We start from the raw sequence: 573,545 nt of genomic DNA, 5'->3' as shown, positions 1-573,545 counted from the left end.
CGTGAGCACAGCCTCTTTTCACTTTGATCTTCACATAATTTTTGTTGCTGCTACTTCTCAAAAAAGGCAACGTTTTAAAAGAATTGCATCTCCATTTGCCACAATCTTTTTGGTTGTGGTTTTTTTTTTTCCCCTGAGCACAACCAAAGCCTGATGACATCGGGGAAAGCAGTGCATTGCTTTGCAGAGGGGAGGAAATTAAGGTCCATCTACTCTGCTAGAGCCTTTCATGGGGTACAGGAGGACAGAGATTTAGCATCTTTTTCTGTTCATGGTCCATAGATGATATTGAGAAGCAAAATAACTGTGCTTAACTCTTGCCACCAAGCAGCCACACAGCCGGGTTTGGGCAGGCGGGGTGGTATTAGAGCTCCCATTTTGGCAGCATTTGATTAAGAAATGGCAGTGGGGTGATTTGTCAAGAGAAGAGAGTGCCAGGGCTGGGATTTCTCACACTGCTGTAATCCCAGACAGAGCTTGGCATGGAAAACACTGGTATACAGTGCTGATTTGGAAAGAGCGTCGTGTCTCACCAGGCAGTTATTATGAGCCCTGCTGACAAACACCTCTGTGTGATGCAAAAAGTGATCCAGCCCTGAGCTGCTCATCCTGGACCAGTGCTGTCCCCGTGCTCTGGGTGACACAGATCCCTCGTGGGGCCCAGCAGAAAGGAGCTTCTGATTATTGGGGTGTATCTGATCCTCCTCTCTTTCTCATTTATTTTCTGCTATTGCCACACACAGTGGGAAACAAGAGTTTTGCACTTTGTTTTGGCACCAAATAAAACACCAAGTCTCTGCAATAATAAAAAGCCCTCAAAAAACATAGAGAAGAAAATAGCCAATGAATTTAAACAGCATTTGCAAATAGGAGTCAGGAGCATCTTCCCTGAAACCTCTCAACAGCAGCACTGTAAAACTGCTACCAACTACACGGGATTAAAGCTGGAATGATCCCAGTGCAGGAGGGCAGATGCCGCTCCTGAGCCAGGTTACAGCCCAGATGGGGGATGTTTTTAAGGGGAACAATGAATTTCGTCATTTCTCTGCCTCAGAGTAACCCCATTAGGCAACACCTTACCCTGGTAGAGCCACTTGTGTGCACAGGGGGTCCTTCTTACACTCCTTCCCCAGAGAGCAGCTGGTTTGTTTTGCTGGTGTTTGACCATGTGCCACCCAAAACTCAGAACAAAAAAAAAACCCCAAAACTTTTAATGCAAATTAACACCCGAGGCAGCAGAAGGAAGGAAATTTCTACATCTAGTAAAAATCTCAGCTTGAAAGGTCTAAAAATACACCTTTCTTGCCTCGGAATTCTAGCCTTGCCTTGTAAGTACAGATTATTGCATTCATAATTTAAATGTTGGATGGGTATAAAATTACTGGCGTGGGAGTTATTCAGTTTCTGTTAAGTACATTTACATTAAATAGCAGCAGCACATTCAAAAGATAGGAGAAAGCCCTTCCACTTCTGTGTGCCCGAAGTAGGGAGAGCATGTGCAGCCTCACAAGGCTGCTGTTGTGAACAGACAATGTTTTTTTTCCTACTTAAAACCTGATAAAGTTCACTATGGCTCAAAGGGCACTTATGTCTCCTCTCTTGGCATAGGGACGCTCTGGACTCATCCCTCTCTGGGCTAAAAGAACCCCCAGAGCTGATCTGAGCATTGCCAGTGCTGGCTTTTTGTCTAGTTTCCAAACATTGCATCTTGTCACCTCGGTGCCTGTGAATCTGGAAAGACAAATTTCACAATGTCCCTCTCCTGGGACATCTATTCCTCTCTACAACTGGATAGAGCGTAGAGCTTCCTGGACATCATCAGGTGGACCTCAAGTGAGGTTATGACCACCCCTTGCTCACACTTGTGGGATGAAAACTCTTCCCCAATCACTGTCATCACTTTCCTGGCTTTCCAGGCACCTCTGAGTATTTGATTTTCCCTGTGTGCACACAGACATGTGCAGGAGACCCTCCTCTGGTGCTGCCTGGAAAAGCAGTGCTGGGATATCCACAGGGTCACAGTCTGGGGCCATGCACTCGCTTGCCAGAGAGCCTGGGAGTTTCTGTGATTTTATTTTTTGTGATGCTGTTTCAGTTCACGGAGTGAGGGCGTACCAATGAATCACATCTTGGTCAATTAGAATTTTCCTGTGAGTCGTGCCTTCTTGGACATGATTCTCACCAGTGTGAATGCCAAAATTGAGCTCTGTCAGCCAGGGAGAAACCCTTCCTATGTGTAAATGAGGAGAGAGAGGACCTTCAAAATCCACTTCTAAATGACAGGGCTTGAAAAATATGGTGTGTGCTTTGCATCCAGAGCGACCGAGCACAGGTAAAGGAGCTTCCCCTCCTCCCCTCTAGCCAGGTTCCCACCCCTGGTGATGGGAAAATCAATGGGAATGTGAAAGGGGCCCTGGGCAGCAAGGCAGGCAGAGCTCTGCTGGAAACCCTTAGCAGGGAGCCAGCTGGCAGGGCTCCTTCCTGCTGCCTGCCCGCAGCCGTGGGGCCGGATGGATGGCCGGGAATGTGGATGTCCGGGCTCCCAGCTTGGGAAACGCTGACACGGCCAGCCCAGCCAGGCAGACACCCAGGGATGGGTGAGTTGTCTCTTGCCAAAGCTCAGTGGCTGGATTTCCACCCACGGTCTGGAGCAGGGCTGTGATTTGGGGTCAGGACATCAAGTATTTTGTATGGAAACAGGGACGAGGAGGGATTTTCGCCATCGGGGTGAGGGGACTGTTACTTGCCAGCTGCAATTTCAACCTGTCTGCTTTCATCATTAGAGATGTCGAATTTGACATTTAGCTCACTAATGGTAAAAAAAACTCTGTTTTTTCGTGGTGCCCAGACTGAGTCCACCTTACTTTTCTGATACTAAATATACACACAGAAACCAAAACGATTCATGGTACTTTAATACGGAGTAACACAAGCCCCTTCCTCCACAACAGGGTCCTTTCTTGCCTTCTGACAGCCATTCTTCCACCTCATCACTTGTTTTCTCCTAATTTCTGAAAGAGCTCCCTTGGACAAAAATAATGCTGGACACGTAAGACATCATTGTGAATATCAATGAAGGTTTTTTTCTTTTCCTTCTGCTCCCAGTTCCTCCTCTGGGCTAAAAGTAAATAGAGTCAGCTGTAGCTGACACAGAAGCTGATGAGGGAGGCACATTAGTTTGCCTGCCTGTCGGGGTTTTCTTGTGTAGCAGCCTTCAGATCCAGAGCCAAACTTCCCAACTCCATCTGGGACAGGATCTGGGACAGGATCTGATTTTCTTCTTTTTGTTCATGCTCAAATATCCTATCTATTTTATTACTTTTTTTTTTTTAGTAGAATTTTATGATGAGACCTTTTTTATACCTATTTTTAAAACCAATCTGTAAATTAGTATCAGTTGTTTGGGGGAAATTGAGATGCTAATTTTTAAGCACAGAAGATACTGAGGCACCATAACATTAGTCTGGATCTTATTTTGATGGATATGTGTGAATTTGTACTAATTAGTCTGTTCTAGTGGTTGCCTAGGGACAAGTGAAGAGATCTTTGTTACATTCAGCACAGGAGACTGTCCCAGCAAGTAATATGTGTATATAAATATTTGCTGGATCAAAGGTGCCAGTTTTACAAAGCTGGAGAAAATTACATGCTGAATTGGTTTGGAACAGTTTATAGTGTATCAGGAAAAAAAGCTGACAGTTTGTTTTCCACAGTGGGGTTTTGTTTGGCTGGGGTTTTTTTGTTTGTTTGTTTTTAATTTTATTTTTTTTCTTTTTGTAGGTGTTGCTGGTTGCCACAAGTCATAGGGTTAAAATCCAGGTTTTTTTGAAAAAAATTGGAGGGCTGAACTGTCCTGAGCCAATTCCCAGAGCCAGTAGATGCCTGAGCTCTGTGCTGCAGTATGGGGAGGTGGCACCCTGGGTGTTGGGGCAGTTGTCCTTGTGCTGTGAACTCTGCTTGGTCTGGTGGCTCTGCCCTGTGGTGTGGGGCACAGTGCAGATGTGTCATCAGGAACACTGGAAAAATACATGTGCATGCCACAGAGAACACTCCTCTGCTGTCTGCTCATCCACAAAGCCAGCAAAATGGAGAGGGAGGTGGTGCTGCCTTGAGGAAACACCCGTGGAAACACCAAGGAAGGACTTAGACAGGTTAAGTTCTGCTCACACGTCAATTCTGATCTTGCATCAATAAGTATAATTAACTTCTATTGACTTGAATTTGCAGAAAGAAGCCTCACACGAGCTGTTGAATCGATCTCTGATAGAAATACTGCCATCCATGGAGAGAAGTGTGCTCTGAAGTGTACGGGGGGAACTTGCCATGCTGCTGTACACGCAGCTAAACCCAGACGTGGTAATTGATTCTAAACAAGATGCTCTTGTGGACAAACATCTATTAGGATATAATGCATCATTGATTGTTGACAGACCAGCTGGCAGCAGCATGATGGTGCACAGGCACTGGGATAACTGAGTTTCCTCAGGTCTGCTCCTGAAGCACTGGCTGAAGCTCGTGAGTAACCAGCCCTCACTGGGAAGGGGTTTCTAAAAGATGGTATCCCCCTCTGGAGCTTCCCAAATCCTCTACAAGGGTGTGAAGGATTGAAGCTGCCAGTCAAAGCTGATCTACCCTCATCTTCCCTGCTATGGATACCCAAGAAAACCATGGGCTTCCATCCCAGGGAATGATACAGGATATGAAAGTGAGCTAGTTTGGCCCAAATATTTTCATCCCAAGCACAACCTCCTGCTCATCTCTACTCAGCTCCAGGAGTGGGAGTTTCCAGAAGTCAAACCTGGAATGAGAAGAATGTAGGATTCAGCAGAGGGGAACACATTCAGAAAACACGTGGATATGGCACATGAGGACATGTTTTAATGGTGAACAAGGTGGTAGTGGATTTGATGATTCTAAAGGTCTTTTCCAACCTTAACAATTCTGTGATTCTCTGATTCTATCTAGACTTTGTCACAAAGCATGTTTTTTACTAAGCTTTCTGGCTTCCTGTGGAAAGGCCCTTGTACTCTCAGCACTCAGTTTTTAAGCTTTCACAACTTTGTCCACAGAGATTTTCAAAACTTTACTTTATATTGAAGAGAAGTGGCTCAGCGTCTGAACTGCCCTCAGCTGAATGGGTGCAGCTCCCAAGGAAACTATCACTGGAGCGGAGGATACAGGCTGTTGTGCCTTTTCCTTTCCATGCCATTACAAAGAACATGCTTATTCAGCCTTTTAACAGACTGGCTATTTCTACTTATTCAGCTTTTGCCATGTTCCTCATTATTTATGGGTTCCTTTTTCCCCTGAATTGCTTTTCTTCAAGATTCTGGTTAAAATTCATGTGGTTTCAGCACTACCATGTTTTTCATTATAGCCTTATCTGTGTTACCAATGTCTGCTTTTTTAATCTCTTTTTTTAATATTAAATATATGTATATGACTGTAGCTCTTTCACAGCATCTTCCCTCTTTCAGCACCAACAGCTCAAAAGACGCTGTCACTGCCAATAGAACTGAAAATTCCTGTCTTTTGAGGTGAGCTAGACAATAGGAGGAAATCTTTATTATTCGGATTATGGAAGATTCGGGTGCTTCCCGTTTCGCTAAGTGGTGTCTGGCTCACTCGTATCGGGGCAGGGGGAAGAGAGAAAGCCTTGCAAACCCTTTAAGGCAGAAAGTTTCTTTCTCTTCCATGTTGGCACAGCCTCAGGCACGGTGTGACGGGGCTGTGCCACCTCATAATAATCACAGTCCATATTTAACAAGGAAGCTGCAGAGAGCAGGACGTTAAAAACAGCATCTCTGAGTGTGGGTGTCAGGTGGTACCTGTCCCGACAGCCAGAGCCACCCCACCAGGCAGCGTGGGCTGTGCTGATCTTGCCATTACAGCGTAGCACATTTAATCAATTGTTTTGATAATTTGGGGCTTATTTGCCCAGAGATATTTTGGGATTCCTGCTCTGCTTTTGGTTCACACCCTCCCTTAGTCCAAATTAGCTCTCAAGTGTGGACAAGCCCTGCGCTCCTCTGAAGTGAAGCTGTTGGTGAGCAGGACTGGGAGTGTTTCCAAGCACATTTGGCACAGAGCTTTATAAGGACAATGCTGTGTCTCTGAAAGGCTGTGAAGGCACGGTGTGCCGGGAATTCCGTGGTGTGGAAGAGGAATAGGCAGCACCAAGCTGGAGATGCTGGAGCTGAATGAATGGGTTTGGTTTTGAAACTCCCTGGCAAGGAGTCATTGTCTAAAAAGAGCTTCCCATGGCACTTGCCCCAGCATGTTGGGACTGAGTGACTGCTTTGGCTACTGGATGATTTTTGAAGGAGGAGGGAAGAGCCCTTTGCCCCTGCCTGTTTACAACAGGTGGTTGATTGACTGCTCAGTGTTTCTGATCAGTGTTTCTGCTGTAATCTGCCACATTGCCTCACAATATCTCTACATCAGCATCTCTAGATTTTGGGCTTCCATTTTTTCCTTCCTTCTTCAGTTGCAGTTTAGGTTTCCTGGATCTGCTGCAGTGACAAGGTTTGCTGGGATCAGTTTTCTAAGGGGATGGTGTTGCTCCACAGGAGGGAAACAATCAGGTATATTATAGGTGGAGCTTATGGTTACACCTATGCCAGAGACAGTTGCTCAATACTTTCCACTATAACCCCCCTTTTTAACTACTTTTAATGTTGCAAAACTTTGCCAACAAGGCATAATTTTCAGTGCCATCTCCTTTAAAAGGAATAGCAGTTCTTAGCTTTCAGGCACAGAAAGGAGACAACACAGAAATTTAAGTTGAAAAGATTTCCAAACCCCTGCTCACGGGACAAGGCTGTGTGCAGGTGAAGCGGACACCTTGCAGACTCAGAAAGGAGCAGGTAAACAAAAAGAGCAGAACAGGTGTTGCACGAGAGAGAAATGCCACGAGTCAAATTCATTTCAAACTCCTGACTCACAGTCTTGATACTTGCACCAACATCTACAGACAGCCTCAGCTGCTTTACCCTGCCAATAAGGACTGAGGCGAAGGGGATTATTGCGGGCTTGCCTCCAGTCACCTGTTGAGCAGGAGCAAGTGTAGGAGGAGGGAAAGAAAGGCACCTGTTCCAGGGAACAACTCTGACCTGTGAGCTACCAGCACACGGCTGTTTCTCCGGGGTTTTGAGGTGTACACGGGTTGATGGGAGGAACTGAAAACCCAATTGTTGCAGGTAACATGCCCCTAGGATGGCCTGGAAGTAATATAATCCCCAAAATAGCACTTAAATTCGTGTCAGTCCTGATCAAACAGCAGAGTGCACGATAACACGGGTGGCTCCAGGGCCCAACCCTGAAACAACGCTTACTGGAGCAGTCACAGAGATGATGTAAGAATATTGCACATTGCACCTGTCATTAAAGACCAACCAATTATACCACAACGTTCCAGTGACTGCACTCTCGCATGCAAGGGGCAGAGGGTACAATTTTCCCACCAAAACGCAACATCTAAAACGTCCTGCATCATCGTGTTCGTGCAGGGGGGGCCGCAACGACCCCCCGGAAAAGTCCCGGCGAGGCTGCCCCACGTCGCAGGGGCTGCCGGTACAATCTCATCTGCATAACCACGCCCTCATATGTATATACCATGCTCATCTGCATATCCCAGAGCTCATTTGCATATCCCCGCCCACCCGCAGCCCCATTGGCCCGAGCTCTCCCCAGCGGTGGCGCGGCCCGGGGCGGACGCTCTTCGCACCTCATTAGCATTCGCCCCGCCTCCCAGCGGGGCACTTGGAGCCGATTGGTCGCCTTCGCCGCGGCGGGGCGAGGCCACGCCCTGCGATTGGCGGGACCGCCCGTCATTCCGGCACGGCCAGGGCCGCACTTCCGCCTCGGTGTCGGCGGGGCCGGAGCGGGAGCGGAGCCGGAGCCGGAGCCGGGGCCGGGTCAGGTTCAGGTTCAGGTAACGCCGCGGGCCGGGCCGGGCCGGGCCGGGCCGGGACCGCCGCGCTGGGACCGCCGCGCTGCGCTCCCCGCGGCGCCCTCGCAGTGGGCTGCGGGGAGGTCGCTCCCCGGTGGGCCGCGGGACGCGCTGTCAGCGCGGTGGGGGCGGCCGGGGGGGCCGTGACTCGCCCGGGGGTCTCGGGGCGCTGCGGGACCGCAGGGTCGGTCAGCAGGGCGGGGGTGTCGGGGTGAGGTGCTGAGTGCCTCCCCGGTACTGGGTACTGCGATCCCAGCCGGTGCTGAGCCCCCCCCACCATTCCCGGTGCTGGGATCCTGCCTGGTGCTGAGCCCCTCCCCGGCGCTGATCCCGGTGCTGAGCCCTTCCCCGTTCCCCTTTCCCAGCCCTCGGGCTCTCCGTGGCCGGGCAGGGAGCTGAAGGACGTCGCTGTCCCTGCAGAGGGTGCAGGTCAGCGCAGCTCTGTCAGCGCTGGGGCTTTTTCTAATTTTATTGTATTTTTCCGATTGCTTTTGCAGCTGGGTGGTTTAGCAGAGGAGTCTACGGCAGGCAGTTCCCCAGGGGAGCGTGTTGGGCTCGGCTCGGCTCAGCACAGGAGCCTCAGGGGGCCTTTTAGGCCACAGCTGAAGCACAGCAAGCACTCAGGGTTTATTTGAGTTTGGCTTTTTTTTGTTTCAGTTACCTACCCAATGTTTCTCTTACAGAGCTCCTGAAAGGGAGACAAGCAAGATGGGAAAAGTAGCAGGAAAAAAGGCTTTTTTTTAAATAACATGCCACCAGAACTTCTGCATGATAATAAAGGTATAAGTTATGTTGCCACTTATTTAATCTGGGTATTGATCATGTTTGTGCTCTCTGTGTGTTCGGATTCAGGACTCCATCTGGACTCTGCAGCGCTTGCAGGCCAGAATTTCAGATGTGGGTTCAAAGTCACCTGGTTTTTATGTCTGCCATAGCCTTGTGTTTCCTCTCAGGAGTATCTGCCAAAGCACGTTGAGTTCAAACAGATGTGGCTCCCATTTACTGCCAGTTTTCTCTGTTAAAGTACAGATCCTTCAGTTTTGATCCCAGGAAAGCTAAAAAGGAGACATGGATAGGCAGTGTTGATTAGCATCACTGCACCACTCTTCTTGTGGTGTGTTTCCTTTTCTAAAGCTTGACATGCAAGAAAACCTAAAATTGGATCATTCCGACTTAACCCTCCAAAGTTCTGTAACTCCACGTTCACGTTGCCATCTGGGAGCAGCCACATACATGTCATCCTAACCAACTTTGCACCAGCCTGCTCAGGGACTTGTAAAACCTCAGGGCAATTTCTGGAAGCAGTGACTTGGGTAACTTCCAGACATAAGAGCGCTGCGCTGTGGGATGGAAGTGGGAGAACTGGCTAAACTAGCATGGAAGCAAGAAATTCCGAGCAGTGCTTTTTTCCCCCTGAGGAACCCCTTGGGTTTTCAGTTACAGTAAACACAGCTTCTTCTTAAAATAGTTGTCAAGCAGTACGAATGTTTGACCACGTGACAGAAAGTTGGGGGCAGTCTGGGATAAGACCAGGAGTGATTCTTAGTGTGGCTTGCCCGACCCAACAGCACCTCACGGTGAACTTGTAACTCCAGGGAGTCCTCGAAAGGGAACGCTGAGATGTGTGCTGTCCAGGAATAAATGTGACATTTTCCTCCAGCAGAACTGGCTCTTCAGCCATGCCAGTATAATCTTAGAAACAGGAGCCAAAAGTTGGAGGTAGAAAATGATGATTAGACAACAAACCCTGCGCCTGCAAGTAGTTGGGAGACTAGATGGGTTAAAGGTTTCGTTTGGTGCAATACTGAGAAACAGTGTGGGTTTTAGTTATTTGTTTGCTGACTTCTAGGCAGTAACTGATCACTGGGGAGCATTTTCACTCTTGGATGGCTTCTTTAAATCAGTTTTAGAGCTGTTACTGCTTTCCATGATACGTACTTGCTTAAGCTGACGGGTCTTGTGATTGAAACTGGTATTTCTTTCAGTCTTTCTTCTTGTGAATTCTACTGTGTGAACTTCACACATGCTGACCTAGAACAAAGGTGGGGAGCTTTGCTTTCTGTTATCTTAGTGTTGGCTGGAAAACGTCCCAACCAGGCTTTTTTTGCTTTGATAAGGCTATATTTTTAAATCGCTGTTTGTAGTGCCAGTCAGATGATTTTTTTTTTTTTTTTCTGGTGGTTGTTTGAAAGCAAGGTTTGCCTGCAAGTATGCTGAATTTTTAAGCAGATAAGTTATTAGCTTTGGTATTTGAAGTAACTTGTCCTTGAGCAAGTGCAATGTTACATCATGCTGGTTGGTATCTAGGGCTTCCATTTACAGGGTGGCATTTCTCTAGTCCTTCACTTCAGCATCAGTTTTGTCACCTGAGTCATGGAGATACAAGAAATGTCTGTATGTGATGCTGCTATGATGTTTAAAATGTTTAGTGTTTGGTGACTTCTTTGTGAAATAACTAAAATGTTTGGTTCTCTTTACCTTTTTTTAGAAGAAATGCACAAAATCAGGTGTGCAAAAAAAAAAATATGTGTTAAATATGGAATGCTCGTGTTTTTGCTGAGTTTGAACATGTAGCTGATCGCAGGGGCACCTTCTCCAAGCTGAATAAATTGGAAAGTGAGAGCAATGAACACGCTGGTCACCCTGCATCTGCCACTTTGGAGATGTGGGACTTTGATGTGCTTAGTCTTGCAAAAGAATATAGGTTATGCATCATAGCTATTCTTTTATGGGTTTTATTATTTTGTGGAATAGACCGCCATAGAACTTGGAATTAAAGAAAACATTATCTCAGTCCTTGAATTCTTAATAATTACAGTGCAGATAGATGTATGGTGATGTAATTATTTATTTTGTATCCTTAAAGGCTTGTAATAGCAAGTTGCAGGAGAGCAATAAGCAATTAGAATGTGTCAAATGTGGCTTACCATAACTTTCAGTTATAGTCTTCAAAAAATGTATTGTTGATTCAGTGCACAAAGATAATGTCTTAATTTTCAGGATCAATAAGTTACAAGAATAGACTAAAGAATAGACAAGAATAGACTAAGCTTCCTTAAACGTGATTTTTTTTTTTTCCCCTTAAATACAGTTACAACTGGAAATTCATTTGCTGGTCTGGACAAATCCTTCAGATTAGTTCGGTATATTTTATTATGCACATAATTGTTGTTATGAACGTATTATGCACATAATGAGACAGATTTTTAGTAAATTACAGCAGCCTCCATTCAGAACATGCAGAGGCTGCAGAGTGTTGTCTTCCTGGGGTTGTTTATCAATCTGGTGGGAGGGAGGGTACACAAAAGGTGAATTGTCCCTGCAGCTGCAGAAACCTTTTGGTCTTGGCCCTCTCGGTTTTATAGTCCAAAACTTAAACTGTCTTTTGCTCTGTGCTTGGCGTTAGACTGAGTGGAAACCTTGGTCTGTGGTGTTCCTGCTGGAGTCCAGTTCCCTTGCTGCGCTGCCTGGAGTTTCAGCTGAGATAGAGGTTGTGGCTGTTGGGATGCTGTGAACCTCTGGGGTTTTGTAAAGTTTGCATGCTTGGGGTATTTGTCAAGAAGTGTGTTTTCATGAATGGATAACTTCATTATGTTTTTACTCTTCTGAGTAAATGTTTTTTTTTAGTGCTCCCAAAAGAGTCTGTTAATAGATCTCGTTGTGTTTTGGTTGTGGTGACAGCTAAAAGCAGTGGTGGGAAGTCTGAAGGTGGTGTGTGAGGTGTCTGTGGTTCTCATCACTCACTTCAGCTCTTTAACTCACCCACGGCTCTGGCCACGGAGCTGCTGATGTAAACTCTGTTCCTTGCAACGTGTCAGTGCAATCAAGTGAGAACAAGAATCCCTTTAATAACTCTCAATTATAAAACTTGTGTGTGTTGAGGCTGCGGAGAAATTCCCTCCCCAGCCCGTTCATAACAGGCCCTTCAGGAACGTGTGTTCACTGAAATGAGAACTTTGTCAGGAGAACAGAACTGACCCCTGTCTGGGGTTCTTTCTAGGTTTTGCACCAATGAAACTGTTGAATGGTTGTTCAATAGTGAAACAAAAATGCTACCGATCTTCAGAGATGCAAATAACTTTGTTTGCATGGTCTTTGTTTTAAACAAAGTGTTGTGCACGTTTTGTTACCCAAGTGGGTTAATGTTATTGAGCAGATAGCTGGCTGGATTCTTTATTAAAACTGGATTCTTTATTAAAAGTGAACTCCAAATAGAGATATTTGTCCTGTCTTGAGAAGTCAACATTTATTTTATTTTTTAATCTCTTGACAACAGCAAGCATAGTAGCCACCTTATACTGGAATCCATTAGGTATCTACTACAAACACATCTTCTAAAGGAAATTCACCCATAGCATAAACTATGACTTTCTAAAGCTTTTGCAGATTTGTGGTATCATCTTAAAACTCTCTAACAGCCTGCTGGCTGCGTGCATGAGCTCGTGCTGCAGAATTCCAGTGTGTGAGGAGTTGTTGGTAGGCATGAAAATAGGATTTCTTGTGCTGTAGGGCTTTGCACTTGGGTTGGTCACTGTTGTCCTCCTGCTCTGTTTGCCATGTTATTGCTATCACAGTTACTTAAGAGTCTCTGTGAAAATGATTTTGTAAGATACCTTGTACAGAGTAAATGTGAACCTGCAACTGCCTGGAGAGAATGGACCCACTGAGACAAAGCTTAAGAAGTGCCTTTGAGTAGGAAGATCTATAAACTTAAAAATGTAACTACTTTTTGCTGTTCTGGGGGTTTTCTCTGGTGATATTTTGTGCTGTAATTGTCTTGACGTTCATCAGCTTCAGCGATCAGTTTGTAGGGGTGGTTGCATGGTGATGGGAAATACTGAAGTGTCCTTAATTTTACCTTCAAAGAGAAGAGTTCATAAATGATTAATTACACATCTAGTGGCGCCTGTGTCCAAAATCACTGTGCTTGGAGTTATTGATTACATCCCACCCTACCTCTGTAACATAGAGCAGTTCCTCAGGAAATTACTAAGAAGTAACTAGTTTTACAATATAGCAAATGATTTTTTTTTTTTTAATAGTGTGCTTAGAAATGAGCTGGTTTATCACTCATGATCAAACCTAACGTTCTGCATCATGCATGGAGAGGAATGCAGAATGGAATTCTGTCATTTTTTATGATCATGAGCCATGAAATAGTTTCCAAGGGAAGGTTACAAAGTCCGAGAAGTGCTGTACCAGATGCTCTCAGGTGGAAAAATGTCTCAGATATTGAGGTGGTGTTAAAAAAGGAGAATGTTCACAGAGTTTTGTGGGAATTTCAGTGAAGCGTTTTGCGTCAGAAGATATTAATCTCCTGGAATCAAGTTTCCTTGTTCTGTTTGTTTATTAAATTTATGGAAGTTTAAGCCAATATCCTTGGCTGTAGAACAGAATTTTTGGTTGAAGTGAAAATTGAGGAATAACCGTTGGTAATTGAGCCCTATGCTGGGGGGAGTATTTTCTGTCCAGTTTCATCTTTACAATTTTTATGTTCAATAAATAATACCTCTGGTAGCAGCACTGTAGCTTTGTGCTGGGGGCAGTATTTGTGTGTGCAACAATTACTGTCATTTTGTTCTGATGCAGAAACAAATTTTGTGGCTTTTCCTCAGTTGAAAGCCAGACTTTCAGAGTTCCAGTTGGCTCTAATTCCTGTGAAGTATCACCAGAAGTTGTTATTCCTGAGAGAACAAAACATGATTCTTCCTACCATAAATCAGTTTGATTTGTGTTGATCCTCATCACTCAGCCTCTCTCTGCACTTTGTTAACTTGAGAAGGAAGTTGCCCTTTTCTTGCTGTGGATGTAGAGAAGAGTTTCATCTTGCCAAGACATCTTGGTGGAAGATGGCATTATATTCAAACTTTGGAGTATAAGAAACAAATGTAACTTGGTAAAGAAAATCCTCTTCTGTATTCTAACATCTGTGTAGCTGTTCTCTGGCTAAAGAGATTTTAAATGAATAATAATTGCAGCAGGTATCTAAATTGCCAATTAAATTGACTTCTTGGCTAATTTTTGTAGATGTTTTAGATCCAGTGTTGTTGGTAACCTAATTTCATAAGTCAATTAGGATTCTTCCTTGCTGAAGCAGAGATGAAACACTGCAGTTTGATGTTTTCAGGAGATGTGTATGAAGCAAACACACATGAATATTTATCTTCCAGTTTGAGTTATTTATTTCAATCCCTTGAAGTACTACAGCTGTGTTTTATTTCAGCAGGCAACTCAAGAGATGATGGGGTTGGCTCCTATTTCCCCAGTCATGCTGTAGAGTGTTGGGTTTTTTTGTTGTCCTTTTTTTCCCCCATTTCTTAATTTTAGTGTTAATGTGAAAGGTGTGTATCTTTGATCTTCTACTGGCTCCTGGAGTCTCTTTCTGGACAGAAGGTGCATCCAGGATATCACAGAATCACAGAATGGTTTGGGTTGGAAGGGACCTTGAAGACCATCTCATTCCACTCCCCTGCCATGGGCAGGGACATCTTCCACTGTCCCAGGTTGCTCCAAGCCCTGTCCAACCTGACCTTGGACACTTGCAGGGATGGGGCAGCCACAGCTTCTCTGGGCAACCTGTGCCAGGGCCTCACCACCCTCACAGGGAAGAATTGCTGTTTAATATCTAATCTAAACCTGCTCTTTCACAATTTGAAAATTCACATTTCCCCTCATCCTTGTCATATCAAACTAAATGAAAATGTTTTTTGTGAGGAAGTCCCAAGTGACTTTTTTTCCTTTTTCCTTTTTTTTTCCCTCTAATTTTTCTTCCTTGCTTTTATTCTCTTTTCAAGTTAATATACTTTAATGATTTTAAAATTTGCCGTGGAAGTGCACATCCAACAAAACCTTGTTAGGCACGTGAAAAAGCTGATGAATGTGCTAGTTCATGAATTCTTTGGTGGCACTCTAATTCCAGTGTATTGAACTCTATTGAACACCCTACCTGCTCGTGCTGGTGAATCTCTGTGGTTATTTTCCTGACTGCTTATTGATTCTGTACTTGGTTTTACTTAAATGCTCCTTGATCTCGCAAGTAGATTTAATATCAGTATAATGAACAGGACTGAATGTTCTATGTTTCTCACAGAGCCAGAACATGTGATTTCAAAGTGAAAAAAATGGGATTTGTAACAGGATGGTGTCAGCAAAGCTTTCCAGAATTGGTGCATGATGTGAAATTTCTGCTTCAGGTCTGGAGGGAGAAGGCACTGCAGTTTTCTTGAGCCAGCTTCAAACCTGAGCTCGCTGAGCCACATTCCAGCCCAATGAGCCGCTGGGCTGTAAATGCTGGTCTTTCTATAGAAATGTAAATGTTTCTTTAAGGAGGAGTAACTTTCATTTATCCAACTGGGTCTTTGTTGAGGATTAACCTGGAAGAACAAGTTAGTATGGAGGAACTAGTCGAATTAACTAAGCCAGAGTAGCTGCATGTTTAAACTCTTGCAGGTTGTTCTGGGGTACAAGTTATTGGTGGTTTTTTTTAAAATGTGTTTAAGTTCCAGGGAGCAGCATCCGACTGCTCCGCAGGCAGTGCATCCCCACAGCCTGGTTTTGGAGAGCAGCCATGAAGGTGGAATGTGCATCCCTTCTCAGAGAGGTGCTCAGTGCTCACATGCACGTCACAGGGTGCGTTGAGCAAAGGAGTTTATGAAGTGATTTTGCAAAGTCTTGCGCTTTTGTTGGCCTGGTTTTAAAAATAAATTCAAGTGGGAGGAAACGGTTTAGAATGGGAATTGTGCAAAGTCTCTGGGACTGATGTATTTCTGGAAGAGAGTTCTTGTACCTTCTACAGCTGGGGGCTGTGACCTTGTAGGGGACGCTCTGACCTGCACAGAGTTAATCTTTGCAAAGCAAAGCGTGTTCCTGGCAGCCAGATCACCTGGTAGTGACTGACGCGTTCAACCGTGCTCGGCAAACACTTTGTGTGACATTTATTCATAACCAGCTGATTGACGGATACGCTACAACTTTGTTCTTCCCTCGTCATGGGACCTTGGCTGTCACCGTGGGTGGTGTGAATAGTTACACTCTCTGCATCGGGGCTGTGGGGATGGCTGAGAGGAGTGTGTTTGCTCGAGACTCTGGGGATCTGTCTCAGATGCATTTGGGAACAGCCCTTTCTGATTGTTCTCTCTGTTTGTGACAGATGTACTTCTGAAAGGCAGGATGTCGTTCTGAGTGACTCCTTCCCTCTGTAGAACCTATTTCAAGGTGTGCTGGGGATGTGGTGCAGGTATTTTCTTGTGTTTCTGCAGTATTTATTTCAACTGCCTGCTTTGCTTTGTCCTTTGCCTTTGCAAAACATCCCCATGTCCTCTGAGAAAGGGGCTGTCCGTGGCCATCAGTCATACAGGAATGTGCGACATTTTCTGATGAACTATGAGAATTGAAATGAGTTTTAATGAGTATCATAGAATCACAGAATGGTTTGGGTTGGAAGGGACCCTAAAGGTGATCTAGTTCCACCCCCTGCCATGGGCAGGGACACCTTCCACTGTCCCAGGTTGCTCCAAGCCCCATCCAGCCTGGCCTTGGACACTTGCAGGGATGGGGCATCCACAGCTTCTCTGGGCAACCTGTGCCAGGACCTCATAGGGAAGAATTTTTCTTTAATGTCTAGTCTAAACCTGCTCTCTGTCAATTCAAATTCATCCCCCCTTGTCCTGTCACTACATGCTCTTGTAGAAAGTCCCTCTCCACCTTTCTTGTAGGTTCCCTTCATGTAACCTTTTGACTTGCTGTGCAGCATCAATGAGACCTTTTAATAACAAAAACACAGATCAAACCTTGCTCCCATATGATTAGTAGTTAGTTATATTTCTGTCCTTTACCTGTTCAGGTTTTGGGGATTCTTGCCTGGGACAAAAAAATTGCATTTTTATTTCAGCATTGGTGTTTGCATTTCTAAATTGTGTTATTGGACAGCCTAATACCTTGTTTAACCTGTTTGTGAATGGATTTAGAACATCACCAGGGTGCAGAGCTTATTTCAGAGGAACCAAAGTGGTTGTTCTTTGATTAGAAGACGCCAGAAGGTCTTACAAGTTTTTGACTTCACATGCTATGCTTAACTCTTGCTGGTTTGGGTTTGTATATTTTAGGCATTGGTGTGCAAATAAGCAAAATGAGCAGAAAAATTAGGTTCTGCCCAAATAACTTGTCCAAGACTTACTTCAGTAAATTATGTCAGGCTTATTTTTTTTCTGCAAGTTGCTTTGGCACTCACTTTAAAGGTAACTTCAAAAGTAACATCTTATTGTGAATGTTCTGGACAACCTGGGACAGAGAATTTGTCAGAGCGAATGTAAGATAATACAACTGCAGTACAGATTTACCAACCAAAGCTGCACTGTTGGGATGGGTATTACGACTTTTTTTGGATGATTCTATGTCTTGTCTTTCGGTTTGAGCTTCAAAAATAGCGTATTTCCTGTAGGGAGACCAGTCTAATATGAAAATAAAAATAAATGTGGCAGGTTTTGCTCATGCACACAAATCCCGTAATGAATCTGAATAGTCTGTACCAATACCTAGCCTTAAAATATGAGGAAATAGATAAGCTTTGTTGCTGTAAACCACAAAATCTGGGCTGCCTGTGGCTAGGGGTGTGTTGTCATCATGAAATGGCAAATTTACAGTTCTCTTAGGCTGCCTCGACTTGCAGCTTTTCCATGTCATTTATAAAATGACTTGGTGATCAGTGTGGCAGCTGGGCTGAGGTCCCCACAGAAAAGCACCTTTCTGAGTGTCTGTGCCTTGAGCACCCCGGCTCAGCCCTTGGCACTGCCTGTAAACCCACTAAGATAATTTTAACCTGTAAACCAGCAAACCCTGATAGCTGAAAACAGTGTTTTCTCTCCAACAAGGAACCAGTGAAATCCTGTATGGAAACCTGTTTGCTCCATTCTTAATGATTATTATGTATGTAAGAAAATATCCAAATATAGTTTATATTTCTTCTACACTGTGGGAATAAAAGATGAGAACATGCTTTATGAAGGATTTTCCAGGACAGCTGGTCCTGGGCTCCTGAAGGTCTGTCTGCCACAGGAGTGTTGCACCCTTCCTTCAGTGGCAATTTTGGTAAAACCTGTTATTTGCAGTTGCTCGTGTGTAAGTGAATTCTTCTGGAAACATCAGGGACACGGAGGAGGAAATTCAGATTGCAAATACTGAATATGAAGCAACCAGGATGTTTTTGTCTTCTGGCATTTCAGCCTAGCTGAAAGTAACTTTTGCTGTTGCTTTCAGTAAGAGAAAAGGACTTAATCCTAGCTTTTTGGCTCATGAAAGCTGAATGCTGTTATCACTGTGTGTTCAGCTACATGCAAATTCATGTTAATCTCTGCTGTATAAAAGAACTGAATGTAAAAGAAGTGATATAAGCGTGAAGTTATTCCTAGTGTAACTCAGCAAAATATGTTACTTTATCCTTTTAAAATTGCTCCTGGCACCTTGGGGCAATTTGTGACTGTTATTTAAAGTGAGCTCAATTAATATTTTGTTCTTGGGGTAATAGTTATAAAGCTTGTGAGTAACTTACAGGGATTTGACTGAACTTTCATTTTCGAATAGCAGTGAGCTTCAGGAATGGTGTGAGGTTAACTCGAGCCTCTGACTCTGGTCACTTCATTTGTACTTGGTGAGTGTTTTTATAGGAAATCTTGATTATCTCTGCAGTGAAACTGCACACTGTGGGATGGAGTTCCACTTCACAGGTCCTTTTGTAATGCAATCCTTATTGGGCAGGAGAGGGGAGAGGAGAAACTGGCATTCATCTGTGTGACCTTATTTGTTTTAAGGCTCTTAATGATAATTGACAGTTTTTTAAGTCATAATTTGTATTTCTTAGGGCCTTCTATAAATATCTTGCATCTTCAAGGATACTTGGAGGGTTAAAGAAGTCCTCTAATGCAACCTCTTTTTTGGCAAATCAGTGGAGTCCAGTGTGGTCATCTGGGGTGAACACTTGTCCTGAGATGAGTCCTGGGTTTTCTGCAGCAACAGTTTTCTTTGGATTCCTTCTTTCCAGCCCTGTAGAAAAGTTTACATAGTTGCATCCTCAAGGAGAGATTTTCTGCAAAGATATGACATATTTGGAGTCCTTGGAGGAGATACTTTCAGATATGTTGCTGATGGGGCTGGAAAGTCTGGAAAAACTGACTAATAGCAGCTTTGGTATGAACAGGCATTTTTTTTACAGAGTCAAGGATTGATTTCCATTAGACAAGATAACACAGGGATAGTGCACTGACTTGTACTTACAGTACAGATTTAGAAAAATTGGATGATCTTTAACGTCCCTTCCAACCCAAGCCATTCTGTGATACCAAATCTGGTGTTTAGTTCTTGCAGAAATCTGAGCTGCTGCAAGTGAGCACTTGCTGATAGCCTTGCACTGGAGTTCTTCAGACAGACATGTCCCTGCCTTAAATGTTCTGAGCTGTTGCATCCTTGCTTAGGAGAGCGCAGAGCTTTGGCAAAAGAAGTCAGACACTTGTTGCTGATGAGCAAGAAAGTTGAAAAAGGTTTAAAAGTCTCTGGCTGTAGAAGGGCACAGGGGAAAGGGAAGGAAACTCGTGCAGCTGAGAGCAATTGCACAGCGCTGTAGCAGCAGTCGAGAAGCAGATGTATAAAGTTTTGTCCTTGTGGAGGTGAGGACTTATAAATATGAAATTGCTGATGCAGAGAGTGATACAGAATCCTGTAGTAGTAAGGAAGTGGGAAGTTCCTAAGGGAAAAGCGACAAACTGAAATACCCGGCCTTGACAGACAGAACGCTTCAAGGAGAGCACTGTATTCATTAACTGAGATGAGTTCTGTAATGGGCTGTTTTAGCTCCTCCTTCTGAATGGACAATTGGAAGGACTCTGTGTGTGTGAGACATTCAAATAGTTTTTGTTCTGGGCAGTGAGGGGAAAAAGGCTTGAAACACAGTTTGATTTCTTGTAGAGAAGAAGGAGTTGGCTTCAAACATGGTAAACTCTTCTGCTAGGAGCAGAATGCGCTTCTGGCTTTGTTTCTCTTAATTGGAATGGAGTTGTGCAAGTTATAATTACTCTGGAGAAACTACTGCCACAAAAGCAGTGGAATCTTCAGGGATCATAAAAAATTGAGACTGACAGATTGAGGTTGTTCTGGAAGAGATATCGATAGCATTGCCATGCTGTTGTCTGTTGTTGTGTACTTGGCTTGTTTTTGGTACCCAGTGAACATTTGTAAGAGTGGAAACCAGATTTTCTCATTCTTCTCCTTAAACTAAAGTTGGGTGAAGTAAAACTGTTTGTGTTACACCATTGCCAACCATCTGGCAAAAACCTGATTTAGTCTATCCATAAAGTAGAGCTGGAATGCTTCATAAATCTGTAAGTTATTTGCAGTGTGCTTGGTTCTACTGAGGAAGAGTTTGTTGGGGTTTTTCACACTCCTCCTAGATGGAAAAATCTCCAGTTGTCTTTCAAGGGTTCATAGCAGTAGCCTGAGAAAACTTCTCTAAGGCTCAGTAGGTACTGATTGCATGACATGGAGTGAGGCCCAGCATTTTTATGCAGTGGTCAGATTTTGACATACAACTGTTCTCTTTCTTGTTCCTGGCATTCTTGGTTAAGGATGCAGTAAAGCTTGTCCTCTTGCTGAAAAGAATTTTTGATTTGCCAGCTGTCTTTTTCTTCTGTCAGTTCTCTGCTCCTTTCAGTTGTACTTGCCTGAAATTCGACTTGCAGTACATAAGATATATTTTACAGTAATGTATATGAAGTATTTTTAGAGAGAGAAGTGTGGCATAGTAAATCAGCTGTTCTTGTGGCAGGCAGTATTCATCTCAAAATTACTTTGGTATCAAAGAAGGCTGTTTACTTATGAATGCAAAAATCCATCTCTTACCATGGGAGGAAATAGGAAAATTAGTATTTGTCAAGTGTGCACGTTTGTGCACGTAAGAAATGTGGAAGTTGCTAATTCTGTTTCCCTGTCTTGTCAAATAGATCATCTAAAGCAGCTGGGAATTTGCAGAAGAAGACCCTGACAGCACACAGATACTCGCTCTCTAAATCAAACCCAACGATGCATTAGAGGGAGCTGGATTGGCTGTGCAGAGATTTCACCCTGAAGGATGAACGGTGAAGAAGAGTTTTATGATGCCGTTACGGGTGAGTGATGGGCACAGTGCCAAGGGGAGGGAAAAACCCTATAAATTGCGTTGTGTGTGTGGTGAGAGGCCAGTAACACGTTAAGCTGTTAATAATAAATCAAAAGTAAACTCTGCTAAAACTTGTGGTTCTGTCTGCTGAAAAGTGGGAAGGGAGAATTATAATTTGTGTTCAGGCTTGGATATGAGGGGTTTTTATTAAAGCTTAATGCTGGCTATCATTTTATCGCTAACAGTCCTTTAGTGGTCAGGTCTTGCTTTCATTTTCTTGAAGAGTAGGTAATTTAATAGCAGCTTGAGAAGTAAAGCTTTTAAGACCCTTTGAAAGGTGAAATATTGTCCATGGGTTGTTTTTATTGTTATTTTATTATTTTCTTTTTTCTTTATTTTAATGGAAAACTTAAGCTAAGGAATTGAAGTAGAAAATGTTTTTCTAGTCAGAAACAAATTACTGTAGAAGTGTGCTTTCAAAATGGGGAGCCAGAAGTCTTTGCAATCTCATATTTTTTCTAGAAAATTAAACCTGAATCACTTCACACTTGAGCAGTGCATAAAATGGTACTTTGCTTTGAACTAATAAGGATGAATAGTTATTTGTAAGAGCCTTAGATGGTTTTAGTGGTGAAATAAAATGCTTGAAGTGTTTTAATAAAGGAAATCCGCTCAAAGATCTCGAACAATTTTAAAGTCTTCCACTGAAATATCTCTTAAGAAGTCCTGTAACAGGGGGGGAAATGAGAAATGCTGAGTGTGGAGTGGTTAATGTAGGATCACAGGAATGAGAAGAGAATAATGGGAAGCACTGAAAGCTGAAGGAGTGGAAGTACAGGGTGGATACAAGTGGTAAGGTGGACTTAGACATGGTTGGTTGGAAATGCATATGAGAGTAAACAAAGGGGGCTGGGTGAAGCAATGTGACTGACAGCAGCCTGTATAGGACTTGTCACAATTATGTCACGGAGAAGAGGAGGAAATTTGGTTTGCATTCATGCCAGCTGGGAGTGATAGGGGTAGTACTCCAAATTCATCTGTAAAATCAAACTGTTGTACCATTAAAATCGTGAAAACACAGTGGGTTGTTGCTGTATGTCTTCAGTAATCTTTCAATTCCAAGAGCTCGGGACCAATGCCATGAATGAACTAGATTTTTTTCCACTGAAACAGGTGCACAGAAATGTGCCTCTGAGCATGAGGTCTGTGTGGTACAGCTGTGATGTTGATGCATTCCTTTATCTCTTGCTGCAGAAGTGCACAGCCCTCAGTGTTTGACTCATCTGGTTCTGTCCTTGTTCCTCCTCTTCTTTTTCACCTGAACCTCAAAGGGTTGATTCCTCCTGCAAGTGCTCCAGGTGGTAGTGACTTCTGAGCTATTGTGCATGAGATGTTCTTGTTCCTGCAGTCTTGGCTGACTCTGCTCAGAAGTGGGATGTTGTGCATCAGTTTTGTGAGCACTCCTTGTCCTGTCCTAATCTTATTCTTCCACAGGGATGAATGTACTGGCAGGAGATAAGTTTATATATAGATATATATATATATATATGTTATATGTGTTGCCCTTGAATGTGCCCTGCAGGTACTTGTTTTAAGAGGGGTGTTTACTTTGGAATCTTAATAGTTTGCTTCAGATTCATTCTCCCTCAGGACTGTCTGTCTTTGAACACGGGTGCTCAGTCCCTTTCTCTAGCTGGATGCTTTAGAAGATGCTGACAGTTTGATGAATTACTTGTACAAACCTAGTGAAGCGAGACCAAGGCCTTTGTAGCTGTGTCTTGTCCAACTCATAGATAAATGTGATGCCAAGAATAACCTGGAAATAGGTCTTTCTACATTCATGTTCCCCCACTGCTGTAGCAACTCTTTGCTATCCTAAACTCTGTATCTTTCAGACAGTGCTTTGTTGGATTTTTTAGGTTTTATGGGTCTTGATCATGCCTATCTGTGTGAGGATGATGTGTTATCATCCTCCTGGCAGATGTTTTGCCCCTGACTGGGTGATGATTATACTTGTGAGGGTGCAGGATGGTCTGGAGTATTCAGGTGATGAATTGAATTAGTGACTGGTAAAGAGTTTCCATGGAGAGAAAGAAGCTTCTTTGCATTCAGAGGTCATTAGCATTGCTGACACTTGACATCCTTGAATGAGTACTCCCCTTGGGAATCCCTTGGGAATGTTACCTGTGGTCTCTGTCAAGAATCTGCTTTTTGTCAAGTACCAGTGGTAGCCTTCTCTGAGACTGGATGAGGTGAAAGGTGTTCAGTCTTTTAATGAATTTCAAATTCCTTGAAGTTCTATGGGAGATGGGGGAGCATACTTTGATCTGTGTCACCTTGGTGTGCTGATCTTGATGCAGACTTCATAAAGACTGTGCCATCAGGGTCTGCTCTGTCAGAGCCGTATCCTTCCTTAATTCTGTCAGATACCCATTTGCCAAAGTGTTTTGTGAAAGAGCTGCCATGGAACAGGAAAATTCTTGGCTATTTACCAGAGTAATTTATTTTTGAGAACATGAATGGTTTAATTTTGCTTTTTTAAATATTGACCCACTGTTCCATGGAAATCTGTTCTGTGCGCACCATGAGGTTAATCCAGCCTGGTGTGTTTGTGAGGATATTGTTCACTGTAGTCTGTTGGTTTCACATGGAGAGGAAGAAATGAAGTATCTGCTGCCAAATGGATATATTTTCATAATGCCTGGATCAAACTGAATCAGTGGATTCTGCTTTAATGTTTAAGTATTGCAGATGTTGTGAAAGGCCAACCTGCCTCCTGTCAGCTACACGTTGGGAAGACGGAGTTGTTTTGAAAAGTGTAGAATTCTAATTTGTGGCAAAATAAAAAATACCTCTTGCTTCACTTGCTGTCTACACTTCCAGCGTATTTATCCCTGTTCCTTATGCCCTTTTTAGCACTGAAGGCTCTCAGTACTGTGCTGTTTTGATTCCCTTTCTGTCTGGGCTGACGAGGCTTAATTAGTGCTCAGGGAAGTTGCTGACTGTACAAAGGGGTGTTCTCATGTACATGACTCACAGAACCGGGTGCCTCTGCTCCCTTGGCTGATGTGGAGCGTAGTCTGAGTGGACTTGTTGCATTTGCAGGATGTGGAAGAGGAAGGCTAAGAGAACTAGAATTACTGGCAAGTCACTTTTCTTTAAGTTCTTGAAATAGACTCGTGTTGGCACTCAACCTAAGTATTTAACTTTGAAAATGTAAGACTTTTTAAAAGCCTTTCCTTCACCCTTAACGCACATAACTTGGGATGTCCGATTAATTTTTGACTTCGTATTTCTGTGTGTGGCTCCCTATTCCCTTTTTTGTCTCCTCACTCCCAGTGGCTTTTCAGCGTGAAAACTGTCCTGTAAGTAAAACTTAGCTACTCAGTTTCTCAGGTTCAAAGCTTAAATGGCAGCTGGTGTAAGGCTCTTTTTGTAACTTAGCAAAACTACAACAGGTCATTTCAGGAAACTGTTTTTATTGCAGATCTACTTCCTCTGGGCAGTTCTTCACAAAACTATAGCACTTAGAGCTTCACTGAGAAGCAGCTTTTGAAACTTTCTCAGTGGGCTTGTTGTGGACAAACCACGTGATGCTTGAGGTTGAAAGTGTAGTTGGAAGTCTAGTGATTATCTGGCTATGTACCCAAGAGGGTTTGGTTTGGTTTTTTTTAAAGTAATTACGTGGAGGTGCACTCTAATAAAGCAGACTTACCATTCTGATGTGTCTTACTTTTCTGGAGCTGGGATTTAATTTTTATTGCTTGTCTGCAAGACACTTGTTTGAATTGGCATTGATTTACTTAGCAGTGACATATTGTTGTCCATAAATAATATATTTACACCTGAATCTAAATGACTGCTGTGCTGTACAGGAACATGGCAAAATAATTTTGAATCATGGAGAAACAGAAAAACTAGTGTGGATAACACAATGAACATTTGGTGGGATTTGCAGGGTTTCAGGTACAATGTAAAGACTGAAATTCAAGTAACAGTTTTTCATAACTATTCCCCTATAAGCCAGTGATTGAAGTGACGCTTGTATTGTGTGAACTTGATCAGTTTTCTAGGTAAGGGCACATGTACCTTATCCTTTTTTTCCAACTTTGTCAGGTTTTATTTCCAACTTTATTAGCTTGTCAGTCGAACTAATAAAAGTTATTTTGCTGTGCCCTGAAGTATTCACCTTTTCTACTTCCTTTTACTTTAACATGTTCCAAAAAAGCCAATATATGATTAGAAATATCATTTTAAGATCGTAATACTTTGTTATGAGTTCACTGAAGTTGTACATATGGTTTTTTTAAGACAGGTGTTTCAGGGTAGTCTTCATTTTAATGACCTGAATCTTTATATGACTATCATACTTTCCAATTGAGTACTGACTGGCCAGGTGTGGTTATTGCTCTATAATTACATGCTTGTGACGTAGGAGACAGGGTAAGACATGACATCACCCCTTACACCTGCTGTTTACCAAGGAAGATCATATCAGTCCTACTTCCTCGTGCAGTTTTGGATGTTACTGTCATGGTCTTGATCCCTGAAAAAAAATGCAGCTTTTTGGGTGTGAAAGTGCATATTCCTTTATTGCACTGAATGAACAGCAGCATTTTCTGTTGTAATACTGGGGCAGTTGTGAAGGATTGTATTAATTCATCATTTTAGGGGGTTCTGTTACATGGTTTGCACATATAGGTGGCAAAAAGAAGTTAAGATATCCTGCATTTCTGTCCCTCCAGTGGTCTGAGTGTTTGCCCCTGGATTGTGAAATGGCCCCTTTCTCTTTTCTTTTCTTTTTTTTTTTTTTTTTTCATTTTTTTCTCCTTGCCTGTTACCAGTATAAGTTAAATTATTTTAAGGCCTTTGAGGAAAACTACGTAAATGAACAAAATTACTGTAATCACGCTGCAGCTGTGAAGAAGAGACAATACAGCTAATCTGATTAGGAGCTACTCTCTTTTAAGATTCTAAATTGGTTTTATATTCAGCAGTGTGAAAAATGAGTTGAGAATTCTTGATTCTAATACAATACTTGGCTCATAATACTCTTGGAAATTAGGTGGCTTAATGAGGGCTTTTCACTCTGATACTCTTTAAAATAAACTAACCTGGTGTAAGTGTACTTAGAGGTGTGAGACTTGTAAAATGTGAGTGGCACTCTGTGGCGTGATAAGGTTCCTCAGGAAACTGTGGCCTTATGGTTTTTATACAGGCTTTGATTCCGACAATTCTTCAGGAGACTTTACAGAAGCAAATCATAAAGTTCCAGAAATGCTTGATCGAGATCCACACCAAAGCAATAGGACGGGAAAGGAGAATGGAGAGACAGAGATTCAAGAAAATGGAATCAAGAGACACAGGTAAACACACAGTAGTGAATGAGAAGTGAGCATTGGGGCATTCCTGTTCTCATTTTAAAGGGGTTAATCTTCTCAAATTGAAAAGTCATGTAGTTGTCTCTGCTTCCTGTGCCAAGTCTAGGTTAGTGTTTTACTTCCTTTATACATCACTTCAACACCTATGAATGAAAATGGCTTGTTGTTTAAGGGGCTGATAGTGACAGTTGGGTTTTTTTCTATTGCAGGACATCATTACCTGCCCCAATGTTTTCTAGAAGTGATTTTAGTGTGTGGAGCATATTAAAAAAATGCATTGGACTGGTAAGTTGCCTTAGATGAAGCATGCTGATGTTGGGTCTCCCAGAATCAGCTGGTTAATTTTATTGCTTAAACATTAAGACACAGAATAATACCTGGTGCATTTTGCATTTTTTTTTCCTCTAAGGAGCATAATTTTAAACTGCAATTCTAAGTCTCAACATTTATTTATTAACAGTACTATTTCCTTACTTACTTTCACTGTTTGAACACGTGGATTGCATTTCTGAAGCTGTCCTTTAAGAGCTAGACTAAAGCCCTTAAAATGTCATTTAGGGCTTTATTTTATTAATTCATGTCATCTATGAGATACACCCGTACTGCCAAAACTCCTTTTGTTGGGATGAGTGGTCTACCTACTAGAATCTTTGCTTGGACCAAATCAATATAAGCCACTTAGGGTTAACATTATTTTTCCCTTGCTGCCTGTGACAAGATAAGGAGAATGTTGCATCTCCTTTCCACTAAGTTTTAAGCACTTACATGAATGCTTTAGTGCTCAGTCATGAGTGCAACTTTATAATTAAACAGCCAGATTTGCTTGGATATACTAAAAGACCTGAGGAATTGGAAATCTCTGTGTGAACTTCGTGTCTGTCTTATATCCATACATGGGAAATGAGAAATGTTCTGACACAAATAACAGGTTGCTCAAAGAAAGCCACTAAAATTTGTTGGAGCAATTCACATGCTATTCTTTAGTAACTGTTCCTTTCAAAAATTAATTTGTGGTTGCTGCAGTGCAGTAGATAGGTTTTGTGCAAATAGGTGAGGATTTCAAAGGAATATGGGGCTCTATCAGTATCAGTATGGAGCTGGCTGGCACATTATTACTTCTATCTGTGGAAATTTTAACCTCTTCTGCTTTACAGAAGAGAAAGTAATGTTTTTGTGAATTTATTAAGTTATCTGGATCAATTTCTGAAGTTGTTTATCATTTCAGTAAAGTTCTGCAGTGCTTCCAGACCCTTTCAGCTGTAGCACTTGGGATCTGCCACAGGCTTGCCAAATGTCCTTCGAAGAATGCTGTTAATAAACTCACCCACAACTTGTTTTCAAAATTCTTGTAGTTGTCAGTTGTTAACTTAGTGTTGTGTCTAAGAAATGAACCTGCCCTTTGGTCGTCTAGGAGCTGTCCAAGATCACCATGCCTATTGTCTTCAACGAGCCATTGAGTTTCCTTCAGCGGATAACAGAATATATGGAACACATATACCTCATTAATAAGGCTTGTAGTCATGCAGATCCCCTGGAAAGAATGCAGGTAAGAACACCTACCACCTTCTGGGTGGTTCAGAAGAAGATTTTTTTTCTCCCAGTCTTTGATTTTCAGAGAATTTCTCACTTGAGTGTGTTTGTTTCTCAGGGATTGCCATAAGAATGCCCCTCTTTGTATGTCTAGACCAGTTTCTTGTTTCACAGGGGCTGTACCTGCTGGTGTGATTCAAGAGGTCATTTGTGTTAGAACTTACTAAAGAAGATAGTTCCTTTGGGAAATGAGAATCTTGAAAAATGTTTATGTTTTCCCACTTCTATATCACTACTCATGGCTTACAAATGTTTTTACCTTAAGCAATATATAGAATTTCTTTCTGGAATAATAATGAAATACTGTAATATGCAACAAATTAATACATTAAAGTTTTAATGTACTCTTCTCATGCCACTGTGTTCTTAATTTCCTTACAGGCTGTAGCTGCTTTTGCAGTTTCTGCTGTAGCTTCTCAGTGGGAGAGAACTGGCAAACCATTTAACCCATTGTTAGGAGAAACCTATGAATTAACCAGGTAATAATAACTCTAAATTGTGGACTGGGGCTGTTTGTGTTCTTTAGTTAGCAGACTCTCGTACTAGTTTGGTTGTAGTAAAATACTACTAAATTATATTTCTGAGTAGAGCTAAAATTCTTTTTGTCAAACTATCTCAAAATCTTTGAGAAGTTGTTATAAAAGCTAATAATTATATTTCTAGCTTTAGGCATAGAATTATTTATTTGATTTATTCAGGGAAAAATCGGTCTATGTTGTTCCACCAAAGACATTTCCTGACCAGACACTGTTAATTAATTTAAATATTGTTTTGTTTATCATGTCAGATAGAGGGATTAGTCTGAAGGACTTCCAGCTTGCTTAAATAAATGGGTGATATTTCTGCAGTGGAGAAAAGAATTTTCAGTCAGACCTTCTCCTGCTGCCCCAAGAGTTTCTGTATTTTCATGAGTTATTTCAGTGAAACTAGTTCAGGTGCCTTTCTGGGTAGAAGGCTGATTTGAGGTATAAAAAGAAAGTGTTCAGAGTACAAATCCTTTCATTTCATTAATTGTAAATGTCATGAAAAAGGAAAAGTCTCACCTTCAGTTTAATCTGATATCCTGCAAAGTTTTTTGAAGTATCAAGTAACTCTTTTCTAATATGAATGTTTAATTACTGTTTAATTGTCTTCTTTTTGTTTTTGCTAGGGAGGATTTAGGATTTAGGTTTATATCTGAGCAAGTCAGCCACCACCCACCTATTAGTGCATTTTATTCTGAAGGCCTCAATAAGGACTTCATATTTCATGGATCAATCTATCCCAAACTAAAATTCTGGGGAAAGAGTATAGAAGCAGAGCCTCGGGGAACAATTACTTTGGAGCTTCTGAAGTGAGTATGAGAAGTAAATAATTCTTTTTTTCAATGTTGATCTCCTTAACATTTACTTGAATAAAAAGATGGGTAATAATCATTCTGTTGGCTCTTCACGGGCGATTACCTAAAAATGTGCGGCTGAAGAGGCTGTAAGAATTGATTTCCACATTTATTTTCACTGTTTGATTCAGGACTCTCTTTTTTTTTTTTAAAGTTATGTCATGCTTGCATAGCTGTAGCAATTTGACCCATTTTTTCCACTGTGAAAATAAGCATTTTTAAAAAATTGAATGCTACTGAAAGCTAGTTCTGTGTGAAGGCACATAAAATTAAAATGTAGATATAAAATTCTATTACTGGGCTGTTCAAGCTCATCTCAATTCTAGATATTGTTGTTGGTTTTGTTTGTGTGGAAAGAACTACATCTCACAATTCTGTGATAAGGGAACATGAGAAACTTGTCAGGATTGCCTTAACACTTCCTGGGAAGGAGCAACTTCCTATTAAAATCAAGAATGCCTCTCTAAATTACTGCCAGTCTTGTCTCTCATGAATAATGAGTGACTTCCCATAAGCTGGTTTGTGCCCTGGTGGCACAAAGACTGGAGCTTTCCCAAGTGGGACGTGAGGATGCACTGGAATAGTTGCAGAAGTATTCTGCTGTTGAGCACTTCAAGGTGTTTTTATAAAAGCTTTCATAAGGCTTAATTTTGAGGGGGTTTTGAAATGTTGGCTTAGGAAATGTCTAGACATGTGGTTTCAATAAAGACTCGACTTGCCTGCCATAGCAAGCATTGCCTTTTCCTGTACTTCCTCTTGGAAGCAGATTAATTTTCAAGCTGTTGGCATCTAATCTTCCCAAGTTTATAGAAGTATGAACTGGTTTTGGATATGAATGGTGATGAGAAGAAATTTCTTCTGAGTGTAGAAAGAACTATGAATGTTAGTGCAGAATGCAGATGTGACCAAAATAACATTTGCTTGAGAGCCTTTATTTAGAAGACTATTAAAATTCTTGCTCAGCCTAATCAAATTACAGGGCTCAGATTTAAACTGGAATATAAACAATTAAATGATTTATTTTAAATAATTGCTTCAAGTTAGCAGCAGAAGTTGAAATCAAATTTTGAGCCTCTCAGTGATTCAGACCATTCTGTTGGTTTGAGGAGTCTGAGAACTGCTCAAGGCCTGAGTGAACAAGGAGCTGTTTGGCAAAACTGTGTCAGTATTAAATCGTGCCTTTATGTTAACCATGGCTGCTTCCAAAGCATGAATTAGAAGGCACTTCTCCAGCACAAAAAGTGTTTCAGTTTATCAGCACTTGCCATAAGTGCCTTGTGTGGGGTTTTGGTTTATACTCTACAGCTTTTGGTGTCAAGTAGTTGAGGAAGAAAACTGTTCTTAAAGGCTGGTGGGATGAATTTGAGGGGTTCTGGTATTTTTCTCCCCACTTGAAGAGTAGTCATTGTTCTAAAGGAGAAAAGGAGCTGTGGAAATAGTCAGACTTCAATGATCTGTTACGTCTCTGTACTGGAAAATGACAGGTTGGAAGCATTAAATAGGAGCGTTCTCTCCATACTTACTGGAAATAGAAGTACAAGACATTTGTTACAGATGACACTCCTTGTCTCTGTATTAAAGTAGAGTTTGCAAGCTTTCCTAAGATGGATTGACTGCCAGGCAAGTAACTTCAGCATTTTTTTTTACCAGCACAGAAAGATGAGTGAAAATAGATGGCTTTGACTCTGCTAGTGATAATGGGAATCCTGTTGTTTAATTTTTTGACCACTTATAGGATAATGTCTTTTAAGGATTTAGAATCTGTTAACTCACCTTTAAAGCTTTTCACAAAACATTAAAACAAAAATGAAACCAAGTGGAAAATTCTTCAGTTCTAGGACTTTTCCTTCTTCTCAGTAAATCTTTGGGGAAAGAATTGAGTAGATTGAGTAGTAAACACAATTTTTAAATGTCATGTTTGTGAAGCTTGAAATGGTGCTGTTTGTCCCAGTGGTGTTAAAAAAAAACCAACTTAAAAAAAGAAAAAAAACCAGTCACACCCCCAAAATTGCCTTCAGTGGCACCAAACAGGCCTCAAATACTGATGAAGAAACTTGTGGCATATTTGTGAAAACCACTACTGCAGTTTACTGTTGTTGCAGCACTTGAATAGAAGACACTATTAGGTGTCAGTCTGGTTCTCCTGCCTGCAAGTATTACATTTTATCACATACAACTTTAAAAGTGCAAATGAAAAAGATGAATTCCTGGACTGCTCTCTGTGTTGGGCTGAAATTTGTAATCCAAAGCACAGCAACTGTGAGACTTATGTGAGAAGGGAGAAAAATAAAGGCAATATCACTTTATTAACTTGCACTAATGTTTGGATATGACACACTGTTGGCCTGTAAAGAAAAGTCTGTTTCTCTTCTGTTTTGAAGTTAAGTGCTGGCTGTTCATAGGACTGCTAAATATTTTGCCCTGCCATGAACAGAATTGTAAACAGGCTTACATTCCATCTCAGACTCCAGAAATTGATTTCTTTCTCTGTTTTCTTTACAGGCACAATGAAGCTTACACATGGACAAATCCAACCTGTTGTGTACATAATGTAATTATTGGTAAACTGTGGTTAGAACAGTACGGAACAGTAGAAATTGTAAATCACAGGTAATGCTAATCATGGACCTGAGGGTTGGCTCGTGGGCACTGCTGTGTGGTCACTTGTGTTACAAAGCAGATGGTTTTGGCTTTTGTCAGACACACAGGAGGCTTTGTTTTGTAGCTCCAAAGTCTTGTTTTTGTGTGTTTTTTTGCTTGTTTTGTTTTAATCTGCTTCTGACAAATGCAAACTATCCCTTGAACTGGGCTTACCTGTCATAGTATTATTAATGAAAAGTCATATGGGCTGCAAAGGTTTTACTTTTGTGAGTAACCCATTCAAATTCAGCCCTGTTGACAGAGAACAGAAATAAAATTTAACTCCAGAACCCTTAAATGGAATAATTGTTGGAGTCTTGGAGTAAACATCTATCATGTTAGTTGTGATTTGTCAATTTTTTAGTTTTGATAATGGAGAACGTGTTGAATTAGGGGTATTAGGGATATTAGGGAAGATATCAGCACAGGCTGATATCTTCATGTGCATACTTGTATCTTCTTTTGTTTGTTGTCTGGACTTTGAAATTTGTGTGCCTTTTCTAATGCCCCAGTCAGATAATAAACCATACTTAAAGAAAATAATAAATAACTACCCCCCAACTAACTGTAACTATAGGAAAAGAAGCTAAATAAGGTAAAAAAAGGTAAATTACTGATGTATTTAGGAGTGTGTTTCTTAAAGCTTGTACTTATTTCCTCTACAGTACTGGAGATAAATGTGTCCTTAATTTTAAACCGTGTGGACTGTTTGGGAAAGAGCTTCACAGAGTAGAGGGATACATTCAGGACAAACAGTAAGTCATAAAAGCCTCTTGGTCTCTCCGTTTCTGGGCGCTGGGGCATTTCTTTTGCTGGCATAGTGACCACAACTGATGTGACTGTAAAGTTGTCACCAGTGGAGATTGTAACCCATTTTTGTTCTGTGTTAGCACTAACCCCCTTGATTCCAAGATGATAATTTTAGGTCATTATTAGAAAAACTCTGCAGTCAAGCCTTTTGAAATAAAGGTATCCAGGAAAAATACAGATTATTTGCAACTGATTTCACCATTGTACAGTCATAATTCCAGTCTTCAATTTAAAATAATGAGAATATGGCTATTAGAAGTTTTTAATTAACCCAAACCTGTTTCCTGGCTCCGAGTCTCTGTTGTGAACTGTTGGCTTTGATGTCCCCACACTCATTTAGCAGTGGCAAAAGCATGTGACTCTCATGAGGATGTGTTCTGCCTGGAAGACTGGAATGAGCTGAAACCTTTTTTTTGCATTATCAAGTATCTGGTTTCTAAGAATCACCCATTCTGTGATTCTATGAAATCTGCAAATAGAAACTTAAAATGCAGAGAAGTAGAAACTGGGTGTTTAATTTAGACCAGAATCTGCATGGCTTGGCTTGGAAGACTCAATAAGAAGCAAGAGCTCAGCCTCCTTTGCTTTTCTCTGCAGCAGAAAGAAGCTGTGTGTGATCTATGGCAAGTGGACAGAATGCTTGTGGTGCACTGATCCCACCACGTATGAGACTTACAAAAAGAGCGAGAAGAGAGGTGGAGAGCAGAAGAAGAAGCTGGTAAGGTGAAGGAATCTTTAGGGAGAAAAGATACTGAAATATCAAAAAAAGAAGACAGAACATCGTATTTAGGGAAATGGCCAGGTGTGAATGGAGGGTTAAAAAACTGTCTGTCATTTGGTGGTGGTTGGATGGGGGCTGTGAGAAGGCACTTGGCACTTTGCAGATGTAGGGCGAGCTGCTGGCATAGAAGAGAGCTCATGGAATGGTGTTTGCTGGAAATTTGTCAGAGAGAAGTCATCAAATACCAACCCCCAAACTGGTGTCCTCTCAGTCACTGAGGAAAGTGGCTCTACTACCAACTCCAGGTGTAAAAATACTAGGATTTAGGCAGTAAAAAAAAATAAATGTTTTTAAGTCAGATACGCTTTTTGGTGATGCAGCCTTTCAGAATTTATGACATAGACAACCTTGACAGCAAAGAGGTCTGGAAACATGCTGGGTTTTTTCCCCACATATAAGCAATGAGAGGTAATTAGTACCAAAGCCTCTGTGTTGTATGGAAAATGTTGAATGGTGCAGCAAAGGACCGTTGGGTTTCCTGATATCAGTGGGTCCTGCAGACCCTGTTTGCTCAGTGAAAATGAAAGGTTAAACAGAAGCCAATCAGTCTTAACATTAAGAGGCTCAAACTTTAAAAGCATTTACATCAGAAGAATCTAGAGCAACAACAGGCCTTGCTTTTGGCTCTGGATTCTGTCATGGTACAGGTTTATATTTTGACTTTTTTTTTTTTAAATAATAAGGTTCTGTTCATCTTAAGAAAATCAACTCTTTCTTTCCTTCCTTCCTGTTGTGTCTATATTTAGATGGGGAACTGTCTAACAGTAAACCAGATGTTGACATGGAAAGTAGCCTAGAAGTGTCTTTTTAAATAATGAATACTCAAACCAAATGATTGAAATTAGACTCTTAACCATATGGAGCTGTTTTCTAGCGTATAAAACAGGCCCTGTTTAACTTAGTAGGGTATTTTTGAATAAAATAAATGAGGCATGTCAGAGAGGGCAGAAAGGAAATAAAAAGGGGGGTGAGAGTGAGGAAAACCCTGATACTGTCTCTCCAGGATGTTATTGCCTCAGACTTCCTTTCTGGTTGTTGTGGTTTTTAATGGGTTCTCAGGGTGAAATCCTCTAAAATTCCACAATGTAGCTGTCTGTGTCCTGCAACAGCCACATTCTCTCAGATTCTGAGAACAGCCTTCTGAACACTGGATTTTTATGTGTGCATTGTGGCAGTGCAGCTGGTAACAAAGGAACTTTGAAGGAAAGACACTGGATTCATAAACTGAAGCACACAGTATTCACAGTGAGAAAACTGGCAGTGCCAATTGTGATTAGAGTCTGGATTGTAGGAAATTGGACTGGAGCAAGGGCTTATCTTTTTCTAACCACACATCCAGATCTTTTGTAAATGATGAAGCAATATCCAAAAGCAGGTGTGACCTGTTTGTGACTCTCAGGCCATTATGGGAACATGCACTGGTTTAAATTGCAGTCCTGGCTCATTTTAACCTGAAATAGTCATGTTAGGTGAAATTACGCTATGGCATAGAATAGAAGGGAAGCTGGAGAGAACACTTCTGAAAGACATTAATTTACTATTATTACTATTATTGATTTTTTTTTTTTTTAAAGAGGCATTCAAGTCATACTTAAGGGGTGGGAGACTATTCAGGGATATCAGGAGCAAGACATTACATTAAAAATGAGAGGACCAGTGTACAGAGTGAGTAAAAGCAAACATGAGGGGGGAAGCAGAAATACAGGAGAGTGTTTAGTATCTCAAATTTGAACAGATTCTTCAACAGCCACTGTGGAAGTTTTGGATGAAACTGTCCAATGTTCCTTTGTTCCCCTGCCAAATGTTACCTCTGTTTCAGAGTGAAGATGATATTAAATCCGAAAATGATGAGGCTGATGATATGCCAGAGATTCAAGACACGGTGCATTTCATACCAGGCAGTAAATTGCTTTGGAGAATAAATTGTAGGCCACCAAACTCATCACAGGTAACTGTTTCAATCAGCCTGTGCATTGTTCTTGCCAGTGATTTATCAAGGGAACAGTTTCCCTTGGAAATCTTGTTGTGTCCATTGAATGTAGGGATTTGCCTACAAGTTATTTGCTTACAAGTTATTTGCCAGAATAACTTGTCCATTATCTTTATTTTGCTTTGAAGATGTACAATTTCACCAGTTTTGCTGTGAGTCTCAATGAGCTGGAAAAGGGCATGGAAGCAATATTGGCTCCCACCGACTGTCGGCTACGTCCGGATATCAGAAACATGGAGAACGGGAACATGGGTATGTGTTTGCTGCAGGAAATATTTCCACATTAATAACTTTTGAGAGGGATGACCAAAGGGAGGTTGATACAGGAAACACTGTCTTCAGTTTCTCATTCCCAGAGACAGCCTTAACTCTTTTTCATCCTGTGTAGTGAATATGCATTTGAACAATGCATAATGTCTGTTCTCTCCCAGAAAAGTCTGGGAGAGCAAATAGCATGCAAGGTGGATCCCAGAGCTGCTGTCCCGTGTTATGGGGTGTTTGCATGTTTGTTAGCTTGTGGGGGGGGAGCTGGCAGACGTGCTCAACATGCTCACTTGCTCTGGAGTTTGTCTGGAAAGACATGTGGTGAGCAGACGTGCTCTGTTGCTCTGGTGTTTGTCAGAGAAAACACATGGACAGATAGTGAAAAAAATCACTCTCTCTGTTATGCCTAATCAGAGCTGTTTCCTGCTGTCTCGGTGCAGTGTGCCTGATAGATAAAACACCAAAATTTCAGTTTCAACCCTGCGTTTGTAGCAGCGGCTTTTCTGAAATGGCTGTTTTAGGCTTTCGTTGCCTGCGTACAGCAAATGCTTTGTCGTGCTTAAATGAGCTCTACTTCATTTCTCTGCAGTCTTTCCTGTGTTTTCTTAAGTTTTGCTCCTATTTTGCTAAGTAACCAATTTCTCTTGGAATGTTGGCTAGATGTGGCAAGCAAAGAGAAGGAGAGACTAGAGGAGAAACAAAGAGCAGCTCGCAAGGAGCGTGCGAAGGACGAGGTGGAGTGGCACACACGGTAAGGGGGCAGGAGGGTGGGCAGTTGTTTAAGCTTGGAGTAGTTGGGTATATACTGCTTGAATGGTTTTTCTCCAGGACAGCATGTGTTTGATTTCCTCCATGACAGCACAGTTTGTAGGGTCACTTAAAGCATTGCTGGGTCAACAATTAAATATGTAGCTGTAAGCCAAAATTGCTGATAACTCTGTTCTGGACAAATTAGCTAATGATAAATGCTGAAGCCTGTCATAATTAACTAGAATGGTAATGCTGGGGTTTTTTGGTGTTTGGTTTGGTTCTTTTTTTAACCTACAGAGGTCATATTTAGTTAGAATGAGTAAAATGTTAAGTGTCATCTCTCCTTTAACCAGTTTCTGCCCAATTCCTTTAACCAGTTCTTCTGGCAGTCAAGTGAGATGTGGCCCTCTAGGACCTTTTATTTTCACACTTTTCGGATTTCTTGGCTTGGATACTTGAAAAAATTGCTTTTTGAATTGCATATTCAAGTGACTTCTCAGTCACAGAGTGCATCAGGGAGTGATGTGTGATTTGGCTGCTGCTCCCCCGAGTTGCTTTTCGCAGCTGCCAGTGCTGTGCAGTCAAGTGTGTGCTCACAGCCAGTCACTGCAGGTGTTTCCTTCAAAGGCGAGAACTTTGGGATGCTCCCATGCTTTCATGAAATTCAGAAGAGAAAACATTTTCTTCATGAAGCCTGGAGGAGCAGCTATGGGCCAATTCCCGTTAATGCCTTTGAAAATCTCTTCCAGAGAACATAAAATTGTTTTCAGTCAACGTGGCTAAAAAGTGAGCAGCTGCTGATGTTCTGTGCAGAGCACAGCTCTGGAGAACAAAACTGTTTCCTCTTTGGACAAATTTACAAAAAGGATTGTGTAACTTTTTTGGCATAATATATGTTATATAATCTACAGTATCAATGTTAGTTTTATTAAAAATAGGATAGCAGTTTTAAAATTAATTTCATACTCTTTCTTGACTTTATGCAAAAAAAAAAAAAAAAAAAGCTTTTCAAGGTGCTGATAATTGTGTAGGAAGTTTAATGCCTTGTTTTTCATGTTCAGAATATTTCCTGAATAATTTCCTGAATAATTTCCTGAGATTTTCTTCTGATAAGAAATACCACTGTGTTTTTATAACATTTTGTGAAAGAGACGAGGTTGGTTTTTCTCCCCTGTTAATAACTGTTCACTCTGTTTGCTTTTTGTGTTTTCTTCGTTTCTCTCTTATTCTTTTTTTCTTTTACAGATGGTTTCATCAAGGCACTAACCCATACACTGGGACTTCAGATTGGCTGTACTCAGGTGGCTATTTTGATAGAAATTTCTCAGACTGTCCAGACATATACTGAAATTACAGAACCAATTGCTCATCTCATCCGGACATTTAGTTACTAGATTTCATTCCAAGCCGGTTCCTGTGGTTTTGTTGACAGCAAAAACCAGCTTTTCTAAGTAAATTTTAACAAAAATTCTATCAGTCAACAATCAATGATTTAATTATCACTAATGTTGGATTGCCAAATATTTAAATACCGTTGCGCTCATTCCATAAAGCCGCACCCGAAATCACCATGATTTCACTAATTTTCAAAGGGACCTTTGGTTCTCCATGTTCTCCCCTAGTTTCTCTGTCAGGAGGATACGCTGTATCCGGTAGGTCACGTAACATCCTTGAATACTACGTAACTTAACTAAAATAGAGATAATATCCTTGTTACTTAGTACAATAGCGAAGAATCTGAAGTTTTTGGAACTCGGAGCAGGGATGAAAAGCCAATGTGGTACCAACAGGATCGAACCCAGTCCTGTCATACTCCCCGTACGTATGTAGCACTCCCTGGGGCCGGGAGCTCCCGGCCCCCCTCTCAAACAATTCCATAACTGAGAGACTCGTGGAAGCAAAACCCAACCTGAGCTTCTCACACCGTGGTTGTCTGTTACAATCTTCACAACTCTGGGACACTGTGAGCATTAAACTGTGTACCTGTGATGAATCCCATAAAGCATACGTTAGGAGAAGGGAAGGGCGCAGTCCAGACGTGCTTTTTCTGAAGTCGAATGCTGTTCTTAAAAACAGGAGAAGCTTCGGAAGCAATAGCAGGAATGTCGAGGTGGTTACAATGTACAATATATTGCTTGCTACCACTTGGAGGCTTAACTTCTGCACTACCTTTGGCAGCTTTGGCACTGTGTATGCTCCTAGGCTAAACTTTCCTTTGGAAGCACTTCCGTATGTATATCCACACAGGTTCATATTTTTGGGGAAGTTTTGGTTTGCATGTTTTTCATTAATAGGTCATGTCTGTTTTGTATGTTGTGAAAAAAGCAGAATCAATTTAAAGCTTTGGCAGAGTTTATACCTATTACAAGTTTCCTGTGAGCACGTGATGTCAAAAAGTGGGATTTTTTTGTTCCATATCAAACCATCGAAGCCACATAATAATGGAAAATAATCAATTACTGAACTGATGCATTCATTTTCTTTCAAGTGGTACACTTCAGGGGGTAAGGCAGGGAGAGAGGCTTGAAAAATTAGGTGCAGTAATTAAAACTAGTCCTAATGTTGCTGCTTCTTTTATGAAAGTTTTTAATTGAGTAACCAGGCGAAAATGGAGAGCGGCTGCACTGCTGTGAAGTTTACAGTAATTTAGAAATTGCTGGTGTTAAGTGCCAGCAACATGAGGAGTTCAAGAAAGAACTGGTCTGATTTATGTCCAAAACATCTGTGGTTTCATCCCGATGATAGATTTTTGAAGTGCATCTCTCCCAGCCACAGGATTAAAAGACAAAAGAAAATTAACATATTCATAGATAAACATTTTCCTATCAAATTGTGCATCTAATGATTAGATTAAATTTTGGGGAAATTTAGTTGTTGGATTCACTGGAAAAATAAGAGAAGCTGTAAAACTTAAGGCAGTAAGGAAGGGCCTGATCTGAAACATACTTATGGGGACATGATTCTGTTGCCAAAATTTGTACCTTGTGTTGACGCAGGTCCTCAGGACTTATGAGCTGAGTTGGTGACACGGTGCAGGCAACAAAGTCGTGTTTGTTTGTAGTAAGTGCACAGACACTTCTAAAAAGACATTGCTGAGCCACATGGAACAGCATAAAAATAGTTTTGATAAAAAATTGAACTTTAATGACCGTGCCAGGCACTCTAATCCGTTTCCAAACTTGCTGCAAGCAGGTTAGGAGACCCTTTGTTAGGTGAGGATTGAAAGGATTCGTGTATTAGGCCAGTTTAACATCTCATGGGAGTTTAAAACTTGCTTAAACTACATGGTATGTTTAAAGCTGGATTAGTGTTTTTAAAACAATACATATAAATAGAAATTGCCTGAATGGAAAAAACTGTAAGTAGTTGCTAATGAGATGTTCTGTTTCTAAGAGGAGGTGTACAGGTTAGCATCCCTCTCGTCTAAGCCATGATTTTAAATTCAAAGACCTAAAGCCTTGTCATTATGTGGAAGCATGAAATAATTGTACCAACGTGTTTAATCCAAACTTCAGTAGAGAATCTTCATGGGATATAAAAAGCAACTGGGAACATTTCCAAAGTAAGAAACACTTCATTAGTTACATCTTCACCCCCTTCTCCCCTTCCTTTAGTGTAAAGCTTTTAGTAAAATTTCAGATTATTTCCAAACCCATTCTTCTAATTTATTGTTCTTCATTGACAACACTTACAGAACCCTTCCCCTGTGCTGCTGACACGGCTGTGCTTGGCCAGCCCTGGCATTCCTGATGCTCTCAAAAGTCCAAAAGTTTTATTTTCGATGCAGATCTCGCCTCAGTAGTTTACGTGTCAAAACATTAATAACTTTGCACCTTTTGAAAGAATGTCACTTTTATAACTTGATGAAACACTGTATATAAGATAACTGTGTTAGTATATGTTAATACAGCTACGTAGAGAAACCAGCTAGAAAGAAATTATAATAAATACTTAATAAATACCCTTTGGGCCTCTGGATGGTGACAGAGATTTGCGTGAGACCTGTACAGGTGGGGCAGGAGGACTCTGGCTTTGCTCAGCCAGTGGTGGGGCTGTACTTGGATTTCACCATGATGTTTATTGGATGAAGATGATTTAAATGGGAGCCTGGGACACCTCCAGCCTGGGTGGAGTTGTCTGACTGTGGTGGGTGCTGTTCTTTTAGCACCCTGTGGTGTGTGGGGTGAGGAGGGTGTAGGGTACAGGGTGGGGACAGGGAAGGGGCAGTGGGACAAGCATGGGAGCGCTCCCAGCACTGGGACCTCACACTGGCCATGTCTGAGCTGGAGCGAGTGGACTTCTATTAAAAATGTAATAGAAGTGAAAATTAACTTTGTAGTTATGTGTTTGTGTCTTCGAGGCAACGTCCTGTTGTAAATTGGGAGCAGCTTTTCAGACATCTGGCACTTACCAGGTAATTATTGTTACCTGGACTAACAAGGGCAGGAACCATCCACCCTAAATCACCCAGAGAGAACAGAACTAATTAGAAGTATTTATTCTTGTTTACTGATTAAAAACAGTTTCCCAGTAAATCTTTTTACTGAAACTGCTTTTAGAAAACAAACCCAAGACTCTTCGCCCAGCGACGCTGCTCCTGTTGGGAATACACCAGTGTTGGCCGAGCCCCACACGGAACAGTGAGGGCTCCTTGGAAAACACCTGGGATTCGGGTCAGTGAATCAACACTGAAACGCTATGAGGCGACCGAGGGGTTTGGGCATGTGCAGGAGAGCTCCTCCGTGGAAAGATTTATTTTTGTAGCACTTTGACGGGCGTGACGGGAATAAAGGTGGTTTTGGAGACGCGGCGGCCCCTGGGCTGTGCTTGGCTGAGGGGATGAGGGGGATTGGGGGGGGGGCCGCCGCCATGTTCCGTGACACAGCAGGGGCGGCCGGCCCCGCCCCCCCATGATTGACAGCGGTGCGGGCCAATCGCGCGGGGCCGCGGCGGCGCGTGCCCCGCGGTGGGCGGGGTTCCGGCGCGCGGGGCAGGAAGAGCTGAGGCGGCGGAGGAGGAGGAGGGAACGGGGACGGGGAGCAGGAACGGGAGCAGGGAGCAGGGAACAGGAACAGGGAGCAGGTACCGCCGGGACCCCCCGCCACCACCCGCGCTCGGTGCGGCCGCGCCGGGGGGCTCCTGCCTGCGGCGCCGGCGGGGGGAGGCGGCGTGGCGGCCTCGAGACGGTCCGGCAGGAGATCGCGGCCTCCGGGCGGGCGGGGGGCGTCGGGGCCGGGCCCGGCTGAGCTCCCCCCCCTGGGCCCGGCTCCTCCGGCTGCGGCGGGGCCGGGCCGGGCTGGGAGCGCACGGCGAGCCCAGGAATGGCCGCACAGTCACGCACGGCCGCCCGGGCCCGGCATCGCCGCTCGGTCGGTCGGTGCGGACGTGGGGCGGGGAGGGCAGAGCCAGGGGGGCACCGTGAGGGGGCACCGGGGGGGTCGGTCGCCTGCGGGGCTCTGCTGGCATGCTGGAGCCACAGTCTGAACATACAGCAGGGCTTTCTGCGCGTCCCTGAGCTTTGAACCGTAATTCGAACCGAAGAAGGAAGCGTCAGGGGACGGTGGTTTCATTTTCAAGTACCTCAGCACGCAGGCTCATCTTTGTTAGTGAAGGTCTGTGAGGCCTCCCGGCTTCATTCAGGGTTCCGCTTTAGCTCAGCTGGATCACCCTGGAATTCTGCAGGCAGCGGGACAGATTGCTTTTGTGGAGTCCACGTGACAAAGCTTGAAATTTGATACTAGGAAGAGTGAAGGGGGGAAGGTTTCTCATCATACCTGCTGCTCTCTCTCTCTTTCCAGGATGTCTTCAGGTGCATTATTTCCAAGCCTGGTGCCAGGCTCCCGTGGCTCCTCGAGTAAATACCTGGTGGAATTTCGGGCAGGGAAGATGTCCCTGAAAGGCAGCACTGTAACCCCAGACAAGAGAAAAGGCCTAGTTTACATCCAGCAAACCGACGATTCCCTCATTCACTTCTGCTGGAAGGACAGGACTTCAGGCAACGTGGAGGATGTGAGTATGGGCTTGAGGTGTTAAGTCATGGCCTGTCTTGTTAAGTTGTGCTGGTGTTGCTGAAAGAGCTCCTCCAGGACAAATTAGGGTGAGAATGTCACTGACAGACCTGCACTTCCATGCCCTCTCTGCTCTGAGGAGCAGATGGAAGAGGGTTTGGGGAGGGGGGCAGAGGCCTTCGGGAGACGAAAAGGAACGCCAGTGTATCTCCTCAAACAGTTGTTCCTCCTGCCACGTTTTCCAGGATCTGATTATTTTCCCTGATGACTGTGAGTTCAAGAGGGTCCCGCAGTGCACCACGGGCCGTGTGTATGTATTGAAGTTCAAGGCGGGATCAAAACGACTCTTCTTCTGGATGCAGGTTTGTGGGGAGTCAGTGGCAAAGGTCTGGGACCAAAATCCTCCCAGTCTGACTGGTACCAAGAGCAACTCTCTTGCAGGAGCCGAAGACAGACAAGGACGAGGAGCACTGCCGTAAGGTGAACGAGTATCTCAACAACCCCCCCATGCCGGGGGCGTTGGGTGGCAATGCCAGCGGAGGCCACGAGCTGTCAGCACTAGGAGGTACAGTCCATTCTCTGCTCCTTCATGTCAGAGGCCTATTTTTTAAAAAAGATTTATGCCTAGAATTAGCACTTAGAGTTCCCTAGGAAGACATTGCTGATGGCTGTGGAGGGTGAGTTGGGGACAGTGTTAATACCAGAAGCGTAAACGTGATTTTTAGCAGAAAAAACTGTGCTGTTAAAATAGGTGCAGGCTGAAAGTTAAGACTGCCAGGAGAAATCTTTTTGTTTCCAGTAGATTCTCTGGAGTCTTACCTCTTTATGAAGCCAAGTTGCATTTATCTTTTATGAAGATCATGAATCAGTAAACACTTGAAACTGTTTTTCCATACAGAATGTGATGCCAATTAATCTCCTGCTGTTTGAGCCGGAGTGCTGTGAAAAAAACCTATGTGAATATGTTGTGTTTCAGAATGTTTTTGTTTTTAGGTGAGGGTGGCTTGCAAAGCCTTCTTGGAAACATGAGCCATAACCAGCTCATGCAGCTGATCGGACCAACGGGCTTAGGAGGACTTGGTAAAATGCTTTAATATCTTTATGCCAAAATGGTATTTTCTCCTGCCAGGTTAAATCTTACCTGACAATATTTTCAAGTAGTGCTATTGATCTCAATAGCACTCCTTTCACATGAGAAGGCAAGGCCCTGTCTCAGAGATGAGCTCAGGGCCAAAAAGGGTACCAAATTCTACACAGCACTCATCTCAGGGCTTGACCTGCAAGCAGCCTTGGTTCTACTCCTTGCTGCACTGATCCTTCTGCCTTTTTTTCCCCTCCTTTTTTCTACTCCTCCTCTTCCTCCTAAATATTCACTGGAGCAGGGGCTGAAAACCAGGGATTCGTTCCTGGTGCATGTCCAGGTTACCAAGCTGTGGAGTTGCTGGTGTTGTCTCTGGTTCAGTGAATATTTGTGTGCAAAGCAGAGAGTGTTCAAGAGGAAGATTGGAGCCTGCCCACCCCACAGCACTCCCTGGTCAGAGGGGCAAGGCTCAGGTCAGGGCTCTCTCTCCTGGGCTACTCTGGGGAGAGCTCAGTCACTGTGCTGGATTCTGAAGGGGTGAGGGGTGTGTTGGAGTTCCTGCTGTGATCTGTTCTCAGTTCTATCTGAGCTCCAAGAGCATTTTCTGAGAGGTCAGACCCTCAAGTGAAAGTAGACTAAGGCACACAGATGGCAGTGACTGAGGTTCTGTGCTTAAGCTCCAAAGTCCATTTTTGTGGATCTGGCTTGTGTCTTTTTAGCTTCAGATGGAAATTTTGTTGGTGGGATGTTCAGATGCAAATCTCATGTTAGTGTTGGAAGATTCTGGCTTTTTAGGATGTGTTTGGAAAAGTTCTTTCTTTCTTGAAGCTTCACATAATCCTGAGACTTTTTCTCTTCTCACCACTTTTTCTCAGTAGCTCTTGTTCCTTTGCCTTTACATCCAGCCATAAGCCAGCTTGACATGAAGGTCACTACTGTAACTAAAGGGGAACCATGTGCTTGCCTCTGCAAACTGGGGTTGTGGTGAATCCCTGGGGATCATTTCCCCTGGGAGTATCATCTCTTCACATCTGGTTTGCATCTCCCAGGGCTCTGCAGAGCTCCCAAGGAGCTCTCCTGCTCGTGGGTCACTTCCTAGTGAGGACAAGCGGAGCAGAGCAGGGTTGTACAGCCAGAGGTCTTTCATCTGCCGTGCCTGCTGCTGTGGAAGCTCTGGGATGGGTGACAGAAGTGTTGGGATGTCTTTCCATGGGATGGGTCCAGTAGAAGGAGGGACTGGTGGGGCTCACTCTGACCCACAGAGTCAGCAGCTGCAGTTGGCCACAGGTTTGCTGGTTGTTGTCTGTCCTCTGCTGGCAGGCAGCTCCCAAGGCGGGTGATGGATGCAGGTGCTCACGTAGGAATGTGTGTCTAATCAGTTGTGGTGCAAGGAACCGGTGACAGGAAGAGTGTGGGAATTGGAGTGTTTGCCTGATGTGGCTCAGAGGAGTTGCAGGGGGACAGCCGAGTCCCTGCCAGCTCCAGGGGGCCCAGCAGCCAGGCCTTTCCCAGCTCTTGTTAGCTGAGGTTCTTGGTGCTGCGTTAAGTCCTCGGTGGTTGGATGTGTGATGGAGGAGGCTGATTCTGGTTTCTTTGGCATAGGGCTGTTGGTTTCCTGCTGGCTGCTCCCCTGGGAGCACTTGGTGCGCGGGGTTTTCCTCGCTTTGTGTTTAAGGGCTCAGCTGGTCCTGCTGCCGCGTCCCTGCATTAGGTTTGATGCTGCAAAACCCCAGTGTGTGGGGGAGACAGTGGTGGTGACTCAAAGGCGCCTCTGGGATCTTCTGCTGAGGGCCTTGGCTTGAAAGTTTGGAGACAAGTTGGATTTTCAGGATAGCAGATAAGAGAGAGGGCTGTGTTACAATGATTATGTGTGTACAGCACAAACTGAAGCAATTTCATCCTTGTGTACACCTAGAAATTGAATAATTTTGGAAATGTTCAGGGATGCAAGATCAGAGAACAAGAGCTGATAATTTACAGAAGGGGGAGGGGGGCCTTAGGCTGGGCTCTTTCATCCCCTCCTCTATTCTAGCAAATAAAAACCTTTCAGGTGCAAGAGCGACCTCTCTAGAGCAGAGAGGTGCAGAAAACCTGAAGGAATAAATGTCTAAACGTGTTTTTGTTTTATGTTTACGGAAGGTGGGCTGGGCGCGCTGACGGGGCCTGGGCTGGCCAGTCTGCTCGGGAGTGGGGGACCCCCGACCAGCAGTTCATCATCAAGGTAGGAGGCCCATCTGCCCTGGCTCTGGGGAGGGTTTGTCACATGAAGCTGCCACTTCTGTGGGAGGAATCAGGGCCTCTTAAATGGGGAATATGGTGGGAATTGAGCCTGCTCATTACCTCTCCAAAGTGGGGTAGGAGCTTTTCATACTCTTAAGGGCTTGAAAAGAAGCTTTTCAGGGTACAAGAGGTTTTTGCAGGGTATTAATTCTCCCAATTCTCTTGCCCAGCTCTCGCAGCCAGTCGGCTGCAGTGACTCCATCTTCCACAACTTCTTCCACCCGTGTAACGCCTGCCCCGTCCGTTCCTGCAGCTGCCTCCGTGACCAGTCCCAGCCCCGTTCCCAGCTCGGGTAATGGAACCAGCTCAGCCACAAGCCCAACCCAGCCCATTCAATTGAGTGACCTTCAGAACATTTTAGCTACTATGAATGTGCCATCTGGAGCAGGAGGACAGCAAGGTAACAGTGTTCTGGCCAGACAGCTTTGGATCCAGGAATCCTATGGAGCTGTTGTACTGTCCTGTCCTGTTCCAAATTGGTTTGAAAGGTCTCTTACCATTTTTTTGGGGTTTTTTTTTAAAATTTTTAAAATTTCAATGCTGTTCTTGGTACTTGAAGTCTTATTCTCACTCCAAAAGTGAGAAAGGGAGAAAGGATGCTGGCAGTGTGCTAACTATGTTTTAGTACTCAAGACTTGATAATTTGCTTTACATGACAAAAACTGTGGTTTTGTGCATAGTCTAACGGTCAACCCTTTATTTTCTCCTAGTGGACCTGGCAGCTGTTCTGACTCCTGAGATAATGGCTCCCATCCTGGCCAATGCTGAAGTTCAGGAACGATTGATGCCTTACCTTCCCTCAGGGGAATCCCTGCCACAGACTGCGGAAGAGATCCAGAACACCCTGACGTCTCCTCAGTTCCAGCAGGTAGGTAGATGCCTGGCTGTGGGGGGAAGTGCACTTCTCCTTCCCTCCTCCCCCATGCTCCTGATTTTCCAGGTTCCTTGACATTTTTCAGAGTGGGAAGTTGCTCAGCAGAAGTGGAAAGGAGGAGGGACATGGTTTAAAGGAGCACTAGTTCTTCCTTCCTGCAGTCACTCAAGGACAGATGGGAATGATTTTACTTTTCTTTTGGAGTTGGGCTTTACCTTTCTCTTTATTATAAATGCCCTCTGGCAAATGACAGGAGTAGTAGCAAACTCATTACTCCCTGTCAAAGAGCGGCTTGAGCAGTCTCCTTAAAAGTAGTTTCAAGTGACTGAAGGGAAGAGATGCTCATGTTTTCAGCACTGCATCCCTTGTTCCTCTTGAAACACCAGTCCTTTAATTCCAGGACACTCCGTGTGATTAAAGCTGGTGTGTTATACTCCAATGTGAACTAATTATTTACATATTTGAAATTTGATTGATTGAAATTTGTCAATCTGCAGAATTTCAGTGGCTTAAATTACTCTTTTTAGTTTAAACTGCAGCAAACTTACATGCAGCCAAGCCTCAGACGTGAGGCATGTTTAATTGGTGATTATTTGATGGAGTATCTGTTCCCAAGCCAGGTGTGTGGCCATTGTGCCCTGACAGGACCACTCTCCTCCTGGGATTATTGCCCAGCACCCGCCTGATGCTGCAGGACATGATGCAAACTTTGACACTGTTGACTCCCATTCACAGGCTTTGAGCATGTTCAGTGCTGCCTTAGCTTCAGGACAGCTGGGCCCACTAATGAGCCAGTTTGGGTTACCTGCAGAGGCGGTAGATGCAGCAAATAAAGGCGGTAAGTCCTGGTGGTGGTGGGGACAGGATGAGGTGCTTTGTTGGGGTGGTTTGACCACTGAGTGTGGAGTGAGATCAGCTCCTGTGTAACTGTCCAAAGCTGACTCTGCACTGATTTTTACAAGGAAAAGGTGGATATTTCCCAGCAGGCACAGTGAGGTCAGACACAGATTCAGAGAAGTGTGAGTTTTGCAGAGATGTGCTGAGCAGCCTTGGCCTTGTTTTCTTTCTAGAGGTGTCACAGTCACCTTGTTCAGGAATGCCTTTTTGTGGGAGTCCTTAATGATTCATCTGAAAACAGCGAACACAGTTGGGCCCATAGCTCTGGGGGCAGGGGGTATCCCTTTTCCCTAATGAGCTTTTACCATCATTTCCATTACTGCAGGAATTCTGGTCTTAGGCTGCCCATGCACAGTTAAAGTTCATAAAATGCTGGCTGTGTCAGAGAGATCTAGATATGTGTTATATTGAGTGTTTCATATTTTTTCCCTGCTAATTCATACTAAAGCACCTGTTCATCATGAAGATTAACCTCATCTGGACAATAATGTCTAGCCCAGAAAATGCAAAGTTCAGTAACCAATGTGTTTAACTTCTAGATGTAGAAGCCTTTGCCAAAGCCATGCAGAACAGTGTCAAGTCAGACCAAAAGGAAGGAGACTCTAAGGACAAGAAAGATGAAGAGGAAGATATGAGTTTAGATTAAGTTATTTGCTCTTCCTTACAGATATTCCTAGATACTAACTTAAAACAACTGCAGTAGGATTACTAACTTCATATTATGCTTCTATAAATCTACAAATAAAGGAATTTTCTTTATCTGCCATACTGTTCTTTCCAGTCTGTACAGTAGTCCCTATTGTGCTGCTTCCTGAGATGCTGATTATCCCTCTTCCAGCTCATCAGCCTCATGCTTACTCTTCCCCAGTAAAGTGAAAGAGAGTAACATAAAACTTTATTTGACTCCAAAGTATGTACCAGTGATTTACAAAGACCATCTTTTAATACTACAACTTTAAAAACAGGTCATAATTACATTTGTTTAAAATGGACATGTTAAAAACCCATTTTACAATATTTACCCCTCATAAAAAAAAAAAAAAAAACCAAAACCCACAATATAATGATATAAGTTACAAGTCCATTTCAGAAGCAAGATTTTGTCCCCAAGTGGCCAGAGATATATATACACACACAAATATATATATGACGTGTAAGTGCACGAGTGAACTGGGTGTCTTGGGAGAAAAAAAGCTGTTTTCAAGTGAAGGTTGCACTACACCAGGTGTGAGGGAGGCTGAGCAGGAGCCAGGGTGGGTGAGGGCCAGGTGTCACCTTGCACACCTGGCCAGATGTGGAGCTAACCTTTCTATTTCTTCCCTTTCAAGAAGTAGTTTCTTGCTTCACACAACAGGACTTTAGTCATCGTACTGGCAGTGCTGAATGCAACCGCAGTCAGTGGTGGTTGTGTTTCTGCTTTCCCTCAGCAGTTCTCCCAGCGCATTGTTCTTTTGATTTTTATAAATTACTCTGATTAGAAGATGCTAATTCTGTGAACAGAATTTTGTCCAAGTTCCCCCTTGCAGAGCTCTTTGTGTAGCAGTGGCAGGTGAGCTGAGACTGCCCTTGGGGGGAGGTTAAATGTGCCCTTGCTTATAGAACCACAAAACTGACAAAATTAATCCAGTTTGTCCTAATTGCATTTATGATAAAACAGAAACTGCCTGCAGCCTTTATCAGCAGACAGTCTGTGACAGTTTATTAATAGCCTCGAGTGTTCTGTGAACTAAATCTATGTGCATTGTGAGTGTGGGGTGAAGGGAACAGGATCCAGGACACCCTGCCATGTGCTCCAGCCCACGCTCTGTCGCGGGCAGTCGCTCCCACCACGAGCCACGTGGCAGCACGAGTCCTGCTGCAGATGCTTCACCACCAGGGAAGGACTCACCTGTCGCCACATTCTGCTCCAACTTTTTTGTTCTATCTGTGAAACATGTCCCCAGAGTGCCCCCTTCTCCCCAGCCGTCCTCCCCTGCCCTCCTTCCCCTTGGATTCGTGGCCCCTCTGGTGTGGCCCAGACTTGTGCCTGCAGTCACTGGAGTTCAACAAGTGTGTCTGAGCACGGTCGATGCCATCGAGTGGTGACACCGGGGCCCGGAGCAGCGTTGTGTCACTCAGGCTGGGCATGGATGTGGCACTTACAGCATGGGGCAGCCCTTCAGGCCCACGGAGCCCCTGGCAGTCCCGGCTCGCGGCAGGTCCACGCGCCTCCGGTTAATCAGCAGGTTCCTTACACAGCCCACGTAATGAGGGAGGGGAGGTAAGAGCAGCCCTGTGCTGGCCTTGTCTGTCTCTGCAGATGGAACAAGGAAAAGCAGGCATTAGTCTGGCTCATAACAGGGCAGGGGATTAAGTACCTCTTCCTTGCACCAGGAATAGTATCTCACTTGGCTTTGGGGTATTTCTTTCTGGAGCGCGTTTTTCCCAACTCACCTGGTAGCCCTCCCAGAGAAAACGTCGCCCTTGTGCTGGGTGCAGGAGGTTGATTGGGTCCCACTGTGTGGTTGCCTTCTGTGTCCACATCAATTTGGATTATGTTTTTCCATTTGGTAACTTTGAAAGAAAACAACAGTCAGTGTTGCTTCCTTACCCAGGGAGCAAGTCCATCTCCACCCTCCGGCCCAGCCCAGTGCTGGAGCACAGCAAAACTACTGACCCCCAGCCCCAAAAAGGGCTTGATGCAAAACCTCAGCACTTGCTCAATGGCAGCTAAATTAAAGGCTGAGCTTGCTGTACTGGTGTGAATCCTGCATTCCGTGCTCCCAGCTCTGGGCTTTGAGCCCCCTGGACACACTCAACACCAAAGCAAGTTGGGCTTCCACTTTCAGCAGGACATCCCAGTCCTGGGTGGAGCCAGTCCCATGGGGCACATCCTTGTCCTCAGTGGCTGCTCCATGACCTGGAAAAACCCTGTCTTTCCTGCCCACCAGATCTGACAGCACTAAGATCAGGCAAGGACTTTTATTAATCAAGAAATTACTTAATGGCAGCTACAATCTTTTAAATTAAATGCATACGGGTGGGGTTGGGGTTTAAATACCCGAGGAAGGGCCCTGGGCTTCCCCAGGAGGTGTAGGCTAAGCAGGGGTGGGGCAGGGTCCCAGAGCTGTCACCTCACCTGCGATGGTGTGCCACTGCCCGTCACAGAGAGATGGGCATGTCACCGATGCAGAGAACTCGTCAGTCCCAGCATTTGCTCTCACAGTGACCTGAGTGAGACAAACCCATCAGGGCCCAGTGAGCAGAGGGGGACAAGCAGGAGATGGACACTGCTTCTGAAAACCTGTGGGGAAGCCACCCTCCCCCTACCTTGGTCTCCTCCATGTACAGCAGGAGATAGTGGCTTCTCCTCGTGCCGATGTGGAAGATGAGGCCCGAGGCGCTGCGGGGACGCACCTCCATTGTCACCTCCAAGTCCTGCTCAGTCACCACTGCATCAGCTGGAAGAGAAATGCCATTGGTGAGGAGAGGGACAAGGGGATTCCCACAGGATGTGTTCCACCCAGTCCCAGGGCTGTGGGAGGCAGCCCAAGCTGCTGTTGGTACCTAGGGCGATGGACCCGCCATCTGCAGAGAAGAAGACCCCGCTCTCCAGTGCGCCCTCATAGCAGGGTGTCACCCCAAAGGTGCGTGAGGGGGGACCCAGGGGCCTCCCATCCAGCTGTGGGTTCCTCAGGCAGCCATTGAAGCTGGAGGCCAATGCAGCCTGTGGAGAGAGGCCACTGGATTGAGCACAGAGGAGGGAAAAACCTGGGAGGCACGAGGTGATGCCATGGGAGTGACAAGCCCTTACCGGTATGTGAGCCTTGGCTTTTCCAGCTGGGACCCCCCCTACGTACAAGGGGGTCTGGGCCACAAAGAGCCCTGTGGTGGCCACTGCAGCATCCTGGGCTCGCAGCCCGTCGATGACCAGCTGGGCCCGGCTCTGGTCTCTGCTGAAGAAGACCTGCAAGGACCAAAGGTCAGTGCCAGGACTGGAGGCTTCCCGGGTTGGGAGGAGCCCAGGGATGTGCCCAGTGACAGGAGCCCTGGCTGTATTTTCACTCTCCCCTTTGCTTCCATGGGACTGCAGGTGTCCCATGTGGTATCAGGAAGTGATTACCAGAGCAGGGCTGTACTGAGCCAACCCCTGCAGGGGCATCTGTCACTGGGGGGAGAGCTGTGGGTTTGAAGAGGTCCCACTGAGCCCCTATCTCTGCTCACCGTGTGCCACCGCCGGTCCCGGTACTTGTCCCTGCTGCGGATCCGCAGCCGGCGCCTGCCCACGTCCACCAGGAAGACAAAGCGCCCGTTGGAGACGAAGAGAGCCATGAAGGAGCCCCTCTCACCCGCCACGTAGAACAGCAACCCACTGGAAGAGTTCAGCTTCACCTCCAGGGAGAAATGGCACCTGCAGGGACAGGGGGTAACGGGAGCACCCGGCTCTCCAACACCTGCTCTCCAAGCCATGGTCGCCAGGGCCAAGCCTGTGTGGGGTGGGCACGGGGCCAGGGCTCACCTCCACCCAAAGGAGGCTGGGATCTCATCAAACTCCCAGCGACTGCTCAGGGCCCCCCCGAAGCGGAAGGTGCCCCTGGCTGCGTGGGGCTGGGGGTGCAGCTGGCAGAGCCCATCCTGGTTGTGGCGGCGGCCCTTGGGGGCAGGCTTGCCTGGCACCTACACGAGACACACCAAGGAATGGGGTGAGGGGAGCAGGTGCCAGCAGAGGTGCTCAGCAGTGGCATGTGAGGAGGAAGAGGATGTGGGGAGTTCTGGCAGCAGCTGGTACCTTGGGTTTCCTCCTGTCCTTCTTTGGAGTGACTCTGAGCTGCTGCGGCTGCTCACCCCAGGGACAGCTCATGGTGACATTGATGCTCTCCACGTTCTGCTGAAGGTCCACCACCATCTGTGGCTCCGACACCCTACGCTCGGGGAGAAGAGGCCCTTGTCACCAGAGCAGCAGGGAGGGGCTGAGCCCTGCCCTCTGAAGTGGCACGGGGGTGCTCACCGCTTGACGAAGACATTCCCGATGCAGCCGGTGAGGTTGCTGAGGACACCTGGATCTGCTGAACCCCCGAGCTGGAAGAGCTGCCGCCCGTCCTGGCGCCGCTGCCGCCGGCTGCGCCGAGGGCCTGTCGCTGTGTCCTGCAGCTCGTCGTCCACGTACAGCCGGACCCTGGGGAGGGAGGAGCAGTGGGGACTCAGCAGGTCCCTGTGGCCATTGGCGCCCCAGCCCCCGCACAACATCAGGACACGTACCCACGGGCATCGCTGTAGAAGGCCACGTAGTGGGCCCTGTCATCTGCATAGGCATTGTCAGTGGTGATTTCGGTTCCCAGCAGGTTCAAGGCCAGCTGGCCCTTCTGGAGGGACACCTGGCACGTCCCCTCCTGCAGAAAGCATCACCCCATTGCTGCCCAGCAGCACAAGGAAGGGCCCATTTCCCCACTGCCCTCCAGGAGCTCAGGGTGCAGATCTCACTGCAGATTCAACCTCCTGGCCCCACCAAAATTCCCACAAGGGAAAGCAGCACCATCACCAGCAGCCCCACAGCTGGGATACCCAGGGGTCCTGCAGGTGCCCACCTGGGTGGTGTGGCGGTAGAGCAGCCCCTCGCGTTGGCTCGTCCGGAAGCCGAAGCCGCTGTAGAAGTCCCGCAGCCCTGGCACATCCTTCAGAGCCAGGGTCAGGTAGCCATGGCCATGGACACTGACTGAGCGGGCAACCTGTGAGGGACATCACAGAGGCAAGGTGGGAGCCTGGCCCTGGTGTTGTTGGGGTGCTGGGAGATGACTGAGGTGCTCTGGTCCTCGGTCTGGCTCATCCTATGGCCAGCCACGCAGAGCACCTCGCCATGACCCCTCCGCACTGAGGACATGAGGGTTTTATCCCCGTTCCTGTGCGAATGAGGGGAGATGGGGCCTGTCCTGGGGGTCCCGTGCTCCCCTTCCCTGACAGACCCTTTCCCCAGCACGGCTGGCCAGGCTGCCTCCTGTGCTTACCAGGAGGTCCGAGGTGCAGCCATAGCTCACGCCCACGGTGCTCATGCGCTTCAGGTCGACGTACTTGCCGAGAGCCTTCAAGCCCTTCATGCAGCCCCGGATGGGCCCACCCGTGGGGAAAAGCACTTTCAAGCTGCCAGAGAAGCAAGCAGTGTTATGAGCACAGCCCCAGGTAGGACCCAGCCCTGGGCAGGATCTGGCCCTGCAGCTCTTCAGACAAAGTGTCTGGGAGGGAATTGTAATGGTCGCGGGTATCTCCAGTGCCTCAGGCATAAAGCTGCTCCAAAATACCCAGCACAGCAAAGGAGGACTTGGTGATACCCACCAGTACCTCATCCCACATCAGAGATGGAGATGTCCCATCCTCAAATGCTCAGGATGATGGACAGGGAGAGGACATCTTCCCCCAGAGCTTAAGCAGGGCCCCAACAGCCCTGGCTGTGGCTGAGAAAGGGCCAGGGCCACTAGCAGGGAATAGGGAGGGGAGCATGCTGACTATCCCACCCCAGCAGGGGCTGGACCCACCTGGGGGCAGCACAGCTGGAGGAACACCACCCAGGTAGTAGGAGACAGCATTCTCTAGGGAGTTCTCCTGCTCCACCACAAAGATGGTGAGGCGCTCCAACCGCACCAGGATGCGCTTCTTGTTATTCATTTTGAGGAGGAAAATCTGGATCTGGAGACAGAGGAGAGAAATGATCCATTAATTTGGGCCAATTATGTCCATCACTGAGGGCAGCACAAGGTGTCTAGTTTATGGCTCTAGTCAAAGAACTTTTTACAGCTCTTCCCCCCTCCCCAAAACAAGGGTCCATGTGCCTCCCCACCCCAGATGAGGAGCCCTCCCTCCCTCCCAGCGAGCCTGGCAGGCACTGTTCCCTCTTACCGCTTTGTTCGTGGTGCTGCTGATGGTGAGGGAGGAGGAGTTGCTGGGTTTTGCCATCTCCAGGCCAGAGCTGAAGTCATAGTAAAGCACCAGCTTCCCATCCCGGATGGCCAGACACAGGAACTGACCCTGGAGGGAGGCAGGACAGACACTCAGCCCCACGTCCTGGTGTCCAGGATGCAGTTGTCACACTGAGCCCACCTGCCCTTTAGCACCAGTGGGAGCAGGTCCTGCTGCCAGTTCTCTGACACACTACAGTTACAGTTATTTGGGATTTATCTGCAAACACTGGCCCTGGGGCACAGGGCTAACACTGCAAGCTGGAAATGCTCCTGCCCCAATGAACCCTGGCCCAGCTTGGAGGGCCTGTGCAGTTCTGGGGAGCCCCTCCATCACCAGATGAGTGACTGCTGTAAGCAAGCACATGCCTGGTTCTCCAGGAAGAAAATGATGCCATTGTAGGAGACCACACGGATCTCCTGCTCGAAGCGCTTGGTTGTGCCAAACTGGCTCTCAAACTTGATCTCTGCGTAACCAGTGCCATCAAAGTAGGAGCCATCAGTCAGCCAGGGGTCTCCCGTGGACTTGGACCTGAGACAACAAGAAGAGGCCCGAGGCATCAATCCCACACCATTTCCATGCTCTGGAGCAGCTGTGGGTTAGGGTAAATGCCAAGGAGCAGAGCTGCTCCTGGCCTGGGCACAGTGCCCTACCTTGCACAGGGTTTCTCAGCAGTGGTGTCCAGCTGGAAGGTGTGCTGGAAGTTGTACAGGCTCACCACCTCCTCGTTCAGAGTGTCCAGCTCCAGGCACCCGCGGTAGTTGGGATAGCGCAAAGTGGGAGGAGGCTGGGAATAAAACCCAACAGTTAGGGCAAGTTTGATCCTGGTTTCCTCATGTAATCAAGTGGGCTTCCCCACTCTGCCGGAATCTCCAAAGGCATTGCTGATACCTCCTAAAAGCCAAGCCCCCCTCTCCGTGCTGGCTCACCGTGAAGCTGGAGGGGTAGCCCCCCACGTAGAAGACCACGTTGCGCGGGTCGAGGTTGAGCAGCCCCTGCTCCCCCTTGGCCACACTGTCTCCCTTGGTCTCATGCACCGTCTGCCTCTCCACGATCACGGACATGTGCCCATACTGCAGGATCCTGCAGCAGGGAGGGATGGTCAGGACAAGGGCAGATCCCCAAAGAGCAGCCAACTCTGCCCTCCCTGAGCAAAGGCCCACCCCACACAGCTCTACCAAAAAAGGGTGCATCTCCCACTGGGGAGCACCACACCAGTACACTGAAAGGGGCCACCATTCAGGCTACCAGCACTGCCACAGGTGAATGGACCATCCAGGGTGAATGGACCATCCAGGATGAGCTTCACCTTTCATCTCCTGCAGACACCCCCAGACCCTCCATGAACTGGTAAGAGAACATCTCCCTGCTAGTTTTGCGGAGGTGTTTCAGTGTTAATCATTTAGAGATGACTGGATGGTGGAGTCCACGGCATGTCTCCAAGCCTAAGGGCCTGTCCAGGCTTGGGCACAGCACAACTGCTGCAGGGGCAGTCTCCTGCTCTGTTTTCTTGGGATGTGTCCCAACAGTCTCCTTCCTACCTGTTGATGCTGATGGTGGCAAACTGTTCTCCAATATCCTCATCGACACTCAGGGAGGCTGGTTCCTCATCGCCCAGTTTGTAGATCCACTGCACTCTGCGGTCCTTGAGCACAATGCCCAGGTAGTCTCCAGTGGCCTGAACACAGGAAGAGACAGGGCCACATGTTGGCATTTAGGACAGGTGACAGTGAGTGTCTCCCTGACACTCCCAGGGCTGCACCAGACAAACACCCCCATTCCACTCCCAGCCAGGCTGACAGCTGCATCCAGGGACTGTTCATATTCCCCACAAAGACATTCAGGGAGCAGGTGAGGGGCTGAAGTCAAGGTGTGATGCTGCCAACATGAGCTCCCTCCACCCACGCACAGGGCCCCGTCTCACCTCCCGGCTGCCCAGGTACAACACGAACCGCCCCTCCTCTGTCTCGTCCTGCCGGCTCTTGGGCTCGGGGTTTTGGATGTAGAATTTGAGGGACGTGTAGGCTGCCAAATCCTGCAGGTTGCTGGGCATCCGGACCTGAACCCCTGAGGTGCCGTTGAACTTCATGGGGACTTTCACCTGCAGGGAAAGAAACCCAGCCCTGTGGCACTGAACCCATTGCTGCTGCTGCTGCCTGTCTGGTCAGTGCCAGCTCTACCATGACAAAGCACCTCCTGGAGTCTTCCCATGAGAAAGGGACCCTGCCTGGTGGCCCCAGAGCTCTCCTAGATACCCTCCCATTTGCATGCTACCCTCAGATAAGCCCCCCTTCCCCCCGAGCCCTCCCCTGAGCCCACCTTGCTGGCAGCGTTCCTCGCCTGCGTGATGAGCTGCCGGATCCGGACGATGTTCTCTGACACCGTGGCATTTTTGTTCCTCCTGTTCTCCAGGTTGTTCAGCTTCTCCAGTAGCAGTGGGATGGTGCTTTCCAGGCTGGACACTGGGGTTGGAAAGGAGCCAGGAGTTTTGGAGGTTAGTGAAGAAGGGAAATAAGAAGCTCAGGCAGTTGGAAAATCACATCAGACTCAGCTCTGGCAGCCCAGAAGGCTCAGCACTCACCAGATTTCCTGGCATCCTGGACTGCCTGGTTCAGGTCTTCATTTCGAAGGCCTCCATATTGGTCTTTCCACTCATCCAGATTCTTCTTCATGGTGCTCAGGGTATCTTCCACTCTTGCAGCTGTTTCGTTGGCCTCAGCAGCAGCTGCTTTGGCATTCTGGATTGTCTCCTTTGTGTCCTCTGGAAAGAGAGGAGAAATAACTCTGGGATGGCCAGGAGCAGGGAGAAGGCACCCCTGGGTTACAACCTAGGCATGAAGAAGGGAGCAGAGAGAATCAGTCCAGCCACTCCAGAACAAACCTTGGTCCTTGCCCAGCATGTCCTGCACAGACTGGAGCTGGGTCAGGAGCCGCTCCTTCCTCACACGGAGGTCAGCCAGCTTGTCCTTTGCTGTCTGCAGAGAGCCTTTAATAGCTGCAATTAAAGAAATGCACATGTTGTGTGTGAGCTTGGTCCGGCCCAAAGGACATCACACCCTGTGAGGAGCCTCTCTCACCTCCATTTAGCTTTGTCTGCTCTCTCCTCACAGCCTCCTCCAGGCTGCTGCTGTTCCTCCTCAGCGCTTTAGAGACGGCCCCAAGATTTTCTGACATGACGTTCTGTGAAACAAACATGGCACTCTGAGGAGGAATTCAAGTCTCTGGCTCTGACTGCACACAAAACGCTCGTTCAGACAACTGCAGTGGGCTGAGACGGGGAGACCCAAATACTGAGTCGGGCCCCAGCCGTGGCAGAGGCCCTGCTCTGGGGCACAGAACAAAGTGCCCAAGTGCCAGAGGGAAGGGAGTTTGTTGAGGGAGTTTGTTTTTCACTCCCCACAGCACGTACCATCAAGGCCTCGCTGGCTGCCTCATCAGCATCGTGGGCTGCTCGCTCTGCTTTCTTCACAGCCTCAATGATGCTGGCGTAGGCATTGGAGGCATCGATCGCCCGCTGGATAAAGCCATCCTGGTTTGTGCCCTGGATAATGCTGTGTTGGAAGTTGAAGCCATCAAATCCATGGAAAACATTCAGGCTCTTGCCCATGCCCCCACAGACAAATGCCTTTGGGCTCCTCAACACATGTGCTCCAGGATAAAGCTTTAGAGGTGACCCCCCCGCTGTTCCCCTACCATGGTGTGGGGCTGCAGTTTCCCATCCCCAGCTCTGGTAGGAGATGGCTTGACTAGTGAGGGTCAGGACTGGTGCCTCACCTGGACAGGTTCCTTGCGAGCTCATCCAGGAGCCGGGCATGCTCCTCTGCCTGCTCCACGATGGGGATCTTGCTGCTGGCTGGGGAGAACTTCTTGACCCGCTCAGTCAGGGGCAGCTTTGCCCCATCCAGCAGTGCCGCCAGCTTCTCGTAGGCCTGCAAAGACACACCTCAGTCCTGAGAGCTGCCACCCCCCCACCCTCTGCCCATGCCAAAGTGCCTCTGCCACTCACCTCCTTTGCTTGCTCCATCTTCTGTAGGAAGTCGGAGACCTGGGCCAGGGCATCCTTGGCCATCCGCAGGGTCTCCTGCACCAGCCCGTGCTGCTTTTGGAGTTCCTGGCTCTTTTGCTAGACACACAGACCCAAGGTTAGGTACCTGCAGGGCTGGGATAGTCCCTCCTCACTGCACAGCCAGGACTACCTGGTGAAGGTCTTACCTGGCTCTCCTCCAGGTTGTTTCGGTTCAGGCTGTTCAAGTCCTCCGTCTGCCTGGTTTTGTTCACAGCCTCGTTGAGGGCATCACGCAGATCCATCAGCTGGGAGCTGTGCTGTGCCAGCCTGTCCTGGATGCTGTTCACCAGGTCCTGGTTGGACTGCCAGCGGGCATGCAGCTCGCTCCTCACCCGATGCAGCACTGGGCATGGGATGGAGGAGATCAGAACTGTTGCTAATTCATCCTCCCGTGTTAACAGGCTCTTTCTGTGCTTGGCTGCCTTAAAGCCTGGTTCTGGTCTCTCTTGGCAGATATCAAGGCCAGAACTGACCATCTTCTCTCCCTCCCTCCCCCAGTGCTGGTGAGAGAGATGGGATCTCTGTCAGAAAGATGCACAGCTATGCCTGAAAGGCACCAGATGATGGAGGAACCCCATCTGTGCCTGTCCCAGTGTTCAATTACTTCCCCTGTAAAAAATTACTTATTTCCAACAAGAGTCAGTTTATAATTCCAGTTTTCAGCTGCTGAGTTATGTTTTGCCAGGGCCTGTTAATCAGAAGTGCTCAATTCCCACAGTGCCACCATGCCTGGTTATGCAGTTGGGCTCAGTGCCCTCACTCCTGCAAGGATGCCCTCAGGACAGTGGAGCTACTGTGGTGCAAGCTGCTGGTTATTACACTGAACCCCTCTCTTGGGACAGTAAATATAAAGAAAAATGATGTGACTTCTTCACAGCCACACGTAATGTGAATACATCACATAATAATGCTGACTCCTGGTTTTAAGTGTTGTCATTTTTGGTCAGAACAGAACTGCCCAGTTAGTTCTGCTCTAAAATTCGGAAAAGAGACCACAAATGACCCCACTGCAGTGTCACAGGGGACTGTGAAACTCCTGTACAATTTTTTGGGGGTGCCTGGTTATTAACAGCACTCTCTAAACACGACCACAACCAGTAGCGTCCTCATGGGCTCCAAACCATGAATGGCCACACCCAGTAGGATCTGTGCAGCCCTGTCCCATGACACCGAGCTGGACTCACACTTCTGAGCCTCCTCGTGCTCACGCTTTGCCAGCTCCTCCTGGCTGCCCAGGCTGCGCTCCCTCATGTCCCTCAGCATGCTTTCCACCTCGGCCATCTTCTGACGGAACTCCTCGGTGGAGGTGGTGCTGGTGTTCGCTGCCCCAAATCTGGTCATCTGCCGCACCAGGTCTGCAGAGAAATCCAGATTCCCTGTTAGCACTGGTCAAGTTAGGTCCTTCATAATTCCCTGGGATCTTTCCCCTCTTACACCACCCTCACAAAGAGCCAGGTTTCGTGCAGTACTCAGAAACCTCAATCGCTTGAGATACCCGAGACATTGCCCCACATTTCTGCCTCCCTGGTCAGGAGGAGGCAAAAACTACCACTACCACTACCATCCAAAGCATTGTTCTGTGGCTTTACCTCCTCTCCCAGATCCAGCCACTCTGTTTTGCTAAATCTCTCCTAAAGCTGCAGTGCAGATTGCCCCCATTTTATGCATTTGAATAATATTTGTCCAAGTTTAACGTGTTTTTTCCAAAGACTGCGCTTAGCCAAGCAGCTGAGCCCCACAAAAAACTGGTCAGAGTAAAAGCAGGAATTATGCAGGGGTCTTAATTTCATTTGTATTTCCCCTTGTTCTCTCCAAAGCTTTTCCTCAGTGATGAAGCACTTAGTGGTGGTTTGAACCAACAGCGTGGCATACCACAGGAAAAATACCCTGAAGTGAAGACCCTTCTTCATATACCTGCAATGCCCCTCTGGATGCTTTGGATGTGCAGCAGGAGCTGTTCCCCCCTCTGGTAGGTGTCCCTCGTGTTCTGATCAACACGGATCACTTCTCTGTGAGTCATGGTCATCTACAACAAAAACACTGGCTTAGTTGAAGAATGAGATGACATTTTATGTGATCTGTCAGGAAAATTATGATGAACCCAGATGTTTTATGTTCCTTCCTTGTATGCTCCTTCTGTAAGTGACATTTGATTGAATTTAGTTTTACTGCTTGAGTTAGACCCACCTCAAAAGGAAATAGTAAATCAAGAAATAACCATCAATATCACACCATGTTTAACAGCTCCCCAAGGGATGAATGCAAGTAATCCAGCTTGAGCACCTAAGCTGGAGAGCATGATACTGAAGTTTAGCACTGGCTGGGCAGGAGATCCAACCAGCCTGAACTGGGCTCCTCACAGCCTTCATTTTGGTAAAAGGAGGGACCTGTGCTCTGGCAAAGGAATAACCTACTTTGTGCTGCAGTGCATTCAGGTCCTGTGTGAGGTCCATGTTCTCATCCTCCAGCTCGTCAGCCCTTTGCCTCACCCTGTTCAAGGCTCTGTGGGACTCCCGGAGCTGGTTCTGAAAAAAAACCCAAAAAATCCAAAATCAGGCCAACAGGCCAGGGAACATGAGCAGAAAGTGATGTTAAACCTTCCACATACAGCAATGGTCAGTATGGTGCTGTTGAGACCATGGAGGCGAGCCCAGGCGATGGAGCTGGCGTTGAGGTTGACCAGCTGGCCGCGGATGGAGGGGAAGGACATCTCGATGCTCTGCAGGTCCTCCAGCAGGAGCAGGACACAGCTGTCACACACTGCCAGGGGAACGGAGCGGTCAGCACAGGCCCCACCCCAGGCTTCCCTCACCTCCTTCCCCAGCACTGCAGGATACAGACCTTCACACCTCACACTGTCCGGGCCGTTGGCCACAGGGATCTCGTTCTCGTGCATGCAGACGTCGCACTGCTTCCCGGTCAGCCCGTTGGAGCACGTGCACTCCCCGGTGCGTGGGTCGCAGGAACCCCCCCTGCACTCACACTCTGCAGAGTTGAACAACAGGGAAAGGCCCTTGGCATCACTTTGTGTTTATTCCAGCTGCGCTTATCCACGCACCGCTGCCGGGGATCTCCCTGTGCAAACCCGGGCCCTCCGACAGCAGCCAGTCGTTTCCCACCTTCAACAACGGGACATGCACACGTGCCACCAAAGCCCCGTCCCACTCCCCCACACTGGGACCCCACACTCACTTGTGCAGCCGCTCTGGCTGAAGCCCCAGTAGCCCGGGGCGCACTGCTGGCAGCGGGAGCCGCTGACGCCGGGCAGGCAGCTGCACTGCCCACTCTGCTCGTGGCAGCTGCTCCCCACAGCGCCCACGTCGCAGTCACACCTCCGGCAGCCCGAGCACCCCTCGAAGCCGTAGTATCCCTCCTAGGGAAAAGCAGGACAGAGGGTGCCCTGTTCAGCAAAAGGGCATGAGTGCCTCCCTCCCGAGGGCAGTGATGTGGGGCCCCAGTCTTGCTTTTTTTGTGGTGTTTTGACCACCACAAAACCTGTAGCAACGTGGTTAAAGATGTGGAGCTGCAGTAAGAACCCAGACACACCACAGCACTGCCCTGCAAAACCCGCCCTTGCTCTGCAATTCTCATCCTGGATGCATTCAGGAAAATGGGGTTTACTGCAGTTTCCCAAAGGATACCACATTCCTGCCCTGGCTGCAGTGGAATGTTGCCTACACCACTTGCTGACAGATCTTGAATAGGCTTTCACCTACAGGCAGCTCCTGCAAATCCAGACTTCACCACATGGTTGCCAGCCTGGGCATGACACACTGGGGCTGCCCCTCATCCCTGTCCCCAGGACAGGCACCATCCCAGTGCACAGGTGACCCTCACCTCGCAGCGGTCGCAGTGCTGGCCTGTCACTCCAGTCTTGCAGAAGCACTGGCCAGTTCGTGGGTGGCAGGAGTCAGTCCCACAAGGTGAACAGTTGCACTCTGTCATGTAAAAATATACCAAATATTACACTGTAATATTACACTGCCAGCCTCTCACAAAATTTATTTCCAATGAGGAATCCTGTTTCCCCCTTATTTATCACAGTCAGACCAAGACAGAGCCTCTCTCCTCTTGGATTTGATCCTGACCAGTTATTCCCGTGACACCTGCCACGGCAGCCCACTTTTGTGACCTGTGGTTGGGTTGCTGCTCCTCAGAGGGAGAAGAGCAGTGCTGGGAGTGGGCTGTGCAAGCCCATGCTCCAGAGGGAGCATCAGCATCACTGCTGCAGTAGCTGCTCTGTGGCAAGACCCTTCCAGCCTGGGTGCAGTTTGGTAGTTTTGCATTCAGGGCTGGATTAGGAGTTATGATGCTGAGGGCAGATTTTTTTTCTCCCCACAGAATTACAGAATCAATCAGGTTGAGAAAGACTTCTGAAATCATCAAGTCCAACCTATGACCTAACATCACCACGTCAACCTCCTCATTATTGTCTAGGATGCTGCAACGCGCGCAACCAAGCCCGTGACTCACTGGGACAACGCACAGCCCGGCCAAGGCGCTAAGCACGTCCACAGTCAGTCTGTCCAAGCTCCCCTTCCCCCTGTGCTTGCTGCCTGCCCCACAGGGCAGCAAGAACTCACGTGTGCAGTTCTTGGCTACCACGGCGTCCCCGTAGTAGCCGGGGGCGCAGAGCTCGCAGTGGGTGCCGGCCGTGTGGTGCATGCACCCCGAGCAGGCGCCCGTCAGGGAGTCACAGCTGCTGAACAGCATGTTGGGATCCGTGTTCCCGCTGCAGTCGCAGGGCTGGCACGAGCTGCCGATCACCAAGGGGTTGCCATAGTATCCTGGGGCACACCTGGAGAAACACAGCGAGTTCAAAGCAGAGCGGGGGCATCGGGGGGGATCCCGCAGCTCATCTTGCGCCGTGCTGGAGTTGCACAGTTGTAACAGCGTGAGCATCCAACACCTGTAACTGCTGCAGCCCTCAGGGAGCTCAGAGCACTCTGTGCTTTGCCTCATTGTGCCTTTGTCACAGGCTGCAAGTCAAGGCAAAGCACAGCTAAGTCATACACCCACAGTAACACAGTATTTCAGCACTGGAGGCAGCAACAGGACATTTTCAGGCTGGAAAGGACTGAAGGAAATGCTGCCAGCACAAAGCACACAGGGGCAGAGCCAACTGTTTCCACTGCAATCCTTACTAGGACAACTTCCCCTCTGTCACAGCAGTGGGTGCACAGGATTAGTGTGTCTGAGGCTCCACAAACACGGGTGCCACCACCCTTACCGCTCACAGTTGGGTCCAGCGTAGCCAGGCTTGCAGAGGCACTGCATGTTGGAACCCTTGTTGACACAGCCAACGGCAAAACTGAAACGATAAGGGGTATACAGAGATGTGCAGGTTACCCTTGACATGGTGCCAGGGGAGCTGGTCACTCATTGTGGGCTGCTTGGCCCTCGGGTAGGAGGTCATGGACGTGGTTTGGAGCCAAGGACTCCAAGTGGCTGGCATTGGGAGACCTGCCACTGCCAAGCCAGTGCCCCAGTGGAGCACAGCGTGGTTCCCAGTGGTTAAACAGTGAGGCCAGGCAGGGAATCCCATCCAAGGGTGCTTACTTGTTGGAGGCAACTGAAAGAGGGCACGGACACCCCACACACTGCAGGGGCTCCTGGGCAGAGGGGTTGCCCACATAGCCATCCTTGCATCGCTCACAGTGCTCTCCTTCTGTGTTGTGCTGGCAGTTCTGCAAGGCAAAAGCAAGCTTCAGGCTCAGCACTGACAGCAAGAAGTGGTGGACTGCACTAAGAATTCCCCACTAGGAGGTCTCTTTCCCAGAACTGCCTTGCACCCTAAACTGCCCCTGAGCAGGACCATCCCTTAAATGGCTCAGTTAGTATGTGAAGATCTCATAACTCCAAAATATCCTGCTGCTTCACTTGTTTACTTACAAGGCATATCCCAGAGCCTGGCAGGCACTGATCTGAGTGGCCATTGCAGTGGCAGGGGATGCATTTTCCCAGAAAGAGCCCCTTGGTGTCCCTGTAGTAACCTGGAGCGCATTCCTGAGGAGACAGAAAAAGTCAGAGATCTGAAAAACAGCTTGATACTTTCAGGAAAAGCAAAGAAACTGATTTAATTTCCATGACAGAATTCCCACAGGGTTGTACTGATGGAGAAGAGATTAAAAGCAACGATAAAGATTTCTCAGTGTAGCTCCTTCCTGCTCCTCATCACCACGAGACAATTGGCCAGACAGAAGGACCTATTCCAAGGTACTGCAGGCACATAATTTTGGTCTGCAACACTTGAATGATTTCCCCATCATGCTCCTTCCAGGCAGATGCAGCTACTGAACATCTCCCAGGTGCACTGTAGAGGTGGGAGGAGAGCCTGGGAGATGTTCCTTCCTTTGGAACAACCCAAGCTGCAACTTCAAGTGAAGCCCTCAGGAGTCAGCTCAGAAGCTGGTACCCTGGCACCACTGCTCTGCACAAGCATCCAAACCCCACAGCTGCCACCCACACCAAGCACAAAGGGTGGCTGAGACCCAAACCATGACTGTTTGACTCCCCTCTGACTGGAACAGCATGTCCCCCACTTTCCCCCTTACCTGGCAGGAGTCTCCCTGGTAGTTAGCTGGGCAAAAGCACAGCTCCACGTTGCTGGCACGGATGCCTGTAGCTGTGTCTGTTGCCGTCTCCAGGACCACGCGGCGCAGGGACACGGAGGAAGAGAGCTGGGAGAAGAGGGCCCGGATCTGCAGCTGTTCCAGGTTTGCCAGCACCATCATGAGCTCCTCTCTGGACACAGGGTTATGTGTTTCTGTGTGCCTGAAATTACTCTGGTGGGAGAAGATGTGGCATTACTGGCAGGAAGCACAGACACCTGAAAATGCAGCCCAGCCTCCACTTCCCTTTGCACAGGTGAAACAGCCCTGGTTCTTCACAGGCAGTTCTGCTGCCAAGAGGCAGCACATAAAATGCTGAGGGTCAAAGCAGTTGCCTCTCTGTCTACATGCTGGTCTTGATCTTCCAGTGGCATCTGAGCACACGGAGCATGCAAACTCACCTCCACCAGCTGCAGCCGGCCTTCATGCACCTCCCCTGGGGATGGGTAAGTGCCTTCCAGAAACATGATGCTCATCTGGTTTCCCTGGGAAAAGCAAGAAAGGAGTCAGACATCACCTCATCCTGCTCCTCCAGTAGCAGGGGGCACCAGGGAATTTCTCGGGCTGCACCTTCAGGATCACATCCGGGCGGGACTCCATGGGAATGAACACGTCACCCCTCCGTGGGTTGGAGTGCAGCTCATAGCGCAGGTGCCCTCCATAGGAGGAAACCTGAGGGAGAGACAAATCCCGTGTGTTGCTGCAAGTCCACACCACTGAGACAAGACACAGCTCCCCTGTGTTCAACTGGAGCATGAGCAATGCCCTGCGTGTCAGAGGGAATGCCGCTGGCACACGTGTTGGTGGGGTCAGGGTGGTCCAGTCACCACAGGCCTCTCACCTGGTCCCCAAGGTAGGAGCTGGGTGCAACCCAGTAGAGCTCCTGGTAGGCATCTGGGAGGTTCTTGAGGTCAGCGGTGATGAGCTGCTCCCTCAGGCTCAGAGTGGTTGGCACTTCGTGGCGGTCGCTGCTCAACAAGAGCCACCCACTGTTCATGTCGACGAACTGTGGGGGAAGAGCAACTGTGCATCTTCTAGTGGAGTTACAGAAAGCATTCAGGTGAAGAGCCAAGTCTCAGAGCAGTGGAAAGGGCTCACACTTCACATGCATCCTGATGAGGTCACTGGAAAGCTGAGCATCATCCCTGCCTCCCACCCAGCACAATCCCCCCATGCCATGACAGGAGACTCCAGAGACAAGGAAAAGAGGCTGAAAGTGGGAGGTGGGCACTGGGAGACAGTGTATCTTCCAGAAGGGTAGGATTAATGCAGGACAGAGACCCGAGGGCAGCCTATGGAGCACACCTGACCTGCAGGCTCTGTGTCCCCCCACCCCTCTCACCTCAGCTCGGTGCTTCTCCGCGCTGCGGCAGCGATCGGTCGCACCAAAGCAGAAACACTTGGTGCAGCCCTTGGGGTTGGTGGCATCCAAAGAAAATGTCCCCAGGCGGCACTGGTCACACCTCAGGCCCTCTACGTTTTCCTGGAAGACAAGAAAAGCTCAACAGGCTCAGCAGCTTCTCAAGAGGAGAGGGATGGCTGTGTGAGTGACTGAAGCACAATGATGTGATGCTGAAAGATGCTGAAAGACAATAAAACAGTCCCTGAACAGGTCTGCTTGCAAAGCACCCATTAAACATCAAGTTCCCTGAGAGAAAGCACTCTACAAAGAGGCTGGAGCAGGCAGCTCAGCAGCAGTTTGAGTTACTCTGCAGCCATGAAGGAGCAGAAGGAATCAACAGGCCTGATAGCCCTGACAAGGAGTGAGCCTTCATGGCCAGGAAAAACGGATAGATAAGAGCTTTTCAGGGTGCTCTGAGTCCACCAACCCATGGGGCAGTCTGCTACACCTCAGGCACAGAGGCACTTTCCTCCTACAGCCCTGCTCCCTCTGGCACACCAGACATCCCCAGCCCTCCCAAATGGCAGCCAGAACAGGAGAGTGGAGCCAAGGAGAAAGGCAGTGCATGAAAGCATTGAGGGACTGACCTTGCAGTGACACTGCCCTGTGACCGGGTCACACATGCTCGCCTCGGTGCCAGCCTGGTGGCAGTCACAGCGCCGGCACTCGGGGTAGTGGTAGTAGCCAGGGGCACAGAGGTCACACTGCCGCCCGATGATGTTGGGCTTGCACCTGGGTGGACACAAGAGCTGCAGCGTTAGGACCTCTGCCGTGCTGTGTGAGGAGCTTTCAGAGCTTCCCTCATTCTGCACATTTCCTCCCTGCAGCCTGCCGACGTGTCCCATCGCTCCAGCAGGGACCAGAGGTGCTGCCAGACGTCCCCAGTGCCGGGACAAGGCTCCCTCACCTGCACTGCCCGCTGTCCACGTCGCAGCCTGGCTCTGTCAGCTCCTGCACGCCGGGCCGGGAGCAGTTGCAGTCCTCGCAGCCGATGAGGGGGTGGCAGCCGAAGGTTTGGGGCTCACAGACGACACACTCAGGCTTCAGGGTGTGAGGAGGGCAGATGCACTGCCCCGTCACTTCATCGCAGAGACGTGTCCCGCAGTCGCAGGCTGGAAGGGGCAGAAAAGGGCTGGGTTTGGGGGAGCAAGATGCAGGAATCCAAGGAGAGCATGGGGAATGGATGCAGAGCTCAACTGCTCTGAGGGCAGCTGGGCTGCCTGCACCAAGAGGAGCCATTACAGGGCTGGAACACACAGCCATTTCCCAAAACAGCCTTTAGCCCTGGAAGAGGCAAACCAGCAAGAGCTGGGAAAGCAGAGCGGGAGACGGGACAACTCACGCCTGCAGTTGGGGAAGCCCCAGTATCCGGTGGCACAGCGGGAGCACTCCCGGCCGATGACGTTGGACTTGCAGGGACACTGCCCGCCGAAGGGCTCGCACTGGCTGCCCCGCGCCCCGGTCTCGTGGCACCGGCACGGCTGGGCCCCGTTGTTGTAGAACAGGGACAGAGAGATGGCAGAGTCGCGGCAGAACCTCGACGATGTGCTGGGGCTGCGGGACAAGGCAGGAGGAGGGGGTCACTGGGCTGCACATCTCCCCACAGCCTCCCCACCACCCCAAAATCCAGAAGGATGTCCTGCAGCAACGGGTACTGACTTAGAGGGAGGGAGAGCCCTGCGACATGGAGATCCTCTAAATACCCACGTTTGGATGATACATAAGGAAAGCCTTAACCACCCCCCTCCCCTGCCCCACATGAAGGGAATGTGGTTTTGCTCCCTGAGGAGGGTGCAGGTTGTAGACAGCAGAGAGAGTACCCAAAGCCAAGGGTCTCACTTGATGTAGAAGCTGTTGATGCCACAGTTGCTGATGAAATCATAGGACTTGTCCAGGGGTTCCTCCTGCAGGTACTGAGAGCTGTAACTGTCCTCAGGCACCACAAGGATGTAATCCTGCAAAGCAAGGGCAAGCTGGGTGAGCCAGGCTCTCATCTGAGACAGATAGACACCATCCAAAATGACTCCAAATGCACCCTCAACCTCTCATCTCAACCTTGCTGGGACAGAATGTAACACACAAAGCACCCAAGCACTGCAAAGACCAGGGGTCACCCCTCTATTGGGGTCTGTACATCAGGACCCATCTAATCTAATGTTCCATGTGAGGAGTGCCCCAAATTCACTGGAGTAAAAACATGCAGAACACCCCAAAGGGCAGCACTGGCTGTGCCTCAGCAGGGAGGCAGTCACTGGCATCACTGTCATCTTAAATCTCTAGACATGAAGGCACTGGGAGTCCAACTCTGTCTTTTAGCCATTTATCCAAATTTTGGTCAATCTTCTACTCCTGTTGCCTGAGGATAACAAGGGCTACCTGCCCCCATGATGAGACCTGTCTGGGTAAACAATACTATACAGGTCTAAAATATTGCTAGGGCAGGAGTAAGGTCTTTAAGCCACTAACCACTAAGATTGCAACTTTCTAGGGTAGTTCAGAGAATGAGTGTTAGTGGGAAACATTCCTGCGGTCACACAGTGACAAAAATCCAAGGAAAACTCCAGCCCTGCTGGAGTCCAGCATGCCCTGCGAGCTTCCTAGAGAGAGGCTCACCAGCCACAACTGCTTGCCCTCTGGCACTCGAACAACCACGGTCAGATCATTATCAGTGACATCCAGGATAATCTGGTCCTCAGAAACTACCAGGCTCCGACACCCGTAGCCGTGTGGGCAAAAATTCGCGCTGCTCTGACCTGAAAAGACAACAAATCTATTGGTCCCACACTCCCCTTGGAGTCCCCATCACACCTCCCAGTTTGGCAGGGATGAGCAAGTCTTGCTTCATCTTTGCGATCCCCGAAGAACAGGAAATTATTCTCTGGCATGAAAAGCTTTCAGCAGCTCCCCCAGGTCCTCGCTCCTCTCACCTTGCCAGATGCGCCCACCGTTGATCAGCACTTCCACAGGGAAGGTGGGATGGTTGGGCTGGTAGTAGTGCAGGATGAAAGCGTAGCGTCCCAGGGTCTGGATCCGGCTGTTGACCACCACTGCAGCCTGGCCCAAAACAGGAGAACAGAGACAAAAATCCATGCCTGATGCCTGTACTCACAGCTGGGATATTTGTTAATTATTGCACAAATTCGTACTCTTATTGCACAACTGTCAGGTCTTGAGAATCTGGTGAATCAAACCCCTTATGTCCCCACACTCCCCCCTCTACTAATGCCACCTGCAAAGCTTTTCCTGGGATCCCAGAGAACCAAGCAGGGTTGGATGGAGGTAATTCAGGTGAGTCCATGGGAATTACAGGTTCAGGGATAAGTTTGAAGTCCATATTGAATTCAGAAAATGCTCATTGATAAGCTACTCAGTAGGCAAGGAAAACTTTTCCCTGTCTCACTGGTCCACTGCCCCAGCACCAGCAAACCAGCCCAACCCACACCTGTGCCAATCGCTACCTGTGGGGACTGCAGGAGGATGAGCTCTGCAGTGGGATCCATTGCTGTGGGAGGACGAGGAGCAGGCTCCACCGGGACCCCAGATGGAGCCACATGGACAGCCTGAGCCAGGGGGACATCAGGGGCGATGGGCAGAGCCTGGGCCCCCTCCAAAATGATCGACTGAGAAAGCTTCAGGAACCTTGAGGGGACACAGGAGCTGCTGCAAAACAGGGAGAAAACAGGATGTAAAGATCTCTGACACAGAAAGAGAGGGGTTCTGGGGTCCTGGCAGGAGAAGCATGGTCTGTAACTCCTGGTGGATTACAAAGCATGCCTGCAGAGGGAGAGCTTGCTACCAGGACCTCTGAGGCTCTGGGACATGGGCTTAGCAGGATGAACAGGAATCTGGCACAGGCTAATTCCTCTGCAAACATTTATTCAAAGAGCGTCAAAAAACTGGATAGAGTAAGTGTCTTGCTGTATGTGAGCAAGCAGAGGAATGCCTATTTGGGATAACACCTGAGTGTCTGCCCCAGGAAGCAGCATGGTGCTCAGATAAAGGACCAGCAGCCTGACTCCCAATCTGTATTCCATAGCTGCCTACTCAGTGGACACGGGCAAGGAGCTTCACCTCAGCCAGAGACTTCTTTCTATTGTGTCAAGAACTTAAATGGCTCTGAATCCGAGGGAAGGAAGAGAAGCAATTGTTTTTGGAACAGCCACATTCATGCTAAAGCCATGAGGGACTCGAGACTCTTACCTGTTAGAGAAGAACGTGCCATGGACGCTGATGCAATGCACCTTCGGCTCGATGAGCTCCATGGTGAACTGTGCAGCAGGGATGAGGTACACCTTGTGCTGCCACACGTGAGAGAGAGACACCTGGTTATGTGACAGCCTCTGCCACTGGAGCCCACAGCAGTTCCTGCACCCACCAGACTAAGCACTCATCAGACACTTCAGCTAACGCACAGCATCTTTGTTCACTGCCCCTTCTTCCTTAGCACAAGCCCCAGGGCATTTAGGAGCTCCTCGCATTTATGGGATTCTTCTATCCTTGGCTAAGCAACTGTGAATGCCTTCAATATAAAAGAGGCACTGCCCCAGTGCTGCAGAGCTCCCTCTGCAAGAGCAGCTGCTTCTCCCCATTTTCTCCCCAGTTCCAGTCCCATGGTCTACTTCAAAACACCCCACTGAGCATGTTCTCCACCCTGGCCTGGTCATAACATAAGCCAAGATCTGGTATCCAGTCCAAACAGCACTAGAAAATCCTCCTAGTGGCTGGGTACCACTCCTTGCAACCTGTTGACAGCGCTGCCCTCGTGGGGAGCCTTACCAGGAAGAAGTCAGCCAGATCAGAGGTGAACCGAATGGTGGCCTCCGAGGTAAGTTCAAAAGCTGCCATGCGGCTCTGGGAATCCACAGCAATCCCTCGACAAAGGAAACTGTAAGAGAAACACAGATTTTGAAGCCAGCCTTGAGCAGGGTCACGACCCATTTCTTGTCTTGTCAGCTATATGTCCTGAAGGGATTTTTGATGTTTTTTCTGGCACGTCATGAGTGAAGTTTCCCAAGGACACCCCAAACATTTGTTTCCTATTGCAAAGGTTACAATCAGAAGTCAGACAGGGTTTGACCTGTCTCCAATAAACCTGCCTGTAGGTCATTCCCTAAGTCAAGTCCCCTACCAGTATATCCAGCTGTAAATGGATGCAACAGATTAGCTCCTGGCAGAGGCATTAGAGGACTGTGTTGGCACTGGTACACAGTTCCATCTGTGTCCAGCGGAGGCATTACTTTGTTCATGTGATAAACCAGGAAAAAGTTCCACTGGGGGGCCTGTCCTTGCCATGGCAGAGGAGGACTGAAGCCTTTCTCCCTTTCAGAGGTGACCATACCTGTAGACACAGGGGTAGAAGGTGAATGTGCCCTGCTGCATGGCTGAGTGTGGTGAGCTCACGGCAATGCCCACCGTCTGCAGGGCGTTGGTGTTGGCGTACTCCACCACCAGCACGTACTTCCCAGGCTGGGCAACAGGTAGGGACAGCTGGACTTCCACCTGGAGGACAGAAGGATGAGCTGAGGGAGGGTCTTCAGTCCCACTCCCTGCAGTGAGCGTGCTCAGGATGCTACAAACCTCCTCTGCACCTGAGGGGGAAAGGGGACGACTCTCACCAAGTCCTTGCAAGCCCTTTACAGGTGAGACTGTGTTTGGGTGCCTTGAGCAGGGCATGCAAGCACACAGCTGCAAGGCTGATGGGGCAACAGTGGGGTTCACTCGGGTGTAAAACCTTTCTGGTAACCTGGCCAGGTGCAGGTAAAGCACCAGACAGTGGGGGCAGAGGGGTGAGCGCTGCAGTGCCCGTGTGAGGGATGAAACACAAGCGCCACTCACATCACTGCCACTGCAGGTGGCCATCCATGGGTGGGAGGGGGTGAGCTGCTCCGTGGGACACAACCTGGGGAGCCGGTTGTCCAGCCTGCACACGGCATCCACCCCTGAGACAGCAGGGAAGCCGTCCACGGACAGGTACTGATACAGGAGGCAGCTGAAAACACACAGAAAAAAAAAAAGCGAAGTACAAATGTTACATCATAATTTTAAGAGTTGAGAGCACCCACCCAGCCTGGTCCCAGACAGGTTTGCAAAAGGTTTTGGTCCATCAGGAGGGCCAAGGAGCACCTCTGGTTAGTGGGGAGCAAGAAACTGGGTATTACAGGACTAGTGAGGGTAGTAACAATAAAAACCTTCTCCCCTTGCATTGTGCTTTATCCTGGGGACCATTACTACAGTGGAGGGGACAACTGGTGTCCAGAGCCCAAGCAGCCTTCTTGCCAACAGGGACAGAGGTTCTGGGCAAGCAGATGCACTGAGGTGCTCCAAGCACTACCAGCCTGTCATTGTAGCTGTTTTCCAGGACTGCTGACTGACACATAACCTGGTACTGGGAATCCAGCCTAGCAGGGAGGTGGGCTATGGTCTTACTGGGTGTGTTGGCCCTCCAGGGTCCATGAGAACATACAGACTGTCTGTGCCATGGATGAAGAGCTATGTGGGTTGGCTTTCTAGGCCAGTGCAGGTTCCACAAGCTTTATAATCCCAGAAAAGTGCTCTACTAAGCAGTTTTCCTCTATCCAGACCCTCACAGAGTACGGACTGTATATTCCTTAATCCCGGGCCAAGAGGAGCTGAGTAGGTGCCCCAAAACACAAAGATGTGGAGATCCTTACTTCTGGGTAGCTTGTTCAGGGGCTGGTTGGTAGGTACATGGCTCTGTGACCTTTAGCTGCAGGATTGGTGCTTCATAGTACGAGCTGGGTAGCAAAACCAGATAGTCCTAAGAGGAGAGACAGGAGAGTTGTTATGTTTGGGACACTTTGTCCCCAGGGAGCTGCTGAAGCCCCCATGGTAGATGGAGCACAGGTCCTTACCAGCAGCACACCCTCTGCTTCAACAACCAGAGACCACGTGCTGGGGTTGAGTACGAAGGGCTCCCCAAAGCTGTTCTGGGGGACGGTGACAAAGGCTGGCTCCGTGCTGGGAGCAAAGACAATCTGCTTGGTCTGCTCTGTACCTGGAGTGGGAGGGATGAGAGGCTGAGAAGGGACTGGTTTGGAAAACCTGGGGCTCCACATGGGAAGCTCTGCTCAGGGAAGCAGCTCTGTGGTGCAGTGGGGAGTCCCGGGCTCCCACTCTCTCAGCGCTGCCAGAGCAGATGCACCCCAATTCCACACTGTCCTGGAAACAGAGACATCCACTCTGAACCTGCTCAATAGCTTAATGGGAGAAAAAAAATAAAATCACTGCAATCCTTGATGCCAATCCAGAGCTCTCACAGTGTGCTCTGCATCCCCAGACTGCAAAGCACGGAGTACTACAAGCCAGTGAGTATTTTGCCAGCTAGAAAAGGAAGGAACTCATCTGTGAAGAATTTACTGTGAGACAGAAAAAAAGAATTGCCCAGATGCATTTTTCCTTAGGGATATTCTGACTCCAGCTCCACAGGCAAGATACCTGTCTTCTGGTAAACTCTCAGACCCCCAAGCTGTGCTTGTGTCTTCCTTCTCGCCAGCCACAAACTCTGCACTGAGATTTAGACGTTAATTTTAACTGACAGGACAGAACGGGTTTAAGGCCTGATCCTGCTGTTGTTGAACAGCTCCTCGTCTCAGCTGACAGTCCCACAACCTCTGAATTCATTAAAGCTGGATGCAACAATGATACAGCAGCTAGAAGCAGCCTGTCTGCCTGCCCAGCAGTCTCAGGAGCATTCTGGAGAGCACAGATGAGAGGGATTCACCGAGAATGGCTGCACGGTGAGCAGATGGGATGAAGAAGGAGTGGGGAATGTGACACACTGACTATCCTGGTGTGGTACATGGACATCAAGGCACAAAGCAGAGGACCAGAACCTAAAGCAAGGGCTTGTGCTACTGCTAGGATAGGTAACCCCTTCCCATGTGTGCCAGCTCTGTGACATGCCTTCAGCTGAGGCTGAGCCCTCGCTTTCCCAAATGGGAAAGCAAAGGTGAGGGTGCAAGGAATGAAAAGATTTCCCTGAACAGGCAATGGGATAGATTTCTTGACAAGCTGAAGTTTCACATCCTTTTGAGATGGTATGTAGCTCAAACTGAGGTGCCTTCTGGAGGTGAGGCGAGAGAAACCGGTATTGGCTGTAAATCCTATACATGGAAAAGGCTTCCCTTTTTCCCAGCCACATCTTCTGACTTTACTTCTTTCCATGCTGCTTGTCCTTCACCATATGAAGCCCGTTCTACTCAGGCAGAGGGTGGCTGAGCATTTCTGGAGCCTCCCAGGGATGCTGCCCTCCCAGATCCTGTTGTTGGTGCACCACTCTGGCTGTCAGCCTTCAGCACTGGAAAAATCAAGCGTTGCTTCTGCACATGGCATGAAGCACATTATAAGGCAAATGAGCCCTGCTAGTGGACAGGACAGATTAAATACTTCCTGACCTCTGGTGGGATCCTAAAGCATGACCATGGCTCAGGTCATGCTTCTCTTGTCTTTCTACTGCACAATATGACTGGTCATAGAAACAGAAGGCAGAAAAAAAGTATCTTGGCATTTCAAACTTTGCATATCACATTGAAGGCAGAACACCTTTTATGTCAGCTCGAGACAGAGGAGAGAACTTCACACACTGATAAACTGGGTGTTTGCTGTTGACAGCCTTGTGCTGTCTGTGTATGGTCTGGAGGAAGAGCTTCAGCAGGATGATGTGGCTGCGGCACCCGAGGGGGTAAAATCAATCAGCCAACCACCCATCAGGGCACCTGCATGGCCTCAGGTCTGTTCCCATGCAGTCTTGCTCACGTTGTTTCCCAGAATATTTGTTCTCCAGGCTTCTAGGCTTGTTCATACATCTTTTGGTGGCTCTTCTTCTCCAGCAGCTTGATAAGACACTGCACCAGAGTGCAATGCCTGTGTAACATGTGCAATTCCACTCCACTTCCAAACCCCACATCACATGTGAAGCCTTCAGCCTGGTTTGGGACAAGTGCACAGTAAGGGCACGACTGCCACATCAGGGCATCTGCTAAATAAAACCACATCCAGCTGCCAAAGTTTGGATCCACTTCACATCACTTGGCTCATTCCGGTTTTGTGGAAACTCAGCTCAGTTCTGCTTGGAGCACTGAGGTCATCTTGTCCCATGATGGAAAGATTGTACAGAATTGTACAGTAGTCTTATCTGCCATAAGCCTGGGATCAGTCCTCAGTGTGCAGCCCCAGGGCTGGGCCCAGCTTGCTGCTGCTTTGTTAGATAAAGGGGACTGCAAACTCAAGTCAGCCTTTGAATTGGAAGGGCAGGACTAATGGGTAAAGCCATATGGAAGCGTCTTCTGGAAAAGATGATGCAGGAGATTGCCTGGGATGGGGAGGAGGTGGCGATGGCGCAGGGGAGCAGAGCAGTCTGGGATCCTTACCTCTCCTTCGTGGCTGATAAGCTGTAATTTTGCCATACACAGTGGCCCCTCCTGAATTAATATACCTCAGGATGACATGGAACAGATAGAGCTCTGCCTCCTCCACGTCTACAGTGACTCTGATTTTATTCTGCAAAAAGCAAAAGAGCACATGGGGCACACGTCACTGGGGGCCAGCTCCTGACAGCCCACCCGCTCTGTGGGAGGGCCTGACCCACCTGCCTACCTGCCTACCTGCCTGCCTCTCTTCCCCCTCCCTCGCCATCCCACGGCACGGCTCTGGCCGGCCACCTGGGACGGGCACACTTGGGATGGGCACACCTGGGATGGGCACACCTGGGGCAGGAGAAGGGGCAGAGGAGCAGTGTCGCAGCGTGGGATGCTCTGAGTTAGTCTAGAAGTGAAAAATGCACTTACAGTTGCCACAAACATTAAACTTTCCTTCCTCAACGACCGAGACCCTCCCTTCCACACTGGCGGGCCCCCGGCTGACGTAGCGGAAGACGAGGCGGAAGAGGTCGGGAGAGGTCACATTGAGAGTCACCACTACCTTGGGCTGGTGGGAGAGAGAAAGGGGAGAGAAGCAGAGCACACCTTCAATTACCTCCACCGCCCACACTGCCAGCCCAAGCGCAGCCGCTCGGCTCACTGCTCCCAAAGCAACATGCCACAGCGCGAGGAGGACACAAGCACACGGACCCTACCGCAGTCACGGGCACATCATGGCACTGTCCCCTTTTTGGGACCAGCCACCGAGGGAGCAACCTGCCTGTGGGAGGGGGTGGAAAGGCTCTGACCACGTCTGGAAGGCGCTGTGGCGCAGCAGGGTGGCTGGGCTATCCTGGGGCACACGCCATGCCAGGGGAAAGGTTTTGAGAAGCTCTTGCTTTTGGTATCGGCACCTTGCGCTTGGGCTTCGTGTGCCATGACCAGCCAGCAGGTTCACCAAATGCTGAAGCACCTGCACTTGTGTTTATGGGGCTGGGAGCTGAGCTGGTGCCTCGTCCTAAGGAGGCACCATCCCAAGGGCTAGTGAGGCTAATGGACTGTGCCACTGATGGTGCACCAGCCCTTTGCCTGCCTAGACACTGTTTGGCAAGACCCCAGTTAAGGAGATGCTTCAGTTTGACCCATTTCAAAGAGATCTTAAGCTTAAATAACCTCCTGCCTACAGGGCAAAACTGGGGTCTGCCCAGGGAGACTTCTGATGAGGGCTGTGCATTCCTCAAAGCTCCAGTTACACTCCATCCTCCCACTTGCAGAGCAAACTGGAACGATCTTGATGAGAACAAACTACAGGTGAAACCTGCCAGCAGAAAGCCACATGCCAGCCCTTCTATTGAGGCCTATTTCTGTCTCAAATGCCAAAACTGCATGCAACACTAAAGCCATGAGCTTGAGCATGAGCTCCATTCTTAAGCTTTAAGGCTGGGATTTTCTCCAGGAAGGCTACAGGAGTTCATTTAGCTCCTGCCTACAAATTCAGTGGGAAATGGCCCTCTTGTTACTTTACCTAAGCATGAAAAAGCAAAGAAACTGAAAGTACATGCACCAGAGTAAGGAGCATCTTACACGGGACAAGACTGTCAAGAGAATTACTGCCCTGCATCCCATCCCCAAACACACACACAGTTCCGCAGGGGCCATGCAGAAGAATCCACCATGGAGAAGAAAGGGTCAACAGATGGAACAGCTTCACTTCTAGGGCTTACACAACTCCAGATTAGCATAACCCATCACTACAGCAAACCAGCTAACAGCAAGGGGCAGAGGCTGAAGGGTAACAAGAGGTCCAAGCTGAACATGGAAGCTAAGGAGGAGATAACTTATTTTTGGAAAAGGGAGGAAAGGTTATGCTGAGAGTTGCAGGAAAGAGCAGTCAGATGAAAGAACAAGGAAACTAAGAGACAGCGTTTACAGACATCCCTGTAAGTAATCACCACGCTACCACCTCTGTCTAAATGGATTAGGATGTCATGGGATTCCCAATTTAGGATCTTTCCCCTCATCAGTCTATGCCACCCCCAGTGCTACAGGAAATATCTGCACAAACAGGCTATATATACACCGTGCTGTTTATGTTGGCCACCATGTCACTTTGGGGGGGTTGAGAAGCACTTGGGGTGAAAGATGTGTGCCAAAAGCACATCAGTCCTCCACCGGCCACATCCTCCCCAGAGGGAGCTGGGCTGGGATGCAGGCACAGGCATACCTGGATGGAGGACATCTGTGCATATCCTCGCCAGCTGAAGCCCTCAAACTCCAGGGGGTTGTAGCCAAAGCGCACGGCCCGGCCAGACGGTGTGGTGCCTTCTTCCAGCTCGAATTTCAAGTGGTGAAGGTCAGGGAAATAATGGTCCCGTGCAGGTCTGGGGAAGAGAGAGAGAGAGAGAGCTGCTACCTACTGGGCTGCCTGGAGGGAGAGGCAAGAGGACGCCTCTGCCAGGCAGGTGGCTGGTGTGGCAGCTGCCCAGCCAACAAGGTCCTCATCCCTGTGGTGGCAGACGACACCATCCCCGAGGGAACGAGGGGTAGGTAGAGCACTCCAAGGTGCATCTCCTGCTGGCAGCTTACTGGGTGCAGGTGGGACCGCGTGTGCTCTGCCGGCAGCGACAGGCTCCGCTCCGCTCCTCGCAGGACGGCCCCAGGGACCCGCCGACATCGCACCGGCAGCCTGCGGGCAGGAAGAGCCTGTTTACATTCCCGCCGTGCTAACGAGCTCCTGGTCACTAATCAAAGGCACGTCCCAGCAGGCAGGGAGCCTTGGGCCGCTATTTTTATTCCACTGTATCCGTTTTCACATTTGGCCCCGGCCCCACTTGGATCGTCTCTTCTTCCACCTCAGTGCTGAGCTATTTCCAGGCGGCTGCGGGAGGAACAAGGTCTGCAAACCCTCATGGCTGGGTGCCGCCAGCAGCAGCCTCGCTCCCTCTTCCCAGCCCTGCCACGACTGTGTGGGCTTGGCTGAGAGTGGCCGGATCTCCTTCTTTACCTCCTCGTATGGGCATGACGGAAAGCAGCCAACATGTCCATGCCACCCACTCTCAGCACGGGGAGGGCCACAGATGCAAGGACATGGCCAGTGGTTCACACACACCAGTTTTTGGCACTCTGAGGAACACCTTTCCTGGTTGACTGCTCCCCAGCCTGACAGACCTGTGTCCAGTGGTGGTAAAAGTGTGAACTCAGGTCTCCAGATCCACAGAAGACCCAGCCCCTGCTCTGGGCCATGCTATAGAATCATAGAATCATCAAGAGATGAGGAGATCTTTAAGATCATTAAGTCCAATCATCAACCCAGTGCTACCACTGTAACCCCTAGAGCACTAAACTGTATCACCCAAAAACAATGACCCAAACCAGGAGGTGGAACATCTCTTGCCTGTTCTCTCTACGGACAACAATCAGCTGTCTATCCAGAGCTGCGTGCTCCAGGATCAGTTCTCATAGCACCCCTTATTCACCCAAAGCCACCACAAAGGGGACTCACCTTGGCACCCAAAGTAATTTGCATTCTCCACATTGAAGTAGCCGTCCCTGCACGCCGAGCAGAACTGCCCGCACACGTTGGGTTTGCAGAAGCACTGCCCGTCGCCCTAGGAGGGAAAAGCAGGCATGAAAACTCATTCCCTCCTGTTCCTTGTCACGGTTAAGCTGTTTCTCAGTTATTTGGGTTCTGATCTGAGACACTGCAGAAGCATTTTTGAGTTTCATGCTCTACATGGCTTCCTGCGCGTGGGTGGGCCAGATAAGGGCCAGATAACTTAAATTACCCAACAATGCAGGCAAACAAAAATCCAGGCATCCTGAGACAGACACAGACATACTTAGGTGCCTAATTTATGATAGGTCTTAATCCCGTGTTCTCATGCAAGCCCAGATTGTGGTGTGAACTTTGAGAGCTCAGCATCAGGACAGGCCTTTCCAGCAGCTGCAGGGAGAGACAGAGCTGAACGCTCCCAACACAGCACGCACAGATGAGCCTGGAAGCAGAGGAGCAAACCCACCTGCCGGCACTCTGCGATTCTGCTGATGGTGCCCTTGGTGTCACACTTGCAGCCTGGAGAAGAGGGAGATGAACAAGAAAGCCAGAAGGTCAATCAGTCCCTGAGAAGAGGCCTGATGGGGTCAGCATTCACCACACCAGAGGACACCAAAAAGGGCTCACATTTCATTTTGGACAGAGTACTGCTGAGAACACAATGACCAAAGAACATTTGCCTTTTCTGTACCTTTGGCCATGAAAAATTAAGTGTGCAAAGTCTGTAGGGAGGGCTGAGAATGGCACAACTCATTGCATGAGCCTTAAAGTTTCATCCCAAGAAAAAAGCTCCAGGTTCCAGCCTTTCCCCTCTCTATGTGAGGGTTACCCAGACCACTCCAGCTTTGACTGGAGTCAAAGCTTCTGGAAGAAGACAGAAGGAAGGGCATCACTTCTATCCAGCAATGATGGTGTGTCTCCCCTCTAGATTGGGTTTTGCACCTTTACAGCATGAAGGGGACTTCCTGGGGCTGTGCAAATGCCATTTCCTTACTCAGGCAACCGTAGGGATTCTCTGGAGTCAGGTTCCAGTATCCAGGCTTGCATCTGTCACAAGCTGGGCCTTCAACATATGCCCGACATGCACAGGAGCCCTGGGGAAAGGGAGAGGGTGAGAAGAGCAGGTTAGAATTTGCAGCACAGTGGCTGAACGTGGGATGTGCTGCTCTGGCATGGGTAATGGCTGCTTTCAGGTTGAGCTTAAGGGAGAACTTGGCCCAAAATGAGATAAAGGGGATCATGCAAAAATGACCTGCAGGGGTTGGTGGGTTCAGCTGATACTCACCGAGGCCAGCGAGGGATCTGCAATCTCCAACCCTGCTGGGTTACAGGAGCCCACTGGAAAACAGAAGCACAAGGAGGGATTTATGGAACTAACTCACACACCCAGGCTGTCTGGGGAATGATAAACCCCTTTACCAGCACCACACCACAATGACCCAGGACACTGGAGTGCCCCAAGACACGAGGGAGAAGGGGACTACCTTCGCAGTAGGGGAATCCATAGGCTCCTGGCACACAGCTGTCACAGCGCAGCCCCGTCACTTTGGGCCGGCAGCTGCACTGCCCCGTGTCCTGGTCACAAGTGCCGTGCAGGGAGCCCTCCTGGGAGCACTGGCAAGCTGCAAAAGAGGGGAGAGCAACTGCTGGAGCTGCAGGGCACAGGCACTCCCGCATTCAAGGCTTCCCAGCAGCAGCCTCTTTTTGCCAGCCTGACCTTCACCATCAAAGCAGCCAGAAATATGGGTTATAAATAACACACATGCTCATTCTTCGCTTTTTGGTTAAAACCACCCCATCTTCTAAGAAAAACAGTACAAGCTGCTATGTTTCTCACACCAATTCATATACATTTATGTGTGTTTTGGAGGGTAAAGTTTTGGTTGAGGAAAAGGGGAAAGTATGATCTCATCCCCCAAAAGTTAGTCGGTCAGTGACAGATCAGGCTCTACAAAAGCCCAAACACCCAAGAGCAGCACCCAGCCATCAGGCCCTGTAGATGGTGTATGTGGGCAGGGGGGCTGCAGCACCAGGTCAGTGGGGAGTGAAGGGCAAGGGCAGGGCAATGGCTCTGTGGCTTCCTGCACGACCTGCCTCCCAGGAACACGTGCAGAGATCCCACTGCCCTATCACAGGAAAGGTCAGCAAGCTGCCCATGCCTTCCTTACCCAGCCAGCACTCCTCAAATCCCTGCCAAAGGAGACGTTTTAGGCTGACACCCTCAGAAGGGCTTAATAGCAAAGCATTGCTCACAAAACAACAGGTTAAAAAACTCCATAAAAATTAGGTGGTTCTTTCCTTGCTGTGGCTCCTCTACAGCTCTGTAATGTGGGCACTGCTTTATAAGAGAAAAAAAAAAAAGGTGACTGCTGAACTCCTGTGAGACCATTTCATCTATGCCTCCGGCCTCTTCAAAGGCATACTGCCGGCATCAGCATTTGGGAGGAGTGCTCTGCCAGCTGGCACAGCTCAGGAGTCTACATTTAGTACAGTGCAAGAGGGTGATGATGCTCTTTTGTTGCCTCAGGGAAACTGTATCACGGATTACTTTTTAATGCGCGGTAAATTCTTGCTGGGAGACATAAGAGTACATCTGGCTTCCAGTCGGACTGCCAGCAGGGAGGGAGATGGGGACGCTCTGCCCAGAACTGGGGAGGACTGGTCAGAGTATTTGGGGCCACAGGCACCTGCCATAGACATTGCTCAGCCCTGGCAACTGCAGCTCTGGTCCAGGAGTGATGCAGTGCCCAGGGAAAAGGACAGAATCACAGGATGGTTTAGGTTGGAAAAGACCCCTAAGATCATCAAGTCCAACAGTTGAGGCCATTTCCTCTTGTCCCATCACTTGTTACGTGGGAGAAAAGACCAAACCCCATCTGGTTACACCCTCCCTTCAAACAGTTGTAGAGTAATAAGGTGGTTACTCACGAGTGCAGCTGGGGTACCCGTAGAATCCCAGGGCACACTGGTTGCAGGTGTGTCCTGCAAAATTCATGTGGCATCGGCACTGGCCGGCTGGGCTGCAGTTGTTGTCCACGGCACCCCGGGAATCGCAGGAGCAAGCTGCAAGAGCAGGACTGTCAGCAGCCTGATGATCTGTGGCCAACCACTGCTGGTCTGTCATTCAGCCCCCCAGGAATTAGCCCTTTCCATCAGAACTAAAATAATTTGTTAATTCCCTGGTAAGTCAGGCGGTGTTTTCAGCTGGAGTCATGGCCATACCAGGAAAATGCCGCTGAGGGTTTTTTACAGCCCATTCAATGTTCCCCAGCAGTTTAGTAGGTTAATGCACTAAAGCGACATGCAAAAGAGGCATAAGCTGAGACACCAGGTCACAGCAGGGCTGTGATGAGGAAGTGTGACTGATAAAAAGTGCTTTGTCTTCCAGGCTTTGATATGATCCATGACCTCCAAAGCAAGCCTGCCAAATTCACAGTGCAAACCACATGGGTTTGATGTCAAGAAACACCAAAGCCTTACAAAAACAGGTATGTTTTCTAGAAGGTGACAGAACAGCAGGAAACAAAGGTTGAGGTCCTTACCATAGCAGTGGGGGTAGGAGTGGTACCCAGGACTGCACTGCTCACACCGTGGCCCAGCAAACTCGGGTCTGCAGAAACAATTCCCGACGGAGTCGCAGCCTCCCGGCAGCGTCCCAACAGCACTGCAACCACACACTGCAACACAGAGAAACCACCTGCCCTGTGCTGGGAGCACACAGCAAAGCTCATGGCAATGTCTTTTCCTCTGAAAGCTTCTCAGATGGGTGTGTGGGTGCTGCTCTAAGAATTCAACCCATCAGTCTCTGTCCATTGCATATACTCTTCAAAACACCCCAAACCCCACTTTCCAGTCCTTCAACCCCCTGCCAGAGGATTCTGGCTGTGTGCAGCCACCCAGGCCCATGGGAGGACGGATACTCACGCTGGCACAGAGGGTAGTTGAAGTAGCCTGGAGCACACTGGTCACACAAGTGCCCTTCAAATCCTGTTCGGCACAGACACTGCCCGGTCTCGCTGTCACAGGTGCCATCGTACTGACCAGGGCCAGAGCACTGGCAGGCTGGAAAACAACAAGGGCACTAGTAAATAAGCAGGTTCTTCATCTTTCCCTTTCCTAGGAGAGGAACTAAGAGAGCCTGTTCCTCAGGGGAAGAGGAGCAGTCGCTGACAGCAAGCATGCCTGGCCCACAGCTCACATCCATAGGGAATTTCTCAAGGCGTCCCCCGCCAGCTTGGGAGGATGCTGGAGGGTCAGGGATGGGTGAAAAACAACAGCAAAAGTCATGGGAATTTGTCACTTGGAAGTGGGGCTGGAGAATTTCTCCTCCCCAGCAAGGAGAGGCACGTTCCTGACCTAGCAGGGGGGTGAGCAGGGCGAGTTTGGGGCCACTGACCCCCAGTTACTCACGCTGGCAGCTGGGTCCGTAGTGGCCTGGGGCACACTGGTCACACTGTGTTCCCTGGAAGTTGGGCTTGCACACACACATCCCCACACGAGGGTCCTTGCGGCAGGCGTTGCCTTCTGTCCCACCGGCGTAGCAATCACAGTCTGGAGAGGGGACACACAATGGGCAACACCACACACGGCTGTCAGTCGAGCTGTGAGGTCCCACAAGGATAGGGTAGGACTTGCCATGAGAGGTAACAGCTCAAGCATTTGCCCCTCCTGATAACCTTCCTACCAGATGCAAAAGTTTTAACCAAACCTCGCCCAGGAAACCAGCAGCCCTGGCTTGTAGGACAGCTGGGAGAGCTCAGCACCACACAGGAGTGAAGGTGCTGGTGGGTAGCAGGGAAATGCACAGGACAGGCAAATTCTGCTTCCACAAGCCCAGGCAGAGCTGATTCAGTGCAGCATTACCCAAGTGGGGGAATAATCAGAATCTTCAGCTAGCCAGGGTGAGCTTTGAGCTTTCTCTCTGGTCACTCTGTGCTCAGCTACAGCCGAGGCCTCCCCAGTGCCAGGGCAGGCAGATGCTCTGGGTGAGCACTGCTGAGGCTCTGAGCCAGCCCTGCCATCACTGACAGCAGTGGTGTGGGGTGCTGGGCTGGGAGAGAAGAGCAAATATCATCCAAGAACTAGAGGGAGGGGAAGGTGAGGAAATGAGAAGGGAAGTGAGAAATTCCAGCTCAGGAAAGAAAAAAACCCGTCTGGAAGATACAGAGTTTAAAATATCAGAAGGAAGGAAAAGGTTATCTGGAGTGTTCTGGGGAGCATGAGACAGGGAAGGACTCAGTGGGAAAAGAGACAAGAAAAAGCACAAGGGAGTAGATGAACTGAGAGGAGTGAGCATGAGAGAGGAGGGAGGTGGAGGGGAACAGGGATGAGGGCATAAGTGAACTTTCTAAATAACAGAGAAAGTGACACAGAGGGAGCAGCTGCCCGTGCATGCTTCAGAGGCACCCACAGCAGAGCTCCCAGCTCAGCCACAGCCCCTCCGTGGTATTTCAAGGGTCTCTCACAGGGAGGCCAGAAAGGGCATCCCCATATGGCCTGGACCTCAGAAAAAAGCAATTGCACAGGCACTCAAGGCTGGAGTTTACATGTCTATAAAAACAGGGATCATAAATCTTCCTTTCCCCCACCTTTCAGCTGCCTCCTCTCTCAGACCACTCCCTCTCTCATAGAACGTACATGCCCAGTAAGCTGAAGACCTGATTTTGTGTTGGATGGGGAGATGCAACAAAAGTGATATCATGGTGATTGCGAAAGCATCAAGGAAAATTGCACTGCTTACTTATTATCTGTCCTGCAGGAAGCACTTGTTCTCCAGTGTCGTTGTGAGTGAAAGCTGGAACAGCTACGCAGAGAAAGAGACATGGCACAGGTCATCACACACCCTCAAAGAAACCCTGTCGGAATATCGAGGGCTTGACAATCCTGGAGCTGAACAGGCTGAATGAAAACGTGGAACATGGAACAAAGCACGGATATCCCACTAAACAACAATCCATTACAGCCCTCGTTAACCTGTCTTTCATGCAAAGTGAAAGATGAAACTCCAGCAAAATGGGAAGCTCCCACTGACTCCAGAGAGCTGAGTTCAGACCATTCAGACCAAGCAGCTCTGGTCCAGCTTTCATCCAAGCCAAATGTGGGCTTGTCCCCACCTGCAAAAACTTTTCCTGGGTCAGGCGTGCCAGGTGGCATGGGGAAAAGGCACCTGAAGAGCAGCCACAACTGGAGCTCTTGGCTCTTCCCACACCCCCTGGGTCTGTGGGATCCCAGATCTGATCGCCCCCACTTACGGTAGCAGTGGGGGAAGTTGAGATATCCCTCGGCACAGGTATCACAGTGCTCCCCAGTGTAGTTGGGCTTGCAGTAGCAGCGGCCAGTGAGGTCCTCACAGGTGCCATCGGTGAAGTCAGACTCGCAGTTACAGCCTGCAGAGAGCGACAAGTCAGCAGTGGTGTCACTGCCCGAGATCCCAGACTCCCTACACCAAAAAATCCTCCCAGCCCAATCCTCCAGACTACCCTCTCCAGTGTCACCAAGTCCAAGAGGGCACCTACGACCTACAGAGGAGTTCACACTCACGGTAGCAAATGTACGGAGAGTCGATGGGGTGGTCAGGGGACCGATAGTATCCCGGGATGCATCTCTCACAGTTGATGCCGGTGGTGTGATGCTGAAAGACAGTGGGTTAGAGGAGCATCAGTTCCTCAGCCTGCAGGACTCACTGTTCATCTGCCAGATTTACTAACAGCCCCAGGTTACAGAGGAAGCCGCTCAGGAGTGTCAGCACACAGAAGAGATAAATCTGCTCAAAATGCCGCATACACCAATTTGGAAACAAAGCATTTCCTCCAAACTGTATCCTCCCATAAACACAGAGTGAGTTTCAGGTTCATATCTGACCTCAAACCCATTTCACTTCCCTCAGATGGCAAAATGCCCCGGTCACTTTGTGCTTGCAGGATGGGAGCAACCTATTTCCTCCCAGCAAGAAAGCACAGTGAAAAGTTTCATGCCACTGTGTCAATTAACCAGGACAGTCACCCTGGGCAGGGAAGAGCTACTTTACTACTTTCCCTGGGAGCTTCAGAGATTGAGAAGACTGGCATTTTGGTGGGCAGAGAGAGATCCAGGAAGATGGCAACACCTGAGTGCTGTGAACTAGGCAGGGACCTCCAAAAGTGCTGAGCAGCAACCTGTCCCTCCCAGTTCCAGTGCCTCAGCAGACCTAACCCTAAAGCATCAGGAAGGCAGTGGTACTACCCAGGGGACAGCTAGAAACCCAAGTGTTATCTAAATTACTGGTGTACACTCCTTTGATCCACGGCAAAGAGACTAAATTTCCAGGGAAATTCCTAATGTAGGTAACAGGGGCTTGGTGGAGGTGCCAGCAAGGCTGAACTCCAAGTCGACAGTGAAAACAAAACCACAAAAATTTGCAAAAGCCTTTTCCACTGGAGCTCTTCAGCCCTACCTGACAGTCAATACAAACACCTCCCCCTTCAAACTTGTCTTCACGACTCCTGCTGGCTTTGTGGCGATCCACCTCCGGGTCGTAGTAGCAGTCATAGGCATGGCCATTGCAATTGCAAGCTGAAATACAAAGAGACATCAGCTAAGCCACCCAGCCCATGGAGATCCTTCAATCACCAGCTGCATCTCACGATGCGAAAGCTCCTTTGTGGGTTTGATGTTGGATGGGATACTTTGCAATGAGAAAAGATGCCTGAATGCACTGGGGGGGGTTACATGATCTCCCAAGCTTGAAGAATTCTTTCAGTTCAAAAGCACAGAAGCAGCAACTCTCTCACAAAATCTGGACAGCAACCAGGAGAGCGCAGTGGGCACAAAATCACAAGTAAAATATGTGCAGGCGTGTATGGATGAGAAGGAGAAACTACCCAGCTTTGGGACCTCAGACAGCCTGGTTTAGAAAACAACATTCTTGCCTCTTGTATCCCACCCCGGATAGAGGTGAAATGTAAAATTCAGCCCCCAGGGAGGGGGCTTTATAAACCCACAGGATTCTTTGCCACCCTACACTTATAAGACACCGTATGCTCTGCATTCCTACTACAGCAGGAATTCCACTGTCGGCACTGACCAAAGGCTTCTCTGGACAAATAAAGATGTCCTGTATGTAAACACGTCCAAACGTAATTCATCTTGGAGACAGAATTGAGCAACGAGGCTCGCCTGCACGAACCCTTGGACACGCAGGAGGAACTGGAACATAAGCAGAGTCCAAATCCCACACAGACCTGGTGGACCTCCCTGTGTGAGCCTCAACTGAGCGCCCTCAACCACTGTGCAGAGTCCTCCTCGCTGTGACAGTGACCTCCCCATCACCCAGCCCGCACACCACCAACCCCAGCAGTCCGGGCTGGTGTGCTTTGCAAAGTAGATGGAAAAGGAAGGGGAAAGCCCAACTCCAACTCACGCTGGCACTCGTTTGCGCTGTCGGCAGTGGCAGGTTTCCACGGGAACTGGTTGTAGCCGGGGCAGCAGCGATCGCAGGACCCGCCGCAGGTGTTGTGCTGGCAGTCACACTGCAGCCTGCAGGGACAGCAACAGGGCACAGACAAGGTTGGGGCGATGACAGGGATCTGCGGGATGGCGAGCTGCCATGTGACCCTGCTGTGCAGAGCTGTCACCAGTCAGATACATGAACGAGTGGTATTTGCTAATCCAGATATTCTGGAAAAGAGGCTTCTAAGGCATTTTTTTCAACCTTTTAATTGCTGATTAATTTTTTTCTGAGCTGAACACCAAACTTGGCTCCTCCAGCACCATTCTCTCCCTTCTTTCTCCTCCACCATCACTCCTCTCTTCTTCATAGGGAGACAAGGATTAGAGAAAAATCAGCGTGACACTGCTGAGCCAGCTCTGCAGACAATAAAATGTGAAATGGTTGGAGGTGGCAGTGGTAGAAGCCTGAGCTGAAGCAGATTACTTGTGTAGTGTAGTGTGGTGCAGGGATACAAGGTGTCCCTACCAGCATGAAAAGAATAAATGACAGCTCAGAGATGAAGAGGAGCGGGGCCACACAGGTGCTATCTGCTCCTCCAGGTGTACCTGTGCTGCAGAGAGGTGACATGAAAACTGAATTAGGTCTTTTAGCAGATGCTGGCCTCACACTCCCTGTGAAATGCACCTCCTGCTTTCCAGGCAGGGCTGTGCTGGGTAAACAGGCGGCTCCGGAGGCGCCAGGCAAGAAATCTCGACAGTCAACCGACTGATCTCGTCCCTGCTCGACCGCAACGGTGATTCATTAACATCAGTGACATCATCTCCAAAACCTCCACTTAGCAGAAGGCGATTCCCATCCAACACAAACGCGTTCTGTTGTATTAGACTTATGGATAATACAACATGTTCCAGCTTTTATCTGTGCAATTACTCATTTCCCCTCAGGGCCCGTCTGCCACTCCCATCTCTCCCTCCCTCCAATGCTTTTCCATTCAAAAGCAGTGTTTAAAAATAAATGTAATTTTTTTAAAACATTAGGGACAAAAGGAGCAGTCATTCAGGGTGAAGTGCAGGAGTGCAGACACACTCATCTGTGGCTGCAGTGAGCTGAGTGCCAGGGTTTCCACCCACACATAATTTTAAGATGTGGGACCTGCAAGTGTATGTACTGCCAGACAGAGGCAGCAGCATGGGACAAATGATCTCACTGTAATCAAACATGGGACAATCTGAAATTTTGCAGGAATGCAAGCAGGATCCACACTCAGCATGTTTGCTTCAGCCAGAGGGGTTGAGAGGCAGGAGGTCCCAGTGCTGCTGGTCCTCCCCTTGCAGATGCCATGGGACACTTGGCCGCAGTCAGGGCTTTGAGCACTCATCACACCCTGCCCCTGCCCACATTCCCAGGCTGGGCTGTGGCTGGCAGAGTCCTGGCTGAAGCCTAAGTGGCAGAAAAGAGCCCTGAAACATTAACTAGGAACTTTGTTCTCCCAGTGTTTTGCAGACCCAAGAGGGGAGACTCAATGAAAGGCAAACTTTGGCCACGTCTCTGTAAGAAAACCACCCACAGACCTCTCACCTGGCTGATTACCACTCAGCACTTCCAAGGAAACAAAATTTTAAGGTTTCTTTCCATGGCAGCAGTTGGAGATTAAAATTAATATCCATATACATATGCGTGGAGAAAGATGGTCACTTAGTCAGGGAACTTATAAACCTGCTGAGCAGACTGTTAATCTCCCTGACTGGAGGACGTGGCCCCAGCCACACACCCTGGCTCTTTAATGTTCAAGATGTTTGGAAAGCACGGGGTCCATTCCCAGAATGCAAAGAGATGGCACTCCACGAGTAAAGATGCACATTTCACATGGAGAGGGAGTTATTTATTTAGTCTCTGCTGCCCAGAGTCAGCAACAGCCTCTTGGAGAGATCATCTATCGTGGCTTTACTGCACCTTGTGCTGAATCCCAGCTGCTAATGAATTATGGACAAATGTGCATGAACTACAATATTTACATGTTTCATTGATTGAATATATACAAGGAAGAAGAGGGAGCGGTTGTGTTCACATAGCACATATTTCCTGCTTGTCCTGACATAAGAAATGAAACCGCAGTCTTCCCACTGGAATTGGTGCTCAGTAAGAGAGACTAAACAGTTTGCAGTGAGCAGCTGTGGCAGAGGTGAGAGCAGCACACAAGCATTACAGCATCTGGATTTGGCTGGGACATCTGAGTCGCACAATCAAGAGGAAAAAAAAAGTCCCTTCCTCTGCTTCTGACTGTGCTGAGGAAAAACCACCTGCAAAAAGAGACTGACAGATGGCACAAATCTACCAGCACACATGGTGCTCTTCCTTCCAAAATGGGAAAGAGGAAGCCAGAGTTCAGGATCCAGCAGTGGGAAAGAATCTTTCACCTGCAGATGTGCATCTGACCAGCCAGGTTGCTGTTGTCTTGTTGGTTATCTTCAGCATCAGGTACAGAGGCAGAGCTGGACTCTCCAGTTGTCTCCTCTCTAGCTTTTGGCATCTGTGATGGGTGTACCCACAGAAACAGTTGCTCTTATCAGACAGATGCAGAGCCCTTGCAGAGTTCTCCTAAGCTCACGTCATGTTAACACACCTGAGCAGTTGCATGTCAACACATGATTCCTGTCTGGGCTCTCTGTGCCAGGTTCCTGCTGATGCTTATCTCACTGCTCCCAGGGTTTGCCAGGAGAAAGGGCTATGCCTGATCCTGCTGGTGTTCATCTTTAACCAGGAGAACATTCCTTCCCCCTGCTTAATTCAGCCCATTTCATCTTGGGGCAAAGACAGACAGTAGAGAAAAGTGCAAAGAGCCTGGAGGAGGCTGTGCCTGCCCACACACTGCAGGTCCCTGCACATTCACACACACACAGAGCCCAGACGTGCTGCCAGCTTAGCACAGCTGGATGTGCAGCCTCCGTACCTTGGCCCTTGACAGAAACTTTCCAAAGCTGGATAAACATTATCATTTATGGCCAGGAAGTCAGCTCACAGACATGCTTCATCACGTCCTAAAGTCTCTGCCAAGGTTTCACCTCACCTCTATCAAAGTGCTCATCCTGCCTCGCTGGGCAACAGGCACAAGAAACACGGGCGTGTGCAGAAGAGGGAAGCTACAATGAGAAGCAGAGACAATAACTGGGACTTTTAACAGGGCCAGACCAATCCACATTCCTCTGTTTGCATTTTCTTGCCCTGTTGCTGTCACACATCAGCATCTGAAGAGGCAGGACATGTGCAGAGGCACACACTGCACAGACTTCTGAAGACATGACACGTTTCTGTCAGCTGGGGCTGGAGAGGACAGTGTGTCTGACCCCAGCAATGCCTCCTGGCATGTAGCATTGCCACAGCTATCATCGAGCTGGCTCTGTGCTGTGTCAGGGTAGGAGGGCTGGAATGCCTTCCCGGCAGCGCCCACTTCAGCAGGAAGGCTGGACACAGCTGCTGCTGGAGCCTGGAGAATGGCAGCATTTCACCAATTACTCGTTTTCTCAACTGAAAGTATCATATTTCTGCTGACTCCTCTGTGCTCCTGGGCTTGCTAACAGGGTACAGCAATGCCATGAGATGTTCTATTTACCCAGCACCTTTTCTTGCTGTATCCCAAAGGATTTACAGCTGTTATGTGATGACTATACAAAGCAACCAAGTAAGAAATATATCCTTCCTCCAGGTCAGTGCAATCTGCTCTGGGTGAAATGCAACAGCTGCTTACCAATATGTGGTGCAACATCAGAGAACAGTTTGGGGTCAAGAGCAAAGATGCCAAATGCATTCAAATGAGAGTGGAAGGAGGGGAATTCCGGGAAGCAAGAGACACTTGCAAGTAAAAGTAGCATTGAACAAGAATTTCCAACGCATCTCTCCTTGCTCAATTTTCCCTCCCTGCCTGGAGAGCCCCAAACTATTGATTCACTCAAGAAATGTCACAGCATTTCCATGTTAAAGAACGACTTGGCCCCATAAAGCCTTTTGCCCTGGTACACAGGTGTACTGGCATCCAGCAACACCAACGTCTGAAAAACAAGGAACTGTACATTCAAGTATTTATGAACTTCCTTTTGTCAGAGACTTTGGCACACTAAGGCAGACTTGCTTACCAATACATCCTTGTTTTAATACTTAACAGCTTTAACCTTGGCTGGGACTCACTGGAATTTTATTTTAGAAGATCCAAAAGCTCTACATGATCCTGATGAGAAAGAAATACAAGCTTCCCTCGTCTAGCTGAATCTACCCATCCCTTTTATAAAGGCAACATTCAAGCTGCAAACAGGTGGCTAAAAGTAACGCTTTTGTGGCTGGAAGCAGCTCTTTGGCACTTCGAGTTGCCAAGGCAGATGCGAAGAGTCCCACAAGCCAAAATGTAACTGCTTTGCATGCTCTTGTTCTTTTGCAAAGAGTAGTTTTTCAGCTACATACATAACCAATTTATGATTATTATGAGTAAAAATGGGCAGCAGAGCCTCTGGTTTCATGGGGACTCTCATTCTCATCTACCCATGATGAGACAATTCTCATCTATTTATGAGAGCATTGTCCCAATCCTTAAGAAGGTATGTGGAAAGCAAGAGACTTCTCTGAACAAGTTCAGAAACCAGTCCTGGACTTTGATGGAAAATCTCCATGTTCAACATTAGTATCCCACCTTTCCATTCCAACACTCTGCTCCCATGGGATGGCAAAGTTGTGGACAGGGAAACCAGATCAAGGAGCTGATCTGGCTGAAAAATAGTCTGACAAAACGTTTAATTTTTGCTGTTTTGTGTGGAGCAGTTTCTGATTCATTCTCAGGGCAGAGCCACGATCAGCAGCGCTGGCACAATTATGAGCTCAGGACAGGACATAACTCACACTGGTATCTCCATTCTTAGCACAATAATTCAAATGCTTTTACACAGAACTGGGACTTTGAAAAAGGTACCTGTAAGGGTCGTTGGGGTCTTTGGCATCACAGACGTCTGCATGGCCGTGGCAGACACAGCGCCCTCCGATGCTGATATCTTTGATGCTGTAGTAATACTGGAGAGTACAACAAGAGTTGGCCATTAGCATCTTTACAAATAAGATTCTTAACTGTTCTACTCAGGATTCAGCAGGACTTTATGCAATAAAATGATCCCCCCGGGTAACATCCAGGGATGTCTTCTCCCCAGGGGTTGCATGCACAGCCCCCAAACAGTTCCAACATCACTAGCAAGAGGCATCAAGGCCTGGCTTACCCTCCTTGTCACCGTAGGGTCCCTCAAAGCTTTGCCCATCAGGTGCCCGAGCAGAGTGTTTGTCTGCAGGAAGCGCAGTCGGATGTTGGTGGCTTTCGTGAAATTCCGCAGGAGAGGAGAGTAGGAGAAGTTCATGGCTCCTGGTCGCCCGTTGACCAGAGAGACAACAATCTGTCAATGAAAGGAGGGAAAAGGCCTTGAGCAACCTGGTCTAGTGGAAGGTGCATCTGCCCACGGCAGGGGAATGGAACAGTACGGTCCTTAAGGTCCCTTCCAACCCAAACCATTCTGTGATTCCATGAGAAAAATCTGTGTAATCCTGTGGGGTGGGGGGAAATTAATCTCTCCCTTAGTCGAACCCAGTTATCCACATGACTGAATCAGGTCCCTGCCAATCTCATTTGGTTTAACTAGGCAGTTTAAGTGGCATCCAAAAATCAGGAGGGAACCAATTAGTAACAGTATCGACAGCCACTGAGAAACCCTGGAAACTCCAGGGGATGAAAACCTGCCACTGCTCACCTCCCCATTTTCCAAAGGCACGATCCGGGAGTATTCAGTAGTGCAGATGGCATGGTCGTCCCTGGTGATACGATCCACGGTGTGCTGTCCAAACTTCTCAATGCAGTCCCTCTTGGAAGCTGTTCATCAACCAGGGAAGAGAGCAGTTAAGAGAAAAGGAACAATTCCAAGCCCTGTATGGATTTTCCCACACTGACCACGAGAGAGATGGGTGTACAATCTTTGTTAAGCATTTACTACATACAGATTGCTTTGTATGACATTAACTCTGTCACAGTTAAATACGTGTGAGGGAGTCACTGTAACAGTAATAGGCAGAAAATGCCCCAAATCACCTCCCTGCAGTAAATGAGGAAAGTGAGAATGGCCAGTGTGCCTACTGCAACCACCTGCAGAGGAACCCACCCCTTTATTTTGTCATCAATCTCACCATTTAACCATCTTGAGAACTAACCCTGGTCTGGATCTGTTGCCTGGCTGGCACTGGATTTGCTGCACTGCTTCCACTGAGCTGTGGAAGGGTTCTTTGCTGCCAGGGCTCTGCTCCTGATGAAGGAGCTGTTCCATCATTTCACAGGGTTCCTAAACTTCTTGAGCCAGTCCCAAAGCCAGCACAGAATCACACAATGGACATCTCCCACCACGTAGGTTGGACATGCAGGTGTGGGGAGGAGACCTGCAGTGTTTGGGAGAAGCAGAGCAACTGCCTGCAGGATGTTTCCTTCTCCCATCTTAATATGAACTCTGCAGTTGCTCTTAAACCAACGCTACAAAACAGAAATGCCAAAGCCACCAAGAACCACCCCTTGGGGACAGCAAACGAGGGCTCCTGCCACTAAGTGGCAATGCAAGGCTGGCTAAAGCCAGGGGACAGACACACTGCTGGCTCAGCGACCTACTCTGGAATGCTGCATGCCAAGACTCTCCTTGCAGCTTCAGGAATGTCCTGGTTCATGAACAGCTTCTCCTGCAAGTCCAGCACCCTTGTCCCCAGGACGTCTGATATCCCTGTGCTGGCAGTGCCAACCAAACCACAGTGAACGTGCCTGACAGCAGCGTTCAGCTCACACAGGAAGCTGATTGGGAAAGGTTAACCCAATTCAAGGGACTAATCATCCAAAATCTGTCTCCATGTGCCTCCAGAAGGCAGGTCCTTCACTCCATGTGCTGCTCGGATAGGCTGAGCCAGGCAGGAGGAGCAGCAAATTGGGAGCAGAGAGCTTCTGCCTCCCTGCCTTCACCCCTGGCCTGCACCCACCCACACCTTGTCCCAGGAATGCAGCCTCACTCCACGAAACACTGTTTTGGCAACAGCAAGAGCTCAGTTGCATCCACAGGAAGATGTGGAAACATTTAACAGAAGGTCTCTGGCCGCCAAGCTTTCCTTTACCAGGTGCTTTTTTTAAAAGGCAATTTATTTTTAAAGCCCCAGGCAAGGAGCCTGTCACCACTGGCTCAAGATGATTGATTTCCAGAGAGCTGCCAGAGCTGGGCATGGGGACAGGATGCTCAGCATGAGGAGCTACTCAGGAAAACCAAAGAACTCCTCCAAATCTACACAACTGTGTGAGCCAGATAATGGGCACTCTGAACTAAAGCAGAGTAACCCATCAGCTTTAAACCCCAGCAGTGCTTTAAGGAAAGAGCAGACAAGGATGGAGCCTCACTCTGTGCTGTGGCTGCCTTCCCCTCTGCAGTGGCACTGCCCAGCAAAGCGAGACCAAAGGGGCTAATCCTGCACCCTGATCCTGCACAACACCGTGAGGCTCTGTGGGACTGCATGGACAGATGGGACCGAGCATCTTTCACGTCCTGCCCCCATCTGAAACGCTGCATGGGGAGCCTTTCATGGGGATAAACACCCCCATAAATCTCTCCCCAGAGCTCCTGCTTCTCTTTCGGTGGCTGAGGAAAGCACGGTGCCTCCCTACCACGATGAATAGACCTGCATTGCCACAGTCCCTCCTGCCCCCCTTCCCTGAGATGATCCATCAGCTGCAAGGGCAGATGCTTTCCACAGCAGGCACTTCTTCCCTCCTCCTGCAGAGCTAAGCCCAAAAGCACCTCGGCAGCCTGACTGGGGGATCAAACACCTCCCACGATGAGCACAGCTCAAGGGGCAGCGCTGAGCTGGGGTGGACAGTGCCACCTCTGGCAAGGCTTGCTGGCGTCCCTGGAGAATACTTGCATTTCTGCCAGCTGCTTTTAACCCTCTTACTGACCTGACCACTGTTTTCATTAGACCACCTACAGAATTCCCTATGCCAGAAATAAACCTCCGAGAAGGACTTCTTGTGCTAGCGAATCTGGCAGGTTTTGGAGCAGCCACCTCTTTATTTCCATGGGAATTTTCCACTGGGCTGTGTCACTGCATGTCACTTCTCCAGGGGGGTGGTAACAGGGCCTGATGTTGGAGGAAGAAAAAGGACTCCAGATGTTGCAGCTTTGCCACCACACACACAGGAACAAGCCAGCAGGGCAAGAGCTCTCCATGCAGCCCCAGACCATGCAACAACACAACTCTGATGGGTCCCAGGAGAGGTTTCAGAGCTGGAAGATAAATTCTCAGAGAATATAGAAAAAAGCAAAGCAGGAATTCAAAAGCAGGAATTCCCCACTAGCCCACAGCAGAGAGGAAAACATCTGCACTGGAGAGGAGCTACCACGCTAAGGCAACACAGCAGTAACATGTCTGCAGCTCTTTCTTGCACAATAAGGGGCCCGAAATCCAAAGCACAGGCTGACAGGTAAGCCAGAAATATGAGCCTTCAGGGACAGCCCAGGGCAAGGCTTCTGAGCGCTCCCAGGTCCTTCCTTGCCAGGTTTTAAGCTCTGGCTGTAGATCTTAACTCACATCTTCTCCCAATTACTGCTGCTGCTTCTGGGAGGAGCTGGTGGTTAACAAGTTCCTCAGCATCCGGCTACCCCGTAGACCCTCTGGGAGAAGAGTTTTGTAGAACCAGCTGTTTCTTAAGGTTTTAATCAGAGAACGGGGAAGCCAAATGCACAGACTGGATCTCCACAGCCATCCTTTGAAGCCAGCTGTCTCTGATTCCAGCTCACACAGCGGCAGGACAGCGGTTCCCTGCCCTGCACAGGCTGTATCCAAGCACAAGGGACAGTTTCTGGCTTTCAGAGTTTTCTGTGACAGCAGCCACTTGGAAGCGAGCTGCTGTTATTGCATCTGGAAGAGCTGAAATACACCAGTCTGGGATAGTACAGAGCAGACAGAGAAGAGGGCAGGGAGGAGATGACAAGAAATCTCAGTTCCAGACCTTGATCAGCAATGCCCAACTACTGACACCGGTGCCAACTTTGGCATTCCCACAGATTTGGGTGGGCATCAATGACAACACTTTAAAAAATACATTTAGTCCTTGAGAGTAAAAATGTTCTCCTGCCCTGAGGAGCACCTAAGCTTCACCTCTTGCAGCCTTATTGGGCAGAGGAAACCCAGGACATGTGCTGCATCACAGTAATGACACGGAAACAGCTCCAAACCCAGCTTTGTATTTGCACAAAGAGCCTCACCACGGCATCACCACCTGGCACTGAGCTGCAGCTCTCTTGTAACACTGAAATACTTACAGGCAAAATACTGCCAGGGCTCGTAGGTAAGGCCGAAATCTGTCGATCGCTCCAGCACCCAAAGGTCAGGACGAGGGGAATTGGCGAATTTGATCAGGACATATGCCACGTGGAAGAGCTGAAAGAAAGCAACACAGAGTCAAGTTGGCTGCTTGAGGCATCAGAACTGGGGAGAACTTACTTAGGGATCCAAGTGGAATAAACGAGCTGGCACTCTGCAGATCCTGCTGCTCACAAGCAGCCTGCGGAGCAAAATCCTCCGTATCTAAAAGGATGGTGATATAACACGGCTGCTGCAGGGAGCCAGATTAGGGAGCTCAGCTCCCACTGCGTGCAAACAAAGCACAGACTTTGTGGCTACAGGCTGTACCCAGGTTGTGCTGGGCGACACCTCAGACTTAGCCTTGACCTAAGCAGCCAGCACTATAAACCAGCTATGACACTGTTCTGGGGGACCTGGCTTTTGGGCTGTTCTGGAGGTAACAGGTGACACACTGACCTGCCAGCCAGGTAACATCCAGCTGCACCTTGCACATGATATCACTAAATCCTCTTTTCTTTTTTTTTAAGGCATTCCACTTGGCAGCCCTGCTTCACCCACGCAATCTGTGTTTTGAACCTGGTTGCACAAAAGCCCCAGCACAGCTCCATCTTCCCCAGATGCCACAGAGAGGGGAGAGCAGGAGACCCACTTGGCTTCAGCACAGATCCAACACTGGGCTGCTCCCATTTGTCTGGACACTGACATGTGCACACACACTGCTGCCAAGTATAAAATAAACGTACTCTTTAAAGAGCTAAAATGTCAGGGCTAGACAGAAACAAAAGCCCCAGCAGAGTTTCCCTTCCCCGGCTGGCACCAGCTCGCTCCAAGAATCCCCACTCCATCATCCTGTCACAAAGTGATATTTAAAGGCAAATAAAGTTCTCTTATCTGAGAAAATTCCTAACGTCAAAAACAACCCAAAAGGGAGTTTAGTGCTTGAAAGGCAGAGATTTATAGCTCAGGAGTCCTTCCTCATGCAGAGCTGGAGCTGCATGAGCATATACCCCCCAAAGACTAACAGGTAACCAGAGGTACAGTTCTGCAAGGTGAGGAAAAGGACAGCTCTGTGATTGTCTCAGCCCACCTGTCCCAGACATGACCAGCTGCAGGAGGGCCAGAACAGCAGCCACCACCTCAGCCCTGCCCCAGCCACACACATCGCCGAGCCAGAGGGCAAAGATTAATAATAACATGCCTCCAAAATAGCCCTGACAACTCACACAAGACTTTTTAAAGGGCAGAAGAAACAAGGAAGAGGCATCCTAAAAAGCACATATCTTGTTATGGTCATTCAGACGAGGGGTCCAAGTGCTGGTGTGTGGGTATGGAGCAACAGGACGGTGCTGCCCTGTGGACTGGCACCACCCACCTCAGTCACCCCTCAGCAGGACACACACAAACCTCTCAGGCTCCTGCCAAACACTCCTCTGGTTCTGGGGCAGCCTCTCCTCCATGTACTGGGGATTGCTCTGGTTCTCTTTGCAGGCTGGTGGTACCTGAATTCACACCTGGGTGTAGGCTAAGGGGGCTTGAGAGAGATGCTCATGGAGGGGGGAAGTAGATCCACCTGGGAAATCTACACGAAGCACAGCTGGTCAGAGGCCATTCCCCAGCTGGGAATGGGCAGGAGGGTGGGATTTGTCAGCTCTCAGGGTTTGCACTGGTAAGGACTGGTGCCATCCAGAATGAAGAAACCGAAGTGGCCACCCAGCACAGTTCCCTAATGCTAAAAGACCTGCAAACCCTATCAAAGGGGAAACAACCATAATTTTCAAGTTACTAAAACCTGAGAGAAAACAGATCTAAATGCTGCCCTAATTCCCCTCTGCAACCTCTATGTGTTTTCAAGGCACACAAGACTAAGCTTTTTTGGAGGAGCAGTGTTTTCTGCCCATTTACACTCTCAGCAAAGCTGTTATTTGATAGTGAAACCCAAGAGGCTTCAGCTCAGGCAGCTGCTTTCTCTGCAGGACCAGTTCTCACAGCTTAACATCTGCCTCTTGGCATGGGAACAGGGCTGAGCACCAGCCTGTGGAGTTACACCTTCCCTCCACTGTAAACCCTCCTCCAGCTTTATTCTCCAGGGACTAAATTAATGTTCTTGCTGGAATCTAGCACTGCCTTTAGCTGGACAAAATTCCCTGCAGCTCCAGAGTGCCTTTACATGTTCTGGCCTCAGGCACTGGGGGAGCCTCTGCTCTGAAGGAACAGCAACCACAAACACAAATTGAGAAATGTGACGTGCATCCCTCTCTTCTACATTTCTTTTTACAATGCCAGCTACATCCCATAGAGTTTCTGGGGGGCAGGAGGTCCTCCTTGCTGTCCAGTTTTATGCTGGAAAGAAATGTCCTTGAGTCCAAACTCCTTGCACGCTTCTAGTTCTCAGAAGTCCCCTCCCTCTGGAGGGCATGGATTACCATGCACTCAAATTGGTGCAGCTTTTGCACAAACACTGAAACAACACTGAAATCTCACACAAAACCAAGCCTTGGGCTCAGTGATTCACAAAATGAAAACAACAGCCAGAAAAAGAACTCAGTGCTGGTGGCTACAAGTCCTGGTAAGTGCCCTTGGGGCAGGGTCGGGCAGCCACAGGCTCCAGACCCATTGGGGCCCTCTCCAGCTGAAAGAAGATGATGTGGATGGTTTCAGTACATTCTGAGTCATGGGAGACACGTACACACAGTGGGCACTGGGGAGAACTATGTGCTTGCTGGGAACTCTCTGAAAGGCTAATCCCAACCCCATGGCAGGGTTAAGACATCCAAGACCAGGGATAGCATGCTTTTATCTTTTATTACTGCTTTTCATAGGGAAGCAAAAAAAAAAAACAAAACCCACTTTAATTCTTGTTGGATTATTTCTGGATCAGCTGCAGCAGCTCACATGAAGTCCAGTGCAGATATTCACTCTCAAAGCCAAATGCAATTCTTCCCTCCATACCCAAACTCATCACTAGCACTGCTGTGTGCTGTTGGACTGCTGTTGAATTTTATTCCAGTCATGACTGCAATTTTGGGACACAAAGAAGGCAGCCAACACTGCACAGTCACTCCCCTCCAGCACGGAAGGGTTATGGTCATTCCTAATGGAGCACAGAAAAAATTCAGGAGTCTGTGACCGCAGTGACCCCAAATCTGGAACAGGACCCACATCTGGTATTCAGGGGGATTTTTGTCAAGTCTGGTGAGTCTCCTGCCCCTCCATCCAACATCCTTATCTTGCAGAAGATCACAGCCTGCCGGAAAAAATAACAGCAGATTGCCTGGTTCAAGTGCATCTGCTGAGAAATCTCAGAGAGAGATGCAAAGATGGAGAAGTTGCTCTAAAAATAGAGCTGGCAGAAAAGTCAGACTTTTCATTCCATGTTTAGTTCCAGTACAGTTCTGCCCAACCAATATTGCAAGAGAAATGGTTGGGTTTTTTTTCCAAAGCCTTTATTTAGCTCCTATTAATCAGTCAGATGAATAAAAACCTCTATGCTCCCAGCTGCTTTGGCAAACTTTTTTCCCTTCTTCATGGAGAAAGGAGGTAAAGTGGCAGATCTGATGCACACACTTGTCTCCAGGCATGCAGATTGCTTGCTCTCCCCACCTCTGAAAGCACGCCAGGTACAACTCAACCTTTGACCAGTGCCTGGGATTTCATGAAACGAGCTTCCAGCCAGGAAATTCTGACAGTATTTTAATTAGCAACCAAATTTCTTTGAAAATAGTAACATCCCTACATCTAGCTAATGTTGCTATTAGTGCAAGTTTCCCTAGTGACTATCACTGCCTGGAAGGATGGAGAAAGCATTGGAGCCAGGAGAGGAAGATGGAGATGAGGGCATTTCCTCCATCTCCCACGCTCCATCTCTTTGCATCTTTGGATGGTGGGCAGCTTTATCAAGCACCAAAATCCCATGAAAATAAAACTCTGATTGCTGCCCAGTGTGACAGTTCAAAGACTCAAAGAGTAAAAGATTTCAGAGAGACAAGAAAAACTCAGCTGCTTTTGGAGCAGCACATTCTGTGTCCATCCATCCATCCATTCTCCTGCCTAAGCAACACATAATGTCAAACTTGCACATTTCTCACATATTCCCTGCCTTGAGAAAGTGATTTTAGTTTTCCAGCTCTGGGAGGCACATGTGGGAACAAAACAACAAGCTGGACCAGCCATACCCTGTGTTCCTTTCGTGAGGGAGTTCTGGTGAAGTCTCACTGATACTCCCAAGGCACCACAAAGCCACACAATAACATTCAATAAGCAAACAAATCTTCATGTTGTTGCAACACTGGCAACTACATTTTGATCAACAACAAGAGGGGCCCTTTTTAGTCCTCTGACAAAAAGGTATGAGCAAGTTGTGCTGGCTGGGAGCTCCACAGAGCTCTGCTCCTGGCCCTGGAGCACACAGGAGTAGTTTATACAGCAAACCACTCTCTACTTTTCCATAGGACGGATTTATTACCTTTGGCGTTGATTTATGAAAACAGCACCACGTGAAAACAAAAGCAGTTCATCTCTTCCCAACTGCTGCTGGATATCCTCGTGGAGCACGTGTGTGGATAGCACTGCCAGCGCTGCTTATTCCTGCTTGGGATTTCCTGGAAGGATCAGGGGGACCTGCCGAGCAGGCGCAGCTCAACGGCAGTGCATGGGCAATAAGTCCCCCTGGTTTTGGGGCACAGGAGGCCTCCTGGATACACACAGAAAAGGATTTCAGGACATGCACAGCAGGCACCTGCAGTGTTTTGGGGTGCACTGCACCCCGATCTGGGTCACTGCACAGCAGCTCCAGATATCTGCAAAACCCTATAGGCATGGAAAGCAGAAAAAGAACCACCATGGAAAGCGTGGAAGAGTGTTGTTTATTTCCCCTCCACACTTCCAAAAGTGACCAAGTGATTTTGCTCCCTCCCAAGTCCATCCATCCCCCAGGCACTGCCTTGGTCCACCACTGCAGCCGCGAGCCCACCTGGAAGATGTGGCAGGTGTCAGAGCCTGGATGGGGTTATCAGTCCACAGCAGCAGGGAGAAGCAGCTCTCTGGGAGCACAGGTCACCTCTGTCCACAGCCTGGTCAGCAGCCTTCAGGCAAGTGGCTGCTCAGCTGCCACAAGCTCTCGTCAGGCTTGGAAACGCCCAGCAGAGCTGGCACCGCATCAGCGGCAGAAGCTAAAACTAACAAGAGATCAAGCCTCTCTGTGCGCCTTTTATCCCCACAAACAAGTACGTGGAGGGTGGAAAAGCCCTGGAAAGGCAGAGAGTTTCTGACTCACTTCGAACTTCTCTAGGTCAGCGATCTGCCCCTTTTGCATCCTTTGCCTGTAATCATTTATTCTCAAGGAAGCAATGGATTTACTCATTAACAACTGACTGTGCCCCTGCTGAGCTTCTGCTGTCCTACAGTAGATTTATTTCTCTCCAGCCCATCCATCAGAATCCTTTATTAAACTCTCACATTTAGCTGCGGGCAAGTGTGTGCCTACATTTTATTTCCATTCACACAAGAACTACTTTAACCCTTCTAAGCAGCTAAAAAAAAGGTGTTTTCCCTCCAAGCAAGCATGGCTTTTTATCCAGTCATTTTTTTTTCCACAAAATACTCAAGTCCCTGAGAGCAAACAATCCCCCCACATACACACACACAAAAAAAAAAAGGATACAAAAGTCAGTGTTTGAAAGAGGGTGTGGTACTGAAACACACTTTGCCCCCATTTTGCTCACAGCACCTCCTGCCTCATTTTCATATGTCTGCGTGTCAAGTCCTTGCTCCTAAAAATGATCTGTTCCCCAGGCACTCATGCAGGGTTAAAGGGTTCTGAACGAGAAGGTTTCCTATGCTTGTAGTCCAATATTTTGATTGCCAAGCTTTAGAAACAGCCACCTATCCCGTGCTCTGAAACCCTTCAAGGTGCCCCACACCTCTCAGAGACACTAGGACTGCCTGTAAGCGGGTGGGTTGGCTCTTCTCTTCCTCCAAAAGGTCTGGGACAAGTCAGGGGCTTGGGGGAAGCAGTGCCCTGGCTGCCCAGAGCTGCCCAAGGAGGTGACAGCCAGCCCCTGCCCAGCTGAGGGCACGGGTCACAGAGGCAGAGCCCAGCACAGACCCAAGGCCCTGGGGAGGGGACAGAGCTGCAAAGTCACAGCTATTAAACATCTCTGCAGGGCTGGGGAGAGAGACAAACACTGAAACTTGGGGCACAGGAAAAGGACTCAGCATTGCACCAACCTGTTTTCAAATTTTTCTCTCAAAACTCTAGAGTTCTATTGAGAGACATCAAAGAAAACACTCTCCAGGAAAGCACAGATTCAGAACTACCAGCCAGCTTGAAACCTCCCCAGTGTCATAACAAGCAGCAACAGCAACCCAATGCTTTATGATGTTATTTTCTAAACAGCGCCTGTTCCCTTCCTAAGCAGCTTGGCTTAGGTGAACAGCTGATGGAGCATTTTTCACAAAGGATTTTTTATTTACATGCCACTTCTGAGAAGGATTTGGCTCATTCGCTGATTTCACACACAGCACTGCTTTATCTCCACAGCATCCTCCTGTGCGAGCTGTCCTTCCCCTGCCAGTGCCAGACACGCCTCCTGCCAAAAATCCTTGGGGGACCAAATCTGTGGCACTTGGCACACGGCTGGGCAGAGCAGTGCCATCACTTGTGGCCTGCACAGTACTGAACTGAAGGTTTGGACAGCCAAGTTTTAGAAACGACCTCCAGCAAAGCAGCAGCAAGAGCCTGATCTGCAGCAGGTTCAGCCAGCTGGCACTAAGGAGAGGCACAGAGGAGCATGGGCAGGACGTGGGGTTTGGGGAGCATCCCGTTAAATCCTTGCCTGCCTGGAGCTGCAAACAGCAAGTGCCACAGAGCTACAGGGGCAGCATTCAGGGATGCCCAGGCACAACCTGTACACACTCAAACACGAGCCTGTGCTGAAACTCAGGTGTCACTGCAGCCAGCCGTGCTCGAGGTGGGCATATGTAACCAGAGGCATCTCTGCACAGCAAAAGGGGTCAGGACAGAAGGGGATGGCTGCAATTCCTTGGGACTTAATCCTCTTGCAAACACCAGCAGAAGCCCAGCACAGAGGTGGCTGAAAAGATGCCCTTTAAACTTCCTGGTGCTTCCAGGATTTCAGATTCTCAGAGTATTTACCCTGAGGTGTCAATTGTCTTTGATGGTTAAATACTCCTAAGAAGCTTCTGGGAATGTTTTTTTGGGAGTTGGGTGTTCTGGGAAAATACCTGAACTGATAATTAGTTGGCAGGATTAGTGGCAGCTCATACCAGGGTCTTCCAGCCAAAGTGTCTGCAAGCAGCTCTGTGTAGATAGGTGAGCAATGAGCAGGTGCCCTGGGAACACTTGATATTCTAGAGGAGTTTAACTAGAAGTCATTCAAATTCAGCCAGCTAAATATCTCCAGTCACCTACTTGATGATGGCTTTGAGGAGAAAAAAACCCCTCACTATTCTCAAGGCTGATTTTTCCAAGGCTCTTGGGTCCATCGCATTAATTCTCCTCCCTTGAACTTACAGGAGTTTGAGACTAATTTTAGCATAGTGGAAACTATACCAGTAAAAACTCTAGTAATCCCAAAACATACAGAAAAAAATGTGCTTTCCTATAAATAGAAAAACCAGGGAGTTCCTGCTGGCTAATACTAACTGGTGTGCTTGCATCCTAAAATCTGAAATTGCCAAGAAAAAGCCTGACTTGAGGGATGTCAACCAACTGCAGGTATTTGAGACAGGAAGGAGCAACAGTCTCTTCAGGGAGCTGTCACTTCACACACAGGGAGAGTAGGTGGAGGTTTTTTTGTAACTAATGGGAAATAACTGACTCAGTTTTTAATGCCAGATAGACTTTGAAAGGAAAAAAAAGTTTCCTTGGAGTGCCCTATCCTGCCATGACAAATTTTAGACAAGGAAAACATCTCTGTCCTGGAAGGAGATGACCAGTGGCCATCACTGCACAGCAAGCACTAGGACAGCTGGGAAGACAGCCCAGTTCAGGTCTTTCCTACAACCACACTGTCCCAGCAGCTGTAGATAGGGTCTGTAAGGCCCTCTTTGGGCATCAGCTCCTGGGACAGAGAGAGAATGGGCTCAAAGTCAAGAGCTGCAATACTTCCAGCAATGACAGCCCTGCCTGGCACCTCCTGTTTATCACCATGCAGCCTAATGGAGGAGAAACAATGACCTTGAGCGCAAGAAAAAGAAACAATCCCATTAAAAGTCTGTGTTCATCCCTCTACCAGCCAGTGACATCACCACCGAGGATTTCACCAAGAGTTCGTCAGTCACAGCCTGGCATTGCTGCTCATCTTTCTCATTTCCTCCAAGAATAATTGAACAGCTCTCAGTTAATTTGGTTAACTGTTCACCAGCTGCAGTGTGTGCTGAGATGCAGAGAACAGTGTCCACAGTCACGGATTGTTTGCTTTTAAAACATATAGAAGGAATCCGTGACTTTGGCAGCCATGCTGATGAAACCAAGCCATTAAACCCTGGCGCATTCCAGACCCAGATGTATGGGCACAGCTGTGAGAAAGCACAGGCCCAAGGTCCAGCACAGCAGAGCTCACTCAGAGCCTCTGGTGGGCTTGGCTCCTCCAGGCTCTGCCCATGGCACAGTCCCTTCCCCGTGAACTCTCCTGGAAGGAGGCACAGGGGGCTCTTTCTGCACAGCTCCTCCAACCCTCACTCTTGCAAACCACCACAGCACAGGTCTCAAGATGCAAACTATTCATGTCCTTCTAAATAACAGTCCAGGCAAAGCCTCAATGGATTTGCGAGTGGAGCTGCCTCCCCCGAGCCGAAGCTCCCACACAACCAAGCAGGAATTTCAGCGTGCACTGGGCCAAAATTCCTCAACTTCCTCCAAACAGCTCCTCGCTGAAAAAATCTGGTCTGACCTTTCATACCACTCCATTTCTTCTGCTCTGCAATTAAAAAGCGGCACAGCCCAGGCCTCAATTTTTGTACAATTTCTGTATGGAAGCAGCATGGGCTGCTGAAGACTGGGGTGTGCTGAGGTAAGTCTCTGTGTAACAGAGTTTGTGGAACCTACATTGTATTGCTGATATCTAAGCTCAACAAACACTGTTGGCGAGTAAATTACACCCCAACAAAGATGGGGAGCCTACCACTGTGGAACCCCTGAGGGCATTTCAAGCCAAGCAAAGAAATTGGCACACTCAGAAAAGAGTCTGCCTTGGTTCTCAGTTCAGGTTCAACGTGAGAATCAAGACCCTGAGAGATGTAATACTCAGCAATTTTCAAAACTATGCCTCAAGAAAGGATTTTTGTCTGAATGTGTCTTAAACCCCCTGGAGCCAGGGTGACCCTGCAACCAGTTCTGTAGCTCACTATCTCCCTGTCATCACTCTGCCTTCAACACCTCCCAAACCCAGGGAGTTAGAGAGAGAAACCTGCAATGCAGACAGGAAGGAGACCTCTCTCCATTGGGTGAAGAAATCCCTAATGATATAATGCTGACTTCCTAACAAGCTGGGGTGGGAAGGTGGAAAATCAAGGCAAAAGACACAGTGATTAATTTCTCCTCATTGCAGAAGTGTCAGACATTACATGATGGATTAATGGAACAAGATGCAGGGGGGGAAAAGCTGAGGAGGGTTACATGAGAAACCTTTTGATTTAGGCCAGGTATTAAGAGCAAAATCCTTTAACGGACTAATAAAAAAAATACAGTGAAGTAATATACATGATGTCATAGAGCTCTGAATATAATGAACTTTTATCTAACAGGTAGTCCAAGTTAAACTAAAAGGTGTTTCAGGTACATCATAAACCAAGTTGGCTGTGCAGAGCAGTTGGTGGGAAAAGTAATCATCCTGACTGGACAAAAGTTCAAATTTCCTTGAACTTCCCAGACTGCCAGTTCACCGGTATTCTCTGAAGTGCATTATCTCTGCTTGCAGGGTTTACTCCAGCCTTTTATTGTTGTCTTATCTCCAGCCTCTTCCTGCCCCAGCTTCAAAAAGAACACTGAGCATCACAGAACAATATGAATGAGCTAAAATAAAAAAAGTATATATAAACACTCAGTGCAAACTTTTCATCAGCCCGGCTACCCAGTACACTTGTGGAGGCAGGACGGTGTTTTGCTTGCAGAAATGAGGAGAAGCAATCTTCCCTGGCTGATGAGGACAGGGTTAACTACAAGACTTCTCCCGTGTCTTAAGCGCTGGTCAAACCAGACCAACCTATCTGCAGCCCATCACTAATCCCCAGCTGGGCAGCATCCACTGGGATCACAGGAGGTGGAAAAAAGGCAAACACAGCTATGTTTGTGCCAGGAGCATAAAATATGGTCCATTCTTGGGTATGATGGACTAAGCAGCCTATCTGCAATCCACACTGCAACCTTTTTGGACAATAACTGTGTAGCAGCTGATTCCTGCTGTTCCATCTGTGAGAGTGCATGGAGAAGTGTTTCCAAGGAGCTGGAGGAAACTTTGGCTGAGGGGCCCACGTCCCAGAGAAGACCCTTCCCATGGACAACATCCATTCATGACAACTGGGAGAAATCCCCGTGCCTGTCACACCAGCAAGATGTGGTGGCAGGCATCCCTCTCCCAACAGCACAGCAGGACACACACGTCTGCAGCGGCACAGAGCCGGAACAGCAGCCAGGCATTGGTGAGATGGCTCAAAAGGCATCAAAACCACAAAAACACCAAATCAAAAAGCCCCAAACTGCCTGGTCCCAGCTCCTTCCCACACAATCCAGGGCTCGTGAGCCACAGCCACGCCAGAACCCAGGCTACCGCTGCGGGATTTTTGCGCAAGCCTCTCTCTATCTGCCCGGGAAGAGCCTGGTTATGACACCAGAGGCTCCACTGGAGACAAACGTAATCTCCCGAGATAAGGCTTGTCTGTGGTGAAAGGAAATTGGCTGCTTTGTTTCAAACCAGAGCTGCCTTGTACCTTTTGCTCATACCCTTCCATCTCCTCCGTTAAGCTGCTCAGCCCCCGTGGGTCAGCGCTGGAGCCCAGGAATAAATCACTGGAGTGGGCTCCCTGCCAGCACAGCCGGCAGCAGCCAGGGCTGCGGCTCTCTGTGAAACAGCCCTCCCTGGGACCAGCTTAATTGGGCCCTTTAGACTCGCTTCACGTTTCCAAAGGAGGCCACTGTCCCCCACCACTCCTTGCTGTTTGCAGAGGCAAACCCGGTAGCCCAATCCATCAAAGCCTGATGCTAATGAAGACCAGTAACCAATTAGCAATCCCCCAGCTGACTCATCAGGGGTTCCTGAAACCTAGATGCGCTGCAGGGTGTTCACCTACTCAGGCTACACTGCAAGTCTCTTGAAAAGCAGCTTTGAGGTCATCCAGGCTATTCAAGTTTTAGGCTATTTTTAGGGCTCCTCCAAATTATGTAGGGATATCCGGGAAGACTTCACAGATTTAGTCCCATTCCCACAGAGTTCAAGACTAAATTGCTCACAAACTCATTTTATCCTCAAGGGTGTTTTCTTAATGTTTGGCTTATGCCCTCCTGCTTCTATTGGTATTTTAATTCTTTCTAAAATATCTTATTAAACGTTATTTTAAAGGGGAAAATATGCTGCAGCCTTTGTGGGTGAAGCATATTTTAAAGCATTTCCCATATTGGGAATGAAGGTCTAGAACATCTGAAAAGTCCCATCCTGCCTTTCCCATTAGCTTCAGGCTGTTACCACAGAAAATGTGAGAAGCAAAAAGGATGTATATTTTTAAAGGTACATAGGCAGGAGAGAGCACAACAGCTGATTTAAGCTTCAAGCTAGCCTTTGCAGAAATGGCAATAACAACACAAACTGCTGGTAACTTGCCCAGCATTCCCATCCATTTCCACATGGGTACCTGTGCCTCATTATGTCCCCAAAAGACTCAAAGACCCCAGCAGAGACCCCAGCTCTGTGGCTTAACCTCCTTCCAACCTGCTGGGCTGCTCTTTCCTTCCCTATCTGAGAAATACCTCAGTTCCATTTTCCAGCTCTGCTCTCTTTCAGTCACCTCAGTTCCCTGTGGGACTCATGCTGGCTCATACTCCTTCAAATTTCAGTCAGCCCACAGCAAAATCTTCCCCCCCCCGCTTTTTTTTTCCTTTCACACTGTAAATTATCATCTACATCATCAGCCACTGCTGTTCTGCTCCAAGGGCTCCTTCACAAACACACCCTGATTACAACATCACTTTCATGAGCTGATTTAGATCATGACTTGATGTTACCATGAATGAGAGCTCTATCTCTGCCTTTTCTGAGAAGATCCCATCAGATCCAGATGCTGTCACTGCTGTCCCTGGCATCACCACCTCTCTGGGGGAACCCAAGCTGGATGCAGCAACTACAGACAAACTCTTGCTGTTGCCCAAATTTATCGGCTCTAACTCCATGTACCTTCTTGACCAAAGAGGGAAACTACGTGCCAAACTTTGGCAACTTAATTGCCTAAAATTAGATGCAGTAAGTACTATGTGGTATCCTGCAAATTTCTCATCTGTGAAAATGCCCTGGCCAGGCCAGCCAAGATCACGGGAAGCAAGTTGGAGCATCCTTGCTAGGAGCAAAGCCAACACTGGCAGAAGAGGGAATACTCCACGAAGCTGGAATTCACCCCTCCTCCTCTTAATCCAAAATAGCCCCATGGCTGGCTCATCAGGCTCAATCCAGAACTCACTGCTCTGGGGTCAGATAAGGAGAAAGGATTTGCAGGCTGGAGATGTGCTGTGAAGGCGGCAGCATGTTGGCTGGAAGTGACAGTGCTGGAAGGTTAACACAAAGGAGCTGTTAAAGATTGCTGATGATTTCTGCTTTGGGGTTTGGTTTTGAAGGCAGAACCAGACACTTGACTGTTGAATCTATAACCCAAAAAAGTGACTCTGCACAGCCTGGGGACGGCTGATGTATTAAGGCAAGACCACAGTGACTCCCTGCCCCGTCCATCACCCAGCAGCCACTGGTCCTGCTGCACAGAGAACAAATGATCCTAACTATCCTAACTCACTTGTCCACAGCATATTATGTTTTGAAATATTTATTGCCTCCCCAATCGGAAGAAAGAAACATTTCTCTCTTGGACATAATGAAGAACACATTTCCAGGACTTAACAGCTGGAAGCTGGAAAGGTGGCCAAAGAAAACCCTGTTTTTTTTTTTTTTTTTCCTTTAAAGTAAGCATCTGGAAAACTCATTTCTGGGGAAGAGGAGCCTTCTCAAACCAACCCAGGGAATGAGTCAATTAAACCTGGTCACTATTCAGAGGCAGGGGCTGATAAGATCATATTGTGAGTGTGATATCAACAGCATGTTTTCTGTCTGCCTTTGGCAGCTCAACTCCAGGAGGATGAAGAGAAGCTGTTTTTATTTAATGAAATGCAGCAACTCCTCCAGGCAGAGATTTTCAGGATGGTTTCGATCAGCCACTGAAGTATCAAGGGAATTTTTTCCTCTCCATCCCACATCTTTTCAGCTGGTACACCCTGAGTGATGCTGACATGTTCCTCTCCCCCCAGGATGGAAAGTGAGCCCACCTTCACTCCTCAGCTTCAAGCTGTCCCTGGGACAAGCTCTTCCAGCCCAGGTTGGCCTGAACACAAGGAATGACAACTGGCACACATGCTTGCAAGTAAAATACTGCTTTGTCCAGGCCAGACCCTCACACTAAGCCTTCCAGATGAGAAGACCCCTATTCCTCTCCTTCCACTGTTACACCATTTACTCTCTGCACCCTGAGTGCACCCCAAGGTCTTGAGCCAGTTGCTGATGATGATGTAGCAGGGCCATACAGTACCTGCTGAGAGACCTGTGCCCTTCATCATGGCTGAATCACAACTTCAAGCTGATGCCAGGCTGCTCAACCCTGCCTTCACTCCTGATGGAAAGGCTACAGCAGGTCCTGCCCGATAAGCACCCCCCAGGACAGTGCTCCTTGCCCCCCATACACTTCAGGAAATCCCTGCTCTGGAGGCACCGACTGCTTTTCCCGGAAGCGTGAGCAGCTGACGAGAACAGAAACGCTCCACTTTGGATGAGATGTCTGGGAAAATGTTTCTCCTCTAACTTTCATGACAGGTTCGAATTCTTTCAGAGGGAGGACTAATGTGGGTTGTTTTCAAACAGGCGCTGTGTTATTACAAACAATAACAGGAAATTATTGGCTCGCTATGTGGTGGGACACAAGGCAGTCCCCCTGGGGCAGGCTGCTGGCTGTCCCCACCATGGCCATATCCTGTGTGCTGGCTGTCACTGCTGGATGTGTAGCAGAGTCTGCAGAAAGCACTGGACACCCCTCAAAGAACCAGCAGCAGATAAAAGGGGAGAGGGAAGGCAGAGCCAAAGCCTTTCCAAGTGCCCCATCCAATGCACTCTGTCCCCCATAGCTGGGGGGGTAGTGAAGACTAAAGCCTTTGTCTGGGTTTGGTGTGTCTACCTTGAACATCAAAGACATTTCCAGTAATGAACTGTGCCACCTCCCCTACCTTGGGGACAGGCAAAGAGACTCCCCTCCCTCCCTCCCTGAATCCCTGGCTGCCACGTACCAGCCACTTGAAGAAAAGATGCTTCTGGCAAATGCAAGACGTTTCTCTTTGAGAAGCAGAGTTAGCTCATGCTGTTCTCCAGCGTTATCTATCTCAGCATGCGACCGAGCCATGCCAGAACAAACAGCACATCAAATAAACAACACACTAAGACGGAGCACGCTGCGGACACGTGCAGTCACTCTGCTCTCGAGCTCCAGTGGCTCCCGTGGCTCAGACATCTGCAGTGGCTTTACTTCGCTCGCCATAGAGCCACACTTTCCTCTGACCTGCCCCAGGCCTGCCTTGGAGGTTCTGTGCTGCCCAAAGCGGGTCTTGCTGCTGATGGAGCAGCCCAGCCCAACTGCAACAGCTTCACTTCGCCGAGGGCTGATGCTTTCAACACAACTCCAGCTCTCCTGGTTAGAAAGGTTCCAGCACATCCAACTGCAAACATCACTGCGAGCGCTCCTGCTCAGTCAGCATCGAGCCAGCAGCAGCACTAATCCACCTGCTCACATTTCCAACACCGAATCTCTGGCTGATGCAGCAGCCAGGGACGGGAGGAAGTGTCGCAGCCCAGAACTCCTCCAGCCCATTGGTGTGTTTCAGGTCACGCCTCTGACCCAGTTCCAAGCCCAGTTTCTATCCGCAGAGCTCGAGGAGCTGTGCCGCGGCCCCGTCCGTGCTGCCGGCCATGCACCTGTCAGCCCCTCTCCCTTTCAGCAACCCGACCCTGGGCAGCCACGCCACGACCACATTCACATCCTGTCCTGGCCCTGGGGACGCTGGAGTGCACCAGGACTCACTGCTGACGTGAGATGTGGGGAAAATAAACCCCAAAGCCTTTCCAGTGCCGGCACCAAAGGCGACATCCCAGCCTGCACAGCAGCCGTCTCATGTTTCCCTCTTCCTGGTGGCGTACGCACACGATAACTGATCAGTCTCACCACTGCAGAAATCCAAGCCCTTAGCCCCACTCCCTGCCCGAAAAATAGCATCACTGGGAGGATTTACTACCCCTCAACACAAGTAAAAAGGACCGGAACTCACATACTAGTTATGGATACAGCGTAAGCACAGGATAACAAACTCAGCATGCCCGGAACACCCAGCACATGTCCTCACTGGAGAGGTGTGGAACCACCAGCACTGCAGGCACAGGGAGCTCATCTCCATCAGGCTCTGGGATTTGCTCTGCTGTTTGCTCAGGCAGAGACAGTGAAAGGGGAGCACAGAACCACAAGGTGGAGAGGTGCCCATTACCCTGTGCCACTGCTGATCATCACCAGAGTCTGTGCTGCTCCTTGGAGGAAGAACCAAGGACACAGGGCTGGGACTTTGGGAGGTGGCAGTAGCACATCTTGAGATGAACAAGAAGCTTTTCATGATCTGATATAAATACCACAAAACACCTTTAGAGCAGCTGCAGAGAGCAGTCATATAACTTCTACCTACCCTTTGCTAAACACTCACAGTTATTCTAGAGGCTGGGTCCTTGCAAGTGCAATTTAGTATTGAATACAGCACCCTGTGTAACAGCAACAAACACCACGGGGTCTGCAGCAAGGGGTTATTGGGAAGAAGCAGGATCTCAGCAGGATTTACACTAACCTGAGCAGGTCTGGCTCAAGAGCTGTTAGACAGCTGTACTTCAGTCCAAGGGAGGCCACTGCACTGTACAGCCCTGCTCCCAAGGGGAGCTTTATAAATATTTTCCACGATAAACATTTGTAAATAGTGTCTTTCAACATGTCTGATACCAGATTCTTGATCTCCTGTTTTCAAAAGGAGAGTCATCATCTTCAAAGGAGGGGAGGCAAAGCCATTCATGCAAACAGGATAGCTACAAGCAATCCAGCTTGGCACTCGCCTCCAAAGCTGTTGACGTGGGTGTTTGTACTAGATGGTTTGTCTACCAGGCACAGCCAAAACCTCCCCTGTGATGCCTCCCAGCACCGTTCCCAGGCACAGGGTACGGCGCCCTGACAGCCTCCAGAAATCAGATCTGCCTGGGGAAACATGATCACCTCCATTCCTTTGCTGCTGAGGGACAGGGGTCACATTCTGCCAAGATCACAGCAAAGCAGGCTGGCATCTGACTCGGAGCCTCACGGTTCAGGAAATCAATATACAGGCCACGGTAGTAATTTCGTCTCCTCTGCTCTTTGAAGAGTTCCCTCCCTTCCTTCTCCCCTGGCCACAAAGCCAGGCTCTGGGTGGTCCCTGCCAAGACTGTAAATTGACTTGTTGAAAGCCTTAGCAAAAGGAAGGTCAGATGCCTTATAAACTGCGCAGGACCCACAGAGCTGTACAACTACTTTCACATCACGTGAAGGATAAGCACATCCACACAGCTGCTCACACCACAGCAGGCATCATATCTCATCCAGGTGCTCCCACATGGCACAGGTTTCCCCCAAAACAGCACCTGGAAACGCAATTCTTGAAGCCATGCCCCACACACACCTTCAGCTCTGGCTACAGAATAGGGCTAAGGTGGGGTGAGCTGTGGAGCTGCTGCCCTTCCTTATGGATGGCAAACTCCCACATGGAAACCAAACCTGTTGGGAAGCAGAGTTCAGACTTGGCACTCTCCAACTTAAAGGGTCAACAAGCCAGCAAGGAGTCCCTGTAAGGAGGGACTCTCCTGCAGGTTCAGCCACAACAGGACAACAGCACATGCACACCTATGGACACCCCTCTGCAGACACACACAGGGCTGATCCAGAGCCTGGCAGCTACCAGGAGGTGACTTCATGCTGTGAAACCACTGCTGGCTGAGTGCTTACTGTTGGAAAGGGAAAGAAAACATGGAAGGAGCCACAAAACCTCACATGGAACAGCGGTTTCATGGGCTGGACAGGGCACCAGCCACACTGTCCTACAGACAATGTCACATGGGACCAAAAGGCACAGCAGTGTGTGGGGCTGCACAGCCTAGCTTGGTTGGAATCCCTGAAAGCACTTCCCAGGGTCACAGCATCCTTATTCTGATGGTTGGGAAGAAGGACAAGGGGACAGAGAGTAGGGACAAGACCACAGATACACCTGACAGAGACCTTCAAGCCAGTTTTCAGTCCTTTTCTATGACCTGCCATCCACAAAGGAGACTGCAATTCTGTGCTGCCTTAACATGCTACAAATCCTACTGCCTCAGACCCTAAAAAAAAAAAAAAAAAAAAAAGAGAAATTGCCTTGCAGAACCCTTTAACTGCCCAGCAATTTGGGAAAACGCAACTGTCCTACAGGTGCTCTTCCTGCTCTCAGCCCTGCTGTTGCTGTACCTCACACAGCATCACTGCAGGGCAAACAGGCATTTACAGCTTTGCTCAGCCCCTCGTGCTTCCCTGCTCCCACTGCCCAGCTCTGGGAAGGAACAGAGATAAGGGGAGTGCTACAGAAAACACGAGTGCTTAAGAAACCTGTGATTTAGTGGAGATAAGAAGTCTGGGTGAGTAAGTACACACCACTGAAATAAAGACCACTGCTGAAAGAAGGGCGGGCATGTGTTCAGGGTGGGGGCACAGCACAGGTATGTCATCTACTTCAGAGGTTACAAAACAAGCATTTAAGCAATAATCAACACAGTCTGATGAAACATGTCCAACTGGCCTTCATGGAAGTGTCTCCCTGAAGATGGCTCGTGGATGTCAGAGCAGCCCAGGGTGTGCAGAGTGGGATCCCACAGCTCCACCGAATGTCCTGGCTTCTCTGCCCAATGGCCTGAGGTAGCACTCAGTGTTTCAGACAAAAAGCAGCACTGGTGTAAAACAGAGAGGGTAGAGCAGCATCCTTCCCGACCTGAGCTGATGGTGCATGATCCCAGCCTCTCCAAAAGCTCCCCAACACACTGTTCTAAGAGGTGCACAGACCTGCTATCAAAATTGTTTGATAATGTGTCTCCTGGGCTGAAGAAGGCTGACAACAAAGTGGTGAGGGAAGAAAATAAGGAATTAACTGCACAGAAAAAAAGTCACATCTCCAAACACCACGGGACTTGCTGTATGAAGCGGTTATTCCATCTCTACAGCAAGCTCAGAGCCAGAGGGAGACTGCTAGAAGTGAAACTGCAACAACTGAGGCTCTGCAGGGTCCAAATCAGCTCCACTCTCCTACCCAGTAACTCCAAACCAAGCGTTTCAGCTGCCAGCCCCAGGGATAACTTAAGCCAGCAGTAATATCTCAGTGCAGTCCTTACTGTGAGCACGCAATTCCCCAGGCTCCTTAATAAGACATATTAATTTTTCACACTGTTAAGGGGAAAGCAAACAGCTTAGACATTTCTGTTCCTACATTAGGCTCTCAAGCACTTTTGCTGCATATCTTATCAGCACAGCTTCAGCAGCCTTTCCAAGCCGTTTCGAGACTTTGGCCTTCAGAAACCTGGAGAGGGGGGTGGAAAAACCCTCTATTCATACTTACCAAAGCATAGCACATTTTCAAGAGGACATTCCTACCATCCAGAGCAAACAAATGTTCCCAACTGTACATTCTCTGAGTTGTTTGAGTTGTAGCAAGTAATATCAATACAGGTTCACTGCACAAGGTATTTAAATATTCTCGGGAGTTCCTGGGCCAGTTTAAAATTGAAAGGGAGAAGCCAGACAAAAGAATACTTGTCTGTGCTTTAGACAGCTTGCAGGCTGGGTTTTATACCCAGAGTTTTACAAGCACAGCTCCATCAGCTAGGGCCACGAGCTTGTTGGGACGGGCTCTCTGGAGCCACCTGATCTGCTACGACAAAAAGGAGCTAAATCATCCATCTTACAGGGCACAGTGGGCAGAGCAAGGTGTCAGAGCACCAGCTCAGCTGTCAGCCCATCACACTGAGGAAGAGCTGTCTCACCCTCTCTATACACCCCAAAGCCCTGGACATCACTGCTTGGGCCACATGGAGGAGTTAAGCCCCAGACACTGCAAATTCACTACTTTGCTTGCCATTATCACTACAGCTCTGAATTTGTGACAGAAAGGCCTTTTGCAATCATGGCAGTGTTTGGGTGTCACCAAGCAGAGCCTCCAGCTACAACACATTGAGTGGTGCAGGAGCAACCGTAATCTTCACCACACAACTGAATTCACCTAAAAAACCCAGGCCTGTTGCAAGCTCAGCCATTTAATTCAACTAAAAAACCCAAGACCGATTTTAACCTTGACAAGGCACAACTTGTACGGGTGTGACACAGCAATTTCCCATCAAAGAGAGGATTTCAGACCCAACCTGCCTAACCCACCCAGGTCCTCTTTCTCCTTGCATTTATGAGATTTAAAAAAGAAAAAAAAAAAAAATCCCCATGTCATACATTTCACTTCCAGAGCTGCAGGAAATCCACTCCAAGTCACATGCCAGCTTCAGCTCCAAGGGTTTCCTTGGGCTGTTCCTTTCAGTGACAAGGAGAACAAAGCAACCTTGGCAACTGGCCACGCTACAAGCAAATATTTCCCCCATTCCCTTGAATGAAGTGGATATCCTGTCACAAACCTGCGTGCATGGGAAGGGTGAGGAGAGGAAGGAAACGGAAGAGGACGAATTAGCTGAAAATTGGCACAACGTGAGAGGTCTCAGCTTGCCACCAAAGCCCCTGGAAGGCTTCTCATTTTAAATGGCCAAATGCCAAAGATGAATGACTCACACAAACCTCAGAGGAACCCCAAGCCCTCTGGCACTCAGGAGCAGTATACCTGAATGCCACTTCCTTTCCTCTCTCCATTCCCTGTCTTTCTTAGCTCTCTATTCCCTGGGTCAAGTGGTTTTAGAAGGTCCCTTTCTGGACCACTGACTGAGAAGACCCAGCTCCAAGCAGAAGAGAGCACCCCTTGCACCACATATTAAGTCCCTGCTCCAAACCCAACTGCACCCACCTTCCAGGCATTTCAGCAGCATCTCCCTTCTGTAATTCCTCTGCATGGTCCCTGCAAGCTTTGACAGCACTGGGTTTAAAGCTCTGGTCATTGGCAGATTTCAACAAAGCCAATCCCAACATGTGCAAACGGGTTTATTCTTTAAAAAATCTGCATTACAGCCATGCACTGTGTTAGCATTTGTCAGCAAGTTTCCCCAGTGTGACACTGTCATTCATAGCTGGGTTAGCCGACCCAACAGCAGCACATACCAGGGTCACAGCAGGATTAACATTCCCAAAGCACTGCTAACACCAGCAGAGATCTGCAGCTACTGTGTTTGTGTGGAGTTCTTACTGCTGTTTGGACTTATGAGGGTCACAAGAACACGGGGTTTGTCCTCATGATCCCCCAAGACCCTGTTGCATTTACAGCCCCATTTACAGAGACTTGAAGCAGGACTACTCTGAGGCAGAAAGCAATGACTGGTAAAGAAAGGAAAAAAAACAAACCCCATCCTGGAGTCCAGCCAAAATCTTTGTGCCCACTAAGTTTGGGTGGATGCAGACTTTGCAAAAGCCTGGAAAAGGATTAAGGAACAGCTTTAGCAAACAGCCAGGACAACAACAGTGAAGTCATGACGAAGCCAGCGATACAGCTTTCTGTTTGCAGTCATGAGTCTGTGATTACAGTTTGTAACTATGTGCAAATACCAGAAAGCCATTCTTTTCCTCTTCCCATCAGGGCTTGGCATCGTGCACATTCAACTAGATCCAAGAGATGCCTACAGCAGCATGCCAGCTGGATTTTGGTCACAGGGCACGCTCCGACCCACAGTGACGGGAACTTGTAGGAACCCATAAACAGAGCTCAGCTGTGAGTGTGAGGGAGAGCTCTGTGAGCAACTGAGAAAAAGAATTGTGGCAATTCTCAGTTTGGCTGTTTGCTTGTCCCTGGCATGGGTTATGCAAACAACCACTGGTAGGACTCAGGATGCCAAGCAGAAGATGCAAAACGATTCTCAGGCAGAGCACACCAACTAGAGCGAGTCAGATTCCAACAGGAAATCTGCTCCATCAAAGATGCAGTTTTCAGCATCCAGGTACATGGAAAAAAGACATCAGTGATATGCTAATCTTCTAGGACAAAGGCAACTTATTCTAAGGGAAGTTGTTCTAATTTCCAGATAACCACGTACACCATGTAACAGACACTTATCCCTGCAGCAGGAGCTCAGCCAGTTTAACCCTGCTGGCAGAGCCCAAACTTCTCAAGGTAGACGCAGCTGGGAACAAGAGGTGTGATGCTTCCTGCCACATCTTCTCCCGTGAATGTTTTGTTGTTTGACAGAAGGAAGGAGAAGACAGTTAGCTACCATCCTAACACTGTCCTCCAGGAGCTCTGACTGACAAGCCCAGGCAAGTCTTATTGCAGCAGCAATTGCTGGCCCCGTTACCTGCTCATCCTCTCTGCCAGAGCTGTTAGCCCTGAGCAGACCTGTCAGAAAGCAGCACGTCTCCATCCCTGCTGCTCCAGAGCCATCTGGCAATCTATCAGCGGCAGCACATCCAGTTTGCACCACATCCCTGCTGCCAGCAAGTAGATGATACCCAGTGCACCTGGAGAACATAAACCATCTTGGAAGGGGACTGAGAAGGGAAGTGGGTGCTGAGTTCCTAAACTATACCAGCAGCTCCACCTCTGCTCTCCCTGCCTCTGGCTGGTTGCCCTGCCAAAGCAGCATGTGTGGGGCCAGGCTGGGGTTCCTGGAGGAAACAGGAACCGTGGTTTCCTATGCTGCACAAACAGAAGCTGGCACCATCCAGACCCACCTTCCATTAGCAGTGACCTCATGTTAACAAAGGCTTTTTATAGTCATGCTTGGCAAGTCCTTCTGTGGAGAAGACTTGGCAAGTCCTTTTATGGAGAACAAAGTAACATCAGTCCCCTTATTCTTGTCAGGACCCAGTGACCAAAGCAGCCCCAAACCACTGCCCCATCCTTGTCTTGTCAAGGCCTTGTCCTCTTCCTCCCCAGATCTCCCAGTACAACACATTCCTGTTCCAATCCCTCCTCTCCAACCATCCCCTCAGCACACCTCCAGAAGCAGAACTTCAGCTACCAGGTCTGTGTGAATAGGCCACATTTTTCTCATCTGCTGCCACTGATCCCAAATCTCCTCATAAGCCATTTCTAAAGACTCTTCCAAACCATCACACCAGGTATGTGCCTCTCACCTTGTGCCTTCCTACTGGTTTCCCTTTCAATTTCTATCACACAGAAAGTACTATTTATTGCACTGCTTGGCACTACACATGGGAGGGGAGGTCTGGAATTTGAAGAGCACTGAATCCAGAAAACAGGAAACGGCTGAGGATCAAGGCTGGGCACAGCCCAGAGGCCCCCACTTACGACTATAATAAAAGGATAAGGCAGAGATTAAAGCAAGGCTGAGCCAGGCTTGGTAAAGCATCAAAAGAAAGGTGCAGGGGGCGAGAACAGGCTTGAAAGAGCAGAGAAGCTGAGCAGGCAGATGATCAGAAGTGTATTCAGCATCCTCCTTGCCAGCCCAGTGGATCTGAGCCAACTCATTGCTGTGCTGGAGCTGCAGAGTGCAAGGACAGCTCCTGGAAACATGCCCCAGGAAGCAGGAAAAGCTCACTTGAGGGTCTTCTCATCTTGATCAGGACAAGCGTCAAGAACTGACTGTGCAGTGCCACAGGATGAGCCTGTCCCCCAGTCCCTCAAGAAGAACAGGACTGGCAGCAACTCCAGGCTCACAGCCCTTGGCTTCAGCAGTGTGCACTGGGGTATGTGTGCAGGACACGAGTTCATGGACAGCCAAGCACCCCACAGGGGTAAGGAATGCTGTCACTTGCTGGAGGAGGATGACAGACAGAAGAGAAGGGCTGTGCAGGGCCAAGCCAAGAGTCTGCCTCCAGAAATTCTCTCCTGTGAACAATTTTGTACTCACTGGTCTGGAGCTGCACAGGCTTCCGCACACAGAAAATGATGGAGATGGATGCAGTGTTCCCACTTTGGAGATGGGACAAGCCAAATCACAGAAAATTCTAACCTACTTATTTGGATGCCAGCATGCTCTGTGCCAGAGCTGTGAAACTCTCCGGTTCCACTGGGCACACCGACCTTCCCAAAACCCCGTAACATCTCTCTGAAGGAGAAAAACAACTCTCCAGTAAACAGGGGCCTGACCCAGACGGTTCTGCTCTGTTTTAACTTGTCTGGTACAACCACAAACAGAGCAGACAAAGCTGACCCCCAGAGCACGTGTATCCACTCACATTCACACCCGATTCAAGGCACGCTCTTGTTTTCCAGCCCAGCCAAGCAGACACTTTCCAGGAGAACAGCAAGAAATTACAAGGCTTGCCTTCCAGCTATTCATTACAAACTAAAGCCTCCCATACCCCAGCTTGCAGCTCCCCTGACCTCTCCCCGTCTCGTGCTCGCCCTGTGGCTTTTTCCTGATCTTTGAAGAATCCCAGGGAGCTGAGAAGGAAGGGACAGCCTGGAGGGAATGGTAGGAGACCTCGCCATCAGCCTCTTTGTTCCTCATCACACCAAAATTAAAAACAGGCAACAATATCTAGGGGAAAACTACAGTGGAAATCTTCCACTCACTTCTTAGAAACAGTAATTATCCTTTCATCAGTCATTACCTGGAGCTGTTCTGAGGGGGGAGGCTGAGGCTTATTTTAACACCTGGTTCAGGTCTAGGCAGAGCAAGCACAGCCTTTGGGAAGATTAAGCCGTTGAAGCACAAGGGTCATTTGTACAAGATGCAAAGGATGGGCAGAAACACCCTCCTTGGAGGCCACAAAAGGTGCCACAATGCTGAGTGACCTGCCCAGAGCCTCCTGCTCCCATGCTCTTCTCCGTGCTGACAGCTTGGCAGACGTGAGGCAGGGCAGGTCCTTCGGGAATCAAGTGTTACAAGTGAAATACCACCTATTTATTGCAGCCCTGGAAGACTGATTTTAAGCAGTACTGGTTCATGACTTGAGTAAACATAACATGCAATTAAAATTCATGTGTCATCCATGATTTACCTACGCTGCTATTCTGCACATCTTTTCCCTGACAGCAGTAACAAAGAGGAAAGAAGTTTCAGCCTTGACTGCTCTGGATCCTGGAGCTTGGCATCCAGCTTGGCAAGGCTGTTTAAAAAGGAGAGGATGGGTCTGCCCTTGCTGCCAGAGAGATGCCCACTTGATTAACAACCAGACACTCCCTGCCCGCTCACCTGAACGGCTCCCACGCAACCCTTGGAGCCAGGAATCTGGAGGGAGCTGGCAAATAGCACAGAAAGGTCAAGAAGGGCCAAGTAAAGGAAAAAAAATCTCCCTTTATCAGCACTAAAAAAAAAAAACCAACCCAAAAACCAGCTGCTGGTCTGGGCCAGGGGAACTGCAACTTTGAACAAAACAGAACAGCCTTCACAGCTAAGTTAATTTAAACAATAAAGGGGAAAATAAATTGGGAGGGAAGGGAACATCCATCCACTTGGGCTCGGTGCCAGCTCCCAGTGCCGCACTCTCCCACAGTCACACCTTTTCTGCTTTTCCCAGAGAAGCATTACAAATATGCACCCCACTTGCACTCCACAGCCATGGCAAAGGACAGCAGCACTGAACAGGCTCTGTAGTTAAATAGGAGTCACAGACCATCTCAGATCGGGGAACTGCAGTTCTGAAACCTCTGAACAGATGAAGATCCCGATCTACTTTTGAAGGATTTAATGGCAATTGCAGAGGACTCCACACAGCAGAAGAGACCAAAGGCTGAGCTGTTCAAATAAAAAGGATTTCTGCTCAGCCTACTTAACATGCTTTATTTTTAATACTGCTTTTGCTCCAAGAGCTGGAGAACAATTTGGAGAAAGAACGTCTTTGTTAGAGATTTTACGCCCCAGCCCTTTATTTAAGGTGCAAAAGCTCACAATAAATGTCAGTAAACCCTCCTACCCCTTTCCCACAGTGGTGCCCCAGCACAGTGAAGACCAAGTAGTCTTTAACAGCAAGAGACATTAAGTAAAAAACATGTGGGGGGGGAAATCTTAAGTGTTCACCCATTCTTGCAATGCTCCATGACAAACCCACCGGACAGATAAGGCAGCCCTGAGAGAAATGGAGACCGTGCATTTCCCAGTGATTTGTGCTGGGGAAAACGTAATTACTAGAAACCTCATGAGATGCTTCTCAAAGCACTCACTAAGTCATCAACCTACTCCCTTGCAGAGGTACATCCTACAGTGACTACAAAAAACACCTTCAGACTGGCCCAGGGGCTTGGCTCACAATCCCTTTCATTTCCTTTCCATCTTCATGAGTTAGCAACGAATGAAACTTTTTTTTTCCCTCCCTTTAACCCTAAAGGGAGCTGCATTTTAAGCAGTAACACCCTGGATCTCTCCAAAGGAGGAGGCTTCTCTTCTCTCCTCAGCAGCAGAGGCAAATGGACACTGGTGTTTCTCGCCAGCGATGGGTGTTTGGGGAGGCTGTGTGCCCTCCATGAGGCACTGCTGGATTAAATACCTTTGGGGTGTAAATCATAAATCCCTGCAAAGCTTCAGTCTGAAATTCTGTTCTCCAGTGTCACCAGGGCCAGCAGGCGAGGCAGGGGGAGATGGGGGATGTATCCAGCCACCTTCTCACCGCAGTAATTAACCTCAAGCAAGCACTGGCACGAAGCTCCTGCTCTTGCATGACTGCGAGCATTCCTCCCCACAGAGTTTATCATAAAGCACCAACTACCCATAAACATCTCTGGGAAGGGCTGGCCTGGGTTCACCTTCATGCAAGGAAGATGTCAGGCCCTGGCAAAAAGCCAGTCATTCATGTTTCTTTAAACCTCCTGATTTTTGTCAGCTCTGACTCAAATGACCTTCTTGGAGAAAAAAAAAAAACAAAACCCACAACAAAACAACAAAAAGAATCTTCCATCACACCCTTTCCTCCCCTCCACCCACTGTGGCACTTAATCACTGCAGGATCACAGGGGACAATTCCCATGGTGGCAGTGAGTCATGGTCTCCTGTCCCTCTGCCCTCTGCAGCAGAGGCACTTTCCCATTTCCAGCTGGTCTGGAGCCTCCAGGCAGGAGAGGAAATAGCGTGGAGCTGAGCAGCAGTGGGGCAGGCTTAAGAGCCTCCATCACAACATGGACCTCTTCCCTCCAAGCCAGGTAGGACAGCCAGTTTTGGGACTCCAACAAGTCCACACTGTCCAGAACAGTAGTGTCCTCCCAACACAGCAACTTCAATTCTTCCTCCCTTTCCCCCACAAGAAGAAAAATCACTCCTCCTCATGGAGGGAGGAACAGATACAGCACCAGCAGGAGCAATTCCGATCCAGCCTCCCCAGCAGATAATCGGACTCAGCCTCTTCCCAAACCGTTGTGGGAGCTCTGATCCGCCTTGCTGATGAAGCCATTAAGATTAGGCCACTGCTGGCACTAAGATGACGTGAGGAGAATGTTTAATATCCTCACACCAGCTGGGTGGCCAGCCCAAGCCATTCTTTAACTTATTTGCTGGCTGTGAATATTCCTCCTTCTCTCCTTCCCATAGGATTTTAACATCCCTGTGAGGAGAGCAAGCTCCCAGCTAGGAAAAGCAAAGACCAACAGGCTGCTTAATTAACTGCCCCTCTCCCAGTTGCCACAGCCTCGCCAAATGCTGAAGAAACCTGATTCCAACCAGTAATTAAGCACTTCTGGCTCTTGAGGGATGAAGCCAGCAGGGAAGCACAGGAGCAAAGGAAGGGGCTGACACCATAAACCCTGTGCCAGCCCCTGCTGTGCCCCCATGCCATCAGCTCCAGCACTCCAGGCACTCATGACCCCCACAGAGGGACAAAAGCTTTTAGTGGCCATCAGTCCCTTAAATTAAATCTTAATTGGTCCAAGAGCTCCCTAGAGGGATACACGAAGCAAGGAGAGACCTTGTCTGCCAGCCAAAATAAAGCCCTGCTCTCAGACGTGCCTTTGAGGGTGTTGTTACCTGTGCTGTTTCACAGGTATCCAAGGAATTTCTAAAGCCTGGCTGCCAGGTATGCTGGCCTGATCCTGCACTCACCCTGCTGGGTCCTAAGAATTCCCATTTCTCTCTTCAATCTCTTCAATCCTTTCAACCAGACTCAACTTCAAAAGGAGGAAATGTGATTCTGTAACATTTCGTCTTGTTCCTATTGCCCGACCTACCAAAACAAAGGAGGGAAAAGCAAAGACCTGACTCTCACCAGGAGCATAAACAGGTTGCTATAGCAATTACATGCAATAAGGGTACATAAAGGGGAAGCCACTAAAAAGGGGCTGGAGCCTTCAGTTTGCCCAGCTGTTGAGACCAGCTGGATATGATGTATTGCATGGGTGGCAGGGAAACAAGAGGGTCTGTGAGCCCACAGAAAATCCACAGCAGGTGAAGCATCTGCCTCCAGCACCACGTGCAAATTTGGGTACTAACCCTGCAGAAATGATCATGCAATCCCACCTCCCTGGGTACCAAGGGCAAACAGACTCAGGAGAGGAGGGCAGGAGGAGGTGGTCAGCTTAGACAAGCTCAGTTTTAACAGTACTGCAGCCCCTCCAAATTATTCCAGGCTCTGTCTCCCAGCACAGCAGCTCTGAAGGCCACAAACCCCCAGGTGAGCCAAATGCAGCAGCTTGCAAGAACACAGCACAGCTGGGTTAGCTCTGGCCTAAAGCCAGAAAGTTGCCACAGAGAACGACAAAGAGGAGGAGAAGCTCCCAAGGAAAGCTGGCCTTTGAAAATCCCTCTCCAGAAGACGTGAAAGATCAGAAAGGCACATTGCGGGCTGGCCCTTGAACAGAGGGGGAGAGCAAAGCAATCCACCCACCAGCACATCCCTGCCAGCTGGGATGCTTCTAAGAGACACAGCAGATGCCACCCACGCTGGCCAGGGCTCAGCACAGCGTGTGCAGCCCCGGGAGGCTTTGCCCACACAGCTATTCTGTGATGCTTGGTGTGCCCCAGGCGTTAGCAGATATTTCACTGGTGCTGTGCACAGCACAGCTTTGCACAGCTGGCACTTGTGGCAGGGAACAAATTCGTGGAGGGTGCTTGAGAGAATCCAAGCGAGTGCTACAGGGCAGAGACAGTCCTGGGGACTACAGTCTGCATTGGAGGCGTCTAACTAGAAGGGTGTCCTCATCAATACAGCCCAGATATTCATGGCTGTAAAGCTGGAGTCAGACACCTTACAAACCACAGCGACAAATGAGCCTTTACTCCACCAGAGGGTGAAAAAGCCACCTGTGAGGCCAGTGCAAACCTTTAGTGTCCAGTGAGACTCAAAATCCCTGCAAACAGTGCAACCTCCCAAAGGGACAGTGACTCTGGCCCTGAAAGGCAGCTGAGCAATCACAGCAGCCAGATTTCCTGTGCAAGAGCTGAGCTGTCCACAGCTCCACAACTGCCCCATCCCATGGACCTTCCAGCCAAAGAGGACCCAAATGTGGCTGCAGGGCTTGTAGCAGAGCTAGGGGAAGCACAGACCCACATCCCTCAGCCCTTCAGATCTCTGGCTTACACTGCCTTCCTGCCTCTGCCCTCCAGCCAGGGCATCTTTTCTGCTGCTTCCCTCTAAGCTGAGGAAAATCTGAGAGAACACTCCATTTCCAGAGGGACAGTTCTGTGGATGAATAGGAGCAGCTGAAGAGGCAGTGGGGGCTGGCAGCCCTGCTATTACAATGGTAATTCCCTTTGACTTGCCAGCATTAGAGACCAAACATCCATTGTCATCCTTTGTCTTTTATAGGAAGAAGATCTTCACCACGGACTTGCTGTTTTCAAAGTTTTAAACGCACTGGTTAAAAGTTTTAGAGAGCAACCTTGAATTTCTCAGAGCTATGTTCTCCCATTTTGGGGTGACGCTTTGCTAACTGTCCCCCTTCAAGAGTTAGGTACCCTCTAAGGGGAAACAGCACTTACAAAATGTGGTGGGTTTCCATGAGTGACTCAACTTTTAGGGAGAATCTAAATAGTAACAATAAACAGCACATAATTTGTTATAACTACATCAATATAGTTAATATTACAAATGGGCAACAATTTTCCCTTCCATATTTTAACTAGAACCTCATGCCACGTTATTAAATGAGTGGGTTTTGTCCCACACTTCCACAAAGGTCTACTAAAGGATTTTAGAAGCAGAGCAGCAGGTACTCACCAGCATCACCTAGCAACATAACGAAGAAGGGAATTGGGTTACCTGTCCAAGGTCCAAAGTGACGTTGACCTGGTTGAACTCCAGCCCCCGGGAAAGAGGGGGGCTCTGCCACCAGCGCTCTGTCCCATCAATGGCATTTGTGATGGGGTGGGCCTTGTTGCTGTTTGCAGAGGAGCAGATGTCGCAGTACTGGCCCTGTTGGAAAGCACAAAACCAACACTTAAAGCCCAGCCAGAAAAACGTGGTACAAAGCAGACAGGTATCACGGCAATTCAGAAAATACAGGGTGTAAGCCCGCTAATGCAAGTCTATATATAAACTTTTTCTTTGCACTGATTTGAAGCATGAATGGAAAAAGGAATGTGAAGAGGCTCAAAAACCCCCTCAACCACCCAGTGTAGCATTTGGGCTGCTCTAAGCAGCATCCCTTCTGTATTGCAGATATGCACTGAGTGTTGGCAAAGGAACTTGGACACAAAGAACTGGTTACCAAATGCAGAGTGAGAAGCTACACCACAGCAGAGAACAGCAGCTCAAGCTCCATGGCCACCAGCTCCTCTGCTGAGGCTGCCATTCACAGCCCTGCTGATACCCACAGATCCTGACCCAGACCATTCAGTCATTTCTACAGACTCAGACTGGCAGTCCCTCTGCTCAACTCCCTGCAATCTGTTTCTTGTCCACCTATTCATTTCACCATATAGTCCTTTCAGCTACATTTTCAAGCTTAATAGTCTCACAGCAGAGTTCCTTTTGCTGATGATGCTGCAATGCAAGGCCAGAAAGGGACAGCCCCAGCTGTCAGCTGGCCAGGCACCTCACTGCCATCACTTCTCTGTCTTGCCTTTGTGGTGCGGGTGGTTGTGTCAGCTCCATGGACACGCTGCCAGAGAAAACAGCCCTGCAACTTTAACAGCACGACCAGACAAAAGACCTGAGCTGAGCTTAGAGGCAATTCTTTCTTTCCCATTAAGGGACAAATGAATCTGACCCACTCTTAAAAAAATCTTCAAATAGCCCTGAAAATTGGCGAGTTATTTCTTTTGTGGAGCCACTGCTCTGTCCTTGAATTGCTGCTACAACAGCCTAGAAGGGAACTCTGTTACAGGCAGTTTTCCTTTTAAAGGCGCAGTTATCCCCAGGCAGGAATGCTGCCCTTGCCTGTCCCAGCCGCAGCCAGCGTTAATATTACACCAGGTACAAGATCTCAAGACAGGCAATCCCCTTCCTGCTCACTCCTTCTGCACCCCTACAAGGGCTGAGGCAAGACAGAGCCACTGCAGAGCGTGTGATTTTCCAGATGCTCCAAGCTCTGGAGGAATCTCAGTGCAAAGGAAAACAGATTTCACAGCATTCTTCCCCACAGCCATGCCCTATGTTATTTGCAGGCAATTATGCAACACAAATTGTCCTGAACAAGAACACATTTTCATTAAGTGTTCTGGAGATATGAAAATAGTAGACTGGACAAGCACAAGTCCAAAGGAAAACCATCCAGGTAACCCTGACAGCCATGCAGGGAGTACCGGCTGCACAGGGAGGTCAGGACAAGGCTCGTTTTAACATGCTTTGAGCCAGGAGAGAGAGCAGACCAGATAAAACTGACCCAACTCTTCAGCTCAAACCTTTAACGGGAACCGGTGCAACAGGTTGTGTGGAAATTTCTGCTGCACAATGCACAACACTGGGGGGGGGGAGAAGTGAGGCAAGGTTACAAAATAGGGATAAATAACAAAAATAAAGTGTTCTCATAGTTTAAATTCTTGCTACAGATGTAAAAACCATTTTGGACCCAAAGTTCACATTGACTGAAGACAGTCGACTCAAGTTAAGTTAGAGGGGACTAAAAATTAGGATCAGCTGCTCCACATTTGTAATGCTGTTGTTGTCCCTCCCCACTGCTGTGCAGCCTGGGCTGGAAACACATCAACAGCTGAACCAAGTCTGCTGTTAAAAGTGTGATTTAGCCCCTCTGATGCACCAGTTGCTCATTAGTTGTTTCATTAGAGCCAGACCTAAACCTGGTGAGAATCATTTCCAGCTATTTGTATTTCAGAGAAACTCAGGCTCCCGCACAGTGCGTCAGGTTCTCTACAGGGGAGTTCTGACATCAGCAGAGGATTTTAATTAAAAAAGCAATTGTGAGCCACAGGCTTGGTGAAGGCAGCATGTTGCCAGAGCAGGAGAGGTGTGGACACTGCTAAGGTCCACCAAAGAAAGAACTTTGCGAAAAGAAAGCAATGCAAGAAGTTGCAGGGCAGCTTAGAGAACATAAAACTGCCACTATCAGAGCAAACTGCAAAGAGAGAGAGAGATAAGGAAGAGGTTTGAATGGAGGGCAGCTTACAGAGACCTGCAAGGCCTGATCTTCTTCCTACTCAAGTCAGTGTGAACTTTGAAGTTTCCCCTGAGCATGAAGACTAGCCAGGCACCCCACTGGCACCACTCGCCTTGGGGAAAACGGGTGGCTTTGTCCCAGTTTATCTGGCCTTGCCGTGACCCAACATCAGCTCTCCTCACCTGATTTATCAGAAAACCACAGGGAGCATGGGGCAGCCTGGGCTGCCCAGGATGAGGTAAAAAGGGCAGGAAATGGAGGGTAAGAAGCACTGTTTCAGACAAGTAAAATACATGCTGGCTGCTACCAGGGCCATCCTTGCATGAGCAGCTGCTCAGGCAAAGTTAAGCAATGCTGTCTCACTAGGTGTTTCTTCTGTGAGCAACAGCAAAACTTGTTCTAAAAACTGTGCATTTTCAGCCAGAGTTAAACCCCTGAAGTCCAACTCCATCACCTATGTAAACGCAGAAGAGACACGTGCAGAGAGGTACAGCAGCAGTTGTCACCCAGAGCATGGAGAGCCCTGGGCTGAGCCAGATTCCCACTGCCACACGGGAGAGACATGGTGTGGGATTAAGAAGCACCAGGACAAATGGTCGCTGACTACTGCAGGATATCAAGAGAATGTCCCTTAATTCATAGACACTTGGGTATGAAATAGCTTCAGATCTCATCTGTTAGTGACATCTGCAAGAGTGAGAGGACCAGACCTCTGGTCAATGCCCGCTCTGCTCCGGCAAGTATAGCTCAGCACCACAATTCACTGTGCAAACCAGTGCTCTGAACACAGGGCGTGTGTGAGAAGACAGGCTTCAGAGGAAGGCAAAAGTAGCACTGACTTGAAATCACTGAGCTTTGGTTTATGTTCTTAAATTCTGAGGTCTAGAATTCCTTCAATTAATGCTAGTAACTTGCCTTACTGTTATACTCCTAATCTCCTAAAATAATCGTCTACAACCCTGCCTCACTCCAAGCACAGTGTACAACCCCTGCTGGAACAGCCCCCTAGGCAGAAGGGTGGGATGGGGAACATGAGCACATGGCTATGCCTTTGCAGAGTTGTCTGTCTTGGAAGACAGCTACAGACATCTCCAGTAAAGCTCAATCAGAAAAAAGAAACCCATGACCTCTCTTTTGCCTCATCTTCAAGACATGATCATTAAGGTAGGATCGCCCATGCTGAAGAGTGAGTCGGACAAGGGAAGCAAACCTCCATGGCAAGTCCCTTTCAGCACACCTCAGCACTGCTGTGCATCACATCCTTCCAGGCTGAAAAGCCCCCCAGTTGGAAATGCTCTCTTCTGCCAAAAACCCCTGAATAAAGCAAAGGAAACTCCCTGAAAAGGTTTACAGCCTTCCCACAAGCTGTGCCAAAACCACTCCAAGTGTCTTTAGAGCACCATTATTTCAGAAAGCTTAATGATTATTGACATTTTAAGACCATCATGTTTTAAAGTCGGTGAACTCCCTCTTCTGAAGTCTTCTACAATGTCAAATTAAAACAGCAGAGAAGAGAACTGAACTGAACTAATTTATTAGGTGACTGTATTAATGTTTATCCTGTCTTTAATCAAGCAAATGTCCCTTCACCACCACAGTACGTGGAAGTGTCTTGGGAGGGTCCCGAGATATTCTTCCAGAATTCCTGACCAAACCCCCTCATGCCACAGCCACACCACACACGAGCAGCACTGAGCAGGTAAAGGGAGAAGGGAAGGGACTCTGGTCTGGTATGACACACAGGCAGCGAGGACATGCATGTGGAGTTCATTATTGTTGTTTCAGTCTGCTCAAATTGAACACTTCCCTCCCACCTCCCTCCTTGCTTTAGTCACCGGGTGGTGCCAAAGCCCCTAAAGGGGATGAATTGGGAACTCTGACCTCTGCTCCGATGCCTCCTGTTTCCTCCCCTCCCTTTTAGGTGCTGCCTGTGGTCATGGAAAGGAGCCACTACAAAAGGATTTTTCTAAAGCTTTCAGACTGACTGAAGACCACTGGCCTGGGAAGTGGTGCTCAGATCAAAGCCACCCTGTGCCAGAGCTGCAGAGGGGATGGAAGGGGGTCGCTGCAGAAATCCACAGCTGGGGAGCTGTGTTTGGCAGCAGGGGAACGATGGGGCTGCCCCCAGAGCTGGTACAGCCTGAAGGGTTTCTTTTAGTCACCAGCATCCTTAGTGCTATGTGTCATGCTGAGCTAGCAGGGTGGCCAGAGCACAGATGGACACGTGTGGAGTGATAAATGCATACCCCCATTTGCCAGCTTTTCCAAGCACTCTTATTCCTCCTAGTTATGCTTGGCAGATAATTCACACTTGTTTGCAAGTGTACATAAGTAGCAGTTAAATTCTTCACCTTTCCTTACTCCTTTGCCTCACTGTAGGCACAATTACTACATCGAGGTCCCTGTAAGCCTCCTGTTACTAGGACTTGAAGCAAAACTTCTTCAGGTTACATTATTCTACAGTGCAGCAAAGTGAAACAGATCACTTTTAAAAGGTGGCAAAACTCAAGAGCAGGATACATCAGGTTTTTGCCATTCAGTAACATCTTCAATAATTTACACTACGTAGAGAGCAGAATTCCATGTCATAACCACACAATAGCCAGCAAATTCTTAGTACAGCACTAACTCAGGAGAATGTGGCCAGAATGAGAAAAATGCTTCAGAGACAACTATGTAACAAAGCCACCCCTACCAAGAGGCCGAAAAAGGCTCAGACCAAGAAACTGACAGTTTGCCCTTGCTCATCCTTACTGTTGCCTACAACATGGACAACTCCACTGCTCCACAGCAACAGGTGAAGTGGCACCATGACCCTCACAAGCAACAAGCAGAAAACACTGATGAGCAGCAGCTGGTGGCTCCAGGCTGTGAGAGCATTTCAAATCAGAGCTGCTCTTCCCAGCCTGGGCTGCCCTGAGGGGAGGCACAGAGGATCTGGAGTTCCTGCAACTAAAACTAGTGTTTTACAAGCCCGTTTACAACTGCTCTTTCCTCTCTTCAAGAGAGCCATGGCTGTTACACTGCACGGCAGTCTTTACCATCTACATTCCTGGCTGCAAGCTCCCTCTGGGCAGCTCAAAATGGGACCCCTGAGATAAGTCACCTGACGTTAGCTTGTAAAATCCACCCTCGTTACTTTCCCTCTGCTCATCCCAATGCCCTACCAAACACACGGGGAACCGCGGAGTTAAAACACATCAAGGTAAATATTATCACGTTTAAGACGCACCAAGGTAAATATTATCACGTTTATCATAACGATCCTCTGACTAGAGAAGGGATGTGAGAGGTGGTTTGCCCGGGATTTTATAAACATGAAGAACTCCCAAAATTTAAAAATAATGCCTCGGGAACTCAGCGAGCCGCGTTTCATGTGAGCAACTCCTGGCAAGGCTTGGAGAGAGAGAGAACACGTGCGTCCCACCGCCCCGCTGCTCCGGGGGGCTGCGGACAGGCCTGGGCAGGGGGATGCACCGGGACCACCCCTGCCTGCCCTTCGCCCCCTCCCTGAGCGCCCCAGCGCGAACCCACCAGCAGCTGCTGGACCAGCTCTGCACAAGGGATGCGTGGGAAAACACGCGCGGAGCGGGGCCGTGGGGCCCCGAGGTTCCCCACCGCAGCCTCTGCCCTTCCCGGCCCCCGAGAAACGGGTGGGACGAGGGAGCGCTGGCCGGGAAAGGGGGAGCACAAAGCGGGGCTGGGACCCATCCGCACCCCCCGGCTGTACCGCCCCAGGGAAGCTCCGCGCTCCGCCCGTGCGCGGGGTCCGCGTTCTCCTCCCCCCCACCCCCCATTCCCGGCCGTACCTGGATGGTCTGGTTGGGGTCCCCCCCGGCCACCGGGCCCCCCACCAGCTTGCAGTAGAGATCCTCCACGGCGCGGCGGCTGCCGGCGCCCGCCGCCTCCTCGCCGCAGGTGGCGGTGGCGGAGATGCGGGTGCCCTCGGCCAGGTTGAAGTAGGGCGGGTGGAGGCTGTGCCCGTTCACATCGCTGGGGAAGGAGGCGGGCGGCCGGGCGGCGGCGGCGGGCAGCGCCAGCAGCAGCGCCAGGAGCAGCCCCGGCCGCGCACCGCCCCGCTCCGCCGCCCTCGCCATCTTCACCAGGGGCTGCCCGAGCGGCGGGGCCGGGCAGGGGCAGCTGCTCCGCGATCCCGTCCCGCCGCCTCGCTCGGCTCTGCGGCCGCGCCGCCGCCGCGCTACTTCAGCCCCGGCTGCGGGGAGGGGCCGCCCGGCCCCGCCGCCCCCATTAACCCTTTCACCGCCCCCGGGAACCCCCCCTCCCCCTGCTCCCCGCCCGGCCTCGCCCCGGGAACCCCCAGCTCCGGCCCCGCTGAGCGGGGTGAAGGGATTCCCCACCTCCCGAATAAAGGGGAGACAGGATTCCCCCCCCCCCGGGGAACAATGTGCCCATTGTGTGTGCGGGGCTGCGCTGCCCGGAGGCTCCGCTGGTGCTTTAGTACGTTAAACTCCATTAACCGATAGATGGGTTATCTACAGGAAAAAACTCTATTACTAATTAACAAAACAGTAGAAAGCTCCACCAATTCCAGTTCGCTCTCCTCGAGGTATGATGTGGGTTCTCGGTACATTTGGGCAGTGAAAACTTTACTTCCACTTTCCCCAGAAAGGATGGCTTTGGGGAAATGACTTTACCTTCCCCCAAGGAGGAAGAAAGCAGCTCAGTGATAACCCAACCTTCGCCCAACCTGTCCACGGACAGTCCCTCCGCGGTGTGACTTGCAGGGACACACACACTGTCAGGTCTTTATATACTGTTGGAGGGAAGACACTTTACAAATAAGAAACTGAACATGTATACATATATGTATATATAAGTATATATATAGCAACACATAAATTAACTCATCAAATCACAGACTTTTTTTAAATCCAAGAATTGAATGATATTCACAAAACGTTGTGCCTGAACTGGACAAGACTGTTTCTTGAAACTAGGATATACCAAGAGACCAGGTCTAGACTCCATACAATTAAATTGCTGCAGTATTTGAACCCCACAGGAAGCAAATCAAGTTCTTAAGCTGTCCAGATCTTCAGAGGCTGCTGCTGGGCATTTGCTCCTTGCCAAACATCATCCTCTTTGTTTCTTTTCTCTGTGGACAACCGTCTTGGAAAAGTTCTTTAAAATAATAATAATAAAAAACCAAAAACAAACAAACAAAGAAAAGTTGTAGTATCTGTAGTTCAAATATGTAGTTCCACAGACTGCGTTCACATATGGCATGTATCTAACAGGCTGTGCAATTACACTAATTCCAGCATTTTCAGGGGCCTTTGAAACATCTTTTTTACTGTATCTGAAGCACTGTATATGTGGGATAACAGGTACTGATATACTGTAAGATGCCAGAGGGTGAAAGTGCAGCCCTGGTCACCGCAGCGCCACAGGCAGTCCGACACTCGCAGCCCTCCCGCCGGGAGGACGGGTTGGGAACGCTGATGGGTCTCAGCATCAGGAGGAGTGCAGACCCACATGCCATCAGGAGCCAGGGAGCCATCCAGTGCCAGCTGTTTCTCTGGGATGCATTAGCATGACATCAGGACTTGTGAACGCAGGGCGGTGAGAGGTGCCTGGTTCCACATGGCGAGGAAGCACTGAAGCACGGCCGCCAAGCCCATTCAGTTAGAAAGACTTCCTAAAGGGCTTTCAGACATCGTTTAACCCCTTCCTGCTTTCCCGTCTCTTTGGAGACCTTTCCCCTGGTTTCCCCACTTAATGCAAGATCTTATCGCTCCGCAGATGAATGTATCCTTTAGAAGTGAAATAGAACCTTTAAAAACAAATTCTTATCGAGAGAGCAGGCAGTCTTTGCCCTTTAAACTGTGCTTGAAAACGGGTAGGTTCCTCCGGGGAAAGTGGAACAGCCACCTTTGAAAATACTTGTGTTCTGCAGTAATGGTTAACTAACGTGTTTATGTACCGGAGACCAATACTCCACACGACAGGAATTAAAACTTCCTCAAACTTTGTCAAATGTCGTATTTAATTAGCTACTTACACCCCACTGGCACCTGTGAATATGTAAAAGGAGTTAACAAGGAAAGCAGGGCACAGATTAAGAAAATAACTTTCTCCCACCCCCACAAGAGTTTCAAGGCAAAAGACTCGGCCAGGCTAATATCCGTAATCCCTCTAGTGGTAACGTGGTGGCACGTAATTAATCTCCTCTCCAAAATGCAATTAAGGAAAGTGAAATCACAGTTACCACGTGGGTTTTGTGGCACAGGCTCAGGAGCACCACGCAGAAAAAATGACCCTTCTGCAGTATGAACTGCTTCTAGTCAACCACAGAGCTACTTTCAAAGACAGTTTGAAGACTGCAATCATACTTAAGCCACCTAAAACTGAGGGGATCTGAAGTTTACCAAGAAGCAATGGAAACAGTTCAAACAAAAAGCATTCTGAGGGTCTTTTTCCAGCACAGAAAGAAAGGCACAGAGGGTTTCTAACACTGCTGAACATCTGATTTAGAGGTTAGCCAAAAAGTTGAGGTTAACTACTTGAACTCCTATCCTGATGGCTATCCTGACCTCTGCTCAGCCACACTGAGGACATGAGTCCCATCTAGTCCGATGTCTCATTTGAGAGTCACTGGAAGCAAACATTTCAGGTGAAAACCCCCTTGGATGGTCAAGGAATACTCTGCTCCCAAAAAAGATGTCCCCTGATCTATGCAGCTAGAACTTCGCTGGAGTACTGAAGCTTTTCTTCCGTTTAGGAAGTTTTTCTAAGCATTACTTTCAACATCCTTGGACATTTGCCATTCCTGTTACTCCCTACTCTGATCCCTCTTTGAGTTTTACTAGTTTCTTGAGCCTAACAGTGGTACTCCTTGGCTCAGCTTCACAAAGCTGCTGGTCACAGTGACATGCTCTCAAATAGGAGGTGTTGAAGCAGAAAGGACTTTTCCATTTAAATCCAATACACTACCAGTGAATGTAGAAAGAACTGGAAAAAAAATCCAACTTGTATCATTCCTACTCCAGTCTTCTCTGAGCCTACATGTAGCAACATGATTTCAACCATGCTGCCATCCATCTGCATCTCTTAAAGGCAGCTGAGTTCCACTGAAGTTGGTTTTTTTTTTTTTTTGCCTCCCTGAAAACTGCAGGACCATGAGGAACTTGCCAGAAGCTGCCAGCAGAAACCACAAGCCCTTTCTTCAAGCAAGCTGTGGAGTGACAGACAGGGTGTGGGAGTGGGGAGGGACAGGAAGATCTTAAAAGAGATCTGAGAACAAATTCAATTTATCTTGATGAGGGAACCCAGTTCCTAAATCTGAACAAAGATTCTGCAAGTTACAAGTGAGTTTTTCCTGTCTGCCCAGACCCTTTTAAGCTACAGCGGAAGCACAGGGAAGCATCCCGCAGCCAGAAGCGAGGCCTGTCTGGTAATTCAGTGGTGATACAAACACATTCTGCTTGCTGTGCATAAATTCTCTGGGCCTGTATTGTCTGTTATGTAGAGAAATGAAAGGAGTTCTCCTCGCTCCAGGAAAACCAACATATGGCCAATGGAACAAGACCCGTTGCATTCACAGGCAGCGTTTCCTACCACGGTACCACCACAGTCAGAGCTGCCAGTAAGAGCAGGGCCCGAGCCAAGAGAAATAAGTGAGCATATGGTTCTTGTATGGTATAGGGTCAGGAACATGTTATCTTACGGAAGATTTAATTACTTTTCTACTACCCTGCTGCAAGCTGTGTGAAGGAATGTGTTTCCTGAGCTTTGCTCTGTGGTGATCCAAGAGCATTATTCTAAGCTCACCATTTTCATAAGCATGTCGTGTCTTGACACAAGGGTGTCAAGAACAGCTACTAGAAGCTAAGAATTAATTCCACACAAGCTGGAGTTGAACCAACACAAGCCAGAAGCGCAATCAATATCCTTCAAGCACATCTCCAGCTTTATAATTTTACAGCCTTCACAGGCTCTACCTGGGGAGATTGTAAAACAAACCCACAAAAGGCATAAGCTGGTTCCATGTGAGGTTTGCACTGAGTTTGCTGAGTTCACAGAGGCATAGAAAGGAGTTCCCCTCCTGTTCACACAGAACCCTGCACACATGCACACACAGACAGTTCTGCAAACAGCCCACAAACACAGACCCAAGATACATTTCCTCCATTTGGTCTTCAAACTGACAGCTCAATTACAGCTTTTTAAACCCTTCTGCATTGGGGGAGCCAGGGAACAGCTTGAATCTACAGTGGGAAAGGACTGAAGAGTTTTGTTGAAGGCACGAGGAATTTGACCAGGATCTGCCTTGGTTTCTCAGACTGGTTCTTGCAAACGCATAAAGCCAGAGGGGACGATCAAACTCATCTCACTTCCTCATCTGCTGTCTGCTACAGGCCATAAACATCTACCCCATGGTGTTACACCCAGCACAGCTCTGCTCTTATGAAAGTATTCCTGGTGCTGGTTTTGCCATGCTAACAGAAATAGTTAAAACTGTACAAAACTGACCAGGCTGATAAGGTGATGCAACAGGGAGTGACTCTAGGAAAGACAGGATCCTTTATATCTTCTTGGAATTGAATTACACCCTGTGAAAATGCAACCCCCCAAAACTGCCAAGCATCAATAAGCATTAGCAAGAGCCAAATTTGGACACATCTGGAAGGAGCAGTTATTTTTCCCCTCTTTGTAAAATTACTTTAATGTGTTTTATCTTTGTTTCCTTTATAGTATTGCTCCTTTAACATTTACTCAAAATTGAAAAAGACTGGTTTGAGACAGAGATGTTCAATTTGCCATGCCTGGGCAGCACCTTTTAGTTAAAACCAAAAGGCAGCACACATCTGTGTTTTGTCTGCTGTGGACATTTTCACAAAGAGATCAAGAAGTTTCATAATATAGCAGGACATGTTACTCTACACCAGAGAATTCAATTCACTTTAAGGTCAGCCTGTACCTTCCCTGTAATCAAATGGTTCCAAAACCCTCCCAAAGCCAGAACAGGTGTTTCATTCATACTGTCTGTCTACCTGGCAAGGACCCAAATACTTTCTTTTAAAGCCTAAACTCTGTATTATTCTGGGGTGCACGGAAAACATACACAAGTGCTGTCTCCTAGGCACGCTTCAGGCTCGGTCATCATTAGCTACGTGTTTTTCTTTGCACAGCTCAAACAGGAACACAGCTGCTTTTATGTTAATAACTAAATCATGCTTTAAATGTCTGCCACACAGCTCTGCCTTCAGCCAGAAGGGCCCTGCAGATTTAACGAGCTGACATGTCAACAGAGATCAGTTCACCCACCAGAAAAGTGCAGCTACTCCTGGGGTGAGCCTTGGTAGCTGTTTAGCGCTGCAGGAGAACGAAGACCGCCGTGTCAAGCTGAATCCGTGGTGGGAGCAGTGGGATGAGTGAATGTGCTGGGGATGGAGACCCGTGCAATGATGGGAGTTAACGCACCCAGTCGAGTGTGAAAGAGCAGGGGGTCAAGCTGGAGACACACAGACAGAACATGCTTTTGCTGCTTGTCTGAAAGGTGGGACACATCCAGCACTGCAAATGGGAAACTGACTCAAGCCTGACTCAGAGAATAGGACTTTTCCTACTATGTCATTGTAGCTTCTTTGAATACCGGGAAGTTCATCCTCCCACAGATTACTTCACCCGGGCTCATTTCTGTACCCTGTGGCTATGTGCACAAGTATTCTTCAGGCATGGGGTCATGACAGGCCTTTGCTGGCTTCCACACATATCACATCATATCCAGTTTATCAAAATCTAGGTGAAAATTATTGGTGGCAGAAAAAAAAACAACAGTAGCACTTCTAACCTTCTCTGCCATACACAATAGTAATGTTACCATTTTCCTATTAAGTCCTGTTTCATTAATGAGAAGTAATACCTAATTAATGAAAAGCATAATTAGGAATAACAACATTACAAATGCCAAGCTGGCCCCAGAGGAAGGAGCAAATGCCCTTTTGTTTTCATGTGTGTTTTTCCAGATGAAGGGGCTGCCCAGTCCAACACACAGAGGCTGTGGCTCCCCAAAGGAATCAGCAACAGCTCTTCTGTCAGTCACAAGGAATACAGTTAGAGGAAGGTGCACAGAGCCAGCAGCCCAACAGACTTGTAGGACTTAGCAGAACAAACATTTACATTTTGAATTTCCCTGTTACCTCCAATCTGCAGTTTACTTTGATATCTAGAAATGCATAACATTGAATGAAGCAGTGGAGACACATTCCAGCCATAAAAAATAAAAACAGTCTCAACACACCAGTTATGTGTTTTCTTCTCCCTTCGAACAGGGCAAGGGCAACAACAGGTGAGGGAGAAGATAACTCCCCTGGAATAAAAGGGATTAGTGAGGACAAACAGAAGGAGCTGGTATCCAGGGCACACACCATCGACACCAAACACCCTCATGTTTGCACTATTTGATTCAAGCACGTGAGGAGACATAAATGCAATACTCTAACTCTGCCCAGCAGTCCCCATGCTTTTCCAGGACAGAAGCTGCAATGCGAAGGAAAAAAAGTCAACAGCCTTTCATGTGCAATATCTTAGTCCCTACAACTTGGGAAGGCCAAACAGCCTCTGCTTGCCATATCCCCCCATGCTGGCAAGGGGGACATGATTTCAGCAAACACACCAGTCACAGCCACAGCAGTGCAGTGTGGAGGGGTCCCATCTGCTGCACATTGTTCCCCCTGTTTGAGGGCACCAGCCTTTACTGGTGCAGGGTGTCTTAGCATCATCTCAACACAGAGGAGGATGAGTCCATACCTGCATTTTCCACTTATTTCAGAGCTGGAAGGAGGGAGATTAGTTACTACCCAAGATTCTCCTCAGGGCACAAGGCAGTGCTGGATGACAGATGGAGTTTAGCTCCAGCTGTGCATTGTGGGCTCTGCCTATGAGAAATGCTTTACCTTTTTTTTTTCTTTCTTTTTTTTTTTCTCTGGGACACATTCAATCCAAGCACAATATTGACAATCAGCTCTTCTTTCTGAGATTCCCAGTCCTAATCCATGGGACTTGCAGAGGGCGAAAGCATTGTAATGAAATATTAGCAAGAGTTGCCTTGGTAACTGCCCAGATGAAGCCCTCCTATATTCACTGAAGTTCTCCCAGCGTGACTAATACTCCTGGGCTGTAGTTACACCACTCTGGATGTCCTGAATGCATGACCAAGTCAGCAGAGCAAATACACTCAAGCCCCATTTATACAGTTATGGCTTAATCTGATTATTTGTAGTTTGACCGAGTGCAAGAGAAATTTGCGGAGCTTCACTCTGCAACCCTCATTTTCATCTTGCCCCTCTCAATAGCTCAAGCTGGGGTTTCCCATTCTGCATTTCCTAAGACAGAAAAAACCAGCAGCCCAACAGCTGAGTGCTAACTGCAGTTAAAATGCATTTGGTAACATTTTCTTTATCCTGTTAACCTTATCAGTGAGCAGAACACGTGGGGAATGCTGAGGGCCTTCATGCACAGCAAAGCAAGAAGCGCTCCATGTACAGACCTCACCAGCATCTCTGCCACAAAATCCAGATCTGAGCAAGCCTTCTCTTCCCTCCCAAGCTCCCTGGCTCTGCATGCACACGAGTCCTCCTCTGCTGTGTGGAATCTGACTTGCTCAGGTACGTGCTGTTGACCATGTACAGCTTAAGGCTTGCACAAAAGAGACATTTTCTTCTGTTTGAGCAGGTGCCTGCAAGGAAAGCCCTGGACTGCAGCCCTGCTGTCCCCAGGAAGGCTGGCACCATCTCTCCCACTGGGCAGTGACAGTGGGGGAAACTTAAGCGGTTCCTTTGTAAACTGCAGCTGACAGCCCAGAGCACTGTCATTGCTCCAAACTTGGGCTTGCTCCCTGTGCTGGCTCCCTCCATCCCAGCTGTCCACTCCAACCCTTAATTTTCCTTTTGTGAAGCTCCTTTCACTGTCAGGACTAAGGATTTATAGGTCCCAGAGAGAATGACTCAATGGCCTGATCCTGAAAATCGGCTTTTTTAGCAGCAAGGAAAAAATAAACAGAGCAGCACAGTCTCTGCCGGCACTAAGGACTCATGGTTTGGTTTTGTGCTGCACTAAGTTGTGTGTGAACCAGGTTTTAAGAGTCAATTTATAGGGGACATAGGCAAGCATATTGCCCACTCCTAAGCCATTCACCAGAACTATCTGACTCACCCTCTAAATGGACACTGCAGGCTGGGAGCTCTGTGTAATGGGGATATTTGTGCCTTTCATTCGTGTTTGCTCATCATGTGCAGCACAAGTGAGTTTTCACATCTGTGTCCACCACAGCTAAGAACTAGCCATGGTTTGGGCTCCTTATCAGGAAGATATTTTATATATTTCCATCGTCACAGCCATTAATCTGAAATCTAAATTGCTTCCTATTTGGGAAAGCATCTGAGTTTTTTTTCCATGCAGGTTATTCCTACAGTAGCTTAATAGGAACAGCTTTGCTGTTTTGTGCTTAAAAATAATTCCCTCCCGTAGGAAGAGGTAGCAAATAGGAAAATAAGTGCTTTCTCCAAAATAAAAGAGCAATGAGCCTGTTTCAGACATCACAGAGAGAGATGGTGCCACAGCCAAGAACTCAGACTATGGCTGAGGCTCAAATCCTCTCGTTACTCTCTTCCTGCATGACCTTGGACACATCACTTAGCTTTCTCTTTGCCTCTCTTCATCAACTCAAAATGAAACGAAGTAGCAGCCATGGGGTATGATAACAATAAAAGCTGTGACATGATCAACCATCCAATTTAGGCGCATTTTTAATTTTGTAAAAAAATGGATTTAACAGCTAAGCCCTGCTTTGGACCCTGTAGGTCCAGTAATCTTCAGTAAAATCCCACACATTCTGCCCAGCTTCTCCAGTTTGCCTTCCAGGAGATCAAACAGCATGCACAAAAACTGACAGTGTGTCAGGATTTACACAGATCAGAAACACAATGGGCCCTACACTCAGCTCCAAGAAAGAGCTGGTGAATGGTAAAGCCATCACCAGCTCCCATCACTGGGCAGCCTGAGGGATTCTCCACACTGGGAGCTCCAGAGGTTCGTTTGGGATGCTGGAGTAGCCTCTCTACAAACAGCCCTGCTGCACTGGAGAGTCTTGGACCATCCTAGAACACAAGCTGGTATGTAGAATGTCTGCAGCCCTGGAGGTCAACAACCCTTGTTTATACCATGGGGAAGCACTTTGGGATCCTTCAGTGCTAAATGTTGAGTGCAGTTTTCCAGCCATAACACTTCAAATGAGGTAGCTGGAAACATAACAGAGAGTAGCCTGGGGTTCATTCTTTGACTAACTGGTTTTCAGCATGAGATTTCCTTCCCTTTCCATTACCTCCAATTTCCTCAGCACTTTAAGGAAGGTTTATTATTGTGCATTACCTTTGTACAGTTCAGGTAACCAAAGAAATCTTCTTAAAACTCAAACGGCTGGTTCACAGGGATAGATCCTGTTGCTGCTTTTAAATGCTTCGCGTTCATAGGAAGGATAATATTTTAAATAAAGAAAAATGAAACCTCCTAACCACAGCTGGGCTATTTGTGGGAGGTTCCTCCTCAGTTTTCAAAGATCCTTGAAAAGCTGGCAAGGAAACCAAAAGCTGTTTTACTTTCTTTAGGAACACTAAAGGGAAAAAGGTACTTTGCGGATTAGGAGATTAAAATTACAAATACACTGTCTGATAATTTTATAGTAATTAAAGTAATTAACTTGATTGTGTACTACCATTTCAGTTGGCTTGGGCTTTTAGAATCTTATTTAAAGGAGCCAGATTATTAAAGTGCTTCAGATGTGGAATTACTGCTGAAAGGTATCCACTCTGGATTGATCCACAGCTCTGAACTTTTAAGGACTCTCAAGATGAAAGCCATTTGGAAACTCCTTATGTGATTTATGCATATAGTGCCTGACATCCTCATCTTCATGCTAGGGGATTTATTTCTTCCCTAATGAGGTGGAGGTCAGGCATGCCACGCTCGTTCTGGAAGCACAGAGGGTATGGGCGTGTGCCCATTGGCATTCTTGCCTTGAGCTCTGCACTTCAAGGATGAGGTAGGAATAAAGGAATTTAATTAGTTCTTGCCTGCTTCTATTAAACAGCTCTAGAGGGAGAGATGCAGAGACAGTGTAATAAAGAGGGTGTGTGATTTGCATGCTAATAAAGGCACATACACTTTCTCTGGACAAGCCTTGACTTGATACCAAGATTAGAACTCGCACTAAACCCAACTTTGTTCCAGAGTGAGCCTGCCACACACAGCAGCACGAGTTTCACAGCGTTTTAAAGTTAATTACAATCTATTCTGCTTTTGCTCTTAATGTCTCTCTGGCTGTTCCCTGGCCTGCAGCTGACTGAAAAAGCAGATTAAATGCTTTGGGATGTTTATCACATCCTTATTATTACAGGCACTCGCTGGCTTTGGGAGAGGAAGCGTAAGATTCTTTTTTGCTGTTTGTTGATCATGTTTAGGGTTGGAGGGAACAGAGGAGACCTGCTCCCCACACAGGAGGGACCGAGGCTGTGGCCTGACAACATATTGTCTTTGGCAGCAGCGTTGGCCTAATCAGTTTCTGCCCTTCTTCCCTTTCTGGTTGTGCCAACAGAACCATTTGTAGAACCAGGCTGCGAACTGACCCAGCTATAAAAAGGGGTGTAAACAATCTTTTTACGGTTTATTTTTTTTAAGCTATCTTAACCCATTTAAGGAATAGCCCTCCCTGTGAGACTGCACAAGTCAGGCCTCTGGAAGCACAACTATTTCTGTGCGAGGCTGTTAACACAGGTACACACTGCAAGTTGCTGAAAGGGACATCTGATTTAAGACAGCAGTTCCCAATATTAAGAGCAATGATGTATAGCAAAGTAGAGTGTCATTAGGCCAAAACTGAAAGTGATCCATCCATTTGGTAGGAGAGACAGACAGACAGGTCAATGCACTTAGAGTTTTCAATTCTTGGAGCGTGCATAAGTTGTGCTGTTTCAGCCAGCCTTACAGATCTTGTCAGGGCAAAATCCCAAATGTTTTGCTGAAGTACTCTCCAGCCAAATCCAGATTTGCAACGGGATAGCTGAGTTAGTCAGGAAAGATAAATGAGCTGCAGTAATCAGCAGCAAAAGAGAAAAAAACCAGAATATTTTAAGTGCTTATCTGGCTGCTGGATTGAGTCCTTGGTTTTCATAAGTGTCCTACATGGTCTTGGCAGAATTGCTCGCCTGCACCCCAATTTCCCAGCTGTAAGGTAGATACAACACGACTGCAGACACAGCAGATGAGATGCTACACGTTGAAGTAAAGCACTGTCATAGGATAACAGAAAAAAGTCTCACCTAACAGCACATGGCATCAGCAGAGGAGAGGCAGCTTGTGCCACTGACAGAAGTTTAGAAGCACAGCCATGTTCTCAGGGAAAGATCTGGGTGGTCTCTGATGCAGCTTACATTGACAATTTGCAATAAAACACCATCTTGGCAACATACCACAAACACCTTCCTACTTAATGAAAGCCCAACTTTGTCCCTGGAGCTGTTCAACCTGACACAGCTGCTCTGAACACGGTCCAAAGGCCCTGCAGAGGGTGGGAGGTACAGGGGAAAACCCTGCAGAAGTGTAGGTGGAACAACATGCAACCACCACAAGTGCTTGATGGGTTTGTTCCCAGCAGATCTTCCTTGACCCAGTGAACCACCTGCACCAGCTGGACTTAGGATCTTCACCTCCCACCCCATTCTTCCATCTCAAAGGATGGGGACATCTCTCTTGTTGAGTGCATCCAAAGCCTCCCCAAAGCACAGCTCTGTGAAATGAGCAGCTCATGGTGATCTTCTGCTGTTGATCCACCCAGGACCCAGGGAGCACAAAGCAGGAGCCAACAGAGGTTCTGTTTAACCACTCCTATAGAGTAGCAATGAATCATTAACCTCCTCCAATCTATCCCAAACCTCTGTACACTATTACAGATGGATCTCAAGGCCAACATTATCCTAACTCAGAGGTGTGGGTAAAGCCTAATTCGAATGTATTTTCCCCCCTCCAAATTACCTTGCTCTCACAGTTACCACAAACTTATTTCAAATCCAGCAAATCCCACATGTGCTCAGTGGGCTGGATTATTCAAAGTCTGCAGCTGTCATAACCCAGCTTCCAACTATTCAGTTGTTGGGAACATCCACCTTCACATTTTGTAACCCCAGAGCATTTCACAAATACGACCGAGTCTGGGTTTTTTTGATAGAGATATGACTTTCAATCCACATTTGTACACTGTAAAATGGTTACATTTTAAGGTAAACTGTGAAGTTCTGAAAATCAGGCACGCTAGACCAGACACTCAAGATCAATATCTGTGTTGGAAAGTGCTGCCCTGCATGCAAAAGATTAGGAAAAAGGGATGCCACATGAATAAGCTGAAATGTATAGAATGACAGAGGGTTGCTGTTTTGCCGTGTAGCAGTGATGCCTTGCAGTCAGAACTCCTTCCCTGAGAACACCCCAGCACCATCTGAGCCAGCAGTAAATCCCCAAATTCTTTGACAAGTACATACATCCTGTTACGCTGCTTCACAACTGCAGAAATTAAGGCACGATGTTACAATGAATCCATGCCAGATTTCTTTAGAACTACTTGTAAATCCTCCACAAACATCTCCACTGTCTTCAGACAGCAAGTTTGAAAGGAGAGGAGCTCCTCCAAGCACAAGCTCCACCAAGGGAAAGGAATCCCTGCAGAATTCCTCAGGAATGCAGAAAAACCTTACAGCTCTTCCCAATACTCTTCCCTACTCTTTTGGTGATTACTAATCTTTATGGAGTTTACATTCCATCTATCATTTTTATAACAAGAGATCAGAAGGGGATTATGACTGGGGGCTGTGAGCTATTTACACAGAGACCCTGTTTATCTAAGCAAAGAGAGCAGCTCTTCTACTTCAACCATTTATAAGGTGGCAGAAACATCCTCTGGCACATGTGCAGAGCTAATTTGCTGTCCTACACCAGTAATTTAGGTGGTGCCATTTATATCATCAGAAGCATCTCTAAATACACAGCACTCACAACAAGCACACACAGCCCAGCAGATTGTCATTTTAACACCCAGTTTACATCCAGCTTTTTTTTTTTTTTTTTTTTTTTTTTAATCACTATGAATAATTGCATCCCTTCTCCCACACTGCCAGGAGTGTGCTGGGAGCTGGGAGTGCTCTGACGATAGAGCGCTCTGACCCCGAGACCTCTGGCAGTCATAATTTAGAGAAGTCACAGTGCCGATCTAAATTCATACTAAAGGTCAGATCATCCCCTGGGGGCTCACTGCAGCCAAAGCTCAGCTACAAGAGAAGAGCCGGGCTGCCCAAATTGACCAGAAAGTAGCTGAAGTCCAGCCCACACTGCTGGATTTAGTGTGTCTCAATCAAGGATTCCTCGGATGAAAAGGCTGGTTATTTAAGATGCGTCTGCCACCTCTTAATGGTAACAAGGATGTTTGAAAAGGATCCTTTGATCTTCAGCAAACTCTACAGCCCTGATACCAGAAATACTTCAGCCACCCAGATTCCACTTCTCTTCGGAGCTGAGAGGTTAAAAGAAAAAAATTTTAAAAACCAAACATCAACAAACAAAACAAAACAAAACAACAACAGGAGGAGGAGCAAGATCTTTAAAAAAAAAATCTGTAAATAGTCAGTAGCTAAGAAATGAAATTTATTCCCTGATGCACAATAGCATCTTCTTAAATATCAGGAATAATAGTGTCTACCTTAATCCATAAATTTACATGTAATAAGGACAAAGTAACTGATGAAGGGAAGGAAAAGGGACCTCAGGAGACTTTTTGGAGTAGAAAGGGGTTCCAGGTTACAGCAGAAAGGGAGAGTTGGGGATTTAGAGCTTTTAAGGTCATAGTGCAGACTTCCTGGGGAGTGGATTTCCCCCCAGTATTTTCTTGCAGAGTGCCTCGATACCTTTGAAGTGCCATATAAATTATACAATAACCATGAAGAGTGGGACTTACTAGCCTGATAGGCCTTTACTCTGGTTTCAAGACCACTCCCTCGATACAGATACTCACACATTGCTTCAGAAAAAGCTGGCACCCATTCATTTTTCCAACCAGGTGTGTTTTGCATGTCCATATTGTCCATGTTGGCATATTGCAGCACATACCCTCAGCAGACACAAAGCCTGCCCAGCCCACCGTCGGAGCAGGAGCTGTCCTGCCTGTGCACAGCTGGGAACGGGCACGGGGCTCCTCTTTTGTTCTTTGCTGCAAGATAAACCACACAGACTAAGCAACTATAACATCTGGAAACTACCACTAAATAGAAAATCTGAACATGCACGCCCAGGTCTTTGATGGGGAGAGGAAGAGTTACTTCCAAATAGAACCCAACAAGCACCAGCCTTTAGGCAGGAGCTGTCTGCTTGCAGGTCTGGGAGGTGCTCTGCATGCTAAAAAGGTGACCAGCAGTCTTCAGCATGAGCAAATCCAGCACTGGGGATCCCTCCCTAAAAATGGACGTTCTGTGGGTTTGGGTTGCAGTGACAGGGGCAGAGATGAGCTGTGCTGCTGCTCGCTGTGAGGGGAGACTGCGCCTTCAGCTACAACACACCCCTACAGCGGAGGAGCTGAGGCTTTCCAGGGCACTCAGCGCACTCCCCACTCCCACCCCTGCAGGTATGAACACCCACAGCCCCTCCCCACCTCGCCCACAGCCCACTGCTGCCTTCTGCAGTCAGAAACAAGCCTTGGGGACAACCGCAGACAGCTCTGGAGGCAAAGGTTACAGGTGTGCCCCACGCTCCCTCCTGGGTGAACCCACGGGCCCCCGGGTGACAGCTTGACAAATGACATACCACATGAAGGCTGGCAGCTTCTTTGCCTGGGAGGAGCAGAGAGGTTCATGAGCATTTTTCTCCTCTGAAATCATTCCCCTGCCTGCCTGCCATTTCTAGCTCCTGGAGCTCCTTTTCTCCCCTAATAAACTGTTCTCAAAACAATATGTACCAGAAGACCCCTTCTTTGAGATGAAGACAGGCACCACTCCAGGGATTTCCATACTTCATGGCTGGTGGTTTTTCCAATCACCTCCTGGCATGACAAAACAGCTGTGCCAAAGGTGACCTGGCGCTTCTCACACCTTTCACAGTTGTGCAGGAGAAATAGAGGAGAGAGGACAGATGCTTATCTCACAGGTCACTGCTGCATCTTCAGAGCACTGTAGTTAGTGCATATCTGCTTTATCTTCTTCCCTGCTTGGACACTGGCTCTTTTTAGCTCAGGAACTGGAGGCTGGGGATTACCCTTCATTTCCAGAACAGAAGAGCAGAAATAAGCACAAACCATGAACTTGTCACCCTCGTACTTCAGGCAAAGCAGAGAGATGCTGCTTTATGAAAACGTAACCCTTCTGCTATAGTCTAGATGCACAGTGTCAGCAAGAGACTCTCCAACCATAGCAACAGCTATGGATAAAACCTAGGGATCCTTTAGCCCAGACTGCAGCTCTATCACACTCAGCTCCCCTGCTCAGTAAAAAAATAGCAAAAAAAGCCAAGTCCATGCAGAAATTACTAATATTTTTTAATTGAAGATGTGAAATATAAGTGAGATTGCAGAATTCTTTTTACTAATGGGAAAAAAAAAAGCCAGGGTAGGAAACACCACGAAAAGCCTAGTACCTGAAGCTACAGGCATCACTCACACAGCTGTACTGCAGCACTGACAAGAAATGGATGGGAAAGTACAGCCTGCAGCTCTCCAGCACATCCAGAGGGACCAGAGCCCATCCCCCTCTGTTTTGGCAGTTTCAAGTGACATATCCGACCATGGCTCATAAATCTCAGCTAACCAGGGCATTTCCTTAGGCCCTGTGTCTTTGTTTAATCACTTTCTCTGGGCCATGCTGACTTTCCAGGTCTTGCATGGAACAGCTCAGCAGCTCCAGCAAGTGACGTGAGCGAACGCGCTGGTCCAATGTCCCACCCCCATGGCCTGGTGTCCCACCCACTCTTATTCAGCCTCTGCTGCCTTTGCTCACACGCAAGACCAGGCATCTGCACCCACCCCGTGAGCCTCGCCAGGGCTCACAGCAGTGCCCCACGCCAGGGGCTGCCTGGACAAAGGTTTTCTGTTCGATACATCCGCTGGTGCGGGTTACCACGCACCATCTACCACGCTGACAGAGATTAAATGAGTCATCCTGTAGCAAGTGTTTAGCTGGCCAAAAGCAATCTCGTGGGGATCTTTGATTGCAACTCAAGCTACTTAAATCTGTTCTACATTAGACCCCCGTCAGCCGAAACGGCTCGATTCAAAACCCATCTTGGAGTGTCATCGCACCTTCCAAAGCAGAACTCGGTAGAACACAAATGACTTTTCATGAAACCCACCTAAACATGTCAGCCAAGCAGTCTGCTCTTCTGAGGGAGCAGGAATCTGACTCAAAATGCGCCTCGGTTAGATCATGTCTGTCTGATACTAAACCATGGGAAAAAGTTGGTGTTAGTACAAGACCCAGTAGCAAAGAGTTTAAGTTGTCCATGTCTGGGGACTGTTCTTTGAGTTTTCAGTGAGCGCCTGCTATTAAAATCCTTGTGCTGTAAATAGTCCAAAATCAACGATAATTTTAGCCTATGACTCAAACAGGATTAAAAAAAAAATATTTAAAAGCAAAACAAAAGACGCTTCACTTTCATTTCTGAGTTTCAAACCAGCTGAGTTTGATTTGGGGGAAGGGACACTGATTTACCCAGAGAAGTAACAAATGAGGCAGTAACTTATATTTCACTGAGTTTTAAACATGTTGGCCATGAAGCTCCAAAGAATACAGTGTCCCATGCATCCTGGCATTGTCCATCATCAGAAGACTCTAGCCTAACATTTAAAAATTAGAGGTTGGTGTTTGCATGGGATAATAGTTTAATCTTTTTAACAATGAAACTGCCTGGCTGGCAGTGGTGGTGAGGATTAGGTATTAAGATGCAGTTTTATGAATGGAGACAATCAGTCAGAGCTGTCAGGATGGCTTTGTTGGGATTACTAAAGCAATATCCAGAAGTGAAGGTGTTCATAGGAAACCAGATGCCAAATGCAGCAGGGCTTTGGGTTGCAGCAATTAGCAAACTCATTATAAAAGAAAATCACCTTGTGTATACACAGACACACAGATACTTGTAAACAGAAAAAGAAAAAAAAAAAGGCAAAATATACTGTCCAAATGTCCCATTCAGAAAGCATCTAGTATAGATCTCACACTTGTCCCAACCCCACTGGCTACCCTAACTCATGCTGAATATTTACACCAACATAAACCCATTAAAAGAGATGCCCTGTGTTTTAATCACCACACTGGGATGTGCTGAGCTACTTCTACATGCACAGGACTCATATGGGCAATGAAGTACCAGGGCTGTTGCACCATTTTTGCCCCCACAGTTGCTCCTCTCCTGAACAAATGAGCTTGGAAGGGGCTGGGCCGTGGGCAGCAAGCTCAGCTAAGACACAGCCACACCAGGAGGAGGTGGAGAGGCTTCTGGGCTATAACATTTCTGAATTGTGTCCCTTAGACCAGGTCCTGAAGTGGACCTGTATTCCTGTGTCGCTCCAATCCAGTTCAAAGGCATCACACTTGTCTGAGTACAAGCTGATCTTTCAGAACACTTGGGGGGAAGAAACCCCACCACAAATGGTACTGAAGGGGTATTCTCACTTGCCTCCATACCAAACACTGCAGCAAAATCAGAAACACATGAGCAGGTGAAGTCAGTGTACACAAGCAGACACTGTCTGTCATCAGCAGAGCAAACGGCCCCTACAATTAAGAGCACAGGCTCTGTCTGGTTCTGACATCATTCATTTCTAATGGCTGCTGCCATATAATGTACAGATGCTGTAGGTGAAACTAAGCCAGGAACACCATCATAATATATCATTTTTATCCCAGTATCTGAAGTGAAAGGTATGCTTATGCTGGAATGTGACAACATAAGTGTTGTTCCTGTCAATCTCCAAAAGCATTTTCAGTCAAATTGAGCTGCCCAAACTTCTTTACTCCACTTGAAAATTTATGAGTAATAAAAACAGTGTTATATGAGGAGCAGAGGAGACAGGTGATGCTGAAGTGAATTAGCATGTGAAATCTCAGGGAGTTCTCTGTACCTCCTCATCCAGTAAGCAGCTGACCCTTATAATATTTTGATATATATGATCTTGGTTCAGGAGAACAGAGGCAAGTGGAAACAGTAGGGGAAAAGTGGTGTATGAGCATGTCTGTGCCTAAACAGTGTGAAACTCTGGGGTGGAGGCAGGGAAGAGAATAGGTTTTGTACAGCAGAACCTGATCCCTTGGGGGCTTCCCTGATGGGTGACCTGCAGGGGGTCCCCTCCATGATGGTGGTAACCAAGCAATTCCCACTGAGTGGGTGAATGACTTCTCCCTCCCCATTGCCTGGATCAGCCTGGGCAGTGCAAGCAGCAGAGAGCACACTGTGTTCACAGCGTGGGCACTCCCATCCCCACACACCCTTTTTCCACGTGGGAAGCCTGAGGGCGGCCAAACAAAGGGATTTTTCAGATTTCATGTACTGTAAGTACCACAGCTACAAACAAGATGAAAACAGGACCCAGCCTCTCGTTTTTCTCAAAACCCACTCCTGCAGAGGCACTGCCTGTGCCAGTACAGTTGCACGTCCTTCATCTTTGCAAACAGTGTCCTCAGCCCCCCATTCAGCCTGTTACATGTAACACAGGATTTAGTTAATCATACACAGCAAGAACACAGCCCTCTTTGTCAGATCCTCGCGGCTGTAAAATGGGGAAAGGGTGGGCATCACTTGAAATTATGACACTAACGAGGGTCAAACACTCCTTGTTTCCCTTCCATTAGCCACACTGAGCCTGTGTTCCACAGTGGAAAGCCTGCATCACTCCCAGTACACTTGTACTGAAAGGTAACACATCTGTCACCAGTGCTACAAGACTGGCTGTCACTGGTGCTGGTGCCTTGGGTGTATGTAAGTCTGTGTCCACCCGTGCCTGGCAGCACCCCTCCAGCACACAGGGGATGGAGCAAACTGGATTTCTACCACAAACTGCAGAGTTGTCTCATCCCTCACCTTCCCAGTACATATATAGTGTCCCTGCTTTTGGGGTGGCGCTTAAATCCTTCAGTAACATACAGTGGGGTTTGAATGTAAACTCCACCAACCTCCTCTCAACCGACTACATCATGACATCTCAGCTCCTTAGCTCAGTATCTTCTTCAAAATGTAATTATTTTGTCTGCTAAAATGACAGCAATTGTATAGGGAAAGCCCAAATCATGGAGGCCTGAGGTAAACCCAAAGTGGACACGATGACATAAAAGTCGTGTTTCCTACACTCCCATAATCAAGAATTAGGACTGAGCTTATGTTGGTGTGGGCTGGTAAATGGCCACAGGCTGCCCTGTGTGGGCCGACCTACTGTCATCCCGGGACCTACAGCAGCCAGAAGAAATGTGCGTGGGCAGAATTCCTGCGTCCACAACTGGCCTCAAAAATCAGATAATATCATGGGAAAATACAGGGATGACCCCTGGGGAAGCAATCCTGCATCCCCAACAGCCTCTTGAGAGGGACTCCAAAGCTGTCACCGCTGCACACAGTGCCACTGGTTTCTGTAGCTGCACTAAATGCCGGGTTGTTTGAGAGCTGACTCCCAAACACACTGCCAGGATCTGAGCAATTAGAGAAAAAACAAAGTATATTCCACTGGCCAACTGTTTAATTGTCAAGGGTATTAAGCACAGCGTGCAGCTAATAGAAAAGCTTTAGATTTTCAGGACAAGCCATTCTCTCTGCTCTGTTTATTGGAAAGAATCAGGGAACGTAACAGGAGCGCGGCTCGTTCCCGTTGGCACCACCCGTACTGTGGGATGCGGTGGAAATGCCACTGTTCTGGGTACACGCTCTCTGCTGTGCTCCCAAGGGAAAAAATGGACTTTTAAGAACTGGGCAAGATTCCCATTATGGAGAGAATTCCCTTGGTAGGTTTGCACTACCCTGTTACCATAGTTGGCTTTCTGTCATCTCTCTGACCCCCGTGATGTGCAGAGGAGAGGTTGTGGTGGTCTGGAAGAGCTGAGCCCTGGGAGATCTGGGGGATCTCACACTCCTCTGGCACTGGAAGCTCTCCAGGGAGATAATGCTGTCACTGAGCGATGAGCCCACTAGCACTGCTGACACAGCATTTCTTTTCAAATGTAAACAGTTGTTCATGGTCCAAGAAGGCATTTCACACTGCCCACCCCAAACACTTTTTTAAAAAAAAACAACTCCCCTCCCTCAGTCTTGTTTAAGAATCTCAACTTAATTTTCTTTAAGTTAATGAACTCTAGTGTCTTTTATCTTCATTTTGCTTCCTGGGCCACACTCTTTGGAGTGTACCTCACTTTTTCCTCCACAGGTTTCATGACTAGAAATGCAGTTTTTTTAAAAAATGCAAGTGGAAAAGGAAGCTGCAAGTAAAACATCTGATATTGCAAGACATGATAAAATCACAGGAGCTGGCAGAACTGGCAGGCTGCCTTCTCCTCCTCCAGCCCTGGCCTATGTCCCTTTGTGAATTGGCCTTTGTTTGCTACAGATTCACTCTAGCGGTTTCTCACACCAGAAATTAAGCCCTATTTCATCCAAACCTGGCCCAGAGGGTCTTTGGCTCCCAGCCAGAACATACAGAGCATTTCTTTTTATTTGCTCTTCTTTTTCTCAGTCTTTCTCGCTGCAGGGTCTTGTTATTATTAAAAAAAAAAAAAAAAATCTTGCATTTTACTGATTAAAATGCTTACTTTCATGTTGATACATTTGTTTAGTAGTGCCTTTGGGGTCACAAGGGAGCAAGAATTATTTTGAATTTAAAGTGAGCTGGGAAAAGCTGAGGAGAAAAAGGGATATTATCAGGCATTCTTTGGTACTGACACACAGGCACTGATATCAGCCTGCTGATGATTCAGGACTGGGGAGGGAAGTGGTGTTTGGATAAAATGAGATGGCTGTGATGTGCCTGTGATGGGCTGAGGGAGCAGGCTGTTATCAGCAGGGCCATGCCAGAGGGTGCTGTGTGTGTGGTGGGACAAGGGGTCCTGTCCCAGCTGCTGCTGGGCTGGAGGCAGGAGGCATGCCAGGAGCAGTACTGAGAGAGGAGACACCCCAGTCCAGTGACTCAGCCAGGCTGTGTGCCCTGAGCCCCCCACAGCACACACTGCCATTTCCCTTAGTGCCAGAGCTTTACCACTACAGGGAGAGCAGCACCCAGCGAGCTGGTCTCAGCACAAGCCTTGCCTTCCAGAAGGGAGACAGATGCCTGACACCAGGACCGGTCACTCCAGACCATGCCTGTGCCAGATGTAGCTGTCTGCCCCTGGCACACACCTCTGTCCTACCTGGATGTGTCCATGCTCCAAGCTGCTCCCCCCAGGGCTGCTCCTCTCCTGCTGCAGATCTGTGGTTCCTTGGCTTTGTTCCCAGTGAATTTCTAGGCTGCTGGTGCAACACCACCACCCTCCTGGAGGCAGGCACGGAGCCCCGTGCTGTTTTGCTGCTGCCCTGAGAGTGAAGGAAACATCAGGTGAGGAATCTCACCCTCTCAGCTGGGTATAAATGTAAGTGGCTTCACAGTGGGATGAAAATCTGCGTCTGAGGCCAACAAATTCTGCCCACTATCCAAGTGTGGAGGTCTGAGAGTAGAGACCTCTCTGGTGCACAGCTCAAAGGTGCTGCAACCTTCCTAATTCACAAGGTTTGGGGAACACCATGCCAGTGAAGTCAGGAGCATTCCAGAAACCACTTATTGTCCCCTGCACGCTCACCCCAAGCATCTGTGCCCCCAGGAATGCCAGCACCTTGCTCTGCCTCTGACCTATCTTTCTGGCTCTAGCTGATCTCAGAGACCCCAAAATATAGAGTGAAATCTCTGAGGGGGCAGAATGAGCAGAATAACATCCAGAAATATTAGAGGAATGTAGGACAAGACTTACAGGTTTTCCTTCCCATCCTGCTCTAATCTGCTCAGTTCCTTCTTCATATCTAGTATCCATTTCCACCTTCAAGTTCTGTTTCCTGATCCTAGAGATCTGCCTGTGTTCAGGCTGCTTGAAACAGATAACAAGCTCCCACCTAACCCTTATTAAGCCCTTACCCTTCCTTCTGTCCCACCTGTGAGATGAGACCTCTGTTCCCCCCTAAGGGCTGTCTGCCTTTGTCTGATAAGACCCGGACCCTGTAAACATTTTCTGAAAAGCATGGAAAAAATAAGTACATCTACAAAGACCTCAAGCAGATTAGAGAACGGTGTCTTCATCCAAATCTGGAGTCAATTGTCTTTTTAAATCAATTTAAAGTGAAATAAGAGCCATTCCTCCCTCATTCCCTCTCCGAAAGTCAGCTGTAATCACAGGGCACTCAGTCTTGCACAGGCTGGAGACCAGAATGTGTCTCTGACACGAGTACTGGGCAATTTATCACAGGAGATTACACTCGAGGGTGCTCATGTGACTGGGATTTAACAGTCAATTAAATAACACCAACATTTCTAACAAAGGAGCTGGGATTAAGGAAGAACTCCAAAATGACTCCTTTTCCTTCCCGACTCTTATGCCAACCTTGGGAATCTCCCTGCTATTAACCCAGATGTTCAATTAAAGCCGACCGGAACAAATAAAATTGCTCCTGAAATGTCACTACAATGGGAGTCAGACAGTCAGGTCTGCCCTCGAGGCAGTGTGTAGGAAGCTGTTGTGTGTCTTGGACTTTATCAAAAGGATTCCAGCCATGTGTTCAGTGCAAGTGATTACGCCTGTTGCTGCTCAGGTCATTTCTAAGGAGCAGACAGGGAAGTACTGCTTCTTTGCAAGATTAACCTGTACCAGAGAGTGCAGATGAACATGGTGTTGCTGGTTAGAAAGGACTCATCCAGCTGCCCATGCATTTACAAAGAACACGTGGCAGTGCAGTGGTTGCACAGTGATCTGAATGTTTGGGCCCCGCAGAGGATATAAACACAAAACCTCTCCCACTGCTTCTGCAGGTATCCTGCTTTATCCCTCCTTACAAGCAGATCCACTCCAGAGGCTCAGGCATCTCCCATTCTGGTGGCATCAGCTCCAGTTCCATGGTTCTCTGTTCTTTAACTACCAAGCCACTCTGTCTCTCTTCAGACCTCACCTCGTGTTTTCTTTTAGGGTCCATCTGCCCTGTCTGCTTGGGGAGGGCTGGAGAGAGGGTTGGACCCAGCTGTGAAACATCTCGTGCACCCTGTGCAACACATTTCAAAACAGTGCAGGAAGACACACACAGGATCACAGGCTCAGCATTTAGGTGAGCAGCTCCTTTCAGGAGCCATAGAGATTTCACGCATCTGCTTGGCTGACACCAAGTCCCACAGGTTCATATCTTTCTCTCTCACTCTGTGGGGTGAGAGAGTTTTGTTTTATAGGTTACTCCCAGCATCCAGTTCTGGACAATTCATCCCAGCAGTGTATGACATGCTGTTTTCCTAAAAGAGTATTTTATGAGGTCACTTCATCATCTAGTCTTTGTACTGCAAGGCCATTCAAAAGTGACGACAGTGGAGGCAGAATCCCCTCATGCTCTTTTTGGTGTATTGGAAACTACTGAACTGTTTGCTGGAGGAGACAAAATGTGGCTCAAATAAATCCCCAGATTTTCCCCCTAACTGAGATGCTAGAAAAATAGCAAGGTCATGACTCCCTCTTGCTCCTCATAATTGCTGCAGCACATCCCTAAAAGGGATGGCTGACCACAATACAAATATTTTTTTTCATGTAGCAGGAAGGAGTTGTTGAGAAATCACTTGGAGCACATGAGTGTCAGCCTGACACTGTACTTGGGACCAGCTCCTTGCCAGGGATGATCATCTTCTCACATCTACATCATTCTTTAACAGCAAATCCACAGTTTTCCATGATAAACCTGTAGGGTTTTTTTTCCCAAACATTAAACGTCTATTTTCTCCCAAAGGTCTGCCTCATTCTTTTTAGGCCATAGTACCTCTGAACAAAAGCTTGAGCCAAAACTAGGGTTAAGATACATAGATTACCATGTTTTACTCCTCAAGTAATCTTCATCTGCCAAGAAGCAGGGATGCTCTGCAGTGGCAGTGATGACACCAGAAGGGTGACAGTGACACACAGAAAGTGATGTTATCCATGTATTTGTGGTTCTCAAAGCATGGGGCTATTAGGTGTCTACTTACAGTTACCAGGAGAAACACTGGCACTGTTTCTTAATGAAGACTTCATATTCTACCAGACACTTGAAAATCAGATCCCAACAGGGGATGTCCCAACATTTAAACATCCTCCATACTTCTGGCATGTTGGTTTTGCCAATATATGTTGTTTTAATCACTACTGCATTTTCCAGCCACCCAAGTGACAGACAAACAGTAATTTGGGGCTGTTTATTAGAAGAGCAACATGCTCTGCTCCTTCTCCCTGAGGCTACACAGACACTCAGAACTAGTGTTCCCACAAACATTTTCCAGGAAGTAGTGACTTTTGGGAACCTGAAAGATAGAATGGAAGTTGTTGATCAGAACAAGCAGCTATAGATCCCTTGAGGCAACACACAGTGCAGCACGGGATGCTGCCTGACACTGTTTAAACTGGGTGGATTTATGAGCTTCTCTGATAACAACTGTTATCTGGAGCTGGAATCAGTCACCGCCCCCTTTGCTGGAATTTCTCTTGGTTTGTTCTGTTCCCAGCTCTGAGCACTTCTGGAGAGTGTCGGTGTCTCTTGCAAATTCATGAAGATGGGAATCTAAGGCTAATGGTATCCTGTGAATTTGCATTAAAGGCTCCATTGATCTTAGAGATCTCAGAGAAGTCTTTAGACTGGGCCAGAGCGGAAGGAGCAGACATGGCAGCTGCAGCTTGGAGTGGGTTGACAAGGACCAGTCCTTTGTGTGATTCACGACTCCTGGATCCCATTTAATGATACAAGAAAGGGGAGACATGGAGAGCAGGCTCCCCATGAATGTTCCTTTTTGCATTTCAGGGTCTCCAAATACCAGAGGTGTTATCTCAAGGTGCAGAGCCTTGTAAATCAGAGTAATTCCTTCCAGCAATCAACTTTGATATGGCCCTCCCTTGATATGATGCACTCCCTAAAGGAAGAAAAAACACTCAAAGGGTCCTACCTCCATAAATGGTACTGGATTCAAAATGGGGAAAATGGCACTATTTTATTTGCACGTCCACATAATTGGTGGTGTACAATTTCCCTGCTGAACAGCAGATAAAACCAGGGGTTAAAATAGTAAATTAGGACTTCCCTGCAGATCTTCTTTAAAGTCTATACCTCTTGTAAAGTTATTTAAAGAACTGTGCCACCTCATACTGCATTTTCTGAGCACCCCCTAAACTGACTCAAAGCTTCCTGCTTTTTTAATCACATCCATTTGAGAGACGGGTAAATTCTAGTACAGGACATAGCAGTCAACGGGTCTTGCTCAAAACAAACATCACTGTTGTAAGTAGAAACTAGGTCTCCTGAGCCTTGGTCCCAGTGCTCTAGTTTTTTGGAATGCTCACTTCGTGGGAAGCATGCCAGGAGCAGCTCTCTGCTCTGCAGAAACAAACAGCACTTTTTCTTCTCTTTCTTTTTAAAGGCACTGAAGACAATGAGGGCTGAGTGGCAGAGCAGGCATGAGCCACAAGGTATATGGTGAAGTGCCATAGTTTGAGATTTTTACATAACCACATGGAAAGCTGTTATGCATGTATGTGTGTGAGACTTTCCTGGATATTTGAAGTTTTTTGGGAATTATAACTTAACGGCAGTGAGTCAGCACAGTTCCAAGTGAGACCTTGTCAGCACAGTCTCAAACAAGCTTTATACAGAGGTATGTGGTAAATACCTTTTGGAAAACAAAAAATCTGCATCTGGGGCCTTTAAGACCAAAGGAGGTCTGACATCAACCATTCAACCGAGATCAGAAGTGAACACTGGCTGCAGTGTTCCCAGCAGGCAGGTACCTTGTCACCTGTGCCACACCTGCAAAGCCTCCTGTTCCCTAGTCAAGTGCAGCATCTGGGAGAAGGTCAGAAAAATCTTATAAATTTGCCTCCCTTTAACCTGAAGGGGGTTTGTCTCCAATGTGGTGCCAAGATGTTAATTCCCTCCGTAATCAGAAGCCCCAGAGCTTGGCTCCATTATCTTCTGTGGGAGGATGCAGGCTCTCCAAAGGCACTGCTGTGTCAAGATGTGCTGGGTTCCCAGAAATATGAGCTCTGTGCACAGTGATCAAGCTCCCTCTCAGGTAATATACTTCACAGCCTGAAAGCTGCTTCCTTAATCTCCCTTTGTAGCTCATGTTTTAATCAGCACCATCTGGGATTAGCTTCCTTTTATTTACTTATTCTTGGGTACAGGCAGTCTTAGATCCTCAGATTTTGGTCAGCCTGTCTGGAAACTCTTCCAAGTTTGAGATCACCAGGTAATGCACTGAACTCTGGGATAATGGTTCCAGGCACTCGAGAGCAGACACAAGACAGCAGCAAAAGTGTCCCATCAGCAGACACGGAACTTAATTGCAGAGTCAACTTTTTAAGGTTGTTATTTCCTCGGCACAGCTGGCTTGTGGGCTGTACAGTCACAGATCCATGCTTGGCTGAGTGATCCAGCACAAATGACCCCATTTTCCCAGGAATGCAGAGGGAGTTTGCTGTGAGCATGGCTCCATTGGCCAGAACAGAAATCAGGCATGTAAATCCCTTTCTTTTAGCCTCAAACTGGTCAAAGGGAAAATTAAATACTCAGCCTTTCTAGCCCTTGTGGGAAAGAACTGAATGAAGCAGGGACAAGCAGCAAGTAATCATCTCTGCCACCTCCCCATTCACTACCCAATTTATTTTGAAGCGCTATTTTTTTTTAGCCTCAGCCATTTGAAACACTTTGCCTAGAGCATGAACTATCACATTTCCCAGCTCAGTGAGTAACCTGTACAGAGTTGTGCTAAACACTTTATGAAAATGCTGTTTTGTGATTTTTTTTCTTTTTCATCATCATGCATTTAAAAAAAAAAAAATCACACATTACATTATTAACTTCTCTTAACTCTTAAAATCTCAGCACCTGCAGTTCCTATTGAGGATTTAGCCAAGCAGAACTCCTGTCTGATATCAAACAATAGTGTGTTTCCCAGTAGGAAAAAAATCCGTAATTGCTTTTCTTTGTTTTTTTTCCCATGGCTGATTAGTCCAACATACATACAGGGAAGCTGCCCCCCTCCGGGATGCCTCAATGCAAACAGCCATAAATGAATTAACTAAAATCAAAACCTCCCTTAACCTGTTCAAAGTCATATTTGCAGCAGAGGTGTATTTATCTTGGTGTATCACTAAGAGTGACAGCAATTGAACAAAACAGGAGGTGGGAATAGACAACTCTCCATAACATCCCACTGAAAAACAAAATTGCTGCCAAATCTAGTGGAACTAGATTAGCTCAGGCCTCTAGGTAGGCTTTCAGCAGCCTCCAGCATCACCACATGCTTCAGGAAAATAAATTATATCCCGCACGGCTGTCCCAGGTTCCTTTCTGCAGGCAGCACTGGTGAGACGGAAAAACTCCTGAGGAGCCTGAGCCAGGCAGCAGAGCAGCAGCAGTGGATGGACACACATGAAGGCAAAGAGCACTCTTGGCCTTTTTTATCCCTCTCCTGAGTCACAGTGCTCCTCTGTGCAGGGAAGCAGGAATGATGCCAGGGAAGCACCGTTGCCTCCTGTCTTCCCCCAGCCTGGCACAGCCTCGTGCCTGTTTGGCACCTTGCAGAGGGCTGATGTTATCGAGGCTGCTGATCCTGTGCCCACGGCAACAGAAGAAGCAGTGACCTCCTAACCCCGGGTCTCTGATCACAACAGGCTTACAGCTGAGACTGACTAAAGCAGCTTTTCAACACCGTGTAGTTCATTAGAAGAACGTCAAGGCTTAGAAGAAAAACCAGTATTATGAGACATCTACAAGCTGCAGAAAACCCAGGTGCTTTCAGGAGCAGATAGGCTCTTGGCTGAGCAGCAAAATTTTGGCCAAAGACACTAAAATAGCCCCAGTTAAATCAGATGTCTTTAGGATGCCACTGCCAAGTCCTCCTAAGTAACAGCAAAGAATTTCACGACTTGGTGCAATGTAACCATGTAAGGGCAACTCTGTCCATCTTGTACAGTACAAGTACAGTTCATTCCCTTTCATGGCTCTGGAATATCTGAACTATTCTTGTTCCAGGAAAACAAAGAACATTTTACATCACAATACTAGAAAATGCAACTGAAAATTGCATTTTTAAAGGGACACATGTCCTCCCTTGTTAGGATTCTGCAGAAATTCTTGTAAGACTCATGTGCAGTCTTGCTGGTGACAACAGCATGAACTCCAGGAAGCCTTTAGCACAGCACTAATCCATTCCCAACTGAACTGTTTTAGGATATGGCACCATTACATTTCTTATTTTGACAAGAAATTGATGAAAGAGTAATTTGTTTCAATTTTTTTTAACGTTCTGAAAACCAAATGGCAACAATCAGTATGACAAAGCCCAGAACATTTTAAATTACAACATTATTTTTAAATACTTAAAACACAAGTGTAAATTTGGTACAGCTGTATGCTAATGGGGTTGTATTGCTCAAAAAGACATCTGAGAGACCTCAAGTTCGTCTTGAACTTTTAAGCTGTCAGTTCACTTGCCTTATGCTGGAATTCCACTGAAATCCACATGGATGAACAGAGTCTCAGGGGATTAGAAACAAGTCAACAATATCTAAAGTCTTTGGTAAACCAGGCATTTATCAGCAGTAAACAGTTAGTGGTTTTATTTAAAGTTCTACCCTAATGCCAAGGCAGAAGCAGCTAATTTAAGATATGTCAGAAAAAAACCATCAAGTCCAATTAAAATTTATCTCCTCTTACTGCATACAAAGGAAAGTAATAAGGATTGGACATATGCCAAGCTGAAATCTCTCCAGTTTGGAGACTGTATTTGTCTTTCCAGAAAGTGTTTCCACAGATTTATCTACTGGAAAAATAAATTATTTCTAGGAGAATCACAACTAACAGTGTCACCCTCCCCCACCACTCCCCATTCCCCCCCCCCTTTTTTTTTTTTTTAATGCATTTTTCATGGTTAACTTAGATGTCAGAAGAACATGGCTCAAAAATAAACTGTGGGTTCATTTTTCCCCCTCTAATTTTAGCATTTAAAAGGTCTCTCTCATGTACTTTCTGTATTAAGTTAAATGTGAACTCAACACTAAGCATTTTTTTTTGGGTCTTTTTAGCTGAGTTGCCCCTACTCAAAACATCCAGGAGTTTATCTATTAAAAGTACTGTCAGCTCAGAGGAGTACTAGTAAATTCAAGTGTTATCAGTGGGAAGAGAGAATGTGCAGCCAAAGATGTTTTAGGTAATGGCTATGCTCAAATTCAGCCTGCTGAGTTCTGACTGGTGAAATTGCTCCTGAAATAAAGGTTTAGTTATGTACTTCACTGCATCTGTTCACTCTAAATCCTAATTTATTTCCTGATTTGAGAAAAAACTGATTCAATTAAAAAAAATCACACTACACTGTAACTACACATTAACGTGGCTTGATTTGCTATACTTAGATTCAATATCTACCCATGCTGCCAAGACAGGATCTTCCAAAGAAATATGCTGCACTTTGATATGGCTGAGAAGTAAAAAAAAAATACAGGTAAGGAGAAAGATGCTACACTTGGGTAGTTCAGTCGTTCTCCTTAGTCCAGAGGTGACAGCATCCCTGTTCCAGGCTCTCCTGAGAGAGGCCTGAGCCTTGTTTCCCACACCCACATCCACAGCAACTTGCAAACAAGTCAGAAATAAGCCACATGGTAACCAGCTCGACATGGTGACAGCTTAAAGCATAAACAGGAAAGTATCACCAAACAGCTCCTATCACTTGGGAGAACTTTGAGAGGGTCTATGCAGAGATTTGAGTACAGACAACTGCAAATGCTGTGCTAGAGATCATCACAGAGCAGGGGACGTGGTAAAATCTGGATATATCCTCTCAGTAATGCCTGAGAACATGCAGATCAAAATACATGACCAGGTCAGCCTGTGTAGTTGTAGATACTATGAAACTGGTAAAATGCAGCCAACAATGGAAATTTTCAACACAAGTCATATCATACTTCCTTATTTTAAAACCAAACCCATGTATGATGGTGTATTTAAGTGATAAGCACAAGCTGACAAATAAACCCTCTGTGTGCAAAAAAATCTACCAAAAAGCAGACATCTGGAAGGAAGAACTTTGTTGTATCCCTCCCACAAAACAAAAATCTAAGAGACATACCACTAGAAAAGATATCATGCTTTCAGGTCCTTGTGGAATTACAGCCAAAGTAAATTAGAAATCTCTTTTCCCAACAGAGGTGCTAATTTTTTTGACTAGACACTTTAAAACACAGAAGTACAAAGTGTCTGCTCTTCTCTGAACACCCTTCTCCTTTCCCATACCCACATCTTAGTGCCAGCAGCTGTTTCCAGCCTAATACTTACTGCAATTTTATTTCTCCATTTCTGCAGGCAGGACAGGAAAAAAAGATTGTGGAGAGCTGCAATTCATTGCAGTGCTTAAGGCTGTTAACACACAACAAGGTTCTAACACTGCTACAAGCACCATGTGAGATCCTGATGGCTCTTTAATGCAGCTGCAGCACCCCGAGCACAGCACTTGCAAATGCAACACCAAAGCCCAGGGTGAAGAGCTGATTAAAAAAAGGCCATGAAACAACATATTTCTGTATTTCTGGCATGTTTTTGGCACATAAACCGAGCTCAAATTAAAGCTAAACACCTCAAGCAAAACAGGTAAAATCTTGAAACAACTCTGTCAAACTACATCATAAAAACTTCTGTGTTAGCTCAAAAGCACAAAGTGATGGAAATGAAGCAGAGATTTGGAACAAACAGATAAGAGAAGAAATATTAGCAGAACCATTCAAACTGCTTGTTTCCTCCCTTGGTTTTGCTAGAAAGATAGCAAAACCCCTCAAACAACAGCAGGTGGAAAGTCTATTCCAGCTATTAAAGGGCTTTCAATTAATTTATTAAAATATTGGCAAATATTCAGATTTATTTCTTCCAAAATTATTCCCCACTTTTCAACACTGAAGTCCTAAGTAAAAGGGCAAAACTTTTAAGTCTCCCTCAACTGGCAAGCAATCTATTAGTATATAAGTATTCCTGGTTATTTTTCCATGAATTCCAGTTTCATTAATTTACTTAAAGAATGTGTCAATGGCAGAAGAAATATTGTGAGCCTCTATGAGCAGAAAACCCAATAAACTGTGATAACAAAATGAGAAGAATCCCCTTAGTTTTTCCACTGAAAAAGCAGCAAACTGAAATGCTCTACCACAGATGAAAAAAGCACTTGTGCTACAACTGAAAAACTTATTAAATCTGGAAAGATGACAGTGAATCAAAGAGTGAAGTGGAAATTCCTGAATTTCAATTCTGGCCTTGCCTTAACAAGCTGATTTATTTTAAGAATTCACGATCAGAATCTGTATATTTTTTACACATCTCTAAGTCTTTCAATCATAATAAATCCGACGATGTTTATGAACTGAACAAAAGACACAGCACAATACAGGTCTGAATTGTTTATTTCACATCACATGTCCCATACCGAAGTTAGTTAAAGTTCCTACAAGAAAATGAAATAAACATTGTTACAAACCAATTTGCTTCAACAGCTCCAAGTAAATATTCTTGAGCAACTGTGTAATCATCCTATAAATACAATGTACACACTGTCATCCTAAGAGCTGGATTTGGGTATGGAAGTTACCCCTGCAAGAGTTAGAGGATAGCATAAACATACATACTTGGAAACAATTCCATCATTTTTTGCCAGGCGCAGAATGGAGTCGTCTGATTCACCCTTTAAGAAACAAAATGAAAATATTCTGAAGTGTCCAAATAATGGCTGACACACATGGGAAAGAGAGGCAGCTGCAGCAGTTAATGCTGGCAGGGAAATGCAAATGCCTTCCACAGATCCTGACATTTTATACACAGATTAGTGTTTTCAAAATAAACAGTTAATTCTTTTTCATCCTTAAGGATAAGAAACAGTTTTAACTTGAAGGTATACTTTTGGGTAAGTGGGACTTGTGATGAAGCTTCTAAGAAGCTTCACACCATGTTTAACAACTTGAAGTCATTGTAGTATCCTCTCAAATAATTGTAAACAACAGATAAAAGCCAGGTATTAAGTGTCTTGGTACATTCTTAGGAGAAATCACTTGCATCCTTTAATGATTTAAAAAAAAAAACACACATAATTCTACAAACCAAAGTATTAAGAAAACAAACAAACAAACAAGAACCCAGAAGAAACTGATTATACCAACTTAAACTGAGGCCCTGGCACAGGATGCCCAAAGTTGTGGCTGCCCCGTCCCTGGAAGTGTCCAAGGCCAGGTTGGATGGAGCCCTGATCATCCTGGTCTAGTGGAAGGGGCTCAAACTGAATGATCTTTAAGGTCCCTTCAACGCCCAACCATTCTGGGATTCTATGAATTCGTTCACATTTCCCTCTTGTCGTTCCATGACCCCCACAAAAGTTCTTGCTTGAGAATGAGCTGAAGGCACATTGTGTTTCCAGGGCTAAATATACATCTCATTAATTACTAATCAACATGTAAGGAAGCAGGACAATTTTGTAGGTGAGGAAAGCACTCACCATCCTCCGGATTGGGCCACAAATGGCGTAAGTCTTGAACTGGCCGTTCACTCTGCCTGTCACCTTGTCAACCTGAAATTACAGCCAAGTTACTCCACACAGATTCTTGTAAGGTTTTATGCTCTTACATCACACTTGCAAAGTTAAAAGCTGCAGAAAAACACCTGCAGTGTTGAGTAAGTAAACTACAGAAACTCCAGGCAAATACTAGAATAAATAAATAAAGTTAGAAGGTCAATTACAGATAATCTCTGCACAGCAAATCCAGTTACATAGTGCAGCTGTAAAATTTAGTGGATCACACAGAATAGCAAAAAGTGGTAGATAAAAGGTATTTGAGTTCTGAGCAAATGGAAAAGTTCAATGTGAAGTTTGCTTGTGGATTTTTTCCTGCCTTTACGATTTTTTTTCATGTTTCTTTTAACTAAGGTCAGTATCCTGGAAAATTGAACTGAAGGGGGGAAGGGGACAGACTTGTTACATAGTTAATAAAATGCTCAAGTTGAGAGACATAAATTGTCTCACTTTCTCCAGCTGCTGAGAATTTTAACAAAAAAAAAGACTAAACAATATAAATCATGAAATTAAACAGCGTGGTGAACCCTGTAATACCAGGTGGGTTTGTTTCCCCATTCTGCTAATCTCTGATCCTTTGAAAACAAGAAATAGGGATCCCTGAAGGAATGAAACATGGTGAACAAGGAATGTATTTGCCCTAACATTTACAGGAAATGACAAACAGAGCATTTTTTAAAGTCAGCTAACACAAGAGACTCTGATGTTTAAAAAATATGGGAATGTGGCCTTGTGGTCTCCCATTCAAGAACTAATCAAGCTCTATAGCTCATAAGCTACAGGAAACACTGTCCACAGAAATCCTGAAAGGTGAAAAGCAATGAACAAACGGGAAAAAAACCCCAAATCATGCTAAAAGGAGTTTAAATCAACTGGGGCCCACATTCATTAACTGGGAACCTGCAGGAGTCAAGGTCTACTGTGGCTTTTTTGAATGAATTATTGGAAATGCATCACAAGCTGTTTTATTCCTCAGCTTCTATCCCAAGTTTAAAGGTGTAGCTCTCTCATCACATACTTCTGTTAAGACACTTACCTCAGAAATATTTATCTGAATGGAAGCATGATCCTTGGCACCAATGATTCGGTTGCTAGCAGAGCTAAGGAATAACAAAAGATATATTTAAACAAAAGGAAACAGACAGTAACAGTGACAAAAAAAGCTACTAAAGCCAAGTCTACAGGCAAATAAGACTGCTCAAGAGATTTAGGCAGTTACAGTTTGAGCTTTCAATACTTAGAAAATTAAAATGCAGTTTCAAGTATATCTAAAGGAAACTTTCAAGTGGTAGCATCATGCAGGCCTTCAAAACACAGAATGTTATTTTTTTTCTTTTCTAAAATGCAAAAGCTACAGCAATCAAGGTAATTCTTAAGATTATAGTTTCTATGCCTTTTTTCATTGGAAGGCATTACAGCTGTCAAAGACACTCAGGTTGGACTGGGCTTGGAGCAACCTGTGATAGTGGAAGGTGTTGTTGTCCATGGCAGGGGGTTGGAATGAGATGAGCTTTAAGGTCCTTTCCAGCCCAAACCATTCTGTGATTCTATGTGCTGTCACTGCCTCCCTAATTACCACTGGCAGTTTTGGAACAGGAGATGCAGAGCATTCTCAACTTCAGTCTTTGGTTCACGTACTTCACATAAAGTACTTAAAAATACAGGAAGGGATAGAAAACATTCCCCATCGCCCCAGATGCTCGGTGCTACAGAAGCCTCCTTGCAGAGGCTGCACCCGCCTCGTGTCCATTGCCAGCCCCGGACCCCGCTCACCATTTCCGAGGGACATAAAGGTCCACGAACTCCCCGGCGTCGTTCTGCATCTCGTCGGGATCCCCGCTGAGGGCACTAAGCAGCAATACCTGGAAGAATCACGGAATATCCCGAGCTGGAAGGGACCCACAAGGACCGCCCAGTCCCACCCGTGGCCGTGCACTGACACCCCAACACTCCCACCATGTGAGCTCCGTGGCCACTGCCCCGGGGAGCCTGTTCCGTCCCCTCCCGGGGAAGCGGCGAGGCGGCCCGGAGCCCGGGCACGGCGGGCAGAGCCCCCCTGAGCTCCCCCCAGAACCCCCAGAGCCCCCTGAGCTCCCCCAGAGCCCCTCTGAGCTCCCCCAGAGCCCCTCTGAGCTCCCCAGAGCCCCCTGAGCTCCCCCAGAGCCCCCGGTCCCCGAGCGGCGCCGCCATCGCTCCCACCTCGCGGGCGGCCGGGGCGGAAAGGGCCGGGCGGGGCCGGACACGGAAACACGCGGAGGCTCCGCAGCCCTTCCCGCCCCGCCCTCCCCGTGACGGGAGCGGGGAGCGGGAATCCCTCCCCCCCAGGGATGGAGGGACCCACCGTGGCCCCCGGACCGCTCCGGCTGTGTCCCGCCCTCCCCCGGTTGGGGGGGGGATCATGGAACGGGGGTCTTTGCCCCGTTCCCCTGCCCGGGGTCACAGCGCCACTCACCCGCGGGGACATTCCAAACCCACGGGGCGTTGCGGGGCCACCCGCGCCAGGGGACCCTGCCTTGGCACTGGGAGATCCCCAGAGGTCCCTTCCAGCCCGAACTATTCTGTAATTCCGTGGCCAGACCACCCCCGGCTCCCTCCTGGAATACCCTCATTCCAAGCTTCCAGAGAGGGTGCAGCAGAGGCCACAGTGATGATCCCTCTTAGGAGAGACTGCAGGAGCTGGGCCTGCTTAGTCTGGAGAAGATGGACAGGGGATCTCATTAGTGCATATAAATATCTCCGAGGCACCTGTCAAGAGGATGGTAGCAATGGGAGAAGGAGTAATGGGTACAAAATTAATGAGTACAAAGTGAAAGAGAGGAAATTTAGGCTTAGCTATTAGGAAGAATTTCTCCCCTGTGATGGTAGTGAGGCACTGGAACAGGTTGCCCAGGGAGGTTGTGGATGCCCCAGCCCTGGCAGTGGCTCAAGGGCAGGTTGGATAAGGCCTTGAGCAACCTGATCTAGCAGGAGATGACCCTGTCCATGGCATGTTCTTGACTCTCTTTAACATTCTATGATTCTATGGTACCAGACTCTTTTCAGAGAATCATAGAATGTTTTTTCAGAGTCTGGTACCTGACTCTTGTCAGTGACAGCACAAGGAGCAATGGCTATAAAAGAAAACAGAGGAAGCTCCACCACTAAGTGAGGGAGAACTTTACACTGAGGATTGCAGAGCCCTGAACAGGCTGCCTAGGGAGGTCTCCCTCTCTGGAGACATTCCAAACCCACCTGGACATGTTCCTTTGTCATCTGCTCCAGGTGGATGCACTGGATGATCTCCAGAGGTCCCTTCCAACCCCAACCATTCTGTGATTCCAGAACAAGACACTTGGTTACAAAACATGTTTTGTAAAAACAGGTTTTATTTCACAGCATCTTAATTTCACAGAAAAAACACAAAAATAAAATAAAAAAAAAAAAACCCAAAAAACAAACCAGGCTACAACTCAGACATTTAAATAATGGGAGCATGACAAAACCAGAGCAGTATTGTTTACAGGAAAATGTACAGCTTCTTATCAAGAGAGTTCTCCGTGCTGAGCCACCCCAGCAGCACCTTCACACAGCAAAAGAACCCCCACCCCAAACGTAAACCTGTTTCTCTTCAGAGCAAGAGGAGTTTGGCTGTGAAAAACGTAAACCAGCAGATCTGGGGTTTATTTCAGGTCCCACGTTGAGTTTACGAACAGAAAACGTACTAATAGTCCTTTGCCACATGGTGGCAGCTTTTAGGTGGAAAGAGAGAGAGATTCCCACACAGGACTGCGAGCTGCGCTCTGGAAATGGGAAAAACCAACACACAAACACACAGAACTGGTGCATCTCTGCAGAAGGGCTGTTTCTGCACAGACACACAAGGTGCCTGATGTACAAGCCCCAGGCTACGGCTCTGGGCAGCATCACCCCAGCCCCAGGCTCTGCCAGAGACTGGCACAGCACTCGCTGCCCTGCGTCATCTTTGGCCTGTGCTCCCAACAGCTTCTGAACTCAATTGTGTGCCCAAGCCAAGTTTTAGAATAACTATTAAGACAACATTCAGCATTCTGTAATTTAATGCTCCTTATCCTAATTTGTTCTCCTGGAAGAAAACAAAAGCTTGCCGGTTTGTGACGTGATTCTGGGAGTGTAATTACAGCCCAGATGGCCACTTCAACTAGACAAACTTCCACTGAATAGAGACTGCAAAGTGTTGCAGACCAAAGAGCAGTTTTTTTCCCCTTAGATGGTGAGAAAGGAAAGTTAATTTTGTTACGTAAAACTCTTTATACACTAAACAAAGAAGTTCCCAGAGGAAAGGTATTTTCTCATTTCATTCATACTATCCAAGCTTTTCTGGAGACACCCTGTGAGAAATTTCTTTGCTCAGTTGTACCTCTGTCCCCTCTACAATGCCTTGAGGAAATGCTGGACCACCTCAGCTGTCTCCACCACTGTTTGCTAGTTTGGAGGCTCATTGCACACTAGATGTTTAGTACATCACTATTTCTGCATGCAAGCACAGTTATATTCAGTAGAAAGTTTAACTAGTAGGTAGTTTTTTAAACCTTTTGGAAGATAACTGGCAAGCTTACTGTCTAAGCTATTAGCTACCATCTCCCTTATGGAGACTGGAAAATCCTTCTGTGTTAGAGAAATCACAAGCATATTAAATTTTACACAAATACTTTGAAGCTACATACAGCTGAACACAGTTACAAAAGGTTTGATAGTCACTGTAACTATTATATATGAAAAATACACTTTGAGCCCTACTCAAAGAGGAAGGGGCTCCAGTAAAGTTTGCTGCAGTTCTAATGAAGCCAAATTAGCTTCAGACAAAACAAGGCTGAAGAGCAAAGATTCAGTCTTGGTTTTGGCTACGACCAACATTTAATACAAGGAACAGGAATTTACATTACTTTACACATTAGATAGCAAGTCTCTGACCTCAGCACAGGGGTCTGGTGTTTCATTTAGGAGTCAAACTTAAATGACAGATTTCTCAGTCCGAATAGCCAACTATCAGTTTTGTTCCTTGCAAAAGGACACAGTTACTTATAATATTGCTTCAGAAAATAAACCCAAGCGCCAATACCACAGAAGGTTCCAAGTACAATCAAGAATTCATTCCCAACCTGGATATTTAAAAAATAAACAAAGGAATAGCCAATGTTCAGAGAAGTTATTTAACCTGTGCGTACGCTCTGGAGCGCTGCTGGGCACCAGTCGTTGGTGGCTGCTCAGATGTGCAAGAAATGCCAGTTTTATGAGGACCATCACAGTGATGCAACGCTTGGAAGAACCGAGTTAAAAAAAGTAGCATTTTAAATACCGAGCATGCTTTGTTTCATTGGCTTTGTTTGGCAGCAGTAACTCTACTGACTTCAGACCATATATAATACAGTCACATTAAAAAGGTGCTTATTTCAGGCTATGGAACACTGAAACAAATAAAAATCCTAAATGATACATTTGACAGAGAATTGCTCTTAGTCGAGCGCTCATCTTCCACTGAAGAGTGGATCAGGACGGCAATCACTTCCGAGCTACCTCGTTCAACACGTGGTACTTCATGACATTTTCAAACCATCTGTCCTTTTTTTTAAGTGAAATGTGTTATTTTTAAGGTATTAACAGCAAATAAATTGGAATGGAGTAATTTCAATCTCGCTACTTACAGATCTATAGAATCATAGAATAGATGCCCTGTGTATCCTTAGTGCAGATATACTGGAATTGTTTTCCTTGTATGCAAGGCCGATGCAGGTAAAGAAGAAATGGCTATACAAATTCAGGATTCCCCACTAAATAACAGAACTAACTTAAAAAGCACTGGTACCAGACCAGCCAGTTTTAGGCACATCTTTAAAAAAATAAAGTATGCATTTCATTAATGTAAAAATGCGTGAAGATTCTTCGAAATATCTGAACTTTATGGTGCACTGGAATGGAAGTGATGCTTCCCTTAGTTTCAAGGAATAGAATAAATGCTTAAGAAAAAAAAAAAAAATAACCAATACCATAGTATTCTTCATAGGGAAGAGCAGTTTTAGTAAAACCAAAAAAAGATAAATAAGGAGTAATAAGCAGCCGTGACAGCTGACTGGTGAATATTTGTGCTTTAAATGTCCAAAAAGAAAACAAAAAGTTCATTAACTCTTCTCGTACCATCCCCCAGGCTTGGCATCCGTGTCCACAACACACAACTGGACAGTCTGACAACACCCTGCAGCCTTCCAAACAAGCTGGAGCCGCGGCGGGACGCGCGTGGCGAGGCCAGCGGCACCTCCACCAGCAGCATCCAGGGATGCGACCCCCGGCACCGCCGGCTGGGACGGAGCTTTGGTTAAGACTGTTGTGTGAGCCGTCTGTAATGAGGTAAAACTTGGTTTTCAGGAAGATAAAGAGCCAGTTCCAAAGCTACGAGGACGGTGAATTCGAAACCGATGAGATCCCTTCTGTTGAATCTGAATCTCTCTTCTAGTTTCTATGACAGTAACAAAACAAAACAAAGGAGGGGGAGGAAGAATCAAGTTAATCCAGATGACTTCAAGGCACTGCTAAATTAAGTCAGCATAAAACAGGAGTCAGCATTGCATGGCCTGAGCTGTACCTACAGAATCATAGTGTGTTGCCAGAGATCAGCTTATCAGCTCAGCTGTGACACCCACACAACAGTTACTGCTTCTCAGGCAAACATATGCAAGTGCAAAAATAACTTTACTGTAGGATCATTAAGACATCAGCCTGCACCAGTCAGATAACTTAATGAATTAAAAAAAAAAATTGAGGGCCCTGATGAGACATAAAATTGTCTGAAAAGGCTTGTCCTAAATGCAAGCATGCACCGCTGAAAATCTTGGCTTTAATGCTTGTCTTCACCTATGAACCAGAGAGAAGGTTCTGACAACACCTGGAAGTCTGACAGTACTTACATCTATAAGGTGTTTAACTTCGTGTTTCCTGAGATCGCTGCTGATCTTGGCTGCGAGCAGGACGCAAGCACCAGCACACAGTTTGCGGTTCTGTTTGTTGAGTTTGCCTTGGAGGACGAGCTTCTCAAAGTAAACATAAGCCATGGAGACAGTAACGGGCTCCAGATTGCACTCTTCACTCAGGTTTCTCATCTCTCTCTTCAAACTGGGAATAGGAAAAGAGATACCCCCAAAAAACATGAGAGCTCTTATGAAATGCTCTAGAAATGCTGCAGTGTGGCAACTCAGAGGAGCATATGGGCAAGACTCCTATGTGGAAAACCACCACAAGTATTATCCTAGAGAGGTAAAGTTCAGCTGGCAGCAAGCTGGTGCAGCTGCACACACCGATTTAACCTGGCTGACAACATCCACTGTGGTAGAACAGTTCCTCATCATCTGCCCATAAACCAGAGCTTAGCTGCCTCCCTGACACACAGGCTATTGCTGTATGATTCCTTCTTGGCTTACAAACTGGTTTGTGATTCATATCATAAGACTGAACCGCTCTGACCTACAGAAAACCACATCAGAGCTGTGCAGATCACAGCAGTTGCTGTGTAGAGACCTGTCTACTACACACCTCGTGTGAGAGCCAGGTGTGAGGGGGAAGGCAGCCTGGTTTACACACTCCCCACCACAGCCAGCCCTTCACCTCGGCATTGAGGCAGACTTGGAGGTAGTGGTACCTCTCCTGGCTGCCACCCACTCCACATCTGCAAGCTCTCTGTGTGAATACATTACTCCAAACAGCTTGAAAGAGGAGTATGCAGGACCCTGCCACAACACAGATTGCCCAAGCAAGCCCTCACCTGCAGCTGAATTACACCTGGCCCTGGTGACTCGGCAGGATTGTGTTTAAGCCGCTATTTCAGCAGGCCCTGACTGCATTAATCACCCTGTAACACCAGCAAGATTACAGCTCTCTGAAGATGCAACAGTGCACCTCGCTGAGGAGCGGCCAGACACATTTATTGGAAGCTGAGAAATTCTGTGTGACCTCCACAAAATGCTTGTCTTTACCAAGACTCCTCAGATCTAACACCCTTTATCCTAGAATCTTGTTAGAGCCCATTGTTGGAGCCCATCAGTGAGTCTGATAATTGAAAGGCAAAAATAGCCAGAGAAAGCCAATCCAGTTAGAGTGGGAGTGCACTGCAGCCCAGCAATCAGGTTACAAGTGTTTGTTTCAAAGCTAACACTGCTTCACTGTTAATTGGATGGTAGTGTTAGTACCCCACAGTAGGTGAAACAAAACCCTTCAAGGTGGAACTGTGAAAACCAACTGCTAGCCCTTCTCAGCACCCTGAACATTCCTGTGCAGGGCTGTCACTCTACAGTCAGCTAAACTGGCAACAGGAGATTAGTGTTTAATCATATATGCTATTAATAGATCTAGTATTTGCTCCATACAAGTGGAAGATAAAAGCAGCCTCGTGCAGTGTAGAAGATGTTCTCATTACTCAGTGCTTATTTCTTACCTCCTGATTTTGCTCAGTGTCAACTTAATATGAGGAAACTTCTCTCTAAAGGTTTCATTCATATCCTTTTTAAGGTCTGATGGTTTCACATATTCTATGACTGTAGTCTGAAACACAAGAGGCAAATTTTATCATTTGTCTTGAGAACAGGACTGACAACCAAAGAAATCTTCCAAAGACACTAATGCAAAGGCAAACCCGAGTTTTATTATTCCCAATTTAACATTTCTGAAATGTCCTAAGGTTAATAGATCATGTTGAACCCCAACTACAGTCTTAAAAAACTACTAAGCAAATGGTTACAAGAAGTAAATGCCAGGTCGGCCGTCAACAAGTTCACTGTACAAACTCAACTGTTTGTAGTTTTCCTAATCAATTATCAGAAAACACACGACTTTTTCTTCCTAGAGGAATTTTTATTCCTCAAGGAAATTCTTCACAAGAGGATCTTCCAGGCACTCACTTGCTCCCCTGTTCAGGTGTGCCGGTCACTCACCATGTAAGAGGCAAAGATGAGAACACGTTTATGTTTTCCACAGGGCCACTGAGGATCATCCAGAAGATTTGGATCATACTCTGCAGCTTCCCCAGCTTCACTTCCTGAGGGAATGAGGGAAGCACATTGGGTCACAAGATATAGAGCTTGAAGTTCCCTGTTTCCTCTTTAAAAAAAAGTTTTCAGACAGCAAACACTAAGTGTTGGCAGATCTCGTAGTACGGGCAAACTTCAGCTACAGTCACACATTTGCCTTTTGTAAATGTACCAGTCAGGCTTTAAAATGATTAAAAAAGCCCAAACAAGCTCCTTCTCCACCATGTGCCTGACACACCATTTCAGACTTAGTGCAAACTGAGTTTGCCACCTACAAATGTACCCAGTAAACAACAAGACTGAATTCTTTTGCCTATATGTAACAGACAACAGAGTTGTCAGGTTTGCTCTTTTACACAAGAGAAGGGATTCTTGGCACAAACTCTTTGGCTTATGCATTGTTACTGTGCTAGAAGGCAAGGAGAACCACCTGGATCCATACACACCAGATGTTTCTTAGTGAGTAATATAAAACTTTACATTTCCAAGGAAAAGCTTTGTGCTCCTTGCATAATCAGAACTAGGCCAGATATATATGGAGGACGTAAGGAACATGTGAAAGTCTCCCTCCTAAGGCTCATCATTTAGATTTCACTAATGAGCCTTCTTTACTAGGCTCTGTTAAAGCCAGTCTCCCTCCAGCTGCCACAAATCCATCCAATAACACACTGACAGCTTGCAATTGTCTCAGACAAATCTGTGCCCTTTTCTGCTTTTCTGCTGTGTTCATGAGAGATGACAGGGCTGGTGCCTGTCCTTACCAATGTCTGTCCCTGCTGGTATCGTTTTTGCTGTCACAGGTTTGTATCTTGATCCAGGAAGACTCCGTGGAGCGCTGGCTCGACACGAGGGAACAGCACCGTAGCCATCGGCTTTGCGAACAACCAGAGCATTGGTTGGGTACAAGAATTTTGCATAGGACACAACCTTAAAGAAGAGAAAGTTGTAGTAGTTATGGGGGGAAGTTTACTGAAAAGCCTTTTTCTAGACATCTATGATTTTCCAACTCAGAGAGCCCCTGGAGTTTGTACTTGGGAGTTGGGACTTTGAAACTGTGGGACAGAAAAGTTGGATGAGGTATGCCTTGTTTCCACAACTTCAAAATGAAAGTGGTTTAGGAGATTTGGTGGTGTGGCAAAGGGGAGAATCACATCAGTAAAATTCTGGCAGTATACAAATTTCACTAAAGGGGTATAAATTTCACTCATATTTCTATCAAAGCATCACTCACATGTTGCCCAAGATAGCAAAGTCAAATCAGTTCCCCAGAAATGGAGGCAGAAGTGACCACAAGCTTCAACAGCCTCCTCAGAAGAAACATTACCACAGGCCAGAATTTCAAACTAAAACTTCCACTGGTCTGAAAAGCCATAGCTTTCACTTTATGGATAGCAGAGCAGTGCATAAATTAAGTAATCTGTCCCAGAATGAAATGGTTCCAGGGTGAAAATGTAAGTGTCCTTACCTTGCCATCAGCACCCAGCTCTACTCCTTCCAGTCCAAGCACCATCTCAGTGGAGACTGAAACTCCCCCAGAAGGATGTCGCTGCTTCTGTCCTTCCATTTTCAGATCACTTAATGCAGGTAAGAAAGGGCACTATTACAAAATGCATTACAAGCCCAGTTTCCTCTATGGAAAACCTCAGTTCTATTCCCTAGACAGAGCTGACAACCAGGTCTTGTGTGGGAACAGGGCAACTCCTCAGTCCCACCTCAGAGAAAGCATGAATTTTTAACTACTCTTTTCAAAACCTGGAGTTGTTAATCTCATTTTATTGCAAATCTGTACAAATACACCTGCCAAAACTAAACTTTCTGGTATGGTCTTTCTGCACAGGACCACACCATTCCCAACACACTAATGCTCAAACACCTCACAGAAAACATGGCACACATTACTAGCTCTCCAGGACCAGAAACTTGCCTTTCAAGAGCAATTTCCCAACCCCTGTGCACACAAGCTCAAATGAAGAATGAAGCTGCAGGACTTTGTGTCAGCGATGCCAACACGCGGTTTTGTCACCAATATTCCAATCCAAAAAAAACCCCCAGCTTTCAGTTGAAGAACTGCCTTGCCAGCTTAAAAGCAGAGCAGCCAGTGCTCAGAACTGCTCTGAAATAGCTCCAGTGACCTTGCTGCCTTTCTATTATGTGAGGGAATATTTTCCCATCAACTATTTTTATGGCGATGTATTTGCATACAATACAATTCCCACCACTAAGCATCCGTTTCCTTTGTCCATAAGTTACGTACAGGACAGAAGTGACAACACAATTGTTTCGCCAGAATTGGATCAGAATAGAATTAGTATTTTCTATGGTATATTTGTAGGTCACAGACCCCCACAGGATCAACTTAAACTTCACAAGGGACTGAGGAGAGATGAGGGGAAATCCAGTTTGCAGATTTTGTTTCTCATAAGTGATCACAATGACAGTTGTATACAAAAATGTAGTCCAAACACTAAAAGCAGTTTGAATCACTCTAAACTGTTTCTGCTTTTCCTAGATTGCAAATAGTGACATTCATGGCTTAGAGCTGAGAAATGGAAGAGCATCTTATTTAGGTGTAAATTCACTATAAACCCCTGAGGGTTTCCATTTAAGGCAGCAGCATCCTTCCCTGATGCTCCCTCTGCTTTTTTGCTGATACCATTGCTTGTGGCACTAAAGACAGTTCATTTCTGACCACTTTAGGAGTACAGAAAATCCTACACAGCAACCAACCTCAACATCTATTCAAAGCTGATTTCAGAGATTTAACAGGACTGGGCTGCTTTAAAATGCCAATAAACACTGGAAGAACAGCCTACCCTTTCCACAGTTTTTCTTTGGGAGTTTGAATGAACACTTCAACACTGTGGTAGCATCTGGTTTTACTGCTCTGACAGCAAGTCCTTGTCCTTACACATGAATGGTAAGTTAATTAACTTCACCTGCTTCAAAACAGGAGACCTACAGAAACGATGCTCATTTCAAAAGATCTTTTGAAACAACAGACCAGACATTTCACAAAGCAGTTCCAGAGACTCACCTGATCCGTAAACCCTCCCCGTAAGGTAGGATAGAAAAAGCCACGCACAGTGTTCGTTTAGCACAGATTAACACTATCCTGCAAGCAGATGGGAAAAGATCAGGATATGAATTAAGATCCAGAAGCTACAAAGCAGCTTTTTATGCAATATGAACACAAGACTCTTCTTGTCTTGCTCTGCAAGTCACACAGATCCTGCTATGTGTGTTATGTTTTCAGAAAGCAGCAGAAGAGCAGAGGTTTCATGCTGACCCTGCAGGTCCTTGGGGTGAAGCTCTGTATAAAACTCCAGCCTTCAGTGCATGCCATCACCTTGGGAGCTCCTCAAGGGAGAGTCTTTATATATATCTACATTTAGGTAATTTTTACATAAACCTTGTGGAAAGATGTAGATAATATTTTACATTTAGATGAAACCTCACACTTCTATTAATAATAAACATGAACACAGCCGCCCCTTTCTCTTCTGCTCAGCAACTGAGCCAAGAATTTGACTAAAACAAGTCATTCTCCTTAAATCCTCCTCAGCTCTGACCTCTCTATGTGCGAGAGATAAGGAAGGTGTTAAAAGAGAATGATTTAACCTCCTCCAAGCAGGATGGCAGAACCACCAGTGTGTTGCTGCAAACGTAGCAGATATGAGCCTTTGATAGAAGCGTGCATAAAACTAACAATGCCCCAAGGACATCCCCTTATTCCCACTGATGTTAAATGTCTAACTCCATGGAACTGGAATCTGCTTCTGGGCACATCCTATTGCACCTGAGCACAGGGGGGAACCTTGATCTCCACAAGTTACCTGCTGTTTTTGGTGTCATACTGCCTCATGTTCTTGATGAAGTGCATCTTCTTCAAACTTTTGTGTCTCGGAGACCCAGATATATGCTTGGTTCTGCAACGATAAAAAGAAAAACAAAAAAAAAACACCACCCAAAATCTGTTAAGTGCTCTGGGAAAAAAAAAAAAGTCATGCCAGTTGTATGATCAGATGGCAGCACTAGCATGCAGGACCTCAGATATTGGCGTGGAAGAGGGTGGAGGGAGGAGAGGACTGCATGCAACGAGTTGAGATTAATGCTGCTTTTGAAAAAAGTACCTTCGTACACTGGCATATTCCACTATGTCTTCTAAAAAGTCTAGAGAGCAGCGCTGGGAGATAAAACGCCTTCTGTAAAATGTACAACACCACGAAGAGTGAACAATATTAGTTCATGGCCTCTGAGTTTATGAACTGCAACAGATCTACGAGCTCTTAGGACAAATGGCAGGTTCTCTGGATTTTTTTGTTGTTGTTGCAAGAGTGCTTAACTAGGAATTTGGAGTTCCTAAAAAGGCCAAGAACTTGTCTACCCCTCTAGGACCCTTGCAATATGTATTTACACCAACTTCATTAACAAGAGCATTCACTGCTGTCCACAAGGAGCACCTACCACTAAGTTAAACATCAAGAAGTTTCCAAATACTCCTTTAAAATCTGACAAGAAATGTCACAAAAAGCTCCCCCTGTCAAAGCAAGGGAATAAGTGACTTTTTATTAATTTATGTTCAGATATAAGTACATCTGTATGATGACCAAACATCTGTGTGTATTCTCACTTCAGAACCCTTGTCTCCAGCTGCAGGAGTCAGCAGACTGAGAGCCTATGGCTGCAGCTCAATAAAATTGACAGATCTCTCCGGAAAAACAATGGAGAGGGTTATTAGAGGAAGCAAAAAGTATTTGGCACACATCTGAAGTCCAAGAATGGAAGATGCAAGAATAATAGTAGGAATCATGCGAGTTAGTGCAACAGTAATAGGATATTACGTTTAAGCAAAAAAAATAGGCTTTGCCAAAGTGAGATACATTACTTTTGTCCAAGTGAAGTCCTTCTTTGTTAGTAGAGATTTGCAAATGAATTATGCAACTATGACTGCAATTTCCATACAACAGTGCACTCGGATTAAACTGCCACCAGCAAAATGCTGACACAACTATGAGAATCCATATTTTCTGCTTTTTTTGTGCTACACTTCTAGCACAAGCCATGTGAGTTCAAATCCAAGGTTTTCTTCCCAAGTGACACAGTAACTCAACTGCCATGAAAATCAGGGTAGAAGCAGCACAGGAGACAAAAGTTGCCGAACTCCAGTTCAACAAAATCTACTTCTGGCAAAAAAATAAAAATCAAACTTTAAACTGCATCAGAGCAGACTCTCAGCTGTTCAGGCATTCTTAAAAGAAAGAAAAGCCCATGACTCAAACAGGTAGGAGGATGAAAAATTAGTGTCCATTTCTGTAAACACAAGAGAGGTAAATCCTCCCACAGGACTAACACCTTCAGTATTGCTAGAAACTACCTCCTACAAAGCAGCAGCCATTAAGGTGCTGCTGGAGAACATTCCTGGCACAACTTCAACAGCCTTCACCAGCACTTCTGTTTTAAAATTATTATTGTTCTTTTGCTTTTCAACAAGAACAGCACAGGAGCATTTAATGCTTTCACAAACATACGGTTCTCTAGTCTGTGCTGCCATCTAAAATGCAATAAAAAACCCTTCACAAAATGAGGAGGTGATCACAAACCTCCTGGCCCAAATGCAGATGGTAACATCCACTGATTTCCTCCCCTCCCAGGGGAGACCTGGCTGGCTGGAGACAGAAAGACGCCGTGTATGGCAAGCAAAGGGAAAACACAGCCAATGCCAACGGGCACTGGTACAAAAAAAGCATGTAGTTCTGTAAAAGGATGCTGCTGAAACAGGATGGGTTGGGAGAGACAGGACTAGAGCCTCACTAACTCCACAGTGCTGCAGATGCAACCAGCTGGCAATGTCAACACAGGATCTCCACGGTGGAGACCCGTCCAGGGTGTTACACTTCTGAACACTGCCCTGTGAGAAAAACACCTGAGCCTGCTGCTCCAAGAGCATATCTGGAAGTAAAACCCTGATGCAGCAAAGGGAAGATCCCACCCCTTGACTCAGAACCACAATGAGTCATCCCCACTCTGCCAACAGGAAACTTCATTTTTAGCTACACTTGTAAATAATTTCTGTCCTCAGCGAAGCTGTCACCTTGAAGGAGTCCCTGATGCTAAGCAAGACACTCCCCCTCAAACCTCAAAACAGGGCGTACATAAAGACCTCTCACTAATCCACAGAACCTGAAATAGTTTCTTTGCTCAATCCAACATTTTAGAGCAACAAAGCACCCTCACTGCAGTCTGAGACTTGCTAGTGCAGTACTTGGAGTGTGCAGCAAAATTTAACACTTTTTGAGTAGTCTTATAAATACACATACATTTCCTCTAGTTTGAGTGCTCTCCTCTTGGAACCAACTCACACCTGAACAACAGGCTGCACAGGATGGCTCCAGTGACTGCCAGCTCTGATGACACAAAAATGTTGAGTCACCTATCCCATGCCAGGCAGCTTCATCTGGGATAACACTTCTTGCTTATGGTCTGATCCACTGGAATTCAAAAGATTTTAAGTAGTTTACACAGTGTGTCTGTTGCTAAATGCAACCTAAATACTAAGAATACCAACATCTCTCCATATGCTGTGCAGTTACCTTACATACACCCTTACCCATGTGCGACCTGACACTCAGAAACTGAAGTTTCCAACATTAAAATGTTTATGGGTTCCATGGAGAAGGCTGCAATTCCAACAGGACCCTAAAGGAAGTTCAAAAGTGTCTGTTTGCCAGTACCAGCTATTGCCCTGACAAGCTATACAGGGTTTGGTTGGTTGTATGTCCTTGGCCAGGAGTCACTTTCAGTTGCCTCCCTTTATTTCAGGAGCCAGCAAAGGCCAAAGCAGGACCATCCTAGATCATTAAAAACAGCAACTGTGTTTACACAGCCAGCACCTGGAGGGGACCCACCAAGAGAGAAAACACACACAGCACATGCCCAGAGATAAGGGGCTATCAAGCAGAGGAATTCTGGATTACGCCTTGGTTTGTTATCTCCATGTGCACACATGGGCTCACACAATCCAACGCTGCTGCCAAATCCTGTATGAGCTAAACACCCACTTCGAAAAAGCCCACAAACCCCCCTTATGTTCAGAGAAACCACAACAAAAACTACATTCAGAGCTACATTTTGACTCCTGCCCTGGGGAAGCAGTAGCCAGCCCACACATTTATCCTTTCTGATGGCTCTCCCATTGAGGGAACCCAACTTTTGAGTGGTTCCAGCTTCAGAGTTGTCCTCTTCTGGTCCTGCCCACCAAGCACTGGCAGAGAAACTCTCTGCAGAGGGTGAACACTGGACAAGCGGCATGTGGGAATCTCCAGCCCCAAGGGTGACACAGCTCTTAAGCACTCCCAGGAGAACAGGACACAGCTCAGAGCAATCTATGTATAGCACTGGTAATCCCTACACTTCCCCTCTCATGAATTGAAAGGAAAAAGCTGGTTAAGTCACAGCTCCAGATTAAAGAGCACTGACCTCTCTGATGGCTTGCCAAGAGTATTTTCAAACTTCCCACCTACACTGGGCTACCTGCAGACACCTAAGAGGACAAGAATAAATTTTGGGGATGTTCCTGTATTTGGAAGCCCAAGTTTCTGATTCTTTAGCAAGGATTATTGTTGAATGTGAAAGAGGCTAATCTTGTGCTATCAGATGTGGGTGGTTTCAGGCTCAGACAAGCATCTTCCATTCCTGCTCCTGGGCCACTGTGTCCTCTAAGGGACATTGGGGCAGCCCTTCGGGCACCCAAGACCCTGCTCGGCACTCCCAGGTTATGCAACAAACAGCCCTCAAAACCTCATTTTAACCTCTTAATGTTGGGCCTTAACCCCTAATACTGGGCCTTACAGAGGCCAATGATCTTTCTTAAACCCATGTGTAGCTGCCATTTGGCCATTCTGAAGCTCCTCTCCCTTTTGCCCTTCTGGTTCCTGCACTTCTGACACAGCAGGTGAACAGACCAGTTGGCCTCGCTCCCTCCTGAAGGGTGAAAATGGAAGTTTCTAAAACCTTACTGGGATTCTCCCCCATTCCTGATTAACCCCCATCCCTCTCAGGGACAGGCTTGCAGCCTGAGCCCACCACACAGCCAGAGTTCAACCCACGCTCAGCTGCCACCCTGAGTTCACCTCCTGCCACGACTTCTCATCCTCATCACTGCCAGCATCACCAAGCCCTGTGACAAAACCATTTAGAGATGCTGCAAGAGCTGGACAGTGACGTGGCTGGAGACCTGCTCCAAAGGGCCCAGCAGGGTGGATTTGTTTCAGATGGAGCTGCATCCCTTGCCCTGCTGATGCTGCTTGTTGTACCCACGCAGGCACACACCCCAGGCACTGGACTAAAATTAGCAGCAAGGCTGATATCCTCTGTTGCTCTTTAGCCATCCATGGACTGCTAATAGATGGGTGGAATGGGGTAGGTCAAGGATTTTTAATTACTGTGTAAAATTAGGGCCTAATAGAATTCGGTTTCCTATTTCCCACTCAAGTTTTATTTTAATGTGATGCCCCTCTGTAAGGTCCTTTACAGGCTTCAGTATAATCACAGCTGTCAAGGGGCTGAGTTATTAATATAACAAGGACAAAAATAATTTATTGGTTTTTGGAAGCACTAGCTTAGTAACAACTGTCAAAGGTAATTTGCACAAGAAATCCAGATCCCAAATCCTGTTTACAATAGGAAGACATACCTGTCAGATTTGGTTTTCCAAGACATACTTTAAAGATTAAGCTGTATTGTTTTCATTCCTTACAGGCAAGCCAGCAAACGGATATGAATTGTGCTTGGGTTTCACTAGGTAAAATACAGGCATCAAGGGATTAAGAAAACTAGTCCCAGTTTTTAAGCTTACTTTTTAGCAACTGCCATTTCTTCTGCTGTCCAGGAGACATTTACTGTTTCCAGGCTTGCATCCCAGAGTGTGTGAGTGGGAACATCCCTGTTCTGCTATCAGTGCCCTGTGCCTCTCCACCCTCGGCACTCACATTAATGAGTTTCCTGCTCAAAAGCAGATTGAGTACAGCTCACTGGCAGCAACAAGTTCTCAGTAATTAAAGCCAAAACGAAGTCAGTCATTTATCTTGAATCACATCAAAACCATGTCTTTGTAAAATAAATAACTTCACAAGGAATCTGTACCATGAAGTGCCCAGCACTGTGCATGCCATTTTCATGGATAGATGGTTTCAGCTCTGATGTTCATCGAGAGGCAGTGGCAGAGAATGCACTTTCCATCACCAACAGTAAGGACCCCAGTGCTCCTTCTTCACAAAGTCAGCTACTCACTGTTTTATGGCACCACAAACGTGCAGTTTGGATTGGAGGCCACCGTCCCAGGAGCTCTTTCTGACATTTGTTTAAGTATCAGACTGCCAGAGAATAAATACAAGTCTCACAGTGGGGTAGTTTAACTTATTCCTCCAGTAATCTTAATTTTAGAGAGTAAACTGAAATCAGGCCACATGAGCACAAAAAGTACTTTCAGGCTTCAGAGCAGGTCCCTGTGTGAGACCTCAGGAGGAGGGAAGAGGTCCAATTCCTTCACCTTTGTGTTCTTACGCAAGGCTTGTTTGCAAAACTGAAAGGGCACCAGGGGCTTTCCTGCTGTTCCCAAACACTGCACTGCTACACTCCTCCAACACCAGGAAAGCCACATGGAAGGAAAGAATGTGTCACAGCCTGTGGGACAGATGAGAAGGAAGAGAATTGAAGTATAATTTGAATGAAGGTGGAGGCAGAGTAAGTGGGAAGCTCACTAAGCCTGGAGAGTTTTAAATACTAACAAGGAAAGAAATTAGATAATCTTCACAGCAGCTGCTACTTCACTGCTGATTCACAACCACATATGATTAAGACCTAATAGAAAACGAGCTTTGTATTCATGCCGTTTCATAAATCATATTCCCTTGGTGCTAAGAGTGTTTAGACAATCCAAGGATAAAATAATGCCTTCCAGTAGGCATTGTGAAAGCCAGCTGTTGCGACAGAACCACCAAACCAGATGTAAGGTTTGCTGTGCCCAGAGCCCAATCCTAAAATCCCTGCTGCTTCTAACAAAACAGATTAGATGTGCTGGCCAGGACACCACCAGTATTTCTCTGGATTTCTACCAGTTTCTGGAGGTGTTCCTAGCTCACCCACCTGGTTCCCTTGTGCTTTGTGCTCTGCTTACAAAGCACTGAACTGCTGACCAAAACAGGCACGTGAAATGCAAAGTGTGTCCTTGATGACACTGTGGGCATTATGCTAGAAATATTCATGCACTTCACTGAGAGATGATGCTGTCATTTCATCATGTGCCTTGTTAAATAAAAGCCTTCAGCACAACAAAAATCATTACTTAAAAAAACCCCAAAAAACAAAAAACCAGGAAAGAACCTTTTAACTGGGAAGGAAACGAAAATTTAAAACACGTGACTGGGCAAAATCCAGTGAAAGCAAGTTTAGAGAGGACTCACAGTGTTTTTATGGGCAGCTGGTTCTTCCCAATGCATCAGGCATCCCCTCCAACCCACAGTCAAGAGGTTGCAGCCTCACCAGGGCAAAATTTTATGCTTCACTGTAGCAACCACAACAGAGCAAGTGCAAATCTGCCCATGCTGTTGAGCAAGCAGCTCTGACCAGCAGCAGTTCAGCCCGTGCTGTGGGGACTCCAAAATGAAACAGCTACCCAGGTCCAAGGCAGGTCTGCAGCCTGGGTACACCTTGGGTACCACCACACTGAGCAAGGGCTGGAACAAGGGGAGCACTCCCTGGAAAGGGGAGAGTCTCGGCAGTGGAGTCAGCCAGAACCAAGCTTTTAGTTTTAAAAGACCCAGTATGTCTCATGAATCAGAGGGCTGCCCTGTGAAGCACTTGGCTTTGCTTGCACTTACGAGATCATCTAGATAAAGTTTCTTCATTTAACACCTTTTCCAGGGAATGAACTATAATAATTTAAGTAGGTTAAATACACAACAGCTATAAATCAAAGGTTGGAGGAGTTTAGAGCTCTGTGTTTGAAGAGCTGGCCTGAAAGAGTGGCTTTAGCTGAGCACCCTCCATCTGCAGTCACCTGCTCCATCAACAATACCTCATTAAAGAGCCCATTGTGAGTTTTCTAAACTCGAACCACAGAGCCTGATGCCTTCAGAACAACCTTCAAAAGAGGGCTCAAAAACATCTTCAAGCTCACTCAGCCTGACAGCCTCACAGCTTTAACTGGCTGACAGATGGAAAATGGGAGGAACACAGGGTTTAATATACTATATATAAACTAAATAATTACATTTAATATACTAAATATAGCTAAAAAAAACACATAATGCAGGAAATAAAAAAAAAAAAGTCTTTAACAGAGATTTTTGCGAGTCACTTCCTCTCTCTCCACCTGTTTTATTTTCCCTTTCAAACCAAAGAAACCATACCCAAACCCAGAGCAGAAGGGCTTGTCTGTGCCTCAGAACTACTCCTTAGAACGGAAAGCAAAGACTCTTCCATCCCTACCTCATCCTACAGTTCATAGTAAATTACAAAAAGCTGAGAACCACTGCTAGTAACTCTTCTGAACCAACTCAGTGAGTGCCAAGAGCACACGTAGCCCTGATGGAGAAGCTTCACCCCAAGCTGGGCGAGACATCCATCCCTGTCAGCTGGCAAAGCAGATCCAAATTTGGGCAGCCCACGTCTCTGCAAGTATCAAAAGAGGACTTTGAGGCTAAGCAGAGTTATGGATGGTAAAGACACTGACAACCTAAACGGTGTCCTGCTCACAGGCACCCACAGTACTCAGCTGAGCTCTGGGAACTCTGAGTGCTCACACTGGGAAGGAGGCACTTCACCAGCTGAGAGCTGGGAAGGGAGGAAGGCAAGGAGGAGATAACTGGTTTTCACTGTGAATCAAAGAAATGATGTCTTAAAACCCAGTCCACAGAGATCCTGCAGACTCCAGGGTCAAGAGTTACCCTTGAAAAACAATGGTCCAATGAAGCTTTTGTTGTTTTTCCTAACTCAAAGGAAGCCTGTAAAATAAATCTGGAAAGTGAAATGTTAAACAGCCATGAATGCTGTGCTGCTGTAGAAGGTTTTGACAGTACATTCCAGTCCACAGCAGTGGAACACCAGGATAAGGAAGCTCTGACTGTAACACTCCTACAGGGCTTGCTCACTGGAGATCTGAATGGGGGCCCAAAAAGTAAGTTGTTCAGTTTTTTTGTATTTAATTTAGCAACATTTTCCTTCTTGGCTGATGACTCATTTACTTGAAGCCTGACAACAAGCCACACTCATCACCTCCTGTGGAGAGGAGCTTTGAGCTGGTGGCAAGGGAAAAGGAAAGGTGGAAACAGCACTTCCAGAGCATCCCCTATCCCACAGCATCCTGAAACCTGCTGCCAGGGCTCCTGCACAGTCCCTTTGAAAAGCTACAGCATCTGTCCACAGGTAAAATCAGCTGCAAGTGTAGTTAATTCCACACAGGCTACTCCTGCCTAGAGAGCAATGTTACTTTTAAGCCTCTGGACTCTCTTAAATGAAGAGGTCAAATAACCTTGGTGCTAGAAGCGTCTCAGATTGTCTGATCCAGACCCATTCACAGAGGTGTGCAGGATACAAGGTCGTGGATTTTCTGATCTCCAAGTTTCCTGCTAGGCACAGAACTTACTTTTCCTGGTTAATATACCTGTGGCTGGGAATGACTACAGGCAACTATAAAATATTTAATGTTGGGCACATGCAATTCCCCTGCAGTTGCAAATACGAGAGAAAGCTGCTGAAGCAACCTGCTTGTTGGAGAGGAGTCTGAGGCCTTCACATTTCAGCTGACTTTTAAATACAGTTCAGGTTTAGAGTATGTTCACTTTCAGCCCCAAGCAGCACACCCCAGTCTACTGTTCACCTCTGAAAGGTCAAAGCTTTCCAGCTCTGACAGACCTTGCTGCTTTCTGAAAAGCACCATGTGTTCAGCTTATTCCAAATAAGGCTGAAAATCAAAACTAAGACTTTTGAACATTTTACTTTATCCATCTCAACAAAATCTGTTTATTAGGAGAGGGTTTTTAAAAAAATATTTATATTTCTGGAAGTGACAGCAGCAGCTAAGCTGACAGCAGGACAAAACAACACATTAACCATCATAAGCATAAAATCCTGACCAAGCATTTCTGCTGTTTCCACCCAAGGAACTAATCTGATCACACCTATGTCAGCAATCTCGCATCCAATTAAGACTTAAAAGCAGAGTTGGTCCAAAGTGTTGCTGTTATCAACTACTGTTTAAACTCCCACTCTTAAAATGACCTAAATTTGCTGATAAATCAGAAATGACTGAGCTATCACGAACACTCAGTTCAGCTCCCTGACCACTGAACTCCAAGGACATTAAAGCATCAGTCTCAAATAATTTACTCTCTGTATTTATTCTTAGGCCCAGCAAAATGCAGCAAATTATGGCCAAACCAGCTGCTTTACATTATACTATCCTGAAACCTCAGAAGCACAGCAAGTATTGACATTCAGGGCTGTTGTTTCCATTTTTCATGCTTTCATAACCTGGCTATTTCCAGGGCCCTCTGTTATCTGTGTTTCCCCAGAAAGCTCTGCCAGTTTCAGACCCAGCTGCAGAAATTCATTAAAAATCTGTGAATGGTGATTTGTTCGCCCTTTGCTGCCTCCCTCCACTGCTTTCTGTGAGGCTTGTTCTTTCAAAGAACAAAAGAACAGAACAAGATGGAAAAGGAGAAGGGAAGAGGGATGGCAAGCAGATTAGGCAAGCTGGTATAACACAGCATTGTAATTTAAGATCCTGTAAACAGAAGATTCCTTAGGAAAACAAAAGTGGAAGATAAAGTCATTAAGTTTATAATGCTCAGCCGGCAGCACGAAGAAACCGAGCATCTAGACCGAAGGTGCCTCCTCTGCTGAAGTTTCCATCCTAAAGGACCTGACAGCTATTGAGAAACTCCAAGGAACTCCAGGTTACATCAGGCGAGATCTCTTGTTCCCTGGGCTGTACTGCATGTCCTGCCTGTTGCTAATAACTAACCACCAACTCTGGCAGAGGTGCCGTCTCGACCTGCCCCGAGCCCCGCTGGCCGGTCTCATCAGCTTCTTGCAACTTCTCAATCAAGTCAGACGAGATCAAGTTTTGCAATAGAACTCTGCCCAACGATACCATCAGTTCTAGATAGAGATCTTCATGGATTGGGGCAAGCCCCAGCACAATGAAATCCCCAGTCACAGCATGGATTGCAGGAGCACTGGTCACTGAACATGGATGGAATGAGTCTGGAGACCTTCAGACCGTGCTCCTGGAGCATTTAAGAGAGGCTCCACTGAAGAAAATTCAAAGCAGCTCTTGACAGTGACTTAAAAAGGACTCTGAGAACACCTGCCTTAAGTGGGCACCAAGGATTTAAAAGTCCAGGATGGCAGTGCAGATTCCACCTCCCTCTTCCCTCCTACCACTTCACATGCCTCTACCTTTGCAGGATGCAGGCAGTTAATCTAGAGCAGCAACATCACTGTATGGCAAAGCAATGCTCAGATTCTCAACTCCCAGTAAAAGAAAACCCATTTTGTAACTGTTGATTTCTGAATCTTGTTTTGTAAATAGCTCACCCAACACAGTAGGAGAGGAAGCACAACCACCACCATCCAGCAGCAAAGTCCCCAAATCATTCCTTGTGTATTTACACCAAGAGGAGATGCCTCTGCTCCACGGGGATGAAGGGATGCTCTGTTGCAGTACAAAGCACAGAACTCTCCAGTGAAAAAATAAGTGCTCTAAGTCCCTCGCCCTGCAAGTTGCCAGCAAAAAAAAGGAAATATGTTGGGTCTAACACATCCCCACAGGCAGCATAAAACTGTCCTTTTGTCAGAAGATGTGTGTATCTCCATGTAAAGATGTGGACTTTCTGCCTGATAGTTTCAGCTGATGCTCTTTTTCTTTAAAGATAAAAACCAGATGAACTCTCACTCCAAATCACCCTCGAAAGTAGTATACAAACTGATTAATGCCATACAACATACTTTTTCAGCTATCTCTTCCAATCAGAAAAATCATGGTCTGTTTTGTCATTACTCAGACAGGAGCCTTTTGATTCCCTTGATTGCGCCCTTGCACTTCTCTCTACCTTTTATTTCTGATTCATCATTCTTTCCAGGTGGATTGATTGAAATTACTATAGTGGAACAGCTAAAACCTGGTGCCAAAGAAAGGGGACATCAAATGAGAAGATCCCAGGAATATTTTCTTGGCATCCTATTGACTTGGAGCAGGAAGGGGAAGGATGGAACCATTTACATGAGATCCATCAGTCCAGAACTCCATACACACAGACACACCAAATGCCACAGCCACACAGGGAACTGTGCTTGTGAAGCTCTTAATGCAGAACTTGCCCTCAGGGTCTCTACCTACAATATTAAAGCAACAAAATGAAATCACACAGCACCTCGTGCTTGTGGACAAGGAGTGCTGGGAAGGAACTGTGCCACAGCAACGCCCTCACTTCAGACTTTGGTGCTCAACAAGCGGCACTCAGCAGTGCAATCTGTACATCCAGGACATCCAGAGAGCAGGCCCAGCTTCAATTTCTCCAAGAAAAGCAATGGGTGGTAAATAACAGTTCAAGAAGGAAAAACACCACAGGAGGGACAACACATGAGGACTCCAGACATTACTGAAAAACAGCCACTTCTCTTCAAATCCACCTGAGCCTCCAAGTAGCTGTTTCTGGGGATACACAGGACACCTCCACTGTGAGATGCACACTGAAACAGAATACCCATCAACTGCATTAGCAAGCTCCCCAGCTTTAAAGCACTGACAACATCTCTATTTCAGCTCACTAACAAAGCTCTGGACGCCACTGTAAAGACCACAGAGACTTAAAGCCTTTGATACCGCTGCCTATCTGCAGGTTCAGAGGGCCAGCTCACTTTACAGAGCTGTTTATGCAAGAAACAGCCTGAAAAGAGTTCTTTCAGAGCTCAAATCCCCAAGATCTGAGCAAGAGCCCGCCTTCCAGTCGACTGGAAAACCAACACATCCAAGCTGATAGAAGTCCCTTGGAAATGCAATAGTAATCCTGCTCTGAAGGCCAGAGCATCCTCCTCTGAGGCTGATTCCAAGTTCCCAGCGCACAAGCATTCATTAACACAGAGTTACTGCAGAGACAAGCAGCAGAGAGCAGGAGAAGGCACGACACCAGCAGTGTGCACGGAGGAAGCGTCCTGCCTAGCAGTGACCCTGACAGCTCCATCTGGAAACAGAAAAAAGCAGAAACTGGGGCTGGGCAAAAGCAGGAGGCAGGGTTCGGGGTTCCGCAGACCTGCAGCCAGAGCCTGAGCGAGCGATCCCCTCCGCAGATTCCACTCATCCTCCGGGGCATCCTCCTTCCCCGGGGCCGAGCCGCGCTCCCGAAGCCGGGATGGGCAGCGCTCCCCGGCTGGATCCCCGCGCCCCTCCGGCCGGGATGCCGGGGCAGGTGCTGCCTCCCGGGGCCACCGGGGGGCCGGCGCCGCCTCCCACGGCCGCTCTCCCCGGGGGCGCCCGTTACCCATGCCCCGCTCCCCCCTCCCGGAGCCGCCGGCCGGTCGAGGGCCCTGGGAAAGTCCAGCTCTTCCCAGGGCCCCGGGGGGTCCCGGCGCTTCCCACGCCCCGCGGGGTCAGGGCGGCAGGGGCGGGCCGGCCCGGCGAGACCCGTCCCCTCACTCACCTCTGCCGCTGCGCCTCCAGCGCGAAGCCGCCGCCCGCCGCGCTCTGCGAGGGGCTCAGCAGCCCCGGGGCGCCCGGCTTGGCGGCCGCCAGCATCCCCGGCAGGGCGGGCGGCGCCGGGGGCGGCGGGCACAGCGGGCCGCCCAGCAGCAGCTGCGGCAGGAAGATGCCCCCGCGGGCGGCGTCCGCATCCCCCTTGGCTCCGGCGGCGGCCAGCGGGGGCACGCCGGGCAGCAGCAGGGCGGGCGGCGGCTGGCATACGGGCGGCGGGGGCAGCAGGCGCGGGGGGGCTCCGGCCGGCTCCGCCGCCGCCTCCTCCCCCTCGCCGGGGCCGGCGGGCTGCGGCGGCTTCTCGGCGGGCGGGCAGGGCGGCCGCCCGTCCAGGGAGATGTTGTTGAGGAAGAAGAGGGCGGCCTGGCGCCGCCGGGAGTCGCCCCGCTTGCGGGGCGGGCGGGGAGGCGGGGAGCCGCACGCCGTGGCCGCGGCCATTCTCCGAATGAGCCGCGCCGCCCGGGCGGGGCGGCAGGAGCGCAGCGCGGCCCGCGGCCCGCGCGCCCATTGGCTGCGTCGCGCCCGAATGCAAATGAGACCGGCGGCGGCCCCGCGCTCATTGGCCCGCGGCGGGTGGCCCCGCCCCTCCCCGCGCCGGCCCGCGGGGCTCCGCCGGGTCCTAGCGCCGCCGGCCCGGGCAGCGCGGGGGGGACCCCGCCGGGCGCGCAGGGGCTGCCCCGGCAGACAGGGGGTACCGGGACCGGCACCCCCGGGCCGTCACTCTGCCAGCCCCTTCCTCCCTCTAGTGCTTCCCTACCACAGCCACAAGCGCACCGTGTCCCCGCAAAACCGCCCACCGTGCCCCCCCAACCACTCGAAGTGTCCCCTCGCAAATAACCCACCGTGTCCCGTTGTATGACTTTTTAAAAACTTCTCCACCCACCGTCTCCCCCCCACAAAGCCTCGGTCGCACTGGTGGTGTCCCGTTCCCAAAGCCTCCTGGCCTTCCTGCAGGCAGGAGGGCACATCTGTTAAACCCATCGCGGTCGGCTGTGCCGCGTCAAAGCGCTCCTACAAAAGCGGATGAAGGCTGTCGATCCTCTTGCTCCATCCCAGCAGCCTGGGACCCAGCCCTCCTGCAGCTCGCAGGGCTGAGATGGACCCCAGCTCGCCGACCCCGGCGGTGCAGACCCCCGTGCACAGCGCCTAGACTCACCAGCAGCCCCGTAACCCGTGCAAAGGGATGGATCCCCACGCTCCCAGCTCCTGAAGCAAAGCCAAGGCAGTGCTGGTCATGGGCCGTATATGGGCAAGGCAGACCCGGGGCTGGGAGAACATAAACTTAGTATTTATCTCCACAAAGTGACTCGAGGCATCTCAGTCGCTTCCCAGACTGGTGTGTTTACACTGCACGGGATAAACATACCCCTCAGGCTCTTAAACTGGTGTCTGCCACATCCCAGGATGATGCTCTGACTGCCTGCCAAGTGAGAAAGCTCTGCCCTTTCCTCTCCTCTGAGGATGCTGATGTGCTCTGACAATGTCCATGCCCTTGGGCCTGGAAGGGGAGATCTGGGAGCTGTGCTGGGCGTGTTGGAGCCTTTGGAGCTGAGAACAGCTTCCCACCTTGCATACTCTGAAGCAGCTTGTGCTCCCAAGCAGGATTTTGCCCACACAGTACATGTGTTAAAGTACAGACCAAATTTGCCCTGAATGAGGGAGTACTGAGATGTTTGTAATTAAGCAGGTATTTGGTTAATTATGCATGTATTTGCACTGGACCCTTAGAATGGTGAATGCTTTTGCCAAATATTCTTGAAGAAGCTACATGATACTCTTGATATTGCTTGTGGTCTACACTAGAAATCAACCCCATGTCTGATGATATGGTCTGAAATATGGGCACTGAACAAAAGATAGATTTTGAAACTGTCCTATAAAACACATGCAGGTTTTATGTCTTTTTATATGGCTGTTTCATAAGATCCTTTTTTGTATACTGTTGAAAGTGGGCCATCAGCACGTCTTACAGTGTTCATTAATAATAATAGGATTAAGGTAGGAACCATAAAACAATGTGTTCTTGTAGGTTTCCATTAAAAATCCTACAGCGAAATACAAACTCTCCCCTTAAAATCTCAAGAACATCCTCCATATCTTATGCTATTCAATATAGGTCAGGTTTTGAGCCTAAATTATTTGGCATAACCATCTCATATCACAGCTGTGCAAAAAAATAGTTTGGGATAAAAAGGAATTAAAATCCTTTCTGCTGGCAAGACCATCAAATAAGCCAAGGGATAAATAGGCATGGAAACCTATGTAGGCTTGGTGCAAACAATTCTCTAAAACCCAAGACTGGATTTTGAAAAATAAACGTGTGGCTTTTTTCTTATTCTTTCCTTGTAAAAATAGCTGTGGGATGTAAATCGTCCCACTGAGTCAGCACAGAAAGGAGCAGCCTCCGTGGCTTAGTGGGTTGCTAACTTCAAAGCTGAATTTAGCAGTTTGAGTGTTGCTGCTGTTAATGCTGGGGAGCTTTCATCTACGTCTGACAGGCGAACTCGCTCGCGGTGTCTGGGTACAGAGAGCACAGCGCTGTGTTTCAAGGAATCTGACGCTAAAACAGATGAGTGGCACATCAGCATCACTTCCACAAATGACAGCGACTGGGTACGACCTTGAGCAACCTTTTCTCCCTGCAGGGAATCCCTGGAGTGGGGGGACAGAGGAACCCTGAGCCCATACACGTTCTCTCACTCGTACAGGGGGATGCTGTTTTGGAGCATGGACTCTCCACCCTGCTGCTGCACAGCAGCTTCAAGTTCTGGGCTGAAGCCGCTCCAACCTTAACCATCCCAAAATCCCTGGACAAAGAGGAAGACAGATAGATTTGCATTTACAACAACATTATTGCACAGATGTAAAGCATCACCCTGAATCCCCTATACTCAACTCACACTCATTTTGCTCCTGGACCTTCAGCTCTACCTTAAAGGAAGCCCTGGGCTGTGTGGATACTTGTCTGAGGAGTCAGGAACTGCTGGAATAAGGAACAGGACAAGCCTGCAAGTCCTTATTCCAATACTATATGGGGAGTAGACTCACCAAGGTCACAAGGATTTTTCTGTGTGCAAGAACTGCAGGATTTGGTCTAAGCATCTGGTATGAGACAGCATTTTAAAGTACATATGTGGGCTGGGTGTTATATTTTTTGCAAAATCATGGCCCAAAATCAAGCAAAGATAAACAGGTCATACGTATATTTAGGCTGGGAACCAGAAGAGCAGCTTCCATTTTGAGGAACTGGTGGTATTAAGATAAGGCACCAGAAATTTCTGTACACATTTTTGCAGCCTAAGGAGAGTGGGAATGAGGATCCAAGAGGCCTCATGGGTTACCAGGGTGGTCTCAGAAGTCTGGGAGGATGATTCATAAGTGCCACGTGCATCCAGAGCTTACTGTCCCTGCTCTCCTGAACAGGCTCTAATCCAAGGACCTTGGAAATTTGACCCAAATTTCTTGTCATAGCTTGATCCTTTTAAACTCTTTCCTGAAATCAACACACCCCAGGAAACCAGCACTCTTTGGAGCTCAGCTTCACACTCACCACATCCATCTAGAGACCATTTTTGGGACTGTGCGTTCTCCTGAGCTCATCTTCTTCCTCCTCTTCAGCATGTCTCAGAAAACACCCGGAGGTGCCATTCCCTATGTGTGTTACATATGTAAGAAATGACGAAACCCCTTGGAACTGCACTCCCGTGTTGGATCACTCCTGCTCCCTGCTGGCACTCATCGCTCTCCTCCTGCATCCCAAACTCCATCAAACCAGGTTTGACTCAAGCTGTCAGTCCCACCAGTGTGTTCGCTGTGTGACTTGCTGTGGTTTTAAGCTGCCTCCAGAGGGTTCCAGTTGTGAGTCCTGGTTTCCCTTGGCCGTGTCCCCTGGACTGCCATGTGCTCACCCGCGGCGGTGACACAACCCTCTGCTCTCGCTGCAGTCACAGTTACAGCAGAATCAGCTGCTGATCCCCAGGAGGCAAATGCTGCCAGCAGACCTCTGTGCTGATAACCGTGTGCCTCGGAAAATGACTCAGGCTCTCCTGAGTGACACGAAGTGTTTAGAAGACACGGAGCTGATTGATTGAGTCACATCTCTCCGCGCTCAGGAGGGCCCTGTGCTCGAGTCACGCAAATGTTATGTGGTGTTTACACCAGGATTTGTGAATAAATGAATCAAACCTTCTTCCCCTGAAGCACGTGGTGCTACACTACGCGCTGCTATTAGTGAATCAATAATTTTCACGGGAGAATCTTGCAAAATGTGCTTTCTGGAGAGGTCCCCCTGGAGCTCAGCACATCCAAAAGCAGGTTTGGCATGAACAGGGTGTGCAGAAGAGCCCTGCTGGGGCTGGGGAACTCTTGAAGGGTTGATGACAGTGTTCAAGGCAGAGCAGAAAGCTGTGATACCCAAGGGATGCAAGAGGAACATGAACTTTGGCTCAAAAACTCCTACAGTAAACTTTGCTTGAGATAAAGGAGCAAAGGAACTCCCCAAATTTCTCTCTTCCAAAAACCACCACTGCTTTCTGGACTTGCTAAACCTATCCGTGACTTCATATCCTCTTTTCAAAAATTAAAGGCTTGTCCTTGTGCTCTGTTCTGAACATCTGAGCTGTCCCTGTCCCTGTCCCCTCCTTGCTGTGCACCACAGGAGGCTGCCGGGGTCTGTGCTGCCTTTTCCACATGTTCAGAGCACGTTCTGACCCTGGGAAGGACCTACACAAAAATGCCCATCCCACTTAAATTCCCGAAACAGGATTTAAGCAAGGCTTCAGTAATGCCTGGAATGAGTTTTCCTGTGGTGAACAGAAGAGTGAAGCTGTGTTTCCAAAGCCAGCACTATAAATGGGCACTGCCTACTGACCAGATCCCAGCTGAAAGCATTTCACTGCAGAGAAGGTGGAGCTCAGGCTCATGAAAAGGGCATGGAGTAATTCACCTTCAAATCATCTATGGCCACGAAGGCAACACCACCACAGAAGGCTGTGAGGGGGGAGGACCTGACATGCATATCTTTGTTTTTGGTGGGTTTGGTTCCTGCATTGCAGCCAGCCGCGTTCCCAGCACAGTTCCCTTTTGCTTTGAGCTTGTTGCACTTCCTTCTTTCCTGCCCAGCACCATCTCCCTTACACATGTGACAGAGGAACCCTTGTGTGGTGGCAGGTTTCTTTTTTTCCCCTGAGATGGAGGTTTATACTCACTGCTCGTCTTGCACAAATTTATTTCTTACAAAATTTTACAAATCGAGTCTAGAGAGTAGCTGAAAATGTCAGTTCAATGGAAGGCTGATGCACAGGGAGGATCAGGGGGTTCTGTGAGCCAAGAGCAGAGATCTGTGCTGTGAGGATGATTAAGCATGTGCAGATGCTTAAGGATCAGTAAGCAAAAGAATTGCATTGGTCTGTTACCAGAATTGTTTGGCCTGACAGGCAATGAGGGAACCACACGTTGCTATTTTGGATGGACTGAAAGTGAACAGAAATGGTTACACCATCACTCTCCCAGACTTCTGTGCAATTTCAAATCCAGCCCCTGACCTGAGTGAACCCAAGCTGGACTCTGAACCCATTCCTCTGGGAAACCAGTTTGCCTGCCCAGATGTCCTACCTACATCACATCACTGGTGACATCAGAGCTGTAATTCATCTGGACAAAACAAACGTGAGCTGCCAGAAGGACTGGTCATGGGACAGCTTCCCTTCTGCTGTATTGCTCTGAGGGTAATTTCAGTGGATTTCTGAAGATTATTGTGTAAAACCTCCTTCTCGTACTGAGCGGGACTGTGGCAACAAAATGGATTAACTCTGCAAAAAGCATGGATTGCTGGGTCTGGTATACAGATGCCCCTTGGAGACATTAGCCAAACTCCAGTGAGTTATTAAAAAGCTGCTGTGCTGCAGGGCAGGCAGGATCTGCCTGTTGGGCTGAACGCTGCCCTGTGTGTTCCTACAAACCTGTTACCTCGGGCAGAGCTGCACCTCCACATGGAAACCTCCACAAAGCTCTAGGGCTTTTTGTAGGGCTCAGATTTCTTCCTTACAGCAGAACAGTTCAAGTCTGAGGCTGCCTGCATATCACCAGATCAATACATACATTTATATGTCAAGAACGACTTGAACAAAAGACTGACAAGCATAATTATGACAATTAATGGACCCCAGCAATTATTCACCTTTCTGCAACATGGTGAGAGGGTAGCAGCAAGCCAGGGCCTGGGTAGGAGAAGAGAAATTCCAGCACTGGATCAAGTGCAGCATATAAAGTTTAATTTACTTCAACAACTTGCTCAGAGGAGCACTTTGCTCAGACCTGACAAAACTATTTTTTGTTTTTATAGTTATGGGACTGCCCTAAGTATGAAATATGTGTCCCTACCAGCCCCTCAAACACACCTCGCACAAGATACGGGTGAAAATGCCTGCTGGAAGAAGGCAAGAAGAAATATAAATAAAAATTAAAGTCCTATAAATCAAGGTGGATTCTGTGGTGGTCTTGTACAAAGGGAGGGAAAAAAATTCTGCGGGAAGAAAAGAAATTGAGGACTTCATTATTTTTGGCAAGACTTCTGCACCTTTGCTTATCAAGGGATTGTCATAGGGAGGGGATTATTTTATACACTATAAAAGTTCCCTCCCTCCTTCAGTTCTCCCCATCCCAGGCTACCTCCCTACAGTCTGAGGGGCCTCTTTATAGGATTACACTTCGACCCACTGCCCTGGGCAGCCTTTTCAGTGCTTGATAAGCCTTCTGGTGAAGAAATTTTTCCTGATATCCGATCTAAACCTCCCCTTGCGCAGCTTGAGGCCATTTCCTTTTGTCCTTTCACTTGCTACCAGGGCGAAAAGACCAAACCCCACCTGGCTACAACCTCCTTCCAGGTGGTCGCAGAGAGCAGTAAGGTCCCCCACTGAGCCTCCTTTTTCTCCAGGATGAGCACCTCCGGCTCTCTCAGCAGATCTGTGCTCCAGATCCTTTCCCCGGCACCCAGCGAGCTCTGCCAAACTGGAGACAGGAGGAAGACGACAGCCGTCTTAGTTATGTTTCAGCCCGGGAAGTTTAGCTGCTCTGAACTATCCTGGCCGCAGCCGCCCCGCGGGACTCCCGCAGTCCATCCCCGCTGCCGGTCCGCTTTCCGTGGCTCCAGGGCCATCAGGGTCGGACCTTGCCGTGCTCCCCGGGGGCTGAACAGCATCCCCGGCGCTCCTGCCCGGCGGTGCCCAGCAGGCGGCACTGCCCGCCCGCCGCTCCCGCACCGCTCCCGCACCGCTCCCGCACCGCTCCCGCACCGCTCCCCGCTTCTCCCACCCGGCTGGGTGCAGGACGGCCCACCTCCCGCCCCTGCTCCCCCTCTTAAATTGGGATTTTGAGGTTGGGGAGGCGGGAAGGTGCTGCAGGATAAAGATGCTGCTCTTGGCTGGCTGCGCTTCGCCTTCGTTCTTGCGAACGGGCAAACAGACGCGCGTTTAAATAGCAATAACCGCGGGTGAAGGAAATGATGGGGCACCAACCAGGGAAGGTACTGGCTCTGGCGCTCCCTCTCTGGCCTCCTGTTTTTGTCGCCCTGTTCTCCACCTGTGCCCCAGCAACACCCCAGCCTGGCTTCTGGAGCAATTTTGTGGCTGCAGGGATGCTCGCTGCAGTCTTTCCCATCTCATTCCAGCAGTAAAAAGTATTATTAAAAACAATTTATCCATGTGAAAAACAGCTCCCATCGATAGTGTGAATTGCTGAGCTGGTGCTCTGCTGTGAGCCACAGCTGGGTCTCACACACTGACCCTTTCCAGGCATGCAGGACACCTGGGGAGAGGGAGCACTCAAGCTCTTCCCATGCTCTTCTCCCTGCCCTCTCCAGGGACACATCCCACCTGTCCACTCATGTGCTTGCTCTTCACTTAAATGGAAAAGGTAACCATGGACTTTTTTCAGGTCAAGCAAGATCCACATGTGTATGAAACCTGGGTAGGGATTTAATTAAAGCCAGTTTGTACATGGGGCCCCGCAGTGTTTGGCTTGGTCACCACCCTTTGACCATCCTACATGAGGAACGGGGTCTGGGTAGTCTGTTCTCCAAGCACAGAATCCCAGGGAAGAACATGGTTCTGATCCAGGGTGAGGACTGCAAAGAGATGTCTGTTCCTCCTAGCAGCAGTCTGAGGGTCTGCTCCAGTGCAGGGCTGGGCTTGCTGAATCTGCTGCTCCACCAGCAGTGGCCTGGCTGCTCCAGGGATCACCTGCATGGCTCTTCCTTGCCCAGCCTCTCCTGGGGCGCTGAGTGAGGAGTTTCTGAGTGCTCTACCTGTTAATGGGTCCCTATGAATTCCCCACTGCCAGGCCCAGCACGACAGAAGGATTCACTCCCAGCGTGGGTGGGATGCTGAGGCCTCCAAGCCCTCCGTGCCGCTTCATCCTGCCCTGCTGTTAAGTCTCCTCAGAGGTATCATTGTGGGAAGCAGAGCAATTTTCCAGTTCCTTTGTGATCCCCACTGAGCATTGCTCCACTTTGATTTTCTTTCTTCCTCTCATTGACTTCTTAGCTCCTGTAAACAGCAAGATGACAGCAGGAGTCAACCACGGAGCAATGGATTTACATGTACGGAGGCAGCATGGCCTCATCCCAAAATAGGAAGAGTGCAGGAGGAAGCAAAGCTCAGCACAGGAAAGATGAAGAGAAACACCTCACAAGTGAGATGTGTGGGTTATCCAGGGGAGGCTGTTGTGATCCTGGACACAGAAACAACATGTAAAGCAAAAATAGGCAGAGATCTGACCTGATGCAGGAGCATACCTGAGAGGGTACCCGGACCAGCAGGATGTATTCCTTGTATTTTTCCCCCTCCAGTGTGGTACATGGCCCACACCACATTCTGAGAGGTGTTATGCCTCTCCAATCACCCCATTCCTACCATAGCTGCATTCAGTCCTCACTTGGGACATCTCCATCCTGTCCCAGAGGATCGGATGTGTCTGCCTTGGGGTGTACAGGGCATCTTCCTCCCCACTGCTCTGGGTAGCTGATTTTGTAGAGCAAATCCTCTTGTCACCCAGCTGTGGTGATGTCCCCTGAGTAAGCAGACTCCTCTGAAGGCTGGGCTGTTAAACAAGCTGCTTTCCTTTTCCAGCAGCAGCCCTCTCTACATTTATAATTGGGTCAACACTTCTCTGTCTTTATGGCTGGTACAGAGGGGGTGAGCAGCAGGGTTTGTCTGACAGAGCACTTTTTAAGGCCTGACAGACACACTGTCTTATCCTTACCCTTATCAGGAGCAGTTTTCTGCTTATTCACCTGTAGGAAACAGGAGTTCAACACATTCCTCTGTCAGCAGGGAAACCTCCCCAGCCACACTGGGAGATCAACAGAATGGGCAGGAACCTTTCTCTGAATGTGAATAACTCACCCCTGGGAATTTGGCCTTCCCCAGTCACTGCCTCCCTGACCTGCTAAGCAAACACAGCTCTGTTAGCTTAGGTGCTCAGGAGTGCTCTCCTGGTCACCCTGCCCAGGCTGTCCTGGCTAACCATTAGCAGGGGGCTCCTCCAGCTGGAGACAAGCATTGCCAAAACACAGCACACAATGGCATGTGCTCAGCACAAGAACCCTCCTCCCCTCTGCCCTCAGTTCCCTCACGCTTTCCTCACAGGAGCCTCTAGGGAAGCAGCAGAAATTGTGACCCTGAGCTGATACCCCGAGGAACTCCTCCTCCCTACCTTTCGTCCAAGGATCCTGTCCTCTTTTTCTCTTCTTCTGCTGCACATGAGCTTTGTCTTTGGTGCAAAAGTATTTCCCATCAGCCTCGGCTTCTTGTAGGATATCGTCTTCATACGGGGGAGCCCCCTATACCAACGAGAACAGTCAGTCTACAAACTGCCCTGGATTTCCCAGGGAGCTAATGGCATTGCCAGGGACCTTTGTGATCCTTGCTATGGAGCAATGACAAATGCTATTGTTCATAAACACTCTAGTCTAGCTGGAAAGAGTGATACTTCTATCCCTCAGCAACCCGTTGTGTAACAGGGTGGGAATGAGGTTTGGCACCTGGTGCAGGAAGAGCCATCACCTGCTGGAGGGAGCTCGGGCAGGGACAACCTGTCTTAGCCTCTTGGACCCAGCAGGCTAAGCTGATGGCTGAGGAGAACAAACAAACCTCGCTGTCCGTTGTGTCTGGCTCATCGGATTCCTGCTTCCCAGACTCAGCATCATTGTCATCTAAGGAAACACAAAAAGAAGGGCTTTTTTTGGCTGGCAGGAGGCTTGACAAGCTCATGAGCAGATACAGAGCCACTGGGGCAGAAAACAGGTTTAGCAATAAACTGTGTTGCAAAGCAGAGGCACTGCGAGCTTAGTGGCTTGGAATGAATATTTATAGATGATCCAACAGGACTCTGTTGGGAAACCAGCTCCCAGTAAAGCTGGATCCGTAGGACTTTGCTACACCAAGTTTGCAAGTGTTGCTGCCCCTACATTCAGGTGGGAAGCACAGTGGTATTTAAAACCCAGACTGCATCTTCCCATTTTAGTCCCAGGCGGGGAGAAGCGTTTTTCTCACACATTTGCTGCTGGTGTTGGTCAGTGGCTCTTGGCAGGAAATGTGTGCTGAGGAGCAGAAGAAGGAAAGGCAGGGCAGACACTTCCCTGGTCAGCAAAGGATTTTGTTGCACATAGACCCCAAGGCTACAGAACCCCAGACACAAACCCACACACACCTGACCTCTGCATAGAGTGAATCTGCACAAGCTGGGGGCCAAACCTTGCTGTTGGTGGCATCACCCTGTCTGCACCCACAGCAGCACACCTGGGCTGGCCATGGAGGGCAGAAAGGGCTGGGGACAGGGCTGTGCCCTCTTCTGAGGGGCAGGGGCATTCCAGAAGCTCGATACTTCTGGTCATGACACCAGGTCTAGCTGGGGTGGGGCTCAGCAGGGCAGCTGCCCTGCCCAGGTGGGAGAGCAGACAAGGCTGCTTCCAGGCACTCCTGGAGTCCCTGTAGCCTGATTCCATTCTCACCTTGTCCTTCTGCAGGTTAAGGTTCACTAGAAAGTGTAGAAGTTTGTGTCTTGTTTCCTGGGCTTTGTGTCAAGCTTAAGGTGAGAACTGAAGAAAGTCCTGTATTCCCACACCCAGAATGTAATCAGCTGAAATTCTTCTGCCATGATGATATCTCCTTAGCATGTAAATCACAGAGGACTCCTTTTTTTTTTTTTTCCTTCACCGTGAAAAATCCTGCTCCGGAGAGTGTTCCCAAACCACTCCGACACGCCCAGACCAACTAATCCAGGCGAGCTCAACTTTCCAGCCAAGCCAGTAAGGCTGGTACCGAGCAGCTCTCAGCAGACGTGCTTCCTGCTCTGATCCCCATGGCTGCTGCCTCCCACCCACCTGGACAAACTTGGCACCTATGTCCCCTGGTGGTCAGGCAGGGAGAAAGCCCTGGAAGGACTCTTATGGGGGAATGGAGCAGGGAAAAAGCAGGAGAGCATCCTGATCTACCTGCTGCAGGTACCAGCATCCCTGTCTCCATGCTCAACCCTGTGTGCTGTGCCAGCACAGGGCATGCACTGGAGTAAGGGAACAAACATGGATGGTTTTCCAGTGTTAGTCCTGCAAACCTCTTTCATTTTCCCCATCTCTGCTGGGGACTTCTGAACTTCTGCTTCCCTGAGAGGGGTGGGTAATGCTGGAGCAGCAACGTTATCTTGTTGCTGCTCGCTCTGGAGTGGGTTTTGCCAATAGGTTGGAGCTACACTGACCTCTTTAGCTCCCGGGAATTCCATGCCACCAGGCATGGAGTGAAGGGTGCTCTTCATGGGTGACTCCTGACCATGCTGGGCAGTGACACTGGGCGGCTTTCCTCCAGAACAGCTGAAGTTACTTTCTCCCTACAAATACTGGAGCCTAAATTTTGGGCATCTCTAGGGTTGAAAATTGAGCTCTCAAGGACAGAAATGTGAAACCTGAATTTCCCCTGATGGCCCAAAAGTGTTGGGAGCCAGGAGCACCTGGGTCGATGGAAGGGTCGCTCCTGTCAGTGCATTTGCAGGTACGTGCAGAGCCCAGCACAGAGCTCTGGGCTGGGAGGTGCCTTTCCCAAAATGCACCTTTTGCTCTTGCCTTCTCAAATGTCACATTTGCCTGGGGCTTCTTACCTGCTTCTCCCTTCTGTGCACTCACATCCCGTCTCACCCCAGACTCAGGGAGGGCCTCTGGGTTGCTCGATGTGGAGTTGTTTGTCAGATGTGCCCGTGAGAGCGCGAGCTGTGGGATACAGGGATGCAGGGATGCAGAGGGCACAAACGCTGCTGCTGCCAGGCAGGAGGAAAGGACTGACCCCAGCCTTACATGATGACTGTGACACCCACAGGGACGAGCACCACAGAGGCGTTTCTGTGTGCTGTGGTGTGTTACAGGGAGCCCAGCACAGCTCCTGGACCAGCCTGCAGGAGGGGGCACAGGCACTGCCTGTCCTCGGGCTCAGATGGAAACCCCACGGGCACTGGAGGAGAGATGGGGAATGAGAGCCCAGGCTGAGCAGCTGTGGCTCTGCCACGTGCAAATTGGCTTCACACATATCAAAGCCATCCTCCTAACAGTGGTCACAATGGTGCCAGCAGTAGGGCTGGACACTCTGGGGAGGGGAAGGGGCCACAGCTGGTGCCAACACGAGCTGTACTCACCACAGGTGCATCTTCTTCCTCCTCCTCTTCCTTCTTGGCAGCACCAGGCAGTGCCCGGGTGGCACTGGGCCAGTGGTAGGGGAAGCGCAGGTCGTCCCGCTGTGCCCTGTGTCTCCCACTAGGGCCGCGGGCTGTCAGCTCAGCGGGGCTCTCCCCGGGGCTGCCGCACCCCCGCAGCTCCCGGCGGTGGTGCCAGTCTGTTTCCCTGCCACGGCCGGAGTCTGACAGATCCAGTGGCGTGTCTGCATCATCCTCCCTTGCCTCCTTCACCTTTGCTCGGAGCTCGGGGCGTTCTCGGCTCAGCCAAAGCTCCTTCTCTTCCTTCCCATCCGCGGCATCCTCCAGGAAGGACCTTTCCTCCTTGCATCCCGCCGCGATGCTCAGCCACGGGGAGAGGGGCCGCTCCTCGGGTTTGAGCTTGGTGTCTCCCTCTGCCCGCTGGCCTGGCTGGCACTGCTGCATGAGGAGGTGCTGCAGCCGCTCCCGGTGCTTGAGGAGGTGCAGTTTTTCTTCCAGATGCTGATCCCTCACGTACACCATGGTGGCAGGGAGCTTCAGCAAGGCTGCGTGATCTTCCCAGCCGTCTCGTGACCGTGTCCTGCCCTCGGCATCCTTGGTCCTGAGCAAATGGCTGGAGAAGCTGCTGCCATCCCGCTCAGCCGAGGTGCAGTGACTCGCCAGCCCCAGCTGGTGCAGCGAAAGGTGCTTGTGGAGGAGGCAGAGCTGCTCTCTCCGAGTGGTCAGTTTTAGGGTTTCGTAGGATGGAGCGGCCTTGGGTGAGTCCAGTTTGCTTGCTGTTAAATAACTAAAAAAAAAAAAAAAAAAGCAGTGAAAAAAATAATCACATTAAGGAGAGGGTTTTCCTCTGGTTTCCCAGCCCTACAGGGTATGTACGTGGTCTGTCCCACTCCTTCTGTGTCCTCTTGCAGCTCTTGGTCCATGCACCATGCTTGCCTTTGGGTGCTGTCCTGGTGGCTGGGGGTGTCAGGCAGCAGGTCTCCTCACTGCACACACTGCAGGAAACCATCCCTATCCAGCAGCAATCCCCTGTCCCTTGGCCATGGCAGGTTGAGGTAGTGGGTTGAGTGAGGGTGAGGATGCAGTGAACGCTCACATTGGTACTGCTGCTGAGGTACTGTCACTTTTCAAATCATTCCTTACAGCCAGCAGCATCCTACCCACCCCCCTGGGCTTTCTTAGTGCCTTGGTGGGCCTGAAGACACCCAGGACAGAGGAACAGCCTACCCTGCCCTAATCTCACTCAATGGGAGCCTTTAAAGCCATGCTAAGAAGGTTGGTACAGTGCAGGAACCTGCCCTGCAAACCCAGTCCCTGCTATCACTGGTTATTTGCCTTCCATGAGTGCACACTTTTCCCAGGAATGCTCAGTAGAACTAATCCCACTTTGGAAAACTTGCTACAGATGAACTCACTAGCCTTGCTCAGCCCTCTGCTCCTGAAATCCATGGGGAGGATAAGCCTGGGAAGTGCTGAGCCCTGCAGAAAAGCCCATTAGAATAGATAAGGAGGAGCAGGGATTCCTGCCTGCTGTGGGACGAGTCCTTCACCTGGCTGGAGGTGGGGGCACCTGGTTCACTTTATGGGTCTGTCTGAGACCCATGAGAGGCTGATCTTGTTGGGCTGGATTCCAGTCATTTTTTACTGGTATAAACTGGGAGATTGCCTCCTCCCCAAGGCTGTGGGAGAAGTTTGGAGAGGAAGGTGGACAGACAAAGGCCATCTCATCCCTGTCTGCCCAGAGGGACAGTGCCATGGACCATGGATCAGGCCTACATGACCCAGGAGCTGGTACTCACGCCTCCAGGCTGGGGCTGTGCTCACGCTCCGGAGGGAGAGGAGTCTTCCTTGCTGGTGGGGACACTGCTGTTCCTGAAGGACTTTTCTCCAGGAGACAGGGCCTGGAACCAGGTCTCACCAGGGCAATGGTTCCATGCAGCTGGTTGGAAATCCTCTGGGATGCCTGTGGCAGAGAAGAGAAAGTCCAGGTGAGCCATTCTGCTCACGAGGGCTACAGGGAGCCCAGCTGAGCTGGGATGTATCCCTTCACCAGTGAGAACAAGATAGGCAGCTCCTGAGTGCTCTGTTTGATGATTCTGGTCAACAGCTTGACCAGATTTTTATTAATTTTTAGTAGGAAATTTCCCCCTCATGCTTTCTGGTGTGATCTACTGCATTCTCTATTTTTTGGCTGCGCTGATTTGTAGAGCAGAAGGTCTTGTGTCTCTGCTCAAGTCAAGTCATGATTCAGTGGCTTAACCAAGATAAGACCCTGCAAATTCCCTGACCTTTACTCATGTAAGCTCCTGGCACACAAGGGTTTGGTGGGTGTATTTCTAGTGGAGTGCCTGGTTGTGAGGCCAGGACATCATCATCTCCATCAGCTGTCATGAAAGGCTCACCACATGTTCTGACTTGACTTTCCCTGCCCACCTGGAGATGTCACCAGCCCTTCCTGTGATCCCTATTAATTATCCCCACAGCCTGCCTGCAGCCTTACCAAAACCCCTTTTCACCTGCTCTTTCAAGTTTTTTGTGGAGGTCAGGTAAGCAAAGGCTGCGCCAAAACAGAAGCACCTATGTGGGTGTGCATGTGGGCTTGATTTCCCACGACCAGGAACAGGGCTCCAGGTCCTGCAGTCTCATCTCCCAGCGCCCAGTGTCACCATATCACTCAGCAAGCCTCAGCTGGCACACTCTCTGTGTTTGTGTTTGCATCAGTGCACAAAATGACAACCACTGAATACCAGGTCCTCTTAAAATACCAATATTCATTATGCTGCACGTGGAGAGACATCTGTGCCTGCTCTTGGGCAGGGCTGCTGAGGTGTGTTTGTTCTTGGTACCCACAACTCCCACAGTTTACACGTTCTCCAGGCTTTTCCAGCATTCACTATGCTCCAGCTCCTTGCTCACCCAGGTAATGGAGAGCTGACTCCATAGCTTAGGATGAACTGCACTGAAATGTGGCTCAGCACAATCTCCCTAGCTCCTTCATTCCTCAGAGGTTTCCCCAGTGAGACATCTGAGAGAGGAACCAGAGCAGTGGGTAGAGGACTCAAGGATGCTGGACATGTCGTCATGAAGGAAAAACACAGGAGCAAACATGGATGTGCACGTTCACAGCAGGGACAGGAGCCTGTGCCAAACTTCACGTGCTTTGCTTGCACCAAGTGGCAATTTCTGCAGAGAGGATGCACCTGGCATTTTGTAGGTGCCCTCCTTGGCACTGCCCAAATCTGGTTAGTTGTTTCACCCTCTGAGTGCCTCCTACTCTTTCCCTATCCCAACCTGCTTGTCTTGATCCATGATGACCACAGTGGTGGGAAGAAGGCCTGAGGACATCAGACCACCTCTGACAACTCACCATTTCTGCAAGGCTGACTTCTTGGAGGACAGTGCCTGGGGAAGTCCTGCTGCTTGGAGAGCTTCTCTGTGCTGCAGGCTTTTCTGCAAAAGGGACACAGACAGTCACCCAGAGCTGCTGCAGCTCTGCCCTGCAGTGTACTGGAGTCTCACAGCCTCCCAGAGACCCACTTGGCTGGTACCAACCACTTCTTACTGAAGCCTTTGAGTCAAAATTTCCTTTTGGCTCAAGCCAGCATCTGATTGAATGTGCCCTCCATTACATGCCTGGTTGGGCAAGGCAACAACATGGTCTCTGCATGAAAGAGGTGGTGGATCCACACTTGCACATCACTTGTGTTACAGTGAGGGCAGCAAAACACTCCTTTGCTCTAATGCAGAACAATGTGTTTCTCCTTTGATGTGCATTTCTCCCCCAGCACCTGCTCTGCCTATGGCAATGTCCATCTGAGACGCCAACAGCTTGGCCTCTGCTCTCCAGACCCTTTCCCAGGGCAGTTTTGCACCGTGACTCAGTCACTCTTCCCATCCCCAGGTCCCCTGAGCCTGGCAGGAGCCAGCAACACCCACCTTCTCCCAGCTCAAGGTCTGCCACACCATGGTGGGCTTCTTCTGCTTCCCTGTGAGCTGCTTTCTCGGTGCCAACATTTCTGCTCACCGGGGACAGTAAAGGCAATGGAGAGCTTGGTGTGGAGGTGCTTTCTCTGGAGGTGACTCCTGGGTTCTTTGCCCTGTCCCTGTTGAAAGGAAAAGGACATGAATTAATAGGAAGGGGTAGGAGAAGGAAGGTTTTGGAGCCACTGCACTGGGAGCTCTGAGCCCAATATACAAATAGACGTATTTATGCAAGCATGTATGTGGATATACTGGATCCTCAGACTCACCTCCTTCCACTGAAGCTTATCACTAGCTCAGCTGCAGTCTGGAGCACGGGGCAGAGCCAGCACAACAGCTCAAGGTCTGATTGCCCCACTTGGCCGTGGGTAATGTCGCAGGAAGCCACGATGTTGGGTAAGCCAGGACCCAGCTGTGACTATTGCAAAAGCCCTGTGGGAACCTGTATGTCCCTGGCTGGGCTTTCAGCCTGCTGTAGGGGTGGATTCAACATGAGGATGTGGTGGCTGTGCTCTGTCACCATGGAGGTGGAATCCTTGGATGCAGGTTAGCAGGGGAGTGAGCAAAGGTCAGCACAGGGTTTTGAGACTTTTAGGAATGTTTCAATGTCTAACATATACAGGAATCCATGGGAATTAGATGCTAAAATACCCCTGAGGATGCTGCAGTCTGGACATAGCCCTGCTCAGCTATGGGGACGCCCCTGTCCTTACTAACACCCCTCAGAATGAATGAAACCCAGGAAAGCACTTACTCCAAGCTCCGGAGCTTCTTCAGTTCTTCCTTGAGAGTTTTGTTCTCTTCCCTCAGGCGATTTGTCTCATTAGCTGCAGGGACAGAGGTTGTGCTGAGGGTTCAGGTGCTGCAAGGAGAGAGCTGATGCTCCCCACAGCTCTCTGGGGTCCCCGAGGGAGGAGGAGGAGGGGGAAATGGCAGCAGGCTTTGGAGAGATGCCGAATTTCCTTCCTTCCTTCTCTGAAAATGTGCAGGGACTAAAGGATAAAAGGGAGCAACTTTCTGACTAGGGTTTCATCAGCTCTGCTGCTTCATGTGAGGGGTTACCTCTGCTTGGGGGCTGTGGGCTGATATCCACAGCCCTGCTCCCTCCCTTCTCCCCATCACCAAGCCCTGTGCAAATATCTGGGAGAGGCTTGAACTGAGCAAAGGCTCAGCCAGCCAAAGCCGAGCCTACAGAGGGCAGTAATACCTACAGAGGACGAAGATGTGCTGCAGGCTCTGGAAATGAGAGGTCTCGTACTCATTCTGCTTCTTTTTGGCCAGCTCCTGGGTGACCATGCATCTGTCACAGAGACCTGCTCGCAGCCTGGAGGAAGGAAAACCCATGGCCAGCAGCTTGTTACCACATGGTTTCCGTGGGGGAAATAAGATACTGCCCTCCCCGTGGAGAAGTGTGAACACCCAGCCTATCACCCCAAATTGGTGAGAGGGGTTATCGCTGGCCCTTCCACCCCCCACCCCTCCATCTAGTCCCAGCATCATGAGCTTAGGAAAGCTGCTCTGCATGTGCTCAGGCTCCTCCAGCTCTCCCAGCAGCTGAGTATGAGCAATAAGGAGGTTCCCGTGCTGCACCCCACTCCTGGGGAGACAGCAAATTCCAGAGTCTCCCCCTAGGACTGTGCAGTTGCTGCTACTAAGCAAGCACTCTGATTGAGAAACAAATCCTACCTGTTTTCTAACACCTTTACATTTTCTTTAAGGACCTTTTGTTGTTCCCTTAATTGGTGATTTTTAGCAAACAGCTCTTCAATTCTCTGAGCATCACTAATTGAAAAAACAGAACACACAAAAAAAGGGGGTTATTAGATTTCTCCTGATAATTTGTGCCTTCATCCACAGCACCCTTTTGCTTGTGGGGCAGGAGGAGAAAAAAATATGTTAGAGCCCAGATGCTGCCCTGTGACACCTCCCTTGGAGTTAGCAGCTTGCTTCCTCACAGTTTATTGCTTTCCAAGAGAGTAATCACAGGCTGGCACGCGAATCACTTGCCAGTGGGAAGGCGAACTGGAGGTAGGTTGGGATCACACCAAGCCCCGTGTGTCCCCCTGTGCTGGGGACTTGTATGGCAAAAGCTCCCAAAAGGCTTGAATTTGGCAGAGCCAGAAAGGCAAGCAGCGCTCTTTAAATCCATCAGTTTTGGAGGAGAACTCGGGAGGTCTGAAAATCAGGCAGTGTAACCACCCCTCCACCCCCTGTCCCACCGCGGCGTGGGTCGGTGGACTCGGCATCGCTCACCGGCACTTCTCTGTCGTCAGCTCCGTCAGCTTGCTGTGCAGACCTGGAATGGGGAACAGAGGCAGAGAGGTGGGTGTTTATTGCCACTCCCCTGGCACTCAGAAGCAAACTGCAGTGGTGGAACTTCAGGAAGGTGCGTGGCTTTGCAGAAATCTCATCGATTTACAAACCGCATTTCCGAGAAGGAACAACGCAATGCGTGTGTGAGGCACCACCACAGTTTAATACAGCTGGGAAAGCTGTACAGAACGTGAGCACATTTTGTATTTCAAGTATTTAATGCATCTGCATTAACATCCCACCCCCCCAGAAGTCTGGTTTAGTTTTAGTTTCTACTTATTTCTTGCTACAGCATACATTTCCCAGGTGGGCAGTATTTTATAGCTCTCAGGGTTGGAAAGCATCGTGGAGAATATTTACAGCTGAACGAGAACGGCTTTGGCTGATGGATCTGCAGACGTTACATCCTGTCAAATACATTTTATGCAAAGTAGATGTAAACATGTGGTTTAAATTGCTCAACAGCTTCCTCTAACTCTCACACGGCTTGAAATTACACAAGTGAAGAATGAATTCATAAGCCAGAATCCTCCAAAAGTGCTGATGTTTTGTTCATAATATTGATACTGGGAATTATTCTAATAGGAAAACAATTGTATTTGGCATTTGGTTGCTTAACCTAATGGGTTTTATTTTAATAATGTATGACCTGAGGAATAATTTATTCCCTAGAGGAATAAACTATCCAACTTGACTCTAATGTTTTCGTTAACAGAGCTTCATCTCCTGCTGCTTCTGTCTTATAGATTATTGCATCTTTCTACTTTCCCTTTGATCCTTCAGTATCCAAATGTACTCCAATCCTTGTTGCTTGGAGCAGATGCCCAGCAGGTGTGTGTGTCACCTCTGCAAACCTCCCAATTCACCTTTAGCACAGACCACGGCAGCAGGAGCAGGAAAGGGGCCAAATCCCCCATGGCTAACGCTTGGAGCAAGTGGGATTCCTGGAGGGACTGAGCACCTCTGTGGCTTGCTCTCCAGGAGCCTTGGGTGCTCTCTTCTACTCCTCCTCATCATCCAGAAAGTTACTGATTTTCTCAGTAAACCTTGTTCTCGTGTGAAACCAAACAGATCAAGGTGGCATTACACAGAAATGGACCTTGGCCAGTTTTTGATCAGACATCTCGTGTCTCCTTACCTTGGACCTCTTTCTCATGGATTTCCTTGAGCTTGTTCAGGAACTCTGCAAAACTCTCTGAGGTCATGTTCAGAGCTGAGCCACACGCTGCTCTGTGTCCTGCACGAGGATGTCCTTTTGTTTCAAATTATTCAGGTTTCAGCCTAAAATAGAAAGAAAAAGTCCAATAAAAGAGATGAGTCTTGTGCCTGTGGTGTTCTGGAAAGTGTTAGAAACATGACAAAGCCCAAAGCTGGGAAAGGAAATAATTCAGCTAAACCATGGGATGCATTTTTGTCCACCCTGCCACAGCTCTGAGCACAGCAAACAGAATGTCTTGGAAACTGGGAGAACTGAAAGCCCAGCTGGAAAATCAGGCTTTTCCTCTACCTGTTGAGCTGTTTAAATTGCATTTCTCTAGGATGAGGTGGAGCAGGACATTTTCTTGAGGATAACGAGGGGATTGCAGGACTTGTGTCAGGACCACACGGGGACTGATGGTGGGAAAATTCACAGCAGTGTTGGTGCTTGACCCCAATGGACCCAGCAGGAGATGGGTCCATTCATCACTCCTCCCTCTGGCACCACATACAGCTTCTACAGAGGCAAACACGTACCCCTCAGCCACCTCACTGTCATCGCCCAGGCTTTCGGCATGGCCTTGCTCCCTGCAGCCTCTTGGAACCCTTCAGAGACACCAGAGTTCTTCATCCAAGTTACAGAAAAACAGGAAAGGTAGTGTGCAGAGCAAAGCTCTGCAGGAAGCTGGGGTGGGCACAGCACCCGTGGGGTCCTCCAGAACCACCAAAACCACTCTGGGAAAAGACAGACTTCCACAGAAAGGACTTCAACATCACCACACGGGAGCTTCTCCCCGAAAAGTCGCACTGGGTTAGTGAGTCATGGCCAGTAATCCCAATCCCAACAAAGCACCTGGACACTGAGCCTTCAGCCATGAAGAGATGACCAAGAAGAAAACCTCCTCTCTGTTGCTGGAAAGTGAAGAGTGGGCTGACAGCTGGGTTTTACAGCCCCACGGGCTGCATGGGAAGTTTTCCATAGGGTTCCAGCCCTCCCCCAGCCCGGCTCGCTGCCGGCAGCCCGCCCGTGCCTTTATCTGCATGTGGAGCAGAGGTGTGCCAGATTGCCTGCATATGCAAGATGTGGGCATGCAGAGCTGGAAGAAGAAAGTTTCCCCTAAAGCATCTGATTTTCAAAAGAAATGAGGCACGCGCCAGCAAGCACAGACAGCGAGCTCGGCTCGCGTGCTCTCGGCACGCTCGGATCAGCAGAACAGCTGCCTGAACATGAACCATCCCAGAGTCACTTTGTTTGGCTTCTGAGCAAATCTGGTTCAAACAGAGAGAGATCTCACTCTCTGGGAAAAAAATATTAAAAATATTCATTGCTCTCTGGGAATAACCGACCCTTTCCCAGGGCTGGGTGATCTATCCCAGAAAATAAAAGCTACCCAAGGCATGGTGTGACTTGTGACAGCTCACACAGCTTGAGGTGGGCCACTGTGAAATGGGATTGGGAACTGATCCCTGCTACTCAGCCCCAAGAGCCACAGCTGAATAACCAGGAGAAATAACACCTGGCTCTACTGCAAAACAGAGAAATCCCCAAATCCCTGATGTTTATGGGAAGCACTTCCTGGGATCATTGAGTCCTAAATTTGGCTCTGCCCTGGGCACAGCAACTCCCCAGGGCTGAAGGGAGATTGTGAGACCCACCACTGCTGTCATGGGACTGACACCCCAAGCGCTGGCTGGGAAGGCTCTGAAGTACTCAGGTACAAATTGCCATTGCCTTCCCTGTTGCTGTAATCTGGGAAGGGATTGCAACTGGGAACAGAGCCATGGGTGCTGCATGAGCTCCCTACACTGCTTGCTGGGCTGGATCAGCCCCTGCCCACCTTGGTGCTGCCCATTCCCCAAGGCTGGTGCCTCCAAGGGCTGAACCCAGCATTTCAGGACACAGGGCTCCAGCTGGGACATCCTGGCAAGGTGACACCCTGGCTGGGACTGGTGCCAGCCCGTGGTTCAGGCAGGTGGGGCTGGGCTGGGATGTGGGAGGCGGAGGGCGCGGGGGCAGCCCAGGTGCTCTGTGCCAGATCCGGATCCCTGCTGCTGTGACTCAGCGCTGCGGGCAGAGCCCGGCAGATCAGGATTTGGGGCTGGGGTGTGGGGAGCAGCTTTGCCTTCCATGCATGGCTGCGGTGCCACCAGGGTTGGGGTTCACTCCTGATTTTCTTTTCCTCAGAGCCCTCAGGTGAGCGGGGACCTGTGAGCTGCTGTGGATCCGGTCAGCGGGGAAATGCTGTTGCCTTTTTTGGTGCTTTTGAGATGCCAGCACCCAACCCTGCCTGCAGACAGGATGGCCTCTCTGTGGCAAACCTGGAGAGGACTTTGGGTGTCTGGTCTGTGCTCACACACTGTAACAGAGATCCTGTATGAGCACTGCTCCCCACGTATCTGTACCCAGTACTCAGCCTTTCGCTGCAGCAGAGCAACCCCACAGGCAGCCCAGGCTCTCTGAGGGGTTCAGCTTTGCTCCCTTCTCACCCAGTGTGGACTGGTCAAGGCGTGAAGCTGCAGCCCCCCACTCTTCTGTCGCACTCCAGAGGATTTATTGAAGGAGATTTATTGATGAAGGCCAGACCACAGAGTCCCTCGGTGTGGAGCTCACTCCCTGAGACAGGGATTTCATTTACAGCCCTGAGCCCTTTCCAGAGCTGTCACTGTGATATACACCCAGTAGTGCCGGATGTGGCCCCGTGGAGGGGCCGGGAGCGGCCCTTTGGTGTTCCGGCAGGGCTGGACGTATTTCAAAGTGACGGGTGCCCTCTGCAAACAGAGCCCCAGTGTCAGGGACCAAAGGCAAACTCCTCATCCAGCCCCTAAATCTGGAGGGTTTGGAAAACCCAGGTCCTGGGGCAGGGCAGTTGTTGACTGCCGTGGCTTTGCTCACCTGTTCTCCTCATGTCTCAGTGGTGAGCTCAGGGCAGGACAAGGGGCCCAGGTTGGTGCACAGGGTCCCCCAGGAACATCAGCTCTCATGCACAGGGCTGGGATGGCCCTAGGCAATGTCTGGGTACTTATGGCATCACTCCTTGGGGCGGGATGCTCCTGGCTGGGGAAAGGAAAAGCAGCAGAGAGGTTATTTTCTGTCCTGTCTGAGTGGGCTTGGGAAGGGATGGACTCAGACAACTGGCTCTGACAGCACAGCTGTCCCCCATTCCCTGGTGCCTGGGGTGTTCCTGGACTCTCAGTACCATTCCAGCACTGCCTGCCATGCTCACAGTAAGCCACAGCACATCCCCACCCTCAGCACTGTCTCTTTTCAGAAGGATAAAGCAGCTCATTAGGTAAATGAGCTTAAGTATAAAAAAAAGAGAAAAAAAAAAAAGGGCAGAACTGTGACATTCTAACACTGTGGGGATCAGTGAAGCTTAATGGATTTACCACCAGATATTTCCCCATCAGCAGTGCTGAAGCTGTTCAGCTCCAGTCTGGATTGATGTAATACGTTTCTCACTGGGTGATTGCCGGGCAGAGCTGCTTTGACCAGCCAAACTTTCTTTCCTTGGCTACCCTACTATATTCCTGGTCTAATTTTAGAATCATAAAACAAATTTATACTCTGAAAAACTGCCTGATCACTCATGGAAAATCTGGAGTACCAGGAGTATAACGCAGGCCAGTGTGGAGCTAATGCTCTCTGCTGATGTACTGTGAGCTTGGCAGTTTGGAGAGGGCTCTTTTTTTTGTGTGTTGAGGGTTTCTTTTTCTTGCTGGGCATTTATTTATTCGCATGACTTAACCTGGCACAGGCTGTCCTAAAATGGAGCCCAGTGCCTGCTCTCCACTGCACTGGGCTTGCTGTGGGTGCTGGATAGGGGCTGGCAGATTGCAAAATTACCCCCTGACAGGTGAGACAGGAGGAGCAGCCTTGGCTCTTGCTTCTCCAGGGAGGAGGATTTGGTGCCTTCCTGCACCTCGCACAACCTGAAAATCCTCCCAGAAGCAGGGCAGCTGCTCCGTGCTGCTCTGCCAGCCCAGGGGCCAGTTTGCAGCAAGCTCTTGCTGCTGACACCCCACCCCAGGGTGGCGTCTGCTGGGGGTCCCACCCGGGTGATGTGAAGCTCCAACAGGGCTGTGATCTGCCTCAATGGCCCTTCGGGTTTGCTGGAGACTGGTGCTGGTCACAGCCCCCTGAACAAGTTAAACAGGACCAGCAGCACCAGGGAGATGCTGCCCCTGCTCACGTGTGCACAGATGTGTCCCTTCGCAGGGAGAGGAAAACAGGAGGGAATCCTCCAAGATAAAGCTCCAGCCTCAAGTCCCAACCTGCACACGGATTTACTTATACCCCATAAAGTCCCTGTTGCCATAATACAGCACAGCCCCGGTGATCACACACCCAGCAGTTTAATTTCTACCCCACCACCCCAGCCCTATGGAGGCAGCTCCTGCTTTTCTAACTGCTGTGGCAACCACCAAAGCAGTGGGGGTTTTCTTTCATTACCTCATTTATGCTTGAGACCCCCTGTTTTACCTGGGAATTGGGACATCCCTCCTCTCAACACAGAGTCTTTGTTGCCCTGGTCTTGTAGGATCACTAAAGCAGGAGCTGCTGGTCCTCTGCAATACCTGACTATACCCAGGAAATGGATTTTGGCTCTTACATAGCCAAGTGAACAGTTTGGGGGGCTCTCCTTGCACTGTACCCAGCTGGGAGGGAGGTTTTGTCCTCCCACTCCTCAGCTTCTGCTGCTTTGCTGAGGTTTAACACTAAATATTTGTTCTTCTCCCTGCTTGAGGAGGAATGACATTTGGACCCACCAGTCATGTCATGAAGCTCCACAAGGCATGGGGGCTTTGGACAGACCCATGGGCAGGTTTGTGTGCCCACACAAGGATTCAGAAGATTATTAAAAGTAGCCACTTATCTTCCTGTTCATCTCAGGGTAACCACAGCTTCTATAAACATTACTTAATTAACACCTCAAAATGCTCTGGGAAGTGGGTAACGAAGCGTTATCGCGTGTTTCGGGTGTTTTAATTGAGAAGTGGTGAGGCTCAAGGAATAGCTCAAGGCCCCGTTGGGAGCGGAGGCGCGTGGTCACTGCCTCCACCAGCCCAGCCAACACACTCCCACTGCCTCCCCCAGCCCCAGAGCCCTTGGCTGGGGAAAGTGGGAGGAAAACACCCTGGGAATCTCTGATAGAGGGTGGTATCACCCCACAGTTTGCTTGTGACCTCCTTATGCTGTACATGGTGCCTGGAGAGCATCTTGGCCTCACTGTCTTCTCCTCCATGGCAGAAGACCTCCACAGCAGCCTGCCTTGGAGCCCTTACTGCTCCTGACACGGGGAATTCATCATTCCTGGTCCTGTGTGGGAAAACAGGCCTTGCAGGGGTTAAGAGGCTTGAAGTTCCACTGCAACCACTCTTCCATAAACTGGCAACTCCTGCTGTGTCAGGGAGTGCATGGACACCCTGAGTCAAGCTAATGGCCATGTAAATGGAAAGAACAGATCTCTTTCCTCTGGTGATGAAGTTTTTGACTGAATCATCTTTTCTCTTCAGCACTGTTTAACGAAGGGGTAACGTGCTAGGAAGAGTCAGTCCTGCAAAACCATCCTGGGTGTTTAGCCCTGCTGCAGCACCAAGGATGGGTCCTCTCTTACCAGCTCAGCCCCACACTGTGTCACCCAACAGATGGGACAGCCACAGTTTGGCATTTTTATGGACTGAGGCATCTCTGTTTGTCCCAAATGCCTGGTGACACATTGGTGTTGGGGACACTTTGCTGCCCAGGCTGGGTTTTGCATCCATACTGTGCATCAGTGACCTGTATCCTCCACTGAAGCTGTGGGAGGAGCTGTGATCATCTCCCCTGTAAGAGCATTCAGAAAATTCCCCATTGTGAGACTTTTCCAGCAGAAGGGACAAGGAACAGGCAGTGGGGACAGTTCAACCCACAGCAACAAACCCCTGTGCCAGGAGGCAGCACGTGTGGACACAACTTCTCCCCCGCAGCAATCCCACCATCACTTCCTTCCTCCAGGATTGAAAGCAGGAAAAAGGGACTACAGCAGGCAGTAGCATTACACCTTGTGCCTGGGGCTGCTGGGAACCCCAGTGAGCTCCAGCCTTGCTGAATATTTGCACTGCCTGAAGGAACATAACTGGACAACCCAGGAGGGTACTGTCAGGATGTCCCATGAGGAACACAACAGGGATGGAGGTGGGGAACAGAGGGCCACCTCACCCAGCTAACAGGGGCCATCACAACCCAGCTCCAAACTGCCACTGAGGGAAAAAAGGAGTGAATTTATTCTTTGCCTTGGCAACAGAGAGGTGTCCAGTTCAGGGTGTGAAATGGGGTGGGGAGGGAGACCCACAACCCTGTTGAAGAGTTATTTACTGCTGAGCACATGCATGGTTTGGTGCTGCCTGAGATGATGGATCAGGTGTGATCAGATGCCCCCTCAGTGCCCAGCACTAACGCCCGGGTGAGCGGTGCTGCCTGCCCAGGGCGGGCACCTCTGCCAGCCCACACGCTCCCACAGGGCATCCCACACGGCCACAGCCACAGCCACGGCTCTGCTCACACCACGGCTGTCACACAGCCTGAGTGTTTGCTCAGGGAAGGCTTTGATGGTCCCTACTCACTAAACGCAAATGCCACCAGATTCCCCGGTACTCACATAAACCTTGACGCCCACAAATGGCTCCGACCCCCCACAGCTATTTCACTTCACCTGAGCCAGAGCTGGATGCCATTTCTCTGCATTTTGTATTGTAGGGATATCTCATTACCTCTCACACTCAAGTGGAAAATGCCAGAGTAGGAGTTTTTGTTAGAGGAGAGGAGAGCCCTGGGGTCCCAGCTAGGCAGCAGCTGCACAGCCCAGGTGGGCTCAGCCCTGCTCCCCACTGACCCCACACCACTTCAGAGGCAGAGCTGCCAATTTGTCACAAACACTGGACTCCTCAACTGCTGGAGAAATCCAAATTTCCTCCTCGAACTCCAAGAGGGGACAGAAAATCAAGCAAACCTGTGACACAACAGCCTCTGCCCATCAGGTGTGAGCTGGACCAGGGTCCATCTGCCAGCACCAAGTGACAGCTCTCCCGGCACTCCGCTGAGAGAATTTTGGGCAATTCTCCATGCGTGGCTCACGCCAGCTCCCTTCCCAACTACGTAACACTGCCCAGGATGCCAGGGGGCAGATAAAAGTCAGTGCAAGCACGATACTCACATTGGAGGACTGTGTCTGTGTCTCTTCCTCGACTCCTCGAGCTCAGTTAGGTCGTGATCAGGAGACGGTCATCTGGGACGCAGGAGACAGGAGTGAGCAGTGTGGGTGAACTTGCACAGACAATAAGCCATAATTTTTCCTTGCAGTCTGACTGGCTCTACCGGTTTGCGTTTCTTTGCCCCAGCAGCAGAAAGGAGGCTCAGCTTAGCTAAAGTCACCCAACAGGTTCTGCTATAATACAAAAAGTGGCAAGACCAGTATGGTGTGAACCCAGATAGAGATTTGATTGTTTTCCCATAATTACAGCTCAGCTTGTGCTGTTGGTTGAAGTCAATCACATTAGCAAACAGACCCTTTTAAATAATTCATCCACCATTAAGATGGGATTTTTTTTTCATTTTATATAACTTGGCACTTTCTGAAAGGAAGAGAAAAAGAGAAATAAAATGTGAGAGCACCAGTGTCCAACTAGAGTGACACAGCTCAGGGCACACAACAGCCCCCAGCCCAAACACTTGGGAGAGGGGAAGGGATGCACCCAAATTGACACAAATGGCTATTTGCAAGTGCAGGATGAAAGCCTGTGGTCCTGGGCTCTCTTTTGGGGGTACTTTGCAGTGGCTGAGGATGCTTTTGGGACCAGTGAGAAAAGGCTGGGTGACTTGGGTGCTGATTCTGGCCAGCAGCTCTGGCTTAGCCTGGGTTGCCTCCCAGCTCCAGCTGCTGACACAAGCAGCTTCCACCCAGAACCGTGGGCTGGTGGAGCTGAAGGCAAAATGGACACTTCCTGAGCCTTTGAAGTGCAGCTACTTCAGCATCCCCTGGGGAAAATGCTGGCATGGATTCCCCTGCCCAGGCTGGGCAGGGACAGCCTTCCCCCGCATTGCTGCAAACAGCAGCAGCACGCAGGGGCTGTGAAAGACAGAGATGCACTTGCTCCCCATCAGCATGGCACTGATAAAAAGCAATAAAAAGTTGTTGCTTACATATCTGGGACCCAGACAGCATATCCTGCTCGGCTGAAAGCTGCCTGGTGAGAGCAGGGCCCTGCTGTGCTGGCACAGCCACCTCCGAGCACGGCTCCGGCTCGGGAGGGACGCGTCCCTGTTGCTTAACAGGACACGTAAGCTGGGGAGGGTGGTTTCCATGTGATATTCCAGGACCAGTGGATAGGGAAAGCTCCAGTGGAAGGGGATTTGGAGGCTGGGCTTCTCCTCCTCTGGGTCACTCTGCCCTGTGCATCCCCAGAGCTTGGGGCCCAACCAACAGCTCAGACCCTCAGCTGGTGTAAAGTCCCATCCATCCACCAGCAATGATACCACTGTACTGCCTTACACTGCATCTGCTGATCTGGCTCCTCAGTCATCCCAGGGGAGCGCTGAGCATCCTTAGGAGCGTTTCCCTGGAGGAATCACATCACCCATCTGCAGCTCCGCTGCCGAACGGTGGCTTCGAGCTTTGCTCCCCGAGCACGGACAGGTCGGGCGGGTGGAAGCAGCTGGGGCTCCCAGGAATGCAGCTGCACGCCCATGCTATGGAAATGGGTGGCAGGTAAACAAGCAGCTGCTCGGGAAGCCGTGGTCCTGGGCAGACCTGTAGGGACTGTTTGGTGATTGCTCTACGTGCATGAAATTCCTGACTCATTCCTCTGCAAGAGGGACACAGTGGAGGGCTAAGGGGGCTGTTTTCCATCCAAGGCTTCTCATGAACCACTTGCAATGGGCAGAGGGAACTCTTGGCCTCATCATTCCCTTTCCTTTTGGGCTTTTTGTGTTACTGATGGATACAACAATTAGAGATCGATGGCTTGATGTGGTCTGGTACCTCAGGCTGATGTTTGTGGTGGTGGAATTAATGGCAACCACAGGGAAGAGAGTTCCTCGCTCAGACCAGCCCCGCAACATCATGGGAGTGGCAGCGGGGTAACAGGGAGGTGTGGAGCTTGGGGTGATCAGCTGCAGCAGCCAGATCTCTGAGCAGTGATGGTGGGACACGTGGCATGAGCTGTGGGGGCACCAACACCATCCCACGCTTGCCTCCGATGGTTCAGCGACTGCTCCGTCTGCTGCATCTCCCACAGGGCATTGGGAGGGGAAACACCAAAAGGTGGGATTAGTGGTAGCAGCTGCCTGCGGTAGTGAGGTGGCTTGGGGCAGGAGCAGCTGTCTGGAAGCATTGTGTTGATGCAGAAGAAAGAATGGACATTTCTGGGAAGTATCTCCACATAACCTCCACCTTGTCTCACAGGCACCTGCTGGTGATCACACAGACTGCTCTCAGGAACCGTGATTACATCAAAGATTGCTCTGCCTCCAGGCTGAAAAGCCAGAAGATCTGGACAGGACAACAGTTTCTTTATAACTAGGAATTTAAATAAAAATTAAAAAACAATTTCAAGCCCTTTTCATAGAAGAAAGAAAAAAATAAAAATAAGGAAAGAAACACAATACTGACCCCCACCCAAAAGCAAAGGATAAGAGAGTTAGGCTTTCAGGGAAGGCTCATCACCAAAAATAACATTTATTGTGGACACAGTTTATCCTTCACTGAAGCGGATAGATAGAATGGAAAAAATTGCCCTATTTCATGGAAGAAAGGACATCATTTGTTCCCACTGAAGGGGCCACCAAAGGGGACTAAAGGCACCCAGCAGGTGTCTTTAGATGCTCCCCATGGGCTGGGCTGCAGTACCTGAGCACAGAGCAGGGCAGAGCTGGAGATCACATGCAGGTTCATTCAAGAGCCCAGGTCACCATGTGATTTCATGGTGACACAGCCAGAGCTGGAGACCAGCATCCTGCAGCATCACTGGGACAGGGGCTGACAGCCTCCTGCTGGGCTAAAATGGGTTCCTGGGCCATGGATGTGAGTGTAACCCCCAGGTGAGGATGCTCAGGGATGTTAAAGCCCATTAGGGTGCTGACAAAAACAACCCTGCATCAGTAGCAGTAACTTACAGACAGGAGGGATCAAGCAAACCTGTGCCAGTGCCTCGCCACTCTCATAGTGAAGATTTTCTTCCTAATATCTAATCTAGCCCTGCCCTCTGTCAGTTTGAAGCCATTTCCCCTTGTCCTGTCACTCATCACATATCAGCCTGAGGGTACTTCAGAGCCTGATCCTCTTGGGCTTTTCATCAAACCCCATCAGGGCAAACCCACCAACTGATGCTCAGAGTTCCTGCAGCAAGAACAAGCAGCATCACTGGGCTCATTTCAGCAGGACACTGCTCTGCAGCAGACACTCAGAAACAAAGGCAGAATATAAGGGGGAAGTAGGTCATTGTTGCCAGGCAGGTGCTGCAACGAGAGAAGGAAACATTCCATGGATAAGCCTCCCCATCCTGCCAGCACTGCCGAGCTGTGGCAGGGCAGCACACAGAGCACACACCGGGAAGGCAGCACACGCATAGCAGGCAGCTTCCACCAGAGGCTGCTCTCTGGCTTTGAAACGCCTCCGTTGCCTGCAGCTGCCTGCACAGGACACAGCCGCGGGACATCGCCTGAGCCGGGATTTGGGAGCTCACAAACTGGGAGAGGTCCCATCACACCGGGCAGCGCTGGCTGCAGGACCTGACGGATGGAGCATCATCACCCGCAGGACAAGGGCAAGGAGGCTGCTGGTTGCTTCTCTCACCTTGAAGGGGTGGAAAGGCTCTATAAAAGTGGGATAAGGAGAGGCTAAGCAAAACCAGTTTTATGGTGCTATAAGCACTTAAATAAAATGAGAAAGGCATCCTGCCTTTGTGCACTGTGGTTGCACCACCTCACCCTGGATTTGTGTGGGGTGGCACTGGGTGGCACAGGGTGCAGGTGAGAGGGAGCTGCTTTAACACTGGAGGAAATGCTCAGATCTCAGAAGTCTTCATGGAAAAACCTACCTTAAATTTCCTTTACTAAAAGACAATATACCAGATCAGGTGGGAGAAGGGCAGACAGTGCGAGTGTTTTCTCTCGGTTGGAAGGAGGAGCAGATGAATCCTTTCCACTCTGGCTCAGTTTTCCTTTGCCTTCTTGAACATGCACCATCTGGGCTGCAAACGCTCCGGGTGTGCAGCTCTTGCCTTCCAAGGTGCTGGAAACGTGCAGGAGAGTACAAAGACATCAGAAAAGTGGGTGACAGGTGTTCTCAATGAAGTGCAAAAAGATGATGGGAAGGTAGCTGTCAATGTCAGGCTTTGGCACAACTTGTCTAGTCAGGAAACACATTGTAAGTTTTTGTGATCCCACCTAAAGTCACCTGTTCTTATTGCTGTTGCTCAGATTTTCCCAATAGCCCAAGATTTAAATATTTTATACCCTAAAAAACCAGTCTGGCTTTGTGGATGGCCTGGCTTGCAGAGCTCAGGGTGCTCAGGATGCCGAGGACTGGGTGGGCTGTACCAGAAGTTATTCCCCTCTCTCTCAGTGAATCAGCCTGTTGAAATGAATGTTTCTTAAGCTTTACAAAAATGTCCTCTTGTTGCCTCATCCATCTTCATGCCACCCCTCAGTCAGCAGCAGCTCGGCCCAGGCTGGGGAAACACAAACAGGCTGCACTGCTGGGGTTCTCCTCCCCCCCAGCTCTACCTTCTCCTCCTTCTGCAAGGAGAAGATTAATGAAATTAGGGTTTTTTTTAAGCCATTTCCTCACTAACATGAAAACACGTAGGTAGTGATCACAGACCAACTCCCACTGACCAGAGACAGAGGATAGCCAGGCAGCCCCTGCTTGTGACTCATGCTCCCATCCAAGCTCTACCAGGATGCTGATTTTGTTCAAAATTCATCTTTTTTCCTATGGAAAGAAGGGATCCAGGTCTGTTTTCAGCTGGTTTCCACTTGGCCAAATCAAGGATGACCCTGCTGTCCTCTGATATGTCTTGGCTCTCTTTGAAGCAGTCATGACCCACAGCTTGAGAAACTTTGCACTTAACAGTCCTTCCTATCTCTTGCTGCTCCATCTCTGCTCTATCTCCTACAATATCCATTTTCCCTTGCCCCTCCCTCCTCCCCTGGCCAAAAAGAAATAAAAAATTAAGTGTGAATTTCAGAGTAAGAGATGCTTTTGGTTTTTTTACACAGACACTGCGAAGTGAAGGAAAAACCCTGCCCATAAATTATAGTCCCATGAAAATGGCTCCAATTCCACAATTTGGCAAATTACAGAAGATACAAATGTCAATCGAAGAAACTCTGGCAGTAAATATTTTTCACAACTGCTTCATTAGCAAAGTTTTTCATTGGAAAGGCTCCTGCTCTCGAGAGCTGGGGAAGGTTGACAGCTCTTAGGCTTTAAGTGGTTTACCCATAACACACAACTATGTCATTTATTCCTCTGTAATTAATTAATCAACAATATCTCACTTTTAAAGACAAGAAAACTTATTTTGAACCTCATTTCTGGCCCAGATCCTTGGAAAGAGATGCTTCATAGCTCTCCTTGGCTCTCCTTAATGTGTTATCTCCAGCGTGGCAGCACCTGAATACCCAACTTAAAAACTCTTGAACATGCCAAAGTTGTTTTTTTTTTTCTGTTTTCATCTCTTATTTCCCAGGATGGAAAACCAGCAGCAAAATGATCACACCACAATAAAAGTCATGAAGAGATGATTTGCCTGAGTCCAGCTGAAGTGGAAAAAGTGAATGTCAAACCAGCTGTGGAGCATCCAATGCCACTAATCTATCACTGGTTTCTCACCAATCTCCAATTATACAATAATTTTTTAAGAGAAACCCCTAGAAAACCTAATTCTTTGGTTTTCAGTGGTGGCTGATCAACTTTTAGGCAATAAATTGTAGGTGCCCACCAACTTAGGCTGTAAAACCCCCTCACTGCTCTCCGATGCCTCCCTGGTGTGACACTCAGAGTGTGGCATACGCAGCTGTGCAGTGCCACAGCTCGAGCTGTGCCAGCCCAGGATTTATGTCCCTTCCTCCTGAGCACAAATAAAGACAACATGTATTTACAAGGACCTCTGGGAAATCCAAGTGTGAAAACTCCTTGGGGTGGATTTAGGCCAACTTCTCCCCCACCGTACCAAGGGCGGCTTCCAATTCACAACCTTCCAGATGTGGTTTTTGCAGGATCCTCTTGCCCTTCTCCTCCCTGGCCTTGGTGTGGGATGGTATGGAGCAAGTGTGTTTGGCACACAGGGGCAGATGGGGGATGGCTCCTGCAAACCCTCCCTCTCCCCTTCCTCTGTGCATCCTTCCCAAAGGGCTCCAAGCACACCCACCCCAGCAAAGCCGCTGCAGCCACGCACTGCCAAGTCCTCCCCAGGAGCCCAGTCCAGCGTGCAATTCCTTTTGGGAAGTATTTTAGCACGTTCCTCTGCGTCACCCGTTAAAAGCTACACCCGCTCCGTGCTCTTTGCAGAAATGAACATGCACATAAAACCTGGAGGTGAAGGGCTCCACTGCTGACCCCCACGCTGGTCCGGCTGCTCCCAGCTCCATGATTTATGCCTTGATTTGCAAATGCCTCTTCCTGCCAGGTGATCACATGGGCCCTCGCCTGCACATTATTTTTGCTTTTGCTTCCCTTCCCTCCCTACTTCCCCCCAACCCCCAAAAAAATGGTTTTCATTTTTATTAAAGCAATTTATTCTTGCAGTTGCCAAAAGCTTATCAGGCTCGGCATAGGTTCAGACAAGTTGTGCCTGGTGATTTTGGAGGGGGGGTGGTGTTTGGGGGGAAGAAAATGAATGAAAGCAACTCCATAAAGGCAGTTGAGCAGGGCTGGAGCGAGCGTGGCTGGGCTCCAGCACCAAGATTTCGGCTCCAGTCAAGGGTGGAGGTCAGGAGCAAGACAGCTTGCACAGAGTTGGGGAGGACCAGAAAAGGGGCAAAGGGAATGGGAGAGATATTTCCACGCCCTTGAGCTATTTGCCATATGGCCACTGCCAATCCAGAGCTGTTGGTATTTAAATGGCATGTAGAGAGGCGTATCTCCTCCCTCAAAGGTATGTTAACGAGTATCCTGTTAAGAAACTCCTTGGAAACTTCAAGGGAAGACAAATTCTCTTGGTTGATAAATTAATTTTCTCCCTTTGCTTGACCCGTCAGTCTGTGCTGCCAGCAACGTTCCCATTAGCCTCGTCGGAGTTTGCCAACATTTGCTGAGATCCAAGACCCATAGAAATCCACTGGAGCCTTTCCATGGATGTCAAGGAGCTTTGGGTCAAGTCTTCTGCCTGCGGGATGAGGCTTGGGGTATGTGCGTTGGCTGCCTGCGCAGAGCCTGCCGGTGAGTGATGAGCTGTTGAACAATGTCTTCATCTCTGGGCAGGGCTGGGAGGAGGGATGGGGATGCTAACTGGAACCAGCCTGGAATGAAGTCATTTGTTTCGCCACGCTGTTTCCCTTCTCCTGAAGGTTCCCAGGGAGGGAAGTGAAACTCGCAGGCAGCGGTGTCTGCAAAAACCCAGGGCTCTTGTTTCATTGTGTTAAAGCTTCACAGCCCTGGAGGAGCTTCTCAGTCTCTGAGAACATCACCCACCTCCAAGGATCAACCCACCACCACGCTGGTCCCACCACAACAGACCTCCCACCGCTGCTTTCCTGCAAACACAGTGGATCTTCCAGGAAAGGGCCCTGGCAAATGCCAGCGGCACAGCCCTCGTGGAGGCTGCCCTGTCCCTGGCCAAAGACAGCGAAATATCTCCAAACTGACAGTTTCCAAGCACTCCTTGTGAGGCTGCTAAACATGGGTTTTATCAGCGTATGAGAGCTTGCAAAGATAACACTTCAAAGACAACACGTTTTAAATACACCTTTAAAAGCTTTAAAATGTAATTCCATAAATGTTTGTGTTACTCGGGCAAGAGATAAAGCCAAGTGGTATTACTGAATTGTAGTGGGGCTCAATACCTGCAAACTTCCCTCATGTCCCTATCAGATGAATGGCTCACTTATTAATCTATATCTGGGTGCAGTAGAGCCCTTTGCTGTCTCAATAATCTTTTCCCCCATCTCTGTGTGCCAACCACTTTGCCGTTCCAACAGGACCCTGGTGTGGGTGTGAATCCCAGCAGGAGTGTGGTGACTGCGCAGTCTCGGTTTGGATGCAGAGACCCTGTTCCTGCAGCTTCACCCCACTCCTGAAGATTATCAGAACAACAAGGTTGTAGGGAAATAACTAAAGGTAATTATCACTTAACTGGTGATGCTGGTCCCAGTGGTTTGGAAGTGGTTTATCCCTTTTTCCTCTGCTGTTGGTGGATGAGGACTGTGGTGTTTCCCTGTCTCAAAGGGAGACAGTGATCATAATTAGGTATTAAACTGCAGTGGCCATAGTTAGATGTTTAGGTAGGTTTAGATTAGGTATTAGGAAAAAATTCTTCCCTGTGATCATGGTGAGACTCTGGAACAGGTTGCCCAGAGGAACCGTGGATGCCTTAAATGTCCCATCTGTGAAAGTCTTCAAGGCCAGGTTGGACAGGGCTTGGAGTGACATAGTGGGAGGTGTCTCTGCCCACGGCAGAGGGGTGTAACAAGATGAGTTTTAAGGTCCCTTTCAACCCAAACCATTCTGTGATATTTCGGCATTGTAAAAATTCCAGGAGAGATTTCTCACATCCAAGGACTGCAGAGCTGTGGGGTACAAATGTTTCATTTTCAGGTTTTTTGTTTGTATTAAAGAAATAAGGAAAATAAAAAAGGCAGGACTGAAGCAGCATGTGCAAGATCCTGAATTTAAATCCTCCACAACACTGTGGTCAAAAAAAAATGACTCACGCTAACACATATCCAGAGAGACTTTGCCTTGCCTGGGGCAGGAGGGAAGGAAATCCCCAAAATCTCTGCTTTTCCACGGGAGAGCTCTGCTCTGCTGTCTCTGAGGGCAGCTGGTGACATTACCGTGGGTACATGGGATTGTGAATCTGGGGAGGGGGGGGAGACTGATGTAGTTTTCCAGTGAATTTCCCTGCAGCTTGTTTGGTCCCTGTGATGCTTATTGGGGGAGACGGTGTGCTGTTCATCGTCATAACAAAGCATCTCACCAACACCTTTGAAAATGTTGAGCCCTGCGAGCATCAGTCCCAAAAAGTTATTTTAGGAAGTGAGTCTGCCCACACTGGAACATGTGCAGCCTTCCAGCTGTCTGGGCTGGCAGCAGGATTTGGCCATTAGTGGAAGATTTCGTGCCTATTCACCCAATCCATCCTTGACTTCGGCTCAGCAGCTTTTCCTGAAGATCAGTATGGGGGGATCTGCCCAGGGTGACAACATCCATCACCTGGCAAATATGAGCCAGGTGAAGGGACCTCTGAGGGGCTGCACTGCCTCTGAGGGTTTTTTATGTGAAAAGTGGAGATGAGGCCAAAATTTTCCAGCAGAACTGGAACTGCAGCCCTCACCCTCAGGCAGGTCCCTGGCAGCACTAATAGTCCCAGAGTGGAAATTGATAGTGTTGCAAATGCAGAACAAATTGATCCAAACTCTTGCCCGATGGACAAAAAACTCCTGGCATATTGTTCAGTGCACTTAGTCTTAAATAGTTAACATTACTCTTAAGGTGCTTTCTTCTTTAAACCCCCACGTGCACCTCTCCCTGTGTCCAACCTGTGCAGACCACTTTTCAATTCTCTTCTTTCTTCAAAAACAAACCCCTCTGGATTTCTTTGGATGTGAGAAAGAAAGAGTTTGAATATTTGGTTTTGATCCAGAAACACTTTACTCACTCTAAGCCAAAGGAAAGGCATTTGCAATATTTGTTTGCACCGCACAGTGCAGAAAAATATCTACAGGACTGGGGGGTGAGGGATGGTCCAGGGTGTTCTATGTCACTGGGACCTTGTCCTGTTGGAGCCACCACCAGCAAAGACCACCAGTTTCCCCCATAAAAAACACATAGTCTGAAGGGAACCTCGGTGATGATGTGGTTTGCAGGGAAGGCTGATCTACCCTGCAGAAAGTGTCTCCCCATGGCCAAGGGATGGCAGCTGGGAGCCGCCCTCCTGGTGGGCTGGAGATAGAAATCAGGAGTCAACAGAGATGAAGGATGGCAGAGGGAGAAATCCTGTGTTTTCTCTCAAGGAGATGTTTTCTCTCCTTTATCTGGTGCACAAGCTATCTAGGCTGTGTGTATGTTTAGCTGTCAGTGCCTGGGACACTTAACATATTCCCTTCTGCTCAGCATCCCAGGGCAATCCCAGAAAAGGCAATGGCTGCAGCAGCACCTTTGGCAGCTCAAGAGCTTTAGAGAGCCAGGTTATTAAGCACCCATCCTTCTCCAAATGCCCCTTTTGAAGCCCAATTCTGCTCTTGTCCAAGGGCTCCTCTGGCTCCTGGTGCTCAGGATGAGTCCCCAGCGTGTGGGGCTGACAGGTCAGTCCCACAGCTTGGTAAACTCAAGTCATTAATGGTAAATAAAGGCTTAATCATTTGTGTAATCTTTCTTAATTACTGAAGGAAAGCAGCTAGTCTGGGCCCACCCAGAGGCTCTGGTGTCAAACTCTTCTCCCCATAGTGATTCATGCTGGGTCCCCGAAATTCAGACTGATGGGAGCATGTTGAGTGAATGCTGATAGGCAGGAAAAGGCATCCTGGAGGGCAAATGTCAACCCACAGTTTTATTTTCAGCCCAGGGCTCCTCATCCCATGGCTGTGATTGGATTCTACCGGGGCAGTCCATCATGCTGTGGGACTCTCCACTCATGAGAAAAAACCGCATTAAAATACCAGTCCTATTATTTTTGCCCCTCTCCTTTCAGGTCAGAATTACCCAATTTTATTGCAAAGAAGCTACGTTTTCTTTCATTTTACCTGACTGTTACATGCCTTTCTTCCTGTAAGACTCAAGTGCTATCCATGGGTATTGCCCAGGTTTTGGTATCTCTGTATCCTTTCAGTCCTCAGTGGAAATGAGGGGCAGATTTGTTTGGCTGTGTGACATCTTTGCAGCGTGAATTGCCTCATGTTTTACAGTGCTGACTTGCACTCTGCTGTGCATGCACGCTAGCACCGATAATTTTTTGGCTAACGGTGGTATTAAATCATCAAATAAAAACTAATGAAGGAGAGAGCCAGAAGATGTGATGATGATGAGGGGGAGGAACTCAGAGCAGCAGAGGGGGCCAGCCATCATGCATCCAGGGCTGCTGAACTGATGTGTGTGTTAATTAACACTGTGATTCATTAAGCATGGCTCATTGTAGGGGTTCATTGATGAGAAGGCAATTTAGGAGCTGGTGCCAAGCAGAAGGAAGTTTCTCCATCTCCCATTCTCCCCTCATTATGCTGATGCAGGATACAAGTGGCTTTTATTATTATTAAATGGAAATAAAAAGAGAGTGTAAATGGGCATGTTTGAGGGGGCAAAACCAGAGAAGAGGCCCTTGCCCTGGCAGCCCATCAGCTGGGCACAGCGGTGCACGAACAGGGCTCCTGCCCACCTCAAATTTTCTGAGACATTGCAATAGTTAAGAGAGCTCGATGAAATCTGGCATCTGGATCCCCCCCAGCCTCCAATTATGCATGTAGAAAACACTGTACATCTTCTCCTGGATGGCATTACATGGCATAAAGTGGTTATGGGGAGAGGGATGGTCACATTACTCATGTGCAGCCAAGTGCTGAATCACCTGGGTCACCTTATGAGATGTCATCGGTATTTGTCATATGTATTTTACAGAAGGAGTATTTCCAGGATGTTTTAGAGAGCATTAATATCATTTATATGAATTGCTTCTTTTATCCCTTTGCATAAAAAGCCAGGTGTACTTCTTTTGCCATGAATTCTGGCCTCCTGGGACTGTAGAGAGGGAAGAGTTATAGCTCAAACATTTCAGAAATCTCTAAAACGCACCTGGCAATAGCTTCCTCATCCATCACCACGCTGTTATTTTGAGCTTCAACATCCCGAGACATCCCAAGGCACATTGCATGTCCTGTCTGCACATCTTCCTAGAAATTAAAAACTACAATTAAGAAGGTGGACCAGCTTCTCATGGGTGGAAATCAGCTCAGCCCCAGCCCAAGCCACCAAGCCTTGCTACTGTACGGCAGCAGAAGACCTGACTGTGAGATCTAGACAAGGAAATAATGATCCAAGAACCAGAGGGAAATGAATGATTCTTCTTTAGGCACTTAAATATCTCCTCCTCTGTCTCAGAGTAGGAATTACAGGGACTCATAAACACAGGAAAGAACCTTATTAATTCCAACTGAACATCAAGAAATGAGAGGGTCAAAATCAGAGGCTGGTACTTATTGTGTCCAATCTGCTTTGCCCAGTGCCTGGTGCTCAGCTTTTTTATTGATAATGCCTTTTCTTCCAACAAAAAAAACCCAACCAAGTTGCTCTGCTGCCTCACTGTACTTTTAAGAAGTGCATTTGGCCTCATGAGAATGCATCAAAATTTTGATGCTTAGCAGAAAATAAAAATATTTGCACTCAGTTCATTTATAGAGCTGCACATAAAATCCTCCCCCTCAGGGCATATCCAAGGAAAAGCCTAGAAATAAAATATAAATTCTAAACAGCAGTAAAATGTTTATCGCTTTGGGGGTTATGAGTGTTCAGCTTTTATTACTACGAAAATCAATTTACTGATCTTGGGTTTACTGCAAAATCACAGAAGTGAAAACCTGAATTCGTTTGGTGTCCATGGCTTTGCTGCTTCTTTCTGGGTAGAAATATGTCTCACATGGCCCCTTCTTTGCTTCCTCCCCACCATGGCTCCTCTCCCAACAACAGCCAAGCCACCCTCCCTGCTTGGCTGTCCACCTGAGTCCTTCTCATTGGACCTCTCCAAGGAGAGCAAGAGCCCAACCTGAAAAAACAAACTCTGAAAAAAAGAGGAAATGGCCTGTTTCCTCCATCAGGGTTTTTGGTTGTCTTATAAGCCCACCCCGAGACGGGGTTTGGGATGGGAATTCAGGATATGGCTGAGAAAAGGGGCTGCTAAAACCCTCATGTGAATTTCATTGTGGTGGAACCGGATTATTTGCTGAAAAGTGCAAATCTGTATGTTCAAAATAATGTTAGAATATTGTATTAGTGATTCCAATAGTCAAAACAATAAAATAGTAATAAAGAAAGGAAAAGTAGGTGTGTAGAAGTCACTTCACTCTGGATGGGTATCATTCAGTGCAACCCAATATACCAACAGACCCCATGTAGCCTCTCCTCTACTTTAATTTCTGGGGTTTTTAAGAGTAAAATTAATGCTTAATGTTTTAACAGAGCTAGTGGAAAGCAGTGCAAAGGGTTTAGCCAAGGAGCTTGTTGTCCCTCAGCAGTGGCCCAGAAGGGACCAGTGGCCAGGCTGCAACGACAGTAAAATTTTGCAAATCCTTCACAGTCCAACATATTCACCTCCCATAGTCGCCAGGTCTCAATCAATGCAAGTATTTCATAGGAAGAGAATTTCAGCCCAGCTGATAATTTCTGGGGGGAAAAAAATTCAGCAGAAAACCATTTTTTTCCTTCAAATTAAAAAAAAAAAAAAGAGAGAAAAAAAGAGAAATATATTGGAAGAGGGTTGGGTCAGCGCTACAAATAGTCAAAGCAAATGTTTCAGGAGTGATGAGGAAGATAAAAGCCACCAAAATTAGCGAGTCAGCAAATAGTTGGGGATAACAGCAAATTCCAGGCAGCAGAGGTGCAGCTCAGGAGAGTGTGTTTGGGGTGGGAGGGTGAAACTCCCACCCAATATTAATAGGTTTGGCCTGCTCTCCATGCTGAAACACGATCAGAAGGACATGGAAGCAAGGTGTGTAAGAGGGAAGGCTGCCAAGGCTGGGGTGCCACCCCCACAGGGTCCCTGCAGCCCATCGTCACAGGGTTGGGGGGCAGCACTGCTGACCATCCCGGGGTTTGCACTGGAGGGAAGTTCCTCTTTGGCTACAGGAGACCTGGAAGCTGGCACACGTATTTCCTCTTTCCCCTCCAAAAAGAGAGCGTGGTGCCCAGATTTTCGGGTGTGTGTGTATGTCTGTCTGAGGTGGCCGATCAGCACCCTTTGCACTGTCCTTGGCTGCACATTTGGAGGGGGCTTGTATAAATGAGGTTCTTTTGGAGTGATTCTCAGCCTCTCCCTGCAGAGAGCCAGCAGTGCTTGCCAGGACCATGGACTGATGTGGGAGCGATGGACAGGGCAATGTAAAGAGCTGTGTCTCCAAGCACAGTCTCCAGCCTGTCCACTGTTCCCTCAAACCATGATAAGGGCCATAATAACACCAAGCTGACGCTGTTGTTTCCCATACAACTATCACAGAGGTTCTATCAGACCGACCTCATTTCCTACAAGACCAGGAGGAGCAGCTCACATTAAATATGGGAAATGACTGCCACCTCCAGCCCTCCGCCTGCTACTGGAGCCAGCAGCTCCCAGCCCTCCTTGGGTGACTCCAGGAACCTGGAAACTTGTTTTACTGCTTGCTTGTACTGAAGATATAAACAGTGGGGCTCGAGAGCAGAAACACGAGATGGCAATTAGCCCAGAGCTATTAGCTGTGCCTGAATATCATATACTCCAAGCTTCCTTGATCCACTGGAATTTATATGACCGTTAATGGGCACTGTAAATTGCTGTCAGCATGGATAACTCAATCCATGCTTTTTGGGAGAGGTGGAGGGATGGGGGAAGTGTAGAGGAAGAGGGGAAGGTGCCCTGAGATGGACATGAGGAGCTGTACAACAGCTTTAAGGCACTGCTGTCTGCTGGTATATAACAGATAATAAAAATATGGTTTAATTTAGAATGTAAGGATATGGTGTCAAAATAAAATGTCTCAAGGACAAGTAGGGAACATAAAAAAGTCATAGCCCATGCTGTGAGCATCAGCTGCACATCATAAAGATACATTAATGGTATATTTCTTTAAAAGAAATTTTCATACTTCGGAGTTTTATGAGAAACAAGATTTTAAAATATTAGAAGTAGAAATGTTATGAGGGGAAGAATGTTCAGATGGAGGTGACAGGAGCAGAAGTAAGACACTGGTACCTCTGGTGGTGCTGCCAGTGACTGAGGGCAGTGACCCTGCTGTACTGAGTCTGGAATGTCAACCCTTCCCTCTGCCCATTCTGCAACCATGGAACCAGTGGTATTTTTTATTAAATGGGAACAGGATCAGGCCCCAGAGGTCAGAGATACAGGCACAAAGTAATGTCGAATTGTAAAACAAGAGGCAAGAAAAGCTACTTAAACCAGACCCACTTGTGTGCCAGGGGTCAAAAATAAAACCAAGGAAAGAAATGAGGTTTTGAAGCAAAATTCGAATGTTAGAGATAAAATCAGTTAACATGGGTGTGGATCATTCCTTTTTGATTCTGGGCTTGGAGAAATCTCCTAGGAAAAGTGCACAGCATTGGAGCATCTCTGCTTCCTGGGTTCATCTGGGCTCAGGAACAATAGAGAGACCCATGAGTTCATTTTTCTCAGGGGAAAAAGGCATTTTTAACCCAATGACTAAAATATCCCTTCCTATTGTTCCATTTCTCTGTCAGCCACTGGGAAGAATAACCTGGCATTTCCTTCCCTTGTTCTGCTGCTAAATCTGTAGGTTTCAAGGGAAAGCTCACAAAAATGGGGAATTTCTAAAATCTGGTCTGCCGTGTGCAACCATGGATGGCAAACTGCTGCTTTTGGCCACTGTTTAGATCAGATATTAGGAAGAAATTCTCCACTATGAGGCTGGTGAGACACTGGCACAGGTTGTCCTGAAAGTGTTCAAGGACAGGTTGGATGGGATTTCAAGCAACCTGGTTTAGTGGAAGGTGTCCATGCTCATGGCAGAGGGTGGAACGAGATGATCTTTACAGTCCCTTTCAACCCAAACTCTTCTAGGATTCTATAATATTCAGCTGCACCTCTTCTGATTCCTTAAAGGTGAAGAGGTTTTGCTGCAAAGCAGAGAAGAAGGGTCTGACAAAGACTGCACCAGTGTCTGGTGTTTGGAGGATGTTGCCTGCCTTCCTCCAGGCAAACAAGGAGTAAAGGACCACGTGAAGAGAATTTGGCTGCATGGTCAGCTGCCAGCACATCCCCAGCCTGGAAATGACAAATGTGGAGAAAGAAAGGCTAAAATTTCCATCCAAACCTTTTAGAAAGACGTATTTATCCCAAATATAAAGCCAAATTTGCAATATCTTGGACACCATAAATATTAGGGCAGAGTATATTATGCTTGTATGGTGTGACTGCTCATGATGGATGAATATTGATGTCCTGCATCTGAAACCTCTCTCGAGGCACTTAGTGTCCATCAGCAAACCCTCACAGTTCACAGAAAGAGATCCCTCCCTCCTGGGATTTAAAACCTGTGATCAACCCAGTTTTGCAAAAATTGCAACTGTGAGCATTGCTCTAGTAAACTTTTTAGGAGGAACACCCTTAAAATTAACCAAAACCCTGTTCTTTTGGTCTCCTGGTGCCACAAGGACCACAAGGATTCTCCATGAAGTTAAGGTGACATTGCTCTTCCCCGTGGTCCATAAAATGTGCCTACCATTGTTGGGCTGCTCAGAGCCTTGTGTGGTCCATTATATTTTATGCTGGTTTCCTAAACATTCACAGTTAAATAAACTATGATAACACTTCATAAACATTTTTCTAACATGCGGAATGTTTGACATGAATTTCAGCTATTTTAAAACTAATAAACAATTGTCAATTGGATGTTGGAGACTAAGCAGAAGCCACAACTGTTCTTATGGAACATCAAAGGCATAATAAATATCTGATTTTTTTTTTTTTTAAGTGAGGCTTTTGTACTTTTGCATATGAGCCTCTGTCAGAGCCTGGAGGGATGAGCTCTGGGGCTGTGTGTTATTGACTGCTGAGCCTTGGGTTTTGAGCAAAAAAATAGGAGGGGTTACACTTCATGAGATCAGCCTGCACTTCAGGAATCTCTCAGTGTTTGAAAAAAAAAACCAACAAGCTTAAGTGCAGATGCACTTTTTCTCCCAGGTGAAAGGCACCTTGTGGAGCCTCACTCGTTCTGCCATCCCTCTGGCATCACTCCTGGGGTGAGCAGGTCCCACAGCCCTGCCCAGGCCCCACACTGGCACAAAACCAAGCTGGGGGTGGAGGAGCTGCCTCAGGACACGGGTCATGCAGTGAGTCTGGTCTGACTCACAGGGACGTGGTGGTGGCCCAAAGGGAGTAACCTCCTTCCTCCATCAGCTCCCCCAGGCCACTGCCTGCAGGAGTGGGGTAGGGGACCAACGGCACTGTAATGGCCCCAGAGGGCATCTCTGGAGGATTTTGCATTGCTGCAATATCAAAGAACACACCAGATCCCTCAGCATTCAGGACAGTGGCACTGGGCAGCAATGGGAGCACAGGATCAAGGGCCCCACAACCACCCTGAGCACTTGCAGCTCCTCCCCGGCACAGGTACCAGCCCTTTGATCATGCCCTGATGGGTGGGAAGAGGAGACAGCTCAGAAAAATATTTGTCAAGAGAAATACAATGTCAGTGGAATATGTTTTTTCTTTTTTCCTGAGGAGTGTCCTGGGTTGGGGAAGAAAAAAAAAAAAAGAAAGAAAAGAAGAAAAAGCTGATTTAGAATAACAGCTCATTTAGCAAGAGATAGTCTGTCTCCTTTAATCTATTGTTCGCCACATCCCAACTGGTTAAAGGTTTCCCTGCCTGACAACAAGAGCTTGTGAGCTTCAAGAGGAAACCACCACAGCCTAATATTTATCTCTGGGCACATACATCAGGAAGGAGTCACCCACGGGAGCAGAGCTATCAGGCCCGTGCTCATCTCTCCTGTGCCACGAGGGGTGTGTGATCCCAGACAAGATGAAAGTTGTTCCTCTGTTTGGGATGACGGATGGTGGCCAGTGTTGGGGAGGGACTGCCCGGATAATTGTGCTGCTTTACAAAAGTGGAGAGTTTTGGAACCGAATCTGAGGGAAAGTTGTGCAGCCTCAGGACCAGATGCACTAAAATCTCCGGTTTCTGTCATGACACAGGACAGAAGCACTGGGGATGTCCTTTAGAGGTACCCACAAGGCTCGTGGGGGTTTGGGATGCTCTTGCCAAGCTGCCATGGAGCCAGAAATCCTCAGTATTGGGCTCTCCCTGTGCCATGAACAGCTCTGTCTCCCTGGAGTCCCTCTGCCCTTACAAACCCTCAACTCAATAAAACCCCAGAGGCCCACAGGATGAGAAATCAGGAGGGTATGAAGATGTCAAGGAGATCTCCCACCCTTCCGCGGTTCTCTGTGGGCTCCCAGGTGTGATGCCCAGGGAAATCATGCAGGGACCTGCCACAGCCTTCACCAGCTGGATGCTGCTCTGCTCCGACTGGAAAAACCCTCTCTAAGTTCATGCCTCATCCCATGTCGTGTGTGCAGATGCTCTGTGCCACTGCTCAGGCTTTGCTTTAGTCCCTTCCATTCTGGGATGTCACTTCTTGCCCACACAGCCCTGCTCTGGAGCCACGGGAAGGTTTTCCTTGCCCCACTTCGCCCCTCCTGCCCTGGCTGGCTGGGACAGGGCCAGCACCCAGCTTTTCCCACCGGCAGGAAAAGGCTGGTGAGCCCCACTGGAGCCAGTCTGGCTGCTTTCGGCCGAGCTGGGTGCTGGGGCAGATAAGTAAACACTTGCAGCTCTGACATAAATTACTTTAGTCCTTGACAGCAGGACACTGACCAGGGTCGCCTGATAAGGGAGGGAAAGCCTTGCATGTCTCTCAGTCCCACTCAGATATTTCACAATAAATGTCACTGGGAAAGAATAGACACTTCTGTACCCATTAGGCAGCTGCATGTTCCTGTCACCTTGAGAAGAAGGGATGCATTGTCAGAGCTGTTGGAGCAGGCAGGAACCAGCTGTTAATCTGCTCTGACATCCTTTTTCACAGAGCAAGTGTGAATGGGGCGTTGCAAAAACCCAGTGGAAAGGTGATTAAAAATAGGCCCTCCATGAACATCTCCAGGGTCTGTCACTGTGCTGCTGGTGGGGAGTGTTGGCCAGAGAACCAGGATGGAGGCACCACCTCCTCCCTGTTTCAGCTTCATCACTCTCTGCAGTCCCCTCCTGCCTGTGCCTCAGTTTCCCCTCAGTAGATGTCACATCATCCAAGGACAGGCCACTTTCTTTTCCTTCTGGTGATGGGATGAGTGTTTTAGACCGGGGCTGGTTGCTCAAGCCCAGGTGTCTCAGCTGCAAAGCTGGTAGTCAAAAGATGAGCTGGATGGACCAACACTGCTTCATCTGGATGGGTCCTGACAGATGTAACAGTGATACCTGAGGCTGCCACCAGCTCCATCTGGACACTCTGTTCCTGTGCTGGACATCACCCAAGAAAACCTCCTTGTGCCTGCAGCATTAGTGTGTAGCTCCCTCCACCACTCTGGCTGAGGGGGTCCTGCTCTTATAGACCCTCTTGCATGGCAGCTCTCATTATAGGGGCTGCCCACACTGATGCAAGAGGTGTGGGTACAGAGATGCAGGTAACAGGTATCCAAGGAGTGAGATGTACCTGATGGATGGCTCTGAACTGAAGCTCCTGGTGTGTCCACCTGGGAATCACTGTGGCTTCGTTTCAGGCAGGCAAGCGACCCAGGGTCTGGACAAGGTGCAATGTGCCTCCTCTTCCATAGGTGCTTTAGAGAAAGTGGGATGTGGGGCTGAAGACATATTATGTGCTCATTTTAGACCCTGGCTTCAAATTATTTCCCAAGTCAAAGATCCCTGCCTCCACCCCATCTCCTTTCTTAGTGACATTATTGAGCAACATACAGATTTCTGTAGTGGAAATGAGTTTGGGTTTTGTTCCAATGAGTAAGATCCCTGCAGACCCATTCCTGGGCTTGTAGATTGCTGCTTACAGAGAGACTTTGCTGGCCCAGCTTTTACTCTGTGTAAGTCACCTGCACACACTCTGTCAGATCCTTTTGTCTATTCTTGGATCACCGTGTCCCGCCGATCTTCGGGGCTTTACTATTAGGTATTTTAGCTACAAGTCCCTTTTATTACTTCAGATACTAGGAAATCTTGTGTAGAAGACATCTGCTTAGTGTCTGATGCATTTAGGATACTCATTAAAGGGATATTTCCCCTGTTATCTCAAGTGTGATCTTTGGAGGAGGATGCTGGTCACTGCGGCTGCACGCTGCCGCATCTCACCAGGGTCCCACCATGGCACAGGCTGTGGCCCTCACCCCTCACACACCCCTGGGGACCTGGCCTTGGCTCCTGCCCGGGCACAACAGGTCTGGCCAACGTCACGAGATGAAAGCGCCCTCGCAATCCCATGTTCAATATTTGATTGTGTTCCACTGCTTAGACTTTTAATGTGGTTTTAATGTGGTTCTGCTTATTTTTACAGGTTTCCCAATCTGCCCCCTCCTCAGATTGTTTATATTTTTGGAAAGCCTTCTGTTTAGTGCCTGTAATACCCCTGACGTCCTTTCGCTGCAGTGGTCTTCCCTTACCCACTCCTCTGCTGAGACTTAACTAGGATTTGTTTCAATACTAATCTCTCAAACTGTTTATTAAACCACCTCCTGATTTATCTGCAAAAGATTTTTCTTGAAGTTATAAAATTTCAATCAAAATTCCTTCAGGCATTTCGCATTCCCCTCTTACGATCACTAAATCCTATTTGTTCTCGGCGTGACCCCCCTTGGCTCCCAGCCCAGGCTCAGCGGTGCAGCAGAGAGCAGGAATACACACTACTAGAGAGTGGCTGCAACTGCCTCCCTGCCCCAGCAACCTCCAGACAAGAAGACTTCTCGAGCTGCTCTGCTGAAACCATTTCTTCCCTTTCCACCTTCAGCCGCTAGCAAAGCTTCCCAGTTAGCAAGGGTGAGTTTTCCTTGTTGTTCCATCCCCTCGCACCTAGTTCCAAGACTGTAACATGCTAAATAATTCCCCTTCCACCTTGGTGTTTACATTCTTCAGATACTTTCTGCTGCTTTTCATGTCCCGACTCATTTGGCCCTTTGCTGGGGTATACCCGGCTCCTTTCATCTTTGCCCAGGGGAGCAGCCTCCCATCCCTTGCTCCCTCCAGCCCGCCCAGGTCAACAGCACCAGCACCAGCCAGGCTGCTTTCTCCCCCAAAAAAGACTTATCCATACATCCCAGTCTTTCTAGGATGAGGTTGGCCCAAAGGATGAGCTTGCTCCCTGTGCCTGCATCCCCGTTATCCATGAATTTTCCTAGCTGTCTCGGTTCACTTGGTGTAAATCAGGCATAGATTGGACCAGGCAGCATTTTATACCTGTTTCTCACTCCACAGGGAATACAACTGACCAAAATCCTGATTTGAGAGGCAGCCCATGAATGCACACAGCACACATTCATCCTCCCAGACTCAAGTATTCTATTCTACTTCCCACACCACCACTGCAGCTTTTCCTAGTGCCAAGGGCACCTCTGAGCCAGAGACAAGGACAGAAAATATTTCACCTCTGAAAAAAAAGTGTTTGGTGTTCAGCCCTTTCAGCATCTTTTGGGGCCTATTTTAAACCTCTAATGGTCCCAACACCCAATAATGTCACATCAGGGGTTCAAATCCTTCTGAGGGCTTTACCCTTTATGTTATTTGATTATATATTTGCTAGAGCAAAGGAATGGCAAGCCAGTAATTGGAATAATACAGTATGCAGAGAAAAAAACCACCACCACCCCATGTTTAGTTTAATACACACTATTTCCCCCAAACAGCTCCAGACCAAAGTTAGCCAAACTAAACAGTCCACCTACTGTATGCAGGGGCACTTCAAAGGGAAAATTAGGAGACAAAACCGATATGAGAAGATGAGGAATCCCAGAGGGTCCTTATCAGAATCCCTTTCAGTGGATGTTCCCATGTTTTAGTGGGGAAAAAAAAAAGCAACAACAACAAAAAAGAGCGTGAGCCTGTGCGGCCGATAGAGAATTTTCCTCTGGCTAGACACAGAGTCTTTAAAAAAGCTGCGGCAGAGTGTGGGATCATTAAACACCTTCAGATTCCTTCCCCCCTGCCAATCACGGCATCAGCAACCGCCCTCTCCGTGGCGTCTGCTGATCCCGCTTTGAAAACCTCCCCATTTATCACCGCTGGGAGAGATCCTGCTGAGACCGCTGGAGCCTGCTGCTTGTCAACAGGGCACCTTATCTTCTCCAAACATTTACTTAACCCTTTGTCGGGCAGGCCGGGAACAATGGGAGCCCGGCTGCGGCCCCGCACCGGGAATCCCGATTCCAGCCCTGCCTCCGGCAGGCGCTGCCGGTCCCTGCCTGGTCACAGGCACTGGCATGGGCTGAGAGAAGGGAGGATGTTGAGACCACCACAGAACCAGCCTCCACCTCAGTGGAAAAGGTCACTTGCAACACAGGAGAGCAGAGAATTATTTTGGAAGTGTTTTCTACCAGGGACAGACCATAGGAGCTTTTCTGGCTCTAAGTAGGTAATGAAATACATCATCAGAAATTCACATAGTACCCAAAAATCAGCTAACTCAGCCCAGAGTTGGTGCAACTCTACTTAAAGGAATGGCAGCACCTTCAGAAGGTGCAGTTCTTACTGTGAACAGCTCCAAAGATAATATAATTGCACTCTAAACCCATTGTAAATAGAAGATTCCAGATGTGTCTTCATTTAGCAACAGGTTTTCTTGTAATAATTGGCTTTTTTTGAGAACTTTCCTATGACGCAGTGAATGAACCAGACTTACAGGTTCCCAGTGGAGATGAGTCTGACACTCGAAACAGGAAAATGAGATCTCAGCTCTTGACCTTCAGTGCAACAGGAGAGAAACCCATGGGCCAGATGTGCACCCACTCCAGCTGTGCCAGCTCTTACAGAGTCAAACAGCAGTGATGAAGCCCCTTCTGCCAGGAATGATGCCCATGGGGCCGCAGATGAGAAATGTTGGCATTTTGGCATGAAGGACCTCAAGGCTACACATCCTCACTTCGTAACAAGCCTTTAGCAGCCCCGCAGCAGCTGATGGCAGGTACAGAGGCGCTGGCCCAGCAACACAGAAGGATAAAAGTCTGTGAGGAATCAGAGAATGCTGAGATGAGCTCTCACAGCTCAGTTCTCCCAGCTGTGAACAACCTGCAGCCCACTGGCTCAGGCTGAGGACAGTAACAAATGGTTGTGCATTTGAAGCCGAGTTTTAAGTCTTTGTGTCGTCGTTGTACTGCTTTGTGCCGTTATCTGTGACAAGAGCCGGGAGTTCACATCTTTATCTGGGAATAAAGACTCACAGATCATGACAGTGTTTGACAATATGACAGCCCTGGGAAATCTGGAATATAGAAGGCAACAAACAGCCCTTCCAGCAGAGCAGTGGTGGCAGACTGATGCTCCCTTCTCAATCCCAGTCTGGATTACTAGATTCTTTGAAGTGTTTTAATTAGCTGCCCTCCATGTACTTTGAATGAGGTTGGTGTATACTTATATGCTTCCTAATACTCCAGCAAGTAACACCATCCCTGAACTGTTTGGAAGGAATATAGGAGGGGAAAAGTAAGACTCTTCTGTTTCTGAGTCATATATGTGTTCTATCCACACTGCCAGCCAGTTCCATGCTTATTTAAGCACATATTCACAGCCCTGGGAGCAGTTTCCTGTGTTCTTAACTCATATGTCACCTAAAGAAGCTTAGGACCCTTTATAAGGAGAGGGTTTTTTATTCTTCAGCAGTGAGTATTTATACTGAGTGCTAGTGCTGGAAGTGTCTCACGCTGTATTTTTGGGATGTTTGGCAGACTGAGGTGGCCTTGCAGACACCACACTATTGTTACTGAGCTGCAGGAGGACCTTCAGTAAAGGAAGGGACTCCTTCAAACACAGTTTGTCTGAGAAGCAAGCACCCACCTTTATTCACTTGCTAAAATACCCCCCCCCCAAAAAAAAAAACAACCAAAAGAAATCCAGGATGTAAGTGGATCAGATAGCTTTGGATCTAGAGGGGCTTTTGATGGTGAAGGAAAGCAGGCTTTGGATGTAGCATGTACAGCATTTATCCTAACAAGAGCTGTAGGAATGCAACATATATTTAGCCAACATGCCTTGAACTATAGAGGACACTGCTGTGTAACTCATCACTCCCATTCCCACACGTTTTTATTGAGAAAGGCTCTCTGAAATCACCAGACATCTGATGTATTCCACTGCAAGTGAAGATAGTCCTTCTGGCACGGAGACACAACCTTTTGTTTTTACAGAGCGTTGCTGGACTGACTGGTGAAGTGGCTGTCACACTGCAATGGCGTGTTGTCCCCGAGTTGAGTGACATTCCCGTACCCTTGGCAGCAGAAGTCGTGTTTCTCTGTGGTGGAAGCATTTGGAGGAAAGCCCTGAATGCTTTGGCAATGCCAACTGGGCACCTGGCAAAGATCACTCAACGCCGCCTGCCCTCGCTCCATCCCGCATGGTCTGCGCTGTGATAATGGGAGCCTGCGAGCATCCTGCTCCTAATCCCAACCAGGACTAGTGGAATGACATCAATCTTAAGGGAAGAGAAAGACATCACTGTCCAGATGGATGAGTTACAGTGTCTCCTGTCTGACTTAGGACAGAGGGGACAGACCACAGTCCTACCTCAAGTTTTAGTATGAGCAGGGGCAGTCAAACAAAGGTTACAGAACTGCCGTTGTACGTTGAGTTATCACACAGTGGTCCCATCAGTGCTACTAAAACTTTAACAGAAGCAGTTAAAGGGTGTTTTTCTACACTCCACTAGTGATGGGCAGAGATTTAGCATTGGCATTGGGCTACCAGCACACCCAGACCATTGTTGCTGTTCAGGTGGTATCATCTACTGTTTAGGTGATATGATTCAGCTACACTCCTGAGCTCTAAGTAATAGTGTTAAAGATAAAGAAACCCCTTCAAATTCACTATAAATACACACAGGACTTTTGGAGCATTCACATCAGAGCCACAGGTCTATGCTGAGCTCTTCTGCCTTTCCTGGAGCTGGTTCTGAAGGCCCAGGAACCTGCCGGCCCAGAGATCAAAATGTTACTCATGATGTGATGGCTGAATGTCAACTGATGCTATAGCATATGAGACACAGCTAAACCTTGAATCCTTTAGGGGAATATTCTTTAGGAAGAGAGAACTTGCCCCAGCCCTGCCCAGAGCAGTAATTTGCTCTGGTAGTAGCAGTGTCAGGTAATAAGCTGGCTGCTGTGCAAGGATCACAAGGCTGATACAGCCCAGCCCCTCCAGCCAGGACTGGAGGTCATTATGCTCACTGTTAAAGAAGTGCTGCCTGAATCCAGCCCATCCTCATTAAAACAGGCTTTGTGAGAGGGGTGTGATTGCAAAGGAAAGCTTTGGGCAGTGCCTTAAGGACATAATCGAGCTGGGGTGGATGTGGTAATGCCCACCTCTCCTTTGGGGCACACAACATTGATGGAGCTTCCTCTGTTCCACGTAGGGAAGCACAGAATTAATATTTTATGCATAATTAGTAATTTTCATTTGCTGCCACTTCTATGAAGTGACTCCAACCTACAGAGAATTTAGCTGGTGTGGTAAAAAAATGACTTGAGGTTCCTACACTTTCATCAATTTTTCCAAATAATCTTCCCAGATCTTACTTGCATTGTTCTTCTACCTGTCATGGTCTTCTTTTAGGCATAATTTTGTTATCTATTACTTTAATCCCAAAATGGTAGGGAGTGCTACATGGAAAAAAACAATAATGGGAAATAGGCCCAGCAAATGGAGTTAAGGAGAGATAGGAAGGAGCCAGGGTCTGTCAGCTCCCCGGGGCCCGCAGGATGCCTGGGAATGACAGAGAGCATTTCCCTCAGACGAGGCCAAACACATTTCTTGATAAACTAATTAAGCAAATGTGTTGAAACAATGTGAGTGTGACTGGGTGCTCACTCCTCTATGTGCTGGCTGGGGCTGCTCCCGGGACAGGAGGCAGCCCTGTGGGGGATAAAGCATTCTTCCAGGGATATGAGACCAAACAAAGTGCAGTTTGGGAGTGGGTCATGACCACTGTACCCACTGTCACTGCTCAGCAGGGCATCTGCCTGGCTGAGGGAAGCTCAGTGGGCACCCATCTCTGGGGCCATTGTCCCACCGTGTGGAATAAGGGTCACTTTATGTGGTCTGTCTGATATAAAGTGGGGGGCTGAGGTGGATTGTGGCATGTCACTGTCCCCATTAGCTGGGATAGCCCATAGGAGTTCAGTCTCAGGGCAATGCTCCCCACCCATGACAGACATGACATTTTGTGGCTGAGGCTGCCAGCTTGGACCAGTCAAGCATTGACACCAGAAGTATTGAGAGATGTGTTACAGTTATTGGGCAATAGCTCTGTGTAAAACCAGCTGCAGGTATTATTTAGTTACTGGTGCTGCTGGTACTCCTGCTGCTGCTGGAGTTGCTGGTGAGAGAGAAGGGGAAGGTAGAGAGTAAGGAAGCCCTGCTCTCTCAGGTAAGCTGGGATGCAGCTGCCCTGGTGTATGCTGAGCTCCTTTCTGTGTCCATCACTTCAGTGCAATGCCCACAGCTCTCCTCACGTGTGCTCTGGACCCTGACTACAGGATGTTTGTACCTTCAGGCCTTCTCCTCTTTCTTTGTTCAGACAAGGAGCATCCCTGAGTTCAGTTTGATGTCCCCAACATTCCTTGCCTTTGTGTTTTTTTCTGCAGCCAAAAATAGCGACCAGGAGAGCCGTGCCAGGGCTGCTGAGACAGCGGCTGCTCTCTGCCTGTGCTGGGGACTCCCTTCCTCCACCCGCTCAGGGCCAGACCATCAGCAGCAGCAAAATGAAATATTCCCATCCCACATGCCTCCTCTCGGGATGAAAGATTACATCCTATCCTTCCTTCTCCTCCCTCTCGGTCCTCCACTGCCTTCCAAACATGATGCTGGGCCACGTGTATCCTGAGCAGCGTTCGCTCAGACATGACAACCTGGACTTGACCCCCGAGGTTCTGGCTCCACTGAGTCTTCCTGGCCGTTTCGGGCAGCAGGAACCTCTGTCAGCGCTGGTGATGGATGGCTTCAGCGGGAGAGAGGCCTACAGACAAAAAGTCTCACAAACACAGCGACAGGCAAAAGCAAAATAGACCCTGAGCAGCAGCAGCAGCAGCTTGCTGCGAGCAGAGCTTATGGTTCACAGCTGCAAAGGGCTGTCCCTCCTCAAGGACACTTGGTTATCACCATCCTTTCTGCAGCCCATGGTGTAGATGAAGAGCTTTTTTCTCTTGCCCAGGCATATGTTGGCTTTCTGGCCTTCTTACCCTTCAGCTTAACCACCAACAGCTGGAAATGAAACAAATAGCAACATTGCTATAGTGTATCAAGAAGCAGAGATGTGGGTTCCACAGGTGGAGGGACTGCCACCACAGACCCAACATCTCCCTCAGGCCATATCTTTGTTTATTCACAGGTGAGCTCCCAGGAATGGAAGTGGTCCATAGGTATCTCCAACCACGTGTTGTGACCAGCCTGGCTTGACCAGCAGATGACCTTATTGTGTCCTGCAGGGGCAGGGCAACTTCTGAGTAGGATCCATCTCCTCAGGCCTGTGCCAGCTGCAAGAAGTCACTGAACTCGAGGTTATCTGTCATGCCTGCCCAGCATCCACCCCTCTCAGCTGCCAGTACCCTGGGTTGGGGGCAGGGTGGTTTGCACTGCAGGAATCCCTGGTGAGAGGCAGCCTGGAGACTGATCATGGAGACATCAGTCCCTTGACTCCACTGCAGTGTCAGGGCAGCCAGTGCAGCCAGCAGAGGAAATGAGAGCAGAAGAGAGAGGATCTGACCTTGTGTTTCTGCCTCCTATTCCAGATTAGGCCATTTCCTTATAAGAGACACACACCCTGCAGTCCAAATATTAGCTGAGTTTCCATTTCAGGCAATGCCATCATCAGCAAACCCAATCCCAGCATGCACCTGTACCTGCTCTCCACTTCATGACATTTTAACGTTAAAACTCTATTCATTTTTAAGACTAGTCTTTGATTTGTGAATCCAGTGCAGACAGCACGGTCACTCGAAGTACCAGTGACCTGAGAACTGGATTGGGGGAACATCAAATTGGAGGGACAAGTCACAGCAACCCTTTGCTGCTGCCCCAGCTCCATGAGCAGAGCAGTGCTGCTTCTGGGGACAGCTGAATTATGACCCTCCTTATTCCACCACCAAAGCAGCAACGGGAGCCACGTTGTACAAACCATTTCCTTGAACCAGGGGTTCAAGGCTGAAGACTAATCCTTTGGGAACATTGACTGTGACCAAGGAATAAGGGTTGCTGTCAGATGGTGACTATGTGTGCTCCAAACCCTTGCCCTTATTGCCCATGCCCCTTATTCACCTGGTGCTTTATGATGGGTTTTGCTAACACACATGAAATTTAATTTCCGGTTATTAACCCACAAAAAGGTATTGCTGTGTTCAGAATTACATTGCTTCCAATTAGTGTTGCCCTTTGGTTTATGGTATGTTGTTTTTCTTGAAAACCTTTGAACCAGGCTCTGCACCAGCTGAAGGGCATTCTGGGGCTGTTAATAAAGATTAACTCTTTTGAGCAAATACAAGTTCTGATTCATTTGTGAGGATTGCACCGTCGCAAAGGAAGGGGCTTTCAGGAAACGCAGACGTCTCTTTGCTTTCCCTTCCATTTTTTCCATATATTTATGCTTTCCAGTTCCCATTTTTCCAGCCTTGCTAAAGGTGATGTCTTCCTTTCCATTGTCACAGCAGGATGGTCAGGACAAAGAAAGAGTTGCCTTCAGAAGATGGACGTTCAGCAACTGCCCTCCTTCTGCTAGAGAAGGGCTTTGGGCTGGCTTTGTCCCATCCTTCTGTAAAACATGCATGGAGAAGAGAACACTTGTGACACCAGGAGGAGAGAAATGGGTTATTATCACCTAGGAGCAGTGCTATACAAATTTGTTTTAAGTCTTGCTCATTCTTAACTCTCACTGCTCATCTTTTCCCATGCAACCGTGAAATTTTATGCCTCAGAGTCAGCTTTAGTGTTTCTGCTTGTTGGGCTTCGTTTAGTCACCTCTCTACCTTCAGACTACCAAATAAATACAAAGACAAATCTGTCCTCAATTTATACATTTTCACTCTGACTGGATTTCAGCTTATTTTTGTTATTACACTACACTTCCTATCATGCTGCCAAAGGCTGTAGTCTCCCATGCTCATTTATTTTGTCCTTTCACTGGACCTTCCCCAGGCAAAATATTTAAAACCAAGGGGAAAAAAGAAAATTTACCTTAGGAAATTTAGCTCATTCCTGACTTTCAGCCAAACACCTCTCTAGACTTCTTGCAGCTCCCCCAGGGGACACATGGTTTTCAGTGTGGGTTCTTGTGCTGTGCCTCTGCAAGCTGAGGTGATGGCATTTTGTCTAAGAAGGAATGGCAATACACAAGAATTCAATTTTCCTTTAAGAAAGCTGTTTGCATGCCCAGCACCTGAATTTTGTCTTTATTTAAATGGGGCAAACAACCTGTCCTGTTGTTCTGCACATGCTGACAGTGCTCTTATTTTCCAGGCAGACCACTTGAGGAGGAGATCTTTGATGTTTCTGATCAGTTGAATGCACTTTTCCTCTTTGGGCATTATGCCAGTCGAAGACGCTGTATAAGGTGATCCTAACACTAAAAACTGTCTTTGCTGCAGCCTCTCAAAACTATGTCAGTTGTTTATTAGCTCTTTATTGGGCAGGCTATGACTTGATGCTAAGCAATAAACCAGAGCTGGTGTATCTGAGCTATCCACCAGTAGGTTTTCATCTACCCTTAGGATTTCTCCTGGGCTTACTGTTTTTTCCCCTCCTGTTGTGTCTGGGTGGCACAAGGTGAAACTTCTCCCTGCCTTGGTGCTGAGCTCCTGACACCCATGTTATCCTGTGGACACATGACTTTCCAGCCTGGAGTTCCAGGGAAGAACATAGCAATCCCACCTTCCTCCCCCTGCTCCAGGGAGATGCAGACATGTCCCACCACTGAAAATCTACTGCTGAGTTCCTGGAGTGTCAACGTGTGCAGAACTCCATTATCTTCAATTTCAAGCAAAAAAAGTGCTAATTAGATTCATTTGTGAACAGGGTTGATGTTTAGGAAGACAACATCCACATGGATTTCACTGCAGTTCTGGAGCACCTCACCCCTTTGCAGACGCAAACCCAAGGCAAGATCTATGTGCCACACAACCATTGGTCAATATATTCCCTGGCTGAGCTCATTCCTTATGGAAGTGGTTGCTTCATACTTTGCCTGTTTGAACAGTCTTGTTTAATCAACTCATGTGGACTAGGACTTCTCCTGAAATCTGGTCTGTAAAGCAATGAGCCCCAGATCCTGAGTGGGAAATACATGGCAGTTCCCTGTGTGCAGCTTGGCTGTATATCTGCAAGGACACACAGAATGACTCCAGCCTTGGAGGGTCTGCAGACATTTATTGTGAAAAGAAGCTGGGGAACAATCAAAGTAATTGCTCTGGGCTGATGTACATGTTTCTAACGAGTGTCACTGCAGAGAGACTTATTCAGTGTGTCTGTGTTATTTACACAGGACAGCACTATCAGTAAAAGGCCTTATTATCTCCTCTGTATTTGTTTCTATATCTTTCAGTTTAGCAACTCTCAAATTCAGTGTGTTGTGGTTTTTTTATTATTTTTTATAGCTTGTTTCCTTTTTAGTGATATTATCATGGAGCCAATAAAAGTGTTTTCCTTCTACATCTGGTCAAGGGAAGATTCTGCTGGGTACACGAGTCATATTTCTGTAAATGCCTCCAAGTGAATATAAAAAGCTGTTGGAAGCAATTGAGTTTACTGTTGCCTTATGTACTGTCATTAATTAGGAAATAAAGCGAACTGCATTTTATATCACTTGTAATCAAAATGTTACAGTCTTAATGTGAAGCCTTCCAAGTGCAGAGCCTGAAAGCAGGCTCTGCTCTTGTACAGATGAGCAGTGAAGAAAAGGATGCAGAGATCCTTTAAGTTTTAAAATTCATGGCCCAGATTTTCAGTGCTGCCATGCAGTGAGGCAGGATGGGGTGGGCAGGCAGGATAACTGCACCTTGTAGCTACCTGGATAACCTGGTGGCCATTGTGATTGATGCCACCAATGCAGCATCCCAGTAACTGGAAACTGGCTGAGTTCATGGTCTGGCTCCTGTACTGGGTACCACAAACACCCATCCTCAGCAATCACCTGCTTCTCCTTCTTCAGATTAAATTGGTATTTTTACCCCCTAATTCTGTTCTCATAGAATTCCGAGTTTTCCTGATCCCTTTTCCTGCCTCTCAGTTTAAAACATTGAGCAGGATAAAATATAAATAATAAAAGAAACACAAACAAAATACTTTAAAAGAAAAGAAAGCAAAAAAAAAAAAAAAGAGGCATTTCGTCAGCACCCCCTTTTCCACAACCTTTAATATTAGGTGCCTTTGTCAAGTCCATTAGGACCATATCTGCACTTTCCGGAGTTTGAATGCTTTCATATATTTGGCTCCATATGAACAAACTGGTGGAGCAAACATATTAGTAGATCATTTGCCATGTACATGATTCAGATACCCAGACATGTACAAAACCCAGGCAGGGATTAACCGAGTCTGACAGCACTGAAGTGACTCCAGTTCTGTGTGTGTATAAGCGATAATGAACCAAAGGCCCTGTTTGCCTTCAAATAGCACACAAAATGATTAATTAGACAGAGGGCATGAGTAATAATCACAATATTATATGCTCCACCATAATGGAACGCTGCTCTCTCCTAGCTTTGTTCCTCTAATCTCTGAGAAGCAAATATCCACAGGGTGTTACCAGCAGAGAGGGAGGCAGATTGTGGTTGCTCACAGGTTATGAGCAGCACTTCTTTCCCACTGTGATTTTATGCCCCTGGGACATACAGAAAACCTCTTTGGAAAATACACATGGTTGCTGTAGGATTAAAGGGATCTGCAGGAAAAAAAAGGCAGAGAGTTCTAGTTGCAGATTACAGACTTGAACATGTTCCCATTAAATTCAATGACAAAGTTTTCTTTGATTCAATGTTGGATCCTGAGTGCTTTATCATCAAGATACTTTTTGGTAAAAGTCAAAGTTCGTCATAGGGCTACATAAGAAAAAAAGAAGCAGTTGCTCAAGCCCCTGTTTCCTGTTCATTCATCTATTTCTGCTGTAAGGCAAAAGTGCCCTATTGAGGATTTACCAAATGGTTCTTCTGGGAGTGGGTTCCCACCCTGCTAATGCTCGTGGTGATTTGGGCACAGGTACCATTGGAGCTCACCCAGGCTCAGCCTCCTGCCCACACCCAGAGTCAGCAGAGTGAGCAGCAGCCTTGACTTGCTCCTGTCTCACTGTCCCTCCAAGGAGCAACATGGATGGCGGGTTTCCAGCACAAACTAGAGAGTAGAAGGTGATGTCAGGAGCCACCTTACATGGTGGTCTGTGGCTCAGAGACCAGGCAGCAACAGCTTTCCAAGCCCATTTCCAAACTGACTCTGCAATCCAAGCCCTGCCCTCCACCCCTCTCTCCTATTTGGCTAAACAGCAACCAAAAGAAGGGGGTAAAATCCCCCACTAACACTCAGTGCCTTTAATATGTCATCCATGCTTGCCCCTCAGCCCCTCCAAGAAGCCCATAGTTGTGTAACAGCCCCAGGATAAGTGCAGACAGGTAAAGTGTCAAAAAAGTGTTATTAGACTTGAAATTAAACCGACGCTAAACCAGTTACCCAGATAAACAGACAAAATTTTTATTTTCCTCATTTAAGTAACAAACCCCATTTTTCTCTATTAGCTATATATAACTTTGCCATCCTCCAAGGTTAAAAATATTATAGGCAAATTCCTGTCTTTGCCTATTTTTAGTCGCTATTGTCCCCTTTGACATTTTGGTGTACGGTATTGACTTGGATGCTCATGGAGCTGGCAGAGGTTTTGCAGGAGTTGTTCAGTAGGAAGTGACCAGGGAACACAAGCTGTGATGCATTTCTGAATTTTAATTCATTAATTAGAGCTCAGCCCAAGGGAAGAGGGTGCACTTCCTCAAGCACCACATTATCTTCTCCCCCAGGGACCCTTGGCTTTGGAGGGGCAGAGGAGGTGATTGCCTGTGTGGAAATTAGCCCCAAACAATAGAGTTTATAAATGCATATTTACTTTTTGCCACTATATTTTTCTCCTTCAGATGACTCCTACCCTCTCTTTCCTCAAATGTTACCTGGTTTGGGGGTGCACTGTGCAAGCAGGCCATATTCAAATGGAAGCAGTATTAAGTTTTCCAGTCCCCAGGGTATTTCTCTCTCAGCAACATCAGTTTCTGGTGAAAAAATTTTATCTAGGATTGCAAAAGCACTTTCTCATTCAGTCAGTGAAGTAAGCTGTTTCCTCCATCACCCCTTGGTCCACCTCTGCATTTGAAGCCCTCATGTTGGTCACTGATGGGCAGTTCAGAGATGTGAGATATCCTCACAGACTGTGCCAAGCTCTTGCATGTTTCAGAAGGACCTGAGACAGTAAAAGTGAAGGTCTCTTCTAGCCTATTCCAAATGCACTACCTGGATAAGGCTGGGAAAATGGGTAACTATTTGTGATTTAACTGTCTTTGTAATATTGCAGTAACCTCTGAAACACAGATCCAGACAGCTCATGAACGTCAGTCTTTCCTTCACCATGTCTTGGTCCACAGTATCCCATTCCCATGCAGGGCTGCCCACCCAGTCCCTTCCCTCCCCTACAGCCTCTGGAACACCGTGCACCCCATAACCACTCTCCTTGCCAGCCCTGACATTTGCACACACGTTCCCCTGACTGACCTCGGCAAAGTTGGGAGTCTGATGCAGAAGGGAAAATATTCCCTTCACTTGACATACCTACGTGTTAAAATGAAACAGGCTCATAGAGGGAAAAAACCCTCACCCTTATCAGTGTGACATTGTGGAGCCTAAAGATCATAATCCAATATTAGTGTGCGATAGGGATCCCGCTGGTGCCACAGCCTGTGCTGGGAGAGAGGCTGGACCTTGGGAGTGACCTCTGCCTGGCCCACAGGTCTGCCTTCACCTGCCACAACCCCCCAGAACCTCCCTCAGGCAGGGGTACTTGTGACTTTGGGAGGGAAGAGGAAGGTTTAGGACCCTTCCTCCCACATCACTGCCCCTGTGCAAAGTGCTCTGTAAGAGGGACCAGCCATCAGCAATACTCAGATTTGTCTGGATCTCTCCATGTCCCAAAAACTTCCTACGTTTACATCAGGAAGGACTGTAGGAAATGTGGAGAATTGCACACTGGGAAGATGCAGTGAGGTTGAAGGGGAGGTTGGATGCAAATCAATGCCTTTTCCCATCAATCCACCCTTCCAGATCTGTCCCTCTCCTCCACCCTGGAGGCCACAATCTCATTTGGGTTCCTGTCCTTTATCTTACACTTGTTCAATTACTCCGGTATTAAAGGACTTCAATTTTTGGCCCCTGAATAATCCATTCAGGGATAATCCCTGCATTCCCTGCCCCCTGCCAGGGTGCAGGTGACAGCAGCCCTTGGTTCAAAGGTTATTGTGTGAAGCAGAGTATGGTCCCTGGTCCTGCTTCTGGACAGGGGTGTTGGACATCAGGAGGCAACTTTTTATATTCAATCTCTCCTGGGCATGTCATGGCTTTGCTGAGGAGAACAGAACCGAGGGCTCTGGATGTGAACCTGAAAAGCCTTGTGCCAAATGATGGCTTAGGAGCATTAAATCTCTACTGTGAGGGCTGCACTTGAGTCCTTCTGGCACCCTGGTATCCTCCAAGCATTCCACAAAGCCCTGCCCTTGGCTGGCACAGCCAAACCAGCCACATGTGCATGTTCATATTTATCTTCCTGTAATCATTCTGGCTCAAGGAAGGACATTTAACATGTCAATCATATTCCCATTACTGTAGCGATTCATTAGTGCAGTGGAATGAGGTCCTGGGAGAAACTCCCTTGAAGGAAAGGGGTGGAGAAGCAGGCTGGGGAGTCTGCAAGGTTAATTCACTGGGGAATTGCTTTATTTTTTAATTCAATGCAAATTCAATCATGTCTGCCAGCTATTTTAAGGAAGAAAACAATTACCTCTGGTCCTAACACACTGCAGAGACAAGGATAACTAGAGACTGGCCTGAGTTATATCCCTAAATACAAATCAGATTTAAGTTGTTCCAAACCAGGGGTGGGAGAAACAGGACAACAAATGGCACTGCTCACACAGGCAGCCACACACCACTTCCCCCATCTGTGAGATCTAAACCTAATACTGAAGTTTAATGTGACATCGGTTAGATGATGCTACAAACCCTTCTTTTCCTTAATTGCCCGCTTGTAGCTCTGTCTGCACCAGATAACTTCATCAAAACAGCAGCCTGCTTATTTGCACCCCACATAGATCAATGGGATGCACATGAGCTCCTGAAAGCCCAGCATTTGTCCCTGGCCCAGACTTCATCAAGAGCTCCATGCAGTTGCTGAGAGCATCCATTTATAACTGAGACAGTGGAGATCCTACTCAGCACTACGGAAAGGCTCTTTACGTCATAAATTGTATTTAAAGACTCTCTCAAGAAGACAAGCAAATTTAAGAGAGCAGTTAGCTCCTGGCACTTAGATGCATAACTTTATTTGAGTATTCAATTTCCTCCTTCATTCATAAAGTAAACATCTGAGTTATCTGAAAGTGACTGTATACTCATGGAGTGTTTTCTTAAAAGAGTCAATAGGAGCAAGGCGACATAAAATGCTTCAGAGAGCATGACACAGGAAAACACGAGCCTTTAAATTATACACATTCAGGAAATGGTTGAATTCAGCATTGTAGATGGAAAGGTTAAAATGTTTGTGCTGAATTGTATTAAATCTTTCGCCAGTAAATCCTGTAGGAAGCAGAACATTTGAAGGAGCCTACTTATTCCCAGTGTCTAGGAAAGACTCACAGAGTTTCAAAGGAAAACGGCCATTAATCTCATTGGACAAGTGCAACCTAATAAAAGCTGTTGTTAAATTAAGGGAACTTTGTTAAGTGTTTTCCAAATTTAGTCTCTTCCCCCCACCCCAACAAAATCCCTTTTTGGTCTGAAATGGAGGATCTTTGTTGCCTTTCAGCCTGAAATGACCTTTTTTAGGAAGATTATGCCGGCTCTAAGGAGGACAGCATGGTGCTGGCAGGGATGGCTGGGGTTTCTCTACAGCAGCTCATCCTCACTCCAGGATGGGTTTGTAGATTCAGCTTCATCAGCAGGACTAACCCAGGCCCACTGTCCAGACCTCCTCCTGGACTTCTGTCAAGGCCTGCTTTGCCTCATGACATTCCAGCTCCAATCACTGCTGAAGTGTGGATGCAAGAGATGACTTCTTAAACGAAAATGACACCAGAAAGTGCCCTGGTGAATACAAGGTTAAAGGTGGGGAGCCAAGCTTGAAAGTCTGGCAAAGATTAAACATTTTACCAGTGTTTTACCACAAATCTCACTGAGGAAGGGAAGGAAATCTACTGACAACAGGGGCAGCACATTCACAGCCTCTTGCCATATTAGAACTAAATTAGGAATTTCAGTGGAGGACTGAAAATGCTTAGCTACATTTTTTTGAAAGGAATTTGGCACTTCTGGAGTCCAGAGAACCTGAGGATCCGAAGCGCTGAAACTCGTGAGCTTCCCTGTGGTCAATTCAGAGTTGGCTGGGAAGGGAAATTCTCAGCTTTCTTACAAAACAAACTAAAAGCAAAACAAACCACTTTTCCTGGTGAGACTTTCATTCAATTCTGCAGACTCAGGAAGCTCCTGAGATAAGCCTCCACTCCAAGGATACGCTCCGTGCTGGCCGAAGCCTAGACCTGAGCTGGTGATTAATGGGAGTGCAGCCCACTTAATGAATTACCACATTTGGGCAGCCCGGGCTCGGGGTGGAAAAATAACCTAAACATTTGGGCTGTGTTTTCTGCAGACCAATTGAGCACCTCAAGAAAAGGCATAGGTGATAATAAAAAGCACGTCTGTCTCCCAAGAAACCTTAGGAGGAAGTCCCTAAATTTCCTGCTTCTGAGTAAGGCTAAGAAATTACAGGGATTTCCCCTGATTTTTGGTTCTATTTTTTTTTTTTTACTCCTAGTTTTGGAGAAATTCAGAAGCACTCAAATGCTGTGTTTTAAAAGGCTTATAAACCTCAAATCAGATTCTGGTTTTGTTTGGATTTGGTTTCTGATGAAGAGATAAGTAGATTTCTATTCTATCCAAACCAATTTCCTACAAATTATGGACTGAGCTTTAGCCTGCCTTTCTTTGAAAAATCAAAACTGAATTTAATTACAGGAATAGAAAACAGACATTTTAACTGGAAAACATGGATGCAATTGTGGTTTTATTTTTGGCTTTTGCCTCCTGCAAATGCAAGAAGGTTTGGTTGCCATTTATCCAGGCTGCCTGTAAAAACCAAAAGGAACTCTGTCCCTGGAGACCTTGCTCAGTATTCTCCAGATGTATCTGATTTTGTGGTTATGTTACAAGCCCCATTGACACCACCTTAACCAAAATGATTGGTGGTGCCTGAACCAAGCCAGAAAAAGAAAAACCAAGGGGTATCTTCATTTTAGAACAACCAAAGGCTTTAAAAAGTTTAAGAAAACCCAGTCTGGGTGAGCACAGAGACCTTCCTAAACCCAGAGCTCCTGAGAACAAGTGCCAACGTCTCAAAGCAGCTTGTGGTGTCTCCAGTCTGCCTTGGCTGTCACCCCCCCAAAATGGTATAAGGCAGTGCTTTTCCTGTCTGCACTTTGTTTTAGACATAGGTACAAATTTCCAGGGGTAGGAGACAAGGGCAAGGCGAGGGTCCCCTCCCCATGAGCACCCCAGGGTGCTCCTGCTCTCCCAGCCATGTGATGGGCAGACATGGCTCTCCTCTCCCCAGACTTATTTCCATTAACACTACAAAGATAATGTTGGCTCTGAAACTGAAGTGCCCAGGGCACCCCACACAGCGGGTGAAAGGGAAGAACACACAGATCAGTTCTGCATCTTTGTCTAAAGGAAAGGGCAAGCAGCAATGTCAAAGTCAGTGACATCAGAGCAGAACCCGTCCGAGAAGGAGAACTCTTATTAAAACTTGCTGCTCAGAAATGAGTTATCCATTATTAATATTTTGAATTGCTAGATCCTTTCTAATCATGTGTTAATATGAGGCAAAGCTGCATGATTTAAAAGCAAAGCTCAAGCCACTGTCAGTCACTCCTGGGCACGTAACAAAGCCTGCTGTGGGAATACTGATGAAGACAACTTTCCTGCTGAAGTGATGCTTCTGGAGTAGCTTTGCTGGGTCCTCAGCCTCCTGTAAGAGAAGGTGTGAGGCCTTCCATGTGTTAGGATTGTCCTGAGAGCCAGAGACCATGCAGGTAGATTCACCCTGAAGGCAGAGAACAGGGACAGGCTCCTTCTCACAGAGCCTCTTCTGTGGATGCAAGGCTGGATGTAGGAGCAAGCTCTGCAATGGACCAAGAGAGAAACTCATCCAGGAACAAAGTCCCTTTACTCTTTGCTTTTATCTTGGTCCATCTCCCATGGAACTGTAAGATCCTTCCAGTGACTCAGCACACAGGAATGATTTGCTCCCGGGGAAAGCTTGTTTTGGGGCATGACCTGAAGAAATCCATGCTGAAGATAGTAAGGTCTAGGTTGCTGTTGACTAAGATGAACTTAGTTATGGAGGAATAACAGTCCATAGTTACCACTTTTTGCCCTTGAAGGAAAATGATGGCAACATGTTCAGCTGCACGTGAGTGCCACCTCAATCCCAAACCTTACCTTGTTGCTATATCTGCATTATTTAATATAGAAATTTATGCATATTATATCCATGATGGCATAATAGGTTTAAAATGCTTTAGGACAGCAGAAAAGCCAGCCTACATGCTTCCAAGGGAATTCCCATGGAGTGAGGCTCAAACACCACCTGAACACGGAAGGTAACAGCTAATGGCGACCTTGAGTTCTCTGCTCTTGTTTGGTGCTGAGGCATTATTCATCAGGGAGGAAAGATGTCAAGGTCAGGCTCAGGAGTGGCAATCACCCTGCAATCCCCATCTGTGCTACCTTGAGGTGATGGCCTTGCCAGTGACAGAGCACCCAAGGCAGTGGAACGTGCTCCCACAAAGCAAACAAAGGTGGATCTGAATAAACTGCCTCCCCAAAAGGCCACTTTATGGTGCCCTTTGAGCAGCAGCTTCCCCGTTTAACACTTGTGCTTACAGATCCCTGTACACACAGAGAGTGTCTGTTACAGCCTCCATCACACTCGGGGTAAATGATTAACACCGATTCCACCTTGCTGCTCACCTTAGTCCTGCTGCTCGCACAGGAGGGGTGGGGTCTCCAGCAGCATTTCCAACCCCCTCACTGAGGCCACATCACCAAAAGCGGCTTAAGCACCCCTCCAGTCAGGTGTTACAGCAGGCTCCTGTGGCTGAATGCCCGTCATTCCCATTCCTTTCACGAGCCAGAGCTTTTCTCCTGTATTACCAGCAAGGAGTGAGCAGATGGGAGGAACAGCACTGGCACCTGAAATAACAGTGACATCAGGGCTGTGCCCACCTCTGCTTTCCTCCCACAGTCAGTATTTCAGGTGGGCCAGCAGAAGGGCCATTCCCATGCCTTTCTCTGGAGAAGGGAAATGTGAACACAGACTGAGGCAAGGGCTGGAAGTTTCCCACCAGTGTTTGCATTGAGCCATTTGCTTGGTTTGGTGGAAGAAAATCGTGTGCTCTCATTTGCACTCATTCCAAAGATGAGGGATCCCAGAGCTCTCCCAAGCACGAAACTGGTTTTGCACCCAAGACAGACCAGAATTTTCTACTTGAATGATAAAATTTTCCCACTTCCTCCTGTTTTCTTCCAGATCATCAGGAAACAAAAATGGAAACCTCTTAATGAGGTTAATTGTTTTTGTGGAGGAGTGATTCAGCGCTATTACCTTGTGTCAGCTGAGAAATTGGCCGTGGAAGCAGCTCAGACTCCAACATTTTCAAACAACACAATAGTCAAGGTCTGCTGTTAGCCACACTTAACACTGCTGTGGAAATGCTTGCTATAAAAATCTTTCTTTAAATTCCAATACTAATGCATTTTCTAACAACATTAAAGTCAGCCTGCAAGAACAGTAAAAAGGCTGGTAAATCCCAGCAGTCCCAGAGCTTTTGAAAATTGCAGATTGTGGCTGGTTTTTGTTAAATTTGACTGTAAAGACAGTCCAACACTGCTGCCCATCATTTCTCTCAACACTTGCTGTATCCATGAGGTTGTACTCTCGGGATGAAGTTTTACTGAAACGTGGGATTTTGGGGAAGACAACTGGATGGGTATGAACTCCCTTTAACAAGAGCCTTCTTGGAATGTGCTGCTGCTCACCAAGCTTCCCCTTGAAAAGGAGCTTCTCTGAAATAAAACCACTTTGCAGGTGTTATTGGTCCTGATTAAGTGTCTTCTGGGTTATTCTATGTAAATTTGATACTGAACAGAAGAAATTCTTGGAGATGCCACCTCCTTCCAACCCCTGGACACAAAGCTTTCTCCAAGAGGGACCACCTGATGTGATTAAAGGAGTGGTGCTGTTTGTTTTCTCCTTCTATGCATACAATGGTGAGATTGAATATTCAGCTCTGGTTTAGCTGCTACACAAGGAAATAGTCTGGATATTTAATTACTGCAGCACATTGCCCTGGAAAGCAACACAAGTTGTTTTGCTGGCTGCTCCATGACACTGGCTTGGCAATAAAAGGCACTGGAGAGGAGCAGGGAAGCAGTGGACAGGGATTGGGAAGTAAAGGTGTCTCTCTGTGCTCCAGTGTAGGAGTGACACCCTATTAGAGAGTCTGGGGCTTGGGGGTCCAGCAGACAAGAAACCACAAGTTTCCATTTTCCATGAAGAAATCAAAAGTAAACTTTTATTTTTTTTTTTAAAAGCAATTGCTTGTGTGAGCAATGATTTTATTGTGCCATTAATATGGTCATAAACAAGGACAACGTGTTTATAGGCTCAAGTGCTTCGTTACTCACTCGCTGACTTGGTAGAAATAACCGTGGCATCAGTATAAAGTGCAAAATGGAAGAGATCATTGTAGTTGTGTTGTAAAATCATCTGGGCAGGTGACCTTTGAACAAAGGCAATTGATAGCTCCAAGGCAGCTGTACAACAACAGCAAACATAAGAGTTGTCCACAGCCACCAGACCTGTAGGAGAGCAAATACACCCCATGCCTGGGAAGGGGAGAGAGCACCAGGGGGGGTGAGAAAGGTTTGGGAAAGAGAAGTAAAAGCTGATCCCTCAAGTATGTCTGCAAATCAGCCTTGTTTGGGGATGGGGCAGGGGGGGTGAGCCTGGTCACAGAGGGTGACAGAGGGTTAGCACAGCCTGGGCAGGCTCAAACCAATTGCTGCAGCCAGGGGGTGGGACAGAAGCCCATAACCTGGTGAGCTGGGGAGTCTGGTTCTGCCAGACTTCAGTTTTGTGTCTGATCTCCTGCACTGCTGCCACCCCAGCTGTTCAGACTCCTGAGAGTGTGTGGGCTGAACGAGGCTGTGCCACCAGGGGCCAGGAGGCTGAAGGAGCAGGACTGAGGATGTTGCATGATCTGGGAAGACCCAAACTTTCCCTTGGCTTTTTTTTCACACTTATTGGGGCAGATACTCCTATTTGCCATGTAATGAGAGATACAAAAGGGTGTGGATCCCCTAGGGAAGGTCTTCAAAGTGGCAGCTGGGGAGAGATGGCTAAATATTGCATGGGTCCCCCTGGATGTGGCTCTGCAAGGCTGGGAGCTGCACAGGGGTGCTGGCTCCTCTGTGGGTGCAAGGACCAGGAGGAAAGGAATTTCCCCTCTCCCACAGGACTGTGCAGACACGCTGCCTCTGCCATTAGCAGACCAAGACACAGAGGTCTTCAGGGATGGCTCCTGCCTTGGCAACGGGAGTGAAAGATTGGGAGACACTCACCAGAAATGAAAAACCAGCCTTGTGGATGATGTCACCCAGTGAGTGCAGGGAGCGAGCAGGAAGGAAAAATTACATGTCCCAGTTGTTTCACTTCTTGTCCCTCTGCCTCGTTTCGTCTGTCACCAGCCCCCGGAGCATCCCGACGCCCGCTCGACGGTTACCAACAGGCCATAAATAAAACTGCTGGAGCCACTGGTGTCAACATCTTGGCATTGTTTAGGTCTCCTTGTTTGCCTTTAAAATAACTCTCCTCCTCGGGGTCACGCAGATGAAAAAGCGGGGACCCCCTGCCACCATCCATAGAAATCATCTCTCCGTGGCTTTTGTTGCACTGCCTTTTTTTCGCCCGTGAAGTTTGGGGTGTGGGGAGCTGCCCGGGAGCATTACTCATGCTACACCCAGGGTTCCTGCTCCCTCTTGCCCGCCTGTGTCCTGGCACGTCACCTCGGGCGCCTGTGGGTCGCCTGAGCCTGGGCCACATCACCCCTTTTCCTGACTCCCAGAGGCGCAGTTTGGGCTGGATTTGGGGACGGCGTCACCCGCCAGCCCCGTGATGCTGGCTTATCTGCTGCATGGCTGTGCCTGGCTCTGCTGCAGATGTTGGCAGGCTAGAGAGTGGAAAAACAAACCATGGAGATGTGGATCCACGGTTAGAGCCTGGCCATGCAAACGCGGTGTGCCAGTGCTGAGCCTGGCGCTGGAGGGATGCCAATCTGCGACAGCCTTTGCCCTAGCACTGGAGCTTTGCATCATACAAGCTGCTAAGGAGGCTCTGGAAGCACAGTAAATACTCCTCCAAAGGCAGATTTTCATCCAGATTTTCATCTGTGGCTTGAACCCCCCATGCCTGCACAGGGTGATGTTGAGGCACCAGACGCTGAGCAATGCCAGCACTAGAGGGGATCAGTGCTCCCCAGTGCCCGGAGCAGCTCCTTTTTTCCAGCAAGGGTTGCATGGTGGAAAGCATCATCCTCCATCTCGTCTGAGTTGTGACTTGATGTCAGATTCACTCTCCCTGATCATCTTTAGCCTGTTGTTTATAATAAAAATCAAGTGATCCATCTCTTCTGACAAGAGGAAGAGTTGCTCCAGGAAGCTGTGGACAGGTCAACTTCTATATTAAGGAACTATTACTTGACAGTTTCCTGGTCATAAATAGCTGCCCAGCCAGGCTGGGGATTTTATTTAGAAATAACAACTGAAGTAGGCCATAAGTAACTTCATGACCTTGCTCCCCCTTCATTTCCCACCCATCTCCCCTCCTCACTGTGGTCTTCTCTTCACCCCCAGGTTCCTCAGGACTTCCAGGACCCCCTTGCATGCCCCAGCATAGCATATCTCTCCATCTCCCACCTACAAGAAGCTGTAGAAACATGCTGTTGCCAGCTTTTGGAAATGTGATGTGTGATTTGCATCACTGAAGATCTTTTTCTACATCTCAGCTCTAAGAAATTGTTTTCTACTCAGTTTTCATTAAAATAACTAAAAAGTAATCTGCTCTGCATGGCTGCAAGCTGGAAATCCTCCACTCAAAACATCCCCAAAACTGGATACAAACAAACAACTCCAACACATCCTTATTTTTTTAATCCTTCAAACCTTTCTCTTAAGTTTTGGAGGGTCAACTTCTGATTTTCTAATGCTCAGAGCTGGCAATATCAAAACCAGTGAGGAAATACAAAAGAGAAAACAGAATTTCTGTATTCTTTTATTATTGAGAGGCTTTTGACGATTTTTTGTCATGTCGTTTGCCTAAAATAACAACGAAAAACTCTTTGTTTGGAGCTGGAAAGGGAAGAGCAGCGTGTTTATTTCATGTATGACTCATCAGCTCAGTGTTGATACTCGAAACGCTTCAGAAGCTAACACTCTATAGAGATGATCGTTTTTAATATAAAACAATAAATGTTTAAAACAACCGTTGCTTTTTTTTTTCTTTTCTTTTCTTCCTGTTGTGGCCAATAAAACATAAGGCAGGCCACATAGTTTACATTTTAATAAAATTAAGTTATTTGGTGCCATGTTATTACAGTCTTTATTGGAAAGTGGAATAAATTGCACACAGAGGAGACATAGGAGGGAGAAATCACTGCGAATAAACATAGATTCTGGGATGCATTTATTTGCTGGTTTCATCTCAAAGGAGGAAGGCTTTCCCCGGGAAAATGGAGGTGGCCCCGGGGTTCCGGCCTTGGGGAGGCAGCCCTGGGTCACTCCGGGAAGGGATGAGCTTTTTGGGGAGCTGGTGCCACAGCAGGGCCATCCCAGCCCCATCCAGCATTTTCCACATACATCCTCCAAGAGAAACCTGTCCTGTGGCTGTGGGACACCCTGCAGTCCTGAGGCGCTGGGGCAGCCCGTCCTCCTGTCCATCGACCGTTTGCGGGGCCAGCCGAAAACATTGGTCCCGAGGCTTTTTGCTGGAGGTTGAGGGTTTTTAGGCAAGTGCCAGGGCACACCAGGAGTCCTGCCGGAGCGGCACACTCAGCCCAGGCTGCGGGGCCATGGTGGTCGGGGAGAAGGTGTAGTCCTCGGGCTCGAATTTGAACTCGCCGTGGCCGCTGGCCAGCGCCTCGTCCGACTGGCTCTGTGCCTACCCCAGGGAGGGAAGCAGAAAGGCATTAGAAAGCCAATAGGTCACTCAGGTCTTTGTCATAACACAGTGGTGGGACTAGGATGGAATAGAGCAGGTTATCCCTGATGCCTACAGCTGCCCTGTGGAACAGCCTGGAGCTGAGCGGGAAGGGTGTTCTAGTCCAAGCAAGCACAATGCCCAGGCAGGGAGGAGGCATCCCAGGGCCCCATCTGCATTTATTTATTGATTAAATACGTCCACTTTGGTGATTTCTAGGGATGTGTATGTTTTTTCAGAGCTCAGAACAAATGAGATTTCTTGGTTTCAAACAAAAAACTATCCCATATGGTGTAACTGGTGCTGCACCAGGCACTTGGGTTCTGCGGCTGAGCTTCCCCTCCATGCACATCTGTTCAGCACAGCAAGAGCTTAGACCCAGCATAAAGCCAGTGTTGGGTCACAAAATTTTGATGTATGGTTTGATTTAGACCCGGTTTTCCCTCTATCAATATGAAATAGCAGCCAGCCCCAAAGAAAAGCTCAGGGCACAAGCACCCTGGGGTTTCCACCCTGGGCTGATCTCACCAATTCAACAGGGTTGTGACTACCAGGATTTCAAGGCAGAAGATGGAAATTAAACTCAGCTCTGCACTGAAGCTTTTTCACCACCTCTCACAGCAGGGCTCAGACCTCCCAGTTCCCCACTGCAAGATGAAAGAGCTGATGAGGAGCCAGCAGGCTGGAGCCCTTCCTGGTCCACGATGCCTTGGCTCATGCTCCCTGCTTTCCTCTATCTAAGGCAGTAATGACCTAATTTTTTAACCTCATCAGGGCCCCCCCCAGGTCGGTGGCTGTGGATCATTCACCCCAGCAGGGGATGGCTGCAGGTCCCTGTGCCTCACCTGGGACACTGACACGATGGTTTGTCCAGGATACTGCGAGGTTGTGCTGGGCTCTGACTTTAAAGTGACCGTGCTGTCTGAGTTGGTAATGGAAGAAGGGGAGTTAGTGGCCGAAGTTGTAGATCCTGGAAGATAATTGGTAGAGGGTGGTGAAGCAATGTAGGTGCAAATCTGCTCTTAAAGAAATGTATATTTTAATGGCAATAATCACATCTTGCGGCATGACTCTACTGTTCTTTCTCTTCCAAACCTCTGTCAGTGTAAGTCTTTGTATTTGGCTGCCAAGATGCTGATGGAGGAGGAGGGAACCCTTTCACAGTCTGGCAGTGCTGGTACAGGATGGATGGGCCAATGTTGAATGCATTGTGATACATTCCCCTCAATCTTTAATATGCCATTCCCACCCCTGTTTTTCCCCATTACTCAATTTAGCCCAAATCTTCTTGAACATCAGCACTGCTGGGCTGGAGCTGGGTACCCACAGAGGAACCCAAAGGAATATGACAGGACTGAGATTCCCACCCAGCATCTTCCTTTCACACCAGCATAAATACAGGCCCTAGATCTAAAACAATGATCAGAGGAAAAAAGTCACAATATTATTTTCTAATTATTGCATTCTTGCAGAAGACATGTGAGGTGAACATTGAGGTGAACTGTGCTCCAAGCCCTCAGGATGGATGATAACAGCACTGTACCTGTTGAGGCTTTGCCTTTGGTAATGTTTTTAGGCTTCCTTTTCCTCGTCTGGATGCTTTCCTTTTTCATGGCCAGAGGTCGTGGTACCTTGACATTCATAAAGTTTGGAATCATTAATATTGTATTTTACTCAGCTCCTTCCCACACATGTGTTGCTCTCCTATTTACGTGCTGTAGCTCATGCTAAGCACCCAAAGTCCTTGTCCTTCACTGAGTGCTATTTTTCTCTGCAACAGGCCTTGGCTGGAAGATGTATAAGGCTAACAGCTCAGGCTTTCCCACAGATTTTGTTTTTTCCTTTATTTCTTATTTTTCTTTTCCTGATTTATTAGTGACCTTTATGACAGGGCCTTATTAAATTACACTGACACACTGAGAGCCCACATGGCTCAGATGGAACAGTCTGAAGAGAGTAAAGAGACTTCAATTCTTATGTCAGAAGTTTGAAGAAGCCTGTAAGGAGGGATGGAGTCTCCTCTTTGGCTGATGGGCATGTTATCAACAGTTCCCATCCTCAGTGGATAAATGTCATCAGCCAGCCTCCACGTGGGCTCCCCAGCATCCTTCACACATTCCCAATCAGCACATATAGAAGAAATACACTCCTTATCTCAGTTTGGGTTTGGGGACCTTCAGTCTCCAGCTACTGGAGCCTGATAAGCTTTCTTTTTCATGGAATCCTAGGATGAACACTTCCAGAGGTGGAACATTCACGGTTTCTTTGGGCACTCTAAATATTTCAGTACTCCCTTAGCCTTCTCCTGGAGAACCCCAGTAGACTGAGCTTTTAACTGTTCAAGGAGACAGGACTGGGTTTCAGCTCATCTGGGTCCAGTCTAGGGGCTGGTCCCTCCACACCTGATCTCCTAGAGCTGCTGGGCAGCGATCCCAACACCCAAAGGGTCCCTCCCAGTGTGGACATGTTCCTCACCCCGTGGAGCTTCATGTACAACCCGCAGGCGTTGCAGACGGGCTCCCCTTCGGCGTTCCTCCTCCAGAGGGTGGTGTTGGTTGTGTGGCAGTTAGTGCAACATAGGCCAGCACGTCTCGAGGAAGACTTAAAAACAAGCAAACAAACACACGAGTGCACACGTAAGAATGATGAATTGGGAAGTTTCATTTTCTTACAAAAATAAAATCTCCAATTACACCGTTTTCCTGGAAAATTTGAAGCACACGTGATAACCAAATTCAGATCGAAGAAATGACATTCAAATGAGATCACTCTAATTTGCAAGTGGGTTTTTTTGTTATTGAGATTGATAAACATGGCAAGTACCCTTGCAACTTGTTTCACAAACTTCCAAAAAAATCTGCTGGAAGTGATCAGGACTCAGAGCACAGAGAACTTCCCTCCAGGAGATCCACTCAAATGGAGAAAGAGATGGAAAATGTCAGCTGGACTTTAAAAGCATGAAGAAAACTCCTCATGCTTTACGTGAACTCCTCTGTTTTTCTGCACTCAGAACTACTGCTAAAGTTAGCAACATCCCAATTAATCTCTGGTTTAAGACAACTGCAATCAATTGGCTAAACTGAGCAGAACTGAACTGAACTGGTCCATGGTGAGACCAGGGAGGTTATTCTTCATGTCTCACAGATCATCTGTTCTCTTAAAGGCTGCAGAAACACCCTGTAGACATTAATTAATGACATATTTTATGAGTGCAGTGATTGCTGGCTCTGAAATATTAATAATTCCAAATGGAGAAAGAAAATGTTCTGGCAGAACCAGAAAACGCATTTCTGACAACTTTCCTCCACGCCACTGGAAAATTCACATCTCTCTTTACACAGACTTGTCAGCTCAGTAGACATTTCATTTGGAAGTGTCTTAACACTAAGTATTAAACCTATTCTAGTAGAAGATCTCACTAAGTATAAGGTACCTGTGGCATAAGTAATATCTCAGGCTTTCCACATTCATGTGTTTAAAGATGTTCTTCAGCCTTGAGAAAAATCACTTTGCATCCACTCCACAAAGGCAGATGATAGGTGATGCAGGCAATAAAGAACTCCTCGTTTGTTTATTTTCCCATTATTGCATGATATCCTGACTGAGCAATATAACAAATGAGGTGGGAAGAGCAGGAATAAAAATGAAATGTTTTTACAAGGGTAGCAGTCAAATAAAGATCAGCTTTGAGTTTCAAGAGGCACAAGTGACATGCCCAAGGTTTGATTCACTCGTTGCTCAGCAAAGAGGTCTCAGTAACTATTTGCAAATAATGGTATTGCTTTGGAAATTATTCAGCTTTCAAGAAATAACCAGGCAATAATAATAATAATAATAATGATAATACACTGGGGTGTGAGCTGACAAGCCTGGCACAGAGGATGAGACAGCAAATCTTGTCTCTAATATGGGACATGGTGTTACAGCAAGATCCTGGAGCAGCTACAGCCTTTCAACTACCGGGGCTGTGCCACTCATCCTGCAGCTGAGGGGAGCAGAGGAAGGTGCTGGACATCTGACGAATATCAGGCTTCTGAGGTCCAACTCCTGCTATGGGCACAGAGGGGAATTTGGAGGCACTCAGCCTGGGACAATTGTTCCTGGTGCAATCTGTCATTGCCTGTGGATGGGAGGAGGCCAATTCAAAGCCTTTTGGAAAGCCCCGAAATTTCTGGGCCACTGCAGGTTCCTGGGAGGGAAGGACACACTGTCCCTGTTTCACACAACGTTTTGTCTGCAGCTTGCAGGTGAGGTGGCAATGAGACCTGTGGCTCTGGTGGCCCAAGGGCAATGCCAGCCCTGCCAGAGCTTGGCCCACCTTGCCACTGTGTCACAACCTGCTCATGGGCTTCCTGCTGGGGCAGCGACAATGTGCCTTCTGCATCTCCTGCACATCACTCCGCAGGCTGGCTCCTCCTCACACAGCCAGGGAGGTAAAAAAACATCCTCTGCCACCAAATCCTACAATTTTAATCTGAGAAACCCCATGAGAACCTGCCCCTGCACAACAACCTGCCAGCTTAGCAAGAAAGAGACAGTCAAGGCTGCTGTTGCTCACTGAAGGCCGAGGGTACAATACAATATTGCTGGTTTCCCAGCAATTCCCTTGAAAGAAAATGCATTTCTGCCTGCCTCCACCCCGCAGCCTTTGTACCGTTCTGACCTTGTCTAGGAAGTTGTTGACTTCAACATTGTGCTCAGTGTTTATTTATACAAATGCAGCATACACTCAAACAAAAACTCTTCACAGACCCGGCTTGACAGCCAAGTGCTGCTGATAAGCTCAAGGAATGGTGAGTTGTTGCCTATCAAATCAACCACGTGTAAGTGCTGCTTGGAGAGCCCAAAAAACTCAGAGCCAACAGGGCAAGTCCTTCCAAGGGAGACCAAGCCACCAGAAACTTTTGTTTCACTTCCTTTTCAAAGGTGGAAAAGAAACCACAGGGTTTCACAAGAAAAAAAGAAGGCACTAAAGCCTCAGATTTAATCAATGATTTTCTGTCTCCCTTTCCAGCAGCATCAAGGGGACCCGTTGTTTACAGGAAAGATGTTGTAGCAAAGAGTGCTGAGATGTCTGAGCTCAGCCCCTGAAAGTGGGCAGATCTGAGGCTCAGAGTCAAAGGAAGCAGCACCCTCTGAGATTTGTCTTTGTTACCAAAGCTCTGGGCAAACCTGCAGCTTGGAGGATGAGGGAGCAGCAGGAACTAAAGGGCAGGAGAAATCCAAGGTACACACCACAAGCACTGAGTGGTTCTAGGGTCCTATTAGATTGTCCCAGGGCTGTGAGCAGTCCCACCCCCACCTTCTCCAAAAGTGTCACCAAACCCATTGTTCATTGCAAACTGAAAAAAAAGAACAGGTTGAAACCTCCTGAACCAAGGTAAAAAATAAAAATAAAAATAAAAATAAAAATAAAAATATCCTTGAGCAAAGCCAGGAAAATTCAGCTCCAGGTTAGTCCTTTAGCTCAGGATGCTGTGTGAGCTGCTGAGCAGAGGACAGCTGCTGCATCTGCCCCCCCGTGCTGTACCATACAGAGCAGATCTCCTTGGAATTGGGAGGGAATTGCACATGTTGGATGCAGCCATCCACCTTCCACCAGCTGCTCCTGATGGCAAAAGTGATTCTGGCTTTTCAGACTGGATCTAAGGTACCTCGTAAAACACACCAAGAAACTTCGGCTACAAAAAGTGCTGCCTAAAAGAAAGCGTTGCCTCAATGGTCCTCTAAGATAAACCCTTTCTGCCGAAAGCCACAGTGCTTTGAATCCAGACACAAGCTGTAGCAGGATGGCTGTCCCTGCTGCTTAGAGGATGTCACTCTTATCTCAAAAAAAGAAACAAAAAATGAAGTGGAAACTACACTACTACTGCTCGCCCTCTCCCACGCACGAGCAAGGCTGGGCCGCAGGACGTCACTCCCGCAGTGTTATCTGGGCCACGTCGTGTTCTCCAGGGCTTTCTGGGGGACTTTGCTTTGTGAAACACAAGTCAAAATAACTCCCAACGTGGCGTCTACGTACAGAACAAAGGTCGTAACATAAAGGGTGAAAGCAACCATTTTTCCTTCCCGTGCCCGCATTTCACTGCACTGTGAAAGCCAATTCCATTGCTCCTGGCACGTCTCTGTGTTCACTGCTCTGCTCCCACCCAGCCTGTGTGGGTGAAGCAGGGAAGACATCCATCCCCTGCTATGGAAATTGTTTGGGAGAATAAACACCCCGAGCCACAGGGGTGCAGGTCGCTTCCTCTCTGGTGGGTTTGCAGAGTTCACCTGGTAACCTCTTGTCCATCACCAATACATCCCTCTTCTTCCAATGGGGCAGAACTTGCTGCAACACGACATTTCAAACCCTTGGAGAAACCCAAGATCTTCAAATGTTTCATTCCAAAGTCAGAATGGAAAGTCAAAATTGCAACCCCTTTTCTAACCCATAAAATGAATCCCCTCAAGTATTTCAATTGCAGGAAAGCACTTTCCCTGGGCAAGAACCAACCCTTTAATTTGAGCTTTACTTTATTGTATTGATTGCCAAAATCATAATAAAAAAGGTTGAAAGTACTTTGATAATTCCTAGATAGATGTGCTTCTCCCTGGGAAAACGGTCTTAATTCTGCAAACAAACGTTTTCCACCAGAAAACTTTGTTGGAATGCAGAAAACTTTGTTGGAATGTTTGCTGAAAAATTTTGTGCTGAAAAGCACTCACGGATACCACGGGTGGGGCTCGGGCAGGGTGCAGGCAACGCACGGCTGCCTCCTTTCCCATGCACCAAAATAAAATGCTGAAGAGCAGCGAGACCTCACCGATTTCCTCGGGGAAAAGCTGTTCAAAAGAGCCCTGGAAATTCGTCCAGTGACACTTTTGGATGCCATTCCAACATGCAGAGTTGAATTTAAACTGGTTTGCACCTCCTTCTGTGCACGGATTGTGTTCGCTCTGAAGATATCAGCAGCACAACGCTGAGATTTGAGGCACAGCAGATTTAATGTCATCACGTTAAAGGAGGGTTTTGGAGAGACAGGCAAACCCTGTCGTACAATGCTAAATATTTCACAGAAATGCCTTGATTTTGATGTGATGAACAGAACAGGGGGATTTTCTGTGGAGCTACTACGCATTTCATTTTGCAAATCCAGATCTGCATTTCTGGGATCAGAATCAGAATGAAACATCTTGCTCAGTCTCAGCTTTCTTTTTCTTAATTGTTTTCTTGCACAGGAACTTGTCTCTGTTGGGTTATTACTAACAATTTGTTTTGCAATTAGAAAAAATAACTGCAGGAATACACCCTGAGTGAAAGCTCAAGAAGCTCCCAGCTGTTCCCCAGCACAGCTCCAACAAACATCCTGTTTTTAATGACGGCTTCTGATGACAGCCTCTAAAACCAAAACTGTTACCACCAAATTTAAACATCCCAAAGCGACTGCACAGAAAAAAAAAGGAGGCGCCTTTCCTCTCTCTCCATGGGATCCCAACTGGAGGAAGCCCAATATTACATTTGGGGGAGGGGGGTAATTAATGCTTTAACCTGCAGGGAAACTGGGAACTGCTAAACCCCCAGTTTTCCCCTTAGGTGGGTGGGGAACTGGGCCCCATCCTGCTCCCATTGCAAGCAGCCACAAACCTGCTGGGCCAGCTCAGGGCCAGCTCAGGACCAGCCCTGCCTCCTGTGCAACTACCCTGCCTAATCTGCATGTGTCTGCAGGAAGAACTAGGAAATAATAATGATAGTAATTGTAGAATAAAAAGAAATGCACCCACTGCAGGAATGGACCCAGGGGAAGCCCACAGAGTCCTAACCAGTGGCAGGGCTGACTGTCCCTGCTTGGGTCTGGTGCAGACCCTCTATGCAGTCCCAGGACCTCTTCAATTCCCTGTGGCCCTGTCTCCCCTGTCCACCAGTCGTGCTGGGGCAGCAGCCCCTCTGGTTTCATCCCATTCCCACTGACCCCAGCCGGGTTTGCACCACAACAAGGGTCTCCTGCCAGTGCTGATGGCAACTGATTTGTGGGAGTACCGAGATTCGAACAGACCCTAACACAAGAACAGAGACCCCAACAGCGCAGGTACTGAGTCAGCGCCCCCGGCCTCTGCCCCCCAGCCATCCCCGGGTGGATCCTGGCGAGTTTCCCCCTCTTACCAGCCTCTTCTGCGGCTTGAGCGGCCGGTTGATGCCGTTCATTTTGTGGTAGAGCCCGCAGGCGTTGCACAGGTAGTGCCCGGTGCCGTCCTTCCTCCAGAGCGGTGTGGACATGGCTCCGCAGTTCACGCATTCCCGGCCATCCCCGGGGAACTCCTCGAGGTACTCTGGAAGAGACAAGCACGGCGTAAGGATCGGGAGCCACCCCACCACACAGGGGGACCCTGCGGGAGACAGTCTCCAATCCTCCTGTGCCCCAGTACTGGGGACAGTCCCGGTCCGGGGAGAGTTTCTCTCCAGCCTACCAAGTGTGCACCAAATCCCTTTATTCCTTTCACACTTTAAACTTCTGATATTTTGCACAGAGACAACACATTCCCCCATCCCTTCCCCGAAAGACCCCAAAGAGCTGAACACGGCTGGGGTCTCCCTGGGATGGGAAGGGGCCGGGACCCTCCCGGCCAGAGGGAGAATGCGATGTTATCCCGAGATGCAAAAAAAAAATGAGGGAGGGAGGAAAATGGGACGGTTTTCCTGATTTCTATCAAGAAAGCCGCTAAACCGCTGGCCGGCAGGGACGGGCCAGCCGGGGAAGGTTCGGGACTACCTGTGGAGCGATGCCGGGCTGGCAACCGCGGGGCGCCCGGGGCTCCCCAGGAGAGCATCACTGGCCGCCCGCGACCCCAACTCCTGCTAGCGAGACTCTTCCACACTTTTTTCTTCCCGAAAAAAAAAAAAAAAAAAAAAAGAATGCAAAAAGTCCCTGGAAGGAGCCGCGGGACCGCTCCAAACACCGTCCGCGGTTCATCCCTTCCCCGCGGCAAACGGGCAGCTCGCATCGAAACCGGGAGACCTCTCAGTGGGCAGTCGCTCTCTTTCCTCCTACTGCTTTTCCTTCTTTCTTTCTTTTTCTTTCTTTTTTAATTTTTTTGTTTTAAACCCCTCCTCTGTCTGAACTGCTATTTTCTTCCCAAGAAAAAGAAGCTTTTAATTTTTTTTTAATAAATCGTCGATCATAATAATGATGATCCAAAGGAAAGAAAAAGGAAAAAGAACAAGATGGGGAAAAAAAAAAGCTTTCAAACATGAAAAATAAAATTGAAATGTAAAAAGAAAAGTAAAAAAAATTATTGCAGTAATTCATTACGATAAAAATAAATAAATAAAAGAATAGTTTGAACTACTTAAGAGCAGTTTACACTATTCAAGAGCAAAAATAAACGGATGGCAGCCGCTCTGCCGGATCCTAAAGCACCGAATTCAAAGAGCAGAAAAGATTTCTGAGGCATCATCTCCGGCAGGACGATCCCTTCTCGCACAGCGCAACGGATTTTCCCAGACAAAGAGAAAGTCCTGGGAAGAAACCGCTGCCCAGCACCTCTGGCGTGGGAGGAAAAGCCGAGCCGATGAGACATCCCGGTGGGGAGGGGGCTGCTTCCCTGCTCTAACTTTGTTCTTGGGGTGAAGATAAGATAATTCGGTTCACCGCAGTAAAAATGATAACGCGACTGAGATCTTGAAGTGGCTTCTAAAGGACTTTGCAAACCACAACCGGAGGAGGCTGGTGAAGTGCCCCCGGGGTTATAAACCCTGAGCACGAGGAGTCCTGTTAAATCAAGCCCAAAACTTTATTTGCTCAGAGCTTGGTTTGAAAGGACTCTTGGTGTGGATGCAAAGGAATTGAAGTGAGGTTTATTGTTCAACGCCTGAGCGCGTTTCTGTGTCTCCCCAAAGGCCGCAAAGGGATGCAGCTGCCGACCTGTTTGGGCGAAGGTGAATAAGGAGACCGAGAGTCTGTTCGAATATAAACTAATTTAGCACAATAAATTACTTAAAAGGGAGGGAGCTATAAATCTGCCCCGCTAATTTAAACACAAGGGTAAGTATTGAAGCACAGGCACAAAGTCGATATTGTGGGAAGGAGATACCGCGGGGGTCGTGGTGGGATGGGGGAGAAGGGGTTGAACGGCCTCTGCTCTCCTGTCCTCCGAAGGAATTGCTCTGCTTTGAAAAGTGGTCTTTGCCTTTTTTGTCACAGCACCACCACCACCCCATCCCATCTCTACCCAAGGTCAGCCGCACACACCCCGTTCCCGGACCATCTCTCCATCCTTGGATAAAATCATCTCCTCCGCTGCTATCGGGGATGCCAGCGGGGCAACTCAGCCCTCGGTCGGGCCACCGATACGCCGGAGGGATGGGGATGGGGATGGGGATGGGGATGGGGAGGGGGATGGCTCCCACCCGGTGCCGAGACCGGGCAACGACTCCGCACCCCGACACGTCGGTGAGGGGCGGCGGTGACCTACCGAAGGTGGACCTGCGGCCGGGTAGGGCCGCCTGCCTCGTCTGCAGGCTGTGCAGCACGCTGCTCTCAAAGTGTCCGGCCGTCCAGGAAGGCGGTATCTCGGGGGTCACGTAGGCGGGGTAGGGGCTGGAGTAGGACCCGTTAACGGAGCGCACCAAGGCGTTGCCGTACTGCTCCCGGCCCCCGCCGCCCAGCAGCAGGGGCCCCTGGTAGGCGCCGTCGCGGCCCGGGGGGCTGCTGCCCGGCGGGCTGTGCGAGTACGAGAAGCCCGACGGCGGGTGGGGGCTGCCGGCGTTGAACGCGGCGGCCTCGCCACTGCTCTGCCCCCAGCCCGCGGGGTTGCCGAGGTGGCTCTGGTGCGGTTCGCAGCCTTGCAGGTAGGGCAGCGTCTGGAGGACGGAGGGCACCCGGGTGGTGGGCACGTAGACGGGCGAGCCGGCCGACGAGTGGAGGAAGTTGCTAGAGTCGTGGGAATAAGCCGACTGGCCATGGTTGGGGGCGAGGGCCAGACCCTGATACATGTTCCGTCCTCGGCGGCGGCGGCTGCTCAGGGCCCGTCCGGCTGCGGCCCGGCGGTGCCGAGGGTCTCACTCAGAGGAACCTGGAGGGAGAACCGAGAGCAGCGCGATGAGACCCCGCACACACTGGGAACCCGATGTCCCTTCCCGAGCAGAAAGCGCCTCTTCCCTGCCTCAAGGAAGGGCTGAAATTTTTTCCCCCCTTTAAACTTTCCTCTGAGCCACGGCGAGAGAAATAACCTCCTCGGAATAGGCAGCGACCCCGCCGGCACCTTCCCCGGCCCCGCCGCCAGCCTGGGCACCTCCAAGGAGCCAGAAAAGCCTCTAACAATTAAATTTTTTTCCCCCCAAAAAAAGTATTTCCCTTCCCGTCTTTTTTTTTTTTTTTTTCGGAGCCCAGGGCCTGGAGCGTGGCTCGGGGCCTTGCTGGCGGGGAGGAGGCCGCCCGCAGCGCGGCCCCTCGGACGTCCTGACCGGGCGGGATTGGAGTCCCGAAGGACCTGGGCAACCGTCCAAGATCGGGAGCATCCCGGTGTCCTCCAGACACCAGCGCTGACGTTTTCTTGTAAAAAAAAGCGCAATAACCCTCGGGCAGGCCTCTCCGTGCGGGCGGAGGGCTCGAGCCGCCAAGCCCCGCAGGAGCATCCCGCCCCCCGGACCGCTTCTCCCGCACAGGTACTCACATGGCAGAGGGCCGGGAGCGGAGCCGGGCATGGCCGGGAGGGCATGGAGTTGTGCTCAGACCATCCAGGGAAATCCCAGGGAAATAAAAACAATAATTAAAAAAACCCCAAGAATAAAAAAACAAATTGAAGTTGGCGGACGAGGGAGGACTGAAAAACAAACCAGCAGGACCCCCTGGCAGAGCGGGCCTGCCCTCTCTCCCGGTATTCTCCCTCTCGTCTCCCGTGGGTGCGTCCCTGGCTGCGCCCGGCGGGGAAGTGTTGGCGGGGGCGGCGGCGGCGGCTCTTTACGGCGGCCCCGGTGCGGGCCGGCCCACGTGACGGCCGGCGGGGCAGCCCCGGTCCCGGCCGGGATTGGGCGCCTCCCGGCAGGAGGGGGGGACGGGATAAGTCCCGCCGGCTCCGCTCCCGGCGGGGGGGACGCGCCCGCCGGCTCCCCCCTGGCACGGGGTGGCGGGCGCCGAGGGGAGCAGGGGAAGGATGCGGCCCCCGGGTGCGCCCCGCACCGCCTCGGGCCCGCTGGCCGGTCCCCTCAGCAAGGCTGGAGGTGTCTGCCCGCCCCCAGGAGAGTTCGGGGATTGCTCCGTCCTTTGCGGGCCCCGCTGTGTTTCTGGGGTTCGCTGCGACCTCCCCGTCTGGAGGCGATGCGCCCCCACCCCAGGCCGGGAGATGTTGAGGAACACACTGAAAACTTCCCGGCGGGGGTTCGATAGCAGAGGATGAGGGCAGGAAGTTTTCTGTTTCTAGCGAGCGCTCCGGCTCTCCTTTGACATAAACCTCAGTCTTACGGGGCAGGGGACTCTCAGCCCGCCTGACTTTCTCAAGCAGCCCGTGGCCCCTCCGAAGATGCGGTGACGCTCACAGCCTGCTCACTCCGGCTCAGAGTGGCTGGGCCACTTCGGAGAGCAGCCCTCCGGTCCCTCACCGTCCCGTCGGGGCCGCCGAGCCCAGGGCTGCCCCGCTTCCAGGTGCTCTGCTCTCCCCTGTGGGGAGCAGCAGAGACGATCCTCCTCCCTGCAGGCCCCTCACCGAGTCCCTCTGACCTTTGCGACGGGGACAAAATCCCTTTCCCTGCTGACCCCGTCGGTGAGAGCCCAGGAAGGGACTTCAGAGGGCTAGCAGCTCTTAGTCCCAACTGCCCGCTTAGCCCGGGTAATTCGGCCGTTTTAACTCTCCACCGGTACCGGCCAGCGAGGAAATAGTAATTTCATCGCTACCGGGATTTGTCCCCGGGGCGTTCAGGAGAATTATTGCGCCTTCGCGCCAAGTCGCCGTGTCTCTCCTCCCCGGAGAAAAAGCCGCGGCGAGTCTCCCCCGCCGTTCGCTTCATCCCCGGGTGGATAGACCTTTGCCACTCTCAGGCCTCTGCCGACGGATCGGGCCCTGATCGGTCCCCCGAGCCCTCCGGCAGCGCTGCCCGCCGGTGCGGGTCCGACGCCCGGGGGAGCCCGTCCAGCCTCGGCTCCGCAGGGACCAGCGCTGCGGGAAGGGTGGGAAATTTCAGCTCCAAAATAAACTGGTGCAGGAATGCCAGCTATTTCCCTCGGAATAATGCAACGCAACTGGCTGGAGATGTATTTATTTGCTAGCGAAAGAGGCTGTTTATGGCTCGCAGGGTATCCTTTGTGCCCGCCGAGCAAAAGAAGAAAACAAACCCAAACGACAAAAACTCACAAACAAAAATAAAAAGGGAAAAAATAATAAAGAAAAAAGGACAATTTTTTTTTTGTTAGAAAGGTGGAAAAGCTACAGAAAAAGAAAATAACAACCAGAGGAGGCTCCAGACCCGCGGCGACACGGGAAAAAACCGTCCCTGAGGAAAACTAGCCCCAATCTCTTCGTGGCTGTGGCTGAGCCACCGCCGGGGCTTCTTTCGTTTCGGTTCCGTTGTTAAAAGCGGGGTTAAGCCTTGGGGACGCGTGAGTTTCCAGACTTTGCAATTTCAAGGTGTTACTTAAATGCGATTTATTCTTTTTGGTTGTGTGGTTTGTGTGTGTTTTGTTTTGTGGTTTTTTTTTTTTTTATGCTTGAGAACTGTCCGCTCCGATCGCTCCTGGCATTTGAATAAATATAAAAACGTTGAAAGAAGCGAGGCGCTGCTAAATCCAGAGGCATTTACCCAGTGAGCACGTTCACGCCGGAGGAAACCACCGTACTCGAAAACCTGCCGTGGACCTGTGGTGTGTCTGGTCAGACCCATCTAGTGGTTGGATTTTTTGGTTTTTTTTTTTTTTTAACTAGTTTACCATCCCATTTTCTCCTCCGGTGGTGCCAGGGCTGCCTGGGCTCTCACCCCACTGGGCAGAGGAGACCCGAGGCCACGGCGAGGGGCGGCGGGTCCCACGGGCGGCTCCTCCCGCGGGCGCGGAGCAGCGGTGCGGGCAGGTGCTCCGACACCGAGGGCTTCCAGGGCTGGCCCCATATACCAGTCCCCGCTGGGCGCCGGCTCCGGCTATTGTCATCCACGCGTGTGGCTGTCCACGGGGTTGGATTCCCCCTGGTTTCGGGCTGTGCTCAGTGACCAGGGGCCAGCAGGACCTGGGGGTCCTCCTGTGAGGAAGGCCTGGGTGGGTGATGCTTTAGATGAAGTGGTAGGGAAGGTGCCGGCATGGCAGAGGTGGCAGCAGTGATGCCCCAGTCCGCAGCCATCGCACTGTGCCCGCGGAAGTTCATGCCGGAGTGCGGGACACGGGGAACCCGGGTTGTGTGGGGACCCTCCCGCAAGGACAGGCGCCCCTCTCCGGCGCTCCCTGCCCCACCGAGGACACCCCCGACGTGATGGTCGGAAACCTCTGCCCAGCTCACGCAGATTAGGTACAAAAATGTTAACGGAGCACCCGTAGGGATGATGCTCGGAAACCCCAATCTCTCTTTTCCATCCTCGTTAGGAGCGGGAACAGGAGGGAGAGCCCGGTGAGACCCTGACGGCACCCGCCGGAGGTTTTGACACTGGTGCACATCCCTTATCGGGCTCACGGTCCGTTTGACGAGCTCAGTCGGACCCGGCTCTGCTTTTCCAGGGGATACGACCACTTCTTTTGAGGGGGTTAGGAAGGGACCTTTTCCTAATGCTCCCCGCACACCCACACCCCACCGTCCATGCAGAGCTCAGCTCCGGTTGAATCCCAGAGGGGCTGGTGCGGCTCGACACGGCCCCGAGGGAGCCCTGACCCCTCCAGGTGAGGCTCCCCCGGGCCGGGACAGACTGCCCGGCGCCCCGGCCCCTCGGCCCTAATCCCGCTCCGGCTGATTTGTGAGTCCTGCGCTGGGGCGGACGCGTGGGAGAGTCCTGCGCGGTCCCCGAGGGGGCTTCTAGCTCCCCCCTCCCCCTAAGGAAAAACCAAGGGGGAAAGAAAAAAGAAAAGGCAAGTTGAGACAGAAGGGCAGAAACGTTCCCGCTCCTGCTGCAGCGGGTAGGGAAGCAAGGCATACTCCGAGCGGGGAACCGCCGGTTACCGTTCCCCTTCGGTGCGTAGGGAGGTGACAATTAATTGCACACGTCCCCTTTCCTTCCTCTGCCTCCCCCGGGTTGTAGCATCCTCCCCCGGGGCTCAGAGGCGTCTCACAGCCCCTTGCCCTCGGGGAAGCCGGGGAGGGAGAGTTCCGACTTTAGAATCGAGCCGAACTCGGGGCTCTGCCCTGGGCCGCCCGCCCAGCAGCCGGCCCCGAGCCGGCCCCCTTCGATCTTCCCGTCCCCATCCACCCGATGCAAAGGGAAACCCATTGCATGCTTTGTCCCTCAGCCCTGACAGGCGGCATCGGGCTGCTCTGTGATTCTGCCCCCAGCTCCCAGAGGAAGAACGAACTGCCCGGGGGTACAGCAAGTTCCCGGAGGCTGCTTCCCCTGCCCCGTGGGCTGTGAATGGCGGGGGAATGGATAGGAGGGGACCAGCGGGGTTTGTATCTCCTGGTCCACATCGCTTTGTCTGCATTGCCCAGTCCACATTCCCTAGGCCACATATTCCTGTCCAGTATCCCTCCGTCCTATCCCCAGCCCCTTCCTACCCAGTCTCCAAAGGATGGGCTGCTCCCTGGGCTCAGGTATCTCCTGCAGTCGAGGCTGGGCTGATTCCTAAGGCAGAGCTGGAGAGAAGTGATGGACACAGCCAGGGTTGGGAGAGGCCCCATCCAGCAACAGGCTGTGGGCAAGGACTGAGCTGCCCCAGCCCAGCCAGGCAGGAACCGAGAGGTTCCCCTGGCATCCCCTCAAAAGGGTTAAATAAACAACAGGTTCTGCCAAAAAATATTTATCTCCTATTATATGCATGTGGTGGTGGCTCTCAGCAAGGGGGGCTGTGATAGAGGTGGGGAGAAAGTATTTAAATTTTTTCCCCCTTTTGGTCTGAGATCTCATTTTCTTCCTTAGCCTGTAAGGATTTCACCAGCCTGAAAAATAAAAGAGGTGCTGTAAAGGTGATGTTTTTTGCTGTCCCCTATGGATACGTTTTACTGGGATGCTTCAGTCTCAGCCATTCCTCCAGCCTCCCATCAGCCAAAAATGGCTACAGAAATCACCCCTTTGCCTTCAGTGTTAAGAGGGTACAAAACACCGTGGTGTGTGTCCCCCTCAGGTGGGTAATTTGGCATGGGCCTTCTAAAAGTGACCATTGCTTGTGTGACTTTGGCCCAAATTGTTTAAAATTCATTTCCCTTCCAGGCTGATTTAACAGAAGCTCCAAGATGCCTAGCAGTTAAAAATCCTCAGGCTGACGATGGCAGGGTCAGTGAGCCAGGCTGGGGCTGCAGCTCCTGCTGGTGGGAGTACCCTGAGAGGGAAACCACATCTTTTTTGGAAGTGGGCAAACTGTGGTTTAAACTCCATATTTGTTTTATGTGGGGGACTCTGAGGGCTCCAACTTTGCCCCAAACCCAAAGGACGAGGAATTCCAGCTCAAGGAGGATACCTAGACCCAAAGAGGGGGCTCAGTATCTCGTGGGGGTGAGGGTCTGACCCCACCTGGGAAGTTCTCCAGGAGTTTTGCCATGGGCAGGAACACCAAGTGACTCAGGATCCAGCCACGTGGGCACGCTGGGGGACGCCTTGTGTATACAATTTCTTGTGCCTGTAAACGTTTGTGGGGTGGAAGCCGGAGGGCGCAGCGAGGCACCGACCAGGCAAGGAGAGGCAAAAACCTTCCGTATTGTGTAATGGAAACTATTTCCCTGTACAAACTCCAACCCGTGTGTGCTGAGCTGGTGGGCTGATGCTGGAGATGCCAGCCCGGTCCTGGCAGAGGCCAGCGAGCAGAGGTTGAATATCAAACCTCTTCCAGTGCCCTCGCAGCTACGCGGGGTTTCCACCGTGCTCCCCGCTGCCATCATGGGCAATAAACGGGGAAAAAAAAAAAAAAAAAGGCTATTTTGGTATATTAACCTCCTTGTGGCCAGGTGAAAGGTTAAATTCACATGATTCATTGGCGGCTGAGAGACAGCACTTTGTTGCTAGGATTTTGGGGAATGCGGAGGGCTCCAGCGAAGGAGTCTCGCTAATCTTTAAGGGAGGGAGCCAGGCTCCTGTCTGACGGCTGCAGGCCCAGCAGCTCTGTGTTTCATTTCAGACTGTCACTCTCCTATCTCTCAGCTCACTCCCAGCTCCAGCTTGCTGCCAGATCTTGGGAACTGTTAACTCAGACAAATTTATAGATGGAAAAAGAACAGTTAGCCATTGTTCCTGGGGTGGGGGAGGGAGGAAAGTGAGGAGCTTCGGCCACCAAAGTCATGATGTAACCTGGTTGTTGCTTGGTTGGGAGAAACGTGCAATGGAGCTTCCTCTTCCCGTGCCAGGGAAGGAAATTTGGACCATTATGTTACTACCAAATGTTGGGAGACGCAACATTGGTGCCCAAGCCATTTGGAGATATCTGTAGAGTGGAATCTCCCAGCTGGACATCTCCTGGGTATGAGCTCATTTTCTCATTTCAAGTCTCGTGATACTGGGTGTTTTTCCTTAAAGCTTCAGACTCTGGAGTAATGAGGTCTAATATCAACAGCAGTGTTCTCATAAACAGAGCCCTTTGCTATGTGGGCTGCCAAGAGGAAACTGGAAATGGGGACATCTCAAGGACTAAAAAAGAAAAATCCAGTTGGCAAAGAGGGAGACCCTCAGATTGATTATTCCTCAGAAGTGCAATGACTTTGAAGAAGTTGGGAGAAAAGTAGGAGACCAAGAAATTGTCTCACCGGCAGTCTGCCTCCACTCTCCATTTGGATACACTTCCAAACAGCCTTCGCGATGGGAAGACTCCTTTTTTTTTTTTTTTTTCAATACAACATTAAAACCCTTATCTTGAAAGCGAGAGCTCACTTGCTCACCCCAGGGTTTGCTTTATATCTTTTAGATGGTCTATGGTTCCTGAGCGTGGGTCTCTTTTGAAGGTGTGTCTTCCAAAATTACCCAAAGAACAGAGATACACCTTCTGGGACTGTTCACCCTCCACACAGACCTCCTTGCAGCAAGGTTGTGTCTGTGTTACCATTACCATCCTCACAGTTTCTGTAGCCCCTTCCCCATCTGGTGCCATTCCTGGTTCTTTGTGCTCTCTCACTTGGAGGGAAATGTGGGAAGCGTCTGCAGTTACCTGCAACTGGATCTACCTGCCCTCTTCTGCCTGTGGCTTCAGGACAGGAGGAACCTGCACCACAGTGGGGTGAATCAGTTGGGGTTTTTATTGCTGCTCTGAATCCAGATCTCCACTTTTTAAAGTCATTATGTAGGTGTACAGAGTGGAAGAAAGCAAGGAATGTTGGATTGAAAAGATAAGTAGTGAGATGTTACGCACTTAGCAAATCCAACCACTTGAGAATCTGGCTGAATGGAAGTGGTTTCTTCTTCCAAGGTCTGAAGGTTTGCAGAAGTCTGTTATTTTAATCAGGAGACTGCATAGGTTTGATTCTGAAGGCCCAGGAGATGGCAAGGTCCCAAAACATTACTCCCCCTCATTTTACTTACTGGAGTTTTATTTAACTCTGAAATAACGGGGACAGAATTTCACATTTTATAAAACTTCTGCCCAAAGTCATCTGTGATGTTAATGCTTGTTTTCTGCTTTAGTTTGCTGTCTATAACTAGAAGCACTCCTTTTTCCCACTGCAGGCTTGTTGGGAAGTTATTGACTCAAAAGCCCAGCATTACACAGGTGTGCACTTCTAAATACAGGTCTGAATGAACCTCTGCTGGAAGTGTTCCACTGAAGTTAACACAGGTGCTCTAGGGATGAATTTGGGACAATATCTGCATTATGGGCTAATTTTCATTTTGCATCTCTCTCTCCTCATGTATTTTATTTGTCTAAAATCAGTCTTCCATGAGAGAGAAATGTCACTGTGGCTTCTCATAAGCAAGGTACTGAAATGATGTGACAAATGAATGGTGTGGCCTTTCCTATCTATTAGAACTAAATTAGATGTTCCCTGCATTGCTTTGCCATGCTGAATTTGAATACCCCTATGCCAAATACTTTTCCTGCCTTCACTCACTGTGATTGCAGGCTGTGCTTTTCTTTCACAGCTTCTCTGCCACGTTTGAACTGCCTTGATTTGGGTCAGCAAATCTTCTCTTACACCTCACAAAACTGCCCTTCCCACTTCTCTCCATCTCTTTGACTGCATCTCTGACCTCTCCTAGCCTCATTTTTCACCTTCTCAACAACCTCTCAGCCCTCACTGGCTGCATTTTTCATCCAGTTTGGCATGAAAACATGGCTCCAATTAGTTGGAAAGGTGGCATGGAGAGGGAGAGGTGGAAAGGCTGCTGGTTTGGCCAGAGTGGGAAGAAAAGCCCTTCTTTCTCTCTCTGGGCTCCTCAGCTGCCCAAGACATGTGATGCCTTCCACGGTTGAATGCTCTGGAGTTCAGGATGAGGAGAGAGCTTTTTACTACTTGCCCAGATTTGCGAATACAAAGTTAAGCCAGAACCTGAGCTTTGCACCATGTGAGTTTTAGGCCTGGACCACAGCTGGTCCTGCCCAGCTGCTTTCTCCCAGCACAGTGGAAATCCACCAGTTCTGTGGCCAGAGCAGTGCCTGGGGGAGAACCCGGCAATGGGCCACTCACAATCTCCTGATCACTCCTGAGATTTTGCAGAAACAGGCTGAGCAAAGCCATGTGTTACAAGAAACCCCTGGAATGATTTTGAGAGAGCAAAGATACGCAGAAGCAGAAGTCCTGGCAAGCTTTTATTCAGTTCCCCACGGATGGGAAGAAAATTATGAGCATGTATATCCCATCTGACTGTACCCAGGCCAATCTCTAGGTAGAGTTTAACCACTGTCCAGCTCTTCCAAACCTTCAGCCTCACATCTGGTTAGCTGGCCCTTTCCTGCAGCCAAAAGTTAGGGGTCTTCCTTTCGGGGGCTGTTGGCCAATCTGCATACAATTGGCGCCATGGGTTGAAGCTGAGGTCACCATTGAAATCGTGTGTTTCCAAGAGCTGTTTGATCAAACAGAATTTACAGACCAGGACAGTTATTGACAGAGCTGACAAAAGTGATGCTCCAAAGATTTACAGTCCAGGTGTGTTGTCAGAGCAACATATTTACCTGAGATCCCAAGGACTGTTAAAATTTAATCCCTAGAGACCTTCTCTGCAGTGTCTTGAAGGGTCACACCTCCAGGACCATTTGAAGTCACCATAAAAATAGCCTAGAATTTAGGAACTTGTAGAGGAAATAAGAGCAGATACAATGATTTTAAATGTTTTCTAATGTGTATAAAATTGGAGAGGTGAACTGATATAGGATGCCCTTTCCCTTAACCCAAATGTACAATTCTCCACAATAAAGCTCTTTGAATATATACACATTAGTCAGGATTATCTCTGAATGTCTAGTGGGCTAAGAATATGGATCCTGGAGACGTCAGCTGAAGGATTCATTAGAGGAGATGGCAAGTGCTTGGAAATGGGAAATGTATTCTCTTATAAACACAGCCTGCACTGGGGTTGACCTTAAGACTGAACAGAATTGTCTGGAGAGGCGGGGAAGGCAGGGAAGGAAAACAATGTTCGTATGCAATCATCTCCGTTTTTTGTAACAAAAAATTCTTATTGAGGTTTCTGTGACTTCTCTTCACCTTCCAAATGAAAGGGACTCTCACCCTCAAAACTGAGAATGCTGAAAAGGGAATGTCAACCCAGCCCAAGCTTACTCTTTCCTGGTGAGACATATTTTGTAGGATTTGGGGGTACAAGATAAGACCCTAGAAGGGATTCCCCCTCTGCTGACCTGCTGGAGCTTCCACATGACCAAAGCATTCCACATTTCTCATCCCACAAACTAGATTACTTGTTATTGTCTCTAAAATCTTACTGTCCATTTCAACTCTTCAGTGTCAGGGTTTATGTATTCGGATGAGTTCTTGAAGTAAAAAGATGCTGGGGAATTTCAGAGCTCCTCTGTGTGTGCATGGGCACAGGCTGGTTTCCCCTTTATTACTGCCTCTCTTTACTCTCTCATTTGCCTACTGAGCAAAATGGAAGGAGCTAGTACGGAGTATGAAAGGAACTCAGCAAGCCAACATTGACTCCTACCTCATATCTATTAGCTGTAAATTACTTTAACATGAGTGACATCACACTTGACTCTTGGTAAAACAGTGTTAAGTTAGTGGGTAATAAAACAGCTTGACACTAATGATGGGTTCTGTGTGATAAATTACTGTCAGTGATCAGATAAGGGTTCTTGAGACTAACCTTGAACTAAATCTATTTTGTTGCTACATCTTGTGTGCAGTGTTCCACTTCTTACCATGGGGATTAAGGGCTCAGAGCCCAATCCTGCACCGTGCTCAGAGACAAAAGGGCTATAATTTGTGCAGGAGCGTTTCCAGAAGCAGCTTCCAAGCATCAGGCTGCTCCCATGAGTGGAGTAAGGAGGGTTTGGCCCTAGCCTTGAGAGCAGCCATCCAGTTCCACAGGCCTCATGACCACTCTCTGAGATGCAGGAACAGTTTCCAGCAGATTACATCAGTATTCAAATCTCTGATATTTTTAATAAAAGAAAAAAACAACAAAAAACAACAGAAAGGATTATACAACTAAGGGGTGGATCCTGAAAGTTTCATTTTTGGATGTGTTTTATGTGACAGATTTAATTTTTGGATATCTTTTTGACCTATGCATTAGGTCTGTCCTGCAAACCACGGGTGTCAATGACCTCAGTAAGAACAGAGAACGCTCAGCAGCTGCCTGGATCAGACCCTCATTCAAAGAACTTGTTTCACTTGCAAAACTTTGGGAGAATGCTTTATACCCAAGAGCTGGGAGCTGGCCAAAGTCAATGTAATGCATGGGATTTTGAATATTTTTTGCATGTATTTTCTTTGGACTCTAACCAGGGTGCTGCTTAGAAAAAGGCTTCCCAAATTGTTTTACATTGTTATTGTTATTCGAGGCTCTGTTTTCGTTTATCATTCAGGTAACATGCTTGGGAGATATTTTTTACACTACTTGTATAAACCATTGTATTAAAACATTTACCATCGTTCATATTCATGGATAATCACTGTTGTCCTGGCCTGTTTGTTGCAACTGGTCTGACCCTGAATACCTGTGTGTTATAAATGGTTCCAACAAAGAGAAGTTTTCTCTGTGTTCATCCAGATACCTCATTCATCCACAGTTATGACAGAGCTCATATTAAGATGCACTGGTTTTAATGCAAGTTGTAATTAATTTTGGAATGTCCAGAGTGCAAGAAGAGCCCTTGAGAGGATGGCTCCAGCTCAAGAGAGAGGTCTGTGGGGAAAACATCTGGATGTGTCTCAGTCTTCCAAGGAACAAGGATTGCTGAACCATGGACACCACACCAGGGACACAGTTAAAATGCTCTTGCTCTCAGTTCTTTAATAAAATGCAAAATATTTATTGGTACCTCCAGCTGATCAGCAGAGACACCATTTAAGTAGAATTATTAATTGACCCCTATATTAATCCAAGGTAAATGCATTGTTTATGGTGAGAGCGTGGTTAGCTTTCCATTAAGGGCAATCTCAAGGATAAAGATGATGACTGGGCTCTGTCTGTGCCCTCTGGGCCCTGCTCTCAGGGCTGGAGAAGTCACAAGTGTTCCTGCAAAACTTCTCCAACAAAGCAAAATCCATTTTGTTCCATGTACTTCTCCCATTAAATCCCAACTTTTCTCATAATTTTCTTGGATGTTCAGTTACATTTGAAAGGAGTGGGCCTTTTTCTGCATGATTCAATGCAAAAGTAATTTCTCTTGGCTTTTTTGTTTGTTTGTTCCTTTGTGTTCCTTCCTATCCCATATCTTGATTCCCTCTGGAAAGGAAAAAAAAAGGTAAGGAAAGAGAAAGAAAGTAACACTTCTGCTTGGAGCAAAAGGGAGGAGCCTGTGTGGGAGATGTCAAATGGAGCAGAAAATCCCTGGACTTTCTCCAGAAACCCCCATCCACTTGAGCTGTGGATACAATCAGTTTATCAAAACACCCTCTGGTGTGTCACTGTGAGGGAGTGGAGTCATCCCTCTATAGGAAAAGGTTTTTAAATGGTCCCCAGGGTTTGTACAACAGAGATGAGATTCTTGTCTGTCAGAGCCCCTGTATGCAAAGCAAAAAGATGCAAGGGGAGACAGAGAGGAGCTGGCACACCCTGACGTACGTCCCAAAGGAGCCAGGAAGACATCTGGGTGTGGTGACACTGGGGACATGGGACACTGGGGCTGCTGCTGCTTGCTGACCCTCTGTGGATATGGAGCCCTGCTCCTTCCTGCTGTCCCTTCACATACCCACTCACCCCAAAACTCACCCCTGTCCTAGCCCTGATGGTCCTTCCTCTCCCCTCCACTGCAATCTGCTTCCTGACCAGAGGCTGTCCTGAGGGGAGAAGAGCTCTCCTGATCATTGATGAACTTGGTCTCACCAGCACCGAGGACCAACTTGCACCCACCCCACCCTCCCACCACTCAGTGCCAACCCCAGGTTCCCACAGTGAGGATTTGGGGGGGCACTGGACACATGAAATCCTCAGTGGGAGCTGGCCTGCACCACAGACTTCCCTGCAGCCCTACTGCTTGAAAGGGAAGAGGCGCTCCAGCAACATTTGGGCAAGATCTGCAGGCGTAGCCAGAGCTGAGGAATTCCTTCTTTCTTCCATTCCACCCTTTGATTTGCTGAGCATGACTGGGGGCACAGATTTTACATCCCTGCTCCTGACAAACCAGCCCATGAATGTGTCACACACATGCTCACGGACGTGTCCGGGCTTAAACGCTTTTGTCTTCGACATGCTCCTTTTTTAGCCCCCACCCTCTCTTTCCCTTCGCTTCCCAGACATAACGTAGCCCAACCGACCAGAGACACCGTGACTACCATGATGTAGGAAAGAAACAATCTCTGGCCGGAGCAGCGGGCTCCAATCAGCTTATCCGACAGATGCATGGGCAGGAAATGCAATATCATGTCCAATTTCTCATACCTTATTCATGACTGTTGCAATCACAGAACACATGTAGCCCAGCGATACGTGGTGCACAATGGTTTTGGTGTGAGCCTTTCCTCTTCTCTTGCTCCAAAACAGGCGCTTTTCTCCGGGAGGGAAGAGGGCTCTGGAGAGGTGCTGATTTGGCTGAGATGGGAAATACCCGTGGGTTTATGTAAAACGGCGGGAATGGATCCGTGCCCACGTTTGCTTTGCTAATTAACCTGAGGCTGGGCTCGGAGGGACTTGTTTTGGAGGGGTAAGTGAGATGATATGGACCAGAGCCCAGGCGCTCTCCCTGCTCTGTGTAGCTGCCTCTGGGGTTCGGGGAGGTATTTTTCTTATCCTTTTGGACCCGGTCTCTCTTTCTCCAGTAGCACCCTGAGTCCATCAAACAGTGAAAACACTTGATGTCAGGACCTCCCAAGGCACAGGCAGGACCCCCTGTCCCAGATGTCTCAACCTCTCCCCAGCCAAAGCCTAAAGCCAGAGGAAGGAGGAGAGGCCAGATTCTCAGACAGCATCACGGCTCCTCAGTGCTCCTGGAGTTGTGCAAGAAAAATGATATTTGTCCCCATCTGCTGCATGATGGGAGCCTCAGGCCAGGCACCCAAGCTGCACCCTACACAAGCTGTTCCCCTGCTCTGCAGGAGGACCTTTTCAAAGAGCAATCAAAAATATTTTATTTTGTTGGGGACTGTAATGTTGACTGGGCAGAACAGGATGAGGAAGCTCTACAAGGAACAAACTGGGAGCAGTTTCCATGTTGGGATGCTGGGATCAAGCACCCTTTGGTGTTGGCTCTGTGTTTCCCTGACCTCTTCAACACCAAGTATCAGCAAAAACCTTTTTATTAATCTACATTTTTTTCTTATCATACTCTGCCATAGAAAAAATGATTGAGTGACAGCCTAATCCAAATGAAACTCCTCTGGCAGTGAGGGCAGGAGACTAAGGATTGTGCCCTGAAACACAGCCCTGCACAAGGTTACAATAATAAAATAATTGAGAACGGAGGGAAAGATGAGTTCAGAGTTTTAGAAAAATCCCACCTGGGTGTGTTTGTGTGGAAGCACCTATTTCTGCATGTCAGCACCACTTGCACAAGAAAAATTTAGCAAAGCTCAGCCCTGTCCACCAGTTTAAAAACCATATTTCTGCAGTGTAACCTGAGTGGTGAGGTTTTTCTGAGTAATGTTCACCTTAACAAGGTGCCCACAAATTTAATAATTGCCATGACAAAGTTTCTACATTCTTGCCCAGATTCCAGGGTTTTCCTCTAAGCTGGCTGGCCATACTGGAAAAGTTGGTAATAAATATCTGCCTTTGGTATAATAAAAGCAATGTTTATATTCTTGACAGAATGCATTTGTGAACTTACAGTCATTAGAGATGTAAACTGAAGGCAAGAAGATAACCTCTCTCCCAAATGTTCTATTTATTTCTGTAAAGTAATTTGTATGATTTATCTTATAGACTAAGGTTTATGGTTCACTTTGAACTCCAGGTTCTTAACTCAGCAATTGCCTGTTTGGGCTGAAGCGTGTAAGTGATGGCATGACCCAAAGTGCTAGATGAAAGGAAAAAGACAAAAACAAGGCAGGCTTCTGGGATTTTAACCATCATTTCTATATTCCGTTGACATCTCTGGGTTAAATATTTTCCTTCAGAGGCCAATATGATCATTCCATCTGTATGCCATATCTCCCAGTGACAAGGCAAAGCGCAGACACGGGCATCTTCAGTGAGGCATGCCAGGATGTGTCCAACACAGGGAATGCAAGGAGGTCAAATTCTGGCTTTAGTCATAACTCCCAGTTTACAAATACTCATAAGAATTAAGGCAGCATCTATTTTGTGATTCATAAAGGCAGCATTTGATGTGGGTCTGTGTGCTGCTGCTGTACTAGGCTGGAAAGTCCACGTTTTCAAACTGCCTTTAAAGTCATGTTTGCAAGAGACAATATTTAATACTAAGTAGACATTATCTTCCTGACTTTGCAGAGTCTGAGGAGGAACTGAGATCAGTGACCTGCCCTTTTTGTCCAATGTCAACCAGCAAAAGCTGTCGAGGTAACAGGAAGGCTCCTATGACAGCCACGTTTGGGGCAGATGGACACCACGGTGCCAGAGCAGCACTGAGGGATCTGCAGAGCTCAGCACAGAGCAGTGCTGAACATGTGGGGTGGCCCCAAGTTTCTGTTTTGTTTTGTATTTTTATCACATTTTTATAAGCAGTGTCTCATTCTGGTGTCTTGTAAGAAGACAACTGAATGCACTGTGCTAAAATATTTAAGGTTGGTTTAGCTCTGCCCAACCCTGAGTGCATCTTTCAGTAAACAGGAGTGACATCCTTAGGGAGAATTGCCGGAGGCAGTGTAGGACCTGGTTCCCACCATGCTGTGGGTGCTAAGAGATTCTTCCTGGGGAAGTGCTTGCTTGCATTCAGCCCCAATTTTAGCAGATTCTTGATGTAAGGATGTAGTTCAACACAGCTCATTTCTCAGCATCTCCACCAGCGCCATCAGAAGGGATGAACCAATTTCTCCATCACTTAGCCTGGCAAAAAAATGCAAGAGACTCAAGTGTGTATCATGGCATTTATCAGTTTTCTTTGAGTAAGTGAGAAAACCTGGAGTAGGAGGAAAATTATCATTCCCAGACCTGGCTGCAAGGTGGAGTTTATATTCTGTAGGAAACTTGGATTATTCAAACCATTTTTCATTCCAAATCGGTGTCAGAAAGTCACCTCTCCTCCAAAAACAGCTCATAAACTGGAAATTTTGAACATTTTCCATTGAGAAACATCTGAACAGGTCAATAATAGAATAACATATATATAGATATGATATGTAGATATGAAATATATACCAAAATAAACCCACAAAAGTTAAACTATTCATTTGCTTGCATTCCTCCTGCCTGTTTTCAGAGCAATGGGCTATCTTTATGTTTTCAAGATGACAAAAAACACGAACAGCTGATTTTAGGCAGATTATTGTGTTTGAAAAACAGTCCTGTGAACTTTTAGCTGTTCTGGGCAGCTCTAACATAGGACAGTGAGGTGGCTTGGAGAACTACGAGTAAGTTTAGGAGTTATTAATGAAAGGTACTGGCTTAGCATGCATGGAAATTGTTCAGCCACTAAACATACCCAGGGTGCAGGGAAAACACTGTCCTCTCCCTAACTCTGTCATCAGGTTAGGTGGGCACCAACACTTGTTCAGGTGTTATTTTATCCAGTGGCACTGGAGCATAATTCCTGCTGGGAACTGTCAAGGTCCCTGCAGAAATCCCTCCTGGATGCTGCAGGAATTGGCCTGCATCTCTCACCCAGATTAACAGGAAAAGATGCTCTTTGTTCTGGACAGGGAGCAAAGCTGGAAGTTATTGAGGCCATTTAATCTCCTGGCTAATTGTTTGCATATGAATTACCTGCCCTGCTTGGCACTTCTGCCTGACCCAGCTGAATATGATTTCTGAGAGAGAGGAAGAGTTGCGTGCTAAGCACTGGCTAAATTTTGGTGCATTTAGTTATCAATATGTGGAATTCTGTCCAGTCCTGGACGTGAAAAATCCATATCTTATCTGGCCTCTGCCAGGTCAACATTACTCACAATTCAGACACCATTTACTCTGCAGGGCTGAGACCCGTGTGATGCCTGGCTCTGACCAGTACTATTATTCACTTACTCTTGAGAACACTATAATTAATCAGAAATACATGTTAACACCCTGTCTTCTCTCCCCTGCCTCCATCAGAAATCCCCACCAGCCACCCAGCTTCTGAAAACCACCGGATTAAGCCCTTACTGAAGTTAATGGGAAAAAGCTCAGCAGGAATTCATCATGCTGGGGGTCAGCCTTCTGCTTTTTCTTGTCTCCTATGGCAGGTAGAAAGCCTGGAAAAAGGGAGCAGGGTTAGGAGCTACCAGCTGCCTGTGTCTGGTGTTTGCTGTGCTGGATGTGGGCATTGCTCGCTGCACAGAAGTGAAACAGAAACTTCCCTGGAGCTGGTTGGTGGAGACAGAGTTTGATACAGAAGCTTTGTCAATAAATTATTATATAGCACAATAAAAGTTGTGAAGGGAAGGTGGTAACACGCGGTTTGGAAACGACTTCATGAAGTGCCTTTATTTGTGGGTGTAAAAATCATCCTTTTTTTTTTTTTTTTTTAGTGATAGACATAACCCCCTAATATCAAATAAAATATCATACTTCAGAGTTTTTTCCAACTGCTGTAGCACCTGAGATGTCACCCAGTGATTAATAGGGATGACTAAATGATCACCTGCAGGCACACCAGGCTCGTGGCTCGATCTTCTCCACCCAATTTCTTCAGCATTAACATGAAAACCATCCCAATGCAGGCGGTGACTGAGGTGCCCCCACTCAGGAACACAAGCTGTCCTGCCCAAATTCCTCTTAGCACGTGCATTTAACATGAAACATGGAAAATAGGAGGTAAGAGCTGGTCCCAGCACCAGGTTCTTGGGAGCCAGTGCAGGCAGGAGCAGCGTGTACAATGGACCATCTGTTTCCCTCTGTTTTTATTCCCAGATTGGATCAGCTGGGCTAAAGGAAAATAGAGAGAGCCAGAGCACCAGCACTACAGCCCTCACTGCATGAGGGGCACAGGCACTGGGGAGGTGCAGAAATGCAAAACAGCCTCTTGCAGTGGCCAGTGGAATGGAGACAGCTCAGTGCTCAGCTTGGAGAACCATCAGGAGTGTGTCTCAAATGTAAAAATTATGCCAGAGACCAGGAAAAGTGAGAAATCCCCCCAAACATCAGCTTCATCCTGGCTCTGGATGATGCTGGGTTTTCCATATATCCCAGGCTGCAGTGAAGTTTTCTTCTCAGAGATGGGGTTATTTCTCCCAATATTGTGTCCACTTGCCCCAAAATGTTTCTGAGCTGGGCTGGGGAAGGGCTCTGCCCAGGTCCCAACCCAAGAGGCTGTGATGAGCTTGGTGCTCCACATAGGAATAATTTCATCAGTGTCAGGGAAACTGCTGGTGGCCTTGATGTTAAGCACATGATTAAATGCTTTGTCCTCTTAAGCCTTGAATATACAAATAGTTGCAGGTTGCACGGTGCATGAGAATAAATACGGGCAGGATTCAGAGATCTGTTTAGGGTTACCCTGTGCTTCAGGAAAACTTCTCTCTCTCCTGGGTCAGGCATGAAAACGAGCATAATTCTGTCTGGAAAAGCACCTTTTTTGAGTCAGGCAGGTACTTGCCATTGCACAATGTATGTTGGCTTTATATCAGAGCTGTAACGATGCAGGAGGAGGGCACCAAACTGGATCCATCTGCCTTGAGATCTTGTTCCCCCATCAGAGCAGCCATTAGGTGGTAACCCTGGGGTGTCCCTTTCCTTGTGCCCACCCCATGGGTATCTCTCCACCCACTGAAAGCACTGATAAGCAGGAGGCAATTGCTGTTTTCTCTCTTTGGGGCTGACCTGCAGCTGACCCTGCTCTTGACAGGTCACGCTGCAGAGCTGGTGGGGACATCGGGTCTCTGTGCTGGCACTAGGGGGGGGACAGTGGGACAGGAGCACGCTGGGGGTGTGCCAGGCTCTAGGGAAGCCTCTCAGAGGCTTTCAGTGTGTTTGCTGTGCAACATATGGGGATGAACCCATAGGTGACTCCATGTGCACCTTCCCCATCCATGTGCATGTGTTACCTGCCATCTCACAACCTTCCCCAAGCACTCACCTCTCTCTGAGGAGTATTTTAAGCAAAACAAATCTCTGTTTCACAACATCCTGGCAGAACACACTAATTTTGGATCTCAGTGGACATCTCATTGCACTCAGAGGGTAAGGCTGGGCAAGAGCCAACCTGCAGGGCACAAGGCTGGGTTCTACAACCAGTTCCTCCCAGTCTGGAGGCAGAAGCCCCCATTGCTGTAGTAGAACCCCAACACCTCCCTGGGATCATGGAGAGGAGCCCAGTGCCATGTCTCAGCCACAAAAGCCCTGCCTCGGTTCCTCCCACTTCTCAATACCTTTGAATGCCTGAAACATCAGAGTTCGTCATTTCAAGCTCTTCTTGGCAGCCACAAGGTATAAAAAATGATAACAAATAAAAGCTGAGATAGTTACACAATCACACAACTCCGGGAGTAGTGTAAAATTAAAACCAGAAACAACATTTGTTGCAAGATTTGGGGTTTTATCATCAGAGCTAGAATAGTTATCATTAAAAGCAAATATTGCAGAGCAGGAATATCTCTGTTATAAAGTCATATGGGAATTTTGCCCTAAAAGTACTCTGGATTTCTCTTTGCTGTACTATGGGAGAACCTCTGGACCTGAGCTGTAAATGTGTTAGGTGCCCTGTAAACAAATAATATCAGTATCTCCTTTGTGGTATTTATACCGTTTATAAATATAGCAGAGAAAAAAACCTTTACAAAAGAGGGTGAGGAAGCATAAAAGGATTATAAAACCTGCAGAAGAAGTCACCAGGAGAGACAGGAGTGAATACAGTGTTTTATCATTAATATCATTCCTCTTAGAGACACAGACTATTTAAATATGTGTTTTTAGTGCAGTCAAGAAATATAAAGGCAACATAGTGAAGTGATTATAAATAAACAAGTAATAATAAATAACTTGAATATAGCAACAATGAAAGCACAACAAAAAGGTTCATATAAATGAAAGTGTTGATGGCAGAAATGCATTTTGCACAATGGTGTATATAACAGAACCACTAACACTTATTAATAGCATAGAAAGATTTGCAGGAATACTGTTTGGGGACCAGAAGGTTATTCATTTCAGGGCTTTTTATTTTCCTTCAGAAAAATTACATTCTTTCATTTCAGCTCCTGAAAATTACATACCCTTTTTTTTTTTCCCCCAAAAATAATCTCATTCATGTTTTCAGAAATGGGTTTTTTCCTTTAAGTGCTTCAAACAAACTTTTACAAATAACCCCTCATTTTGGCTGGTATTGCTTTGATAAATCACTGAAACAACACTCTAAATTATTAGAATCAGTTGACTCAAGGAGTTTAACATTTAGAACTGAGATAAGAACCAAAAAGTCACCAAAGGCAACAACGACTTTGACTCCAAGAGCAAAACCGAGGAAAACCTGTAAAGGGAATTTGAAGTTAATGGAAACACCACTTGAAATATTTACTTTGTCACTTTAAGCATTTTCCCTGTAGTTTTTTCATATGTCCAGATAAATGCTGACCTCTCTGGCTAACAACCTTTTCCAGAACTTCTCTCCTCCAGCAACCCTGTGTCCTTGGAGCTGTGATCCTCCTGCCTTTATACCCACTGTAGGCACTCCTGTGCTGGGCAGGGTGTGTGCCGTGGCTGTGGGTGCACAGGGGGACTGTCCTCCCTCTCCTGGGATCGTATTTATGGCCACCCTCAGCTGGGCTCAGCTCAGGGACCCTCAGCCCTCGGTGGTGGAATGGTGGGGAGTGGCTGTGCAGAGCAGATGTGCACCCTCCTGTCCCTGCTGCCAGCTCAGGGCATCGCCCTCTACCATGGAGTGGCCTGGGCTCTTCCTGCTGGCAGGACACCCCTTCCAGCCCTGGGCCACCTCTGGAAGAAGGAGAAGCTGGTGAGGCAGCTGGCAGCAGTGTGGCTGCTCCACTCCTGCTGGGCCACACCATGTGAGCCCCAGGTGGGTGCTCATCCCTGGATTTTGCCCGATGAGTGGTTTCTCTGAGCCATATCCTTTCATGACCCTATTTCCAAAGCTTCCCCCGCACCCCGGACCATGTGCGTCCCTGCCTGGGGCTTGGGAGAAACCCACCTACTTATTTAAACCAGATCGAGAGGGTGTGAGTGGATTAAGAGAGGATGTAGAGAGGCTGTTTCTGCCAGGCACTGGGAAAGCTGCAGCTGTGCTTCGTATGGGACCCTATGGAAAATGCAAGACCTGTTGTCTGTTCCTGCCCTTGATCCATCCCAAAACCCATTCACCCGGTGATACCCATGGAGACATCACAGCCCACAGGTGGTGGGCACCATCAGACCTTTCCCACTGCAATGACCCTAAGAAAACCCAATGTAACATCATTTCCTGGCAGCTGGGAATCCTGAATCCATATCTATTCCTGCCCTCTGCTTCTTATAAATGAGATCCCAGCCTCAAAATGTGTTTTCAGAACTTTCCAAACACTTTATTTATCCATAGGATCATGCAGGAATAATCAATCCCCTGAGCATGTGGTTTCTTTTGATTTCTTTCTTTTTTTTCCCCTCCCCCCTAATCTGGAAACCTGCTGGGGAACCAGCAGGAGACATGTATGATACTGAGAGACTTCATTTATGCAGCTTGTTCAGTAAAAGCCATCTTCCAAATGCATCCTGCAGATAGAGGGAACAGCTGAGCAGCGAGAGAGAGAAGGGAAAGAGGTTGAGCTGAACAAGAGATATTCATCTGAGCTGGTGGGTTGAGAAGAGGGGTGGATGTAGAGGAGAAATTTAGGACATCAGAGGGACTGGTGTCTGAGGACAGGGGCTGTGCATGGGCTGGGAGCAGCAGAAAGGTGAGTGGGGCAAGGGAGCACACAGGTAGAGGAGTGGAGAGGAAATCATTGAGTGAAAAGAGGTCTTTCCACTGTGATCCTGGTGCATACAGCATGAGGTGCAATGATACTTAAAGTATTGGAGACTCAATGGATGGGGCAGGTCTTTGGTCCACAGCAAACATGACTTCTAGTGCTGGGTGAGCTCATGCAATTTTTCTGCCAAAGTTGCACAGAAACAGCTCTATTATGAGGACAGAACTTTTTTCAAATGCGGCTGATTTTTTACTTTGAAAGTGGATTAGGATAAGCCAGAAAAACACCATCATGAATATGGAATGAGCATCCGTACAGGGTGTTTGTTATTTCAGATGATGTAAACAGCAGAGCTCATGATGGTATGATGTTAAAGAAAAGTCCCTTCTTGGTACTGTTGGCCCTGGTCTTTCCATCTTAAGGAGATGAAAATACCTCTTAAAATCTTGTTCCAGCTGAGCTATTGGGTATCTGACCCTGGGCCTACAGCCTGGGCAGTGGAGCTGCAGGACATCCAGCTCCACTCCAGCAGATCATCCTGCCTCTGTCGCATTAATCAGCTGTACTTGGGCAGGATCTACAAACCCAGTGCATTTGAAGGTTAAAAAGCAAAAGTCCCACCCAACTCCCTTCAACCCAAGGGCTTTCACCCCATTTTCTTGGAAGGGTAACCTCTGCAAAACAACTCCCATTCACGGCACAGCTGTAAAGTAAATATGTGTGTAAATCGGCAGGGCACACTTCAGACTTTGAACCGCAGAGCCAGGGAGCCTGGGCCGGTGTTTTCACAAGCTCACAATTGAGCTCTAGCCCTTTGTAAACTTTTACTGGATTGCCTTGGACGTGGCAGAAGCAAACAGTCTGCCTCAGCAATTGCAAACATGCGAGGAGGCTGCGGCGGCGGGCGGCCGCCCGGGAAGCCGTGCATGGCACCGCCAGACACGGGGCCGGTGACTCACACCCTCCCCAGCCATAAACCCCGAGGGACTGGTAGGAATTGCAGTCTGGCAGGGTTGGGACTGGGACTGGGACCAGGGCCTTTGGAGCAGCTCCACCGAGAAGGCATCTGGGCGACGCTGCTGCTCCCCACGCTGCCTTATTGACCGCTTAAATCCTCCGCAGATCAAAGCGGGTCTGAGAGTTTCTTCCTAATGCTGCTTGAACTACACTGACCTTTTCCTCTGGAACCTCTGTTAACTCCTGCCCATTACTCATTGTAAACAAAAGGGAGATCCAAAGGGTTTCCAACGGCCAAGATGGATGGGAAACGTTAGGAAACTGGTGAAGGATGCTCAGGCAAATGACATGATTTAGGGAAAGCAAAGAATTCAGACCCACACGGGCTGGCAGCCCTAATCCACATTGCACAAAGGCAACACCTTTAACTTTGTGTATGTAGAAATGGCTTAGAAACAGAGATGAGCTAAAATGCTGGAGTGGTTCAATTATGAACTTTATAACTTGGTCATGGGTTGGACTGGAAAGGGATTGCCAGCCCTGCTGAGTGCATACCCGTGCCATGTCACAGTTTGCAGCTATATCGGGCAGAATCAACCCATCAAGCTGGAGGGACCTTGAACTCTGGAGTAGCTCTGCTTGGAGCTTTGAACTTTGTGGCTTGTCTCTGCTTCCAACACTAACACTGTGCTGCCATATGGATACTTGGCACCACAGTTTATCCTCTCCTTTCATATCTTATCCTCTTTGGGAAGTTCTCTGGTATACCTCACATGCTCTTTTCACTGGAAAGACCATGTGTACAGGCTTGAAACAACATTAAACCCTGTCACGGTCCATTACTCTTGTCGTAAAAATGTCTTTTTTCACATAATGCATCAGAACTATCTTTTTAAACTTCAGGGATGTTTCTGCATGGGCTGCAGAGGGGAGGAACAGTAACGCACCCCTCTCCCCAAACATGAGCCCATGCTCTCTGGCACATGGTGTGATTCTCAGGGGTTCTCAGGGGTCCCTTCCAACTTAGCATATTCTGTGATTCTATGAGCCCACGGTCATCCTGCAGCTGATGGACAGCAGCCACAGCCAGTCCTGGACTGGGACCCAAATTTTCCTGAGCTCTTCCTAGTGGTCAGGAAAGTGCTGGTAACTGAGAGTGAGATGGATTTTGCGTTTGATAGCTTCTCAGGTTCATGTTCAGGCACAGTCATATGACTTGTCTGCCAATTCAGATCAATTCCTCATGCTCTCCAGTGAACCAATGGTGAGCCGAGCCTGGCAGGTTGTCCTCCTGCTTGCTTGTCCTGCCCACAGTCAAGGTCCTGACACAGGAGAACAAGGAGTGACTAGAGAACATCCTCCTGGCCACCTCCAGCAGACCTGCTGTCCGGTTTTGATTTAACCAGGACTTGTCTCTTCCCTGGCCATAACCCCCACCCACTGCCTGTGCCGAGCCCTTTATCTGCCCTCCACTGGCAACAAAGGCGCGGGGTGTGACACGGTACCAGCAGTGCCGATTCCCCGTCCGATGGCGAGTGATAAGGCGGAGCCGCTCTCACTGCCTGGCCCTTGGCCCAGAAATTCCCCCCTGGCTGCCCATGGAGTCTGCCGCAAGCCCTCAGGAAAATGCTTTTGAAACATCTCTGCCTGGGCAACCTCAGGGCTTTGGGGATTTTTGACATTAAGGCCTGGAGGTTTAGATTTTTTGGGGAGCCAGAGTTCCTGGTCTGGTACTGCGGGAAGGAGACAATTAGCTATGTGAGGATGGATAGTTCGGTAACTCCTCCGTGCTGTGGCTTTTTGAATGGAGCTGCAAGCGTGGGATGGGAAAGGAGAAGAAAAGGGAAATAACCATTGCACCGTGCTGCCTTGAAACAGGGGAGCTGGGTGTGTGTGTATGTTTAAGATCACTTCAGCGCTGTAGCCGACCCCTGCGAGCTTCTGCAGTACCATTTGTGAGGAGAAATTAAAATTGCTGCTGCAGTTTCACCAAGTCGGAAGCAAAACGGATGAAACTCACGAACACGAAAAGCAAGAGGCTAATTTTGCTCTTGTTTTGCAGGGATGGGGGAGCCCAGGATTTGGGGTTTGTGTCTGTCGGGCACACAGTGACCTCTGCTGTCCTTCCCCCCAGCAGACCCCAACCCTGCAGGCGACGGCAGATGGACATGCATTTTATGGGGAATAAGAGCTGGGATTTTTGGGCTGGTCGGTGCTGCACTAATCCCACCGAGTGCCGCCGCGGCCGCACGCTCGCCCCAGCCATTCTGTAGTGCCATCTTCAGGCAAAGCTTCAATATTGCCGAGATCAAAGAGCTGAGAGTGGCACCAGGCAGTGCCTCGTCCTGCCCTATCCAGGCCAGGAATGGCTTTGGCACTGGCAGGAGTCCTCACAGGGGATTGATTTGATCGAGGTCAGTAGGGACTTTCCAAGGACTTGATGGGCACAGCACCTCCTGCTTGAGATTAGCTGTGGTAATGTGAGTATATTTTTGAATAAGGGATTCACCAAGAAAAACTCCCTCTTGGGTCCTGTTTAAAAAGGAGGTAGCAGAAAGGACTGGGGATTCCCAATCTGCTGCCTTCATTCTCCTGTCTGGGAATACTTACTGCACCTCACTTTGCCCAGAGTGCTCCCAGCAATATTTACCAGTGTGCATTAGAGCTGCAGGTCTGGCCACACAGCCCATATTGCCAGGCTGGGCTGATCTCTGTTATCTCAGGGGCCTCTGAGGCTCCACAGCAGGCAGAGGTTCTGTGGTGCTGCCTGCTCAGGGCTGGAAGCAGCCAGGCTACGTTGTGGATGGAAGCAGCGCGTGGAGCTGAAGGTCCCGTTCAGAGTCCGCAGCAACACCCAGGGTGGGGGCTCCCCAAAGTTCCCGTGGCTCTGGCATGTTTGTGTCTCAAAGCTGTGACCTCCAGCTTTGCCAGCATAGGGATGTGGGATGAGGAAGGCTCCAGCCTCTCCTGCATGCTGCACACATCTGGCACAGACATGGAGCTGATCCTGCAAACTGTTGCTCATGTTCCTCTTCCGCTGGAGGATTTTTCAAAGACCAGGCTTCCTACAGCTGATTTACAGCGCTTTTTAGAGCAAAGGGGCGATTCCAGAGAAGCCACCAATTATGTTGATGAAGAGCCTGACAGTAAACAGTGTCTTTTCTCTCTCTAAAAGAAAAAGACATGGAGGGAATTCAGCATCTTCCCAACATCAAAGCTAATAACAGAAGTGAAGTGAGACTCTGACCTTTAACAGCCTGCCTGTTAGTGTGGATTATATCATGTCAGCAGCCATCTGCAATATAAACTATACCTGGCTTTGATGAGACCTCTTATAGACCTTTAAATGGGTGGAAATACTGCATGGTTTTCTGCAGAGAGGAAACCACAGGAATACCAAAGCATTATCTACGTTGCACATGGGATGAGGGTGTCCAGCTGAGCTGCTGGATCATCAGGGCTTCAGGACCCTCACACAGATGTGTCTGGGAAGCTGGAGCCAGGGCAGGTTGTGGCTGTCCCTACCAGCTCAAGGTTTCAGACATCTCAAAGTATTTGGGCCAGTACCACCTCTTGGGCCTTTTCCTGGGAGCAGGATGAGGTCTGTCCCTGCTCTCATATTAAGAGCTTGATTCTCTAGAGACTTTAAGGGTTTGTCACTCCTACACCATTTTGGCAGTCTTTGTCCCTGTTTTTGCTGATCTTTCTTTTTTACACCCAAAGTGCCACCTTTCAGATGCTTTGGGGATGAACAGGCGCCTGAGATTCAGCATCCACCTTCTTGCAGTGTCCTTTCTGGTTTCATAAGGTGCTGGACTAAACCTCAGGTCCCTCAGGTGGTTAAACAAGCTGGCAGCCTTATAGATTTCCAATTTTCCCTGTGATTCCCCCTCCTCCTTCTCCATCTGGAGACTGAGGAACAGCAAAATATAAAATTAGAGGGCTAAATATAGCAGGAGCTGCTTTCAGTAGTGTATTAGTTTAAGTGTCCAATAATTAAAGCTGAACAGGAGTGGAAGGTCTGTGTAAAGCACAAGCATTGCCCATGTGAATTCCAAGTGCCATCATCAGGAGTGTGGCACTGCACGGGTGCTGGTGACCACGAGCCAGCACAGGCAGCCTGTGCTACTGACAGGGAGGGTGGAGGACAATGCAGGTGACATTTAACTATTTGAAATATTAAAGGGCTTCAGGAAAAACATGTGTTTTAGGCCAGTTCTGTGTTAGATTATGTCAGTGGTTCCTGGGAGCTGAACAGCTCTTTGCTTAACAGGAAACCCAGCACTAACCAGTGCCTGTGTGGAAGAAAACCAGCAGCTACACAGGACAGGCAGCTCAAAACTCAGTGTACCAGCACATGAAATGGGGAGAGCACTTGTAACTCTCCTCCTGTGAAGGAATGATGGAGCCATTTGCTGGTTGATGCCAGAAGCAATTTAGGAAGCCTTTTGTGCTGTTTTCACTGTGCTGGCCTGGGCACTGAGGGCTCAAAATCCAGCCTTTGGTCACACCCTGGGATTTCTGGGCTTTAATTCGTGACCCTGACAGCAAAGGGCTCAGTGCTGGAGCATCTTGGCACTACTCTAGTGCAGTAAACAGTGTGCAAAAACTCTTCTGCATGGAAAGCTGGGGGTTCATAAGGGCAGAGTGGGATCAGGGATTGAGGGAGATGGTGGCAGGAATTTCCTTCCACACAGAAGCATTTCAATGCATTGGAAGGTAATAGCCGTGGCTCCCCAGGAGGATCCAGAAATAGTAGGCCTGATGGAACCATGGAACGTCACTGAGAAGTTGATCTAATTTCCTAATATGTTGAAATATCTCACTGACTTCTCAGGGGACTCATCCCTTGAAAGGAAGTTTTCTTAGCCATGTCAGGAAGCAAAGAAAAATGAAGGAGTGAAAAAAGTCATCATTACACTGACACCTGGAGATAACATTGAAAGCCAAGTGTTGGGTAGGATAACTCTGCTCCTAAACAGAGCTGATTTATTGGGAAAACTCATCCATTTACAGTCCATAAGTTAAGGGCTCAGGTTGTGTGCACGGAGGTGTTTCAGTCATCAAGGAATATGGTAATAATGTTTTATGGAAATGTCTGATGCTTCCTCTCCAAGGGGCCCTGGCCATTTCTGGTATGAAATACACAATGCTTTAGCATCTTGAAGTCCTACACATTGAGCCATAAAGACAAACATGAGTGATCTTGTATCTTCTGGGGCTTTATGGTGTTATAAAATATGGTTTATGTTCCAATCAGCAGCGACAATTTATGAACAGAGAGGCTCGAAAAGATATAACATCAGGCTATGTATTTTAATATAGTTTGAGAGAACTGTAATGCCTTGAATGACATTTGCTCTCAGCACACATGGAAAATGAATAGTAATGCAGCAGAGATTGATGGTTTATTTCATCAGGAAGGGTCTTCTGTGTGAAGAGTTTTATGAACGTTATAGACAATAACTAGTTGGCTTAAGGAAGACGATTTATTGGCCATGTGGCTCCCTTCTCCTAGAGTGCTCACATTTTCTTACTGCCTTGTTTGTGAAATTTGTTAGCATCAGTTCCAGGAGGTTTGTTTTTTTCCTTCCTGTAAGCATTAAAATAAGAGCCGGAGATAGACACCAACCATTTTTATTAATGTTACATTTTATTTACACAATGTATCAGTTATAAGAATGTATTATGAAGTAACACTGAAATTATTTATTTTATATGCAACTCCTCTGGGGAATGAAAATAAAGCTGCTCAGAAGTGAAAGCAACGAGGGTGTCAGGCAAGAGTTAGAGCGTGCTCTTTGTGGAGCATTGGTCACATTTAAACATCCCGTTTTTAAGATTATGCTGAGAATTTATTGCTAGTGCTGGATTTTTGTGAGTTCAGCATGTTTTGGTAAATCATCCTCAACTGTTCTGTTGTAATTCATCTTTGGTTAAGCATTGCTGCGAAGGATGATATCCAGAAGGATGCACAGGCTGGTGGTGGCACAGGGTCTTGACTCTGCCAACAAAAAGCAGCTGCTGAGTCCTCGCATTAGCAGGGAAAATTTGGAAAATGTGTTTCTTTAAAGCCTCCTTGTGAGAAATTAGCCAGTTTTTCTTTTGAAGCAGGTGTGAGTCTCCTGAAAGGGCCAGCTATGATTTGTTTAATGCTGGGCACTTCAGCTATAATTTGCTGGTCTGCAGTGAAGCAGAACACAAGGTGACTTGTCTCCACGGAGGGGAGAGGGTTTGGATGCTGATGGGTCCTGGTAGAGGCAGGGGATGGAGGGAGCAGCAGGGCTATTGCCTTCTCCTCCTGTTGTTGGTAAGACTGTGGGAGCTGTGTGCTGAGGATGGCCACCCTGTCAGTGCCAGGTGCTGCCACACCACCAGAGTGAAACACAGCCTGGTTGTCCCCTCTGACTCATTTATATGAAAACTGTAGAGTCAATTGCAGCTCAATTCTTGCAAATCAGTGAGAAATTGTGTCAGGAATCAGTGAGAGGATCCCAGCCACAGCCCTGCTGAAGGGGTGGAATTCCAGACCCTGAGGGATTTTAGGCAGTAATGGGCTGGGTTAACAACAACTTCACAGGAGAGAGGTGGCCATGAAACACCAAAGGGTGAAGCACAAGCATCAAGGGGTCATGACAGCAGGGGCTTTTGGATCATGAGAGCTGTTGATGACTCCAAAGTACACAGGACCACTTGAAATCTTGCAAGGAGTCCCTGGTCCCTCTTGAGGCAATGCCAGAGGTGAGCGTTTTGTTCCTTAACGTCCCCCTTATTGTACCTCCTGATTTATTTTCACTCTAAGAGTTTTATTAATGCTGTTGACTCTCCTGTGCTCAGTATCTGCCCCTCCACAGTAATTAAGCATTAGCTAATACCTGCTCATTGAAAACCATAAGAGAGCTTTATTATCAGGCAGGAAAGGACTGCATTGGTTTAGAAGACAGTTCACATGGTAATTTCTGTGCCACCTTAAAAATCACTGCAAAGTGATCTCTGGAAGGTAATAAACAAGATGCAAAATCACCACGATAACATAAATCACCTTGAACTCACTTGATATTAATAAGGACTATGCCATGGATCCATCCAAGGGAATTGCTTCATAACGCAGTATCAGTGTCCCATTATTTTAAAGTGTTACTAAAGTAAAAGGGAAAATGGGATTCTTTATAGGATATGTGGGATTTTATTAAGCTCTTGTGTGTGGAGAGGAATGGGAGTGCATGGGTGTGTGCATCAGTGATGAGACCTGCTAAGGTTGATCAGTTTGTCCTTTCAAACCTCTGTCACCTGAGTCCCCCCATAAAACAGCCTGTCCTTAAAACCAGAGCAAGAGAATCTGAAACAGAGAAAATAATCCTGAACATCAACCTTCTTGTTCCAGAGCACAAGATATACAGAAAAAGGCCTAAAAATGCATCTCCTTTCCTACTGCCTGCCTTGGATGCACACGGTGCAGCACCAGCTCCCGGATGTCATGAGGAGTTCGGAGCAGGGGAGGTGGATTAGACCCTTCTGGCTGGCATTCCATGAATTATGGGTTAGCTCTACATCCAGCCATTCATTAGAGATTTACCAGCTGCCTTTTGCCTAAATATTTGCTTAAAACCCTCAGCATATTTCATGCCATAGATTATTTTTTCCTACCAGTTATGAATCAGGGTTAAAAGCATTTTAAAAAGAAAACACTCTTTGCTGAATTCAGACCTTGCATTCAGTAAAAATCCGTGACAAACTTAAGACCAATTGGAAATACAAAAGGGGTTGTTCTGAATTTTGACTGGGACCTGTGACTGGGACAAAGTCACCTGGGGCAAATGCAGATAGAGCAGAGATGAGCTAATTTCTGCAATTTTAAGGAACTTCTTCTCCATATGAGTCAGTAAGAAAAATTTTAATTATTATTTTTGTTTCCACTGTTTAATTTTTTTTCCCTTTCAGTGGTCTAAGCCAATTTTTCTGCTATTCCTCCACAAATGTAGTAAATTTTGCTGTCAGTTTGGGAACACTTCTCCAACAGCATCAGAGCTCTCAGCTGATGCCAGTCTTCCCTGAGAAAGGTCTATTGAAGGTGAGTGTATTGACCCAAATGGTAGTGGGAGTCACTATAATCAGGGATATGGGAAGGCTGCTCCATTTTATATCTTTATTTAAGCTTTTTTTTTTTCCTATTATAAAGTAAACATTTCAAACTTGCACTGAAGTTCTTAATTCTGACCAGAAGTGATAAACAAACTTATAAGGGGTTGAAAAACCAGTACATCTGTTTCAGCTCCCACTGGAGCTTCCTGAACAGAGCAAAGTTTGCAGCAACATTTAATTTAATCCAATTTTAAAATATTTCAGGATAATTAGATGACTAGATTATTTTAGAAGTTTTTATTTTTAGTACAGCCTGAATTTTGATGCCTTTCTAGTAGAATGAAAAAAAAAAAAATTGAGACAATATAGAGTAACTCTAAACTCCCAATGAAAACTTCCAGAATTTGCATCCAAAGCCAGGATCTGTTTCCAGATTCAGTGAGGAACCAGACTCTTCTCTCATGCAAATCAATGCAACCATCAGCCAATGAACCTGGATGGAATGAATTTGTGGAGCAATGCTGATGCCCCCAGTAAGGGAACTGGTACCAGTGTGTACTGTAGGAACTTCACCAATTCAAACCATCTGCAAATCTGCTCTAAGTGATTTTTTTTTTTTTTACAGGTCCTTAATCCACTGGGTTAAAGCTTTACAGTGAACAGAGTACAGAGCAGGACAGACCAGCACTTCAGATTGCAGCTGCTAAAGCCAGTCATCCCTCTCATCTCAGTGTTTGAAATAAATCCTTACATGGGGATCCTAAAGAGCTGGACTAACTCCCCAAAGCATTAATGGGTGTTAAGTGGTGTGCAGAGATAAGAGTACATCCCATTGTTAGGAGTGACCGATAGAGCTCAGGGGTCAAGTGAAATTGGGCTTATCTGCTGGCAATTCAGCCTTTTTTCTTCCTGTGTTTGCTGTCTAGAATTTTCTTCTGGGGGAGAAAAGAAAAAGAAAAAGAAGAAAAAGGAAAGTGTAAAGCAGCCCATATTTTAATCAGGAGTCAAACAAGAGATTCTTCAGGGCAGATGAAAGGCAGACACAGCACTTTGTGTGGAAAAGCCTGGGATTCCTTCCCCACATAATGAAATCCTTGGGACCACTGATATCACCGAGGAGAAGTCAAAGCTCCCTTCATGACAGCAGTAGAGCAGGAAAAGTCCTTCTTCCATTGGATACTGTCTGACAAGGGTGTCCTCACAACTTTCTTTAATGCCCAGGAGCTGGCACTTGAACCTGCAAACTTGCCTGGTGCCTCCTGGATGGCTGAGCCTCCTGAAGGTGACTTGGCAAGTCTCTGGGAACAGCTTCTGCACTGGGAAAGCAAGGACAGCACAGCAATCCAGAGGAGAGCTCCACTTTTCCACACTTTGCTGGACCTGAAAGTTTTTGCAGCTGTAGCCAATGTCTTTTGGAGTGAACTGGGTGGGAGAAGGTCCCTGGCTCTGGAACGGACTCTCTGTTCTTGGCACAGCAAAGTCCGTTCTTGTTACCTGGCACGTTCACCCAAGGTTTGATTAAAAGGTTGTTGTAACCAGGGAGAAATGAGGTTCTTATGTACTGGGATAGGTCCCAGCGCATCCATTTCGTGGGGATGTCTTGCAGAGCAAGCAAAGGGAATGGTCTGGGCCTGTCTTATGCAAAGGCACCTTCACTGCATTTACAGGAGCACCTTAACAGTGAGGTAATATCGGAAGAAATGCCCATTAGAAACAAATATCTATAATTTCTGCTTTTGTGGGAAAGAACCAACTTTTTTTTTTTTTAAAAAGAAGGACTTGAAGTCACAAGTGGAACAAGCAGCTGAACTCTTTACTGTGGTTCTCGTGAGGGGGTTTGATCACTATGAAAGGGTTTAGACTGCTGGGCTGCACACAAACTCTCCTAAATAATCCTCCCTGGTTTCCCAAGCTTTGCAGTCTTTCTTGGCCTAAATCAGCATTTAGCTGGCTGGGCAAATTCCTGGTCCCACCGAGGTCAAGGGATGCTGTGCACCCATCTGCAGGATCACACCTCCCTGTATTTCTCTCTATTTCCCTGCTGGTCACCCCATCAGAAGGTTCCCAGATTTGCCATGACCACAGAAATGCCTTTTGACTTGAGTGGTCTAATTTCACACAACCAGAGTTGAGTCATGAGATGCAAATGCAACCCCTGAGCTCTTGACTCTGACCCACTTTCTGCCTAGAGCACACCGGGATGGCAGCAGCTACATCCCTCCCTCACTGAAATCTGATGCATCCTTATAAAAATATCATTTGAAGGCTGAAATAATCAAATGTGTTCTTCCCCAAGCATTAAAATACAATATCCATACACAGTGACAAAGAACAGGTTTCTCTAACACGGCTGTGTTAAAGTAATTTGTTTATAACCCTGAAGGAACCCAGGATTTCCCTACATTTATCTGGTGAGCAGTGAGGGGAACCCTGAACTGTTGCAAAGCTGGGTAGGGAGGCTTTTACTGAGCTATCAAGTCTGAATACAGAAATAGAAATGTATATTTTCCCTCCTTCTGATTAATAGTTCCAGTCAACATCAGCTAACTTATTCCTATTGACAGAACTATGAAATACTTGCAGAATCAACAGCCATAAAGAGGATGGCAAAGCATTGGCACCATAAAGCCGTAACGTCCGTGTCTATTGCAATCAAGGCTTTTAAAACCTAATTACTTCTGGGTGACATCAGTCATATATTTCCGTGTGAAATTACAGTGGCATGCAAGTGCCCAGCAAAATAAAAGAAAACAAATGATGTCCTATAATAACGGAGAAGTGAACTATCATTTTTAATCTGGCATGAAAGCTCCGACTGATGAAGCTTAATACAACTTGTTAAAACACCTAACAAGTGAGGAAGTGATTAAGTATTGTCCTTTTGCCTCTGGGAAATAGGATCTGCTCTCAGCAAGCAGAGAGTGACTGAGATAGCCCTTTGGAGCTGATTGAGCTGCACATAAAGTAACTTCTAATGATCTCAGTCCACTTTGAGCCATAAAGATTTAGAAGGGACAATATTTTAGAAATGATCAAGTTCCACTCTTTTTATTAGTGAGGATAAAACACCTTTGTGGAGGAAATTAAATAGAATAAATTGCTGAAGCCTCCTGCAGCTTCCACTGTTCAGTGGTGTCGGAAGAGCGCAGCAGACACCAAGCCAGAGCAGGAGAGCTCATCCACAGCAGAAGGGAGTGAGGAGAGAAACTACCTTTTGCTCCCAAGGAGTTTCCAGGCTGGGTAAAATCCTGTGTCTGGTAAAATCCTTCAGAGCAGCTCCACTCATCCAGTGCTTTTGGAGAAGGGGAGAAGACACCTGACAGCCTCTGCTCTGTCACCTTTGCTGTGTCCCTGTGTTATCCTGCTCCATCACTGTGGGAACTGAGGGACTCAGGAACTGTGGTGGGATCTAGGGCTGTGCAGGGCAGGCAGAGTCCTTGGCTGCCCTGGATCCCTCTGCAGCCTGGGAGATGGAAGAGCATCCTTTGAAGCAGCACACAGAGGGCTCTGGGGATGCTCTGCCCTGCTCTCCAAATTCCTGTGTTTCTGCCAAGTCACCTCTAGCACTAATCTCTCCACAGGGACAAACCCGCTGAAGCTCCCAGTTCCTGCAGAGGACCACGGCAGAACCTGCTACAGTTTGTGCTTCTGGCTTTTATTAAGGACACATTTTTCAGGAGATGCTTCTTTTATGGTGCTTAAATGAAGTTTTCAAGGTTAATTGTCCAATTTGATGTCTTTGGTTCAATAAATAATTCAGAGACAGTTTACGTCCTCCCATGTAAAGATGCCTACTGAGGTTACAGTCGCAGCCAGGCACTTCCTCTGATGTGCTATTAGCTAATGTGCTGAAAGTTTTTCCACCTCATTTTGGAAGCATTTATGCTCTTCCAGAGGAAATTTGAATGGAACTGAAGTTCACTGGAAGGGACCATAGTGAAGACAGCCAAAGCCACCAAGCTATCAATAAAGTCACTGCCAGCATCCATCGTCCAGTGATTTTCCTGTTGTCATCCACCAAACTGCAACAGCACAGCAATAATTTTAGGTCTTAATAACAACTTCAGTTCAGCAGGTCAAATCGAGGAGCCTTTACATGCTCTTTGGGGACTCCTTCTAGAGCAGCTAACTCAGACAACCCTTTTCTGTGAGACTGAATCGTTAGCTGAGCTGATAGAGGTGCTGTTAGAAGTTTCACATCTCTAAACTGCTCTATGGTATAGATGAAGTTGCTTCTCTTAAGTCACATTTTTATAGCTCTCTTGCAAACAATCTGCAAGACTGATTTTCCTATTGGCTGTGTGTATAATGGGATCATAACCCTGCTGGGAGTCCCAGGTACCAACACAAAAACCCTATAAATCATAAATATTCCTGTGGTGCCTTAGTGTGAGTTCCAGGGCTACAGAGTCCCAAAGGAAGGCTCCTACCCCAGGGGCCCTTAGCTGGCAAAAGAGAGGAATGCTGCTTCTTTTATCAACATTGGAGGATCTTGGGGGACCAATCAGTTAATATCCATACCACGCTACCAATATATAAAGCAAAATATTTGCAGAGCTTACTAAAAGACTGGTCTTTTCCCTGTTAATCAAACTGCACACAGAGACAACAGCATCAGATTTTCAGCAAATCCTCACCCCCTCCACTATCTATAGGTGCTTTGTAATCTCCAAACCCATCGTCCCCCTCAGGCACCAGTGCAGGTCTGCTGGCACTGCGCTCCCTGGCGTGTCAGGAGGTCGTGGCAGATTCAGGTGGGAGCTGTAGCTGGATCAGTCCCGGTGCTGACACTGCAATGCAGCTCCGATGCAGAGCTCCTGGCAGAGGGACATTGATTCAATGGTACAGTTGCTGTCCTTTAAGTAAAGGTCACATTGCAGGGGCTGGCTCTGTGTGTGTGTGTACCTGGAGAGGACAGCTGGACCAGGAGTTTGAGCGAGATGCCGTGCCCAGTGTTAGTGCCAGGGCTGGGACATGTGCTGGGACGGAGCCCACATTCCATTCACCCTGTGCTGAGGATGCAGAGCTCTCCCAGGGTAACCAGGCACAGGTATGCTCTCACTCTGCAAGAACCTGGGGGCTCAGCAGAGCAAAATCTGTTACCTAGAGGATGCTGATTCCAAAGCTGTCTGGTTACCCCACAGCCTATTTTTGGTCTACTCACAGAAAAAAAATATAATCTGAATTTTGCCTGCTAGAGCAAATTGTGGCTACAAATATTCTCACTTAAAAAATATACAGCTATTGACAACCTGGCTCAGAGCTGAGCGGGGCTTGCAGAGCAGCAGACTCCGAGGTTTGTTACCGGCAATGTATTCAGGAGGCATCTGATCAAAGCTATAAAAGGGAAAAAAAAATCATCAAGGCAACATTGTAAAAGATGATAGTTGTTAAATCTAATTTCAATACTCTGTGTGCATAACCTCTAACTCGGAGGCATCTAAGCATTCCAGACATGGCCGGTGCATTGTAATTTTTGCATCAGTTCACATTACTCACAAGGTACATTAGATGGACACTGAAGGATGAATTATTCTTTTCAGCAAAACATTTTTGTGGAGTAAGTAAATTTATCTTGCGGGGAGAGTAAAAGGAAGAAATATGGCATTAAAATGTGCAGATCTGAGTTGAACACATCTCTCTTTTACAGGGAAACCATGATTTAAGTGCACTCTATTACTAATGTTTAATAAAAGCCATAATTCAGAATGTCAGGCTGAGGCTGTGTGCATTGAAACTATGATTTGGGGAAAAAATGACACGGACATTTTTCAGTACAGTAGCTCTTCTTTAAGCCATTTGTCTGCAGGCCTAAATTAGCTTTGAAATGTACTTTATCTTTTCTAAAAAGGCATTGATACAGCGATTATGCTTTATCAATTAATTTTACCCAGAGCCCTGGAGGGGACGGAGGTTCATGGGGCTGGGTGCCTGTCTCCTCCCCATCCCAGTGGAGGCAAGGACTGCCCAGGAGTGGGATGCAGGTGACAACACTTGCATTCCTGCATTGCCCTCCGCTTTGAGGGACCATGGGACAGTCTGTGTGTTCACAGCCTGAACCTCTGCCTGTCTGTGAGCAAGTCTCCCCAAATATTTGCTGTTCAATAGGTGTCTCACCAGCCATGTTCCTGAGGTGGAGAACCCCTGTGCTATCTGTAACACTTCCAGCAGACTGTACATTGCTCCATCAGTGCTGGCTCCCAAGGGAATGTGGAACTGGCTGATTAATGACCTCTCTTCCCTTGACACTTCACAGACCCAAGCTGACAGACAGACCACAGACCTGAGCAGAGCTGACCGTTGTCTGCCTCCACTTGCTGTGTAGTTGACACCCATTCTTCACAGAAGTGTGAACAGTGAAGATTTTGGTGCAGAGCAAAACCCCAGCAGTACCTATGAAACAGCAGAGCAGCAATGCTGAGCTCAAAGCTGCATCCCTGGTGTTGCAGCAGCTTGGTGGGACACCTGATTGGGAACACAACTGGAATGCTTCCCTTCTGCAACCCCATCACCACCTCTGAGAGGGTAATTTGGTTGGTGGTGTTCCTCCTGCAGCTCCATTAGGCATGTCAGTAATGTCTATATGTTCCCTTTTAGGGGTCATTTAGAGTTATCAGTGCCTCAAGGTCTATCAGAAGGTTGTCAAGGGGGAATTTTTTGCACCCAAATCTGCAAACAGTTTGGGAAAGTTGCACTGGAGCCCAAAGGTGTTCACAGATGTGTAGTCATTAAAAATGTTCTGGACTTCATTCTGCTTTTTCTTCCTCTACTTCCTCTCAGTGACAGCTTTTTCTAGATTAAAAAAAAAAAAAAGTAATAAACCAGCAGCTTGTCTGATCCCTGCTCTGCACCGTCACACATGTGCAGCTTCTTGATGCTTTGCTGAATCTCACTGCCTTTAAGGAGACTGGGGCAAGTTCTCCTGCCTGCTTTGGGCAGCTGCTGCCTGTGACATCCCCATGGGAACCCCCTGCTACCCAGCACAGCCCTCATAGTGCACTGTATCTGCTCCAGAGATTGTCACAGATTGTCACAGATTAAACTGTGTTTTGACCTGCAGACAAAAAGTCATATTGTGAGTAAAAAACCACAACCACTTACCTTCCCTCTCCTTCGTTTTCCTTATCCCACGATGCAGGGTGCTGGGTCCTGCCTTGGGGCTCCTTCATACGTCTGCTCAGGCTGCTGTGAACCTGGCAGGCACTGTCTCCTTGCAACAGCTCTGTCCTTGGGAGCGTTATAAACCAGTGTCAGGCTCTAAAGACCCTCCTAAAGTCATGCCCACAGGTCAGTAACACCTGGATTTAAACCAAGCCAGAGCCCAGTGCGAGCAGCAGAGAGGGCTGGTTTACACCAGCAGAGGATCTGGGCCATTAAATATCACTTTCATTTACAATCTGACCTGCAGCTGGGACATTTATTAGCACAAACCAATTCCCCTTAGGGCAGGCAAAGGCTGGGAGCTCGATGCTGAGCCTGGCCCTTGTTGAGCCTCTCCCAAGGAAGCACTACCTGTGCAAGGCTCTGCTCCCAGGCACCCCAGCTCCTGCAATTAAACTCTCCTTAAACTTTAAAGGCATACTTAAATGTGTGTTTATGGCCCCATTACTTTCTCTTTATAACCCTGGGTGAAGGCTGGAATCCTGTCCGAGACATCTTAAAGGTTATATGTACAATTAGCTGGTTCTCATCACATCCTTTAATATTTCACTGCTTAAGCCAAAACAAACCCTGGTAAATCAGCTGGATGCCCGTGGCCATACAGAGTGTGGGGGCACCGGTGGGGCGAGGGGACTGTCATCCCTCCCGGATATTAACGGTGACTCGGCTACAGAGAAAATGATGCTGGATGAGAGCTGGAGCTGCCTCATCGGAATTTCAGCCGGGATTCAAGCTCCCCTCTCCCGCTCCCTGACCTGCCTGTGATGTTGGGGCAGAGTCATTAATGACAGATGTGTAAACTTTTGCATGGAGGGATGCCAATATTTTGCATACTTACACAGTGCTGCCATAAATATTAATGCGGTGCTAATATGGGAAGTTCCACCAGCTGTGTCCATTCTCGAGGGATACTTCAACTATTTATATTCGGGGTAATGAGCAAGCTGTTATTATATAATCAGGCTGTTGGAGAAGCCTTTGGAATAAAAGTCTCACTGAGAATTAGCCAACAACCGGAGCGTGTTTTGGAGCCACGAGACATCACAGATTTAATGATGGAAGGTTTGACAGAGCAGAGGCAGATCAGGAGAAAAACAGGACAGAAGGAAAAAGGTGCTGAGACTTAAGCTCCCGAGCAGTTAATGCTGATTGAGGTGAGGGGTTTTTTTGCAGTTGCAAAACTGGCTTCTTTCAGGGCATCCACCTTCAGTCCTGGGAGCAGTGATGGGAAAATATCTGGTATTTATCTTTAGCCTTAAAAATTAGTTGTCTGCCAGTGCTGGAGTGGAGGTGAGATGCCACCTGGCTCCTAGCTCAGCTTCTGTTCCCTTGGGCAGACCCAGCTACTGTGGGAAGGAGGAGACAGCTCTCCCTGAGTCCAGCACAAGCTCATATTCAGAAAAATAAGTGAAACACTCCCAAACACAAACACCAAAATTCCCTACTCACAAAGTAATCCCAAATTCCTTGTATGAAAGGAGGTAAAAATGATGAAAGGTCAATGTTTGCTCAGTGCTGAAAACTATGAGACAGAACAAACTTTATTATGGTCCCCCCCTCTCCAAGCAAAACCTGCTTGCTTTAATCAAAGCTGAAATGATGTTGCTTTCATCTGACTTGAGAATCAGCCTCTCTTCTCATGCTTGAAGCTGGATTTGTGTTGATTTTATTACTGTTTTGGACTCCCATAACACAAATGACTGATGAGCCAAATCTGTGCCGCATCCCTGAATGTATTAGGCTCCTATTGTCTCTTTTTGCATCAAATCTGTGCTTTTTATAAGGCAGACTTTTTCCTCTTTAAAAAAAAAGAAAAGAAAGCTGGAGAACAGTTTAGAAGTGATTTAAAACCTCTCCCCCCCTTTTTTTTGGGAAGGATGAATATTTAATTGAGTTGAAGGCGGATAAATGATCATTTTCTTCATCCTATATGGTAGTGAGTAGTAAATTACTTTACTGGGAAACCCAGTTATAATTGCAAAATTGATAACAGAGGTGTGAAAATTTACACCTGTGATAATAAAGACTAGCTTCCCATCGTACATCGACATTATATCTTGTGAGTTATCTCTTGTGCATGATCTAAATATTTCATATAAGCCAGCAATCACAGCTTTCAGCACACCAAGTAAGAAATAACCTGCTTTTATATTTCATATGCATATATATATATGTGTATATATATTACAAATAGCAGCACGTTCTGCATGCACCTACACACCTGCACAGCAGCGCTCCAAGGGTGGGTGTTCACGTTCCTGAAAACTGATGGAGAAACCCAACATTGTGCTGCAATGCAGAGTTTGGAGGCAGCATGGCAGGGAGGGGAGGGCAGAGCATCGTAACCTTGGGCAGACCCAGATTAGAATTTGCTGTTTGGCATCCTCCAGCTCCAGGCTGGACCCCGGTGAGCTGCTGAACAAGAGGGATCTACCTTCTCTGCTCTGTCCTACCAGCTTTTTCTCGGGAAACTGCTGAGTAAAGGGAAGTACAAAACTTATGGTCAGTTCTGTCAGGGGCCGTGGTGCTGGGACCAGTGGGCAGAATGCAGAACCTCGAGTGCTTTGGGTCCTACTCAGGGCTCAGGACCCCTCAGAGGCTGGCACGATGCTACCACATGCTAAAGAGATGATACTCAGCTGGTAATTAAGCACTGCAATCAGCAGAGCTCTCAGCAGAGCCCGCTGAAATGAACCCTGTGCAGATTGAAATTAATACCGAGCAACCTAATGGGCAGGAGTGCACTCGCCAGTATTAACCTAAGAGGAAATCAAACCCTTTATAGAAAGCTTTTGGCAGCAGGAATCACCCCTTTAATATCCAGTGAAAGTCTTGCTGCTAACTCTGAATTAATCCTTAATTTGGGAAGATTTCCTCAAGGTCAAGGCTTTTTTTTTTGCTCTATCTGGTTGCGTTGGATGCAAAAAGAGTTGAGCATTCCTGGGGGTCTCTGTGGCACTGGGGGGTTGGAACAAGGCTGTGGCTGTGACTGGTGGCAGGTACTGTCATTAAAACACAGGGATTAGAGCCTTCAGCCTGAATCTGAGTCTAATCCATTACCCCCTTCACAGGGAATCACTAGGAAAGGGAGCTAATACCCTCCATTTAGACTAAAAGAGATGGTCTGTTTTAAGAAGTTTGGTCTGGTTAACAGTGCTGTATCCAAGATTCCTGTTACAGAGTTGCCAAAGCCATAAAATACATAAATTGCCTCTTTCTCCTCATTTTAGCATGTCATTTCATGCTTTTATATAGATATATATTTTATTATGCACCCTCTTTCTTAAGATATCATTACTTTTATCTAGGCCAGTTTATTAAAGATAATTATATGGAAGTTCCCGAGCTTTCTCCAAGATTGCAATTGGCTGAGCTGGATGAGAACATTATGTTAACAAGAACATATTTTGCTGTACATGAGACAATCTTTTTCGGGCAGGAAGAAGTGAATCATTTTCCTTCTCCTTTTCTCCCTTCTGATATTTTTTACTTGAAGCTTATTTCAGTAGCAAGACATCTCCAGCTTCCCCTAAACTAAAGCAAGAGACAAGATGCAAGAGCCATTGATTCACCTTAGGGAATACTTTAGAGAGATCAAAAAGTGCTCGTGTGCAAGCTGTTTCCTGTGGGAGGAGCATGGCAGTACAATCAATCCACGAATGCATTGTAAAATCAATGCTCTGTATAATTAGGGCACTCCAAGGGTAAAAAAAAAAAAAAAAAAAAAAAAAAGGTAAAAAAAAGAAAAAGAAAGGGAATAAAAGGGAAAAAATAAAAAGGGAAGATCTTCAGTGTCTACCAGGACTCTTGAAGGCTGGAGGACTCACAAGCACCTGAACAAACAGATTTAAAGCCTTTTTCAGAGGCAGCAAGGGAAGATCTTGGGGGATTGATGCAAAAGCCTTTTATCTCAGTGCTGGCTGCAAAATGCCAAGAGCTTGGGGATGCTGGGCACGGGTAAGACAACCTCCTTGGTCCTCAGCTGGGACACCCAGAGCTTTGACACCCTGACTGCTACTGACTTGTTTGATTTTGGCTGCCAGTAGGAAATCATTTTGGTGGCAAACCCCCTTGGCAGCAGTGAGAGATGATCTGGGAGGAAATAATTGTCCAGAAACCACCTTGGCTGTGGATGGAGTGGCCAGGATCAGACCTCCACTTGCAAATTCATCCCTTCCTCTGCACTGGTGGTGGTGATGGTGGAGATCCTCTCCATCCCATCTCTATCCCTAGCAGTGCAGAAAGGCTCTGACCTCGATGGATTCCTTTTGCATTTAAATAATTTCAACCATTTCTCAGAGGCTGAATGATTGTAATTCCCTGTTAAACACAAATGTTAACTGTAGATCATGAAAATACAGCGGGGTGTAAATAGTTTTCTTTTATATGGCACTAAATTATAGGCAGAGCCAATTAAGTTAGAAAACAAAAATTCCTTTAAATTAGCAGTCACTTTAGCAAGCTCTTGGTGAAAGCAATAATGTGGTTTTGCCTGAAAAAACCCACTTTTTAGGGTATGTGGGGGCGGTTGCAGACTGCTGACCCTGCTGGAGCACACTGCAGCTCCTTAGCAAAGCTTTGCTTGACAAATAAGCATTTCAAATTTAAAGCCTAAGCCACCCTTTAGCCTGATTTTTAATTATTCAACACTAAAAGTCCTCTGAAGATTCAACCAACCCCTGAAGATCCTCTCCAGAAATTAGACTCCCAAGCAGGGGGGCAAAAAACAAACAAACACTCTGCCCGGAATGGCCACGGTGATGGTTAATGTTCCTCAGATGGGTCATTAGGTCTTTTATGGATTGTCAGCATGGAGAACCGCTCCTGGTTTCAGGGCAAAGAAAACTACATCATATTAAAATACATGGCTCTTGTGGGACACGGCACTTTCACAGGGCTGCCTGTGAGTTTGGCAAGAGCCTGAAGTTGAGAAAGACAGATAACCCTGCAAATCAGAAAAGGCAGGTTTTCATCAATAGAAAATTACAGATCCCTGGTGAGAACTCCCATCATTATCTATCAAGAAATAAATTGGTCTGAGTTCCTCTTAACCGGTTCATCTGCCAGGATGTCATGGTGGGAAGGACCTTTGCCTCCCAGGCAGCCATCGGTTCACTGGGTGTTTTAATTGCTTGTAAGAATAACTATTGATAGAAGGATGGTAAAGGTGCTTATGCCCCAGTTTCAAAGGAAAAGGGTTTTTTTTTAAAGAGTTCATTGGCCTGGAGTGCTCTGATTGGTGGCACATGTGGGAAGGGAGAGGTGCCTACAGTGAAGAGGTGCAGAGGGTGCCCCAGTCCTCATCCATATGAAAACAATTCCAGGAGCAGCGCTCCAGGTCAGAACTTAGTTTTCAGATGAAGATGAGAAACATCCTCAGAGGGATGAGAAACACCCTGCAGGGCTGCGGGCCAGCTTTGCCGCAGGAGCTTTGAGTCTTTAAATCCAATCTTTGGGAAATGCATGGATCTATTCCAAATAAAATACCCAGGAATGGTGAAGGTAAGTGTCGCTTATTCTCTGGGATACACAGGGCATGCTGGATGTGTGATAGCAAGGTCGAAGGTTGTTGGCCATCACCCATCTAAGAGCACATGGGCAAGGGCAGCTCCACCGAAACAACGTTTGGGCTCTGTTGGCAGGAGAGAGCTGGCATGCCAAAAGGATTAATTATGCCCCAAAATAAATGTAAGGTTACGGCTGGAGAGAAGTACCACCGGGAGGATTTCTGGCACCGAGCTGTGTGCTCAGTGCCAGAGGGAACGGGGTGGGGGATGAGACGTGAAACTTCACCGCTGTGAAACCCCGTGTTCGACATCCTCCTTTCCTGCGTCCGGGAGCGGCGCGGGGCGGGCACGCGTGGAGAGGAGCCTTTTCCAGGAGAGGGCACTCGTGGGAAACAGCAGCTCCAGCCGCTGCGGTCCCGGGCAGCGGGGACCGCTTCGCCCCCGTCCCCGGCACTCCGCATCCCTCCGACTCCGGACCACCGTGACTCCCCGCATCCCGCCGATCCTGGGCAGCGGGATCTCCCTTCCCCAGATTGCAGCATCCCTCAAGGGCAGTAGGACCTCCCGGCCACCCGCATACCTTTGCACCGGGCAGAGGGAATCCCCCGCATCCCTCTGCCACCGTTTGAGGGGATCCTCCGCCCCCCCGCATCCCTCTGCCACCGGGTAGCGGAATCTCCTGGCCCCCTCGCTCCCTCGGGGCCGCGGGATCCCCCCGTCCCACGCATCCCGCTGCCACCGGCTGAGCGGAGCCAGCAGCGACTGAGGAATTCACTAGGAGAAGATGAATCCTCGCTGATCCGTATGGATCCTCTCCCCTTTCCTGTCCATACCGGGAGGATGCTGCTGTGTGCTTGAACTGCTATCAGCCCTGCAAAGAAAAAAACAAACAAACAAAAAACCAAAAAAGGTGACACCTCCCCCCCCCCGATGTACAGGAAAAAAAAAAAAAGCCTTTAGGCCGGTGTTGCACTGCGTGAGAGGGAAACATCTTGTATGCTAATTGGCTTTAGGTACTTACAGCAAGATTGAGACTTGTAGCATTGCCACAGATTGTTGGAAATTCCTCCGATAAGCTGACAGATGAATGTGTCTCTCTCATGGAGAGGTGAGAGAGCAGCAAAATACTTCCAAGAGCACAGGCAGTGAAGCAGAGATATTTCTGGCATGTCAACACGCCGGGGCGGTGAGAACGCTGACCACTCGCTGCGGGAAAGGATGGAGGGAAATGGGGAAGAGAAGGGGGAAAGCAGCAGGCAGGCACAAAGTGCTGATCCGCTGGCCACGTCCTGCCACCCGCACACTGAGAAGCAGCTTTTTGTATGAAGAGCTCCATCAACTTGAATTAGTGCTTGTAAAGCAAGGTGGGAGCGAGCAGGAGCAGCCCAGCCAGAATCTGGCCCACAGCATTCCGACCACAGGAGCACGGCCAGGAGAGATCTGAGCTGAGATTAATGTCCCAGCAAGGCTTGTTGTTTGGGCCTGTTTAAACCATAAACCATGCTTATTTATTTGGCTGGCATTTTGAGGACTTTTTTACGCAAGTCTGAGAATTAACCTTGCCCGTTAGCCGTGGGCAGTGATGCTGGGGGAACTCCCTGGGTGCTGAGACCTGTGGGGCAGCAGTGGGCAAGGCAGAGCCGTGCTAAGGCTTCTCCATGAGTATCTGCCCTTCAAGCAAACCTTCACCTTCCCTCTGTGCTGTAAAAAATGAGAAAAAAAGCCTTGAGGCACAGGGGCTTCATTGTGTCTTGCACCAAAGTCTTATACAGCAGCACAATCACTTGCTGGAGCAACACTCTGGAAAAATCACCAGACCCTGTGGTCCACTCAAACTGTTCCTAAACACTTGGAATAAACCCTGCAGCAGTTCAAAGCTGGTGTTACACAGACAGGATGTGTAGCTGGGCCTCTGTACCACTCCAGCTGCCTCCAGTTACCCCACTAGTTCTTGGTCCTCCCTCTGTTTGCATAATCTGAAGAGTAATTTCTGATGGTTGAGAGGGTTTTGTGGGATATTTGGAGTTGTTTCTGAAGCTGTTAATTGACTCCTTTGGTATCTTTGAGTAGGGACACATGGCTGAAGCAGTGTCCATTCCTGGCCATTGGCCATGCCCGATGGTGGCTGTGTCTCCCTCCTTCCCATCCATACCAGAGTTGCATTGAGCCCTGGTTGTTGCTCTCATCAAACAATATTGCTTCTTCTTTTCATCTGCCTGAATGCATTTGCATATGTGATTTCCTGTCAGTTTTAAGTGTGTGAGGAGCAGAAATCCTCTGATGGTGATTTACAGGCTCCCCAGTTTCTAGATTTGGGTTCAGCTCCTCCGTCTCTGAGAATATTCTGCATCTGACCTTGAGCAAGGTCACTTTCAACTTCTGTACCTCAGTTCTCCCAGCAATAAAACGGGCTTAATAACATTTCCTTTCTCCAAACTTAAGTTTTCCTCACTAACTTGTCTTGCCCACAACTGCACACTGTGAATCCAACGGGACTCCTAATTTAACGAGCATGAGGGAGCCTATTATTATAACCCTCATGCCACAGCTCTGTCTTTATCTCTGCCTGCTATTTGCTGTGGGAAATATCGCAGCTTTCTCTTTTCAATTGCCATTAGCAATTGCAGCAGCTGTGCTACAGGACCCGGGGATTTTCAGCTGAAGTCTAAATGCAGTTGACAACTGTATGAATCTTCCAGCCAGGGTAAGTAGCTAATGCAAATATCAACATTGTAGTAAGAAACACTCAGAAGCAGTAAGTGACTGATAGAAAAGTGATTATATGGACTTTATGCTGAAAAGTAAATATTTACTCTCCAGCATTGACAGATGCTTCAAGCACCATAGATCTAAAAAAGACATTGATTTGCTCTCCTCCAGCCTCTCTTATCTCCTACTTATGAAAATATCTGGCAAATAGTACATCATCTGCTTGCTCCACAGCCTAAGTGCCTCAGAGCAGCCACTCAGGTAATTTGTTTGGTATCCAACAGTGCAATAGTTAATTGTAGTGCTCCTGGTATCGTGTGTGGGCTCTGCTGTAGCCTCCTGAAATGCAGTCACTCAGTGATGCTACTGCTTTGCCAGTGCAGATCTCGGACAGTGGGCCAGCTCCTGCTCTCCTTGGCATCCACACAGGGGAAAAAAAAAAAAAAAAAAAAAAAGGAAGAGATTTCATTCTGTAAGAGATTTTATTCCTTGAGGAAGAAGCAGAAAAGAGAACAACCTGGGAAAATATGCCTGTGCTCTTTAAGAGCAGACTGGCGGTCGGTGGCTCCCCATGCCGCTCTCCTCTTTGCCCTCCTTGGAATTGCCTTGAAATAACTTAAATGAAGTTGAGCCACTCGGAGGCTGTCAGGTTTGCTGGACCTCCTTGGAAATCAATTTAACCTCCTGGAGTAATTTTTTTTCTGCTGCCTGAAGTTGCTGAGTCAGTGATGGGTGTCCGGGGGCTGCCTGCAAAGCTGGTCCTGGTCCCTCTTTCCCAGGGAGCCACCCAGGGATTTGTCTCCCTTGCAAAACTGCCGGCGGATAAGGCACCTCATGTGCTATTTTTGGAAGGGATACTCATGGATGCTGTGTTTTAAAATGACCTGTGTGTGACCACACTCTCATCAGCTGGGGGTGGGACACCCTTTAAGGGAAACTGTGGCTGCGCACACTGAGTGAAAACCACCTTCAGCCTTCCTACTCCACTCGAGGGACAAGGAAAGTCCTTTGGGATTCTTCAGCATCCCTGCCCCTTGGGTGGAGCAGCCATTTTAGCCTCCCATTGGCTCTAAAAGGGAGAAATACACTGTAATCCCTGACTTTGTTCCCTTTTGGGGCTTGCCTGTCTTTAGAAGAACTGTTCAAGCTGCAGGTGGCCTTGGGTGACATTGGCAGGGCACTTCCATGTGCATCCCTCCCGCCCCTCAGAGCTTCACTGTGCTTCACACTGCAGCAGCTTTCTCTCTACAGTTGATAATTACTCACCTCAGAAATAAATAATCACGAAGTGGAGGGTACAGAGAGCTGTTCACAGAAGAAGGGAACTAAAAACACTTTGTCTGTGTCTCCTACGGAGCCTCCGCATCAGCCGAAGGGATCTGCCCAAGCCGCTCTCCGAATGTTGTGCTGAGTAATTACTAACTGCATAAACATTTCTCTTTTATTTAATTTTGCCTGATGATAATTAAGTTTGAGAGTCTTGTTTAGCAGCCTCTCACTCCATCCTGCTCCTGGTTGCTTTCAAACCTGGAACAGAGAGTGGGATCTGCCTCAAAACGATGTTGCTCAGTAAGATGCCACCCAGCAAGAATAGTATAGCCTGAGAAAAGCAACCCAACCTGAAAAATCCTTCAGATTAATCCCACAAGACAGCTGCAGTGTAAGGCTGCCTTCCAGGGGTGTCACTAGAAAAGTGTTCAAAAGAAGAGGAATAAGGAACACATTTGTCAAGTTCATAAAATTGTGACCTTGAGACAGAGGTCACCAAGGCATCGCTGGCTTTGGTGATGGGTCATGGCACAAGGGGACAACCACAGCGACCTGGAAATGGACCTTCGATGAGATCAGGCATTTCAAGGAGAGATTTACTGGTAACAGGGGGGTTGAATGTTTGCAGTGCTTGGATTTCTGCTCTTGCTTTCCCCAGAGCATCCAAAGCCAGTGAAACAGAGGAAGTCATAGGTGTTCTGCATCTGTGTCAGTGGCTCAGTGCATCTGAATTGTGCAGTGAGTCGGGGCTCACTGCACAATGTCTCGATGCATGTGTCCTGCACCCACATAATTTGCAGGCTGCCTGTCCCTATTGCTCTCCTCCTCCATCAAGTCCCACTGCCTGCATGCAAGAAAATAACTGGGACTTTGATAAGATTGCTCCTGTGAAGGAGACAGATGAGAAGGAACCCCCCTCTCGCAAAACCAGTCCTTTTTTTTAGCCCTCCTCTTTCTTTTGTAGGTGCTGCAGTGCCTATGATCAGTCTGGAAGAGTATGGGCTGACACCAACACGTGTGTAAAGTTTTATTATCAACAGAGCAGAGAGGTGTGTAGATAGAGAATATTTTCTCCACACAGCTAACATTCAGGTTTCTTTTATTTCTTTCTTTCACTCTTCATTCGATGCCAGCAGCTCAGAGAGCTGCTGCCTGCAGCCTTAGGTGTGCATTAGCTTCCATTTGATTGCTGTACAGCAACTCTTCTTATCTTTGAAAATTAACCATTTCATAAGCAGAGAGGAGGTGTCTCGCAGTGCGAGCGTAATGCACCAGGCATTGCACCAAAGACTGCAGAGTGCACCACTCTTTCAGTCAATGCTGAGGCTTTGACACCTAAAAGAAAAAGTATATTCCAGCCCTGTCAGATGTACAAAGCAATTATGCAAAACTGTCTTTAAGAAGATATCATTCTCAGGACATTTTTTTTTTTGTGAGAAGCAGTATTTCACGAAGATCCTCACCTTTTCTTTGTTATATAATTCAGTGCCACTTACAGTAAATTATATTTGTGCAGTTTCATTATCACATCTATGTAAATTCTGCTGCCCTCCGATAAAGTATCCTCAGACTTTAAGATGCAAAAAGATGTTGCTAAAATAGGGTGTTAGATAAAACAAAGGAAAGGAAGCAAGGTGGTTCCTTTCTCTGCATTGACTGCATGGATGTTAATGAGAGTCATCTCCATGTACAGGTCTAGCATCTGGTTGCTGTATTTATTTTAATTTTTTTTTTCCAGTGAGAAATCCAAATCCCATTTGTGTTCTGTTATGACACAAACCCCTGAAAATTCAGAATAAATCTATAGATGAAACATCCATGTGCTTTTTAATTACTCCCTTCCTACTGACTAAATATTGTGTGATGTTTCAGGGTGAGATATGAACTTCCCAGCTTCATCTCTTTTCCACTCCCGTATTGTCCTAGCTGCCTGCTGTTGACTCCTTGTAGGTCATTTCCAGCAACATAAGCAAGACAAGCAAACAGCAAAATTGCAAGATGCAAATGCCCTTCGTTTTTGGCTTTGAGTCAAAAAATAATAAGTTGACAATAACCCTGCCAGAATATGCAGCAAGAGTGACTGCATATTTCTGCCTGTTAGCGTGACAGCAGAAGGGAGCTGGTCACCAGGAAGAGAGAGACAAGCCTGTGTTCCCCTGGATGCTGCAGCATGTGCCTTGTCTCAGGTTTTAAAGGTTTTTCTGGGTAAAGCATAAAGAATTCCACGCAACCAGCAGCTCATTTCCCCTTCTTCAGCAGAAAAAGCAGGGGGGGGGGGAAGAGAAAAAAAGCAGGTGACTTAAAGTTATATTGAAATAAAACTAAATGAAGCACAACTTGTTTTAGAAAGGTTGCTGTGGGTGTGGGGAAGAAATGTTTTTCTGAGTGATGCTTCTGGTGAAGATGGGAAGGCAGCTAGGGATCCCCAAGGATGGAGCTGAGAACTTGAACCTACATTGCCAGTCCCCAGCCCCTGCACTGAGCTCTGAAATACCACTCTGGCATCCCATGGGCCACCAAATATCATGCAATGGAGTCCCCTGTATCAGCACCCAGGGTTTTGCACCTTAGGAACAAACTTGTTGTTGCTGTCAGTCTTGGGTCTGTTTTTACCTCTGTGTTTCCTTCACTATCCCTTTGCATGCAGCTGGTCCAGCTCCAATGCTGACCTCCCTCAGGATTTTCTTCCTTTCCAAGCCTCCACATCTCCAGCCACCTCTCTATAACTGCTCCCCAAATATCACCCCTTCCTTCCACTTCTTGTCTTTCAAAAGTTTAAAAATATTAATAACTTGCATTAACGTCCTTGGAGTTAAAGGGTTTGGGGTGGCTCCTCTGCTGCCCTCCCTACTCTCCAGAGAGCCACAGCTTCCCACCCCTGCCAGTCCCTTGGCACCTGGAGTGCACAGAGATTGTCTGCTGTACTACCTGCTGCAATTACAGTGTGGACACCCTCGTGGTGGGAAAATTAGCTGAGGTTCAGCTCCAGCGCCGGACGTTCTTCATCTCCAACCAGGAGGAGACAGTGGAGGAGAATCCTGCACAAGCAGCACTTTGGGAGTTTGTGATAGATGCCGTCTAGCTCATTACAGAACAATGAAACTTTATTGTTCCCTCTCTTCTATTGATTTTTATGTCTCCAAAGCATGCTGGTGAACTCTGAAATGAGTATCTGTCAGAGGAGGACTGCTGCTGCTGATCTGCATCTTTGGAGTGAACATCCATGGATCAAATCCTGGATCATGTCCTGCTGCCGTGTCTGTGGGAGGGGAGGGCTTCCCCCTGGGCTGAGAGTGGTGAGGGTTTGTCCTTCCAGTGCACCCAGACTGAGAAAAGGATGGACCTACCAACAGATCCAGTGCACCAGAACCCTTCTGCCAGAAAAAGGCAGTATTTTGGCCAATATCCATGCAATTCAGCACAGACCTTCCCAAACTAGCTTGGCCGAGAGTCTGAGGTTCCATCGATGGGGACTTCACTGTAAACTCCAGCCTGGGGAAGTGCTGAGCCTGGCAGCCCCTTCCATGGCTCAGCACTGAAGGGGATCCCACATCTCCACGACACTCTCCCCCAGACACTCTTTCTTCAGTGTGTGCCTGCCCTGCCTGCCACACTAGATTAAATACATGTATTATTTGTTTCCACTTTGTATATAGCCCTCAAGTGGGGAAGCATTTGCCCTGCAGTCTCTACATACATATCTGTGAACTTCACAAGTAGTTAATATTTTATGCATAATTCATAAAATTATACTACATTTTCTGGGAATAATTAGCTGACTCTGTACCTCTAATGAACTGCAGGTTCAGCTATGACAAATACATTGGGTGACTCCAAGGGATAGTAACACGCAGGCGCCTTTAAGCAAAGTTCAAGCAGCTCCTAAATTAACCAAAGCGAATCCCCGAAGATGCAGTATTTATGCACTGAAGCAAGAAGGCAGGGCTCTCATCTCACCAGTCTCATCAGCCATCACAGCCCAGGAAGCAAGAGAGAGAAAACAAGAGTTATTTACCTTTTTCTAATTGGGAGCTGGGTAGCCCAGGTGAGACTTTCCTCCTTTTCCTTTATTTGGTTTTATTGCGTGGAGTCATCATGGAAGCGATCCCCGGTGTGGAAATGGATGTAATTGGCACTAAGATTTTCGGGCTTAAATTGCAAATTTTTCTTTAAATTCTGGTCTCAAATGGAGGAAAATGAAATTCATTTGAGCTGTTCTGGTTTTTAAAATAGAAACTAAGCAACCTAGTCAAAATGCTTATTTTCAGAGCAAGTCCCCTGCTTCCACAGACGCAGGGCTGCCCTCTCCCAGGTCTCAACCCCAGCCCCTTTAGGGCTGCCCGCTGAGCAAAGCCAGCTCTGCTCTGGCAGTACCATGCACACACAAGTGGAAAATTTGGGTGCTGGGTGAGCAATGCCTTTCGTGACACAGGACACGGCTTTTCCCTCTCACCGCTCACTTTCGGGCTGAATGACTGATGCACACGTTGGAGCAAAGCCAGCACCCGGCTGGTGCCCTCTCCCAGGCAGGGACCCTTGCTCTGCTGGCATTCCCTTAGGGCATTAAACACAGAGCAGTGATCCCAAAGCAGGAGAGCATCTCCTGCTGCACTGCTCAGCCTGGCTGCTCCATCTGAGCCAGCATCAGTGCCACAACCAGGCGGCATCGCACCGCTGGCAGCATCCCCAGGGCACACACTTCTCCTCCCAGCTCCCCAGGTGCTCCTGCTCGTGGATGTGGGCAGAAAGAAGCTACTCACTGAAGATGACCTCAGAATCCTGGAGATCTAATACACTGCTACCAGCAGCCTAAAATATTAAATTTCCCCTGGACAACGCTCTCCCTAAATGAGGAGGCCGGGCAATCCTGTCCCACGGCAGGCAGTCCCAGTGCTGGGACATACAGGTCCACAGCCAGTAATTGACTTTAAGTGGAGGGCTGCAAACTGGTAAGTGTATTAACTTCATGTGCCTCTCTAGACATTTTTTAAAAAATTAGATTTTCGGCTCTGCTGCAGGTACAAAGGAAGCCACAGAGAAAAGCGGTGTGTGTCACGGGGGTGAGTATATTAAGGCAGGGGATGATGACACCTGTCTGGTTGAGTTTAGGCTGACAAAATTCAGCAGAGAGACCTCAGTGGAGGGAAGAGGATGCCTGGGAGAAGCAGTGGTGCAGGGCCCTCCTCAGAAGCACACCTCATTTTTTTTAATTAGGTTATATCTTAATTACGAATGCAAGGCTCCTCATTCCTGACAAGTTTTCCATAATCTTAATTTGATCTCGTGTCAGAAGGGTACCATCCTCTGATAACCAAGCCCAGCTAAGAGTTTAACTAGAATAATAGCTGATTAAAAGGGGTTAATAGATACACCTCAAACAGAAGTAAATTAACGGGAGACGCTGTCTCTTGGCTAATGGGATCAGAACAGTATTTGTTTAGTTTATGAATGATTAATCTCCCTCTCTCGGCATTCCTCAGATGCTAATTGCACTTAGGGAGCCCGTGTTTGTTTTTACAAGAGTTGGAGGTGGCAGAAGGAAGGCGATGGTTGGCCCAAAGGGGAGTTCATTCACCCGAGTAATGGGCTCTTGGCACAGCCGGGGGGAATACCGGGAAAACCACACTAAACCGGGCCTGACCCCGTGTGTGTGGAACTCTTGAATTGAAGATATTATTAAAATAGAATTAAAGATAGTATTAAAGTAAATGGGTGTATATTATGAGAAGAGTGTGTACATTATGAGACAGTGCAGAAAGGCTCAGAGTGCCAAGGTTCAACCCACCCTCCTGCCCCGGGGAATTTCCACCGCAGAAATACTTGGGTTTTTTTCCCCTGTGGAAATACTCCAAAGTGATCACAGAAAAGCTAAAAGAAGGGCCAAAGGAGGGAAACCACTTCTCATGGCTACTTTTGCATTTGACAGTTCAAAGCAGGAGAGCAGCAGCATTTGTCAGGAGCGCTGGGAGGGAAGCAGTAATTGCCTGGAAGCAGCCACAGATGCAGGGCTCACTCCAGCTGCTGCTGCATTGCTAAGAGGTAACCAAATCATTTTCCTCTCTACACACTTGTCAGCATTTTAATCCTCCATTATCTTTGTACCTAACAACACAAATGTGCTACCTCAGCCGTACTGTGAATTTACTAGCAAACAAACCATTTCAAACCAAAAAAAAAAAAAAAAAAAGGGTTTTCATCCCAGGCTCAGCAAGCATGAGGCATGTGGAAGATCTCTCTGTTTGTTGCAGGAAGGCTGGACTAGATAACCTTTCAAGGTCCTTTCCAACCCAAATTTTCTCTGATCCCATGATTTTCTAAATAAAGCCCAGCCGAGTGGGGGCCCTGATTCAGCCCTGAGGTACCAGGACTTGTGCTACTAAAGTCAACTGGCACCAGCCAGCTTAAACTTTCAGCATGTGTGCAAAGGGTTTATTGAATTTGGAGCCAGGAGGAGTAGTTTTTGAAGGCAGGTACCCACCCCAACCACAGTATCCTTGCAGCGATGGGTCAAATTATCTTTGAAACTGTGGCAGTCATTTGCAGTGATCAAGATTTGGGCTCACCAAATTAATGAGCTGTGATAAAGGCCAGTTCCTTGTTCAGTTTAGTTTTAAATGTCCCAGGTGGTGGTGGGGTATGACTTTATGGATGATTAGGGATTATTGATGAGAAAATTAATGCAGTGCAGAGGACAGCTGGGGTGTTCAGTCCATGATCACGGTCTTCCAGTCCTTGCCTTTTTAAAGGAATGAATGTTTGAAAGACACAAGTAACATTGGGAAGACCAAGCCAACACCACCTCTGCATAAGACCTGTTTTTAAGTTTGGTATGAATTGAAATGATGTGAGGGGAATCTCATTTTAATCTCAAAATTCTGCTGTTACCAAAATTGTATGCTAAGAAATGGGATGCTCTTTTACTATTCTCCCTAAATAATGTTACTCTGTGCTGTTGCCAGATATTTCATTCATCACTGTATGGTATAGAAAGCCTGAGCTGAATAAAACCCTCTGAAAGAAGATGAGGAGACACACTCTGCCTTATAGATTATTTTACAGTCACTGTAGCCATTTGTTTTCTCTGCCTGCTTTACACAAACATGGAAAATAAACCATATACCAGGAGGTGTGACTTCTTCTTTTTGCCAAAGAGGGTTGAAATAAATTCCTTATTAATGGAGTCACCTAGAAATATTGGTCTTAAAAATAAATTACTGTATTATTGGCTTTCCAGCTTGATGAGGCTGGGGCAGGTCTAGCAGGGCAGGTTTGGGCTGAGGTCTGACAGGGGGCTCAGAGCAGGGGCAGGGTGCAGGTATAAAGTGGGGATCCAGGTTTTGCTTGTTGCTGGAATATGGGAGCAAATGGAAAGTGGAGAAGTACCAGAGCATTTATGAAACTCCCCCATGCATCCCCTTCCTGAGCCATTGGATATCCCAAGCTACAAGTATTCATTATCCAAACCAAACTCTAGCTGAGGTCTCCTGAGAGCTTCTGGCAAAATTGCTGGCCACAATGTTTGTAAATCCAATAAGATATTTATGAGCCTAGGAAGGATGTCCAGGCATGGCATTCAGCCAACTCCCATCCACAGGGATTATTGCCTGCCTCTGCCTGCGAAGTGAAGTGGACCTTGTGACTGGAGGTGAAAGAGGTATAAGCAGATATGGGCAAAGGTATGGAGTGGTTGTGCAAAAGGGACAGAGGTTTTGATAAACTCTTCTTCAAAAACTGTTAAACTCACCCAAGGCAACGTTGGAAGAGCAGGTTAGACATGGTGACAGGTCTGTGGGCAGCAGCTGATCTTTGGGACCCTGTGGATGGTGGCCAGGGGGAAGCCCGAGGCGATGGGTGTTTCTTGTAAGGGCCTGGTTGATATGTGATGCCCTCCAGCCCTTCCTTCCCATGCTGAAGACCCACATCTGCAGCCAAAACAACCCTTTGTACAGCCCAGAGCAGCCTCCCAGGCAGCAGTCTGAAAATGTTCTGGCTTTTGCAGACGCTTACAGCTGCAGGTAGTTGCCTAGTGGGATTTCCAGAGGTGCCGAGGCATGTAAAGCACCTCATTCCCAGTGCAAATGGCACCAGGTGTCTGCCTGCATCATTAGGCACCTAATGGTCTCTGAAACCCTTCTCCTGGGAGCGGGGAGGCCGCCGCTGGTGGCACCCCGGCGCCGAGCCGTGCCGAGCTGGCTGCTCCACGGCACAGCTCCCATGGGAGGCACATCCCCTGGCCCCATCCCGGCACCCTGGCGCCTGGTAAGCTTCTCCTTGCCTCAGTTTCCTCATGCAACAGCTGAATTATTCACAGATTCTAAATTATTCTTTGAGGAACCCTCTGAGATCTCCTGCTGACGAGCCTTGTCAGAGAGTGAGGTGGTACCAAAGGGCTGATTGTTGCAGTTATTGCTAAAAAAACTATTACCTGCAAACTTGGAGCACATGGTAGTGACTCCAAAGAACTGGGAGCAGGCTTAAAGCAACATCCCAGCAGAGGATGGCAGGAGCTGCCCTTTGCCTGTCTATACTCCTGCCGTGTCCTTGCACAGAGGGGCTACAAGGTGGGGAAGTTTTCGCTTCTTGTGCAGTGACAAATGGCCTGGCCAGGTAACAAATTCCAGGCTGGAATATGCCTCCTCAGCAGCCCAAGGTGTGATTGCAGGGGGCATTGCATTAATTCGTGAAATGTCGTTTTTAAATTGGTTTTACAGTTCACTGGGAGTGTGAGGCTGCAGCCTCTATAGCGAGTGCCACTCACACACGACTGGGGGAAGTAATACTAAAAACTGGTCCCTGCTGCTGACCCACGTGGCTGGGCTTGGCAGCATGGAGCAGGGACCAGGTCAGGTGTGAATTAATAAACACATACATTTGTCAGCAAAGAGCACACTGTATGCAAACATGAAAAAATATACAAGTGCGTGCAGCTTGGTTGCTGAAAATGACTCCTGTTAGACCCTGTGCTCCTGCTCCTGTTGCCTGAATTTCACATGTGCTCAGTGCTGCAAGATGGGACTTGGTTCCCAAAAGTGCCAGGCAGAAACCATGCCCAGGGTAGAAATAGTGATTAGGGGACGCTGAGCTGCTGTGCCAGAGCAGGGAGGATGGTTCCCCAGTGTTATGGGAGCAGTGCCTGCTCTCAGACCAGCCTGAGGGTTCAGCAGGATGCTGGGAGCTGTAGGGATCATAAAGAGCTTGAGGACCTGAACTAAAGCCATAGAAAGTCCTTCTGGCTTAGAGAAGTTGAGCATCATTCCTGAACAACCTAACTGTCATATCAAAGAAATGACTCAAACAGCCCAAACCCCATGATATACTTATGCATAAACCCTGGAGACTCTCGTTAACTCCTCTCTGGTCTGGAGAAAAGGCTCTCTCCCTGCTGAGCCCTGGTTAAGTGTTAATCCAGATTTATGCCGTCACCATCCGCTGGACCACGTGTAAGATGGTCCCTACCATGTCCTGATGTTGAACTCAGCCAGGTTAAAGTGTTTTCACAGATCAGATGTGCCTGCCAGACCCATCAGCTTCCCACAGATCTGCATGTTCAACCTGAGATCTGCTGACTTTAGGGATAAAATATATCTCTTACTACCTTTTGCCCCTGTTAGCATGGCATAGACACCCAGCAGTGATTTCAGGGCAGGAGATACCTCCCTTCCCATCATTGTGTCCCACTGATGGGAAGAGTTACACCTCCTCCTCACTCCCAGATCCCAAGGTGAGCTTACTGAGCTGCCAGGTAGAAAGCAAGTAAAGAAAAAAAAAAGCACCAACCAAACAATAAGAAAGAAACTAAACTCCTTCACATTTTTTGTGTGGTTTTTTTTTTTTTTTACCTGGAAAATGAACTAGAATCTATAAGCCCAGAATTCCACCAGGGCAGTAATGGCAAGTCACTTTTCGGGGTATAACCACACTTGCAGAGACAAATGTCTGCAGCATGTCTGCATGGGCAGCATTCATGCTTGAGATCCACAAGCCTCCTTCACCCCCTTCAAACCACCCAAAGATTTTGAGAGATCTTGGCACCAGCCTCCTGATTCCCCCTTGGTTGTGGTTTATTTCATTTTATTTTTTCTCAATCAGACCCTGCTCTCAGGAATCATTTGCTCTTTATTCTAATATGTCTCTTAACAGGCAGGAGGCTGCACCGATCTCCATGAAATGTGTCTATCATCTTAGTCCAGGCATTTTAATTTACACTGCAGTAAAAAATTTGGCACCCAACATTTTCTGCTTCTTTCCACAATGAAGAGGCTGTTCCAAAGGTTTGACTGTGCATGTTTCCCTCTTCCATTTGTGGGGTGCATGTATGGAAGAAGGACATCAGAAAGAAAACCTCCCAAGTCTGACATGACAGTTTTTAATCCCATCAGCCCAGGACTGCATTGCTGGCATTGACTCTGTCAAATGAGTATCTGTCTGTCTGTCCAGAGGAGCTTTGCAGAACACAGGAATATAGATGATCATAAATATATGTATATATATCCTGAAGCATTGACAGAGGCTGCCTCACTCAAAGATTAGTAGAAAGTATGAGTTTATTTGCTTGAGGAGGTTGCTTGGGTACAGAGGGGCTTCCCAGCACCCTTGGGTAGCCTTCAGAGCTGGGCTGGGGAAACCTCTGCTGGAGAGATGGGGCTGTGGCGTCCCTGGGACCTTTCCCTGTCTTTCCCCTCCACCTCAGAGTGAGCTGCAGGTTGGTGCAGCCCCCGCCGAGCTCCAGGAGCCGCGCAGCGAGGGGACTGCTCTGCTGCTGCAATGCAGGGCTGAGTGCAGGTTGCAGAAAACGAAGGACACACAGACACTGCAGAACCAGGTCCGGAGGCTGGAGGGGAGGATCAGAGCCCAGCCCGATGCTGTGTTCGCTTCCCCATCCGCCTGCCTTTGGCTATGTCCATTTCCAGCCAACGCCACCCACTCCCAAGCAGACAGCAAAGGGCATCTCGGGCACCTGCATGTTTAGGAGGTGAAGGGGCACAAATGCAACCAGGAACAGGCAGGGCTGATTTGCACTGTCCTACATTGCTTACCTAATGCTTTGGCAAGAAGCTGGAGCCAATTCACCATTGTTTATCCCCAAAAAGCTATTGCCTTTGCCAGATAATGTCTGGGGAGAGTCATCTCTCCTCCCTCCTGGGGCCATTCCTGCTTTGCTTTTCAGGCAGGTAGCACTAATTCTGCTGGGCACAGGGAAAATGCACCGACAGGAACACACTGAGCCAAAACTCTTAAAAAAAACTTTGGAAAAGAGCAAAAAAGCCCGACTAGAGTAGTTTTCTTTCTCTTTTGTCATGCTTATTTATCACCCCCACTGTTTTCAATATAAAACAAGGAGAGGACATAAAAGAAGTGAGGAAACAGCAGCCTTTTCTTTTCTTTTATGCATGTGAATTGTTCTCATGAATTATGATATTTTTGTTTTTGACAAATTGCCCAAAAGCAGAAGGGGTGAAAGGTCAAAAAGAACTTCTTGGATCAAATTTTCCCAAGCAAGAAGCTTTTTTGCTGCTCCTCTTTCCTTACCCTAGTCTTGATTCTTGCTGTTATCTGGTGGATTCATTTACTTTCTGTACTTTTATTGAGCGAGCCTCCCTGCCATAAACTAGCCCCAGCTCTTTTTTTTCCTACGGACCATCTTCAAAACCAGCATAAATGTGAATTTAAAAGATGAACACACCTTCAGAAGATGGAGAGGAAGATAAAAGACAGGGAGTGAAGTCGTGGACGATGTATGTTTGCTATTGCACAGAGAGATGGGGAAACAACCAGCCACGAGGAATAGCGTGAAGAATTGGAGCCAGCTCGGCAGGTCACACGCTGGCAATGCCTCAAGGACAGGAAACAAATGATCGACTGCTGTGTCTGTAATAGGATGGAGGGTAAGGGATGGCGGGCAGGGAGACACGCTCCCGTGGCTGGGAGGAGTAGGAGGGAGATGCTGGTGGAGATGTGAAAATCCACCTGCTGGGCTACCCTTTGGAGAACGTTATTCCTTCATTTTTTCCTGTCTTGTTTGCTGTCCTGATGGAGTAGCTGAGGTTCTGGGCATCCACGGAGTGGGAGGGAAAGTAGTGGGGGAAAAGGATGGGAAAATGGGACTGAAGACCCAAGGAATAAGGAGAGGAGACTGCTGAGGTTCCTTCTGAAAGTACCTTGGAGTTTCCTGGGAAGCAGGAAGGCTGAGAACAGAAGGGACAGGAGACATCAGATGGGGACACAGATTGGTGCATGGGTGATGGGTGCACAGGAACCTCAGTGTTATGGAGCACAAGGGAAGCAACGGAAAGATGGTCAAAAAATAAGCAACAATAAATATTTCAAGACCTGCACTACTCGTGACAGCTGTAACAGGCATATATCAAAAACTCCCACAAACCCTGGAAATTTCATTAAGAAGCCCACAATGCCTGGACACATATGGAATTATGATACTCCTCATCCTTTCCTGTGTCAAAATCCTCCAAGCCTCAGCTACCTTAAAAAGTTGTTTATAATAGATACATCTTCTTAACGCTACCATATAGGGTATTTGCAGCTGGATAGATTTGACTGATATAGCACATTCTTTATGGCGATCATTCCTTGATTAAAAAAAATATTTTTTCTGTGTCAGGCTCTTTCTGTCACTATCGACCATAAATCAATTTGTCACATAAATGGTAATAAAACAAGAGGTGTTTGTTCTCTTGAACACCACACGGGTGGCTTTTGCAGCACAGTTATAGCCGTGCTCGGGCGTCCGACTTGGTGGTCCTTGCCCTGATGGTCCCGGGAGGGCAGCACAGCTCCGTGGCACCACAGGGGTGTGGGGAAGAGTCGTGGACTCTCCCAAGCATCACTGGTGTCACAGGGGTCACAGCTGTGTCCTGGCACCGGGGATGAGGACTGAGCCCTGCGCCAGTGCTCACTGCAGACCTCCCCATACAACCCAGATCCAAACTGAATTGTTCAAGAAACTGGGTGTCCTGTCCTGGGCAATGGTGGTGTGGAGTGTGGGTTGGTACCTGTGAGTGTCTCTGTGTATTTTAATAAGAATAAACCTTTTCTCTTACTGCAATGACTGTCAGAGTCCCACAGAGTGATGCTGAAGCTGCTTCTCCCTTCCGTGTAAAATTATCAGAAATTCTGCTTTGCAGAAAACACCATTTCTAATAGTCAAATTCTTATTTTTAAAAATTTCCTAGCCTGGAAACACGGGACAAGTCGTCTCTGCTGCAGAGTCCCCCAAGTCCCAGCCTGACTCGCTGGCCGTGCATCTGCCACTCCTCGCTTTCCGAGCTTCTCCAATTTCAGCCTGGCATCGCTGATCGTAAGTCTGCTTAACCATTTTAATAGCACTAAATGGAGTCTGTGTTACTGCCCTTATCTGCTCTCTATGTCTTCCGGGTCATACATGCTTAGTTTACTGTCAGAGACAAGTTTTTACTGCTGTCAGCACTGCAGCGTGCGGTACCTGCAGAGCAGCAGGCTGCGGGCTCTGCGCTGCGTCCTCGCTGGCAAGAAAATTACCACCCACAATCTGATTCCCCAACATTTGTCTTGTGGTTTCTTAATTGGTACTATCAAGGAAATGCTGGAGGAAAAAAAACAAACAAAAAAAACCAACAAAACAAAACCAAACACACTACACGGTGCAGAAGAAAAGGTGATGTTATCTATTTACAATCCTTTTGTGCAGAGGTAATAATAATTAACATAGCAACAATGACTAATAATTAGAATTGCCTGCATTAAGTTAAGGACATGATTTTGTTTTCCTTTGTGCAGATGCAAATCTGGGCTCGTTTGCCTCTTGTCAACAGGGGAAAAAAGTGTGAGAGTGGAATAAGTACATAAGCAGGGAAAAGGCATTTAACTGGGTATATGCAGAGGCTCTGGTTACCCCCACACCTTTGCCTACTGCTGGCAGGGTACCCCCCAGCACACACCCAGGTTCCCATGCAAGATGCTGGGGCTGTACGTGTCCACTCCATCTGTATTTCCCCTCTGGAAAACCTGGTCAGTTGTCTTTAAAATCATATCCAGCAGAACAATGCTAGTGGAGATGATAAAAGATGCAGAAAAGGTGCACACGTGGCTTCATTTTCACCCCCCTTCACTCTGAGCCCTGCAGGCTGGATTTGCAGTTCCAGCAGCTCAAGAAAATCTTTGTCAAATTAATAGATTTAAAAGTAGAAAACCCCAGCTGAGAGTCCGGGCATGCTTCTGAGATCACCCACTCGGGTTCTGCACCAGCAGCACTGATGGAATTACTTTTGCTTTACACCAGCATAAATAAAAGCAAGATCAGTTCCACTATCTGGAAGGTAAGGATGAAGTTTTACAGCCTCCTTTTTCCTTATCACACCCGGACTTTTTAATACCTTGGAAGTATAATGAGCAAGGTTGTGCCAATGCCTCGCTCTCTGAGCTTGTAGGCACTGCTTGTGTGTGGGCTCTCATCCCTTTTTCCTCTAGAAATTCGGGATGCAAGCAGCACTGGAGCTGGATAAATGATTAGTTGTTTATGAGCAGATCATTTATTAAATCCTGTTGGCTAAAGTAATTCCTGCCAGTGTGAAGGTACAACAAACTGAAAATGAATAATCTCTCCTGCAATTCGCAGGGGCGAGGGACCACACTCCCTGCATGCTCTGTTACTATATTTAGCACAGATACAGTAAGTGCATTCCTATATGGAACTGCTCTCCCCAGAGATCACTTTTTAAGCCAGGAATGGCTGCAGAGCAGTTGTGGATCTCCGTGGATGTGTTACTTGGGTCGGTTCTGCTGCAGGATGCCCGTGGTGAGCACAGAGTTACTGTAAACTGAAACCTGGGGTGCAGAGTTAGAGCCCATGAGCTGGGATAAATCAAATGTAACAGCTGTGACTTACACCAGCGGTCACTCCAGCTCTGGAGTTATCTAGTTACAAGCACGTTGCTTCTGCTTCATCCAACCCTGGGCCTTAATATAACTTTAAAATCCTTGCGAAATGAACTTTGCATTTTATTTCCTCGGACTGTGAAAAAATACATTGCTGTATCGTGCTCTGGGATAGGGACAGAGACAACTATTTATATCATTTCCAGCAAAACACCCTATGAAACATAAAGTAAACTGGAAAATCAATAATTATTATTACAGTGTCTCTGGGTCTCTGGTGTGGGGGGCACTGCACATCCTCGCTTCAGCATCCAGCCCCACTCGGAGCACATACAGCCAGGATGCAGTGTGGGAAGGAAAGGAAGAAACAGGGAAACTGAGGCAGAGAACTATTTCTAAAGAGAGGTTTGTGGCACAGCAAAACATCTCTATGCTCACTGGCCAAGGCCCCTGGAAGGGCATAAAGGTGTCCCAGCCTGATAGGAGCATCTCTGCAGCAGTGCAAGGGGCACAGGGCAAAGCACTGTGGAGCTAATGTTTTGGGTGATGTGTGTTTCTGGTAGTGATATAAACCTACTCAGATGATGCAGCAGTGCCCCAGACCATTTTAGGACAGGGTTTTGAGCCATCCTCCCCCAAGTTTAGCTCCCCTGAGAGGACATCCCTCTGCCTCCATCCTCAGAGCCTGGGGGCAGGGGAAAGCAAGGGGGCTTCGTGCTCCTTCTAGGAGGATGCCCATCCCTTGGAGGGGCTGAAGCCCCACAATGGTAACTTGGGTTGGTTTCATCAAGGTGGTACTGCTGTGCCACACCAGTAGAAAACACCCTGACAGACAGACCACAGATCCCACAGAGGGAGGAAAGGAGACAGGGGCTGGGAGCTGACTGGGACAGCAATTGGCACTTCTCTGACTGCACTACTGCTTATCATGCTCTAAAACCACTTATCTATGGAACTCACTCTCCTACCCAAGCACCTTTTGTGCAAGAGAAACCACTGGGTTGAAATCCCAAGGGAATTTCAAAGCCTGTGGCACTCGCACACCACCTTTAGAACAATCTTCTCTATTTTGGGGGCAGTACTGCAGGAAAAATCCCATTGCCTTTTTTTCTTGTCCAACCAGCACTGATGTCCTCTCCATAGCAGTGGGCTCAGAAGGGAGGTGAACTCAGTGGTGGTGAGTCCATTCTCTTCCCTCCCTCCTTCCCCTGCATTCCTGGTGCATCACAGAGCACAGAAGGCACTGGGGTGTGTGAGCCGCCCCTTTGCCTGGCTTTATTTTTAGTGTGTGCACAGAAGGCAGATAATGGCGATTGATGTGCTGTTTCCTTCAGGTTTAGGTTTCCTGTCAGCTGAGCCACAGATAAACCATAAACACGAAGAACAAACAAACAATTAGCCTCCCTCAGACCCAGGCGCACAGACACTCCGCTAAGGTTTATAGCCATTTTCCAGCTTTACTGCCAAGATAAATCTTTCACCACCCACTGCCCAGCCAACCCCAATACAAAAAAGTTGGTTCTTCTGTTTGTTTGTGTGGGTTTTTTTGTTTGTTTGTTTGGTTTGGTGTGGTTTTGTTTGTTTGTTTGTTTTTACTGTAGATATTTGATTTTTATATTTAGGAAACATTAAAAGCAAGGGTGCAGACAGATAGGTGGGGACTGACACGTAAATTATACATTGATTTGGAGGATGTACTGGATTAATTCTTGCTGGTGTGGGACCAGATGAGAGGTAGAACAACCCCTGAGCTGTGGTTTTCATCACTGCTGGACCTCTGTGTGCAGCAACCTTTGTCCCCACATCACCCTGTTTGCACACCAGTGGGTGCATGAGGCCAATGGATGCTGCCTTCCACAATCCCCATCATCTGCTTTATTACCCACATTTATTTTTCAAACTGAAGAAAATGAAGATAAATCTATTTTCCATCCTGCATTTCTATTTAGCCCCCAGATAGGATTTTTTGGTCACTGAGTAGAAATACTCTTTGTGGTATCACTGGTGCATCACTGGCATAAAAGGCTGATTCAGATTTGGTGGTAAATTACCCGTAGCCTTTTTTTTTTTTTTCCATATGACTGTGAATTTTGTCAAAACTTTGTGTGGCAGTTTCATTTTGTGTCTTTATTGTCCAGCGAGGGAGAGCTGGGAGTGCTAAATTAATTTCCGTGGTGAGACCAATAAATTCAGCTCTCCTGCTGTAAAAGATACATTAATTTTGCTACATTCCCTTTTTTAATAGTCACAAAGCCACCTGGATAAATACAGGTTGCACAGAGAGAGCAGCCAAGGACCTGGACACAGAGACTGTCAGCTAAAATAAGTGAGTCAGATGTTAAGAAAACAGTATATGCAGAGAAATTTCACTTTCTTTTTACTTTGGATTTTACCATTTTTTTAATGTGAGGTGGGGTAAAATTGTAGGCTCCAATAATCTCATCCACCACAAAGACATGAAAAGGAGATGAAGAACGTCCTCTGGGTTTAAAATATTTAGAGATTTTAATGTTTAATGTCAAATATGTTGGTTTTGATAAACAGAATAAAGGAAGTATTAACCTCACACACTGTGCGCTTGGACACAGGGCTGTTCCCTCCTTATAGCTTCACTGCCAGTGGACAAACCTGCAGACCATTTTTAATGGACCTTTTCAGGGATAAACACGGATACCTGGGACTTGAGCCCTGTTTTCTGCAATGGTTCAGGGGTGAGTTTCTGTTGAACAGCAGAAGTTGGCTGGAGATCACCAGTCTGACTGGGAGAGAACCCAGCCAAACCTTTAAGTATGACTGGATTGACTACACAGGGAGCACGAGGAATCTGTGTTTGGTTTGTGGCTTGGTGTTCCCCTGCTGAGAGCTGGGGGAAACTGGTGACACCAACATTGGCAGCTGAGACACACTGAACCACAGGCAGAGGTGTCTGCTAGAGAAAAGATGCAGATAAGACCCAGTTTGGTCCTTGCCACATTTTGGGGCTGTGCAATCAACCAGCTCTGCAGGCAGCACTGCCAGAATTAAGACATGATTCTGTAGGGGAGAATCATCATTTAATGGGCTCATTGCAAAACCTTCCTTTATGCTAGAAGAGGAAAGTAGCAAATCTCAGGCTAGTGGTTGCCGAGGGGCATGTCCCTCCAAGGTCACTCAGCTCAGAGCTCTGGATTTGGCAGAGGTTCTCAGAAAGTGCTCATTTTACCATTGTTTTTTGAGCCCAGTTCTGGTCTGGAGGTGATCTTGTTATCATGCATTCAGAAGTCAATCAAAGATACATTGAACAACTTTTTGGATGAATAGTTGGATGGTTCTTTACTTCCTGAGTCTGAAAATCAAGCCCATAGGTCTCCAGAGGCTGGCTGAAGTGAGGACAGGCAGTGATGCCAAATGATGTCTGAAAGAGCTCCATGTCCACAAGAACCCTGCTCACAGTAACGTGTTCCCATTTCTTAGACGGATCTCTGTCCTGTACTGTCTAGCCAGAGCATAGACTGCCTGCCAAATTCTCCTTGCTGTGCTATTACCTCATCCCTCTGACACACTGCTTGTCCAGTTTCACCATTTTTGCTGCCCTGTCTCAGACAAGGACTTTGCATCCGTTGCAGCTCTGCATTGTCCCTTCTCCCAACACAAACACCCTGTGGATGGGTCGACCAGAGGTTCTGCAGTGATTTCTCTGCAGAGACCCCAGGGACTATTTTTTTGTGTCTGTCTTGGCTGGTTTGGGGGAGGTAGAGTGAGGTGGGGGGCACTGCCAGTCCTTGTCAAATGCACTACGAGAAAATCTACAGGACAGAAGGTGCAGCCACATTTCCTTAAAGCTCAGCACATCCCTCTCACTGACAAGAAAGAAAGAAAAAAGCCAGGGAAGTCAAGAATAAAACCTACAGACCCACTAGCCTTTGTGTGGCAGAGCAAACATCAGAGGCAGTGCACGTAGATCAGCATGCAAATGAGGCTGGCAAAGCTCTAACGAGAAAAAGTTACCACCAAGCTTCCTGATGCAGCCCCAAGGCTAAGAGCAGCATTTCTCTCCACACAAGCATCCGGAGAGCAGGCACAAACTGCGCTTGCAAGGCACAGAATAAAAAGGGCAATTTAAGACAAGGGTGGCTGTAAGTAGCAGATGAGAAAACACAATAAAAAGGAAGATTTCTTACTCTGCAAGTGAATCCATTTACTTCAAAGGTACTACATTTCTTTGATACAATAGCATAACGTTTTTATTGGGGACTAATTGAGCTGGTGATATAATTACGACAGTAAATTAAGACCTGAAGTATACTTTGAATTTAGGAATAAATTCGTAAATACTTCCTTATCAGTGGCATGTAGGAAAACGACCAGACTGATTTAGCAAGGAGGGATCCCTACATATTGGCCAACTCAGGAAAATGATGAGCCCGTATTCCACATAAAAATGAGTGATACATTAACTGCTTTGACTGCAGCCTTTTAGTCATTGCTTGCTGCAATCACTTTTACTAGCGGGTTAATAAAATTTAATTAATAGTTAATTAAGGCTTACAATCAAGTATACCCATTTTTGATTACTTTATCATCACAGTGTTTACATCAAAGCGCAAAGCACAGCCCAAAATTCATCTGTCTCTGAGTGTTGCTCTCTGCAAGTCAGAAGTGGTTTGCAGGTCTAGGTTCAAACCTGCCAGAGATGTGCTGCTCTTTTCAGAGGTGCATGTACCTGCAGCCTCCAGCTCCCAGAGCGCTCCTGGATCTCCATGCTGGGACACAGACCTTGTCTCTGCACCCAAAACAGAACTGACCCTCACTGCTTCCAAAGCTGTGTGTTTTCCATCTCACCAGCAAATCAGGCAAGCAAGGGAGAAAAGTTGCATTGTGTTTTAGCCTCAAGAAGCAGGAAAGAGGTGGTCAGAAAAGTTCTTCTTGGGAGGACTGGTTGCATCTTTGTCTTTTGCTTGCAAGTCTGAAGCAGAGTTCCTTAAACTCCCTGCATTTCTTCAGTCTGACTTCCCTTGCTGGTTTTAGCCAGTCCCATCTGAACCAGATACTGCTCAGGAAAACAAAAAGACAAACATCAAAGAGCCAGAAATGCTCTCAAGCAGTTCATCCTTTCCCCATCACTATGTAGGCAACTACTGTCTGGGTATCCTTAAATTAGATTAATAAAACCAACTCCAGTTCCTCAACTGGAGCAAGTTTTGCAGTCCAGTGATAGTCTGAGTGTCTGGTATGCTTAAGGAAGCTTCAGCCACATGTGCACCCAGCAGAAACTGGATATTAGAAAGGAGAAAAGCCCTTGAATAATGTGTTTAATGCAGAAAATGCCATTGAACTGTTTTTTATGGACGTGTATCCCTCAGAAACTGCTGACTTCTCTTTTATTATATTTAGCAATACAAATAGCTGAGGACTGTGTTTGGGCTCATTGCAGATAAAGTACTGGAAAGATAGTCGTGGAGTGAAGGGACATTTATTTCCCTTACTGAGACCAGCACTGCGCTGCCACAGCTGGCGAATCTTATCTCTGAGGCTTTTCTTGGGAATAAAGCATTTAGCCTTTGTAGCTGGGTCTTGTTACAAGGAGCAGAAGAGAAGATTCAATTATGTGCCCCCGGCACGGGGAGAGGGAACGAGCAACAGCTGAGTGCTGATGCAAAGGGAAGAAAGTCATGCAGCAATCACCAACGCCCTGAGCTGCACACAGGGGACCTGACTGACCGCAACAGCTAGATTCCAGAGAGAGAAAGGAAGAGGAGAGCCCAGAGTGGCCTCCAAGACAGGTCGGATCTTGGGAGTGGGTTGCCTGAAGATGTGCTGTTGCCTGCTATCAAGATCTCTCTAGTGTTTCTCCTTGGGAGGGTTCACAGATAGAGAGATATTGCTCTCCCCAGGGATCCCCCTAGGAAACAAAAGCAAGAGCTCAGTGAACCTCCCTTCTTCGAGTAAGAGAATGTAGCACAGTCTTTGACTTTATTATTGTTATTGCTACAGGAATTATCGATATCCTTGCTATATCCTTCCTAAACTTGTCTCAAAACCAGTCAAGACCAGAGGGTGATATTGTACGAGTGCAGCCCATTAGGCAGTTTTACACTCTTGCAGATGGACCTGACAATATTAAAACCTGGCCAGATTTGGCCCAATATGCTGCCAATCCCTCACTGAGCTGGAAACCTGCTCAGAGGACGGCGTTTGCTCCGAGCTGCCGGCGTGCCCCACGCCTGCTGAGCCTCACCTCCACGTCCAGGCAGCCACCGGCACATCCAAGAGCAGGGCAACCTGCTGGGTTTTCATCAAAGGCTCATTTATCTCTCGTGAAAGTACATGACGTATCAAATGTTTTGCCTTGATTAATGATGCTAATTAAGCTAATGGATTTGAGTAATTTTACAATTGATATTTTTATGTAATTTTGTTTTTGCTCTGCGGTGGCCAGAACTAACTGCCCTGTCAGCTTCTCTCCGTCATGTTCAACATTATGCACAGACATCATCTTTAAGGTCATATAAATAAACAAAGCAAAAAAGCTCCTCAGATTTATCTCATCCCTCCCCATGCCACTCGCTGCACATTCCCAGGGTGTGCAACAAAGCAGATTCCAAGAGCAGGGAGTAGAATCACCAAAAGCAATATCCCAGCAAAGAAAAAGATTGGATTTGGGGGGTCAAGATGTTAGATTTGACTCCTAGAAGCCCAAATCCTCATCCCAAATCTACTATGAGTTCTCTGAGGGCCATCAGGAAGCTAATCTGTTCTCCACTAGTAAATTGGATAAGCTAGTAGGATGTTGGCTTGCTGGGGCAGAGGCTGCAAACACAAATACAAAATTCTAGACTTGATGATCCTAAGGGTATTTTCCAATCTAAATGATTCTGTGATTCAGTAACATAGTACAGACGTGGGAGAGGGATGCTGAGCTAAATTTGGGCCCTGAAGGTGATGCTGTAACACCAGCTGTACACTGGAGGTGCAGACCACGTGGATCAGGTGGTGCTGCAGGGAGAAGCTCTCTGCGTGGCACAGACACTCTGTCCACACCCAGGAGCAAAGGGCAGGAACTGGGCACACAGTTCCTCAGTGCAGTATTGCACACACTGAGGAGTCTTTAAAAACCCTGGCAGTTTTATGTAGGGCCTGAATCCCCACAGGTGGAATTTGTGGGCCTTTATTTGTTTACAGGACACTATCAACCAGAGAGCCACGTAACTACTGACCATGTAATTACACTGTAAGGCAAGTTCCACATGTTGACAGGGTAAATAAAATACCAGGTTATTTTTTCCTGTCTGCAAGGGAGAGGGTTATCATGAGATCTTACAGCTGCAAATTATGTAGTAATTATGGCTTCAATAACCAGGCAACTTCCAATATCTTTACTGAGTGATTGCCAGAGAGACTGTTACATACTAGGGATATATGAATCATGGATACTGGAGAACGACCTAGCAACTCCAAGCTGCAATCCTACCAATTCATTTTCTACTTTTTTCCAGTGTATTTTTAAGCACCTCAAAGGATGGTTTCCAGAACCAACCCTTGGAGATGCTGCTGCCCATCAGGACGAGAAATGCTGACCTTCATCCCTGTAGCTGTATTCATGCCCCACACTCCTCACTGCTGACAACCACTCTGGCCCCTGGATCACCCTGCTGAGAGTGCCTTAGTCTGATGGCTTTGAAGGAGCCAAGCAAGGAGCCAAGAGTGAGAAAATCTCTGTGGAGCCTTACTCAGCACCCTGCTAAAGGAATAATTACCTATGCAGGGCTCCAGCTCAGCTGATAGCATTGGGCACTATCTGCAAGCCTAAATCTTGGCCAAAGTTAGATAAATGTGTAATATCTCATGCTGAGCATTCTTGCAAGTGGCATACCTGGAAAATGAGAAGGCTGTGTGGGTGAGAAAAAGCAGTGAATAATGATTTGGAGGGGTTTCATGTACTTTAGGTTTTGTGCTTGAACTGAGACAGTGTTTGATTACTGGTATGTTTAGTGAACCCAGAAACCAGGTCAATGGGTCGGCAAGTAAATAGCTAAGAGGCATTTGGGTGTGTGCCCTGCTCTGCATGAGGGCTCAGAGGAAGGAGGCAGGAGTGAAAGCTTTGGATCTGCCGGAACTGCAGCAAAATTGTACAGTGGGATAGAGTCCATGTTGCTTGGAGAGCTCAGTCCCCTTCCCAGGGGAGATGCCCACTGCCAGTGCAGCATCTGGGAGACCCTGGGATTTATGGGGTGTCCAGATTTCACACCTATTGGGTGAAGTAAGTCTCTGCCTTGGCAGATGGTCCGTGGCCAGGTCTCTGCTGAAGCTGGACAAGCTGTACCTGAACTACTGCCCTGGGGTGTCACACAACATCAGACCTATTTCCTGATTATGTGCCACTTTTCTAGGAGCAAAGCCATGTATTTTCCCTTAAACTCTACAGCCCTTAAATTCAATTTTTAATTATTATTCCTTATCATGCTCGGTGTGTTTCTGCTGCACTTAGGAAACTGTCTCTTGTGGTTAATTTAACACCTGCAAATTCCCAAAGCTGTTAACCTAAATCTAGTGGATAAAATCTTTGCCATACATTTAAAAGATCACCAGGTCAGGTCTACTTGGGGCTGAACTTTTGTTACTAAGCACATAAGTATCTATTTCACTTCCTCTATACAATAGACCACTGTAGGCTTTATACTTGTTTATCATCATTATTGGAGACATTGTGCAGTTGACTGAAGTGTTATGCAACAGAACAAAATCTCAGAAGTGAGAGCTTTTGGGAATATTTCTTTGCCATACCTTGCCTGAGAAGGACAAATATTGATTCAGAGACTTTGGGTACATTGATTATCCTTTTAGGGAAAACATGATAGCATTAATAAATCTTGGAATTTTGCTTTTATGTTCCTGAGAGACTGAGAGACTGTATTCTCAGCACAGTCACATGCTGAATAACTGATTAGGGTCTCTTTTATCTGTTTTGGGGTTTTCCCTTTAACACTGCAGTGCCAGCTCTGTTGAAATGAATGTGAGTCTTTTTGCTGCCATTGTGTGAAGTTCTGCCTTTCCCCCTAAGCACATGTACAACAGAGAAAGGGTCACTAATCTTGGCTCATAAACCTTCTTCAAATGACAAGCTATTACTTCCCTGGCCTGTAAGAAGTAAGGCTTGGCTGCCCTTTTTCTTAAAAATGGAGGGGAAATGAAAAACCTTGAGGGGGAAACCACGGCCAAGCATTTCAGATGGTTTTGGATGAAAAGAGAGGAGAATTTCAGTGTCAAGGCCACCACTAATCAAAAATTTCTTGCCATCATCCTCTTCAATCAAACTAAAGAACTGTTAGTTTGATTGTCTCAGAAGATCTTGTGTGTCCTGCTAAGTGACTGAGGAGATCCAACATTGCTGGTAACCTGAGAGGAGGAACTGCGAGCTCCCATCACAGACCAAAGGAGTGATCTGACCTCCTCCCCATGAAATGTCAGATCAATGTGCCCTAGACTATAGCTGGCCAAGAGATCCAGCACACCAAAAGCTCTCAGGCAAAAAAAACCCCCAACATAACTGCTCAGAAACATACTCCCACCTTCCCTGAGGGTATGGAAAGTAGATGATGGGTCAAAAAGGTCAGGAGGAGGCTCTGATGTCTGCTGGCAGAGGCCCTAAAGGAGTGGTTGTTTTTCCTTAGATGAGGAGCAAGCAAGACAACCATCACTGTAGCAAATTGTGCTGCTCTCCTTGAGAGTAAAGGAAATCTTTCAGAGGACATTTGTGACCCCAAAAGATCAATGGCAGGTCAGATACCACTCAGAAACATATATGATATTGGCACCTTCCTGGCACCGTGCTCCAAGAAAAACCACCCTTGGCCAATTCCTCCTGAAGACAAGGCAGCTAATCTGGGCTCATAAATCATGGATTGTGGGGAATCACATCAGAGGACCGGACTTGCAGTTCATTCTTATCAGTGTTTCTCAGGTCTTTGCTCGCTGTCAATAGTCCTCCACTTGATGTGGCAGAAGGCATTATAATACATCTGTAATTACAGTCCTCTCATTTTGGAGGCTTCTCAGCAGTTATAAAAGTGTGTTTAAATCAAAGGAATTGCGCTGATGTGCAGCCGATGAGGATCTGCCCTTCGGTTTTAGAGGCACTACTTTTAATTTGCTTCAATCATTTTCCTGCAGGGGAGCAAAGTGGCAAAGTATCTGCACACAGATGAGAAGCAAACAGTATTTTCCCAGTTCTGAACAGATTTAGGCATGTTGATGTAAAGCAAGGGCAAGTTAGGAGATACAGACCAACACAACTGTGCCACCTTCCCACTCTAGCACGAAGCACAGCCCTGCTCATGTTTTCTTGCTATATGTGGCATGTTACACTAAATCAAAAAGCAAATAGGAGATATTTCATGATACACTTGTCCTCTAAGGAAGAGGGAAAAGGAAGCTGCCAGGACAAAATTCAGACTTGTCTCCTTGTGTCCTACAGAAAGCTGCTTGGATGCCGTGGTTGAATGCAGGGAATGAGTGGTACTTGCTGCGTCCCCAAAACCTTTCTGCTCAAAAAAAATCCCTGATCTGCAAGCTGTCAGTGCTGAGGCCAGGCTGGCAGCTGGGGTGACTCTGTGTGATGCCACCATGCCTGTTACAATCTGGCAAAATGTCTCACAGAGGATAACTCAGCCCCCATGAACTCAGCTGCCCTTTCCCGGCGCTTGCTCTGTCCCTTCCCCGGCGAGGAAGGAAACTGAGAGCACTTTCTGGTGAGAGCAGCGAGCTTGACAGGCTCATAAATATCACACCGCATACCCTTCCCTTTCTGTCCTTTGAAAGAAAAGACTGACACTAAGGAAGCATTTGATCACGTTGGATTTGTGCCATTTTGCGGCTTACTTGAATGAGCTGAAGGCGAGACCGGGGAATTTCATGGGCGCAGCGGGGTTGTTGGTGGAGAGAAAGGGCAGCCAGGACCTGGACGAGGTATCAGCGGCCCCATTGGTAAAGGCCAGCTGGAAACAACCCCAATGCCTGTTCAGCAGCTGAAGACAGAAGGGAGCAGAGCAGGGCTGGGTGCTGCAGTTGCCTCAGTTTGGAGATCCCAGTGCTGGTGCACGTGGCTCCTGGGTCGTGCTCTCCGGTGACTTTACGAGAAGGGAGACAAGAAGACATTTAACAGGGGTTTTAAAGCCACCCCAGTGTATTTACAGCATGAAGAACATCTGTTCTCCAGCTACACCTGGGTGTTGCCATTTTGCATGGGATGCAAGGCAACATGCATTGGACTTATCCCAATGGCACTGTATAATACATTCCCCTGTATAATACATTTCCAGCCTCATTTCCACGCACTGTATATCTACACTTGAGAGGGATGAATGCAGAAACATTTGCTCTTTGCTTGCTGTAAACTAGTAAAAGGTGGTGTTTTGCTTTTTATAAAAAGAGCCAAGTCAGCTTTAACAATGAAACTAAACTCTATATCTAATCTCTCATTTTCAGGGTTTGTGGTTGTAAATTTTAACTTCTAACACGATCTCTAGTTGGGACAGATTGGCCTTTTGAAAGCCATTCTTGCTCTCACTTTGGAACTCTGTTTCACCCTAAGATATGGGCTCTTAGTTTGCAAATGCAGTGTAAATTTATAGTGCTATGTAGAAGAGAATAAATGAGTCTTTATACCGGGTCCTTGGATTTTTTACAGCTCCTATGAATAAAATACAAAGAGACTTGAAAGGCTTTATTAAATAAGAAGGTGGGTGTCCTGAGAATGATCAGTTATAGGCATTGTGCCAGTGTTGTGAATTGTTAGTTTTAAAGCCTTTGGGGCAATCTATAGTTGATCCAAATGATAAAACCTTTGCAGGCTTCAGGGAGCTCTGACAACCCTCACCAGCTGGGGATCTGTCCTGCATTTCCAATGAGGATTAATATGGTGCTGCATTTTTGGCTGTGTTTCTTTGAGGGGATGTCCCCTCACAACCCAGAAGAGAGGGAAAATCAATTTTTGCGTGACTAATTGCTTGGTGTGTGAACGCAGCATCGTGACCCTGCTGGATCTGCTGGGGCAGCTCCTCGTGTGGGACTGGAAGCAGGTTTGTACGCAGTAGCCCTGGAATATGCCAGCAGTGAACCACTGCCTCCCCAGGATCTTGGGATGGAACAGGGAAGCTTTTTACCCTTTCAAAGGGTCTAGCCCACCTTGTTTCCTTTCCAACTGAGAGCAGCTTCACTGATGAAGCTGGTTCTGGGGGACAAAGCCTCAGCCTGGGGCTAATCCTGAGGTCAAGCCCTGGCAACCTGTTTGCTGATTGCCTGCACCATAGCACAGCTTCCAGTGTGCTATTTTCTCCTTTGACTTCTTTTTCTGTGCAAGGAGAAACTCTTTTTTCCCTTTTCTTTCTCAACTGATATCACTAGTTGGAAAAATATTGGTTACCCCAGCACCAGTCTGGAGCTGAGGGTCCCCACATCCCTGCCAGTGCACCACAGTGACAAACCCAGCCCAGCATCTCAGCCCAGTGCAGAGCTGAATATCCTTCCTGGGAGCCCCACATGGGATGGGATGGGATGGGATGGGATGGGATGGGATGGGATGGGATGGGATGGGATGGGATGGGATGCAGCAGGGCTCCCCACTGCCCTCCAGCTTGATGGGTACTGCAGGACTGCATGCCAATTAGAGTCTCTCCTGGCTCCTGCAGCTCAGAGCACAGAGCAGCTTTTAATTACCCACAGAAGGAGAAAGCTCCACAGCTATCCCATACTAATGATGACCGAGTGTCATTCTCCACACCACCTTCCTCTCTGTTTGAACCTACGGGTATATATGGAGAGGAGAAAGTGGGAGAGAGGAATATATGCCTGGTGTACATTGCATAGGTGGATAAACATATATGTCTGTGTGTAAATGTATCATACAGATAGACATCAAACATCTGTTGGCTGTTTTGTCTGACAGGGCAATGATGCAGTCAAATGGCAAGGAGAACTAGCAACAGTAAATAAATTTTGTCATGTTTACCACTAAAAAATTGCTTTTCATTGCTAGATGTGGAAATACCATCCAAAGACTTCACTGACTCCTCCCCCACCCTTTTTTTTTAATAGGGAAACTGGAGAATTGAATGATAAAATAACTTTTCAAACATGGCATTGTGATTGACAGAGACATGTCTTTCATGCAGAGTCACTCTTCCTTCTTGCTAGGGGAATCCCAAACTAAGCTCTTCCTTACTGTGTTTACCTTCTTGTTCACATATACTTAGGGGTTTTTTTGTATTTTTCACATTATCACTTGCTAAATATATCACAGCCCATCATTTACTTTGCTCTGCAGCTCCAAGACCTCCACATGCCTTTCTCTCCTCACAAAATGAATCACTGGCTCAAATATTTAAATATAAAAAGAATACCACCATACAGTATACAGGCAATTTGTTATCACAGTGTGTAAACAAGGTGGAGAGGGGAATATGCTAAAGTAAATTTTATGTATAGCTACTGTGTAAATTTGCCTATTTCCCAAGAGTTGTATTGTCACTATTAATCGTAATAGTGTTTCTAATATGGCATATTTCCAATATTTTCTCCTTAATTAGGATTCTGATCATACAATCCCATTTCATTCGTGTTATGCTTTCCTTTGGCTTTCTGAAACCTGCCCAGCTCTTGTGTGACAGGTCATAGTTGGTGGCACAAGGGAGGAGCAGGCAGGGGCTCCCCAGCCCGCTGTGCCTGCCCGAGCCTCCGAGCACCCTGTGCCCACCACACCATCCAAGGAGAGTCAGTGTGCCCTTCACATCCCTTCTGTGTGTGGAGTCCACAGGCAGCTCCACGTTTGCAGAAATGAGCCCCAGCCCCTCTTTCTAACAACAGACAACCGAGCAGGAGGTCTCCTTGAGCTGATGGGTTGTGCTGTTCGCTAAAATGCACGGCTGTGTACAGGTTGAGGGGAGAACGAGATGGTTTGGAGAGCAGCACTAGAGTGATGCAGGAAAAGAAAGGGAATAAGATCATTTCCAAGGAGGCTCGGCTGTGTGGAGTGTCCTTGACTGTGACTGTGAAGGGTTTCTGACAGCGCTGATGTAGCGCAGCCGTTCCCGCGGGCAGGAGCCTGGGGACTGCTGCTCCAGGTGAGCTCCACAGGCCAGGGTAGGTCAGGGACTCTGTGAACAACGTGTTTGCAGGAGCCATCCACCTAAATGATGGAGCAAACTACTATCTTTAACTGCTTTAAAGAGCAATCTCCCTGTTTATATACACATGGCTCAATACAGACTGTCCTTACCTCTGCCTAAACTCTGCTACTGTGATTCTGTGAGACCCTGACTCATTCAGGCTTTGCTATTTCAAACACATGCAGACACACAGACACACACACTCTTTAAAAAGGAATCATCCCTGCACACAGCTCATACAAAGCACATGTGCCTTTCTGCTGCCAGAGTCAGATACAGGATGCTGATGCTGTGCCACTGGAGGTTTTTCCATGGGAAATGCAAGCAGATCAATAAGACCCAGATGAAAGGAGAGGCAAGGGGAGACAGCAAATAGCTGTGGTAGCAATGAGACACTTAAAAAAAAAAATCTGTTTTTGTTTAAAAGCTAAAGTAAATGCTATAGGGAAGCCTCACATATTCTCCTGGTGGGAAGGTGATATTTTGTAATAAGCTTGGTGAGCTCCTGCTCTGTGGTCTAAAGCAAAACCTTTAACCTCCTCTACCTCTGCCTCCTCAGCATAAAAGGAGAACACCAACTTATCCTACCCTGGCAATATGCTTCAAATGTCATGGAAGAGGCATATAAAGGAGCTTCTTGTATCCCCATGAGATGAGAAGGGCAGGGCAAAAGATCTCCACACATCATGGATCAGGAGAGCTCCTCTGACTTCAGTGAAGCATCACTAGTTTGTCTCTTCTTCTTTTTATGCCCACCTTGGAAAGGGCAGAAAATGGGTCATTCTCAGCTGGGCTTGACCCAGTTCAGTCAGGACTGGGGCTATTCCAGCAGTTCCAGTATTAACCCTCCAGGGTTATAACCTGTTCTTAGAAAACAGATACAGCAGATTATCCTCTTCTTTTTTACTCCTGAAAAGTGTGTGAATGGAACAATTTATAAGGCACCAAAAATTGCCCTCAGTCCTTTCAAATACCCAGAAGAGAATATTCAGGGTCCAGTAAATAAACAGGGACAGTGTTGCTGTGACCCTTCTCAGCTTCTCCTGGTCTGAGTTCCCCATTATGCAGTAAATAAATAACTATCTGTTATATGGCTATATTTTTTTTAATAAAAACACTTCAAACTGCTTTGCTTTCCCTTAATTAAAAACACATCAAGCCATGGATAAAGCATTGTGGAATGACTTGTTGTGGTATTGCCTTTTACAGCTGGCAAGCAAATTTCTAATAAAATGGTTTTTGAAAGGAATATTGCCTTCATTCAAATCTCCTATAAAAACTATCCATCCATTAATTCCAATTAATGACACTACAGCATTTCCACTAACACTGGTAGTAATTCTTGGCTAATGGATGATTTTCAACAAAATCAGAATCAATGTAAGTTTGGACAGGACCCTTGCAGAATTAATTTACTGCCCTGATGTTAGCTGAACCAGAGCACAGTGGTCTTCTCCAGCATATAAATCACAGTGGTTTGAACTGGTTTGTCAGTGGCATCAAGCACAGCCCATGCCATGAGTTTCCTGTGGGCTTTACAGAGAGGATAAAATGCACCTTGCTCTGCTGCTTGATCACATCAGAGGTTTGTGATGTGAAAGCTGCCTTTGTGCATAGGAACATGGAAAGACCCTGGGTGTAGGGATAAAAGGCAAAAAGGGAAAAGTGCCTGCTTCCAACAGCCACAGCCTCTTCCTGTCCTTCCCTGCTCCATAACTCACCTGTCTTATTTCCAACAAGACCCTGAGCCTCCTCTGTCCTCTCTTCTGGATCTAGAACTGTTCCCTCTCGGTTGGTTTCCAGGCCACCACCAACACCGAGGGAAGAGATCTGGCTTGTTTTGCCAGTCGAAAAACAAAGCAAAGAAATCAGCCAGGAAAACAGAGAAAAAAGCCCCAAGACCCATGTGAAAACAAAGTTATGACTGGTCCATCTAAAATATCTAAAATAAATATATACATCCCACCCCAGCCCCCATATGTGTATATATATATATAAGTGTGTGTGTGTATACAGGTTTATATTTGTATATAATATGTAATCTTTGTTGTTCAATTGCCAAGAGGGAAGACGACAACCAATTACACACTGAACTGGTCAGGAAATATTGAGTAAAAATGAAGTTTCTGTCTGATGACTTCTAATGAAAATTGAGGAGCAGAGCACTCAAGACACTTTGATGGGAACTGCACAGGAATAAGAGGCTTTGACAGCGCAGGAAAGGAAAATTTCACACTGCCCCTAATAAGAGGCTTTACATGGTAATGGGAAGGGTTAAGTAATTTCTTCCTCCTCCTAAAGGACTTTAATTAACAGCTGATCATGTTGCTTAATCTATGCATCTCTGCCTACCTGCTGCTGTTCTTTTGTCCTTTTGGAGAAAGGGTGGTAAAACTTAAATTGTTGACCTTGAAAAGCAATCATTCTGCAATCACCTCATTGGAAGAGCTAACAGCATCTCTGGGAGCTCCACATAAACACCAAAAGAGGTGGACAGCAGTAAAATCAGGATGGGCTTGGACCAAGTAATCCCCTTTTCCTCTTCTATATATCATCAGTTTTACACCCTTACCAGCGACCTTGCTGCAAATGGAAACCTTTGTGTGTAAGAGCAGAATAGAGTGCAATTAATGTAAAACTAGCTGTTCATGTGGGCAGTTCTGGGTTAACTTAAGTCTGTTCACCAAAATGTGAACCCATCACCAGAGCACAAGCAGCTGTAGCAAGGCAACCCCCGCGTTGAAACCCACTGGCAGAGTGTCAGCACGGCCCATACCCTTGAAACGCCCCAAAACGTTGAGCACATCCCGTGACTGCTCATCCCTGGATAAAAAAATTCCCACAGTACACCTGGAAGAAGACCAAAGAAATGCCTGACGGGATTACAGCACATCCCGGATGGTGACAGGACAAATTTCCTAAGCTCATTGACCGTCGCTGGCTACTTCCAGGCCAGCGGATGCTGAAAATGGTCTTATCGGCAAGAGGCTCAGAGTGATCTGGGATCGAAGGCTTAAGAATAGAAAGGGAGGTTATTTATGCTTTATTTCATGTATCAATACTGTGACAAAAATGCAGAGAGCAGCAACATGAGAGATTTCTGAAAGAGAAAAGACACAAAGGCAAGCAGGGGGATCACTAATGTAATTCTTTTCTTTTTTTTTTTCCCCCTCCAAAGCATTCATTTTCTAATGATTCAGCCAGGCAATTCAAGTCAACTCCCCTTTTGTGCTGTGGATTTAGGTAGAAAACCCAAAGGGTGTTTATTTTGCAGTGTATTACAGAGAAATGACACTAACAGCCAGGAGTACAAGGATGACAAGAGCCGGGGCTTTAGCCGCTCTCGCAGCATCGTGCTCGAGGGCTCGGCTGGGGCCCACTATCAGCATCCCTCCCGCCGCCACTAGACAAGAAGGCAACTTAATAGAAACGGTTTCTAAATCACAGAGCCCTGTAACCTGTCATTTTCTGGATGGCTTTATTATAGCTTTCTGTATCTGAAAAAACCCCAGGTTCATCCTTCGCCGGGTTAAAGGGATTGCGGGGTTTCCCGGCTGACTGCAACACCGTGCTGTGCAATGCTGGCAGCTGAGGGAAATGTTATTTCAGCTGATAATAAGGAGCATTAATGAAAGAAGCTACATCTGCTCGGTTGTAGCAGCATGTCTAAATGCAAACAGGCTGTTGGAAACCCTCACATTTGCCCCAGGATGGCTCAGGCTCAGATTTCAGGGGCTGTGGGGTGCAGACCATCACCCGTGCCCCATGCAGGGGTTTCCCAGGGAATCTATTCTCAAACCATACATGGATGCTGCATTTTGAAGACTTAATTCCAACTCTCCCTCGGTGGAAAATGTGCTTAACGCTGAGCCATTCAATATGACTTAAGCACTTGCTTAAAGCTAAGCAAATGCTTAAGTATTCACCTGGTTAAGGATTCTTTCCTGAACCAGGAATGAGACATGGTGTTTTTTAAACTGATTGATATATTTGGAGTAAGTCAGTATTAATGATCATGTAAATTAAAATCTGGAAGACATCCAACTTTTTAAAAGCTTCATCTGACACTGCAGCTCCTTGCAAGTCGACTTTGTGTTCCAAAGATACTGACGTGGAAATGCACTTTCACTCACAAATATTTCTGGGCACAGGAGGCCTTTTCAAGAAGCTCCAGCAATTACTGTGACGAGGTGATCACGAGGGTCGTCTGGCATTAAGATCAATTTGCAATTAATTTTATTCAAAATAACCCAAACATGCCCATCCTTAATGAATTCTGTTAAAAATATTAATAATAACACGCATGGATGTTCTTTTCCTTGTTTGCTTACTCTTTCTCACCATGGGATGAGCTGGAGTGCATGCAGGGGTGAGGATCTTCTCTGAGTGTGTTGCAAGAAGACAGAGCCAGGGAAAACAAAACTGAAGTGAAGGAAGACCTGCAATTCCGTGTCACATGTTAATGCTCAGAGAAAAACAATGCTGTCAGGTTTTACCCTCACTGATTCCCATTTGATACTCATCCAGGGAAGCTCAGCATGCCAAGAACCAGCACGTTGCATTAGTCAGGGCTTGCTGATCAACCCTACTGAAGGACACAGAGTTGTCCTTATGCCTCACAGCATGCACACAGTAATTCACCTTAATAACACCCTGAGAGCAAAATGGGACTCTGCATCCTTCTTTCCACCACTGCACCAGGAAATTCATGCTACTGGTGGTTAACCAGCTAAAAAACTCAGTTTGCTGGTGACTGGGTGTGTTTCAAGCTCTGCTTTTGCTGCAATCAATGGGATGTTTGCATGAATGTGGCAGTCAACAGCATGATGCTCATTTTGTGCTTCCTTTTCCTGAAGGGGAGAAGTGACTAGAATGGGTAGAAGGGATCTGCTCAGGAGAGGAGGGTTTGGGGTGTGTATCAGGAGGGCAGACACACAGGGCAGGCAGAAGGAAGAGGGGGGCACAAGGATGCCATCATGGCATGGCCAAGGCTCTGTGCTGGGTATGACAGTGGTCATCCCAGAGAGATAAAGGTGTCAGGATTTGGAGCAATCCACTCTTTTGCTGCATCTTTTCTGCTGACTCCACAGAAAGCCTGGACTCCCCACTAGTGCCAGAGCCAGCACATCCACAGGCCAGGGATTTGCACCCAAGGTCACCCAAAAGCTCCAAATATGTCCCCCAGTGCTGGTACTTTTTACATCATCTCTGTCCTTCAGTGATGTCCCCTTGGCTCCATCTAAAGCCGTTCCAAGAGAGAGGTCCCAGGGCTGCTGCGTAAACTAATCTTGTAAACGTTCCTCATTTTTGCCCAGGCTATCAGAGTAAAATGTCTCTACAGTGCAGTACATTTATTAAAGTCCTAATGGAATTAGAGTCCTCCCACCAAAAAGCCAGATGGTTGGTGTTTTTACGTTATTAGTTAATGCAATTTAGTATTAAAGTTTTGAGTTAAAAACAGTATGTGTTGTTTTCTTTATGACATCTGCTTGTATTCTGCCAGGAAGACAAATTTATGTTTAAAGAGGGCCTTTCCTTTATTAATGAAGTCAATTAAAAGAATGACCCAAACAGAGGGGATATTCAGTTTTGGAAGCAATCCCCTTTTATTACTGCAGGGCAGTGCTGGCTCTGGGAGCCGCAGTGCTGAGCAGGCACTGGAAAAGGCCTTCAATGCCCACCGTGTTTAACAACCCCTGAGAATCAGGCAGGGGGAATAAAAAACTGCAGAGTGTCACAAGAGACTTCATATTTTTGAGGCTGTAAAATATCTTCTTCACAGTGATTGGCAGCTGCCAGCAGCCGTGCGTGGGCTTGAGGAGGGATGTCCTTGGGCGAAGAGCAGCCTGATGGCCACACGGTTTGCTCAGTCCTCATCCTTCATTTCAAAACCCATCACACGTGGTGCAAAGGCAACTCCAAGACTATTTCTCGGGCAAAAGGCTCAATTGCACACAATCCCACTCTCCTCCTTTTATTCTTCCTCTTCCTTCTTCTTTTTATAGATGTGTTTTATGACATAGCAGCAAGGACAGGCCCCTCTCACAGATTTTAGCACAGTATTGGGAATGGAGAGGTATTTCTGATCATGCCAGACTTCCCTGATGGTGGCAAAGAGATGCTTTAAGGGGAAAGCAAGACCCTGTGTGGGAGAATCCAAGGGATAGCCTGCATCCCCAGGAACAGGCTGCACTGGGACAGAGACCAGCCTTCCCCAGCCATCGTGGGTGATGACTCTGCCCCTCAGGTTGGTGTCACCTCATTCCCTGTGCTGGAGCCACAGTCTTATGTAAAACTGCTAAAATTTATTGGAGGTCTCTTTTATATCAACCCCACAGCCTTTTTCTTTTCATTGTGCTGTCATTGCTGACCTTTCACATTTGGCATTAGGCAGAATGAAAGATAAAATCTTCATTCAGCTCAGATAAATTTTAATTTTCTTTTTACTACATGCTCTCTCTCTTTCTTTTCCTTTTTTTTTTTTTTAAATACACATATCCCCCAGAGCCATCCAAGCATCAGCAATACCATGAAGCAAATGCTGGAATGTGAAATGGTGAAATACTCACAGCTTTACACTGGAGAGATTACCATAGCATTTATGGAGAGACACTGCCAAGAGAGCTGGGCCAGATTTTGTCTGGGTTAGTCTCTAACCCGAATGAAGCCAGCAAAGAAAAGTCAAATTAAACTAGAGAGCACCTGAGCTGTAACTCAGTTGCTGTTTCATGCATATTAACATTGCAACTAAGTCAGTAAATATCTATTAATTAGAAAACTGAGAAAAAAGTTTCAGATCCATTTCAGAGAGGCAAAGTGAATCACCAGAACGAAACAAAGTGAGTTTTATTTCTGTTGCCTAAATACCATCCTCTTCCTGGCACATATAGAGTGGATTTGATGGCTGCTGTTCTTAGAACAGAAAATAGGGTGCCTTTAAAATGGAGACATCTGTAAAGCTGTTAACCTGCAAAGCACAGATTGATACACAATAACTACATATAATTATTTCTATTCTATTCTATTCTATTCTATTCTATTCTATTCTTTTCACCACCCTTGACAGCGCTCCTTACCATGTGTGCACTAAGTGGTGCAGCTCCCATATGTCATGCATGGCAGGTTTTTCTCTCTTGCCTCCTCTCCCCAGGCCTGGAGCTGGGTGTGTGGCTCAGTGCTTTGCATTGCTAATGATCAGCTTGTTAGATTTCTAGATGCCTACACTATTCTGCCTGTACAGGAGAGAAGAAGTTGTCTGTGACTGTGGCCTGCAGGGTGGTGAACACTGGGGTGGTCTTGGAGAGGGTCCCTCTCATAGTGCTCTGAGAAGTGCATGAAACAGCTCACACCAAACACATGAGTCTGTCCCTAGCTCTTAGGGGTTGCTCAGACCTTGCCAAAGCAAAGGACGACTGGTGGTTTTAACAAAGCCTTTGGGTTATGGAAGTTGGGAATGGTTATGGCTACAGAGGCTCTGCATCTGGGAGTCTCAAACAGGCTGATGTAATTAAGATAAGATTCACCAGTGCAGAAAAAAAGCAGAGCTCAACTTATGGTTTGCATGCCAGAAAAGCTCCAGCTTGGTTTTTCTTGCCTGTTTTCATATGCTGCAGTAGCTCTTGGAAGGGACCTTGGGGGAGTGGTGGGGTGACCCCAATGCAGGCAGTGCAGCTGGCACAGGGGCTGGGGTGATGCTCAGGGTCAACAGGACAGTGTTCACCTCCTTGCAGTGCCCTCCACACAGGACGCATCTCCAGGTGTCACCTGACTCCTTCTGTGAGCAAGGGCTCTCCATGGATCCCCAGTTAACTGGGAGTCAGGCTGAGGAGTCTTGGCTGTCTTGGGCTCCTGCAACCCACACCACTGGTATGAGGGGGGGCATCTTGGCAAGAGAGGTTCAGAAGAAGCTCCTTGAGTTCCCTGACATGCCCATGGCAAGGTATAGGCCCCAGGGTTTGCTCCTTGGTACATCTCCAGTAGGGAATATCATCTCCACCACCAAGGCTGCCTTCACTGTGGTGAGATTTAGGGAGCTGGTCAATAAAATGGAGCCCGGCCAGACGTTTAGCTGTAGATGAAATTCCCTTCTTCTCTCTGCTCCTTGAAAAAACTTCTTTTTATTTCCTTTTTTTTTTTCCCCCCTTCACTTGAAGCACTTCCTGTAAACCAGAAGATATATGACTGTTTCAAAGAGTTTTAATACTTTTACCAGTAACTCCATGGCGCTGCAATGAAGAAGTGAGGCATTGCGGGTGAAGAAGTGCATGGCAATTTAGAAGATTTAATAGAAGTCGATTTTACACTTACACACATTAACATTCACACAGACTTGATAAGAAAAAAAGCACTGTCCAGTGTTCTCACAGCTACATGATGCTGTTTGCCAAAGTCTTTAGTTATAATTAGTCAGATTAAACTCCATCCATAGATAGCTTCAACTCCATCCAGAAAAGCTACCTCACTTTCTATTTTTACAAGCCGTGCTGACAATAAGTACTCTCACATCTGACAGGATATATTGTCTTTGCCCATTGCCTCTTATAACCTGACAGTGAAAAATGTACACTTCAGCATCCAGGGAGTCGTTTGTTACCTCTCCACTTCCTTCTAATTAATGAAAACATAAGGGAAGAAACAATAACTGGGTCTACTGTTCAGGCAGAAAATGATTATTGCTCGGATGAAATAAAAAAAAATATTTTTGGCACCTGATTGCCTCAGCAATGACATAATCAGCAGGGAATTTTACTGACTGTGCAATAAAGCTGCATATAACTATAAATGCAAAATGCTTAAAGGGTTTGCCCCCTCCTTCCTTTGCATGTAGTTACACCTACCATAAAGGCTATCTTAAAGATGATAAAAATGTGGTGCTTTATAGACAAATGGTCTTTTTACAGAAAAGTGAGAGATTGGACCCAAAAAGCAGTTCAGCCTGCCTTTGCTCACAGAGATGTGTGGTTTGGCATGGAGCACTTAGATTGCTGTATTTGGGCCAGGTAACATATTTTTCATGTTGGTACATGGGAAAATGATTGATACAGATGAAACCTGGAATTCAGCAGAGCACTTCCCAGGCTTTTACTCCAGCATGAGTCAGTGGAGGGGCTGGGGGGCCATGGTGACTGGGGAATGCACACTCACCAACACAAAACGAGTTTCCCCAGTGGTTCTGGGGTTTCTGCTGGGAAAGGTGGGGGGTTCCCCAGCCTTTTTTAGAATTTTTGTGCTTTCCATGCCTGAGATCCACCTGTAAAACATCTCTGGGGTATCTGAACTTGTTTCAGAACTCTGCTTTTCCCATTCATCGTCCGTTCCTTGAGCTTTCTCATAGAAATGTCCTGAATATAATGACTGTCCTGACCTCCATAAATACAGGGCAGTATTTTCTGAGATGATCAAAGTTGCTGAAATACTGCTATTCCATTTCTCAGAAAGCAAGTTGCAGAGAGCTGTTGGGATGAGAACAGATGTCTTCATTACCCACCAGAAGTAAATGGAAAACCAGTGCAACTGAGGGGAAAAAAGGAGAACAGCAGTGACGTGTTGATATTGTAGTTGTTGCCGAGTGGTATTTTATTGCCTGGTCTTGAATGAGGCTATGAACAGTGCAAGGTGCTTTAGGACACCCAGGCACTAAACCCAAGCCTCAAGTAACCTGTGAGTGTTTTTCATCTTCACTGTAAATCCAATGTTTGGCTTGCACCAAAGTTTAAATGGCAAAGTGTCATTATTGGCCGGAGACAGTGGCTTGCAAGGACAGATACATGGTTACCCAAAAGAGGATGAATGTCTTTTATCCTGTTAAGAAAAGGGTGGATACTGAAGTTAATAATTGTAATACACAGCCAGAAATAATTAGAGACTGCAAGACTGGCAATCATAAATTACTTTTCTTTTAATAACATAACGAAGGCAGAGTTGCAGAGGTAATAGAAAAGTGCAGCTCAAGCAGAGAAGTTCAAATGAAAAAATCAAGGCCAAATCCATTTCTTTAATTCCTTTCTCGCACAAAGGACAATAAAATATTCACAGTTTCCAATGGACTAACTTTAACTATAGGTGATTTTTTCCACAGCTAACTCATCTAGAGGAAAGAAAGAAATAAAATCTTAAAGGGGAGCTCTGTTGCCTATTTAAATCTGTGAAATGTGGCACTGGAAAGATTCCCTCCACCTCTGCAGGGGGATGCTCTGACCAGATGATGGTGGTTGTAAGTAGGAGTAGCCTTGGTCTATCAAGCTGATTTTTGTTTGAAATTCCAGGAGAAATTCTGGATACCAGCCAGGGATTCTGATAGGACCACCTAAAGCTTTATTCTCCAGTGGGATTTACTTGAGATACATCAAAGTGATAGTTTTTCTGTTGCTGGAGACACATTGTCAGCCTCCTGCCCACTTTGCTCCAAGAGCTCGTGCAGGAGACATCAATAGGCTGAACACAGGTGGCTAAGCTGGCAGGGGTCAAATTATCCTGCAGGGAGGCTCTGACTGATTTAGTGCCCGTCTTCAGAAGCTGAATTTGGGTGAGATGAACCCTGAGAGCAGTAGGCTGGAGACTTGTGCTGTTTTAGTTCAGTAGGCAAGGAGCAGTGGAGTTTGGAGTGCTGAAAGCAGGATCATTGAAATCTGCTGAGTTGATGTTATCCATTGCAGTGATTTTCTTTAATTACAGTAGAAGCTGAGCATCCTTTTGTCTGTACAGTGTGACAGACTTATTAAAATATAATGTAAAACTTGAAATGTAACAAAAGGAGGTGAAATGATTCCTAAATCACTGTGGTTCTTTTGGAAAAGAGGAAAGGCTTTGCTTCCATGCCCAGACCTATCTTGCAGAGATAATATCAGTAGCTGAATCACAGGAGTACCTTTAAGTCCTGAACTCAAGGTTCAGTTGTCTTGGGTGGCATCGTGCAAAAAAAATTATACAGCCTTTCACATGAATATAATTAAATACAGTTTAATATATTTTCTAATAGGAATGTAAACATGTCTGAGCCAAAAACAGTCTCAGTTTGAATTTTACAAATAACGTAGGCTGGAGGTTCCAGTGTGATTTTTAAGTAGGAGTCTGCAATTTGTTCTACTTTAATTTGACCCATCCATCTTGATGGGTAGTCTCATTAATGCAGCACAGTTCTACATCAGAAATATCCCCTTTGAATGATATGAGGCCTAATGCATTCCTCCCACACTGGAATAAACATAATATGTGGTAAATATTACACCTGGTGATCCTTAACATAGCTGATCGATCATCAATTTTCAAAAAAGGAAACCATAGCTGGGTAGAAAACAGATCAGCTATTGAGCCAGACAATTATCTCTCTCCTGAATGAGATACTCCCTGCCAAACCAGAAAGAAATAGATATTTGGCAGACCAGTAAATGTAACTAATACCTTTAGGACATGTTGGACAAAATTCTGTGTTCATAGTGCTCCAAGGACTGGAAAAGGCTCCAGGATCAAGGTACATGTCCCATTATTGGCATGAAAATCACTGCATGGTGGTGCAAGGCCCTGCTCTGAATAAAGAGCTGTCACTGCTAACAGGGGTACTTGTTGACTTCAAGACTTCTGGGAGGACCAGTGATGCCCCCAGTCTTCCTTGCCCCCATCTGGGCATCTTCCTGCATGGGGAAAACACCAAGACACATTGCTCACAGTGGCATTGGGAAGAGAGATGGGTGGAAGGATTATGCAGGAGTGAGGCTGAGCTTGCCATCAGAAGCTTATTTGCTCTTGGCCACCCACAGCACCAACACCACCCCATCAGGACTGGTGCACCTCTCACACTGCTGCTGTGCAGGGAAATGGTGTTTCACCTCCCTGGGTCTCTTTGACCTTGCAGGAAAAACTAACCAAGTTGTCCCTGAGTTGCCTGTGACTGGCTCCAGGTGCTGCTCTCACCAACAAGAGGAGAATTAAGCAATGTTGGGTTAAATGAGCTCTGAACTGGGTGACTGGTTGACTCTCTCTGCAGGGATTTCAGAAGCACTGAACTGCTTTGCTGCCTCACGAGATGTGGCTGCTGGGCTTGGCAACCTGTCTCCAACTCCTGCTGGAGACTCAGCCTCCAGCTAAAGGTAACATGAGAGAAGTCCTTCAACAAAATGAGATTATCTGCTGTTGCAATTCTGTTTGCTCTTTTAGAAGATGTATGTCAGTTTACATCAAACCCTTTGCTGGCTAACAAAATGTATCAAATGGACACTCATGTCAAGGGGTTTCGGGCCACAGGTTTGACCTTAAAATAGCTGTTATTAAATGGTGTAATTCTTTCAAATCTGAATTTTTTTTTTTTTTTGGTAAACTCAGAGTGAATTTGCCCTCGTGAATTTGGTGTCAGCAATTAAAGAAGAATGAAAAAAATAAATCCTGATTAAGAGAGAAAGAAAAGCAGTATTTACTTTGTTAGGGTACAGAAAAATAGACTAATTTCTCCTTTAGCAGCTCTCAAGCCTGGCTGGCTGAAGCAGCCTGTTGCTGGAGCTGCACTGTCATTGCTGCTGAGGCTGATGCACAGGCAGAGAGATTCTGGCATGAAGCTCGCTTCCATTAACATATTTTTTCTATGAATGGCACTGTTTGTCCTGCAGAGTGGAAAATCCCTCTGCTTGAAAAAATGGTCTCGAGGGACCACCTCTAAAAGGGAAGGAAGAAATTTATTCATCCAGGCTCACACGGTCTTGGTCCCTCTGCTGAGAATGACAACCAGTGTGACTCCATGTGTCAGCAGAGGTCCTGGCGCAGGAACTGGGCTGAGAAATATGGGGTAATTTGAAGTTGACATTAAAACCTGTCACCATCTAAAACAGCAGGGAGGAAAAAAAATAACAATATTTGCTAAAAGGCAGAAGATAGAATCACTAGATGAAATTACTGCTTCGGAATGACCTTCTAAAAATACCTGCGGTGATCAGTCTGGGTGAATGGAGAGCTACGAGCCGGAGAGGTGGCGACTCCACTCTGAAGCCAGGTCCTCCCTAGAGAAATGTAATTTGCACCTTGCAAAAACACTGTCCCCAGATAAATTATGGCCACAATGAACCACAAATACAACAGACAAAAGGAGCCCTTTCCTTGTAAACAAAGTAGGAGGAGGGAAAGCTCCAGTTCCAGCTTCAGCCAAGAGTCTGGTTGTTATCTCTCAGCACAAAGAAGAATCCTAGACTGGGGCTGCAGTTTGGGCAGACCCAGGCAGTTTATCTTTGTTCACACTGCTAGTGTGTCTTCCCCAGTCACCTTCCCCTGCAAAACAGGCAATGATTCAATTGCTGCTCTACTTTTCCTGCATCCAATGACACCTACTTGAGTTTCCTGGGGAGCTCTGGGCAGCAGGAACCTGTTTGCATTTCCCGCTGCCTCCCAACAAGGGTGACATTCCTGATGGACCCATGGCAGGGCTACAATTCCTATTCCTTGCCTAAACCCCTTTTGATTTCACAATCTCTTTATTATAGGTAGGAACACTAATATGCAGCTGGGTACAGATCACCCCACGGGCCCACGTACACTCTTAATTTCCAATGCATTAACAGCACACTCCAAAACTCCATTCCAAGACAAAGACAATAAAAATGAATTAACTGAACAGTCATTAGGATATAATGTGGTAGCGTTAAGGTGAGTCACAATATAATTACCATTATTTCTAATGGAGTTACCATGCCATTACAGCAGAACAACACACCTCACCCCTACCTTGGAATGGGCACACACCTCATTGCACATGCACTGTGGGGCACACTCTATTCCAGCACAAAAATCAAGGAGACATCCAGGTCTGGCTTGGAAAACTGCAGCCCCAAGTCAGATGTGTGCAAAAACCACAGTGTGAGATGGTGGATCCGAATCTCACTGAATCAGTGATATGGGTCGGAACCAACTCACTCTGTGCGTGTGTCCATGTGGGCAAGGGCTGGGTCTGGACCTGCAGGAATGTGGCATCACTGAGGGCCCTGCAGCTGGGCTGTCAGCCAGGGCAGACCTGCCTGGTAGCCCACACCCACACCACACCCCTGCAGCCTGTGACTGCTACAGCACATCTCACTCTGGCCTGGAAGGCACTGCCCGGATATCCCGCCTGGGAGGGAAAGCTGAACTCTATAAATACTCCACGTGGTCTCTCTCGCTCTCCTCTACAACCAGCACCACGTGAATCGTCAAGTCTTATTGGTAACTATTCTCATCTCCTTTCTCTTCTTCTCTCTTTCTTTAGCCCTTTTAATCTGCATTCTTCTTTTACTCCTTTCCTTCTCTTGTGGGTAACTTAAAACAAATGAATTGTGTTTTACTAAAAGTGGTATATGGATTGTTTGTAGTGGGTGTTTCCTGTGGAGTGGGCCTTTCTTTGTGCTGAATGTTTTAGTGAAATGCTTTTTCTTTGTTGTATTTTACTCCTGTAAAAACCCTTTCGCCAAAATATCTTATTTTTCTCACTAAATTAAAAATAATTTCTCTTAGAGAAGAGTATGTGACTCTTTCTCTGGATGCTAATTAGAAGTTATAACGAGCCAAAAGGCTTTTTAAAAGTCTTAAATAAAAATGTAACTGCTCTGGAGAGCTTATAGCATAATCCAGAGAGTAACACACAGGTGTTCTTAGAGGCTGGACTTAGAAAATCTGGGTCTGTGTCACTGGCATCAAAATCAGCCTTTTATTGACTGCGGTGAGTTTTAGATCAGGACCCTCAGGCTACTTGGCATGGGTTCCTAAAGGAAGGTAGATTAGGCATTCATAACCTGTGGACATTTCATTAAGTTTTGAACCTGAAAGCCAAATTCAACTGCATTCATGGGAGGAATTGCAGACAGAAGACCTTTGACTTCTGTTTATGCAGCAAAATGTGTGGCTGAGGCAAAGGCATGGACTTCTGGTGGCCCCAGGAAGGAGAAGGTTGTGGCATCTGCTCCCCACATCAACCTGCAAGGAGACATTTGTCTTTAGCTCTGTCCTCCACAGGTCTGAGGTTTGATTTTCTAGGACTCCTGGTTTACAAGGTAGTCAGTGAAATTTTCACAATATTCATTTCACTTCCAGTTTTGGGGCATGTTTGCTGTTTCGTGAGATATCCTCCATAAGGAGCCTGCAAAAGCAGGGGATATGGGATGTGACATAAATGTATTCTGCTAATGCTGTAAATTAGTCATCTCAAATATGTATTTAATATAATAAATTTGGAATACAGCTACTGTAGGTTAAGTGGCAAGTGGCAGCACTTATAATGAGGATTAATATACATACAGGTCCTACAGATTTGTTAAAATTCAATAAATATTTATTATAATCCACTGGTTCTTAACTTACACTTGAATAAATTGGCTAATGCTAAATAAATAGAGGAGCATGACCAAAAGGAAAGGACAAAAGCCTGTTGCCACTGTAAGCTAACGACTCACAAGGTGTTTGTCCTAACAAAACCTGGTTTACTTAAGTTTGGCTACAGTGCCATTCAGCTTAGCGTGATTTGCATTGGAGCATTTGTTTCCAGATGTATTGCAGAAGGGAATTTCTTTAGAATTTTAGATGAGATGGTCTTTTTCAATCAGAACATGTCTGAGGGTTACTTGTGTTCCTTCCTAAAGAGCAGCCTTTGCTCCAATTCCAACAATCCTGAGAGGAAATTAGTTATTCCTAACTCTAGTGCATCTTGATGCAGTCTGACTATGAAAAACTAACCCAACTTTTTCAGCTTCAGGAAAGAATACCATTTACATTCCCTTACATCAGCTCCATATTTTTTAGGGAAAAGGAACCCAGGCTGTGGCTGTAAGTTTGAAATGTAGCAAGCCTGAAACTGAGCTCCCATCTGGCTGTTGTATCCCAATAGTCTGGGAAAGCTCCCATTGGAGATATCTGACCAGGGTATAGCTGTGGTCTAGATGCCACATCTTTCAGCCTGATATCTCTGACATGGGTCTTCCAGGACTGGTTTGGTCACAACTAGCCAGATCCATCATGCTTAGCTGGAGGCATGGCAGAGTGCCTGGAGAGAGCAGATTTCCAAAGGTACTTGGGTCTCTTATAATGTTTCAGGAAGTTCAGTTGAATTTCAGAAGCTCCCTGCCATAAATGAGCATCTAATTCACTGCCCATGCTTTTGGACATCTTACCAAGCACCTCTCTGTCTTCATGGGTTGGTGCCTAATCGTTGTTGAATGTTTGGCAGGGGCAGAGACTGCCTTAAAAGCTCCTCAGATATTTCAGACCAGCGTGGAAGGCTTTGCACAAGGCAGAGATGAAGAAGAGAAAATGTTTGAATTGCCTATAATGATGAATACAGAGCACCCTCTTTTGCTAAATTATTTTTGCTCATTGCTTCACCTACTTTTTTTTTTTTTTTTTTAAAGTTGATCTTTTTCCTGGCTTATTAAAGAATGCTTGGATCTTTCAGGAAAACTTTTCCCCATATCTGATGATAAATTACCTTCTCCTGTAAGTGCAACATGATGCACACTGCTGTCTGGCACTGCTGTTCATTACCATCTTTCATGGATCATCCTGTTGGCTTCCTCTCCCATCATTATGTCTTTGCCCATGATAACCTCCTTGACATTGTCTCACTGATCTTTTCTTAGCCTTCCTGGACCCTTTTCCTACTGCTGTCATGCACAGGTTTGCAATGAATATTTCCTCATTCCCATGTGACAGATAATAATGTTTTTCTTAATTGCTAATCACGTCTATTAGTGAATTACTTGCAGGAGAACAGTTAATTCCAGATTGCTTAGAAATTCTGCAGAAGGGCTGAGGGTACGTGCAGTGCTTCCCAGGTGACTCCCAAGCCTCGAGCCCCATGAGCTGGTGATCTCTGCACCACTGACACTTGTCTAGAAGTTATGTGGTTTCATTCCCAGCCGTGGACAAAAGAGGAGAAGCTATTACTGGTGTGGATGAGGTTGACCCCATCCACAGCCATGCATCCCAGCCCTGTATAATGCATTTTGGGTGGGAACAGAGACCCTGTAGGAAATTGGAACTTGTAGAGGGTTTGATTTGAGCAAGGGCTTGGCTTAGCAGAGCACCAGGCACAAAGCTGCTGGCACAGGTCCCTCAAAGAGCCTCACTGATGACCCTGGCTGTGGGTGGCTTGTTTTTAAAGCCCTCCACACAGTGCTGCAGGAGTTCCCTGGCTCACACATTGAGAGGAACTCAGAAACAGTCTCCTAGATTAGATAAAGGTAGTAGGGTGACCCTCAGAGCTAGGCAGTCCCAAGAACTTCAGGGAATTGAAGGGAAGGCAGAAGTAAGGGCTGAATGAGAGCCTGAGGCATCCACACATCACAGGCTGACAGCGAGATAACTGCAGGGAAACAAGAGGAAGGGAGGGGGGTAAAATGAAGCAGTGAGCATTTGTAAATGGGACTCCTCGGGAACTGAACATGATTGCCTAAAAACTCCTGCACTGCCTCTGAACAGCTGCTTTCCCTGTGCTAAATAAATCATGCACCTTGTTACCTTATCCTGTACGCACGGAAAAGATGTGTTTGAGCAATAAAGCAAGGAGCCCTTCCAGCACTTTGTTTTTCCCACCAGCCTGTGCCTCTCTCATGTCAGCTCCTGATCTGCCTTCTCTCCCATCCTCCCCCAGTTTCTCTGCTCCCAAACCAGTCTGTAAAGCCCTGGCTCTGGCCAGCCATCAGCAGAGACCCCAGGCACTCCTGGGCTGAGATTGGCAGTGGAGGAGCCTGACAAGAAACCTGAGAGCAGCTTTGTGCTCGGTGGGTGATGTCAGGGTGCTCAGGGGGACTTGGACCATCTCCACTGGTGTGTCCCTGCTGCAGCCCTCATCCCTCCAAGGATGCTCTTCTTGTTTCTCACAACCTCTCTGAGGACAGTGTCCTGCATGAGGCTGCACTTGGGTTGCAAAGGGCACCGCTGCATTTCGGGAATGAGTTATTCGAGGAAGTGTGCCTTCTCAGAGGAATTTTGCAGAGCTTCATGATCATCAGGAGACATTTCTGTAGCGTGCACCAAGCCACAAGTGTCCTTTTTTTGCTGTTAAGCACCACCAGTGTCAATCTGTGAGGGAGCGGGAGGCGTGCTTGCTCAAGGAAGATGCGGGAAACCAATTACAAGTTCTTATATAAATCCAAATGTGTCTTCCTAAATACGCCGCCTCTCAAAATGAGGCTGAGATTTAGCTTTCACAATAAGCCTGAACTGTGAACTTTTTAATTTGCACATGGTTTCAGGAAATCTAACTCATCCTATCAGAAAAAAATCCACTTTACAAAAAGAAAAAAAAAAAAAAAGCAACAGCGCTCTTTTGCTTGTTTCTTTATTCCAGGAGCAGAGTAATTTATGTACTCATTTAATTTTGTTCTGCCACAAACAAAACCACAGTATATAATGCAATGCCTGTTGCTGGAACACTTATTGTTGGAAGGACACTGGAGAAGACATAAATGTCCCTGACACAAAAGAAGATCCCAGGTTTCGGAGAGATCAGACAGATTGGAAAATATGGGGGTTTTGGTTAAATTTATGACTGGTCTTTTGTTCTTTCTTTTTTGACTATGATGGCATAATCTTTTAATACTACAGTAAGAGCCAAGGACCTGAGAGATAGATGCTTTAAAAACAAACAGAGCACTTTCAACAATGAAGGAAAAAACCCTCAAATAATTGAAAAACATTTGTACTGGGAGGTGAGGTAGTTAATGTATTCAGAGAAATACCTTCCAAAACAAGAATATTGTGTTCTACACCCAAACTGGAGACACAACATGCTGGGTTTGCATATATGTGCCTACAGAGATACCCAAAACCTCCCAGCCAGCCCATGAAAGAGCTGTATTTCATCTTTATGAGTGTGTCCAACAGCTGTATTTCACAACTTCTGAGAAATCGAAGAAAGAACCTGACCCTTACATCTTGCTGAACAAAAAAAAAGCCCACAACATATGAATGAACTCAAGTCAGCTGGTGGGTAATTGGCTCGGTTATCTCCAATGTCACCATTTCATCCACCAACAGTGAGATGCTGATAAGCTCAGAGGTGTCTGAGCTCACTGGGAGGGTGTGGGGAAGCAGCCCTGGCACCCCCAGCTGTTTCCTTGCTCCCCAGGCAAAGCAATCCCTTCTCCAGCCTCAGTTTCCCAGTTAAACGAGGGAGAGCATCACACTGCTGCCTCCCACGTGAGGATTTTGAGAGGAAAGGCTGTTACTACTGTGCTGTCAGGGAACATCACTTCTGTTTGCCATTAGTTTTGAAAACAATTTCATTTTCTTTCTCTCGCCAGAAATGTCAAATGAAAGGAAAAACCATGGGAAAAAAAACCCAACCCACCTTTTCCTTCTTACCACATGAACTGTGCATGTCACACAGACGAGTTATAACCATGTGCCACAGAAAAGGCTGGAGTTGGCCTCCAGAGAAATGTTTTTAAGCATGGTTATATCGTGAAATGGTGATGAAATTGCTGATTCCATCTGGTGGGATAGCTACAGGCAGCATCTTCCCTCCATCCTTTCTCACCAGTGGGGCTGAGATTTTCTAATTAATGGGAAAATTTGCAATGTGCTCCAGTACTGGAAAGGTGGGACAGTGCACAACAACAACAAAAGGTGTTTTTAATTAAAAAACAAACAAACAAAAACCAACTTAAATGACCAAAAGAAAGCATTTTGCCTCAGGACAATGAAATTGAAATAAACACTCTTCTTTATGGTCAAAATGTATATCGTACAATGTCAAAGCACAATCTCATGATGACTTGGGGGACTTCACAGGCAGCTCCAAAGTTTTGAGTTGGTCTTTTCCAGTTATTAATAGAAGGCAAAGCCAAGAAAAAAAGATTGTTTTTATAAAATAAAGAATAACTCATTTTTCACTAAGTGTTTGGGGTATTTTTTGGTAGGGACATGCCAATTTGTCAAGACCTCAATTTCTTGAAAGAATTTATCTGTGTTGAGACAACTGCCATTGGCAAAAGCTAATTCTACCTACTGATGGAATTTTGGGTCAAAGTAAGAAAAAAAAGACAAAAAAAGAGAGAAGGCACATCCCCAGCAACCTTATCAGCTAGGAACAGGACAGAGCCACATTCGAGCTTCTGTGCCAATAATAAATTAATTATTCATACAAGTTCTTACAGAGAACAGAGAAAGACCAACCACTGGGTGACCAAGCGCCTCCTCACCACCAGCGAGGTGGGAAGGTGGCTGATCCAGCTGGTTGCTGGGAGATGCCCAGTTTTTCCAGAAGTTCCCTCGAGCTGGAGGTGTTGGGGGGTGCTGCGAGGGTGAGTGGGGTGCATGGTTCAGTCAGTTTGGCTTCATCCCAGGACAGTGCAGCATCTTCTGCAGGATGTGAAAGCCTGATTGACCTGACTCATATCACAGGGTGTTGGCCGGTCTTTGGTTTGAGATCAGATTTTGGCCCAAAGAAAACCAGAAATCAATTAAAAAATTGCTCCAATTGGGCAAATAATCTGCATTTTTAGTTTTTTGTAATTGGAAATATTTATATTACAGTAGCTTGGTATTTTAGAAGGCTATAAATGCATTTTTATAAAATCAGCATTTTTAAAAGTCTATAAACATCCACTATGTTTGCCTAATGTACTATAAAAACTTCCAAAGGAGCTGTTATTATCCAACTTGTCACCTCACACAGGCTCCGAGGAAGAATTTTTTTTTCTTGTCTGCTGTTAATAAAATGAAGCAAACCATTAACAGCTTTGGAGCTGGAGGGAGAAGCAAAGGGGCTTGTAATCTTGGACTCCAAAGGGAAAGTCTGCAGCTTTGCTCCTCACCTCTTTGAGATTCCCAACACGCAACAACAATTTCAAACAGACAAAATCAGTTTAGGTTACATAAATTCAAAAGCCCGAGCCGGGTTCTTTTAAAGTAACAACTTGCATTTTGTTTGGAGTGTTGCAATCTCTCACATATCATTTTGAACTGGTTCAGTTTTACAGTCTGCTGTGCTGCTTCCTCAGGTTCCTTTGGTTAAAGGAGCTGTAATGCAGAATTATTATGTGCACACATGAATATATTGTTATTAGGCATATATGTATATGCGTATGCAAATAGATATATATATATTTAAAGCCTGTCAGGCTGTGGTGGTTGCACATTCAGGCCCCATCTCTCCCGGCAGTCTCTGCATGCCAAGCTCCCAGTGCTATCAGTGCATGGAGCAAGCTCCAAACCAAGTCCTGATAAAAAGATGCCACATATTTTGGAGAGGAACACAGATATTTTAGTCCCCGAGAGCTCAAGGGCGAGTGTGGTTGTAAAGCAATTAGTGAGGGGAAGAAATCAGTGTGCAAAAAAGCAGGTTTGGGTTTTAAATGATCTCTTAATTCGCATCTCAGAGGTTTGCTTTTGGTTCATCTCCCTTTATAGTTTGCTCCTGTTCCCAACATATCTTGGTGCTGGGATGGATTCTCAACCCTGGGGAACCTGTCAGGGATGTGATAACAACTCACTCAATCCAAACAAGGGCACGACTGTGCCTGTGATAGTGAGTGGTTCTTAACAGCTCCCCTGCCGCCAGGGCAGGGTCCCGCTGGGGCACAGGGAGCTGCACACCCCGGGGACTTTGTGATTTCAGATGGGCCCCAAAATAGCACCAGAGCCTGTCGCTTCTGGCACTTGGGTTCTCAAAACCCCAAGTGCTCCCCAGAGGGTAACAAGCAACGTTACCCTGTGCTGGCTGGGCTGGTATTTTGGGTAAAGGTGATTTTGTGGTGATCCTGGGTTGTGTCAGGGTGGAGAAGGGCTTCCATGGCTTCAGTTATTGAAAGGGCATGGGTTGGGAAAGCACTGACAGTCCTGGATGACGTCCTAGCAGAAGCAGCTTGGACATCCCTGTAGTGATGGAAAACAGAAGGAAAAAACCCAACAGCAGTTTATGTCATTGCAAGGAAATTCCCTGTTCCAGAGGGAAATGAGCTGAAGGTACAGAAGGGACACTGGTGGTCACAAGGAATATGTTGGGGTAGAGGAGTTGGCGGGGTGGGGGTGGAGGGTCTCCTACAGGCTCTGTTCCCAGTGCCAGTCCTGTGGGGAGTGGTAGGTTTGGTCCCTGGGGTCAGACAAAGCTCTGCTCTATGTTGTCATCATGGCAGAGATGGCTCTGGCACCACAGGGACACCAGGTTTCATGGTTTTGATGCCACACACCCTGTCCTGGGCTATCCAAACAGTGACGGTGGGGAACAGCCTGCCTGTGGGACCAGGAGGCAGCAGAGGGAAATCCAAGTTCCCAGAGCAGGTTCAGGAGACCCATCAGCTGAGACAGAGAAAGACCCAAGGCAGCCCAGGACAGAGAGCAGACGTGTCACCCGTAGTGGCTATTTCTGGCATCGTCCTCAGAGCTGGGGACCTCAGACGTGAGGGCATAGGGAAGTACCGCTGGGATCTCCTGGGCACCCTCCCCACCTCATGGCATTATGGGGTGGTTCCTGCAGGCATTTCCCATCCTTGGATGACTTGCTATCAGCTCCCAGCAAGTACAACACCCTCAGATGAGTGTTGCCTGACAGGCTCATACGGATGTCCTAAGTGGAGGTATCCATTGGGATCACAGTGCAGCAGAGCACAGGCCCTGTGGGTGGGCATCTCTGTCACACACCACTCCACGCTCATGGATCACTGATGGGAGCAGAGGGTGTTGGGAACCTCAGTGGGTTTCATGCAAACTTCCCAGCCCAGTTCCACATCCAGCTGCCCAAACATCCATTGGCAGATGCCGGTCCCTCCAGCCCTGATCCCCCAAAGCCTGCCCACAGCACTGGTCTGCCAGCAGCATGAGGTGCTCTTGGAGTCTGAGGAGGTGTCACGGTCCCTCTGGGTGAGCCTTGATGAGGTGTAGAGACCTAGGGTGAGCAGGGCAGGGGGAGCCATTGGATTCAGGAGGTGGTCCAGAACAGGGATCTGCTGCAAGCAAGCAGGATGGGTCAGCTGAATGCAGCCAATGCCATGTCTGTCATCATTTATCTGCTCTCCCCAGGTGACCTCCCCAGGTCTCTGCACATCTTCATTTTGAAACTGGGTCTAACTCGAGTTTCTAGAGATGTTCACCTGCTTCTCTGGATGCCAGCCAAGGGCAGAGCCTCCACTGCCAAAATCTTCCCTCCTTGCTTTACTGCTGGATGAAACTTCGGAGGCTGGAAAGATCCCATGACCTCAAGACCCAGGAGACACCGCTGTGTTGATGACTCACATTAACCCACTATGACAGAGGGGTTTCCCTGGCTGATGATGAGGCTCCCTAGTGCTCTCCATGCAGGGCAGAAAGGCCAACACCTTCCTAACCTTCAGCACCTCTGGAGACACAGGAGGACAGACACGGCCAGACAACGACATGCCCAGTACCTTGTGGTGAAGGACTTGGCACCAGCATGAGGTCTTTGAAAGCCAGTTCTTCCCTCTGTAACATGAAAATCAGGATCCCTTGAGCTTCTTCCCCACCTTCTCACCCAGAATCCTCTCTACCATGAAGGAAGAAATACAAATGAAAGAAAGAAAAGGAGATGAAAAGAACAAATACAGGAGAGAGCCAAAGGTTTTCCGGCATGGACAAGGTCTCCGCTCTGTGTCTCTCAACACCGGTGCTTACCAAACATAGCCAGGGCCCCGAGAAACCTCGGGCCGGTGGAGAGTAGTAAGATGAGCTCCCTCTTTATTTGGCCTAGCTAAAAATAGCGGAGGGGAAAAAAAAGGCAGAGTCAGGACCCTGCAGGACCAGTAGTCAATGGGCTGCGAGGAGCGATTGAACTCCGAGCCCTGCTCGGCAGGCTCCAGCTGACGGGCTATTTTTTGCCGTGGTTGACTAAATATGGTCAGGGAGGGAAGAGCAGGAGCAGGGGCCGCGCGCCCGGGGGTGCGTGTTTGGGATGCTTCGCTGGGTATATAAGCACTGGAAAGGTGGACTCGCGTCCTGACCAGAGCTCCCCCCTCCCTCCGCCAGCCCCCCCCTAGCCTTGTGCATCCCCCCGCAGCCTGACCCCCAGCCCGGGCTGACCCCCGGGGCCGGGGTGGGGGGGCTGTGAGAAGGAGGAGGAGGAGGAGGAGAAGGGATGGGGTGGGGGGTGGGGGCGCAGGCACTTGTGCCGGCGCAGCCTCTCGCATCAAGGTGTGCTGCAATCCGGGCGGGCACCGTGGCTGCTCCTTAACCCCCGGCCGGCCGCGGCGCTGCCCGAGCGCGCTCCCGCCCGCCCCGCGCAGCCCCCGCGGCACCGCGCTGCCTCCCCGCACCCGCGGCACCGCGCTGCGATGCGGTGCAGCGGCGGGGATGGAGGGATGGAGTTGTGGCGGTGCCGGGCGGCGGGGGCGAGGTAAGGGTGGGTGGGAGGGGAGGGTTTGCCTGGTGATTTTTTTTTTTTAATTTTTTTTTTTTTTTCTCTCCAAGTGAGGACTAATCCCATCCCTGGGCCTGCTCTCTGTTCCCTTCCTGCATTAGAGATTGGCTATAAGGAGAAGGCTGACGGCTGCAGCATGAAGCGCATTATTACCTTGTGATTCCATGACCCTCCTCTATGCATCCCTAACTCTCGAAAGCTGATTCAGCTTTCAGCTAGTGCTCTGGTGAGTCCTCTGCTGCAACAGAAGCTCCTAACTGGTATGTCTTTTTTTTTTTTTTCTCCCCCTCTCTTCTGCTCCCTGCCTTGCCTTTAACTGCTACCAGCTCAGCTTGGTTTAAACACTTTTCCTGGCCAATGCAGGACTGAGTGCCCATCCAACTTACCCAGGGACTTAAATGTGGGCTTCTGCATTCGGCAAATGTATGTGTGTGTGTGTGTATCTGTGTGGGGTGTGCTGGATGTGTGTTTAATCTGTGGATCGGTTAGGGAACCTCCTCCCCCCCCCCCTTTTTTTTTGTTCTGCTGTGGCATACTCTGCATTTAAAAAAAAAAAACCACCCTAACAAACTGCAGAGCAAGCAGTGCACTAGAATAATCTGAACTGAAATGTTAGAACTTTGACATGCAACCGTTCTGCAAGGTTAAACCGGCCTTTAAATGCCTAATTCAGACACAGGCTGGCTAATGACACCTGGGGGATTGGGGCTTTATTTATTTATTTGCAACAAACTAGTGCTATGAGCTGATACCAGGCAGAGCAAAAGGGTGAAATGTGGTTAAACTTAGCCTAACTTGCAATGATCTCAATGCTGTGGTGATTAACTGTTAAAATGCCGAGAAATGAGTATTAATTACAGGCGCGTGGTTTGTGGACCATCAGAAAGGGAATATGGGGAGGAGGAGGAGAAGTTAGGCTTTCCTGCAAGGGTTTGGAATTCAGGTTACATGAAGTATAGCATCAATTGACTGTTATTGCTTCTGCAGCTCAGAGTTGACTATGGTCATTATATTTTATATGATAGTGGTGATACCTAGTCACATGAATATATAGACATCAGTTTTGTGAGATGGATACTGTGGTGCATACACACATAGATTTAGGTTTGTTTTATAGCACGCATATGGATATTTTACGCATCTTTATGCATAGGTATATAAATGCCATATACAAGCAGGTGTAACTTATCATCCAGGTACAACACATCTCCAGGCTGTATGTAGAGCATGGATACAGGTATATATGTCTGTGCCAGAGGGAGCGTGCACTCAGCAGTCATGTGTAATTGTATAGGCAGAAATCTGTGATTTGTGCTGTCAGTTTAATTGCTGGGTTCCTCTCGAGCGGGTGGTTGTGTCTGTGGCTCCCAAGGTCTGAGCTCAGTCTCTCTGCCACAGGCTGCACTGTGGCCAGCACACGCCTCTGCCCGCTTGTGTGTCCCTTCTCCGGTGCCCAGCCCTAGATACAGGCTGTCTTCAAAGTCCCCAAAGTTTTGTGCTGCACATCTTCCATTTGACTTTGCTACTTGGACCTGAGCAGTGCCTGGAGCCTGGGGCAGAGCAGGGATATAATATACAGCACCTTGCATTCCATGCCTCTCACCATCCTCTTTTCCCTTTTGTCTCCAGGCAATACCTCAGGCCCTTCCCTCCCCTTTTTTTACCCCTTTGCCTCTGCATGATCCAGGTCTCCATCCATTTTTCTCCCCAGAACAGCCACAGTTTTATTGCGCATGTTTTTTGGCCAAGAGCAAGCACAGGAGCTCAGCGAGCCCAGGTGGGTCGAGGATGGCGGATTATGTTCACCCACCACCACTTACTCCTGGTGGTGGCTGGAAGATGGGATCCACAGGGTGCCTCTGATGTCACATTAAAAACACCATCACACCATTTACTCGCTTCTCCACCAAAAGCACAACCCTGGAAAGCATGAGCTTCCACCCAGAACCTCAAAGCAATTTTAAATCTCCAGGACGAACTTTGCTGCTGTGGCTGTGCCATTGTCTTCAGTTCGAGTAAGGATCTGAAAGGTCATTAATTTAGCTCTTACATGCTACTTGCTTTAGCAGTTGGCAGTCACTGTCCTACTTGTCTGCAGAAGTTGGGGACTGTTCAGGACAGCCCATGTCAAATGCATTTGAAGAAATCAAATTGGGTATGAGGTGCAGATGTTTAGTGGTCCAAGAAGTCCAGTAGCTGTTCTACTGCTGTTGGTCTGAAGGAAATTCAATACCATGGCTGTGCAACACCCCGCCATCAGCACTTTGATTTTTCTTGGTTTTTCGGGCTTCTTCTTTTTTTATTTTTTTTTTTTTAAATCTGAAACAGTGAGACTTTCCCTCACACTCCTCAGCTCTCCCTTTGCTTTAATTTCACTGCAGTCATGCATTACACCAGTGCCACAGCTCCATCTCTCTTCCCCTTAATCCAAACTAAAGGTTGAAATTTGCCTTTAAATGAGACAAATAATAATGATTAAAACAGGCAACAAACTCAGGGAATGAGGGGGAAGCTGCACAGAGCCAGGACCTAGGCATGTGCCAGTACTGCATGAGGGGTGTAAAGCCATTTTGGGGGTTGGGGCTGAGCACAGCGGATTTACACCCTGGCTCCATGCGGCCTTTGCTTTTCAGTGGTGCTGGAAGTCGATGGGGAGCAGGGAAGTATTTACTCCCCAGCTGGCAGTGATATTTTAAAAAAGCAGCCGAAAGCATCGATGCAATTAGGTATTCCAAAGTGCTTAGTTTGCCACTTGCTAAGTTTACTTAAACCCTCTTTAAAGGGTTCATTAGAAGACTGTGAGAAACGGTAAAATTCATTAACACGGAGGCAGCCATTCCCCATTTGCCTGTAAATTGGTATCGATCGTGGGCAGCGGCGGGCGAGGGGCGGCGGGCGCATGTGAGGGACCCTGCCCGCCCTGCTGAGCGAGCAGGCAGCGCCCGGCGTGACCTCCGCCGCGCTCCTGCCTAAATCCTGCCCATTATAGTCTCCCATTCAGCCCGGGCGGCGATCGCAGCCCTGCCACTCGGCCCACATTGTTCAGGGAGCTTTAAAGCTCAGCACGGCTGCGAGGAGGCGAGGGAGAGGGGGAGAGGGAGCCAGGGCTGCGTGCGGGACCGAGCCCCACGGGTGCACAGTGCGGCGGCGTGCGGGGAGCGCAGCCCACGGGGGGCTGCGGGAAGAACTCGGGAAGACTTTGGCCCGAGCTCCCAGAACCTCGCCTTGGCTGCCTTTTATGTCTGCAGGTCTTCAAGAAAAGCCCCTTAGCTGGCGTGGAGCTCAACCGGATGAGTTATTAGGACCAATTTTTAATTATTTTTTGTTTTTAACGCCCTGATCTCCCCAAAAGGCTTGTGCTGTCTTTTGGGGGTTGGTTGTCTGCGGGGTAGTGTCTCACTTCCAGTGACCAGAAGGGGAAAAATCATTGGATTCAGTAGGTAAGATGCTTTCTTCTTCCTATGCTTTAATCTCTACTTACTGATAAAGCAATTGCTTGTCTGGGGCTGATGAGTTCTCTTACTCTGGCAAATGGAACAGTCCTTCCCGGTGTCAGTTTGTAAATCAGTAGATGGCCATTTGATTTGGGGCTTTCTGAAAACAAACTGGCTTTTTGCTTCCAAATTGTAGGATGCAAGCAATTGGGAATTCATCTCTATGTAACTTTCTCCCACATGGCTTTGTCTGAAATGATACCTGTATGCATATACAGCAAAGCCTTTCCTCTAAACCACATTATGGTCTTTTTTAAATGCTGAAAGTTCATGATTTTGAATGAAACACCTACTTTTTAGGTGGAGTGGGAGGCTGGCTTTTACTCTGTGTCTTTTACGTCTCAAAGAGCCCCTGCCAGGGCAGCCACTGGACATTTGCTGCTTTGTGTCCAGTGAATTATGCAGTTCCTCTTTCCCAGGATCCAAAATCCATCATCTGCTGAGGGCTCAGCCCAGCATTACCGGTGAGGATCGGGAGCTGGGGGGTGTGTGTGTCTGCACATGGGCTGGGCAGGAGGAAAGTCTGCTGGTTTGAACTGAGCCGTAACTCACTCTCAGGATGTAAATTGTAAATCAGCGTTATTTTTCCTCCTGTGGCCATATAAATGCGCATATTGAAACTACCTGCTTGAGAGACATACTTCTTTATATGCCCATATGAACCTGGCAAGCTATGGAATGTAAAGAAGTATGTATTTCAGGTGGGAATCCTTCTCAGAGGAGCAGTGTGTGACCCTGGCCAAGGCGGGGGAGAAAGACAGACAGATTATTTTATATTATTATTTTTTTTTAACTGCCTGACCCGGCAGACCGACTGGGGAGTCAATTGATGATCTTGTTCCAGCGCGTGTATTGTTCTGTCACTTTGCCTGTGTCAGCAGGTGGAAATGCTCATCAGGACATTAAATATTCAATATGCTGACTGCGGCATGGGCTTTGAAAGGCGATGCCAGAGGAAAGCTGGCTGTCCGCTCCTGGGTTTTAACAGGGATGCAGGCCAATCTCTCCTTTTTCCTGCTTCCCCATCGACCCTTTTTTACCCTACATATTAAGGCTAGATAACAAATAGAGCTGGCTGATCTTTAAATCTAGGAACAACAAAAGGAGATGGAGGGTGGGAGGAGAAGAAGAGAGAGGAAAAGGATACAACAGTTGGGACTCGGGTGTGCGGTGTTTTAGCTTTAAATTGGTGTGCAAACTCCGTTTTTCAAATCTTTTCCATGTTAAAACTTTTTGTGCTTAAAACTGGTGAGAAGGAGATAATTCCTTGTTGTGCGATGAGCTGTCCAGTCAGCGGATCACAGCTAAAGCCAAAGGAGTGCTCTGAATATAGGGATCTTATTTTCCCCAGGGAAAATAAGAAAATTAGATTCTTTCATTCTGGAAGCCTTTTCCTTTTTAACCTTTTCCAACGTAAAATAGTTGGCTATTTTTCCAGGATAGTACAGTAACGTGGCAAGATGAAAGAAATTTGGTTTAAAGACAAGTATAACGTTCTACCTAGATGGGAGCCGCATCTGAGGGTTTAAAGCTTTCATCCCCAAATTTCCTCGCGTTTCAACGATGTTGTAATGATGTGAAAAGTTGAACTCCTCAGAAAGCTGCTCCCCAGCTGCCCAAATTCCTTTTTCCATGTCCATGGGGCCGCTGAGGGCAGTGTTTTTCTTTGGAGTGGTTTCCCTGCAATCGCAACCCCATCTTCGTCTTGCTCAAGGGCTCCTACGGCATCGCTTGGCATGTGCGGTGGCATGGCATGGCAGCAGAGGTTAATTAGGTCTTTCCAATGTCAGCATCCTCCTCCAGGACATGGGGAGCAGGCAAGACCCTGAATCTGGATTTTGGGGAGTCTTTATCCATCTGCGTTCATGATGAGCACCGTCATCACTTGTTACAGGTACGCCAAAGGGGATTTAACTGTAATCAAGTGATTGTGAATAAGTGGGTGAGAAAAGGCAGGTTGGGCTGTTGGGGAGATTTCCTACCTGTAGGATTTGGTGTGGTTTATTGAGACTGGATTTTATTTAAATTAAATACCGTGGCTGATGGGGGCATGGGCAGCGCTGACCTTTCCCCAGCAGAGGAGGAGCCTTTGCTTTGCTGGTTGACTTTGGGAAGGCCAGGTTTGTCCTGGAGAATGGCTGGTTTGCACATCATCCTATTTGCATTTTGGGATGCTCTGGTTATGCTGGGCCCTGGAAAGCTGGGGTGTTCCTGGCTGCCTGCAGTGCTGTCCCTCAGGACCTGGCTGTAGGGATGCAGCAATCCCTGGGCTCAACCCCACCAGCAGCCACCCTGAGTGGGGACAATCCCTGGCCCCCATGTCCCCTCAGGGATGGGATCCTGTGGATGTCCTGTCCCATTCTGGGGTCAGACTTAAATATGAAGCTGATGGATGCTGGGAAGTGAGCTAAGCCCAAGTAGGAAAGCACTGGTGTCTAAGGAGGTCTGCAGTTTCACTCCCTTCTAAATCACCAATTTTACCTTGAGTCTCTGGATAAAAAAAGAGGACAATTCTCACCATTCTGGATATAACATAACATTATGTTATATATAATTTATATGTAACATTTCCCTCTTTTCCTTGCTGACTCTTTGCCCCACCTCTTCTCCTTTCCTTTTCCTTTCTTCCTTCCTTTTCTACCTTTTATCTTTTTTTCCCTTCTTTCTTTTTTTCCTTTTTCCTGTTGTGAGGGGTTTTTTTGTTGTTGTTTGTTTTTTTGGTGGTTTTTGGTTTTTTTTTTTTTTTTTTTTTTAGTTTTCTTTTTTCTTCTTTTTGCTTCTCTTTCTTTTCTTCCTTTAGTGCAGGTTTCACTAAAACCCCCGTGGCACTGCACATTCCTCTTGCAAAGGTGTTCGCGGTCTGATTTACAGTAGATACCTGCATTTGTAATGCAATTTTTACCTCCTTCCCTCCGCCTCTCTGAATTAATACGCTTGTTAATCACATGGAATTGCTAACTTTAGGAAGTCACTAAGTGCTCAGATTTATTTTTTATGTAAATATTTTCAAAGCTATAACTCTGAGCGCTGTCTCGCAGCATGGGAGCGGAGGTAGCAGGGGAGGCTTTGCCGTGTCCTGTGTCAGCTGGGCTTGGGCGACGGTAAAAATGGCATGGGGTGTATGTGACCCCCCAAGAGCCATGGTAGCCCATTGCTGTTGACATCAATGGAAGCACGTGATGGCTGCAGGCCCTTGTCAACCAGTTTGAGCCGTTCTTCCGCTTCATGGCAGCTCTTCATCCATTTTACACCTCTTCGGATTAAAACTGTGGCTGTTACATTGCACAAGGTCTGCTCTATTTGATAGCTAAAAAAAAGCCACTTCTCTTACAGTCTTTCTAAACTGGTGAGCATCTCCTGGCCTTGAGTGCCGTGGCGGGTGCACTGCAAGGAGCATCTGTGCTGGACCCGCAGTGCTGGGATGCTCAGGTGCGCCCATCCATCCTGCGAGCCGAGGACTGTGCAGTGCCAGGCATGGAAACAGGAGCTCTGAGAATTGTAAAAGCCATAAATCCAGTGGACCAAATTAGTTAAATTTTTCTATTCTATGCCTCACAAAATCCAGCCGTTCTCAAGATGAATTCTCTGCATGTAAGCGGAACTACCGGCAGGTATAAGATGGATATTTTGCACGTGCACACGAGAGCACAGGGACAGATTTGTGCCATGCGGTTTTCCCAGGCGGGTTTTTTTTTTTTCTCTCTCTTTTTTTTTTTTTTTTTGTACTTTTGTGTGTTTGTTATGTTGATGATCTGTTATTACGGTTGTTACTATTACTTAATGTTGGAAGACAGGTGGTCCCATAAATTCTAGCACCCTCTTTTTTTTTTTTTTTAAAAAAAATGGGGGGGCATGTTTGCAATTCAAGTTTAATAGTGCATTCATCAAGAGCAATAAAGCATTTTATTGCACAAGTATTTCAAGGGATGTGCTGGCCCTGGTAAAAGCATTAGTAAAGGGGTGCATCAGCAATCTCATTTAAAACTGTCTACCCAACGTGAAAAATGTTGCGTTGAAGAATAAACTGCTATTAAGCATGATTAGATTGACCTGCAGGACAGATATTTTAGCTGCAGCAGCACAAGTCGATCAAAGTGAACATCGCTTAGATTGCAAATTTTTTTTTTTTTAATGCCCTAAATTAAAAATGAAAGAGCCTCAGAATATTTAGGACCGGAGAGTGACTTTGGGGGTGAGGTTTGTGCATCCGATTCAAAGCTGTTCGGTAAAGTGGGGAAAGGGGGAAAAGGTATTAATTGCTGCCCCTTTAGCATACATTGAAAATATGTTACTCAGATCAACCAATCAAAAAAGAAATTGTGCTGACTCAGCATTCGGGCTAGTCTGCACGTCCGATTGCAGAAGAGATCAGCACTGCACTGCAGTATCTTTCCCTGCCTTTGACACCAGGCTAGCTGGGCAGGGCTTCCCTTGTGTTTCCCAGGACTGGTTTAGGCCAAGAACAAGAGAAGGCCCTGAAGAAAAGAAGAGAGTCAAGGCTGCACGAGCCTCGAGATGCTAATGATCCTTTTTAGTCAGTAAGAGAGAGCTTCCATGCTAGGTTTGCCCTGCCAGATGCAAGCGGCATAAATTGCTTGGGAATATATCTATTTTTAAAGACTTTCACCACATCTTGCACTTAGCAGTGACTGTGGGCGAGGGGGTGGTGTGTTCCTAGCAAGAGAAATATCCTCGCTCCTCAGCTCGGATCCCTCCCTGGAAAGCCCAGGGCTGATTTAAGTAGCGCACTGGCGATTGCCTCCCAGAGAAGATGCTGGGTGAAGCGTTTGCTGCTTGACGCTGAAGTTTCTCTCGACCTCGGCCAAGCAGGCAGCGATGCTGCCAGCTGCTGTCCCGTTGGGATGCAGGGGGTCACGGTGAGAGCAGCCCAGTGCTCCAAGGATGGGAGCCAGGGACACGGGCTCTGCTGCTGGCTCGCTGGGCCTGCAGACAAGTTGTCTGACTCACCTGCCTCAGTTTCCCTCAGAGGCAAAGTAGATACTCACTGTGGAGTTGTTGAAGCTGTACTTGCATGCGAGGCTGAAGCTGGAGACAGCCAAGGCAGGCTGATGAAACTACCTGACAACAAGGGTTTTGGGTTTGTGAGGACTTCCCTGCTTTGGGCTGGCTTACACAGTGGTGCCCAGCAGGTGTTTCAGGGAGATGGCACAGCCTGTGTGGACTGTGGCCCTCTGCCCTCGTGCTGTAATGAAAACTTGTCTGGGCTCCACACACCTCTGAGCAGGCTCAAGGCACAAGGTGCAGAGACTGGACCTCAAGTAGGACCTCGTGGGGTTGTGGCTGCCTGGGGGATGTCCCAGCAGGAGTGAGCTGGGTGATGGGGTCTGTGGGTGCTCCAGCATTGCGGGGCTGCTCGCTGGTTGCCAGTCTGGGCGCAGTGCTGCGCGGTGGTTGCCGGGTGACTCTGCCAGCACCGGGAAGGTTGTGTGATGCCAGCCTGGCCCTTGAGCTTGCCCAGCTGTACACATGCCCATCTTTGAGCACCTTGGTGAGCACTTGCATGGGCAGGTGGAGCAGTGTCCCTGTGGGCTGTCTCCTCCCCACCACTGCAGCTCCCCGTGATGCTCTGAAGACGTTTTTGTTTGCATTGTGTAACCAGCACCATTCCTGGGTTAGTCTGTATTTTTCCAGAGTGGTCTGTATGGAGGAGCAGGGCTCATGGATGACACCCTTGGGTGCAAGGGGAAGGCTTTCAGGCACAGATATGTCTTGAATAAAGCAGAATTTGATAGTCGAAGATTTTAGCACTTGGAGCAGTTGCTGGTGGTGCTCAGGAGGCTCAGGGGAAGCAAGCGACTGACATCTCCAACAGATGCGGGGTTTTCCTTTTTTTTTTTTTTCCTCCTTTTGCTTTTTTTTCCTGAAGCACCAGGCTGTGCCTGTAAATGCCTCGCCATGCCCAGATATGGCCTGTGCTGGGACCTGTGCCGCTATCTAAAAAAGCCCTGGGCAGACTGGTGAGCCTGGGGGAACCGGGGAACAACGGCTATAAATAGTGCTCATTCTCAGCTGCCCTTCTGGGGGGACAGGATTAGGTGGCATCTGGGCAGCCAAGAGGCGTGGGACTCGTGACCACCGACCACAGAAGTCACCCAGCAGCTGTAAGGACAGGAGCCATCTCTGCAAAGCCCTTACATAGGCAAGTCAACCCTGGCATTTGGGGAGTCAGATAAAGCCACGGGAGCAGGAATTCAGTGACCTAAGAGCAATCAAGAATAAAGTTCACCACAACAGCCAGGGCAGTGCTTCCAATCTGAGTAGTGACCTGGCATGGGAGGCAGGACTCAGCTTTTGGCTCTTCAGATTGTTTGGTTTAAGCAAAGGAAGGTGTCAGGAGGGAGCTGGTGACATGGGATGCAACGTGTCACAAGGACTTGCTGAGATGAAGAGACTGGTGTCCCCTTCTGGGACACCATGGGTTAATTTGCTTGTTAATTTGCTGGCAGTGAGATTATTGGAAGCTCTGATTTAATATTTGTGTTTACTTTGGGTAAACAAATTAACAAAAAACCCTCAAGTCTTAATAATTTAAGGCACAAACTTGATTGAAGCTGGGAGAAGATAATGAATCTCATGCAGTGATTTCACTCCTAACCTTGCAGAAGGTGGGCAGTGTGTGTAGCTCATAAACATGCAGGATAACTGGTCCCTATATGTGAGGGGTGCTTTTAGCTATGGGTAGCAGGAGTGTGAACCAGCTTCCATAAGAGCAGAGGAAAAGGACTGTGTTGTGCTTAAATTAAGCTCAGCCTTGAGTATTTGAAGGGAAAAGATGGAGCAGGGATTGGGGATGATTTGGCCAAGCAGAGGAGATGGCTGTGCATATGATACCTGGAGGGGAAGTCTTAAAATGTATGCAGTGGCAGATTGGGGATAAAAAACGTGGAACAACACTGCAGCTTGTCCCTGAGCAAGTTGGCTGCAGGACGGGGACTGGGATGTGTGGGCAGCAAGTGCAACACAGGGATTTATACCCAGGCTTTGCCTCTTCCACCCCTGACAGTGTCAGGGCTGTGCTGCACAGGCAGCTAAACCACATTACTTTCTTTAAATTAAGCCAGCTTTGTCCTAAAGCCTTGTCTTTGAGACAATAAGACGCACCCACTAAAATCTATTGTGCCATTTTTGCACAGACCAGCAAAAGTCGCCCGTGCGCCGTCCCCTCCCTGTCCTCCACGCTCATTTGGCCTATTTGAAACTGAATTTATTCCTGGGAAGGTCCCCATCAATTTGCCTTGCTCTTTTGTTGACAAGTTTATTAAAAACCTGGGCAACTACATATTAAACTTTTATCAGTGTCGAGGAAGAATACGTCCTTTGAGCGGCCACAAAAGTTATGGATTGGGGCTTAACGTTTCTTGTTCCACTGTTCGGCTGAGTCAGCGTAACAAATAAAAGCTGCCACTTCTTTTTTTTTTCTGCTTTCTTGAGAGACAGTTCCCTTAACAGTGTAAGTAACTGTGTCCAATAATGTAAAAAGGTTTCAGGTCTGGGTAAACATGAGCTTTTTTTTTTTTTGCCTTTTTTTTTTTCTTTTTTGAGGCCGTAAGTCTTTAATAATTTGAATTATTAGTTTAAAACAAGAATAAAATATGAACCCTGGAGGAACTTATTGCTCCTCAGCTCTGAGCCAATGGTTTTGGTAAAATAACTGTTACTTTATAGTGTTTATATGAAAAAAATCACTGCGAATTAATAATTGTTGTACTGCAAGTGATGTGCTTTCATCCAGTGTGAGAGCATGAAGGGATGGGAGCGATGCTTGGTTGGGGATGTAACTTTTGTGTCGCTGTGATAGGGGATCTTCGCTCTTTTTCTTTAGTCATAAGATGAAACAAAGAGGAGGCCAATATGTTGCACCAAAGATGTTAAAAATAAAGCGTTAGAATTGCATAACCTAGTTCCCGTCTTGCCGCGCAGCTGAGTTTTTAGGAGTTGAAAGAAGCCTGAAAAATAATTGGTGGGAAGGAGTTTGAACTGATATAACAACAGACAGGCAGGGAAAAAAAGTGAGTATTGGTGGGACTGAGCCACAATTCTTAAACTCCGCCGGTTAAATAAATAAATAACACAGCATCTTTCTCTGCCTGTCACCGCGTCCAAGTATTTTTTAGTCCTTAAACAGGTTTGCTGGCATAATTTGTCAAGTCCAACAGGGAGGTTTCCATGTGACAGCCGATCGTTTCTCACCACGCACAGTGGTGCACCAAAGCCGTCCTGCCGGCTCGGAGCAACTCCATAATTAGATAACAGTTAACATACGTGTGTGAGATGGCTCATCACTCACGCCCAGGGTATGGCAGAGCCCGCCATGGCCCATCCCGCGCCGTGCCGGCAGCAGGCAGGGAGCATTCCGGACAAATACATCTTCCTCCAGGAGTTTATCTGCATCACCATTTGCTCCAATTATAACTAATTGGACACATATTGCATTTTCATAGCATCTAATTTTCTATTGATTTTAACGGGACTGCTGGTGTTTTGTACTATTAAGTGGTATCTTGTATCAGTTGCTGGTTGAAAACGCTGAGTGCACTCCCCTGTATGGAATTATGCAGTCAGCACATGTTTTAAAACCTATTTAATTGTTAGGTCCATAAAATGCACAAACTGTATTAGGGAATGGCTTTGTTCTCTTTTGAGAGTGTGAGTAGGAAAAAAAAAAAAGAATCCAACTCCACAACTATTTCCACGTCCGGTTTCAGGAGCTGCAGCTCCCAGAGACCTGCTCAGAACCTTGTGCTTCAGGAAAACAGCTTCAGAGGGACCATCTTGATCCCACATGGAGCCAGCTCCCTCCAGGTAGCGATTCTCTTAATTGCCACAACAGAGCAGGTCTGTGCTTGAAATGGGACCGTTGGTTTTACAAGAGGCCTAGGACCAAAATTTGGATTAAGGTGGAGATAAGATCACTTTAGATGTTCTGCATAACTAAGGAACAAGGTGATAACTGTAGGGTTTGGGACTTCATTCCCTGTCATAGATATTGCCGTGTCCCTTGGCAATATATCCAGATAAAACCAGCCTATCAAATTAGCCATTTCATTTCAGCAAGTACTCAGTGAAGCAGGGTGAAAGCAACAGTCCTTTGTTCAGCGTCATTTAAAGAAAAGATTTTAAAAGGGAGATTTAGAGGAGGAAGGGAGAGGTGGCCTGGCAAAGAGCATTCCCAGCAATGTGCAGTGGATCACTGGCTTGTGGAGGTTGGATAATGGTGCTAATGGTAGAGAAGGCAAATTAAAGGAGATGGAAATAATGTTTTGGGGCAGCTGAGTTACCCCAGGGTGCTGGTGAGTTTGCCGTCAAGTTGCTGCCTTCGCTGCTCATTAGCAAGAACCACGTTGTGTTTGTGGGAGACAGGTGAGTTCATGAGGGTGTATAAATTAAATAGACACTTTATTAAGTTCAGGTAATAGTTTTGGTTTGAAAGACTGAGTGGCTACTGCGATGTCAGCAACTACTTTAGTGCACAAAGGAACTGAGTGCTTTTTAATTAAGTCAAATAAAATCCAAGCGGAAGGCTCTCGAGCCTTGTCTGGAGTCTACTTTTTGGGTTGAATATCTATAATTTTAGAAATGTTAATAAAACGCAGTCCACTTTTTCCCCTGTAATAATATAAGTTCAATTAATATTTGATGTCTGTAAGGAGAAGGATAAAAGCAGCGAGCTTGTATTTTCTGGTTTACAAATGGCACATTGTGCAGAATCCCGTGACTGTGGCATTGATTTAAACATCCTCGCAAAGACACCATGCAATAAAGTTGAATCATCTGCAGTACAAGTATGGCTGTTTGGGGGGAAAAAATAACAATGTGAGAGAGTAGACATTTTCCTGTATTATCAAAAGCCACTTCATTTTGAGGAAATTTCCTCCAATTTAGTAATGTTTGGATGGAAATCAAATAACACATTAGCTGGAGGAAAGGGGAAAAAAACCCTTGCAAAGCTAATTACGAAGGGAATGTGCACTTCATTAAGATAAAGCTGTAGGAAATCAATGTTCTGTATTGTTGTTTTTTCCTTTTGATTGGATTTTAGAATGATAAATTGTTAATGCATTTGATCTAAAAATGATTTGTTTATTCAGATGAAGAGCAACAGTACTTTGTCTCATTTGGCCTTTTAGCTTATAATGATAATGGCTTGGAGGGCTGCTCATTTCTCAAAAGGGTATCGGACTGGAATAGGCAGGAGATTTCTGGACTCAGAAGGATGGACCCTATGCAAGGGTTTGTTGTAGGCTAATTCTATTGCATGTTGAATCTTCTGCTTCATTAGGAATATCGACAAATGCTGATAAATTCTTTGGCTTTTCTGTACTGTCTATAACACGTCTTTATTAGAATATTGAGGCTAAAGTGGAAAGATCTGCAATAGAGCAGATTCTCTTACATTGCCTACTACTGATCCTACTTGCCATGGCAATGGGGCTTTTGCTACTTTTCCTGCCTGCAGTCATTGCCAGAGCTGCCAAAAGCCAATCAGAGGCACTGCACCAGGGTCGTCAGAGAGGGAAAAGTGATGCACAGGTTTGTTTCAGTAATTTGGTTTTGATTCACCTCCAGCCCATGTCTCTCACTCAGGGTGCCCATGGCTCCCCAGTGCCATCCCACAGTGCCACAGTAGACTTTTCCCAGCTCAGGGTGTGCTGGAGCATTGAGAAGGGGCAGGAGCATCTGCTCCTGGCCCTGGGGACCTTTCCAATGCAAGACCCTATTTCACAAAAAGACTAGACCTGGCTTCTCTTTGGACTCAAGCCTGAACTTGCTGGTGTTGAGTGGCTGAGGTTTTGGACCTGGATGTGGTGCTGTTGCAGACCGCACTTGCAACATTGGCACAGGCAGGAAGGGAGAGCAGCACCCTGCCAGACTCTGCCTGTGGAACCTGGCAGCACTCAGTGGGCAGAGGTGAACTTATCTCCTGTTTCATGGAGGTGGGGGCCCACAGACATTTGGGAATGGGCACTGCCTCGCTGCAGAGATCAGGGGTTTCAACATGGCACACAACTATATCTACACCTTTAATCCATCTTGCTTGGGTGGCTGGTGGCTGGTAGAGCCCCAGAGACCAACCTGGCAGTGCCTGCCTGTGCCCTTCCTGCTGGGAGGCTACTGCAGCTCTCTCCAGCTTACAGCGTGGGCTGCTCTTTCTCAGCTGCTGGGAAAGCCTCACCACCAGAGAGACATCATTAGTTTTGATTAATGGCATCCAGAAGAGAAAACCTAATTTTCTAAAAAGGAAAACCTCACCCATAACTCACTGCAGAGAATTTAAACAAAATGTTATAGAACATCCACGCCGACTCACATTGATTTCAAATATGTTCCAAGGCACTCCCTGAAGCAAAGAGAGGGGGGAGTGGGGACAGCACTGGACCCCAGCAGAGGATGCTCAGTGTTAACCCACACCGCTCTCCAACAGCACTGCTTTCAAATGACTGACCCCAAATCAACGGGGCCAGGACAGAACATGAGTACCTGGGGAGCAGAGTGTGTTTTAAGTGGTGGTGCTAAGGCAGATTGCTGCACTCTAAGCCAAAATCTCTGTGCCCATCAGGGTTTAGCTCAGTACAATCTCAGTTGCTGATGGCACTTCCACCTCCACCCAATCACCAGTAAATAATTACTTTTCTTTGCCTCCTGTAAGCCACCAATGGGTGAATTTAATACTTCCAGGTCTTCACTGTCTAAGTTTCCATTTAGTTCCTTGGCTTGATTGTCTCTTGAAAAGGTACCTAGAGATAACTTGATTAAATTAATTGTAGAGCTCTTTTTAAAAGCTATTCTCTTTCTCTCTCCCTCCATTTATTTATAGGCAGCTTAGAGTAACGGGTTTGGGCAGTTAAGTGATCTGCAGTGCTTACCGTGACAATGTGAAGCCTGTAATTCTTGTGGAGATGTAATGCTGGCCCACTTGCAATATTTCTGTGTGCAGTGGTTCTAAGCACAGGTGCTTTTCCCTAGTATCATCTTGCAGCGTGGTGGGCTGCGAGGAAGAGGGGGGGAAAAGTCACCTTTGCCTTATGACGCATATAAATTCTTTAAATAGGTTATGCACATGGCAATGTGCAATATCTGCGCGTGGCTCTGGGTTAAGAAGGAGAGGCCTGACTTTATTGGCTCCCACTGCAGAAATGATCGGAGCCGCTGCGATTTTTAAATTTGATTTACCGAGTTATTTTTAGCAGTGGGGTGTTCATGCTGCAGGGCTCTCCAGGAGAAATCAGCTCCCCAGCTCTGCGACATGAACCGTCACGCAAGTGGCTTGGACAGTGGTGGTGTAGCAGGGACTCGCTTTCCTCATTTGGGGACAAATTGCCTGATTATGGGATTGCGAGAAAGGAAAGGGCTTTTTTTTTTTCCCCACCCATTTTCACCCCACCTTTCATTTCCTTTTCTTTGTTTTCGTGTTGGTTTCTGGTGATTTCAAATGCAGCCATCGCTTGTCTTGAGCAGATCTTAAACCTCCTGAAAATGCTGATTTTAATGCCAGATAAGAAGACGTGGGAGGCTGCGTGGTAGGGAAGCAAAGTTTGCTAACCTCTAAGAAAGGATTTCAGGTGTTTCAGCCTTTTCCCTCCTGTTTGCCAAGGAGAGCCCTAAGGGGAGAAGAGTTCTGCAGTTCCAAGTTCTTAGGCTGTAGGCCGGGCTGGTTGTAGGAAAGGACATCTCTGCTGCTGTGTGCTAGGTGTCATTTCAGATACCAAAACACAGGGCATGAAGGATGACAGCAGACCATAAAACACTGAGGGGAATAAGTCAGGAAGTGATAATTAAAGTATCTGGATTAAAACAATAGCCTTTACTTCTGTCACGCTGTAATAGCAGCGTGGCTCTCAGGACAGAGAGAGCCAAATATCAGGTTTAAAAATGCTCCAGGCTGATGGTTACTGCTGCAGACTATTCCGCTGCTGTTAAACCTGCCTCTTTAATTCAGACCCGCTCTTCAGCCGTAGCCTCTAAGAAGCTTAAATAAATCCTGACTGCCTGAAAGTGAAGCCATTTGAACCGGTGCAGCATCAGGCAGCAAGTTCAGAAGAGGTCCAGGCAGCTGGGAAAGAAAAGACCCTGAAGAATTCCCATCACTGCTGCCACAGCCCGTGAGGCCAAATGCTTTGCTAAAGCTGGTAAAATGGAACCAAATCAACTGTTCAATGGATTTGGTCCCCTTCAACCAGCTGTAGCTGTGCATTGATCTCTCAGATGCACCTTGGAGGATGAAACACTTGAACCCGACCGAGGTGACTCAGGTAGAAGACAAATGGCCACGTGAACACTGCTGATAAGGAAATGATGATGACTGGCATCTGCAGATCTATCACTCGGGCTCTAAACTGGTGGGCTGAGCCTGAGTCATTATGTGGTTGCCAGTCAATTCTGCCTAACGGAGACCACTCAAGATTGATAAGCTCTATCATCCTCCTAATATTGATCTCAGCTGTAACTCAGGACTGTGTATTTCCACTGCAAATGCTGTGCATTTTCATATGTATTTGCTCACACCCACCCAGGAGCCCTGTGCCTCAGTGTTTCATCCGCTGCAATGAAGAATAAAGGTTTTGGTCTGAAGTTCCCTCCTTGTGTTTTGTACCATGCGCCAAGCTGCTCCTTCAACAGCTCTAGTGAAGAAATGGGTTGTTACAGGGATACCAGAGCTGGGAAGGAGTTGGGAATACCAGCTGCTTCGTCATTGCCCCAAATGGCAAATATCCACAGCCTGTATTAGCCAACAATATTTTTCTTTGTTTATGGGATAAAAGATGTGCTCCTAAAAACAGGTCAGGGTTTGACTTTGTTGACCTAAAAGACTTGTAAAGTCTCTATCAGTCTGGTCCTTATAAGCACTAATGTTATGCTGATGGACTTAAAGAAAATCGCTCCCTTTCCCATGTAATAATGATTGGTGGGAAAGTAAGCTGGGCGTCATCCTTTCCTAGCAATCGTAAATCTATAGGACTCTCACAAGCTATGAATATTGCAGGCATAATGAGCCATTTGGATGCAAAAGTCTGATGGGAGATTATTCATGTCGTTACTTCTTAATGACACCTGGCCCAAGTTAACCCCTGGCATGAGAGTGTGCAGAGATTTGTCTCTTTTCACACACCAGGAATGTGGTTCACTTGATTCCGCATCCCTGGTCCTTTAGGTACCATTTAAATGTTCTTACTAGGGCCGAGAGTATTCATGTGCTTCAAGATAAGGAGTTGTTTGATGGATCTGAGGCTTAACATGCATCTAATATTTATGTCACTGGGTAGTTAAAAGGCAAAGACATGAGGAGCAATGTTACTGCAGCAGCACCTTTCCTCAACTAAAAGGCAAACAGTGCTTACTCAATCTTGCTAACTCATTTTTCTGCCCCTTAACAGTGCCTAAACATCCATGTCAAAATCCTACTGGTCTACATGTGGTTTTTTTTCCATACACTTCAGTCAGATCAGGTACTTTTTCCTTCATGCCACTGGCTGATTTCTTGAAAACACGTAAAAGAAATTACTGGTTCTATTTATTCATTTATTTATCTTCACAAACACAGCATCTTTCCAAACACCCAACAACGCATCCAAAAGGGCTTTGACCTGACCTGATAGAAGAGACTCGAGCCTTTGCAAAATGCATTTGCTGACATTTGTGCCTGCAAACAGAGGAAAACGAGCAGCTCCAACAAATCCCTGTATTAGCATGGGGCCAGTTTGCAGTGGGTAGAGAAGGTGCTCGTGGCTTTCCAGTCGCAGCCACACAGCACAGCTGTGCCCTTGGCAAAACAGCCAAGTGGACACCACCTCTGTAGCTCCAGGTCACCTCTTGACACAGTGTCTTTCCCGGCTAATTAGTTGCTTTGCAGTTGGTCCTGATGGTTTCTGAGCGCTGCTCGATCCCACTTCCTAATTCCCATCTCAGAAGCACCAAGCAAAGGCATCTGCTGAGACAGGAATCGCTGTGTGAGCAGAGCAGCAGTCACTGAGCAAACATCAACGGTGTCTCTGCCAGTCCTGAGATTCCTGAACAAGAAAGGAAGGGGACGAAAGCACAAGGGAGGGGAATCCTCAGCACAAGTCCCTAATTGCTGGCAGTCTGGGCTGTGAATGATGTTGGGACTCTGGAGGAAAAGGTTGAGTAGAAACAGATGCTTCCAGCAGGTTGTGGCCTGGGTTTCCAAAATACCACGCTCCTCACGCCTGCTCCCACAATCTGGGTTGTTTTCTCTTGTTCCCCAGGGCTGCACCCGATGTAAACAACACCATTATTAAAATTCTTCCTTGGTAATGATAATTAAGTTACTAAAAAATGTCAAATGGGAAAGCTGGAGGCATTGCAACTTGAACAAAACCATGGAATATAAATGAAAATGTTTTCTCCTTAAAGAAGTGTGGTCCATATTTAGGTTCCCCCAAAACCACCTGAGCCTCAAATATCAGGAAAGCTTCCAGTTCTCTTATAGCAAGAGAAGATACAAATACACAAGGATCCCAAAAGTTGGGCCATGTATTTAGACGCTTAAATGTGCATCCCACCTTCAGGCAGCCATGCTTGAAGATTTCTGCCAGTGTTTTTATTGCCTAATTATATCTTTATGGAATGAGAAATTCAATTCACTTAGCATGGAATTTCTATAACAGTACAGCCATTATGGTCTAGTCAAGGAAATATGAGGCCCAACAGAAGGCAGCAGGTAGACTTCAGGGTAGCTCTCTAGGGACTGCTACTGTATAGGGACAAACCTGAGGCATAGGCCAAATAGTTGTAAATATCCCTCCCAACAATTTGTGTTTCAGCCCTGCTCACCCCCAAATACCTCCTGATACAACAGCAGGGATTTGGAGCAAATGGAGCTCACTGATGTCTGCCCTTCCCAGCCTGGAGCTGCTCGGATCATGAACCCACCCATGGTCTGAAAATTGGATCTGCTTCAGTCGATTTCCCTTAAAGCAGAGCTCTGAGGGGAAGTCTTACTGCTGACTTTGAAAACCCCAGGATCAGGTCCTGGCTAAGTCATTAGAAACCTTTAGCCAACCATCCTTAACTACATCAAATCTAATTGTCCTGCATATCCTCTAAGAGGCTGCCCTGATGGCTCACCAGACACTGCTGGTTTCCCGGAAACCCTATTAGCTTCTCAAACAAGGCAATCCTGAGGACTCAGTCCCGCAAACCTTTTGTGCAAATATTAAATAACAGTGAATAATTAGCAGGAGTAATCCTTTTTGCTTGACCCTCTTCTGTAATAAAGATCTTTGTCGGCAAACGCAAACGTTATTTTGAGGAGCAATTCATAATCTAGAGCTGCTAAACACATCAGCCTAAATACACTAATACTCTAATATCCATATTTGTACAGGACTTAAGACAGATAAAAACAGACACGTTACCTGTCCCAAATACCTGAGAGCATTCACCAGTCAAGCTTAGGAAGAGAAGGGGGCAAAAGAGGTGGTAAAGAGGGGATCACTTCTGCAAGCACAGCTTGGATGGTGTGATCAGATCAGCTGGATTCTGTCCATGGAGTTTTTCTGTGGGTCCTTTTCCTTCATCTGCTTTTTCTCTTCTTTTTTTTTTTTTCTGAGAGAAGAGAAAGGACAAGCAAGCCAACAGGCAGATAATTGCTCTGTGCTGACGGTTTGTCAAGTGAAGGAAGCACAATTTTAGTCAAGAGATCTGCGTTACAGCGGCGCTTGAGCAGGAGTCTCTTCTTTTCCTCCCAGATGGCATTGACATGTAGCCTGAAGGGGCTATCAGGATACAAAGCTAAAGATGGTTAAAGACATTAAAAACTCTACAATGCGAGTACCATCTACACCAGGACCATCATCTGGGAGGAAGATTCATCCTGACGTATCAGGCAGAAGTCAGACCTTCTACTGGTGTTATGTAAAGCTGTTGAGACAAAGGTATTTTTGAAATAGATGAAAAATATATATTACTGGTACTATCCATGCCTTTTCTAATAGGTCTTCATTAACTCTTGAAAAACTATGACCAATAAATGTAATAATCTGCCTTCCCTTTTCTTTCTGGGTGAATGACAGCTCCTGTAGGGTGTTTATCGGTGCAGGCAAGGAGTGGCTTGAGCTGTTCCTGTCTAACTCCACTTCCTAGCAAGGTACTGGATGCATCCTTTTCCTCACAGGGCAACCAGTGTTTCCCAGATCCTGACAGGCCTTCTGTTAATGATAAACATTACAGTCAGGCTAGGGTTATAAATCTTGCCACAGGATGGAGGGAATTTGAATTTCTGCATTCCTTGGATTGGGTATTGTGTAAGTTGCTGTAATTAACTTGCATGGAGAATGGGCTTAACAACATTTCATTGTTTAATAAGCTGGACAGCCCTTTCGTACCATGGGTGCAGCTGGAGGGATAGAAAAACACAAAGAGAGGAGTTCACCTGCAGGAAAATAACCTCTGCTTCCCCCCAAAGCGATAAAAATGTCAATACTATTGACACAACCCCTAATTAAAAATGACTGCCATAATCACGCATATCATAGCCGTAGGTCATTAGTTTGGATTAAACATAAACAGTGAGATGTGCTGCACGTGATTTCCAAGGGAAGGCAGGGCTGGGTGATGGTATCTCCTGTACATCCAAGTAAGAGCAGAAGAAGCATGCTTCAGCTCCTACACACGGGCTGCTTGTTTGCCACCCTTCCTGGTGAACGGCAACTGCCTGCACAGCCTGAGCTATTTGCAACCGTGAGATAAAATGTGTCCACGTGAACTTCTTTGGCTGAGGTTTGAAGCAGACGTCCTTTCCTTTGTGTCTGACGTGGCCAGACAGCAGGCGCGTGGCTGGTCGTAGCAGCTTGGCGGGTTCATGCATTACCTCAGCTACTGCAGCAGTGCTGAGGTGTAGTAGCACCCAGCCTGGGGTGTGGAGAAGTCCTCCTTTCTCTCACAAGGAATAAAATCCTTCGTTTTGGGGTATTCAGCAAACAGAACTACAACAGAAAATAGCTTGTCACTGCTCCACGCAAATTAACTCACGCAATCGGTCTTCCTGGGTTGGACACGGATTTAATGGTTGGACTTGATGATTTTAGAGGTCTTTTCCAACCTAAATGACTCTACAATTCTGGGACAGGCTCCCTATTTTAATGTTCAACTGCTCTTAACTTACGCTTGTTCTACCAGTGTATGCCCAGGGATCTCAGCTACCTTATAGATACTTATCTTTTATTCTACAACATCAAAAACAAACAGTGTGATCTTCTGTGTACTCCTGGGGCTGAAAGGTAGGATTGCACCACAGAGCTGGGGCTGAGCCCACAAGCACCATCTGCTACAGGGGGGCTACAATGAGCTGAGTATCCCAGTGATGGGGGCAGAGCACGGCCAGTCTTCTCTTGAAGATACCAGAGACTCAGCACCAAGGGCTTCTTTTCCAGATCCGTGTGGGATAGGTATTTCACATCTCTTACCACCTCCCTCAGATAACATCTGCCTCCAGTTCTTCCTGCCCACCCCTCTATAAATTATTTTTTGCAGTGCCTTACAGGTGGTTTCTGCTTTCTCCTGCATAGTGGGAGAGGGAAAAGAGTGAGAGTGAGAGGGGAAGATTTTTGAAACTACTTCCCAAATATGCAAGTGTCCAGCCATGAGCTGATATCCTGTCATGGGTAAGAGGTGGCCCCATACTGCACTGCCCTCAGTGCTGGGAAAGGAATTATTTTCTATTGCTCTTTTGTAGATCACCTGGAAAGTAAAGGCATAATCCATCTTTCCCTGGTGAGGAGCATGGTCCTGTGAGCCAAAAAATGCTGGTGAAGGACAAAACTTGGGACAGCCCTTTGTGCTGGGATATCTGTCAGTCATAGAAAGAGGCAGGAGAAGAAAGAAAAAAACAAACCACCAAAACTATGCTGTTTGTGCTATAGGACAATTCTCAACAGCCAGCACTTGCCAAATTTAACAATCCTGACCCCAAACCCACCATTGTATGGGTTTAAGTGTTATATTCTTTAAAGCAGATGATGGAGTGTGAAAAAAAAAAAAAAGGGATTTGGAGAAACCAGGGAACAGCCAGAAATTAGCCAACAGCCTGGCAGAGATTAAACCAACTCCAGACGCTGTATGTCTTAAACCAGGAAGAAAAGTTCAGTCTGGAACCTGAACTTCTGCATCGTGGCTCAGGTCCATGGCCGGCGACTGCAGAGGATTTATCTGGTGATTACACTCAGCCTGACTTTGCAGATTCTCCCTTGACACCCCAGGGAGCCTCACCTGCGCTGGGGCTGCTGGGGAGCCAGTGCCTGATGAAACCTCCCCGTCGATCTACCAGCAATTCCTGCAGGATTCAGCCAACGTCCACCGCAGCAACACTGCCAGGTCTTGGGGCTGGTAACAGGGTGTCAGACCATGTAGTGAAGTCAGGAAGGCGTCTTGTCCCTTGTTTTAGACACTGTTGGTCTCCAGGGCTCTCCTGCTTGCAGTTGTGGGCGCTGTTTGGAATTTCAAGTAGGGTGAGGCTGGAAGAACTCAGTGGTTTGCTGCTTATTCTGATGGATTCAAGTACATGACTTTATGAGAAAGCTTCATCTCCTGCAAGGGAATCTGGAGCTGAGTCTGGTGTAAACCCTCACTTCACTTTGGGGATAAGCATTTCATTCTCAGCTGCTTTGGAAGTGCTAAAGACTTCACAATAATACCTTTTCCTCATTTTAAAACTTTGATTGTTATATGCTGTTTGCAGTGTCACACCGGAAAATTTACCATGGGGTGTGAGTGGGTTTTCAAGTGCGGACAAGACTGATTCATGAGTGGATTAATCTGATGCATCTTTTAAATGGAAAAATGACATAATTTTCCATCAGAGACCCACTAATAAAACACATTTACTTGGTTAATCCATTTTTTTCCTGTACTAAGTGCACTATATAAGGTATAAAAATATCAAATCAATAGCCAATGAGTATATAAAAATGAGACTGAGATTTCAGAAACCATGTGTGAACCACCCTCTCCTTGGCTTCTTGGAGGACTCTGAGTTCTCTTTCTGTTGCTGAAAGCCCCATTCCCAAAGTCTCCCCTGGACAGGGAGGCTGCAAAACCCCAGATGTCCTTGTAAGTCCCAGAGGGGACTGGGTGCATTGAGCCATCTGCTTCCAGGGGTCTGGTGGCATCAGTTCTCCTGCAATCCTCCCTATTTTCAGAAGTAGATAGTTTGAGAGAGTTGGGTTCTTCTTCTTTATTAGTTTTTTTATTATTATTGCAGAAGGAACTGGATAGAAGGAATGTGTATAAAAGGCAAAGGCATCTTCCAGTACATTTGCACAAGGAGCCTGTCCCAGCCTGCCAGGGAACCTGCACAAACTCTCCTTTTTTATTCTTAGGCTGGAGTACAGCAGTGTTATTTCAGAGAAAATGCCTGCACAGTCTTCTCTCTGCAAACACTGCAACCATCATTCGATCAGTGCAATTCTCCCGTGTGAGCTAATTTAACAAGCGGTTGCTTTGCAGGCTGTGGAGAATTGCCTCTTACCTAATAATTCTGCTAATTTGCTTAACTTTCCCAGATTGCAAACGGCCCTGCTCTGTGCAAGCAGCTTTCTAAATGAACCCCCAGACAAGTTCTTGACAAGAGCCAAAGCAAAGGTGGATGGCTCAGGAGGTTGAAGCTCAGAGTCTTTTATTTTGACCTTTGGGCCAGCATTCAAATTTGCTTGTTGGGAAAACTGCATTCAGCATGTATTTTCTTCAGGGATTTATGCTACCCTTTTGCTTGTAATTATTCTCACTTGATGTCTTCCATAAATTAAAGATGCTTCTATTAGTGAGCTCCAGTCCTCTCAATTATCTTGCAAAAGTCTCCTTATTTGTGGCTGGGAGCTACACCACCAGGACTGCCATCCCTGCAAAGCTCCTGGTTGGTGGCTACAGGCAGAGAAATAAGGAATGTACATAGGTAATACAAATGTCTGAGCAATCCCAGAAAGAAATGAAAACTGCAGTAAAGGTAAATGTCAGACTATTTAAAGACAATGTTAACTATTGATTTTTTAGAGGAGACTACCTCTTCAAAGGATGGCAAGCATGCCTTCAGATACAGACGAGGCAACCTAGATGGATGGTGGAGTGAGGGAGGCGAGTGATCTGGGAAGACAGAAGATTTTCCCGGAGAGCAAAATGAACCCTTGATGAAGCCTTTGGGATTAAAGAGGTGGCTTAGTTCTTTCACAGCATCCACCCTTCAACCCATTTAAGCACCATGCCTTTTCCGAGAAATGAAGGGCAAAGAAGCACTGATAAGCAATAAAGAGATAAGCAGCAAAGTACTCGTTTCACTGGTGTTTCCCAGTGAAAAATGAACCCTCAAGCACACCCAGTGATTTGTTGTCTAAAGTAGCAAAGCTCACCCAGGTTCCCGATTTTGCTTCCAGCAGAGATGCTCATTGCTCATTCTCACACCCTGGAGCAACTGGGACTCGTTATACGGCACTCGCTCTTCCCGCCCGCACCTGCCGGGGTGCAGCAAGGACCAGCTTATACATGCACATATACATTTTATATATGTATGTATATATACTTGCCTTATGGCCTGTGCTGTGATATCCCTGCCAGAGCATCCCAGAGCAGATATTCCTGGCCGCGGGCACCTGCATCTGCAGGAAATTGTTCCTTTCAAGCTGCAGTGCAGAGACGATGCTACACACGGTGCTTTGGGAAAACAGCATGATAAGAATTTAGTGAGGGGATTTAAAGGTCTTCCAAACCTGCATTTTCAAAAAGGGGAGCTTCTTATCTCAATGGGTGTTTTGGAACAGGAGGAATGAAGGATCTAATCCAGGGAAGTGTAACGTCAGGGAGGGCAAATTAAGTTTGCATTTGGATACAAACCCTTTTTTAGAGGGTAATTCGGGTGTTTTAAAAAAATTATTATGCACATCCATAAAGCAAAGGAAATGGGTGATGCTGGGGGGTCGCTAATGGCTTTGGCAGGTTTTGACATGGGTACAGGAGAGGAAAAGACCCTCTCAGTGCCTTCTGTCTCTATGAGTCTTTTGGGTGCTTCAGTTTGAAGATCCCCACAGGACTTGTAACTCCAGCTCCCCTTCTTTGGCAACCAGCTCGAGGTGCAGAAAACCCCAGTTCCTGGTAGATCCTAAATACAGCTCAATATGGTATTACTGCCTGGGGTAACTTTTGGTTTAGACATATTATTTCAGTAAGGAGGTCTTCAGACAGTGTTAAATGACAGATGATATAATTTTTTGAATGCGAGGTTCATCTGAATTTTATTTTCTGATGTTTTGACTCATTGACTTGATGTCTCTCTATTATGCACACACCTCTGGAGATGTTGCTGGCAATGATTATGCATAGCATTGAGTTAGTGAATAAAACCACTCCAGGAACTGTTTTACAGATCACAGTATTGTTTTCCCTATAATTGTCCCACAAATGGTGGAAGTTATATGGAGAGAGCAGCGTGCTCTGACAGGCTGCGTATTTTTGCAGTGTGCATCAGATCTCACTTTGGCTTCTGAGACTTATTTCTGATGGTTCTTGGGGATTTAACTTTAAGACCAATGTATTTTAGTATCCATATACGCTCCACTGTTCATGTCATCCGGCAGCAACTGAGGATGAGCTGTCTCCTTAATATGGATGAGACACCAATTTATCTAAGTTATCACCACCCAATCTCTCATACATCTCTGCCGTTAACTGCTGTGTTTCTGACATCCATACCCAAACTATCTGCAACTTCTCCTTCAATTGAAACCATAAGTAATTTTTTGGCTGGAAGTTCTTCTTATGTATATAATGGCTTCTTCATCTCCCAGCTTGAATTCAACCATGAGGTGATGGAATCAGGCTCTGGACCCTGCATTTTAAACCCACAACTCTGCATATGTCCACTCAGCATACTAAATCAGAACTCAGGGTGTTTTTCCAGCATCTGAAAATATATGACTGAATTAACATGTCCCAGGCTCACTTTGAACAGCACTGCAGTCCCGTTGTGTACAGCCCCAGTGTTTGACTGCAGAGTCAGCAATACTCTCCCCCTTCCTGATGCATTCCCAAACCAGCAAAACTTAGCCCTACTCCTGGTATTCTCTTTATAGAAGGTCCCAGTGGTATTATGTATCAAATAAAGGTCTCATTACTTAGATTCTGGTTCCTCCATGCCACTGCTCTCATTAATCATCCTGTTCTTCAAGCCAGTGCTACAAGCCATTAGAACTGTCTCTCTCCACACCCCTAAATTAGAGATTCCCTCCCCTGCAGTCCCCTGCCCCTCTGTGCTGCAGGGGCCACCAACCCACTGGGGACCACTGCTGCTGGCTGGGCCAGTGCCGGGTGGCTGGGGGCCTCTTGGCCATGAGCTCTGGGCTTGAGTCTTATTGCAAAGAGGTGGTCTCCCCTTTCTGCCCAGCCTCATTTTGGGGCACTTGGGGGTGCTCCTATTGCTAAATACCGCAGCACTTCCAGCTTTGTGCCTTGTAGCATCTCTAGATGCAGCCCCCTCCCCCAGGTGAAAAGAAAAACTCCATGGTTGTGCCACAAATCTGTTAATTTAATCCTTGATTTCCCTGCAAAAAATTGCTGTGAACAATTCAGAGCAGGGAATCATCTCCTTCTCCCCCATTCGAGTTCCTATTGGACTTTATTTTCGGGGAGCTCCAAGGTCTGGCACAGAGATCACCCCAAAGAGTCACACTCTGCATTTCCTGCAGATAGAAGTGCTGCAGCCCCTGCCACCCACCCCTGCTCCCACCTGCTGCCCTTTGCAGGGTGGGACCCAGGGAATTTGCTACTTTCTCTGGGTAATATATTTTTTAGGATCATAAATGACTTACTGAAAGCACTGGGATGTGATTTTCTTTGTGCTGATGATGAAATGCAAAAAGGCAGAAGAGCAGGGGAGAGCAGACTCCTCCCTCCCCCTCAGCTCTATGAATTCACCAAATCTGATGGTTTATTCATTTTAATTAGCCTCAGAATTCATATATAAGTGTATATATTTATACATATGAATTCATATAATGACACATAATTAATTTAGAGTTTGGCATTTCTGAACAGGTAATTAAAATAGTTCATTGTTGATTAATCACTTGCAAAATAAATTATTAGCAATATCACTGTTAGCATTATGTTTATTACTACAATTTAGAGAAATTAAGGCAGTTCACTTACATTAAATTAAACATGAAAGCACAGATGTAATATACCCTGGGCAATATCTACTTACTCGGAGAACAAATGTGATGTGTGCATTACAGTACATTTGCTAGGTTATACATCTTGGATGGCCTCTTCATGTCACCACCAGAAACCTAATGCCGACACACAGACGATTCCCGTCTCTTTCTGTAAATATAAAAATAGGATCTGCTGGACTTTAGCACTGGCTCTGCACTGCAGTGTGCTCCAGGCAGCTCAGGCAGAACTGGGGATGCTGAAGGCAGCTCAGACCTGCATGGGATGGAGGGAGGCTCTGCAGGAGCCTCTGGACCAGAGGAGTGGGGCAGTAATAGGAGGCATGAAGGGAAACACAAAATCCATAGAAACACAGAATGGTTTGAGTTGGAGAGACCTTGAAGATCATTTGGTTCAACCCCACCCCAAAAACCATTAGTGAGAAAGAAAATCAAATTCTTCACTCCTTAGCAGGACCCTGGGTCACCATTATAGCCAGACTGCACAGAAATGGGATAAATCTCAGCCTGACTCTATGAGGTGCTAAAGGCTTAAACAGATCATTTCAGTAAAAGTTGAATTTCATTTTAAGCAGCTCTCTGTTGGGGCAGGGAGACATTTCCCTTTCCTGTAGGGAAATAGGTATCCCCAGATTTTGACAAGTGTTTTTCTGGAGGGCATTCAGCTTCGAGTCTAAGGGAGCAGTAGGGAGAAGCCAGTAGAGATGAAGAGGACACAGATCACCTCACGACATATTTTCTGGATTTGTCTCTCTGTGGTTTTATAGCTATGGGAAATAATCTATAATTAGGTGTATAAAATAGCTCTCTGATCTCTTTGCTTCTGGCCCAAAAGAGCACAAAATTGATAACTCAATTATCGCTGCTGGAAATACAAATAAATTAAAAGCACCTGGTGGGGGGAATTCTAAGGGAGGGACACCCGTGCAGCAGAGTGGATGCTGCTCTTTAATTTGAGCTCAGAGGCAATTAAAGCCCTGGGGCTGGAGCAGGGGTGGGGCAGACTGAGCTCTTAGTTCTCAGGCACATGGCATGGTCACAGTCAGTGTGAGGGTGATACCACCTCAACCCAGGAGCAAAGTCAGGAGAAAGCTTTGGAAGTTGTGACATTCTTCTGGAAGAGAGGGACTTGTTGAATGACCAGTGAGCTTAATTAAGTTATGGGGTGAGGAAAAGCAGAGTTGGCTTTTAACAGCTTTTGGCATAAGAAAATAATTAGTGCCTAATCCTGTCGCCAGCAAATTCCTGGCAGTTTTTGTTCTGAATTTACAAGCTGAGCAATGTAGGATATTGAGGGTCTTCTTTACTTTTTGCCAAGTCATCTAGCATTGACAAAAACTCTTCTCTCCACTGAGGCTTGTTTTTAATGACTCCTGTGCTGAATTAACAGTCTACACCGGTGTGACAATGACAACAGTCACTAATGACCATTCTGTTTGTCTAAGCCACATGCTGAGCACTGATTTCAGTCCCTGCCACAGACTCTTTTTGCAAAAAGGCTTCTGGGTCTTTTTAAGCAATTTAAAATGTGTAGGATGAGCTGGCCTGTCCATCCCTGCTCTGTTGATATTCTGCTGCCTGGAAGTGTCCTTGAGTCAACAGGGAGCACCAGTAGGGAAGTGTGACCTGGAATGATGTGAGGAGCAGGAGGAGAAAAGCCTTTGAAATTACATATATCCAGTTCTGATGACCCACACAGTAACCAGTGAAATTATATTTAAACAGTCTGCCCTTTGATGCATCCTCTGCCAGATCAGAAGGGCAAGTGCAGTTTTGCGGAAAGGTCTGGTTTTATTGGGCAACACACTCTGTGACCCCATGGAGAGCGTGTGACGGTGCTGACACATGGAATACGTGCAGGTATTATTTCAAAAAGAAAGGAAAAGGACTGCAGACAATCCCCAAACTTTGTGCCAAAATCATTCCACTGTATCACATTGAACGTGACGTTTTTGCCCATGAAATTGTTTCTTTGATGAGGGAGGGCATTGTTTAGCTTTGTGCAGTGCCACTGCACTAAGTGATGCAAACCCCAGCTCTTCTCATCCCAAGCGCTGTTCCTCCTGCTCACCCTCCCCATAGGCATGTGCTGCTTTTCTGCCAGAGCAAACCAGGGCAGCACAATAATATTCACTTTCTGAATATGACAGGTTTTTATTTAGGCAGCAGCGCTGCCCCCGAAGAAGCCGGGTGCACATCATCCTTCCTGTGCCCATTGCATGAGGCAGGTGTTAGAGTAATTCCATCTGAAAGCTTTTACTTCCCGTAACTGATGATTTATATTTGTGCTGTAATAACCAGATATGGCAATAATAGTAAGGATTTAATTGTTTTAATGAAAGTAGCTTTTTCTGTGTTTGAATCAATTTGCTAAGTTCGGATGATGGAATATAAGGATGGATTTGGCTGTGCTTTTTGTGTGCCCTGAACAAAAAGGTGCAAGCCATTTCAAAAGAAGTAGCTTGGCATAGTGAAACTTTTAATATCTGCAAAACTAGCAGCAATAGGAGCAGCCCAACCTGAAGAAAACAGATTTTACAGGAATTACAGTCTCACTGTCACATTTGTAAAAGGGACACATGCATTTTTCAGATCTTTGCACATTAATGGCTGTATTTGATTCAAAATACAGTCAGTGAACCCTCAGTAAATGGAATTAAATGGTATGTGTCTGATTTGAGGGTGACAATCCAGCAATTGTTTCTTGTTTGAATTACTACCTGCGTGGCTGGGCACAGCGGTAATTGAAACTATAATGTTTCATTCCTCTTTAGGTATAATTTATCTGAAAAGTTCATTCACTGCTATTCCATTCTCCTTCCTGAAACCTCTCCCTTTACCATTACTGTGCTCTTGGGGTCTGCATCCTTGCTGTGTGCCCAGACTTTGATCTGTTTTGGGCTTGATAATGCAAGCATGTGAGTAATCCATGTTTCCCTGGCCCAGCCCCATCTCCCCCCTCTTGCTTTGGCCATGGACAACTGACTGGGGGCTTGGCTGCACAGGGCTGCACAGGGCTCTGCTTATCCAAACCCAGATCTCTGCTTTGCCTTTGGCTCAGAGCTCAGGTCAGCATATCCTCACAGGGTTCTTCAAATTCCCCTTCAAAGCCAAGAATTTGCAGTGGCTTTGAGAACATCTTACTTTGTGTGAGTACGATTATTGGCTGCAGGACCTGGACCTGCCTGTACAGTGATAGCTGTAAATGGAGAGGTAGCAAGGGTTGCTCTTTCTTCCATCTGTGCCTGATTTTGTGGCTTTATGTGGTTCTTACACACTGTGCAGAGGTGGCTGTGGCAGTGCTGTGCATCTGCAAGGGGTAACAAATAGATTGCCTTTCTCTCGATGCTCCCCATTTATAAGCAATTTCTAGTCTGTTTTCACCCAATATTGATAAACAGAAGAAAGTGGAATGTATTTGATTCATCCCTAAAGTCTGACATTTCCAAAGATGGAATCAAATTATCCTCCTCATCTGTCTTCAGATCTCTGGATTGCTCACTAGGTACAACTTTATACCCACAGAGTAATGACACCTAGTAATGACATCCAATTTCAGAGATTCCAGAATGAGCTGGTCTAAGACAAATGGGGTTATTTTGCTTACAAATAACATGTAACACAAAGCCAGAGCCTGTGTCTCAGGATGATAGCATTTCTTTCTTCCATGGGACCAAGCTGGAAACCCCTGGGAAGCCCTTGTCAGGAGTGGGGCATGTTCTTGGCACAGGCATTTCTGCAAAGGCATTTGTATCTTCTTGAGTTGCTGCCACTGCCTGTGGTCTGGTTGTGATTCAGAGTGATGAACTTTGGATTTTGCCCTTGCTTTTGGGCTGATTTAGATGAAAGTCCCGTGTGCATATTGCCTGGGAACGTGATGGTGCTGTGAGGAATTGTAGGGAGAGGCAGAGCTTTCCACTGCCCGCAGACACAGAGGGGTGGAAGGAAGAACAAAGAGGAGATCATAAGAAAGAGGATAATGAAGTTTAAAGGATAATTAAAGCTGCTGGTTCCCAAACACCACAGTACTCATAGCTGGGCTGGTGAGCCCAGGGGAAAGCCAAGTGCTGGAGCAAAGCTGGCTGCTGGGGAGAGGCTGCAAATCTGTGAGTGCCGCTGCAGGGAGAGGTCCTCAGCTCCTCCAAGCTCCAGGGCTGGTCTCTCTCTCTGGGCACAAGATGCACTGAGATGCTCATCCTCTGGGATGCATTCATGGCATTGATCTGCCAACCTTCACCTCCACCAGGGGATCCTGGCACCCTGACAAAGTGTTTGTGTTTGAAACTAGGCTGAGCTAAGATGGGTGGGGAATAGCAATGAGCAAGGACAGACTGGCATCTAAATGTGAAAGGAGCCTGGCAGCCCATGAAGAGAAAGATGGGGAAGGGAAGGGGTGGGGGAAGCACCTGGAGGACAAGAGAGGGGAACATGTCACCCAAAGGCAGAGGAGGACTGTTCCTCCCTGAGGAATTCTCTTGAGTTTCCATACCACCAGCCTTTGGTCCCTGTGGTGATGGCAGATCAGTGGAAGGAAAGCTTTCTTCCATCCTCTTCTGGACCCAAAGGCTCCTGAGTTTCCCTTCCAAAGCCAGTGGTGTCACATCCACCAGCACAGGGAAGCACAGGGCTCTCAGTGGACTAGAATGTAGTAACTGGGCTGGGCAGAGGGAGAAATTCCCACCCTGGCCATGGCACTATTTTCTCTGTCCAAACCCCCAACAGTAAAAGCAATACCAGCTGCCTCCAATGGGAATTTCACCCAGAATGAGACCTCCAGAGTCAGTCTACAGCACTCTCCCACTCCTTGCATACTTTCACACACAAACCATTGCATACACACAGACTGTCTTTGTTAGGAGTTGTGCTTCTCCATGCCCAGAGTCACATCATGCCAATTAAAACCAACCCTTTGCCTTTTCAAGTTTACCTACTAAATATTTCTTTTTTTTTTTTTTTTTTTCACTTGCTTTAGAGTGCAGGACAAATAATTAGAGCAAGTGGCTGCATTTCTCAAAATAAAACTGGGATTTGTAAGTGCCAGGGGATGTTAGCAGTGCTGGAAGGGAAAGTAATTGACATTCTCTTAGGGAAACCTCTTCAAAAATTTGGACCCTGGTTGCTTTGAATTTATTGTCAGTGGTACAATACAGGCAGGGAAGATGATAATCCCTGCAAGCAAACAAACAACACAACCAAAAGCAGCCAAAGCAGAAGTTCAGCCCTGTGTGTCTGATGGCCGTGACCTGGCTGATCTTCCAGCTCGTTTATACAAGCCCATGGTGTTAAGGCATTACAATTCAAAAAGAAAAAGCCAATAAAGTTCTTCTAAACAGAAATGGAAGGTCTCATCAGCAAACCCAGGACCCTCAGGTGAAGCCCAGGAGGGGTTGAGTGCTCGACCATCCCTGGGGTGCTGTGGAGGGTGTGGTTGTCTGAGCGAAGGCTGCCCCAGGGTGTCCCAAAATGCTGCAGAGAACTCCCTCAGTGGTACACAGTGCTAATCAACTGCAGGCTCCCCTGGGCTTGCCAGGATTTCCAGAGAAATGATAAAGAGAATTTGTGTGGCATTCCACACCCCAGCATGGTGAGAGGAGAGCCTGTCTGCTCCCCAGCCCGCATGCCATAGATAAATAAATATCTATATATGATATATATAGATAGATATGCACCCACTCTGCTGCAAAAGGGGTGTGTATGTGCCAGGTGCACAGCACAGCCTTGATTAACCCTTGCCTGCGTCACCCTCTTCTTGCAACAAAATGTGCATTAAATGATACCCTCAGGAGCAGAGTTTGCACCCAGCAGCTCCTGCTTAAAGGGCAGCTTTGATGTCCTGCAGTTGGGATTTTTCCAAAAGGGAATAAATTGTTGTCTCTTATTCCAGTTCCCCTGTCACAAACTGCTCAGTTTTTCTGAGAGGGACGCTCAGTGTCAGCCCTTGCACCAGGGCTTTGCAGTCCCTGCAATCCAGCCTTCCTGGGATGTTTTGCTGCCAGCTGGGATGAAGCAAAGGCTCAGCTCATTCAGCTGGATTTACAGAAGCACTTGCAGTGCCCTGAGGACTAAATTGTTGCAAAATTGATTAAAGAAACTAAAAGTAAAAAAATCTAGATCGGAACAGGGCAGCCCACCATAACACAGCCCCCAAAACCCTGAGGTATGGGATCCTCCACTCCTGCAGCACCAGGGGCTGGGGAAGGCACTTGCTGAGTGCTGGGGTGCAGTGACCTTGGGACAGGCTGGGCAGGGAGCAGTGCTCAGTGCTGTAGGACCTTGTAGCAACCCTAGCTCCCCCTTCCCCACCTACAAAGGGCTGTGGGGAGTTTTGCAGTGACTCCCCTTCATCTGCTCATTTACAAGGGGCAGAGAACAATCTCTTCCCTGTCGTGCTCCCTGCCCCAGACTGCACAAGCCTTTGACATTGCCACATCTTCACCACTCACGACCTGACGGACCACACAGCTCTTTTCCACCCCGCAGCTCTCTTTTCCCAATTGGGTGATTTTGTAAAAGGACATCTCCTAACCTCCCCTCGTTGTACCTCTGCTTCCAAATTGCAATTGCGCGTCTTGTGGTTTAGCTGCCGCCCAGAGCGCAGCGGCTATGGTGCATTTAAATAGCTGATTTTTCAAGGATCTGATTCAGGTCTTGCCTCCAGTGATATCAGCCTGGCTGCTGCAGTGGGAACACTGTGTTAAATGTGTTGAAGTGAAGGAGAAAAACACTTGGGAGCATCAGGTGCAGCACAGGGCTGGCAGGCGGCACCTTGGTTCCCCTCCACCCGCGCTGCCCTGGTCTGCCTAAATTTGGTGCGTGCCCTGAACCCAAAACAATGTCTGCCCTCCTGGGCTGCCGAGCCTCTGCCTGGGGAGGAGGAGTTCTGCTCATCCCCGGTGGTGTCACGGACACCCCGCTCTGCCTGCGGCTCAAATGCCGCGGTGCTGCCGTGATATCGTGCCCGTATCCCTGGGTGTTTTTCCGTGCTCCCAAGGCACACCTGCACTTGTGGCCTCTCCGTGCCCTGTCCCCTTGGCCTGAGGACACGAAGCACTAAAAATTTTGGGTGTAGTTAAAGGTCTCCACAAGGCTTAGCAGGGGAGGGCAGGCAGAGGGGTTATCCGTGGCTGTCAGTGCCAAGGAGCTGGTTGTGTCCTGATGCTTTCCACTGACCTGAGAGGGAGTCATGGAAGAGAGGGGGAGCCCAGCATTTCAGGTGCAGTTTGTCCTCATGACCCTGCACACGTGCACAGTGGGGAGAGGGTGCACCACCATTCTCCATCTGACTGTAGCTTTCTGGTGTGCTTTGGAAATTTTTAGTGAAATTATGATTTAGAAAGTAAATTAAAATCTAAAATGAAATTAAAATTTTGAATTTTAAATTTAAAAAATAAATTTAGACAGAGCCTGGGAAACACTTAATTTCTGCTTATCTGAAGCTCTTAAGCCATGGAAAAGTGTCTGTGGGGAGCCAGGCACAGGGCAGGACGTCTCCAGCAACATTTAGCTCCAGTTACAAAGATTGCTCGAGACCCTCAGCATGCTGCTGGCACCACAGGCTCCTGCTCCTGGCTGTGAGCAGGAAGGGGCTGATCCTGCAGCGCAGACCCTGTTGAAATCATTGGGAGGGTCATGCCATAGGGCTGGGCTGTGCCCAGGGAAGGAGCAGAGCATCCCGTGATGGGGCAGAGCTGCGGTGCCCCTTGCCCACCTGCAGCCAGGGCACGGGGGGCACTGCTGCCCATGGAGCCACCACGGCTGTCACCAGAGGCCACACGGGTCCCGTGGTGGCTGCGCTGGCCGGGTCCTGGCCACCACATGCTCACACATAATTCCCGACCCCAAGTCGAAAGTATAATTCTTTCTGCCACGTCTGACATTTAGCTGCACGGCGATCCTTGCCAGGAAATTGCCATCGTTTCAGTTCTGCTCCCAGCTACCCTTCTGATTTATATTTTTGTTTTTATCCAATTTTTCTGACTTGTTTTGGTAGGGTGGACAAAATGTTCTCACTCAAGGCAGATGACAGTTTGCCGATAAGAGGAGCAACTTATCACCAACAGCTCCGATTCTTTCTCAAATGCTTAGTCTGTTGGAACAGCTTTAAAGTCTAATGTGATATCACAGGTTAGCCCCAAATCTGCTTCCCCTCCTGTATTTCATACTATATGTCTCCGAGCATCACTCCTTTTGAAACAAAACACTTCGATCTTTTTCAGATGATTTTTGATTTCTTCCCTTTTTTTTTTATCCTTTCTTAATTTAACTATTTTAAAAATTCTTTTGGTATGGCAAGTAAAATAAACACCATAGATGAGTGACCTCTTGGAAGCTTGGTGTCCTTGAGTCTAACTTTAGAAATCATTTGTCACAGGCACAGAAATGTGCACTGCAATCAGAATTAGCTGCCAGATTTTTTTTTTTTTCAAACAATGATATTGTCATTTGAGTGGCATTCTTGATAACAGTTCAGGTTCTCCAGCCTTCTCCCCATGCCCCAGCAAACAATACACTAAAAAGTAAAAATTTGGTCTTTTGATTTTTTGTTTTTTAATTTATCATATGGAAAATAAATGAGAGGGAAAAGAGAGACAAGGAAGTTTAACAGCTTTCAGATCTGGAGATAAGCCCAGTAGGCTAAGAGGGTATTATACAGTTGGGTTTAGTTCAGCAAAAACAGGACATTCTATGAGAACTGGGTGAATAATTTGCAATTAGTGATTTGGAACAGAAATATCCAGGTTATTTCGACACTTTTAGCTTTATGGAGTGAAATGCCCTCTTCTGCTCATGGTTTGTATGCTACCAAAATACAACATGCTCTGATCAGTGCTTTCACTGCTTGAAATTGTAGATTTTGTAGCAGAATTACTTTTGATCTGCAGATGTTTTATTTCCATCTGACTGTTTATGTAACCAAGCTCCAGAAATCCCTGCTGGGTGCTCACGGGCTGCAGGACAGCACAGAAGGGCCAGGAACATCATCTTCCTTGGGTGCAGGGTCAGTCACTGCACCCCAAAAAGCTCATGAAATCCTTTTGGGAGCTCCTCCTCTTGTTCAGAGCGACTGTGGATGGGTTTGCATCACCCTAAGGAACAGGGGTGGGAAGAGCACATTCCTGAACGCTGGACTTGGATCATGAGTGAGAACTGTACAGAGAACTCACCTGAATTGATAGATCTTTTGTGAAAAGCCTCTGGATTTGTAGCATTATCTGAGAGCAGGAGAGAGTTGATGTGCTGAAATGAGTGTTGCTGAAGCTGCTGCATGGTGGTTGCTCAGGGGTCAGGTCTCTCGGAGGATTTTGGCAGCCCATTTTGAAATAAGATCTTTTTGGGACTCAAAATACAACTGCCAGCCTCCCTGGATAATCAGATCACTGCAGACACCTCTCACCTTCGTATTTGGAAGGAAGGTGTTCAGTGAAAAGCAAAGCTGCCTGACCCCACTGACCGCACAGGGCCAGGGGAGGGTTCATTTCTCAGACGTGCCAGAGCATCACTCCAAGGTGTGTCTGGAAAGCGGCTGCACCTGAGCAGTGCTAACCTCTCCCAGAGGGGACTCCACAGCTGCGCCCTGGATGATGCAGAGTGGGGCTGAGCATCCTGGAAGGCACAAAATCTGCCACGGCAGGGACCTCTCGAGTTCCAGCTCCCAGCTGCCCTGCACAGCACCACAAACCTCTCCCAAGGTCAAATCCCCCCAGGCAGCACGATGGAGTCTCCTGGGACCCCTAAGACTAACAAAGCTTGAAATTCAGGTCTAAACACATGTGTAGCCAACAAGGTGCCTCTTTCACACCCGCCTGTCACCTGGAAATAGGGCACTAGGTATCTTGTAAGAGCACAATATTCATTTTCCCTGTGATTGAAACCCCCCCACACCCAGCACTGGCAGCTCCCCCTGTGACTTCCCAGGCCCTGTGTGTGCAGAGGGAATTGAAGGAGACACTTTCACATCTCTGGGTGATGGAGTTATCCTCCTTCCAGTAAATAAATGCCCGTGTGTGCACTTCTAGCCTGTATCTGAAGAGGAGATACCATGTGCCTGGCTCTTACAATATTTCATCCTCCTGGAGGGAAAATATGATAGGAAAAGCCTAAAAATTAAAAAAAGACAGAGTGAAGAGCCATACCTAACACCTTTTTCAGCACAATCCACCCAATTATTTTCCTTTCTCTGGCTATTTTAATTTTAAAGCTTCCTCTGAATGTAGGTCCCGGGTCAGCAAAGCATTAATGCACTCCTGAAGTCCCTCGACTTTAAACCATATCCCATGGAAAGGACACTAATCATCTCTTGCATCTTCAACTGAAGATACAGTATTTTATCTGGGATTCTGAGTGTGACTATAAATATCAGCCAGGGAAGCGCTCAATCCATTACAGAAACGGGTAACCTAAATTATGGAGCTGACCGGGACTCAGCCATGGTTAATCTTTGTAGTGGGAGGGAGCTGGAGCAAAATCTCTGTATAGCTGAGGTGGCAGGAGCTCCAGAGGATATGTACAGTGCAAACACCAGGGAAAGGTGTTCCCATAAAGATGTCCAGAATAATCCCATTTTCTCCGGTTTGTCTCACAGCCCTGTGGGCACCTCAGGAGAGGGGTACCCGCACAAACAAGGGGTGATGCCAGTTCCAGAGGTGTGCAGGTAGAGGACACGTCTTGAGGAGACCCTTTAGAAAATCAGATGAGCAAAAGCCTATTTGTCAACCCTTCTGATGATGGTGGGTGCTGGTGGGTGCTCAGCAAAGAGAAAGCAGGTGGCCTCCTTGCTGTTGCACTGTGTCTAGACCACAGGTGTAGACCTCCTGAAATACAACTAAATTCAAAACTTAATGGGATTTCCGGTACTTTGATTTTGATAGCATCTTACTTGCTTTTTATTACCCTAAAAAGAGCGTTTTCAAGGCACTACTCCCTCAGAGAGGGCAGACCTGTGCAACAGCCCCAAACCAGCCTTTTGTGAAGCAGAGTGGGCTGCGGGCTGGGCTGAAGAGGTCTCCCTTCTTCCCCAGAAACAGTCTGGGGTCCCTCTGCAAATCCCAGGGCAGATGCTCACCTGCAAAGGCTGTTCCCAGGTACGTGCTGGCAGGGATGATGCCAGCCCATACGGCACGGTACGCTGCTCCATGTGTTATTAGAGTCATTTGTTGTGGTTAGTGAGCAAAACCACCCGAGCTCATTTCTGTTCTATTAGAGGAAGGAAAAAAAAGGGAATAGAATAACTCATTTTGAAGTAATTTGCTGGGGATTTTGTGTACGATCGAGAGGTCTGTAAAAAGTGGGAATACTTGCAAAACTGTAATATGGCTCCTCAGAGAAAATCATCCCCAAAGTTATGAAGCATCAACAAAGTGAGACCACAGTGGGTTGTTTCAATGCATTTTGCCTGTCTACTGATCACAAACTGCCCCACTCCGGTCTGCCCAGCCCAGAAGCTGCTTTTTTTGTTTAGTTTGATGGGTTTTTGGTCAAATCTCAGAGGAATGTCACTGCGCTGGCTGGCAGCTCGTTGGCAAGGATTCGATCCCAGGGTTTGGCACATGCAGGGTGTGATCCTCCTCCCTGATCAGCCGCCACATGGAACACTGGCGCAGGTCCTGATTCTCTTCCCTGTTCCCCACGTCTCTGGGGGACTGCGAGGAGATCTGGGGTGGGCAAGGTCCCCTTCCCATGGGACACAGAGCACCAGGGTCCCTCCAAACATGGACATACCCAAACCACCGCCGAAAGACAGCCAACCGTGCCACAAAAATCTCTGGCTGCTCTTAGGAGCGAACTGGAGATTTCTCCTGCTAATTATAAAAAAGGCAGACAAAACCCTGCATGATATGATTCCTTACATTAAACAAATTTTATAGCGGAGAAGACTTTTAGTGGCACTATTTGCAGACCTGGCCTTTCGCCAGCTCGCTGTCATTAAATCCGCCGATCTTAAGTATCAGCTGCACTTATTCCAAGGGGCTATAAATAAACCCCTGAAGCCTATTAAAGGAGCCAGCTTGCTTGGGCTGTTTGTCAAGCCTGGACAGACTGACATAGCCGGTGTTGTGGCTCTGGCCAGTGCTGGGCATGTCTCTGGACGGGTCTTTCACATGCTCACGGGTTTATCTTTCACGCTGCCGGACACGCGCGACTTTTTTCATTAAAAGGAAACCTCGCTTTGCTCTGGCAACAAATAGTTCTGGTTCTGTTAGGGCTGGGTGAGTCCTTGACCATGTGCATGGGGCATGAAACTGTTTAACCTTTGTTGCTGGAAGGGTTAAAAATAAACAGGAGACTGGTAGACAATAAGAAATGGAGGCGATATTTTATAAGACAAAGAGGTGTTTTCATATAAAATACAGAGAAGTCACCACTCCCAGGATATTTATCAGTCACACTCGCACTCGGGGTTGCCACCATTCTGGCTCCCCTCTGGGATTTGCCTGGTGAAAATCCAGGCTATGGGTGCCCCCCATGACCCTGAGAAGCCCACGGGCTGCAGGCAGGATGTTCCAGGATGCAGCAGCCAGGCTCTGTGTCACTGGTGCACCTCCCATGAAAAATGGGTAGCAGCACTAATGTGTGGTTAATGACCCGTGGTTCAGAAATGACTAAGATGCCGGAATTAAATTTACAATCAACTTCCTTTTTTTTTTTTTTTTTTTTTTTCTTTTTCCCCCTGAAACCTTGAAACCAAAGTTCCTAATCAGAAAAGTCCATGAAAGTTCCTCTCCCCTCCCAGGCAGGGCAGGTGACTGCAGGCAGCTGCAGTTTTGAAGCTGGGTGCTGTCACTGTGCCAGGCGTGACACAGGGCCGCTTCAGTGGCAGGGTAAATTGATGACACAATCTAAGGAGAGCTCACTACTTGATGCCAGGTTTATTTTTGTAAGTGCAAACTAATGAAATTTAGAGATTTTAAAGGAGGGGGGAGGAAGGAAAAAGAAAGAAAGAAAGTAGAAGCTACAATTTATAAATGAAATTCATTATGGAGCTGAGCACCAACCGCATTAAGGAAATGAGCAGCTCGGGGTTTTACTCAGAACAGCTCCAGCGTTTTTTGGCAGGAGGCAGGGAAGCCCACTTTGTCCCAGTGAAGCTTCTGGTTCTGCACAATTGTCAGACCAGGGTTGTGAGGAAGAGGGGGCTGTGCAGGGCCCCTGCAGACACCACACTGTCGATCTGTCCTGGCCTCAAACAGGGGGAAACCACCCCGAGGGGTCTGGGATGATGCTTGTCCTGCAGAGGGCACTGACCTCTACTACAGACCAAATATCCCTTTCCCATTCCCACACCGCACAACCAAGGGTGGACCTCTCTCATCATGTTCTGAATTTTAAAAGGCAGCAAAGAAATTGTTCAAAGGGGCAATGAAAGGGCAAGAAAAGTAACCATAAACCCACAGCAGAGGCATCCCAGAAAAGGAAGGCGAGTATCCAGGAGGAAAGAAAAAGACAACCTTGAACATCTCCCAACAGGAAGGATGTGTAATTCAGAGCAACCAGGAGGTATTTTGCAGCTTTTTTTATTTTACAGACTTTCTGTTCTCCTGTACTTCACCACTTCTCTACTGACAGATTTGCCCCTAAATAACTCTGATGGAATAAAGAAGATGGAGGGGCTGTTTTCAAGAGCAGGGATAGGCACATCCTCAGGCACAGAGCACAGCTACAGCCAAATCTAGAGGATTGCTGGGGTTAGTCTTTCCAACATGAATGATTCTATGATCCTATGATTCTGTGGCTCTGTGATACTATGATTCTGTGGTATAGGGTCAGCACAGCTTGTCCTGAGCTAGACACTTGAACTGGGTGAGCAGGAACAGGCACTGGAGAGCGTGAAGAAGAAGCATAGAAATCTTTCATCATCCATCCCCATCCCTTGCCCAAGTAAGAAATGAAGCTACTGAGAAAAGAACTAATGAACACACTTAGGGAAGTAAGGAGAGGGACATTAATTGCCTGTACAGCAGTGCAGAGTCTGAGCAACACAAAAAACTGGGAACGACTAATTTATGAGTACAAATTCTATCTGGAGAGCATGACTTAAACTTAGGGAGAAAAATCCATGTGCCTGGAATATTAAAATCAATAGTTTTAACGTATTTAGAAAGAATTGAGTGGGCAAAGAAGGCGCAGGAGGGACAATCAATATCAGAAGTGACATTGCTGCGTTCCAAGCACCACTAGAAACCGAAGAGAAAGTGACCTCAAATATAAATAAAAACCAAAAGAAGGTGTTTCTCAAGACCATCAGCTCTCACTAGAAAACAGGGACTACTGGCTCCTTAGTCACATATCATATTTAAGAAAATTTCCTTATGCTCTCCTGGAAAACCTCAACTCGAGTGCTGTGAGCTGCAGTGCTCATGCTGCTGCTTTAGGGATTTTCTAAAAGTAGTGGAAGTGCATTTTTCTAACCAAAACCAGGAGGATCCTCGACAGGATCATCTTGACAGCTGGAGAACTGTTTACAGATCCAAAAACCAGCTAAAGCCAGCACAGAGGTGACCCCGTTTCAATCGTGCATGCTGGGCACAGACAGAAGAAAGCCTGAGCCGACTCAGGTCCCTTTGCTTTTCAGTGTTGTAAGCCAGGTCACCTGGAGGATTTTGAACAGAAAATGTGAATGATATTTAACAACTCCTGGTTTAAAGGTGCTCTGGCTTCTAGGAAATCTAGTAAAACCTCAGTGTTGGGAAAGAGAAGGTAATTCTGGCTAAAAAGTGAAACTCAAAGGGGAGGGAGAGTAGGCAAACTCACAGAAAGGAAGGAAGGGAAAGCGAGTGATAATGAACATAAACCAGCCCCAAGCAGAAGGCTGTTAGGTGAAACCTGTGGCTAGCAGGGCTGAGGGCAATAGGGAAGTGCTCTTTAGATGTAAGAGACTAAAAGTAGTTGTCTAGACAGAATAGCAGACATTTAAAAAAGAATGCATAAAAAGCAGACACCAACTATTTAATTTCTCTATTTTGGGGAAAAAAAATGCTAAGTGAAATAGCCATGTAATATGATGATGTGGAATATCTTCTGTTCCAACTCAGGATGTTAAACAGCTGCTGCTACAGCTAGAGGATTTTTTTTGATCAGCAGCTCTCAATATTCAGTGCTGCGAGTTTTAAAATCCGTCCCAGGAGCGCCCCAGGCCGGCACAGAGTTTTCCAGAAGACCTGAGCAGTGTTGACTTTGTGCCAATGCATAAATGTCGATGAGGAGGATGACTTGCGTAATTATAAATCTGATTGTTTGATGTTGATTTTGTGGAAAAAAAAAATAATGGAAGAGCTGATAAGGGACTTGATTAATAACAATTTAAGGAGAATAACTAATTACAATCAACACGAGTTAATGGAAAATAGATCTTATTAAATGAAATTGATATAATTTTTCAAGAATGTGATTATAGATTTGATTGATTTAGTACATTTCATCAACACTGTTACGTTTGACTTCTGCGAGGCATTTAACTTAATGTTGTCTCATTTATTAGGAAGCTAAAACAATGTAAAATCAACACGGCACGTGCTAAATGGATGAAAACCCTGCTGATATGTTTAAACATATCAGAGGAGCATCCCAAGTGGCTGCGTTTCAGTTCATCATTTTTAGCAAACGGGAGAAAAATCAAAACTCATTACAATCAAAGTTTGCTGATGAGATTTGGAGTCAGGACCACAGCTGGCATGTTGGATGCACTTTCCGCGGAGCAGATGGAATCGAACTCCAGTCGGTTTAACGTGGGCACACACAAAGCCACACTTCTAGGAACCAGGATTTCACTGTGGGGAGGAGGGATCCTCTTACACAATGCTGGAAGCTCGATAAAATAGCTGAGTGAAATATCTCTGGTGTAACATCCAGTGGGACACTGCAGCTATTTCCTGGTGCCTGCGACTCAAGAAGGACGGTGATGAATGGGAGAGGGCACACAAGAATGACTGAAGCGTTGCAAAACATGCCTTATAGTGACAGATTCAAGGACCCCAATACGCTTAGCTTAAGAAAAGAAGGTTAAGGGATGGCTTAATGACGATCCAGATGTATTCAGACAGGGTACAGGAATGCAGAAAGGGAGTGCCCCTCAATCTAACAGACAGAGCGATAAAAAGAGCTGGTGACTGGAAGCTGACGCTGTTAAATTCAAACTGGGAAGGGGCTGTGCTTTATCACTGGGAGAAGTAACATCAAAAAAACTTCCCAACAGATGGTTTCATCATCACTGGACATTTAAAATTCATGCTGGGGTGGTTTTTTTGAGTTTTTTAAGCCATATCCTGGATCCACCAAAGATCACTGTGAATTGACATACAAACACCCACACCAAAAGGATGGAGTGGTCCTTTTTGATTTTTTTAATTTTCCTAATAATAAGTATTTAAACCATCATCCTCAAGCACTGAGTGGGACCATTCCCTTTTCCCAGAGTTATTGGTCTGGCCTTGGTGGAGAGTCACGCAGACACCTCCGTGTTATTGGTACTTCATCTTTGCCAGTGGAAAGGCTGGAAAAGTACTATGAAACCCAATAAAACAAGCCCAGCCTACATCCCTCTGCTATAAAAAACCCCAAAATGCAGTGCCAAAGAGAGCAGCTCAAAGTAAGTACATGAAGGACCTGCATTCCAGTGGTTCGGTTAAATCCTGCTGATCCCCATCTGCTGCTGTAGTTTGATGGACTTTTCAGGGAAATGACAAATGAATATTCTTTTAAAAGTTGATAAAAATGTGAGTAAAAATGTGTAGTTTGATAACAGACTCACCTATACCCAGGAAATCACAGAATGAGAGAGAACCACAGTCTTGTGGGATTTTCTGCAGAAGCTCCATCACATCTCTGCTCTCTGGTTTGGAAGCTGAAATTCCTCCTTTCACAAAAATTCTTCAGCAGAGTCCTGCCTGCGGACTGCTCACTCAGGAGGCTCCAGGAGCCACCCATTAATTTCTCCTGGGACTTGTCTGCAAGCCCTACCTGATGTGCTACTGTGTATCCAGATGTACTTGGGGACCAGAAAGGTGTGTGTGCGTGTATATATATATATATATACACACACACACATACAGAATTTATTTCCTATTTTTCTTTGGGTACTGTGATATGGTTTCTGGGTTTTAAAGCTCTGAAAACAGAGTGGCAAAAAATTTCCTTCCAAAGAAAACTGTGACTGGGGGAGGTGATTAGATAAGAACTTAGATCCAAAAGCTGGACAACTAAAGTTGCTTCATAATTGATTTATGTGTATAAGGGACTTTAGCTCCTGGTGAGGTCTTCACCTTTGAAAGCAGGTCTTTACCTTGTATAAAGGATATAAAAGAGAAGCCATTTGTTATCTTAACTTGTAATGAGATCAGCAAAGAGAGACTTTTAAGCCCCTCCACAGCTTATTCGTGATATCACAGTGGTTCTTCAATAGCAAAATATATCCACTGTAAGCTGGGAGTCTGGGACCATGTCTCATCCCTTCTGCCCACACTAAGGAGCTGTCTGCCCACAAAAGCACCACCAGACTGTGAGTCCTCAGCTGTGCTGGATTTACCTCTGGCATGATTTAAGCCATTGCTGCTGTCACCAGCACCAGAGAGCCATAGCTGATAATGCAGATTACTACTGAGTGGGGAGGAGGCAGCACTGTAGGATGCTGACCTGCCCCCAACACACCTCTGTACCTCCTGCTCAGGGCAGATTGCATCACCCAGCTAACTCTTCAGTAGTTCCAATTCAGTCTGCAAGAGCTCTCTGCTCCAAATGCCACTTAATCCAGCTCCATGTTAGCCAGCCAACAAGATTTCCATTGATTTCGGGTTTTGGCCCAGGAACTGTGCAGATGCTTTTGAACTGAACATCTTAAGCACAACACTTATGTTTTGTCAGAAAAAGCCTGAACCAGCAGAAACTCTTTTAAAGCAACATCATTACCATAGAGGCAAACACTAATTTAATGTGGTTCACAGTAACAACAGACCATTTATTTAAATACTTCACCATTTAATTTATTCAGCATTTTATATTGAAGAGTATTTTCATTAGGATTCCACTGCAAAACCGAAGAAGGCATTAAATCATTTAATATACTGGCAGCTCACTTAATTTATTTAAGCACAGGAGTCTAATTCAAAAAAGCAGACCTTACACAGAGCCCTGTCTTTACAGATCTGGCATGTAAGGGCCTATTAATTTCAGGGTAGGGTGTTTATTTTGAGATCCCACTATGTGTTCTCTTCTGGTCAGCAGCCTGCTGTGGTGCTGCACCTGCCAGAGCTACATTTAGGAATCCCTCCTGGTGCACACCAGAGCAGCTCCATGCCTTTTGCTTCTGCTAACACTGTTGAGCATCCAGTCCTTTGTATTTGTCATCTGGCCTGGTTTGGATCTTGATGGACCAGAGAGCAACCAGCGTGGCTGGAGCAGCAGATCAGCAGGGAAACAGGGACAAATGCAGCAAGCCCTGAGGCCATCAATGATGTCTTCTGTTTAACTCTCCTTAGCTGGCATTCCTGGCTCTGGAGCACTTGGTAAAGTCTGTGAGATCCACTGCAATGCACTCCTGTCTTGGTGTTGAATGCACTCGAGACACTCAGCTCACCAGCGACCTGTAGTGAGGCTCCCCCAGCCCTGCCCTGGAAGGTGCTGAGCAGCATCAGGACTGTTCACAATTGTCACATCAAAGCTCCCACATCCTGCCTGAAGCAAATCCTCCACTTGGTATTCAGGGCGCTCAGCTCCTTGGGCGATCAAGCCCTTGCGGCTTATTACTGATGTTCCCAGATCTACCATAATAAATGGCAGAGAAGAAAATTGTCCCCTATGACAAAGCTCTGGGTGATATTGGGGTCCCTGGTGGCTCCTGGTTTGGCTGCTTTCCAAGACTGGTGTTGAAGCAGAACCTCAGAAACAATAGCACATTGTCAATAGGATGCACAGGACATCATTAATAAACATTAGGGAGCTTGATATGATCAGGCAAAAGCAGTACAATGAAATGAGGTACCAAAAGCAGGATGGAGAGGAGGGGAAAGGACCTGAACAGGGTGTTTAATGACTCACCCGACTGCGAAATGCAGTGGAGAGCAAGGCTGGGATAGAAAACCTTTTAATGAATTCAACATGTGTGCACCCTTTGAAGGCTTAGCTCCCCATTCCCCAGTGGTGTTTGACCCACCTGAAGATACAGATCATGCAGAAAATAATAACCAGTAAGTAATAATAATAGTAATAATAGGAAGAGCAGGACCCTCATCTCTAATTCATATTTATAATCCAGCAAATATCTCACCTAAAGCCAGAAGATTTATGGGTTTGCATCTATAATTAATATCCTTCCTTAAGCAGGAAAGGGTATGTGTTCATACAAATAAATCTGCTGCTCTAGACCTGGATTTTGAAGACTAATATTTAAATCCCCAGCAAGACACAGTTTATTGATTGTATAGATGTACACAACAGAGACACACCATGCACATTTATAGAGATACCATTGTACAGCTATTTTTAAAATAAATAGATAGAGTTTCTCTTTTAAATGCAACAGATGAAGCTTAATCAGGCGAAAGGAGAAAGACAGGGAGGTCGGCTTGGTGTCTGCTCTGAACTGTCCCTGTTTCCCAAAGATCTCCTTTGCATTAAGCCCTTTGCTAAGAGCAGGGGCTGCTCCTGGGCGCCAAGACACATAAAGGGCCTTGAGACAGAGGGAATCGATTTGGTTTAGTTTTATGAGGAAAATAAACAGTTAGGCTGATATAACAGTAAAAGGGTCAAACAGGGTCAGGGCTAATGAAGTGACTCAAAGCAAGTTAGAATTAAAACACCCTTTGCTTTTGTCCGTCCTCTCCTTCATATCTCTCCTCCACGAGTGACCCCTGTGTCTGCCCAAAATCACGCCCATGGACAACAGCAAAGCACCAGCCAAGGTGGGTCAACCCACCTCATTTGGGGCTGGGCACAGGACTTGCCTTGGCTGAAGGTTTCCATCTCCAGCAGCGTCTACTGAGCAATGGAAAACTCCAGCCAAGGCAAGCCCTGCCCTTCAGCCCCCTGTCATGACCACAGCATGGACCACAGCCACTGCACACCGCCAGGGAGGCTCAGAGGGGCCCAAAATCATCCCTCCAGGGCTGCACCAACCACTGCTGGCTGGAGGACCCCTTTAAGGATCTGTGTTGTGGGCTTGGAGCTTTGCAACCTTGGGACTAGCTTGGGTTTTGTGGACAACTACCTTGCTAGCACACTGTGGGTCAAGACCAGCTTGCTCAGCATCTTTTGGCTCTGGTCTTTACTCAGGGGATCTCCTCATTCTCTGAATATTCTCTACAACCAGGCTTCCAAAGGTTTATTTGTTCTTTTTATTTTCTTGGGGGTTTCTTTTCACTTTTGTGAGCTGTAATGAGCAAAGTGGGAATCTGCTGGATAAGCAGTTGGACCAAACCTAGGAAAGGACAGCTTCTCTGGAGCAAGCAGGGATTTATCTGAAATATATTGAGAATTACTGGAAATATAAGTGTGGGCACTGTTCCAAGGTCAAGGGTGTAAAGCACCACCTGACTTAGCAGTGAACTTACCAACAGGAGTAAAGTACTTCTGCTGTTCTGTATCCAAAAAGCACAGACATGAAAAGAACACAGAAACTTGTATTTATACTGTCCTAAGCTGTATAACACCCTCACTTAATGGAGATTTTAGTTAGTCATATTTAAATACTACTGCTAAAAAAATAAATAAAAAAAAAAAAAAAAAGAAAAGAAAAGAAAAAAGCCTTTATGCACACAATCATTTGAGGAGCTGCTCAGTGCACTCCCTTATGATTTTCCCCCCCCTGAACAACACGGGCTGTGGGTGCCCAGGCACTGCTCTTCTCTGTGGCTGTGAAAGGGGGAAGAAAATCATGACTGTTGCTCTGCAGGGCCAAGTAAAAGTAGCACAGAGGCTCTGGAAGCTGCAACTAGTGTGGGGTGCTCAGCCAAGGCAGAGCTTTGCTGCAACTTTGTTTTCATGATTTAGCATTCCTGCTGTAAATAATTGATACTAATGTAAGGGAGATAAGAGACAGACAGTCTGTGGGCCGGGAGGAAGTGGATCCTGGTGACATCCACCTGGAAATGTGCTTGCGGATTTATCTGAAATAAGAACATTGAAGAGCCAAACACAAAATCCGAGAGGTGGGGAGGGAAGAGGGGTAAGAAAGGGAAGCTGTGATCAGCTCTGAGCATTCTCATCTCTCTAAGAAAAAGCTACCAATAATCATTTCCTTAACAAGAAAATTCCTGCACTAACTAGCACTTTCTCCCTAAAAATTGCTCTCACACTAGTCCATAAGCTGTGATCCTGCATCGCCAGAGAGCTGGGTGGGTGTTAGCACAGTTTAAGGAATTAAAATATCATTAGGGAGGTGCATGGAGCACACCCCTCCTCCTCGGACACCGTGCTGGCAGGAAAATGCCAGGGAGCTCAGTATATTTGATGCCTTTGGCTTAGGTTATCTACAACCAGCTGAGTACCAGGAAGGAGCTCGCCTGCATCTTAGTCTTTGAAATTGGAGAAGGAAAAATTAAATCTCTGGTCCTGCAAGGGCAGCGGTGAGACAGGCAATGGAGACAATGTTGCTGGGTGGAGAAGGGGAGATTTCCCTGCTGGGAGCCTTGGAACCCAGCATGTCCCAGGGGCCATTACACCGTATCCATTTCTAAATCCTGATTTTGAGGCTGCTATTGGCATTTCACATCCTCTGAGGGGTCTGTGCCTGACAGCAAGCCGACATTCACTTCTCCCAGACTGACGTAATGCCTGTTTTCATCCTGTCTAGTAAATAACAAAAGATAATGTCAGCTGAAAAAAAATGACATCACAGTCGAACCTTGCAGTTCTTTAGTTCTCTCTCCCGTGTCTCCATCTTCACACCTCACCTGTGTTACCTGTTGCTCATCAGCCCAAGGATGTTCCTGTACCCACTGCACAAGGTAAGTGTGCCTGGTGGGTTTAAATTGCTGGGGGCTTCAAGTGCCAAAGTGAAAGGAGACTGCAGCGGAAATTCCTTCATTCTGAACTATTTTCCTGTAAGCCTAGCAGAGGGTCCCTCAGATCCTGGGTCTCCCAGGCAGGTTGTTGAAGGCCATGACTTTACATGTCACTCTGGAAAGCATATATTCAGGGCTCTAAGTTTGTTTTAAAATATACTTAACTTCTAGATGTCATGCAGGAAGGCAGATGAAAAGAGATGCTTTGGAAATGTTAGGAAAGAGCAGCATTGACTTGTCAGTGATATGAATGGGGAAAGCCAGAGAGACTTTCTCATCTCTAATGTGATTTTATGATTCAGTGAATAATGCATATTAGCATAATACTAACTAAAAAAATCCATACTCATCATGGAATCACAGTTATCAACATTATCCTATTATTAATTATTAACATTTACACTATCAATCAGCCCCTGGCTGACTGATAGCTTAAAATCTTACATAAAGATTGTTACAACAATAGCCACAGTACATCACGTAATGTGCTTCACAGTCAGGTTGTCATATCCTCATCTGTAAAGCTTTTTACTAATGCACTTTACAACATATCTCACAGTGCATGGATGAAGAATGTGGCTGCACCCAGTAATAATTCCATTAATTATGAATAAAGCATTTACAAATGACATCCTTATTTAAAATTGGTGATGAACACATTTTGTTTTAATGCAGATGCACTGTGTAATTTGTAATTGGGTAAAAAGCAGTGCTGGCAGATCAGGGCAGGGGAAAGGGGCCAAGATCTCATGATCCTTGCAACAGAAAGGGGGTGGGGGGGGAAACACTGGAGAAAATGATTGACAAACAACAAAACATTGGGATAAAGCTGAGCAAACTCCAAGGTGATGTTTGAAAGGAATGATTAAAGGCGCCCTGCAAAGCTGAAAGGCAAAAGTCCTTACCCACTGACCTTGCATTGCGGTTGCGTTAATAAAACTCTCTCCTGTATTAATAAAGTGCATATTTTCATTGCTTTCTCTCATTTGCAGTGTTTTCAGCTGGCTGGCAGCTCACCAAGACTCGTTAGCCACATACAGTTTGCCTTTGCAGTACCTTGGTACCGCTTTGTCCTATAGGCTCTCTGAGATGGCAGAATATTTATTACATACAATATTTCACTGAGGCTACTTACGTCAAGAGGCTATAAATACATTACTCTTCCTAGTTTACTTAAGGGATAAAAAGTGAGTAGCTAAGTTTACAGAGCAGGCTCAGGCTCTATTAATGTGTGGTCTGTTCATTTTCATATAGCTCTCAGTTGTTTGAAATTATTTTCCAGATTAATCCTATGAGTGATTCTTGCCTTGCTGATCATTTCCGAGCACTGCTGGCCTACATGTGCAGTGGTGATATTCAGGTTATTACATGTATTATGGGAAAAAAAGTTAATTTAAACTCATGATGCTTTTTGGTAATAAAGCCATGAATATTTATGTAGTCATAGTTTTCAGCTGAGAGCCTTGAGCCAAGAACTTCTTGTATTGAGGTTCAACTATTTAAAGAGGTGCTAACTGGGGATGCAAAAATCCCAGCAACTCAGTTCTGGCCACACTGGTGGACGGATAAGAGCTTTGGTGTTCAGTAGAAAGTCAGCAAACTCCTCCTGATTACTTTTTTCCTGAGTTTCCCCAGTGTTTCCAGCAGCCTGGATCAACAAGGTGCCCGGATAATGCACAGACCACGGTGTCATGTGTCTGCTAGCATAGGGACAAAGCTGTGCGTGGCAGTGAGTGCTGAGGGATGGTGCAAGATTCTGCAGACTCATAGAATCCAGAGAAAAGAGTCCTGGATGTATCCTGGAAAGTTAAAAAAAGAGATTGCCTTGGGAGGGACCTAGTTTTGGGCTCAGGCAGACCTTTTTGCAGGTTTTCCAAGGAGATGAGGCTGCAAATTACAGCCGAGCCAGGCAGGAATTTTTGCTGAATTATTTTCACATTCCCTTTCAGTGTGCCATTTGTGGGCCATACCTCGTGCAAAGCTTGACACCTGACATGGCCCTTCCCCATATTTTCAAGTTAATAAACACAGTAAAAAATTCATATATAGTGTTTATTGCCAGCACTGTCAAAGATGACACTGCATTCCCCCTGTCCTCTCAAACTCAGGCAGTGTAGGAGAGGCTGCTGTAATTACAGGTCTCCTTGTGCAAGACTGCTTTGAAATTCCCAATATTTCTTGAAACCACCAGCAAGTTGGTTTTCCAAGCCAGCTGACAGAGGATTTATTTATTAAGGTTTTGGCTGTTTGCAGCAGTGGCTGGGCAGCAGCAGTTCCGCAGAGTTATCAAAAATCTATTTCCTCTCAAGAGTCACAAGTAAAATATCAAACCCCCTCTGAAAAGCCGAGTGCAACATTTACATTTTAATCTCCCAAAACACTTTCGTTTCTGACAAACTGGGTTTCTTGGTCTGTGTGTTATGGAGAGGAAAGGCAGCAGGATTGCAGGAGGAAGGTTTATAGCTCTGGGAGTGAGCGTGGGCTGCTTTCTGTGTGTGGTACAGCCAGAGTGGCACAGTGACCTCCCTGTCCATAGTGACAGCAAGGACTGTCACCCTCCAGCACTGCTGGGGTCAGGTGAAAAAGAAAAGCAGCCTGGCCCCAAAATCTAGCAGTGCGTGGGCATCAGGCACTGAGCTTGTTTAGAGCACATGTGCATGTGTAAAGAAGGTTATTATTCCAGGACTGGAGTAATACCAGCCCTTTGCTGAGCTGGGCACAGACTGCTGGCTACAAACAGAGCCCAGACAGGGGTCATTGGGCTTGGCAGTGGCCATTTGCAGCCACTTACATGTAAGGGCAAACCCTTATTTCACTGTCTATTCACATCTTTGCCTACAGGTTAATTGGGATAAAGTGGAGTGTATGGCTGGACCCAAGATCTACAGTTTGCAGTCTGGCAACAAAAAGCAACGCTGCCTTTCCCTTGTTATCACCGAGGCTGAGGTCCTGTGCTGCCTCTGTGGAGTCGCTGCAGCAAAACATGAATTATGGATGAAACGAAAAATCCCAGCCCGGTGCACAGAGGGAATATGCAAAGTGCAGAGCAATCACCTCTGTGCCTGAGCCTTGCTGTGTGCCACCTTCACATGCACAATGCCCAAAATACTCCGCTCAGCTTCAGCCTGCGACTCCCTCATCCCACAGGGCTCAGGATTCCCTCCTCCGAAGGGATTTGGGTTTTAAAGTGATGACATTCATTAATTTGAAAAGCATACCCTCGTGCTTTGTGGGATCTCCGTGGGAGGTACTGAGGGTGCTGTATGTCTGGATAAGCCCTTTGGAATTCAGGCACAGAGCAGCTCCAGCGGTGCAGGCATCAGGAAGGATGGGTGGCTGCTCCCAGCATGGGAAGGGCTCGCCCTGGGGAAATTTGGCATGTTGCAGGTTGCCCACTCTGAGCCTGGCATGGCCTCACCACACTCAGAGGAGCTCCCAGGGGATCTGGAGAGGTGATGGCTGGTTCCCACTGGAGCTCCCTTTTACTGAAGCAAAGTGAAGTGCTGGACAAACGCTTCAAGGTAGTCACAAACTCTGACTTTAAGGCTCTGTGATTTGGAGAAGCTCAGTCTCTCTACTCATAACTTCTCTTTCACAGAAGAAAACGCCTTACAGGAGGCATTTGTAAAATGTCATTTAATTTTTAAATGCTTTAGTTCCTCCCTTGCAAGTGCAGCTCTTTGCTTTTGTGCACCATCTAATAGCACACTGCAAATGTGCTTCCAAACGGCCATTTCTGAGTGTGCAATATCAACATCTGTACTGAAACCAAGCAGAAATTTTTCCCCAAAGCAATATTTTGCTCAGTATTATTGTTACTTTTTTTATATTTAAAGGTTTGCTGTCTTGGGAGCTCTTCAACCTCTTGGTTTTTGGAAATGAAGGCTCCCTGCTCCTCCCTCCTTGTCAAAGACACCTTGACAGGTGAGCCCATCATCACCCTTGTCCCACCTGCTAAAAAAGCTTTACTCAGTGCTCAGTAAAACTATGTTGCACTGAAGCACCTCATTGGACTGGGTGCCTGAAATGCAGCAGGTTGGCAAAATTAGTTGATTAGTGTTTGTACAGGCTATTGATCTTCTCCTGTTAAGTAGATGTTAATAAGAAAAATAATATTAATTTATTATTATTGGTATTGGTATTCTGACTTTCTATCATAAGCAGTGATGAACATTTCCCTGTGCATGTATTTAAGCTATCCAATGTGGGATGCTTTGTTCTAAATTTTGATTATTTTAAGAGTCCTTTAGCACATCAAATGGTCTCCCTAGATAAGGATTTATAGGAAGGTCTTGAGAGCTGTCAGAGTAATGTTTTTCCAGCAGCAAAAACTTAACCTCCTCTTAGATCTTCATTTCTGCCTTGTCCAGGGTGTAGCTGCAGCGAGTGCTCAGTCACAGCCATCAGGGTGGAGGAGATGTGTTGTCAGTTGTTTTATTTTTGATCCCATTTGAATGTGTCAGTCAACTGCCTCGAATCAAAGAAAGTGAGAAGGAGCCTTTAACAGTTGTGATTGGAAACTTCAGACTTACCTTTTTTTTTTTTTTTTTTTTTTTTCATTTTTATAGACACTAACTAAATGCTTGGCAGGTTCTTGTGAATCATAACATTTCTAAATATATCAAAGAGGCTCTTTGCCAAGCTGCTGGTGAAGGTGGTGTCTATTCCTATTGACTCTTTTTTCCTTTCTGATTACTTTATCATTTAATAATTTCAAATCTTAATGCAAAAAAAAACCCAGGGACTCTTAACTAGGCTGGGTAACACTGTGATTAATGAAAGTGTAATGCGAGCTACTGTACAGCCATTAGAAACCAGTTAGCTAATTAGTGTAATCACAGAGGTGGAAATAATTAAAAGACCATAAAATAGAGGTAACCTAATAACAACATTTTCCTCTGACCCAGAACTGGTGAGAAGAGGGTGGTTTGCTGGGTTAGGAGTCGAGAGGAGGGGAGATGGAAGATTCTGTGAGTAATCACTGTCAAGGAGGTCTCAGGGCACAGACAAGTAGAACAGAGCAGATTTTCCACCACCAGCGTAATCCAGGTTGCAGCAGAGTCCTCTGGCAACAACAATTCACACCACTGCACCCTTCCCCCCTCTTATGCTTTGTCACAAGTTTAGTGACAAACTAATCAAGACACGGGTGAGGCAGGATCCAGCTGGTTTGGTCTTTCTTACTTTTTTGTTCCCTTTCCTCTTTCCCAGATTATTAACAAATATAGTATTAAAACTTCCTTCACCTTGCATTCCCTGAGTCCACCAGGTTTGGTTTCAGGAAGGGGAGAAATCAGTGTCCTAAGGTGCTTAAGAAGAAAATCCTGTTAGAGGATTCCCTATATTTGTAGAGCTTCTAATGTATTTATGTATGTTATTCACTGTAAGTTTCACAAAACTCTACAGCTTGTTGAAAAATCTCTTGCTTAGAGGAAAGAGCCTTTCTGGGCTGAGGAGAGTGGTGCAGTGACTGATGAGGGTGACAGTCACTGCCAGAGCTGCTCCCAGGAGCTGGTGCCAAGCACGTGTGCCCCCATTCAACCTTCACCTGCAGCCTTTGCACTCAGGTTGGTGCAGACAGCCCAAGCCCTTTGGGCAGTACCAGCACACTATTGTGGTGGTGAATCCTAAACAACCCCCAAAATGTGTGCCCTGGTGCTTCTCTAAGGGGCCTCCTATGCAGGACTGTTCAGGTTCATCTCTTGTTAATGAGAGATGTGGGACGGTGTGATGGGCTGGATCTCACCCCTGCTGATTACAAGTGACCTACCTCTGGCTGTTAGGTGAAATAGCTCCGTGTAACAGGCAATAAAAAATCCTAACTAGTAATTTTCCAGTGGGGATGGGTCACCACTGTGGCCATCTCCATCGGTTCTTATCATTTCTGCCACGGTTTGTGTGTGTTTCATTTGACCTGGGTCTAATGAGCAGAGAAGACTGAACAGTAGCTGCAGACACACAATCAAGGATCAGCCGCCGGAGCTGATGAGTCTGCCGAGACTGCTAAGTGGGTCTTCATTAGCTATTCACATGCAAAGAGCAATCCTTATTTATTCTTCTTTCCTAGGTGAATCTATTTTTGAATATCTTCTGTACTGATCTTGTCTGGGGGGTGGGAGGTTGGATGGAAGGTACCACCACTGCCGGTTAACCAGATGATTGTCCTGAAGAAATAGAGTGTGACACCAAGTTGGCAGCAAGTTGAAAAGAAGAAACAATGTGATGCCATTTAGAGAAGGAAGGAATCATTTTCCCCTGTGACTCCTCTGGTGGGAGGCAGAACTTTATCTTCTCTTTGCAGCTCAAATGAAGCATCACAGCAGTTGCATTAACTGTGCTTCCACATTCCCAGCTTGTCTTTTCATTAACTTTTTTTTTTTTTTTTTAATTTTATTGCTGTAGCAGGGAACACGCTTTCCAGGGAGGGTTTGCAGGGGAGTCAGTGGAGCTGCAAGCCCAGGATGTCCCAGGCATGTCCCCAGGCTGCCCATGTGGTGTTATTGTAGCCAAAGAGATGAGCCGGTAGCCTGTGCTGCATGTATGCGGGCTTGCAGTGAAGAAAGGAAACCTAGTATATGTCTACAAGTCTGATGGAGAGGGGATTTTGGAACAGCAGGTCATGGGGAGCCTTGTTCCAGGTGCCCTTTTGTCCCACCAGCTCAGCTGCGTGAATCACATCCTGGGACATCCTCGAGGATGCAGACGGGTCAGTCCTTAACCCTTGGCAGCACCAGTGGCTTCTCGAGAGGAAGATGCCTTTTCATCTGCACAACCCCTTTTTCCGCACTGGGCATTACTTTAATGTTCTCATTTACGCTTTTCCTAAAAGCCGTGTTCCCGCGGTGCCGGGCCGCTCGGGTGCGGATCCTCTCGCCCTCCCGGCCGCATCCGCCTGTGGCGAAGGCTGCCCTCTCCCGACACGCCGGGTATCCGAGGGATGCGGTGGCTGAGCCGGGCCCAGCACCCTCTGCCAGCACCAGCCCTGTCCTCACTGCACCGTGCACAGAGCAACGATGTCCCGTCCCAGCGGGCACAGACCAGCACGGCCTCGTGATCCCCATCACCTCAGCCTCTGATGCTGGATCCAATCTGCATCCCCCCCGGGCAGCAGGAGAGTGCTGCTTGAGGAACCACCCAGAGCACTGCACTCCTGCAGATTTCCATTTTACCAGACCAATCCCTGCACTTCCAAACCTGCCCACTACCTTTTTCTTCACATTTTTCTTTGTAATCTGGTAGTGTAGGCATGAGTACCTCACTCCTCTGAGTTATCTTTTCCCAGCTGAGTCTATTTGTGCCGCAGACTGTGTGGGTGCCACCCTGGGAAAGCCACGTTTAGCAGTGTGTTGCTCCAGGAAAGAACTTTTATATGAACAGGGATGTGAGACAACCACTTGCAGCTCTGGGCTTGGCAAACAGCTGATCCGTGAGAGACGGCTTTTTTTCCCCCCTTTGTGATTTTGACCTTATTTGCTGAAAGCGAAACATCATTCAGCCTTCCAGCAAATACCACAAGTCTTCGATCTGACATGAGAACATAAATCTTCTGTAAGAGTTCATCCATTCTGCCTCTCGGGTCTCTGGAACCGAGTTGTGGACATCGGAGTGGGAACCTCAGCATCCTGAATCCAGGACTGCAGAGCCTGAGCCCCTGAACCTTCTCAGCCTGGGGAAAAACATCCCCATGGGGTCATGCTCTTACTCGGTTGGTTTGGCACCAGTTCCTCATGAAAAAATTGGGATTGTTTTGGCCTGAATCACCCTGAGCATATTAATTTTTTTAGGACAGGTGAAACCCTTCCCCTCCAGCTCCGTGGGTCTGGCTGAAATAAAACACAGCTTTACAGCTCCACACTTCACACTCCCCTAATCCCTTCCTAGAAGAGTGCTCAAAGGCTGTAGCACTGCTGAAGTCTCAGGCTCTGCACAGCACACTCAGCAGTGCAGCCCCAGCTCACACCTCTGACAGCACATTTCCTGAGCGCGGTGCCTGCGGGTCCCTGACCTTACTGTGCAATCAGCCTTTGTGGGTTTTGTGCCTCCCCCGGCTTTTCTGGGGGACCACAGAGGCCTTTCCGGGAAGGCAGCCGTGGGGCTCATGTGCAGCTCCTTGAAGGTAAGAGGTTACCTGTGGGACAGTGTGGCTCCACATCTTTCCACCTCCCACCCACCATGAGGGGTTTGACAGACATCATTTTGCTCGTGAGGTTCATGCTTTTACATCCAGACTGTTCCACCTGGGGTGTATTGATCAGTGCAAACCTCTTTGCTTTGCAGGTCATTCCCAGAGCAGGGCCCCTCAAGCCCCGCTGGACCCAGGGAAGGGCTCATCCACCTTTGCACTTTGCTGTGTTTCCCTCTGGATCAGTCCAGTGACATCCCCAATCCCCATTGTGTTGGGGATTATTCGTTTAACTGAACACACAAAGATACCCCTTAAAAAGCCCCAGAAAGCTTAAATTTTTTTTTTTTTTTTTTTTTTTTTTCTTTCTGCCTGGACCACCTTTCCTTGTTTTACCACTAGATGGGAGAGTGAGACTGAGCTAACTGAGCTGCTCCCATCCTTATCCCGGTAGGAATTCCGAGGGGAGAAGACTACTGAAAGGTGCCCGCAGGTCATCCTGCAAATCCTCCTACCTCAGGAAGGGAGTGGGTAGCCCCCAAAATGCCTGGTTGTTTCCTAACCCCAAAAGTGCATGGTTATGGGGGACTAATGCTTGCCTGGTGCTTTCCCAAAAATACCAGAATGCCTGTGGATCTCACTCTGGAAGGGGGATTCACTTACACAAAGGTTGAGTATATTATTGGGGTGAAATATTTCATTTTTTTCTCCTATCCATCTGTCCTGGAGCAGAGGGAGACAGGGGAAACACTTGCAATTCACTCCTCTCATCCACATCCTAAATCCTGCTTCTCAGGAATCCAGGTGACCCCAAAATTTTTTTGGGGAGGTAAAGAATCACAGAATCACAAAATGGTTAGGGTTGGAAGAGACCTCCGGAGATCATCTAGTCCAACATCCAACAGGTAAATGTAAATAAAGCAGCATTCTCTCCTCCTTTCCTTCTAGAGGATTTCCTTTGTCCTATAGGATTCTTATGTAATGATACTCCCAGTAAGAAAATAAAACTGGGCTGTTGCAATGATTGTACTTGCAGGAGGAGAATTCTCCTGAGACTTCCCAAGGTTTTGCTGAGCCTGCGTATATTCAGGAATTATATAGTTGTAGAAGCAGTTTCTCAACCAAATCCGATTGTCCAGTTTGACTATTTTTACTATTACTAGGTTTGAGACTTTAAAGAGGAACATCTCTACTTGCTTCCTGAGATTTCACAGATTCTGAAAGAAATTTCACAGGAGACAAATTTTCTGACTGCCTACGTCGGAACATGTAATCCCTGTAAAGTGGAAATAATATTTTGGGGGGGTTTTGCTTTTTGCCCAACCATCCTAATTTGCAAACTCTTTAGAGAAGTGACTCAACTGATTTGCTCAATGCCTGCCACAGTTTGGCAATGAGATGAAATAATTCAAATAACTTCCCGAACTGCAGTGCCCTTGTTGCCTCTGTTGGGGTGTCTTGGCTTTGCCTGCACAGAAAATATATGTCATTATCCTGTTAGACATAAATAACAGCTTCTTTGGAAGACAAAGATTGTATTTTTTACTGGACCTATCTACTCTTATTTTCCATAAGCAACAGCCACCCCACCCTGTGAGTGCAATGAGGCCACTGAGTCATCAGCACGAAGCAGTGACGAGCTCATACATCTCGCCAGGGAGGACCCAAAATCTCCTCCAAAGAAGAGAAGAGGCATCATTCTTCAGCTGATAATTAGAGGTGAAAAAATGTTGCCTGGAAGCAACTAAAAAAAAATAAATAGACATTCCAGACCTGGCAGGTCCAGAGCACATCTACTTGTGCAAAGGTTTGCTTGCTCAAGCCCTGGCAGAGGCTGCCCAGGGCAGAGATGGAGTCCCATCCCTGGAGGGATTTAAAAGATGTGTAGATGTGTCACTTGGGGACATGGTTTAGAAGTGGGCTTGGCAGTGGTGGGGAGATGGTTGGACTTGATGATCTTAGGGGGTTTTTCCAGCCTGAATGATTCTGTGATTCTGTTTCCTCCCAAGGGGCATTTTGAGCTCCTGGAGGAGCGCAGAGTGGGGCACGTGCTGGTGAAGTACAAGGGAAGTGCTCCAAGGGGCTGAGACCTCTTTGGAAGGGCAAGGGGCAGCTGTGTGATGGTAAACACAGAGCACAAGTTAACAAACAACTATCACCACTGTGAACAACAGCCCCAGGACACTGAGGCATCCCCAGACGGAGGGCTCTGCACAGCAGGAGATGTTGACACCTCCTGATTGTATCCATCGTGAAATCCAGCCCTGATGAAATCCAGCAGGCCAACCTCTCCTGTAGACCTTGATCCTGAAAGAGGAACTACAGGGATGGATTTCCAAAGTCAGCCAGAACCAGTTGGACTGAGGCCTTATCTGAGGTAGCAATAGAATTAGCCATGTGATTTCTTCTCCATGTTTACAGGGGCGACATTTTTCCAAAGTTCAAAGTCTTTCTCTGCAGGAAGCATGTGATGTGCTTTGCAGTCACACCATATTTTGGTGCTATGAACAATTAAAAAAATCAATTTCTGGAGCAATATTTTCTATGTTTGTAATCTCTGAACTAATTACAGGGCTGGAAAATCAATATCTATCTGGAAATCTTTCCAATACACCTAACTAAGCATGCTACATATCATGCTGGAATATATTCTTCACAAGCACACGCTGCTCATGACTATCTCCCAGATCACACAGGCAGATGATATCACTGTCAATAAGCCTCTGTGCTTCACTGCACTGCAATGGCAGCATTTACCAAAATCTGCAGGGGGGATTGGGCAGAGCAAATAGCACAGTACATGAGGGCTGGAGCAATGCTTGTGCCAGCATTTTAAACCAACGACAAAAAACAGTTGGAAGGCTGATTTAGTTCAACAGGAACCTGCAAAAAAGATTATGAAATAAAGTCATTAAAAGTTCATGCCTTAGTCATGATGTTGATTTTTCATCATGCTTTATTAGAATAAAAAGTAAAACCTTCTGTGACTGAAAACAACCTCTTTCTTTAGTTTCCTAGCAAGAGAGAAGCGGTGTTAAATGGGTAGTTTGATGGTGACTGTACATCAAAAACACACGTAAAGAGGAAGGGTGTTGCTCTGATGAACAGATCTCTTCTTGCTGTACAAACACACTCTGTTGACCGTGGCAAGTCAGTTGGAGCCAAAGCTCAAACCCTTTTGCTGATGCTCTTCACCGCTTCCCACACACACTGCAGGCATTGCTGGGATCTTCTCCAAGATGCTGCCGCCTCCCTTGTGCCCTGCAAGAGCTCAGTGTGCTCTTCCTTGGTATGCTGAAGTTTGTGCTGCTGCTAAATGAAGAGGAAATATTCCCATCGGACACGGTGCCAGCAGCACAGCAAGTGGATAAGAAGCACAGACCACAGGACAGGGGATTTTCCCCAGGCTCCCCTTTGCGCTCCTGCTTGGTACAAGAACACGATGAATTCTGAGCTGTCACAACGCCACAAAATATTTGCTCTGATTTTATATGTTTTTCTCTGATTATTCCTCATAGCTTTTTTCCTCCCACCATGAACTGACATCTCTGCCCTTGCTCCCTCCCCAAGCTGGGGGATTCCTGCAGTTCTCCAAGGTGGTGATCCTCATCCTGGAGTGGAACTTTGGGTCAAGCAGCCCATGCCTTGTCCCAGCCCTCATCTCAGGAGACAGGCCAAGATTTATAGTCCCTCCTAAATAATTTGGCAGGTTAGTTATGCTCAAAGAATTTAAATTTTGGAGCTGGACATGACACATATAGTGATCTGGATTGGAACTATTGTCATTATTAATTTCTGTTTGCATTTCTGTAGCACTCCCACGTGCAGCTGAGGATTTCCTGTACATGATGCAACACACTGGCAAAGAGAAAGGAGCCCTTTCTGCCAGCTCCAGGCTGACAGCCTGCCTGGAACAGCAAGCCCAGACCTCAGAGGGGCTGGGGGTGTTGATGGCGACAGCACCCAAAACACACACTCCAGTGGTGTTTGCTAATCTGGGCTGTTTCCTGCCAAGAAGCAACAACTACAAAAAGATTGTGCTTATCATGACCACAGTAAAAGTTTCTCTTTTAACATCTTAGGCTGAAATGACCTTGATGGTGACGCAGAGCTGTGCGTGCCACACACTGCTCAGACTCTGCAGGAATAGACCTACAGCTGCTGCACTAAACTTCAATGTGTCTTCTCTTCAGATGATGATGTCTTTGAACTTTCCTATTATTCTTGCCAATCTAATGTCATATTTCCTTCAGATAAAACTGGGTGTGTGAGAATTCACTTCTGTTTCTCCCTTAGGAAAGGAAGGCTGCAGTGTCTGCGCATCACCTAACGGGAAGGACCTCAGGACAAAGAGCTCAGACCCTTCAGAAATCTCTCAAAGAGAAGCTCCAGCTCTCCCTTATCTCTTTTAAAGTTAACGCATCACACTTTGTACATGCTCAGCAACAAAGTTCCTAATGCTGTTTCCAGATAACCCAGCAGTGCCGTTGCTGTTTCATAGAGGGCGAGAGCGGGACACTTGCTCCCCTGGCTGCCCACAATCAGCACTTGGGGAACATCCCACGCTAGAGGTCTGCACAGAGATTATTGGGTTTCACAGCCACCAAAGCATGTGTCACCCATGAATTTGTATAATTCTTCCTCAAATACAGTTACACTTTTGGCTCTGCAGTGCCTCCGGCATCAGTTGCTGCTGTTTAATCAGGAGCTACTTTAAACCTCCTACTTCATCCTTTCATTTACAGGATCCTTTGCTCTAGTAATAATAAAGGCAGCTCACAGAGTTGAGCAGAATGGATTCTGATGTTCCAGCTTGCAAAGCCAAAGGGTCTTACAGAGGCAGGATAACACCAAGTCTGGTAAAAATCCCAGGGATGGATTTTCAGAAGTTCATTTCCCAGTGCAGGCCAGCACCAGCCACCACTCTTGAAAAATCCCATCTTTATTTGTTATTTATTACATGTTTCCTGTGAATGAATTTCTGGGTCAAATTAGAGTTGTAATAAAACTCTAAAAAAAAATCTTGTTTTAGAAAAAACCTGGATCTGTCCTTCCGCCCTGGAGATTTGTGGCTTGTTCTGCAACAGGAGATGTGAATCATGGAAGTATCTATAACAGCAATATTAGGAAATGACCATTCAGGCACCAGAAATCTGTATCAGACATTATGCCTTTAAATAAATTGTCTGTTACTGTGTTAATCTAATCTTGTAAATACATGCACACTTAACTATATTAAAAATGCAAATGTTCCCAGAACTGGACTTCACATGATGAACATGAACTCCCCTTTTTTTTCCTTGCCAGCTCTGCAGATCTTGGAAAAACAAGGATTGTTTAATTTGATGGGCATTAATAAGGTTGATGTCTGCACAGATGTAGCCAAAAGATTGTCACGATCATCTCAGGCCCCATGTGGCTTACAGGACTGAACTCGAAGAAACATCTTTCAACAGCCACTGGTGACAGAGAAATTCCAGCCCTGACTTCCCTTCTGTGGCACTGAATTTGCATTCATTAAAACCAGAGGTTTAATGAGTTATGGAGATTTATAAAAAATGGCAGCCCAGAGCTGCTGACACTCCCAAAGCTTCTGACAGAAGTACAACACATCATAAATCCACCCTGGTGTGAAATACTGAATGAAAGCCAGTGCAGGTATATCTGCAAGTGTCAACATGACCCATAAAATCAGGGATGCCGGCAAACTAAAATTATCAGTGCACCCCAAACTCGAGGAGATAGTAATACATATAATGACAATAATATAATAATGTTAGTAATAACACTGTTAATATGATGACCAATCTCCTTGTCATTGTTTATTACCGTCACTACCTTGATAATTCTTCAAGAATGGACAGAGGCAGAGATGGCCTCACGCGTTCAGAAACAATCTCTGTGCTTTGGGAAACAAATTCCAGCTTCTCCTATTCCTTAGAGCAGCTACCAAGATCCTTAGGATAAGCCCAGTCGTGGGTAGACTCCGGAGGAGCCTTCTGCCACTCAACAAGCAAGGTGTGCATTGGCTCACACTGAGCCCCAGGGGCTGTAAAACCAGAGTTTAAAACAAACTTCCCCCTGGGATAGGACTCCTTTTCATTTTCAAGTGAATCAGCAGAGATGGCAAGGCTGGTATGCCATGCCACTGCCCAGAATCTTTTAAAGATTTTTGTAGGAGGCAGATTTCTTCCAGGTGACCTCTGTGCTGCCTTGCCACACCTTCTTCCTTGGATACCTTATCACAGTTGTTATTAGCTCATGCAAATCCACAGCACAAGCTCTTTGTCTTTACATCTCCCTCATCCAAGAGGTAACCTATTCTGAGAATTTGTCCAAGCAACCACCAATAACTAAGTGAAAAAAATACTCTGCACCTCTGAGGACAACTTCACCCAAGGCTGGATGGACCAAAACATGTGTGGAGAAGCGAGCTGAGCTGAGCAGTGGGGATGCATCCCCCTGCAGCCAGAGCAAGTGATGACTGCAGCTCTGCACAGCTGAACAGGAAATGTGGGGGGATTCCCCAGCTCGGACACTTTTGACGCACCGCTTTGCCTTTACATGTCTGTTGTCCTTTCCACGCTGTTTATTTAAAATATAAACGGTTTGAAGCAGGGCCTTACTCACCAGTGACTGTACAGCACCAGCCAAAACAGTGCCTGCCCTACCCTTACTGTGCAGGAAATGATTTGTATATAATAAAGCAACAGGAGTGTGTGTACATGGAGCAAATGCTTCCTGGTTTTCCTGACCACACCACGCAAACAACGGGCTCTCCTACACTTCCTTTTGCAGCTCCCAATTTACCAGCAAGAATCCTGTTCACCTTTGGCTCCAAGGGGCACAGCAAGGATGAGACAAAAAGGCAGCACATTTCAGCTCTATCCTGGAGCCACTGCTTCAGAGGAGAAGGAGGAGGCAGTGACGTGAGCAGCACATCACCACAGCCCGGGATGAGCCTTGGTGAGCTGCTGGGTCTGCTTTTGCTTTGGCTCCTGCCCCAGCTCTCAGTTCCTTGTGTGTCCCTGAGCTCCAGCAGCAGTTGTGGGAAAGGTACAACACTGCTGCCCCTGCACCGAGCAGAGAGGGGACCGCAGGGCTCAGCACGGTGGCTGGATGTCAGATGTCTGCCCACGCCTTTGCCCTCCTCCCTGCCTCGCCCAGTGTTAGCTGGGCTTTTCCATTACCCAGGTTATCCTGTGCACTCTGGGAAATGGAGCACTGATTGCACTTTAAGAGCTAAACACACAGTGCCTGAATTATTTATCTGTGAACATGCAGAGACAGGCCAAATTCCCAAGTGATGAGGAACAGCTCCTGTAAAAAATGCAAAAGGGGCTGCAAAGGCTTCACGGGTGGGCAATGCAGGAGCTGCATGGTCAGAACCTCACACATGCACGTGCCACATCTGCTGAGATTCTTCCTGACAAGGTGGTTTATGTGCTGGAGGATGTGGAGCGCTCACGTGTGGGTGCTGGTCTGGAGACTCATCTGTAGAACAGAGCAAGGGCCCTCTCTGTGCCTCAAACCAACCACTGTGACAGCTAGTCCCCAAAGAGCAACGAAAAAGGCTCAAACAAATGTGTTAATGCAAATACAAGGGGTTCGGGGTGTCCCACAGCTTTCCTGCTCAGCCCCCTCAGCTCTGGAGGGGTTGTGCCTCCTCTGCAATCATTACCTGAGCCATGCCCAGCCTGACAGTGCCTGGCACGATATCGTACCCATGCAGATAGCGCCGCGATAGCCATATTTGTGCTCCAGGTTCAACAATGCCCCTGCATCTGCCCCTGCACTTTCCCCTTCCTTTTACTCCAGTTCAGCTCCAGCAATAGCTGGAGGAAAGATGAAAATGCTGCCTTTGCTCTCTGTCACCACAGACACAGATGCAGCTCTTTCAGCACTGTTGCAGGGATGTACCCCAGAATTTCTCCATGAGCATCCTGGGCGTGCAGGGAGGCTGGGATAGCCGCGGGACGAGGGTGGGCAGCCTGAGTGCTGCCTGAGGGCTGCATGAGCCACGGAAAATCGGGCGGTTTTGATATGAAGCCCTTACCCCTGCTCCTACCTTATCCTTACCCCTACCCATTATCCTACCCCCAGCCCTACCGCTCTTCTCTCCTTACCCCCCTTCCTCTCGCTCCCCTATCCCTCTCTCCATCCACTTGTTGTCCCTCTGCCCCTTTACTCCCCCTCCCCAACCCAGGAGCCTTTCCCTGCTCTTCCTCTCCCATCCTCGACCCTCTCTCCCCATCACCTCCCGTCCCCTCCTTCTCCCACTCTCCCGCCGCCTCATCCCCACTTTCGCTTCTGCCTCAGTTTCCCCACCATTGGCCCGGTCGCCGCCCGCTCCGCCGCCGATTGGAGAAGGTTCCCGTCCGTCAGGATCGAGGTGCCCGCCCCGGGGAGCGCGGGGGCGGCGGAGCGAGAGCGGCGGCGGCGGCAGCGGCAGCGGCAGCGGCAGGTACCGGGCACCGCACCGGGCACCGCACCGGGCACCGCACCGGGCACCGCACCGGGCGGGGGGCGCAGGGAGGGATGAGGGGCTGGGGGCTGCCCGAGGGACCTTCCCCGCCGCAGCAGGACCTGCCGGGAGGTGCCGCACGCGTCTGCGGGAGCGGCGCGGGGGAGCCCCGAGGAGACGGGGATGGGCACGGGGCATCCTTGGGGCGATGAGAAGCCCCGCGGGGGGGTGAGGAGCCCCACGGGGGGATGAGGAGCCCCGCGGTGGGGCTCGGGGCTGGGATGAGCGGTGCGGGGAGGCATCTCTCATCCTCGGCGTGCGGGCTTTTGTGTGCGCTCGGTGGGTCGGGGAGCAGAGCTCGGGGTCCGTGCCGGGAACAGCCCGGTTGATGCCACGGAGAGGAGAAAGAGTCACCGAAATGGCCCAACTCATTGAGGATTTCCCGCTTGCGATGGTCCCCGAGGATGCTTCAAGCCTGTAACTGAAATTTGTTAGAACTGATTCACTGCGGTTTGGGCTTTTCCTTTTAGCGAAACCGTGTCTTTCTATGGTAAATTAAAAAGATACCGAGAAAAGGCGGAAAGTAAGGGAGGGTAGTAAAGTGGCATGGCAAAAGGATTCTTGCAACAAGAAAAAAAAATGTTAATGATAAAATAATCCCTGTTTCACAGGGGCAGTAACTGAAGTTAGAGAAGGAAGTACGAGGCAGGATGCTGAGCAGAATTGGAGCACTTTAGTCACTTGCCCTATATTACTTTTATAACCCATTTGTTCAGATGATAATAATCAAAAGCTGTTATAATAAAACTGCTTTTTTCAGTTCTGAGAGCTTAAAAGGCACAAGTGGACCTTAATCACGGGTTTGTTGCATTAACATTTTATTACCATTTTATAGGCTGTTTGGTTTTACTAGGCAACACGCTACAAACCTGCAGTTACCCTAGTCTGGCACCTCTCTTTTTAATATATATATTTCTGGGCTCCTACTTTCTGTCGTGCCACTTGGTTGTAAAAACACACATTAAAATAGCATTCGAGGCAGAATGAACACAAAGGAGATCTTTAGAAAAGTATGTCAGGGCTCTTGTAAACGTGCGAGGAAGGATGAAACTGTGGGGAGAGAGGGTTAGTCAAATAATGAAAAGGAAAAAAAAAAAAAAAAGTAGCTATTTATATGCAAAGAGGTCTGGCCTGCAAGCTGCCAGAAATGATCAGAAACTGAAGCAGCAGCCCTGTGCACTGGGTGGGCTGTGAGGGACAGACCACAGCCACTTGCCCGGACATGACTCTGCCGGAACTGTGCAGTGTGAGATGAGCATGGTCAGGTGTGACCAAGTGCCATCTGAAGCCCTGGGAAGCGGCCACTCCACTGACATTGCCTTAATTTGTCCTGCACGTGGGGCAAACCCACTAAGTGACAGTGGCAGAAACATGAAGTGTGACCCTGGCGTGAGAGATGAGGCGGGAAGCAGCAAATCCTGCCAGGGTTGGATATTCTTGGCCAGTGAAACCAAGAACTACCTGAGCAAGTACTCACTAGAAGCCTTTACAGAGATTAGAGATTTGCAGGCAAGGGGGAAGATGGGATCAGCCACTAACAAAAGAAATACCCAGCGGCTTAGGGAGATCAGCATCCAGCTGCTCGGTGCCTCATGATTTCCAACTCCAAACTCCTCCAGGCAGCTTTAATCTTTTTTTGTGCATGTGTCTTTGCAGCACAGAGTATGCTGGGGAGGATCCTGCCCTCTGATTTGGGGCTTTACACCCTGTGGTAGCACAAAAAGTGAATCATGCCTCTGTTTCATGCTGCTCATTTTGCTCAGTCCATCCCAAAAAGCATCACTGAGTATTTACTTTCCCTTATTTTGAGTGTACCAAGCCCAGAAAGCTGCTTTTGCTGATGGGCTTGGTCACAATCTGCAGGTGGAGGTGCTCATGTGCAAGGTTGTCATACACTTTGCTTTGTCATTTGGGGGTTTTGTCTTCCTCACATGTTTCCTTCAGCTGCTGCCCACAGGTTGATTATTCAGAGCTTGGGACATTCACATCTTGCAGAATCCCATTAATGCAACAGTGAATGGTGGAAAAGCTCTTCAAGGCTCTGCACCCACGGAGCAGAGCTGGGGGCTGGTTGCTGGTGGGTTAGTGATGTACTGAGTATGACTTTCAGGGAAAGGTTCCCCCCTTTGGATTTTGTGCTTATTGAGTTGAGGTCACTGTATTAAGGAAATGTGTAGGAGTTACTAACCAGGCTGTTATGAATGTGAGCAGCCTGGAAATGCGGTGGTCTGGCTTTCAGTGGCCACCCTGAAGCGTGCTGTGTTTCCCAAGTACACTTAAAAACCATGTCATTTTGGTCTGTTGAGGGGCTGATCCTTGTGCAGTGGAGCAGAATTTGGGAGCTGTAGCAGTCCAGAGCACCCTACAGGCAGAATCAGGGGCTTTGACCATGGGGTTGGTGGCAGCATGGCTCTCCCTGCACACGTCCCACATCAGGTTTCCAGCTATCCCAGCCTCTCTAGCTGTGGGATCTCCAGATGCAAGAGCCACTCTCCTTTCCCTTTTCAAAACTGATTTATTGCTAGACCTCCCTGTGATATAATTAGTTTTGTTCCATCTTGGCCTTGAGTGACCTCCTGGCGTGCGAGTGGCGATGCTGGAGCGGCAGGATTTGAGAACAAAGAGTTTCTGCAAACACGTTCTGGGAAAAACGCTCTGAGAGAGGTCAAGGACTCAACTGGTTTATGAATCCCAGACAAAAGCATCCCTTCTACTTCAGTAGCTGGGACGAGTGATTGTCGACAAGTACTCAGAGTGGGCCACTAACTTTAGTAGATTTTGTGTCAGACCTCTCATTAGTGCAGTGGAGAGCATGTGATGAGGCAGTGAAGGCTTTATTATTAACAGGGTAGTGTTATTCTGACCTTAAATCTCTCCTCAGCCAGAAGTACCCCTAAATCTGGGATTCTACAATGTTGCTGCTGCCAAAAATAATGTCGTTCCACCTCTAGATTTTAAATGAGCCTGAGCAATGGGAATATGTTAGTGCTGGGAAATACTCTGTTTATTCTGGTTCATCTCGTTCAGCAAAGTGCAGAGACTTTCTGGCAGTTCCTGAAAATTAAGAGATAAAAAAATATGTTAAGATTCTAAACTTGATAAATGGTACCAACCCATGATACAGAAATAAAAAGTCCCCAAAACATAGGAAGGACATGGACTCTTTTAGATTTTTTCTGTTCCCTCAGAGCCTCCCCTTGAAAAACTGCATCAATCTTTTTAGCTTGCCGAACTCCAAATAAATGAGATTTGAGCATTTAATTCAAGATTTCTTTTGCTTTAAAAGCCCCATAGGGAATGGAATCTCAGCTGCAAGTCGGAGCAGCAGCAAAGCTGCTGTACCTTGCCTTGGCTGGAAGGGTTTTGCCCAGGCCTTCTGTCCATGACTGACCTGATCCTGCACTGCTTCAGCATAATCAGGACAGGGCAGATGCCATGGGGCTTTATGTTAGCATAAGAATTCCCAGAAAAAAAGGGATTTCCTCGCAGTGCTTTCAAAGTGACTTTACGGTCTCCTTTGTATTCCTGGAGCGGATTCAGTCTCATGGAGGATTTAGATCTTTGAGCCAGATGTGGGTCTTGGTTACAGCAGAATCAGCCTTTTCTGGAGTCCCCATATAACCCTGACATGTAACCTGTGATCCTGTTAGCGTTGCATATTTTCCTCTATTTGGCAAAAAACCTTGAAAAGAGTATTTTAACATGCCAGAGAAACTGAATTAAAAAGAGTGAAAAGTAGGTAACCAGGCTGTGATACACTGATTATGTTTCAATATTTTAAAATAATTTAAAGTTTGAATATTTCCTTTTTTCAAGAGGCAATAACAAGACTTCCTTACCTACCACCACAAACCAACCAATTTTTATTACCTTGAATTCCTTTTTACTTTCTTTGAGTGATCTTGAGAACCCTGCTTGGATGCCTTGTGTGAACAAGCACCACCATGGGCAAGCAGGATCAGGCCCATCACTTCTGATCAAACTCAGTCTTCAGTGACTCCCTTCAAGCTGATGATCAGGGACAGGGTTGTGTCCATTTCTGTTGGCACCTCGCTGGGGACTGTAGGTTGGGAGCAGGTCCACGCCAAGGAAAATAAAAAATTCCTGGCCCAGAAATGGAAACCTCACTATGTTGCTGCGTGGAAGCAGGAATCCCTTGAAGGCAGTTTCCTGATTTCCAAGTAAATCCATCCTCCAACAGCTGCTGTCTAAGGCTGTGATTCCTCATGCGTGAGAAGCGGGAGGGTGCAAGGTAGAACGTGTCTCCCCATTGTGCATGGACAGCAAACCCCTCTGAATCCCAGCAGATGTTTTAGGTTGACACTGGGAACATTATATGCCTGTTTATTGCTTTATCTCAGGAAGAAGCAGCATTTGGCACCAATTTCTCTCCCTGGCAGTCTGAACGAATTAGGGACCTGGTTGAACGTTGTCAGATGAAGGACGTGCCAGCCCGCAGGAGGGGCAGCTTGCAGGGCCTGTGGTGCTTGCAGAGAGTGTGCATTCACCTCTGTGCACCTCTTTCTCCATGTATTAGATGCATATTGATGTATGTGCCTGTGGAATTGCTGTTTCATACTGAGCTGTGGCTCTTAGAGAGGCCTGTTCATGCTGAACCTCTTCTCACCTCTTCTGATGGGGGTGATTTTTGTTTATTTATTTAGAGGCAGCCAGCTATGGAAGATGCCTGCAGCCAAGGACAGCACAGCCAGGGTTTACCTGGTCCTTTACAAAAAAAAACTTGTGCTTTGTGGCCATGCTTGAGGCTTTCAGTGCTGCTTTCTACAGTAGATGTTTGCTGTAGTCACTGTAGGAACTTGCAGCACGAGGAATCACCGTTGGAATGTGTCTGAGGTTTCTTAGGAAAGTATCATTTCAGGTTGGCTTCTTCTTACCATCCTTGGTGGCAGTGGTCAGCAGCCCTGCACTCTGCCAGCGTGCTCATCTCATGCTCTGCCCCACTTCCCTGTGGGTCTGGGTTCCTGCCCTCCATCTCACAGTTGCTGTAGTTTGGGTTTATGGTACTGGTTTGGGATTTTGAATCAGGGAATGAAGAGATGTCATCCCTTTGAAAGTGGTCATCACTTCCTCTCAATTACACTATGCCCTCTTCAGAGAAATCCCCAAATATACCACAGTGTGTCAAGATCTAGGATGTTGCATGATCAAATGAGAATTTCCTGCAAGCTGATACTGTGTTTATTTAAGTGGATGAAATATGATGAAGTATAATGCTTGTTTAGCTCATCTTTGCAGGGCAGTTGGGGAGTATTTGGTGTCAGGGAACTTAGAGGCTGCAGATGCCATGTCAGAAGTCATAGAAGCCATATGAGCCTGTGCACTGATCTGGACCAAATTCCCTGTGCCACGTCAGATTTGTGCTTAAGGGGTTAATTTTACACCATCTGGCTTTATGCTAGATCAAATTTTGTGTTTGTGTTGTGGTAGCCAACATGAAGCCAGAATAAGCTCAGGGTAATATGCTTGGCTAATCCAACAGAAATATGATTATCTGCCTGTTCCTACTCCAGATCATATCTGCAGTAATGGGTGATTTAGCAACACGAAGTAGTGATTGTGGAGACACAGGAGAGGGCATAGGGCTGGAGCACCTCTGCTGTGAACACAGCCCCATCCCTGGAACTGTTCAAGGCCAGATTGGATGGGCTTTGGGCAACCTGGTCTAGTGGAAGGTGTCCTTGCCCATGGCAGGGATGTTGGAAGTAGATGGTTCAGCCCAATCCATTCTGGGATTGTGTGATGTGAGGGTGTAGATGTGAGGATCTCCTTGCAGAGGGCAACAGAGAGACAAAAGGAATGTCTAATTCAGATTAGGTACTTAGCTTTAAACAAGTCATTAAGGGAGAAAAATTGCAGTCTTAGTGCAGAATGACTTCCTAGGGAGTCACCTGAGAGGCAGAAATCGAGGTGATTTAAGTTTGCATTTTGCATGCCAGAGTGAGTTCCTAGGTGCTAATCTGAGGTTAACCAAAACAGAACAGCTGGAGTTCTCCTGTATTTTGAAGTATTGTACATTTCAAGCAGTGAGTTCATTTAAGTGCTGTCTGGGAGTCTCTGCTGTTCCTGTGCTTGGCAGGAATCTCAAGACTAATACCTAAGAGGATTAGAGAGCATCGCTGAATGTTAAACAAGATCCAGGCTAAGCGGTGTGCACCAGTGAGCCTGTGCTCCAGGGGCTGTTTGGGGAAGCTATTACTCGCTGATCTAGAGGGAAAAAGAAAAAAGTGGGCTTATAAGGGAAATCTCTTCCCTCAGTGAATCCTTCCTGTAGATTCTGTGTCTCCACGTGCCCGTGTCATGCACTCCTGAGCTCACTGCCAGTGGTGAGTGTTGCAGGGGATGTGGATGATCAGCAAGTTTCTGTTTCTGTGATGCTTTTAGTTCTTCTCCTGCACTCTCTTCAGCTCTGTGTTGTCTGGCTTGAGTGAGGAATGGGGGGCATCCAGCTCACCAACATAGGGTTGAGCTGGAGAACTTGTCATAGGAAAATCAAGCTAAAAACTGTCTGGTAGAGTAATATGACCTTGTGGTACATGATTTTCCCTGTAAAGTCCACTTAGTAAAAAGAAGGATTGGAAGCCAATCATGTCTTAGGAAAAAGTGAGTTCTAGGAAGTTTCATGGTATCATTTCATCTGGTTTTCCCTTTTTTTTTTTTTCTTTACCTTCATACTGATCAAGCCATGGGGATGAACAAGAGTGAGTTTATGTAAACTGTGGTAGATGACAACATTATTCAAATATATCTGTTCTGAACGCAGCATCCTTGAGTTGTGCCATGCAGGATGTTGCATTTTTTTGCATTTTTATTGCTTCTATCTTTAGAAGCGCCAAAGAATCATGTGCCTCACATTCTTCATTTGGGTTTTGCTCATTTTGTTTAATTCCTTGTATCGTAAAGGATTTGCCTGAATCTGCGTCTTCTGCACGGAAACAAAGAAGGGACAACTATGGGAACTAACTGGTAAGAGCTGATTAACTGCTCATGCAGAAACAATATCCTGAATATTGAACATTCTTAAATGGGTTGTCAGAGTGCAAATGATGGAAAATAACACCACGAAGTGGGCAAGGCGTTCCTAGATCTTGGGAAAATGCTGGTGGTGGGTGTGGAGACACCCAGCTCCATGGACAGTGACAGTGGTGGAGAGTGCAGGGCTGTGCCAGCGTGAAAACCTTCTCAGCATTGGTCAAACTTATGGGTAGGAAAAAGATACTAAAGCAAGAGTGACATTAGGAAGAGGGAGTTAGGGCTTACAGCATAAAAGACACTTTTGTCTGGCTAATCTTTGCTATGGCAAACTGCAGTGTCCCAGCTAAATCTCCTTCATACGCTGGCACTGCAAGTTTTTAAAGATGGTCTAAGGCAGCTGCCTCCAATTGTACTTGCACAGATAAGCTGGAACAAATAAGTAGACTCAGAAAATCTGGCTAGATTTATCTTCAAAGCATTTTCGAGCAGCTAATTGAAAATTATCCAAGCCACCTTCCTGATTTCTTGTGTCGTATTGCATTAATTTGCCAGCGAATGGAAAGCGCTTGGAAAACATATGAAGGATTTATGAGTGCTAAGCTTTACTATTTGGAATTTGTTTGATTATAAATATATCCTTGCTCATGTGATAATTTAAAGCCAGTTTCTACTGCTCCCTTCCATGCTTCAGACTGCTGCTCTCTAGGTGTGTTTCTCATTCCTGAAACTTTTCCGTGTGTGAAGGGCCTTACTGTTCCCGTAGGAATTGCTTTCAAAAGGCTCCAGGCTGGACCTGATGCCACTCCCAGCAGTAGCAGCATCCTCTGTATTGCTGAACCAGAGGGATGATTTTTGAAACTGTCCTAAAAAATGTAAGGTTCACACTTGGTGTGAGCTGGGTGAAGTTCCTCAGCTGCCAGGAAAACAATTCAGTGTTGCATGGGAACAACCCACTCATCTCATGCTTACTTTTATTTCCTTTTAACTGAAGCAGTGCCTTAAAGACAAGCCCCATTCACAGAACTGAGAGGTGGATTTATCTCACTTCTGGGAGGCTTCCCCATTCCTAAAGCAGTCAGTGGATTACACTTGATCCATATGGTGTTTATCAGCCACGAGAGAATAACACTGCTAATCCTCTGAGACCAAACTATCTGAGAAGAATTCAGTGTGTGTTACCAAGAGAAGTTAAATGTACAAACCCGGATGAATTTGTCCCTTTCTGGAGTAACATGAGATTGGTACTTGGATGTGGACTTTCCCAAATTCAAAGTCCTTGCTCAGTAAGGTCAGTCTCACTCACAAATGGAGAAAAATAAAGGAAACCCATGGTAGCCACTGAGCATTGCCTGGGGCTGCTCCTGCCCAGTTCCCAGTACACTTTCTAATAATTTTTAATCCCCTATACCTGTTCCTTAGGAAACATCTCAATGTATGCCATAGAATTGAAAAAAAATATTAAGTCTGCTCATAAACTGTGCTCAGCTATGGAAAGCTGAAGTTATGAATAGATGTTATTTGCCACAATAATACCATATAAAAGTCAAAAACCATAGCGTGAGAGGGAAGATTAACTATTATTGGGCATGTTTCAGCAAATGGGATTATTTTGCATGTCAGTTATGAGTTAATTTGTAACATTAATCTAATCACAGTCTTTGGCAGAAATACAAAATGTTTTTAATTGGTCCTGTGACTTTTTAAATGATCACCTGATGAAAAGCTTGTAAATTTTACTATTGATTTAATGCTAAATATTAGGGGGGGGGGAGGCTTTACAGATTTCATCAGGAAATACAAATCATATGCTTTCATTGCCTTGCTACTTCTGCTGTGTTGACTCGATAATGTTGGCACTCTGGAACCAGCTGTACAGTGGGGAAAACAAAAGAGTTGAAATCTTGCAGCAAAATGAGAAAATCTATGGCAGGGAGATAATAGCATTGGGGCTGATTCAATGTAAGCAAGAAATCACCAGCTGAGTCATTAAAACCAGAAATGAATGGGAGGCAATAAATGGATGGCTTGGATGAATAAGAATGATTAGGAAGTGCGTGAAGTTGCTTGGGTTTTTTTTTTCCCCCCTAAAGATTATATTTTGTCCTATAAAGTGGCATATGGCTCCTGTGAAAGCTAATACCCGCAGTGAATGTGTCACAGCCAGTTTATAAATACTTTAAGAGATGACAAGCAGCTCGGTGGACAGCAAAGAGCAGGAGTGGGCTCCCTGCCTGCAGCACCTGGGCACAAATCATTAGCTCAGATCTACAGGGAGATATCCAGGAGGTGGGTGTTGGGGCTGAGAAGGCTTTTGGGTGGGGGGAAGCATCTGCTGCTTGGAGGAAAGGCTAGTTGCCTCCTTGGAAATGTTTCACCCTGTTTGCTGTTGACTAGGACTAGCAGTGACTGAAGTTGAAGGGGAGGGTGATGTGGCCACCTGGGTCAGGCGGCCCTGACTCCTGCCACCAAGGGAATAAAACCTTTACTCTTCCCTGACTCATGAAATATCAAAATATCAACATAAATTCATGAAGTTTAAAAGGACATATCCCAGTGCTGGTAAAGAGACAGTAAGAGTGTTTCCTCCAGGGGGGAAGGTGGGCCAGTTTGGGAACTCGTGGCTCCTGGTTGCATCTGGTACTAACAGAGATGTGCTTTATCTGTCGACTGAAATTGGTGAGAGCACAGTCAGTCCCCAGCCAGAAAACCTTCTTTACAAGTGCAGTCAAATGTAACATCAGACATGAGTTTGATACAGGTTTGATAGGGGCAGTGTGCAGCTGCATTCAGTGGCTGCTGTGCGGGAGGCACGTTTGATTTACACGAACATGAGCTGTTCCTCCCCTTAGAGCCTGATTCAGCGCCTCATAATCACTCCTGACTTTAACAGAGTGCTAAAGCAGTCTTATTTATTGCTTCCAATATCACATCCAAAGATGAGAAACAGATTTAGAGCTGTAAGAGTTATAAGAACATTGGAGAGGCGAAAAAATGAAAAAATAGAGCCTTGCACCAAGGTATTATCTTTTTGTGCCAACATGTTACAACAGTCTGTCTCTGCAGCAGGATTTCAATGCCTGCAGTCATTTTTTGCATTTAAATGTTGCACATTAAAGCACTCAGCCAAGAAAGGTAGGAGTTACCTGGAGGAGTCCAGTGTGGAGCTGCAAAGCAGTGCCTTCCTTCCTGCCAGGCTCACCTGGTCTGCATCATATTCCTGCTAAAATCTGAACCCTGAAATAGTCCATGCACTCTGCTCCCCAGACAGGGTAATTAAGATAAAATTTTGCTAATGAAAGGTGGATCTCATTTGTTTAACTTACCTTAAGGACCAGACCTGTTGTAGCACTACTGACCTGAATGTTTAATATTTGGTAGCACATGTGATCTGTCCTCTGCCCTTCTGGGGTGGGAACAGGACCTCAGTGCTGCTCTGAGCATCACCTTCTGCCAAATCCTCTTGTCCCAGTGCCTGCAAGACCTGCCAGTACAGGAAAGCACATCAATGCTCGTGCACAGTATTTTTTCCAGCAACCTACAGATAAGTACTAACATCTTCACCAAAGGCTGCAATATTCTCAGGTTACAGCCATCTGAACATGGGACGTTTTATCAGGGAAACAAATGCCCTTTCCCCCCATTCCCTGCTGATGAGGCTGATTACCCTCTCAGGGGAAAGTTTTTATGGGAACGTCTCACACAGATGCTGGTAAAAAGTATTTGGAAATACAGGATGCTTTGAAGATGCTCTCTGCCAAAACACTTCTCGTATTTAAGACCAGTGTTAAAGGGAGAACCTTACTATTTCATCATTTATAGTTCAGCCAAGGCATTTAAGGAGAAATCCTCTTGGTTGCTGGCACGGTCAGGTGCTGCAATGCACAGGAACTGGTTGAAAGAAGGCAGTCTGCATCAGTAATCAGGTTAGAGTCAGCTGCCTCTGCCCTCCAGCTCCCTCTGAAATGGCATGTAGTCTAATTAGTTGTAGAAAGGATTTTACTGAATAGTTGTAAACAGATCTGAGGGCTTGGAATAAAATCAATCTGACTGTGGAAACTTTTCAGGATAATTATAAACTGTTATTGGCAGAGTGTGAGAGAGACCAAAGGACTTTAAGCAGTGGGAAACTTGTAGCTGTGCGGGCTGCTCTCTGCAGGGAGAAGGAGAGGGATGGATGTTGTGGGTAAAGGCCTAACCAGGCCTTTACCAGAGGAGAGATTGGGGGCTTTAGCTGCTGGGGAGACTTCCTTTTATTTTTAGTGCTCCTGAATGTATTGTTCTTTTCTGTAATGTTAATGATACCTGAAGTACCAACACACCTCATGGTGGAGGGTACTCGACCAGGTGACCTGCACAGGGAAATGCTTATACTTATTAAAAGAAAAAAAAAAAAAGAAAAAAAGAAATAAAGGAAAAAATATTTGAGGGGTTTAAGCATGATTTTATATAAAGGCATGTAAAAATTCTCTTTTCACAGATCAGAATGGTCTTGGCTCAGACCTTCGCCATTTCCCTACTGATGTAAGCATTGAAAATTTCATCTCCAGGACAGGCCAGTCCTCACTGGCCCTTGAAGTCACCCCGGCCACCAACCCACCTTGGCCTGCTGCTCAACTCTGTGTTCCTGTTCATGGCAATGCCCCAGAATTCCACCAGAGAAAATGGCTTTTGTTTCACTCAGACTCTTGACTTCTCCCACCCGTCTCCTCGTCCCGGCGATGCCAGTCGGACCTTCAGTGCTGCCAGCGGGCGGGATGCCTGTGGCACCCCAGTGAGCAATGGCATCACCTCCTCCGGTGTGCCCAGCCCCTCTGACTCGTGTGCTGAACCCCTCTGCTCCACCACCCCGGCAGAGGAGGAGACCCAGTTTGAGGAAGGGATTAAATACGTGTCGGCCGAAGGGGAGGAACTGGCCTGCGGCTGGGGGGGGTTCACCCCCGGGTGCTTACAGCTCTGCAACACCTCCAAGGGCGTCTTGTTCTTCCTCTGCGTGGCCTCCTTCCTGCAAGGCATGACCGTGAACGGCTTCATCAACACCGTCATCACCTCCATCGAGCGCCGCTTCGACCTCCGCAGCTACCAGAGCGGGCTGATCGCCAGCTCCTACGACATCGCGGCGTGCGTCTGCCTGACCTTCGTCAGCTACTTTGGGGGGAACGGCCACAAACCGCGGTGGCTGGGCTGGGGGGTGCTGGTCATGGGCTTGGGCTCCCTGCTCTTCGCCCTGCCCCACTTCACCACGGGACAGTACGAGGCGCGCTCGGCGGCCGAGGTGGGTGTCTGCGGGGGCAACCAGAGCCTGCCGTGCTCCCAGGCTGCCTCCAGCCTCTCCGGCTACAGGTTTGTCTTCATGCTGGGGCAGTTCCTGCACGGGATGGGAGCCACGCCGCTCTACACGCTCGGTGTCACCTATTTAGATGAAAATGTCAAGACTAACTACTCCCCTGTGTACATTGGTGAGTGGGGCTGGAGGGGCAGCTCGAACCCTTCGGGGGATGGTGGGAGGGAGAGGTGGTTCCTCTGCCTCAGCGCCCAACAGCCCCCATTGGGAACAGCTCTGCTGGCACTGCTCAGTCTTTTGTTCCTGATAACGGGAGAGGTGGAAATCAGGGGGACGTGGCAGCTGCTGGGGAGGTTTGGATTATTTACTGTGAGGAACTGTAAGCACAGCTGGGTGTTTTTCCCCCCCGCAGCGCATGCCTTGCGGATCAGGAGGTGCCTCCTGCTCCTGGCATGGAGCCAGCTGGGGAGAGCCCTCTGGCCATGCCCTGGTGTGTGCATGGCATTAGCATCTCTGGCAGACAGCCATGAGGCCATACCCCATCTGTGCACGGGGATGCAGAACCACAGAATAGTTTGGGTTCGAAGGGACCCTTAAAGGTCATCTGGTCCAACCCCCTGCAATGAGCAGGGACACCCTCAGCTTGTTCAGGTTGCTCAGAGCCCTGTCCAATCTGACCTTGAATGTTTCCAGGGATGGAGCATCTGCCACCTGTCTGGGCAGCCTGGGCTGCCTGTTTTACCACCCTCATTGTAAAAAACTTCTTCCTTATATCTACTCTAAATCTTTAGATCATCACCCCTTTAGTGCCGTTTGTGTCTCAGTGGTTTAGGGAGAGGGGTGTGACGAGGCCAGAGGCTGAGCATCCTGCATCCAGGAGGGAATTGGGCTGGGTCTGCTGGGCACCAGCAGTGCTCTGCAGCATCCCTGGCTGACACGCTGCTGGTTGTCTAACACAGCTTGTTTTCCCTTTCAGCTGTTTTCTACACTGCTGCAATCCTTGGGCCTGCAGCGGGTTATCTGGTAGGAGGAATGTTTCTAAATATTTATACTGAAATTGGCAGAGAGTAAGTCGTTAAAAAAAAATCTTGTTCCTTTCCCTTTATGCTCTTAAGTTTCCTTTGGGGTTAAAAAAAAATAAAAAAATAATAACAATGATCTGAAACAATGACCTGGTGGCTGGGTGGAAGCGTGCCTTGGGTGTTCAGTGGTGTGTCTGCAGGGGGGAGAGGCTGGAAGAGTGGTTTGAATTAGTGCTGCTACTGGAGGAAAATTGCTGACAAACCTGTCAGCTTAAATCCTCCTTCACGCTGCACTGCCTGTGCTAATGAGGCTACGAGCAGCAGGTGAATTTTTTGAATGAGTTCCCTGATGAGCAGTGCTACCAGCAGTGCTGATGGCCCTCCCAGTCATCCCACCAGGATGCTTAGTCCCTCCTTGCTTTGTAGTATTTGTAATTTATTCTTGTTTCCTTACAGGTTCTTTGGCAGATCATAGAATCATAGAATGGTTTGGGTTGGAAGGCACCTTACTGATTATCTAGTTCCAACCCCTCTGCCACAGGCAGGGACACCTTCCACTAGACCAGATGAATGGATTAAAAAGGGGAAATGGGTGTTCAGGTGAAGGAATGGGTTATTTACATCAGTTTTCTTGCAAAGGGTGGTTTTAGGGTGGAGCAAGGATCTTAGCAGCCCCAAAAGCACAAATGAAAAGGGGTGAGGTGAATGTACAAGCCAGAGATGAAATGAGAATTAAATGATACAATTTCCTGGGCTCATTAAGTGGTAAGAGAGGCAGGAGGCTGTGTGGCAGGAGGGATGGTGGATGTGGCATCCCCATCAGATCACTACAGGGGAGCCAGAACTCCATTTCCTTCCCTGTCACCCCCACCCCGTGTTCCCCCAGCCCCTGCCAGCCTCAACAAGAGGCACACCGAGCTGTCCTGCTCTGTTTCCAACCGCCACCTCTCCCTTGTATCCTTTTGGCTTCTCTTCTCACAGGATTGGCATCTCCCCTGAGAACACGCTGTGGGTGGGGGCGTGGTGGATTGGCTTCCTCGGGGCCGGAGCAGCCTCCCTCCTCATCTCCATCCCCATCCTGGGGTACCCCCAGCGCCTCCCAGGTACGTGGCTCCCCCAGGGCTGGGGCTGGAAGAACTTCCAGTGCTTAAGTTGTAATTCCTAAATGGATTTCACCACCTTGGCTTTCCACTTGCCTCTTTCACTGCTTCTCCCTTGGAGCTGTTGGCGGAGGGAGGATGTCACGCTGCATTTTCCCTCTGCAAATCCTCTGCTTCAGTAGCATCCACATCCCGTGTCTGACATGCTCCCTGTCCCTGTTTGCCTCTCGTTTGCAGGATCCCAGCGCTATATTGTTATGAGGGTGTCAGAGGCTCATCAGATAAAGGATGGGAGCCACAAAAAGGCATCGGATCCAAACTTCGGGAAAACAGTTAAAGATCTGCCTCGGTGAGAAAACCACCTCGTGCCTGAGGTTCAGGGAGCCCTCTCCAGAGGAGAGAGAGTAATGGGCCCAGGTTGAGCTTGCTTTCAGCCCTGCCAGCTCAGAGGTTTTGCCCATCTCAAGCGATGACACTTTTACAGAGGAGGTGGCAAAATGCCTGTTCCCATCAGTGTCTGGAGACTCTCACTGGAGGGGCTGAACTGGAACTGGTGCTGGGGATCCCATGGGAGAGCAGGGGACAAGGGGCTGGTCCCATCTGGGGCTTTCAGGAGCCCACATCCACATGTGCAGATCCTGTGCCACACATTGAGTATCACCGAGAGTATCTTAATGCCAAGCTTTAGGTGATAGGAGATGCCCAGGCATTGCCAGCTCATTCCCTCTTCCCCAGCAGCATTTTTTCTGCCTGTTTGCTTATGCCTGGCCTCACCTGGCCCAATTGCGTATTTTCCAACATCTTCTCCTCCCTAGCCCCTTGGGGTTTTTTCCTTTCCTCTGTTTTCACTGATGTTAGATCCCTGTTTGGCCTTTTAATGAGAAACGAGATGAAACAGGCCCCCTGATTCTCACAGCTCCATTCCAAATCCAGGGAACAAGATATGCTGCACTGTAGCTTTCAGTTCCCTTTCTCTTTTATTCTTAGTTTCTTTTTTTTTTTATCCTCGTTTGCCTTCACATCTTCCAGCCACCTTTTATGTGTTACTACTTCTTATCTCTCCAGCAAGGCAGTGACACAGCAACTTGTTTAATCCCTGAGCTGCTGCTTGGCTGAGTGGTGCAGGTTTGCACCAAGTGAGGTCTGGTAGGAGGTGGTTTAAAGGGGTCCTGGCTAGGAACAAACCAGTGGCCAAAATTAAATGTGGCCTTTTAACCTGGAAACTTTTATGATGAATCTTTGAAATCTTTTGGGATTTTTTTTTTTTTTCTGTGTTGAGCTGTATTTAAGTGGAGGGCAGGGGGAGAGGTGCTGCTTTATTTACAGCTTGGGGTTAGCTGGCGTTCAGGCTCTGGGTGTTGCAGAAATACCTGGGTGTCGATCCCTTTTGGAGCTTGCAGTCCATAAGGGGCCTTTTCTTTTTTGTATTTCTCCCAGGACCGTTTTTAGGGAGGAGATTGTATCCATGTGTGACGGCTGCTCCATGCAAAGGCAAACACTCAGTGTTGCCAAACCCCAGCCCACTGCCAACAATTATTTCTGAGCTGTGGTTGTGGTGTTGCTGCTGTGCTGGCAGAGGAGGGTGGAAGCAGGTGCTCAGTACCGGAGTTTTCAGCACCAGTCGATCTGTGTTGTGTCAACACAGTGACTCACATCACTCTGGAATTCTTGGAGACTTTGTAGGAAGTTTACCAGGGGTTAAGACAGTTTTATGAAGAATATTACATTGAACAGATTTCAATACTGTTATTAAATGGCATTCTTGACTGGGTGCCATTTTCCAAGGTCATGGCTTATTCTCCTCACGGAAATTAAATTCAAAACCTGCATTTAAATAATGATAAGGTTATGCCTAAAACCAACACAAACAGAGAGGGTAGCAGAGAGGGATGAAATTCAGTGGTTGATGCTTTTCTTGCTTCTCTGGAGCAAAGCTCCCACTGTTTCTTGGTGAAGGCTGTCTGACAGCAGGAAAGGAGACAGTCCTCCTTCAGGAGCATCTTCTTTCACCCTTCATTCCTGAAGAACAAATAGCTGAAGGTGGGCAGCTTATATCAAACAATTTAGATCAGTCCAGACCTTTGCGTTTGAAAGCAAAAACCCAGCAGACTTTTGTGGTCCCTGGTTTTGATTAATAAAAGGGAAGTGCCTTAAAGGCTTGCTATTCTGGAAACTTGCATTAAAGAGGAGATCACATCTGTGCAGGCAGCTCTTGGGGACACGTGGACCAGGCTGGAGAGTGAGGCCAGAGAACACTCACTGTTCCTTTTGTTATATTTAGGGATCGTGTGCTACACATTTTCTTACAGCACGGACAGGAACAGTCTCACAAAGATAAGCAGAAATAATGATGAAGTAAAATGCTGTTCTATTCCATCAGGATCCTTTCTAAACAAGGTTAATGAGTTGCTGTACTCACAGTGCTGCCTAGGAGCAGGGGCTTACAGGAATGTAGCCCATACAGCTTAATCCCCTGCCCTGAAGAGACTCCTGTCTTAAGTCTTGGGTTGAAAAGCCCTGATAAAATAGCGTTTTCCTTTATCTGGTTCCATATGATTGCTCTCCTGGAATAACCCCTCCTGTCAGAGCAGAGGGATGCAAACAGAAGGCATGTAGAGCTGTGGCAGGAGAGGAGGTGAGAGACAGAGTTTGTGAGGATCACTCACTTGTCTGTCAAGCTCTGATCTTCAACATGAGAAGCTGTGGTCAGTATTTCACTCATCACTCTTGGGTTAGGTGCAGGGTAGGAGTTTGTTTTGTCTCATGGCTTTACTGCAGCTTCCCTGCCCCTCCATTCCCTTGGTGGTGGTGACAGCAGGTCTCATTTTATGCTGGAAATGACCCCATTCACATGCTGTGAATAAATTGCATAAATATCCATCTACTAATGACTCATTAGCTTGTGTCTGCACTCTGTTACAGTCTGAGGTGTCCTGGGCATGCCAGGGTTTCTCAGGGGGTCACATTCTGGTTATGCAGGTGGTCCCAACCTCCTCAGGAGAACCATTATGTCATGAAAGAGTTCCTACATATGCCCATGTCAGTAAAGACTTGGAGGGTCAGCTTTAATACATGTTGAGATTCTTCTCTGTGCCAAGCCTCCTGAAATCCCTTTGGCTGCAAAAACTGAGGACAATCAAGGCCAATCAAGAGTTAGGTGGTTTCTGGGTGTGTTTAAAGTCCTACTGATAGCGATGAAAAGGTCTGTGTTGACTTTAGTAAGGTTTTATGTGTCATAGCTGCTCACAACTACATCTTCAAACAGATTAAATTACCTGAGTAAATTCTTACTCAAGTGCTGAAAGGAGTTCCTTTGCATTTTTTTACCTGCAGGTCTAACCTGGCAAAGGGCACAAAGCCACACTAGTGCCAGGGAATGACTCTTTTCTGTAAAAAGAGGAGGGCACTGTCTTCAGTGCCTGCATTTTTTTTGCATCAGCCACAAGGTCCACAAGTGGTTTTTTTCACTAAAAGATTAGGCTTTGCGCTTCCAAATAAAGCATACTTGAAAAGATCTGGAAAATAGTTTAGTAAATTAAACTAATCCCAAGAACTACACAATGTTTAGTATTAAGCTCCATGAAATCAAAGTGTAGGAATGTGTGGTATTTCTGTGTTTCAGCTTATTTGTTCTTTCAATGTAACGAAATTCTCCATTTGATGTGAGCAAAGTTGCATAAATCTGAGGCTGAGCCTCAGCACATCTCTCCCTCACTTGTACTACAGTAGGTTTTTTGTGATCTCACACCTCCTCTGGAGCAGGAGTGGTAAGTGACTGTTCCCTTCTGTTCAGTGTTGCTGCCCTTGTTGCAGGATGATGGGTTTGTGCCCATCCCAGAAATGGCATGACCTGTGGCACTGGTCTGGGCTTGGCTTGGGGAAAGTCATGCAGCAGAATTTCAAGCTCGCTACAAAACGTCCCCTGCAAAGCAGTGTCAGCCCTCTTAGTCCAATATCCGAGATAGTGAGAGATAATTGAGACCATCCCATGTGCCTGAGGGCCTTTCTGTGTCTCAGAGATGGAATTGTTGCTGGATCTGCATATAAATGACACATGGCAATTTCTCAGGCATATCTACAGCTCTCTACTAAATCCTAGTGGGTCAAAGTAAAATGTATTTACTCAACTTGTACATTAAGCTTCAAGTAAAACTGTGCTTTGATTGTGGGAGAAAGATTGATTTCTGGCTTTTTTTGTGGATATAAGGTGTCTTGGAGGTGTTTCCTCCATACAGAAAGGCTTGCTTGGTATTTCCCCTGAGGTTGTTATTCTTCTGAGGATGTGGGTGCATGAATAACGTGTGCATGTGAGGATGTAGCACCACTTTGTTCCCTGCTCTTGCTTGAGTCAGGAGTCCCAAGATATCTGCCTTCAGGGCCTAAAAAACCTTGTGCCTCCCCTAAATTTGGTGAGGAGTAATGTCCTTTCAGTATTGCTTCATCTAGGCAAAGCCTGACCCTAAATATTGGAAAATTACTGCTGTCGTAATTAGAAAATTACAACATCCATATGGAAGTCGTGGTACCCTGGGTGTGAATTTTATCACACACTATGACATCTTCTCTGTGCAGGTACACAGGGACAGGTGAGGGTGCCCTCAGCATCCTTCCCTGGCTGGTAGGACTCAATAAGCATAAGTGGAGAAGATCCCTGCTCTTTCAAACCCCAGTTAGCTCCCTTCTGGTATTTTTTTCCTTCAAAGAGATGCAGCACGATGGGATGCTGCCTCATCTTACATGTGATCCTTCTGACTTAAAGATAGGGACAGACCTGAAGTCAAAATGTGCCACAGTGATTCAATTCCAATATATTTGTCCTTCCCAGATCAGTACTGCTACTTCTGAAGAACCCCACCTTCATCTTCCTCTGCTTAGCAGGAGCAACTGAAGCCACCCTCATTGCTGGGATGTCCACCTTTGGACCCAAATTCCTGGAGTCTCAGTTTAGTTTAAGTGCCTCTGAAGCTGCTACATTTTTTGGTAAGGAAACCATGTTTTTGCAATGTTTTCCCATTTTGCCAACAAATAGAAGAGCACTTTAGCCCATTTAGAGTGGAGACAAACACTTTGCAGTTCATTTACAGAGCAGTTATCCTCTTCAGCTGTTAGATAGGATCGCTTCCATCAGCCCATCTCCACCAAGTGCACTTCCAGAGCCATATCTACTGACATCAGGAAAAATGTGGTCACTTCTGTAGCCATCTGTTACCCTCTAGAGGAAGGCAAAATAATTGTAGTGTGTTCCTTCTAGTGCATTACTAGGAAACATTGACTAAACGTTTCCTGTAACGAGGGATGTCTGAGCTGGGGGACATATTTTGTCAGCATCCAAAAACTGGGGAGGGTCCTTGTATAGCTGCTGTAACATAGACCAAGGAAATGGTCTCCAGCAAGCATCAAGACTCATGATGTGCTCCTGAAAGAGTCAGCTTTAAGATCTCTGGGTAGGAAGAGCTGTTAACCAGGCTCATGCCACGTTACCTGAGGTGTTACGGAGGACCAGCTACTATAGCAATGTCCACTGACCTCCCACCAAGAAGCCACACAGCAACCAAAGGGTCCTTTATATGCAAGACACACTGCAATTAATGTATTCAAACATGAAAACTCTTTGCTGACATTTCTAAACTTGCTTGTGTTTTTTTTCCCTTTTTTTTTTTTTTTTTTTAGGTTATCTGGTCGTGCCAGCCGGAGGGGGAGGCACATTCCTGGGAGGATTCCTTGTGAATAAATTCAAACTCCGCTGTTCAGGAATCATCAAATTGTGTTTACTTTGCACAGTGTCAAGTCTGCTGGCGATACTGATCTTTTTTATCCACTGCCCTAACATGCCAATGGCAGGAGTAACACAGATGTACGACGGAAGGTAACAACAACCATCCCATCTGTCTGTGCTGCAGGGTCCTGCTCAGAATAGGATAACTCCAAACACACAGTGCTGGTGGCAGTCTCATGTGAATGTGTTGGGGATGAAAGTTGGTGTCCAGTCAGTCCTACATGCAGATACTGAGGGTGAGACACAGAAAACAGATGTCCTAATTTTTGCAACTGGATGGAGTTTATAGAGGAGACTCCCTAGTTAGTAAGGGAGGGGAGATCAGAGGTGCCAGAATGTAAGATACTCCACTCTTCAGTTGCCTTTGCAGTGTCCTCCATCTCTAGCCAGTGGGATAAACTGGACCAAAAGTGGGAATCTCCTCTCCAAATGGAAGTGTCACCCTAAGAGCTGGTCACTTAAACTCCCTGGTAGCTGTGGAAAAGAGACACCTCCAGGGCACAGTTTAAATTGGGTGAAATGAAACCCTTCCCAAGCCTGACTTGGTGCTCCTTAGGTATCCATTACAACCCCTACTGTCTCCTCTTTCTGTACTCATCTTCTCCTGGAAAATGCTGTTCACTGACTGCTCCTGTGTTTCCCTCAGTGCTTTGCCTGGTGGGCACCTCAACCTGACAGCAGCCTGCAATGCCAAGTGTGGCTGTTTGCAGGAGACCTACAGCCCTGTCTGCGGGAGCGATGACATCATGTATTACTCTCCCTGCCACGCTGGGTGCAAAAAAGTGTCTGAAAAACTCAGGAATGGCAAGAAGGTATGTCTGAAGGCACTGTGTATTAACAAGGTGGTGGCACACCTTTGGAGTGATTTGGCTGGCCCTGCAGACGTGTCCACAGGTTTGAGCTTTGCTGCAAATCAGTGTGAAAGTCTGGGGGAAGATGGATGCTCTCAGGCACAGAAGGTACCCTGAGGTCACCCTGATTTGCTTCTCTCATTATGTCCAATCATCTTTGCCTCATTCTGGGTCAAACTGTGCTGAAATCCAGGGTAAATCACCCAGGCAGGCAGGGAACTTGGTAAGCACCTAATTTCTGTCCTAATGCTTATTTTGGGTCTTCAATGAACATGATATGCCTCCTCATCCTTCCAGCATGTTGCTCATGGAGCCAGACAAAGGCTTAAGAAGTGTAGAGTTGATATTCAGCATTCAAGAGCTGCCTGACAGAGAGTTAATTTCTCTTACTTAATGACCTGCTTTGAAACAGAAGTGTGTCAAGAATGCAGCTTGATTTCCACTTCCCTCCATTCCGGGAGTGAAACCAGCTGTTTCATGATTTTTAAAGCTTTGACTATCACCATACTCTCCTTGGCAGAACATCCACCAACCTTTTTTTTTTCCAGGTCTATCATGAGTGTAGCTGTGTCAACAGAACCCTCCTGCCCGGCCCTGGCGATGCAGAGGCAGGGAAATGCACCTCCTCCTGTGCAAAAAAGCCCTTGCTCCTGTGCTTCATGTTCGTGGTCATCCTCTTCACCTTCCTGAGCAGCATTCCTGCCCTGACTGCCACTCTGCGGTAAGCACGGGATGGCCTCACCCTCTGCCAGCGCTGCAAGAAGCCTCAGTATCCACCTCTCCACTTTATCCTGCTGGCTCAAGCCACGGGGAAGGTGTGATGGGAACCACCTCATGGCTGGCAGCCTGGAGACATCAGGACTAATTCCTTTCCCGGACTAGCTGGGAAAGCAAATTTTAGCTTTATCCTCTGACATGGGATACAGCCAGGTTTACATGAGGCTCTATCAAATACACATACACATTGAGGTGATCCTCAATCTCCAGAGGGGATGGAGGTCCCAGGTGTGCAGGAGGTGGTGTTGTGGGGCAGGGAGGGGCCAGGCAGCCTGGCAGCATTTTTAAACAAAACCCCTTCTGTTCCCCAGGTGTGTTTCTGACAGGCAAAGGTCCTTTGCACTTGGGATCCAGTGGATTGTGGTACGGACACTAGGTATGGAGCAGAGTGAATCTGAGCACTTGTATGGTCTGCTGGTTTTGTGGAGTGTGTGCTAAGCTGTCACCTAAGAGTAAAACACATTGGGTTGGAAAAGAAGTGAGTAGGACATGCACACATGATGAAAGGAGGATGCTTTCTTTTGTTTGCTATCATTCAGAAAAACCTAATTCCCTTTGCTTGTGATTTGCAAACTGAATGGAGGGTTCTGTGAAATGTTACAGTTGGCAGAGGAGCAATGTCCTGGCAATGTGTCCTGATTTTAAGAAAAGGAGCAGATGTATTGAAGCTCCTTGTGTGTCTTTCGGCTCTTGTGCAACATGTAGGTCAGGATGGTCAAAAGACCTGCTGGACTCTCAGATCTTGAAATCCAGTATATTTTTGATACCTCGTGGCTCTGGATGCTGCAGGATGAGTTTTCTTAATCGTGGTAGCAGCAGAGCCTGATGCTTTTCTGCAAGCACCTTGTGACTTGCAGGACTGCTGTGTAGGTGCTGCCCAGACTGAAGCTCCATTCTCTTCCCACAGGAGGCATCCCTGGCCCTATTGCCTTTGGATCCATGATTGATAAATCCTGCCTGCTCTGGCAGGACCAGTGTGGTGAGCAGGGCTCTTGCTACGTTTACCAGAACTCAGCCATGAGCAGATACACCCTCATCGCTGGACTGGTCTACAAGGTGAGGCTGCCAATTAACTCCACTCTCTGATAAAGCAAGCAGGTCTTTAGGAGAAAACATTTTTCTCTGGGAGAGAATTCCACTGAATTGGGTTGCCCTGATCTGGCCTCCTCCAGAGGAAATTAAATTTTTACAAGAGAAATGTTCTCAGGGAAGTCAAAAGCCTTGTTTCCTTCTCACCAGGTAACAGTGCTCCAGACACCATCATTCTCTTAAATTCCCATTATTTTTTAGGCTTACAGCTTGTTTTGTGCCATATGAAATATCTCCTCCAAACAGTAACCAGAGTGATTTTTACTAGAAATGGAGTAAAATACATAACTGCAGTGTGTTAGTGAGAGTGAGGGATGGCTTTGTGGGCAGGCTGTAAATAACCATTCCCCGATCTCTGCTAGAAAATAAGAGCTTAGAACTGTTGTTTTTATTTATTAGCAGAAAAACATCGTTTTAACTGCTCCCAAACAAGCAGTTGCCCTAGATAGTAGTGTTTAGCAGTTGCTGTGATAAAGAGGCTCTCAAAAGCCTTCCAGCAAGTGCCTCATGCAGCACTGTGTGTGGGGTAAATTCTCACTGTCCCATTGCTATGGGGCTGGATAATTTCGGATTTTTACCCCCTCTGGCTCTGTGCACTGCTCTGCTGCCCAGGCTGACCTCCAGCATCACCTCCTCAAAGCTTGGTCAGCAAATCTCATCCCAGGTGTGTCATAGGCACTGTGTTTTGTGGGAAGCAGAGAGTAATGGGGTGTCTTTGTGGCTGCAGGTGCTTGGAACAACCTTCTTTATAGTCGCCTGTTTACTCTACAAACCCCCCCCGCCGGAGTCGGCTCCAGGCAGCTCGGATGCATCCGAAAATGGCAACAGTGACCTCCAGGAGCACAAGCCTTCACTGCCAGCTGGAGAGGATATATAGTGCTGTACTCATGCAAGTGACTTTCTCAGCCTCAAAAATTCAATGAGAAGACGTAATGCAGTCCCCAGGGGTTTTTAAATTAACAGTAATATTATAGCTATTTTTTTTTTCTAGTCGAAGATAAATAATTTAATTAACCACTGGTGTGCTTTGCTGTTTTCCTGATGGCAGAAGCACATCTAAAACCGTGAGCTGGTGCCACATGCAGTTATTTAATTTTATTTAAAGAAAGGGCTACCGTAGCTTTATTCTGTGTCTGTGACAAGTGAGGACCATGTTCTCCACTCGTGGAAATAAGCACTGGTAACTCCAATGGAGCACGTGGGTTTTAAACCACCAGAGGATCTGGACCCTAAAATCTCAATTATAAAGCCAAGTGTAGCAAAACTTCTGTTGGGACTTCCCAAACCTGGAAAGAGCACTGCTGTCCTGCAGTCTGCATTGCAGCGAGGACAACTGGCCCTTAAACTGCTTTATGCAAAGCACACAGCCCTGGCAGCGTCCTGCTCCTTCCTGTGACACACAGCATCGCTCTGTTTGTCCAGGAGCAGGTTCTCTTATTATGCAAGTTCCTATTACCATGTGATGGGAGATGGGTTTGAGAGGAGATTTGATTAGCAAATCCATCAGGACACTACGGGCAGCCTTCCCCGGAGCTGCCGAGCACTGTACACTCACTGCCTCACTCATTGCAGGGTTTACACCGTGGTGACACTTCATTTTCTTTCTTGTGTTGTTTAAAAGTGATGCCTTTTGTAATGTACTGTGCAAGACTTGAACTTCTTGTTATTTGCTGGGTGGGGGAAGACATGAGATACAGATCTATGCAATGCTTCTCTTTGGTTGTTCTGGAAAGACACTGGGGTAGGGTAAATGGAAAAGTTGGAGTAAATTTAGTCTGCCTCTAGACCACTAGCTTAAGGGATAGGACTGCCTTGTAGGAAGGGGATGCTGACTTGTAACTGGCCTGCTTGCAGGTAGGGAGGGCAGAGTTCCCAAAATGACCTTTGAATGTGCACTTGCAGTAGAGACCAGGAGCTTTCTGAGGGGCAAAAGTAGAATTTGGGCATGTTTATGTCTGGCTTCCCTCTCAGGCCAGATCAGGCAAGGTTAGTGCTTGGTCTGCCTGTATTTGCACAGCCACATGGCCCGGGTCCATCTCCAGGGGAGGCTGTGGCCAGCCCCTGGAATGTGGCATTGTAGAACCAGGTTCACAGGGGACGGGACCTGCATTACCGAGCTACAAAACTGGTGCTTTTATTTTTTTTTTTTTGTGTTCCAGCTCCAAATTAGAATTACTTTGTAGATGTTTTTTGTATATTTCGTGTATTTATGCTTTCATAAACAGACACAGGATGGGCATTTTCTTTCTTTGTTAGCAAAGGACTGACTCTCAGAGCAGAGGTGAAGCCGTTCCGGTTGCAGACAGGGATGGCAGCTCTGGGAGTCTGGTCCATCTTCAGGTTGATGATGGTCAAGAAAACAGCTTCCTCCGTTCCCAGATTCCCTTCCACCCAAGACAGGTAGTGACATTCCTGCTTCCAGACCATCCCTTGAGCATCCCTGCCCCATCCCTGTAAGTGCTCAAGGCCAGGTTAAACAGCGCTTTGAGCAACCTGGTCTAGTGGAAGGTGTCCCTGCCCACAGCAGGGGGTTGGAACAAGATGAGCTTTAAGGGCCCTTCCAACCCAAACCATTCTGTGGTTCCATGATGTTATCTCCAGTAACTGCTGAAAAAATCTGAAGGTCCTAAGGGTGAGATGGAAGGTGGCTTTTGGCAGCTTTTGAGGGGGCACAGTGTGCAGGAGAGCCCTGTTTTGCCAGAGAGGCAGGATTGGACCCACTGATGCAGGAGTTAACCCCAACACCACCCAAACACCACAGGCTTCTTCACAACCTCCACCTGGGTTTGGAGCCACCTGCAAACACGAGCCTCTCTCCAGGCCTTGCCTTTTCCACCTCGGACACACTGGGTACAAGCAGGGACCTTAGATGGGGGAAATGCATGAATGTATTTTGGGAACATATTTTATGTATGATGTATTTATGAAAGGTAGAAGTTTTTCTTAATATATATATATGTATATGGATATTGCAATGCAATTTTAGTGTTTATAAAATGAGCTTTATCTGAGTGTGTTGTTTCCAGAGCAAAACAAGAGCTTGTGGGATTCTGGGCATTTATTATGTTGCTGTGGGACTAGTAAGTCATGAATTTTAGTAAGCAGCAACAAGGCAGCAACCATAAACAGGTTGTTTAGGTGTACAGGTAACTTAAAAATTTGGAAAGTATGTTTCCCAGTTCATTTGAAGTATTATGTTGGTATAAAAGCATAGAAATACAACAGTATTTCACAGGTATTTGTGTGTGTGTGTGTTTTTCATAAGTTGTCACCCTTTCCCAGCTGCTGTTCTTGGCAGAGGTGTATCTACGGTGCCAGACTTTGCTTGTATCATCACAGTGTCTGCAAGGAGGAGAGTTTGAACTCAGGTTTGTGTTTAAATCACAGTGTTAATAAAACCCCTCATGGATACAGAAGCTTCAGGCACCAGGTGACACTGAGACCATGTGGGTTGGTGCTTCTCACTGACTTATCCTCTTCTCCTGAGACAGAACATAATTGCTTTGGAGGGCAAAAGGAATTTTGTGGTTGCCAGGGAAGAGCAACCTTCATTTCCCTCCTTCATCCACAGACTGACCCTGTTAAAGCCATGGAGTTTCTGCCAGACCTGCACTGGGTAAATGAGTCAAAGTTCTGTGTCACCTGTGGTTTGCTAAGGGCTATTCACACAGCTACAGAATACAAATAAACAGTGGTTGGTGTTGAGGAGACACCACGGGGAAGTAAAACAAATGAGTGCCCAGAGGGAGGGAAAGCAGGAGAAACGGATCATTATTTATTGTAGACAAAATCTCAGGCGGTCAATGAGCCGGTTTTCCTGGTGAGGAGTTTGTTTGGAAGCTTCCTGGAGGTTTTAAAATGCCAGCAAATAAAAGCTTAGAATGATATGTAGATGGTTCTGCAGAGCTTCCTACCCTTCTCCTGCTGCCGTGGTCTCTCCTACGCCCGGGAGTGCAGAAGAGCCTCGATGCCTCCCTGTCCCAGCAGCTGCACCCTTCAGCCTGCAGACAGGAGTGGGAGCAAATACTGATAATTCACTTTTTATAGTTAGTTTTATATAATACAAGAAGGAAAAAGAAGCAAAAAACCCAAACAAAACCTGATCGGCATGATTTGATTTCATCGGAAGAAAGAACCCTCCTTTTTCCAGGGGGCCAGACCCTATTCCTGACCACAGCCCAGGGATGTGGGTCAGGGCTTTGTGCAGGGCCAGGTGGGACTGGGGATGGTGCCACTAGATGGCAATGGAGACAGCAGCACGAAGGCAGGTCCAAACCTCAGTGTGCTGGTGAGAGCCAGTCCTTGGTGCTGTATAAAAAGGACAAAAAAGTCAAATCACTGCACTGGATTCCACGTTTGTGACAGCAAAGCCACAAATACATCTTATAAGATCCAAATAAGGTCCAAACTAAACTTTTAGTATCATTTTTCTGGGGAAAGTAGGTACCATTTGTAATCACAAAGTTATGCAACAGGTAAGGGTTGAACAGAGCAGCTGCATTCTTTCTACAAAACCTCATAATTTGATGCATTCCCTTCCCAAGCAGGGGTGGAGGGTTCTGAGCTGTCACTCAAAAGGCAGCTTTTCTTACCCAAAATGTGATAATTTGGGTTGCTATTAGCCTGATCCTTTCACCTCAGTCTGAGAAAAGCCTACCTGTGTTCTCCTTCAGTTATGAAGGATGCTTGGTTTGGGGCACAGGAATAACCCCAGGTGAACTCAGTGGAAAACCTTATACTGAGCCCAGTTGCCTCTGGGTCAGGCTCATAATTAATAACTTCTCTGGCTTGCTTTAGAATCAAACAGCAAAAAAGGGAGAGTGGCAGGTTAAAGAAAGGGTGTGTGTTTTACCAACCTGAGCAGCCTCAACCCAGTGAATTTTGGGGGTGGTCAGGAGGTGTGTGTGGAGTGGCTGTGGCTCTGCTGCAGGAGAAGAACTGGGTTTCTATCAAACTGGGTTTCTATTCAGTTCCAGGGGATCTGAGGGAGCAGAATGTGCTGGCATTTTCTGTGGCCAAAATAATTTTTTCTGGAACAGAATAAATGCTAAAATTTTCTTGTCTTCCCTCAAGTTTTTCATATGGACTTGCAAGCAGCAGCTTTAGAAGATGAAAATGAGACCATTCTGATCCTTCTAATGAGGTGCTGCATGTCTTCTCCAGCCAGGGACCTGCTGTCCAATTTCCTAGAGACAAAGAGAAGAGCAAATCTCACATTAAATTAAAATTTTCAGTTGTATTACATCTCTCCTGCTTCATTACCAGGTAACACTCTGTCAGTTAAGAGAGTCCTGAGAAAGCTCCTAGAAGTACGTACAGTGGGATGAACCCACCAAAAATTCCCTTTACAAACCTTTCCTAGTAAGAGGGAAGCAGAGCTGCTATAAAATGAATATTGCAGTAGTTCAGTGAAACATTGATGCATTAGTAACTATAGAAACTGTAGCTCTAGACATGAGTGTTCAACATACTAATGTGTCCTGGTTCAAACTAATAAGAAAAATGTGATCTCTTACTATTCTAGCTATCTGGATTAAGAATATAAAATCTGTTCCAAGAGGAGCAACGCTCTGAAAGTTGATGAAATCACAGATAAAGCCTTCTACCCCAGCAGGGGCAAGAATTAAAAATTATGAGCTGCCTGAGCATCTGTGGCTTTACAGGTAAAATCTGCCCTGTAGTTCATAGAATGGAACCACAGAATGGTTTGTGTTTGAAGGGAGCTTAAAGATCATCTTGTTCCAACCCCCTTCCATAGGCAGGGACACCTTCCACTAGATCAGGTTGCTCTAACTTTGTCCAATCTGGCTTTGAACATTTCCAGGGTTGGGGCATCCACAGCTTCTCTGGGCAACCTGTACCAGTTCCAACTGCTTAGTTATCACCTAAGGAGTAGCTGAAAAACATTTTTAATAGAAAAAGTAAAGTAGCCATCATCTTTGCCTGCCTTCATTCCTAAGGATGGCTTGGCAGTGGATTTTTTGTTGGCACACGCAGACACTACTTTTTGTTTTATTCTGGGAGAAAAAAAAAATAAAAATGCAATAGGGTGTAGCTTGATGCACCCAAAAAAAAAAGAATGGATTTGTGCTTTTTGACATCAACTGACAGCATCAACTGGGGGTTGTCCATCCAACTTACTTCTTAAAGACTTGCTGCTCCCTGTGCTGCTTCTGAGAAACAGCCCAAGCTTCTAAAGAAACCTAGTCTGGGGCCTTCTGAGCTATGGTTCGTCTTCCTTTAACAATATTTTAAATCCCCAATTCCCCACCAGCAAGATGGGAAGATCATTTAGTTTTGTGCAATCCTTTTAACACTTAATTTGGATCTGCTCTAAGAATATTCCCTCATTAATACATTTCAGTGCCTGCCTTTCATTTTCTCAGTGCTGGGAGCTGAGCAGTGTGTTACCCGCATCTGCATAAATCAGATAACCAGGAGGAAAATTGATAAGCACTCAGGACAGTTTATCAGTGTTTCTCAGGTAGCTCACACTTTGTAGGTCGGGGGACCTGTGAGTGTTTCTGTCATCTTATCTGCTTCTTGTCTTTCTCTGAATCTTATGATGCTCTTCTCTTAGAGATAAGGCTCACCTCATTTTTCCATAGCTCTGTTATTTTGTTATCGTGGAGATCCCGGTAGCTCCACATGGGAGGGCTCACAGGAATGCCCAGTTGGGTTTTAGGTTCTCTGTGAATCCTGTGAACACAGGAGAGCATCTGGTCCTCCCTGAGCTCGACTGAAACAACGTGCTGCAGCTCGGTGTGTTCTGGGGCTCGGGGACTTGGGGTTCCCCGCTGCAGCCCCGAGCAGACGGACGAGCTGCTGAACCTCTGCCTTCAGCTTCAAAAGATATAAAAGCTGTAGGGGAGGACTAGAAATCTTTCCACATCATTCCCACAGTGCTCTCCTGCCCATCCCCAGGGAGGGCACCTGGAGCTGTGGGCATAGGCAGGATGCAGCTGCTCCGGGGGTGCCTGGGGAAACACCTCCCTCCAGAGCATCCCAGAGCCAGATGGGTGGTGCTCCCTGGGAGCACAAGTGGGAGAGGCTGGAAGGAAAAAAAAAAAAAAAAAAGTGGCTGTACTCGTGTTTTGCTAATCTAATTAGGCAAAAGAACATCATTAATACTCTGTGTGTCTAATTGATTAACATTCCTGCTAAGCACAAGGTTGTTCTCATTAGCAGAGGTTCAGAGCCCGGATGCCTCTTCGCCTGAAGTTGCAAATCTGTTGTGTTATCTCGAAGGGACATCTCCTTTCTCTCTCTGTGCAATACTTTGCATATTTACATGACTATTAGTGATGAGGGGAAAGGCAGGAGATAGGGGAAAAGCCCCAAGTAAAGAATAGCAAGGGGTTCTGCACAGTGAAGATTTGCTATTTTTGTGCCTCATTAACAGCGAGAGGGAGAAAGATTTTTTCCCAGTCTCATAACAATAACATTCTTTTTTTTTTTCATATCCCATAACATAATAACAAGATTTTACATTCTGCATAAGAAAAAAGATATTAATTGGGGTCGCAGTGAGCTGAAAAATTGGAACTGCACAACTCATTTTCATCCAAATGAATAGATCTCTAGATTTTCATTTTGCATTTCTTTCTTTGTTTTTCTTTGGTTTCATAAGTATCTAAACGATTTTTTTTTTTGCTTATACCAGGAATTTTCAGTTCTTCAAAGGATAAACATGAGATGATTTATGTGAAATAACCCCAGCCATTTCACAGGTGCCTCTTCTACCTTGGAATGGAGAGCAGTGAAGTTATTTTATCCCATCCTGACCCATCCCATCCCATCCCAAGTGCCAGCAGACAGCAGAAGCAGCAGCCACATCCATCCCTGTTTGCCCATCTCCCTGTCCACAGGCACAGCTGAGCCCCTCTGGACAGGCAGGCTGTTAATAGCAGATTAATCAGACTGATGCCCTTGCTATCTGCTAATAACAACTGATTTTCTTCCATGATATCTTTTCCACCATCGTTTTCATGGATGCCAAGTGCATAGGCAATGGGAATTTTCAGCAGGTTTCCTCAGTGCTCTGCCTGCCAGTCTCAGGGCCTATGTTATCCCATAAAACCTTTCCCTCAGCCCAGATTCCCCTCCAAGGGCCAGACTCACACTGACCAAAGTGATTTCCCAGGCTCTGATTTTGGTGTAGGAATAGACAAAACTTTAGATCATCAAATTATTCCTTTTGCAAGCAACAAAATGCAAATTCCGCTCTTTTTTCCCTTTTCCTTGTCCTACCAGAAGGATAAAAAAGGTTATAAAAGTATTAAAACCTCAAGACTTTCTTAGTGAACTTACCTATAAATAAGTTTGGTATGGGATGGGTCTGAACTTGCAGGTGGGCAGAGTGGTAAGCTGTTTTTTAGGACCACCTTGCCCTGTTTCCCAGGGAAAAACTGTTTCCCAGATGTTTTTCCCAGCTTTATTTACCTGGCCCAATTTTCCCCAGCAGCAGCAAACAGTCTGCAAGTTACACATGGTCCATCTGAGCCCTGTCACGGCAAATAAAAGCCCAGGGCAAGGCCAGTGATACAAAACCTCAATAAACATGGATCAGCCATTGCCTCCCCCGATCGTGTTTGGTCTCATTCCCCAGAGTGATGACAAATCCCATGTGAATCTGGGTCACACCAGGACAGTGACAAAGGAGCAGCACAGGCTGTGTGCAGCAGCTTCTGCTCGTAGCCAACCCTTCTCCACTTGGGAAAAATGGGCTTATTCTTCAGGAATGTACATTAAAAAAATTGTAAAGCAGATTAATGCAATCGATTGAATTTCATGTTTACCTCCTATAGAATCCTTGTGGAATTTCATTTCTGTTTTTTTCAGAGGGGGGAAAAAAGCACTTCCAAGAAGCACTGGCAAATAATTGTATTTACAGAATTATTTTTGTGCTCACGGGCTCTTGGAGGAACTGGTGGGAAACGCTTCAGAGCTGGGCACGTTGTGATCTGACTCACAGATAAACTGCTCAATGGATCCACTTCCCAGACTGCTGCTGTGTTAGCTTGGCATTTGTTTATTTTTCCTTTCATTTTGCTCATTTCCTCTCCAACGCCCTCCCAGCATCACCCACACTTCCCATTTCAGCAGGGCAAAGCATCCAAAGGCTCCACAGGCTAAGGAAATACCCCACCACAAATGCTGCCCTCTGCCAGGAGGCAGCTGCAGGTTATTGAAATTTATTCTTCTATTTTTCCAGCTTCTCACTTCCAAAGTGACAGAGCTCACTGCAGTGAACCCAGAGCTGGGAAAACAGTTTTCCTACCCGGATAAGGAGTGCTGCCAGTGCACTAGGAGATGGGCACAGATGGGCAGCAGCTTTGGGAGGTGCTTTATCAACCCTCCTCCTCTGAACAGCTGCCCTGGGGGTCTCTCCCATTCACATCCCCTCCTGCTACCTCACCAGAGCCACAGGGCTCAGCCTGCCAGGGAGCTTTCCCAAATTTATTAAAACAAGCAAATTCCTTTTTTGTCTCAGCAACTGGGGAAAAGTACCCATCCCACATCTGAAGTCCTAGGTCTTTTGAAACGCATCTTTTTTGCATGTTTTCAGCCTATAATAGAGCTTCTGTGGATCTGGGGGCTCCTGCCTGCTTCTATGCCAGTTTAGGCTTTTAAAGAAATACCATCTTAGCTTATCCCACCCAGGATCACGGCAAATCCTCTACCTCTTGAGAGCTTTAGTTACCAGCTTTCACAGAATTCTTATACAAATCCTGTTGGTTGATTAAAAGCAGGTCTGAGCAGCTTATACCCCCCAGGGCTGCAGGGCCTGTGCCCCTGGTTCCCCTTGTAGCCCAGGGTGGGGGGATGACCCTCCCCAGGCATCTGCCCCTCTCACACTGCAGAGGAGGCTAATAGCTCTCACCTTCACCTTCCTGAAATCCCTGAAAGAATTAAGTCAGACAGGAGGTTTCCATCACTCCCCGGGATTTCCTCAGCATCAGGAATAATTGCTGTGACACTGATTTTCTGTGCACTCTATTAAGTCAACCTTGGGGACCACGGTCCCCACGAGGACACGGTGTCCCAAAGGTTTGCTGTCACATCTTCCAGCCCTTCTGGGGAAGCCTCATGTACCATGGGAGGGGTTCCAAAGCAGCACAGGCTGTGTGTTCAAGCACCTGAATCCTTCCTCAAATGCCAGCCTCCTTCAGAAATTTCACACTGCAAAAATTCCCCTCACTTTCCCTCTGGCATGAGGCTTTTATTTTATATTGTGTATTGCAAGAGCTGTGAGCAGGAATATGCATACACAGGGACAGAGGAAGAAAGAAACACTTTAAATGAAAGATCAAGTTATGAATTAAAGATAGAGGAAATGTGATTACTGTAGAAACCAACTGAGAGCAGGCAAATGTTGAGGTGGATTAAGGAGGAAGTGCTCACTGAGCATTGCCACATTTGATTCTGTAATATCCTGTTTTTAAGACATAAACCCAAGAACAATGTGTAGTTTGAAAAGAGCAACATTTAACCTCCCACATGCCAAGTGTTTTGATTCAGGCTTCTCTTGATGTGCCAGGTGTAATTAAAACTCCTAAACAGCTGTAGAAATAGTGGAAATACATCCTTTTCTACCTGCAGCAAATTGAAGGTTGTTGTTGGAAACGGGTGGTTAATAAGGCACCAGAGAGAGATCATTCACGTTAACCTTTTCTCTGACAACTGCAATGCTGGGGCTTCCCTGTCTCTGCTCTGCAGCATTTCCCATCTCACTGCCTGAAGCCTCTTTCCTTTTGCACACATACAGGCATGGAGTGAGGCCGTGCACCCGTGGGTGTCTGTGGGGAAATTCATCCTGTGCAGCCTCCTGTCAGCAGAGCCACTGACAACATACAGAGCCCCACACTGCATCCTCTTGCTGTTCTGCTGGCTAATCGGGTTTTACGTACCTGGGTAATGACATTAAATGGGCCCAGACTGGAAAGTACCTTGAAAAACAATTAAAAAGCTAAATTTTGACTCAATATAACATGGAAACTAGGCAGATTAACATGAAACTCTCTACCAGACCTAAATGGTGCCAAACAGGTTCAATTTTGAGTTCAGATAACAGAATGCAAACGTTGGTGCAAATATTTAATTGTAGGAGCTTTAGGTCTGAATTAAAATCCAAGGAGGGGTATAGCTTACATCTCATTGCTCAGCTGAGTTCAGCCCCTGAGTGGGATCTTGGTCTTGGTCCTCAGCCCCATCTCTGACCCCCTCCTAAGCTGCAGTCTCTGCACAAATCTCCTGGAAACTAAGAAGTTTTACTTGACTTTTAAAAGATTCTCATGAGAGAGACAGAGTTAAAACAAATCATACCTCCCAGCCAAAAGCACATATTTTGAAAACAGTCTTCATTTCATTAACTTTGTTTTTTTAATCACTATCCCTGCTGAATAAGGTGCCAAAAACCAAAAAAAAACATGGTAAAACCAGTAGCTGATAGAGAAGTGTTCTTATCTCATTCTTATTCATTTATACCCTCAGGTTCATATTGATCCAGTGTCCATCAGCTGCTTTTCTCCTAATTAATCCCCTTTAGTGGTAAACCTTCCTCCTACTGCCTTCCCCACACAGGTGCTCTGAATTCTAAACTGCAATTAGATTGTGATCCACAAAGACTAAATAAACAAAGAATAGCTTACTTGAGGAACCTTGCAGCTTCAGGGATCAAAGGGGGTTCCCCAAATCTCATGTGTTTTCTCCTCCTGGCTGGGACAGCACCTTGCCAGGTCTCAGTGTCACTTGTCTCACTGCCATCACACCTGATCCTGAAATGGTTCCTCTGTGTTTCCCTGTGAGCTGTGTTTTCAGCTGCTAATTTGGATAATAGCATCACTGTAATTAGGAGGGGAAGAAAAAAAAAAAAAACACAGAAAGGAAAGAAGTCCTGGGGTGTGTAGGGAAAACAAGGAGGCTTCTTTGTGATTCCTCATTGCTTTCGTGATCTGATCAGTGGTTGCAGTAAATAAACACACTCGAACATAAATTCGCATAATCTTGCTTCTTCCAAAGCTTATTCTCCACAGACAGAACATAAAAACCATCACCATTTGATACTATAAGTGGCATAAAACTACCAGACATTTTTCATTGTGAATATCAAGATTGTTTTCTTGCCGCTGCAGATCCCTACGGACGCATTATGCCTGGTTATCTCAGTTCAACACATTTCACAGGGGGACATGTTAGAAGAGAGGCAAGATTGACAAAAATAAAAATTCACTTGAGTGTAGAAGGCAAATCTATTTCTTGTTTGGCAGGCTCTGGCAACTGGTACTTAAACAGCTCTTCATGCATATCAGATGCACACACAGCACTTCAGCTGAGAAATCACTGCCTCCCAGTCTGGAGGAGAGACAGGCACTTTGCATTACCTGTCTGATCGTGGAGCATCAGAGCTAAAGTTGCACAAAAGCTGCTTAAGTGCATTTCAGTCTGAGGAATTCAGAGCTGCCTTTGTGAACTGGCTACTTGGTTTGTATTGAAGTGAATTGGTTTAAGCATCATCCTTGCCTGGGATACGAGCAGAGCAAGGGTCAGTGGAGTTCCTGCTGCCCCAACAGAGTAAAGCCAGTGGATGTTTTTGAACAATTTTGGGGCAGAGTTGCTGCCATGGGCATTGAGAAAGCTAAAACCCGCTGTAGGACTCAAAATACTTCAAACTGTTTTCCCAGCACTTCATTCTGGTGGAGACTTGCCTTCAGAAGAAAACAAAAACCTAACAGGAGCTGGATAAGAAGAAATAGGTGGTGGGGCAGGCTGAATGCCTCCAGGGAGACTGGTGGGATTTTGTTTTTGTATCTTCTCTGGGTATTTCACTGGTAGCCTGAACTCCTGAGCTCATGAAGCCCAGAGATGTGGGAGCAAAGGCTGGGGTCCCAACCCACAGCCCAAGGTAGCTGTGAGGCAGCTGTGGATGGCACTGGAGTGGCAGCTACAGACACTCACTGATTGGTATCCAGATTTATTGAAAATGGGCAGGAGACCTGGCTGACTCCCCTGGGTCTGGTGAGTAATAATTCCAGTGCTTTGCACTGAGTGAAAACTCAGGAACAGTGTGTGCTTCATTAGAAGAGCACCTCATAAGTTATTCATTATTATTTAGACTCAATACCAGACAGCAAAATTTAATCAGCCAGCATTGTCAAATAGCAGTGAGGGAAAACTAGCAAGCAGCTACACAATTCCAGAGGCATTAGGAAATGGTCCCTGTAGCTTTAGCTGCTCATCTTGCCACATGAGTTAGCACTCCTGCTCTTCCTGTTTTACTCCTGCTAAGGAGAGGCTGTAGGCATTGCTCCTCTCCATCATCCCCCCAGTGCAGCCAGAAAGGGTCCTTGCTGACCTGCTGTGCCTCCTGACAGGGCCTGGTGGATGAGACCTTGTATGTGGTGGCTCATGGGCAGGAGAAGGGTAATGGAGACCTTTTGATGAATGATGTATGGACTACACTGAGTTCCCATTCAAAGCCAGCTCACCTGGTCCTTGAACATTTAAAAAGAGAGTGACTTTCAAAATGACCTGCTCAAAACCACCATTACATGGGTTATAATGCAAGAATTAATTATAATGCAAGAATATTCACAGTCCTTCCTTCTTTTCGTTATGCCAGTTCAAACTGGCAGCAGAACCTGACTGTCATGAAGATGTAGCTTTCCTCTTTTTCCATCTTATTCTGTGTCTCCAGCCTGTCAGCCTGTTCTCAAGGCTTCATTGGCTTGACAATAGCTTTGTATTAAGATCACCATCCGCAGCTCTTCAGGTTTTTCTTTTCTCCCTCTTCAGCTGTCACGGGTGAACAGAGAGTCCTTTAAAGTGAAATGGTGATTAATTACCATCGTGGCTGAGAGGTGCTGAATTTCCAGGTTGTGACTTGATGACTAATTTGGTTTGTGAGAACAGCAGAAAGGACCACTGGGCTCCTCTCGGTCGCTTTTGGAAGGTGACCTTTTAATTAAAGTTAAAGGCCCCAAAGAGGATTACCCTGTCTGCACTGCCAGTTCTGAAGGGTGAGCACAGCAGATGAATGGGCAGGGGGATAAGCAGAAGATCTCTGCTAAGCTGGGGACAGAGAGCACTGAGGGGTCTGCAGGGAGGGAAACAACCCAACCTGCCCACCAAGGGAAAACTTCACAGCCAGACCTTGCCTACTGCAACCCTTACTCAAGCAAAACTAGGAGAAATCATGGAATAAACTCAGCTTCTGGATTTCCCCTGGAGCTCACAGGGGTTGCAATTGCTTGAGAAAAGCTTGTCTTGTGTTCAGCCAAAGTGAGGCCCTGAGAACTGTGTTCAAACTTCCCGTGCTATTAATGCCAATGGAAGATGTCACCAGCGCTGCCAGGACTCACCTGAATCCCCACCAAGAAGGGAAAGAAAAGGTTCTAGTAAATGCCATCACTGGCTTGTGGCTGTTCCCAGCACCCTAAGAGGCAGCATGCCCTGTCAGAGCACTTTGTGATCCTTTATCCAAGCCCTCTCCAGTTAAAGTTGGAGACATTCTTTTCTCCTTTGCCTCATGTTCTAGGCAGACAGCAAAGCCATATACTTTTTAATACCTGTTGGTAATCTTGATAGCAGAATTTCCAAGTCCACCAGGATTCTGTTATTTTCAGGTTCGTTTTTTTTTTTTTTTTTAATGGATGGACATAGTAATTAATTCCAGGACTCAGGAAAAGCTACTTGCACAATCTCAGGGTTGGTTCTCAATATCCTTATCACGTTTCATCCCTGTGAAACAAGGAAAAGGAGAGTAGTAAAACCTCCCGAGCCTGAAAGGCTGATGCATTACCTTATTGCCTCTCCTACCCTCCCTAATGCCACAATCTGATGGAATTAGGAGAGATGGTCCAAAAACCAGGAGAGTGGAATAATTCCCTGCTAAGCCATGGGTACCCGTGAACTGCTACAGAACATCTCCGTCTTTGCTGAGCATCTTGTGCGAGAACTGATGCTGCCGTGTCGGAGCAGATGTGGAGGAGCAGAGCCATATGTTTTGCTGGCTTATGGTTCCCGGGGGGGATTGCTGCAATCACTGTCCTGTGGACAGCAGCCCTTGTTCAGAAGGATAACACCGAGGCCGAGGCAAAGCATGTGTCCTGACAGGAGATGGTTTCACAGATGTAAGCAAGGAGTGTTTGAGGGCTCTGTGAGTGCCTGGAAGAGGTGCCAGGGTTTTTTCTCACTGGCTTGGCCCATCTTCCTTTCTCCTATCAGCACTTGGAGGGGCTCCATCCCGCAGCTTCATCTGCTTGGCTTCCTTCAGCGAGAGCTCCGCTGCTTGTTCACAGCCAGCCTTCTGCTCTGCTTGCTGCTAATCAAGTAATACAGCGTCTCTGCCAGCCACCTGGTGCCTTTGTTAAAAGGGGAGTAAACGTCAAACTGTTCTCATTTCACTTCTAAGGGTACAACTTGACAACTTTTCTCGTGTGTAGAGTCATAAATATGTAGGAAAATCATGGACTGCGTCAAATGCCCAATCCTAACTGAAAACTGACCCTCAAAGAAAGGCATGTCTGCTCAGAAATCACTTGTCCTGGACCTTAACTATTATGCAGTCCCTGCTCTCTTCCCTGATGTTTACTGTGTTCTGACTTGAGTTCTCACTAAATAAATTAATTCATGTCTGTTAGTGCAAATTGGGTAAGGAACCCTATACCAAATGGAGCCGAGATTTTGTGAATATTTAGGGATATTTAGGGATATATTTTGTGAATATTCAAGGATAATGAAAAGTCACAAAACATACACTGTTGCCAGGTGATGAAAAGCAGGTGTAAGAGGTTCTGCTGGTGGCTGGACTTGGGCTGGCACAAAGCATTCCATGATGGGCCATCTGTGATGCAATGGTCTGGGCAGGGGAAAGAGGTGGTGGAGAAAAGCTGGACCACTCCATCCATCAGGATGCCGAGGCAGTTCTATGTACCACGAGTCTCATGCGTGCTTGTGTTTTTTCCCACACATCTTGTGTTATTCGTGGCTTGAAGCTACAGATATTTGGCGGAGGAAAGCACTGTGGATGGGTCCTGAATTGGCTCACACCCTGCAGATAATGGTGTTACTCCAATGTCTCCACATGAGTAAAAGACATCTGAATGTGACCAGTGTGTTTTGCACGTCTGTGCTCTGTGATTCATCGGCTTTGTGGGAAAATGTTATACCTAAAAACCTGCAGGACCTCTTGAATCACAAGGACTTTCATTAAAACATGAAGGGATATCACCTTTCCTTTTTCTCCATTTCAGGAACTTCTTCAAAGTCTAAGATTCTATTTGTAGGCCTACTTGGAATTTAGAAACTAATAAATAATGGCAAAGAAACCAAAAAGGAATTAGTTATTAACTGCATTACATACCCAGGCTAGCCCCTTATGCTAGACATATGGAGAAATTGGGTGGGTACAGATTAATTAGACTTGATCTTCTGGTTGCCAATGAAATATAAATTTGCCATGCCAACTTATAATTTTGTTGCCACTCTTTCCTTTTTTTTTTCCTTAGTTTTTATTTTCATTTGCCTTTAACAGAGTTTTAAATACTGATTCCAAATGTAATATGCTTCCAAAGCGGCATTAGTGCTGAGTCTAAACCAAACATTATCTGATTAAATCTTGACCCAGATGAGTTTGTCTACTTTCTGTGCTTCTAAATACATATTTACCATATGTTGTCTCATATGCTGCTTTTCTTTTTTACTGATACTTTGGTCCAAATGTTGTAGTAATCATATGTTCCTTTTAGTCATGAGTCAAACGAAGTTTCAAGTTTGAAACCACTTTTGCAAGTCTGAAAATTAAATAGTATCCCCATCCATGGTCAATCAACGTCCTGTTCTATCCTGATGTTGTCACATTCTTCCCATCTCTAGAATCAGTGGACAAACCCTCAGTGGATGTGTCTTTCCCTGTGCTGAGTCTGCCCAAGCACTCAGCACCCCACAGCCACCCCAGGTCCCCTTTTATGCTGCAAAATCCTGTATGGGTTAAATTCATCTAATCCTGAAATGAGAAGCAGCCCATGGGGTCCCAGCAGCCCTTGCTGCCCTGCACTGGGTTTAGCTGATCTGCACATCTTATGCACAGGACAAGTGTTCAGGAAAGATCAGGTCCCCAGGCTGGGTGACAGCGCTGCCACCACAGCCAGTGGTGGAGACCCTGAGCCACTGAAATCAGAGCACAAACCATGGAATCACAGAATATCCATGGGGGTCATCGAGTCCAACTCCTGGCCTTGCACAGGAAGACTGTAGAGAAGTCTGTATGGATCCCATTTCTAGTCTGCTGCTTAAAAATGTCTTGCATTTTAGGCTGGACACAAGGTTTTCTAAGGTGTATATGTATACACAGTATTCAAACTTCATCCACTTCAACCAAATATGGCAGTGCCTACAAAACCACTGAGTATCTAGAAAATCTAAATCTTTTTTTAAGGTATTTAAGTATTTGCACCATTGAAGTGAAAGTGAACACAAATGCTAGTTTAATATTTATCCCAGTTTGTTCATGGATTTATTGTCAGGGTTCTCCTTTCTGCGATGGTAAAGTTATTGGTGACACACATTCAAACCTCTTTATACTCACATGAGTTGTTCCTGCTTGAGCTTCTCCTTTTTTACCTGTTTCCTAGCAAATTATAGTTAGAGCTGAAGCACTTTCTTGTTCAAGTCAGTTTCTAGAATTATTCAAGCATTTAATTTAAAAAGAAGCAGGTAATTATAGCAAAGCATTTCAGAAAATTTTAATCCCTAACTAAGAAGCTGCCCTGGAGTTTCTGGGTATTGACACACATCACCTCACCACAGGCTGAACTGGGACCCCACAATAAAACCCATGAGCCCACCAAGCTCCAGCTTCATCCCCATGGTCGTGTCGTAGCAGCCTCAGCGTTGATTTTGGCTGCTACAAAGCTGGTCCCATTAAAAACACCCACGAAAAAGCATCTCCAGGGAGTGGGTTTCTGTCTGAATAGCAGAAGTTGCTGTGTTTAATTTAAACATTTAACATCCTCTCACCCCACGCTTGGGATTTATTATAAACGTAGAGATTTATGTCTTCTTTTTGTGAAAGAAAATCTTCAGTGGGCAGAAATGGGGAAGGGAAGGAAAGTAAAGTCTACTACTGTGCTCATGGAGCCAAATTCACATGTGCTGGCCAAACCATGTTAAGTATAATATCTACATATATTATGAATCCCATCCACAGTGTGATGCCTTATTGCACTGCTGAGCCTGACACTCTGAGCAGTAATAGCAGGTTTTCTGCAGCTTTACTGCAACCTGTGCCTCCAGACATCTCCTTGCTTTATCCCAAATCAAGAGTATTTCTCTGTGTATCATCACACAAATTGAATTTCACTCGTCTGTGCCAGGGTAGAAATTACCCTCTAGAATGGGGGTTGCTGTTGGAGCCGTGGAAAAGCCATCATAAAATCAGTAATGTCATTCAAGCCATACAGGACCAAAGCCCACTACCATGATGCCCTGGGCTGCAGGAGCCAGACAATTCCAAGGGAGGTTTGTTTGAGGTGTTTGCTCAACATCAAAACCAAGCGTGAGGATTGGCAAAAAATCCCATATAAACACAGGCTATAATAATTAGCTTAAGATAACAAGATACAAGTCCACTGACTCAGAGGAAGAGGATGGATTTTGGCCCTGCTACTTCTCCACTCATTTTGATTTAGGGGGTGGCATAGAATCATTAAGGTTGGACAAGGCCTCCAAGATCATCGAGTCCAATCTTAATGGAGAGATTAAAACGCGTTGGTGGTGATATCTGAACCCAGTCTGTTACTTAGCTCCCAGTCAGCTGGAACGGGGCAAAAATCATAAATTCCTGATTTCTTGAGCGGGTCTGGGCAGTCAGGAAGGCAGGATGGGACTCAGATGTGGAGCTCTGCACTGATTCCAGATACAGTGAAGACAAGGTGCTCAGTGAGACTGTCTCCATCCTCTCTCTGGCAACATTCAAATCTAATTTGCCTTGTAATGAGTTCCACCTAATGTTTTTTCAGAAAAAAACCCAGCAAAACTTGTGATTTCATGAAGAGAAAATCAAAGATTCTTAGAGGGGGTTCCTGTTATTATCAGCACATTTTGGGCTCTGTCTGTGTGATCAAATAAAGCAACAAGAATGATGATGATTATTGATGTCATTTGCAGCTCCTCTCGAGCACAGTCTGGCCATGATCAATACGAGTGTTTCTGTACAACTGTGCTCCTGCTGAGCTCAGGCCAGCCCATGCTCTGGGACAGCAGGACAAGGTGTTGCAGCAGGTCTGGATCTGCTCCAGCTTCCTCCTGCTGATGAGACACAACGTGGGTGAGACATTGCAGGTTGCTGTGCTTCGAGTTTGCATTGTTGTGCATTGGTTTTGGCAGAGCACAGAGGACAGGAGTGTTTTATTCACCAGACACTGGAGGGAAGTCCTCATTTTGGGGGGAATGCCCCCCAATCTACCTGGATATGATTAAAGCCAGGGCACTTCTGTTCGTGGGGAAAAATTCGTATCTCAGAACCACCACTTCAGATCCCCCTGCATGTCCTGGACACTGGAGTTCCAGGAATTTGGGGGTACATTTATTTGTATACAGCTTTATCAGCTCCTATGGCTCTCTGGTGTGTGAGCAGTTGAAGTCCCACACGTGAGGATATCCTGGCTGGAAGGGTCACCTCCAGCAGCAGCTGCTGTTTGCTGTGAAGCTGAGCAGAGCAGCTCCCTGCCAGGCAGAAGAGGAAGAAAAGAATTGTCTCCATGAAATAAATGGTTCCTGGAGGAGTTATAATAGTAGGCTATCACATGGTGAGGCAGGTGGGAAGGTGGGCAGAGCCCTGTCAGTGAAGAGTGATTCACTGGATAACTGTTTTACAGGAGAACTTGCAGCACTAATCACAACTTCTCAGTTGCTAATGGCTGAGAAGAGTTAAATGAGGAGTAAAAATAGCTTCATGTCTTCTGAGTCCTCTGTGGGCACCGCTCTTGTGAGGAAGTCTGCAATTAGGCAAACTAAGAATCTATAGAGAAATATTCCTTTAACTTCTCTTGCTGACTTTCGGTGCTATAAGAAGAGACTCAAACTGTCAGGAACTGAACATGAGACTATTGCACCTCTCCTGGATTAGGAGCATCACTTTCTCCCAGATCCTTTGTTATTAAATTCAGAAGCCAAGCAGGATTAGGAGTCATCCCTTGAGCAAAAGTACCCACTCGGACTCCCTGTTGTCACCTCTCTTCTTCCATTCTTCGAGGCTGGAGCCAGCTCAGCTAGAGCTGTGAGCTGCCACTGCTAAAGCAGAGTTATGAGCTGAATGCCCTGGGTCAGTTCTCATCCTGGGCTGCAGGAGGGAAGGGGCCAGCTGTGACAAGACCTTGTGCTTGGATTGGGTTGGATGGTTGGTGAGGGTGGGATTTGCACATTTGCTGTCTCTATCTGCTGTCAGAAGACGTTCTAAAACAATTTTGCTTGAATTTGCAAAATTGCTCCTTAATACAATTCCTTTTGCATCCTGAAGTCAGTGTGCATTTGATCAAAATGTTTCTTTTTATACTACTCAGAGCTCAGCCTGTGACATGTCATGCAGTTAACTCAATACCTACACGTGCCCTTTTATTCCAATAAAAGATGAACAGATAATGTGATCTCCTCATATTGTAACAGGAGATGTATTTTATTTCTCACAAGTCTGCCCTTTTCCAGGCATATCTCAGACCTCTTTATACAGCAAACTATCGATTTATTTTTCTATCTGGTGTATAAGATTGGTAATAAAATGTGTTTGCATTCTTATCAAGGAAAGCAGAGAGCTTTGTAGAGGGCAGGGGCATATTTCTAAGCTCCTTGGAGGGGCTTCTGCAAAGTGAAGATCTCCATTAAGATACAGATACAAGCAAGTGGGAACTACAAATCTTCCTAATGCATCCAAAGGTTAGTCCTCACAGAGACGAATTTAGAACTTGCTGCTTGCTCAGCTCATTTGCCAGTGGTTTCAGAGGCTCATCAATGCTGTTAGCTTGTTATTCTCCCAGTTATGATCCGCCACTGAGGTCTCTCAGGTTCCTCTGTTCCTCTAGTGGGACACCCAGTTGGGACATCCCTCTAAACAAGTTATTTGGGTACAACAGATGAAGAACTCCTAAAAATATTTTAAAATAACTCATGGTATTTGTGGTCAAAACCTCTCATTTTTGGGATATGTCACATATTACTGTATGTCCCAAATATTGGACAAGCAGTTCCAAGTGTTTGCCTTGCTGTGCAAATTAAACTGTAGAGGTGACAGAAAGTGTTGGGCTTCTGCCCTCTGCAAGCATTACTTCTGCAAAAAAAAAAAAAAAATGGGGGCAGACTTCAGCTTGACTTCTGGCTTTTAATTCTTGAATTCCACAGGTCTGTTTCTCCTTGTGAGGCAGAGGAATATTTATCCTTGCACTGAGGTCAACCTGCTCATCTCATCAGCATAGCTCTAGAAAGGCAAAGGCTTTAAGCATCTTTCTGCACCTCCACCTTACACCATATCTGTGCCAAGCTGACTTGTGGCTGAAAAAATTTGCTGAAGGATCAGAGCAAATTCTGAAGAATTAAGTCACTAAAAGAAATCTTTTGTTAATTGACCTCTGTTCAGCTGTCTGCCAGCTCAGCTACTTTTGTGGCAGTTACTGTCATTATTACCTCTGCTTGCCACCTAGAGAAGTATGATTTTCTTGATGGCATGATTGTTACTGAGGAAGAAGGACTCCATCTAATTTTTCTAACCTATTTCACATCCTTGTCACCAGTGTGGCTTTGCTGATGTTTAGCAATTTCTTGTATGAATGCACCCTTCTACCCAAATCATTCTCTGGACAGTTTTTCCTCCAGCATTCAGACCTGGATTCAAGGCTGGGTGGGCAGCTTTTTCTGTTTTGCTGTAAAATCATGAACTGCACTAAAAGAGAAGTTGTTTTGGTTTCAACATGGGCTTTTGTAAACAAAAGAGAAAAACTGCAGGGTGAGCCTGGAAAAGAGAAGGCTTTGAGGTGACCTAAATTGTGTCCTTCCAGTACTTGAAGGGAACCGACAAGAAAAAAGGAGGGAGACTTTTTATAAGAGCATGTAGTGACAGGACAAGGGGAACAGCTTCAAACTGAAAGAGGGCACAGCAGCAAATTATCAATTCTAGTAAAGATACTATAGGATCACCCCCTTGCTTTGGCATTAGGCTTTGGAAAGATATTCACAGTTTAAACAGGACAAGAAGCAGAGCAGGGAAGTCTCTAGAAGCAAAAAGGAGAAGATGCTGCAAAAGCAGATGTTGTTTTCTGCAAGATGCAAACAAATCATTGATTTTTTAATAAAAAACAGTTGGGAATATTTGTCCTTGGAGTGAGAACAGTGTGTGATTTATGAGAATCTTTCCACTAAATCCACAAAAGATTTATTTCACACAAACTGGGCATTTTTTTCCCCACATTTCTTCAGCACCTGCAGTTACCCAAACAGCTCTGATAAGACTTACAAAAAAAAATTCTCAGGCACTGAATGCAGCTACAGTCAAGCCTCAGTATCACACTGACAGGCACTGAATGAGCTCTTTCTCTCTAAAGCAGGTTGAAATGAATGACACTCCCCGGTCATTTTTTTTGCAGTTTTTTTCTTTATCTCCTGTTTTCTTTGTATTCTTACCATTTAACTTCGAACAGTCCCAGGGCTGCTCTACATTTTAGAGCCCCTGGGGCAGGGCTCTTACCTGAGCATGGGAGGCCTTCCCCTTGGGTTGGCTGCAACACCCACTGAGCCATAAGTCATTATGGGAGGAAAAGAAATTGGAGAAGGAAAGGAAAATCACTCTCCAGGGACTCTCTGCCCACTCTAACAGAGTTCAAACTATTTTTGTCATCTCTGGGCCAAGATGCTCTAAACTGAGAAACCATCCAGGTAAGTCTGGCCAAGATGAGGAAGGAAATCAGCAAGTGCCTCCAGATGAGCCCACAGACAAGTGATCCCAAAAGTTTCCTGGCCCCGAGAGTAGGAATAAACCCTTCCTCTGAGTCTCACATTCACCATCAGAGCAGCAGGTCCTGCACTAACATTAGTGAGGAAGCAGCAGGGCAGAAAACAGACTTCTCTGGGCTAAGGTCAGGCTGTGGCCAGGGCAGGGATGGAGCTTGGGAGCCTCAGCAGACTTTTGTTCTTCCTCCTGGTGATATTCAGGAGGGACCTTCTCATCCCCCTCAGAAGCTGCAGAACAGCGTTAGCGTCGCACAGGGAGAGGGATCCCAGCATGAGCTCAGGAACAGTCCAGGCTCAAGCAAATCCAGGGTGTCAGTGATGCAAAAAATAGGAGGATATGGGCTCTTAAAGGGAAGAATAAGAGGAATGAGCCAGATTGCAGAGTTCAAATAATTTCCAGCAGGTCACAGCGTGCTTTGGAAGACATGAAGTGCCAAGTTTTTGAGTCTGCTGAAGTGGCACAGAGTGACTCAAAGCTAGCGTAGGGTGTCCCAGGAAAATTTCCACTGGAAACATTTCTGGTGCTGCCACTGCTGCATCCTGCAGCCCTAGTCTCCCTGGAAAAGGAGAAGGACTTTCTGGGTGTAAGGGACCAAGACAAAGGGGTGTAGGAACGAATGTTGTGTTTTCGGCGACATACAACCAAGGAAAAAGCCCTATCAGCCCATGGCATTTCCAGCACTTAATAAAAAGGTTCACACCAGGAAAGAGAACAGTTCTTTGTCCATTTCCTGAAATCCAAGGCATTTAATAAGGATTTGGGAGCATTTCAGAGCTATGGGAAGGTTACTGGTAAAAGACGGTAAAGAGAGTTTGGCTGCCAGGGATTTTTGCTATGCTGCTTTTCCATTTGCACTTTACAATTTCCAGGCACACTGAAAATTTGGAAAGTGGTATAAATTACTAGGAGGAGGGCTGGGAAAATGAAGTTAATGTGTGACTCCTGAGATTTCCTGCAAAACGTTGGTGTGGTGTGTGAGGAGAAGGGATGGAGCTGAGCTGGAGCTGGAGCATTCCTGGCAGCGAGGGCTGTGCTCTGAGCCGGCACCGCTGCGCGGAGCTGTTGGAAGCACGGCTGGCAGAGCTGCTGCCGGGGCTGCAAAAGCAGATTAAATCCCTTAGGAATAGAGTAACAGCCCATCTGCATGTGCCCTGCTTGGGGCTATGATGGAGGGTCCCAGCTACAGCAAGTGCAAACTCTCCCTTTGGACTCCTCTGTCCCTTCTCATTATGTTTGTTCCTGGAATAAAACGGAGGATTTCTAAAGGAAAATCCCACCTGCAGTGTGTGAGCGTGACTGTCTGTGTGCTGAGCACTTATACTGCATATATGAAGATAAAATGCATTTATTGCCACAAGGAATCAGATTTGGCCTTGTTGCAGTAACAACTTAAGGGACCCAAAACTGCTTTATCTCTAAGCTAAAGCTGTTGATATCTCCTGTGAATGTCCAGTTAATGCATCAGTCTTTGGTGTCTGAGACAAATATTACAGGGTACATCAGCCAGTACCTCTATTTTCTTTTAAGGAGTTTTGTCAAAGGACTGAATTTGTCCATGCATCACACAGAAGATGGTTAGACACCTCATTTCCCAGTTGTCCCATCCCAGAGACTTTGGGGTAAGTCTCTCACCAATAGAACCACACACATCCCGGTGTGTTCTGATGTTTGAATCGTCTTTTTGGTTTTTTTAAGTTGCCCAGGGACACACACGTTGGGGTGTGTGATCACTGCCTTGCTCTGGGTATGTCTCTCCCACACACCAACATGCTCACACTGCAGAGTCTCAGCAGGTGCCTCTGCTATGAAAATCAGAGGTAATAAATATCCCATGCATCAACAGTTTTGATTTAAAATACTCTCCTGAAATCAGTTCAGCCAAAGGCAGTAACTATCTTATATTGTTCAGCCAAACTAACAACAATTTATTTTGTAATAAGTTGAGGGTAGGAGGGGATGCACTTCCATGCCTATAAGTAATGATACAGTCAATATTTTCATCAACAAAACTGATCACTGCCCCTTTTTCTGTCACCCTTTTCTCCCTTACTTCCTTGCTGTTCAAGCACAGCATGATTTAAAAAAGCCCTGCACAACCCAGGATTTTACCTTCCTAACCCACTTTAGACACTGCTGACTTTTAGGGAGATCCTGACAATAGTGAGTCCACCGGGAACTGATTTTAAAGGCTTGAATCAATCCAGCATTACCTGACCCAGGAACCTGCTCTAACAGGTATTTGGGGCAGGGTGCTCGATGAGAGAAAGGTTGATGCTGTCTCTCAGCGCCAACCTCCTGCAGAGTTTTCTCTCTGCTGCTTTCCTTGCCCTTCAGAAAAATCCCACCCAATGAAATCAGACAGGAAAAGGATTAACGTGAAAAATTCCTAGTGACTCCCAATTGCACCTGGAAAAAGCAAAGATGAAAAACACTTGGGTCAACATAACAGGGAGGGAGGCATCCTGTGGGCCTTGCATCTCAGGCACTGTGGGACCCTCAGCTCAAAGTCCAGGCAGTTTCAATAGATGAGGTCTTTGGGTGACATTTTCCTGCAAGATTTTAAGTAAATGCCTTGCTGTAACATTTGAGATCAGGCATCTCTTGGTTTCCATGATTCTTTTCCTTTTTAAGCCACAGGCACACACACACAAAATATATTAAAACGAGCCCAGATTAGCTAAAAGGTCGGCTAGTTCTGAAACAAACAGCAGGGATTTGTGGTGGAGGCTTTGGGGCACAAGAAGAGAGTGGTTGAGTGGTTTGACTCCAGCTCTGCTTTGGCTGGAAGGGGAATATTGATTAAAACCTTGCAGGGAGCAGAAGTCAAGGTGAGAAGAGATACTTTTGCCATTCTTTTTGTTAACCCACAGCTGGAAAGAGTCTTCACAGATTGCCCAGGCCAAGCACTAGCAGAGGGGAGGGAAAAGAGTGGGAGAGAAAAGAGAGGCAGGAAGGGGAGGGATGTCTAGGGTGTTCTTTCTTTGGTAGGCTAAGCCTCTGCCTCCTTGGAGACCAGAGTAGGCAGGGGCTCAGGTGTGGGACAGCCAGAGGTGTCCAGCTCTGTAAAAGTGATGTGAGGAGAGAAGGTAGAACCTGCCTGGACAAAACCTTTCTGAAAAGGTGGAGAGGTTGATCCCTGGATGGGGAATGCAAGGCTGAATCCCAGGAGACGAGGTCTTTGCTCAGCACCCTGTCTGTGAGGAACAGAACAGAGCTGTCTGCCTGTGAGACTGTGAATGCTTCACATGAGGCTGAGACAGATTTGCCAAGGAATTAATGGAATTTATTAAATTTATTAACTAGCTCATAGAAATATGCTGCTGAAGCCTTTCCTTTTTGGGGGTAGCCCCTCCCAATTTTTGGGGTAGTACCCTACTGGTGAGCTTTTAGGAAAAGAGAGATTTGGCTGGTACAAACTGCACCAGCCTGTTGGAAGTGTTGATTGTAAATCAACAAGCACATTATTTCCGGGTACCTGCTATTTCAGTGTGTAATTAGAATTATTTTTAAACTATGTCTCCTGATATTCCCTGCTAGTACTTGGCATGGAGGGAAACTGGAGGAGGCAGCACATGGAGCACTCAGGAACAGCTGCTGGGGCAGAACAGAGGCACTACTCTCTCCTTGTTAGCAGCCGTGCCTGCACATCACCCGTGTGCAGAAACATGAGGCAACAAAATCCAAACCAGAGCATTCTCCAGACAGTTATTGGTATAAACGTGCTCATCCACACTGCAAAATTAGACCAGCAGATGCGTATCTTGTTTGTGGGGATAGCAATTGCTTTTCACAAGGCCAAAATGAAGTTACAGCACCAGAAGGGACAATATATCTTCGTTACAGACAAAGATCCCAAAGGAACTCACTCACTCACTGTGTCCATGAGAGGGGTGTTTAGTCCAGAAGTGTGGTTTTGTGCTTGGATCATGGGGCTTTAAGCTGCCCCCAAACTGAGGGTTGAGGCATAGGGGCAGTGGACAGCCAGGAGAAGGTTTGTGTACCAGCTGCAGCTGCCCTTCACACATCAGTACATCCCACCAACTTATTTCATGTTCCACTTTCCTTCTTCAGGATAAATACTCTCGATTCATCCCAAGAACTTGTCCAAGGGCCAGGAACAATGGGTGAGAGGAGCTGGGAAAACCAACTCTGACAAACTCCTCTCAACTAATAGAAATTTCATAACAGAAGAGCTCAAATGAAAGGAACATTGGTGTTAAGAGATTATTAGTCATTCTCTAAACTAATGTGGGATGAGTGCTGGAAAATATTTCTCTCTGAATTTGTATGAATAATATGACTAAATAAGTCTGATTTTGGCTATTCTTTCATGGTGATCCTATTGGATGAATGTAAGAGGAGCAAAGTTGGGGGTAATATTGGCTCTTGGTGGATGGCTGTGGAAAGTTTTGTATTTGTATACAAGAGATGATTTGATTGACTGAAGGATTAGACATCTTCTTGCATCAGTTAGGTAAGGAGTCTGGGTGAACACAGAGCCCACTGGCTGTTGGAAACTCAGTGATGAATGGGACACATTATGGCTGTCTTTGGATAAACCACTGATGCCCTGAATGAGATTTTCCTTGATACTCTGTATTGGTAAAAATTTTATCATGAAGAGAACTGAGTGGACAAACAGCTCACTGGAGTTTTACAGAGTGGCTGAAAGGGTAACCCCAACAAAGACTGTTCAGCCTTGAGGGGGCCCTTCTCTGTGAAGGATCCCCCTGTCACCTTCAGCATGACCGTGGCACCCCCACAGCCTTTGCCCCTGCAACACAGCAGCTCAGAGAGGATCCCACATCCCCAAATCTGAGGATATGGGATAAAGTGAAGTCACTGATAGGGACCAAAGCAAAGCTGTCGCTGCTGTGCCCCAGGCAGGTCAGGGAACAGGTAGGTATTTTTAGATGGGCCTTCCCTTCTTTTAAATGCATTTCTCCTAGCAGCAGCAGTAGGTGAGTGGGTGTTTGGGGACCAGTGGAACATACAGATGTACAAGTGTGTTGGAGCACCCCTGGTGCCTCTCTTCTCCCTGTGGGAGAGGAACAGGGAAGTTGGACCCACAACCAGCCCCTTACCAGCCCTCAGCTTTCAGCCGTGCCTCTGTGACTGACTTCGTGAAGGATGGACTAGAGGGGGGGTCCCAGTGGTGAGGGGCTCTGCAGCCCAGCCCAGAACCTGCCCCCTCCCTTTACTCTTCCTCCCTCTCTCCCTCCCTCCACGGGCCACAGTTTGGGGACGCAGCTGGGGTTGCAAACCCCCGGGGTCCGGGGGAGGCAGCGGCGGGGCTGGCGGGGGGTGCGCGGTGACCGGCGGGGCGGCGGCTGCCGGCGCGGCTGTGCGGGGCGGGCGTGCGAGTGTGCGGGTGTGTGTGCGGGTTTGTTTGTGTATTTTTGTGTGTGTGTGTTTGTGTGTGTGTGTGTGTGTGTGCGGGGCGGCTCCCGCGCTGCCAGGGCACATCTGTGCGCCGGGGGAGCCGCGGGGAGGAGGGAGCCGGGGCTGCGGGCGGCTCGCAGGGCGGGGGGCGCGTCTCGCACACGCACACGCGCGGCAGCCCCGGGACCGGCGGCTCCTCCCGCCGCATTAAAACGAGCCAAGTTCCCCGCCGGGGGCAGCGGCGGGTTCAGGCGGTGCGGCGGGTCCGGGCGGTGCTGCCCGGCCCCGGGGATGCACCCGAACGCCACGGCCCCGGCCGTGCCCCTGCAGCCGCACCCCACTGGCTATGCCAACGCCTCCAACCGCTCCGACCTGCTCCCCAAAGTGCCCGACGAGGAGGACCTGGACGTCAACACCGACATCTACTCCAAAGTGATGGTGACCGTCATCTACTTGGCTCTTTTCTTGGTGGGCACCGTGGGCAACTCCATCACGGCGTACACGCTGGTGCGCAAGAAGTCGCTGCAGAACCTGCAGAGCACCGTGCACTACCACCTGGCCAGCCTCGCCTTCTCCGACCTCCTCATCTTCCTGCTCTGCATGCCCATCGAGCTCTACAACTTCATCTGGGTCCATCACCCCTGGGCTTTCGGGGGGGCCGTTTGCAAGGGCTACTACTTCCTCCGGGACGCCTGCACCTATGCCACGGCGCTCAACATCGCCAGCCTCAGCGTGGAGCGCTACATGGCCATCTGCCACCCCTTCAAAGCCAAGAGCATCATGTCCCGCAGCCGCACCAAGAAGTTCATCAGCTGCATCTGGATCGCCTCCTTCCTCCTCGCCATCCCCATGATCTTCACCATGGGGCAGATCTACGCCAAGGACCGGGATCCCGACTCGCTCATCTGCACCGCCATCGTGACCACCTCCTCGCTGAAGACGGTCATCCAGGTGAGGGGCCAGGAGGGGCCGGGTGGCCCGGGTCGAGCAGCCGCCTCCTCCTTCCCGGGTTGGCCAAACTTTGCGGAGACGGGCGGGGCAGGAGGGGGAGGCTGGTGCGAGGGACTGGCTCAGGAATGGGGATGCTCCGGGCAGCCCTGACGGGACGGACCGGCCCAGGGTGCGGGCAGGAGGGATTTGAGGGGGTTTGGGCTCCTCCAGCTGCGCCCCACCCCGCATCCCCTCCTGCCCCACCGCGCCGGGTTGAGACCATGCGCCAGGGTAAATCCTGCTCCGCGATTAATCCTTCCCGGGGTCGGTGCAACCCTCCCGTGGCCCCTGAGCCCAGGGCATCCGGCTCTGCTCTGCCGTGCCGCCCCGGGGACGTTCACCCAAAGGTGGCAGTTCATAGCCAGAAAACCCCAAATCTCCACCCTTTCTCTCTATCTTCTGCATCTCCTTCCCTTCTTCTGGAAAGCGACCAGAAAGATCAGGGGAATAAAACCATCTCTCCCCCTCTCCCAGTTCCTTGTGTTGATCCAGAGCCCGTTTCCTCAGTGTAGTGACAGCTCCTAATTTCAGAAAGTTTTGGACACAGGGTGTAGCACAGGCATCTGAAAAGGAACAGCATCGTCAAAGCCAGAGGCTGCTATTTTTGCTGGTTTTGGGAAATCCACAGCTGGTTTAAGTAGCAGCCCCTCCTGACTAAGTCAAGGATTTGCTGGTCTCCACACACTGCTAAATCCAACACGCCCATGCGTGGAACGGATGTCAGCATCAACACTTGCTGTGCTCCAGTGCTCTGACGGGTTGAGGCATTTGTTTACTGAAGCGTTGGGCTTGAAAAATGTAAGAGACACGGAAGGAGGGACAGAGAGAGCAAGACACCAATCTCCATAGTCCCTTTGCTGCCAGGCTCGCATGTGATAGCTGCTCAATCTTTTATTTGGAACATGAATTTCAGGTGGGGTTAATCAGCGGGCAGCTGGAATTTAAAGCTGCATGTGTACTGGAGTGGTTGAGATGTTCCCAGACTCAGAGGGAACTTAAAGGGAAAGGAATCAGAACGTTTTCTCCCACTAAAAGCAGGCGAGGGTGCATGCCTTTAGATTTAAGCCCAGAGCCAGTAAATGTTTAGATGTGTCTCTCCCAGTTTCCCTCCATGCTACTCCAGGAAACCAAAATCCATCCCCCACAGAAGCCCTGGATTCCTTCTGCATTTTGTCGTGGTCCCTAACTTTCATCTGAGGTGGTGGGGCTGCATTTCTCCTGTAGATGCTTTGAAGGTTTTGTCAGCAGCAGCCCAGTGTACTTAACCCAAATTCTCTACTCTCTGAGGAGAAGTGAGCCATCTGATTTGAGAACAACGGGACTGAAATGCATTATTTCCACTCATCTTCCTCTTAGGATTAAACTGATGCTCATTGTTACCATGGTAGGGCTAAAAACAGAGGATTATTTCCTATCCATATCTTTGGAGATTATAGTTTAAACAATTCTCAATGTATTTTACAGTCTTGCAATTCAGGCTATACCTTATCCCATTAGCCAAGTAAGGAGTAGGCAGACATGAATGCACAGTATGTGAAGTTCACCTATGGGCATTTCCTCATTTATTTATTTATTTATTTATGTGTTTAATTAGTGAATTAATTTAAAAGGAAAGAGGCAGCTGTTGGGGGGTGAGGAGGAGGAAAACCCCAAACCATGCAAATCTGTACTTCCTTGGGGGATCCAGCTGCAAAAGTAGATTTGCTGAGATAGGAAGGTTGTTTAATGGTTCCACTCCATTCCCCCAAGCACAGGAAAGCAGCATACAATGTGATGCAGGGCCCTGGACCGGGGAAGGCTCCAGAGTGAATAAGCAAAGCAGCTGCAAGTCAGGTTTGAAGTGCGTTAATGGAAACCATCGCACAGCGTGTGAGCCGGCATTGTCACGTCGTAAGCTGTGCAGAGGTTTAAAAAAAGACAGATGATGGAAGGTCTGTGACTGAAAGGGCAGTGGTGATGTGGAGAGTGACGTGCAGATGTCTTGCTGGTTGGCAGTCTGGAGCCCTGGTCTTTCGTGGTGGGTTCACGCTGCTTTACAGCCGTCCCTGCATCTCTTTGTGTTCATTTTCCGTCTTTAAATTAAGCAGAGCAATGATGCACTTGCTTGAGCTGGCAAATCACTTGTAATAAATCACTCAACATTTTTCATTCCTCTTCCTGTTTGGCAAACTGTCTAAAGTAAATTGGGAAGTTGTTTTTTTTTTTTGGAAGCCATTAGTTCTCCAAGTGGTTTTATTTGTTGACTGATTGAAAGTCAGTCCCAGAACAGGGCAACTGTAACCATTTATATCCTCAGAAGCCACTGTGAGCTTTGGTTCTGCTGGGATCATTGCAGGAGAATGCTTCTCCCTGGACTGGAATGAGCTTCCAAGAATGAATATTTCTCAGAATCACAGAATGTTCTGAGTTGGAAGGGCCTATTTGTTAGTAGCAAATTAACATTTCTGATTTTCAAAAAGTTCCTCTGTATTTGCTTTGAGTATTTAAGTTTTAATGGGCATTCCTGAGTGAAACTAGACTGAGTGAACAACTGTGTTCCTTGTAATAAGAAAAAAAAAAGTAATTATTCGAACTCGTTATATTTGATTCTTGCACATATTAACTTGTGCCACTTAAACTCCACAACAACTGTAAGAAGTAATTACTGATATTCCTTCACCAATTACAAATTGTTCAGGGCAGCACATACTGCTAATCAGGAAAAGCAGTAAGTGAGATGATCTGCAGGGTCACCATGTGTGTCACCATGCTCTGTACTGCGAGCACATCTCTGCTCATGCCATCGAGACTCTGTGAGTGTCCCTTGACACGGAATTCTTTATGACAGCACTATTTCCCAGTTTGGTTTGTCACTGTCACTGAGCTGCTTAAATCAGCCTGTGAATCTGATTTATTATATATTCTTCATTGCCAAGCTTGCCTGTTGCTTCTGTCAGTCAGGGACATCTAGTTTGGATATTGGCATCCACACAAGATCTGATAACAGGAGTAAGTCCATTATAGCCACATTATTCAGGTCTAGTCAACGCTTTAGCTGGCAGACATCCTCTGAAACACACTGCAGACAATTTTAGGTTCTTTTTCCACATAGATTAAACACCTCTTAAAGCCATACAAGTAAATTCATGCTTTCATGGTTGCACTTAAAAAACCTCCTCCATTTCAGCTGGAGAGGTTTTAAAAGCTCCTCGTTGTGGCAGCAACAGATAAGAGAGTTCTGAGGCAGGATGAGATTCTTCCCCTGTTCACTTGTGGGTCAGCATCTGTGGATTTGGTTCTGTGAGGGGAGCCTGGGTGTGGGCAGCTCTCTGGCACGCCATAATTCGCAGGGGAGAGAGGGAGGTGTTTTCCCACTGTCGTGGCACAGCCTGCACTCGAGTGGCTCTGCTGAAAAATGTCCCCTAAGTTACAGCAAGTGCCTGGGTAGAGTGTCTGACACATGCTAATGTTTTATTTGCGTGGACAGCTGGTGTGAACCCATTTATTAAAACACATGGCAGCAGGCCCTGCGCCTCCAGAAACTGCCACGGCTCCAGCAGCTCCACGTTGCTCATTTGCCAGGGCAGCACAAGGGGAACTGCTCTGGACCTCCTCAGCCGTTTGGAAAGGCTGCTGTTCCACTGAGGTTCTGCTCTGCATCATCCCACCCTGCATGGCTGCAGCTCATCCATCCCTCCCGTTCCCTTGTTTATTATGTTTTATGAAGCCTGCTCATAGTTTGGATGATTTGTGTAATAAATAACTCTGCACATGAAACAACCACTTGCCCAAGGGGCTCCTCTGCTTTATTCCTGCCCACGTTTCTTCTTGCAATGCCTTCGAAGGAAGACACAAAAGAGCCTCAGGTCTGAAGGGAATGGGAAGGAAGGACCAGGTATTGGAGCTGGGAGACACAAGGTGCAGCCTGACCTCTTGTCATCCATTACCACACTCTCTACACACTTTTCTAAGGTCATGTATTCAATTCCCATTAGTCTGAGAGGCTTACAAAGTTATTAATTCCATGCATGATGCTGCAGACACGCCCTTACACCTTCCTCTGGTGAGGAGCACCTTGGAGGGATGATGTGATGTGCTCACTGCTCTGGTGCTGTGGATGGCAGGGCTCTGCCCACCGTCAGATCTGAGGTGCCAGGTAAATAAATATGACAAGCATCTCTCCATAGTACACAAAAATAGCAACCCATAAAACCAAATGGATGAATTCTCTCCAGGTTTGCTGGCAAATCCTATCCAGGATTAGTCAGTGGCTTCAGTTCAGGAATCCTGTGTTTATAGTGGTGTTGACTAGAGGAATTGAAATTGATTTCTTTTCCTTAAGTCACAGCCAAATTCCTACTATGGCTTTTAATAACAGAGCTGTTCTAAATCACTCACTGTGCCAGAGAAATCCACCCCTGGGTGCCACTCACCCCTCTGACAGCACCACAAACCAGCACCTTTGTAGCAGGACTGTGTCCCATCAGGTCATGGTGCTGCCACACCCTCAGGTAGACAAGAAAATGACAATATTGGTGTGTAAATGTGTCTGGATCCATTTCCACACTGATGGAGAGAGATCCCTGCCCCAGCATCAGTGCTTGCCTGTGGTGGCAGGAGCATCCCTAAAAAGCTGCCTTTTTTTCCATGGACTATTCAGGGAACTCAGGGCTTTAACTCAGCATATGCACGACAGCCCAGCCTGCCTAATCCCAGCCCGTTTACACTCTGGTCTGTCTCGCAGCTAGATCTAATTTAAATAAGCTCTTGTGTTCATTGCTTTACATAACCACTTGGCCTGCTGTGTTTTGCCAGTTCTTACATAATTTCTTCTCTTTTTTTTCCCCCAATTGGTTTTAATTCACTTGATTTCCTTTTCCCTCCCCCTTCCCGCGATGTCAGCTGGAGGGATAATAAAAGAACAGGGAAATGTGGCTGATCAATTTAGCTCTTAGGTTTTCCCCTCAACAGCGGTTTGCAAAGGCAGAAGAGACGAAGGTAATCTCATAGTTGCTTTTCCCAGAAAAAAACCCCAAACCTGCAGCTGCCATTAATCTTCTTCCAGATCATTTAAAAGAGCTATTTAATTGTCATCTCCCTCTTCCCCCTCCTTCCCCTTACAGGCTTTCACCATCGTCTCTGTGCAGCATCTGCTCGAGACTCACAGATGGCACTTTCTCTTCCTGACGTTTAGAAACGCTGCTGTGTCCTGCCCGAGGTGTGGACAACGGGCAGCATCCCTCTGTGGGACATGAGGGTGCCTGGGTGGGGGACAGAGGGGAATTTGGGCTTCCACGGTGTCCCCATTGCCTTTTCCCTGCTGTGGAATTGCCCTGTTCTGAGTGGCACAGGACGGCAGGTGAGCAAAGGTGTCAGGAGGGGCTGGGCTGGCGAGGGGGGAAAGTCTGAGTGTTACAACCATACAACCCCTAGAGCAGAGAACTTAGATGCCAAACCCATCAGTCCCAGTGCTGACATCCCTCCTTTCCCTCACATTAAGCAGATGAAGCTGGGTTATTACGTTCCCAATCTGTCTGGTTGCTCTTTGCCCTCCAGTACAAGCCACTCGCGCCGTGGGAAGCTGGAGACACTTCCAATGCCCAGCTAACTTGTCGTGCTCCAATAACATCACCCCCGTGTCTTGCCTCCCATGGATACCATCTCTTCTATCCAATTTCAAAGTCTCTTGGGTGTGGGATTAAAAAAAAAAAAAAAAAGGTGATGATAAATCAGTTGAGCTGATGAGTTATTGAGGAAACAAGTACTAGTCCTAACAGGGTAGCAAATTTCTGAGCTGACGCCTCTTTCCCAGTATTTCCCTGCATTCAGAGTACCAAATGTTAAGCTTTGCATGGGTGGGAGGGAAATAGTAGCGAGACAAATTTGTATCCCTGTACTCAAGGGCCTTCTTGATGCATCTGTGTGTGGAGGTCCATCCTCCTCTTCCCTCCCTGGGGTACCAGAAGCCTCTCACCGCCTCTGCTCCCGGCAGGATAGAGGATGCTGTGGGACAGGCCTGTACCTTGACAGAGAGTTAAACTCTCACCTTTGGCCTTTAGAGAGGATGAACCTGGAGGGCTCAAGGATCTGGCCAACTGCAGGTGGTTTTCAGCATGTGAGATTTGCTCCTCGTCTCCAGTGGCTTTTTCTCTTCAATAATTCTCAAAGCAGATTGCAATGCCGGGCACAGTTCCATGGGGGCTTTTCCTATAATGGAATGAACAAGGTCTTTTTTACTGAACCTTTTCTTTTGAGAAAAAGTTCAGTGAGGTTTCTTTGAAGCTTTTGAGTTCTCAGGAACTAAAGACAATTGACAGTTGCAGACAGAAATCAAAGAGAAGAGATTTTCCTGGTAGAAATGGGAAAAAAAATAACAAGGAAAAAATGTAAACTTTCACGAAGTCTTTAGCATCTGAAAGGGAAGGAAAAGTATCTGTTATGCAAAATGCTCATGAAAAAGCTGGGAATACCTCTGAACTGGAAAGCCATGCACAGAGCTAAAAGTATATTCAGTATCAGTAAATCAGGGAGGCATTGGAGGGACATCTGAGCTGGAGGACGTGCCCTGGGTTGAGTGGTGTTGATGGGTCCTCTCCTGCCCCTGCAGGCTCAGCCTGACGGATGCTCACCACTGCCCTGGCTTTGTGAGGTGTCTAACAGATGAAGGAGCAATCTCATCCATTAATTATTTCTTTTTCTTCCTCCTTTAACCTTGAAAAAAAGTGATCTACCAACCTACCAGCTTCACCCAGACCTGCAGAGCAGAGACCTGCTGCAGATCAGCTGTGAGCCCTTTGATGAGGTGTGGCATTTAGTTCAGCAGCCCCCTATTTTTGATCAGGACTCCAAGGAGCTAATTAATATAGTCATTGCAATGCCACATCCTATTAATTTTAACTTAATCAAGAACAAAGCAGATCCGCAGTGCTGAATTGAGTAAATGTGGTCTTAATATGTGGTAGGACTGTCGTACCACCTTGTTCCCTTGGAGAATTTGTTTAATAAGTCCATAACTATTTGGATATGTTCAGTGAGAAATTAACCCTCTTTTCCCACCTCTTCTATGATTTTTGCAAAACCATCTTATGAAAGTGCAGCTCATCTGCTGGGAACATTTAGTTCATTGCTCACATCGCTATTGATTACTCCTGTAAAGACTTTACATTTTATCCTCACAGGGGTTATTTATACATTTCATTCAAAAAAAGAAACTCAAAGGATTGAATTCCCCTCACCAAAGCCCATGTTTCATTTTTATATCACTGTCAGTCATAGGCTTGTGACACTGTCTTACTTGTTCCTGAGATTCAAGTGTGTCCTGATTCAAGATAGAGCACAGGCAGAAAGAGAAATATAGATTCAGACTAATAAATAGATATTTGACCTCAAGATACAACGATGGGGAGTTGTGTATGCCCCAAACACTTAACAGACTGCAGGAGCAAACTCTACCCCAGCCTTTTGGCAGCTCACAGGTGTTTCCTGGCCAGCACAGGAGAGATGTGAAAAGGAAAATCCCTTGAAAGGGCCAAAAACCCCAGCAGGAATTTGGTCAGAAAGCATATCAGAGAGCAGCAGTCCAGAGGAGCAGGGCACGTGGCCAGCCTGGCAGTCTGAGGCTTGCCTGGAGATCAAGTCATGCTGGGGAAAAAAAACCAAACTTGTTATACCTGAGACTCCATGAGGCCAAGAGGAGCTACAGCAGAGAAAAACACTGAGGAAAAGCATCAATAAAGTAACTAAGAAGTTCACTGCCCCTTTGGGTTAAGCCTTTTCTTCTTTCCCGGAAAGTCTAATTGAATTTTCTTTTCTCCCATCCTCAGCAGCACGAGAGGAGGCTCAGTCACAGCCTCCTGCCTGCACTGTTGTTGTGGAGAAAATCCATAAGTAGAACGTGGGGAGAGAGAGAGGAAAGAAAAAAGTGTCCATAAAACAGCCAGCACTCCTAGAGCTCGGGCTGACACCACAAACCTCATTAAAGATGTTAATTTCCCCCCTAAATGAGTTTCTCAGGACACCAACGATGGAACATGCCACTACCAGCAAGTCAGGCAGATAAACAGACCTGTGCAGTCCACTGTTAACAGCTCTCATGCTTGGCTCTGCACTCAACAGGGGGATGGTGTTTGACTTAAATACGGCCTTTAATTTATGTATAACTGCATATCCAGCACTCAGTATCATGTCTAATGCAAATAACATTCAAGTGAAATCCCTACTGAGAGGCACATTATGAAGATTAACAGCCTGGATTTTCTATTACTCCACTTATACAATGTTGATTTGTGCCCTGCACTTTATAGGCAAGTGTTAACAATATCTGAATCCAGAAATCTATATCTAAGCTCGCTGTTTTGCAAAAAATCAGTGCCTGAGAGCCTGCTCGTGACTCCACAGCCAAAGGAAAGGGCTGGAAGCATAAAAACCTCTGGGAAATGCTGGCATCCAGGTAGGTGAGAATCTCAAAAGGCAGTATCTGCTGGTCACACAATGGGCCATCTGAGAGGGGTCTATTTCTTTTAATTGTATAGCCCACTTTCCCTTTAAACAAGCTTTCAGGAAAATTGATCTCACCAAGTTTAAGATCATACTGAACGTATTTATGCCCTGCAATTATCTGGAGCTGTTTAATTCCTTGGTATCTTCGTGTGGCGGATTTGTGAGATGCAATGCCATGGGCTCAGCACCTCATTGTGGAATTTATTTATAATAGGTGTGTGTAGGTTTGTGTCTGTTTTGGTCCTTCTCCATCTCTCCCGCTCTACACAGAACAGAACACCCTGGTCAGGTCACTGTTCACCTTTCATAGAGGAGAAATGTGACCAGCATCACGCTGTGGAATGCAGCCCAAACCATTAGTTGCCCTGGCCCCTGTACACTTGGTCTTGCAGAAACAGCATTAAAGGATGGTGCACACAGGGATTTAAAAAATGCTTTGAGGGAAGCACTGGGGTATCAGAAGGGAATAACCAGCCCAGCTTTAACTAGAGACAGGTCAATGCAGTGGCAGCATGGCTAGAAGCACTGCCTGATCTGCTGGTTCTTTTTCAAGGGCATCCTGGAGCCAAACAAATATGATTTATTTAGTATCTACTAAGAAAGGGGTTTCATGTGAAGGTAGAGCACTAGCAGCTACAATAGCCATTTTTCTGAGTCAAAGGAAATGGCAGAAGCCTATTAGACCTTCTGTCTCAGTGCTGAATACACTCTGCTCGGGAGCAGCAAAAAGCTCAGAGAGTTTCCAACTGAGCTCCATTACGGATGCAGTTTTCCCTCAGTTCATCACAAGTCGGAGCATGAGGGTCCCACCGACAGCAACTCTCAGGGCAGTGCTATCAGTGAAAACAAACCCACCACCACCCAAAGAGGTGGACTTCTAAAAGAAGCCATGGTAGAGAGGGGATAATAACAGCAAAACACACAAGAGCACTGTGGCTCCCAGCATTCCACTGTCCCAGTTCAGCTCCCAGCCACAAATCTTCTCTGCTCCTCCAGATCCCATCAGCTCCTGTTCGTGCTTCCCACGGTCTTGCCCTGTTTCAACAAGGTTTCAGCTTGGTGCAGTCCCTTGTCAACCTGCTCTTTAAATTCTCTCTCTGTAGGGTGGCTGCCTCTGCATTAGGGGCAGGCTGGGAGCTCTAGAAGAGCTTGGAAGCAAGAGGAGTGTTTTGGGTTACAGACATGGATATGGGGCTTTAAAGTAGTGTTGCTGAGCTGTGCCCGAGGCAGCTGCTCTGCTCCTTTGTAAGAAAGACCAGCATCTTGTTCACTAATGATATCAGTGGTAGGGGTCCTCTAGGAAAAAAAGACAGAAGATGAAGCATGGCAGGAGCTATTTGTTTTGAGGATGAGATGCCAGGTGCATTATTGCTTTCCAGTTCTTGTCTCTTCCACAAAATGAGTATCCCACTCACTCCTGTCACTCCCTGCCTAGCCCGAGTTCCTCTAAAAAGGGCTAAAAATGTGATCTGCAGAGAATGGCTATATCAGAGGGAGATGAGACAGAAGGTTTTCTGCTTTCATGAATGCTTTTTTCCCCCTCTTTCCCCTGTTATCAATGGAGATATTTCATGAAAGGCTGTTACACATATAGTGATGTTACAGCCAGAAATAAAGCTGGCTGGTGTTTTCATTCCTTTGAAACAAGTGTGTTTGTGAAAGGGAAAATTGCTGGGCATACTCCAGAGGTTTTCTCATATCCTGTGCTATACACTATCCCTTAAATATGGCCCAAGCAAAAGCTGCTTTTAAGGGCCCTCAGGAGCTGCCCCCTCATTGTGAGGTTATGCCTTTGTGCTCTTGCATAGACCAAGTTCAAATAACGTTTCTCTTTTCTGCTCTGAAGGTTTCTGGTTTCTTCCCTGTGAAATAATGAAAAACTTTGTTAGACCCATCAGCTATTTAGGGAAAAATGCAATTTACTCAGTTTCAATTAAAACAAAAACCTAAAAGCAATAAAAAACCCACTAGCAGTCTGTAAGAAGTAGAAGCAAAGAGTCAAGGGCAGAAACAGGGCAAGAAATGACAGTTTTATAAACCTCCTGCTGGGTAGGGATAGAAGAAGCCTTTGTGCCTGCAAAACAAAACTGTTTTTTTGTAAAACAACTATTGACTGGAGCTCCACAACTGCAGCTGGAGCTCTGCACAGAAGCCGCCTGCCTGCGAACAGACCGATTTCCTCACATCTGCTCACCCTGTGCCCCTGCCTCCCAGCTGAATTCAGAAAAGACAGGGAATGCTTTCCCTTGGTGCTGTAAATCAGAGCTGTACCTTCAAACTCAGGAAAAAAAAAAAATAAAACATTCCAGGTGATTTTGTTCAGGAGAAGGAGTTGGTTCAGGTGATTTGCAAGACTTTTCCTATTTTGCAGTTTTACAGGGCTGCGCCAGTGTGGCTGTGCCAGGTGCCTTTGGCTGGGGATGTGTCTGTCAGGGTGCAATCCCTGATTTTCCGTGTGGATTTGCACTAACACCTGTGCTGAGCCAGCCTCTTCACAGCAGAGAGAAGCTTGGTTAAAAAGCCATGTGTATCGATCCAGCTGTAGAGATTATTTCGACTTGTGACCTGTGGGTACAGTTGATACAAGATTGAAATGCAGCTGAAAATCTTCTGGGAATTAATTCCTTTTCAGCAACGGGCTTCTCTCCTCTTTGTAAGGCTTGTCTGCACCCCTATTCCTTACACTTTTGGGGGTCTGACTCTCCCCCCTGGGTAACTAGTGATTGGACAAGGGGAAACAGTCTCAAATTGCACCAGGGGAAATTCAGGTTGGATGTCAGGAAAAATTTCTGCACCAAAAGAGTAACTAAACATTCCTGATTCTGTGAAAACCTTAATTGATAGCAGATTTCTCTCAATTTCTGTCCTACAAATTTCACACCAGCACACTTGCAAAACCTGTTTGTGCTGCATGGACTGGCTGAATCCTCCTCTTCAGACCCAGCATTCCTTTAGGAGCAGTGTTGCTCTCCTGTCAAGACCTAGCCCATGAGTGGGTCCTTTCAGGTCAGCATCTCAGCAGTGGGAAAGCACTCAGGTGGAGAAGGAGTGTTTCTGCCTGGCTGCCTCCACTTGTAAACACATTGGCCCCAAACACAGGGTTGGTGTTGCAGCGGGGCAAGGTTGGTGTCCTTCCTCAGGGCTGGGTGATCCCAGTGCTTCCAGCATCAACCCTGTATCACCTTGTCAAGCTGCTTTTAGTGTGCACCTGTGTCACACCAAGATTTTCATAAATCATGGGCACGTGGTGAACTGACAGGGATATTCTCGGGAGTCAACCAGGAATGCGTTTGGCAATCAAAGACCTCTTCTCCAGTGGTGAATCATAGAAACATAGAATGGTTTGGGTTGGAAGGGACCTTAAAGACCATCTGATTCCACACCCTTCCATGGGTAGAGACATCTTCCACTAGACCAGGTTGCTCTAGGTCTGGGCCAGCCTGGCTTTGAACACTGGCTGTGCACGCTGTCCCGAGAGGCTGATGGGGAGAAAATCTCCCAACCCTTTCTGGGAATGAACTTCATGAAAATTATAACCAGCAAACATCAAGGAAGAAGCCTTGAAAAATTACTTTCCAGGCTGTGACAGTGATTTTTTTGGCAGAATTTTGATGCCTTCATTCAGTATTACATTGAAGCTTTGCTGGAGCAAAGCGATCTCATAGAAAACAGGGCTTTTGTGTCTGGTCACAAAGAATGAATTGCAAAGACCGCTGCAGGAAGTAGAGTAGTTATCCAGGGAGACAAGAAACTCAGCTGAAAACAATCATGGTTTTTTCATTTATAATTCTAGCTGCAACTTGTCAGAAATCTGCCTCCACCCAAGCTGATTGGCTTGGAAATGGGGCAAATCAGTGATGAAATGTGCACTGGTCACCCCTAAGAAAACAGCTGTGCCAAGACTTACTCACAAAATGCTTCCAGCTTCTCCTTCTGCTCACAATGTGGTGTGCAACAAAAATGGGATGTTTTTTTAGGAGCACGTGGTTATGGTGGTAACATAGATGTGAAACAGAGCTGCTGCCCTGCCAGCCTCTCCCAGCTGCTGGGTAAAGTTTTGTGTTTAAATTGTTTTAAGGTGAATGTTTCAAACTTGCCTGGAGCACCAGCATCAATCCCAGCAAAGCCGGCCTGATTAAATAAACAGAGATTTCCCTGTTATTAGTGCTGTTTAGATAACTTTGAAATGCTTATTTTTCAAAGTAAATGGGTTACATAACCTTTTTCCCTATTTTTGGCTCAAGAAGGAGTCAGTGAGTTTTCTGCTTCAGAGCAGAACATTTGTGCTTTTCTCCGTGATTCAGGGAACAGTTTTGTACTCTGGAGCTGGTGTGTGGATGATTCACAGTGACACATTTTGTGTTGGCAACAGGCCTCATCTCAAAAGCCTCAATACACCGTGTGGTCTGGCTGTGCCTCTCCAAACTTTGGGCTTTTAGTTCCAGTGGCTACAGGGCAACCAGGTTTATCCCTGAACTACACCAGAGTGCAAGCTGGCATCAGAGCTGTCTGTGGCAGTCTTACTTGTTAGAGTTATTCATGTGAAAAGTTCCATGGGTCACTTTATTTCCAGTTTTTTCCTTTTTTAAACCCCTGCCTCACACATGCAGTAACTCCATTGCTCAGCCCTGGACAGTGATGATTGTGACCATCTCCCCCATTTTTAATGCTTTCTGGGCATCCTCTGGTTTGGAGCTGTGGGGCTTTTTTTCTTCTTTTTTTAAAGCGAGACAGGTAACATGGCAGGCAGGGTTGGACTGTGGGCTGGGTCTGCTCCCTAGAAGGCTGTCCTTGCTGCACTGGAAGGAATATAATTTCCCACCCTAGCTGTCTCTGGCTTCTATCACTGTAAGTGAGAAGAGACAGAATGGTGCAAAAAATGTTGTGGAAACTGTGCTGTTTAACTCTCCCTTTGGTGTGTTATCTATCAAAGTAATTACATGTGGTTCAGGAACCTCATACTGCTGCAACAATATCAATTTTCCTGTAGCTTTTCTATTTCCATCTAATTAAAATGTTATTGTTTCATTCATGTTAATTTGCATTTTAAATAAGGAGATAGGGACAGGAGATAGCCACAATCAGAGTGGCTGATTGGTACCTTATTCTCTGTGTGGGCAAAAGCAATTAATCACCTTGTTGTGCTTTCCTTTTCCTTATGCATCTCGGATATCAAATTGCAAAAGAAGGGGGTCTTGATGACACCTGATTGGCTTCATCTGTTTGGTCTCAGGAAGGGACACGCCCTTGCCCGCTGCCTGCTTTGGAATTTAATGGGCTTCCACCTCCTGCTGCCTTTAATTTTTGTCATGTTTTATCACCTGCCTCTTCGCTGTGTCAAGGGAGGGCAGGGAGGAGAGCAAAACTGGGCATGCACACAAACATCCCTATTAGAAACATAACTTGAAATAATCTTCACCATAAATGACGTGGCGCAGCTCAGCAGCCCCTCAGAGCCTGGATTTGCTCCCGAAGCATCCAGCAGGCAGCAGGCACCATCCCCACCACCCTTGGGAGGCTCAGCAGCTCAGGCTCCATCAGCCTTTCCCACTCCCTGGACACCAAAGCCCGTCAGCCACAGGGGAGATGCTCGGTGGAGATTTGGGCACATCAGGTGGGAGCAGAGTTGTGATCCCCAGCACAGCTGGGGTTTGGGGTGGGGGAGCTGGAATATGATCATTTAAAACCTCCCCTGCTCCAAGTGTTTCTGCAGGCCTGGAGCACGTGGGCTTTTCTAGGGTATTTTTAGCAAACTTCAGTTTACTGGGGGTCACTGAGAAGTAGAGCATCAGCATCTGGAAGAGCTGTCATTCTGCTTCCAGTCTTGCAGGAGTAACACATTGACTTATTTATGAGAGCAGTCAGCTCCCTTCTCCCTGTGTGTAACAATCTGCTTTACCTCTCCCAGCACAGAGAAATAATTTTATTGCCAACCACTCTGTGCCCTTAATAAAACCTTAAAACAAGTTAAGCAAGATTTGAGGGAAATGGAAATGTTCCCAGATTTTATTTTATTTTTTCATTCTTTCCAAAAGAGCCCATTCTTTCACTGTCTAAACCAGCAAACAGTAATCACTGCTCTGACCAAAAGGTGGGGGAGGAAATTGCGTATTTTGCAAGACAACATCCAAATAGTTTGCACCCACTAGGAGAAGCTTAATCTGTTAGCTGGAAGATGCCCGTGTCAAGAATGACTAATCTGAGACCAAACAACACCTGGAAAACAAAGATATTCAATGCTCCCTGCAAAGATCCATCAAAATGACAAGACAGACTCTTTCCTCCTCATTTGTTTCAGTCCAGATGAACTTCCTTCTTTCCAATACTAGATTTCTATTCTTTTTGTTTGGTTTGGTGTTTTTTTTAGTTGAGGAGGGAGGAAAAATATTCTGAAGGCACTGTTGATTCACACTTGAAAACAATGTTGTCTTCTTGTCACAGCTTCTGCCCCCAAATGCTGAGCCTCACAAAAGCACTGGTGCTTTGGGAGAAATCTTAACCCTCTGTGTGATGTTAGGAGCCTGGAGACGTGTTGGATAAGCCGGTTCCAGGTGAGATCAGAGCAGGTGGATGACCCTCAAAGGGCATGTTGCTTAGAAAGGAGGCACAAAAACCTGGAGGGAAGTGAATGTACAGGGCCAGGCAGACCTGTGACATTCATCTGCAATGTCCAAGGAAGTTCTGAAATCTGGTGCTGGGGTTTCTGCCTGTATTTGTGTTTACAGGGATTCTGGCTTGATTTCATTGACAAGACTTTGATGGTGCATCAAACAATGCTTGCCATGAGTGTGGATGGTTCAGAGGGTTCAGTAGTTAGGACTGTCAACCATTAAGATGGGCTTGGCTGAAAAGTTGGAGACTCTAAGCTAAAATGTCCTTGTGCATCATCAATATAATTATTTTCATGAAAAATTCCAGTTCTTATTAACCCGTTGCCTGTCATAAGTTTCTCTAGAGCTGTCAGTACTGAGAAGTCCTCTGTCATTTGCATAGATGTGATACTGGAGATTTTTCTGCCTAATTCTAAAGAAATTGCCCACCAGAGCATTGCTACAGAATACAGAGAGTCCTGGGGCTCAGAGAAGGGTGATCATCTCTGCCCTGGCTTTCTCCAGATGCTGGTGTGGTCTCTCCAGGCTGCAGGAGCAGGAGAAGCTGGTCCTCCCTATTGTACTTATTCATTCATGAGTGCTTGTCACAGGAAAAGTGGGATCCAAGACTGTGGAGGTGCAAGATGCAAATTCTTGCTCATGCAAGAGCTGCATTCCTGGGCTTCCAGTGCTCGTGGGCTGGAGCCACTATTTCTCCTTCATCCTTCCTTTCCATTGGAGATCCTCCTTCTGCACTTGGGAGAATGATGGGGTTTGTGGTTTCATGGTGAAATAATTCATTTTCAAAGGAAAAAAAAAATGTTTGGGTCAAGCCAAGAAGAATGAGATGAACAAAGCAGTTAATTTGGGGTTGACCTACAGCACTTTGTGTGCAAATAAGATTTCTAGCTTGAGCTGAGGTGGGTCACTTAGCTTCATTTTGGGCTCATAACACATCTTTTTCTTCCTTATTTTTTAGCTGAGGACAATTCTGAAATAAAGCAGAAGTTCAACATATTTTCTTATTTAATATTTTGAAATGAAATGTGTTAGTGTTTCCAGGGAGAAAACGAGTGTTTACTTGAAAACACTGAAATAGTTCAACATTTCCCTCTTTTTTTGTCAATACTGTATATTGAATTATGACAAACAACTTTTGGTTTCCTTCCAAAAATTAATTTTTCAGGAAATTCACCATTCTCCTAAGAAGATTATTTGCCTATAACTCATGCATACCTAAGCAAGGTGTAAATATTATGTATACCTCTGTCCTGTACCACTATGACCCATTGCTACACAAGAGGGCTCAGGGTTCCTTGTAAAATAAGCACTTCTTTTCTTTCACACTCTGCTTTAATATCTCTCCTCCTCCTTCAGCACTTTCATTGCCAGTGGAATAATTGAGAACATGGATGTTTTAATTTCCATGACTCAATTTCTGAATTGGCAACACACAGCAACTGGAGGAATCACTTCTCCAAGGTGCCACAAATTCCTTTAAAGAACCGTGACCAGGCTAAATTATCTCTGCATCTGTGAAAAGGCAGGTTTTGTCCTGAAATCTAAATGTTGCTTTATTAATTTATAATATTCATGCACTCAGTCTGCCAGCCTGGCTTTTCAGGTCCCCTGTGGATGTTTTTATTGCCTTTAGTCAAGGCAATATTACACAGGAGTTAGATTGAGGTATGGAAAGTCAGACTCCCCAGGGTCACTTGAAGGCTTCATTTAAAAATAAACCTTGCTAGAAAACAGAGAAAGTCACTGTGAAAATGCTTGGTTATGAAGAGGTTTAGACTAGATCTAGCCATCTGCTGCCTCCATTTATTTACCTGAAAAACAGGAATAAGAAAAACTTTCTTGGACCCAGAAGGGAATGGACAGTTTTGCTTAATGAATCACTTAATGTCTTTGTCCATAAAATGATGGATAAATGCATCATACTTCCACCATTTCAGCGCTGTGTATACTATTCTCTCTCCATGAAAATTCATTGCTGTACCTGAATGCTGAGGGCTAATGAGAATTCCCTGAACTGGCTGAAATTAAAATACCGCAATTACCAAACTGTCTTCCATTAGGTGAAATTATTTGTGAGAAGTTGTCACTTAAAAGACTCTCAGTTTTTACTGAATCAAAAATCAAGAAGTTTCAGCTGTTGTCATATCTTTTTTTTCTGCCAGTGTGACACAGGAGTATCTCTTTTATATTGCAATGAGTTATGTGGGAGAACAGAGACCAAGTTTTCTTACAAGTCTTCTCTAACCACTGTGGTTCAAGTGGAGTCTCTCAAAACAATTCAGAGCTGAACAGCTTCATCTCCCCCAGTTTTCATGCTCATCCTTCTTACAACTGGTCCTTCATGGAAAGTGAATATGGAAGGACTTCAGTTTGTTGTCCTGGCATTAAATTTAGTCCTAGGTGTTGAGCAGAGGGAACATCGCCCCACAAAGTAATTATATTTTTCAGGTTTTTGGCAGAGATAGACCTGAATTTGGCATCCCTGGTCTTCTATGGTCCTTCTCATGTCTTCAAAACTCAGAGTTTCTAAGGTCATGCTCAGATCCCAGCTGAATGGGTTTTGCTTTGGGGCTTCACTGCAAGCAGTTTCTTTTCAAATGGAAGAGGTAAGTAATACTAGAACTTAGTCTGTCATCCATTGTGAAGAATGACTTTGTAGTCAGAGAAAATATCTTTTATTAAAATAATGAACTTAAATGCAAAGGAAGCAAGCAAACTAATGATCCTGGTGAGTTCCTGGGAAAGCAGCTCCTTCTTTGATCTTAGTTTCATTTCAGACACCTCAGTTACATATCAGAAAATCAATGTATTGATGTAACTGTGGTGCAGAGATGCCAAAACAAGAAGGCAAGGACATTCATGGCAGCAGGAGTGGTACATGTAAGATACATACAGACCCTGGGGTGGGTGTGAGCCATAAAAGCAGTATGTGTTGTATTCCATCTTGTGTTAGGTAAAGCATAGGCATTGGCTTGTCTCAGAAGTAGGTGTCTATGCTTAAAATACATTCTTTGGTTTAAGGGTAGCAAGGGTCACTGTCTGTCTTGATTTTTTATTAGCCTTTTGCAAGTAGAAATGATTTTGAGACAGGAATAGTGATAGGGCCGGTTCTCCATCCCCACCTTATTGTTGAAGGGAGAAAAAAGACTGGAGAAATTAATTACATTTGAAAGATATCAGATATAAAAAATAAAAATAAAAATTGCAGAAGTCATCAGTCACTGAAATGAGGAGAATGTTTCATTTTGAAGCCAATGTGCCCTTTATTGAGACTGACGTGTGCAGGTGCTTGCCTTTGGCTGCGAGGCTCTGAGCCCTCTGCTTGACATATGGACTGATCCTGTCCCTCTGCCCATCCCACACTGACCCACATTCTCACAGTATCTTGGAGAAAAATGGAGCATCTTTGAGACAGAAATCAGCCACCAGAGAGACTCACACCAGGAATGGCAAGAGCTGGCTTTAACTGGGATAGTTGTGGGCACCACGCTTAGGCTGACATGCTGTCAGGGAAGGGTCAGTGAGCTCACAGGGCGAAAGCCTGGAAGCACCAAAAAGGCTCTTTTCCCCCAGTCCCTGGGCATCTTTTCAGCAGGCATCTCGCCCGTGCCAAGCTGGGGTTTGTGCCCACAGGGACAGCGTCCAGGGCAAGCCAAGCATGTTCTGTTTGTGTAACTGTGAAAGCCTAAATGCTCTGCCTGCCTGAGAGCAGAGACCAGGGCATGGCAGTGCCAACTCACGGCACGTGGCAGCGGATCGTGCCAGGGGCCGCCCGCAGAGCTGCCCCCGTGGCTTGGAGTGCCCTGCCATCGCTGCCTGCGGAGATGGACGTGGCACCTGCCAAAACAACGGCGGTGCTGCGCAACAGCTCCCACATTAAAGTAGCTTTTTGCAAACAGCTGTAGCGAAGAGGATCAAAGGATGATTTCGCTGTCAAATTTTGTTCAGCGGCGTCAAACAGAAGCGTGGTGTGTCGGTTCACTGTTATGTAGCAAAGCCAGATGCTCCCAGTGCTTCGAATGAAAGGTGCTTTATTTCATTTCTTCAGCTTGTTCTGAAACCAGTTTTTAGTAATGAATTAAAAGTTTAAAAAAAAATTAAAGACTAAATGCTCGATTCTTGGCTATGAATATTTATGGCAATATTGGACTTGCAAATCAAAGGTAATTTAAATGTCAAAACTGGTGTAAAGTCTTTCCTTTGGAGGATAAGTCGGAAAATTAAACTTGATTACAAGCCATAACATTGGGAAATTAGCATCTTATGGTATCAGTGAGAAACACTTCTGTACATCCCCTTTTTAAGTCATATATTTTAAAAAGATGAGAATTAATTTTAATAAAAAAAATAGCCCCTTAATTAACGGTGAGGTAATTAACAGGGAAATCCTGGTTGCATTCATGACACTGCGATTACTTCATCTTGCTAAATCACTTCCTCTCCTGCAAGGAATCTGCCTCCACAACTGTTTGGAGAGGAATGGTTTTAACCTGAGGCAGTCTTGTGTCTGGGCAGCCTACCCCAGGGATAAAAGCAGAATTTTTTCGCTGAAATTCTTGTGCTTCAAAAAGGAAATTATTTCAGCTAATGCATGGCAAAGGCCAGTGTAAGTAAGTGCCAGCAACAGCAGCTGCAACTTCTCTGTGAGCAGAGGGTGATGTTATCAGCAGCCACACTCAGATCCTTCAACAGGACCATGAGGTGCCTGCAGAGATTTAGCTCCTGATCCCCTGCATTGCAGAAGTCAGGACCCTGGATACCTGCCCCAGGTCAACATTCTCAGCCATTCCTCCAGGGATCTTTGTGGTTTTGAGAAAGCTAAATCTGAAAACCGACCCTACTGTTAAAAGCCTGCAAATTGCGCTCCAGGAGTTTGAACTGCCATGGGGAAATAGTTAAGAGATTCTTCTAAACCTGCAATCAGAATTTTGATTTCAGGAATAGCAATTTATATCTTTGCAGGCAGCTTCATACAGAACCCAAGGAGTTATTTAATCCTCAAACTTCCCTTATCCATCACATTTTTATCTGATCTCAAATGCTGCCTACAGACAGATGTGTACCCCTACTCTTTATACAAAGGTCCAAAGAAATTTATAACAGGAAAGAAGCCATTCCACAGGCAAAACATCTTCCTCACACCAGTCATCTGCTGGCTGGATTATGCCTTAGAGCAAAGCAGGTTATATAAAGTCTGCATTCAGTAATGATTCCTCATCAGATACAAATCTGACATTTGGCCTATTAGCCTCATTTGCAGTCTGATCCGATAGCATTTGGTCTCACATGTTCATTTTGCACTTTAATCTGAAAAAAAGAAAATCAATTTTGAGAAATGGGAAAGCACTGAGGAGTTGTCTGTGCCATGGTTTGCAGTAGAAAGCCACGACCTTCTCTGTGTGTTTTGCCTCGAGTTCATTTTCTGAAAGACCATGTGGATTTGGGGTTACGGTGCCTTCCAGCTGTCCAGTTAGGCTTTGGACCTGAAGCTCATTAGGACCTGACCTGTTCAGTGCAGTGGGTTTTAATTAGCCCACAGAGACACTGCCACCAGGGACGGATGGTTCATATCTGCTTTCCTCTGCTTATGCTAGATTTAAGATTTCTCTCTCTGCTGGTCACTTGAGCCAACAGTTTACTTCCATAATGTCCCCACTATCTGTGTATTTACCTGCTGATTTACCTTCCTGGCTCTTTGAGGTGGCAGGTCAGCAGCCTGAAACCAGCAGATCCTCTGAGCTCCTTGGAGATGCCAGGTCCCCCTGCAGCCCCTCCGTCTCATCTCCCTGGCAAAATGGCTTTTCTCCAAAAATGTGTTCCTCCCCCCAGGATGACACCTGTAATTCTACAGTAAGAGCAGCAGAGTGCACAGTATTACTGTAAAAATATTAAATAGGCCTTCTTAAGTAGTCTGAAAGCCTGTGCATGAATAATCCCCCCGGTTTCTCCTCAGGAGTTCATGGCTTTCCATTGCCATAATGTTTCAAGATCCCAGGTGATGTCTCCACAGCAGCCCTGAGTTGCCAGCATCACAGGTAGATCCTATAGGTGGAAGGTGGTGTTGGCTGTGGATGGAGATGTCCAGGGTGACTTGTGTCTTCCTGGGAACCTCTCACAGCAGCTACTGTTTTCCCTGGAAGCCCAGTTGTAGTGCCAAGCTCTCCAGACCAGTGCTCACCCTCATGTCCCACTGCAGCTCCAGTTCCTGGCTGGCTCATCCCTTGTGTCTGTCTTGTACGGAGAACGACCTGTCCCAAAGCTTCAGGCAGGGAAATTGCTCCCTCAAATGTAAATGCACTGTTTCATCCAGTTCTTAAGCCTCCTTTGAAAAAAATAGCTCTGAGCATCTCTGAGCAACTCTGGCTATCAAGCTTTCATTTGTGTCCCTTTCCACATTCATCTGAGCCATTTGTATTTTTTCCTTACAACACAGGAGAAAAAAGAATAAAAGGGGAAAAAAAGTGACAGACACATCAGCTGAGAGTGAATGGATTTTTTTTTCCCCCACCCTCTGGACTGATAATCTTTACTTTCTTCCTCCAGCTCTCCACATCCTCAGTTCTCCATCTCTCTCTTGCTGTAAATATGCTTTACAATGGATGGGCTCAGAAAATGTGTAGAGGTGTGGACAAACCAACAGGCACGTTCAGATCACATTGTCTGGGCTAATAAAGCACCTAAAAAGGATGCAGATTATTAAGGGTCCTTCCCAGAATGATGAGCTGTTCAGGATGGAAGCTGTTTCATAGCCAAGAGCTGCTGAGGATGCCAGGGATGCTGTAGCCAGAAGCAGGACCAAGCAGCAGTCACCACCTTGAGGAGGAACCCTGGGACATCAAGGGGACACAGTTTCCTTCTAACCTCCCTACCCCTCCCCAAGGAACAGTCCCTGGGTTTGAGTTACTATGATGTGCACTAATTTTCTGCTGGTCTGCAGGTAAAGGACCTCATTTCAGTTGCTCCCAAAGTCAGCAGGAACAGACCTGAAAAGCAATATAATGACACATCTGGTGATTTAAGTAGCGTGAAAAAAGCAAAAGTAGAGACATGCTCCCCTTCGACTGGGAGCACGAGAGGACCAAGTTGCTCTCATTTCACTTTGTATTTCTATTTTTTTCCCACTGGCACTCAGCTTACAATCTGGGGGTTGAAATGTAATTAGTGGGTGACGCACAGCTAGTGTGTGATAAAGATAAATCTGCTTTTGTGTTCAATTTGTGTCTTGACCAGTGCAAGAGTGGAAAAAATGCAAGAGGATTCAGCCAGCATGAAGGAGGTTCTCCACGAAATACAAATGCACATTCTGGCTTCAAAGGTAGAAAAATGCAGGGAAGTGAGATTTCTCAAGTTTAGGAAGACCATAAAGAACCTGAGACCTTCATGAATAGTCCCTTGATGATAAATCACTAAAAGAAGCCTATAAACAAAATGTGCTTCTTGATTTGCCTCGGTCACACTGCTCGAGTGCAACAAAGGGAGATAATTTTAGTCCTTTCTCAAGACACTACCTACATGTTTTCTTGGGAGCTCATCCAATCATCCTGATTAAGAGGTGCATAGCTGGGTCTCTCAGAGCGGTAGGAGAGGGAATCAGGAGAGAGAAGCCCACACTCAGCGCTGCTTGACATCGCTTGTTTTCGAGAGGTCAACTGCATTTCCAAAGCAGAACATCTTGAAGGAGAGATGCAGATCTCTCCAGCCCACTTCAAAGCCTGATGAGCAGAGCGACAGGTACTGCCTCCTGGGAAGGACTGCCATGGAAATAGGGATGTCAAGAGTGTCCTGCAGCATTAACTTACTCGAGAGAAAGTGAAAACCTCACACTGCTGAATGTCACCACTGTACCAAAGTCTTTATGTCGCTCAGATGTGAGAATAGAGAGGTACTGGCTGCTATCTCGGCCTTGGGGCACTATTTTAGGCTGGAATTACTTTGTATAAACTGGGAAAAAAACAAACAAAACAAAACCAACCCCAAAGAAAGGAAAAAGACAGAAAATCCACACTGTGACAGCTTAATAAAGCAACTTGGGGAGGAACTGTAGCATTTTCTCTGTAAACTGAGGAATGTTCCACACTTCAGCTTTAAAGTTCAGACCCCCAGAGAGATTGTTAGATTTTAATTGCTACCTTAATCAACATTTATTAATGCTAACCAAAGCTCCTCATGGATTTAAAATTCAACCCAATTGTCAACTACTAATTACTTTAAGTAGACAAGCTGTTATTTTACCAGCTATATTAATGATACTTTTCAGCATATGCGAAATATTACAAAAAACTTAAGAAAATTTGATCCTGAGATGTAATTCAACAGACAATTTTTTTTTTTTTGTCATGATGTTAGTTGTCTTTCAGACACCTGTTACCCTCTTCTACCTCCACCTCACCTGGCAGAAATGCAAAACCAGAATTGAGGCCAATGTGTTTTTCAGTAGGAGAATGATTTGTTCTTTCCATTTGTTTGGGGTTGTTTTTTAAATTAACTCTCCTTTGAATCCTTGTGCAGTGTGTGCCTCATGCATCAGGCTGAAGGCTGTAGTTTTCTGGCTGGTTTATAACAAAGTCTCTGTCTTAAATCTTCAGTATCATCCTGGGGATGGAGCTGGTTTATTAATTACCCTGCTCCCTTGCTCTGAGGAGTGTGTGCTCGCCTCTCACCCAGCTGCTGGTTGCATCCCCTTTTTTTTCCCATAAAAAGCCAGAGGTCAGGAGGATGGGGGGCACTGCAGCTTTGCCCACCCACCCTCTGGCCCCAGGATGGGACCTGGCTCGGGCACCAGCAGCAAAAGGGGCTCTTAGAACTCAACTCCTCCATGCTGGTGCTCAGACACTGTGTTGCCACAGTCCAAGTGGAAAACTGAAGTCTGACAGGCACCACGTGAGCCAAACAGACCCACATTTTCCTCTGTCATGATCCACCTACCAAGAGAGTGTGGGAAGGAAGAAAGCAAGCACCACTTGATTTAACTGTTTACTTCTCTTCACAACCATTAATCTTTGCTTATTTTACTCCCATGCTTGTGTCTTTGGCTTTATTTTACTCATGAAACAGACTGCTTTAATTAGGCTCCTGAAAGTAAATGATTTCATATTCATGTAGGCAAAAGCCTTCCATTTTGATTACCAGGGATGAAATGACTCAGTATTGCCAGAACAAGAAAAGTTGGGGGATAATTGACTGTCACCATGGTTTGACTTTTTTTTTTTTTTTGGTCTGGTCTGTGGGTGAATCCAAGTATAACAGTCTCATTCATGACAACAACTATCCCAAGCAAGAACCAAACAATTCTGGATCAACAAGGTGATGTCAGAGAACCAAGGAACTGGGTGTTAGCTCACAAAATCAGCTGCTGTGATTTGTTTACGTGGTGATACAGCCCTCAGACACACGTGCAGTCTCTCCTTAAGGCTGTGGGGGCTGCCCCTCCTACACCCAGCCCAGGCTGCAAAACCCACACAGCAGGAGCAGGAGTGTCAGATGTGCTGAGCACTTGCAGTTGTGCCCAACAGCACAGCTAAGAGGAGGATTTTCTGGGGGGACAAGGACATCATTAGCTACACTCAACAGAAGGCATCAGCCTGCACCATGGGAAGCACCGAGCCATGGAGACACTTCCCTTGGATGAATGTCCACCCCAAGAGCCCCCACGGCTTGTGCAACTCCTGGTGGGAAAGGAGAGACAGAAGAGGACAGACAGAAAATAACTGCAAAATCTGGATGAGGATTACTCAGATGTCAGGACCATTAGGTACTGTATGAACAGTTATTAAATTATTTAGAGGGCTGACAAGCAGCAGAACTGGAGAACCCCAAATATATTGTGATAGGAGATGGGCAATATCCCTTCGGCGAAAACAAGTAGGAACCAAAATACCAGCAGATAATGAGAACTCAAGTCCAACTGCACTGGTAAATTATGTAAAGCTTATTTCCAACCTGTCATTTGAAGCTGAAGTATTATTTCCCCTCCAGTAAAATATAGCTGCTGGGGAGGGTGAGGGGGAAATAGTAACAAAGATCTGCACGTTCAAAGGGAAAATCAGGAACATTATTCACTGAGTTTTTGTTCAACCAAAAATATTGCCCTAAATAGTGCAGTGGATAACTAGATCTGAGGAGCAAGGCAGAGGCCAGCAAACTGACAGCATACAAATTGACTTTATTCTTTTTTGCAAACAAAATTGGGTAAATTGAATTAATTTACCTTGTAGCTCAATGTACCAATCACAGGAAATGAAGAAGGAAGATTTCCTGAAGGAGGAAAGGGGGAAGATTTGAAGCTTTCAGGTTAATGATGACAAGATGGAGTATCATCACTGTTGCTCAGTCACTTCTTCCATCCTCCCTCACCAGGTACAGGAAGGCAGGAACCAACCTGTGCCAAAACCCTTCCATTTTAAATTCCGCATATCCTTCTTAAATCAGAGGCAGGAGGCCCTACATCAAGTGAAGAGAGATGTATAAGACCCAACCCCATCATCTTTGTCAAACGTAATCCTAGAGAGAAGTGGGGTTGTTCTGGTTTTTTTTTGTTTGGGGTTGGGCTTTTTTGGTTACTGGTTTACTCTTCCATTTTTCTAAATATACATTTATCCTTCAGTTTTATCAAGTGAAACAGCTGAATATCCATGATATACAAGGCATTTGCAGTGCACAGTGGTAAATCTTAAAACCTTCTCATTTGCCTATTCTCCAGCCTATTGTTTCCAGGATTCCTGAATTTCACAGCTTTCCTTTCTCTTTGGGGTCTGGAATCAGCAGAACCATTCAGGTTTGAGACTGCTGGCCAAAGACCAGGAAAGGAGGAATTTTCCTCTTAAGAATAGTTTTAATGAAGTGGTTTCTCTGGCATTTAGGGAGGCAATGAAGAACTCTGCAGTCCCTGGGGACTTTGATGCTTAGATATTACCCTTGTGTACAATTAGGAATAATAAGCTTCATATCAAACACTTATGGATGAGTCATACCTTTTGCTATTACTTGTGATAAATCTGAAAATACTTTAGGCCACAGGATTGTAACTATGCATAGAAACTAGCTTAAATGATCCTTCAGGTATCCAGTCAAACTCAGGAATGACAAAATTATTCAGTGCTCTGTCATCTTTGCCAACACATCATGAGCAAGACACTCATTTAAGTTGTTCTGCGTCAGATATTGTTTTTTATGTACAAATGTTTTCTCCAAAGAGGGAAGTTTATGAATGGAAGAGCTGGTGAAATGTTTTTACCATAGATATGATGGATTTTTTTTTGTCTGTGTGCAATTTATTTCCATCTGTTCTGTATCTGATTAACTCCTGTGGGGTGTGTGATTAACTCAACTTCTCGAGATCATTAGCTGCTCTGCATTCCCATTATAGTTCATCAGTGTGGGACCACACACAGGCTTGAAAATGGACACTTTGGTTGTTCTTAATGCCCTAATCCACACTGCCTGGTTATTCTCTGGGGTGACCATGGATCTAAAGAGAGAAGCCAGGAATGCAGCAGGCACAAAATGCTAATGAAAAGAGAGTTGAAGCAGATCCTCATTCTGATCTCAATGCTAGAGCTAAATTAAGCCCTTTGGAGGAGTTCATGGCTGGTGTTATCCAGCTGGAGGCAGATCCAGAGGCATCCAGCCAGCACAGAGAGAGGAGAGGACCACTGCACTCTGCATTGCCACTTTGTACTGAGCAAGTCCTGCTTTTCACCAGGTTGCAGGTGCTTGCATCTTGTAGATCTCAAAGTACAGCACAGACTGCAGGCAGTGCATGCTGTCACCCTAAGCCTTGTAGTAACATGCATTTTCTTCTGGTATAAATATCTACCAATACAAAACCTGAAACACCTTCAGAGCATCAAGCAGCCAGAGCTCAAGTGCAAGTCTTTTGCATTATCCTCTGAGTTTTTCCATAGTGAGTAAGGCCAGTAAATGGATGTGTCAGTAACAGATGCTCATATGTCCTTGCCATGCAATTAATTGAGCTCCAGTCTCATTGAGATTATTGGCTGCAGGGCAGAAGCATCATGGGGACAGGAACTAGTCCAGTGACTTGGGAGCATCCATCAGCTCCATCTGATAATTTATCTTCAGACTTGTCTGCTCTCTTTCTTCACCTAAGCAGCAGAACCTGCAGTCTCCCATTCCCAGACCCCATCCAAAACCAGAATAAAACTGGGACTCCTGCAGGGTTCTGAAATACAGAGATTTGGCCGATTCCAGCTCCCTTGGCTGAGGTCAGGAAAACCTGCTGAGTTATTTAATCAGTGATGGATTGGGCAGGATGTACCTGGGTTCCAGGCTTTTCTTTGGTGGGTTCTTTTCCCCCCCAGAATGACACCCACTTGGTGTCCTGCTCATGCTGGTGTTTAGATCAGGCTCACACACACATCACTGCCCAGCTCCCTGAGATTGAGCTGCTTGTGACTGCCACCCATCCCCCTGCCCCCACAGAGCTCTGCCCTGGCTTCAAGCTTTGCCTCTGTAATTCGTAGCTGATCACACACTTTGACATCAATACCTGTGACTGAGAACAACATTTCACATCATCATAACCTTTCTTTGAAATGTCTGGGTTTGATATTCAACGCTTTTGAAAAGGTCTCCCTGAGGCAGAGGGAACGTGCTCCTCAGTTTCTCTGAGCACCCACAGCTCCAGGAGCTGAACAGGGGAGGTCTTTGGGATGAGATTAGAGCGATTCACACGAGCAGACTCTGTTCTCCTGGATAATGGAATGTATACTCACCTCTAGCTGGGTAGAAGAGGTACAGGGTATACCGTGAAATAACAACCAGGGGGTTTTGCAGCCATTTCTCAGGAAGAGAGAGGAAAATATTCACTGGGTTTTGGTATCCTGTCTTCAATTATTCATTGAGCTAATAATGGGATATAATATCCCATCACCTGGATCTACACAGATATTTGCATACTGTCCCTGGTTACGAGGTCATTCCACCCAGCTGATGACAGTCCTTCTGTAAGTCAGGGCAGTGGGGTTTGTGTCACACTGTCTGGTGCTGTGAGAGGATCCTGCAGGGAGGCAGGATTCAACCAAACCTCATGCAACTCCCAAGTGAGGGCACCTAGTGCCACCCATCCACGTCACCAGACAGCCTCTCTTCAAGGGTGACAGCTGTGTCACACTGTGTCACCCTGTCAGGGCTGTTGGAGATAGCAGCCACCAGAAATAAAACGTGACAGGCAAACCTGCCTGAGTTAAAACTGGCAACAAGTAAAGGTCGAGCTCCTGCTCAAAAATGCACTGTTAGAGCTCCAGATCCACACACAGGCTTTAGCACTTGGCCCTGTTCCTTTTTATCCAGGATTTGTGCTCCCATACCAGGATGCACTTAACCGAGGTAAGGACTGGCACCGATACCCCACAATACAGGTCACCTCAAAAAATTCCAGAAGAGCTGAATTACCTCCTAGGCTGCAGTTTTACAGCTCCCACATTTTCCCCTGTACCAGTTACTGGCTCCAAAATCAATGGTTATTTTCTTCCACTACTCAGAAACACAAATCTCTCCTGCCCCATTGGATCTAAGGAATGGTATTTACCTGATAACCACGAGATACTTGGCACGGAAATCTGGAGAGCTATGCAAAGATGAGGTTTAATTAGATGGTAATTTACTTACTGGGGTTGGGGGGAAAGCCTTTGGATTTTTCATCAGACACATCCTGTGGATATCAAACACGAGTGTCTTTGCCAAATGCCCCTTTTGGCATCCCAACACTTCCCCATGCACCTTCCCCTTTCCTGCTTTGTCTTCCACAGATTGCCGTATCCTGGAATGCAGTACTGTGCTTATTAACAACTGAAATTATCCACTGGGTGGTTAAAAAAATGCTAATTCCGGCTACTGAGCAAGATAACTAGTAATTTTGTAAAGTACATTTAGTCAAATAAGATTTTTTGGCAGCCAAGTGTTGTTGTAGCAGAATGTGCTTTCCTGATTGACATATGCTAACAATACTGCCTCCACAGTCAGGGGGGGATAATTTACTTTCCATTTCCATTGGAAATGAGGTGAAACAGAATGTGGTAGATTGTGAAAAATCCAGCTCTGTGGTTTAATAGATTTGCTCAAAACCACAAATCGAGCACTGAGCTTCACCCTCAATCATCTCCGTCATCACTTCCAGGAAACCAGCAAGGACACATCTCCTCCTGAGATAGTGTTCTGCTTCTTTGGAGTTCCCCATTTCCCCAGGCATTTCCCCAAGAGCATTTGCATTGAGAATCCTCCCCAGCAAAACATGGAAAGGCTGCAACCATCTCACAACATTCCCCAGGTGTGTCGCAGGGAAATGAAGTATGAGAGAAGCTTAGTCAGACCAGGTGAGGCTTTACCAGCTCTCCATCATCCACACTTCTCTCCATTTTAATTGTCCTTCCCACAACCCTGAAGAGGAAGGGACTAAAAATTGCTCTGAGCATCCCAGCTCACTGCTGGAAGGGGCCTTGTCTCCAGAGAGGTTGCACGGACAGAGACCAAGGATTTGGCTCTGCTGTCACCTCATTTATCAAGCAACAAGGGAACATCTCTGATCTCTGCCACAAAACCCAGGGTTAAAATTATCCCTAAATCTTAGCTGCCCCTGATGTCCACTCCAGAGGCATTGTTCCTGCTGGCAGGGCATCCAGGCTGCTGCTCCATGGGATGTGCCACACTGTGCTGCTGCTGTGACTGGTATTTAATTCTGCATTGGCTCTGGGGGATTTTATTTATTTACTTCGAAAAAAGGCACAAGGGAAAACACAAGACACATGTTCAAAAATCTTTTGTGAATCTCAGTAATGGAGCATTTTGTCATCAAAACTCTTTCAATTAAAATATTATGAGTAGTTCTCTTTCTTGGCTGTTTTTATCATAAATACTTCCAGGGTTGAATTTGCTACTCTCTCTCCAGAAGAGCCTTTAGCCTAATTTTTTACTTTTAACCACTTAAGTGCTCCAAAGCTCACTCATCAGCCTCTTCAAAACCATGTGCTGATGGACCATGGGAACAGTCAGCTGTAGGTGGCTCAGGTGATGGAGTTTTACTGGAAGCAAAGGTGATCCATAAATGCCTGTAATAGGTGTAGTATTTGTAAATTTTCCCCTCTTCCTCCTCAGATACATCTAAGACAAAAGTCTGGGCTTGTAGGAGGGATGGAAAACCCCTCTTCTTCCAAAGTGGTTCTTTGAGTCTCTGTTTCTCCAAAAGTCACCTTGGAGCACAAAAGAATAAATCTTCACTAAACTTCTGATTTACTGGACCTGTTTAAACCCTCTGGGGAGTCCCTGTGTGAAGTTCTGCGCTCATCTTCTCCATCACGGTTGCGAGTGAGCTGATGGCTGCTCTCAGTGGTAACCCAGGGAAACCACACAGTCAAATAATTTGAGGGACGACTTGACAAAAGTGAATCACGGTCAGCACGAAGCTCAGCAGAGCCAAGGGAGCAGTTTTCTGTACAGAAGATATAGGAAGAGTCACAAACCCGAGAACTGAGTTCTGTTTTTGTGTCCCTCGGTTCTTCCGGTCCCTTCCCCCATGTCTCTCCCACATTCCTGTTTCAAGGAAGATGAACACTCACATCGTGCTGAATTCTCTAGCATCATGCAAAGTCTGATTTTTGCTGAGTTGACTATGAGGCTGATAGCTGCATTTTTTTCCCTTCCAGGAGTTTGACTTAATTTCCATAAATTTCCAATTCCCAAGCCCCATCCCCAGCTCTGCTCTGTCTCCTGTGTCCTGCAAAATCCTGCATAATTTCAATGATTCATATTTCATTTTAAAATCACCTTTGGCAATAGAGGACTAAGAGAAAGCTGGGACTAATAGTGCCTCATGAGAGAGCCAGGAAGGCTCCATGCCTGGGTGCAGGACCCCCATGGCCACCAAGATGGGGCAGCTGGAGAAAAACGATTTGGGTCTCTGGGTGCCACTGCTCAGGCAGTGCTGGAAGGGAAGGTTGTTGTTCTGTATGAGACAAAACACAATTTGGTCCTGAGGACTAATCCCATCCCACAGATGCTGCCAGCCTGGTGCTTGAACGGCATTTAGGATTGCAGTGATTACAGGAGTGACAGCAGCATGGAAGTGGGTTAGTGTTTCATTCTGTCCTGCCAGTGGCAAACATTGTAGTATTGGATTTTCTTTTTTTTTTTTTTTTTTTTAATGAGGATTTAGCACACAGTCATGGAGGTTGTGGTGTTGGATTTTTTTTAGATTAGAGAGCAGCCAGTGCTAAGCCTTTGCATGCACAGCTTTGGGCTTCTGCACTGAGCTCGTTCTGCACAGCCGTGCCCATCGTGGTGCTGGGCAGAGATCAGGGGTCTGTCTGGTGGGTTCACACTGATGCAAACACATCAGTTTTGATGGGGAGGAGAATCAGACAGAACTGTGCTTGGATAGGGCAAAAACGAGGCCAGAGCCCTCTGCTTATGCATCCAAACAACTCTGAACACTGAATTAGTGTAGATCCAGCATCACACAAACTGTCCTTCCCATGGTGAGCCAACCTAAAGCCTGAGACATTTAGGTCAGACATGAGCCTGCACATTGCCTAAATCCTCCTTCCTGGGGTCAGAGTGATCTGTAAACATACATAAGGACCCAAAGGCTCCCATGGGTGTTCACTGACAGCTGTGGCCACCTTAGCCCACTGATCTTAGGAGACACTGTAAAAAATCCCATTAAACACCTCCACAAGTCTCCCTGCTCCTGAATTTTTGAAAATGTAGTCCTGAGGTCCCAGATCAGCTCCTACTGAGCAAGTGGGAAATTTTCCACTGGCTTTGAAGAGTTGTTTGAGGCACGAGCTCCAGCAGCGTGCAAAGTCACCTGAAAATGAAGTGTTGCTGCACTGATGTGCACAGTCTGCTGGGGTCTGGGCTCATGCAGCCCAGCAAGCAGCTCGACAGAAAAACATGGAATACAAGGGGTTTGCAGGAGCGGGATTGGCTTGTCTAGTCTTTATAGCCCTCAGGAATTTATGTTTGTAAATAATTGTTTCAACAAATTAAAGCATTCTGCTACTGGGGAATATATTGATTTGTTTATTGTGGGGGTTTTTTTGTGTGGTTTTTTTGTTTGTTTGTGTTTGGGTTTTTTTTGTTGTTCTGTTTTGTTTTGTTTTGTTAACTGTATGAGAGTTTTGGTAACAATCAAGACAGGGTAAAAATCTTTAAATATAGTCTTTGATAGTATGCAATATTCACACTTTTAGCATAACGATTCATAAGAGGGAAAGTCAATGCTCTTCTAGACAATTTCCCAAGCTCCTTAAAGACTTTTCAATGCAATTATGGAAAGAAACAAGGTTTTTAAGAAAGCTCAGGAAAGACTTTCTGAGTTCTGCAAAATTCTATTAAGCAAGACTAATTTATAGCTAGCACAAAGTTTTTTGAATGAAAACCAATAAACTCTGAATCTCAAGTGACAGAGGGAAGCATTTCCAGAGTTAAGTGCTGCATTTTGCTGATGTGCAAACATTGCTCAGCAGTGGGAAAGAAAGACATTCGGCAGCTAAAGCCACAGAAAAAGGAGTGAGAATTACAGGGCTCATTTCTTAGTCTGACCTGGTAAGTCTGAGCAAGTTATTTCACCCCTGTGTGCACCAGCTCAGCCCAGCAGCATCAGGAAGGTTAAGTAAACCAAGAAGGTTCTTTACAAACACAAATTACTCTCTTATTTCGTACCAACTGAGAAGCTGGTCCTTACTTAATGATCTGTCTTAGGCTGTGGAGAGGACTCCAAAAGATAACTCCTCTTTATAGGAAGGAGGCTGTGAGATCTTTTAGAAGCTTAGAAAACTGCTTTATATTTAGCAAAAGGGGTCATTAACAGCTTGTAATAGTGGGGTGTATCTAGGAATTCACTCAGTCCAGACAAGCTCTTTTATTATTACCAGCATAAAGCAGAGAAGATGTTCTCACCATGTGGGTTGTCAGGGACAAAACCCAGCTGGTAGTTTTGCTTAACACATTGAGGTCTGAAGCACAGAGCTGTAGGGACACTTCATTCCATCTAAAGAAAACTTTGGCAACAACAACACCACCTGTCTCTGCCAAATGAGGAGTTGCATCTTCAAATTTATGGACAAAGAAACCAAAATGCTTCCGATTGCCTATGCACCTGCTCCTACATGCTTATGTGCTTCTTATTGGTTTTGCAGATCCCCTGTGGCATCTTGGGGATGTGGGTGGATTGTTTCTGTTCACCTCTGGCATTTCTGAATCCCTCCAGAGCAAAGAGAGCACAAATCTGCACTAGACACTGAGTGTAGAGAGAATCTTGTCCACTCTGGAGATGGGCTGGCAGGGGTGGGTGGGTGGAGAGGGGTTGTCTCCATCTGAGCAGATGGAGCAGCTGTCTGTAGAAGAGGTTTTGCAGTCTGAGGAGGGACATGGTCTTGGCTTGGAGTGCAGGGTTGTTTCTGTGGTTTAGATCACTGAGGTGCAAGGTAAGTGGCTTGGGGAAGAAGTCAGCATGCCCTGGAGCCCTACCAGCAGCCAAATTCCCTCTTGAGTTTAGTAGTTTTATCTTTCTGTCATTTTATCACTTTTAATACAATTGCTTCAACAGCAATTTGCAGCACAGTTCTATTCTTGTCAATATTTTGAAATTTTAAATAATTAAAGGGCTTTTGATTTGCCCCACACTCATCTGAGTGATGTGCTAAGTCTCCTTCTGAGCCATACAGCAGAGAGGGTGAACCCCTGAGGTCAGCAGAGCAGCTCACCATCCCACCATGGCAGCCTTGTCACAGATGTGCAGGCAAACCCTGCACATGCCTCTATTTCCCTGGGCTGCCATTTGTCAAGCTCAGTTCCATTGAGGTTTCCAGACAGCCCAAAAGGCCCTCACAAAGCTTTCCTGCATTTGACATGAGCAGTGACTTCTACTTGATTCAATCACTGCTTAATTTGATCCTCCATTTAATTTTATCAAAACTGTAGTAATCAAATAATTTGTACTAAAAACATTACAACTTCCACTTGTTTATTCTGATCAATTTTAATCCTTTAAGGCACAAGGTTTATTGGATAACTTAGTTATGAGATAACAAAACGCTGCCATTAAATCTACAAGGAAAGGACAGAACACTCAAAAAAAAAAATGAAAGTTAAGAAGATCACAAGGAGGGCTCATAATGCAGGAAGAAAGACAATAACACACTGTTATTTAGAAGTCACGCTACGCATGATGAAAGCTAAGCAGCATCCTGCTGCTTGTGAGATGGGAAGATCAATGGCATGTTTCAGTCGAGACATTTCAGGCAATGAACTGCGCTGAAAAGGGGAAAAGAATGTAATTGGATGTGAATGAATTTGCCTTTTTTGAGTGTTGACCCACATGAATGAACATGCGTCAGCGATGTTTGAGTTTTCCCTCTGCGCAAATAAACCTTCAAAAGCCAAAACCAGCTGAGTAAGAGGAAGGGAAAGATTTCCACTGCAGGCTGTTCCTCTGTTGCTTTGAGAAATTGAAACAGTAGAATCATAGAATCACAGAAGCAATGCAGTTGGAAAAGACCTCTGAGATCATCAAGTCCAATCTTTGATCCAACCCCGACGTGGTTACCAGACCATGGCACTGATACCACATCCAGTCTCACCTTAAACACCTCCAGGGATGGTGAATCCACCCCCTCCCTGGGCAGCCCATTCCAATGTCTGATTACTCTCTTTGTAAAAAATTTCTTCCTAATATTCAACCTAAACTTCCCCGGCAGAGCTTAAGACCAAGCCCTCTTGTCTTGCTGCTGGTTGCCTGGGAGAAGAGACTGACCCCCACCTGGCTACACCCTCCTATCAGGGAGTTGTAGAGAGTGATGAGGTCTCCCCTGAGCCTCCTCTCCAGCCTAAACAACCCCAGCTCCCTCAGCCTCTCCTCACAGCACTTGTGCTCCAGTCCCTTCGCCAGCCTGGTTGCTCTTCTCTGGACCTGCTCCAGCCCCTCCATGTCCTTCCTGAACTGAGGGGCCCAGAGCTGGACACAGCACTCAAGGTGTAGCCTCACCAGTGCTCAGTACAGGGGAAGAATCAGTTCCCTGGTCCTGCTGCCCACGCTGTTCCTGACACAGGCCAGGAACTGATCGTACCTCCTGTCCCTCTGATCCTTCTCGTCCCTTGACGGTGCCGCCTCTCTCTCCCGCAGGCCAACACCTTCATCTCCTTCGTGTTCCCCATGGTCGTCATCTCCGTGCTCAACACCATCATCGCCAACCAGCTCATCGTCATGTTCAAGCAGGCGGCCCAGGAGAACCAGGTGTGCACCATCGGCGGGCAGCAGACGATGCTCAGCATGTCCATGGAGCCCGGCCGCGTGCAGGCCTTGAAACACGGCGTGAGGGTCCTGCGTGAGTACGGGCTTGTCTGGGCGTGGGGCTGGGCTAGAGGTGTCTGAGGAAATGTGGCTCGAACAGGAGCAAGGTGAAATCGGTAAATGCTTTCACTCAAAATGTCCTTTCCTTTTGTTTTTCCTTGTTGAACAGACCTGTTGGCGTACAGAGACTCTCTGAAAAAGCAAAACTAGCCCAGCATTTTAATGATCTGGTCAACAGCGACTTAAGCCTTGCATATATCACTTCACTCCTCTTGTTTTTCTGCAGAGCTTTGGTTCAGGCAGAGCTCAAATAAAAGACTTTGCACTCAGGAATTGAGCTGTTCTGCAAAATACTGGACAGCTTGATTAAATAAGCTGAGGAAAAGACCAAAGAATCTGGTAGCTTAAACTTGGAGATGATAAAGCAAGAGCTGTTCAAAAGTAGTACCCAAAATAGCTAAGTATGCCTGTACTGGTTTTAAACATTACATGGTAAGAGTTTGTTAGCAGAAAGCTTTCTGACTGATGTTTAGAATGGTTTGGTTTGGAAGGGACCATAAAGATCACCAAGTTCCAAACCACCTGCCATGGGGAGGGACAGCTTCCACTGTCCCAGGTTGCTCAGAGCCCCATCCAACCTGGCCTTGAACACTTCCAGGCGTGTGGGCATCTTGGTAGTGCTTTGCCCAGGTCCATATTTCCAACAAGGAGAGGAATCCCTAGAGAAAGCTCCAAGAACCTCCATGAGATTTTTCCAGCAGTTTTTCACGAGGGATGCAGCCCATGCAGCGCTCTAAGCCCATGCCATAGGTGAGCCACCACATGGCTCCCATCTTCGAACACTGCACTGGGAAACACCTACTGAGAAAAAGGAACACTTAATTCCCCATAGTTATCTTGTTGGACTGTGTTTATTTACTGTCTCTGCACCCCAGTGAACTGTTATCCACAGGGGGAAGAGGAGGGAGCCTTGCTTTGGCTCAGAGCCTGCAAGGACTCAGCTCCCTGCTATCCTTTTCTGTTTCTTAACACTTCTGCCTGCTGCCATTAAGTGAGAAGCTGCCTTTTCTCACTTTGCTACCACACCTCACACCTTTCTCTCCTTTTAGCATTGTATACTCTTTGATCGTTAAGAAGAGAGAGCTCTCCGTGAATAATAATAGAGAAATCTAAATTTACACCTGGCACTGCTTGGCAGTGGTGGAAGTGCACCCCTTGCCCACAGGTCCACGTCTCCTCCAAGGCACTGAAAAACAGCCCTTCTCCTTCTGATCAATGAGTGTCATTTTCTTTTCCCTCTTCTTCTTCTCCTGGCAAATTTTTGCTTTTGTTGTAAACTGCAAAAGCTGAGAACAGGTGGCCAAAGTGAGGAGCCTGAAATGGTGCAAAAGGGTGCACCATGGGGCCCCCTGGGCAGTGATGCCCAGATATTCCATGCATCTCTGCATCTCTGCAAGGCCAGCCTGGCAGCAGGACTGAGCTCTCCTCCCTGCTAGGAAGGCAATGAGAGGGTGGCTGCTTGTTGCTTTTCTGTGCTGAGGAAGATCCAGCAGATAAAAAAACCCTTGCTCAGTTTTGTCTGTGATTCACTCCACTGTGCAGAAAGGCTTTTTTTAAATCCAAATGTGAGTGAAATCCTGCTCGCATCTCATTTTTCAGATGCACTTGATTACTGGCGGTGCTTGATTCACATTTACTTTTGTCATCCGTTTCTCATGACTTTTTTTTTTAATAAACCAGGTTTCTGAGCTGTCAGAAAAGTAGCAAAAAATACACAAGGATGCCCATGATTTATATGGGCATCCATGGCAGCCAAAGTCTAGGCTCATTTATGGAAGAGGATGGGAAAAGAAAAATGACACTTGCCCCCACTAATAAAACTTTAGGCACAAAATCAGAGCTTCATGGGGGTCAAAGTATTTTCCATTTCCAAAAGCGAACTTTGGCCTGAAGAACAAAGAGGCTGATTTTGGATTAAGGGGGAAATGTTTCTGAACTTGTAAAACTAGAAAAGAAATCTTTGCAGCTCGTGGTGTGCAGAGCTTTTGGATGAGATCACAGCAGAAAAAAAACTTCCTTGCTTCAAATATACTGAGATTTAAGTATTTGTTTACATTGAAACAGGAGCTAAAAGTGGTCAGGCTAACAGCTTCATTCAAAACATCCACAACATCATTTTCCTCCTCTTTGGTAGCATTTATGCATTTTCTTGGCTCTGTCTGACTTCAATCATGTATAAAATAATGAGGGTGATTGGGATCAGGGTGAGGGTGAGAGTGGTCATGTGTCAGCCCTGTTGCCAGGGAGCCACCTCATTAATTCAGTAAGTATGTGATTCCTGATTGTAATTCCCCCTCTGCTGTCAGCATTCACCAGGTGTGAGCATCCAAATTCAGAGAGTTGCAAGCACTGGCAGCTTCCCAGCTCTTTTCTGAAGACAACAGGGCAGCCAGTTCTGTTGTTAAAAATACCTCACACCAAGAGATTTCACACTCTCCTTCCTCCACCCAATTCCTTTCATTTCTCCAGCTATAAACCACCTCTAATTTGTATTATTATTCCTTGGCTATATTAGAGTCCTGAGATGATGAGTCTCTTGGAGCTGTGTGATGCTTCACAGGAAGTTGAATATTCTCTTTTTGCAATCATTTGATAAAATTCTAAATAATTCTTGAACATTCACATGCACACAGACCCAACAGAGCAATCACAGAATCACAGAATGATTTGGGGTTGGAAGGGGGCTTAGAGCTCTTCTAATCCCACCCCCTTCCACTAGACCAGGTTGCTCAGGGCCCCGTCCAACCTGGCCTTGAACACTTCCAGGGATGGGGCATCCACAGCTTCTCCAGGCAACTTGTGCCAGGGTCTCACCACCCTCACAGGGAAGAATTTCTTCTGGTCTAACCCTTCTCTCTTCCAGTTTAAAGCCATTCTCCTAAGTCCTGTCACTCCATGCCATTGTTCAGAGTTCTTCTCCAGCCTTCTCAGAGCCCCTTCAGGTACTGGAAGGCTACAAAGAGGTCTTCCTGAGGCCTTTTCTTCTCCAGGCAGAACAACACCAATTTTCATAGCCGTTCCTCACAGGAGAGGAATTCCATCCAACAAGCAGCCTGCAGTGGGCAAAACCCCATTTACTCTGCTCAGGCCATTGCGTTCTGTATCCAGGCAGAGAGAGCAACATAAACCTTCTCCACCCCATCACATTCCAAACAGCTGCTCAAAAATCACTGTTTGAGGTTGGCTCAGGATGGAAGCACTGCTCAGCACAAATGCCATCCTGAAAGGGGACAGTTTGGTGGCATGGATTTATATCCCCACCAACACACCTGCCTGGAGCCCGTTCTCCTCCGAGCAGCCCTCGGCACCTCCCAGGTGCCTGTCAGATCAGTTCCCACACGGATGGAGGGAAGGAGTTATTGAGTGGCACAGCTGAGCTCTGATAACGACATGGAGACAAATTGATGGACATCAAGGGGAGGCTTTACATGTCCCTGGATGGACGTTGGCTAAGCCTATTAAAATGTAATCAGTTCCAGGTAGCATTTGCTCTGTTACAGAAGCTGCTTAGTGAAAGCAATTATAAAGCACTTAGAGGTTTAACCAATTAAAAGGATATCCTTCAGACTCCCACAGCTGGCTGGGTGATGCCTCAGTAAAATGCTTTATAACAGATCAAGTCAAACGATGTTTTTTTCCTGAACACTTATGAATTTTTAAATTATGATTTTGGGGTCTCTACATCTCTTCAAGTAATACGAGACAAAGGCCAAGAATTAATGATGTATCCATGCATTTCATTAATTTGTGCATTAATAATTCCCCTTCTGAACAAATACTTTGAAGAATTCATTCCTTTCTCCTCACTGATGCTGCAAGTCTGAGTTATCCATTTCAGGAGGAGAATATTACCATGAGATTTAGTATAAGCATCCTACAAACAGGAATAGTAAATAGCTCATACTTTGCAGCTACAATACACAGAAAAGCACCAGTCTAGAAATCCTTAAACAGATGTGTTTCATAATTCCTATATTCTAAGGGAAACAGATTTGTTTGTTCATGAATAATTTCTTATGCAAGAAAGGAACAAAATTCATGGCAGTTTGTATCTCTAATAAAAGGTCTGAGCAACTCCAAGTGGAGTTCAGCAAAACCCCTGTGGCATTAAGCATGAGTGGAAGCTGAGTTTAACAGCTGAAGTGTCACATTGAAATTTGAGAGGATAAATTACCTATTTAACAGTTGTATATATTTCCCAGAGATGTTTGTACTTGTAGGTTTACTTTACAGCCTGGCAAGTGACATGAGAAGCAGAATTGGAACGCTCTATAAACACCATCGAAGGAACAAAAAAAGGGGTGCACCTCTTGGGGCAGGGAGGCTTTCTTCCCCTCTCCCTTTGCTGGCACCACAGCTTGGGCTGTCACAGCATTCCTGCTGGGATTTAGTCTTGTAGAGACAATTCCAAGACTAGTCATGCCCTGCAAGCAGATTTTTCCAGGTGTTAAACCTTGGCAATGTGAGTGTTTGAAAAGTTAACTAATGTGTTTTTAAACATAAGGTCTGGCCAGGACCTTTAGTCACTGTGGAAGCATGCAGTGAATACAGCTCCAGGGTCTCTTTGGGAGGAATGAAGGAGATATAAAACTTAAAACTGGAAGGGAAAGAAGAAAGGGGCTGCAGAGGAAGCCAGTTCAGGTTATACCTGATCTTACCAAAAAGACAGAGCCTTGAACCTGGTGAGGAGAAGATGGGACCCCTTACCTATCTTTCAAAGGGGAAATTTTCTTCCTTCTTCCTTCTCCTCCAAACATCCAGACATCCCCAGGGGGAATGGCATGAACAAAGTTTAAATTAAATCAAGCAACTTCTTCCTAGATTCCCCAAAAAGTAATTGTCTTTGAAGGAAACTTGGGAAGAGACCCCAGTTTGCACTGGGACAGCAGATGTGCTGCTTGCTGGAGCCTGTTCTTGGGCCAGCTTTAATCAGTATTTTCTGCTTTGCTCCCTATGGATAAAACTGGTGCCAGGGCACGATTTAACCAGCAGCATGAGCTGGGTCAGGAATTCTCTTTTTTTTTCAAATCTGTCATCTGAAGCCATTGAAAACCAGAGCTGGAGAATACAGTCTGAGTGAAATATGTTGATTTTGCATGCCAAAAGTTTTTTCCATTAACTGTGCTTTCACTAGTAAAGAAGTATTAGGGGAACGTGGCTCCTTTCAAGCAAGGTAGCATCGTCTACCCATCAATCCAAAAAAGAGACAGTCCTCCCACAGAAGCAAAAAAAGTAGGAAATGTGCTGGAAATGGAAATTAAGGAGTCAAATCTAATGTTTACACTTATCAATAATATATTCAAGAGCACTGGGGGGTTGTATCCAACAAATGATGTGTGTTTTCAGTGGTGTCTAAAGGAGCTGAGGGCTCTCCAGGCTCATTGCTATTCCCAGATTCTTTTTTTTTGCTCTCCTGAGTACTCATGGTGCATTCTGGTATTATCGACTTTTATGGAAATCCTTTATTCCAGAGCCTTATGACCCAAATACCAACATAATCAGTTTTAATTTTACTGGGTTCATACCTATCCTTGCAGCCTCTGCAGTCCCCACTTTGGGGCCCACTGATATAAATATTGCCTACGGCCTGTCAGGTAGAACATCATGTTAAAATAAACAGGGCCTTGAGGTTTAACTTGGCAGTGCCAGCTGTGTCTACACTTGGCCCAGTTTTAACCTCCTCTCATATCAAACAGCACTTTGAGAGAGGTTCTTTCATAATGGCATTGACTTAAGTATATAAAAAACTATATGGGAGCTTGGAGCATACAAGGATTGTTTCTCCAAAAATCAGGATTACCCTGCCATGAGCCCCATAACCTGTCATACACCTTATTAGTGCCAGCTGGTGCGTGTGTTCCCTGGGCAGTGTTGGAGACACACGGCCCTGATGGGCTGAAACACAGGAAGGGCTCAGGGCTATAGTTCAGGTGAGTCAGCACATCCCAAAACAACTCCTGCCTTCGCCCAGGAATTCCACCATGCTGTTCCCCATCTCTGTGTGTCTCAGCTCCCTGTGAAACGCAGAGGAAAAGAAGCAAATTGGCCGAAATAATCTGAACAAAACCATCAAAGAAAGATGGATCTGAACTCCTCTGGAGGCCTTAGCAACAGCAGAGCTGGTTATAAGAAGGAGCAGCAACTTTTTTCTGCCTCTCCTGGAGACATTGGAGAAGGGGACAGAGGGATGCCCTCACCGAGGGCCACGATAGAGCCACAGGGCTGTGACTCAGCACAACCCCAGAGGGGATAGAAGAGATGAAGTGAGGAGGAAAACACCAGCCAAGTGCTTTTTTATACTGCAGCAGATCCCTGGGGTCCCGTGTGAGTCAGCAGCAGCGGCACCATACCCATCAGTGTCCCGGTGCTCTGAGTCACTCTGAGCCCCAGATGGCCCCAGAGAAGGGACAGGGGGATGAAAAGCCCTCCCAAGCATCCCTCCTGTGCTCAGTCAAACCAGCCACTGAGCACTTGCTGTGGTTTTCTAACACATGATACGTTGCCCCCTGCCCGTGCTGACCCAGCATGGGTGTTCCGAGACACTGGTCCTGGAGAAGGGCTGTCTCCCAGGATACACACAGGGTAAAATAAAATACTCAGTGTGACCTAATACAGTTTATCTTCCAGGATTGCTTCCACATCCAGTTTAGTCTGAAAATCAAGGCTGGCACAGTTTAAGTTTTCTTTTGCGCAATGAAGATGTCACTCAAAATTGATGCTTCCTTCTGTGGGACTTCCTGCAGGATAAACAAACCAGAGCTTGTCCCTTGCTGCTCCTCCTTCCTCTTCCCTTCTTCCTTGGGATGCAGTTCCAACAGGCAGAGAATTATAAGGCAATATAGAAAGGCACAGGATGCAATAATCCAGGGTTTAATACACATTTAAATTGGTAGTTTGATTCAGAAGGAAAATGAAGACATATATTGGTGGAAGGATCACTGCCACAGCACACTAGGGTCATCTTCCTGGGGCCCCCTCTCTGATCCTCAGCCCTGAGGTTTGGCACCTCATTTGCTCAAATATGGGAAATATCAGAAGCTCATGGAGCAGCTCTGCTCCTATTAAAACCTCACTGAATTAATTAGAAGTGAGGGATGGGTCTGGGTCTTTTTTAGTTCAAAAAATAAAGGCAGGAAATCTCTGACCTCACAAACACCATCCTACACAGTCACCTCATCACACACTGGGTTGAATCCTTCCCTGCAGTGCTCACTTCCAGCAGGCTGACCTGATCCATTTTACTCCATCAAAAAAACCCTGTGTCAAAGTTTTTGATGATGCAGAACATATCCAAGGAGCTGATAACAACAATAAAAAATCATTTTGGCAGCCACTTTGCCAAGCATTTGTTTTACAGCTCTTCCATTTTGATAGGTACTTGCTCAGGGAGGAACAGAACAGCAGCAAAAGGCCACAGGTATGTGGGAGAAAAGGACACTTTTATTCTGTATTAGATTAAAGCTAACACATTCCCACATTTCATATTGCTCCCTGGGGAGGGAACCCAAGAGGGCAGGATTGCCACCCTAAATCTGCTTGATCCCTTGTATGATAATATGGAAACATGAGGATTAAGGGCAACAAATACAGGTCAGGGTCTCCTAATCTGCGTGGCACAGACCTGCACAGCGTGTTACCCAGCTGGGAACTTCCAAATCAGACCTTAAGTGTCTCCAGTGCACTTTGCTACATGTTTAATAGAGTTTTAATTGCAGAGTGATTGGATGTGATATTACAGAATTACCACAGATTACTTAATTGCTGAGGTTAAGCAGATAGTTCTCTCAATATGTGTTTTTGCTGCTATAGATCTCTGCCTCCATATTATTTGGCACAACACTGCCTGAGCAACAGAAGCAAAGATCATTAACCAGGAGAAAACCACTTTCATTTAACGTGTTGGTAAATTTAAGAGGTAGATGTGTGAGATTCTTAAAACTGGCTGTAGAAAGAATCCGGATCCTGCCGTTCCTAAAGAGCTGCACGCAGGGGTGAGCAGCTGAGAAGTGCCAGTGCATGGAGATTTCTGCAAAAATTATGATGTGCCTGAGTGAACCTGTGTTTGGAGCCATTTGGGAAGCTGCTTTCACAGCCTGAGAACGCAGCTAATCCTGTGCAGGCGCTGGGAAAGCAGATGGGCTGGAGATGTGATGTTGGCTCATTCCTGTTGTCCCGAGGCTGATGGATGGAGGAGGAGAGGCTGGAGAGTGTTGCTTCTCCTGTGGCCTCTGGGAGGGACCTCCTGGAGAATCATGGGGGGACTGCTCCATCCAGGGAAAACCAAAGGTCCATACAACAGAGAAATTAATTTCTGGAGGTGGTCAGAAGCAGGTGCTCAGAAGTGTGGAAGAGCAAGGCAAGTATCCATGCTCCCATCGAGCTTCCCAGTGGATCTCCTCAACTCTCCTGTGCCACACATCATGTAGGGCCTCACCCATCAGTCCCATCAAAGCTCCTCAGGGAAGGATCAGACACAGGTCAAATTCATTCACTTGATGGCATCTGAGGGGCTGCTGGCTGTCTAATGATGAATTACATCTGTGATCACTGTGACCACAGAGCAGCCAAAAACACTCAGTTTGAAAAAATTAATTCACTTGGACAAGGGAATAAAAACAGACCCTTCTTTCCAAAGCATGTCCCTTCAGTTGCCTAAATCTTTATTGAATAAATGGCTTTTGCAGCATTCCTGGAAGATGCTGTCATACATCATGCAGGCTGGTGCTGAAGGAATAGAACCCTCTCCATTGTAAGTTATGTGTTTAATAAGAGAGGGAGCACATGGCATTGAAGTAGGGCTGTGATTATGGAGCCAGGCACCAGGAATTATTTAATTTCTGTACAAATTAGGCAGTGACTCGACTAATGATGACACCCACAAAAATGGGGCGCAGAGTCTTCCCTCCTCACTCCACTACTAAAGCCTCCCCTCTGTCTCTTGGCTGATGGGGAGATGTGACCACAGCCAGACTTGTTCCTCCTGGATCACACTCTTCAAGGGAAGCACAGCTTCTGCACATCTCCTCCACGAGCTAAGGCACAGTCCCTGGGGAATGACAGCATCTGGGTTGGCGACATATCCACATAAATATTTTCAATACCAAGGTAGAAGGAAAAGCAGCCTTTGGCTCCACGTGCCAAATCTATGTTGCACTTCTGGTATCCTCACTCTGCAGGAGAGCTTTGCTGCTTCCCAGGCCGTTACAGGTCACAAAGAGGACAAGAGTTATGCAGCCCTTGTTGTCTGTAGAGCAAATTTGGGATAAAAAAATTGCCTTAATTATTTTATTTTCTTCTTGCCTTTTATTGTGTTAGGTTTTAACTGAAATTTCTTTATTTCCTGCTAGGATTGTGCCAGAATCCTGCTGTTCCATACAGAGGTTGAAATGTATATTAAAAACGGAGACAAATCTTTCTCTTGATTGCCTGATATATCTCCTTTTTAATCCAGACTGACAAATGCACTCTATCAACAACACTTTTACCCTTCAGATTTGTTGCATTTTGTTTACATTCTTTGACATCCCTCAGCTAGAATCTGGAAAGTTAAAAAAACAGTGTCTTTCTCTGCTTACCCTTTAATGAATCATTTTTATTATGGCAAAGTCCAGACCCAAAACATGTTGTAATCTCAGGTATTGCACAAACGTAGAACAAAAGGACAAGCCCTGCCACCAGAAAGAGCTCCTGAGGCTGTTTAATGATCCTCAGCACCGTGGGGACTGCAGCCAGTGGCTCCATGTAACAAGCTAATGGGATTATCATGTCCCTGGCTCCCTGTCTACCTGGATGAAAAACACACACTAACTGTCTCTGAGAGTACTTTGGACAAGATACCCAGTGTCACAAGGGCATGAAACACAGAGGACAGATGTGAATAGTTTCATTTAAGCTGGTGTCTGAACCAGGCATCGGCAGTCCTTCGTCTGCACCTTCCATTGTTCACAACGTCGCTGCCCCGGTGCCTTTGCTATTTTCTATTACTTCTGTTATGCTTGTTTTTGCAGGCTGGTTGTCCCTCAGGGTTATTAAATTCATTGCACAACGGCAACAGGAGAACAACCGGGGCTTTAGGAAAACAGTTTACAGCAATAAAACCCACACGGACAGGTCCCTTTTTCACCTTGATGATAAATTGCTCAGAAAATAAGGGGCTTTTTTTCCGTGCCTTGCAGGTGCTGTGGTGATCGCCTTCGTGGTCTGCTGGCTCCCTTACCACATACGGCGCCTCATGTTCTGCTACGTCCCCTCCAGCCACTGGACAGAGTGAGTGACAACGTGGGGGACAAGGTCCCCACACGCCAGGATGGGGTGGGGGGGTCAGGCTGGAGCTGTTGGCACACCCACAGATGTGGAGGTGGAGGAGGGGATCTGGGAGTAAAGGCGTTCTCTGTGCCAGGAGTTAAAGCCTCAAACCCCTCATTGCTGTTTTGGTTTTTTTCTTTTGCGTTTCTCAGTGTTTACCGGCCAAATTAAGACTCTGAGTCTTGCCGTGTCAATCCCCCAGACATGGCTGAAGGAATCATCAACTTGAACCAAAATGCATCGACAGCCCCCCCTCCTCCTCCTGTGGGCTGTAACCACAGGCTCACCCCTGCTGGACGCAGCGAGGGGCGTTCACCCCTGACAGCCCTTGATGAAATGGCATTTGGACAGGGGGGTTTTACACATCCCGAGTGGATTTCTGTCTCCGTGCCAGAGATATCGATCCCCAGCCCTAAGATGGATCACCTCCCATCAACACATGATTTAGCTCCATGAGGCCACGTTTCCTCAGTGACAGGAGAGATCACACAGGCGGGGGAATAACTGCGCTGCTTGCTGAGGCTGGGGCAGGTTATTTACTGCGTTTTGCAGGGAGTGGATCAGAATTAAATACCAGCAGATGCCTCTGATTAGGAAATGCCCAGATTGTCAGAGAATTCTGGGATATTTGCACGCCTGTGCTGAACACACGCGTGCTGCTCACAGGTGTGCAAAGGGCACCCCAGGAACTCCCTTTCTGCAGCACCAGGCCAGGTTCCTCAGCAAAGCAACCACCAAACTGGTTATTCTTTAAAAACATATACTTTAACACTAATGCTGTCTGGGGACACACCCAGGAAGGCTGAGATGCCATGGGATGCACTCGTGTGTCTCCTGCCAACATCCCTGTTCTCCCTGGGACTGAGTCTGTTTCCTGCAATGAACAGGAAAAGGAAAAATAATCTGCAATACTAAGAAGCACAACTACGAGACATCAAAATTTCACAAACTCCCAGTACAAAAAATAGTTGTTGAGGATACAGCAGTCTACTGAATGGAACTGTACATCCATCTGTAGTAAAACCCAAAATCTAATCTTCAGTCATAAAACAGAGCTCTAGGCACGTACTGGGACAAACTGTTGTTTCTCCTTTGCTTTCCTGTATGAAAAGCACTTAAAGCAGCATTCAGTTATGTAATGACTGCATTTGCTTTGAGCAAGAGGGGTAGAGAAGTCTGTCTGCAGTTAGTGTGAATTTATGCATCGTGGTTGCATTCCCATATTATTTTTTTTTTAATTTTCTTATAAAGCCAAGGGCAGTTTTAGGAAAACGTTGAATTTGCAGGCATGTTATGAACGGTGAACTATCAGTCTGGTGGCTAACTGAGAGTTTGCAGCAGCTTGACATATTCATTTATAAATGGATGTGCCTTGCCCCTGAAGAAGAGAAATTTTTCCTATATTAATTCTTCACAACTACATAGAGAAACTCTGCTTGTAAGAGCTGGATGGGCCATGTGGTCCTTGGCAGTGCCAAGGGGGTGTGGAGGGATGGGTGATGAAGTCCAGCACACGTCTATTTATCTTTTGTTAGACACTGCTCAGGCTAGCTCAAAGGTCTGCAATTTCCACCAAGATAAATGATTCTGAGGAACATCTTCCTGAAAATGAGACCCACGCTGTTTGTAAATGCTTTGCCAGCTCAGGGCTGTTGATCTCAGTTGTCCCAAGGAAAGATATTTCCAAAAGCAAAAAAAAAGGTAATAAAGCACTTTCAATCCGTTCTAGTTGAAAACATCAGACTGTGGTGGTCAGGATGTGTTTCAAAAGCATGCTGTCATCAACTTGCCCCCAGAACAGGGAATGCTCTCCCAGATTACAGACAAATCCCAACCCAGGGACCCACGGAATGAGCTGATGTTGCTTTCACTGCCGGGGGGGAGGAGAGAGCTGCATCTGTCACTAGGGTTTGGCTCTTCTACAAGCTCTGTAGACCAGAACTGCAGCCAAAAAAGTCAAGCTAATGTATATGTATGACACAGAAACAAATTTCCATCTGGCTTCTCAGTTTCCAGAAGGTCTATTTTCAAAGACAAAATGAGCACATGAGGTAAATGTCATCTTTGCCCCCCAGGGCAGTTATTTTCTAACTAGTAGTGATTGGGGTAATATCTTCATAGGGACATTTGATCTATGTTTGACCAGTTCCAGTTCAAGATACAGATTCTTTTTGGTGGCTTATGCACCACTGGTAAGCTCATGTGCCCAGCCTAGAAAGGTTGGCTGAAAAGCAGCTCATGTTTTTCTCGCCCTTGTGCCCTTTGAATTTTTTCAGTTCTCCACACTCAGAATTTATCTTTCATCTGTTCTTCCAGTTTCCTTTACAACTTCTACCACTACTTCTACATGCTGACAAATGTCCTCTTCTACGTCAGCTCAGCAATCAACCCCATCCTCTACAACCTGGTGTCGGCAAACTTCCGTCAGATCTTCCTCTCTACGCTCACACTCGTGTGCCTGCCGTGGAGGAAGAAGAAGAAACGACTGGCCTTCACCAGGAAATCCAACAGTATCTCCAGCAACCACACATTTTCCAGCCAGGTCACAAGGGAGACCACGTACTGAAGCCTGGGGAGGAAGGGAAATGCAACTCATCATGGAGTCAAAACTGGAGAGAGGCCTCTGTGACTCTCGTGCATGGTCTCCAAATTCACGTGACACAAATGTGTTTAGCAAAGTCATTTCTGTTGGAAAAATAGGCTTTGTTCTGCCAGTAACTTTGAGGTTATTTTAAAGCATCGGCCTTGCCTCTTGTGAGTGATGTCTACACATATTGTAACTTCAGTCTGGCATAAATCCAGATGTGGTGTTAACTGGGAAGCCAAAATATGTTAAACTTAGGCAAAACCGTACTGCATTTCATCCTTTTCTCAGTGCAGAGATGCCGTGTTCACATCCAAGGGTTTGAGATCACATCTCTTGGTGGCACCAAGCAGAGAACCCGATGAGGAGAAAGCAGTTTTGAACAGAAAGGGATGTCTTTGGAGAATGGACATGCTCATCTATGGGATTTTCAGTGGACAAGGAGTGAAAGCTCAGGGAGCCAGGTGGTTATTTTAGAAATATATCTACATTAAGAGTAATATGACCAAGGTGCTCAAGAGAGCCACTCTGGCTCCTTGAAATCAAATAAGAACAGATGATGCCTTACCTAGGCTGGGGTGGCTGTGGCCTGGGAGAATGGGTGGCACCTTTGACTTTAGGGCATCCATAGTGCCTGGCACAGCAAACCCCCTCTCTTGCTGGTTTTGGTACCACAACACCAATAAATAGCAGAGTCTCTGGCAAGGTCAAGAATGCAGAGCCTGTGCCCAGCTGGAGTGCTGAAAATGAACAGAAATGGAAAATCTTATTGTTTCCATCCAGTCAAATCCTGTTTTTTACTATAGAGAATAGTTTGCTGACCTGCTTTAAGAGGTGAGAAAACTTCAAGTTCATGAGGGCTCCAGGTTGCTGAGGTAAGAGCAATCTGCTCCAATTCTGTGAGACCTTCAGATTTTTCCCATTCTTATTCCAGTTTTACCTGTTTCCTCACCATTTTTGAAAGGTTGATGTCTCATAGGTTATAGAAGCTGTAGGCAGCAGGGCTTCTTGTTCTATCTTTTATTTCTTTTTACTGCCAGACCTGTTGGTACACTGAACTGTACCCAAAATCTTCAGGTAGTGCAAATGGCGAACACAAAACAGTCTAAACTGAGGAGTCATAGCTCTAAAGCAACTTTCTTTTAACAAGCCTGAGGAACAGGAAATTTCTCAGTTCAGGATAGGTGCCATGAGCTTTTCTCCCATATGGTTCCACCTCTAACAGCCCTCTGACTGTGTGATACAGCAAATTGCTCCAGAGTCTTTAGTACCAGAAACCACAGGGCTCTGGGACAAGGCTTTCCCTGCTGTCACATCACCAGATGTGCACAAACCTAGAACCAACCTATCATCCTGTGCAACCTTTGCTGTCGGTGACCCCGTGTCCCCTTTCACACCACACTTCATTAGGAGAGCAGGGCTTGTCTCTTTATGATGACAAAGTAGAAGAGTCACTTGGCTCAATTCTGCTTTCCAGGCTTTGCCCATCCTATGTCACTCTCCTACTAAAGATCACCCCTGGTACCTAATAGAAATCCCAGTGCTGGAGGTGTGGATCTGGCCCCATGAACTGCCACAAAGTGATGGAGACCAGTTACTGAACCACTGGGTGCTGGGGACTTCTCCTACAGATAGAATACGATAGAATTATAGAACTTGTCAAGTGGGAAGGGACTCACAAGGATCACTGAGCCCAACTCCCTGGAGTTGTGGTTTAGGTCCTGTTGGGCTCAGGACATGGAGAAAACACCCATGGGTCATTTGCTGTGAGTTGTTGGTGATGACTGACTACTTCTGAGGCATTTATAACCTGGCAGTTGTACAGAGCTACTATGGTAGACCATCAACTGACCTCCAACCAGCCCAGCCAGGGATGGGAGATGATTTTAATGCCTAGTACAGAACCACTCCAAAAGAAAGGGCTCAAAATAGAAATCAGTGGGGCTTTAGTTTCTTCTGATTCAACCAAACTGCAAGCCCTGTTTTGTCATGCCTTCGTTTGATTTCTTGCCCTGGATGTACCAAACAGAGGGCAGAGATTATATTTAACAGAGCACTTTTGTTGCTTATGGACTATTGACTCCTCTTTGACAAGGAAAACAGGTAGTAGAAAAAAGGGGAAGAGTCTTCCTTGAGAGGAGAGGAGTCAATGTCACACCCTTAACGTTGGCCTTCCAGGCAAGACACTTCAAATGTTTCTGGACAGAACCCAAATTTTTTAACTTCACCTCTAAATAGAGCCAACGTCTGGGAGGTGGTTTCTGAAACCTCCCACAGAAGCTGGAACTGTGTGTTGCTTTGACTTTCATTACAGTTTAACACTCTGCATGTCTCAGTTGCTTTTGAAATATTAAACATTATTACTAGACTTGTTCAACACCAACCTGCTGATGTGCTTGATTATCTTAGAAAACACTGTACAAAAGTTGTTGTTTCACATAGATTTTCATTACTGAGATACACTGGCAGCTTACAGAATATTTGATCACAGCTCAGAGAAACTGGTAAGTTTATTTTTGGTTTGACATGACAGTGGGAAAAAGCTGGATTAAAAATGTACTTATGATAAACTCTTAAACTCTCACTGTTGCTGGGCCACTCAAGTGTTGAAGATCTGGGGGAATTCAGGGGATTTATCCAAGTGGTTTGCTGACTTCCACAGCTCTGTTCCCTCAGTTTAACAGGAAAGCAGACCTGGGTCCAAGGCCTTAATCTGAGATTGCAGCTCAAAGCTACCTCTTCTACTGGCCAAATCTGACCACCTTGAGCTGAGAAGTGTAAGTCACAGCTGATTTCATTCTCCCTCCCCTCCTCATCTAGTTTTGGTATCTCTGACCTAGAGCTGTGGTTCCCTTGAGCTCAAAGAAGTGAGGATAACTCACTGCAAACCCCCACGGTTTTCACAGAACCACAGAGTGGTTTGGGTTAGAAGGGACCTTAAAGACCATCCAGTTCTGACCCCCTGCCACGGGCAGGGACACCTTCCACTAGACCAGGTTGCTCAGAGCCCCATCCATTTCCTTGTAGAGGAAAGCACAGTATTGTAGAGAAGAAAGAGGCACAAACTGTCCAGTGTGTACCAGAAAAATGGTTCTTTACATGCCTTTTAACAGTGATTGAACTACTAACCCAACAAGGTTTAGCTTTAAGCCTAATAGGGTGGGAGTGTCTTTTGCCATTAGACAGAACACCAGCTCCCATCCACTGTGTTCTTGTCTGGGCTGAACTCTTTACCAAGGCAGAGAGAGGAGCATTGGGGTGGCACGCTGTTCATCTATGCAAATTTCATGTAAGGGTTTTGAACTGTTTGTTTTGACTAAAAAAAGAATAAAATCTGTTGAACCCACAGATGTGAAATGCTGCCAGACAGATCTTGAGAAATTCCCCTCTGAAGAGAGTCTATCAAGTGACCTCTTCAGATGTTATTTTGAGGTTTTGTTTCTCTTCACAGTGCTCTTGCCGGGGCCATCCATTTGGCAGAGTGTGAAATCAGGGTTATAAAGTCATTTTGCTACTCAGAAATTTCCCCCAGACAGGACTTTCTCACCACAGGCCCAGTACATCAGTGTTGGAATGCTCTGCTGAGCTTGTAAAGTGTATGAGACCTCACTTCAGCGAGTGTTTCAGGAGAGAACTGAATGGAAAATGGGTGAGGAGGGTTAGCAGGACACGTGCTGTAGACATGACAATAGCAGGGTCTTTGCATTTGTAGCATCCAGCGTTCAGTGAAATAAGCCCCAAGGTGTGCTGCTGCTGCAGACAGCTCCTGTTGCAGGTTTGAACCCATCATCTGTGCAGCTGCATCGCTCCTGCCCTCAGGGAGGCACAGACACCCACAGGGCGTGGGAGCACTGGTGCTTCCCTGTGCAATGCCATGAGTGTCAGTCTGGTGTCCTCCTGGCTGTGTTGTTTGGTAGCTGTTTAACCAAAGCTGTTATCTGCTAGAGCTCTGTCTGGTTTCTTCACATTCCAGCTCAACCAGTTCTTCTGTTCTCGGTCTGGATTCGTTTAGTATGAAAACAGAAATTGCTAATCCAAAATTTCATGATGCTGTGTCCTGGCTTTGTGACCCGGAGTCCTTCCCCAGCCGTGCCACCTGATAGTCCTGCACATATTGTATTTATGGTAAATATTTTTTAAAGTGCACCTTTTGTTTTTTTCTTCTGAGATACAAAATGTTGATATGCTTTACTTTCTGTGGCCTGTTGCTCAATGGAGAATAAATGAATGTTAAAGTGTGTCAGTGTCTCCTTTGTAATGTTTTCTGTGACAAAGGGAAGAAGAGGGTGTGAAATCTTTTTGTGTAGCAATGGGAAACACTCTTTCAATGTAACATGCTATTGTTGATACTGTATTTACTGATCAAAGTGTAATGAAATGGTTAATTCCTGATATAGCCTTTGTACTGTATGGTATTTTATTTTATTTTGTTATTCATTGATCCTATGAAATAAATATCCAAATTTAAGGCTTGGACTGCTTATACTTGAAGTGACAGATGTGCCTTTATCATACATCCTGTTTGCCACTACAAGCACCCTGGTTGGAGTTTAAACTGGTGAAATCCCACAGGCCTTGAACTGCACTTTGCATCTCCGCTGCAGAAAGACCCTGAGTGCTCCTATCCCTTCACACACTGACTATCCAGCCCTAACAGCATCCAAACATCAGTGTCTGCAGGCTGGCAAACAAATGGGGGAAAACAGCTAGATTTGAAGGAGAATCCCATCGGTGATGTTTGCCCTGAAAAAATCCTTCCTGAGACATGGAAAAAGCAAAGGATCTGTTCTGCCCTTCTCAGCTGATGGGCACAGCAACAAGAAGTAGGTTTATTCTGTCTTAACAGTAAGAGTTCCCTTCCTACCTTCCCATCTTTAGCATGATCTGCTTCCTCCCCAGCACTTATTTTTCTGACACAGAAGTAATTCTGTTGGAACAGAATACTTGGGTATTGCCCATGATATTAAAGTGTCCTTACACTAAATGAGTAAAAATCAGTCACCTCCATCCTCCCTGCAGCTCTTGGTTAATGTTCTGCTGAGAAATAGCTCAGCTGAGCTGTAAAATCTTCATAGGTTTTAGCCATTCAACCCTTTTGCTTTGATTTCTGGTGGAGGCAAAGTTTGCTTGGAAAGCAGTAACAAAATAAAATTTAAATATTTGGAATCATTCATGCCTGGAAAATTCATCTTCTAAAACCTAGCTCAAATGCACTGCCTCTCTGAAGGCTTTTTGGTGCTGCATCCAGATGAGAAGAACAGAAGCCTCTACCGTCCCCACATGATCAAGTACTAAAAAAATCTAATCGTTTATTTTATGGATCCTTTTATTTGGTCTGCTATGCTAAAAGGTTTATTTTTCAGTTAGCTGCCTAAGGAGCTGCAGTTCATGTCTTCAGCAGTGAAAACCCCCAGCACATGGCAGCATCCTTGTTTTCTGGCTGCAGGAGATTTCTGTGCTGGGCATGGTGCTCCCAGTGGAGCCTCCACGGTTTATGCAGAAATCCAAACCACATTTGAGCTGGATGAACAATGTTACCTTCTGCTCGTGACTTCTCTAACTCAGGGCTGACTCCTTCAAAAAGCCAAACTCCTGGGAAGTTTGGGCAGAGATCCTCACTCCTCCCAAGCCACCCTCCCACCTGGCATCACTGCACCACATCAGGCCCCACCAATGCAAAGGAAAACAAAAGCTGTGGAGAGTCAAATAATTCCTTTTTTTTTCTTTGAGAAAGGCACAAGGACCGTGCCTCTAGCAATGAGGAATGCTTTCCATTTGGCCCTTATTTCTCATTTCAATTATAAAAGTAATTTCCATAGTTCACAGGGGGAAAATTTCAGGCACCTTTCGAAACAAATGTTTCGTTTCAGTAAATGGCTTCATAAAACTTAATAAACATCCATCCAGAAGTTAATTTATTTAAAACGTCTTTAAATCCTGCTCTGCTTTATTGAATTTGTTTGAACTGTAGATCAGGTTGGAGTATATTCATGAGGGTATTTAAGCAATAAGGCAGCACATCACAGTTGTTATTCCAGGTCTCCTGTGGGCTGGCAAGTACAAAGTACAAATCACATGAAGTGACTTGGGGCACTCAAGTGCAAAACCACTCCAGAAGCACACGGGCACAGGCACGGACCTGAGTGCTGTGGGTGGCCAAACCAAGTTTCTGGGGTTGTTTTCTGGGAGCAAAATCATGACAGAGGAGCACAGAGCAGCCAGCTCATCCTCCATGGACTGCCAGCCCAGTCCTGGGCTCACTCAGCCAAATGGGAAAGGACTGTAGAGTTATAGAATCACAGAATGGTTTGGGTTGGAAGGACACGGGCAGGGACACCTTCCAATCCCTGTCTAACCTGGGCTTGAACACCTCCAGGGATGGGGCAGCCACAGCTTCTCTGGGCAACCTGGGTGAGGGCCTCCCCACCCTCACAGGGAAGAATTTCTTCCTAACATCTTGTCTAAACAGAGAAGCAGCTAAGTGTAGTTAAACATCATGTCACTGGTGATACAAACCAGCCAAGCCAGCCAGGACTTTCAAGAAAGAGGAAGAGAAAGACCAAACATTTATACTGAGTATATGCAGATGTGTGGATGTTGTATCCACACCTGTGATGATGTTTTGCCCATCTCTGAAATGTTTAAGTTTCATTTAATTTTTTTTACTCCTCCCATTTGTTTTCCTTTCACTAAGTCTTGTCTTCGAGAATTAATAATGATGTTTTCTGTCTCTTTATTAGCTGCAGTCCCTGGTGGGCTCAGCTGACCTGTCCTAAACTCTCTGTAACCATCCTTTGACAGGCTGAGAGAGTTGGGGTTGTTCAGCCTGGAGAAGAGAAGGCTCCAGGGAGATCTTAGATGCCCTTTCAGTGCCTAAAGGGGTTCCAAGGGATTTTTTACAAGGGTGTGGAGTGACAGGATAAGGGGGGGTGGCTTTAAACTGAGAGAGGGTAGATTTAGACCTCGCCAGCACTGTAACATTACACAAACACAATCCAGATGTAGTAACCATTGTTATCAAGATTTAATAGCATTAGCATACTGCTAACAACCCAACACACTCCATACCTTTGCCACTGTGAGGGTGTTCTTGTTTTAGGGACAGATTTCAGGCACAGAGAACTTCAGGGATTCACCCAAGAACTGCAGTGAAATCTTGTAGACCAGAGACTCAAACCCCAGTGTTTCACCAGTCAGCTCTACTTCATCTTTCCCTTCATTGAGCATAAGCAGGTAGTCCATGAGCTATATCGAGCCTTTGTGCCAAGACACGTATTAGCAAAACATGCCAACATTCAACCATTAAAAAGCAGCTCCTCTCTGGTTGTCAGCAACAGCAACAACCTTGTCAGAGCACTTGGCAGCTTTCAAAGCGTTCCTGGCGGTGCTGTTATCCTTGGTGCCTGCTCCATACAGGTTGAAGAAGGTGAAGCACTGTGTGTTGAATTTAAAAATACCCAAACAGCAACAAAGTCCATTAAGTGGGAATGACCTTAGCAGTGCCATGGGGAACTATAATGAAATCTGTGACACCTGACATTTTCAATGTTCTGGTTCTCCTGCCCAGCTGAAAAGCAGCTATGACTGCCAACAGCGTTATTAGTACAGCTCCCACACAGAGCATGAATTCTTACAAAGTTTCACATTACTGCAATAAATCCTTTTTCTTTTTTTTTTTGGTCTTCCTTCAGAATGGTAAATAAGATTAATTTCTCTTTACCATCAACACAAGTATGAAATTACAATTTTTGTGACCGGTCCAGAAAAACACCTTATGTCACTGTTGGTGTTTTCTGACTCAGAACTTGAGACTTACACCTCTTCTCCCTCTGGGCTTGAGCTGGACTGGGGAAACCAAATGGTACACGGATTTAGAGCTGGTCACCAATGACACCACAGCAAGGGGGCCAGACTGGTTAATTCTTTTGCCCAGAGAAGTGAGCACCCTTCCCGAGGAGGCTGATCTAGCAAACCATGTAAACACGAGACTATAGGCTTTTGAGTGAAAAAACCCCACATATTTGTGGAGCATTTGTGAGCCTCAGTGAAGGTCCACTTGCACAGCTAGCATAAATCAGTTTGCATCTGCAAAGAAACCCAGGTTGTGTTTTTAAGTGACCAAATCTAGCTTTGTTTGTTTCTGTTTTCTGAGGCTTTTTTTTTTTTTTTAAATATCATTTAGCAGGGGAAAATGAAGCAGTTTGTTATCTTCACAGCTCCAGCCTTTAATGCCAGAGGTGCTGATCAGATTAAAACAGAAATCAGAGTTTATAGCTTGTGTCTGGAAGGGATAAAGACTCTGGTCCTGATTTTGATTGAATATAGAACAGTATCTCTTGCTTATTGTACATATTACAATGGCAAGGGGGGGAGAATGTTTATCTCGGCACACCCCAGTGCTTTTTAATATACTGTTCATCATATGGAGCTCACTGGTTTACACAAAACACCCCTGTAGATTTCACTTTGTATCCTAATAAGTTTTCATGGGCTTTGGGAGACAGAGAATAATCCATGCTGCCAATCTCACTCCACTGATACACCATTAAAATCAGCTCCTCGGGACTGAATCATAGAATCACAGAATGGTTTGGGTTGGAAGGGCCTTCAAAGATCATCCCATTCCCACTCCCCTTCATGGATGGGGACACCTTCCAGCTACTGGACCAAGTTGCTCAAAGCCCAACCGATCTGGCCATGAAGAGCCTCAAAGGGCAATGTCCTTGTCTTAGAATGGCTAACTGGTAAAAATTCCTCTGCCTTTGCCCTAGGGTGATATGATTTCTGTGAGATCAGCCACATTGTTATAGTCTGATCCCTGGGCAAGAAATGTCAGAGTTCTACTGGGAGAACATTTCATAGGTAACGAACATTTTGATTGGTAACGAGGAATAAGTGTGAGTGGCAGCTTTATACTTGTGGTGAACAGGAAAGCCAAAGCTACCCATAGCTGAACTCTAAAATAGAAATTAAGGAGTGCTGTCTCTGCTCCACTTCTCAGTCTGAAAGGCAAATGTAAAATTAATGAACCTCTGTACAGGGAGACAGAGGCAGAAAGGTTCCTGCAGGGAGTGGATCTGACTTTGTTTTCCCTGCCCACTGAAATCTGTGCCAACCCAAAAGCTCTGACTTTTCAATGCTCTCAGCTTTGAGGAAGATTGTGCCAGATCAGCTTACGATGTAGGATAAAAGGTACAGAGGATTCTAAAAGTCTTCAGAAACTGTGGGTGAAATAAGTGCACGATGATAATTCTATTTGCTTTCTGTGTTTTCTATATACATCATGTCATCAAAAGGATTTGCAGACTTTCTCCAGAGAGAAGGCAGTTGTGTTAGCAACATCAGTGTGTAACAAAAAAACACTGGAAAATGGAAAGGAAAAAAAAATAAAAGAAAACCTTCTGCTCCTGTCTGATTTTCACATCTTCACAGATAAGTCAAAAGCTTTTCTCTTCAACCAAAACCTCACTTCCACTTGTTTATGACAGTTCATCCCCCTGTGCTATTCATTTTCTTTGGAGATTGGCTGCAGGGCTCAGGGCCTGCCTGGTTTTTTATATCCATCTCTCCAGAAGGCACCATGGGGTTTGAAGATTGGTTGTCTTCATCAACAGAAAAGGGCTGTTTTCTGTAAGAAGGGGCCATGAGTCACAGTAAGATTTTGATGAGCCCAATAGACTTTCTTAGAGGTTGGCACCAGAGTACTGGAGAATTAGGAGATGTAGGACTGAAATGAAACAGTGAATCAGATGATACGATGGGAAAGATTTTCGTTTCGTTGTGGTGATGATTGATAAAGCTGAGGATATTGCATATTTATTTGAAGTTGAGCTTATTTCTTGTGATGCACAATATAGAGTTTCTCAGGAAGCTGTTTAACTGTGCACAGAGAAATACAGAGTAGGATCATGACCAAAATGAGGGGAAAGGGATGGTCAGGGGATGCACCCACTGCAGTGGGATGAAGGAGGGGCACGGGTACAACCCTGTTAACCTGCTCAGCAAAGCATCCACCCCCAACATCAGAGTAAAGCAGAGAAACAAAGAGTTAAATTTGTTCACGTTCCCAGCAAATGCCTGTTCCCACAATCACTGTCTCTTTTTGGCCAGAGTTCTGTGTTTTTTAGCTGTTCTCAACTCTCTTTAAGAGCAATTATTCCAAAGTGCAACTGAGGACATTTTCCCTTCTGCTCTGATGAAATTCACTTCTATTCAGTTTGTTAGTAGCTCCACAAAAAATCTCATGTCTTTCGAGTCTTACCTGTACCTACCCAACTGTGGGGAGCTGCCAAGACACTTGGGAAGTCAGTGGGAAAAGAGAGCAGAAGGGGAGAAAGAGGATTGGAGCTGGTGCTGCAGGCTGAGGAATGGGACACTCACCTGGCTTACAGGAGAAAGAGAGATGTGGGATAACAAGGAAAAAGATAAACATCAACATTTGGGAAGGTTTTCAGGATTTCCTGCTGCCAAATACAACTCCAGAGCATGTCAAGCTGTATCTTTACCACTACTCCACTTCCCACATCCATATTTTCAATCATAAATGTTTTCACAGTCATTCCTTTTCTCCAAATATTAAATTTGGAAAAAAACAATCACTCACAGACCTTTAAAATGAGTGTGTGTTTGATTTGATTTATTTCACCTGTGGTGCAAACATTTACATCTTTCCAACCAGCTCCTTTTGTTTAGAATTAAAAAGTAGAAGTTTCACTTGAGCAGCTGTGGTTACACCTCATGAATGTTTAAATTGAGAATAATTTATGTTTATGTTCATCTCAAAATATCTGGTCTATAAAGTATCTTGGGTCAACTCTATATTTTCACTGTTTGTGAGCAGAAATATTTCTGTTTTATTTGCATTGTGGACAGCTTTGTTCCCAGCTTTGTTTTCTTTATTAAGACTGTAACTTTAATAAGATTTTAGTACTGAGACTTACGCTATACAAATTTCAGATAAATTTGTTCACTGATCAAGGCACAAAAGAGAAGATATGTTAAACAAATTGAATGTTACTTTCTATCTGCTATTCTCCCAGCAATAAGAAATTGCAATCTAAAATACAATTAAATGCTAGCCATAAATATTCATAGCTAAAAGTACTTATTTTCCCTTAAACTGTTCTGTGCTACTAGAAAATCTAATGTTTCAAAAGTCAAACACTGAGACCTCATCATAACCAGATGTACCCAGAAAAACCGTGATGCAGAAAACTGGATTTCATTTCGAATAAATCATGAGCTGTGGGGGGAGCAATGCTATATACTGATGTATGACATTTGCACAGACACAGGGAAAGCAAACCCAAGACAGGCAAAAATGGGATTGTACAACCAGCACTGGGTGAAAATACTGGGATATCACAGACAGACAGTGTAGCCCCATGGTGAGGATTGTGAGCAGCCACGTAGGGGTGCCACGTTTGCAGCTCATCTGAAGGACAGCACACAGGTAAGCAGAGATCAGCTCCTTTTTAAGGATCATTTTGAAAGAGGAGCTCTCTTTTTGGGTGAAAATGTTGCTGTCTCTACCACTCCAAGAGCCTCTAGTCCTGGTTTCCCCTCCCACACCTGACTCTGGCAGACCCCACTGAGTTTCAGAAGCATCACAACCTCCTCCTCCAAAGTAGCTGTAATAGAGAATAAAACAGTCATAGAAAGCAAGGAAGATGTAACAGTGATTTGTAATTAGAAGAAGAGAAGTTGCAAGTTAATGTTCCCACACCTCTGTGTGAGCACTCCAACCCCGGCTGTGTGAGCCCAAGTGACGGAAAAATAACTAGAAAAGGCCACTTCTAGTTCTGTATCTCAGTCCTGTACTACCTTAAGAGGTGATCTAGGATACTGGTACATGAACCATACATTTTTTTCCTCTCTGCAGCTCACCTTTCCTTCTAAACCACAGCAGGAGCTGGCACTTTGACATCCCCAGGAAGCAGGGAGTTGGAAACCAGGACATCTTTGACCAGCACTCCCACCCTTGGATGCAGAGCCAGAGGCACACTGGGCTATTTGCTAAGAGTATTCACGGGCACAGTGGCACAGGGACAGGAAGAAAGGGTGTCTCATAAACCCCAAGACAAATGGGAAGACAGAGGAAATTCAATTACTCTGCACAATGATGTTACCAAAAAGGATGAAGAACTTAAGTAGATAATTGTTTATCCTTTGTTTTCATTGTTGATTCAGAACTAATACAATTATTTCTGCAGGTGATGTCTCAGTTCTGATTCACATGGGGGAACAGCATTTCTTGTGCCTTATGAACTGTTAATTCAACATGACAGGCTTGACTTGAGACACTAATAATGTTGTTGTCTCAACTGTCTTTTGGCACAAAGCTGAACTGATATGTTCTGTCTCAAAGGCTTGGGGAATTTGGGGAATTCTGTGGAAGCAGAGATCTCTCAGGTGACAACTGTGTACAAGGAGATTTTACAAGGAGAATTTCTTTCCTGTTTCCCTTTTTTTTTTTTTTTTTTTTTTTTACAAAACCACTTAAAGCTGTGGTCTTCTTTTGCTTTGGTCTCATCACCTAAGTCTTTCCTATATCATAGCTCCAGTAAGGGAAGTCATATGAGCAGGGAAGTCACCTGCAGAGTGGGCTTTGGAGTTCAGGTAGACAGCATGGCTGTGGCTGGGTTGTTTACTCCTCTTCCTTTCTGTCAGCAAAAGACAACTGTTTCCTTTCTCCCTTAATTGTCACTGTCACTTGATGGCAAAATCCTCACTCACAAGTTTTCCCGTTGCTCCTTCCCATGAGAAGAGGCAGGGCTTGTGCCAGGGACCCTCCTCTATGAGCAGCCCCAGTTTAAGTTTCCAAACACTCCAACACAGCCCCTGCCAGGTGATCCCGTTGTGCTAAGCTGCATCCAACCACAGGCACCTCTGGTACCTGGTACCACAGACCAATGTTGTGGTTCCCAGGACTTTCTGGGCAGGGACAGATCATCCCAAATCTGTGCAGAGCTGCAGAACCGTTGTCAAAGCACCAGCACACCTCAGAAAGAACTTCAGCCTAAAGGCTGGGATATGGATCACAGCAGATTCTCAACAGCATCCCAAGGGAATGATTCCCAAACAAAGATCAAACACAAAATATCAGCTAGGAAGCAGAGCCGTGGGATGCCTCTTCTCACAAACTCCTCCACTCCTGCTGACAGCGGATGCTGAAATAAACCTGCTCAGCTGTCACATTGGAGCCTGGAGATGGGCCAGTGGGGAGGGAGGACATGTGGAGGTGGATGAGGGAGAAGGATTTTTTTCTGTGTGAAAACATCCAGTTTCACCACTGACAAGTCTGACAGGTGGAAACTAATTAAAAAAAAAAAAAATCCTACTCACAAGTGCCTGGCTTCTTTGGAGAAGTTCCTCAGTTTTCCCCACTCCTTTGTAGTAATTGCTGAGTGTTGACACAGGGCAAGCTTTGCCTCTCTGGTGTCACTGCCCTCTTGCTTGAACAGGGACTGGGATGAGGTCTTTGACAGATAATGGGGTAACACAGTCACAGTCCTTCATTTGCACATTTTGCAGCCTTTGCTCCCATTTTCCCTCGAGATGTTAACAAAGTGCCTCAGAAAGACATACGCTATTTCAGTTTGATGCTTGGCAAAGCAAGGACGAGGATTAGCCTATCTTCAGTGTTCCATTTTCTATCACATACTAGAAAGGATCTAAATTAAAATATCTATATCAGAAAGACAAGTATTGTCAATTCATCATCACACAGGCTTGACACAAGAGCAGGTTGTTCACCTCTGGGGGTCGAGTTTGAATTTAAACACATATATGCCTGGGAATCTGCATTAGAGATGCCAAAAAACTCATAACAGAATGAGCAAGAAAGGCAAACAATGTTAGTCAGATATATTTACAAAATCCCCATGTAAAATAAATGTGTGTTTGGTTACTGCTGCAGCATCTGTGAATTGAAGGCACCTCAATGTTTTATAATTCCCTCATGAGGTTTGCTCTGAAAGCTACTAAGCAAGTTTCCCCCTATACCCTGAAGTCAGGAAGGGTGGAGAGCTGCCAACATTTTGTAGGATAAAGCTTTTCCCGAGAAAAGCTTTTGCAGAAAAGCAACTTGCTTTTTTGTCACTTGCACTTCAGAAAACCCTCAGGAGATCTGCAGGCCCAGACACAAGCAGAGTGGGTTTACTGTTCCAAGAACACATCAGACACCAAGAATATCAGCTCCTCTGCAGCTTTGGGAAATGTATCACCACAGGCTCCCTGATTGTGCTGCATTTCCATGCCTGGTTGCAAATTGAAATGCAAAAACTGTCCATCCCTTTCCAAGGGAGTCTCCTCACAAACAGGGTAAAGCTCGATAATGAACATGAGGGAAATCTCAGCAAGCATGGTCAACTGGCCCAGGCAGTTCACAGGGTTTGTTTTTCCAGTACTCATCATGATGGACTCAAAACCTTTAATGCCAGGAGAAATAAAGTCACCATTTTAATCTCTCCTAACTTTAGGACAGGAAGGACAATAGTGCTTGAGACTGTGACAGCAGCAACACCACTGTGAGTTGCTCCTTCTTGGGAAAGTGTTAAATTAGCTGTGGAGACCCTGCTGATAGCAACCACAGCCAGCAGCCACTGGCTTTCCTTGGCTGACAGTAGAGATCTCACTTCAGTGATGTAGTCTCAAATCAAGCAGAGGAGGCCCTTTTATCTCCCCTCAATGCCCTTGTCACAAGCTCTTTTTTACAAGTGTTTGCTCAGGGGTACCCATCTCTCAGGATGCTGCCCACTCGTGAATCCACGACAGATTTCACGCCATGGAGCCTTTCAGAATGTCTCCTCCTTCATGAGAGCCCCTTCTCTGCAAGCAGCCACTGTGTCTGATGATCAAAGTCAACATCCACCACCAGACAGAGCTGCACAGTTGTATAACCCATCTCACTGCAGTGCAAAGATCATTAACACAACCTGCCTTCATCACTGGTCATTACGTGAGGGTCGGCATTTGGGAATGCTTGCCAGATCACACAGCAAGGTCCCCTAACCCCAGCTTACCCACTCCTTCCCTAAAAAAAGGCATCTGCGGGGTAATGACTGACAGAAGGTCTTATTTGCCGACGTCTCTTAGGCGGCACTCATGAATTTTCATCCCAGCACATTCCTCACAGGACTTCCCAAAAGCCAGGCTGATTTTATTGAAAGTGACAGGAGATAACAGTGCCTTATAATAATTGTGCTTTTTTTTTTTTTTCTCCACAGTGAAAACTATGTAACACAGCAGCCTCCAGCTCGCTGATGAGCAAAGGGATACCTTCCTAAGCCACAGGCTGGAATTTAAGTCTACTCGCCCTCATTCCATCCCACGCAAAGAGGGTGACCCAGGAGGTTAACACTGACGTCCAAAGCATCTTATGATTCAATTAGTCCCCTTATGGGCAACAAAGAAGAAATCAGGATAGGAGCAGAAACACACTGGAAAGCACTTCCCTTCTGAGGGACATCCTGCTAAGAGAGGGAATGAATAAAATAACTTCCCCTACCTTGTTATTTTAATTTATTCCTGGAGACAGGCAGTTAAATATTGAATAATGCTAACAAGGGAATCTTCTTCTATGGGCAAGAAAAAGCCTGCCTTCATTTGTGATGCTCAGGGGAATCGGTTGCAAAAAGTTATCCAAAGTCAAAGGGAAGACTTCTGCCTGCAACATCTGTCTCTCTGAGATGGGCATCATCACCACATATCAAAAGGACAGGAGATGTAGTAGGCTGCAACCTGGAAGTCTTGGGAATAGAGGAACTGGATCCACGTGTGCTCGAGTTGTGTGGTTGCACAGTGGCTCCCAGCAGTGGCTGCAACTTGTGCTGAAGGCACAGAAAAAAACCTTGCTGCACATTTTGCTAAAATAAAATCAGGCAGTTTGGTGAAGATTAGAGCCAGAGCAGGAAGCAATATCACTCCAAGTTCTGCTTTTTGCATAAAACCACTGGTGCAGAGATATGAGTCCCCTAGAGGAATGCTCACATACTTCATTTCTTCCTTTCAGCCCCATCATTCTCCAGTGACTCTCAGTGTGCTCCACTTGTAATACTTTTCCTCCTACCAATAATGAAATCTACGCTTTTTTTCATTTTCCTTCAGTTTGCTGCACATGCTAAGTAGCACTCTTGGAACCTGATAGAGGCAGTGAGCTGCTGTTGTTTGAAAGCAAGAACTGATTAAGGGCCCAGCAGCCTTCCCTCAAGTCTGGTCCTTGGCTTAGGGCAGCCAAAATGTGACAGTGGAAGGATCACATTTGGAAAGGGAACTTGGATATCACTCCTACAGCCTACAGCACCAATGCTATAGAGGCACAGGCAGGAATTCCATGAGATTGGGTCATTTCATGGCAAGGGTTACAGTGCATACTTCAGAAAATGCACACGGATTCTCACAAAGCCATGTGGCAGAGTGGCTCTCTGACTTGTTGCCCATGCCAGAGCTTTGGCCTCTTTGCTCTTCCCACTTTCCCATTCTTTGCTTGATATGGTGGAATTTCACCCTGATCTCAGCAAGGACTGGTGAGCTATGATGCTTTTTCCTCATAACAGCTCTTTGAACCAGCCTAGCAACAATAAGGCAGAGTAAAAGAGATGTAAAATGTTTCTGATATTAGGCAGATTTCAGACTTGCAGCTGATTCCAGGTGCACTCATCCAGCACAACATTTTATGAGACTGCATGTGAAGGACATTGTGTGAAATTAATTGTACTACATTTAATTAGCTCTCTGTCTCTTTTTCAGGTCTGCTACACATATATTTCTTTTCTTCCTGTTCAGTTATTCTACATGCTCTCTTTCAACTTGTGTTTTCATTTAGTGGTGTAGCTAATTCTGTAGCTGGTTGTTCACTCAGGAAAGCAGAAATGAGGCCACTTGTACAGGGAAAAAAAAGCCCTCCTGTCCTACAATCTGCATTTCTAGTGTCAGTCACAAACACAGACTCTTTCTGCCTCACCCTGCAGACCCCAAATAGCTAAAATGACTCCTGACTACACTGGATGAAGCAGGGCTGCAGCCCAGCTCTGTGCCATTCCTACCCTCCTGGCCACATTGTAAATCCAGGAGGAGCCAATGTCCGTGGCCTTCTATCAAAGTCATACATCTGTTCACCTTTGGATAGAGAATATGTCTGATTAATTTTCAGCTAAATACTGTGTGCAGTGGAGCTGTGTTAATCCGACTATCTGGGCATTGTGTCCTGGTTTGGATTTGCATAAATTCATATTCCTGTGCTGGAATGATAACTATTCTCAATACTTGTTTTTCAGTTGTAACATGGTGGTTTTCACTAGACAGAAAGACACCTTGGCAGCAGCAGAAGCAGGCACAACTAGAAACATTAACACATTTCCAAGCTGATGCAGGAACTATTGGCAGCAGAAGGACCAGAGGAGCACTAATCCAAAGAGCGTTGGTAGCCCAGGGTTTGGATGAGCAAACTCCAGGAAGGTGGCTGATGAGATGATGTGTGCTATGCAATCAAGGACAATAACACATTAACTTCTACCATCGTGGGCAAATACTTGTTAACAAACATATCCCAGTGTCTATTATTGTAGCCCTAGAAGCAGCCCAACCTGCAATCATCGGCATTATATTGTCTCATAAACTGATGGTAAGGAAACCTATGCAGCTTTGTTTCCCCTCCACAGTGAAGCAGAGGTCTGTCCCCCTCCAAGCTCTCACTCTTTGAAAAATTATTTTGATGGGACCTTGCCTGTTTGTGCCTTCTCTCTGTTTTCCAGGATTTCTTACAGACTACTTTGACATGTACATACTGCCATAACAACCAGCCCAGTCAACGCCTCAGTGAGCTCAGATGTAAAGCCAGGTTTCCAAAGTTAGAATATATGCACAAAGGCAACAGGTATTTGTAGCTATTTTCCCAGGTCTTAACTCTGATGTGCACAAATACTGAGTGTATTGGTCGGTGAAGAAGAGAAGTGAGTCAAGGTCACAGCACATGAAATTGCATCAATGCTCTCTTTTCTTTGCCAATAAGAATTAAAGCTTCGGGTCAAAGGTCTATTCCTCACCTGATTTTATTATGTGGCCTGGATTTAATTGTGAGCATCTATTATCAGCTCTGCTCATTCTCTTCATCAGACTCCCGACACACACGTAAGGTCACACACAATTGCCTCCCCCTACTACTCCAGCTGCCTCCAAAATGCCAAAGCACCAGTTTTCAGGGCAGCACCAATGGCTCCTGGGATGCCAGAGGGCAGCTTAAATGAAGCTGGACAAAAACATCTAGCCAGTTAAAAACCTGCCATGTGATAGTCACATAAATAAAGTGGTTGGAAGAATAACAGGTCTAACATCAGGACGTAGAGGAGAATTAAAACACGTGAGGAAAGGATCTGTTACTGAAAAGCCAGTTTGGGAAAATTATCATCCCTTCTTTATCCAGTTTCACCTACAGATCTGCTTTGTTATTGCTTATTTATTCCTCAGCTCCATTATGTACTTCTTACCACATCAGTGAAAGTGTTTAAGGCCAGGTTGGACTGGGCCCTGAGCAATCTGGTCTCATGGAAGGTGTTCCTGCCCGCGGCAGGGGCTTGGAACAAGATGATCATTAAGGTCCCTTCCAACCCAAACCATTCCCTGATTCTATGATTAGTCCTGCTGCCTACACATCACCTCATTGTTTCAGGGTTTTTTCTCCCTGTGCCCTTACCACCCACTTTCTGAAGTCCCCATCGCAGGCTGGGACAGAATGAGAGTGATAATGAGATTTTGTAACACACAATTTCATAACGAGCCCCTTCTCCCACACCATTCCAAGCATATGAATTCAGAAGTGGCAGCCTCAAAATAGCACCACTGCCACAAGTTTGTACCGAATACTGAGGCCAAATACTTAAGAGGTCTTTATTTATGAGTTCCAGTAACTGCTATTAAGCACTAAACTTCAAATCCAGAGTGTAAGGAAAGCATTTGGAATGCATAAATACTCTTGGTCAGTGGCACTGACTGTGGTACAAATGTGTCTGTGAGAGGCCAGCTTGTAATTCTGGGTTAGAGCCAGCTGAATTCAAAGGGTGATTTCCTATCATCTCTGATAGGCTTTGGGATCAGGCCCAATTTGCCTTAAATCAGGCAGCTGGCACTTAAATAAACTAAAAGGTTTCTTAGTTTGTGGGTTTCCAGTCAGGCTAGCAGCAATATGCTGTGCAAAGAGAAAGCTCTCATGTAATATTCCTGGCTATAGCTTTGCCCCAAGATGACAAATTGTTTCCAAATAGACTCACATTGTATAATTCTATTATAGATGCTCTGTGCATGTTTCATGATGGGTCTTTCTACTTCCATAAATTTCTTCCGGAGGCATATTTTCTATTAAGTATGTTGAGATATATATATATATAGATATATATATAGATATATATATAGATATATATATGTCAAAAGCCATATGGTTAAAGGAAAAGGACCAAATAAGTTCCTTTCTTTTTTTAAAAAAGGAAAAAGAAGAAGGAAATAGCAGAAAATGACATAGCTGGAGTATGTTAGGGTAATTATCTGCTGAAGGAAGAGATAAAACCTGATCCAAAGAAAGCTCATGTAGATGGCACTCGATAGCTAGAGGATCTGGTTTTGGCCAAGAATACTGTGCAAGGAATTCCATTTGTTAAATTCTCTGTGTCTTAGTTAGAAAAGGCAGTCCCTAATATTTACTGTTCTTCTTGTATGCCTTTGGCTTTCACAGATCCTTCACTCCCAATGACCCAAATGTCATGTCTTGTTGATAATCTGACTGTGATAAAGCCTCTCTTATTGTTATTAATCTCTCATGTGGAACCATGTGAGCAGAGCTCTCAGATGTGCCAAAGCCTGTTTCAGGAGCCTTTGAAAGCAATTCTCCCATTGCAAGTGACTGGACTTGATGATTTTAGAGGCTATTTGGTCTCAATGATCTTAGAGATATTTTCCAACCTTAATAATTCTACACCCTGTCCCATAGATCGGGCTTCAAATACTAGAGGAACACATCCAGTTTATGTTCATAGGGCACTGGGCTGCCCTTTGAACTTTCTATCCTCTCTCAGGCTTGTCTCCCCCTGTTCCTGCCTCTCCCAGATTTGTAGTGACATCCACAGCAGGAGCTGCTGAACCCTTGAGCTCTCTGCCATGCATTTGTTGCCTCTGATGTGAATTGGATGCACTGGGCAATCCCGGGGGAGGGCAGAGGGCAGGGAAGCAATTAGAAATCCACCCACTGCAAGGATGAAACCACTCGCTCCCAGCAGCTGTGGGGGCAGTTAGAATGAGGGTTTTCTTGGATGAGGATCAGTCTTACTGCTCTCTTTTCGTAGGAGGACTGGAGGGCAAGGGTGAATTGGGATATATCTGTGATTTTTTTCAGTCTCTTCAGCCTCTTTTTTCAAGAATGATCGGATGTGTGATCTATAGCAAAGGCAGAAACTATATTAATGGGAGAAGAGGTCAAGCCAAAGCATTCTTTGGAAGAAGTTAAATCTCTGAGAGGTCATATCTTTTCTCAGCATCTTTCTTTGCTTGAATCTTCTGGCTAAATGGCCAGGTCTCCTGGTGCTGTTTCTCCTTCCCCATCTCCTGGATAAAGTGTTTTTTCCTAGTAGTGGGTAGTTTTATGGGATTTGGATTGGCTCTGTTCAGAGTAAAACTGCAAAGGCAAGGTGCCTCCAGGTTAGATGTTGCTCTAACTTATGTAGCCCCTTGCCTACATTTGGTTTCCACTGTTCCCAAAATCTAGAGACCTGGAAATAATCAGACCAAAAGTGTAATTTTGGGCTCACTGAGATCACTGAGACAGGTGAGTGAGTTTTCTCCTTTCATGGGTTGAAGACAAGTTGTCTTTTTTTCCTCAAGTATCAGCATAACTTTTATTGAATCTTCACAAGATTCCATTGTTTAGTCACAGTTATTGTTGCTAGAAAATGAGTGGTTGTGAGGACTGCTGGGGACTGGAACTTTCTCTGGATTTGAAATGAATGAAAAGTCTAAATTAACTCTGCTGTAGAAACAAAGGGATTGCAGCAGCTGTCATAAATCTGTCTCTGTGGAAAGAAAAGTGGAACTTGCTGCTGATGTGCAGGTGGTAGGTCTGAGTCTCAGACCAGTGTACAGTTTGCCTAAGGGAGTTACATCAAGGTCCAATTAATTAAATATCTGTAACTGCATTGGAAGAGGATAAAAATCCTCAATTACAATAAGAAAAAACCACGCCAGCCAAATTATGTTTCCTTGCTGTTTCCTCTGGCTCCAAGTACGGCCTTATTCTTAGGAGAAGTAACAGGATCAAAGACAATGGAGAAGGCCTGGAACAATTTCTGAGACTGTGTGCATCATTTTGCATTGGTTTATCTCTCCTTGGGGACTGTGCACCTGATGAACAGTCAGATGCTGCAGTTCTAAATTCACTGAGACTAGTGGAGATAGAAGTCAGAAGAAAAGCCAAACCACTCAAATTTTCCAGATAAAGTGGTCTCTCCACTTAAACTTTGTCTCTAGAGAAAAAGGGATTATGGGATTGAAAGAACTATTGACAGATCTGGGATCTACACAAGCCATGTGACGTGTCAGTGTTTTTAACCACAACAACAACATAAAAAGTTCATCATCCTCTCCTGCCTGCAAAGTGAGTTTGTTGTTTCCTTGGCTTAGGAAAGAAAAAAAAAACATAGAAAGATGGAAATGCTGTTCTGCTCTTGTAGCCCATCTCCTAAAACATCACATCTGATGTGATAGCTGTGAGTCAAAGTGGGTCACTCAGCTACAGAAAATTACTTTAATTAAACTTCTTGGCAGGATCCAGGAAGGCACTGTGTTCACACCTCTAATTTAATCTTTTTTTGGGTGATTGCATATGGCCACAGGGTCTCCCTTTCTCTTTATCCTCTACTGGCATCCTCTCTGCCCTTTGCTCCCTCTGACCCAGTCAGCCCCTTTTCATATAAAAGCTGGAACTGGGGCTACTTTTAGGATTCCCCTCTGGCAGCTCTTCTTTCCTTGCTGTTCTTCCTGTGGATGGCCAAGTGAGGACAGGGTGGCACTGAAGCCACCCAGCCTGCAGGCAACAAACATACCGGGCTGGGAGATTTTGGTGAGAAATGGAAGCTTTTAAGTCAGCCCTCTGCAAAATTTGGCAAGAGAATGCATCCTGGTATGAAATACTGAGCTGTGCCGTGGTTCCTCCTCCATCAGGTCGGATTAGATTAAGCTCAGCAGCAGGACAGTGCATTACACAGCATCATGGGGTATTAACCTGAATTTGTACTCAGTGTGTGTGCATCGTATGATAATGGTTTGCTGTCAGCTGAGGTTGTTGGGGAAAGGAAGACTATTAATACAGACATAATGAAAACAGAGAGAGTGGGAATAATTACATTTCCTAGTTCTTGTTAGAGGTGTAGTGGGGCTCAGGGAGTGGCTTGCACAGCCTGAACATGGCAAGAAAGGAACAACTAAGGGGATTCAGAAGTGGGGGGAAAGAAATATTGCCACAGAAATTAAGACCTTGAGAAATTCAGGTAGATAGCTTTCCTTCTTTTTAAATTAGGATTTATCCTCATTATTTTCCTTTTTTTTTTTTTCCTGAAACTATATACCACCAAGTAAATAACTATTCATGGAGCTTTCTAAGGAAACAGCCTTATTTAGAAACTCTGTCCCTGATAACAGACAAGCATTTATTGTGTTTATAGGAAGAACAAGGTGTTTCTTGGGAAAGGTCTAAAGTTTCAACCACCTTATTTATGTCTTGCAGGCTTCTCATCAAAGGAATCAAACTTGATTTAGCATGGTGTTGCTGTCTATGGGTCTCCTGTAATTTAGCCATCGTTGATTCAGAGAAATATCAACCGTAAATGGACATGGAGTAAAAGCCAATGTACCACTGAGACTTTTTCTATCAAAGACAGTAATTTATAACACAGAAAACAGGGCACAGCTGATTTAAAAGTCATCTCACTCTTGGAGAAGTAGTGACAAACTCGTTAAACTCCATCTTCTGCAGATACATTTTCAACATGTATATCCTAAGAAGTCCCTGGAGGAATGGATTAAATAGAACAGGGTTTTAGGATGGCATCTGACAAGTGAGTCTTGAGATCAAGACATTAGACTGGGAGTTGGAAGAACATGCAAGAAGTACTTCCTGTAACCTTTAACATTTCATTTATTCTCCTGCTGTCTCCAAAAAAAAAATCATAATATTGTTGCCCAACCAAAGGGTACCACAGTGATAAATGAAATTGTGCCTCTAGAGCACTCAAGCAGTGCCATGACTACAGCCTAATTAGAACCAAGACAGATGCTTCATGCCCATCACTCACCTGTGGGTCACCAAGTCAATCCATCCCCTCTAAATGTAAGTGACAGTCACACGATAAATTGCAGGGCTGTGGGAGAAATGGATCTGCTGTGCCCTTCTGACCCCATCACTTGCCCTCTGCCCGCAAATCCATTTATTTCCTCCTTCCCCGTCTTTGCAAGCTCCAACCTGCCACCATTCGACAACTGAATCCTGGCTTTGATGAGAAATATTTAGGAGCTGCTTTGTGGTAGCTGCGAGATGAGCACCATTCGAATTCGACGGTGCTCAGATATCCACGTATGGAGTGGGAAGTGTCTCCCATCTTCTCTTTAAATTATTGCTTTGCATTTGTTGACACTCCAGCAGTGTTCAAAGCCAGGTTGGATGGGGCTCTGAGCAGCCTGGTATAGTGGAAGGTGCCCCTGCCTGTGGCAGGAGTGTGGAAAGAGGTGACCTTTAAGGTCCCTTCCAAACCAAACCACTCTGTGATTCTATGATTTAAAGAACATTCAAAAGAAAACCCTGCAGTCACCAGCAACCAATTTCATTTCTGGTGTCAGGGAATAAGTTACCACACATTACCAACAAATAGAGGGAGAGTGCAATAATTCCAGTGAGAAAAGTCGTTCCAAAGGAACTCAAGTGGACTCAGATGGAATAATACAGCACAAAAAGATCACTCTGTGTACCCTCAGCACCAGCTACTTGCAGCAAGCACGACATCAGCAATAGAACCCCAAGGCAGTCCTGTCAGGATCAATGACATCTTTAATTAATCCAACCAAGACAAAAACAATGAAAAGAAATCTCTGCATTCAATATTTTCCTTGCACTTCGTATACATCACCAAAATGAACTCTGGGGAGGGCAGTGTAATTAAGGCATTTCGGTACCCAGACATCCATCAGCACTCCCTGCACTTCCAACTGCTTTGCAAGTCATGCTGAGATGGGAAACAGTTGTCTGCACCACAGAGGGATCTCAGACTTTTAGCTTCTAGCATTTTAAAAGCCTGATTAGCCACAAAGATTTTATCAGCCCTTTGATAAGGGCCGACCATCAAATCTGGGGTGTCACACCCTCCTTATGAGGATATTTGCTTGTGTTCATTCAATACCTGCTCTCTGCTTCAGTTCCTCTGAAGCAATCTAATAAAATATATTAATCTCTCAATCTCTAGTTCCCAGCTTTTAATTTTCTCCTTTGTTTTGCACCTGGAAGGTTTGAGACTGAAGCTGCCAGGGGCCACAATTTAATTTGGGTGGATCATGCACCTAAGCAGACCTGAGAAAGCAGGATACTGGCAACACCATCAGCCCAGAGACAATGCTGCAGATGACCTAAGGTAGACCAGATTGTTATTAAACATGATCTGAGTGCAGCTAATGTTTTAGAAACTACAAGTTTATTAGGCTCAATATTGACATTCCAATCTCCAGCAGTTGACAGAACAAGCACAAATTCATCTTCTGGCTGACTGGGCAACCCTCTGCTCCTCTCACGTTGACAGACTCAGCTGAAGCACATTTTCAGTTTTCTTGGCAGATAAGTCAAGGCTTCTTGCCATCTGAGCTGTCTCAGGCCAAATTAATTCACTGCCACATCCTTGCACGCCCAGCTCAGGACACGTTACCTTGGTGCCAGGGAGCTCATGCTCACTGATGGGTAAAATAGGACATCTCAGACCCAGGTGACCCCATGACACTGCCAAAATGAAAGTGTGGATCCAGTCCTGTCCAGCTGTGGGCACTGAAAACGTGCAGATATGTGTTTGTGTGTGTTGGAGTGCATCCATCCAAACAACCTCAGCAGAAAACACAGCACCACGTTAAAACTGATGGGATTATGAGGAAATGCTGTACACTGTGCTTATTTGAAAGAAAAAATTAAAATAATAGAAAGCATTTCCTCTATTGATTCAGTCTCCCTAAATGCCTTTCTCATTACTCAGGGGACTTTTTTATACTGTATTTGGAGCTGTTGACGATTACTAAGGATTTTCTTCGTGAGCTTGAAGGCTGCCGGGGGCCTCTGCGCTCCTGTACCGTGGAACTTCATGAATGGTGTCATCAAGACCTTTCAGATAGCTTAGATGGCTCCAGGTAACACATCAATTCCCTGGGCTACACAGCAGTTCAGAGTCTGAGGGGTTGAAGGAGCTTCTCTGCCTTTAAACGCAATCATGCTTTGCCAGAAGTAGCACCCTGTGGTTGTTATAAAGCAGCTTAACAAACTCTATCTCAAAAACCCTTTTGCTACTCCACTTCTAACCTCGTTTTCTTGTTGCACAGGGTGACTGGATGAAGTAGGGCTCTCTCAGACTTCCTGGCTTGCTGTGATTCCTCAAGAGCAGGCAGAAAAGCAGATCTCTCCACAGAGAGCACACGAAGGAGGTCCAGACAAGGATTTGCTCATCAAGGGAACTGCCTGCTGTGCTTCTGCAGTGTTCACTGAAAAACTGTGTATATTCTTCATAAATTAGTGTGAAAGAAGATACAAGGCAGACATCAACCACTTCTCATTCTAGTGGAAAAAAACTCTAAAAAGCTGTGAATACTGGCTGATCACACAAGTGAAAAGGGCAGCAATTCAATTAGCCAGTCCATTAATTATTAACACAGTATTTGTTTCTTCACTTTTCTGAGGAAACGCATAAAACACTAACATAAAAATCAAAATGGATGATAAAAGCGATCCCTCAGTGTGTATTTATCAACACTCACTTTCTCATTTGCATAGAGCTGCCACCTGTAAGAAATCAAGTCCTGTCTGAACCGCATTTCAATCAAACCCACGCGACGTGCAGAGGGATTCCCACATCCTGCTGCATGTGGGTGTCTGGCAGCCACTTAAGCTGGTTCCACTTCCGAACACCTGCTGGTGGTTCCAGCAGCTTCATCTGCAGGATTCTTGGCTGACTGCTTGACTGGGTTTTTACAACTTGTCATCCCTGTGAGATGAGGATGGCCCAACCTGCCATGCCCATCTGTCAGAGACTCCAAGGCTCTGTTGTCCATTCTTCTGCTTCTCACAGCACAAATTTGTGCAACTCGGTCAATTTGCACCTTTGCTGCATTCCCTGTATGAGTCCCATGGTGACAGTCGCTGCACAAACTTGCTGAGGGGCAGGACCTGCTGAAAACACATTGCAAGCTGGAGGCAGATGGTCTAATGACTCTTTCTAAGGAGGCATTACAGTAATTTTGTGAATAGACAGTCGAGGTGGGGAAACAGGGTCTACAATCTGTCCTCAAGTTTTAAGAAATCATGGACTCAAAGAATGGTTTGGGTTGGAAGGGATCTTAAAGACCATCTCATTCCAAGCCCCTGCCATGGGCAGGGACACCTTCCACTAGCCCAGGTTGCTCAGAGCCCTGTCCAATCTGGCCTTGAACACTTCCAGGGATGGGGCAGCCACAGCTTCTCTGGGCAACCTGTGCCAGGGCCTCATCACCCTCACAGGGAAGAATTCCTTCCTTCCTAGTATCTGATCTAAACCTACTCTCTTTCAGTTTAAAGCCATTCCCCCTTGCCCTGTCACTACATGATGCTGATCCATTACTTGAATCCCAGCCCAGGGTCTTACCTGAAACCCATTTTCTGAGCTGTGGCTGTGAAGAGATAACTAAAAAACTGCCCTTTCATTATTGTCATCATTTTGTATCCCATTCTGTTACCTTTCCCAGACAGGACAACACTCAGCTCTGTGGTTCATCTCACTTAAACTCTGGAAAGAGCAAGCCACTAATCAGGCCAAGAGCAGCCAGAATCTGGCCTTTAGAAGGAGGTGGAATAAAAAGAGGAAAGCAGAGAGTCTCAAGGGAGTTTAAAGTGTCTGTTAGATACACACCAAAGCTCCAGTTAAGTGGGCTGTGGAAAGTTTAAACGGGTGGTATTATCCCAGACTGAATTCATTTGCTAGTGTGTAATCTTAATGAACCTCGGCTGCTCTTGCTCAAAATAGAGCCTGAATGTGCATTATTTTGAGTGCATGCATTAGCCACCACCAGTGCCTTAATTAGTTTTTCAGAGACTGTGTCTGAATGGCAAGGTTGTGGAATAATGAGTGATAATGGGCTCTTATTTTATTTGGTGCTCTTTTCTAATTTAGGGGACATTAAACGAATAAAGTGAAAACAAATAATTTCTTTTCATGGGAGTTATCCATGTTGTGGGCAAAAATGAAGCATGTCTGTATTTCAAATGATCCGAAACTCTCAGATGCAGAGAAGTTCAGCTTTGATGGAATCCCCTTTTCAAGGGACAATTTGCCTGCCAGAAAAGGAGTATTTTTCATAAAGCCTTTGGAACCTGCCAGCTTCCTGTAATCCACTTGACTGCTGCTCCAGTTCTCTTTAAAGAGCAGATCTGCATGTAAAATGCTTCAGATGCCAGGACAAAGGAAAACAGTGAAATTCCAAGAACTGAAAGCTATCAAGGCTTTCTGGCAATTCACTGAGGTTGGTGAAAAGAAATGGACCTGGAGCTACAGGGCAGGTTTTCATGAGGAAAGGGGGCTGATTGATGGAAACACAAAAAAGGCCAGGGTCTTAGACAAAGACAATGTCAGATTTCCTGTAGAGAATGGGAACAGTCTTGAAAGAGTTTATTTTTACCAACAAAGATCTTTGCATTTTGTTAAACCAGATTATAGAGCAGTGCTCACAAAAGCAGAGACAAGGATCTGCCTGAAACAGGAGACCCAAACCCTTACCACGAGAGGCAATGTCCTGGCAAAGGGACTGAAACACACACCTCTTCTTCCCTGTCTCCTAATGGGGAACCCCTTTATGTCCTTTATATCCACTGTCGAGGGAGAGATCCCCCTTACTCCGATCCCAGGATAGGAGTGGTTATTTCTGTTTGCATGAACCTCTCTTCTGCATGAGAGATCCTTGAGGAGATGCTAGAAATATGTGAAATTCAGGCCTGTTCCCTCTGGTATGTTCTAGCAGGTCTGTTCACATCTATTTCCTTTACTCTCACATCTCTTTTACCTTCCCTCCTTTTGCAATCACTTCCTCATTGTGAACCCTTGAGAAGCAAGCTGGGGTTTTTTGACTTCTTTTACAAAACAATGTAAATTTCTTTGTTCTGCTTAATTGTGCCTCAGCTTAATTTTGCAAGGCTTGATTTTGCTCGTAAGGGATCTGTTTGAACACAAAGACTCCCTCCCTTAACTATTTTCCTTTGCTTTATTGCTCAGAATGAAATGTAAACACTCCAGTCCCTGTGTGGTTCTGCATTTCATTGTATTTCATTTCCTTCCAGTTTCCTAGCAAGTCACACTCCATGATTTATAGCAGAAGGAAAATATGAGACTAATCTGTCAGCTCTGTCACTGAAAACCTGACACGTTATAATGTCTAGAGAATTGCCCATAATCAAACAATTAGTTAAATTGCAGTGTATTTAATTATTGGTAAACTTTCCAGAAACTGTTAGCACAGAGCAGTCAAAACCCCTTCAGAAATCATTTTTTCATTGGAAAGCTGCTTTCTTGTGTCAGGATAATATTTGCCATGTTCAAACTTTTCACCCTGGATTAGTAGAGTCTTTAATGTAGACAAGGATTACTGTATTATTTGCAAACTTATTCACCAAATACTGATGCCATGATAACACAAGCAGTATTTTCCTCAAAGTCTGGGGTATAAATTAAACCCTGAGGGAGACTATTATCATCCCAGGCTGTTCTGAAGATCACAGAGGGACAGTGAGGCTTACATAGATGCTTTTTAATTTCAACCAGAAGTTTAATTTTAAAGAACATTAGAACCAATCTCTGACAAAAGCTTTATACAAGCTGGGGTTTTTTCTGCTCCTGTGAAGGTTCCAAAGATCCAGCTTTTTCCACCAAAGTTGTTTTTCACCAGCCTGGCTCACAATCCTGTCCCAAACATATTTAAAGAGGAGGGGGGATGCCCAGTATTGGCCTCAGGAGGAAGAGCCATCCACAGCTCTGTCAGTCGGTGGATGCAGAGCATCCCAAAATGCCTGGCTACGAAGAGTGTGAAGATGAACCACAGCCACCTGGACCTGGAAAGAGAGAGTGAAGCTATCAAATTTAAGGATGAAGAGCCCTGCCTGAAGCTTACAGCCCTGCTCTCGTGATTAGGAAAGAAGCCTTTTAATCAGCTGATGGAAGGCATCCTTATCACCCCAGGCAGCAGCTCAGGAACCTTTCACTCCTGATTTGACTTTAATAGAAGAGGGGAGAAGAAAGGTTGGAAACGGGAGATTTAATGAAAGTCCCTTCTTAAATCCAGTGATTCATGGGTAACACTTTGTTGAGGGTTTTCCTGCTTTCACCTGTCAAGTAAAATGCCAGTGAGAAGTATCAGGTGCTTTCTCCCAGGGTGTAAGGACTGAGAGATACAGATTTAGTGCTTGTTCATACCCAGCTACAGAATGTCCTGTGCTGCACTTTTTTTTTTTCTTCTTTTGCCACACGGTAGGGAATTACTGGCAGAGGAATAGTGGAATTGCCCAAATCCCTCTTTGAGGGTGACCATGGTGAGCCATCTCTGATGCCTACTTGGTTTTGATTTGCTGTCCCAGAGGCACAACAAGACTCAGCACCTAAAAGTTGAAGCCAAGCACAGCACTAGAGCAAATAAAACCTTGTCATCTTCAGGTTGATACTGGGTGTCTTCCTAGGCATGTATCAGTCAAAAATAGGCCAAAAGCAAGGTAAATGGATGACATTTCAAGTCTGTGATGTACCTGAAAGTAAAACAAGAGGATTTGATTCCCTTATGGCTCTAAGCTCCATAGGGTTGTAGTGCATTACCGTGACTATAAAATAGTCCTTGGTGAGAGCTTTTATATTATTTCATGTAACACCATAGTGGTGCCCAGAGGACTTAGGGGATTTGAGGGACTTCAGTCCCTCAGGACCCTGTCTCTTAGTCCCTTCAGCAATATTTCTTTTCCAGAAAACAAATTTCATTTTCTGAAAACTAAGTGCTGTACCTTTTTGGTGTGCAATGCTAAGAAGGATGGAAACATCTGGAAATTTTATTTAACAAACTTAAGAAGGTAGGCTGTTTTTTTGGGGCTGTATGTTCTCACTGGAATATCTCCAACTTCTTACTCAGAGCTCTTTTGGTCTCCTCAGAGGAAACATTATAGCAGTACGGATGTCCTGATGGATTAGACAATTTTTTAATAATTAATGACAGTTTCCCTGTGCAGCTTGGTCAGCATCCCATTAAACAGCACAAAACAAATGAGGTAACAACAAAATAGTCAACCAGTAGGTAACATGGGGCAAGAGCTCTGAGTCTCCTTTAGTTTTGTCATGCACCTTCCAATTCTTAGCGAGGGAAGCCTGTTCAGGGTTCAAATAGCTCATTAAAGACCAACAGGAAAATGAGCTCAAAATTTTTCTCTTAATAATATCCCCAGCAGTGCTGTAATTTTTGTTCCTTGAGTGCACTATTCTGTAGCAACCTGAATCTGCAGGGTGTAGGAGGGTGGATGTCCATCAGTAACACGGTCAGCACAGCCAGCCCTGTCACCGGAGGGGACAAGAGACCTTCAGGGCTGTGACTGCCAACCAGGACTGGTGCTCCTTGCACCTTTTGCTGGGTGACCACTTGGAGCAGAAGGTTTGGCCAATCTCCACTGGTATCT

The 573,545-nt window shown here is 46.8% G+C and overlaps 9 protein-coding genes across 16 annotated transcripts; 4 read left to right on the top strand and 5 right to left on the bottom strand.

The window, feature by feature from the left end:
* Nucleotides 1–7,840: 7,840 nt before the first annotated feature.
* OSBPL2 (oxysterol binding protein like 2) lies at nucleotides 7,841–40,637 on the top strand. Of its 3 annotated transcripts, none has more exons than XM_050313862.1 (15): nucleotides 7,841–7,927; nucleotides 8,635–8,731; nucleotides 20,938–21,102; nucleotides 26,311–26,458; nucleotides 26,683–26,758; nucleotides 27,885–28,019; nucleotides 28,445–28,542; nucleotides 29,214–29,396; nucleotides 31,944–32,051; nucleotides 32,747–32,836; nucleotides 33,489–33,609; nucleotides 35,492–35,620; nucleotides 35,791–35,914; nucleotides 36,587–36,677; nucleotides 37,922–40,637. In XM_050313862.1, the coding sequence occupies exons 3-15, from the start codon at nucleotides 21,066–21,068 to the stop codon at nucleotides 38,022–38,024; spliced, it is 1,443 nt and encodes a 480-aa protein (XP_050169819.1). In that variant the 5' UTR covers nucleotides 7,841–7,927; nucleotides 8,635–8,731; nucleotides 20,938–21,065; the 3' UTR covers nucleotides 38,025–40,637. The 3 variants fall into 3 exon arrangements, with proteins under 3 accessions (XP_050169819.1, XP_050169818.1, XP_050169820.1); XM_050313861.1 differs by having other exon boundaries at nucleotides 7,850–7,933; XM_050313863.1 differs by lacking the exons at nucleotides 7,841–7,927; nucleotides 8,635–8,731 and adding an exon at nucleotides 16,119–16,187.
* Nucleotides 40,638–41,681: 1,044 nt separating this feature from the next.
* ADRM1 (ADRM1 26S proteasome ubiquitin receptor) lies at nucleotides 41,682–48,580 on the top strand. 2 transcript variants are annotated; one of them, XM_050313867.1, is made up of 10 exons: nucleotides 41,682–41,758; nucleotides 42,475–42,685; nucleotides 42,930–43,046; nucleotides 43,126–43,249; nucleotides 43,678–43,764; nucleotides 45,905–45,986; nucleotides 46,216–46,337; nucleotides 46,756–46,913; nucleotides 47,655–47,757; nucleotides 48,356–48,580. In XM_050313867.1, exons 2-10 carry the CDS (start codon nucleotides 42,476–42,478, stop codon nucleotides 48,460–48,462), a joined length of 1,110 nt encoding a protein of 369 aa, XP_050169824.1. In that variant the 5' UTR covers nucleotides 41,682–41,758; nucleotide 42,475; the 3' UTR covers nucleotides 48,463–48,580. The 2 variants fall into 2 exon arrangements, with proteins under 2 accessions (XP_050169824.1, XP_050169823.1); XM_050313866.1 differs by having other exon boundaries at nucleotides 46,216–46,445.
* Nucleotides 48,581–48,737: 157 nt separating this feature from the next.
* LAMA5 (laminin subunit alpha 5) lies at nucleotides 48,738–133,623 on the bottom strand. Of its 2 annotated transcripts, none has more exons than XM_050313855.1 (80): nucleotides 133,310–133,623; nucleotides 127,205–127,357; nucleotides 97,543–97,660; nucleotides 93,955–94,073; nucleotides 93,433–93,603; nucleotides 93,135–93,232; nucleotides 88,151–88,266; nucleotides 87,185–87,303; nucleotides 86,293–86,383; nucleotides 86,004–86,138; nucleotides 85,493–85,555; nucleotides 84,163–84,303; nucleotides 83,677–83,814; nucleotides 83,295–83,429; nucleotides 82,681–82,815; nucleotides 81,237–81,374; nucleotides 81,038–81,090; nucleotides 80,747–80,846; nucleotides 80,219–80,271; nucleotides 79,702–79,807; nucleotides 78,786–78,885; nucleotides 78,424–78,580; nucleotides 76,629–76,767; nucleotides 73,695–73,837; nucleotides 73,494–73,600; nucleotides 72,658–72,811; nucleotides 72,161–72,321; nucleotides 71,599–71,707; nucleotides 71,023–71,120; nucleotides 70,281–70,482; nucleotides 69,750–69,876; nucleotides 69,436–69,575; nucleotides 68,662–68,777; nucleotides 68,165–68,376; nucleotides 67,730–67,934; nucleotides 67,410–67,554; nucleotides 66,763–66,903; nucleotides 66,262–66,426; nucleotides 65,991–66,092; nucleotides 65,822–65,905; nucleotides 65,364–65,594; nucleotides 64,702–64,815; nucleotides 64,369–64,496; nucleotides 64,040–64,120; nucleotides 63,393–63,607; nucleotides 62,647–62,747; nucleotides 62,002–62,182; nucleotides 61,651–61,794; nucleotides 61,418–61,569; nucleotides 61,224–61,334; nucleotides 60,724–60,835; nucleotides 59,994–60,164; nucleotides 58,956–59,152; nucleotides 58,750–58,866; nucleotides 58,518–58,672; nucleotides 58,153–58,294; nucleotides 57,821–57,923; nucleotides 57,625–57,738; nucleotides 57,325–57,504; nucleotides 57,063–57,205; nucleotides 56,668–56,844; nucleotides 56,285–56,421; nucleotides 55,673–55,826; nucleotides 55,397–55,530; nucleotides 55,112–55,274; nucleotides 54,684–54,812; nucleotides 54,325–54,473; nucleotides 53,798–53,933; nucleotides 53,381–53,521; nucleotides 53,055–53,185; nucleotides 52,804–52,971; nucleotides 52,585–52,717; nucleotides 52,315–52,472; nucleotides 52,020–52,206; nucleotides 51,610–51,762; nucleotides 51,363–51,522; nucleotides 51,126–51,256; nucleotides 50,935–51,025; nucleotides 50,250–50,369; nucleotides 48,738–50,109 (listed from the first exon to the last, which is right to left on the bottom strand). In XM_050313855.1, exons 1-80 carry the CDS (start codon nucleotides 133,595–133,597, stop codon nucleotides 49,955–49,957), a joined length of 11,076 nt encoding a protein of 3,691 aa, XP_050169812.1. In that variant the 5' UTR covers nucleotides 133,598–133,623; the 3' UTR covers nucleotides 48,738–49,954. The 2 variants fall into 2 exon arrangements, with proteins under 2 accessions (XP_050169812.1, XP_050169813.1); XM_050313856.1 differs by having other exon boundaries at nucleotides 70,281–70,479.
* A 30,706-nt stretch (nucleotides 133,624–164,329) lies between these two features.
* On the bottom strand, nucleotides 164,330–454,245 carry RPS21 (ribosomal protein S21). Of its 2 annotated transcripts, none has more exons than XM_050313459.1 (5): nucleotides 454,242–454,245; nucleotides 168,133–168,223; nucleotides 167,396–167,459; nucleotides 166,285–166,356; nucleotides 164,330–165,480 (listed from the first exon to the last, which is right to left on the bottom strand). In XM_050313459.1, the coding sequence occupies exons 2-5, from the start codon at nucleotides 168,180–168,182 to the stop codon at nucleotides 165,358–165,360; spliced, it is 309 nt and encodes a 102-aa protein (XP_050169416.1). In that variant the 5' UTR covers nucleotides 168,183–168,223; nucleotides 454,242–454,245; the 3' UTR covers nucleotides 164,330–165,357. The 2 variants fall into 2 exon arrangements, with proteins under 2 accessions (XP_050169416.1, XP_050169415.1); XM_050313458.1 differs by lacking the exon at nucleotides 454,242–454,245 and adding an exon at nucleotides 168,559–168,610 and having other exon boundaries at nucleotides 168,133–168,221.
* Nucleotides 169,723–192,576, bottom strand: CABLES2 (Cdk5 and Abl enzyme substrate 2). 2 transcript variants are annotated; one of them, XM_050313455.1, is made up of 10 exons: nucleotides 192,089–192,576; nucleotides 179,519–179,590; nucleotides 179,222–179,314; nucleotides 178,423–178,500; nucleotides 176,854–176,962; nucleotides 176,150–176,315; nucleotides 175,293–175,396; nucleotides 174,797–174,903; nucleotides 173,277–173,481; nucleotides 169,723–172,828 (listed from the first exon to the last, which is right to left on the bottom strand). In XM_050313455.1, exons 1-10 carry the CDS (start codon nucleotides 192,574–192,576, stop codon nucleotides 172,688–172,690), a joined length of 1,563 nt encoding a protein of 520 aa, XP_050169412.1. In that variant the 3' UTR covers nucleotides 169,723–172,687. The 2 variants fall into 2 exon arrangements, with proteins under 2 accessions (XP_050169412.1, XP_050169413.1); XM_050313456.1 differs by lacking the exon at nucleotides 179,519–179,590.
* On the bottom strand, nucleotides 200,563–212,330 carry RBBP8NL (RBBP8 N-terminal like). Its single transcript, XM_050313454.1, has 13 exons — nucleotides 212,264–212,330; nucleotides 211,066–211,108; nucleotides 210,499–210,594; nucleotides 210,024–210,136; nucleotides 209,567–209,639; nucleotides 208,768–208,934; nucleotides 208,199–208,281; nucleotides 206,631–206,794; nucleotides 204,814–205,618; nucleotides 204,286–204,394; nucleotides 202,287–202,348; nucleotides 201,850–201,976; nucleotides 200,563–200,681 (listed from the first exon to the last, which is right to left on the bottom strand). The coding sequence occupies exons 1-13, from the start codon at nucleotides 212,328–212,330 to the stop codon at nucleotides 200,563–200,565; spliced, it is 2,028 nt and encodes a 675-aa protein (XP_050169411.1).
* GATA5 (GATA binding protein 5) lies at nucleotides 263,095–275,919 on the bottom strand. Its single transcript, XM_050313457.1, has 7 exons — nucleotides 275,682–275,919; nucleotides 274,482–275,081; nucleotides 272,173–272,339; nucleotides 266,505–266,630; nucleotides 265,573–265,660; nucleotides 264,875–264,999; nucleotides 263,095–263,990 (listed from the first exon to the last, which is right to left on the bottom strand). Exons 2-7 carry the CDS (start codon nucleotides 274,999–275,001, stop codon nucleotides 263,835–263,837), a joined length of 1,182 nt encoding a protein of 393 aa, XP_050169414.1. The 5' UTR covers nucleotides 275,002–275,081; nucleotides 275,682–275,919; the 3' UTR covers nucleotides 263,095–263,834.
* SLCO4A1 (solute carrier organic anion transporter family member 4A1) lies at nucleotides 441,907–468,120 on the top strand. Of its 2 annotated transcripts, none has more exons than XM_050313453.1 (12): nucleotides 441,907–441,933; nucleotides 453,464–454,442; nucleotides 455,244–455,334; nucleotides 456,271–456,392; nucleotides 456,627–456,738; nucleotides 461,215–461,369; nucleotides 462,060–462,255; nucleotides 462,812–462,977; nucleotides 463,565–463,737; nucleotides 464,105–464,169; nucleotides 464,701–464,849; nucleotides 465,610–468,120. In XM_050313453.1, the coding sequence occupies exons 2-12, from the start codon at nucleotides 453,617–453,619 to the stop codon at nucleotides 465,757–465,759; spliced, it is 2,205 nt and encodes a 734-aa protein (XP_050169410.1). In that variant the 5' UTR covers nucleotides 441,907–441,933; nucleotides 453,464–453,616; the 3' UTR covers nucleotides 465,760–468,120. The 2 variants fall into 2 exon arrangements, with proteins under 2 accessions (XP_050169410.1, XP_050169409.1); XM_050313452.1 differs by lacking the exon at nucleotides 441,907–441,933 and adding an exon at nucleotides 448,932–448,977.
* A 25,338-nt stretch (nucleotides 468,121–493,458) lies between these two features.
* NTSR1 (neurotensin receptor 1) lies at nucleotides 493,459–547,064 on the top strand. The gene is made up of 4 exons (XM_050313835.1): nucleotides 493,459–494,211; nucleotides 529,480–529,681; nucleotides 539,883–539,973; nucleotides 542,329–547,064. Exons 1-4 carry the CDS (start codon nucleotides 493,552–493,554, stop codon nucleotides 542,576–542,578), a joined length of 1,203 nt encoding a protein of 400 aa, XP_050169792.1. The 5' UTR covers nucleotides 493,459–493,551; the 3' UTR covers nucleotides 542,579–547,064.
* Nucleotides 547,065–573,545: the final 26,481 nt, after the last annotated feature.

The sequence above is a fragment of the Myiozetetes cayanensis genome, unplaced genomic scaffold, assembly GCF_022539395.1.
Source record: "Myiozetetes cayanensis isolate MyiCay16 unplaced genomic scaffold, myiCay2020 scf19, whole genome shotgun sequence".
Taxonomy (NCBI): domain Eukaryota; kingdom Metazoa; phylum Chordata; class Aves; order Passeriformes; family Tyrannidae; genus Myiozetetes; species Myiozetetes cayanensis.
This window is presented reverse-complemented; position numbering and strand designations above follow the sequence as displayed.

Bases quoted from the DNA above. Each gene is read 5' to 3' on its own strand.
- OSBPL2 (XM_050313862.1), top strand. From the start codon at position 21,066: ATGAACGGTGAAGAAGAGTTTTATGATGCCGTTACGG. The intron at 26,459-26,682 runs GTAAACACACAG...TTTCTATTGCAG, and splicing joins AATGGAATCAAGAGACACAG to GACATCATTACCTGCCCCAA. The intron at 29,397-31,943 runs GTGAGTATGAGA...TTTTCTTTACAG, and splicing joins ATTACTTTGGAGCTTCTGAA to GCACAATGAAGCTTACACAT.
- ADRM1 (XM_050313866.1), top strand. From the start codon at position 42,476: ATGTCTTCAGGTGCATTATTTCCAAGCCTGGTGCCAGGCTCCCGTGGC. The intron at 45,987-46,215 runs GTAGGAGGCCCA...TCTCTTGCCCAG, and splicing joins ACCAGCAGTTCATCATCAAG to CTCTCGCAGCCAGTCGGCTG. The intron at 46,446-46,755 runs GTAACAGTGTTC...ATTTTCTCCTAG, and splicing joins TGGAGCAGGAGGACAGCAAG to TGGACCTGGCAGCTGTTCTG.
- LAMA5 (XM_050313855.1), bottom strand. From the start codon at position 133,597: ATGGCGAGGGCGGCGGAGCGGGGCGGTGCGCGGCCGGGGCTGCTCCTG. The intron at 53,934-54,324 runs AGGTGGGTCCAG...TTGCTTCTCTGG, and splicing joins CCTCCAGCTGTGCTGCCCCC to CAGCTTGAAAGTGCTTTTCC. The intron at 50,370-50,934 runs GTGAGGTGACAG...TTTCTTTCAAAG, and splicing joins GCAGTGGCACACCATCGCAG to TTACCAAATGGAAAAACATA.
- RPS21 (XM_050313459.1), bottom strand. From the start codon at position 168,182: ATGCAGAACGACGCCGGGGAGTTCGTGGACCTTTATGTCCCTCGGAAA. The intron at 167,460-168,132 runs GTGAGCGGGGTC...GTTATTCCTTAG, and splicing joins CTTTATGTCCCTCGGAAATG to CTCTGCTAGCAACCGAATCA. The intron at 165,481-166,284 runs GTGAGTGCTTTC...TGTTTCTTAAAG, and splicing joins GTGGCCCAATCCGGAGGATG to GGTGAATCAGACGACTCCAT.
- CABLES2 (XM_050313455.1), bottom strand. From the start codon at position 192,576: ATGGCCGCGGCCACGGCGTGCGGCTCCCCGCCTCCCCGCCCGCCCCGC. The intron at 176,963-178,422 runs GTGAGTCTCTGG...ACCTGCATTAAG, and splicing joins GGGGAGGGTTTACGGATCAG to TGATCTGAAAATGGAAGGAC. The intron at 175,397-176,149 runs GTAAGGACAGGC...TCATTCCCTCAG, and splicing joins ACCAGCAGGGACAGACATTG to GAAGTGAAGCTGGGGAAGCT.
- RBBP8NL (XM_050313454.1), bottom strand. From the start codon at position 212,330: ATGACCTCAGAGAGTTTTGCAGAGTTCCTGAACAAGCTCAAGGAAATC. The intron at 208,282-208,767 runs GTGGGTGTTGCT...TCCCTTTTGCAG, and splicing joins AGACCTTGAGCTGGGAGAAG to AAAAGCCTGCAGCACAGAGA. The intron at 200,682-201,849 runs GTAGGGAGGAGG...TGCTGTTTACAG, and splicing joins ACAGGATCCTTGGACGAAAG to GAGCTAAGAAGTCAATGAGA.
- GATA5 (XM_050313457.1), bottom strand. From the start codon at position 275,001: ATGTATCAGGGTCTGGCCCTCGCCCCCAACCATGGCCAGTCGGCTTAT. The intron at 265,000-265,572 runs GTACAGTGCTGT...ATTATCTTCCAG, and splicing joins CAAAGGCAAAGCCTCAACAG to GATCTACAACTTCGGCCACT. The intron at 263,991-264,874 runs GTGAGGCACAGG...TCCCTGGGGTAG, and splicing joins CCATCGTGTCAGTGTCCCAG to GCACAGAGCCAGTCGGACGA.
- SLCO4A1 (XM_050313453.1), top strand. From the start codon at position 453,617: ATGGCAATGCCCCAGAATTCCACCAGAGAAAATGGCTTTTGTTTCACT. The intron at 455,335-456,270 runs GTAAGTCGTTAA...CTCTTCTCACAG, and splicing joins TATACTGAAATTGGCAGAGA to GATTGGCATCTCCCCTGAGA. The intron at 464,850-465,609 runs GTGAGGCTGCCA...TTGTGGCTGCAG, and splicing joins TCGCTGGACTGGTCTACAAG to GTGCTTGGAACAACCTTCTT.
- NTSR1 (XM_050313835.1), top strand. From the start codon at position 493,552: ATGCACCCGAACGCCACGGCCCCGGCCGTGCCCCTGCAGCCGCACCCC. The intron at 494,212-529,479 runs GTGAGGGGCCAG...TCTCTCCCGCAG, and splicing joins CGCTGAAGACGGTCATCCAG to GCCAACACCTTCATCTCCTT. The intron at 529,682-539,882 runs GTGAGTACGGGC...CGTGCCTTGCAG, and splicing joins ACACGGCGTGAGGGTCCTGC to GTGCTGTGGTGATCGCCTTC.